Source organism: Schistocerca cancellata, chromosome 1 (genome assembly GCF_023864275.1).
Source record: "Schistocerca cancellata isolate TAMUIC-IGC-003103 chromosome 1, iqSchCanc2.1, whole genome shotgun sequence".
Classification (NCBI taxonomy): domain Eukaryota; kingdom Metazoa; phylum Arthropoda; class Insecta; order Orthoptera; family Acrididae; genus Schistocerca; species Schistocerca cancellata.
The window spans coordinates 680841634-681310781 of record NC_064626.1 but is presented as its reverse complement, the minus strand read 5'-3'; the positions used below and the strand labels follow the sequence as shown (position 1 = coordinate 681310781).

At 41.9% G+C, this 469148-nt stretch overlaps 1 protein-coding gene across 1 annotated transcript; it reads right to left on the bottom strand.

Annotated features, from left to right (window-relative positions):
- Positions 1–42982: 42982 nt before the first annotated feature.
- LOC126184153 (putative epidermal cell surface receptor) lies at positions 42983–444395 on the bottom strand. Its single transcript, XM_049926525.1, is given in 19 exon segments — positions 42983–46024; positions 67898–68128; positions 82462–82574; positions 92141–92360; positions 96939–97107; positions 102074–102222; positions 103758–103948; positions 111989–112112; positions 112920–112976; positions 116517–118082; positions 134090–134279; positions 141495–141766; positions 147471–147664; positions 163432–163555; positions 165204–165273; positions 165275–165433; positions 175639–175788; positions 195637–195836; positions 444283–444395. Coding segments are annotated over 19 exon segments (4248 nt in total). The 5' UTR covers positions 444344–444395; the 3' UTR covers positions 42983–46016.
- Positions 444396–469148: the final 24753 nt, after the last annotated feature.

Below are 469148 nucleotides of genomic sequence, written 5' to 3'. Positions count from 1 at the left end.
AATGGTGGCAGTATGGAGACCAACTGCAACTGCAGCTAAACATAGTATTTCATTTTCCACAGCTAAGGGTACTTCTGGACACAATGGAGTTTGTAGTGCAGGTTGAAATTGCTTGGCAAAACACTTGTGTGTTGTGGGTTCAAGATGAATGACTGACTGCAGGTGATATTTCATCCAGCTGATCACTGTGATTTGTTGCTTGTGTGTGGGGCCTTTTAGGCCTATATTAGGATCAATATTGCCAATGATAAATGTAGACTTTGAGCTATACTACTGATAATTCTGTTATCACTACCTTTGTTATGTATTTACAATCATTCATTACACTAGCAAATTTTTGCCCTCCATTCTAACATAGACATGAGGCACTGCAACAGATCAGTCTCTTGCCACCGCTATGTCCCACTCAAACAACAATACTTCTTTTCTGAAATTACAATGTTATTTCATTAAGTACTGGTATGTATAAACAAAAAGCTGCAATAAATAAAAGTTACATTAAAACAGCAGTTCTTCAGTCATAAAATGTCACGCTGTATCTCTGGTTCTAACAACTAATACTCAATGAGTAGCTGTAGATGCTGTTTGTGTGTAGTGTACATTGAAAGTACTTGCAAGTAGGTGTCCTCTGACCACTGTTGACACAGTGTACTGTTTCTCTGCTATCGGTTGCTGCAGTGCTCCCCATGTCAAATATGGGGAAAGGTGAAAGTGGCGGAGGAAATCCACACCTAAGACTGGTTCATGAACATCTGCAACAAAAAATGGTCATGAAAATTTTTGCAGTGGCCAAGGTCTACAATGTTCCATAAAGTTTGATTGGGGAGTCGTTCACAGCTTGCAGTTGATTGACCAGTGCAGGAAGCTCCATTTGTACAGGGCTATTACAAATGATTGAAGCGATTTCATAAATTCACTGTAGCTCCATTCATTGACATATGGTCACAACACACTACAGATACATAGAAAAACTCATAAAGTTTTGTTCGACTGAAGCCGCACTTCAGGTTTCTGCCGCCAGAGCGCTCGAGAGCGCAGTGAGACAAAATGGCGACAGGAGCCGAGAAAGCGTATGTCGTGCTTGAAATGCACTCACATCAGTCAGTCATAACAGTGCAACGACACTTCAGGACGAAGTTCAACAAAGATCCACCAACTGCTAACTCCATTCGGCGACGGTATGCGCAGTTTAAAGCTTCTGGATGCCTCTGTAAGGGGAAATCAACGGGTCGGCCTGCAGTGAGCGAAGAAACGGTTGAACGCGTGCGGGCAAGTTTCACGCATAGTGATGTGAAAGATTCAGTGTTTAAACCTCCTCTACCAAGAAACGTGCCAGAACTGCGAGCTCACATCAACAATGCTTTCGAACTCATTGATGGGGACATGCTGCGCCGAGTGTGAGAGGAACTTGATTATCGGCTTGATGTCAGCCGAATCACTAAAGGGGCACATATCGAACATTTGTGAATGCCTAAAAAAACTTTTTGAGTTTTTGTATGTGTGTGCAAAGCATTGTGAAAATATCTCAAATAATAAAGTTATTGTAGAGCTGTGAAATCGCTTCAATCATTTGTAATAACCCTGTAGTTTCTTCCTTGGGATGGTGTTTGTTTCCAGGCTCGTGTACAGCAGGAAGTATTAATTAATTAAGTGCCCTAATACAAAGAGTCTTTTGCTGTCAGTGTCTTGGGAAAAACTAGTTTGGGCCACATGTGTGAGCTGTAGGCGACATTGTAGTGTGCTGTGGTCTGGATCATGTGTAGTGTTTGAGTGGTTGCACAGCATAGAGCAGATAAGCGTTTTGTCATTGAAGCAAGTGTGGAAACAACACAATCAGTATCATGTCATTGCATCTGTTGGTGGAATGTGGTTGCTAGACAGAGGCATCTGATGTGGCTGGACAGTGGTCAGTGTGATTGCAGCAGGGACTAGTGACATTACTCTCATGCATTTTCAGACTCAGTTGGATCACATCAACTCTAGCAACAGCAAGCAGCATATCGCAATGGTGGTGTCGCTATCACGTGAGTCCGGAACCTCTCGGGTCACATTGGCTGCCCATGATTGCTGCTTGTTCATTCTTCAGGAATGTACTGGCAGTGGCCAACGTTGTCTGATACATTTGTGACTGTTGTTGTGGCAGAGTCACAAAAATTCTGTCAGCCAGGACTAATCTGCATTCTGTTGTTTCATTTTCATGCAAGATCATTGCTATCTGGATGTGTGCCAGTAGCTGGATGAGCAATGATGCCCAAACCATAATGTCACAATAAAGGATGTGAAAAATGTCATATTGTCATTAAAAATAAAAATTCTGCTGGGTGGGATAGGACACCAAGTAAAGTGATTAAAGTGGTATATGACCCCCGCCAGCTAAAATAATCAACCAATCTTTTGAACAGTGGTGCTTTCCTGATGTGTTAAAATATGCTGAAGTGAGACCTCTGTTCAAGAAAGGGTTGAGGGAAGATATGGGAAACTATCGCCCTATTTCTATTCTCCCAATCCTGTCAAAAGTGTTAGAGAAAGTAGCTGCAAATCAGATCAAAAATTTTAATGTAAAAAATGATATTATTGTAAGTAACCAATTTGGATTCCAACAAGGAAAAACACACTGAATAAGATGATATGCAAACCATTGGATCAGAGGAGTAAAGTCGCAGGTATCTTCTGCGATCTTTCGATAGCATTTGACTCAGTGAACCATGATTTACTTATCTAAAAATTACACAAATATGGGATTAACGACAAAGCTCTGAAATGGCTCACATCATACTTGCACAACAGAAAGCAAAGGGTAAGTGTCACATCAAATGCAGTAAATTATTATTCTAAATGGAGTACAGTATCACAATGTGTGCCTCAAGGCTCCATTTTGGGGCCAATCCTGTTCCTATTCTTTGTAAATGACTTGTCCATAAATATAAATTCCCTGTCAGTTCTGTTTGCGAATGATACTTCTGTTTTAATTGAAGATGATGCAGAAAAAATTCAGAGCTCTATTGTGAGCCAAATGGGTACTCTAGAAAACTGGTTCCAGTTAAATGGCTTGAAACTGAACATTGCAAAAACCGATATGGTACATTTCAAAACCAAACATTTGAAATGTGTGGGTCTTAAAATACATCATCACAATCATCCTATGGAAGAAGTTAACACAGTCAAATTCCTAGGACTAAATGTCGACAACAACTTAAACTGGAGTACACATATTGAGTTCCTGTCAAATAAAGTAAGCAGCTTTGCATTTGCAATGCAAATACTAACAAACTCTACTGGCATGAGTACACGAAAAATAGCATATCTTAGTTATTTTGAATCTGTCATTAGGTATGGTATTTGCTGGGGAAATTCAAGTAGTGTATCTCGAATACTGAAACTGTAAAAGAAAATTATAAGATACATGTGTAGTGTACAACAAACAGAATCTTGTCGCCCATTATTTCGGAACCTGCAAATCCTAACAGTTCCCTCCATATACATTTATGAAATTATAATCTTTGTACACAGCAGACAAAAATTATTTGAGGAAAATCATTTTAACCACACCTACAACACAAGAAATAAAAATAATTTTATGTTACCCACTGTAACACCTACAACGCCTCTCAGTGTTAATAAACCAAAATAGCTCCCAAATTAACTCCCATGCCCTCGAAATATAAATTCAGAAAATGTCCCAAGCCCCTCCACAAGTAGTAATTTACGAAATAGAAATAAGAGACAAATAGAGGGAAATCTATAGTAGAAAAATAATAGAAAAAGAAAAGATTTTTAATAATAAATTTTGGAAGCATGGGAGGGAGGAAAACGATAGATATGGTTAAATTATTAGTTATTCTTATATATGAGAAAATCAATATTATAGACACAGAACGTAGGTATTGAACACCAAAGATAGCGTTTACTAAAGTATCAATATACATACAATTCAATTATGATACTCCAGTCTCTATCCTCTAGTCTGTTCGAAGTCAATTAGGACGTACAGCTTTAGGAAGCAACAATAGGAGCTTTATTAAACCAGGGCGCAAGAATAAATCGCGACGAGAATGTTTTTTGGGAAGCATTAATTTCAGATCAGAATTAGAACTTTTGTCATATTAGAGGAACGGGGAGGTGATCAATAGTCTCGCTGACTTTAACGTCACTTCGTGTGAAGATTTCAATATTTTACGGAATTAACGATTTTTGGACAGATTCGGACTTTGTATTGTGATAGTGGAAAAGCTTTAGTTCACGCGACTAGTAGTTATAGTTCGTGACAGTTTATGGATATTAAACAGGAACAATCTTTTTATCGAAAATGACAGAACATTGTTTAGTATCTCTGATATTGGCGGGATTCCAGATTAGATACTTATTCAAAGAACACCTTTGAATGCGATCGTGTGAATGAACTGATTTATTAATAATTATTGTTAAATAAAATAATGTGTTAATTTGAAACTGACTATTCGTCTTGAACTTTACTTCGATTTGGGTTCATTAATAATTAGGTTACGTGATTTTCACCAAGAATAAACTGCAGACTAGTAACTGAAACAAGTGAACGAAAATCTATTGAAAACACTAGTATTAATTTACTTATGGTTTTTTTTCCTCCAAAACTGGGAAGACAATACGTGTAGTGCCTCACTGGGGTTAATTTAAAAACTAGCCGGGCTAAAACAAAACCCCTCAATACCATTCAATGTATAGATACATTAACATTCCTACTTTCATGCAAGATACGGAAGTCGGGATAGAAAAAAGGGTCGCTACACCACACCCATTTGAAATTATATACATGAACTCCACAGTATATGGGGATGACAATATATGACAAGCCAATGGACAAAAATATATTTAATATGAAGCCAGAGAGTCAAAAAATAAGGCCCCAGCAGATTCTGTGGGAGAAATGCTACTATTGAGTAGAAGCATTCATAGAGGATGACATGATAATTTGAGCAAGGGGTAACTAATTGTTAGTCTCTTATTGTATGTGTAACAAAATTGTGTTATTATAATGATGCCATTTCTTAAAATCAGTTGTAATTAATTGTTAGTTTATTTTGTTCTATGTGTATTTTTATATTGTATTATTGTTATGGTACCATTTATTAAAATCAGGTGTGTATATATATGGTAAAACTTTACCAAAGTTTTGACGTGTCTCCTGTACCTGAATCAAATGATTTAGATTATGTACGTTATGAGACTAATAAACCACAATTCACAATTCTGGCTTTAGTGACGAGGTGATAGACTTATGGAGATGACTGCAAAGCTTAGATGGCATTCTGGTGTCCAGAGTGAAACACCTGGTGTTTCTGCTATCCTCTAGAGCAATATCTTTTTAACCCGCCAGGGTAGCTGAGAGCCCTAATGTACTGCTTCCTGGAGTCTGGTAGGGTCTTGAGATCTGAGGGAGGCAGTAGACGAAATCCCTATGACTATGTGTGGCATGGATGGTAAACATAAAATCTTATCAATTGGCCTAGGTGGCTGGGACCAGCATGGGTTTGCAAGCAGGTTGGGCTGGAAAGTGTCTTACACGGGTGGTCTCATAAAAGTCAATGACGCGGAATTGCATTGGCCAGAAACAGTCTGTGGAACATTATCTTTTCATTGGAAAGGTTGAGTAAACTCATCACCAAATAAATCAACAGTCACTGCACATTGTTCAAGCACACATGTGTCATTGTTGTAGTCAATAGCATGATACAGAAAAACTTCACTTTCTCCTTTTACACATACTGCGTGCTGATCTGTGTGACTGAAAACATTATATGAAGTACCACGAGAGTCACTTTCTCATACTTGTTGTTCACACGAGCAGCAGTCGTGAGATGCCCCCATTTTCATTCAAAGGCAATTAGTCAAAATACAATGATTAACTTGTAGTGGCTGCTGTCATTCATTGTGAGGTCACCACTATGGCACTTCCTGGAGGAAATGCCCACAATAGAATGCAGAATTCCAATTTAGTCTTTTATTATACAATTTACTACAACACAGAGATACAACTTGAATAGGTACGTGTGTATTGGATTTTTGTTCACAGTGAACTGAAAATACTAAGGAAGTTACTTCAACATCTATTGAAGACTCCACATAATTTTCTGCATACCTATCATAAAAATCCTCAGTCCAGTCACAAATATTGCTTGATGTCCCATATGATCATACTATTGATAAGTGAAACTGTCAAAATTTTAAACATGGCTGACAGTGGCGACCATAAATTAATTTGCAGTAAATAAAGTACACAGACAATTGGTTGCATAAGCTTACTGTAAAAATCTTGACCAGGTTTCAATACCAGTAAGGGTATTTTCTTCAGAGACACACACATACACACACACACGTGCGCGCCCACGCGCTTGTGAATACATAAATGCAGCTCACACACACCTGGCCACAGTCTCTGGCAGCTATCAATTCTATATGGTGAGTAGCAACTATCCTATTCATAATTTTAATACTTCACAATACTGAGCTGGAGTACATGGAATAAAACTAATACTTACAAAAATGATATGATGTTAAAATTGTGAACATATATGATGAACTAAGAAGCTCCAGTCAAACAGCAGAAAATATGGGAAGTCCTCCAATGAAACAGTGAAAATTATTATACAGATACAGCTTGTTAAAAGTGTTAAAAGAATGGACATTGGACTGACCACATGGCAGCTAGTTGTGATGTCAGGTAAACAAAGTGTGGAGTACACTACTTACTAGGCACTGAAGTCCACGTCATGAACGAAGGTGGCCCAATTTTTAGCCATTCTATGCATCCCTCTCCAATAAACGCTGGCACCCAATTAGAATTATTCTCTTTCCAAGTGGCTAGCTGCATGTTACAGCTAGACAGCAAGAATCTTTCATGCATCATGCACTGTTGCTGTACTTCATGATAACAGACTTATTCATTCAGCTGCCAGTGATTTTTTTTTTCCCCATTTAGTAGTATGGCTGTGAATATGTATTTGTAAATATTTTAGTGGGATTAAAAAATGTCAGGTGACCGAAATAAATGTGAAGTGCTTCACAAGCAGCTGATAGGGATTATTACTGCATTTATAACTTTTTCAAACATGCATTTTAAGCTGGGCTCCTACTGTTGATGTTTGAAGACACAAGAATGGAATGCAGAAGCATCTGGTGTCAGCAAGAGAACTTTAAAGAGAATTGTAAATGGAAGTGTCACAGCTGTAGGAACCTCAGGAAAAGTTGGTTTTGTGTTCTGGAAACCATCAAAATTGTTAGAAATGTGTAAGACAAATGGATGGTTTTGACAACAATGTTTTAAAGCCCTCTGTGTGAATTGTAAATACCAGACATCACAAAAACTTGTTGCAATTATGCATAGGACAATTGGCTTCAAAGGTATCGGCTCATTACTTGTAATGTAAAGAATTTTAAATGACATTGGTTTCAAATATGTTATGAAGGAAGTTTTTAGTTGATACAAGTACATAGCTGCAGAACACACAATACGAGAGAAGGAGGTAGTTAAACAGTGTATTACTTTGATGAAACATGGGTAAACCAAAATTATTCCAGGAAGACCTGCTGGAAAAAGTGATGGTATTGGTGGTTTTAAAGTAATTATTCTGCATGCTTGCTCTTCCTCTGGGTTTGTTCCTGAGAGTAACCTGGTATTTAGCTCTAAGAAAAACTGCAGTGACTACCATTTGGATATGAATGCTGTCAATTTTGTGAAGTGCTTCACTAATAAATTCTTGCCTTACTTTGCTTCAAAGTCAGTCATTGTAATTACCTTGCTAGTTATCATTTAGCTGTTACAGAGAAAACACCAAGCACAGACTCCAGGAAAGCTGATATTTTGCCGCAGCTTAAAAACAAAAAATATTTCCCACAGTATAAACCAGACTTGTGTTGAACTCTTGCCTGTTGTTAATTTACACACATCACATGACAGAACATACAAACTTGACTTTCTTGCACATTAATGTGGTCATGCAGATTATGTGTTTACCCACATGTCCCTCTCAGTATAAGCCTGAGGTGGATGTTCGAGTCAGTTACACCAAACAACACCATTTTAACAGTACTTCATTTATTCACCTCTTTACACAAGCAAGGCTTACAAAGAACTGGACATGGCGGAAGAGAGCAAAGATAATCTTAGCTTAGTTCAATGACGATACTCAGATCGATGCTGGTGTCGACCTCGTCGGTGCCACATAGCCTCCCCCCCCCCACCCCCCACAGTACGGAGTACTCTTGAGAGGCCGCGGGGAGGGGGGGGTTGGTGACTATGGTGTCGGCAGGGGTGGTCTGGTCCGCAGGAGCTGGACCACAGTCAGCTCGACAGTGTCGTCGGGGAGCTGTGTGGGGAGATTTCGTGAAGGTAGGTTCATCCACCGAACCTGGAAGTCGTTGAAGCGCGCCGGGCATCGTACTGGGCATGCTGGTCATGCGGCAACAGAGAGGCCGATGGTTTTCGGGTGGAACGGAGTGACGATGACGATGTCTCCGGTGGGCGTGGCGAACACACGAAGCATGTCCAGGTCGACGTGGGGTGAGAGGGGAACACATTTCACCAGGTGGCAGGGGATGGTGGAGGTTGTGTCATGAGTACCGGATGAAGGGAAACACATGACGAACAGTGTATCAGCGCGTAGTATTATAGAACGGGGGAGAGGTCAATGGGCCAGCGAAGGGCCCAGCTGCAAGGGCATGATCGTAGGTAAGCTCGACGTGGGGAGCATGTGATCAGTCGATGGAGTGCATGAGACCGGAGAAGAGGGCAAGGACGGAGAAGAGCTCGACAATTGGAGCTGGAAGTCACTCGACCAAGTGTGTAAGTGCGACGTGGAGGGAGTGGTCGGAGCATCGTGAGCCATGACAGTGAGTGGCGTGGTCGTGTCCTGAAGGGGTGTAGAAGCGGGCTCGACATGAGCAGGCTTAAGTCTGTTGAGAGAGACTGTAACAGCTGAATCTTTTATCTGGATGCCATTGGTGTTGACTGAGCGCCAGAGTACTCGGTACAGTCTGGTATATGGAGGTTGGAGGGGAGCACAGACAGTGTCATCTCGGAGCATGACGTATGTGAGGAGATAGTTTATCTGACCAGATGGCGAGGAGAGCTGTGTCAGAGAATAGATTGGCACTGACCAGGGCACGTAGCCGTCTCCAGAGCTGGGAAGGTTTGTCATTGCCTAGTTGCTCGACATGGAGCACTTGCCGTGTTGCTGCCTCAGTTGAGTGTGCAAGCCAATGTAGAACTGTCTCTTTGGCTAGAGTGTACCAGGTAGATGAGTCCGGGGTGTTGACCAGGTCAGCAATCAAGTCCTCCTGGTCGTGCAGGTCGTGATTAGGCACAGAAATCTGGTTGACTCGTCGAGTTTTTAATGGTCAAACAATTCGTCTGCAATTTTGAACCAGGTTGTAGCTCTGTCAGGATTAAACAGCGGCAGTGTCAGTAAGTTTTGTAGAATGTTCAGAAGAACAGGTTGAGTTGAGTTCGTTGGGACACTGCCTGAAACGAGCTGTTGTCGCTGTAGTATTCCAGGAGAGTGGGCTCTAGGGGATGTGGCAACGACGGCTGTTTGGGAGGCAGCGTGAAGGTGACATGTTGTGGTTGAGCGCGATCTGTCGCAATGTGGAAGGACGATGTGGGTGAGAGACCATAATGTATCGATTGTGGCTGCAGAAGCTCAACACATTACGGGTGTGTTTGAACTGACGTGTCGCGGAAGACCGACGTGGATGAGGCACCGAGATGTGCCAGCGCATGGGCGACAGGTGAGAAAAAGTTCAAAGTTTGAGAACGCATCTTAATCCGCGGAAAGCTCAATGTATGACCAGAGCGAGGGCCACCTGTGAAGCAGGGAGGCTGCGGAGGTGCAGGCTGTCCAGAAGCACAGTGTGGGAAATGATGTCGAATGTGGGATGGAATGTGTGAAAGTTCACTGTTCATAGTCACTCCACTCAAAACAGTGTGTGAATAAGGTGAATGTTGTGGCACAAAACACTGAGGCATAGCAGTGGGACAGAGCTGGAGGTCAGGCACAGATAACAAGTTATTGTTCCAGTTGCAGGCCAAGGTATCGACATAGGAAGGCAAGTGCTGACGCTGAACCGAGGCAGGAGTGGGTGTGGTTGGATGCTGAGTAGGTTGACCTGTGAACGAAACAGTTCCAGCCAGGTGGCAGGTATCCGTGTGGTACTGCACGGATTGCAGCATGGCAAATCATTGTCCTGGCGGTGGTAGGTTGGCCAACAAAGCATCTGCAGAAATCAGCATTGGTCCCACACTGCACGGAGGTCCGTAAGAGGTAACTGCACAGTCGATGAGGGAGGCCACATGTGGTGGGAACAAATGTGTTTTATACCTCACTTATTGTTGCAGGCTCAAAAATGTCTGGCGAAATCAGTGTAATCGTCGAGTGAGAGGCATCGTGTTGCAGTCCTGGCGGGTATACTTCGCCCACAACACGATGCATGTCAATCACAAAATCCGGCATTAGGCGTTGGGCCGAAGTCATTGTTCGAATGCTGTGTCGATGTAATACACACGAGAATAACTGATGCGGAGGCCGCGGACACAGTAAAACGGCGAAAATGGAAGATGTTACAACTTGGGGTCACCAGTGAGGTGGATGTTTGGGTCAGTTACACCAAACAACACCATTTTAACAGTAGTTCTTTTATTCACCTCTTTACACAAGAAAGGCTTACAAAGAACTGGACATGGTGGAAGAGAGCAAAGATAATCTTAGCTTAGTTCAAAGACGATACTTAGATCGATGCTGGTGTCGACCTCATCGGCACCACAAGCCCATGGAATTAGTTTGGGCAGGTTCAAGGCTACTTGGTAGAAAAAAACAAATAACCCAAGATAACAGACACTGAATCACTTGTGCATGAAGCAGTAGACAACATTACCCCTGCAGCATGGGCACAGTCTGTGTGGCATGCTGAAAAGCTTCAGGAAAAAGTCTTTGATAGGGAGGCAAGGATGAACGTAAGCCATGAACCTATCATCGTAAATTACATTCGGATACAGTCTCAGATAGCAGTGACAATGGTTTTATGATGTAGACTTTGGAATAGTCTGAGGTAATAATATTTCTTAGTTTTAAAGACTCCTGGCTTAAAAATGTGTTTGTGAACATTTCAGTTGCATACATAGTACAAGGTGTACAACTTTGCTTTCGCCATTTGCCGATAGGTGGCGACAATGGTAAATAGTGGTTGAAAGAAACAGAAAACAGCCATCAGGCAGTTAGCTTGGACCTCGCTCAACATAACCTCATTCAAACATTTGTCGATTTGTGTCTGCATCATACAATAGTTCTTGATTGAAAATGTGTTTACGAGCCTAATTCTCATCATTTGCAGGAGGTGTTACTGTTTTGTTTCAATATGAAGAAAACAGCAGCTGAGTCTCATCAAATGCTCTCAAGTACATATAGTAAGAACGCTATTAGTGAAAGAACGTGTCGTGAGTGGTTTCAGCACTTCAGAATGGTGATTTTAATACCAGCATAGTGGTGGAAGAGAGAATGTTTTCGAAGATGCAGAATTGGAGATATTGCTGAGTGAAGACTTGCATCAAACTCAAAAAGAATTGGCACAATTCATGGGAGTGACACAGCAAGCCATTTCAAAACATCTCAAGGCTATGGGCATGATTCAGAAAGAAGGAACTTGGGTCCCGTGTGAGCTCAAACTACGAGACTGTGAATGACCTTTGTGTGTTTATGAACAGTTGCTTCAGAGGCACAAACGGAAGGGATTTCTGCATCGAATTGTGGCCGAGGACGAAAAATGGGTTCATTACAATAACCCTAAACGCAAAAAATCATGGGGATACCCCAGCCATGCTTCCACGTCGAAGGCCAAACCAAATATTCACGGCTCCAAGATCTTGCTCTGCCTTTGGTGGGACCAGCCCGGTGTCATGTACTATGAGGTGTTAAAACCAAGTGAAACAATCACAGATGCTTGTTATCAAACACAGTTAATGTGTTTGAGCAGAGCATTAAAAGACAAATGGCCACAATACAACAAGAGGCACAATAAAGTGAATTTGCAGCACAACAATGCTCGACTCCACATTGCAAAAGAGGTCAAAACATACTTGGAAACATTAAAATGTGAAGTCCTACCCCACCCGCCATATTCTCCAGACATTGCTCCCTCTGACTATCACCTGTTTAGATCAATGGCGCATGGCCTGGCTGACCAACACTTCCGATCTCATGAAGAAGTCACAAATTGGATCGATTCGTGGATTGCTTCAAAAGATGAACAAGTTTTTTGATGCTGGATTGGTACACTGCCCAGAAGATGGGAGAAAGTAGTGGCCAGTGATGGAAAATACTTTGAATGATACGTGTGTAACCGATTTGTTTCATTAAAGTGTGAAATGTTGGGGAAAAATGGCGTAAGCAAAGTTGTACACCTTGTATATGAGAACTCCATAGCATTTTCTGATTAGGAATGTGTGTCCTATGACCTATGTTGACTATAAAGTTCAGCATATTGCCCAAGGAGAAGTTAAGCATTTCCCTGCATTTTGTGTGTTCTAATGACTCATGCAAATGCGACCGAATAAATTTGTCATCAACTCTGACTTTTCCAATGATAAACCCCTGTCATTTTTAAAGCACAAATTGAAAAATGTGTTACAATAACAGTTATCTGTCATGGTATTGGAGTTTTTTTATGTCATTGTCAGTGTTCCCTTGAGTTATTCACAGAAGATGGTTAATTGTTTGCTGTTCAATGGATTATAAATGTGGTCTCTCCCTGTAATGTCAAATGAGTTAGTTTACACTCATAATGCCCATTGACAGAGAAATTTATGACAACATAGTGACCATTTTTATAATAGTCTTTTAAATGAGTCTTTTGCACCAATAATTCTTTTTTACATAGAGTGATTACAAGTAATTACAGTCGAACATAACCAAATAAATACCTATATACACATTTTTTTTTTTAAATCTATGCCGTAGAAGCAGTTATCAACCAAATATAATGATTTCAGTTTGTGCTTGAAACTAATTTTGTTGTATATTACATTTTTCTTCTAATACAGTCCAAAGCTTAGTAAATGATAATTGTTGCAATCTGTTTCAATGTCCTTGCTGTTAGACAACTGTCATGTTGAGAAAAATTATACGTGAGCTCTTCACAAAGATGTGTCAGTTGCTATCACCATACAACGTCACGCAGACTAAAACTGTAGAGCAGTGGACGCAACGTCATCAAGACGTGAAGTAAGATTCTCTCATGACAACTGATCAAAATCAGTTCAAAAATTTATTATTCCCCTCTTTGATTTGAACATGTAATACAAGTTGCCATAAGCAAATGAAGCTAATTGTCACCCACAGCAACACAGTGTAGAAACATGGACTCGGCCTGCTTTCTACTGCCATGCATGTGAAGATCTCATCCCCTCCACACTTCCCTGCCACTATGCACCAGTGATGCCAGATTGAGGGACATTTCCCATAAATGAGGGAAAAATAAGCAAAAATTTTGGCTTGTGGGAAAAAGGAAAAAATCAGGAATAATTTCTGAAAACGTGGAAATTTTGAAATTATTATCCAAACAAGTAAACTAAGGAAAAAATGTTCAAACATGTTCATATATTACAGACAAATGCAATGCTTCTTTATATCTCATGCTACCAGTGAGCTTATCGGCAGGGATTCTCCTCTTTATAGAATCTGATGTCCCCTGTTACCCATGACCTCACTGCCAGGGATCAAGCTGTTTATAGAACCTGATATCCCCTGCTATTGGCAAGCTCACTTCCAGGGACTCCCTATTTATAGAACCTGCCCTGCAAAAGAGCAGCTTTAGTGTGTTAGTTTCCTGTGCAGTTACATTTCCTCAGTCTCAGTGAAAGTGTACCTTAATAGTGCAAACTTTCTATTTTAAGATTTCAGTATTCTATATGATAAGTGTGTAAAATGAGTAACAAGCAAAGTACTTCTAAAAAGAAAAGAAGATTTCATGATGAATTAATGCCAAAAGAAGAAGTGAGAAAGATCCAAGAAAGAAGAAATTTCAAGTGATGTTACTTTTAAGGGAGGGTTAAGACAAATTCCAGGTAATGAATTCAAATGTAGATGTGCTGCATGTAACATGGAAATACTATTTAGAGAAAGTGAACTACCCAAGCATGTCCAAATTCAAAAATGATATTTGTCTACGAGGGTTGACTGAAAAGTAATGCCTCCACCTTCATAACTCTTCAATAGTTGGCAGAATTGGTATGTGGCAGGTACTGGCTTGTTCTGTAGCCTCTTCTCCATAGCTCCAGGTGGTGGAAAGCCTTAGCATTGTACGGTTGTGTTGTTACAGTGTAAAGTATGGAACCCTGCGCAGACAGTTGGTCAGTGCGATTTAAGCAATGTGCAGTTATTTAATTCTTGACAGCAGAAGGTGTCATCCCAAAGGAGATTCATCACAGAATAAAATTTTTATGGTGATTATGTTGATGTGAGTACTGTGCATCATTGGGTAAGTAAGTTTAAAGATGTTGAGGTGGGAAGATCTGACCTGTGTGACGAACAAGTAGTTGGATATCCTGTGACAGCAACCACCTAGTTTCACAAGCAAAGTGATGACAGATTGCTTCAGGACAGTCATTGTATCATTCAGAGAGAAATTGCACGCACAATCAGCATTTCCCAAGAATGTGTGGGTCACATTATTGCTTTGCTTGGCTATCAGAAGATCTGTGCATGATGCGTATGCCAAATGTTGACTCCTGAAATGAAAGTGCACAGACTTGAAATTTTCCAGGAGCTCCTCTCACATTATGAGAATTAAGGTGATGCCTCTCTGCATTCAATTGTGACAGGAAATAACATGTAAGTACAACATTATGATCTCGAGACAAAACATCAGTGTATGGAATATCGACACAAAGACTCGCTTCAGAAAAAGAATTTCAAGACACAGCTCTCAGCTGGAAAAATCATGGCCACAGTGTTCTGGGATGCAGATGGTGTTATCCATGTTGATTTCCTTGTTTGTGGAACAACAATAAATTCAAAGTGTTGCATCACAATGCTACGAACTCTGAAATGATAGCTAACAAGGGTCTGAAAGGGAAAGGGAAATGTTTTCCTACAGCATGACAATGCCAAACCACACACTTCATGTGCCACCACAGCAGAACTCCAGAGACTGAATCTCACCACCATACAGCATCCTCCACACAGTCCACATTTAGCACTGCCTGACTTCCATCTGTTTCCGATAATGAAAGACGATCTGCGGGGACATCATTATGCTTCTGATGAAGATGAGAGAACTGTGAGACTGTGGTTGCAGAAACAGAGAGTCAACTTGTTCCATGACAGCTTCAGAAAACTTGTTCATCATTGGCAGAAATGTACCCAATTGGCTGGTGATTATGTGGAAAAGTGAATATTCTATATTAAAGATCACATTCTAAGGGTTATTTCTGCATTTTACTTATTAAAATATTCCCATCCAAACCCAATTAACAAAGGTAGAGGCTTTACTTTTCATTCAACCCTCACAGAACAGAAATAAGTGAAAGTGCAGGTAACAGAGCAGTCAAAGAAGCAAAGATTAAACTGGCAACATTTTTTGGAGAATACAATGTTGCATTCCACATTATTGACCATTTAATCCCCTTGGTGAAAGATGTATTTTCTGATTCTAAAATTGTGCAGAACATTCAAATGAAAAGGTTGAAATGCACCAACATCATAAAAGAAATTATTGTCAAAGTAGAAACAGATGAAATTGTACAAGATACGAAAGCTATGCCCTTTTCAATGTTGCTGGATGAAAATTCAAACACTAGCTTGCATAAATCGCTGTGTGTTCTGGTCAGGTATGTTCCTTCAGATGTAGATAGGATCAGAACGCATCTTTCTACAAACAATTAGTTTAGATGACAGAGATTGCTCTGCAATTAAACTTGACATGGCTTTTAAAGAATCCTTACTTGCAAAGGCCATTCTAGTAATGAATATTGTATGCATTTCATGTGATGGTGCCTATGTATTGGTCAGTGTTGGAGACACTTTTGTTTCTCATGTTAAAGATGAGGTAAATGGTGTTCTTCTGATCCAATGTATTTGTCATTCAACAGCCTTAGCAGGTAGTATAATATGTGAAAAACTCCAGAAGATCTTCTAAGAAATATATTCTTCTGCTTGTCTCATAGTTCTAAGTGTGTGCCCAGTTGATTGAAATCCAAGAGTTTATGAACATGGAAAAGAATAAGAGACTGAAACCAGCAATTGCAAGATGGCTAGCAATGCACCAGTGCATATGTCACATAATTGATAATTAGTCTGCATTAAAGTGCTTTTTTACTGGAATTGAATTTGAGGATAAACTAAAAAAATGCTAATTTCATCTTGAGTGAGCTAAATAGCCTTCTCATAAAAGCTTACCTCTTGTTTCTGAAATATGCTCTTAATTTTTTAAGTTTTGATGCTCTCTTCCAGAGCCAAAGGATTCTTATTCATTCCCTAGCAGAAAATTCTGTTAATGTCCTTAACAAAATCAGCCAGAACTTTTTGTCAGCAAGAGCACTGCAGAAAATTGAAATACTTAGTCCATGTTAACCTCACAACATCCTTCCCTTAAGAGAAGTGTATTTAGGGCCTGAATGTGGAACATTGCTAAAGGAGCTAACTGCTTCTGGCAGTGATGAAATCAGAAAGAGATGTTTGGAATTTTATGTGGTTGCCATTGAAGATATACAGAGAGCTTGCTAATTAGGGATCCAGTATATACATAAATGAAATTTTTGTGCCCTACTGTAGCACTGGGAGTGGATGGGTCTGGACTTAACAGAAATACAACATTTAACCAAACATTTCAGTAAATATGTAAATCAAAACATTGTGTCTGTACAGTGGCAGCTGTTACCCCATCTTTTTGGTGAGTAGGAGACAAGTAATTTAATGAGAATGGAGATAGATGACGAATGACACCCTATAGCAAACGTTAAAGACTTGACTGATGAACTGAAATATCCTGACTTGGAAAACGTGCAAAATTGGTACTAACATTGCATTCAAATGCAGAGTCAGAAAGAATATTTCAGTAGTGACAATATCATAAAAAGGAAAGTTGCCACTCACTGTATAGCAGAGATGCTGAGTCACAGATAGGCACAACAAAAAGACTATCACAAATAAAGCTTTTGGCCAGTAATGCCTTTGGTGTGATGGTGGAATGAGGGTTGTGTAGTGCTGGAATGGGAACAGGGAAGGGGCTGGATGGGTGAGGACAATGATTAACGAAGGTTGAGGTCAGGAGTGTTACAGGAACATAGGATATATTGCAGGGAAAGTTCTCACCTGTGCAGTTCAGAAAAGCTGGTATTAGTGAGAAGGATCCATATGGCACAGGCTGTGAAGCAGTCATTGAAATGAAGGATGTCATGTTTGGCAGCATGCTCAGCAATAGGGTGGTCCACTTGTTTCATGGCCACAGTTTGTTGGTGGCCATTCATGCGGACGGACAGCTTATTGGTTGTCATGCCCACATAGAATGCAGCACAGTGGTTGCAGCTTAGCTTGTAGATCACATGACTGGTTTCATGGGTAGCCCTGCATTGATGGGATAGGTGATGTTTGTGACCAGACTGGAGTAGATGGTGGTGGGAGGATGTATGGGACATGTCTTGCACCTAGGTCTATTACAGGGATATGAGACATGAGGTAAGGGCCTGGTAGCAGGGTTTGTACAGGGATGGATGAGTATATTGTGTAGGTTTGGTGTATGGTGGAATACCACTGTGGGAGAGTTGGAAAGGATAGTGGGTAGCACATTTCTCATTTCAGGACATGACGAGAGATACTGAAAACCCTGGCAGAGAATGTAATTCAGTTACTCCCATCCTAGTTGGTATGGAGTTACAAGGAGAATGCTCTTCTGTGGCTGGATAGTGGGGCTTTGGGAGGTGGTGAGAGACTGGAATGATAGACATGGAAGATTTGTTTTTGTACAAGTTTGGGTCTGTGAAGGCTTCAGTGAGACCCTCAGTATATTTCAAGAGGATGTGATGATCACAGGTGGCTAGGCTGTATGGAATGGACTTCTTGGTATGGAACATGTGGCAGCTATTGAAGTGGAGGTATTGCTGGTGGTTGGTAGGTTTCATATGGACAGAGGTACTGATGTAGCCATCTTTGAAGTGGAGGTCACATCAAGGAAGGTGGCTTGTTGGGTTGAGCAGGATCAGGTGAAGCAAACAGAGGAGAAGTTTTTGACATTCTGGTGGAATGTGGATAGGGTACCCTCACCCTCAATCGAGATCGCAAAGATGACATCAATAAATCTGAACCAGGTGAGGGGTTTAGGATTCTGGGTGTTTAGCAAGTATTTCTCTAGATGGCCCTTGAATCGGTTGGCATAGAATGGTGCCTTGTGTGTGTCTGTAGCCTTACCCCAGATTTGTTTGTAGGTAATGCCTTCAAAGAAGAAGTAATTGTGGGTGAGGATATAGTTGGTTATGGCGACTAGGAAAGAGGTTGTTGGTTTGGAATCCATCGAGCATTGGGAAAGGTAGTGTTCAATAGCGACAAGGCCATGGGCATTAGGGATGTTAGTGTAAAAGGAGGTGGCATCAATAGTGACAAGCAGAGCACCGTGTGGTAAAGGGACAGGAACTGTAGAGAGTTGGTGGAGGAAATGGTTGGTGTCTTTTATATAGGAGGGTAGGTTCTGAGTAATAGGTTGAAGGTGTCGGTCCATGAGAGCAGAGATTTTCACATGTTATTTCCTGCACCTTTCCAGTGCCACATGATCTTGCATCTCATCCTACGAACCCCTCCCCATCCCCACTCTTTCTCCATTCTATCCCAGTTCACATCCACTAATTTCACCTCATCCAGTCACATCTGCCATCCCCCTTCTTCATAAATATCCACCCTCAGACCTTCTACCCACAATAATATATATATATATATAAAATTGTATTTTTATTTTTTATTTATATCTTTTCTTTGATCTCATTGTGACTTCACACCAATTTTAGTGAGTTTTCACCTTTCGCTATCGTTGACTCCCTCAGATTTCATCTTGTTTTCCCATTTTGCATCCATTTCATTCTTCTCATGATTTTTCACCCATATTTGGCTGTGTTTTTGCGAATATTTTCAGACATAATTCTTTGTTATTTATGTAATTTTTCACATTTTTCCACAACAATGGATCCTTTCTCCTTCCATCTGTGTCAATACAGAAAATTTTCCTTATCCCTAGCCAGAACCCAGCCCCATATACTGTTCCTGCATTGTTGCTTGGTTCATGGAATCCCCCCAAATGGCCTTATCATCAAATTAACCATCGCCAGCTACCACCACTCCTTCCACAATGACCTCCACCTGTTCAGATTCTGCCAGTCCATAGCCTCCACCAACACAGTCCTGCAAAACCATATCAACCAAGCCCAAACCTCCTTGCAGTACCTTCTATCCATCCGCAAAATTGATGACATCTTTGCGACCTGGGTCAATCTTGAGAGCACTCTATCCACATCCCTCCAGAACCTCAACAACTTCTCCCCCATTTGCTTCACATGGTCCTACTCAACACAAGCCACCTTCCTAGATGTTGACCTCCACTTCAAAGATGGTTACATCAGTACCTCCATTCATTTCAAACCTACAAATCAGTAGCAATACCTCCACTTCAACATCTTCCACCCATTCCATACCAAGAAGTCCTTTCCATACAGCCCAGCCACCCATGGTTGTTGCATCTGGAGTGAGGAGTGGTCCCTCTTGAAATATGCTGAGGGTCTCACTGAATCCTTCACTGACCGTAGTTATCCTCGCAACCTTGTAAAAAAAAAAATCTCCCGTGCCTTATCTATCCAGTCTCCCACCACCATCCAAAGCCCCATTGTCGGGCCACAGAGGATCATTCCCTTTGTAACTCAGTACCACCCAGGACTGGAGGAACTGAATTACATTCTCCACCAGGATTTCAACTACCTCTCATTGTGCCCTGAATTGAGAAATATGCTGCCCACTATCTTTCCCACCCCTTCCACAGTGGTACTCTGCTGTCCACCAAACCTACACAATATACTCGCCCATGCCTACACAACCCCTGCTCCCAACCCCTTACCTCATATCTCATATCCCTGTAATAGACATAGATGCAAGACCTGTCCCATACACCCTCCCACCACCAACTACTCCAGTCCGGTCACTAACATCACCTATCCCACCAAATGCAGGGCTACCTGTGAAACTAGTCATGTGATCTACAAGCTAAGCTGCAACCACTGTGCTGCAGTCTATGTGATCCTGACAACCAACAAACTCTCTGTCCGCATGAATGGCCATCGACAAACTGTGGCCAAGTGACAAGTGGACCACCCTGTTGCTGAGAATGCTGTCAAACACGTCATCCTTTATTTTAATGACTGCTTCACAGCCTGTGCCATATGGATCCTTCCCAACAACAGCTTTTCTGGATTGTGCAGGTGAGAACTTTCTCTGCAATATATCCTACGTTCCCTGGCCCTACTGGCCTCAACCTTTGTCCGTCATTGTCCTCACCCATCCAGCTCCTTCCCTGTTCCCATTCCAGCACTTCACATCCCTCATTCCACCATCACACCCAGTTGTTTTTTACTTCTCTCCTTTTCTGCTACCCTCCCCACCTCTCCCCTGCCATCCGTCTAACCTCCCGACTGCACATAGCTGCCCTACACTCTCTCCACCCTGTCGCTGCATGCTCCCCAGCAGCGCATCATTGTCTGGCACCCATACCCTACAGTCCCTCCCCCTCCCCACTCCAGCTTCCTCCTTACGTCCACCCAGTCACCACTCCCATCATGCATTGGTGCCGGTGCCTGCAGTGTGATTTCAGTTGCCTGAGACTGCAGTCATGTGTGTGTAAGTTCAGCATATCTGCTGTATAGTTAGTGGCAACTTTCCTTTTCATAATATTTTTACATTCCATCCTAGATTTTCCATTTTTTTAATTTTTCAATAGAGAGTGACAAAGACAAAGAAGAGGAATCAAATAAGTGATGAAGCTCTTGGTGCAGTCATACAGTTTGGTTTACAAGCCATGGGTATGGACTGGTGTTTGTTTAAAATTAGCAACATCCATCTAAAATGTCACAATTCAGACGTCCTGTATTAGACTAGATGAGTATAATTTATATACATTCATTATTTTATATGTTTTATGAGCCTTTAATTGGTCAATTTCCTTCTTATGTGAGTTCTAAAAATTTTTGACTGTTTGAGTAAAATCATTGTCTTGTGGGGAATTCGATGGATACTTGTGAGAAAATTTAGATACAATATCTGGCAACACTGCTATGCACAGAAGCACCATCCTACATGAAGTGGACGATGGCACTGTGATAAATGTTCACTCATAAGAAATATGCAACTGTTACATCAGTATTTCATATGGTTGAGTGTTTGTCACACTATTAACACCCAGTAAGTTGCTTGATGTACACTATGTTTACCTGGCATTGCAACATGTTCAGACCAAAGACTACTATTTTTACAAGCTGTAACTGTGTAACAATTTTTACTGTTTTACTGTTTTTGTATTCCATATTTTCTGCTGTTTGACTTGAGATTCTTAGCTCATCACATATGTTTACAATTTTAATGCCATGTAATTTAAGTAAGCACTCCATTTCAAAGTTGTAAAGTATTAAGTATTTTAGACATTTATTTTATAATACATTTAAAATGTTATAAGTGTGTTTCCTTCTGAAGAGGATACCCTTTGTGGTATTGAAACCTGGTTCAGGCTTTTACAGTATACTTATGCAGTCAGTTGGCTGTATACTTTATTTATTGAAACATAGGTGTGGAACTGAATCATATGTCTTTTGGAAACCAAGAAACACTACATCTACCTGACTGTCTTGACCTGTGGCTTTCAGTATATCATTTGAGAGAAGCGTGAGCTGGGTTTCACATGATCGATGTTTTCAGAATCCATATTAGTTGGCAGGGAGGAGATCATTCTGTTTGAAACATCTCATTATGATTGAACTCAGAATATCTTCTAAGATTTCAAGGATGTTGGATGGTAGTTTACTGTATCATTCACCTTCCAGTAGATGGGTGTGGGCTGTTTTCTCTTTCAGCTGTTGGGCGCAGTTTTTGGTTTGTGGGATCTACGATAAATTGAAGTTTAAATAGCAGCTAACTCAGCTGCACATTCAGTATAGAATCTGATAAGGATTCAGTTGGACACTGGATATTTGTTCAGTTTTAATGACTTCAGCTGTTTCTTAATGCCACTGACACTGTAAAGTAACAGAATGGGACAACACATAATGAAGAGTGCAATGCAGATCATATTGTACCATCTGATACTAACTCCTGATGTATACACATAATTACATAACTTAATGAGCACACATTGTAAGAATATTGTTGTTCTTCTGGTCTTCAGCCCAGAGACTGGTTTGATGCAGCTCTCCATGCTACTCTATCCTGTGCAAGCTTCTTCATCTTCCAGTACCTACTGAAACCTACATACTTCTGAATGTGCTTAGTGTATTCATCTCTTGGTCACCCTCTATGATTTTTACCTTCCATGCTGCCCTCCAGTACTAAATTGGTGATCCCTTGATGCCTCAGAACATGTACTACCAACCGATCCCTTCTTCTAGTCAAGTTGTGCCACAAATTTCTCTTCTCCCCAATTGTATTCAGTACCTCCTCATTAGTTATGTGATCCACCCATCTAATCTTCAGCATTCTTCTGTAACACCACATTTCGAAAGCTTCTATTCTCTTCTTGTCTAAACTATTTATTGTCCATGTTTCACTTCCATACATGGCTGCACTCCATACAAATACTTTCAGAAACAACTTCCTGACACTTAAATCTATACTCTATGTTAACAAATTTCTCTTCTTCAGAAACACTTTCTTTGCCATTGTGGTCAGTCTACATTTTATATCCTTTCTACTTCGACCATCATGTTATTTTGCTCCCCAAATGGCAAAACTCATCTACTACTTTTATGTGTCTCATTTCCTAAGCTAATTCCCGTAGCATCACATAATATAATTAGACTACATTCCATCATCCTCGTTTTGCTTTTGTTGATGTTCATCTTATATCCTCCTTTCAAGACACTACCCATTCTGTTCAACTGCTCTTCCAGGTCCTTTGCTGTCTCTGAGAGAATTACAATGTCATTGGCAAACCTCAAAGTTTTTATTTCTTCGCTATGGATTTTAATTGCTACTCCAAAATTTTCTTTTGTTTCCTTTACTGCTTGCTCAATATACAGACTGAATAATATCAGGGATAACCTACAACCTTGTCTCTCTCTTTTCTCAACCACTTCTTCTCTGAATTAATGAAATTGAGGTACCTGGAACTAAATAATAATGAAACATAGTAAAAGTAAGCTGAAATATAATTTCTGTTTGAAAATAATGTGTCAACAACATAAAAAAATGGTAAAACCTTTATTTACAAATTTGTACAGAAAACCTGATTGTTATTATTGTTTAGCAATGTGTAAAGATCCAGAATTCATGTTAGCATCAAAATTAAACCTATTTTTAAAAAGTTATAATCATTTTAAAATGAAAAATTATTGTAAATAGACATTTCATGTACTTTGGAAATGATAACTGTGTTATCGGCATGTTTACACTGTGGTGACAAAAGTCAGGGATACCTCTTAATGTCGTGTTGGACCTCCTTTTGCCCAGCATAGTGCAGCAATTCAACATTACATGAGCTCAACAAGTTGTTGGATGTCCCCTGCAGAAATAGTGAGCCATCCTGCCTCTATAGACCTAGTAGATAGTGTCAGAAGTTCCATGCGGCTTTTCGCGGATGATGCTGTAGTATACAGAGAAGTTGCAGCATTAGAAAATTGTAGCGAAATGCAGGAAGATCTGCAGCAGATAGACACTTGGTGCAGGAAGTGGTAACTGACCCTTAACATAGACAAATGTAATGTATTGTGAATACATAGAAAGAAGGATCCTTTATTGTATGATTATATGATAGCGGAACAAACACTGGTAGCAGTTACATCTGTAAAATATCTGGGAGTATGCGTGCGGAATGATTTGAAGTGGAATGATCATATAAAATTAATTGTTGGTAAGGCGGGTACCAGGTTGAGATTCATTGGGAGAGTCCTTAGAAAATGTAGTCCATCAACAAAGGAGGTGGCTTACAAAATACTCATTCGACCTATACTTGAGTATTGCTCATCAGTGTGGGATCCGTACCAGATCGGGTTGACGGAGGAGATAGAGAAGGTCCAAAGAAGAGTGGCGTGTTTCGTCACAGGGTTATTTGGTAAGCATGATAGCATTACGGAGATGTTTAGCAAACTTAAGTGGCAGACTCTGCAAGAGAGGCCCTCTGCATCGTGGTGTAGCTTGCTGTCCAGGTTTCGAGAGGGTGCGTTTCTGGATGAGGTATCGGATATATAGCTTCCCCCTACTTATACCTCCCGAGGAGATCACAAACGTAAAATTAGAGAGATTCGAGCGCGCATGGAGGCTTTCCGGCAGTCGTTCTTCCCGTGAGCCATATGCGACTGGAACAGAAAAGGGAGGTAATGACAGTGGCACGTAAAGTGCCCTCCGCCACACACCGTTGGGTGGCTTGCGGAGTATAAATGTAGATGTAGATGCATAGCTGTCCACAACTGTTAAAGAGTTGCTGGTGCAGGATTATGTGCATGAACTGACCTCTCAGTTATGTCCCATAATTGTTCAGTGGGATTCATGTTGGATGATCTGGGTGGCCAAATCATTCAGTCGAATCGTTCAGAATGTTCTTTACACCAATTGCAAACAATTGTGGCCTGGTGACATGGTGCATCGTTATTTTGGAACATGAAGTCCTTGAATAGCTGCAAATGGTCTCCAAGTAGCTGAACATAATCACTTCACATCAATTATCAGTTCCGTTGGACCAGAGAACCTAGTCCATTCTATGTAAACACAGACTACACCATTATGGAGCCACCACCAGCTTGCACAGTGCCTTGTTAACAACCTGGTTCCATAGCTTCATTTGAACCCTACCATCAGCTCCTACCAATTGAAATTGGGCCTACTGTTTTCCAGTCATCTATGATGCAGCTGGTATGATAACAAACCCAGGAGAGGCCCTGCAGGTGACATCGCGTTATTAACAAAGGCACCCTTGTTGGTCGTCTGCTGCCATAGCCTATTAATGCCAAATTTTTCTGCGCTGTCCTAATGAATACATTTGTCGTACATCCCACATTGATTTCTGCTGCACTGACGACTGTATGTAAACTCTGCTGCTCTTGGTTGTTAAGTGGAGGCCATTGACCCCTGTGTTATCCATGGTGAGAGATAATACCTGAAATCTAGTATTCTTGGCATACTCTCATCACTATGGATCTCGGAATACTGAATTTTCTAATGGTTTCTGAAGTGGAGTGTCCTATTGTGTCTAGCTCCTTTTACCAGTCTGCATTCAAAGTCTGTTAATTACCATTGTGTGGCCATAATCACATCAGAAATCTTTTCACGTAAATTACTTACGTACAAATGACAGCTCCGCCAATGCACCACCATTTAATGCTACCACCATTTGTATATGTGCATATTGTTATCCCATGACTTTTGTCTCCTCAATAGTTTATACCAAAATGTAAATACAAATTCTGCAACTCATTTTAGAAAACCAATCAACTTTTAACTGTAAATTGCAGAATTATAGTTTGAAACTATGTATATTTGTATATGCTGATTGTTGATGTATATTTGTATATGCTGATTGTTGATAGCTATGTAAGTTATGGCGGCAGCTGATCAGAATGAGTGGTTAGTCAATACCAGTATTGCTTGAGTTCTGGTCACTGTCAGTGTAAACTTTATGATGTGAATAAATAAGTTATTCACAATATTTTTCATTTCGGCTACATCATTTTGTAGGATTGATTAACCAGGATGCACAGATCATGACATTACAGAGAGCCTAAGCCTTCTTTACATGTAAGTGAAAGGATACACACTCAGATTATGAACATCAAGAATCTGCAAGTTAAGTATTAATTCTTGTGTGTGTCCATTTTAACACTAATATCTGTTTCATTTGTCTTTTGTGTGGTATGAGTGTTAAAACTGGGGCAATACTCCAGGGTTTATCTTCATAAAGGAACCTTTGAAAACAAGAGTTTAGTAGTTCTGCTTTCGCTTTGCTACTCTCAATTTCAGGCCCTGTCTCATCAACAAGTGACTGGATGCTTACTTTGGTGCCACTAACAGCCTTTACATATGACCAGAATGTTTTTGGGTTTTTGAAAGATCAACTGACAACATTCTGCTATGGTAGTCACTGAAGGCTTCATACATCACTCTCTTGACAACCAAATATGTTTCATTCAGCACAGTGACTGTGTAACATGGAGGTTCCTCCCATCATGAACTGGATACATAACTTTACAGAGCATGGTCAACTATCCTGTTAAACTTGAACCATTGTTCCTCTACATGCTTCTGTTCTGTGCTAAAGATTTCTATTTTCTCATTGAGATATGACATTACTGCTTTTTTATCTAGTCTACTGAACATATATATCTTCCTCCTTCTTTTTGTTGTGTTTTATAGTTTTATAATCATTGTTGCCTCAACCATCCGAAGATCACTGAAACCACTTTTGATGTGACATTCTCAAAGAGGTCAGATCTATTTGTTGCCTTTAGGTCCACTACATATTTCTAACAGCCAAGTCAACATTGTCAAAAGCTTTCTCTAACTGTACAAATGCAGTAATGTGGGTTCGCCTTTTCCAGCCTATCTTCTACGCTAAGATATAGGGTCAGTATCCTCTCGTGTGTTCATACATTTTTCTGGCATACAAACTGATCCTCCATAAGGTCAGCTTCTACCAGTTTTTCCAATCTTCTATAAATAAATTGTGTCTATATTTCCCTAAGGTCAGCTTCTACCAGTTTTTCCAATCTTCCATAAATAAATTGTGTCTATATTTTTCAACCATGACTCATTACACTGCTGGTTCAGTGGTATTCATGCCTATCAGCACCTGCCTTTTTTGGGATTGGAAATAGTATTACATTCTTCCTGAAGTCTGAATGTATTGCACCCGTCTCATATATCTTGCACACCATGTGGAAAAATTTTGTCATGGTTGACATACCAATGATCTCAATATTTCTGAGGAAGTGTCATCTTCCCTCAGGACCTTGTTTCCACTTATGTTTTTCAGTGCTGTGTCAAATTCTTCTCATAGGATAATATCTCCCACCTCCTCACCTACTTCTTCTTCTCTTTCTGTGATGTTGTACTGAAGTTTGTTTCCCATATGTAAAGCCTCTATATATCCCTTCCTCATTTCAGCTTGTAACTTACCTTATCTGGTTGTTAGCCTGCAGTTGTCTCATCTGAAGTCTTGAATAACTCTCCTGCTGTCAATGATTTGGTTGACTTTTGTTAAAATACTATAGAGCAGCACAAAATTTTCAATGGCCTTCATGTTAATTGAAACACACTTTTAGTTTTATGATGATCAGCCTTGTGAAAGTCGGGAATCTCTAATATTTGCACCAAATAGGAAGTTACACTAATTGACAATGAAGTTATCATCATATTAGTGACAGATTATGTCACAGTTAACTGGACATGGAGTACACAGATCCTTCTTACACACACTAGTTCATAGTTATATGATGTCCACAGACTAATTGTATGTACCATCTGTAGGGCAAGGACTGACTCAAAGAAGTTCACATAGATATTTACACATGGACACATGGTTGTTTACAGTTTAACTATTGGGTACTGACTAAGTGAATACTGTCCTCCACAACTATTTATAAAAGTTTATAGGAATAGTAACCAGCTGCCATGGACCTTGCCTATGCTGGGTTGGCTTGCATGCTTCAGCTATACATATAGCCATACTACAGGTGTAACCACAATAGAGAGGTATCTGTTGAGAGGCCAGATAAGTGTGCGGTTCCTGATAAGGGATAGCAGCTTTTCAGTCGTTGCAGGGCAGCTGGATGACTGACTGATCTGGCCTTGTAACATAACCAAAATGCTGTTCTGGTACTATGAATGGCTGAAAGCAAGGGGAAACTATAGCCATAATTTTGCCTGAGGAGATGCAGCTCTACTGTGTGGTTAAATATTCCAGAGGTAAAATAGTCCCCTATTTAGATCTCTGGGTGGATACTACTTAGTAGGATGTATTCATCAGGAGAAACAAAACAGGCATTCTACAGACTGAAGCTTGGAATGTTAGAGCCCTTAATCACAAAGGTGGGTTAGAAAATTTAAATAGGGAAATGTATAGTTGGAAGTTGGATATAATGGGACTTACTGAAGTTCAGTAGCAGGATGACCAGGACTTTTGGTCAGGTGAATATGAAGTTATAAATACAAGTCAAATAGGGGTAATGCAGGAGTAGATTTAATAATGAATAAGAAAATAAGAATGCGGGTAAGCTACTATGAAAAGCATAGTGAATGCATTATCATAGCCAAGACAGACACAAAGCCAACACCCACCACATTAGTACAAGTTTATATGCCAACTAGCTCAGCAGATGATGAAGAGATTGAAGAAATGTATGATTGAATGATGGGATAAAAGAAATTATTCATACAGTTAACAAAGATGAAAATTTAATTCTATGGGGAACTGGAATTCAATAGTAGGAAAAGGAAGAGAAGGAAAAGTAGTTGCTGAATATGGACTGAGGGAACAGGAGGAAAGAGGAAGCTGCCTGATAGAATTTTGTACAGAGTTTCATTTAATCATCGCAACACTTGGTTTATGAATCATGAAAGGAGGTCATACATGTGGAAGAGACCTGGAGATATTGGAAGGTTTCAGATCGATTATATAGTGGGAAGACAGAGGTTTTGGAACCAGATTTTAAGTGGTAGTTTATTTCCAGGGGCAGGGACTCTGACCACAATTTTTTGGTTATGAACTGTAGATTAAAACTAAAAAAATTGCAAAAAGATTGGAAATTAAGAAGATGGGACATGGATAGGTTGAAAGAACCAAAGATTGTTGAGAGTTTCAGAGCGAGCATTAGGCAACAATTGACTAGAACAGGGGAAAGAAATACAGTGCAAGACAAATGGGTAGCTCTGAGAGATGAAAGAATAAAGGCAGCAGAGGATAAAATAGGTAAAAAGAAATCCTTTGATAGGACAATAGATATTGAATTTAATTGATGAAAGGAGAAATATATAAAAATGCAGTAAATGAAGCAGGCAAAAGGGAATACAGATGTCTAAAAAATGCAATTGACAGTAAGTGCAAAATGGTTAAGTGGGAATGGCTAAAGGGTAAATGTAACAATTTAGAAGGTAGACAAAGATGAGATAGGAGATATGATACTGCAAGAAGTTGACAGAGCACTTTAAATATCAAAGTCAAAACAAGGCCCCAGAAGTAGATGACATTCTGTCAGAACTATTGATAGTCTTGGGACAGCCAGCTTTGACAAAAATCTTCCATTTGGTGTGCAAGATGTATGAGACAGGTGAAATACCCTTGGACTTCAAAAAGCAGGTTCTGACAGGTGTTAATATTACCGAACTTCAGTTTAATAGGTCATGGTAGCAAAATACTAACATGGATTGTTTATAGAAGAATGGAAAACCCACATTTATAGCATTTGAAGACTTAGAGAAAGCCTTTGACAATGTTGACTACAATTCTTTCTTTGAAATTCTTGAAGGTAGCATGAGTAAGATACAGAGAGCAAAAGGCTATTTGGAACCTGTGCAGAAACCAGATGGCAATTACGAGAGTCGAGGGGCATGGAAGGGGAGCAGTGGTTGAGAAGGGAGTGAAACAGGGTTGTAGCCTATAACTGATGTTTTGAGTGAAATGATCTGCACTGCTTGTAAAATGCTTTTTGATAAAATTCACAACTGTTTTTGCATCAACTGAAGATGCTTCCCCTGGTGATCTGTACAAATAATAAAGAACTTTTTTTACATATAATCTGTAACAATGGTTTAAAGAACGAAGGGATACTGAAAAGTAGTATTGTGGAGAACTGAAGAGTACTCACAAAGATTCTTCCTAACAAGCCATAGTAGAAAGATACTTGCCTTAGAGCAACTCCCCATCATTCACATGAGGTTGTAAACAAATAGCAGGCTAAATGTGGTAGTCCACATTCAAAATGAAAGGGATGCAGAACCTGAAAAATAAAACAGGATGAAAACTAAAAGGACCAAAAAAAGTCATAGACTAGTAACACACCTAGACAATTTCAAAGTATGAACCCAGTAAATCAGAAGAGCTTTACTGTGCCACATGCAGGAAGGTGGTTGAGCGGCAACAGGCAAGGCAGTACTGACTGCTTAACTGTAGGGAAGATGTTTACGTGTTATGTCAGAGGCAACAGGGGGGAAAAAAACACAGCCATTATAGGAGGTGTGAAGTGTGGTCGGTGGCTGTTCATGTGCTACACTACTTAGAAAATATGTAAACAAACAGAGTCCTATTTATAAAAATACTGAAAGTGGGCAGTTACAATTAAACATATTAATAAAACCTGAGCGATAATATAAAGTCCCTCTTTCACAAATATGGTTTATAAAAATACTGGAAGTGGATAGTTAAAATGTAAAATATTAATAAAGCACGAGATGTAGTACAAATTCCCTCTTCCACAACTGCAGAACGACATTAGTGGATGAACACAAAAGGCTAATCTGGGAAGCTGAAGACTTGTGATGATAAAATAGTGAGGTATAGTAGTAGTGCCAATTTGTTTAGACTGCCAAAATTTGCTGAAAGACCCTTTGATGCAAATCTGTCTGCTCAGAAATATTACCACAGAATGGTTTCCTATGGAATTTATTATCAGCAAATGATCTGCTGTTTGCTGGGGTAAGGAGGGTTGAAGCTCCAAATATCAGTAGGGCATGAGCAGTATTATGGTCTTTCCAGCAGAAATGGCAAATGGTGGACTGCAAGAGATATAACTGCAGGTTTTTACAGCCCAAAGAATAATGGTCAAAAATTCAGGCATAGGGAGACTGCAACACAGGATAAATTTAAGTAATCAGGGGTACATAGTATCACTTGTGATGATTGTTAAAAAAACTAATTATGTAGCTCAGATGTGAACAAACTTTGGAACCCACTTTAGAGAACACATCAATGATTCCAGAGGGAAGTTGGCTCTAAGTACACATTTGTGTGAAACTGGCCATCTTACTACCAAAATAAGAAAGAATATGCAATTTGAAAGCAAAATATTTCAGAAGAAGTCAAGAGATACTGTGCTTTAAAAAGATTCCCTGATTCTACTCTGAATGGGCGGGCAGATTTGCGTGACAAATGTCCTGTAACAGATTTTTACTGTCTAAACAGATAGGCATTACCCTTACATCCCACCATGTTATTATCAGAAGCCCTTAGCTTTCTAGATTAGCCTTTTGTGTTTGCCCACTAATATGATATTGTCACCGTGCAAGAAGGAATTTGTTCTACAATTCGGCTTTTATTAAAGGTTTACATTTTAACTATCCACTTTCTGTATCTTTATAAATTGTATTTGTGAAAGAGGGAATTTGTATTATCACTCAGGTTTCATTAATATGTTGCATTTTAACTGCCCACTTTCAGTATTTTTATAAATGGGACTCAATCTATTTACATATTTCTTAAGTAGTTTAGCACATGTACAGTCGCACCCCAACAATCACGTCTTCTACAATGATGGTTTTGTTTCTGTTGCCTCTGACATCATCTGTAATCATCTTCCCCATTGTAGAGTGGTCAATACTGCCTTATCTGCTGCTGCTTAACTGCTTTCCTGTTTGTGGCAGGGTAAGGCTCTTCTCGTTTACTGGGTTCAAACTTTGAAATTGTCTAGGTGCATTACTAGTCTCAGCTTTGTTTGGCCCTTTTAGTTCTCATCCTGTTTTATTTTTATAGGTTCTGCTATGCCTTTCATTTTAAATATGGATACTGCTTTCAGTGCACTATTTGTTTACAACCTGATGTGTCTAGGAGTTGCTCTAAGGTAGTTACCTTTTCACTCTGACATGTTAAAAAGAATCTTTGTGAGTACTCTTCAAGTACTGCTCTATAATTCTAGTTCTCAGTGTTATTTATTCTTTAGGTCATCGTTAAGAATTCTTTGTAAAAGAATTTTTCCTTCTTATGTGTACAGATCGCCTGAGGATGTGTCTTCACTTGCAAAACTGATCATGATTTTTCACAAAAAGTATTTTATAGCCAGTTTGGATCATTTCATTCAAAATATGGAAATCTGTCTGCAGTCGTCCACAATTTAAAATAACATGTCACTGTTGTTATTGAGTTTGCATACTGAGTAAGCAGTAAAGGCAACAAAAGAAAAGTTTGTAGTGGGAATTAAAGTTCAGGGGGAAGAAATAAAACTTTGAGGTTTGCTGATGTCATTGTAATTCTGTCAGAGATAGCAAAGTACTTGCAAGAGCACTTGAATGGAATGGACAGCCTCTTAAAAGCAGTATATAAGGTGGAGATCAACAAAAGCAAAACAAGGATAATGGAATGTAGTCAAACTGAACCAGGTGATGGTGAGGGAACTAGATTAGAAAACAATACATGTAAAGTAGTAGATGAGTTTTTTTTTATTTGGGCAACAAAATAACTGATGATGACTGAAGTAGAGAGGATATAAAATGTAGACTGGCAATGACAAGAAAAGTGTTTCTCAAGAAGAAAAATTTCTTAACATCAAATATATGTAAGTGTTAGGATGTCTTTTATGAAAGTATTTGTATTGAGTGTAGTCTTATATGGAAGTGAAACATGGATGATAAATAGTTTAGACAAGAAGAGAATAGAAGCTTTTGAAATGTGATGCTACAGAAGAATACTGAAGATTAGGGGGACAGATCACATAACTAATTAAAAGGTACTGAATTTATTTGGGAGAAAGAAATTTGTGGCATGACCTGACTAGAAGAAGGATTCATTTGATGAGACACATTCTGAGATGTCGAGGTATCACCAATTCGGTGTTGCAGTGAAATATGGGGGGTTAAAATTACAGAGAGGAATACAATAAGCAGTAGTTGTTTGGAGATGAAGAGGTCTGCACAGGATAGAGTAACTTGGAGAGCTGCCTCAAATCAGTCCTCTGACTGAAGACCAAAACAACAACAACAGGAACAGGAACAATAATTTGAATTTGTTATTACATTTTGAGAATAATAGGAAAGAGAGCAGAATACTGGACACGAAATTATAATGAGCAAGGAAGTAAGCCTGTTTAACTATTGGATAATGGTGAAACTGACAAAATTGTAGAAACTATGTTATGAATATTATGTATACCCCTACATGGACTCAGTCAGCCACCAAGACTGGCAAAAAAAATGAAATGTTCCAGGTCAGATAATTAGTCAACTAACAAGTTTTCCTAGTGAATGTGGGCATCAGCTTTTGTGCTCATCTCATTGGAAATAATAAACTGAAATTGTCATATGCAATATTTGCTGAACATATTTTGGAAATATGCCACTGACATAAATCTTAACATGGTCCAAACTGCAGTTCTATCTGTACAGCTAGTTAATTAGCATGATATTTTAGCTAACTGTATGGTACTGTTAGCAATCAGAGAAGGCCATATTACATTATACATCTGTTTGTAGAGGAGTAGATAATTCCATTCAGAGGCTAGAGGGACGTAAGGACAAATTACTTTCCATAACCCCAAGTCTAGTAGAGCACTTTTAGCTCAAGGCTGATAAATGTTCCACCCTCCCACCCCTACCCCCCCCCCCCCCCATTCAAAGTTGTAGGGAAGAAAGGGTAGGGATACTAGCTCCAGGACTACTTCTTTTTGTTTTAATGATTGCAACTATGCAGATTTCAGTCTTTCAAAGAGTTGCTGAGTATACATGGATTCTGTCATGTCAGAACAAGATTTGCAGGGTTTCAATACATGTTTTACTATCTACCTTCTGTTGCTACTGACTACATTATCTGCTTGAGCAAATCAATAGCACTTGAATTTTTAGTTCTCATATATTCTGCAAAATTAAGAATTCACTGGTTTAATGGTTGCAGTATCAGTGGAACAAGAATTAAATACTGAAAACCTTATGTAAAACTTTAATATAATTGGATGGATAAGAAATCTAATCACTAAATGGCAGCAGTAGAGAACGCACATAGAAATTAAGGAAATGTGCAAGCTTTCAGAGCCAGTGGCATTTTCTTCAGTAATTTAGCCAGGCTGCTTTCCTTCACACATAACGTCAACTGGAAATAACACTTTTCAACCCAACCTCAAAACATTTCCAGTAGCAAACATGACATTGAACCCTGCCTTGAACAGTTCTGATCATGATCCCAACTTGATCCACCATCACTACCTCAAAATCACCTCTTCCAAGAATTCCTAATATCCAGCAAGGCTTCACAAGCCTTTCTCAGATCCCTACACCATGACCCTAACCTGTTCTATGCAGAACTCCAGGCTCTAAAAACTGATGACTCCGTTGTTGTCCTCCTGGCAGACAAGGTAACTATCACTGTCATATATGACTGACACTATTATATACGGAAGGGTCTATTCTGCAGGAGGAGCCACCGGCTCCAAAATATCGCACATTTCTTTGACTTTTGTATGCATTTTCTCTGCTGCTTGGAGATTAGATTTGTTATCTATATAAACTAAACTCTGTCCAAACAGGCCTTGGAAGGCCCAATGGTACTGGCTGGCCACCATGTCATCCTCAGCCCATAGGCATCACTGGATGTGGATATGGAGGGTCATGTGGTCAGCACACTGCTCTCCCAGTTGTACATCAATTTACAAGACTGGAGCCGCTACTCCTCAATCAAGTAGCTCCTCAGTTTGCCCCACAAGGGCTGAGTGCACCCTGCATTCCAACAACGCTCGGCAAACTGGATGGTTACCCAGCCAAGTGCTAGACAAGCCCGGTGATCTTGTTACCTATATAGCATAATATTTTCAAAAGTCAATTTTAAGCTTTTCTGAAAGTAGTATTAGGATAAAAATGTCATGTTGATTGTTTATAATGTAAACAGACTAAGGTTCTTTAATTAGTACTGTAATATTTGAGCATACAAGACAATGGTTTATACTTTATAAAATTAAGATTAACAAAGAAATAATCATGCATGTAAAGTGAAGCACATTCCAGGGTGGCCAAATCTTAATTTTCAAATTCAAGGTTTTTTCCAGGTAAAAATAATGATTTTCCAGGTTGTCACACAAGTTATTTTTACCTAAATGAGGTTAGCAAACAATACGGTTTTAGAAATAACAAGTAACATATTTTTAAAATATGTCATACAAACCGAACCATATCTTGTTATGATGTACAACACAAAGCCTACAGCACAACTGACTAAGTCAAGTTTGAACAGTTGAAGGATACCGCTCATTATAATGTGACACAGCTGCATCCGAACTGCATTAATTAATGCAACACTATTCATTTAAGCTAGATTTCTGATGATCATCTGATGGTTTAAGCAGTCAGTGTGTGACAGAAGCAATAAAAAGTGGTCACACTAAAATGCAGAGTCATTTCTCATTAAGTAAAGGCTCTAGAATGGTGAATTTTCATCCTGAAAGAATTCTTTAAGTTTCACTAGATTCTAGAACTTTCTCCTTGAAGTTTTTTGAGGCAGCAATAACCTAAAATTGTTTTCTTTAACCAAAAAATCTCATTATATGTTTCCATACCCAGTACTTTACAACAAATCATATGTTACACATACTGTTCTTCTCACTTTGTCTACACGCCTACATTACGGAGTATGAAGTGACAGATCAGTGCAAGGACTACTTCTGAGGAAACGTTATGATGAACCATTTATTATTATGTGAGATACAGCAGATTGAATATTCACCAAAAAAGCAGAATTCTCACCCCTTCATGTGTGTCTCTCTCCACATCAATGAATTTGAATGCCTCAGTGTGTGTAATAACATGTAGGCTTAATGGAGAATGTTGGAAGTTTAGGAGTTCTGGAATTCATAGAAGATGAAGTGAAAAATGGAAAATTGCATTTCAGAAACAACAGACATGTGGGATTCAGTCTCACAGAGTGCGTAACACATGCGTTACTGGTACATGCTTGATGTGTGTGTGTGTGGTCTTCAGTCCAGACACTGGTTTGATGCAGCTCTCCATGCAACTCTATCCTGCGCAAGCTGCTTCATCTCCCAGTACCAACTGCAACCTACATCCTTCTGAATCTGTTTAGTGTATTCATCTCTTGGTCTCCCTCTATGATTTTTACCCTACACGCTGCCCTCCAATACTAAATTGGTGATCCCATGATGCCTCAGAATATGCCCTACCAACCAATCCCTTCTTCTAGTTAAGTTGTGCCACAAATTTCTCTTCTCTCCCATTCTATTCAATACCTCCTTATAAGTTATGTGATCTACCCATCTAATCTTCAGCATTCTTCTGTAACACCACATTTCGAAAGCTTCTATTCTCTTCTTGTCTAAATTATTTATCGTCCATGTTTCACTTCCATACATGGCTACACTCCATATAAATACTGTCAGAAATGACTTCCTGACACTTAAATCTGTACTTGATGTTAACAAATTTCTCTTCTTCAGAAACACTTTCCTTGCCATTGCTAATCTACATTTTATATCCTCTCTACTTTGACCATCATCACTTATTTTGCTCCCCAAATAGCAAAACTCCTTTACTACTTTAAGCATCTCATTTCCTAATCGGATTCCCGCAGCATCACCCAATTTAATTTGACTACATTCCATTATCCTCGTTTTGCTTTTGTTGATGTTCATCTTATATCCTCCTTTCAAGACACTGTCCATTCCGTTCAGCTGCTCTTCCAGGTCCTTTGCTGTCTCTGACAGAATTACAATGTCATTGGTGAACCTCTTTTTTTTATTTCTTCTCCATAGATTTTAATTCCTACTCCAAATTTTTCTTTTGTTTCCTTTACTGCTTTCTCAATATACAGATTGAATAGCATTAGGGAGAGGCTACAACCCTGTCTCACTCCCTTCCCAACCACTGCTTCCCTTTCATGCCCCTCGACTCTTATAACTGCTGTCTGCTTTCTGTACAAATTGTAAATAGCCTTTCGCTCCCTGTATTTTACCCCTGCCACCTTCAGAATTTGAAAGAGAGTATTCCAGTCAATGTTGTCAAAAGCTTTCTCTAAGTCTACAAATGCTACAAACGTAGTTTTGCCATTCCTTAATCTATTTTCTAAGATAAGTCGTAGGGTCAGTATTGCCTCACATGTTCCAAAATTTCTACGGAATCCAAACTGATCTTCCCCGAGGTCGGCTTGTACCTCTTTTCCATTTGTCTGTAAAGAATTCATGTTAGTATTTTTCAGCCATAGCTTATTAAACTGATAGTTCGGTAATTTTCACGTCTATCAACACCTGTTTTCTTTGGGATTGGAATTATTATATTCTTCTTGTAGTCTGATGGTATTTCGCCTGTCTGATACGTCTTGCTCACTAGATGGTAGAGTTTTGTTAGGCCTGGCTCTCCCAAGGCTGTCAGTTGTTCTAATGGAATGTTGTCTTCTCCCGGGGCCTTGTTTCAACTTAGGTCTTTCAGTGCTCTGTCAAACTCTTCAAACAGTATCATATCTCCCATTTCATCTTCATCTACATTCTCTTCCATTTCTATGACATTGTCCTCCAGAACATCACCCTTGTATGACCCTCTATATACTCCTTCAACCTTTCTGCTTTCCCCTCTTTGCCTAGAACTGGGTTTCCATCTGAGCTCTTGATATTCATGCAAGTGGTTCTCTTTTCTCCAAAGGTCTCTTTAATTTTCCTGTGGGCAGTATCTATCTTACCACTAATGAGATAAGCCTCTACCTCCTTACATTTGTCCTCTAGCTATCCTTGCTTAGCCATTTTGCACTTCCTGTCGATCTCATTTTTGAGACATTTGTATTCCTTTTTGCCTGCTTCATTTACTGCATTTTTATATTTTCTCCTTTCATCAATTAAATTCAATATCTCTTCTGTTACCCAAGGATTTCTACTAGGCCTTGTCTTTTTACCTACTTGATCCTCTGCTACCTTCACTATTTCATCTCTCAAAGCTACCCATTCTTCTTCTACTGTATTTCTTTCCCCCATTCTTGTTAATCATTCCCTAATGCTCACCCTGAAGCTGTGTACAACCTCTGGTGCTTTCAGTTTATCCAGGTCCTACCTTTTTGCAGTTTCTTCAGTTTTAATCTATAGTTCATAACCAATAGATTGTGGTCAGAGTCCACATCCGCCCCTGGAAATGTCTTACAATTTAAAACCTGGCTCCTGAATCTCTGTCTTACCACTATCTGAGACCTTCCAGTATATCCAGGCTTCTTCCATGTATACAACCTTCTTTTATGATTCTGTAACCAAGTGTTAGCTATGATCAAGTTATGCTCTGTGCAAAATTCTGACAGATGGCTTCCTCTTTCATTTCTTAGCCCCAATCCATATTCACCTACTATGTTTCCTTGTTTCCCTTTTCCTACTGTTGAGTTCCAGTCACCCATGACTATTAAATTTTCGTCTCCCTTCACTACCTGAATAATTTCTTTTATCTCATCATACATTTCATCAATCTCTTCGTCATCTGCGGAGCTAGTTGGCATATAAATTTGTACTACTGTAGTAGGCGTGGGCTTCGTCTCTATCTTGGCCACAATAATGCGTTCACTATGCTGTTTGCAGTAGCTTACCCACATTGCTATTTTCCTATTCATTACTAAACCTACTCCTGCATTACTCCTATTTGATTTTGTATTTATAACCCTGTATTCACCTGACCAGAAGTCTTGTTCCTCCTGCCACCGAACTTCACTAATTCCCACTATATCTAACTTTAATCTATCCATTTCTCTTTTTAAATTTTCTAACCTACCTGCCCGATTAAGGGATCTGACATTCCGTGCGCTGATCCGTAGAACGCCAGTTTTCTTTTTCCTGATAACAACATCCTCCTGAGTAGTCTCCGCCCAGAGATCTGAATAGGGGACTATTTTACCTCTGGAATATTTTACCAAAGAGGTGGCCATCATCATTAAACCATACAGTACAGCTGCATGCCCTTGGGTAAAATTATGGCTGTAATTTCCCCTTGCTTTCAGCCGTACGCAGTATCAGCACAGCAAGGCCGTTGTGGTTAGTGTTACAAGGCCAGATCAGTCAATCATCCAGACTGTTGCCCCTGCAACTACTGGAAAGGCTGCTGCCCCTCTTCATGAACCACACGTTTGTCTGGCCTCTCAACAGATACCGCTCTGTTGTGGTTGCACCTACGGTATGGCTATCTGTATCGCTGAGGCACGCAAGCGTCCCCACCAACAACGAGGTCTGTGGTTCATGGGGGGGGGACAAGCTTGATAGCACATTTTAAACAAAAACATTATTTTGTTCTAATTAAGATGCTTTGATCTGCAAATCACGTAACTGCGAGTTTGATATACTTGTGTATCTTCATTTATATTGTTTTCTTTTTATCAATTTTAATATTATTTCATGAAATCACTTAACATATATACACATCTACCTTTATTTCCTGAACATAAACAAACTTCAGTTTTACAAACAAATGATTTGGAACATGTATAAAGTATTGTAATTTATATTGTACAAAGAGCATTCAAAAAGTTTTGCACACTTGTCTCTAATTTTTTTATTTTTTGCCGGAGGAGAATGAAATTTTTTGTGAACATACTTGGAACATTTAGCTATAAATTGGTATATAAAAGTATCTTCTTTTCTTTACAGGTGAGCCACAAACAATGGACCGTGAAGTAGATGTCAGGTGCGACAATGGTTGGTGATGGAGTTCCTCTTCAAGACTGGTGATAACTCTGCCACAGCAATTCACAGGAAGTTGCTCCCTGTTTGTGGTGAGGACACAGTGGATTGCAGCAGTATCCAGTGGTAGTTGCAGAGGTTTAAAGAAGATAGTTTCTCTCTACTGGACAATTCACAAAGCAGCAGACCATCGATGGCAGTGAGTGATGTGAAAAGGAGACCATTGATCAAATAATCCAAAATGATAGATGTGTGATGACACAACAGCTTGCTGAAATGACTCATTTGTCATTGGGTAGTGTGGTGTCACTGGTACAGTCACAAGAGTACAGAAAAATCTGTGCACGTTGTGCCTAGATTATTGATAAGAGAAATGAAAATGATGAGGAAGAATGTGTGCGAGGGTCTCATGAAGACCTTTACTGAAGAGTGGGAACAGCATTTTGATGGCGTCATTACCCAGGATGAAACATGGTTGTTTTTGTCCATACCTGAAAGCAAAATCCAGTCCATGGAGTGACATCATGTGGATTCCCCTTGGAAGAAGAAACCAAGACTTTCACAAACAGCAGGCTGAAAGATGATGGCCTCCTTCTTATGGGATCAGTGTGGTGTCATTTTCATTGACTGTTTGGAACCTGGCTCCACAATTAACCAGGACCATTATTGTTTGTCATTGGACAAGCTGCGACGTGCCATCAAGACCCACAGACCACAGCTTCAGTGTCAGCTCATCAGATTACACCATGATAATGCCAAGCCCCATACAGCCCTTATGATGCAGAAGAAAATCAGGAGAATGGGTTGGAAAATTGTGCCTCATCCTCCCTACAGTCTGGACTTGGCTCCATCTGATTTTTACCTCTTTGGTTGTCTGAAGGCCCACTTGTACAGTAAAACATTTGATAGTGAGAAAGACCTTATTTCCTGTGTCAAGCGATGGTATAAAAGTCAATCCCCAGAATTTTATCAAAGTCCATTTACACCATGGAAAGAACGATGGGTCAGATGCATCAAAGCTGATGGAGGCTACACTGTGTAGGCTCAATGTATAGCTAAATGTTTTAAAAAAATTCATTCTTCTCCAGCAAAAAAATAAAAAAAATTAGAGACGACTGTGCAAAAGTTTTTGAATGCTCTTTGTACTATGAATAATATGATCAAAAACCAACAAAAATATTTAGATGGAAACTACTTTCTCAAATGCTCAATTTCTGCCGTAATTTTAGCTGCTCCAGCCAACATTTTTGTTTTCTTGGATTTTAACATCTGAATTTCAGATTGCATTCTTTTTCTGGCAACTTCTTGTGTTTTTTGAGTTTCACTTAGTTGTTTCTTTTTATCATCTTTATTCAATGAACTTGCATGATGCATTGACAGAATTAACCTTTCATTGATTGTGAAATTATCAGCACCACCAACATCATGGATCGGAGAATAAATATGTCTTTGAGCAACAAGACTTTTTCCATTTTGATTCTCAACAGTACACTCAGAATTTTTTGAGAAACCTCTTTTCACAACAGCATTTGCGTGCAAAAGTATTAAATGATTTTGAGAAAATCTACAAAGTTGTAACATTCTTTTTGTGACAGTTTAATAATGTTCATCCAAATAAGTTTCACTTCTTTTGAACAAAATCGTTTCTTTTTCAATATGAACACTGCTACAAATGTTGAAAAATTCTTGTTTAACACGATCTGCTTTTATGCCACCCATAACCTTTCACCAGAGACGAGAATTTCAAGGCACAATGTCAACATTTTTGAGCCATTTCTTGATTTAATGGTACTGAAGGGTCCAAACATTAAATGGTACATGTAAATTGATATTTCAGTGGTGATCTTTCAAGTAGCTTTTGCATCATGGTGATAACACAAGAACGCATTTCTTCTTTAAGCCTCAAGATGTCAGTCGGGTCCTTTACTTTCTTTGGGCATCTTGTGTAGTAAAATGCAATGCAAAGCACTGAGCAATGATGAGATTCATCTTATCCTTCATGTCGATCTTCATGATGGATTTTTCGATTACCAAAATGTCTGATCTCACAAATCACTGTGTTAAAGAGATAGTAAGAGTGAACAATTCATTGTACAAAAAAAGGAGCCATAGGTACATCACTTTGGAAACCACATAAATAATCTTCGAACGCACATGTAACTGCAGCAAAAAAAAAAGCCAATTTTTGGAGCTAAGAATTTGTCTTCTACTGCTTCAGACACGGTATTAAAACTCGCTGAACTAGAGAGGTTCTTGGCATTGAATTTTATATTTCCAGGAAAAGACTTCCACTTGTTTGTGGCTATTGGTGTAGCTGTCCAAAGCACTTTTCCACATTGTCAAAATATGTATCACTGCGTTGCACCAAGAGCATAATGCATTCGTTAGTAATTTGGTGTCACGCATAGTCGATGGACAAATTGACTCATGTGTACTTCAGTATCGAGTTATACTCTGTCTGAAAAACACTGCACCATGAAAACATTATGAACTTGTTCAACTGCACGGGTGATTCACACAAGGCATCTCCATTACCGACGGTTTCCTTTGTGTCCTTCCATCTGAATGTTTCTCATCTCATTTCTGGTTAGATTTCTGCACTTAGTGGTTGATAAACATGTCATAGGCTTACTTAACTATTAACAATGAAGTGCAAAAGCAAAATATCCGAACACAGAAACTGCAATAGCTTCGAATCGATTGTAAAAAGTGCCAAAAACAAAACATGAGTCACATGAAGTGTACCCCCACTAAAACTCACACACCTATGCGCATGTAGGAATCTGGCAGCTCGGCAGTGCCAGAAAAAATTGTCCAGGCAGATTCTGGCTGGCTAGCTCTCTCACTGCTTATACACCAAACAGCAATTCTCCCAGTAGTCAGAAGTGGGACAAGGCACTTTGTATACATGATTTCAGCTCTGCGCATGTGCAACATGCTGTCTGGCAGCATGTCCTATTTAAAAAATTGCTCTCTCTCTCTTTCCAAGTATTAATCCTGACTTGCGGGGTCTGCTGTTATGCCCCCCCCCCCCCCCCCCCCCCCCCCCCAAATGGAATTTGTGTACTCCGACTGTCTGCATCTAGTGGTGTAAACCATGGAATAGTGCGAACGAGTTTCAAATGTCTGCGATTCATGTAACTGAGGTGGAACATGGGGAACAGCCAGGTAGTCACCTAGCAGGAGGTGGAAAACTGCCTAAAAACATCCAGGCTGGCAGACACACTGGACCTCATCGTTAGTCCACCGGACAGATTCGATCTGGGGCCGGCACGCCTACCCAAGTCCCGGAAGCAGCGCGTTAGTGCTCTCGGCTACCCTGGCGGGTCTGTTTAAAAAAATGCTATTAAGGAATAATTAAGAACTGAGTAAAACCTGCGTTTATGCTGAATTCGCATATTTTTGAATCTGTGCTCACATCCTTTTTTGCTGGCAATCAGCATGTTAAAAACTCATTTTAAAAAAATATCAGTACCAAGGCTCCAAAGTGTGTGCTTCCTAGAAGAGATTTTCCAACAGAATCAAGGAAAAGAAAACTTACTTGTGATGAATGGATCTCATACTAAGGTGGTGTCTAATATACGTTAGTGTGGGTCATTTATTGAAACGTGAGAATTTAGTGTAGATACAGTAAGTCTTTCATTCAAGCTGCAATTTCGCACAAACATTTCAGTAACATCATGTCTCTTGAACAGAGAGCCACGTTGGGAAAGAAATTACATCGAGTTGTATGGATGAAGACCTTGAGGATAATGTCAAAATAGCCTATTATTTGAATGCTTCTTAAAATGACCATAAATTGATTTAAAAATATTTTCGTGCACAAAAGTAATGTGATGAATATTATGAAAAAATCCTGGTTTCCTGCAGAAATTAGAGGTCTTTCCTATGTTTTTTCAAATTCGAGGCTTTTTCCCAGGTTTCAATGTTTGGTTGCCACCCTGTGTTTGTTTTGTATTGGTGATATGTATTTTATCATTAATTTCCTTAAGGATACATGAGGAGAGCTGCAGAAATGAATTAGAGGAGAATGGTTTGCTGTTTGCTATGGCTTTGATCTGTCACTAATTATACAGTCGCTTGACTGACTGAAGTAATTCCCATTTGTTTTAAGTCATTTTATTATTTCAAAATATATACAGACTATGAAAACTTCTATAAATATATGAGCAATAAACAGACTGACACAACTGAATGTAGAATACAAATTTGTTAGAAGAAGTTATGGACATGTATTGATTTCTTTTCCTTTAAATATTATCTAAATTTAAACATTTTGTATAGTCTTCACTTATAAATGAAACACATAGAAAGTAAAAAAGTTATTGAGTAAAATGATTAAGATCACATGGATGATACTGAAGATTTATTGTCTTTGGCACATGAAATGAAAATAAGATTAAATAAAAAAATTTTCAGTATAGTAACATACAAGCAACATAGCAAAAATACTGCTTAACATCAAAAGTTCTTCGTAAATTGCCATCTGACCTCCTCATGGTAGGTAAGATTATACAGTGTTACTCTTCCTATATAAATGATAAACAGGAAAATTGTTTATGGATTTCATACTTCTACAATTTTGGTTCGTTTCTCTTGCCACATCAATCGAGAGATTATTCTGTGGGAGAAGTGTGTAATACAAATTCTTGATTCAGAACAAAGTTTGTTTTTTTCTATTAGCACTATCTGTGCTTAGAGCAGGACAGTTGCAGATTTTTGTGATTTAATAATTGTTACTTGCTCAATTAATCATAGCTTATGAAAAAGTAATGTTTGAGCCAGTTGAGACAGTTTTGTTGACAAAATTCAATCAGTGGAACTGCCCCAGAGACTAAAAAGATCCAATGCTTCTTTTTTATACTCTTTCTTTTCCATTTTGAGATCATATACATTATTGTTAACCAGTATTTCTAATGATGTTTATCAAATGAAATACTCTGGTTACCAATTAGCATTCATTAACTTTGATCTGCACTGAAATAAACTGTTTATCTTCAAACAACTGATTTGTGTATTATACAATTATTTTTGCCTGAATATTTCTTAAAGAATCATTTCCAGTGGAAATATTGTCTTTTTGTATATGTTTGATATCTAGTAATGGATGACAACATTTGTGAATTCTAAAAGATCAGTATTGAAAACAATAATTGTTTAAATTTTTAATAATTTTTGCCATCTTACTCTAAGTGTGCTAAACACTGCTACGAAAAACCCAGTGAAGGAAACTTTTCATGTATGAAGAGAATGATCAAGGATGTATCACATGCTAAAATTATTGATTACTTGAATCAGGAAGGAAGGCATATATACATACATACATACAATAATGTTATTTGAATTCAAGTTTTTCAATAATTTAAAAATATAGACTGATACCTGCTCCATATTTACAATGCAAGCGCAATATAATTCTCTTTCAATGTTTTTATACAACTTATCAACACAATGCTGTACAATATTTTAATACATGTTCTTTTTGACTATGTTCAAATTAAATTCTCACCTGAAAACTACTCCCACACAAACTGCAGTATGGTTTTAACCATGAATGTTACATATATGCTCTGTAAACTGATAGCATATTATTAAGGACTGATATTACAATGAGTGAATATACAGAAGTAAATGTGTGTTCTTATTCATAAAGAAAAAGAAGAACAGGCAAGGAAGTGCACTGTACTGCCTTGGGTGTTAGCTGATTAACCAAAGTATTCTAAAATTAGGAATGATAATTTCGAAAGAGCTCTGCATATAAAATAATACTCTCAGATATGCCTGTTATGCATAGTGTATCTTGAGATGGTACTCTTAATACATTATGTATCAAGACTTCCTCATGTGGAGACTCAAATGTAAGTCATTATATCCTAAAATACCAAAGATGGAAGTATTGCACAGGAAAGTATAATTTCAAAGGCAAGCTGTATCAGCATGAACAGATCTTGTCCCTTGTCACAAAATTGACTCTTTTCACTTAGCACTAGGACACTTCGATCATTGTTCAAGTAATAGTTTTGCTAAAAGGATCCAGATTTGTTATGAACACAATCCTGTCAACATTTTGCACTCACTTATCATATATGAACATACTCAACAAACATTTGCTGTGGTTCACATTCAGTCTTCATATTTGAGGTCATTGTCTCCTTATGGTGCTTCTGACCTCGTTACTGAATTTCCATTGGTTGCAGGTCCAGTACTGTCACAGGTCTGAAATGTTAAAAACATTTCATAGATAATTTTAAATATAATGGCAAACACACACAATTAAATAGAGATAAAACTTACTTAATTTGCACCTTGAGTATTGAAAAAAATTCCATAATGTGAAAATGCATGAAAAATAATGAAACTGTCACTGCATCATATGCTTAACTTCCACAACTGTAAGTTGATACAGTATTTACAAGTTACAGTCCACAGAGTCATGAGCATGTGAAAATTACTAATACTATGAGGGTCATTCGGAAAGTAAAGAATTTCTCTTTTCTACATATATTTTTGTATAATATAATTAAATGAAACTGTATTTTACATACAATTTGACACCCAGGCTACTTTTCTATGCCTCCCACATACTGAGTTGCCATCAAGTTGTTGAACGACTGACTAATGACTTCTGTAAGTTTATCATCACTTCTGTAGCATTGTCCACTTAAAAAATTATTTCAGTTTGGGGATTAAGTCTGGGGCTGAGTCGAGACTGTATGGCCGATGTTGAAACTTCTACCAATGAAACTGCTGAAGCATGTCCTGTGTCACTCCTGCCGCATGTGGACATGCATTATTGTGAAAGAGGATGACTCCACTAGTTAGCATTCCACGGCACTTGTTTATAATGGCATGGTGAAGTCGCTGAAGTGTTTGACAGTAGGCCGCTACGTTTAGGGTCTCATCTCTTAGGCATGTAGTCAATGAGCAGGATACCCTTACAATCTTGAAACACCGTAGCCACAATCTTTATGGTTTTAAATTTTTTTTGTTTCATTGGTGAATGCAAATAATGCCACTCCATAGATTGGCACTTTGTTTCAGGTGCGAAATGTGATATCCAAGTCTCACCACCAGGGACCATGTGATTCCGAAATTCAACACCATCCTTTTTGTACATCAGAGAAATGTCATTGCATTTGTTTGGTTTCATGCTTGTTTAACCAAACTGAGGAAACCAATTGGCACACTGTTTTATAGCCCAGATCTGTACTAACAACGTCATAAAAGACAATTGTTGAAATGACTGCAAAGAATGAGTGCAGTCCATTAAATTGTGAAATGCCTATCTTCTTGGATTTTTGTTTCAATCCTTGCTTTGAGTGCATCAGTCATCATTGAGGGACAGCCTGAGCGATCTCCATTGCGAAAATTTTTAGTCTGCCATTGAACATGATACATTACTTTCAAACTGACACTTTGTTCATCACATTACTGGAAACCTCAGTTATCCATCTACAAATTTAGATGGGCCAGACTTTTTGCACATTTCAAAAGTGGATAACACTGCACACCTCACACCTGGCAGGAGTTTCAATTTTGTCACACATTTTAAAGTCACAAAGCTATGTAGTCAGCAACTGTATTGGATGGTAGCTGCCGCCAAATTGAAGCGGATGAGTACCAAGTTCAGTCGTTGGTTGGTGATGGTGGTGGGGGTCATGGTCAAAACGTTCTTTATTTTCCAAATGACACTCATACATCGCTTATTTAAAGAAAAATTAACTAAGAAAAGAGAAAGGAAGGATATCAGACAGTAATCACACTTTACATAAGTTCTAAACTTTTCTTTAATTTCAGAAACGTTAGTCTTCTAGATAACATTAATATGACATGATCTGCGGAACTTAAATCCAGTGATAATGTTCCTTTGAGTTCTTTACATACCAGGAAGCAGTTATTGAAAAATGCAATGAGATTATAGACAGTAAGGCAGTATTTACAGAAAGTGCTGGATATTTAATATATCTGAACTTCTTTTTTTGCTTTTACTTGAAAGATATTAGAATACTTATGTAACTGTGAAATAAATGACTGGTAGTCCAAAATGGCTGAGAAGCTTAACTAGGGAAGCAGAACATTTTTGTACAGTAATTCATGATTTTATTTTTCCTACTACATTTCAAGAAGTGGCCTAGCCATATTTATCCATGTGATAGGGAGCACTGAGAATCAAATTTAAGTATAAACAGTGACAGGCTTGAATAACATTAACTAATAGTCTGGATGGAGACCAAATAGCAAAATAAAATTTTTAAAAAATAAGTAAAAAGTAGAACCAATAAGTTACCTTTACACTAATAAATTTGTCCCAAGGGGTTGGTTGAGTAACATTGTTTGTTAAAGTCACTTCGAGTGCTTGGTTAATATCCCATTAGTAGGTATTTTTGTGATGATAAGTGATGAAAAATATCAGAGCAATAAATAACACATGCCTTCTTCCTGATACAGTCTTTAACGTATTCTACATCCCTAAAGGTTTTAATCCATAATGTGTCAATGATTGGATGAATAAATTATTGATAACTGAGTCCAAGATAAGTATAGATTACATGGCAGCACAGTTAAGAAAAGGGAAAAAGGGAAAAAGGGAGGGGGAAAGGGGGAAAGGGGGAAAGGGAAAAGGGGAAAGGGAAAAGGGGAAAGGAAAAGGAAAGAGAAGAGAAGAGAGAGAGAGAAACTTGTTAAAACCTTAGAACTTGTAACTATGTGTGCCTTATATAGAGCCTATAAGTAGACACACTGCATGGGTATGGCCTTTTTATACTATCCCCCCTTTATCTTTCTTTTGCTTATGTTTCATTTAGCATTAGCAGCATCGTTATAGCATAGGGAGTGCAATACCAAATATTCAAAGCTTTCTGGTCTGTTCCTTGAAATAAAACAGATTGGTTAATTATACACTGAAGAGCCAAAGAAATTGGTACACCTGCTTAATATTGTGTAGGACCCCTGTGAGCATGCAGAAGTGCCACAACACAATGTGGCATAGACTAGACTAATGTCTGAAGCAGTCCTGGAGGGAATTGACACCATGAATCCCGCAGGGCTGTCCATAAATCCATAAGAGTACGAGGGGTGGAAATCTCTTCTGAATAGAACCTTGCAGGGCGTCCAGATATGCTCAGTAATGTTCATGTCTGGGGAGTTTGGTGGCCAGCGGAAGTGTTTAAACTCAGAAGAGTGTTCCTGGAGCCAGTGTGTAGCAATTCTGGATGTGTAGGGCATTGCATTGTCCTGCTGGAATTACCCAAGTCAGTCAGAATGCACAATGAACATGAATGGATGCAGGTGATCAGACAGGCTGCTTACATCACTCCAACTCTATACACCCCACACAATTACAGAGCCTCCACCAGTTTGGAGAGTCCCCTGCTGACATGCAGGGTCATGTATTCATGTTGTTTTCTTCATATCTGTCCATGTTCATCCGCTTGATACAATTTGAAATGAGACTTGTCCCATCAGGTAACATGTTTCCAGTCATTAACAGTCCAATTTCAGTGTTGACGGCCCCAGGCAAAGTATAAAGCTTCGTGTTGTGCAATCATCAAGGGTACACAAGTGGGCCTTCAGCTTCAAAAGCCCATATCGATGATGTTTTGTTGAATGGTTCACATACTGGCATTTGTTAATGGCCCAACATTGAAATCTGCAGCTATTTGTGGAAGTGTTGCACTTCTGTCATGTTGAATGATTCTCTTCAGCTGTCATTGGTCCCTTTCGTGGAGGATCTTTTTCAGTCTGCAGCAATGTCAGAAATTTGATATTTTAGCGGATTCCTGATTTTCATGGTAAATTCATAAAACTGACGTATGGGAAAATTACCACTTCATTGCTACCTCAAAGATGCTGAATCCCATCACTCATGTGCCAACTATAACATCATGTTCAAACTCACTTAAATCTTGATAACGTACCATTGTAGCAGCAGTAACCAATCTAACAGCTGTGTCAGACACTTGTTGTCTTATATAGTTACTGCTGACTGCAGTGCTGTATTCTGACTGTTTATGTATCTCTGTATTTAAATACGCATGCCTATACAAGTTTCTTTAGTGCTTCTGCGTACCACTCAGGTGCATCTCGTTCAAATGACTTTCTCCCAGATATATCATCTTTATTTTCAACTTTTGGTAGGCATGCTTCTTTCAAAACATATTCTTTGGACCCAAATCAAATCAGTGTCTTCGTATTATAAGAACAAAACATTTACCATGCTCCCTTCAAGAGCAAGTTGCAGTTGTACAATGTAGTGTCACTACCTAATCTTTGAGCAAAGGTAATAAGTCTTTAGCAAGATCAATAAGAAGTACTGAGAAAGTCACTATAGAACAGTGCATTCACAGCTGTTGGCTTGTAGGCGCCAGTGTGGTGATATGTGGATCACAATGACACTCATGCAAGCGGATGCGAAAAGAAGGTAGCCGAGCACAACAGTAAACTGAATCATGCAGTGGGTCAGTCTTCACTGAATTTTGAGGCAGAGGGACTTCTTGTCACTTGAGACCAGCAGCACCACTATGACACCAAAGTTACACTGGACAGTGAGATCTATGGGCATCACCAGCACCAGCCATTGATTCGAGACTGGGCTGCACCTGCTGCCAGCACTAAGTCCTTCACAGGACTTGATGCTAAAACCCTGTTGACCTGCCATACATGCCTACTGCCACCAATGTTGACTTCCTAGCAGGACTTGATGCCTCAGTGCCAGCCACCATCCAACTCTTTCCAGAGGTCAGCTAATAGAACCTTATGCACAGCCATCTCCAAACATTGCCACGGTGATGTGTGCAGAGTGAGAGACCATCAGCATTTCACACCACTGAAGGAAGTAGTAGGATGTCAACAGCTGAGGCCTCCAAATGCTGCAAGCCTGCCCCCTGTCAGCATTGTAAGGTGTCTGCTCAGCATCCAACATGGAAGCTGCCACCCAAATATCAGCGCAAGTCAAGGACAACAGAGAGAGAGAGAGAGAGAGAGAGAGAGAGAGAGAGAGAGAGAGGCATGTTTGCCTCACTGAGCTATGAGAGGTCATGTATTGGAGTAAAATAAAACCATTCTTTGCTATCAACAGTGTTTCCACTGGGTACTCCAGCCCTAAGAGTGGTGTCAGCAGTGCCAACATCACCACAATCAACAGCAGAGGGTGTGACACACTCACAGTGTAATGTCTGAGCCCCAGCCTACAGTATTGTCATTTGGGGTCAGTGAGACTATTTTGTTCTTTTGTGGTGACAATCATGGGATCGAGGATTAAAGGAGTGATAATAGAAGGGTCTCTTTTGTAAAACCAAAGGCACTATTTGACTTTGTCCCAGTTTAAGGGGAATTCTAGGGGTGATTGGTTAGTACCTGTGTGTTGTATGCAGTGCAATTTGCTTGGGCATTCTGCTCCACATACCAAGTCTGTAATAGCAGCTTGCTTTACATGTAATCACTTCGGGTACATGGTCAGGCAGTACAGTGTCCAGGTGGCTCAGGATTAGACAGAAGAAGTAGGTTGGTAGTATAGGTAGTTGCAGAGTGTTCTATGTGGGTTACTGGTGGATTGTTATTATTGTGTTGTTTTTAATGTATTAGTTCTGAGTCACGAAGATGAGTGATGGAGAGGCAGTGCCAAAATCAAAAACACATAGTGTCACCAGTGAGGAAGCTTGTACAGTCATTCATGACTATGTAGCTCAATTAAGGGTGGAAAAAGTGGTTTCAGGTAGTAAAGTTGTAGAGAAAAATGAGTAAATAGAGATGTTAAGGTCACAGCTCTAGGAGTGGATCCAGCAGTTGCTAGCCTTGTTTCTCTCTTCGCTGGTAGGTTGTATGAGGATGCGTTAGCATTTGTGGAGGATATGATATCATTAGTTAACAAATGGGATTGGTCTGATAAACAATTGTTATAGGTAGCCTTCTTTCATTTAACAGCGGAAGCAAAATCATTAGTGCAGTGCACAGAGGTGTTGCAGACCAGAGATGTCTAGGATAGTGTGCTTTGGGGAATCTTACGATCACTGTACAGCAGCTAGATTAGCATTGGAGTATGAGGAAACTGATGTGTCCACAGATATAAGGGGTCAGAGAAACACGTGTGTCGAATATAAAATGTTTTCATTGTGGTTGTACAGGGCACTTGCAGAGACAGAGCTACCAACCACAGAGGGGTAATATGGATGGAATGGACTCCAGATGGGTTAAGATGTATAGTAGCATGTATGGTGTGGGTTAGCAGCAGGGTTACAGAGGTGGTCAGGGACATAAGAAGTACCCTAGAGCCGATGGAATAAGTTCACAGTAAATATAAATGCAGTAAAAACAAATGCAGTGGCAGAATGTGCCCTAGTGGGTGTGACATGGGGGGCGGGGGGCGGCACACACGTGTCAATGGCCTCGAGAGAGTTAGTGGGTTGGAGGTGTTAGAACCCACCGTGCTACAAGTTGTGTGGAACACGGGTAATGATATACAACCACTGAGGACAGTAATGATGAATTTTTTGTTTGAGGCAACCAAGTTTAAGCAATATGTGGATATGGTGTCTCATATAAGTTAGCAGTAGACTTTCTGCATGCCATAATTAATCTTTGATGACTTATAGTGGAGCTTAGTGGAAAGACGTTCTGGCAAGGGGAATCTGTTATCATTGTTGATCTGTCATGATGAGTGTAATGTGCAGGAAATCCAGTTAGAGTGCAAACAATGACATTAAGGCTTAATTTGCATGATTGTGTGTCAAGTGGCATCAGACAGTTGCTATGACTGAATGTGGAGCTTGTCTTACAAAGTGGTAAGTTGTGTATAGTGGAACTGCTGGAGGATAGTGAGGTACTGGGTGCAGCATGTTCTTTGGTGAAATGTATTATACATATAAAAGATAGGGGCAGAGAGAAGGTAGTACCTTCCAACGTGGGTAATTTTGGTGCTAAGGAGGTTAAGTTCTTGAGAAGGGACATTGTTGGCTACATTGGAGATTCTAAATGATGAAGATTCTCACACAGAGGGTGTAGACTATAAGAGGGCACAGGATGCTGCTAGGACTGCATGTCATAACAAACTGAAGCAATTCAAGGGGACAGAAAGGATCTGTTTGTCCACAAGGCCCATTGCCTGCTATGCCAGTAAAACAACACAGGATTCTCACAAGGAACGAAGCACTGGTGCATCAAAGCCCATACAGAATACCATGATAACTGCCACCAGTTTTGGAGGAATTTACAAATCAACATTTGGCTGACAGGATAACAGAAGTGAGTAGTAGCCCATGCAAACTGGGAATTGTGATAATGCCCAAGAAGTCTATGGCTTGAAGAAGTGTCCCTTTTGTTGCAGTTATTGCCAATTGAATAGTAAGATTACGATAGATGCTTACCCAATTCTGAACATCACAGAGATGACAGATAATCCAGAGCAGTGCAAGTACTTCTTTACAATGGACTTGAGGAGTGGATACCATCACATAGAAGTTGTTCTGGAGAAAAAAACCAAAAATGGCATTGTGCACCTTGGGAACACTATCAATACAGAAGGATCCTTCTGGGTTAAAAAAATGCACTGGCAACATTATAGTGTTTACTGGACAGAGTGCTGAAAGGATTAAAAGCTTGTGAGTGTCTGGTGTATCTTGATGACATAACTGTCTTTTCAAGGAATATGCAAGAGCATAGGCAGTGACTCTTTGAAGTGTTCAAGAGGACACAAGTGGCTCATTTGACAATAAGTGTGGAGAAATGTCACTCTGCACAAGAAGTAGTCAACTGTATACGGCATGTGATTAGTAAGGATGGCATAAGAACTGATCCTAGAATAGTGCAAGCCCACTTATGCAATCATTGAAGAAGGGTGTTAAGTTTATGTAGTTGGAAGAATTTCAGGGAGCATTTGCCGAATTAAAAGAGGTGTTCACATCATATGTGGTGGTGGTGTAAGCAGACTTTCATACTGTAATGTGATGCATTGAGACATGCTCTTGGATGTGTTTTGAGCCAAGAGATTGATGGTCAAGAACACCCTGTTGCCTTTCTATCAGGACAATTGAATGCAACAGAGAGAAATTATTCTGTGTGGTGTAGGAAGTTCATGGTAGTGAGAGACAATGCAGCTTTGAAGTGGTTACTACATTTGAAAGACCAATCCAGTAGACTGATGAGATAGGCATTAAAACTCAGTGAATTTCAGTATGAAGTAAACCACAAACCAGGGAAGAAACACTGAAATGCAGATGGCTTAAGCAAGAAGATAGCAACACTAAAAGCAGTAGCTAGGATCTTGAGTAGTCGCAAGCAGCGCATGCTGTAACAGAAGGGCAACAAACAGCAGTTTGCATACAAGACCGGTTATTGTGTAGAGAAATGAAATTACGACCATGGGTGGTAGTGCAAGCCAACTTGAAGCAAGAAATACTACATGAAATGCATGATCACATTTTACTGGTCCATGGGGATGCAGAACAATGACTTGGAGAGTGGCAGAAAAGTACTGGTGGAAGGGAAGGAAGAATGATGTCCATTAATATGTCAGAAATTGTGTTGATTGTATAAAGAGACAGATTTACATCGGAAGCAGATACTGTTATAGAGGTTGCCAGAAGAAATGGAACCATTTAGTTTCATTGGGGTGAACATGTTAGGCACATTCAGCCAAACACCAGCATGTAATCGTTTTGTGCTAACCATAAGAGACCAGTTTTCTCATTACAACAAGATGATGCTGATGCTAGACCAGCAGGCAGTCACAATCGTGCAGGAATTGGTTAATAGGTGGCTACTGAAGTTTGGAGAGCTGAAGACAATAATTATGAAGCAAGGGATGTACTTCATGTTGAAGCCGATGAAGGAGTTGTGATTATTGTCAAAAGTAAAATCATTGAGAACTAGTCCCCTTCATCCACATGCCAATGAACTGATGGAACAAGTTCATCAGACAAATAGAAGGAGGCTTTATTATTATGTGACTGCACAGCATTCAGACTGGGACGCACATCTGACCTTTGTAGTGAGTGTGTAAAACTCCAAAATGCACACTAACACAGCTTATGGGAAGAAGATGCCATCACCATTCAACATGAGTAGGCAGGAAGGGGGGGGGGGGATTGGTCCAAGAATTTGCAGAAATGATGAGGGAAAAGTGAAGAAGGGTCCAGTGGAGAAGCAGGAAGAGGCACTGAAGCTAGTGGAGATATTACTTCAGTATAAAGTAGGCCAATGGATCATACTGCCGAGCCCATATGCTCCAAAGAGAGAAACGAAAATGTTTGTAACGCGGCACAAGGGCCTGTACTAAGTAATTCAAACCACACCACTACTAAATGTACAGCTGCAGCTGCCAAGTAGGTGAACAATTGTGAATGGTATCATTTAAACCATACAAGGGTGCATCAGAGGCAATTCCATGAGAGCCTGAGCAGGAAAATATCAGCAATACAAACACTACATCAGGATCTAGGGGAGTGACAAGCAGCACAGAGTGCCAATAAAGAGTGTGAGACAGTTTAGCAACCAACAGCAGTTTAGCAAGGAAAGAGGCAAAGATGAAGGAGAAGCAGAAGGATGAGCAGCAGGAGAGAGAGATTCAGATACCGAATGCTCAGTATGCACTGAGACCAAAGAAGTAACTAATATGTATTGTGATTTTATGATTTCTGAGTATTGTTGTTTTGTGTAGAATGTAGGGCATTAAAGTAGTTTTAGATAAGGTTATACGAGTATGCCTATGTTAGGGTAAGATTTATTGTTAGTGTATTAAGATATGCTGTTCAGAGACAGCAGGCTTCTGAGGGAAGAGAAGATGAACTGTCCTCAAGTTGCTATATGGAAGGAGGGCTGGAAATGATGAATACTGGTTTTGGCAGTGCTGTACTTCTTCACTGGGGCATGGAGCAAGGGCGCTGCAAGATCACCACCACCTAGAGAGTGTAGTTCTATTTTCCAGACAACCAGAAGTGCTGTTATCTAGTCACATATGGTTATTAAGTTTAGTGTTTAATGTGTAGGAGTTGCAGAATGAAATTAGGAGGCTGGAGGAGGTGTTATTAGGGGTTACAACAGTTAGCAGGTAGTGTGAGACCAAGAAATGTCTCAAAAGAAAACAGGAACTTGCTTGGAACATAAGCACGACTAAAGGAGCAGATCCAGGAGGTGGTCTGAGGGGTACTGCACGAGTCCAGGAGAGTGAAAAGAGGATGGATTGATGCTGGGGATAGAATACTGAAGACCATCTTCAGGACAGCATGTGATTTCAATATAACAAATTGAATAAAACTGCAGAGGCTGGAAAGGGGTCAGTGTACTGTGGAGGGGCATTACACACATATTGTGCACTTTAAGAGCAGCATGTTAAACAACAAATACTTGTTGATATAAAAGTTTTCTGAATATCGTACCACAATGTAATATAAAAAATTATGCTACGGGGATCAACGTTTCCACCATGGTTACATCAGTAGACCCAGAAGAAGATCACTGTAATCATGGCTGAAATGTTGGTTCCTCCAGTATAGTTTTTTACGTTATGATAATGAATTTACCAGAGCCTCAGCAAGGACTCTAAACTGGGATTTGGAAGTGGTGCAAACGTGGATGCAAGTACTAGATGCAATAATAATGATACAAGACTGTTGCAGTCACTATGTGATAGTATATGAGATGGGGCAGTTACCTGAGCAGTATCAAAAATGGTTGTGAAAATGTAAGGAGAATTACTGCCAGAAACACAGCTGGTAGTGGAGCTGAACAACCAGAATTGGCCATTCTATTACTATGGTGGTATGGTGGGTGTAATGACAGATAACACACGGTTGTACATATCAGTAAAGATACTGGTATACTGCTAGCAAGTAAGCAAGCATACAGTCTTTAAGTGCCACATGATGCATACTTACCTGGTGAAGTTAGTGGCAGTTGGAAAATTTGTACAAGTGATAGGAAGGTTGCTACTACTGGCAGAAGATGGGGATCAACATGTGGTGTGACCTAGGGTGGGTTTCAGCAATGTCAGATTGGGGTAGCCACTGTATGCCCGACTCACGAGACTGCAAAAAGTAGGAGCACATGCACCCCACAACTGTTTAGATGCAAAACACAGTGACATACCTGCTGTAAAGAGGACATCGAACCAGAACCATATTTTCAGAGAGTGGGTTTACATTGGATATACTCAGTGTACAATACATAGTAGTGGTTGCTAGGTGCTATGAGTAAGGGAAACTCATGGGGGCAGAACATTTAGAGTTGTGAGGTAGTGGACTATTAATCAATAGGATTGTGTGAGGTATTATGGATCCATGTGTGGCAGTTATCGACTGCAAGAGTCGACCGCCTCATCTTTGAGAACGAACTTCTTTGAAAACTGTTAATCTCAGTGTGTTCTGAACTCAGTATTCGAGCGGATGTGTTTGTACCAACAGGATAAGTTAATTCATTATAAACGACCAGATACTTAATGTTGGGTTCGATATTACCATACGTAACATCCCAATCCCCATACTGATGACCCTGACGCTCACAAACGCCGCTTACGATGCCAGAAATGTGTGCTGGAACATCGCCATGGACAAACAATGCAGCAACCCTTTGTCGGATTTCTGCGTCCATCGACTTTGCATCGCGCTGCATCTGGATGCAGTGTACAGGAAGTGTAATTAGTGTGTAAATTCCTGACTCTTGTGTGAATCGTGCTTTTTGGTAACTTTCGTCACCTTCTCACACATCGAAAATGTGACCAAGACACACACGTCGTCCATCAAAACCCGCTCAACGCATCGGTAATTTCACTTCCGGACAGTGCAGTGCTCCTTCACCGATTAATTTGGACTATTTTGACTTGCTTTTGTGTAATGAATTAACTTTGTGCAGTGCTTTGATACCAGACAATCATGCCAAACAATGTACTGCAACGAATGGGGTCTATGTTGCAAATCCCAGTTCACACGAACTCCGAACTACGGCTAAATTGCATGCCTGGTCGAATTCACAGGAACAATTTCATCAAGGACATCCTACTGATCAACGACAATGCACCAATTACACCGACGACAATGCTGGCTGTTTCTCAGTGCAACACTGGATGTGCCACGCCTCCCTCTACACAGCACCTGAGCCGCACCGACTCTGCCCGACCGCTACCGACAGCGACGTCACGGCCGCCGCCTCCTGGCTCACTGACCTTGACCCAGTCAAAAAAAAACAGCTGTGTGACATGCGATCCTACCACGGCTACTGCACCCGCATCTTGTCAACAACTCGCCGACACTATGCACGCTTACTGCCCGGCCATTCACTACTCTATCACGCTCGCAACTTGTTCACCCACCCTAGAATACGATTTCAGCCGTATCAATGCTTCATACAGCAGTGAACGTATTCTCACTCCACCGCCACCGAGTACTGAGTTTCACATTCGCAATTGCACACACGATCTCTTCTACTCGAACTGTTACGTCAATACTATGCCGCCGACCTCGTCTTTTACACCACGTTACCCTTTGATAGAGACAGATTCTGCTTTCGACCCCATCTTACTCAGTGATACACAGCAGACTGCTTCATGACATACATTTTTGCCTGAACAACTGCAACAGCTATGTGAGCAAATTGTGACATACAACTTGTTGGTACAAGATCAGTTACACCTGCCGCAGCTGACACCAACCAAGCACGACATGCAACGAGATGCTCCTGTCATTGTTCCGCCTCCGACTGCTGACGATCCTTTGCCGTTACTACCAGCTACAACTAATACCCTGACGATCACGCTACATGGATCTATGTCCCAGATGTCACAACTGTCATCATCATGCTGTCTCAAGTGGAAATTCTACGTTACTGATGTGATACAAGCAACTTATTTAAGCTGCTGCCACCTTTCCTTGGTAGTTCCAGACACTTCGTTTCTGTACCACGGCATAACCAGCCACATTCGAGTGCCGCTTGCTTTGCTGCCCTCTTCACTACCTCCGCGCAATGTACGACCAACACATCTGCCATTTCTGCTTCGACGAGTGAGCATCTTTCCGCTCCAACACACGACTATGCAGCAGTGTCACGCGAGCAGCTTGCAACCTTATGACTCAACCGCAGCGCCAACAGAGACAGCACACACGCAGCTCCAGTTCCATCGAACTGTGTTGCCTCTCCACCACAGACCAGTAGTTCATCCACTGATTCGACTTCTTCACATTCACATTATGTCTCATCGCCTTCCTGCACCGACCATGGTTTCACCGACCACGTCCGCTTTCCACCACCTCTCGCCGTCGCCATGCCTCATGCACAGGGCTCACGGCCATCCCCCCCCCCCCCCCCCCAACTTTCGATAACGGCTGTTTCGCACATCAAAATACCGACACTGTCAACTCCGCTTGGAACATCCTGCCATCTACCACTGTAACACACTCATTGTCCATGGACTCTGAGGTGACACTTCCATCTACACCGAAGTCATCCACCACCAAGGTCAGTCATGTGCAGCTTGCCGTTTTCTCCGCTGCTGCAACATCAAGCGCCTCTACAACTCCATCATTACCACAGTGCATGCCAGCAAATACTTTGGCAATACATCGCATCACATCTTTGACGCACTCCGCGCCTTTGATCAGATCAAAACCCCACTGCGCAGCACAGTCTCGGCACGACGATGTTCTCCCCACCGACACGCCACTGCCTTCTGCTTCCACCATGCCATCAGCACCATGGCATGGTCAACCTGTGGACACCTTCCGTGCCTCCATCCTCCCGCTGTTCGTGCCTACCAAGACATCGAGAAACAGTCTGATCGCGCCTCGCACTAGCGCCTGCCACGACACGATCGGTCATGTGCATCTGCACCATCAGCCGGCCGGGTATACACACGCCTCTCATAATCCTTACCGTGCTCTGCACTACCGGCGGGGGCTCTGTGGTGGTTATCAACTGCAAGAGTCGACCACCTCATCTTTGAGAATGAACTTCTTTGAAAACTGTTGATCTCAGTGTGTTCCGAACTCTGTATTCGAGCAGATGTGTTTGTACTGACATGATCAAAATGAAATTAATTCATTATAAATGACCGAATACTTAATGTTGGGTTCGATATTACCGTACATAACATCCCGATCCCCATACATGTTTCATTTAGTAGCTAATACGATGCGATTTACTCTCTTGAATGTGACAGCCTCAGCTATATGGGCCACACAAACCTCTATAGATGTTGCCCAAACTGAATCTTACTATCCTTAATGACACCTAGAAACTGAGATGGGACGGTTAATTAAGTCGGATGTAAGTTGGATGATACCAGTACAGGAGGGATGGATCACTGCAGAGCAATTGTTGCAGCATGTGTAACAGCATTGGGATACTAGACATCAGGTAACTGGACCTTTTGGAGTGTCACAGTTCCTAGTGCCAGTGTAACTCTGATTTTGCTTTGCTTAGCTCCAAAGTATTTGAAATGACAAACCATGCAAAAACGTGATCCAGCTGTACTTCAAGTTCCTGCAGAATGAACTCCACAAGCGAGGGACGAAAAATAGATTTACAAAGCTCTGAATTAATACATTAATTGCATAGTAGTTAAGATTAGCCAATTTAGTATGATGTTCTTGTTTTACAGTTTAAGGGTAAAGGAAATTATAGTGGAGAATTGTAACAAAGTAACACCCAAGGGACCATATCTTCTCTGTGGAGGGGCACACTGTGATGTCATCACCCAGTCTTTGAGCGAGAATAATAAGTCTTTAGCAACAGTAAGAAAAATTAGCAGCCTTGAATCAGAAGGCACCAGTGCAGTGACATGTGGGTCACAATAACAAACACACGATGGGTAGCAAGACAAAGATAGCTGAGTGCAACAGCAAATTGCACCACGCAGCGGAAACCACATGGCAAGCAGGATGGTATCACCGCACCAGCACAAGTCTCTTGTAATTGGTGATATGATTAGGTACCAGGTTTTAGTGAAACAAATGAATGCCAGAAGCATATAAATAAACCTTAATTTTGAGGCAGAGGGACTGCTATCACCACAGAGCAGCAGCACCCCTACAGTGCCAAAGCTACATAGGACAGTGAGATGAGGGGGGCATCCGCAGCAGCCCATGGTATGGAACCACGATGCATCTGCCAGCAATACTAAGCCCTTCATGTGACTTGGTGCCACCATCCCACTGACCTGCCCTCCATTCCTGCTGCTGCTGCTGCTGCGTTCCTAGTGGGATTTGACACCTCAGTGCCAGCCACAGTCTGATTCTTCCCAAAGGGCAGCAAGTTGAACCCTGTGCATAGCCATCTCCACAAGCAGCCACAGTGATGAATGCTGAGTGAGAGGTCGCCAGGGCTTCACAACGCCAAGGATAGTAGCATGCCATTGATGTCAATGGCTGTGACCTCTAAAGGCTGCTGGCCTACTTTGGGCCTGCTGTCAGCATCACAGGGTGCTTGCTCATCATCTAGAGTGGACACTACCACCCATATGTCAGAGCCACCCAGGTATATGAGAGAGAGGTGCGTTTGCCTTGCAGAGCTGCTACACATCATGTATTGGAGTCAAATTAAGTCATTCTTTATTGTCAACAGTGTTTCCACTGAATCCTCAAGCCCACATCTCACCCCTGACTCTTTAATACTTTCTCTTTCTCTCCCTCTTTTTTTTTTTAATGTCCTCACCAGTTCTCTAGGTGCAGGTGCAGAGGAAATTTGTTACAGTGATTGCTAGCTGATATAGCCAGTATTGCTGCAATAACTCATACATCAACATTTGAAAAAAGTTTTATTTAATATTTGGAGATAGTGTATAAACTCTGTTCTAAATTGTGAATTGTTTGTCAGGTGGTGCTGTAGAACATGGAAGCTAGTTGTAATCTATTGCACACTTCAGGATTTGTTTAACTTTCAAATTAAATAATCTGGATATCTCCTCATTGTCAAACTAGCACTTTTTGTTTTGATGATGGTAAGTCACATTCTCTTAAATTCTTTTTGCAAAAACTCTACTGTGGGTTTCATCTTGCATTATTTCTTTACACTTATATCATCAGCAAACAGTAATGCATTTCTCTGAAATTAATTCACTGTTTGAATTCCTTGACAACAACTGAATTAGATTTAGATCTACTACCCAATAGTGCTGGACTGGAATTTGAAACTTGATTTTCTGCTAATTGTGAGTGTTCATTTTTAACACTTTGGCTGTCTGTGCGCGCTGCCCACACTGACATATTTCCACATGTCTTAATGTCTACGTCTTTATACTGTAGTCGGCTAAATTCATCGCCTTGGTGGACTATAATATAAGGATGTAGACAATATGACATGTAGAAGCTTGTGTCAACCTGGAGAGTGTGCACAGATTGCCAAAGTGGTTAAGGTGAAAGCTTGCAATAACTGGGAAATCTGGGTTCAAGTACTGGCCCAGCATAAATTTTTGTATGCCACTATTGGGTAGTATATCTGTACCTAATACAGGTGTTGTAAAGGAATTTGTGGCCAGTGAATTAATTTTGAAGTATTTTGTACAGCTGTGGATCATCAACAGTGTCTGTTCTTTCAGAAATGCATATAACTAATACATTTATTGTATGGTCCTCCCACTTTACTGCTTGTATTACTCCATTCATCATAACATTGAAAATATGTGGTATGTTGCAGGTACTTTACTGAGATACCCTGCATCCTCCCCTCTTATTTTCAAACAAACAGGATCTCCATTAAATTTCGGGGCTGGAGCAGCATAAATTCTGTTTCTTCTTCTAATACTTTGGCTATATGTATTTTGGCCATTTTCAGAGTGAGCCAACAGACTGTTGCTCTAGTTCTTGTTCAATCCTTTTAAACCCTCACATTGCTTCACTGCACATGCCACCACAGCTGCACAAATGGCAGACACATTGATGAGTGGCAAAGAAATATGCATGAATTAAATCTGTGGCAATACATCTGATCCAGGCTGGGATGTAGATCATCATTAAAAGCTGCACTATGGTGACATTGCAAATTTATTTTAAAAAAGTGTTATATTCCATGACTTGTCCAAGCTGAAACTGCTACCTCCATCAATAAAATTGTTGCCAAACAAATTGCAACTGCTCCTTTCATCACTGAGTTCCAAAACGATGAAGCTGACAGTGGAATTTTAACATTTTTGTACAGCATTGAGTGACTGGTGTCAAAGCCACAACAAAGTTATTGGGCTGTAACAGCAGAGTGTACCTACAGTCTTTCGTACATTTTTTAATGTCTGTACAAATCATCTGTCTGATTTGAAAGGCCACACTTGCAAGGGATCTTGTAAACCCAAACCTTGCAGAGTATTAAGTCATATCTGACAGAACTGAAAAGTGCTGCTGTTTTGGTGGGGGGCAGCTCATCCTGTAGATTGATCTCATCAGCAATGATATGTGTTCTGCGAATCAAAGGTTTTAGAACAGTCACCATCTGGGAAGGATGGTGCAGCTATTTGCACATAAATGTAAATCTGTAAATGTTGGCTTCTAATTAAATGAAAGTCCTGAGGTGCCATCATTGTTCATTTTCAGTTGAGGTACTCTCAGCCTGCAGTCGGCCATCTTTGAGAAGGGACCTATGGTGGTCAACCATATGCTTATCCAGCATTCTAGTAGCTTCCACGTTGCTGCAAGCCCTACCTGGGGACTTTGCATGAACAGCATGGCTGCAGCTAATAGCGTCCATGTCTGATGTGGCAGACCTAGCACCATCAACCAGAGGATCACTTGGTTGCCTCCAGCACAAGCCTTGATGTGTAGCCATCCAATCACCTCCTCTGCCCAACTCTGCTCCTCTGGCAGACTCCCATGACTCTCCTGCCCTGGGGCCACAGTGTAATTTAGCTTGCCTCTGTGCACCCTGTTCACAGCTGTAGCTGGGCAGAATAGCTGATGGATGGTAGACATCCTGACACCCCAGCAACCTCAGGTTGCCTCTGTCATCCATGCCATGACAACATGGGCCACAGGCTGACATTAATGCCTTCCTGGCTGGGTGCTCACTGCTACTACCCTGGTGCCATGGGGGACCTGGAACCTTGTCACATCAACTGTTGTATATTGACCAACAAATGTTTTGTTCTTTAATGCTATTTCACTGATGCCCCAGTGGGCTCTCAAACAGGCATCCAACCATATCACCACTTCTCACCCATGCCCTAGATTGGTTATAGGTCTACCTCCTGACCTCAATATGCCCTCATGCACCACCCAACATAATGGTTAAGTCACTGGTTGCTACAGTAGCTTCATTCAGTTTTAATTTGTTCAAAACCTTCAGCTACATTTATATCTGTGGTGATGCTCTCTTTGTTTTGGGACCACCTTTTGACATGGCTGTCAAACTGTGAAACAGTGATGGTTCTTTCCCATCCTTCTCATATTTGCTCAGCACGTCTATATCTAAGATATATTGTTCAATGCTCCTGAACTTTGTCCATTTACACTTAACATTTTCATTCAGAGATGAGTGTTTCATGTTGGCTTCTCAAATAATTTGAACTCTGTTATTCGTCATACTTACTAACCAGAAATATCTTCCTACCATTCTTTACATTTCTATTTACACATGTAGCCAATGATGCTAAAATGACATTATGGCCACTGATTCCCTGCTCTACATTAATTGAGTCAAGAAGTTAAGACCTGTTTGTATTCCTGTAAAGTCATTTCTCCGCTTGACTGCTCAAGTTGATTTCCAGCTGATGCATTTAAAAGATTCTACACGATTTCCTGTCTGCCCCTACTACCTGCCTTCAATACTTAAGTCTCCCAGTTGGTAATTTGATTTGTCTCCTTAGTAGGCCAGCTGGAGTGGCCGAGCAGTTCTAGGCGCTCCAGTCTGGAACCACACGACCGCTACGGTCGCAGGCTCGAATCCTGCCTCGGGCATGGATGTGTGTGATGTCCTTAGGTTAGTTAGATTTAAGTAGTTCTAAGTTCTAGGGGACTGATGACATCAGAAGTTAAGTCCCATAGTGCTCAGAGCCATTTGAACCATTTTTTGTCTCCTTAGTAACCAAGGTTGCCACAAGTTTCCCCAAATGAAATTCCCTGATATTTCCCAGATAAATTTTGAGATCTCAAGGGTAAGTTAAGACATAAGTTGACAAAAAATGTAAGGATGTCTGTATTTATAAATGTGTGAGAGAAAATCGTAGGTACTGACAACATCTTTTGTAATGAACTGTTTTTAGATGGAGAAAGCAAGCCAAATGGTATATATGTTTCATGAAGACGAATGATGTTATTTTATTTCAATAAAACAAAACACATTTGGTGATAAAAATACACAGGTTTAAAATACCTTCACTGATTTCAGAAATACCCTCAGAAAAAAATAGGCCTCTTGAAAGAAGTGTACTAGGCAGGGAAGAGTTGTAAACCAACACTATAGGTGATTGCCAATAAAATGTTAGTTCTACTATGTTCATTATTGTTGGTTATTACCCACTGTGTTATGTTTATAATTTTACAGATATTGCGAGGTTTTTCTTTCAAGAAATATTTGAGTACATAATATACAAACTGCCGGCAACTGCCACAATTTTCTTATTCTTGTCGTCCATACTTTGTAATGTATAAACTACTTTCAAAGTGCCAAAATGTACTAGAATAAATAAAATGTCTATAAAAAGCTGCAATGTACAATGTACTTGCGGTGAGACGGCTGGAATTCCTGAAATCCATTGCCTGTGGCCTCTGGTCTGCTGAGGAGCACAGCAGTCCTGGCTACACGAATAAACTATGAAAATCTGCTGCATTACATCACACAAAAACAGATCTGGCCTGCAGGCAGATCAGTGAGACTAGATCTGATAGGCAGGCCTGCACATTAGTGGGAAACAATGGGCCTTAGATTCAGGCCTGATCCATTAGAGATACCCACAGAAATGGCCTGTGATTTTAGCCCATCATGGAAGTCCACTCATTTGGCCAATTATATTCATGTGTCACAAACACCATGTTGATTAAATGAGACCACAGTGATCAATCCATGCAACAGGTTACTTTTACGAATACTCTGAGAATAAATTATAATGGGGATAGATAGCAACTTACCGTAAAGATGATAGCCGAGTCACAGACAGGTACAATCACAATTCTCACAAATAAATTTTTGGCCACAGTCTTTGTCAGAAAATGAGAGCGCACACAAATATTCACACAATCACTCAGACACAACTCATGTGCACATGACTGCTGTCTCCAGCTGCTGTGTCAACAGTCTCTGAGAATCAGATTCAAATAAAACACTTCTCACACCTCCCTGTTTCTTGTCAGCAGCTGCTAGGCTAGCACTGACTGCAGGGCCAGGTGAGTAATATAAAGGGGAGAATCAATAAGAATGAGGGAGTAGGAAAGCAACATCTCAGTAAACAAACCATTTCATCTACTGAGATGATTTTTCCAGTGCTTTTTCCAAATTTCCCTGACACATCTGAAATTCCCTGTATTCTCTGATTTCCACAACATATGGCAACCCTGGTAATATAATGTGACCAGGAAATTTACGTGCAACCTTCTGAAAGTTGTCCCTAAAATGTTCCAGAGGTGGGCAGTCTATATAGACAACCAATTACCATGTTTGACCTACCTGTAAATTCTTTTCACCGCCATGTTGGTAACTAACAATCATTTCTTTTTATCAACTAGGTTTTCAGTTTGGACTATTTTTAATTTGTAGCAGTGGAAGTGACCAGGAAATTTTGATATCTCCTTTTAAGGAATCGACATTCTACAATGGAATTATTTAATCCACATATGTTGAAGTTTTGTACTTCACCCTGAAATAAGACCTCCTTCAGGGAATATCAAGGAACAGTGTCTGCTGCTTTGCTGAGCTTTCTGTGGAATACCTGAAGGTGCATTAAGATGACTGTCATAGACTTTTGAAAGTTTGAAAATGTATGACGTAACAGTGGCTGTAAGTTATGCTCTCTACATATTTATGCATGTGTTTCAAATTTGATATTTTCAGTATATCCATTAGATGTACAGTGTGGAAAGAATATTAATCTCATTTCATAAATGGTCATCGAAATTATAACTGATTATTGAGAATACTTACATATTTATGTAAAAGTAGCATTATTTTACAATGAACTTTTTAGTGTGGGTGCAAAAGGTGTGTGCAAAATAGTGAAGTGAGTAATTCTGAAATGCTAGACATTGTTTACCACCCAAAAACTGCTGATTCAAGGTGCAGTATGACTGCTGTACATCCTTAGAAAGTGATTTGGTAATTTTTTTTTCAAGTCTGATATGAAAAAATATGCACAGAAATGAAGGAAAAGAAAAGAAACTAAACTCTGTGATCAGACCCAGAGGACTGTGAAATGCTCAACTGCCGCTGCCCAATTCTCTGCCATATGGTGTCATTTGGATATGGTATAGAGAGGCATCGGTTCATCTCATTACTCTCCTAGATGTCATCAGCTTTTCAGATCTTGGATCTGTTGCTTCTTTTTCAGGCAGCTACTCGGGTGGCATCTCACATCTGAGTGAACACCATTCCAGTCCTCCTCTGCAGGAGAGATCCCTGGCAGTATTGTGAACTGAGTGCAGGTACTCCACATGGCAGTCAGACAGCTTACCACTCATCTGTGGAGGTGGAATAAAAAACTGAGTAGTAGCTCAGATTAGAAAGGAAAGATGGGGCACTCATAATATCCCATTTATAGCAGCTGATACTATGTTTTAGGGAACCAGGTGTTCTGATCCATTATCGGTAATGGTGATCAGCTTCTAAATTTATTCATCCATGTGCTTTTTACAGCTAAAAGAATTGTGCGTTCTTCACTTCTTTTTTAAATGTGCATTGTTCACCTAGCTGCAGGAGTTGTTTCTGATGCACTGTGAACACACAGTCCAACAACAAGTTGATATCCTACTGCTCACAGTTTTGAACCAGACTGTTTGCATCTTTATCATAAAGATGATCCCTATTTTGTGCTCTGTGTGTATAAAGGATGAAAAATCAAGACTTTTTGTTTTGTATTGATAACTGTCAATAAGCTATATAGTTATCTTGACAAATGTTGTAAAGGTTAAAAAATGTTTAATGGATAACAGAAACGAAGTTAGAGACACTAGGTACAGATATGAGACAGGAGCATACCCATTGTTTCTTGCTGGATTTCTACCTTGTAAGAAGGATTGTCGTAAGCAGACTGGGACTTGCGACCAGCTGAGATGGCAGCCTTGTTTTGACCATGCTTCCGTAGTAGAACCAACAACAGAATAACAGCAGCTAGTGTTGAGATTGCAGCCAGAATAGCCACTGCTACTAGTGGACTATAATAACTGTTTGCTGTTTGCACAGGAGTAACCGGTGCACCTTCTAGTTTCCCTAAAGAACATAAAACTGGTTATAAATTTTGATGTTACAGAACAACAAATATCTCTGCTAAAATATTTATACATACATTTATCATTAAAATTAACCTTAAAAATAAATGAACTGAAATATTTGTGAACTTCTACAATTTTCAGTAGTTTGGAAACTTGATAGTAGTGCAAAATAACATACACGTTTGTTTGTTTTTGGAACACAAAGGATAATAGTCTTCAAGTGGTATTAGAAAACATCAGTGGTGGATTTATGTTTGTATTGGACATTCTAGGTGTGCATTAGGACCAATAGGCCTCTAGGTCAATATAGCTTTTATTGCAGGGTAGCAAGTTGCATTAGTTAAATTAATCCCTTGTTTGTGCACAGCAGTCAGTTATTAGCTGGCTAGCTAGTTGTTCAGTTGGTTGGTTAGACAAAGATTTGACTAATCACATTTTTTGCAAGTATTATGGTGTAAAATATAAAATTCAGAAGGGTTATATTAACATAATGCCTGTGTGGTTTTGAAAAATGTGTTTCTGGCTCTCGTCAGGTACTTTTGTCTGTCTGGATACCCAGAGAGGTATTTCTACAGGTATATTTCCCTCCTTTTGAACCAAAGTTTTATTCAGTTGATAAAGCAATCAAGTTAGTTTCTATGTTGATGATGTTCCAGGTGAACAGAAAGCTTCACTTATGAATATGATAATGGTTGAGTGCAAACAGTGCAATTTATATAGATTTGTAACAGTTTTTTCCTTCTCTCTCTCTCTCTCTCTCTCTCTCTCTCTCTCTCTCTCTGTGTGTCTTTTTCTCAACAGGGAGAAAATGTAGTGGCATGAAAATCAACGCTAGTAGGTATGAAACAGTACAGCTTATTCAGCTTATTTACAATTCTTTGTAATGTACAGATATTTACTGAAGAACGTAATTTTATTTTAAGAACAAAAAAGACTGGTAAGCAGCAGAGTACATGACCTGTTGCAAAAGACTTTGTATTTCTACTCAATAATGTGAAGTACTCATAATTACACTTCTTGTTAAATTTGTGCATGTGGAACATAGGAAACTTGTATAAAAATACAACACCTACATTATTTAAAATACCAAATAAGCCACCACAACTACAGCTGAAGGGAAAACCACACTGACTTAGTAATAAAATGTCAAAAACAATAAAACTTTTTCCTAACACAAAAGACACCAAATTCACAACTGTTGCTGCATCTGAGGCATTGACAGCAAGAGTCTTCTAAACATTTGCTTTTGAAGAAAAAGTGATTGCATTTATGAAGATGTTGGTGAATTAGAAAGTCAGTTGAAGTGTAAGAATCATTAGAATCCACATAAAACTATTATGTGTCAGGGAAGGGGCCTATCATGTAAGTTATTGAAAAGGTGTGTATGTAAGGATAATTGATCATTTTATTTCACATAATTTCCTATCAAATGTATAGTTTGGTTTTAGAAGCAGTTTAACAACTCAAAATGCTATATTCTTTTCTCTGTGAGAGACTGGATGGATTAAACAAAAGGTTTCAAATGCTTTGATTTAACTAAGGTTAATCACAAAATATGCTCCAGAAGTTGGACCATTATGGAATATGGGGAGTATCTCACAACTGGTTCACCTTTTACTTTAACAATAGACAGCAGAATGTCATTATCCACAGTGTTGAGAATGGCTGTGACGTAGGGTCTGAGTAGGGACGGTTAAATGGGGGGTGCCGCAGAGATGCACAATGGACATGAATGCATGCAGGTGATCAGACAGGATTCTTACGTACATATCACCCATCAGAATTGTATCTAGACATATCAGGAGCCGCTCATCACTCCAACTGCACATGCCCCACACCATTACAGAGCCTCCACCAGCTTGAACAGTCCCCTGCTGATTTGCGGGTCTGTGGATTCCTGAGATTGTCTCCAGACCCTTATATGTCCATCCGTTCGATACAATTTGAAATGAGACTTGTCTGACCAGGCAACATGTTTCCAGTCATCAACAGTCCAATGTCAGTATTGATGGGCCCGGGGAGATGTAAATCTTTGTGTTGTGCACTCATCGAGGGTACACGAGTGGGCCTTCTGCTCCAAAAGCCTACATCAATGATATTTTGTTGAACGCTTCACATGCTGACACTTGTTGATGGCCCATCATTGAAATCTGCAGCAATCTGCAGAATGGTTGCACTTCTGTCATGCTGAACAATTCTCTTCAGTCATCATTGGTCCCCTCCCTCCATGAACTATGGACCTTGCCATTGGTGGGGAGGCTTGCATGCCTCAACGATACAGATAGCCGTACTGTAGGTGCAACCACAACAGAGGGGTATCTGTTGAGAGGCAAGACAAACGTGTGGTTCCTGAAGAGGGGCAGCAGCCTTTTCAGTAGTTGCAGGGGCAACAGTCTGGATGATTGACTGATCTGGCCTTCTAACATTAACCAAAACAGCCTTGCTGTTGTGGGACTGCGAACGGCTGAAAGCAAGGGGAAACTACAGCCGTAATTTTTCCCGAGGGCATGCAGCTTTACTGTATGGTTAAATGATGATGGCGTCCTCTTGGGTAAAATATTCCGGAGGTAAAATAGTCCCCCATTCGGATCTCTGGGTGGGGACTACTCAAGAGGACGTCGTTATCAGGAGAAAGAAAACTGGCGTTCTACGGATCGGAGTGTGGAATGACAGATCCCTTAATCGAGCAGGTAGGTTAGAAAATTTAAAAAGGGAAATGGATAGGTTAAAGTTAGATATAGTGGGAATTAGTGAAGTCCGGTGGCAGGAGGAACAAGACTTCTGGTCAGGTGAATACAGGGTTATAAATACAAAATCAAATAGGGGTAATGCAGGAGTAGGTTTAATAATGAATAGCAAAGTAGGAATGTGGGTAAGCTACTACAGACAGCATAGTGAATGCATTATTGTGGCCAAGATAGACACGAAGCCCACGCCTACTACAGTAGTACAAGTTTATATGCCAACTAGCTCTGCAGATGACGAAGAAATGTATGATGAGATAAAAGAAATTATTCAGGTAGTGAAGGGAGACGAAAATTTAATAGTCATGGGTGACTGGAACTCGACAGTAGGAAAAGGGAGACAAGGAAGCATAGTAGGTGAATATGGATTGGGGCTAAGAAATGAAAGAGGAAGCCGTCTGTTAGAATTTTGCACAGAGCATAACTTAATCATAGCTAACACTTGGTTAAAGAATCATAAAAGAAGGTTGTATACATGGAAGAATCCTGGAGATACTAAAAGATATCAGATAGATTATATAATGGTAAGACAGAGGTTTAGGAACCAGGTTTTAAATTGTAGGACATTTCCATGGGCATATGTGGACTCGGACCACAATCTATTAAAACTGAAGAAATTGCAAAAAGGTGGGAATTTAAGGAGATGGGACCTGGATAAACTGACTAAACCAGAGGTTGTACAGAGTTTCAGGGAGAGCATAAGGGAACAATTGACAGGAATGGGGGAAAGAAATACAGTAGAAGACGAATGGGTAGCTCTGAGGGATGAAGTAGTGAAGGCAGCAGAGGATCAAGTAGGTAAAAAGATGAGGGCTAGTAGAAATCCTTGGGTAACAGAAGAAATATTGAATTTAATTGATGAAAGGAGAAAATATAAAAATGCAGTAAATGAAGCAGGCAAAAAGGAATACAAACGTCTCAAAAATGAGATCGACAGGAAGTGCAAAATGGCTAAGCAGGCATGGCTAGAGGACAAATGTAAGGATGTGGAGACTTATCTCACTAGGGGTAAGATAGATACAGCCTACAGGAAAATTAAAGTGACATTGGGAGAAAGGAGAAAGAGTTGCATGAATATAAAGAGCTTTGATGGAAACCCAGTTCTAAGCAAAGAGTGGAAAGCAGAAAGGTGGAAGGAGTATATAGAGGGTCTATACAAGGGCGATGTACTTGAGGACAATATTACAGAAATGGAAGAGGATGTAGATGAAGATGAAATGGGAGGAACGATACTGCATGAAGAGTTTGACAGAGCACTGAAAGACCTAAGTCGAAACAAGGCCCCGGGAGTAAACAACATTCCATTAGAACTACTGACGGCCTTGGCAGAGCCAGTCGTGACAAAACTCTACCATCTGGTGAGCAAGATGTACGAGACAGGCGAAATACCCTCAGACTTCAAGAAGAATATAATAATTCCAATCCCAAAGAAAGCAGGTGTTGACAGACGTGAAAATAACCGAACTATTAGTTTAATAAGTCACAGCTGCAAAATACTAACATGAATTATTTACAGACGAATGGAAAAACTGGTAGAAGCCGACCTCGGGGAAGATCAGTTTGGATTCGGTAGAAATACTGGAACACGTGAGGCAATACTGACCTTACAACTTAACTTAGAAGAAAGATTAAGGAAAGGCAAACCTACGTTTCTAGCATTTGTAGACTTAGAGAAAGCTTTTGACAATGTTGACTGTAATACTCTCTTTCAAATTCTAAAGGAGGCAGGGGTAAAATACAGGGAGCAAAAGGCTATTTACAATTTGTACAGGAACCAGATGGCAGTTATAAGAGTCGAGGGGCATGAAAGGGAAGCAGTGGTTGGGAAGGGAGTGAGACAGGGTTGTAGCCTCTCCCCGATGTTATTCAATCTGTATATTGAGCAAGCAGTAAAGGAAACAAAAGAAAAATTTGGAGTAGGTATTAAAATCCAGGGAGAAGAAATAAAAACTTTGAGGTTCGCCGATGACATTGTAATTCTGTCAGAGACAGCAAAGGACTTGGAAGAGCAGTTGAATGGAATGGACAGTGTCTTGAAAGGAGGATATAAGATGAACATCAACAAAAGCAAAACAAGGATAATGGAATGTAGTCGAATTAAGTCAGGTGATGCTGAGGGAATTAGATTAGATAATGAGACACTTAAAGTAGTAAAGGAGTTTTGCTATTTGGGGAGCAAAATGACTAATGATGGTTGAAGTAGATAGGATTTAAAATGTAGACTGGCAATGGCAAGGAAAGCGTTTCTGAAGAAGAGAAATTTGTTAACATCGAGTATAGATTTAAGTGTCAGGAAGTCGTTTCTGAAAGCATTTGTATGGAGTGTGGCCATGTATGGAAGTGAAACATGGACAGTAAATAGTTTGGACAAGAAGAGAATAGAAGCTTTCGAAATGTGGTGCTACAGAAGAATGTTGAAAATTAGGTGGGTAGATCACGTAACTAATGAGGAGGTATTGAATAGAATTGGGGAGAAGAGAAGTTTGTGGCACAACTTGACTAGAAGAAGGGATCGGTTGGTAGGACATGTCCTGAGGCATCAAGGGATCACAAATTTAGCATTGGAGGGCAGCATGGAGGGTAAAAATCGTAGAGGGAGACCAAGAGATGAATACACTAAACAGATTCAGAAGGATGTAGGTTGCAGTAGGTATTGGGAGATGAAGGAGCTTGCACAGGATAGATTATCATGGAGAGCTGCATCAAACCAGTCTCAGGACTGAAGACCACAACAACAACAACATCATTGGTCCTGTTCTTGCAGGATCTTTTTCCGGCCATAGCGATGTCAGAGATTTGATGTTTTACTGTATTCCTGATATTCAAAGTACACTTGTGAAATGGTCGTATGAGAAAATCCCCAGTCCATCGGAGTTTCTGTGTCCCATTGCTTATGCGCCCACTGTAAGACCATGTTCAAACTCACTCAAATGCTGCTAATCTGCCATTGTAGCAGCAGAAACTGATCTGACAACTGTGCCAGACATTTGTTGTCTTATACAGGCATTGCCAACCACATCACCGTATTCTGCCTGTTTATATATCTTGGTACTTGAATACACATGCCTGTACCAGTTTCTTTGGTGCCTCAGTGTAAATGCTATGCCCTCTACTATTACAGGTGATTCTAAATTCTTTGTGTTTGCTGATTGCACTTTCTTGGCAGTAAAGGATGATGTGTGCACTGTTTCAAATAGTAAAGTTCATGACATAACGTCTTGGCTTGCAGAAAATAAACCAAAGCTAAATCACAGTAAGACTCAGTTTTTACAGTTTGAAGAAAATCTGAAATTTTAGTTTCACAGAGTGGGTATTTGATTAGTGAAACTGAACAATTCAAATTTCTAGGTGTTCAGATAGACAGTAAACTGTTGAGGAAAGCCCACACTCAGGATCTTGTTAAAAGATTTAATGCTGCCATTTTTACTATTTGAACAATATCTGAAGTAAGTGATAGTTCAACATGAAAAGTAGTCTACTTTGCTTATTTTCATTTGCTTATGTTCGATGGTATTATATTTTGAGGTAACTCTTCCCATTCTCAAAGGATATTTTTTGGCTCATAAATGGGTGGTTGAGGCAAAAGTGGTGGAAGTTCGCAAACCTCTTGTCAACCCCTGTTCATTAGTCTGGGTATTATGACATTGGCCTCTCAATATATATATTCTTTACTACCATTTCTTGTTAACAATATCAGCTTATTCTCAAGAATTAGCAGCTCACTCAGTTAATACTAGGTGGAAATCCAATCTGCATTTGGATTACACTTCCTTCACTCTTGTGCCGAAATGTGTACAGTATACTGCTGCATCCATTTTCAATAAGCTATCACAGGAATTCAACAATTTTAGCAGTGATCCACATGCTTTCAAATCAAAACTGAAGATTTTCCTCATGAGTCACTCCTTATATTCTGTTCAGGAGTTCCTTGAAAAATTAAGCTGATTCCTGTGTTGTATTGTTGATTGCATTTACATAAACTTATAGCTTGTCTTTTTTTGGGTTCATAAACATTTTATTTTATATATTATTACTTTTATGTTGTAATTTAATGGACTGAAATGTTCCATGACCTTGGAAATTTGCTGCTACAGAACTACATGTGGGAATAATAATAATAATAATAATAAAATTAAAAAAAAACAGACATAAAGAAAAATACTTCTCATTCATGAAATATGTGCTTATATTCTCACACTTTCAATGGAGCAAGCTGCAGTTATACACATATTCAATGCTTCATGAGTAAGTTTTAGTTTGTGTCACCGAATCAGCGAGATTTTTGTTTTTAAATTTGTTTCATAACTGTTAATGTCTCTTGATAGTTTAAAATGCTTGGAATATAAAAATATAATATCTATTTTGTTAATTAAATATCAAAATTATTAAAAACAAAGATTAATCTTACGGCTGGTTTTCTAACTGCTAAGGACTCTAGTGTCGTTCCAGCTGTCAGACGGTAACAATTCTCACATCTACATCTACATCTACATCTACATCTACGTGATTACTTTGCTATTCACAATCAAGTGCCTGTCAGAGGGTTCAATGAACCACCTTCGTGCTGTCTCTTTACCGTTCCAGACTCGAACGGCACGCGGGAAAAATGAGCACTTAAATTTTTCTGTACGAGCCCTGATTTCTCTTATTTTATCGTGATGATCATTTCTCCCTATGCAGGTGGATGCCAACAGAATGTTTTTACAATCAGAGGAGAAAACTGGTGATTGAAATTTCATGAGAAGATCCCATCGCAACAAAAAGCGCCTTTGTTTTAATGATTGCCTCTCCAATTCACGTATCATGTCTGTGACACTATCTCCCCTATTTCACAATAATACAAAATGAGCTGCCCCTCTTTGCACTTTTTCTATGTCATCCGTCAGTCCCACCTGATGCGGATCCCACACCGCACAGCAATACTCCAGAATATGGCAGACAAGCGTAGTGTAAGCAGTCTCTTTGGAAGACCTGTTGCACCTTCTAAGTGTTCTGCCAATGAATCGCAGTCTTTGGTTTGCTCTACCCACAAAATTATATATGTGATCATTCCAATTCAGGTTATTTGTAATTGTAATCCCTAAGTAATTAGTTGAATTTACAGCCATCAGATTTGTGTGACTTATCGCGTAATCGAAATTTAGCTGATTTCTTTTAGTACTCATGTGAATAACTTCGCACTTTTCTTTATTCAGGGTCAATTGCCACTTTTCACACCATACAGATATCTTATCTAAATCATTTTGCAAGTCGTTTTGATCATCTGATGACTCACAGCAGTGAGTGTCACGACTGTATTTGCTAGAATGCGTTATTTCTATCACCCTCCCACTGTGGTATGAGACAGTAAGATCCTACTATACCCATGGTAGAATATTAGTACTGTGATGATGTTGCATTTTATTCATTCATTAATGTGTGCCTTGCATGTGGACTAATTGGTAGTTAATTTAAAATAAGTTGCAAACAAAAATAAAAATAACAACACACAAAATGAAAAATGATAATTAAAACATCTGGTCAAAATATGTAAAAAGCTATGTCTTGGAAAATATGGAAAATACTGTAAAGTAAAAGCCTTAGATTTTGTAGTATATTTAACAACCTAGTTAATTAGTGAAGAATCTGATAAACCCACTTTTTTCCCTGTAACTTGTCATTTCAGAGTTTTGGCAATAATTTTTTATTTTTGTATAACTGATTAATACTGACGATAATAATTTGAGTATTTTGTTTGGCCCTGGCTTATAATGTCAGTTCATTGCGTAATTTACAAATAAGAATAAAAATATGTGGGTGATAGTCACTTTATTGTTCTGCATCACATGAAGACTTTTTTTGTTATATAAAAGAATGTTAACTAACATAAAATAGTGTTAAAAAGATATCTCATCATAAACAATTACTATGTAAATGAAGACATTTACCAAATTTTAAAAACAGTTATGAAACTTTATAAAAGATAAATAACAAGAAATCTATACACTCTTGCAAATCCATACTAGAAAGTTACATTCACAATTAAACTTAACAAACTTGTAGGCTCAATTGTCACATATTATAACTAAAAATTATTTGTATACAAAAAAGGTAAAATCAAACAAAGGATTGCTAAAAGAGGCTCAGTAATAATCAGTACCGGTACTTGTCAGTTAGTCGTTATTCATTCTTGACTCACTGATGTCTCAGATATTGGTTGTATTATGTCTCAGATTTAAATAAGGACAGCAGTGAATCGCAGTGTTTCTGCCCTGTAAAGGCTAGTGTCATTTGTCACAAGTTTATGGTCTGACACATTGTTATCTGTATGACACTTCTGGTAATGCACCAAAGATGCATTGTTATTACACAGCTGAGTATGAGAATGTGTGTTTCTATGTTATAGTCAAAATCTAGATCTGCAATAAATTGCGGATTTTGCAACCATTTTCTGCATTCTTTTAAATTTGAATATTCAATGATCACTGTGCACACAGGCATCCAATGGATTCCAATTTAGTTATGTCTCAGTTTATTTTGGATTGCTATGGTTCATTCAGTGCTTCAGCCTTCTTTCTTTCTTTTTTTTTTCTTTTGTAATAAACAACAAGGTCATAATTAACCTAAAATTTGTATGGCATATAAATGCAGCACAAATCTCAGGACTGAAAATCATTCCCTAGATGAGGTAATTATTTTTATTTTAATGTGCTACACTACAAATATTTATTAATGCTTTATAATTCCACTGTATTTTGCTAAAGAGTGCTCAGGTTTCATATTAATATTGTGGTTACTGCAAGTTATAGATTTTTAAAAGTGGTATGATATATTGGTTTTTATGCAGAAATAGGAAGACCAAACATGAGAAACTTTCTCCATTAAGAAATCAGTAGTGATTCTTCCCTTTTTGTTACAGCCTGTTCTTTCTTCCTTATTCTCATGTTACAGGAAGTAATGTGAAAGACTGATACATGATTCTATGATGATTCTTTCATCTGTCTTTGGATGATTCCATGTAGAGAATAATTATTCCTACACTTTAAGAGTAAGCACAGGTTGCTGTAACTTTTCAGTACTGCACATGTACTTTGGAAACTAGAGGGTTGCATTGTTATTACACAGCTGAGCATGAGAATGTGTGTTTCTAAATGGCAACAATATTGTGAAAAGGATGCATTGATCTCACTATATAGAGGAGACAATGAGTTGCAGACAGGTAAAACAAAAAGACTGTTATACATTTAAGCTTTCAGACAAAAGGCCTTCTCTAGAAGACACACACACACACACACACACACACACACACACACACACACACACACACACACACACAATAAAAAAGCCCAACTCATTGACACTTAACCATTGTCTCTTACCAGCATTGCCAGACGGTGGACTGCAACTGCGGCTGTGGGAGCTGCAATCTGGCACGAGTGGTGGAGATAAGGAGAAAGTATGAGGTGAGGATGGGGAAGGGGAGGGGTAGCAGGGTAGGGGTGAGTGAAAACATAGTGCTGCTTGTGGAATGTTCAGGGATGTGGTGGGGACATGGTAGGGTACTAGATGCAGCTGAGAGGTTTGAAGGGGAAGGGAGACTAGTGGGTGCATTGACGGAATAGAAGACTGTGTAGTGCTGGAATGGAAGCAGGGAAGAGGACAGGTTGGTAGAGGACAGTTGCTAGTGAAGTTTGAGGTCATGGGGGTTATGGAAACTTAGGATATGCACACTGAGTTGGACAGCATTTTCAGCAACTTAGTGGTCCAGCTGTCTCTTCTCCACAATTTGGTGGTGGTCATTCATGCAGACAGACAGCTTCTTAGTTGTCATGCCCATAGAAAGCAACACAGTAGTTGCAGCTTAATTTGTAGAACATTACTGCTTTCACAAGCAGCCCTGCCTTTGATAGGACAGGAAATGCTTGTGACCTGTAGAGGGAGGCTGGCCGCTGTGGCCGTGCAGTTCTAGGCGCTTCAGTGTGGAACCGCGCTGCTGCTATGGTCACAGGTTCGAGTCCTGCCTCGGGCATGGATGTGTGTGATGTCCTTAGGTTGGTTAGGTTTATGTAGTTAAAAGTCTAGGGGACTGATGACCTCAGATGTTAAATCCCATAGTGCTTAGAGCCATTTGAACCATTTTTGTAGAGGGAGGATGTATTGGACAAGCCTTGCATCTACTGCAGGCATATGAGCTACAAGGCAAGGGATTGGGAGCAGGATGGACAAAGATATTGCACAGGTTTGATAGATGGTGGAATACCACAATGAGAGGTATGGAAAGATAATAGGTAGGATATTCCTTATTTTGGGATGTGAGAGGTAGTCTAAACCCTGATGGAGAATGTGATACAGTTGCTCCAGACTGGGATGGTACTGAGTCATGAGGAGAGTGCTCCTGTGTAACCAGATGGTGGATATGTGGAAAGTGGTAAGTGACTATAGAGACAAGGCATGGGAAATCTGTTTCAGTACAAGGTTTGAAGGTTAATTTCATTCTGTAAAATGTTGGGGGATAATTTCAGTCTATAAAGGCTTCAGTGAGACCTTTGATATATTTGGAGAGGAATTGTCGTCACTACAAATGCAACAATCACAGGTGGCTACGCTTATGGATGGGTCTTCTTGGCATGAAATGGGTGGCAGCTGTTAAAGTGGAGATATTGCTGGTGATAGATGGGGTTGATAAGGATGGAGGTACTGATATATCCATCCTTGATGTGGAGATCAACATTGAGAAATATGGCTTGTTATGTTGAGGAGGACCAGGTGAAGTGAATAGGGGAGAAGGTGTTGAGGGTCTGGAGAAATTTAGATAGGGTGTTCTCACAAATGAACCAGATCAGATCACAAAGATGTCATCAATGGATCTGAACCAGGTGAGGGGTTTGGGATTCTGGGTGGTTAAGAAGGATTTCTCTATATGGTCCACGGATAGGGTAGCATACAATGGTACCATGTGGGTGGCCATTGCCATGCTGTGGGTTTGTCTGTAGGTGATGACTTCAAAGAAGAAGTAATTATGGGTGACAATATACACTCCTGGAAATGGAAAAAAGAACACATTGACACCGGTGTGACCCACCGTACTTGCTCCGGACACTGCGAGAGGGCTGTACAAGCAATGATCACACGCACGGCACAGCGGACACACCAGGAACCGCGGTGTTGGCCGTCGAATGGCGCTAGCTGCGCAGCATTTGTGCACCGCCGCCGTCAGTATCAGCCAGTTTGCCGTGGCATACGGAGCTCCATCGCAGTCTTTAATACTGGTAGCATGCCACGACAGCGTGGATGTGAACCGTATGTGCAGTTGACGGACTTTGAGCGAGGGCGTATAGTGGGCATGCGGGAGGCCGGGTGGACGTACCGCCGAATTGCTCAACACGTGGGGCGTGAGGTCTCCACAGTACATCGATGTTGTCGCCAGTGGTTGGCGGAAGGTGCACGTGCCCGTCGACCTGGGACCGGACCGCAGCGACGCACGGATGGACGCCAAGACCGTAGGATCCTACGCAGTGCCGTAGGGGACCGCACCGCCACTTCCCAGCAAATTAGGGACACTGTTGCTCCTGGGGTATCGGCGAGGACCATTCGCAACCGTCTCCATGAAGCTGGGCTACGGTCCCGCACACCGTTAGGCCGTCTTCCGCTCACGCCCCAACATCGTGCAGCCCGCCTCCAGTGGTGTCGCGACAGGCGTGAATGGAGGGACGAATGGAGACGTGTCGTCTTCAGCGATGAGAGTCGCTTCTGCCTTGGTGCCAATGATGGTCGTATGCGTGTTTGGCGCCGTGCAGGTGAGCTCCCCAATCAGGACTGCATACGACCGAGGCACACAGGGCCAACACCCGGCTTCATGGTGTGGGGAGCGATCTCCTACACTGGCCGTACACCACTGGTGATCGTCGAGGGGACACTGAATAGTGCACGGTACATCCAAACCGTCATCGAACCCATCGTTCTACCATTCCTAGACCGGCAAGGGAACTTGCTGTTCCAACAGGACAATGCACGTCCGCATGTATCCCGTGCCACCCAACGTGCTCTAGAAGGTGTAAGTCAACTACCCTGGCCAGCAAGATCTCCGGATCTGTCCCCCATTGAGCATGTTTGGGACTGGATGAAGCGTCGTCTCACGCGGTCTGCACGTCCAGCACGAACGCTGGTCCAACTGAGGCGCCAGGTGGAAATGGCATGGCAAGCCATTCCACAGGACTACATCCAGCATCTCTACGATTGTCTCCATGGGAGAATAGCAGCCTGCATTGCTGCGAAAGGTGGATATACACTGTACTAGTGCCGACATTGTGCATGCTCTGTTGCCTGTGTCTATGTGCCTGTGGTTCTGTCAGTGTGATCATGTGATGTATCTGACCCCAGGAATGTGTCAATAAAGTTTCCCCTTCCTGGGACAATGAATTCACAGTGTTCTTATTTCAATTTCCAGGAGTGTAGTTGGTCATGGTGGCTAGGAAGGAGGTTGTAGGTCTGGAATCAGATGGGCCTTGAGAAAGGTAGTGTTCAATGGCAGTGAGGGCACAGGTATTGGGGATGTTAGTATAGAGGGCGATGGCATCAACAGTGACAAGTAGAGTACTGTAAGATAAAGGAACAAGAACTGTGTAGAGCCAGTGGAGAAAATGGGTGGTGTTCTTTATATAGGAGGGTAAGTTACCAGTAATAGTTTGCAGGTGTCGTCCTCAAGAGTGGAGATACTCTCAGTGGTGACACAGTAACCAGCCACAGTGAGGTATCCTGGACCAATGGACAGACAGAGGATCAGAGGTCACGTGTGTGTTTTCTACTTCAGAAGAAGACTTTTTGGCTGAAAGTTGAAATGTACAGGTATAGCAGTCTTTTTAAGTACCTATGTGCGATTTAACATATCCTCTGTAAGGTGAGTACCAATTTACTCTTTTCCTAATATTGTTGTCAATCCATCCTGGACTTTCCATTGTTTGTGTTTCTGAATGGCCATACCTTGAATGAAAGTTGATTATCACTGTTCAGTGTTAATATGAAGTGAATATGACTGAGAAGTAAGGAGTGAAAGTTACTACCAAGCAAAATAAGATTTTTGTGATAATTCTGTCATGATATCCATAGAAAACTGGAATAAATGCAGTTAACTTCATTTTCTTCTAAACTGCATGTGGTATTACCAAGCCAATACAATTCCTGACTGCTTGGTTTAAACAGCAAGAGATGTGTTGACTACCTATGCAGTGGAAAGTAATGAGCCTGTAACAAAGCCGCAAGTGAATATTCTGCTACATTCAATTCCAAACTATAGTGTAATTTGTATGTCTGCAACTTACACAACTTGTTCTCAATTTCTATCAAATAAAAGCTGTTAATGGGCAGCATCTGCAACTGAAATTTCGTGAGATAAAACTGGGAAAGGATGGAAACTGAGGGACATTTCTGCTTCTTTAGTAAGAAAATAGCTAATTTTGGCAAGATTATACTGCAAGCATTATCAGTTTGAGAAACTCATTTGGGGAAGTAGTTTCTTCCACCTTTAAAGGACACTGTTATAGCTCTTGCAAATAATGTACTACAAATCTTTGTTGTTTTGAACATTCGAGCATAGAAAATTTGCACATACCTTGGATACTGTTTCCTTCTGGAGCTACAGATGCAGGTTTTGTCATGAAGTCCTTCACATTGCTCTTTTTTATTTTGCCATTTGTCAGGTATGCCTCCAGCCACAAGCGATACCTATAAAATTGCTCAGTTGTTAAATTTTTCACACGCTCATTCTCTCTCTCCCACTCACCTCTCTCAGCAATAACATGTTTTAAGTATGAGACATAAAAAGAAAAGTGTTGGCTTGGTTTACAACTGATTTTGGATATACTGAATATTGCTTGTGAACAGGCTTCTTATTGTAAGGCAATGGTCTCTTTAAACCTTAAACATTGGTTTCCTGAAATTGCTAATTAATCTTTGAGGTACTGCCAAATGGGGTGATTTCAGACACTGGGGGATTTCAGACAGTATGGTTTATTTGCTCTTTCTCACTGCATAGCAATGAATTACCACTCACTTACACTTCTGTGTGCCAGTTATTTTAAGTGTGAGATTGTATTTATTCCGATCTGTAACTTTTATTTTGGGTCAATTATGTATCTAGTTAACTATCTGATGAACAGTATTAGTGTTGAAAGTTCATGTAGTATCATCAAGTGGAAACTTTCTACTGTTGCAGCTGGTGGGAAGGTATTATAACCTCAGTTGTTAACGAGGTCAGTCTCCTATGACTTTGAGACAATTCCTATACCAGTTTGCCAAGCTTTTCATGTAAAATTGTAAAATAATAATGACTTGTACAAAATTATGTACTGTGTGGGGTGGGAGGACATATAAAAGCATGACAGGTGCAAAAGTGCAGTGTAATTATGACATGGAACTTTTAGATAAAGCTGTTCATAAGATTCAGTGTAGCAAATTATTACACAGAAAAGCATGCGATTTGTGTAATAGACCTAGACTGACCATACAAAATAAAGTGCAGGAACTACATAAAAAAAGATTGGGAGGACAACCAGAACTAAATGAGGAGGGAGAAGAAGAAATGATGAAGCAAGGTATCTTGAGGGTTGCATATTGGGAATTCCTATTCACTAACTTGGATATTAATGTTTAGTGAATGGCCACCTCAATAAATCTGGCTTTTCTAACAATTTACCAGGAGTAGAATGGGAGGACAACAAGTACTAAATGAGGAGGAAGAGGAAATGTTGAAACAAGGTATCATAATAAAAATTGATCTTTAATATATGAAATTCACTATCTCAATCCTTATCACTGGTTCATAATGATGCAGAACCTTAAAATGTAGGAAAGGCCAGTAAAATCTGATAAGAAGACTGTATAATTTAAAAAAAGTCAATTTTTGTCTGGCTTCCCCCCATATACTTTGAAACTTCGGACACATTTAGAAAAAGCATATGAGTCTGAAATCACCTCAATCCTTGTGGTGACTGTGGACACTGTTTGTCCGTTCCAGCAAATATAGGTAAATATAGCAAATATAGGTGAATTTTAGCATATTTTATCTGTTACACATATACCCCATCAATCTTGCAACAAACAAAGCAATCTAACAGAAGCTCCACAAGTTATGATTAGAACAATGACAAAACCATCCAAAATCACCTCAGCTGAAGGTACCACATTTGTGAAACTGAGTAATTCTTCGTTGCCTTCTAAGATCCACAGGTAAAAAGTACAAAAATGTGAATAGCATCAATAAAAGAATACAGTACAGAACAGATGTTTTAAGGATCAGTCTTTCATATTAGTATTATGGATTCTGTAAAGTAACCAACAAAGATTCAACTATTGTGGTGGTAAATGATACACCTGATTAGCAAACAACAAAATACGCAATGATATATTTAACTACATTATTATACATATTTATCACCATAGTTTAACTTCCAACTTAAAGTACTCATTATGTACAGATAGTTGAAATAATATTTAATGGCAGTTTTGTATAAGTCTTATAAAATGATGTACTGTAATGGATTATTCAAAATGAAAACAGTTATCTTATTCCTAATATCCAGCATTACTTGAAATGCTTCTGTGTACAAAATCACTAAATTTTAGCATTTGTGTGAAATCCTGAAGTGAATTAGAATTGATATTTATTTCTAAGTGATACTGAGTTTGGTTTGTGTGAATAAATGAAGATCTTTTGAATTTATTCAAGATTTTACAATTAAACAAAATCCTTGAATCCAGATAAGAATGGGAAATATTCCAAAATAATGGAATTCTTCTAACAAATCTTTGATGTCTCTAATTCAGTCAGTAAAGTAACAAAGTATTTTAATAACATTTTCCCACTCCAAGACTCAACATATTTTGCACGAACCACAATATATAGATGTGGATCCTGCAAACAATCAATATTTTTGAACCAAAATTTTAACATATATTGCCTGTACTGTGTGTAGGAATGCTACAATGCACTAGACAGTTGGAGGACTTTTCCTGAATTTTATCATTTGAGAAACATCAATCTGAGTTCTGAATGCAAGTCACAGATCAACTATTTTACCAATGCAGCTTACAGTGTTTGAAAGTGATGATAATGATTATTATTTTACACACATTAATGGCTTCAGTCACTCAGGTGTTGATTTATTCTTCTGGACAACTTGAAAGTCAGTTCCATTTGGGCAGTAAATGCATGTTTCAAACACTTTTTTGGTACAATGTCATGCTTTTAGACATTTATATTGCATTGTTTTCTGGTTTCAGTGCATATATTACAATGACTTGCATGATATCATCTTTTATTGATGCTTTTTGTATGAATTAGACCAAATTTGCATAATGTGAGTAATTTCATGAATTTTGTCACAGTCTATAAACATAATGTGCTCAAGTGCCCTAGTTCAGTTCCATAGAAGTCAGTGTACTTCATACCTTCTCTCACCCCTGCCAGTCATTGCTATCAATGGTGAGTTGTGCAAATTCTTGTACTTGAGCTATGCAGAATGAAAAATATTTTACTATCACCATAATTGCTCAACATACTCCCGTACTCCTTAGCCTCTCACCAATCACCTCTGATGTGAGCTCAATATGAAATTTGCAGACTGTAAACCAAGAAGCTAAATATTTAAGCAGTTGTGTGCAGGACACTGCTTCATACAGCTACATGTAAAATATGGCAACAAAAAATCCCTGAACCATTTCCTTTCCATGTTTGTATTATGAAGTTGGTTGACAATGAAACACGAGGGGTCGTGTCCATGATGCAATATGGCAGCCAAGTTGAAAGTGTATAATGTGTCTCCACAAAAAAATGTAAATTTCATTAGTAAAAGGAAAATGTGTGCAAGTTGTAAGAATGAAATACTGAAGCTGAACAAATGGATATCCAGTCTACAGTTTACAATCAATGCTCAAAAGATGGAAATAAGTAAACTACAATCTGAAAAATATGCAACGCTAATGAAGGAAGAAGACACGGTCTCAGGAAAATGGAAGATAATGACTGAAGGAAGCTGCACTCAGAAGGTAGAAGATCTGAAAGACAGTGAAAATTTAGTGCAAAAAAACTCTTTTGAAGTGCTTTCTGCCGTGGATTCAGTGAACACATTGGAAAGGGTCGAAAAGTTGGAAAACAAAGTAGGCAAACCGTTGCTCGTTGTAAGTAGGTCAAACAGTGAAAATACTGTGTCAGGAGATACTCTAAAAACTACGAAAATAAGTGCACACACCTACACTACCACAGACTTCAATGTAACAAAGGAAACTACGTTAAAAAATGTATCTCCAGCGAAACTGCAAACAGAAGAACATTTAGAATATGTGCGTCAAAAAAACAACACTAGTCAGCTGAGAAGAAGAACCTTAAATCCTCCAGTTACAAAAAGTATGAAACACAAAACAATCTGTGTGTTAGGTGATAGTCACGGCCATGAAATTTCTGCAATGTTGATGAGAACATGTAGTTTCGAGGCACCTGATTTCATAAAGCCATGGCCTCCATTGAGTGAAATAACAGACCTAACAACATCAACTGACGTAGCTAGTTTGAATAAAGACGATTTCACCATGTTAATAGGAGGATCAAACGACGTCTATAGAAACGAGACATACACGGTTATTACAGAAATGAGGAAATGTTTAAATAATTTAACCCACACAAATGTACTCATTGTGAACATCCCACATCGTCATGATTTACCAACCTGGTCGTGTGTGAACCATGAAATTAATGTTGCAAACGAGTGTATCACTGAAATATGCACTAACTTTAAGAATGTTGATATTGTAAATATAAACAGATTGGAGTGAAGGTTCCATACAGTCCATGGACTTCATTTAAATACACCAGGAAAGAAATTACTAACCGAAAAAAATATGTACTTGCATTTCAAAGAAGAGTGAAGAAAAAAGTACAAGTGACAAGCAAACGGAGATTGAGAAGTGCTTTAGATGAGTTACAAGCTGTGCCATCAGCCAAACTCAAATTACAAAGCGGTTTAAACCGATTAGGCAAGAAACAAACAATCAAGTCGTCAGCCAAACGAAAATTACGAAATGATTTAAACTGAAGTGGACAGATGTGGATGAAGCAAAACTTATACAAGCTCCAGAAGTTAACTCACCTGCTGATTGCCACCAGCAAGCAGAAGCCACACACAAGAAAGATAGAGAAAATTTTTTAGGGTAAGTGCTGTATTAGAAATGCCATTAGATAAAGAATCAGAAACCGTTTCAACTAAAGTTACTAAATACCCAGGTTTCGCTATACTACACCATAACGTTCAGTCACAAATAAACAAAGTTCTGTGATGTCAGTAAAAGTTATATTGACTCAATTGAAAAAGACTTTGAACTTTCCATTACCAAACTGCCAGAGCTTAATTTCATCATTATTAACATATATAGAGCACCAAGTGGACAACTATCAGTCTTCATGAATAAACTAGAGGTTCTGCTGAACAGGATCAGTACACTAAATATGAAGATAGTGCTTTGTGGGGATTTCAATATTGATTTTTCAAAAGACAGCAGCCCCAGAGATGCTTTGATAAGTATGACCTCCACAATACACTGCCCAACAAGATTAACAGAACGCACAAATTCCATTAATGACCAAATATTCATCTCAGAAACAAATTACAGATTCACAAGCATAGTACTGATCATGGGTTATAGTGATCATGAGGCACAGCTGCTGTGTATAGAAATGCCAACAAGTAGTAACAGTTCTGGAAAAGTTGTTGAAAAAAGAACGTTTTCTGAAGATAACATTAGAATTTTTAATCTCTTACTGGCGAAGGAAAACTGGGGAAGCATCGCCACTCAGAACAATGTTGATAACATGTACATGAGATTTTAGAGCATCTTTCTTCACTGTTTTAATGTAGCATTTCCAAAAGTAGTAAAAACAGTAAAACCTAACAATAATAAGCAATATGTAACTAAAGGCATAAAAATTTCCAGTGTGAGAAACAGATTTCTGCAGTACTGTTGTAAGAAATATAGAGTAACCCAAGAATTCACAGATTATTCAAAAGCCTACAAAAGAATCTATGGTAGAGTAGTCAAAGAGGCAAAAATTATGTGGAATGACAATTTGATAAGAAACTAATCTAACAAAATGAGATCCACGTGGAGAGTTATAAACAAACAAACTTGTAGTTCAGTGCCAAAGAAAAAGAATGTATCATTAACACTAGAAGGCTCAAAAGTCACAGACTCAAATTCAGTTGTGGAAAAATTCAACAAATACTTCACCTCACTAGCTGAAGACCTCATTCAAGTACACTGTCAAGGACCAGTCCCAAGTTTCTCCAGCAAGTCAGTGATCTCAACTGCTTCTATGTATGTATATGAAACAAACCCCAATGAAATTATAAGTAAAATTAAATCATTAAGCAATAAAATGTCAAGTGGTGTTGATGAAGTACCTGATTTCATATTAAAAGCATGTGCTCACCACATAGCAAACCACTTAGCAAAAATTTTCAACCTCTCTTTAAAAACTGGTGTATTTCCAGATATTTTTAAAATTGCAAAAGTTTCACCACTACTAAAAAAAAGTTGTTCTGAAAAAATATCAAACTACCGACCCATGTCACAGTTAAGTTCCTTCTCAAAAATTCTAGAAAAACTCTTCTATGACAGGCTTTTAAGTTTCATAAATAAATATGCACCTCTTACAGTATAACAATATGGTTTTAGAAAGTCTAAATCTACACAGACAGCAATTTTCGAATTCTTAGACTGCATTTTAAAATCCCTTGAACAACATAAATTAGCTGCAGGTATTTTTCTAGCTCTATCAAAAGCCTTCGGCGTCCTGGACCAATTAGAAAGACGAGGAGTAAGAGGTGTAGCATATAGCTGGTTGTGTTCATACCTAAAAAACTGCAGGCAGAAAGTATCACTTCAGTATGAATTCAACAAAATGAATAAAACAAGAAACAACTCCTTTCTTTCTATGGAATTACCAATAAAATATGGTGTACCACAGGGCTCAATCTTAGGTCCACTACCCTTCTTGATGTATGTGGACGACTTAGTTGAATATATGAGTCCCACAAAAACTATCCTGTTTGCTGATGACACCAGCATATTGCTCACTGGATCCAGTCCACAAACTTTGTGGTCCACAGGAGAAAGTTCTATGAAAAGACTTTCTGAGTGGTTCACAAAAAACAGACTCATTATAAATACTGAAAAAACTGTGTGTGTAGATTTTCATTTAATTCCTCCAACTAATCAAACATCTATTCAAGCCCAATTAAAAAATGATTCCCTAGAAAATGTAAGTATCGCAAAATTTTTGGGTCTATGGGTTCAGCAAGACTTAAAGTGGGACACACATATAAATAACTTGTGTAGAAAACTATCATCTGTGTGCTATGGCCTAAGAATTTTAAAGGCTACAACAAGCAAAACAACAGTACTGCAGGCATACTATGCACAGTTCCGCTCACTAATCAGATATGGGATCATTTTCTGGGGATACTCAACTCACAGTGTAAAGGTTTTTAGAATGCAAAAAAGAGCTTTAAGAATAATTTGTGACCTTAAAAAGATGGAGTCCTGTAAATCCCATTTTACTGAGCTTGGTGTTCTAAATGTTCCTAGTTTATTCATTTACGAAACTACCTTGTTCACTACGGACTACCTCCTGGAAACAGACAAATTGCTACACAACAAAAATGTACACAACTATAGTACCAGAGGGAAATCAAATATACATCAAAAATATCAGAGAACAACCACCTATCAGAGGAGCATAATTAACACTGGTGTAATACTACACAATAAGATACCAGAGGAAATAAAAAATGCTACTCATCCAATGTTTAAACCTAAACTAAAGGCATTTCTCATAAAGCACTGTTTCTATTCTGTCAGAGAATTTCTGAATACGTAACAAAATTAATTGTAATAGGTACCTAATTTTAATTTGCCTACTATTTTGCTAATACTATGTATTATCTTTTACCCTTGTCCAATATCAATTGTCCAATTTGAGCTGTATGATAAAACTTGACCAATAAAAAATCAATCAATCAATCAAAACAGATCAAGGGAAGGGGGGGGGGGAGTTTTTTGTGATAAAAGTGTAACAAGTTTCCAACTTTATCTGACTTTGTTCAAAATTTTTTCATTTGAGTAAGAACCTGCTGCATCTTTTGATGTAGAAAGATCATTTTCTATCTATAAAAATGTTCTGTCAGATAAATGTAAGAGTCCAAGTGAAGAACATTTACATAAATTAGTTGTTTTGTACTGTTTTAGAATAAAATAGAAATAAATACAGAGCTGAATTTTGGTATCACATTTTTTATTGTTTTGTTGTGTCATTGTGCTTATTCAGGCATATGATGCTGCATAAATGCATTATTGTTTTACATATGATAGTGCATGAACATCCATTGACAGGGTGGAGCATATATATAATTTGTGCCACGTGTTTTCTGCTGCCTAGATGATTCACAATGCCTGGCAAGACATGTATACTTCCAACAGAATGGAACGACTGCCCATACAGCCAGATGAACCTTGGAGCACATTTAGACACTCTTCATGCCTGGTGGAGTTGTTAGCAGAGGTCAATCTGGTCATGGCCCTAGCTGGCCACCCAGGTCACCTGATCTGTCACTGTGCAATTACTTTGTGTGGGGAGACCTCAAGTCTAAGGTGTATCACAACAACCCTCATAGTTTCAAGAACCACAGCAGAACATTTCATATGACATCGCAAGAATTTCCTTTGACCCCCCTTCAGAAACTTGCTTACCAGGGCCCAAAAGTGTCAAGACCTGAATGGTGGTCAATTTCGGCATCTGCTATCATCAGGTTAGTATTGTATTTCCTTTCCTCTGGTATGCTTCTCTGTACCCTGCAACTCTCTTCTCCAGGCCCCTTTTATTTGCTCCAACCTGTATGTATCAAATATCGTAGATAGATACTTTGTATTCTTTTGGCCGCACTACATATGGGTCTATTAATCTATGGAAATTGTCATCGTTCTTGGTCCTTTTCCTCATCTGCAAAAACAGCATGAAATTTTTCTCCAGTATTTCAGTGAACTGATGTTCAAACATAAATTGCTCTGAATTTTATTTTAGTTGAAGATCTAGGTTGTTCTGTCAGTGATGAGAATGTTAGAGACAGAGGGGAACCTCGCATTAGAGAAGGATGGGGCAGGAAATTGGCCGTGGCCATTTCAAAGGATGTAACACAACATTTATAGCACATTTTTAGGGATTCCAAGGAGAATCTAAATCTGGAAGATCATTGGAGGATTTGGAGCCCACGCTCCCTGAGTGGAAGTTCCGCATGTTCATCACTGTGCCACATCACTCAGACATCAGTTGAAACATGTTCAGAAAGTACTCACAATATGCCTTAGGACAACTTTACCTCTGGTCAACAATGTATCTAAAAACAACTACTGTTACTCATTTCACAATTTTGTAGCTTCCTATAGGTAGTGTACCATAGCTACTTTGAGGCAATAGTGCGATACCACATTACCTTTTGGGGAAATGCTAGCAATTTGACAAGAAACCAATTATTAGCATTATGTGCAGTGCAAAGCCAAGGGAATCTTGTTGGCCGCTATTAAGAGGCCTAAACATACTAAGTGTTCCCTCGCTGCATTCTTATGAAATACTTCTTCTCACAAATAGTCATCCAGATTTGTTTGCTCCAAACAACTTTCAGCATGGATGTGAAAACTAGAAACAAAGAATGTTTCATGCTTTCTACTCATAGTCTCAATCTTTTCACACAGAACGCACAATATATGCGGTGAAAATATAAATTAGACAAAAAATGACATAGTTTCAAAAGACTGAGACTGATTCAGTGAAAAGAAAGTATATAGCATCTGGTACAAAAATGCTGTTATTTTATTGATTAATTTTTTAATGGTGATCTGGCCATTTGAGCATGATAAAAATTAATATTACACACATATTCAGATATTTTATGATTCTACTAAATGTTGTATTCCATGTACAATCCATTATAGCGGTAAGCTTGATAGGTCTCCCTTACACTAAATCAATGGTTTAATATGTATGTTATAAAACAACAAAGTTCTGATTCTGATGCATTGGAGCTCTCATTTAATATAAAGACAGACCAACATTAAGCACTTTTTGTTAACTTCAAAACTCATTTATATCTTGTGTTTTGAGTAAAACAGATACTTTTAAACTGAATATGTAGTGAAAATAATTAAATAGATTAATAACTTTATTCTACATCAATAGGAACACTGACCTGGTTCCTGGCTTAAGATCTTGGATTATAGCCTTGGGTGGTGCATCTCTCTTGACAATTTTGAAGGTACTGAAGTCTTCTTTGCCAGCATCACTCTGATATATAGCACGAAATACGTTGACATACTTGTCTGGTGGATAAGGGACGCCATCCCATTGTATTTCAACTGATGTTGCTTTGAGCTGGGAAACATCGACTTTTAATTCGAAGAAGTATGGATCTGCAACAAAGTCACAATTTGGTAGCCTCCACCATGCATACGTGTACACCCACCCACCCACCTACCCTACCCTACACACACATACACACACACACACCATTCTCATGGTACCTAAACAGCTTCTCCATTTCATTCATATGATCCTTGACATATGTTTACCTCTGTTTCATCTGTTGCCCCATAATGATCTTTGTGCACTAACAATCATATCAATCCACACCAAAAGCTGTATAACCTGGTTACTCATAGATACTGCATTTGCAATGACCAACAATCAATCTCACAGAATAATTAATGGTTTGCAGGGCCCAAAAGGAGAACTCCTTCGTTGCTAGGTACAAGACAAGGACAAACAAATTAAATTACATTTTCCACCTAGGCTTCAATTACCTTCAACTTACCCTAAAATGGGGAATATCCTTCCATCTATTGTTCTCACCCTTCACAAAGTGCTACACTGTTTGTCAACCAATCTACACAATATCTATACAATATCATGCCCCTACTGTAGGACACTTATCACTGGAAAACAAATCCCTATGCTAAACCCAAGTGCTAGACCTGATCCATACATCTATCAACCACTTTCTATTCTAGCACCGTTACAGGTATGTCGTAATCCTCAATGGCTTCTAAACAATATCTTTAGGCTAACTAAATCACGTCACATGCTGTGCCATAACTTTTTGTTTAACACTGTCTTAACAGACATACTTTGATCTTTATGCATTTGATCTTCTTCTCCTTAATTTTGGGTATCTTTATTTTCATGAGAATGTATTTGCCAAAGTTTAATGAGACAATGGAAGACCCATCTTGATCATATTTTTAATGTATAAACTTTCAAATTTTTCACACTTTGGCTATCAAGTAATCTTCAAAAGCTGTCAGATCAGGAAACAACAATGAGATTTAGTTATCCTACAGCACAAAATGTTAATACTGCAATGTAACATATCACTTTGTTTAAGTGATGTGTTGCAAAACCATCTGCTGACCAATGAATGATGACTGCTACAATAAAAAAGTTTATTTAAGTAATGAATTGGTACAGACTGCTTTTTTTGGAAGTTTGTTTTCTTTATGTGCATGTATCCTGGAGTGGATGGACACAACAAATCTGCAAGACATCTTACTGTGTTCATGGTACTTGACCATTGGGCAGTTTATTCTGTGTCATCGGGTCTGCCTTGGAGATATGATGGAAGAAGAACAGCCATGACAACAACAATGACATCACAGGAGCAAGAGAGACACTGCTATCTGTAAAATTCAATTGCAATCGGTCCTTCTTAATGTATTTGTGATGTTCTGAATAATGAGCAAACTTTGTTATGCAAGATTATTGTAAATGAGACTACAGCATCTGACACATTGTGAGAAAAGAAGTCTGACCAAGATATATTGGTGAGTTTGTACAAATAACAAGGTGAGCAAATGAATAATGGGAAATTGTAGCTCCTGAGCAAACTTTACATCACCATATCACGATAACTTGCCCAGGTTGTCATAACACACACATACAAAATTGAGATACACCATATTAAAAGTAGACTGATACACAGTATCTTGTCAAAAATTTCAGTGTGCAAGAGAGGGACAGATTCTAAAGATGGCTTGATACCCAAAAAACACAACACACAAAATGTTAAAGACTGTACAGTGAAAAAGCACTCAATGATGAGAGTTATATTTTTCTAATGGAATTATGATTTTGGTCTCTCTTAATGATTTTATATACATTTCAGACCTGTCATTCAGTTGAAAAGTTGTGAAATTGCTCTGAAAGATTTGTCAGTCATGCATAATTTCCTTGAATTAAGCTTTGCTTTTATTTGAACTTAAGTAATTACAAAGATTTCTCTTTCAGTGATTTCTTCAATATCAGAAGAAATGTATTGTGGTCAATTGCTGCCATCTTCATCTGGTGAAATGCAAATTGATGTAACAGTCAACAGGCACATAACATGAATTCAATTTCCTTTGCAATGTGAACATCTCTCTTTTGTCTGTCACTTTAGATGCATGCTCAATTGAACATTCTATATAATATACCGAATGGTTATATTTAAACTTATGCCACATGAGCCAGTGTAGACAGAAAACTATTTACCAAATGTGAACCCAACTTTATATTAATGTTCAGATTGTGTGCTGCAGGATTTGTGGTGTTAGGATCATGATCTGTTGTTAGACACTGGTACTGCTATGGTGAAGTAGGCTGAAACACAAGCATCAGTTTGGATTACAAAGTTGCAGAGAGTCAACATGGGTCTGGACAAGGTGAGCAGAGCTTCACTTGTAAAGCTGTTTTATCAAAACAACAGTAATAGTGTCACTACTTTTTGCAAGTACTGACACATTAAAAGATTATTGAGAGGTCATCTTTCCACCCCAGAGTTGAAGAACATGATTGAGAAGTTCGAATTAACAAGTGATTTGGAAACCATGCCTGGAAGAGGCCAATGGCCAATTGCATCACAAATTGTTGAAGTTACTGTTGCCATGGCCGAGAATGTAGGCCACAAAGTGTAATCTTCAAGTAGAGCACAATCTGTGTTACGACAACCAAAATTTTATGGTCCACTGTTTGAAAAGTACTGCAAACAACTGTGAATGGTAACTGTACAAGCTCTACAGACCTCACCAACTTTTACAACATGATGCAGACATTAAAAAAGAATTTGCTCTTATGTTTCTTGCAAGGGCTCCAGCAGATGACATGTGGCCTTGGAACATTTTGTGGCATACTGAAGCACCTTTATTCATTTTTCTCTTCTGCATGTTGTTACAAATGCTCCCACAAAGTTTCATTGTCCTACAATCACCTGTTTTTCTTGGAGGCATCTCAGGTAGCAAAAATCTAATTATAACCACCCTGTATTTCAATCATATTATTGCATTTGTCCATTTCTTGTGTTTAATTTCTGTTCTGTGAAGGACTACAGCCATAGTGTATTTTTCATTCCTTCGCTGTTTCCTCCTACGAAGAAGGAGAACCTTCAATCTTGTGGAACAAGTGGAGATATACACTAAGAAAATATAATAATGCAAAGTCCAGGTTGGAATATCAACAATATTATGAAAGGGATAGATTGCTACTTGCCATAAAGTGACACACTGAGGTGCAGATAGACCCCCCCCCCCCCCCCGCCGCCACATTCTCCTGACTCTGCACCTGACCTGGCAGCCTTGAGCCTTGTTCTGCCTCCATCAGACGCTCTGCCAGACAGCGCTCAGTTCTCTTCCGCCATCTGTACCTTGCTGTCCCTCCCCCTTCCCTTCCCCTCTCCAAATTGATGGTTCCATCCACTGCAGTTGAATTCTGGCCACAGGCAGCAGTCATGTGTGTGTGGTAAGGTGTGCTTTCTTGTGTCAATGCGTGTACATTACATTTCTGAAGAAGGCTTTGCCTGAAAGCTCAGCCTTCTCTTTGTACCTGTCTGCAACTCAATGTGTCTTCTTTATGGTGAGTAGTGATCTATGCTTTTCATAATGTTGTTAATACAATAGAAGCAACTTTTAGAAGGTGTATATTGTATTTACAATAAATCATCATTGTCTGGTCTAATGCTATTTATGCGTATGCCACTTAAAGTAAACCTAGTACATTGGAAGGAAACTGACTATTTTGAAAAGTATATGCTGCTTCTTAGTTGCATTAAATAGCTTCTGCTTTTACTTCCGTTGATACGTTAATGCAGGCCACTGGTGGCCGAGCGGTTCTAGGCACTTCAGTTTGGAACCGCGCGACTGCTACGGTCGCAGGTTCGAATCCTGCCTCGGGCATGGATGTGTGTGATGTCCTTAGGTTAGTTAGGGTGAAGTAGTTCTAAGTTCTAGGGGACTGATAACCTGAGATGTTAAGTCCCATAGTGCTCAGAGCCATTTGAACCATTTGATACGTTAATGTCCTCTTGATTACCCAAGTACTTTTCAAAGAAAGGAGATACCTCCAGTTGTAACAGCAAATGACTGTTTACAATACACTAACTTGTAATGCCGCAATAAATGAATACTATTACTTGCAGTGTAGCTCTAAATTCACTCCTAGGTTCATTTACAGATGAATGAGAGAGACTTCCCCCTCCATCATTTCTTTCATTGTAATTAACTCTAATGTCTTAAATGCAGTACTGGTCTTATAGATGTCACATTAAAAACATATAGATCTGACTAGATGAAAATGATTTTCTGGCCAGTAATACTCCTCTTAAGTGTTTTTAAATTTTTATAGTAATCAGCTTTTAGTATCTCAACATTGGCATTTTTCCAGAATACACAGAATATTAAAAAAATCTTTGAAGTACAATATTATGTTTAAGATTGTCTTTGTGGGCAAGTTAGTGCATGGTATTCACTCTTCTATGAAATCATCATCTCACAGTAGACGTTTTTCATAGAATTTCCTGCAGGAATTTTATAATTTTTATATCAGTTAACCACCATCATAAAATACAGACTACAAATTTTTTAAAATAAGCAGTCCAGCATTTTTGAATGTACAATAATAGTTATAATGAAAATTTATTTTAGTAAATCAGTTCTAAAAATTTACATGATTGTGGTTTTACATACCATGGAGGGCTGTTGTTGACACAAGTAGTCCTTCTCTTGCTTGCAGTTCTGTGGTCTGACCATGAAAGGGTATGAAAAAGATAGCAATTTCATATTGTGAGCTTGGTCGCAGATTCTCCAGACGATATTTTGTTACTGAACGGTGTATGAGTGGCGTTGCTGTGTACACCTTTGTCAATAAATATTAATTTCATTAGTACATTGTTCTTTACAGTACACAAAATTGTGATTTAAGGAGATGAAAGGTAGTAAGGAAAAGCATGATAATTTCACAGATTATAAGCAAGAAAACATACTTAAGGATCAGCAAACACTAGGCAGAATATAGCTGAAGCAGAAAACGTACAACTACCACATTTGCCATTCTTGTGTGGAAAGACTCAAAGTAATGGTTTACAAAGAGGCAAAGAAGAACTGAGTTGCAATAGGCTTCATCTCTTTTGCTAAATGAGGATCTTTTGATAGCAAAAGGTAGCATTTGTGTCACCTTCATTCTAGGTGTATGTTTACTTCCACCTAGTAATATGAAATTCTGTGATTTTATTGTGAGGTGCAGTGTTCAGAAGACAAAAGTTATGCACCCCCCCTCTCTTTGTCCTGTTGGCAGGAAACTTTGTAGCTCTGAAAATGTTTCTGTCATCATAGGCATTCCAAATTCCAAAACTTGATTGGTAATATCAAATATAAATTTCTCAGCAGTTATTAGCAACTTACTATCTGAAAAGTGCACTACTGCTTGTGTTACTATGTACCATTTATTGAGAAGATTGCTCCAGATTTCAATGCAGTAGAATGCCATTCTCTACAGATGGAGTTAGTTATTTCCATGTTCTGTAAATCATACAGTTTCAACTTTTGTTTGAAGTTAATTTTGTTAACCAACAAATTCTTTACATCATTCAGTAGGTCATCAAAGTATTTTGTGACTGATTTCTCAACTCCTTTCTGCATCACATTAAGGATTAGTGGTGGATAGTGTAAATAACTTCTCCTTGTAGTGTGTTACTGTTGTTTTCAAATTGTATTTGATTGTTGACAAAAAAAAACATCATAAGGGAATAAATGTACTGAGAGGCTGTTGACAGTAAGCTCAATTCTTTAAAAGGATACTTACATGAAGTTCTAGAGTGAACACCACATATTATCCTTATTATATGCTTTTGTATTTTGTTCCACAATGACCCCAGAATATGATACCACAAGATCATAGTGAATGAAAATAGGAAAAGAAAATCAACTTTTTTTAAATCAAAATCTGATGTGTGTTACGAAAAAGTTGTATGGCTTTGACATTTCAGAAGATCTGTGACATGTGACTTCCAAACAAAGGAGGAAGATTAGGGTTTAATGCCCCACCAACATTGAGGTCAATAGAGAAGCACAAGCTCAGATTACTTCAAGGATGGGGAACAAAATTGGCCAAGCCCTTTCAAAGGAACCATCACATCATTTGGCTGGAGTGATACAGGGAAATGATGGAAAACTTCACTCAGAATGGTCAGATGTGGATTTGAAAAGTTGTTGTTCTGAATGCAAGTCCAGTATGCTAATCACTGTGTCACCTCACTTGGTCTCTGATGTCCAGTACAACTTCTTATCACTCTATCAATCTAAACTCCGAGAAATTCAGAATATTCTGTTTTCTTTATTGATTTACCTTCTTCTCCTTTTAAATGTGTGGACTGCCTTGTGGGAATTACTGAATTGAAATGCATGTACTATGCTTTTCTATAAGGTGCGTCTGGAAGTTTTGGTAAATTGTCTCTTCAGAGTGATCACCTTTAATTACAATACACTTCTGACATCAGTTGTAAAGCTCTTGGAGACTGCCAGCAGATGCCTCTGGTGGAATCACTCAAAATGGCATGATCATACATTGTTAGATATCTGAATCATTACAAGAGATGAGACCTAATGTTACCAATCCAAACCAGAGACCAAGCAACGATCAATGACATGGTGTTCATCATCTTCCCCACCTCAATCAAGTACAAATTCATGATAGATAAAGCCTATCAACAGTGCTATTGACAGCATCTTAGTCTTCAATTTTGCCAGATGACTTTTTTTGGGTGGGGAAGACTATGAACACCATGACAATGACTCTCACTTAGCCTCTGGACCATATTGGTAACGCCAGGTCTCATCTCCTGTGATGATGTAAATACAGAACAATGCATGAGCACGGTGCTTTGAGTCATTCCACAAGAAGACTTTGCTGACAGTTGCCAACAGCTTCACATTCAATGGCAGAAGTGTGTTGTAGCTAATGGTGACTACTCTGAAGGACAGTAAAGATATTTTGTTTGTAACTCTTGTTTCATTTCTTTTCTGAGAACTTTTCAGATGCACCTTGTATCTTCAGTGACAGCATCCATTTGAAGAGGACCACTTATTAATTTTCAAGAAAATATTATTTACATTTTCAAGTGTTTTAAGTACACAGTTAGGCTTCATTATAACATTTGCATTAGCATGAAAGAGTACTGTTTCTATTTCTTGGGTATATGATGGAAGATCATTCATATATAACAAGAACAAGAGTGAATTCAATGTCAATCCCTGTCGTATGGCTGGAGTGGTTGTTCCTCATTCTGAAGATGCTTTTTCATTGTGTATAATCAACAAATTTCTTAATGCAACACTCTGTATCCTCTTAGATAGAAATCGGTTACTAGAAAGATTTCTGATAACATAATATTTGAGCTTATCTAGGAGCAGTGGCGGATACAGAAAAACCTCAAGGAGGGGGCGCTAAAGACATCTTGAGCTACCTTTACTTTTACCGTAATAAAAAATAATCAAGTCACATGCAAAGTTTAAAAAAGTTTTATTTAAACTGTTTATACACATATACAAAGACAATGCCACCTTATGATACATTATTAGTAAAAATATTGTTACAAGCCTTGTAACAATATTTTTACCGACAAATTACTATGAATTACTATTATTAATACTTCATAATCAACTGATCACTCTCACTCTTGACTAATCTCCACACTTGCACTTGCTACAACTAGAACTTTTTACTTATTCATTCTTCAGTCTCAATATTTCTGTTTCTGAATGTGAACTAGCTTCCTACTTGGTGAATAGTCCATATTTATAATGCTACATATTGAAGGTTCTCTGTACAAGAAAACAGTAGAATATTCACAACTTTCCTCAAACAAATGCCAGACAGGATAACATATCGAGATCACTAGAATTGCCGTATCTTTTCTCATAGGTATATGTTAGCTATCTATGTGCCAGACAGAAACATATAAAACATGATGACATGGACAGGCATGCTACATAGGAAAGTACAACTACTCAATTCAGTTGAGTCGACTGACAAAAGAAACGAACAAATAGCATGCAGGCTGACTGCCAGGGCAGCACGGGTGGCAATGCGCTCAGCCCCATAGGGCTGGGAATTGGGGGGGGGGGGGGGGGGGGGGGGGGCTGCACACCCCTCACGTCCCCCATATGTATCTGCCACTGTCTAGGAGAATAATGTGGTCTGCACTATCAAATGCTTTTGACAAGTCACAGATAATACCAGTTGAGAATATTTTGTCACTTAAATTTTGCATAATATGATTTATGAATCCAAAAATAGTATGTTCTTTGGAGAGACAATTTTCAAGTTTAAATTGAGACTGACTAAGTATCATATTTTGAAAGAGGGTGAGTCATGGTTCCTGCACCACATTCTTTTCCAGTATCTTTGAGAAGAAGTAAGTCATCAAACTGAACAGTAGTTATTAATATCTTGCTTACTGTTTTCCTTGTAAAGGGTCTTGACAGTAGCATATTTCAGTACCGTATGTCTGGAATTATTCCTGAGATATTGATGTTTACATATGTGGCTAATACACTGCCTAAATGTAAAGAATAGGATTTTAGTACTTTACTTTAGATATCGTCAACTCTATCAGAGTTTTTTGTTTGGGGGGAATTAATTACATTCTTAAGTTTTTTTTAGCAGAGCATTGGTAAATGTAATTTGACTGTATGCATCAGCCATTGCTTCTTATGTATTCTATTGCTGTATCCCTAGAATAGTCCTTGTCAATCTTCTGAACTACTTCAAAGGAAGTGGTTATTAAGTATATGGGCTACCTAATTGCTATCAATAATTATTTGGCTGTTCTCTTTAATAACCAAGATCTCATTTTCTTTAATTGAATTCTCAGTTAACCACAGACAGCACAGACTTCTAATTGTTGATCTAAGCAGGAACTACTGCTATGAATATATTTGAACTAGATTTTATTTTTTACATGCATGAAAACTCTTCTTTTGTCCACATTTTCCCTACAGAAATTGGCTGCTAATTTATGGTCTTCTATGTTTAACATATGAATTACATGGTGCTCAGACAAATGTAATACATCAACTTAATTTTGATACTCTACAAGTTTGTTAACCTGGTTTTTTAATCCTTCAGCACTCTGATACACAATAGCAATGTTATTCAAACAAGTTATTTGTGTGTGACACTTCATTTATCTAAATTGCTTTTAAAGTAGTGCATCTGAGTATGGTATTTAACCTAAAAAAGGTTAGCTCTCACACTCAATTATAGCCAAGTCAAGCATATGTAACTATATTTATTTTGAATATAATAGAGGGAAACATTCCACATGGGAAATATATATATATATATATATATATATATATATATATATATATATATATATATATATATATATATATATATATATATATATATATAATATGTATGTATGTGCAGATGGATATGTGTGTGTGTGTGCGCGTGAGTGTATACATGTCCTTTTTTCTTTTTTTCCCCCTAAGGTAAGTCTTTCCGCTCCCGGGATTGGAATGACTCCTTACCCTCTCCCTTAAAACCCACATCCTTTCGTCTTTCCCTCTCCTTCCCTCTTTCCTGATGAAGCAACCATTTGTTGTGAAAGCTTGAATTTTGTGTGTATGTTTGTGTGTCTATCGACCTGCCAGCGCTTTTGTTTGTTAAGTCTCATCATCTTTGTTTTTTAGATATAGACTCACATTTGAGGCCTAAACATTTGGTTTTAAATTATCAGTATTTACATGATTGCAGATACATTAGTTAATATTCAGTTGTGTGAAAAATAACTAAATTATTATGATAAAATGCTTACCTTATCATTAACTTCTTTGTACCTCAACTGAATACCATCTATGAACTGTGCTTCTTCTTCAGAAAATCTGCGCCAGCTGAGATCGACCCATGTAGCATTAAGTTCAACTACAGCAAGAGCAGGATCTATCTCTATTATAGGTGGTAACGCTGAAATAGAAATACTGATGAGCCTTCCAAACTTCATGCAAATTTCACCATGAATCACTAACACGTCAGGTAATACGAACAAGGAGATTTCTATCTGGCAAGATAAAGTTAAATGCATGTTGTCTTGAATGTATTTGTTTTTATTATACATTATAATTTGTCCTGAATAAGAGCAAATATAACAAGTAACAAATTCAGAAAGAGACACATTAACTGACCATATTAATTCACGTTAATGTCTGAATGCTGGGTGTGGAATGAGTTCACTATTATGCAGCATTTTTGCTTTATTTCCCTAACTGCTTATAATACTTTTACACAAATCATAGATAGTACATCTGTTCAATTTAGTTTACTCATTTTGAGCTGCAAGGGATGATCTGTGAAAATAGATTAGAGAACGTAAACTTCTTTGCCAAGATTGTTAATAATAACCTTTATTCTCAATAACCAATTTCAGTAATCAATGTTACCATTTTCAGATCTTGATAGACAGGTTATTGCATATTTCTTAAAATACCAGTAAAAATACCCTTCCTGATTAATTGGTAGGTAGATCTGTTATGTACCCTCCAATTAATGAGAACGAGAATTTTTACTGCTATTTTAAGAAATATGCAATAACCTGTCAACGGATATCTGAAGATGGTAACACTGATTATTGAAACTGTTTATCAAGAATAAAGGTTATTATTAGCATCTTATCCCGCTATCCATCAAATAATAATGTACTGCAAATTAATAACACAGCTTTCACAAAGACAAATGAATTTAATTACCTTGGTACAACAGTAACCTCTGACAACTCCATAAAAATTGAAATAGAATCACGAATTCAGAAGGCTAATAAATGCTACTATAGTCTCTTGACAGTTTTCAAAAGTAAGTTAATATCTAGGAACACCAAACTACAAGTATACAAATCATTGATTATACCAGTACTCACCTATGGATCTGAAACCTGGACTCTCACAAAAAAAGAGGAAAACAGATTAAGAGTATTTGAACGAAAAATTTTGAGAAAAATATTTGGACCCATAAGAGATAGGATCAGTGATGAATGGAGATTGCTAAATAACAATGAAATTTACAAATTATATAAAGACTCCGATATAGTGGCCAAAATTAAAGCCAAAAGACTGAAATGGATAGGGCATGTCATCAGAGCACCACCAAACAGGACCATCAAGAAAGTGACTGAAGAGATTCCCACCGGAAGACGACCTCTTGGACGCCCACGCATGAGATACTTGGACAATATTCAAGACGATCTCAGAAAACTAGGACATGACAGACAGTGGCAAATTACTTGTAAAGACAGAGCAAAGTGGTTCAACATTGTCCATTCTGTAGCAAAAAGCCTTCATGGATTGTAATGCTTAATAATAATAATAATAATAATAATTAGCATCTTGGCAATGAAGTTTATCTTCTCTAATCTACAACTGTACAAACTCACGCAATTAAACCAAACAACTTCCAATTATACTCAAATCATCAATTAATCATGAAATTGAAAGCAATATAGAATTTACCTGGAGGTGTTCTGACTGAAATTACTGGACTGTGGGGAGCGTTCTGGATGTCTCTCATCATGACTGAAATCTGTATTTGGTACTCAGTGTCAGGTTGAAGCTCTCCAAGTACAAATTCCAGTTGTGGTGTGGCTATGATGTCATCAGGTGGTGCCAAGATCTGTTGTTCCCATGAGGACACATCATTATTCCTGAAAAAATTTTAATCTCAGTCTACAGTTAGGCAAAAAGAAATTGAATTTTAATTAGAAGTCAGAAAACTGCTACATATACATCTTTACATGACACATAACACTTATCTTGGGTTTTAGGTTGTGAAAGGTGAAGCTCATGATGTGAAGACTTGTACCTGTAGACTGAACAATGATGGCAATAGCCTACAGTTACAACTATCAAAGAGTAGACAAAAACTGCAATAAAAATAGGCAAATGCATATTCACCCAGCAATTAGAAGTTATGAAGAAAGCATGAAAACCATTACAATGGAATTTCATCGTAATATGTCCCACCAAACAGAGAAATGTTTTAGAAAATCCAATATTAGATGTGGTTTCCAAGTTGACAATACACTAAAACTTCATGTAGAACATAGATTGAGAAGCATGCATGACAAATTTGATGACTCGGGGATATATAGGATTGACTTCAATAATTGTGATAAGTACTATATCAGCCAAACCAGCCACTCTTTTAATGTAAAGGTTAAGTAGTATTTATGGCCATGTAACAAAACTGTCCTGGGGTTGAATTTAGTAGAAACTGGCCTAACTACAGGGAACTCTGAGAATATTATTTGTATTCTCCACAGATTGCCAAAAGGTGTGGGACACAGCACGTTGGGATTACTCCATTTGTTATGATTTCAACTCCTGATAGTTAATTTATTTTATTCCTTAACTTATATTGCAGTTTTTATACACTTTCAATTGGTATACATCTGGTAGGTGCTTGGATAGTTAAAAATCCTAACTAAGCTTTGTCCCCCCTTAGAAATAATATTCAGGGCATTACTGTGTGCTGATTCTTGTAACGTACATATGTAGTTTCCATGAGAGCTTCGCTAATTGAAATACAATCCATATTAGAAATTTCTGGTGAGCTAATCTGCATCTTTAAATAAATTAACATACACCATTATAAAGACTAGTATTCCAGCTTTTAAGTAACATATTTAAGTTTTCATAAAATTAGCTCACAAAGTAATTAACAAGGGACTTCCATACCATTATAATTTGCCACTGCAAATTGCGCCTCTATGCTTGTTAGCTTCCTAAATTTGACATTATACTTCTGTTGTTTTATTTTTATGAGCAAGATGACATACTTCACTCTTTGATTAAGTCATTAATTAAGGTTTTGCATAATTTATTTTTTCAAATGACTATGGAAAACATAAATGAGGAAAGGCACCCATTCAGCTGTAGCTGGGTGTTGCATGGCTCATTGAAACACATGAAAACACACATGAAGTACTATTTTTATCACTCTTTGTATATGGGGGCCTCAAGCACTGAAAAAAGAGCAGTAGTTAAAAAAACTTATAATGACTCTGTACTGTTACTGTTTCTGTGTGCCACACATCAATCAGCTTCATGTGAACTGTTGCTTTTCCTCGGTTTTGTTTACCGAGTCCCTGCCAATGAATTGGCAGCACACTAGCAGCCTAAAAATTTCTGCATGTTGCGAAAGACCTAATACAGTCCTTATGGCCAATTCTCAGAAACTGACTTGTGGTGCTTCCCACACCTGTGTAATGTGTATAAAATTCAAATTTTAAAAAATTAAAAGAAAGGAAAAACAGAAAGGACAAATCCCAAGTTGTATGAAAGTTCCCAATTTTCTTTTGAAGAATTTACTATCCATCTATCATGTTTTTAATACAATTTTTTCTAAGTGTATACTGTTTTTAAACAAAGTTACAATTTTCATTGAAAATGAAATTAACTGTTTCTCAGCTTTTTAACTATTTTGAGTTTTTCTGAGTAATTTGGATGAAGATAACTGTTAAAGGTGGATCAAACATGGGCATCAGGTGCTTTTATAGATTTCCTCCCTCAGCAGCAGTAGTGGTGGTAAGGAGGAAACTAGGAGAAAATTTTGCATGAATTTCCTAGACATGTTATAATGTTAGGTGGAGATTTTAATTTCCTGCTGTGGACTGGGAGATTCAATTGTTTAAGATATGTATTAGAGGCAGAGAATCAGTGAAATTGTTCTAAGTGCTTTCTCCAAAATTACCAAGCCCAGTCAGAGAACCTACTTATGAAGTTAACACTTAGACCTACTTGTTATTGATAGACCCAAACTTTTAGACTCATTGTAGAACGGAGAGACAGTGATCATAAGGCTGTTACAGCATCAATGTACATGGCAGTAAATAGGAATAAAAATAAAGGTAAGAACATATTTCTACTCAGCAAGAATGACAAGAGACATCTTTCAGATTACCTAACAGAAGAACTCCAGCAGTGACAATGCTGAGCATCAATGCACAAAGTGTAAGAGCATCCTGCAATATGCTTTAGGTGAGTATGTACTGGGAAAAATTGAGAAGGATGGAAAAGGCCAACTGTGGTTCAGCAACTGTGTTAGTAAGCTGCTATGAAAACAATGAGAGCTTCACTATAAATTTAAACATAGTCAAAGCCTCAAAGAAAAACAAGACACCAAAATTGGTGGTAAGGAGAGCCAAGCATGAAGCATTCAATGAATTCAAAAGTAAAATTCCATCAACTAGCTTGACAGAAAATCATAGGAAGTTTTCTTCTTATGATAAATCAGTAAATGGATTGAACCCATCTCTCTTGACAGTCTGTGACCACAGTGACACCGAAACAGACTATGACACAGAAAAGGTTAAAATACTACATTATTTTTGTCCAAAACTGTTTCACATGAAAAATCTCACTGTAGTTCCTTCTTTAAGTCAGTGCATAGTTGTGAGATTTAAAACTTTCCTGGTGTCCATATTGTTCCTCAAGATTTCGGACGAACTGCCAGATGTTTGCAACTTCCTGGCACAATATTTCGGTGAAGAGACTTCTGGCCATCTTCAGGTGATACTGGCAAAAACTCCCTGAGCTCTGGTATTGAAGGACCCCCCAGCACATGCGTGGTGGATTCACTTGGCGTTGCGCGTGCACTACTTGAGCGCATTCGATTCTGCTGCGCTGCATGCCCTCCGTGGTGAAAACTCGCTGCATCGATAAGCTGGCCAGAAGACTCTGCACCGAAATATTGTGGCAGGAGGTTGCAAACATCCGGCAGTTCACCTGAAATTTTGTGGAACAATATGTACACTGGGAACTTTTTAAATCTCACATCAAGAACCTCTATGGGGAGGAACTGATGCAGTATATTTGAAGGGTTTGACAAGTTATGGGAAAAAAGACCAAGGCTACTGAGCTCTCTGATATTTTTATTAAGTTGCAGTGACAAGGGTATTATTCCAAAGTTTGCAAAAATTGTGCATTTTATTAATAGCATCGCTGCAAATAACATCAAACACAAAGCAAGTATGGAATTAGTGAGAGAAAGGATTCATTTCAGTTGGCGTGAACTGGATTCCGTATCGAAGGACATGTATTATCTTAACTTAGAATCGGCAGCAAGACTGTCTACATTGTCTTGGGACTGGGTGAATGGTATGACGTGGCCCAAAGCAAATTGGAGCCATGACAAAGCTACGACGAGGCAAATAGCGAAGTTTGACTGACTTTTGACCCAGATGCTGGAGGAAGTTCCTACTCGATGATCCGTTATTAATTTGACGGGGAAGCTTATAGATGATGTGACTATGTCTGTGTTAGCAAGAGGTCTCAATTTTACTCTTACACCTGTTTCACCACTACTGCTGGACATTGTTCGTTCCATCGAAGAAGTTGTGAGTCGTCATGCTACAGATGAAGCTGAGGAAGTGTGCCAGGAATCTTGTCATGTGTTGACAAGAGCTACACCGCCAAAGAGCAACATCTCACCTATGGAGAGGGCAGCCCTCTGTAACTCGTGAGCAGACCCAGATACAGTTGTACTTAAATAGGGCAAAGGTAATGCTACTGTTTTAATGTTCCGTGGGACTATATTCATAAGATTAATGTTTTATTAAGCGACTCAACATATCACAAAATAGATAAGGATCCTACTACCTGAGTGGTGAGGAAAACAGCAGAACTTCTGACTAACAGTTCCTTACCAAAGGAGGTAATTAAGAAACTAAAACCAAATATTTCAGTTCCACCTAGGCTATATGGAGTGCCGAAGATCCACAAGGATAACGTGCCATTACGTCCAATTGTGCGTAATATTGGAGCAGCCACTTATGACTTAGCAAAGTATTTGGCTTCTTTGCTGAGAGCAGCTGCAAAGTCATGACTTGTTGGTCAGTTTTGGCGTAGTAGCACTTTTTACAAATATACCTCTTGTGGACTCACTACATCTCATTAGCAGCAGGTTTGGAGCTGACATTATAATGCTGTTTGAGCACATTCTCTCCTCCAGATATTTTTTATTTAACAACGAGTTTTATGAGCAATCGGACAGTGTCACCTTGGGGAGTCCTTTATCTCCCCTGATGGCCAATCTTTTTATGGAAGATTTTGAGGAGCGAGCACTTGCCCAAGCTGCTTTTAAACCAACAGTATTTTGGCGATATGTTGATGATACTTTTATAGTTTGGCCTCATGGTTTGGATCATCTGTGAGAGTTCCTACAACATCTGAACTCCATACACAAAAATATAAAATTTACTATGGACTTAGAGAAGGAGGCTTGCCTGCCATTTTTAGACATATTGATGCAACGTAATAACGATGGCACACTTGGTAATTCGGTATATAGAAAGGCGGCTCGCACAGACCTTTACTTGCAAGCCGCTAGTTGCCACCATCCAGTGCAAACGATGAGTGTTTTGAAGACATTTATTCACCAAGCCCACGTTATATCTGACACCGATAGTTTGCAAATGGAACTGGAGCACCTTCAGACTGTATTTCTGAAGAATGGGTACTCATCCCAGCAAGTGGAGAGAGTGTTGCAGACCTGTAAACGATGGAACAAAGAAGAGGAAGAGGCTTTTAAAACGACTGCCTATTTACCATATATTGGTAATATTTCAGCGCAAATAGGCAGAATACTAATAAAATATAAAGTGAAGCAATCTTTCACCCTCCTGCAAAAATTTTGTCGCTGTTCGGATCTGTCAAAGACGACTTAAGAGCTGTGCAAGGCAGGTGTTTACAGGATTCCGTGTGAATGCGGCAAATCTTATATGGGGCAAACGACACATACTGTGCAGGATTGCATTGTAGAACATCAGCGGCATATTCGCCTTCTTCAGCCTTTTAAGTCTGCCATCGCTGAACACTATATTTCCACTTGTCATGCCATGAATTATAATGAGACAAAAATTGTGGCCCATACGTCTAACTTTTGGAGTTCTATTGTTAATGAATCCGTGGAAATGCAGCTGTCTGACAATTAGTCTCTTATTAATCATGATGGCGGTTACCAATTGAATTTGGCATGGAATCCAATTGTCAAAAAACTTCGTGTCCTCTGTTGCTGGCATAGGTCTGTGCTGGAACCGTAGGAAGACAATCGAATTGATATCGATGCAGCAAGTTTTCACCACAGAGGGCATGCGGCACAGCAGAATCGAATGTGCTCAAGTAGTGCACGCGCAACACCAAGTGAATCCACCATGCATGTGCCGGAGGGGCCTTAAATACCAGAGCTCAGGGAGTTTTTGTCAGTATCACCTGAAGATGACCAGAAGAATCTGCACTAAAATATTGCGGCAGGAAGTTGCAAACATCCAGCAGTTCGCCCAAAATTTTGTGGAACATTGTACAATTGTCAAAATGACATATCAAAATAAGTGACTATCAGGAAGAAAGGCAACTGAAATCACTCAACAGAGGTATGGCCACTGGATCTGATGGGATACCAAATCAATCCTGCAGATAATATGTGAAAGAACATTCCCCTCTTCAAGCAGGGGTGTAGTGTATGTTCCTAGACGAGCAGATTGTTCCTAATGATTGGGAAAAAGCACAAGTTATTCCCATTTTCAAGAAGGGTTGTCGGTCAGACACACAAAATTACAGACCTATATCTTTGACTTTGATCAGTGATAGAATTTTGAAACATGTTTTGTGCTTGTGTGTTATGACATTTCTGCAGACTGAAAGTCTCCTGTGTAAGAATCAACATGATCTCCAAAAACAATGATCATGTGAAACCTGCTCGCTCTCTTCAGCCTTGAGACCCAGAAAGCAGTAGCTACAAGTGCCCATTTAGACCCTACATTACTTGACTTCTGGAAGGCATTTGATACAGTTCTGCATTGTCACCTAATGAACAAATTGCAAACGTAAGGTACATTGGACCAACTGTGTGACTGGATTGAAAGGTTTCCAGCAAATAGAATAATGCATATCATTCTGAATGGAAAGAAGTTTTAAGACATAAAAGTAACTTGCCCCAAGGGAATGTTATATGACTATTACTTTTTTCAGTATGTATAGATGATGTAGTAGGTAACATTGGAAGTTCCATGATGCTTTTTGTGGAGGATGCTGTTGTATACTGTAAGTTGCAACAATAGAAAATTGTAGCGAAATGAAGGAAGACCTGCAGCAGATCAATGCTTGGTGTTGGGAATGACAATTGACCCTTATCATAAACAAATATAATGTATTGAAAATACGTAGACTGCAAGACTTTTATTGCATAAGAGGTGATCTCAAAAGTTTGCATTCAAAGGCCATACAATCCATAATCAGTATGCCAATAAGGCAAAATTGCTGTGAACATTGGAGTAATCATACCATTTGGTAAAACACCATGTCCTGCTGTGTGAAGAAGTCCTTAACTGCCTGCTACACATACTCGTATAACAGGAATCATTGATTCATTTTCAGGAACCCAAGGCCTGATAATCACATGGGGAAAGATCGGGACTATTAGGGTGGGTGCTCAAGCGTTTCCCACTTGTCCAAAATGGATGAGGCTAGCCTCCCAGATCGACTGGCATCTTGTTTCAAATCGCGACTAGCACGGAACTTGGTTCACCATTCTGAAATGGCGGTTTTCTACAAACATGCTGTCCCATACACATTCTTCATTTTCTGATGGATGTTTATTAGTGTTTTTCCTTCAGCAGCCATGAAAGAATAACAGCATGTTGGTCCTGTTTATATGCATTTGATAATAACATCACTATAATTCACATTTACACAGTTACTGCAAACACATAGGAAAGACAAGAATGTCACACTAATCCCTTGCCCACACACTGTTTTGCATATATGTTGCATCAGTGGCCTCAAATGGAAACTTACACGATTTCAAAACAATCACTGGAAGCAGTTACTTCCATAAAATGTGTAGGGGTATGTGAACAGACTAATATGGAGTGGAATCACCACATAAAATTAATTGTATGTAAGGCAGATGCCAGACAGATTCATTGGAAGAATCCCCAGGAAATATAGTCCACCAACAAAGAAAGTAGCTTACAAAAAATTCATTCAACCAATACTTGAATGCTGCTTATCAGTATGGGATCTGTCCAGACAGGGCTGATAGACGAAATAGGGAACATCCAAAGAAGTGCAACATGTTTTGTAACGGGTTTATTTAATATGTGTGAAAGTGTCAAAGAGGTGCTCCGCCAACTTCATTAGTAGATGCTGCAAGAGAGGCATTATGCATCATGGTATGGTCTACTGTTGAAGTTCTGAAAGCTTGCTTTCCTAGAAGTATCAACCAGTATAGTGCTTCCTGCTGAGTATATCTTGCGGAAAGTGCATCAAGATAAAATCAGAGGGACTCATGCCCACATAGAGGCTTACCAGCAATTGTTATTCCTTGAATCAAACATGTCTGGATCAGGAAAAAGGGGATGTGACAGTGGTACACAGAGTACCCTCTACCACACACGATAAGGTGGCTTACAGAGTGTGGGTGCAGGTGTATAACACTACTAATAGTTTATTAACGATTTAATGTAACTCCTTTCTGTATGGGAACTGTGACTGAAAAGCTAAGGAACTTTTCTTGGTTGCATTCTCCACACATCATAAATATTAAGGATATTATGATGTGCTATATTTTAAATGACTGTGTTTTTAATTTTACTGAATTCAAGTTCTTCTTTCAAAAACCTTTGGGAACATTAAAACACAGCAACAAAAAGAGAACAAGTATGAAGAGTGTCATATCAGCTTACCCTTTATCAGATGTATATCTTAATTCTATACGACCATGTAAACCAACCAACACTGGAGGTACAGAAAACACAAGCCGGACTGATGTGGGATCCACAGCCTCCACGATATGGACTGTTATGTCACCTGTATGCAAGAAAGAAACAGAACACTTACATGAAAATGGTAAGTAGAATAGCAGTCATATATTAATATACATGTACGAGGGCCTGCTGAAAAGTAATACCTCTGAAATTTTTATTCTGTTGTCAATATTGGTTGAGGTATTATATATCATGCATATTACCCAGTCAATTTTCCCACTTCACTGACTCAAGCTGCAACCCTCTACCACTAGAAGGCTCTGAATTGTAATGTGTAACATAACTGTGTCAGTGCATGGAAAACAGTGTGCTGCGGTTGAGTTATTGACTGCAGAAAACTTCATCCACACATGGAGCACCATCTCCTTTAGCTTGACAATCTCAGACTAGATACGAGCACTATGACATCTGCAACAATCTGACATCTTGTGTTCACTGTCATCAGTCATCCTCTATACTGTCCCAACTGGGCTCCATTGATTTTTATCTGTTTCCAAAACTTAAAGAACACCTTTGGAGACTTCACTTTGATAATAATGAAACATGGCAATAATAAGTGAGATTGTGCCTCTGTCCACAATGTCAAATATTCTACAATGACGGTATCAACGATGGGAGAAATGTATTCAGCACCAGGGTGACTAAATTGAGAATAAATATGTATACATGAAGAACATAGCTGTAGAATATCAATAAAGTTTATTTTATTTACAAAGCCTTAAAAGTTTTCACACAAAAAATTCAGGGCCATTACTTTTCAGCATGACCTCCTATTTTCTGTAGGGCAATTAATTCATTTGGAACAGGACTACAGTGAATAATTACGAAATGTCATTTTGAACATACTAACCTGTCTTCTGTGAGGGTAGTCTTGGAAATCCTGGTGGCAGGTTGTCTATCCCAAATCCTGTAACAGGCCATGAAGTTAATTGTATGAACTTTAAAGCCTGAGATAGAATGTTTAGATGTGTGTGAAGTCCTAAGGGATCAAACTGCTGAAGTCATCAGTCCCTAGACTTACACACACACACACACACACACTCTCTCTCTCTCTCTCTCTCTCGCTCTCTCTCTCTCTCTCTCTCGCTCTCTCTCTCTGTCTGTCTGTCTCTGTCTCTCTAACCTCTGGCAGGAGGAGGCAAACAAAAGCTTGTGGTACTAAGTGTTCACATTAGCTAAAGAACTCATGTAACACATAATACATAAACTACAGACATTACAAACAGTATAAAAGTCAATTTACTTTGAGCTCTCATTTTAAGAAATAAGGAAGTGGTGAAGATTTTTGTGGTATAAGAGGGTAAATAGTCTGAGGCTTTATTATGTGGTATGTAGTTAAAGGGCAATCGACATTTTTCTCCAATTATGCAAATACTAGTATATGTTGTATTAACTCCTTAGCTCCTTTCACTAACTTTTTGCAAACTCTCTTATTAAAATAAACCTCTTCGAAATTTATCAGAAATCACAAAATAATGAATGGCCCATGAAACTACCTAGTAATTCTGATTTTTTTTAAAAAAAGTATTTGTATATAAGTGGCATTACTGAAGTACAACTTTAGAATTATACCTGCCATTTATTATACTTGCCCTTTATCCTGTATACTACTAAAATTCAGTGGATCAAAATGATGATGATGATGATGATGATAATTAGCTTGTGATAAAGAAACCACGATGCTAATAGGGACATATTGCAGTTAACTTCAGAAAACCATATATCTTTCAAAAATAACAGTACTTGTCATGTGAAATTTCTCCTCATGCAAATGCAATGTTATATGTGTCACCGCCAAAAGCTCCCAGAAATTAACAACAATACATGATCAAGCAATAGTGAATACTATAAGGAGATGGAACCTGAAAGAAGGAAATATGGTATTAATAGCAATAAAGAGGGAAATAAAAGAATATTAATAACAGAAGAAATTTTGAAAGCATCAGCAAGAAAACGGATGTTAAAGAAAGACAGTAAAAAAATCTCTTTCAATAATGATGATGCAAAGAGAAAAGATGGAAGAGATATTTATTCAATTACTATGTTGCCAATCTTTTCCTTCATTCATCAAAGTAATGGAAAGTCCTGGATAGAATCAAAATTATTGAGAGGATAGATATCAATTTATCTTACATAGTGATTACTGATACAACTGCTTCTGTATCCATCTATTGCTAGCCTTTACTTTTTTAAGGTGACCCAGTAGACTGCTCTTTCAATCATTATTTTCCTTCGCTCATTCATATCTATAATCTCATATTAAAGACACACTACATGGTGTGATTCAAGTTCACTGTCTCATTTTTGCTGAATACAATCTGTCTTCCAAATAAAATTTCCAGTTTTTGCTTATTTAGCTTGAAGGAAAAGATAGCACACTGTTGGCATACATTCAATATCTCTAGAAACAACCATGCTTATTTCTGCCTCAGTATCAAGCACATTTAAACTGTCTTTACCTTTTTGCTGGCTGAATACAGAGTGTTTCCTATTCCTCCTAAATTATCTCAGAACATATGTTAACCTTCCTCTTGCCTTCACTGAAAGAAATACCTCAATCATAGCTTCTGATGGCATTCTCACACTTTTGACCACTCTTTCCTATCATCATTACTTGTGAACCAATATTCCACACACCTCACCAAAGCAGCATGCATGCAGGTATCAAATCAATTTTTCTAACATTATTCAGTGAAGATTATATGACTGGAGAGAAAGAAATAGATGAGATCGTAACTTGTACTCAGGTTTCCATTTCCTGAAACTATTGTCTGTTGCAATTCCTGAAACAATTGTCTTAAAGCACAAAGACAACAGTACAGGCCTCAATACATACTGGTTGTATTCCTACTTGGGAAACTGTTTTAGTAGGAACAGATCTCTCAGATATAATTACCAATGAGTTTTGCTAAGAACCTATGGTGATCATTGATTGCCAGTGACTCTGGAATGAGGAGTGTTCTACCTTCAGAGTCAGTGAGCTTTGGAACCAGTACTTTTGTTGTTGTTTTCAATGCTCTGCTATGTTTCATGTGACTGCATGATAATAAAGTGTGTTTGACAGAATAAAGTTTGTTATTTCTCTCTGTGGAATTCATCAGCATTGGTAAAAAAATCCACAAACCTTTTATTATCCTTTTTTTCTGATGTTACTCACATTTTATTCCGAAGAGGACAAACAACAACCTGCACACTTGATATCAGGAAATTTAGTCAAATTAAAGAGCATGCTCAGATTATTTAAAATAGAATTCAGTTTCCGTATTCAAAATAACACTGTGACCTTGTGAATGCCTCTTCATTCTTCTGTTAATTGATAAAAGTCATAAATACATCAGATGTCTCTTCCTGGTACCAATTTTATGTAGTTATGGACCTTTTACAAGAATTAATGTTCACTTGGGTATCATGTTCACATGCGTCACAAAATCTAAAATGTACATAATTATCCAGCAGGTTATTTGGGTTCCACCATTTAAAACAACTCATCAATTTCAAAGTTGTATTATGCTCCAAGAATATCAGACGATTCACAAGCATTTGTTAAATTTGGACTCAGTATACAATTTTTTCCCTTGCAATTATCCTGAGTACATCTTCTACTCAGACTGTTTTATCACATAGATTTCATTTACTTCTTTTGGTCTATTTAATATCATTTGTAGCTCTTCTGTTTGGTTTCACAATCAATTGTTTCAGCACTGAGCCTTATTTATATCATTTGTATGTAATCCAGAGAACTCTCAACCCTAGCAGAAACTTGTGATTAGATTTCAGTAATTTTCCAACAAAAGTTAAATCCATGTAACATAATACTACAGGATTTATTTAAGAAATTAACATACGGTCACTTCCATTTATACTCCATTATACGTGTAATTAATTTATAAGAAAAAAAAGTAGATATATCTTTGCAATTTATAACTGTGTAAAACTCACCCTCAATGTTTGGTTATATTTTGGAAATCTTGTACTTAAAAAGGACAGAATTACATGAAATTAAATCTTAGAATTTTATAGCCAGCATTGCACCACCCTTCCATGTCTCCAACAATTTTATATGGAGGCAAGCATAAGTTTTCAATGAAAGCATAACAAATGGGTTGTACTGTTCCACCACTCTGGACATTTTTAATTATAGCGTTAAAAACTTAAATTTAAAATTAAATGTTGTAGGGTACCTGCACCTGTAGTACTACTTACACAACAAAAATAAAAGAATTTAGAGCCTAGGGCTACCAGAACTGTCCCAAGTCAATGTAATAATCGATTTGCTCGTAAAGTTAAAAGTTGGCCACCACTACAGAACATCACAGCACTCATGCTCCTCATTCCACCAATCACAAATTCAAATATATCTTTTCCCTGTCCCACTACATTGCTGCTGCAATAATTTAATGGATCCACCACCGCAGTTCTATCTACTGCAGATATTGAGGGCAGGTACCTGAATGGTTTCGAGGGTCAGAAAGAAGACCCTGCTGGTGCAGACGCGCCAGTAGCTCCTCAGGAGTGGTCGGAGGACCACGAGGATGACTGTGAGGTGACACCATGGTCCCCTGCTGTGAGTTGTAAAGGGGTGCTTGGGGGGCAGCATGCTGTTGAATGTGGTACAAAAAGTCTTCAGGGATTTGGAGAGGATTAGGTTGGAATGGTTTCTGCCCTGTAGATTTCTTTCCTAAAATGTCATGTTCAGACATAATATCAGCTGATGATGATTGTGATTTTTGTGCTAAGTTTATGTAAGCAAGTTTATCATTCGGAAATCTATTGGAGTCTGGAGCAGTGTTTGGTAAAGCATCTCGTTCTCTTGCACCTTTAGGAATTGTCTGCTGAGAAGCAGTGTTTGGAATAACAACATCATTAAATCCTTGTGGATTTGATGAACTCAACCATTCTCCATGGAATGTATGTGGTGGTAAGGCTTTCTGAGGAGCTGGTATTTTATCTGGGATGTATGGAGGCGACTGGGCAAAATTCTGGCTATGGTGTGGATCTATAATATCAGGGTTCTGCAAAAATATTTCATGTGAACCAGCACCATTACTTCTGGTTCCTGGCACGTGATAAAATACCTCTTGTGGGTGGACAGGATTGTGAGAAACTTGTACCTTAGCACCTGGAGGAAGAAGTCCCTGTTGTTGAAGTTCTCTTATTAGTTGTTCCTCTAGAGAGCCTGGGTACTGTTCAGGAGGATGAAATTCTGTAGGTATTTGTGGAAAACCTAAATGTTTAATTTTGAAGTCATTATGTTCAGGGTTTTTCACCACTGGTCTGGAGGCACCATGAGAGGGTGCAGGAGTTATGAAAATTTGTTCTGATACTTTGGGTTTGGAGTCATTTATTTGGGAAACAGGCCCAGGTTGTGTTACATTTTTCTGTCCAGCATCAAGTTCTTTCAGTAGCAAGTCTGTACCTGGCAATCCAGTAGAAGTCATTCCAGCTTTACTGTCAGTTGTATCAGGTTTAGTTAAACCTGTTGAATTTTTAACCGAGATATTGTTTAAAATGTTTGTTTCATGTTTTCCATAAGTTACAGTGGGCAGAAAGCTATTAGAAGTATGGTCATCCAAGTCAAGCTGTCCACCATCCATTGCACTTCCAAGCTGTTTGGCATTAGAAGTCATGTGACTAATGAAGTCATTATGTCTGTGGTCAACCAAGTCAGTTTCCTGCAAGGGAAGAACAGGACTTTTTGGAATGTACTCAAGAACATCATGAGATTTATTTCCTGTGGCCATCATAGGAGGCTGTGACAAATGATCAGGTGCAAAAGGCCCCTGAAAAACATGAGAAGGTTTTTGTTCACTGTTATTTTCTTGGAAATGTTCCATAGGCATTGACACTGAAGACTGGGTACCTTCCTGTGTTGTTACTGAAGTTAAATCTTGTGATGGTGACTGGGAAAGTGAAGGGTGGTCAACAAGTTTTGAATCTGGGGAGACATGGGAAGAGTTGTCTAACTGGTGATGTCTGTGTTCTGTCCCAAGCAGTCTGTCCATAGTGTCTGTCCCTGAAACAGTACAGTAAGAGTCAGGGACTGAAATCTAATTATATTATTTCAGAAATGACTTATGACTTCAGTGCAGATATCTATAAGAATAGAGGTTAGCTTAAGGCTACCAGGTAACACAAACATTAAATATGACAATATTAGAGAAGGAAAGTTGCCACTCACCATATAGCGGAGATGCTGAGTCGCAATAGGCGCAACAAAAATTCACACAATTATAGCTTTTGGCCATTAAGGCCTTTGTCAGCAATACACACACACACACACACACACACACACACACACACACACACAAATGCAACTTGCATACACTCCTGCAGTCTCAGACAACTGAAACCACATTGCGAGCAGCAGCACCAGTGCATGATGGGGGTGGCAACTGGGTGGGGGTAAGGAGGAGGCTGGGGGAGGGGGGGGGATTGTATGGTGAGGATGGCAGACAGTGAAGTGCTGTAGTTTAGATGGGGGACAGGAGAGAAGGGGGGGGGGGGTAAGTAGCAGTAAGGAGAGAAATAAAAAGACTGGGTGTGGCAGTGAAATGACGGCTGTGTAGTGCTGGAGTGGGAACAGGGAGGGGGCTGGATAGGTGAGGACAGTGACTAACGAAGGTTGAGGCCAGGAGAGTTATGGGAATGTAGGATGTATTGCAGGAAAAGTTACCAACTGTGCAATTAAGAGAAGCTGGTGTTGGTGGGAAGGATCCATATGGCACAGGCTGCAAAGCAGTCATTGAGATGAGGTATATCATTTTTGGCAGCATGTTCAGCAACGGGGTGGTCCACTTGTTTTTTGGTCACAGTTTGTCGGTGGCCATTCATGCAGACAGACAGCTTGTTGGTTGTCATGCCTACATAAAATGCAGCACAGTCGTTGCAGCTTAGTTTGTAAATCACATGGCTGGTTTCACCTTTGATGGGATAGGTGATGTTAGTGACCGGACTGGAGTAGGTGGTGGTAGGAGGATCTATGTCTATTACAGGGGTATGAGCCATGAGGTAAGGGATTGGGAGCAGGGATTGTGTAAGGATGGACAAGTATATTGTGTAAGTTTGGTGGACGGCGGAATACCACTGTAAGAGGGGTGGGAAGGATAGTGGGCAGGACATTTCTCATTTCAGGGCATGATGAGAGGTAGTTGAAACCCTGGTGGAGAACGTAGTTCAGTTCCTCCAGTCCTGGGTGGTACTGAGTTATGAGGGGAATGATCCTCTGTGGCCTGACAATGGGGCTTTGGGAGGTAGTGGGAGACTGGAAAGATAAGGCACAGAAGATTTGTTTTTGTCCAAGGTTGGGAGGATAATTATGGTCAGTGAAGGCTTTAGTGAGATCCTTGGTATATTTTGAGAGGGAATGCTTGTCACTGCAGATGCGACGATCACTGGTGGCTAGGCTGTATGGAAGGGACTTCTTGGTATGGAATGGGTGGCAGCTGTCAAAGTGGAGGTATTGCTGGTGGTTAGTAGGTTTGATATGGATGGAGGTACTGATGTAGCCATCTCTGAGGTGGAGGTCAACAACTAGGAAAGTGGCTTGTTGGGTTGAGTAGACCCAGGTGAAGCAAATGGGGGAGAGGTTGTCGAGGTTCTGGAGGAATGTGGATAGGGTGTCATCAATGAATCTGAACCAGGTGAGGGGTCTAGGATTCTGGGTTTTTAGGAAGGATTCCTCTAGATAGTTTGGTATAGGATGGTGCCATGCGGGTGCCCGTAGCCTTACCCTGGATTTGTTTGTAGGTAATGCCTTCTAAGGTGAAGTAATTGTGGGTGAAGATATAGTTGGTCATGGCGACTAGGAAGGATGTTGTTGGTTTGGAATCCATAGGGCGTTTGGAAAGGTAGTGTTCAACAGCAGTAACATGGGCATTTGGAATGTTAGTGTACAGGGAGGTGGCATCGATAGTGACGAGCAGGGCACCGTGTGGTGAAGGGACAGGAACTGTGGAGAGTCAGTGGAAGAAGCAGTTGGTATCTTTTATATAGGAAGGTAGGTTCCAGGTAATCAGTTGAAGGTGTTGGTCTATGAGAGCATAGATTCTCTCAATGGGGACACAGTAACCGGCCACAATGGGTCGTCCTGGATGGGTGGGTTTATGGACCTTAGGAAGTATGTAGAAGGTGGGAGTGTGGGGAGTGGTGGGGTAAGTAGAGAGATTGACTCTGGGGAGGGGTTCTGGGATGGGCCTAAGGATTTGATTAGTGACTGGAGATCCTGCTGGATTACCAGAATGGGGTCACTGTGGCAAGTTTTGTAGGTGGATATATCTGACAACTGACGAAGTCCTTCCTCCATGTAATCCTTACGGTTCAAAACAATGATGGTGGAACCTTTGTCTGCAGGTAGGATTATAAGGCCAGGATCAGTTTGTAGATGGTGGACTGCAGTTCTTTCTGTGGATGTAAGGTTAGTTTGCATATTGAGGGATTTGGGGAACGATGCTGAAGCAAGGTTTGAGGTTAAGAAATTATGGGAAATTACCTGGGGGCAGTTTGGAGGCAGTGGGAGTGTATCACAGTTGGATAGAGGATTGAACTGAGTTAGGCAAGGTTCAATATTGGTCTTTGGTTGAGTCTGATTGGTCGGGTTGGTGGCAAAAAAGTGTTTCCACTGTAGGGACCGGGAGTAGGAGAGAAGGTCTTTAACAAGTCCTGCGTGACTGAATTTGGGAGGGGAGCAAAAGGTGAGGCCTTTGGAAAGGACTGATGTTTCTGTGGGATTAAGGCTTCTGGAAGGAAGGTTCATGACTGTGTTGTGGGTCTGTTAGGTTCTGGGTTCTGTGTGGTGTTGGGAGTTTTGGAGGGTGGGGTAAGCGTAGTACGTCTGTGAGACATAGTTTGTAAGCTATGATGGGACATGGGGGAGGTTTGGAGGTTGTTGTAGAGGTGGTGGACAGTGGTACTCCGAAGTGGGAATACCGTATTTACTCAAATCTAAGCCGCACTCGAATCTAAGCCGCACCTGAAAAATGAGACTCGAAATAAAGGAAAAAAAAAAATTTCCCGAATCTAAGCCGCACCTGAAATTTGAGACTCGAAATTGAAGGGGAGAGAAAAGTTTTACGCCGCACCTCCAAATCGAAACAAAGTTGGTCCATTGTAACGTGAAACACAATTTAGGTCGAATGAATGACGATACAGCCACAGTAGTTTGGTTCGAGTCGTAAGCTTAGCAGTTAAGCTTTACCAGGTAGCCATTGCTATGCGTCAGGCGCTCTGTCCGTATTTACACCGGTACCCTTCCTTTTTCATGTGCTTCGTCTGGTTTGAATCGATTGCTTATATTGCTTTGATCTGATAATTGTCGTTTTCTTTGTTGTAGGTGTTTACGTCACTCTAAGCTGAAAATGCATTACTGTACTGTGTCATGCATTGAGTGTCGCATTCTGATAGTGCGTGTTTATGGCCTGTCGCCGCTCGTGGCATGGCTTGCTTTTGTGCACGCTACCGCGCTTACAAATTAAAAAAAAAAAAAAAAGAAGAAGAAGAAGAAGTGAGGAATCGTCTAATTATCGAAACAATGGCAAGAGACTGCTATTTGTTGTTACTTACAGTGCTGCTTTCTTTGATAATGATCAACAAGAACCAAAAATAGTAGACTGCGTAATTTAGAACATGTTCTGAACGAGAGTTAGGCGAAAATTTTTCTGCATTTGAAAATCTTTGTGGCTGCTTCTTTAGTACATCAAATTCTGCACAGAAATTAGTTATCTTAGATTTAAAAATCTAGTCAGTTGCCGTGCTTCATTTCTGACTGTATCACTATTAGGCATAAGAATAATACGAATATAAGCATGACACGATACGTATATTCTTCCGCGTTTGCTGTTGTCTCACTCTAGTTTCGTAGTTTATTAGGCAGACAGGATTTAAATCAGATAGCAGCAAACATGAAAGAATACATGGCAATTATATTCTTATGGTGAAGAGAATACTGCACGTGATTCACATTTCATCAGGTTCCTATTAGCAACCATCTCTTCTCACAGGTAGGAAAAAATTCAGAACGTAGAGTTTGCCATATTGACAAACATCCCGAACAGTCTTGCCAGTCGGATTTTTGTAGTACATTGAAATTCTGCTACATTCGAAGATGAACAATACGGAATTTGTATTTACTTTGTTGGATAATGTATGAAAATGCAGTGGTCGAAACTCGGGGCGGAGAAAAAAAGCTCGTCTTCCACCTTTTTTTTTGTTAAAATTTATTAACTGATGCAGAGGTTTTGGCGCCAGTATTTATCTTTGTGTTTACAAAGCATGCCTGTGTAGCGCTACATATACTCAACGGCAGAAGTTAGTTGTGGCGGCACCTACCAACATTTTTCAGAACTTCTGTCTGCTTTGCACTCGATTCTAAGCCGCAGGCAGTTTTTTGGATTACAAAAACCGGAAAAAAAGTGCGGCTTAGATTCGAGTAAATACGGTAGGAAGTGAGCAGGATGGAAAGCTTTTTGAGGTGGCATTGTGCATGTTGCTCAAGTTCCTGTAGGGCAAGTTTCAGTGTGTGTTATGGGTTCCAGGAATTTGGAATTACATAGCAGGAGAATTTTGCGGATGGAGAGAAGGTACTGCAAGGAGGATTGGGCTTGGTTGATATGGTTTTGCAGGACTATGTTGGTGAGGGCTAAGGACTGGCCAAATCTGAACAGGTGGAGGTCGTTGTGAAAGAAGGTGTGGCAACCAGAGATGGTCTATTTGATGGTAAGGCCATTAGGGGGGATTTCATGAGCCAACCAACAACACAGGAACAGATTGTGGGACTGAGATCTGGCTAGGGATAAGGAAACTTTTCTGTATTGATGCAGATGGGAGGAGCAAGGATCCATGGTGGTGCAAAAAATTCGAAAAATTATGTAAAAAAGTAGAATTATGTCCAAAACACTAAATATGTAATGGTAATTTAGAAAATCAAGACAATTAGACAAAGTGAGAAATTATTGTGTGCAGGCTATTCACCAAAGTTAAAAAGTGTCAACATTTTGTCATTGTGAATTAATTCTAAGCAGTTGCATCAGTTATTAATATCTTTTTCAAATCATCTGTTTGTTAAGAAAACAAATTTAAGCATCAGAAAGCTATTAAACATTAAAGAAAATAATAAATTATAAATACTGACACATTCATTTTCAGGGACTCATATAAACTAAATTTATGAGTCTCTACACTTCTAATGAACATCTGTTGATAATTTTATATTAATGGGCTGTATTAGGTCTTTTGCAACATGCAGAAATTTTTAGGCTGCTGGTGTGCTGCCAATTCATTGGCGGGGACTCAGTAAACAAAAACGAGGAAAAGCAACAATTCACATGAAGCTGATTGATGTGTGGCACACAGAAACACTAACAGTACAGAGTCATTATAAGTTTTTTTAACTACTTCTCTTTTTTCAGTGCTTGAGGCCCCCCTTATACAAAGAGTGATAAAAATAGTACTGCATGTGTGTTTTCATGTGTTTCAATGAGCCGTGCAACACCCAGCTACAGCTGAATGAGTGCCTTTCCTCGTTTATGTTAATTGTTTCCTGCTTAGAATTTCCATTATTGTAATATTGGTGAAGATCAGTATTTATGGTCCCTTTATTTTTTCTGAGCAAAGTCCTTCGTCATTTGCACTAGCTAAAAGAGAAAATCCTCAGTTCTTTCCCTGGCTTCTGTATTGCTATTAGTATACTATGATTACAGTATCAGTTACATATGCATGCTATTCACAAGATTTTTGAAATGGTAAAAAGTCAATATAGTATTTGCTTCTTGCTTTTATGGTATTTTTAAATGGCAAGATTTTACTACGTGCTCTGCTGGTACATTCAGTAACTTCAGAAGAAACCCTACTGCAGTAAAATGAGTAGCAGGAGAAGAGGAGCAAAGTTTTTTAACCCATTAGTGAGCATGCCTATACGTAAAGTGTGCTAACCACAACTAACATTATCTAGTACCATTCCATTGTTGTTTTACAATTGTGAGCCCATGACTATTCCTTCATTATTATTGCTTCAGCTAACACAGAGATACGTTGTATTGTCATACGTTCAAATGAACAGCAGTAATATAAAATACATAGTGTGTTAGGTGAGGGAAAAATTATGATCCAGGCAAGAAAATGACCCAGATTAAGAAAGATCATGGTTCTCTTGTGTACTGGAGTTTTACAAAATTAATGGAAAGCAAATTCAAGAAAAGCACTATGTAATGTCATGACTAATTATTGATATTGTGTAAACCCCAATAATTAAAATAATTAAGCACTTTAGCAATAGTTGGAACATTTGAAAAGTAATTGTTTAAAAACAATATCTTTATTAAATTTTGCATAAAAACAATTTATGTTAAAAATCTGACAGTGTCAAAGATTTACCCTTCTGTTATAAAACAGTCACAACCAAGTTTTTATGACTATGTAGTGTTTCATTATAACATTTACAATATTCTAGAACCAATAGTACAATTTTCACCATAAATTGTTATCTGTCTATGTAGGGGTTGGTGTCAGTTACTTTTGTTGTTAGTTCTTTTTACAATTGGTAAATGTGCATGGTTATTGGCAGTACAGTTATGGTTTTGAAGATTGGATTTAAAATTATCAGAGAAATAGAATGTAATACCGGGTACTGTAAAAGTATGTGAATTTATCTGCTGCATCTGGAAGCAATAGATGAAAAGACATATTCCAATGCTGTCAGGTTATTATCTTATTATGAAGTATCCAGGACCTGTCATACCTAAATTAAAGTTAAGTACAATTTTTTACAACATTCAAGTAGCTAATGACACGTGGTAATATGTAAGGTTGAAGTACCAATTAAATCACCTGACTAACTTTCTTTTGAAACAGTCTGATAGTTACATTAGAATATATAATCTGCAAACCACTGATGTGCATGGTAGAAGGTGCTTAGCGTAGTACTACATATTATTTGTTCTCCCATTTCCTGTGGAGCATGGGAAGAATGTCTGCTTAAATGACACTGTAATTAGCCTAATCTTGTCCTCACAGCCCCTACAGGAGCAGAATATAGGGGTCTGAAATGTAGTTCTAGATTCTTCATTTAATGTGAGTTCTTGAAACTTTGTAAACAGGTTTTCATTAGTAACTGGCATCTGTCTCCAAGAGCCTTCCAATTGAGTCTTTTTAACAATTTCATGATACTTTCCCATGAGTCAAACAAACATGTGGCCATTCTTCCCATCCTCCTTTATGTAAGCTCAGTATCCTTTGTTATATTTGGTGCAGTTCCCATGGGATTATTCAGATGGTATGATTCAGATTCAGGTTCAGATTCTTTATTAGTTATTAGGCATTTGTACCATGCAATAGATTTCATCAGTACATTTACTTATTAATGTTATAAAATATATATTGACATTATTTACATGGTTGTATTTTGCATTTCTAAAACTACTTCTAAAAAATAAAATGGGTTTACTAGCAAGAAGCTGTGCAGTTTTTCCTTAAATGATTTGACTGGTATGCTTGTGACTTGTTTACACAGTTATATATTTTGATTGCCATGTAGATATGACTATTGTTTGCTTTTGCTGGTCTGTTTTGTGGTAAGAGCACAGTACTGTTTGTTCTTTTATAATAATCAGGTTTTTGATTTGTTCCACTCACATTTGGTAGTTTAGTGAGTATGTAATTAAGACTTTCCAGAATATATAAATTAATTACAGTTATTTCCCCCAGAGTATTTTCCAAATTTTAAAATAGACTGAATAAAGAAAAAATATGCTGTCCTTACAAGTTCAAAGGTGACGCATGACATCAGTTTCTTCAGCAAGTATATTATTCTTGATAACTGTCACTTGTTCTACTTGAGTGCTCCATGTTAGTTTGTTGATAAGTGTAATGCCTAAAAATTTTACATTTTGCTTATCTATTTTTGTAGTCTTTGACAGACTGACCCACATATTCTGTGTCTTATTTACATTTAACAGTAAACCATTTGCACTGGACCAGGATGCTGCACTTTCTTTCACCAAATTCATTCTTCTGACAAGGTCTTCAAATACATAGTTTGCAGACAAAAAAGTAGTATCATCTGTGTACACATTTGTCTTTACATTTGTATTATTTGATACATCATTTATTTATAACAGGAATAGAAGAGGTCCTAATTTTTATCCCAGTGGCACTCCATGTTGGATCTCAAGTGTGTTTGGTAACTAAGCTCCTGAACTCACCACCTTCTTTCTTTTATTGAGATATGATTTCATTAGTTTCAGACTTTTGCCACAAATTTTATAGTATTCTATTTTGGAGAGCAAAAAATGGTTGTCAACACAATCAAAGGCTTTACTCAGATCACAGGATGTTACTTGTGCATGACCATGGTGCTGTAATGCTGATGCAATGTTTGTAATTAATAGTTCTACAGCATGCATACATGATTTTTAAGTAGTTTCCTTTGTAGACTGCCTTCATTTTCCCCATTGTCCTGTAAACAACTGAAGTCTGTTATCTGCCTTACTTAAACTGAGCTTCTGTGATCATTCCATTTTGTGTCTTTGCAAATTTCACAGGATTCTACTTTTCTGCATTTTGTGACTTTAACATCTACACATTTTTGAATATTTAAAACAAACTGTCAATCTTTGCAGCACTTTGAAATCTTACAAACACCTGTCTGGGAATAGGTGCAGATTGTTTTAAATAGTATTCTGTTATAGATACCTGCATGATCTACAAAATGTCTGAAGTTATTACTACTATCTACTGTCAGCCAGGTGATTAATATCCAGCATGAACAACAAGGGCCCCAACACACTTCTTGGGGCACACCTTAAATTACTTATACCTTTGGTAATGACTCACCAGGTAGGCTAACAGTCTGCAGCCTCCCTACCAAGAAAGGCTAACATTTGGCTCATATGTCACCAGAGCAAATGATAATTATAAACTAAAAAATATCCACAAAAACAAACTTTATCTCTACTTGAAATTTCACACATTCATGAAACACAGGTGGAAATGGTAATAAATCATACCACAGTACAAACTAATTTGCAATTGAAGTTGTCATAAAATATTTGTGGATACAATAAAGAAACATGTATGGCAAAAGTACTGTCCTACAAAAGTTTTACTCGACTCTGAACTCAATACAATTTTTTATCTGGTTATTAGAGACTATAGTAATGAAGCAAAAGTGTTGTAAATGAGCATTTTGACACCTATGCACATACTAGAACAATGTATAAAAAAGGTAATCAGGTTAAACAAGAAGGTACCATTCATGTGAAACAAGGAAGAAACTAATTGGGACTTAAATAAAAGAAATTCTGCTAGACAGACTGTAATTGTGATCTACATCCACATCTGAACACTGCAAACCATCGTGAGATGCATGGTAGAGGATACATCCCATTGTACCAGTCATTAGGGTTTCTCCCTGTTCCATTCATTTATGAAGCATGGGAGGAAAGATTGTTTGAATACCTATGTGCATGCAGTAATTATCCTACTTTTATCCTCGCAATCCCTGTGTGAATGATATGTATGGGGTTTCAGTATATCCCTAGTGTAATCATTTAATGCCAGATCTTGAAGCATTGTTAGTAGACTTTCTCAGGATAGTTTACATCTGCCTTCAAGAGTCTGCTGTTTCAATTCCTTTAGTATCTGTGACATTCTCCCATGGATTAAACAAACCTATGACCATTCATGCTGCCCATCTCTGTATACATTCAGTATCCCCTATCTCCTGTTAGCCCTATCTTGTACAGGTCCCACAATTGAACAATATTCTAGGATCGGTAGCACAATTGATTTTTAAGCAATATCTTTGGTAGACAGATTGTGCTTCCCCAGTATTCTAACAATACACCGAAGACTACCACCTGCTATACCGATGACTGAACCTATGTGATCATTCCATTTCATATCCCTATAAAGTGTTATATATAGCCAGGTATTTGTATGTGTTGGCTGACTCCAACAGTGGCTCATTGATATTATAATCATAGGATATAATGTTCTTATTTTATTTTGTGAAGTGCAAGATTTAACATTTCTGAATATGTAGAGCAAGTTGCCAATCTGATCACCATGTTGAAAGCTTAACAAGGTCTTACGCAGCTTCTCTGAGATAGTACTTCATTATAGATAACTGCATCATCTGCAAAAAGCCTGATTTTACTATAAATATACAACATAAACAGCAAGTATCCCAACGCTCTTCCCTGGGGCACACCCGAAGTTACTTCTACACCTGATCATGAACCTCCATCTAAGATAACATGCTGTGTCCTCCACCAGAAAGTCCTCAATCCAGTCACAAACTTCACCTGATACCCCATACGATCATACTTTTGACAATAAGTGTAGGTACAGTACTGAGTCAAATGCTTTTCGGAAATCAAGAAACACTGCACCTGGTGATCCAAAGCTTTCAGTATGTCGTGTGAGAAAAGTGCGAGTTAGGTTTCATGTAATTGATATTTTCAAAAACCATGCTGGTTGACATTGAGCAGGTCATTCTGTTCAAGATATCTCATTATGTTTGAGCTCAGAATATGTTCTGAGACTCTACAACAAATCAATATCAAGGATATTAGGCAGTATTATTGTGGGTCATTTCTACTGCCGTTCTTGTAGATGGGTGTGACCTGTGCCATTTTCCAAGAACTGGGCACAGTTTTTTTGTTTGAGGAACCTACAATAGATTATAGTGGGAAGAGGGGCTAACTCAGCCACAGATTCAGTATAGGATCTGATAGGGATTCCATTGGGGTCTGAAGCTGTGTTCAGTTTTAATGATTTCAGCTATTTCTCAACACAACTGACACTTGTACTTATTTCATTCATCTTTTCAGTGGTACAAGGATTAAATTGGGACAGTTCTCCTGGGTTTTCCTTTGTAAAGGAACATTTGAACATTGATGCCACTAATAGCCTTTACATATGACCAGATTTTCTTTGGATTTTTTGAAATGTCATTTGATAATATTCTGCTACAGTAGTCATTGAACGCATCACACATTGCACTCTTGATAGCCAAATGTGTCATTCAGCATCTCTCTATCTATTGCCCTACGCTTTGTTTTACACCTATTATGCAGTAATATTTTTCTTTAGAAGTTTTTTACAGTGACTGTATACCATGGAGATTCCCTCTCATTATGAACTGTTCAATTGGGTATGTATCTATCCAGTGCATGATCAATTATTCTTTAAACTTGAACCAAAGTTCCTCTACATGCTCTTGATCTGTGCTGAAAGTTTCAAGTTCCTCATTGAGATATAACATTACTGATTTTTTATCTAGTTTACTGAACATATATATCTTTCTGCTTGTTTTGGCTGTCCTTTGTACTTTGGTAATCATTGTTGCCACAATTGCATCATGGCCACTGATACCAATTTCAGTGTGGACATCCTCAAAGAGGTCATGTGTATTTGTTGCCATTAGGTCCAACATATTTTCCTTATGAGTAGGGTTACTAACTACCAGAGAAAGTATTTAGTAAAGTTTCACAGGATGTCTTATTATGCGCACCTCTAACAAAACTGTAATTTTCCCAACTAATTGTTGGATGATTAAAATCTCCAGCAATGGTTAGAATATGATTGGAGAACTTATGTACAAGTGAACTGAGGTTTTCTCTGAAGTTTTCGGTTACAACACAAGGTGAGTTTGGTGAGCGATAGGAGAATTCAATTATCATTTTATGCCCATCCCTGATACTGAGTCTTGCCCAAACAATTTCACATGCAGCTTCAATTTCTATCTTACTGGATTTCAGATTTTTGTCTACTGTGACAAATACATCACCTACATTTCCCATTTTGCCTATCTTTTTGGTATACACTTAAATTTCCCCCCAAAATCTCACTGCTATCAATTTCACATTTCACCCATCTTTCTGTATCTAGTATTATGTGAGCTTCATTACTTTTCATGAGCACTTCAAACTATGGCACTTTGTTGCAAATGCTTTGGCAGTTTGCCATTAGGATTTTAATACTCTCACCCAAGGGAGGCATTTCTTTTGATCTTACACTGATACTTCTGGATTGGCTGGAGAGTCCCCTTATCTAAAAAACCCTTGTGTGCTACCTGAGTAGCAGCCTCTGATGTGTAGTGCACACCTGACCTATTTAGGGGGACCCTACAGTTCTCTCAGCCCAGCTTTTCAAACAACTTTAGAAGTCTTTGGTTCAGTCATTTCACTGGACTCATAACCAAAGGGCCATGATCAGTTCTGGGGACAATACTGCAAATTGTGGGCTTCTTTGAAACTCCACATGCAAGGCTGGTCTTCTCAATATTCTATGCTGGTCATTGGCATGACCCAAGAATAACTTTGCAGCCCAAGTGACAGGCATCATTTGTTCCAATGTGCACCACAATCTGCAGTTGGTTGCACCATCCTCATTGGCTGCTGGACTAAAACAGGTTTCCTCACAACAGGTGAAGTGAGTCCCACTGGGACAGTTTCAATGGAAGACAACACCTCCAATTTATTGGTTAGGCGATCGATACAACACCCTGAGCACTCCCTGGTCCCTATCCACCCTGTACAGGATGCCTAGATCTACCATTGAATGCCACTTGCCATCAAGTGGACTGGTAATGACAGATCCAGTACTTTCTGCAGAGGAAACAGAATCCACAGGAGAGGATAGTACTTGAGGTACCTCTAGTACAGGTATTAGAGGTACATGGTTATCAAGAGCTTTTCCAACACACCAATTTGCAGCAGCTGTCAACTGTTTGACAGTAGTTAGGGCAATTTCCAGCTATTTGTGAATGTCAACCAACTCATTTTGTGTTTGAGAACAGCATTCACTGTGGGGCTGCGTTCTGGCTGCTGAAATGTATTAGAAGGCAGCGAACAAAGGACTTTACATTAAACCTGCCAATTATCTTTTAATCTGTAGAGCTAACGTATTGCTAATTCCCTATAAGAATTGAAGGAGATACGCAAAATGAAACAAGATTACTATTATGGCATCACAAAAACCTTTGGTAAAATTACTACTGTCCTAAAACGTTTTGATGATAATAATAGTTGTAAGCAAACTTGAAAACTGAGTTAATTCATGATAAATGAGATAATATATAGGGCTATGCCTCATAAGGGAAAACTAGATGTAACACAAAATGTTAGTTAGAAAATCTGATATAATAACTAAATCACAAACCCTGATTTGTTACAAATTGTTCATAGCTTATATAAAGGACACTGGTAGTTTCTGCAAATTCTCAAAAAATGCATGTTTATTTGTGCCAACTGTTCTGAATGATGATAGGCCTACCATCCTTAAAAAAAATTTCAAAGAGCACAATTTAGTTTAAGCCTACGATTGGCAATAACAATACTAGTTTATTGCGGCACTCACAAATGTTCAAAATTTCACAGTATATCACAATAAAAATGGATATTGATACAATCATTGAAAGATTGCAGAGAAGAAGTGACACAACCAGTGAAAATTGCGTATATAGAACTTTAAACTGACTGTTCAAAGAGATTTCAGAATTGCAGCTGGCAATCGTAAACTTCATTCCCTGATGTTTCAACTAGACACCTGTGAGTCATCTTCAGATGAGCCATCAAAGACTGATGAAGATGTTCTAGCTCCACTTTATATAGCATGCTGGTAGTATTTCTGCACAAGTGTCAGAGTCATGGTGACAGAAGGACCACACCACCCAGCAGCAGCGCTTTCGCTGGTGAATCTGCAAGGATCAGCTGTCTTTGGCATTGCCACTCACCACAGTTATTGGCATCTTCATTTGGAGCAAATCTTGGAGATGATAGGGTTCCACACATTATCCAGCTGGCAGCAGCTGTCGCAGTTCATTAGATTTTCCATGATGAATATTTCAACAGATTCTACTTTAACAGAGTCCCAAAAAGATGTTGCTGAAGCCAAAATTAATGTTTTATCATACTCCATTGAATTTCCATTGGAGATACAATGCCCTGCAACTGCAGACTTGCTGGGCTGCAGAAGGCATGTGCAATTTTTATGCTTTGTGCGCCATTCTTCCACTATGCATGTTGTTTGTCCTGTATAAGCCACACCACACTGGCAAGGTATTTTGTAAATTCCCACCTTCTATAATAACAAATTATCCTTCACTGATCCCAGCAGGTCTGAAATCTTAGATGGTGGGTGGAAAATCACTTTCACCTGAAAATTGTTAAGGATTCTTGCTATTTTGAAGGGATATTTCCAAAAATGAGAAGAAAAGCTAGAGACTTTCCTGGTGTGTTTTCCTCTTTATCAACTTCCCAGTTCTTGGTTTTAGCTGAGAATGCACTGTTATTTTGATGGGTTGAGTATCCATTGTCTCAGAACACTGTCCTTAAATGTACAAGCTCTTTAGGTAAACTATCTGCATCAGACACTGTATGGGCCCTGTGTATAAGGATTTTAACCATGAGTATGCTTAAAACCCTTATACACAGGGCCCATTACTGCGTCGGATGCATATAGTTTACCTAAACCATGAGAATGCTTAAAACCCCTCTCCCCATCTGCGTAGCTATCACAGCTACACTGCTTTGGCAATCTAGTCCCTCTCTCACATATCCAGAATGTCAGTAGTTACCCATAAAACATGTTTATTCCAGACTCCCAAAACCATTGTCAAACTAGCTTTGTAAATTATCTCCTATGAACTTGATCCCCAAGAAGTCTTAGTCCTCTCAAAAGGCCTAATCAAGGTTTAACCACATTGAGATTATCAAGAATCTACTTTTCTCTACTTGGTCCTTTCAAGGGCCATTTCTTCACCAACTGCTCTATTAACATCACGCTGAATGTTATCTTGGATAGTACTAGAGTCTCCCAACAACTGTGAATTTATTTAAAAAATGTGTGTGTGTGTGTTCACTTAAACTGGAATAAGAGTAGCAATTCACTTGAAAGCTAGTGAAGTTTTCTGCATTGTGTAACACACCCAAATCCAAGTGCCATGCACCAATGAGCTTTCCTCATTTTATGTTAATCATCACAACTCAAAGGTGTTATGTTAACTGAAATACTATTCTGTTTTCTTAAACTGTGTCCAATTGAATCGCATTGTATGAACAATGGGAATATTATTAAACAAAATGAGGAGTTAAAATATGACAACTATACAGAGAGAGTGGCATTAAACTTTATCAAAACATAAAAACAAAATTGGCAAATAGAAAGTAATATTAATATTATATAGATAAAATATAATTTCCATCTCACACATACGTAGAGTTTTTCAGACATGAATAGTACCAAGCAATCAGGTGTGATGGGTTGGTTTGGGTTGTTTGGGGGAAGAGAGCAAACAGCAAGGTCATCGGTCTCATCGGACTAGGGAAGGATGGCGAAGGAAGTCGGCCGTGCCCTTTCAAAGGAACCATCCCGGCATTTGCCTGGAGCAATTTAGGGAAATCATGGAAAACCTAAATCAGGATGGCCGGGCGTGGGATTGAACCATCGTCCTCCCGAATGCGAGTGCAGTGTGCTAACCACTGCGCCACTTGCTCGGTAATCAGGTGTGATTTAGTGATAAAAACTCGATATAGTATTCTCTTTCACTGTTACAACAGAAGTAGGTAAATGACATAGGCTGCCCAATGACTGCAGGCAAATTTAACTAAAAACCCTTATTCAGTTTTAAAAATATGAGCATAAGATTACAAATTTAACACTTATATTTAGGATAATAAACAATAATGTCTCATCAAATCATACAATTTTATTTTCTATTTTAAAAGAAATAATTTAAATGAAACAATATTATGAAATAGATAGTTGCTGCTGTGCCTATCTGTGACTCAGCAACTCCGCCATATGGTGAGTAGCAACTATCCTTTTTGTAATATTGTTACATTCCATCCTGGATTACCAATTGTTTAATTTAAACGAAAGCCAGTTTTAAGGCATTACTTCTATCTCCCAGAAGAACATAGTGTACAACCATTATATGAATACTACCAAGATAGGAGTTACGTATATCCCGTTTTTGTAAGCTCTTTTAAAATGACATAATACATTGCACTTTTATAGTATTACCTGTTGATGGCTGAGGGCACAACCAACTTCTGCAGCAGTTGTCATGAGGCAGTAATCCAATGATGGGTGGTACTGGACAATTAAATTCAGGGGGTGGTGAGTCTCCTAATGGTTCACACACACGACGACAAGTAACATTTCCAAATTCACATGCACAGTGCTGCTCGCATCCAGTCAGGTTTGCTGGTATCTGATTGATAAAAAGATATGCTTTTAATTAAATAATAATGAAATGCTGTTAAAGAAAGATGGGCTCATAAGGTTTTCATAAACATGGCAAATAGATTATTTCCTTTACTATGAGGTACGGAAACTGAAATCTCTCTCTCTCTCTCTCTCTCTCTCTCTCTCTCTCTCTCTCTCTCATGCTCTCCCAACAACATTTTATGTTTTCGTCAGGTATGCTTTTACTTTTAACAATGTAATGTAATCTCACCATTGAATTTATCTGAATTTGTTCACATGAAACTGTATGAAATTGGTTATAAAAGTTCAAGTTCTTAAATAGTTATATGCCTGCAAATTTTTTAACTATTATATAGAAAGCTTTTTAAGAATGAATGTTAAAATAAAATGAGCCATACATAATGCACATTAACATATGGGACATTTGCAGCTGCCAAGTGACAGATGCCAATCCCTAATGCCAACAGTTCGACAGGCTGAGTCAGGGCCAGGATCAAAGTGATGGGTGTCACAAAGGTATTACCATGATGTGTTAATTTATTATCTTTCTACTAAAACACAGGAACACCATTAATGTAATTTTGTTGAGAATTTTTTTTCTTGTGTGATGATTTTTACTAAATTTTCATTTGCAGCTACATTATTTTCATTTATTATGAAACAGATTAACTTGTAAGCGTTTTCTGCCAAAGGATATATAAAAACAAATTTCCTCATGTTTATTTAGTAAAGCAGAGGAGTTTCCTGGTGGATTTCATTCTGAAATCAGAGGAGATTGTCTGTATTGAAATGATTTTGTACCTGATACAGTGAGAAATCATTCACTTTGATGGCAAATGCATTCAGCTGTAGTGTTTTGTGTTCTCCACTTAATTATTAACTACGTGCATTACAAGTAACAGTTGCTTTTTTAATGTGATTAATTACAAAAAAATAGACATTGGTAGGGATAAATGTGCTATCTCTATTATAAACAAGTTACAATTAAAAGGCAACTTAGCATCTTAGCTTTACAGTAAGTAGCAATCTATCTTTTCCTATAGTGTTGATACTCCTACCAGATAAATAAGGTACAAAATTCTTGGTGAAATATAAATAATTGAAGGAGTAAAGAACATTCAAAGATACTAAACTCCCACTCTCTTCTCCACATTCATCTTCTCCCTCTGTTCTATCTGTCCCTCCCAGTCCACTCTTCAGATCACTGTGCACTCTGCACAACTTGAAGCATTACTGAACTGATTTTTACCCCTCTTATGTCTCTTGGCCTCTGTTCTTTCATTATTGTCCTGTGATTGTTGGATTTGGTGAAAAATTGTTAAATAATGCACAGAGCACTGCAGAAATTGATTTTTGATCTCCTCATATTTATTGTTACTCAGTAACTTTTCAATGATCAAACTCATAGTGGCTGATTTTGAAATGGTAGTGGGGAAAAGACGTAAATGTATCAAGTGAGGAGAACAAAGAATAAAGTGGTGGAAATTGAAATAAGAGGTGTTAGGAGAAAAATTCAAGGAAACAGTATTAAGGGAAGTGAAATTACCAGAGGATGTAAAGGAGTTATAATAGCAATGTAATTACAAAAACTGGAAAAGACTTGCTGGATGTAACAACTTGAAAGGGACCACCAAAAGATAAGGAGGCATGGTGGTGGAATGAGGAGGTTCAGAAAGCAATAAAAGTGAAAAAAAATGCTAAAAAGAAGAAGAAGAATGGAACTTAACAGGAAGACAGGAGAGTAGGGAAGCCTACAAGACTGCAAACAAGATGGCGAAAAAAGCAGTGGCAAAAGCAAAGGCTGAGGCAATGGAAGAGGCATATGAAGAGCTAGAAAGAATACAGGACAGCAGGCAACTCCTATGGATTGCTAAAGCAAGAGATAAGGTGACTGAGGACATAATATCAATGAAGCAGATAAAGGATGAATCAGGTGTAGTATTACACAACCTTGAGAAAATCCTGAATAGGATTTATCGAATGAGGAAAATGTACAAGAGGAGTATGAGGATGGAGATATAAATGAAGGAATGGCCCAAAGTATAAGTAGGGAAGAAGTCGAACACGTGATAAAGAAAATGAAGAATGGGGATGCCCTAGGGGCAGACCAAATCCCAATAGAAGCATGGGAAAGTCTGGGAGAAGAGGGAACAGATATTCTCTGGGATCTAATGCAGAATATCTGGGAAGGAGAAAGAATGCCACATGCAGGGAGAAGCAGTATACTGGTTCCCATATGAAAGGGGAAAGGGGATATCCAAAACTGTGGCAATTATAGAGGGATAAAACTGATGTCACACACAATGAAGATCTGGGAAAGGATAATTGAGAAGAGGTTGCATCTAGAAACTGAAGTATGTGAAGCACAGTTTGGATTTATTCTGGGAAGAGGATCACCCGATGCAATATTTACATTAAGGCAACTGATGCAGAGGCACAGAGAAGTACAAGCCAAACTGCTTATGGCCTTTATTAATCTTGAGAAGGCATATGACAGAGTGCTGTGGCAAGAGATATGGAGATATGAGAAGTAAATGCCTGCCAGAAAAATATATCAGGATGGTAGAGGTCATATATGAAGGTGCAATGTGACATGTCAGGAGCAGTGCAGGTGCAACAAAGGCATTTCCAGTGAGAGTAGGACTACATCAGGGATCTGCTCTCAGCCCAAATCTCTTTGACCTTGTCATGGATGTACTAGTCAAAGATGTGAAAAAAAGAGGCACCTTGGAGCATGATGTTTGCCGATGTTGTTGTAATCTGTGAACCCACCCAGAAGGCACTTCAAGACAAGCTTGAACAAGGGAGAAAAGCTCTAGAGAAAATGGGAATGAGAATTAGCAGGGTGAAAACAGAGTATATGTGTACAAAGGACGCCAAAGATCTATGTACTAACCTGCAAGGAGAACAACTGACGCTGGTCAGGAAATTTAAATACCTAGGCTCTTACATGCAAAGTGTTGGAGAACTGGACCTCGAAATACAACACAGAATGAATAGTGGATGGATGAACTGGAGGAAACTGAGTGGAGTATTGTGTGATAAGAAGGTTAGCTGCAGAATGAAAGGAAAGCTTTAAAAGTCTGTGGTGAGGCCTGCAATGCTGTATAGCGCAGAAACTTGGCCAATTACAAAAGCCCAAGAGAAAAAGATAGAAGTGGCAGAAATGAGAATGTTAAGGTAGATGAATGGGGTGACACGAAAGGATAGCTTAAGGAATGAGTTCATCAGGGGAACAGTGAAAGTGGGGCCCTTAGGGAAGAAGACCCAAGAAAGTAGGCTAAGATGGTATGGGCATGTGCAGTGAAGAGGGGAGTACTATGTGAGGAGAAGACCAAATATGTCTGCTTGTGTCTGTATATGTGTGGATGGATATGTGTGTGTGTGCGAGTGTATACCCGTCCTTTTTTCCCCATAAGGTAAGTCTTTCCGCTCCCGGGACTGGAATGACTCCTTACCCTCTCCCTTAAAACCCACATCCTTTCGTCTTTCCCTCTCCTTCCCTCTTTCCTGATGAGGCAACAGTTTGTTGCGAAAGCTTGAATTTTGTGTGTGTGTGTGTATATATATATATATATATATATATACACACACACACACAAAATTCAAAATATATATATATATATTGTTTGTGTCTTTATCTTTATTATAATATCAATCACTTCTGTGCCATGCCTCATCCTTTGTGTCATATTGTATTTCTAGCTGCTAGTCATCTATTTGCATTTTGCAAGAGAAACAAGATGATTGAGTTGATACAATAGTGTACAACTTTTCAAAAGCTTTAACTATCCCCTTGTGCTGTGACAAATTTCATGAAAATACAATGATTGCATTGGCACGTGACAAACAATTTGTTACTAACATGTTCTCCTGTTCTGCTGAAAATTGTGATTTACGGGGCCAGATACAAAAGAAACATGATGGATGATGCAAATTTTAGTATTTACAGGTCATGTTCAGCTATTGGTTGCCACCTTCCACTGGATCTCCTATGTCTTTCCTATTTCTTCTTCTGCCATATCATCATATAAGTCCTCCCCATTGTAGAGACCTTCAGTGTACTGTTTCCATCTATCTTCTCTCTCCTCTGAGCAACTGTGGAATTCCCAGTGCTCTCTTAATGTTGATGCAGTTACTTTTAAATTTGTTGAAGGTTGTTTGGACTTTTCTATATGCTGAATCAGTTCTTCTGATAACCAATTCGATTACTTCACAGTTTTCCTGAACCTACTTTACCTTGACTTCCTACACTTTTTATTTATTTCATTTCTAATTGACTTTTCCTGCTGTATTACTCTCCCCATCAATGGTTTTGTACTGCCTCCTTTTGTTGATTAATTGAAGTATTTCTTTTGTTACCCAAGGTTTCTTCACAAGTTACTTTCCAACTACCTATGTTTGTCTGTTCAAATTCTGTGATTTCCCTTTTTAGAGATGTCTATTCCTCCTCAACAGAACTGACTACTGAGGTATTTATTATTGCAATATCTACATCCTCAGATAACTTTAAATGTGTCTCATCATTCCTAAGTACATTGATTCTTGTGTACAATTCTCTTAAAATTCCAGACATTTGAGATATAACATGATATTTATTCACACAGATATCTCAGTAAAATATTTTTCTATTATTATTAGTAACACTAAGAAAGACAAATATATATAAACAATAACAAGCAGTACCACACACAAATTTATTGCATCCGTTCCAGATGGTTTTGACAAGACTTTGAACACACACAATGTACCTGCCAAAAAAATTAATATTCTACCTATTTTTAAATTATGTCATCTACTGATTGTCTACATTTCTATAATACAAGAGAAACAAAATAAACAAAAAGAAATGAAAACTTTTATCTTCACTTCATTTTTTGCTAGCTCCAGTCATCTATGGTATTGCTGTTTTGATCACCACCACCACCCCCGTCATCGTCGATTGTCGGCCATCGTTGTCATCATAACCACCACCATCACTGGTATCATTGTCATTATCATCATCATCATCATCATCATCATCATCATTTGCAAATTCTTCCTTGCTGGTACTCCACTCAAAGTATGTCACTTTTGATCCATCATGGCATCGGACATGTAGCACTTCTTCAATCCTTTCTTGATAGGCTCACTTGAGTTTCTGCTCCAGACACTAAAGATCCACTGCCCATCATGGATATTGAGAGTTTCTTTAACTTCCTACTGGAGTGAGAGTCTGGTCTCCTTGAAGAACACACTCACTGTAAATATGTCACAAGTGGACCTTAAAAGGTTGGTTCACAACAACATCCGTTGCTTGAAGTTGTGAGGTCAAGCCACCAGGAACTATTTCTAGGTTTTTGTTCTTTGCCATCAGATCCTTAATGTCGTGGGTGAAATATGCCTGAAAGAATCAAGCACCAACATTTCCTTTCTGTTAATCAAAGTCCCTGTCTTCTGTTCCAGACAACCTTCAACCAATCTAGTATCAGTTCACTTGTCATCCATTCCTTTCCTTGGCCTTAGGTAAGTCCTGCAGGCAATTTTGCTTTCAGTGTCATTTTTCTGTGAAGAATCACAAATGAGGGGAGCTTCCTTTCAACTGCTACTGCTCCCAGCACTGCTGTTAGTCTGGCCTTTCCATTGACAGAACATTTTATAAGTACAATTCTAATGCCCTTCACATCAACAGTAACATCTGATGGCAAATCAAAATACACAGGCATCCAATCAGTGTTGCCCATATTGCCTAGCAAACAGTCATACCATTTCCTTAGATTGATGATTACATGATGCTGATATGTAAGTAATTGTTAATCATGTGGAGCTATAGTTGTTCTGTGTTGTAATGTAAGCCCTGCCTTTTTCATCATCCTTAAGCACCAGCCAGTACTTTCTTTGAATTTCATGATGCATTTGGTTGAAAAACTCACTTATCTCTGCAGTGCCTATATTTTGATAATTTCTTGAGTAATCAAGAAACCTTCATTGGATTTGTCTTATACATACTGAGCAACCTCTGAGGTTGAGGTTAGGAAAGGACCTAATCACACAGCTTAAATTGGTGCTAGTGAAATGGGCATATGTTTTGGTGCCTCAAATATTTGGCTGTTTCTTCTGAATATGTTACAATTTCCAAGTTTGTGGTTATGGTGAAATCTGAGAATGAAAGCTTTTTTTCCAAATACATAGCACATTTTGTCTCTCTATTGACATGAGAATGTGCCAATAATCCTTCGTCTTGTGCTTCCAAACATGTTGTCTGCCTGCTGCTCTCTCACTGGCTGTGTAGAACCAGCAATTGACACACTCCTTTTGTTCCCATCACACTCCACAGTGAGCATGGATAATATTGCTACGTGAAATATGTAAACATGGCACTGGCCCCTATCCAGAATTTTACCATCTCCTGCAGAAATGTATACTATTGATGAGTATTTCTATAATTTTGAAGTTATTTAAATTCTAACTACAAATAGGTCCAGGAAATTTGCAGTTTAAACATAGTAAATATGCATAAAAAGCCATGGTATGTGGTATATACTTCCATGGTTGGCAGGATGACCAAATTTGCCACCCACTCACCACTCCCCTCCTCACATTTGTCCTAGTTCTTAGCCAAGCTGATGTCATTCTTCCCCATCCAACCCTTCCAAATGCTTCAAAACAAATACACATGTGACCTCAATTGCTGTAGCTTCATTTTTAAATGTAAGATGATCCCTACATTAATCTAGTACACATTGTTAAAATGTTGACCTCTTCTCCAATAATTTAATCTGCAAATAACGGTGAACCTGTATTCTCAGAATCACCTTATAACTAGATAATGTGGTGTATTACAACCTATATTTGCCAACTGTCCCATTTGTATATAAACCTGTATGAAGAATGTACCAAATTTTTTTTACAGAACAGCTGTTCTAAACATCAACTAATCTTGCTTTGTACTGTGAGGCTTTGAGATTAGGGAGCTATATGGGAGGGTCCTGCTATTCCTTCTCACCAAAAGTATCTCTTAACCACTGGAAGTGACCAAGCACTATAGCTGATTAAGGACTACTAAGACATAGGTCAAGGTGAATTGCTGTTTCTTGGTGCCATTCCCAATTTTGTATTCCTTCTTCCTTTTCTCTTAATTTAGGCTGAGGTACAATATTAGAAACATAGGAAAATTTTTGAACTTGGAAATAATTCCCATATCATTATATTCATTAAACTGACACAAAATTTTCAGTACCTGTGCGAAGTTATCAAATCGTTGTCCTTCATACAGACAAGAGCCATTGTTCTTGCAGATTGCTTCTGATGGGCAGCAAGATGGGGGACTAGGTACAAATGCTGATGTGTCCCATTCAAGACAGTGAGGGTCTATTAAGTCCAGCCCAAATTCTGTGGGACACTGGATAGGAGCACATTGTACACCTGTTGCTTCACAGATACAAAATGCTTCACATCCATCATGAAATTCTTCGTTGATTTCATAGTTATTTCCCTTGTATTGACATGTACCTGGGAAAAAAAAAAAAAACATGTTAGAGAACTGAAATAAAATCGGCAATTGAATATGCGGATAAGTGAAAAACATTATACGCCAAACATTTAGCAATTGAACAAACCTTTTTTTAAATTCCCAAATCACAATAGCTTAAGGATGTAGGAATATATTAAAAAACTCTCTCTTTACAGAGAACAGATTGACCTACATTTGCTGCTGTAATGCTACCTCGAAAGCTTTCAAGAGATTTCAACAGATTTTACTTTTTAATTTGCATTGAGTAGCCTCAGACCTGACCTATTAATGATCTTCTGGTGTCATAATATGAGTATGTTACTAATAATTCAATGTACATTCACACTACCTACTTCATGTGCCACACACATTTTGTGCAGTATTATTTTTATTGTGAATAGAACCATTAAATTACTGGACTTTGAAGTTTCATATTGATTACTATTCAGTGAGCATGTGTAATATAATTTATTACAGGAAGAGATTCTACAATCTTTCATAAAAGAATATATGCCTCTTTATAACTCTTAACTTTGCAAGCATATCATACTGAACACAATCTCTTCTGAGTGCTACATGATTTTAACACATTCCTGTCATATAAACATAATACACATGAGCTTATGCTACCTTATGTAAGAGTATTAAGCTGTATACTAGTTGTAGGTATGTTTACAGAAGATGAATTTTATCCATAGTGGAAGAGACTGACTTTGTAGAGTGTAGTTAAAATAATCTGTCTTCTTTTTGCATGGAAACTTAAGGTGTTTTAATTTTGGTAGGATTTTTAATGTACATAGTTTTGAACTGTTCTTATGTTTTATATTTTGGGACATTTTGGTGTAAGGTGCAAGAAATTAGTTGGAAGTGACCATTGAATGTTAGTGATATATGTTTTTCAGTCAGTCTGATGGACTTCAGAATCTTTCCAAGTGCAATTAGTGTTGCAGTGCTTCATCCATTTTTGGGTACTGTGTCAAATAATGTTGTGGAAGCTGCACAGTGCTTCCATGAGAAAGCTGCTCTTTGTCTTCAGATGCTTAATGACCTCTTGCTGCAGTGGTTAGCCAATATATATGCTGGCTCGCTAGAAAAGAGCAGGCACCAAGGGGTGGGGCTATAATGTCATAAAAGATGTACCATGGAGTATGGTGACAACCAGTGCCCCCGACAGAGAAATGGGCCACGGCCCTCATATGCACGATGCAAGAAAAGTGCAGCCACAAATCTTAACCCAGTGTGCATGTGGACAGAGTGTTGGCAACCAGTTTAAGTGTGCAGACTCTGATTCCCCATCTGTGTTGACTTGGGTTCATTTCTCTGGCCCTAACAATCAATCAATCAATCAAACAATGCCCTAGTAATGCCAATGCTGGTTGCCATTCCTTGCTGAGCTGAATCCCCTTGTCCCTATTAATCAAACTTCTTTAAAGATGGTGGTCCCAGTTTATGAAAGGATCCCTGTCTCTCCATAGTTCATGGTATGTCCCAAGTCAAGACAGTGTTCAGCAACAGCAGACTTTTCTGGCTGATCCAGTCTGTTGTGATGGCTATGTTCAGTGCATCTATCCTTAACAGTGCAACATGTCTGGCCAACGTATGATTTCCCACTCTGTCACTGTCCCTAATGTATGTAGACCTACATTGTCTTTAACAGAACCCAGCATCATCAGTGCTTACAATGGAGGTTGAATGACACATTTTGTTTGATGTTTCTTGAACAGCCTGCCAATCTTAAAGGACATACCACCAACATTAGGTAGAAAAACCATCCTCCTGGAGTTCTCCATTTCTTCTGGCTGTTCTTGAGATTTAATGCCTGCAGGCTGAAATGCATTACGAATCTGTTTATCAAAGTACCTGTTCTGTACAAACACAAAGCGAGGATGGTTACGCTCTGCTGTAAGCTGAGACAACTCTAGCCTTATGAACAAGAGTTTGTAATATGCCACTGCTTAGGGTGTAGTAGTGATGATCGAACTAATGTCGTATTTCTTTCGCATCACAGTGTCATGAATGATGAGATAAGGGATGTTTTAAGCTGAGCCTTTTAATATACTAAGTTACTAATGTAATGAATCTCTTCATAGTGTCAGCTACATAGCAAGTAACAGTGTTCATTTTTATAGTTACATGAAAAGCAGTAATGTATTGTGAACAGATCTCTGCATTTTTGGATGTGGGAAACTAATTTGTTTTGAAAAATACTAATATAGTGAAGTAAATATTAAGCTATGAATATTAAATAAACAGTAGCTATTTATTATAAATTGTGAAGTAGTAACTGATTCTTTTATCAGAGTAACAGCTTTTATTGCAGTTTAGTCAGTTAAATTTAGCTAGGATAAGTATGAATAAGAAGCACCTTCTGCTGAACAAAAACATCGGCTTACACACTAAGATGAGTTTTATATAATAGTGTCCTGAGATATGGATGTGAAACATGGACATTGGGAAAGGAGGAGAAAGCTCATCCTCTAAGATGTGGGAATGTGATTCTGGAGGAGAATCACAAGACCTAGCTGGACTGATGAAAACAGATGAGATGGTTTTGCAAGAAATAGGGGAGAAGAAAAGAACTACTGAAGTTTTAAGACAGTATAAAGCAAAACTCACTGGACACTTAATTAGAGTCAATATTCTTTCACAAAAATTTTGAAAAGCAAGATTATATGGAAGAACCAAGAACATCCTAACTAAACAATATGTTCAGCAAGAGGGGATACATGTAGATAGATCATAACATTAAGTGGAGAGCTTATTGCCTATAATTAATAAAGTACTTTAGTTCAGCTACATATGTGCTGCACATGGTTACTGCTCTAAGTGATTTAAAAATGAGAAAACTAGTTTATTCTGCATATTTCCATTTAGTTTATAATTTACAGAGTTATGTTTCGAGAAACTCAATGAACTTGTATACTTCTTTCAGAAACATGTTATAAGTGTTATATATGGTGTTAATTCTAGAACATATAGCAGAGATATCTTCGAGAAACTTAGTATTTCAACAAATATTTCACAATATTAATGTTCATTAACATCTTTTGTCATTACCAGTATTTCTCAAAAACAGCCTCTACAAAGACTTCAAGGGGTTAACAGCAGTGTAGAAAGGAGACAAATGTATGGCAACAAATGTATGTAACAATCTGCTGGAGCATGTTAAGTGTCAGCCAGATACCGTAATGAATAGGAGTTTAAGACTGAATTAAAGAAATTTCAATTAGACAATTCTTTCTTCTCTGTTGGAGAGTATGTGCACAGAAACTCTTAATTTAAATGTTTTAGATTCCTTTATAATTTTTATTAAGACTGTAATGCAATAGTCTTTCATAACATTAAGTTGTTTCATTGTTTTGTTGCACTTAAATTAAATTTAGATCCCAAAGACTTCACTCCACAGTATCGTTGAAATATGACTCATGTAATGTAATGCACTTAGCCCAAAAAATACTTCTCCTCTCACATTCCATGGAATGCCTAGTGTCAGTGGAAAACGTCAGTTTGTTTCTTGGTACAAGCAAATTTATTTTATTTATTTATATATTTTGTGTTCCAGTGATCCAGGCTGTGAATACGTCACAGGACATGAAATTAATCAGCTTTACAAGGTTGTTGCATTTACATCCAATGTTATTATGTAAATAGTACTACTAAGTTTCATAGTAAGCTATCAACCTAACTTCTATTCAGAAAAATAAAGTATTGTGCTGTGCTTTCTCTGTTCCTACATTTTGTTCAGTCAAAAATGACACTAGACTACTTTGGGAGCTTTCTACTGAGTAGGCACAAAAAATTCCACTAAAAATTAATTGTAATGAGAAACAAACCAACATTTTCTGTTGGAAAAAGGGGTCACACAAAACACATAATTAGTAGTGTCTGCTCTGTTGCAAAAACAAAATTGAAAATGTCTGAACACCAGAGAAAATGCACTCACATCAGTGTCAACAGAAAATGTTTTCTTTCCATGTTAGTACACTAACAAAATTACAGATTATTAGATGTTGTAAATAAATTGCTTGCCTAAATCTGCTTTTCTTATACATTTTATCCTATATGAGGACTGTGCAGGAAGCAACAATCTGAATGCTTAAGCCACTGTTTTTATGATAAGTTTTCAAGTACCCAATTATATCATGTCAGTCACCCTTTTTCATTTAACCATTACCAGAAGATCTTAAGTGGGTGAATTGTCAGGTATCCCATCACATTACATGACTGTCTCACGATTTCCTTTCTAACCTTTTATATTTTGAATTTATTAGAAGAAACCTATTCTCAAATATTTCAGAATTAAACATGCTCCTCTCGAATCTGTTTGAGATAGAGGGATTGTTGCTTACCCATGTCGGAACAGTCATGATTTTCACTTCAGTTCATTGATTCATTCATCAGGATCCATGGACTCCATCAAGAAGGAATCAAATCACATATCCACAAAAGACAAGGAAATCATATGAACTTAATCCATATGTTGTATTAACAATAAACTGTCACTATACCGCTTGGTGCTATTCATGCTTATGACAGCTAAATTTAATTGAGCAAATTAAAAAGGAAACTGCTACATTTAAAAATAATTATTTAACTCAAAATCTTTTTAATATGAAAGATTTTGAAAATGGACTAAAACAGCATAAAATAATTTCTCCTAGTTCCTTACAGATTCCTAATGCCATACATACTCATAATCCTAATATTTGTGCAGTGAAATTTTAATAAGTATGACAAAAACTTGTAAAATTTAAAACAAAAAACATGGGGCGTATGCAATACATAACTGATGCATTAGTAGTGTATCTAAGACACTAACAATTTTACTGTATTGCGAATGACAGGAACTGCTGTGCGACTTTTCTCAGTGATAGCTACTGCCAACAGCCCTTACCATTATCTATTGCATGTGCCCCATGTTTTTTGTTTTAAATTTTATTAGTATTATCATAGCTATTATAAAAATTTGAAAGCACAAATTTTCAGGACTATCTGTTTGGGGCCAGGAATCTATATGGAGTAAGGAGAAATGATTTTATATTTCTGAGTCCATTTTATAAATGTGTTATATTAAAAAAAATTGTTTTACATAAATAATTATTTTCTGCTTATTAGTATTGTAAGTGTAAAAGTTAACAATCAGTTCCAAACACTTTGATGAGATTACAACAGACATGGTAAATTTCAATTTTATTTCGGTTATCTTTGCCTCACACACACACACACACACACACACACACACACACACACACACACAGGTGTTATATTGTAACTGTGCATGTCACAGTTCAGCTGAAACTGATTTTTACTATCCATTTAAGCGGTGTCTACTGAAGCTAAATTTGTACCCCTAATTAGCATGCTTTGTCCACAAACATTACAATCTTTAAGCCAGGGGTGCACAGGCTTGTTAGGACTGTGGGCACAAACCCACTACTGTGATTGCAAGTTCAAAAATATTGTGTTGTGAGATAATTTATTATTCTGAATTGGATCCCTCTCCTCCAGTGCTAGCTAGACTGTGCTCAAAACAACCTGCTCTCTCCATTTCAGTAGCATATGAGTAAAAGACAAAAAAATTACAAAAATTAACAGTGAGTGGAAGGCCACCATCAGACCCATGGCAGACTGATTGCAGCCAGTGGGCCACAGTCTGTGCATCCCTGCTTTAACCATCCTCAGTAACTGAAAGAGAATCATTACTTGTAACAGGAGTTGTTGTGTTCATTGGAAGAGTTGCAGAAGTTGAATCCTGGGCACTGACAGATGAGGTCTCGTAGTCACCTTCTGTGAGTGTGACATCACAGCGAAGCACTTTGCAACAGGGATCAGTTGGATCAGGCAGCATGACACATTTGTCTGTCACTGCTGACTCCCTATGTACTGGTGATGGACATCTGAAAAGAAGAAATGATGTGTAATTCTTTACCAACATAAAACATGGGATAACTTACATCAATGCAGCATGAAAAAAGATAAAAATCAGCACAGTTATTAAATAGCATGAATTTTACTTGTATACGTGATTTCTGTGTCATATCTGGAAGAGAAAGAAAATGGATCAGAATTATACTGCATTACAAACTGCAGTTTGATGTAGATAAGGAAGTGACGAAAGAGTATCTGCACCCTCTCTCCCCTTTTCCCTGTCATGTAGTTTGGTAGTTTGTAGTTGACACCAGTGGCCACTGGAGACCTGTTACTAACAATCTGCCAACCAATAATGACTTGGACATTACGAAAAGGAAACATTTCAGATGGACATCAAACATTTTTCTTCAGGAAAGGTTTGTATATTTCTCATCGCAAATATCAGGGCATTGTCTTGCTGACTGACAGTAACCCAAACCACTGAATCAAACATTTTTCCCTGTTCCCCACTGCAAGAAAGGCAGTTAGGCTGCAGTATCAAATGTGGGTGTGTTCAGATAGCAGTGAATGATCAGTTGGGGGTTGTTTGGGGGAAGAGACCAAACAGTGAGGTCATCAGTCTCATCAGATTAGGGAAGGATGGGGAAGGAAGTCAGCCATGCCCTTTCAAAGGAATCATCCCAGCATTCACCTGGAGCAGTTTTAGGGAAATCACTGAAAACTTAAATCAGGATGGCTGGACACGGGATTGAACCGTCGTCCTTCCGAATGTGAGTTCAGAGAAAATGATCGGTCTACATGTAATAAGTCTGTTGTACTATGATACTTCAACATGTTTTTCCATTATAATACTGCTTGTGAGGGAACAAATGTATAAATTTATAGAAGAGGGTGATAAAATGATTAGGAAGTACTAAATCATGTAAAGTGGCTTCAGCAGAGGATGACTGCTGCTTTCTCCAGTTGGCCAAGATGAGTATACAAACTAAGCAATACCTTTTATATTTGAGAGCTGCAACTGATGCAACCTTGTTTGCATCAATGGTCTTCTGAGTCTGATGTAGACTTGACTAGTGGCATGCACACCCACTCATCATTAAGATGATGTGGAGGTGTGGCCTCTGATGAGGTGAGGGGGCAGAAGAACTGTAGAGGCTGTGGAGGGTGCAGGGACAGTGGATTAGCAAAGACTGAGGATAGGAGATTGTGGGAGGGAAGGATGTGCTACCTGGATAATTCCCACCTATGTAGTTCAGAAGCTGGTGCTGGAGGGATGCAGATGGCAGAAATTGTGAAGCAGCCATTGAATTTGAAAACGACGTGCTCAGCAGTTTGTTGAGCCACTAAGTGGTCAACTTTGTCCTTGGCCACAGTTTGGCAGTGGCCATTCATTCTGGTGGGCAGCTGGTTGGTTTCCACACTGACATAAAAAGCTGTGCAATGGTTGCAGCAGAATAGGTATATAATGTGATTGCTTTCACAGATGGCTCTGTCTCTGGTGGGATGGGATACGTCTATGGCAGGACTGTAGTAGAAGTGCTGTGTGGATGAATCAGGCCAGTATTCCACCTGGATTTTCCACGTAAATATGTCCCCTGTGGCAAGGGGTTGGGAGTGTGAGTAGCATGGGCAGGAACTGGGCTTGTGTGGGTTGAATAGGTGATGTAATACCACTCTAGTAGCAGTGGAAAAGATCTCAGGTAGGATAACCCTCATTTCTGGGCCTCATGATAGATAGTCAGAGGCCTGGTGAAGGGTGAGATTCAGTTACTCCAGTGCATGGAGGTATGGCCTGATGAGAGGAGCGCTTCTTTGTAGCTGATTACGGGGAATGGTTGAAGTATTAGGTGTGAGTGAGGATATGGCATGGGATATTGTTTGGGGACCAGGTAAGAGGAGTAATGCCTATCTGTGAAGGCTCCCTTAAGACCTTCGGCATATTGGACCAGGGAATTCTTGTCACTGCAGATAAGCCATCCATGGGTGGCAGGGCTGTGCTGGAGTGACTTTTTGGTGTGGAAGGGGGTGATGGCTGTCAAAATGCTAGTACAGTTGGTGATTAGTGGGTTTAATATGGACAGAGGTGTATATGGAACCATCAGAGAGGTGGCGGTCAATGTCCATGAAGGTGGCACATTGGTTTGAAGAGGACAAGGTGAAACAGGTAACGGAGATGGTGTTAAGGTTGTGGAGGAATGAAGATAGGGTCTCTTGGCCATGAGTCTAAATTGTGAAGATGTCACCAATGAATCTGAATCAGATGAGGGGTTTGGGGTTTTTGGGAGCCGAAGAATGTTTCTTCTAGGTGGCTCAAAACCAGACTGACATAGGAGGATGGCATCCTGGTGCCTATGGCTGTGTCACTGATTTATTTGTATACCTTTCCCCCCAAAGGACACGTCATTGTGTGGGGGGGTTATAGTTTGGTAAGGTGTTTGAGGAATGAGCTAGTGAGTTTCGAGGACATTTTGAGAGGTAGTGTTCGATAGAGACAAGACCATGGTTATGAGGGATGTTAGTATTATAGGGAGACAGCATCAACTGTGATGAGTAAGGATCCAGGTGGTAAAGGAGTAAGGATGTTCAAGAGTTAATGATGTATGAATTGGATAGTATCTTTGATGTGTGAGGCTAGGTTTTGGGTAATTAAAGGCATTTTGTTGACAAGAGTGGAAAATATTTCAGTGGGAGCACAATAACCAGCTATTACGGAGCCTTCAGGGTTGATGGTTTTGTAGATTTGGGAAGCATGTAGAAAGTGGATGTGTGGGGTTTCATTGGAATGAGGAGTGAGATGGACTCAGGTGAGAGATGCTGAGATGGGCCTAAGGATTTCTGTAGGGACTGAAGATTATGTAGGTCTCACTACTATCAAACACTAGCCCTCCCATTGTCCTTCTGACTTCAAACTGACTAGTGTATTCCTCCCTGCCTCAGCCGCCTCCTTAACCCTACCTAGTCACCACTCCCATCATGCACTGGTGCTGCTGCTCGCAGTGTGGTTTCAGTTGCCTGAGATTGCAGTTGTATGTGTGGGTGGGTGTATGTTTGTGTCTATTGTTGACGAGGGTCACTAGCCAAAAGCTTTAAGTGTGAAAGTCTTTTTTTTGTGCCTATCTGCGGCTCAGCCTCTCCGCTATATGGTGAGTAGCATCTTTCCTTCACATAATATTGTTACTGTATTCTCGAAACACTTTACCAAGTATATTGCTACACACAACTACTTCTCCTTTGAGGAGATGGCATGAGCATGGCAACCTCCTATGCTGACCTGTCTGTGAGCCTCTAGAGCAGGGGCGGGCAAACGTTGCACGCGGCGCATGAGGACACGGCGCTGCACGTGTGCTGCTTGCGTGCAATCGTCAAACGGGACAGTGACGACAGCCGGCAGGTTGCGGCAGTGTAGTACCATGCTAAGCTGCGGACGTTGAAGCAAAGCAACCACTACGTAGTGAACGTTGTATTTCAAGAACCGGAAAATGCAGAGTGAATCAAGGAAACGGAGAAGTGGAGATTTGCTATCTTTTAAAAAAGAATGGGAGAATCATTTTTTCTTTGTGCAAAAACGTGAAAATTCGAAATGTACAATATGTGACAGTATTCTCGCTGGTCAGCGGACGTTTAATATTGAACGCCATTATAATAAATTTCAATATGTTCCTGTACTTAGTGCAATAAAAGAGGAATTTCTCAAGCGATTTGGGGATATATCACACTTATCCCAAGGCTTTGAATAGTTCTCGAGACAATTTGCTGTTTCTGTAGATGATATTCATCCCAGTTTGCAAATGAAATTAATAGATCTGCACTGTAGATTCTACAGCATAATTCTCGTCTGAGAGACAAGTTCCTTTTGGCAAGACGTGTAATAGATTTTTATCACAACTTTCCACAGCAAGAGTTTCCTCGTCTCCATCGTGAAGTCGAGAAGATAATGTCAATGTCTGGCTCGACATACGTTTGTGAGAAACTTTTTCTGTTATGAAAATTAATAAGTCTCGGTTAAGAACAAACATCAGTAATGAATATTTACGTAACTGTTTGTGTTTGTCTGTATGCAGAAATTTTGTTCCAGACATTAAATGTATTGTAAACTCCACCTGTGATAATTAAATAAAACATATTTTAGGTAATAGGTACTCTTTCAAACCACGATTTCTTTCAACCTTATTCCTTCATTCAATAAAACAGGGCAGGAAACAAAATGCATTACAGAGGAAGAAGCGGAGAGACGGTATGGAGGGGAGTGGAGAGAAGCGGGTGGCCAGCTTGTCCCTGTGTGCACGCACAACACCTGTTAACTGCACACGTGCAAGTGCATCGCACACGTGCAGGATTCCTGCTCTCCCCTGCTCTAGAGCAAACCTTCCTAGCCTCACAAAACCCAAGCCCTTCATATGATTCGTGTTCAGTGATGATATTTTCATGATCTGTACTCACTGCCAGGACACCATGTCTTCATTACTCCACAACTGTACCATGTGTGTGAGGCATCCTTAGTGCTCAGTAATCAGTTGTGCCTGCCCTGCATGTGTCTTTACATGTTGCTGGGATATCAAACAACACCAGCTTGTGAGATGATGCCTAGGCAGCAACTGACAGTGGAAAAAGGCAGGAGGGAAGTGACTTGATTTTAGTGGCATGGACAGATAGAAGTACAGATTTACTAAGGACATGATAATACTCTGCTGGGCCAAACATAGCTAGAAGACTGTGGCATGGCTTGTGGAGTGTTATTGATGTCATCACACCAGTTGGAGTTTAACTGCCAGCTACTCTACTGTTGGAGGAAGTGAGGCTGCTCAGGAAACCATTGGATACCTGTATTGTGGACTATATGGTGAGGCCTTCTGTAATGGGCAGTATTTTTGTGCTTTGCCAAAGTGTGACCCACTGCATCCTGGTGCCTTTCAAGCCAAGCTGGTATTTGCCATCATTCCTCTGATTTCCTGTTGTGAGTGAAACAACTCATTGTATTTTTCTACTAGGCTGTGTTTAGCAGATTTTTCTGGACAAGTGCTCATGATTTGTGGTGTACCTAGATCATAATTTGAATTTTGTTGCCTACTCTCGAATTTACTGGGTGGCATGGCTGTGTTCTGTGTTGTTTGTGTTCACAAGACCATGCTTTCCGCCATGACCATTTTCAAGCTACCTTTCTGGCTTATAATTTGCATTTTATTAATTATTGTTTAATTCTGCTTTGTGTGTGTGTGTGTGTGGGGGGGGGGGGGAGTATCTGTTTCAGTAATACAGCAGGCCATCTGATTCTAGTAAATTCACTTTACTTGTCATTAGCTGTTTTCCAAACTAGTTGCTTGTGTAATAACTTTCATGCGATTTGTTTATATGTCACTTCTGTCATTTATCATTCATATATTTTGTCAGCTGTTGTTTGCTTACCTGGTATCCCTGAGATTAGGCATTTGAGATGTGGCATGCAATTTATCAATCATGTTTGTGGCGAGTAAGTGATCTTTGCTCTTGGTCAATAGGTGGCATCTTCTGTGGTTGTTGCAAGGGGGCAAGCAGAAGATGTGTGAATATAGAGGCATGCATGCATGGGTAGTGCTTTCTGGTGATTGTGATTTTAGAGTGGAACAAATAGTACGGCTTTGGTCGGCAAGCAGTGTGAGAATGGTGTTCTTGGCAAGAGCACTCAGTTGTGTTTTCAGGTTTGGCACATTGCAGGAAGATGACAGCACAGCATAGAGTGCAGTTGATAACCAGCTCTAAGCAACAAAGCTTAGTCTCCCATCGAGAGGCATGAATTCCTTGGGAGGGTTCACTAGCCAGGGATATAGCAGACAGATTTATCTCTACAGTGGTGTTCATTGGGAGGAGCCATTGTGAGAACAGCATGGCAGTTGGCCATATATTCAGATTTGCAATCAGCCACGCAATGGTTTCTACTATGATGTTAGACCAGCTTACTTTGAACAGACTGTGGCTGTGTTAGAATGAGTGAGCATCTGCCTCCGCTAAGTTTTTTCAAGAAATTATATGCTAAACTTTAACTTTTCAGATTTATAATAGAATAGGTTCCAGAGTAGAGATGAGTATTGGGAATTTTATATTTAACTAAGCCACAGATGCAATAGGAATTGGCAATTTGTAGAATGCCAGTGGATGATAGTGTGGCTGAACTGGGTTGACGTTCACATGGTGCAGCAGATTGCCATCAAGTAATAATAATTTCTACTATTGATGAGGTAAACAATGCCTGTTCTGTGTGTGATAGTTTGCCTGCCATTGCACTTGTGAATACAGAACTGTTACAGTGGTAGTGTCCCAGCTTGTGCTCAAGTATTTAGAATTCAGGTACCAGTGTCTCATTTTGTTAACAGAACCAAGGGTTTATATAAGGTCGATACTGAGTCCACATTGAATCTGTGTATCAGTGAGTTCAGAGAAACTGTTACAACTGCAAGCAAACCTTCACGGATGGAAAGTAACAGTGGACCAAGTAAAGACCAAGTCAGTCAGAGGAACGAGTTAATCACTTGGGGATAGATGGCAGTGAAAGATGGAAAATGTTTGGGAAATTACCAAACACTCTGTGTTCTGTAGTTAAAAAAATTGAGGGACTGGCCATAGATACTAATGAACAGATAGCAGGGATATTGTGGTTGTCTTTTCAGTTGGAAGAGCAATCTAGGGCCTTACATACTGTTTATTCTGTGTTTCAGTTTGTCTAGCCTTTAGCCCAAGGAAGGTAACAAATTAAGGTAACAACAGTAATTAGTGAGGTCTTGCAGAAACGTGAGTCACTGGGTAAATTTTGTAAAGCCTTGTTGCAGAGATTGCCGAGTAGATGAGGAATGTATTGACTAACAGACTTTGTACTGAGTGCAAGGTGTGATTACTCTGTTCAAAAATCACAAGAGGAGTACGTATACTTGGAAAAGGCTGGGACATACAGCAAGATTTCATGGTCAGGCAGAGATAACAAGATCAGTTATTAGATTGTAAGGCATACCCAAGAGCAGATAGAAACTCAGACCATGATTTAGTAATGGTGAAGAGTAGGATGAAGGTTAAGAGACTAGTCAGGAAAAATCAATGCACAAAGAAGTGGGATGTGGATATACTAAGAAATGAAGAGATACGTTTTAAGCTTCTGCGGCTATAGATACTGGGATAATGGACATCTCTAGAAAGGGTAATCACAGAAGTATGATAGAAAAACATTTGTACAAGAAAGGTAACTGCGATAAAACCATGGATAAGAAAGATACTTCAATTGTTCAACTAAAGAAGAGAGTATAAAAATGTTTAGAGAAATTCAAGAATACAGAAATACAAGTTAGGAATGAAATAAATAGGAAGTGCAGGGAAGCTAAGGTCAAATGGCTGCATGAAAAATGTGAAGTAATTGAAAAAGAAATGACTCAGCATAGAGAAATGTTAAAACAACTTTTGGTGAAATTAAAAGCAAAAGCAGTAACATTAAGAGTGCAATGGGAATTCAATTGTTAAATTCAGAGGAGAGAGCAGACAGGAAGAAAGAGTACACAGAGGGTCTCCATGACGGGGAGGACATGCCTGACGATGCAATAGAAGAAGAAACAGGAGTAAATGGGGAAGAGATAGGGGATGCAGTATTACAGTCAAAATTTTAAAGGAACTCTGGAAGATCCAAAATCAAGTAAGATAGATGTTGGAGTATAGAATGTATGAGACTGGTGATACACCATGATGGTATATCACCAGTCTCAATGGAAAGACATCATCCATAAAATTCCAAAGATTGCCAGATTCCACAATTGCAGGCATTATCACACAGTCAGCTGAAGAGCTCATGTATTCAAGTTGCTGACAGGAATAATATACAGAAGATGGGAAAGAAAACTGAGGCACTGTTAGATGACAGTTGTTTTGGCTTTAGGAAAGGCAAAGACTCCAAAAAGGCAGTTAAGAGTGAAAGACCAAGAATGAAGTGCACAGATTAAAAAGGATGTAAGACAGGGATGTAGTCTTTCACCCTCCTGTTCAATCTACACATTGAAGGAGCAATGACTGAAATAAAAGAAAGGTTCAAGAGTGGGATTAAAATTCAAGGTGAAAGGATGTCAGTGATAAGATTCACTGATAACATTGCTATCCTCAGTGAAAGTAAGAAGTTAATAATAATAAAAAAAAGAAAAAAGAAAAAGTAAAAGCTGGTCAATGTATTGGGTTCAACAGTCAGAGTATCCAAAAGAATATCATTCTGAAATATGCATGTGTAAGACTAAAATTGAAGACTGCCACTCCTAAAAAGGTAGTACATATCACACAAAAAAGTGGATCAAAGAAGACATGAAATAGTGATACAGCATTCGCGATCAGATGAGTACACACCCAAAATTAGCAAACATCTGAATTTTGACCCTTTTAAACCCGGCTCAGCTTGATATATTTGACAGTGAAGTGAGACAAGAAGTTAATGATGACATGCATACCATGTATGAAAAACAGAAGACTAAAATTAATAAACTACTCAGAGGTACAATTTTCAAAACCTATTAAAAAGTTAAAATTTGCAGATTGTGTAACTAATCTTTCAGACTTATAACTGACCAGTGAAGAATGCAGTGTACTGGGAAAGGGCTTCAAATATGCTGCACCACAAAAAGTCTCCAAAACACAACAGGAAATAATAAAAATAGACCTAGAATGCGCATTATATGAGAACTACTTTACTAAATGTCTCGTATCCCATGAACCTGATATATCTGACCTTGTTTCTGGAGCCCCACCAGCTAAGGAACAACAAGTACTGAACAATTTCAAGAACAAAATGATCAACAATAATGTTATAGCAATCCAATCAGACAAAGGAAATGCTGTTGTCTTAATGAAAAAATATGACTATGTTAACAAAGTGGAAGATTTCCTAAATGCCACCAAATTCCAACAGATACAGAAAGAACTCAGACAGTCCTATAATGATAAAATTAGAAGTATTATCAAAGAGTGTAAAAGTATAATTCCAGACTCTGATGCCTACTTCCTCACCCACATGAATCCTGTAGCTCCCAGATTTTATGGCCTCCCTAAACTCCATAACGAGAATATCCCAAGCCATCCTGTGGTGTCTTCATTCTCAGCTCCACGTTATAGATTAGCCAGAGTGTTAAATGATCTCATCAAGATCACCACACAGTTCAAATCTAAACATGGGATCCTTAATTCAGTTGACATAGTGAACAAGTTAAAAGACCTGAAAATCCCCGTTTTCTTTGGGTGTTAGAAACTTATTCACAAATATAACTGTTCAGGAGTGCCTAAACATTCTCACAGACTTGCTCGATAAAGCAGGAGTTAACCCAATTGTCACAGATGACATAAGGTTAGTTACAGAACTTGTCTAACACAAAATTATTACTGTTTCAAAAACAGGATGTACAAACAGTTGGATGGTCTAGCTATGGGATCCCCCTTCAGTTCACTCTCGCTGAAATATTCATGAACGATTTTGAAACACTGTTTTTGGAAAACATTTCATTCACTTTCAAGGTTAGACACTGGTTTAGATATGTTGATGATGTGCTGTGCTTATAGACAGGCACTAGCAGACAACTTCAAAAATTCCTCGTGAAACTACATTGAAGAGCCAAAGAAACTGGTACACCTGCCTAATATTGTGTAGGGGCCCCGTGAGCAAGTATAAGTGCCACAAACATGATGTGGCATAGACTTGACTAATGTCTGAAGTAGTGCTAGAGGGAAATGACACCATGCATCCAGCAGGGCTGTCCATAAATCTCTAAGAGTATGAGGGGGTGGAGATCTCTTCTGAACAGCATGTTGCAAGGCATCCCAGATATGCTCAACAATGTTCATGTCTTGGAAGTTTGGTGGCCAGCAGAAGTGTTTAAACTCGGGAGAGTGTTCCTGGAGCCACTCTGCAGCAATTCTAGATATGTGGGGTGTCTCATTGTCCTGTTGGAATTGCCCAAGTCTGTCGGAATGCACAATTTCACAATTTATATGAATGGATGCATGTGGTCAGACAGGATGCTTAGGCACATGTCACCTGTCACAGTCATATCTAGACATACCAGGGGTCCAATATCACTCCAACTGCACAATCCTCACACCATTACAGAGCCTCCACCAGCATGAACAGTACCCTGCTGACATGCAGGGTTCATGGAGGTTGTCTCCATGCCCGTGCACATCCATCTGCTCAACACAATTTGAAATGAGACTTGTCTGACCAGGCAACATGTTTCCATTCATCAACAGTCCAATGCTGATGCTGATGGGTCAAGGCAAAGTGTAACGTTCTGTGTCTTTTGTTCAAAGATTCACACACTGACTCTTGATGGCCCAGCACTGAAATCTGCAGCACTTTGTGGAAGGGTTGCACCTCTGTCATGTTGAATTATTCTCTTCAGCCACCATTGATCCTGTTCTTGCAGGATCTTTTTCGGTTGCAGCAGTGTTGGAGATTTGATGTTTTACCAGATTCCTGATATTCACAAGTACACTCGTGAAATGGTCATATGGGAAAAGTAACCACTTCATTGCTACCTGAGAGATGGTGTGTTCCATTGCTCATGTGCCGTTATAACACCACGTTCAAACCCACTTAAATCTTGATAATCTGCCATTGTAGCAGCAGTAACCAATCTAACAACTGCGTCAGACACTTGTCTTACACAGGCGTTACCAACCACAGTGCTGTATTCTGCATGTTTACATATCTCTGTATTTGAATACACATGCCTATACCAGTTTCTTTAGTGCTTCAGTGTAAATTCTTAACATAACAGTATAAAATTCACACTGGAGTTTGGGGGTAATTGCCTAAACTACTTAGATCTAACCATAGACATCAGTGACCATATTCATACTTTCAAGATCTATAGGAAACCTAACACCACAGATATAATAATACCAGTCAATTCTCAACACCCAGTGACCCATAAACATGCTGCTTTTCATTCTATGATACAACACCTAATATCTATCCCCATGCGTAAAGCCAACTTCCAAATGGAATTAAATGCCATCAAACAATGGCTATCCTCCCACTTTAGTGGGCTCCATAATGCACAAAAAGCATAAACAACAGGTGTTCTCTCTTCTTTACCCTGCCCTTAATCCACCACCTCAAGAATGTAATAAGTGGTGCTCAATTCCATAGATAGGAAAAGTCTCACCGGATGTAACCCGAAAGCTTAAATCCAGGAATGTAAAAACATCATTTTATGTGCACAAACTGTTGGATGCCTTTTGCTCAATGGGAAAGACAGCACTTCAGCTTTAGAGAAGAGCAGAGTGTATAAAATTAGTTTCAACTGTGGCAAATTCAATATAGGTCAGTCTGGAAGGGCAATATCTATCTGCCTGAAGGAACACCACAGAAATTGGAAACTTAGAAAAGGAGACTCTACTTTTGGAGATCGCATGCTTAAAGAAGGCCATAGTCACAAGGTGAAACATGAAGTATTACATCACAGCCAGAAAGGAAGGAAGATGAACTGTCCTGAAATTGAGGAAATCAATAAATACATTTCCATCAACCCAAGTCCAGTACTGAAAGTTCTCTTACTCACCATTTTTAACTGCAAATACTGCTCTCAAGTCCATACAGGCCATGTTATAAATTATCCCTCTTACTCACATGATCCATTTCCTATATTTCAGTTATTATAAATTCTCTTGTTGTGTTAAAACAAACAAATAAATTTACTCTGTATGATCACAGCTGCATCACTGACCTGCTTAATATCATTATTGTATCTTATCTGTTTGTAATTTATGTTCTATTAAAGACAAGATTATTTTGTTCAGCTTATTGTTCAATTATGTTGTTCTATGTACAACTGTTGTAATTTGTCTATAATTCATTAGTTAATGTGTTACACATTTTATTTTAGTTAAATAATCTTACATTGCATTTACACTGAATAACCTCATTTGTTTTATTCTTATTATAACATTAACATATTCACCTCTGGAAATGGAAATACTCTGTACATGTACTAGCTTAAAATCTTTGATGCAACAAAATTACCCCACATCACATACCACATCTTATACTTAGCTTTGTACCTGCTGACAGTGTAACAGCGAAAACTGGTTTGCGTAACATGTAATTAAATATTGTAGAATATTATGCCAGTGTCAGGTGTGTTTCATTAAGAACAAAACTGGAGAAAATTTACAAGATCTGTTGAGTGGAATTAACAGTCTAATGAGTGAAGAATATGGATTGAGAGCAAACTGTAGGAAGACAATGGTAATGAGAAGTAGCAGAAATGAGAGTAGTGTGAAACTTAACACCAAACTTGGTGATCGCGAGGTAGACAAAGTTCAGGAATTCCACTACCTTGGAAGCAAAAAACCCATGACGGATGAAGCATGGAAAGCATAAAAAGCGTCCAAGAGAAATCTGCTGGTATCAAACATAGGCCTCAATTTGAGGAAGAAAATTCTGATAATGTATGTTTGGAGCAGAGCATTGTCTGGTAGTGACTCATGGACAGTGGAAAAACCAGAACAGAGGAGAGTCAAAGTGTCTGATGTGTGGCACTACAGAAGAATGCTGAAAACTAGGTGGACTGATATGATTAAGAATGATGAGGTCTCTACAGAATCAGCAAAGAAAGGAAAATATAGAAAACACAAGATGAAGAGACTGGGCGACGGGACATCTGTTAAAACATCAGGGAATAACTTCCATGGTACTCAAGGAAGCTGCAGAGGGTAAGAACAGTAGAGGAAGATAGATATTGTAATGCATCCAGGAAATAACTGAGGATGTAGGTTGCAAGTCTTTTCTGAAAGTATTTGTATGGAGTGTAGCCATGTATGGAACTGAAACATGAATGATTAACAGTTAAACTAGTGAGTCTGTTGAGTCAACAAACCTCACAGTAGTTTGTAAATGTACAGTGTGTACTAAGATTTCAAATGCTAAGCCAATATTTTGTACATAAAAAATAAAGTATAGTACCCATTTTAGTTGGAGAAGACTGCTGTAGTATGTACACTCATGCTCATAAATTAAAGATAATGCTGATACATGGTGAAACAATGCTCTGGTGAGCAGTTTGTGGGTTTAAATCACCTCAGAGTATGACTATGTGGTGCATTTGATCTGCGGTCGTTGCACAGTGGTGCTGGCAGCAGTTCACATACACAGAGGTGTATCGGTGCATGGCAGAGTACGGTATAGCGAGTAAGTGTCCAGACGTTTTCAGGTGTGCTAATGGTGACTGTGGCAACTGGAGGCTGGTCAAACACAGAAGGTCATAGCACGGACCATCTGTGTGCCACAAAGTGTGATCTCAAGATTATGGCAATGATTCCAGCAGACAGGAAACATGTCCAGGCACTACAGTAGGGGATGTCCACAGTGAACAACACCACAAGAAGACCAATATCTCACCATCAGTACCCGCAGACGGCCACAAAGTACTGCAGGTAGCCTTGCTCGGGACCTTACCGCAGACACTGGAACAGTGCTCTCCAGACATACAGTCTACAGATGACAGATGACTAAACAGACATGGTTTATTCGCCTGGAGACCTGCAAGGTGCATTCCACTGACCCCTGGTCACAGGAGAGCCCGTAAATCCTGGTGTCAAGAACACAGTACATGTCATTGGAACAGTGGTCTCAGGTTATGTTCACAGACGAGTCCAGGAGTAGTCTGAACAGTGATTCTCGCCGGGTTTTCATCTGGCGTGAATCAGGAACCAGTTACCAACCCCTTAATGTCCTTGAAAGGGACCTGTATGGAAGTCGTGGTTTGATGGTGTGGGGTGGGATTACGATTGGTGCACGTGCACCCCTGCATGTCTTTGACAGATGAATTGTAACAGGTCAGGTGTATCGAGATGTCATTTTGCACCTTTTCAGTGGTGCAGTGGGTCCCACCTTCCTCCTGATGGATGATAACGCATGGCCCCACCAAGCTGCCATGATGGAGGAGTACATGAGAACAGAAGATATCAGGCGAATGGAGTGGCCTGCCTGTTCTCCAGACCTAAACCCTCTCAAGCATGTCTGGGACGCTCTTGGTCGACGTATCGTTGCATGTCTTCAAACCCATAGGACACTTCAGGAGCTCAGACAGGCATTGGTGCAAGAAAGGGAGGCTATACCACAGCAGCTGCTCGATTACCTGATCCAGAGTATGCCAACCCATTGGCATACATGTGCGTGGTGATCATATCCCATGTTGTTGTCAGGGTACATGCACAGGAAACAGAGGTGTTTTGTAGCACATGTGTTTCAGGGTGGTTTCCTCAACTTATCTCCAATACCGTGGACTTACAGATCTGTGTCATGTGTGTGTTCCCTATGTGCCTATGCTATTAATGCCAGTTTTGTGTAGTGCCTTGTTGTGTGGCACGACATTCTGCAATTATCCTTGATTTATGAGCATGAGTGTAGTATGTTCCATGACTCAAATGTTCCACAGTTTATGTGGAAAACATGCACGAATATGGGCTCAAAAATTATGATATTATCCCAAACAGCAATGGGCAATATGCTTCCAGCTGCAGTCCATAGATGGCATGAAAATATATTGGGTAGGCACAAGAAAATTACCTAATACTTTATGAAATTCCATGATTTTTCCATGATATTTCCTGATTGCCTGAAATTCTCTGATGATTCTCAATATTGCTGGTTTCTCCTGTTTGTGGCCACCCTGCATTACCTACCAAACTTGTCCACAGACAGATTTCCCATGCCATATCCTTGCACACCTTAATCCTCCCCCCACCTCCAAGAACCAGCTACAAAGCAGTGCCCCTCTTAGCACCAGTATAAGCAAGGACTGCGCCAAATGAATTACATCCTTTGCCAGACAATTTATTATCTGTCTTCATGTCTGGAAATGAGAGACATCCTACCCAAGTTCTTTACCACCCCTACTAGAGTGGTGTTCCATTGCCCATCCAACCCCCACAACAGTCAGGTCAATCCCTATGCCATTCCTTCTCCCAACCCCTTGCCACAGGGGAAGACCCATGTGCGAGACTGGTCTGATTCACCCACCCAGTACTTCCTACTCCAGTCCTGTCAGAGGCTTATCCTATCACATCAGAGATTGAGAATTTCGTGAAAGCAGCCTTGTCATATACCTACACTGCTGCAATCATTGCACAGCTTTTTATGTCAGCGTGGCAACCAGTCAGGTGTTGACCAGAATGAATGGCCGAACACAACATGCTCAAGCTCAATGGCTGCTTCATAACTCATGTCATCCGGATCCTCCCCTCCAGTCCCAGCTTTCTGAACTACATAGATGGGAGTTTTCTGTGCAACACACCCTTCGCTCCCAAAATCCCTCTGGCCCCAGTCTCAGCTAAATCACTGTCCACACATCCTCTACCCAATAGCTTTATCTTCTTCTGTCCTTTCACCTCATCTCAATCAAAACCTTCACATCATCTTCATTGTGTGCCCTACCTCACCAGTTCTAGTACCTGTGTATCACATTCCTAGCCATCACATCTGCTGCCTCCCTGTGAGCTACATGTCTCCAACTCCTCTTCCTGCTTCCTGCATCTCTCTCCCTCACCTGACACAGTCGCCATCTTAGCCTAATCCAACTGCCGAACTGCAATCCTCACATTGTGTGTTGAGCCGTATGTGGCTGACTATACACTTCTGCTATTTGATGATTGGTCTCTACTACTTCTAAATTATTTACATTTTGCCAGAACTTTCCTTGTTCTATTGAAAACTGTCAGTTAAGTACAGGTCCTCTCAACACCCTCATAAAGACATTGGTAGAGTTGAGAAAATGTGAATGAAAACTGATGTGTGGCTACTTACCTAGGTTTACAGTTGAGTTTTCCTGCTTCACCACATGTACAGACTTCCTCACAGCCATTTTTGTAGACCTCTCCACGTTGTAGAGTTATGTTCTCATACTGACAGATCTCTAGGGGCTCCACAGCTGCACAGTTAGAGAACAGGCTTTTAGAATAAAGCATTGAAGGAAATTAGAAATATAAATGTTTTCCATAGTCAACATAAGATAATCACAAAGCTGTTGTTGTAGTTTTGTACTGAACAGTTATGTATTTAAGTGAATTGTTAGGCTATACTGTAGAATGTTGAAATACTTGAAAATGACTATGAACAATACTTGTAATATAAGAAGGGCTGCCAGTACAGTATGAACTGCAGCAGAGCCAATCAAAAAAAATTTACAAGCACAGTCCAATGTGTAGCTTTCAGATTATTCTAAAATTTCTTTCTCACGATGTAGCCTACCACTAAATTGTTAACTCAATCATTTTCTTTATCCTGTGCCTCTCTGGACCCAGGGCTTGAAGTGGATTTTCCTTCTGCTCAGCACATTATATTGTTTCTATTTTTCTAACTAACTGTGCTACAGATTTTACGTTGTACATAGGAAACAGTGAGCTGTGAATATTTTCAGCTGCAATGATGAATCGCAACAAATGTTCAAAATTTCCTTCAACTATATCCTTTGGCTTATCAAGAACATATCATACATTCCATAAATGTCATGCTGGTTGTGAATAGTTCATAGGCAGTTCATGAAGTATCTCATCATTGTCACACACATATGAAAGCATTAAGGACTTTAAATGTAACTATTGATAGAAATCCATTAGATTGAGGAGATACACGTTGAGAGCACACAATAAATTGAACATATTTGTAACCAAGTGTACTGAGTGGTGCTAGTAGGCACGGTTGTCATAACATTTTAATGGCACCATCTCTTTGGCCAACGTTTCATCTGACGGCAAATTTAACCATACCATTACAATACTCATTCAGCCTCGAATAAAATTAGCACAAAGGATATTTCTGTTCTTTTTGGGTAAAAGTCTTTTCATATTACTGATCAATCAGCCATTTCTGGATGTATGTTTAGACAACACTTCTTACTTGCCTTTGTGCAAGCAACTCATTCTAAAAGGTTGCACACTTTTTTCAGGCGCAGCTTGTGATGTATGTAGAGATAACTGTCATTTTTTGGGTTTCCCAATGAATAATCACCATAGATTACTTGGAAAAAGGCAGATCCATAATGGGATGCTATTGCTGAATTGTTTGAAACTTATGTTGGCAGTGAAAAGACCGAAGGCTGGGGGGGGGGGGGGGGGGGGGGGGGGGGGGGGGGGGGGAGTGTTTGAGCGAGTGCTCTTTCACCAGGATAATGCCATCCCATAAATCAGCAATGACAATGGAAAGTCCATGAATTGAGCTTTGTATTTGTTCCTCATCTGCCCTATTCACTAGACTTAGCTCCAAATTGACTTCTTCCTGTTTCCTAACTTGAAACTTTGGCCTGCTGAGAAGAAATTTTCATCAAATGAGGAAGTAATATTTGCAATTAACGAGTATTTTCCAAATTCTTTCAAATCTATTTTTCTTGTGGGATGAAAAAGCTGGAGGATTGTTAGACCAAGTGTACGTCCTTCAAAGGAGCATATGCTGAGAAACGAGATGAGGTGTTTCTGAAACAACAAAATTTTCTTGCTTTTTTTATCGAGCTTATCACAGCACCCTGCTCAGACTGCTGCAGCGCTCCTCTTGGTGCGGCCCATACTGAAGGACTGACTGACCTGAATCCTGGCAGACAAGTACGGCGCAGCAGTCGTCCACAGGCTTCTCATCGCACAGGGGGGTCGGCTGCAAGGCGTGCACGGCCCCTGCGGAACATGGGGCCAGCACAGCGTGGCCGGCATGAGGGCATGCTGGAGCCTGGTGCACATTCACACATCTCTTCACAGCCGCGGCTGAAGTTGCCTCCACCTGGCGGGCACTCTCCCACTGCGGTAGCTGTTGCTGCCACCTGCTGGCCATATCCGAGACTACTTCATTACACAGAAAACTGAGCGGCAAAGGCAAAGATACTGCTTCACACCTGGACAAAGTAGAGCAACAACCAGTAACTCAGAATTGTTAAATCCTATTTGGAAAAGGCAACTTTTCATTGAAGTTCTTAATCATTCCCAAGCGTGCAATGTATGTACTAATAAAATAAATACTAGGTGATAAGAAATGTTTAAATGTTTATTTTGTTAGGATATACTTTAGTCACCATTGTACCTAAATACACTTTCTTAGTCTCAATGACAAGAGTCTTAACTTTCTACATTAGTAATCGATTGTACATGTCATCTAGGGAGAACCATAAACAAGACTAATACTGAAAAAGAAGGCAGTAAAACCAAACGTGTTCATTGAGATGAGACTGGTGGGCAAACTAAAGTACAAATATTTAGCACAATGATGCATGGTGCTGCAATGATGTTTAGGGACTGGAAATTAACATTACATGACTGTTTTGAAATTGAGGGGGTTTTGCAAGCAGATGACATGCGGGAGTGCGAAGGAATTGCTGGTAGCAGTGGGTATAAGGAAAAGGGAAGGAATTACCAGCCAGCAAATAGCATTCCTGCTGTTGTGTGCTACCGTTGTAACCAACCGGGACATTCCGCACGTGAGTGCAAGGTCAAATGTCAAATATCTGACGCCAGCTGGCACGCAGGCGAGGTCGCCGCGGTCCCATGCCTAGGGCCTGCAATAGAATCCGGGCGGTGTCGAACGCTAGATTACCGTTTGCTTGCATAAGTTTGAACAATGAGCCGGTGTGTGCTCTGATTGATTCTGGCAGTAATATCTCTCATCTCGACTATCGGTGCTCCCATAATGCCATTTTCTGATGCTGCTGATATTACCCTATACTCATCTGACCAAAAATCCTTGTCTTCTTTCCATTTCACCTCACTGACCCCTACTGTATCTAGATGGAGCCTTTGCATTTCCCTTTTCAGATTTTCTAGCTTCCCTACCACGTTAAAGCTTCTGACATTCCATGCCCCAACTCGTAGAGCATTATCCTTTGGTTGATTATTCAATCTTTTTCTTGTGGTCACCTCCCAGCAGTCCCATCCCGAAGATCCAAATGGGGGACTATTCTGGAATCTCTCGTCAATGGAGAGATCATCATGATACTCTCTTTTTTACAGGCCACATGTCCTGTGAATACACGTCATGTGTTATTAATGCAGCAGTTTACAATGCCTTCTGGATTCTCATGCCATTGATTAATGCTGATTCCTCTGACTTTACGGGTAGTTTGCCATCCCAAGGACAAGACAGTGTCCTGAATCTCTGTCCCCTCCTCCGCCCTCTTTGACAAGGCCTTGGCAGAATGAGGGTGACTTCTTACTCCAGAAGTCTTTGACTGATTACTAATCAAAATTTAAGTGGTGGGGGGTTTCGAACCTGGGACCATTGATGTTATGATTAGTAATCAAAGGTGGTACCCCTAAATTGCTGGTTCATCAGATACCACTCTCCTGTAATAGCTGCTACAGTTACTTCATTATTGCTGTTGGAAATGGAAATGCCGTGTGGCTAGGGCCTCCTGTCGGGTAGACCATTCGCCAGGTGCAAGTCTTTCAAGTTGACACCACTTCATTGACTTGCATGTCGATGGGGATGAAATGATGATAATAAGGACAACACAACACCCAGTCTCTGAGAGGAGAAAATCTCCGACCCAGCTGGCAATCGAACTCGGGCCATTAGGTATGACATTCCGTCGCACTGATCACTCATCTACCTGGCAGAATCGTCCTAGGAAACCAGCCACATATTTATCAGTGTACTTGCAATTAAATATTACGATTGTATCTCCAATCAGGTGACATTCAACAATGAGCGAAGTACCAGAAATACCTCCTCCCGATGGCTGTGGCTGTGGAAGCATCAATTTCAAGCCTTGAAATATCAGTGTCTATGACCTCCATATGACTGCACATAATTTTTCCACATAAAATCTCTCATAACCTTACGACTGTCGATATGTTGAAATTAACAGTGTTCCACATCAAATCCATACCTCCTTCAAGGTCGGACACATTTGTTTTCTTTTCACATGTCTTAATATAAATCATAGTAACTTCAGTGTAACATTTCTGATTGTCGTACATAGTAGGTGTATAGCGCCTGAAAAAAAATTTTGGTATGTCCACACACACACCAGCTGGATGTCATTTCGCACTGCCCGGTAGCAAAAAACCTCCTGCCATAACATATTTGTCAAGGAATTAGGGCCACGTTTAGATGGGAGCAAACAAGAGTATGTGACCCGGACAGCAATTTCAGGGGGCGCCAATTCATATTCTTGGATGGGGGTGGACTTGTTTCACAAAGCACCTTGCATTTATCGCACGTCGGTCTAACGATTATTCATACTATTTTGAAACGCACCCCTGTTGGTGTTTGAACATTTTTTAACACATTTCAAGTTGATTTCCGAACCAATCATATGGTTATTTTTGAACGTGTGCATACTGTATGTGACACCTCTGCCAGGAGAATCCCCATCACATCGGCGGGATGGGGGGGTGGGGGGGGGGGATTATGGGGATGGGGGCTATATAAGTTGAGGTGAATAAACCCAAACGGGTGAATGCCAATCGCATGTTTGTTTGTGTGGTTGATTCAGAGTGTGAATATAAGCATTGTTAAAATTATTAGCAAAATCCATACATTTACAATACCAGAGTGGAAATAAACAGCAAGCAGGGATAACAGGTAAGAAAGATTATCTAATATCTACTCGGTGTATCCAAATAAATCAAATTTTGACAAGAAATTTTTGCCACATCTCTACACTACGAAGGGCCCAGTTAGCAGCCGCGTTAGGATAACTAAACTGCTGAAACTTCCTGGCAGATTAAAACTGTGTGCCCGACCGAGACTCGAACTCGGGACCTTTGCCTTTCGCGGGCAAGTGCTCTACCATCTGAGCTACCGAAGCACGACTCACGCTCGGTACTCACAGCTTTACTTCTGCCAGTATTTCGTCTCCTACCTTCCAAACTTTACAGAAGCTCTCCTGCGAACCTCTGGGACCACTGTCATCTGAAGGGGAAGTTCTGGTGCAGCCCACAATACGTACTATTAGAAGTGCCGGTTACCAAGGCACATACCCGTTTTCTTCCATAATTTAAGGGGGAACGACGCTCACTTTCTTGTTGAGCAATAGGCTGATTTTGGCATGGAGAAAGATCAGATCAGTGTCCTCCTTGAGAGCATTGAGAAATACATTTCATTCTCCAAACAACTGACACCGGGAGTTATGCTCCGGTTCCTTGACATGCTAAGTTTTTAAGCAGGCACCACTCCAGAAACTCGTTGATACTCTACCTCAGGATGATACGCATATCATTCGAGCTGCATTCTCCCAAGAGGAAAAATTTCAACTAGTGACTAGGAAGGGGAGTTTTCCCATATGAGTGTCTGGACAGTATGGCAAAATTCAACTGAACCAGGCTACCAATATAGCTGCATTCTCCAGCAAGGGATGCAGAGTATGATCATGCCGTGAATGTCTGGCGGGAATTCAACATCTTCACTTTAGGATAGTATTGATGGCTTTACATGGACACAGACAAGTGCTTGCTTGCAGATGTTTTGGAGAAATCCCAGAGTCTATGAGTCAATGTGTCCGTAGAAACGCTAAGGCAAATAACCCACAGATGGGCAACAGGTTCAGTCCCTTGATTCGAGTTTGAAAATGGGTGAAAATGACCTATACGGAAAAGCCATGTAACAGTCACTGCTGATTTGGGAGTTTCGATGGGTGCCCGAAAACGAATTGGAGGAAAAATCATGAGGCTAATTCTGATGTAGGGTATGTGATGGAGGCAAAACTCGCATACTCTATTAGTTTGTGTGATGCGCACGCCGATTTGGTGCTGTATACAAAGCAACTAGTTCCGCGAGGAGGCTCCAATTCAAACCTGATGACACTGCTGGGGAATAAGCGGAGATATATATTATTCTACAGCAGTGTCCCAGCTTGGAAATGGAGCTGGTTAGAATCACCTGGGCCCTCTCTTTCAGGCAGTCCCCCTGGTTGATGTAGTATATTGATTTGAATACGAGACTATTTTTGGCAAAACAATGGAGACTTTGAGGGAACGATGTGAAATTTTGATTAGAACCGCAAGGGATGCATGCTATGGAGTAAGAAAATGCATCACCAGACCAAATTGTAAGCAAGTCACCATATTCAATAAGAACTTTGTTGCTGTGGAGGTGGTGAAGACTGCAGTAGAGTTAATGAAACCTATTTATGTGGGGATGTGCGTACTAGACCTACCCAGACTCCACATGTGCCACTTTCATCATGAGTTTGCAAAAACTCATTCTGCAGATCCTGAACTACTTTAAATGCATACAGATAACCTCATCTATTGGGGAGAAAACTGTGATCCATATAAAGTAACGAGGTACCACAGTAATGAATTTGACACGTCCTTACGCGAGGCCGATAATCCTTATGGTATTGTTCCATAGAACAGGAAAGTTATCAGCCTTATGAAAGATGAGGCGAATGGATTGCTGATGGTGGTGTTCGTAGGTATGCGATCAAAAATTTATGCTTACTGCATATTGGAAGGTGCCACCCAGAGATGGGTTAAGGGTGAGTGCCGCACGGCATTGAGAGCTCTCTCTAACGAAGACTATTTGCGATGCCTGTACAGCTATTTTTGAGTTGCTGCACCGCAGCCGCCGCAAATGATACAGCAAACTAGTATTCGGCACTGTATAAACCAGAAAAAGTATAAAAAAAAGTTTTAAAATGTAGAAAGCATAAACGTATGTTTGTATATTTATTTATTTATTCAAACATGGCGTTTGTGTACTGTATAAATATATCCATGCATCATGTAAATAGAATAGCTTTTAAGTTTCACCAGCCACTAGCTTTCCAAGACTGATTAGTTTTTAAGTGTACACAGACCATTAGAATTACTATTTACCCTATTGGGACTGTGGAATTTATTCTAGTAAATAAAGTATCTCTGCACTAGTTTTTAGTGCAGATTTATAAAAAATTGTAAAATATTCTCATCCAGCACTATTGGAAATTTTTTTTAAAAGTATTCTCGAGCAGTCTTACTGTTGTAGCATGTAAGTTAAAGGTGTCTCTGTATTGAAATATCAGATTCAAATTGTATCTCAAGAATTGAACTTTATCTCAAGAACTGAATTGTATCTTAAGATCTGAACCATATCTCAAAAATCAAATTGTGTGTGTGTCAACTGAATAAATGAAAAAAAATTGTTTCCATATGTCTTTGTTGTTTCTGTTGTTGTTTACAAAAGAAATCCTATCCCTTATTGCATTGTATATATAAAGTACGTGCATGACACAAATGACATTAGTTTTTCTGAAAAGGAGTGCTATAAAGGAGGTGAAGTTTAAGATGGGAGATAACAAAATATATGGAATGGTTGTGTAAGATTTAAAAAAAAAAAAAAAAAAATTAAAAAAAAAAGTTCAAATGTGTGTGAACTCTTATGGGACTTCACTGCTAAGGTCATCAGTCCCTAAGCTTACACATTACTTTACCTAAATTATCCTAAGGACAAACACACACACACCCATGCCCGAGGGAGGACTCGAATCTCCGCCGGGACCAGCCGCACAGTCCGTGACTGCAGCGCCTGAGACCGCACGGCTAATCCCACGTGGCTGTAAGATTACATGTATCGTGTAGTACGAATTGGCTTTTGGGAGCAGGAGGCATGACCCTTGTCTGCTTCCAAAGATATATAACAAAAATTTCTATTAAAAAAAAAAAAGAAGAAGAAGAAGAAGAAGAAACAAACATCTTATCAAGTAAAAATTCATTTATTCCTCACCCTACTTAAAAATAATTTTACATTTTCATAAGCAGACACTGCAATACTATTTTCACACATCGTCTTTTTGAGTCGATGAAGAGTAGAGCATCCACAGAATTGCAGGTCTTGAATAGCAGCAAACATGAAAATTGGACGTATCCCTGAGATTATCTCCTTCCCCTTCACGTAGATGATGGTACCCGTGTGATCAAAAGGTCGAAGCACATCACCGTATCTTTGTAGTGTGTGCCAGGATCATCCCAGTGAATTCAATGGTATAAAAGTGTTGGTCACATTGCACTCTTCTGTGTTTTAGCACACTCCACATCCTTGAAATACTTTAGTGATGTGATGTTTGCTGAGAATCCGGAATCTGGAATCTCTGTGTATGCAATATCTTCAAATATAAACTGTCTACACTCATCATCATATAAATCACGAAGTAAAGCAATAGGTTATTAAAAAAAGTGGTAGCATCATACTTGGACATGGAACAGACATAATGATTTATTATTATAGATCTTTTCAGCTATACATCAAACACAATGTATTTTAATTGATGGTGGTCCATCAATCTGGAATCATGCGCATTCGAGTCATAGTGCTTAAAGCAGGGCTCGTACTTTGAACTGAATTCATGTCTTTTAAACACGTGAGGTAGCAAATAGAATCTGTGCGATACATCACATAATAATGACACAAGTAGTGTAGGGAACACGTAGTAGTAAAGAGCGTTCGCATGGTGACGACTCTTAAACAGTTTCATATAAATATCTGAGAGCACATTACGCACATTTATTTATTTCATCCGCTCAGACATGTTGTAAGCAGTAACACTCTTTTTCCAGCGAATCCCTAGTCATCAAGGCTAATTGTAACATACTGAGGAATTAAGCTCTTATAGAACATTTTTTTCTAATGTGTGGGCGTAGCTGTGTTCTTGAATAAAGGAAAATTGTGCAGCCACTACTCTCCTCCAATAGCTTTGAAATAGTGATAACTAAAGCATGAGCTTCAGCACTTGTGACCATATTTTGCACAATACACTCAGTACCACTCCCCAAATTCACTATTAGAATTACAGCATTAGCTTATCCACAGACACCCTGCGCGCACGAAGTTGAATAACTGAATGAGGATGGATCTATAGTGGTTATTTAGTTATATAAGAAGTCTATCATACACTTTGAATAAAGCGTTCTTTGCATTCAAGACAGTAGGTGGTTACTACATAACATGGCATTGCTTTGAAAATCTAGCTCCCACACACATGGGTATAGGATCTGAACAGGTATGTATCATTAAGTTACTATGGCTTATGTTCCGACATGTGCAAAGAAAATGGCTGTGTCCATCATCAGAGAGGTATGGATTTGGCATGGGACATTGTGAATTTCAACGTAACGATAATCATAAGAGTATAAGAGATTTTATGTTGAAAAATTATGTGCAGTCAAATGGAGGTTATAGATACTGATATTTCAAGGCTGGAAACTGACATTTACAGAGCCACAACCTTCAGGAGGAGGTACAGTATTAGGATACAGAATGGATAAGAGCTGGACATCATTCCGCAAAAGAGGCCGCACACAGGAGACAGTCCACGGAAATTTCTTAACATCAAAGCAAAATGTTTATGCAGAGTGGATTGTTCGTGATATTTACATCTAGTATGATAGTTTCTTTTTCATTATTCCCATGTATCAGTCCCAGTTGCACTACTACTACGTTTTGTGTAAATAATGCATCAATACCACCACTATTGCTGATATTACTGTTATTGCTATAAATATAACACAAATGTTGATTTTTAATACAACCCACGTTGGCAGGTCTGATTCGAAACTGATTGGAGGGCTGAGGTAGTACCAATGTCGATAATCTGTAACACAATGAGCACACTCCCACAGGAACATCTTTTGAGAGGTCATTTCCTAAGGACGAAATATCATCGCTGGTAATAAGGGGCTACTATAAATGAGTCATTCGTTTTAGGAGTTCTATATTTATCGAAGTATTACTGTACAAACAAGACCGATGCATGAATAGAAAACTCATCGAAATACCATTGCTCCCACCAGTTGCTGTTACGAATGCAGTGCCCTGACAAAATGACAACAAAGCAATAAAAGAGTTTTTGTTTCATGGAATACGCGAGATGTTTCCATTGATCTGAAATGGTTAATCGCCACAATCTGAAAACCCCCATGAAATCGTGGTGGATGAATGAGATTCACCGAAAGTTAATGTTTTCTGTGAAATGTCAGAGACACAGCTGTATGGGCGTTTTTCTTCAGCGAGAAGACATTGACAGGTACCTCTTAACTCGAAATGTTGCACTTGTGATTGTTTCCACAAGTGACTGCTGGTTACGAGAATTTCATGTTCCAGCAGGAAGGGGCACCCCCTCATTGGAGTATCGAAGTCCGTCACTACCTATGCGTCTAACTTCCGCATCGCTAGATTGGGTGGAGTGGTGAAGACGACGTGCCTCTGTTGCCTTGGGCTTCCTGGTCACCAGCTCTAGCGTCTTGTGGGTTTTATCCTTTGGTGGTATGCCAAGAACCGAGTTTACATACCCTCATTGCTAAGAACTCTGGAACAGCTCAGAGAACGCAGCAATGCTGCTGTGACAACCGTTGACAGGATATTGCTACTTAATGGATGGAACGAATTTGACTACCGCTTGAACAGGTGTCTTGTGACAGGAGGGTACTCACACAACATTTATGGAGTGCAAAACGCAAACTTAGTGAGCCGACAGTTATCTTCATGCATCAATCATATTTGTACATGTAGCAGTCTAGAACTATCAGTTTAATAAGTCACGGTTGCAAAATACTAACACGATTCTTTATGGACAATTGGAAAAACTGGTAGAAGCAGACCTCGGGGAGGATCAGTTTGGATTCCGTAGAAATGTAGGTACATGCGAGGCAATACTGACCCTACGAGTTATTTTAGATGCTAGGTAAAGGAAAGGCAAAGCTACGTTTCTAGCATTTGTAGACTTAGAGAAAGCTTTTGACAATGCTGCCTGGAATGCTCTCTTTCAGTTTATGAAGGCAGCAGGGGTGAAATACAGGGAGCAAAAGGCTATTTACAATTTGTACTGGAACCAGATGGCCGTCACAAGAGTCGAGGAGCAGGAAAGAGAAGCAATGGTTGAGAAGCGAATGGGACAGGGTTGTAGTTTGTCCCCGATGTTAATCAATCTGTACATTGGACAAGCAATAAAGAAAATTTTCGACTAAGGACTAGAATCCAGGGAGAAGAAAAAAACATCTTAGGTTTTGCCGATAGCACTGTAATTCTATCAGAGACAGCAAAGGACTTGGAAGAATAATTGAACGCAATGGATAGTGTCTTGAAAGAAGGATAAAAGATGAACATCAACAAAAGCAAAACGAGGCAATGGAATGTAGTCGAATTAAATCAGGTGATGCTGAGGAAATTATATTAGGAAACGACACACTTAAAGTAGTAGATGGGTTTTGCAACTTGAGAAGCAAAATAACTGATGATGATCGAAGTAGAGAGGATGTAAGATGTAAACTGGCAATGGCAAGGTAAGCGTTTCTGAATAAGAGAAATGGTTCAAATGGCTCTGAGGACTATGGGACTTAATGCTGAGGTCATCAGTCCCCTAGAACTTAGAACTACTTAAACCTAACTAACCTAAGGACATCACACACATCCATGCCCGAGGCAGGATTCGAACCTGCGACCGTAGCGGTCGCGCGGTTCCAGACTGTAGCGCCTAGAACCGCTCGGCCACCCCGGCTGGCAATAACAGGAAGCTGTTAACATCAAGTACGGATTAAAGTGTCAGGAAGTCTCTTCTGAAAATATTTGTGTAGATTATAGCCATAGAAGGAAAAATGTGGACGATAAATAGTTTAGGCAAGAAGCGGATAGAAACTTTCTAAATGTGGTGCTACAGAAGAATGACGCAAATTAGATGGGTAGATCACGTAACTAGTGAGGAGCTACTGAACAGAATTGGGGAGAAGAGGAATTTGTGGCACAACTTGAGTAGAAAAAGGGATCGGTTGGTAGGACACATTCTGAGGCATCAAGCGATCACCAGTTTAGTATTGTAGGGAAGTGTGGGGGGTAAAAATCATAGACGGAGGCCAAGAGATGAATACACTAAGCAGATTCAGAAGGATTATGCTGCACTAGTTATTCTGAGATAAGGAGGCTCGCATAGGATACAGTAGCATGGAGAGCTGCCTCAAATCATTTTTTCGACTAACGACTGCAACAACGATAACAACAGAAGTCTGGAAAATATAGTTCTTTGAAAACGAATTAATCATTAATAAAATGGTCCGCACGTACCGTGGTGGTGAGCATAGAGGTGTCGATGTCGTCGAGAGACAAGTCCTGCAGCGAGGTGCTCATGTTGGCAGCACTGGCGTCACTGATGTTGACTCCCGCACCGGCGCCCAACGCTCGCCCGGCGCCCGGATCTCGTGACGTCGGCGCCTCCTGTCACAAATCAGGGCCAGTTTCGTCTAAGGAAAGTATTGTAGTTGCATTTAACAAGGCGACCGAAACAATACACAAACGCAACACGTCAGGTTGCAACGAATTATTTGTAGAAGTATGAAACAACTTCTAGAAGCCGTTCTAGGGGAAGATCAGCTTGGGTTCTGGAGAAACGTAGGAACACGCGAGGACCCTACGACTTATCTTAGAAAATTGAGTGAGGAAAGGCAAACTTAACCTTTATAGCTTTTGTAGATTTGGGGAAAGGTTATAACGATGTAGACTGCAATACTAGTTGAAATTCTGAAGGTAAAAACAAAAATAACCACAGCGCCCCCTCTTTCCGTCCCATAATGGGTAAGGGTGATGCATGTTACAGCTTCTCGCTTGCTATTGTTGTCCAGATCGAATCAGCGACTAATCGGATGCAAGTTAGTTAGGTCGTCCGCTAGCAACACCGACTCCAAGGAAGGCCTCGGCGTTTGTTGGTGACGCCACGTCAGCTAGGCACGGCGAACGCCAGGTCTGTTGCAGGCAGAAACGCCTGGGCGTGCTTATCACTATAAATCTCTTATTTTTGGACAAAATGTTTGGTATTGTTTTGGATTCTGCAATTTTACTTAGATGAAAGATTTTCTTACTATCGTAAAGCTGCAAATGAAGATCATAATTCTGTATCATTGAATCCTGTCGAAACAAACGTAGATCAATATGAGAAGACGCTTTGCCCCATTGCAAGCTTCGTAAATTTTACATTGAAGTGACTATATTTATTTGATCGATATTGTTATCGAAACTTACCCCAACCCCCTTACAATGAACTCGTTTCTTTTATTTATTTATTTATTTTCGTTTGACATCATCACTGGAAATGTGAACTAATTTACATGTGTAAATGTCCAACTGTTGCCAGTCATTAGATTACAGTCGTTTTCAACGAAAGGAATTCTAAACAGGAAACAATATACCTTCATACATCGAAACTACTGCTGAGCTTAAACTTTTTAAACATGCACATTGGGAAAGATAAATATTCCCCTCTTGCAACTGAAAGGAGAAACTTTATAAGATAAAAAAAAATTATTTGGTAAAACAAGTATCTCTCTTTTGCCTCTTCTTCTGTCCCCCACCCCCTCCCCCAACGTGTACAATCGCAAGATATTTCAATAACATTCAGTGCTCCTCACCCCATAGTCAACCAAGATACCTAAAGAAGAGCACCAATATGTTCACAGTTCCTTGTAAAAGCAACGCAGTACAAACTTAACTTACTCAGATTTAAAAATAAGGTAAAGAAGCACGAATTCTGTTACTGCTGGACCATGAAGTTGTTTCTGTATGTCAATCCTTAAAACAGGTGGAAATTTAAGTTCAGGAGTACACTATTTGTTATGAAGTGTAATGAATTGCACAATTAATTGATTGCAGAAATCACTAAAAACAATGTGTGTTGGTCAAGTACCGTCAATAGTTTCACATTTTCCTGTGTCAGCGAGGGAGACACCACCATTATGAGTATGCAGGGCCGGCCTTAGCCATCCAGGTGCCCCGGGCGAGTCGTCCAGTTGGCGCCCTTTATTGTATAAATAGCGAACCTGGCAGTGCTTTGCAACACGGTATTTGACTGTTTTCTAGAAATCGTCTTAAGTGGTTAATGGCGTCATCTTATGATCATAACATGGTTTTTTTCCATCGTAATATTGAGTATTTTATTTTTTTAAATGGAAATGAAATCCAAATAATCTGAAAGACCGCTAAGACGCTCCATGTGAGTCTTGTGTAGCCTGTGACGTCAGTCCAGCATGCTGCTGTCGCTGCCGTAACAGTCAGTATAGCAGTGATATATTGTTTGGGCATTCACGTTTTGGGAAATTGTCTAAAAATATTGCGTAGTACTGCACTGTACATCTACAAAAACTCCAGAAAATTGTTTTTGCGTGTTCCAAACAAAGGAAAGAGGCGTAAAATGTGGTTGAAACAGGCTCGTATATCCCAAATATTTCTTTTCTTTTCTGAAGCACCCCTGTACTAAAGCGAACAAAACAAAACAAAAATTATTCAAATTGGTCAAGCCATTTCTTTGTTTTGGTGAGACTAACACACAACAATTGTTTTTATATATAGGAGGTAATATGTATAACGAAAAAACACTAATTTTGAATTGGGTACCATATTTTTATTGAATTTAATATAACTGTAAGCCATAAACCTATATTTTCTGTCAGTCATCTGAACACAAAACATATTACGCCTAATGAAAAACAATTATAAACAACTAAAATTTTACTTTTCTCGCTTTTCTGTCGGCAAAGTCTCTGATCAGATTAGCAAAGTCCAGGTTTTCTGCAACTTCATTTTCAATGGACAGTGAGGCCAAACTGGTTAGTCTTGTTTGAGACACTGTAGACCGCAAGTACGTTTTTATCAACTTCAGTTTGGAAAAACTGCGTTCGCCGCTTGCGACAGTCACTGGTATTGTTAGCAAAATACGTAACGTTATCCAGATGTTGGGATATAACTCTTGAAGATTATGCTTTTTTATGAAGTTTAAGGCTTCAATAGGCGTTGCCTGGCTGTCTTCGAGATAGTGTTGCAGGCCTAAAATTTCGTCGCACAGCAAATTTCCATCAATATCTGACTTCATGTTGACAGTTAACTTTTCTTGTAATTTAGAACAGCATTGTATTAGTTCTTCTTTATTTTGATTTTTTTTAATGTCAAACAAGAAACTCCACGTCGCAGAAAATTCTTGCATCTGTTCAAATCTTTCTTTCATGGATATGTGCACGGTGTCCAACAGTGCATTGAAAAACACTACTTTAAACTTCTTTTTTGGGTCAGTTATTTGATCATCAACAGCCTCTTCACCCGGCCTGTGTTTAATACGTCTTAATCGCATTTGTGGTTTAAATAATGGCTGCATATAAAGATCCGAAGCCAGTTCAGTTGCTATTACAATAGCTTGTTCGAAACCTGTTTGTCTTTATGTTTCCAAATAAGAGCAACATTTGTCAAGGATTCCCATAAACTCGACAAAGTTGATTGTGGGTGACTGACTTGCTTTACTCACAACGTTAATTTGAAACAGATCATACCATGTCACGAGAGAAACAATGAAGCTGAAGTCTTTTAATTGTCCTCCTAGTGTTGTCGCTTCGTGTGACACCGCTGCATCGCTTTGTTCAGTAGCATCGGCCAAGGAAACCAAAGCGTCATGCATTTCGCATAATTGATAACGAACCGCTCTGACGCTATCAATTCGAGCTTCCCAGCGTGTGTCACTTACATTTTTCAGGGTGTATATCTTCAAATGGTCGGTCAAAATTTTCCATCTATTTACCGATCCAGCAAATAGATTAAACATTTTTTGTAACATTCCGAACAGTGTCACGGATTTTACTGATGATTTTGCCGCATCACACAATACCAAATTATAACTATGGCATCCACATGGCACAAAAAAAGCTAGTGGATTTAACTTCTTAATTCTGTTCTGGACGCCTTTATTTTTCCCCTTCATGTTCGCGCCGTTATCGTAGCCCTGTTCTCTGCAGTCATTAATGTTAAGGTCAAGATCACTCAATGTTTTTAAAGTGCTTTCTGTGAGGCCTTCACCGGTTGTATCATCTATTTGCAGAAATGAGATGAAATGTTCTTTTACACTTACGCCATCCTCTGTTATGTCGGCGCACATCTTAAAGTTATCGAAAGTTGTTCTTTGTGGCTTATATCTGGAGTACAGTCAGCTAAGATTGCATAATACTTCGAACCCTTTATGCGGAATACGATTGTAGACATAACGCGTGATGCCATGAGTTCTATTAATTCATTTTGTATATTTTTGCCGCAATAATGGTCAGCCAAATCACCATTCAATGCCAGTCTGACGTGCTCTTCCATGATTGGATCAAACTTTGCCAATAACTGTACAAGACCTAAGAATTTTCCATTATTTGGGGTAAATAATTTATCTGATAACCCTCTGAATGCCATATTATTTTCAGCCAAATACAAAGTAATGTGCATCAATCTTTGAAGCACATTGCTCCATCGTAAACTTTCTTTAGAAATTAGCTTTTGTTCTTCCTTGTCAATAGTTAATCCAGCTTTAAACCTGATTTCAGCTTCAGTCCATTGAGTAAATGCTTTTTTGTGGTTAGGACTATTTTCATGCAGTTTCAGAGCTTCACTTAAATGTTTCCAATTTCTGAAACCCACAGTGGTAGTCAAATTAGTAGTTGACTTTAAATCAAACAGTCGACAACAAAAGCAAAAGACACTGTCGTTTGATACAGAATAAACTAGCCACTGTCGTCTGATAGTTTCTTCGTTTGATAATTTTCTTGTGTAATGAGTTGAAGAGAAATGACGCCCATTTTCATCTTTTGGAAAGTTATTTAGACATACTTGTGAGGGTCCACATAGTATAATGCGATCTATATCTCTAGCATTAAGTACTTTTGGCCACGTACCTACATCAGAAACATTGTATTCTTTTATTGCAAGAACGTTGATACTTTCATCGACCACAGATGTCATGTGTTGATTTTGACTTGAAGAAATATCAGAGGATTCATGCAAAGATGTACTGCGCTGGTCAATTTGATCACCTTCAATAGGTGATTGTATATTTTTTTGTGTATAATTGTTCACAGTCTGAAGAAATATTTGCTGATACATGGACTTTTGATTCAATATCTGAAGTATTTGCCTTAGAATTTCCTTTAAGGTACTTATAAATATTCATGTGCTTTTTAGTTTCTTCAAGAACTTTTTCTTTTTCAGCTTTTCTTTTCCGATTTTATGAACCAGAAAGCTTTTTTTTTAATCATTTCCTTCTCTTCTGGCATGATTTAATAATTTGACAAATTATTGCTTGGACACTGCTCTGCGACCACAATATTCGATCTATAACAAATAAAGTAATTCACCTATCAGTAGACGTAACTAGAAAAAAACCTGAACTGAAAGATAAAAATGTTTTTCGCACTTACCAGAAAATTAAAATGTTGACACAGTCACGACACTCGTTTCACTCACAATTATTCCGCCACGAAAACATGACCGCTGCCTCCGACTATTACTGACAATTACTATTTACTGACATGCGGGTGCAAATCGTAGCGCTGCCAACATATGCAGTCTAACAAACATTGTGTGGCGCTGTATTATTTCAGTACGTTAGGGGAGAATTCTCTATGAATGCAGTGCACGCATTGCATGATCTATTAATTAATGTACATGAGTCATTAAGTCACAAATATTCGATATAAATACATTCGTATTAATTAAATCATAATGTAATGTATATTTCACAGTCTGTATTGTCTTTTATTTGGAGCGACCGGTAGTTTCTGTTGTGAACGAGAGATGGTGCGGCTGCATGGGCTCTTCCTTGTTGCAGTTCTTGAAACAAATAAGAGAGGCGCTTTGGTAGAGCCCGTGCTAGCCCGCGTCAAACATGGATGGTTGCAGACAATACGAAGATTGCATTCAGCATGATTTCTCTTCTGCTACCCCGAATTCATCGCGCATTCATGAGATTAGCGACGTATGTTGAATGAGACTGAATAATATTTTAGTTTTGCGAAATGGGTGATTGTAAATGGTATTTTTTTTTTTTTTTTTTTACATGCGTTTAGTATGTGGCGCCCCTTGGGCCCCGGCGCCCTGGGCCCCACCCTAAAGCCGGCACTGTGAGTATGCCTGCAACAGACCTGGCGTTCGCCGTGCCTAGCTGACGTGACGTCACGAACAAGCGCCGAGGCCTTGCCGCTAGTCGATGACGACCTCTGTTGCCCACGTAAGTGGATAATAGCGCCGGAAGTTTTCTTCACCTGTGGTAGTCCCGTAAACAGTAGACAGTACATACGTCGTCGCATGATATCTACACAGCTGTGCCCGAGGGAGGACTCGAACCTCGGACGGGGGGGAGCCGCGCGGACCGCGACAAGACGCCTCAGACCTCGCGGCTAATGGGACGGAAACCACAACGTCGTCTGTAGATTAGCCTAGGTGCCTGTCCACAATAATGTTGCCGCGTCCACGTAACATGATACCCTGTGCTGTACCCGTCCTGTGTGTGATCGCCACTCAGCGTGCAGTACGAGGCCTGACGACATCATACAATGTGCCATGACAAGCTGTCCAGGTGCCGAGCTCCCAGCAACGAACCCTGTAACAGAACGATATCTATTTCTAGTTCAGTTGTTTGTACGCATGTTGCTGTAGAGTGTATAGAAAGTTCTAACGATACCCTGTGAACTAACTATATAAAGACGTCGGTCGACACTTTTTTTCTGTCTACGGATGACTGCCGATGAAAGGCAGGTCTTAAGGGACCAAACTGCTGAGGTCATCGGTCCGTGAGCTTACGCACTATTTAATCTAACGCAAACTGACTTACGCTAAGGACGACACACACACCCATGCCCGAGGGAGGACTCGAACCTCGGACGGGGGAGAGCCGCGCGGACCGCGACAAGACGCCTCAGACCTCGCGGCTAATGGGACGGAAATGGTACGTGTGGTGTACACGTGCAGAAAGAGAGAAAAACTGGATAATTTATCAAGAGAAAGAGTTTCACAAATCGAGCAATTCAATAAAGCATTGGTACATCTCTTGTCCCTATGCAAGCTCTTATTCGGCCTGCCATTGATTGTTGTATGTTCTCCTGAGGTATGTCGTGGCAAATTCAGTTCAAGTGGCACTTTAGAGAGTCAAAATCCCCATCTGGTTAGAGGGTAAAATACAAGCAGCGAAGGTTATATACAGCTTGTACAGAAACCAGACGCCAGTTATAAAAAGTCAAGAGGCTTGAAAGGGAAGCAGTTGTCGGGAAGGGAGTGATAAAGGGCTGTAGCTTATCCCCAATGTTATTCATTCCGTACATTGAACAAGCACTAAAGGAAACTAAAGATAAATTCGGAGAAGGAATTAAAGTTCAGACAGAAGAAATAAAAACTTTGACAGAATTACAATATCATCGGCAAACCTCAGAGACAGCAAAGGTTTCGGAAGAGTAGTTGAATGGAATGGACATTGTCTTGGAAGAAGGATGTAAGATGGATAATAACAAAACGAAAACAAGATAGTGGAATGTGGTCTAAATGTATCAGGCGATTCTGAGGGATTTAGATTAAGAAACGACACACTGAAAGTAGTAGGTGAGTTTTGCTATACGGACAGCAAAGTAACTGGTGATCTATGAAGTAAAGAGGATATAAAATGTAGACTGGCAATGGCAAGAAAAGAGTTTCTAAAGAAGATAAATTTGTGAACACCAAAGTAATGCTAGATGCGTGAAAGATCTCTTGCGCGCGTCGTTTGGTGATGCTCGTGAGCTCAGCCGCCACTTTCGTCATGCTTGGCCTCCCGGGTCCCCAGACCTCAGTCCGTGCGATTATTGGCATTGGGGTTACCTGAAATCGCAAGTGTATCGTGATCGATCAACATCTCTAGGGATGCTGAAAGACAACATCAGACGCCAATGGCTCACCATAACTCTGGACATGCTTTACAGTGCTGTTCTCAACATTATTCCTCGACTACAGCTATTGTTGAGGAATGATGGTGGACATATTGAGCATTTCCTGTAAAGAACATTATCTTTGTTTTGTCTTACTTTGTTATGCTAATTATTGCTAATCTGATCAGATGACGCGCCATCTGTCGGACATTTTTTGAACTTTTGTATTTTTTGGTTCTAATAAAACCCCATGTCATTCCAAGCATGTGTGTCAATTTGTACCTCTCTATCTACATTATTTCGTGATTTATTCAGTTTTCAAATTTATACTGACTTTTTGATCACCCGGTATGTATTTAAGTGCTAGGAAGTCTTTTCTGAAGATATTTGTCTGGAGCCTATCTTGTATGGAAGGGGATCGTGGACGATAAACAGTTCAGACAAGAAAAGATTACAAGTTTTGAAATGCGGTACTACAGAAAAATGATGAAGTTTAGGTGGGTAGGGCATGCAACCAATGAGAAGATACTGAATAGAATAGAGGAGAGAAGAAATTTGTGGCATAACTTAACTGAAAGAAGGGATAGGACGATAGGACATATTCTAAGACATCAGGGGATCTCAAATTTACTAGTAATACTGGAGGGAAATGGGGGGGAGAGGGGGAAGAACTGTAGAGGGAGACAAAGAGATGAATGCAGAGAGCAGGTTCAAAAGGATGCAGGGTGTAATAGTTATTCGGAAATGAAGACACTTGCACGGCACGTAGTACCGTGGAGAGATGCATCAAACTGGTCTTCGGACTAAAGACCACAACAACAACAACAACAACAACAACGACAACAAAAATGTTTTCTTTGTCAGAATTATCTGTAGAGTTCCAAAGATTTTGTCTGCAGTTGAATTGGAGTTTCTCCAATTATTTGGAATGTGTATTGCGGCTAGTAATTCGTCTAATGCCATCAGTTACTGTAACTGTCTTAGGTGATTTCCATTATTTTATCAAAACTGTCCACCTTCCACAAGTGTGTTGCAGCCCTATATCTGATTCCTACCGACTCGCGCAGTGCCTCCAAGGAGGCAGTGCCGAGAGCCCCAGATAACCGAAACCACGCTCGTCTCTGCCCACGCCTCACAGCAGTCCTGCTTAATACGAAGGCGCGTCTGAGTCTGATTGCCTGAATGCTGGCTGTAAACGAACTACTGGCTCATCTAGCGCACCGTGTATCGTCTAATCACTGTTAAACGTAATTCGTAGTACGTAGTTTTCAGTGTAGGTCCTTTTTACCATGTGCACTAATTTCTGTGCTTTAATAGTTGCAATTGTTAAATATCGTGTCATTCTTTGTCTGGCGATGTTGGTGTTGTCAAAAATGAGTCGTGAAATATTATGTAGCATTCCACTTAACATTACGTTCAGTTTTGTTCACTGCAACTGGTAATTTGTATAATGTGTACCAAGTATTTACACACTGACACGAAAAAAATAATCGATGCACCACTAAGGAGTTACGCAAATTTGTCACAAATTGATACTGATTTACTGGCATCGAAGGAAAATGCAAAATTTAATCTCTGGCGGCCTATGGACGAATGTGTACTCTGCAGCGCGATTCCACCTCACAGCTGGCAAGGACAGTAAACAGCGGACATATCGATACCCCCCATGAACCATGGACCTTGCCGTTGGTGGGGCGGCTTGTGTGCCTCAGTGACAGAGATAAACGTACCGTAGGTGCAACCACAAGGGACGGGTATCTGTTGAGAGGTCAAACAAACGTGTGGTTCCTGAAGAGAGGCAGCAGCATTTTCAGTAGTTGCAGGGGCAACAGTCTGGATGATTGACTGATCTGGCCTTGTAACAATAACCAAAACGGCCTTGCTGTGCTAGTACTGCGAAGGGCTAAAAGCAAGGGGAAACTACAGCCGTAATTTTTCCCGAGGGCATGCAGCTTTACTGTATGGTTAAATGATGATGGCGTCCTCTTGGGTAAAATATTCCGGAGGTAAAATAGTCCCCCATTCGGATCTCCGGGCGGGGACTACTCAGGAGGACGTCGTTATCAGGAGAAAGAAAACTGGCGTGGAATGTCAGATTCCTTAATCGGGCAGGTAGGTTAGAAAATTTCAAAAGGGAAATAGATGGGTTTTAGTTCAGAAATGGTTCAAATGGCTCTGAGCACTATTGGACTTAACATCTGAGGTCATCGCTCCCCTAGAACTTAGAACTACTTAAACCTAACTAACCTAAGGACATGACACACATCCATGCCCGAGGCAGGATTCGAACCTGCGACCGTAGCGGTCGCGCAGTTCCAGACTGAAGCGCCTAGAACCGCTCGGCCACTAGCGGCCGGCTGGATTTTAGTTAAATATAGTAATAATTAGTGAATTTCGGTGGCAGGAGGAACAGTACTTCTGGTCAGATGAGTACTTGGTTATAAATACAAAATCAAATAGGGGTAATGCAGGAGTAGCTTTAATAATGAATTTAAAAAATAGGAGTGCGGGTAAGCGACTACAAACAGCATAGTGAACGCATTATTGTGGCCAAGATAGACACGAAGCCAGCGCCTACCACAGTAGTACAAGTTTATATGCCAACTAGCTCCGTAGATGACGAAGAGATTGAAGAAACGTATAAAATAAATTATTCAGATAGTGAAGGAAAACGAAAGTTTAATAGTCATGGGTGACTGGAATTCGTTAGTAGGAAAATGAAGAGAAGAAAACGTAGTAGGTGAATATGGAATGGGGCTAAGAAATGAAAGAGGAAGCAGCCTGGTAGAATTTTGCACAGAGCATAACTTGATCAATGCTAACACTTGGTTCCAGAATCATGAATCCATGGAAGAGGCCTGCGGATACTAGAAGGTTTCAGATAGATTATATAATGGTAAGACAGAGATTCAGGAACCAGGTTTTAAATTGTAAGGCATTTCCAGGGGCATATGTGGACTCTGACCGTAGATTAAAACTGAAGAAACTGCAAAAAAGTGGAAATTTAAAGAGATAGGACGTGGATAAAATCACAGAACCAGAGGTTAGAGTGAGTTTTAGGAAGAGCATTAGGGAACGATTGACAGGAATGGGGGAAACGAATACAGTAGAAGAAGAATGGGTAGCGAAAGGCTTTTTACAATTTGTACAGAAACCAGATGGCAGTTATAAGAGTCGAGGGGCATGAAAGGGAAGTACTGGCTGGGAAGGGAGTGAGACAGGGTTGTAGCCTGTCCCCGATGTTATTCAATCTGTATACTGAGCAAGCAGTAAAGGAAAAACAAAAGAAAAATTCGGAGTAGGAATTAAGATCCATAGAGAAGAAATAAAAACGTTGCGGTCCGCCGATGACATTGTAATTCTGTCAGAGACAGCACAAAGAACCTGGAAGAGCAATTGAACGGAGTGGACAGTGTCTTGAAAGGAGGATATAAGATGAACATCAACAAAAGCAAAACGAGGATAATGGAATGTAGTCGAATTAAGTCTGGTGATGCTGAGGGAATTAGATTAAGAAATGAGACACTTAAAGTAGTAAAGCAGTTTTGCTACTTGGGGAGCAAAATAACTGATGATGGTCGAAGTAGAGAGGATATAAAATGTAGACTGGCAATGGCAAGGAAAGCGTTTCTGAAGAAGAGAAATTTGTTAACATCGAGTATAGATTTAAATGTCAGGAAGCCGTTTCTGAGAGTATTTGTATGGAGTGTAGCCATGTATGGAAGTGAAACATGGACGATAAACAGTTCGGACAAGAAGAGAATAGAAGCTTTCGAAATGTGGTGCCACAGAAGAATGCTGAAGATTAGATGGGTAGGTCACATAACTAATGAGGAGGTATAGAACAGAATTGGGGAGAAGAGAAATTTGTGGCACAACTTGACTAGAAGAAGCGATCGGTTGGTAGGACATGTTCTGAGGCATCAAGGAATCACCAATTTTGTACTGGAAGGCAGCGTGGAGGGTAAAAATTGTAGAGGGAGACGAAGAGATGAATACACTAAGCAAATTCAGAAGGATGTAGTATGTATTAGGTACTGGGAGATGAAGGAGCTTGCACAGGATCAAGTAGCATGGAGAGCTGCACCAAACCTATCTCTGAACTGAAGACCATAACAACAACAACAACAACAACAACAACAACCATAGATGCCACAGCATAATGTTTTGGGAATTTAATTCTGCGTATTCAGTTGGGTTGTAACTATTCATTGCAGAACAGGGGCAAGAATAGTATCCGTAGATGTCAGCATTCGAAAGAGGACGTATAGTTGGGCTCAAAGAAGCCGACAGGAATAATCGGCTAATAGCTCGAGAGATGAGTAGGAGCGATGCCACTTTTTGATGATGTTGGTAGGAATGAGTGAACCATGGTCGATCACAGTGTCAAGAAGAAAGCGGTCGACCTAGAGAGACGACAGAACGGGAGGACCGAGCAATCGTCAGAGAGACACTCAGAACCCGAAATTCATCAATACAATCAATTCGACTGCCATATGGCCCTAAAACCAGGAGTGATTGTCTGGAGTGCCAGTTCATTTCATTTTACAGAAGGACCTCTTTGGTTGTTGCCCTACATGGCAAGCCACCGAGGGCTTATATTTCAGCAAGATAGCGCCCGTCGACACAAGGCGAGAGGTTCTACTGCTTGTCGTCAAGCTTGCCAAACTCTGTCTTGGTCAGCAAGTTCATCAGATCTCTCCCCCATTGAGAATGTTTGGAGCATTGTGGGTAATCCCTCCAACCAGCTCGGGATTTTGACGATCTAACAAGCCAGCTGGACAGAATTTGGTACGCTATCCCTCGGGAGTACATCCATCAACCATCAATCGATGCCAAGCCTAATAACTGCTGTCATAGTGGTCAGACGTAGCCAAGACGTTACTGACTTGCTCAGTTTATGAAGCTCTTTCTCTTGAATAAATCGCCCAGTTTTTTTGAAATTGTAACCATTTGTTTTTATGTACCAATTTCCGCCCCATTCGGATAATTCCTTTGTGGTGCGAAGTTTCTTTAGCTTTTTTTGTCATAGATTGTTTGTCGACTATAATATTTGCTTAAAGCTCGATGTCGTTTCTACTTTTGGGTGATAGCACAAACAAATGATCGTCAGAATGTGCAATGATTCTGTCATTATTCTCCTTCCAGTCAATTAGGCGTAGATTCAGCTCGATGGCAGTATCTCAGAAGATGGGCCTGCAGATCGCACCATGAATGCATCCTATTGTAAATAATTTGATTAGTTTACGATTTTCCCCTTTCCGTTCCACAGTTCTGTCCCTGGAGTAACCTAATAGCTTGGAATACAGGGGTGTTTATACTCTCAGTTCCCAGAGACGCATGAACACTGCAGGCCATCAACAGTACATGAAATGATAAGTCATGATAATAAGTATCGTTAACTCCTCTGAAATCTAACTGATATCTACGTTGAGGAGACTCCTGTCTGTCGGCGGTTACGTAAGTCTCAAAGATCTAGGTAAATCGGCACGTATCCTTTTGGATCTGACCAGTCTTCGTCAGTTAATTTCTTTATGAGAACAGCATTCCGAAATTTCCACCTTTCTCATCCGCAAGACCTCCTTCAGTCCTTCGCTTAACTATGGTGTGTTTCCACAGTTGACTATGGAGTGTGACCTGTGACTAAATACCACCTGGTCCGGGAAATGCAGCCTGATCTCGCACTGGAAACAAGTGGTGGCATCCGTTGCGTAGTTTGTTGCCATCTCTGCATGTAATGCTGTACTTGTGGTATGTCTGCGAATAGCCACGGTATCGCAAGTGGAGCTAGAGGCGTGCAAAACCAACACCATCTATCGGCCCAGAACATTCAGATCGTTTACATTTTCGTACGCACTTAGTAAATGTGGTGTGTAAAAATATGAAAACACAAAAAAGACAACAAATTATCATGTCTAACACGTCACAGAAATCTGCTGGCATTCAAAACAGCTTCCATTCGTTTCGAAATGGATAAACACACGTCCTGTTTGCTTTTCAAGGGAATCCCATACCATTCTTTCTGTAAAATACTGGTATGTGTAGGTGACGATGTTGGAGGTGGATAGCATTCACGCGGCCTTTTCTCCAAAGTGGATCACAAAGATTCAATAATATTTAGATCACGTGACTGTGGTGGACAGGGTAAATGCGAAAATTCATCCTCGTACTCACAGACCCAATTCTGAAAGATGTATGAAAGGGGCCGTTTCGTCGTGGTACACAGCATCATCACTGGGGATGAAGCATTGTATCATGGTATGAACCTTATCAGCCAAAATGATCACTTAATCCTTGGCAGTAATGTGGGTTTGCAGAGTAACCGTGGGGCCCATGTAATACCACGACATGGCTGCCCATATCATCAGCGACCTCTGTCGTGTTTCACTCTTGTGACAAACTCGTCCACGTTGTGACTTAGCGGATGAAGTTTTACCGTTTTCCCTGCGTGCGATATGGATGTTCTATACAATGACTCTTGAAATACCAGCACCTCGGCTACATTGGTTACAGAAGTACCAACCGTACGGGCACCAACAATTTGCGCACTTAGAACTCACTTAGCTCCAATATACTGCAGTCTCAAGTATACAGAACACTGTCCTGATACTACCAGCGTATTGGGGACATTGTACAACTCCCGTAAGTTGTCAAATACAACAGCGCAGCCTGCAGACTTAGCTGCCATCAGCATGTACACTACTGGCCATTAAAATTGCCACACTAAGAAGAAATGCAGATGATAAACAGGTATTCATTGGACAAATATATTATACTAGAAATGACATGTGATTACATTTTCACGCAATTTGGGTGCATGGACCCTGAGAAATCAGTACCCAGAGCAACCACCTCTGGCCGTAATAACGGCCTTGATACGCCTGGGCATTGAGTCAAACAGAACTTGGATGGCGTGTACAGGTACAGCTGCCCTTACAGCTTCAACACGACATCACAGTTCATCAAGAGTCTTGTGACGAGCCAGTTGCTCGGCCACTATGGACCAGACGTTTTCAGTTGGTGAGAGATCTGGAGAATGTGCTGGCTAGGGCAGCAGTCGAACATTTTCTGTGTCCAGAAGGGCCCTTATAGGACCAGCAACATGTGGTCGTGCATTATCCTGCTGAAATGTAGGGTTTCGCAGTGATCGAATGAAGGGTAGAGCCACGGGCCGTAACACATCTGAAATGTAGCGTCCACTGTTCAAAGTGCCGTCAATGCGAACAAAAGGTGACAGAGACGTGTAACCAATGGCACCCCATACCATCACGCCGGGTGATACGCCAGTATGGCGATGACGAATACACGCTTCCAATGTGCGTTTACCGCGATGTCGCCAAGCACGGATGCGATCATCATGATGCTGTAAACAGAACCTGGATTCATCCGAAAAAATGACGTTTTGCCGTTCGTGCACCCAGGTTCGTCGTTGAGTACACCATTGCAGGCATCCTGTCTGTGATGCAGCGTCAAGGGTAACCACAGCCATTGTCTTCTGGCTGATAGTCCATGCTGCTGCAAACGTCGTCGAACTGTTCGTGCAGTTGGTTGTTGTCTTGCAAACGTCCCCATCTGTTGACTCAGGGATCGAGACGTGGCTGCACGACCCGTTACAGCCATTTGGATAAGATGCCTGTCCTCTCTACTGCTAGTGATAAGAGGCCGTCGGGATCCTGCACGGCGTTCCGTATAACCCTCCTGAACCCAACGATTCCACATTCTGCTAACAGTCATTGGATCTCGCCAACGCGAGCAGCAATGTCGCGATACGATAAACCGCAATCGCGATAGGCTACAATCCGACCTTTATCAAAGTCGGAAACGTGATGGTACGCATTTCTCCTCCTTACTCGAGGCATCACAACAACGTTTCACCAGGCAACGCCGGTCAACTGCTGTTTATGTATGAGAAATCGGTTGGAAATTTTCCTCATGTCAGCACGTTGTAGGTATCGCCAACGGCGCCAACCTTGTGTGAATGCTCTGAAAAGCTAATCATTTGCATATCACAGCATCTCCTTCCTGTCGGTTAAATTTCGGGTCTGTAGCACGTCATCTTCGTGGTGTAGAAATTTTAATGGCCAGCAGTGTATGTTCAAGTATGCGTTTCTCGCAGTGTTTCCATGGTTTTGTCAAACCCCTATAGATCCATATTCAATACCTTCGTAAAAGTGAATGAAACTTCAAGTTCTACTACTACTACTACTACTACTACAGCTCCAGTGAAGTGATTCTCCGGAAGTGTTGGTTGGAAGCGGGCGTCAAAAATCTGCAGCTTCCTTGCTGCTTCATTCCTTTTTCCTGTTCACGATGGCTTTCACAATCACCTCCTTTCGCGTGCAAGGCTGCTAGAAGAACGTGTCTGACTGGTACCAGTTAGCAAGTCACGGGATTCCAAGGCCAAACTCGTAATAATAGTCTGAATCTGATGGCGCCTCAACGAATACCTGTTGGCGACTTCCCTTCCCGTACTAGTAGAGGCATCAAAACCTTTTTTTTTTTTTTATCTTGGAACGCGTAAGTACCAGACGTCGTCAATATTAACTGAACGGATCCGGTTGCGATGGTCACATGCGGGCGAGCAAGGAATAGCAGAAGGTAGTATTACCGAATAAGAACAATTCTAATACTCAAAGAAGTATTCTCGGGCGTACGGCCGCATCTCAGCGTCCAACAGGCACAATATTTTGGCAGACGACCACACTACTCAGCCTTAGAAGCCCTGAGTGGCTTACTGCCGGCGATCATGCAAGTGGCTTTCACCTCCTAGTCTCCGGACAACGCAGATTGGAACGACCACATATGTAATGTTGTGGGGAACGCAAACCAAAGACAACGTTATATTGGCAGAAGGCTTAGAAGGTGCAACAGCTCTACTAAAGAAACCGCCTACGCTACGTTAGGGATGTTTGCCCTCTGGTAGAGAACTGCTGTGCGGAGTGGGATCCTTACCAGATAGGACTGACGGAGAACAAAGCAAGAATTCCAAAGTAGGCAGCTCGTTTTGAATTATGCCGAAATGGGGTAGTGTGTGTCATGGGTGTGATAAGCGAGTTGTGGTGGCAACATTGCAGCAAAGGCAATTTTCGTTGCGGCGAGATCTTTCCACGAAATTTCAATCACCAACTTTCTCCTCTGAATGTGAAAATATTTTATTGACGCGAATCTTCATAGGGAGAAATGATTATCGTAATAAACTAAGAAAAATTAGAGCTCTTACGGAAAGATTTAAATGTACATTTTTCCCACGCACTGTTCGAGAGTGGAACGGCAGAGAAACACTGTGAACGTGATTCGATGAACCCTCGGCCAGGCACTTCAGTGTGAACTGAATATTAGTCACGTAGATGCAGATGTAGATAGCCCCCTTCCGAACTCTGCAGCGAGTCCGCTTACGCTTCGGTCAAAAAACGAAAGAACATTAGCGTAATTACAAACGGAGTTCAAGCTCGAATGGCACAAGGGTATGAAAGAAAATCGGCTGTGTTCTTTTCAATGGAAATGTTACAGCATTCACCTTAATCGTTTTAGGGAAATCACGAGCATGATAGTTTTATCTCCGTTCGAAACTTGCCCACGGGAAGAAGTTCAGTACATAACGTATCCGTTGGTCCTCTGTCTGCATCAGATGTAATTACCTGCCGAAACAATGAACCTCTTTTTGCATGTCGTGCCATGGAAATGCTGGTTTCCCACCCTTGCTAATGCTGTAACCACAGTTAAGAATCACTAACTTTTCTCTTATTTATAATTTAATCAATTCTTTCGTGATACCGTTTAAACAGACCAAAGTAATACTTTGGTGTGACAATGGGAAACATATATCTGTCATTATTAGTCTTTTGCCCGCTTCTTCATCCGCGTATGCGTACAACAGATATATGGCACACATCTCTTCCTCCCCCTCCCGTCTCTCCATCTCCTCCACATCCTTGTGTCTTTTGTCTTTCCATCTCCTCCTTCACCCATCCCTCTGTCCTTCCTTCTTCTGCAGTCTCTCTGTCCATTTCTCCCTCCCACCTTTCTCTATTATCTCCTCCAACTCCCTCTCTCTGTATCCATCTCCTACTACCGCCTCTCTCTATCCATCTCTCCTACTTCCTACCACTCTGTCCACCTCCCCACCTTCTCCCTCCCTTTCTCTCCCCCCTCCGTTAAATGGGCAATCTACAGTAAGTCTATGCACCAGTTTCGCTGTTTAATCTGCATATACAAAAATGGATGCTTGTGCGTACATATGTACATTCCACATGGACTCCTAAACCACTCGATCGATTTCAACCAAATTTGGTACACATGCTACTCACTGTCTGGAATGAAATACTTTGGTTACCACACAGTACTTCTTTCTAGACGACGAGTAGCATATGTACCAAATTTTGTTTTTGTATGTATAAATAAACGGCAAAAATGTCGCATAGATTCTATAATGGTTTTCAGGGGTAACAAAAATTTGATTTTCGATATTTCACGTAATTATTGATCAAATTTAAAAATTTAAAATGCTATCATAAAGTACTCACTACGGGATACCGCCCTACGTTCAGAATTTAACACAGTTAAGATACGTAGTAAAAGTAGAAACTGCATACGTGCCTTTAGGCAGCACCACTCACGGCGCGTAAATTCCCCGGAATATGTTCATCCAGTATTCGAGAATGAAGCACATTATGGCATTTTAACAAACTTTAAACATAATTTCAAACTTTTTCTGAATTTTTTTCTCGCTTACATGCTTAACGTCAAATAAATAACACATTAACTTATTTTTAATGTAACCAGACGTTTGTAGCTGTTTTATAGTTGCGAGTTCTATTTCTTTAAAGGATGGGGGTTGTGGCTCTGGAATGTAATAGTCGAGTTTTTATCTGTTGTTGCAATGCTGTTCACTGCGAAATCTGGTTTCATGCAGCTCACCAGGCTACTCTATCCACTGCATGTCTCTTCATCTCTGCATACGTATTGCATGCAACTGACATCCATTTGAACTTGCTTACTGTATTCGAGCGTTTGTCGGCCTCCAGAATTTTTTTACGACCATCCCTCCTCCCCCCTCTCCCGCACTTTTTCACCAATTTGATTCAGTATCTTCACACTAGTTATTCGTCCCACCCAGTCAATGTTCAGTGTTCTTTTATAGTAACATATTTCAAAAGCTTCTGTTCTCTTCTTATTTGAGCTGTTTATCTTTCATGTTTAACTTCTGTTGAAGGATAAACTCATACAAATACCTACAGATAAAGACTTTGCAACACTTGAATATATTTCGGGGTTAACAAATTTCTCTTTTTCAGACATTCTTTTCTTACTTTTGCAAGTCTGCATTTTATGTCCTCTGTACTTTGGCCATCATCAGTTATTTTTCTGATAAAATAGCGGAGTTCATCTACTGCTTTTAGTGTCTCATTTCCTAGTATAATTTCTGTAGCATCTCTTCATTTAATTCGACTACATTCCGTTGCCGTTGTTTTAATTTTGTTGCTGTTCCTGTTATAACCTCTTTTCAAGACCTTGTAAATTTCATTCAATCGATTGTCTATGCCCTTGCACCGTCTCTGACAAAATTACAAAACACATTGACAATAATCTCGGCGAAGGTTTCACGTATTATTTCCTGGTTGCCAAGGGAATCTGAGAGTGTAGAAACCTATGTAGTTTTGCATTTTTATCCTGTTTTTGGGGCCAAGACAATTAAAGACCGATGTCATTTTGCTTTTTGTGCGGTTTTTGGCCCCCAGGACAACTAAAAACGGATTTTTTCCATACGATGTGGTACTACCTTGCCGAGGTGGATGGGCTTACTTAAATAACAGTGCCACAACTGTTGACAGCCGAACTTGTGCAGTCATGCACATTGAACGGTACGGATGGTGTATCGGACAACTCAAACCACAGCCGTCCTATTGCGATTCAGCTGTCATTTGTAGCTGACCTCATTTACGTTGAGACGCTTACAGCGACAATTATTGGTAAAGTGTTAGTTAAAGTTTTTTGGTTACATGGCGTTTCCCCCTGCGTCAATATGATGCCGTTCAAATTTGACGTCATTCTGAGTAATAGTTCTCTTCCTACAGCGTTTCGAAACAAACGTTAATTATGGTCACCCTGTGTATTCGCATTATGGTTTCCATAAATGTTTGTCAAGTTAATCTGCGTCGAAAGTATTTTAAAATATAATATTAATAAAAATTTTATACTCTGCGTACCTGAAAATGCCTGAAAGACCGTAAGTGTTTGAACTATGAAAGCAATTCACGTAGCAACTGTCGATCTGTTCTACACGTTACGAGTTTCGTACACCACATATCAACTGTGGAGCAGCACGTAGCGGAAACATTTTATTGTGCATTATGTAGCTACTCTTACATTTAACACTTACCGTGGAGCTGGCTAGTGCGGCCGCCGTGGTGGTTGTGACTGCGCTTGTGGTTGTCGTTGTGGTCATGGAGTCAGATGGAGAAGCGTCCGGTGACGTCGACTGCGACGGCGGAGGCGTGGGTGGCGGGGGCGTGCTGGGGGGCGACGGGGGCGGCGTCTCTGCTGGGAGCACTCCGGGGACCAGGGCCTGCGCTATCACGCCTGCAACAGGGAGCGAACGTTCAGCGTCACGACGACGATGCATCCAAGCCGTGTCTCTGTTGGTTGCTCTGCACTTTATCTAAATTATTTCAGGTGGCCATGAGACACGGTATCACGGTCATCCAGTCAAGATATTATGTCGTAATGCTTAGCGCGCTATTTTACGAGGGCCATATACTAAATAATGTAACATATGTTTTACTAGGCCATTTTCGGTTGAAATAATGCTGAATTTTTTGTTGGAAATTGTGAAATATTCCCGCTTCAGCCCTTACAGTTTCATGAAGTTCCGATAGGTGGCCGCGCTATACGCAACCTTCAAAACGGCGTCTGTAATGGGGATGTGTTCGAAGCAGAGAGCCGTCATTGAGTTCAAAATGGTTCAAATGGCTCTAAGCACTATGGGACTTAACATCTAAGGTCATCAGTCCCCTAGAACTTAGAACTACTTAAACGTATCGAACCTAAGGACATCAAGCACATCCATGCCAGAGGCAGGAATCGAACCTGCGACCGTGGCAGCCGCGTGGTTCCGGACTGAAGCGCCTGGAACCCCCGGCCACAGCGGCCGGCTGTCATTGAGTTCCTTTTGGCGGGAAACCAGAGCATCGCAGATATTCATAGATGCTTGCAGAATGTGTACGGTGACCTGGCAGTGAAGAAAAGCACGGTGGAATCGTTGGGCGAGTCGTCAGTCATTGTCGTAACAAGATCGTCCAAACCTGTCCCATCTCCCGTGTGCCGGCCGGCCGGCTGCACCAGCTGTAACTCTTGTAGTGTTGGAACGTGCGGACACACTCATTCGAGGTGATCGACAGATCACCATCAAACTCGTCGCTGCTTAACTGGACGTCTCTGTCGGTACTGCTGACACACTCGTCCGCCAATTGGGTATTCAAAGATGTGCCGCCACAAAAATGCAAACGAACTTCCGATTCTGCATGACAACGCAAGGCCTCACATAAGTCTGCGCACCCGAGAGGAGCACACGGAACTTCATTGGACTGTTCTTCCTCACCCTTCCTACAGCCTGGATCTAGCACCTTCTGACTTCCATCTGTTCCGTCCAATGAAGGATGCACTCTGCGGAAAGCAGTACGTGAATGATGGGGAGCCTATTTATGCAGCAGGACGCTGGCACCAACGTCAACCTGTAGAGTGGTACCGTATGGGCATACAGGTGATCCCAGTAAGGTGACGTAAGGCCGTCGCAATAAACGGAGACTATGTTGAAAAATAGGGTTTTGTAGCCGAAAGAGTTGAGAGTAATATGGTGAATTGGAATCCTGAGAAAAAAATGTGTTGCATTACCTGTACGTTGTATGTTAACCGGGACCTAGAAACGAAGGAGAGGCTCCGACCCCGCCGCAGCTGCAGTGGTCCACAGCCCCACAATGACTACCGCAGTCCATTTCCGCCTCCCCGGGGTTCGGCCCCCGAGGGACCTCCGCAGGGAACGTCTCACACCAGACGAGTGTAAAGTGTAACCCCAATGTTTGCGTGGTAGAGTAATGGTGGTGTACGCGTACTTGGAGAACTTGTTTGCGCAGCAATCGCCGACATAGTGTAGCTGTGGCGGAATAAGGGGAACCAGCCCGCATTCGCCGAGGCAGATGGAAAACCGCCTAAAAACCATACACAGAGTGGCCGGCTCACCGGACCTCGACCCAAGTCCTCCGGGCGGATTCGTGCCGGGGACCGGGCGCTCCTTCCCGCTCCGGTGTTGCATTACTTACTGGACGCCCCTGGTAGTCTATTTCATTGTATCACATACTTATAATTTGAAGTCGTCTTTGAGAATTCGCATACGACAGGATTCATCAGGTTTCCCAAAAATATGGTAATAATATTATCTGGCACTGTTTGCTGTGTTTGACACCAAGACCTACAATCTTCTAATAGTTTATGTCATACATCTGTTGGACAAGCTCCGTAACGTACGTCAGTGTAACTCCACGATCTCTGGCAGTAGTCTGATGACGTCAAAAGTCGACCGTTACTGGGTTAAACCCCCACCTCCGATTCTTAAGGACTGGACACCCAAGTATAACAGAGCTTCACACCGCTAATTACTTTAAAAAGGCGTTAATGTGATAGACATGTAAGCGAGAAATATTTTAGAAATTTTTTGAAATTATATTTGTAGTTTATTAGATGGCCCTGACTGCTTTCGTTCTCGACCACTGGATGACTACTATAGTCTGGGAAATTTGCGCTCCGTTTTAAGCAAAAGCTACTTTTTCACTCATCGCAACGTTTATGAAGCCATATCTCCTGATGTAATTTTGCAGGCACGTTCAGAGGTATATAGGGATATTTTCTGCAAAGTGTGTCGCGGATCGAGCGAACAGTAAAGAAGTAATAAATTAAAAGTTATGCCTGATGCTAAAATTCTAGTGCATTAACAGCGAAAATATGGTAAGCGGTAAACCGTTTTCTTTTCGTCATTTTATTAGGGTTGGAGGGTGGGGGTGTCAGCGAGAACAAGTTTCATGAAAGGCTGAAATTATGATTGTGTAAAATTTGCTGGATGTTAGTAAGTGTCCTCGTTCTCAAATACTAAATGAATATAGTCTGAGGAAATTGTGGGCCGTGAGTTACGGAGCCTTAATACATGTAGGCAATTTCTATCTCTAATACTTGTCTTATTGTGTTAAAGCTTTAACCGAAGATTATACCTCTTTTAACGAGTAGATTATGGCAGAATTTGAAATTTTTAAGTTCGACACACATCTGGTATCGTGCACCGTGAAGCGGATTAGTCGTTTACGAATATAGACGTGGCGGCGTGTGTCTTACGCTTTACGGGCAGGTTCTATCACAAGAATGTCTACTCGCATTTTACCAAGACCAGGAACAGAATAAAGACGACGGATTGCAACATGGTTTAAGTATGCAAGGCAACGGCTTTGCCGCAGTGGTAATACCGGTTCCAGTCAGCTTATCGAAGTAAAGCGCTGTGGGGCTTGGCTAGCTCTTAGATGGGTGACCGTTCCGGTCTGCCAAGTGCTTTTGGCAAGCGAAGTGCACTCAGCCTTTGTGAGGCGAATACAGATGCTACTTGACTAAGAAGTATTGGCTCCGGTCACGAAAACTGAGGACGGTCGGGAGAGCGATGTGCTCACAACAGGCCTCTCGATATTGGAATCCAGTGAGACCTATCGGCTGAAGTTGGCGCAGAGGTCGGTCGGTACGTATGCAGGAACGCTAGAAAGGGTTTCTAAGTAACATAGTAACTCCCCGTTTATTTCCATAGTGTCAAAGGTAAACGTAAATGTCGTGTAACTAGGGCCTCCCGTCGGGTAGACCGTTCGCCGGGTGCAAGTCTTTCGATATGACGCCACTTCGGCGACTTGCGCGTCGATGGGGATGAAATAATGATGATTAGGACAACACAACACCCAATCCCTGAGCGGAGAAAATCTCCGACTCAGCCGGGAGTCGAACCCGGCCCCTTAGGATTGACATTCGGTCGCGCTGACCGTCAGCTACCGGAAGCGGACATGTCAAAGGTTATACATAAGATTTGTTTTTGAGTCCGTATCAAACAATGGCCCATACCAGTGAATATTGCGGCCAGCATAATGGTCGAAATAAAATATACCGGATAGTTAAAGTACAGTTACCCGCAGAGGTCCAGTGTGGATTGTAATTATCGTATGGCAGCGAAACTTGGTAGATATCCTAATGCGTTAACGTGGAACCGATTTACTCTGAATAAAAGTTAGTTTCAATTTTGGCCACCGGATGCAAATCGGACCCTGTGAATGCAAGAGAGACGTGTAGAAATATTTTCATATGTATTGGATTACGTATTGGGACGTGGGCAGAAAAGGTGAAACGTGTGAGAAGGTTGTAACAGCCATTTACACAATTTGTTCAGTATTAACACTGGAGACGTCGACGTGGTACGGCATCCTTAAACCGATGTGTCCAACAGCTGCTCGCAACAGTGCAGGTGGAGCTGAGCAAAGTGTTCCTGTACACCGGCCTTCATATCAAGTAGAGACCTAAAGTGTCTTTTGTGAAAGCTTCCTTTGAGATATACCCAGAGCCAAAAGACTGCATCAGGAAAACCTCTGGAGATAACAAGTTCGTGGAATTTCTGTTGGTCTATTGTGAACGCTGGACGGCGTATGGTCAAATATTTGCCAAGGAAATCGCGAAACAACAGGGCGTTTTGAGAAGCTATTTCATTTTATTTTTACAATTATTTTCGGCACTTCGATACGCCATCTTCAGGCCGCATATGCACTTCATGTACAGACATTCAAATTTATCGATATTGGTGTACTGGAGCCATCAGTATCTGGACACAGTGAATTCGTTATTCGAGTGCTTCCATCGAAGACTTGACAACAATTGAGCCTCGGACTACAGGAACCACATGTTGTACAAGGAGCTCTCGATAACGCACGCACTTAACTGTGTACCTGACAGTCCCTATGGAGGTATATTCTTCAAAGACGAACGGACTGAGAATAAAGGTGCTTGTAAATCCACATCACACAGTCACAAACGGCGAGTGCGATGGCTCTTCGTGCATAACACGTGGTCTACCATTACCCCGTCCGCCCCCAGTAGCTGAGTGGTCAGCGCAACAGAACGTCGATTCCCAGCTGGGTCGGAGATTTTCTCCGCTCAGTGACGGGGTGTTGTGTTGTCCTAATTATCATGATTTATCCCCATCGACACGCAAGCCGCCGAAGTGGCGTCACATCGAAAGACTTGCACCCGGCGAACGGTCTACCCGACGGGAGGCCCTAGTCACACGACATATACCATTACCCGCAATACGGCAGTTCTGTATACTCTCTGCATCCTATAGTGAAAAATGTTCATCGTTACTCCGCAGAATATTGCCCGGTCACATGTCATTAACTTCGATTCGTGCCAGAAACCGAATAATAAATACAGAACGTTGCTGCAGATGATGAGGTTCCAGTTTCTACATTTAAGGTTACCAGTATAAAATAAACAGCAAAACTTTCCGTGCTGTTGACCATGGGACGGACAATTTTCGTGACACTGCGCGAGCACTAGCATCACCCGTAGAACGTGCTAGATGGACAATTACAGTAACTGCAACCTCATCAGTATCTTCCAACGGGATTGGACGCCTTCCTCTTCCAAGTGATTTGAATTTTATTACAATCTTCTTTACATCATTTAATGATATCTGGCCTCTCCTCAGACTTTTCGCCGCTGATACTCTCTCAATTCAGCATTGTAATTGCTGTCGTTCACATATAACAGTTTTACTAACAGTGCACCGGCTCTCGTATCGATAGGCATACTATTCACTCGCGTCACGCTTTGTCAAATGACAGGTGGATATCATACTGTCATACAAGCAGTGTAAAGCTCCAGATTTGCACCTGTTGGCCACAATTCGAACTCCAGTGTAAGTCGGTTCCGCATTAGCATATCTGCCAAGATTCTCTGGCATGCGATGATTACAGCCCACACTGCATCTCTGTGAGCAGCTGCACTTTAATTATAACCGCCTGGTAAAGACTATACAGAGTACAGTTAACACCAAACCCCTCGGTGAAGAACAATCTCACAAGTCTGCGATATCTGCAACGCGCTTTAGTGAGCATCATTAAACTGTGCTTAGCAATTGACATCGGGTAATGGGGGCCATTTGCTAGAGTCAACCTCCTGCGCCATATCCCACTCTTGAGTATGAGTAGAGGTGGTAAGAAGCTACGGAGCCGCCGCGTGGTCTGGTGTTGTGGTTTGGTGAACGGCACGCCAGCTAGCTGAGGGCCCGCCATCTCGCCGGAGAAAGTGGTCGTCCGTGGCCTTGTTCCGCGCAGCCGGTCTGGGGACGATGGCCGGGGCGACGCGCTGCCAATACTCGGCCGGACTCCACTGCCGCACTCTTATCGACGAGCTCGTGTTCCCACTGGCATACACATGTAGCAGTTAAAACCGATATTTTGGAATGGAAACTTTTAGAGTCAATTCCACGGCGTCCTCTAAAGGAGAGCGGAAAAAAAAGGAAAGAAAGAAGCAAGGAGTTCTGATCTATCGAGTGAGTTAAGGGAAACACGGGAAATCTACAAGCGGGCGGTGGTTTGGACATTTGAGTCGTGGTCGTTCCGAATGTGAATTCAGGGTCGTGACCACTGCACCAATTCTATCGATAAGAATACTACCAAATCGTTTGCCTCATATTAATAAGGGCTTGACCGCTTATACCAGAGCTGGACGAAAATATGGAAACATTGGAGGTATGAATTAAACAACGCCTTCAGTCACAACTTTTTCGTGTTTTATTAACTACACGATGCATTTCGGACCCTGTGGGTCCATCGTCAGGTGTACTTTGTCTTAATACATGTTGTATTTCTTCTCCTAATGAGGTGAAATGCATATTCCTGTCACGAAAAGATCTAACATTAAACCTTTTCATGACAGGAATATTAATTTTACCTCATTCAGGAGAATGAAATACAACGTGTGTTAAGGCAAAGTACACCTGACGATGGACCCACAGGGTCCGAAATGCATCATGTAGTTAATAAAACACGAAAAAGTTGTGACTGAAGGCGATGTTTAATTCATACCTCCAATGTTTTGAATACAGTCACGTTTTAAGCTGCAAAATATGGATAAAATTAAAAAGAAAATATGGAAATACTGCGAGAAGTGCGTGCTTGAGCACAAATGTGGATGCTAGCCAAGCCTCCAAGTTGCGATGTTGTATTTAACAACGATCGGCTCCTGTGTAATGTTCTCAACCTGTTGCAACTGCCACTCGTGGTCAGAACGGCGTTCTGTGTAGTTTTAGTGAATTATGTCGGGGCTAAGCGAACTCGAACGTGGACAAATTGTTAGTGCTCATATCGCATCGCGGTAAGAAAAGCGACAAGTCAAAAAACGGCAATTTTTAGTTTGTCACTGAAAAATATGTTTGAAGTGCCCCAACGAGCACGAAAAACGTCACATCACTATCCTGCAATGTTTCCACTTCAGGGCAGTTGTATCAGTTTCGGCTATTTCGTGATTCACCACGGCAAAGAACAGTGTCGCTTCAGTGTTGCTACTGGCAGATTGCGTGGTTCATTCACGAAGAGCGGCACATTGTGGGTTGTAGTAACTTTTATGCACAAGGTAAGTTGCATGTAATTCTTAATGTCGTTGATTATTACAATGTCTATGTGTACACCGTGTCTGTATTTTACCGGTACATTACAACGTCCGTCAGACATGCATGCATGTCTGAAGGAACATATACTGTTTTGACGCTTAAAGCTGTTCCAAATATTACGAAGTTTTGTGCGTTGCAACGTACAAGAAAGAAATAGATATTTCTGCTGTAAAGAAAATTTATATTGAATCCTTTTTCTCGGCGAAAAGTATCCCTACGTTGTATCAGCTCAAATGATTTTATGTTTCCATAAATTGTGTTCCTTAAATTGTACCTGATGTTTCTTAATAAACTGGGGTGAAAAAGTGGCAAACGTATTATATGAGGGATCATGAAAAAAAAGTTTTTAGAAAAGCAGGAAAGGTGGCACAACCCAAAGAACAAATCAGTACTTACCTGACAGCACCTCACATTTAACGAGATACAGAACTACATGTCCATATTATTATTGTAGAGCATATAATGGAATTTATTGCCAACTGTAGGTCGATTTTTCTGAAGTATTGCATTTTTAAGTTGTGTCGCCGATCTCGCTGCCGACTGATGTGATGGGTGATTCCGTAAGCAAGGCAGCCGAAGTGTTTGGTGTTTCAAGAAGGCCCATATTGAAGATTTAGAGCGCATACAGGGAAAGAATCACCCTCTAACGTCATCTCGGACGTGACACAAAAAAAGACGATAGCTGTAAAAGTTGCTACGATTGTGATTGACGCAGTCGTCAACCCTGGCAGTATCAAAATAACATGAATGGTCCGAATGGCTCTAAGCATCTGAGGTCATCAGTCCCCTAGACGTAGAACTACTTAAACCTAACTAACCTAAGGACATCACACACATCCATGCCCGAGGCAGGATTCGAACCTGCGACCTGAGCAGCAGCTCGGTTCCGGACTGAAGCGCCTAGAACCGCTCGGTCACCGCGTTCGGCAGAACAACGTGAAAGGAGTTCAAGAAGCAAGAGATTTCAGGGCGAGCTGGAATTCCAAAGCTACGCTTCAGTGATTCAAATGCCCGTAACACGAAAACGTTGTGCCGAAGCCATAAAACCTGGACTACGGAGCAATGGAAGAATGTCGTTTGGACGGATGAGTCTTGTTGCGGAGTGTTTCCACCTTCTGGTCGAGTTTACGTCCCGAGAATGAAATATGGCGGGGCTTCGGTGATGATTTGGGTAGCCGTATCATGGTATTCCATGAGCCCCACGGTTACTCTGCCAAGGTCTATGTGACCACTTTGGCTGCTTATGTCAGTCCCATAGCACAATGTTTGTTCCCCTATGGGGAGGCTTTAGTCCAAGACGACAGGGCCGCTATTCATAAATCTTGGTCGTCCGGGACTGGTCTTGTAAGTACGAGAGTGAATTATAGCACTCCTCTGGTCACCACAGTCAGCAAATCTCAACATTTCTGAGCCTTTGTGGTTTGCGTTGGAGAGACGGGTGCGTGATCGCTATCCACCTCCATCATCGTTAACTGAACTTCCCACTATTTCGCAGGAAGAACGGTATGAGATTCTCTTGACGACCTTACAGGATCTGTATTTGTCCAACGAGACACGACTGGAAGCTGTTCTGAATGCCAGTGGTTTTCCTGCGCTATTGGTGTTTACATATTTTCGTCCACCCACTGTACTTCAGTCTCCTGTTATTAAAATCAAGATTAATTGTGGAAATAACAGTATTGCCATTTGTAGCGGAAAACATACATTTCCAGACACAAATAGATGTGGATATTTTTATTTATTTTATCTTCGAATGTAGCCTGTTGACGTGTATGCCTACGGTTTCTAGTGACCCTGTACTGACAGATTTACTGGTGGTTTTAAAATATTTTTATGCAAGTCATCCGAAACAATCTTTTTTAGGAATGTCTTCTCCGTTACTAGTCGCTTCTTTTAGAGGTTAGTTTCGGAAACTATTTTCCTTGAGAAGCATTCAGTCCGCTAGCATCAGTCTATGTGTGTCCACGGGCATATCCACCAGAGCTGGCAGAGTTTTATGTTTTTCGTATCATACGGGTTTGCAAAGTCTTAAATAAAAGAGCGTAGGCTTTCGCTGCCACAGTCCATTTCAATAAAAGTCTTCTGGATGCGTGACGGCGTCATGATGAGACAAATCTGTCGGCGCTTCGACTACTAATGCAGGCAGCTTTCATCGGGTAGCCAAAACATTGGTAGTTTTATAGCATCAGGACGCGGTCATACACGTAGAAGCATTTGATTGAAAAAGTCTTAAATATTTGACTAACTTTGCAGAGTTTACTGACGCAATCCTTGTGATGACGTGCGCAACGGAAGTGTAACGGTAAAGAAACAGCTGCAGGTATTCGTAATCTAAACTTGATTAGGGAAGCATTCTGTCAGCTTCTGTCAAAAAATGGTTCAAATGGCTCTGAGCACTATGGGACTTAACATCTATGGTCATCAGTCCCCTAGAACTTAGAGCTACTTAAACCTAACTAACCTAAGGACAGCACACAACACCCAGCCATCACGAGGCAGAGAAAATCCCTGACCCCGCCGGGAATCGAACCCGGGAACCCGGGCGTGGGAAGCGAGAACGCTACCGCACGACCACGAGATGCGGGCTCAGCTTCTGTCATCTGAGATTAACAAAAGAATGTTCAAAACCTGTGTAATCCTCTGGCGACTACACCCGCCGTTTCACTGCTCACATTACTGTTTCCATGGTCCAAGGGGGGGAGGGGTGGCATTTATGTCTATGTACTGGGTTCAAATCCAGGGGATAGTCTATGATTTTTCCTTACGTGGGATCTCTGGAACGAGGTCAGTTCAGCCATGTGATGTACATAAAGAGGTTGCTTGATGTGCTTTGAGACACAGTTCGCCACAGAAGTGACGTCAAGTCGTAAAGTTGCCCTCGCTGTCATCCGTAGCGGCTGTAAGAAATAGCGACTCGTAGAAGAACTAAACAGTACTTTCTGAGCCGTAACAATTACAGTGCTTTAATTTTATTCTTGCTGGAGGAAAGTTATGGTGGAAACAAGTTTTTGAAAATTGCTTGTCAATTTCAACTACGATGATCAATAAATACTGCGCTCTTAATTATACACGATGCGTTTCGAGTGATCATGTTGCATCATCAGGTAAAATATATAAAATATATAAAATAAGAAATAATAATCACACAAAAGAAAGGAAAACCAGGAATATCAATCCTGTCACACCATCAAATTTATACCAAACAACTTACGGAGTTAACGTGGTATGATTACTGATATGTGCACAATTAGCTCGGTGATCTGATCAATGATACCAAACTATGTATTCGGATAAAATAATTTACGATGTCGGCGTTCGACATTGGCTGGAGCTCTGGTATTCGGCCTCCTAGCTGTGCAGGATCATGGACCAGTACAGCTAGTCACATAGGCCAGTGATCGTGACAGAGTCGTCGCTCGGTTCCTATTCCTCTTACATATTATACTTTCTTGCAACGTTTCTCCATTTGCGTTCAAGACACTGCGTATAACTACGCCAGCTGGCATACAAATATGCAGTAATTGTTATTTTTAATAAGATAACATCAGCAGAAGGAGCAGAAAAAAAAGAATAGAAAATAAATTGTGTAGGAAGGCTTTACATCTCATGATATTTTAGTAAAAAAAAAGATGAGTTTGCCTATAAAGTGCGGAATGTGGTAATGCGCATAAATCAGCGTTCTTACACACCGCTGAAATTAATTTTTACCTGTCACTGCCATCTAACAAATGACAAAGCAAGGCACATTGTAATATAGAAGATAATTACGACTTCAACAGCACAGCTTTTGCGTCTACGAGTACCGACATTCAGAGATATGTCACCGTACTCCCGTCGGTAACAGTCACATTCTGTCTCATATAGCCGAGTGATGTGACGCTTCCTTTGACAAGGCACAGCCGATTTTCTTCCCCATCCTTGAACTGTTCGGAGCTGGTACTCCGTATCTGACAATCACTGTGTCGGCGGGACATTAAACCCTAATCTTCCTTCCTTCTTTCTTGTATACTGTCCAGTCACATTTTCTTCATTAACCAATTATAGCAACACAAACTCACATTATGAGTAGTAATCGGAATAATTTAGCTACAAAGTTTCAAAAACCTTCCTCAACAGACCACATAATGCGCACGCTACAACTCTGTTGTGGACTGGGGTTGTTCACTTTGATGAAAATCTCGCTGCCACTGTAAAAGACTATAAGGCGTCCTGGTAGGACGGATGCCAGGGTTTTAGGGCATCATACACACAAAGAACGTAACGCAGAATAGTGAGTAGGAAAATATATTATTAAACATGGATAATGCTGGTTACAGCAATTTTAGAATGCAGATTTCGCCTAGCTGTCCTGCGTTGACTACAGTACCATGAACGCAAACTAAATAATGTTCTCTGAAGTCGGAAGGAAACTAATCTTCTGTCTTCGTGTACTATTCGAAGAACAGTTCCAAACTAACAGTACTCATAGTCAATAAAATTCTTCTGGGTTTGAGACCGCACTGTCAACTATGAAATTCCGGCGTTTCGGCGACTATTGCAAGACGCCTTCCTCAGAGCGTTCTGCTAACTGCAGTTAGCAGTACACCCTGAGGAAGGCGTCTTGCAATAGTCGCCGAAACGTCGGAATTTTGTAGTTGATAATACGGCCTCAAACCCAGAAAAATTTTATCGACTGTGACAACGGCCGCGGAAGCCTACGTTTACATTTAACAGTATTCAGTTAAAACTCTAGGCAGGCTGTCTCTGTCCATACACGAATAATTCTATTCACTGGTTTGTTTCTACTGAAGACTAACCACTGTCTATCTACCGGCCACTGTTTCTATTTCACTCTACGTCTAGGAGACAAAGACAGGAGGAACGTTCTGCAGGAACTCGCTAGCAACTGACAACTCGTGCGCGTGCACGGTTACTAAAGCGCGCATCTCTCCTCGTGGTGACGTTGCCGCACCAGGGGGTGTGATCCTCGCGGGTCGCTTAACTGGTCTTCGCGCAGCGATGTTCCGGCTGCGGACGGACGTCCACGTTACTTCTGATACCAACTGTCGCAAACTCTTCTTGTGTTGTAACCCAGTACACCACAAACTCTATTGCCAAACAACTGTCACCAATGCCCGCAACTTGATGGTGTGTCAAAGAGAAAAAAGACATGTGGAAACATATCGACTTTAAACATAGTCCAATACACAAATCTTAAAAGTACACAGTGAAATATTCGTATGTATATTAAAGTGAGAAAAGTTATGGCGTAGCGATAAGCACATATACAGATAGCGGTAGTATCGTGTACTCAAGGTATAAAAGGGCAGTGCATTGATGGAGCTTCGTTTGTACCCTGGTGATTCATGTGGAAAGGGCTGCGACGTGATTATGGCCGCACGACAGGAATTAACAGATTTTGATAGCTGAATGGCAGTGACGCATGGCACATTCCATTTCGGAAACCGTTAGGGAATTCGATATTCCGAGATCCGTAGTGTCAGGAGTGTGCTGAGAATACCAAATTTCAGGCATTACCTGTCAGCACGGACAACGCAGTGGCCGACGGCCTTCACTCAACGACCGAGAGCAGTGGCCTTTCCTTAGAGTTGTCAGTGGTAACAGACAAGCAAGACTGCTCGAAGTAACCGCAGAAATCAATGTGGGACGTACGACGAACGTATCGATTAGTTCAGTGCGGCGAAATTTGGGATTAATGGATTATGGCAGCGGACGACCGACGCGAGTGGCTTTTGCTAACAGCACGACAACGTCTGAAGCGCCTCTCCTCGGCTCGTCACCATATCGGTTAGACCCTAGACGACTGGAAGACTGTGGCCTGGTTAGATGAGTCCCGATTTCTGCCGGTAGGGTTCGAGGATGGCGCAGACCCCACCTAGCCATGGACCCAAGTTGTCTACAAGGCACAGTGCAAGCTGGTGGTGGCTATATAATGGTGTGGGCTGTATTTGTATGGAACGAACTGGGTCTCCTGGCCCAACTTAACTATTGACTGGAAATAACTATGTTCAGCTATTTGGAGACCATCTGCAGGGCATGGATGTGTGTGATGTCCTTAGGTTAGTTAGGTTTAAGTAGTTCTAAGTTCTAGGGGACTGAAGACCTCAGCAGTTAAGTCCCATAGTGCTCACAGCCATTTGAACCATCTGCAGTCATTCATGGACCTCATGTTCCAGAACAACATTGCGCCATGTAACTGGGCAACAGTCGTTTGCGATTGGTTCGAAGAACATTCCGGACAATTCAAGCGAATCATTTAGTCACCCACATCGTCCGACATGAAACCCATCGAACACTAAAGGGACATGATCGAGAGCAGTTCATACACAAAATCCTGCAGCGGCAACACTTCCGCTATTATGGACGGATATAGAGGCAGCACGGCTCAGTGTTTCTGCAGGAGACTTCCAATGACTTGCTGAGTCCAAGCCACGTCGAGTTGCTGCACTATGTCGGCCAAAAGGAGGTCTGACACAATGTTAGGAGGTATCCCATGACTTGGCACTCCGTATATACTGTCCTTGTGCGTTGACGATGGACCGATGGAGTATTATTCTGCACAAAAACTGTTGACCCTAGAAAAAACGCGTAGTTAAGCTGGAAGGAAGAAGGAAGATTCGTGTTTAACGTCTTGTCGACGGCACTGTGATTAATGACGGAACAAGAAGTAGGACTGGGAAAGGATAGCAAATGAAATTGGCTGTGAACTTTGCAAAAAAACCATTTCATCATACATCTTCACAGAAATAACGGGAAACCTAAATTTGAATGTCCGGACTGGAATTTTAACCAGCATCCTCGCAAAAGCGAAATCTGTTGAAATATTGCAAGGAGCTGCCTCCTCCCCCTCCCCCCCTCCCACTTCCTAATCAGTATGGATCTTTGCCAGTAGTATATGTAAGATGTGTAAGGTGGACTGTGTTTGAAGTCGATGTGTTTCGACATTGATTTTTTTTTCCCTTGACACCCTATCAGGGTGCGCGTGTTGTTGACTGCTACTTGAAAATAGAGTTGAAGTGTGCCCATTGCGTGGTCTATAGAGGAAATTTTTTGTCAGAAATTTTGTAGTTAAATTATTCTGATTACAAATCTGATTCACATTATGAAAAAAGTGAATTTGTGTTGCTATAAGTGGTTAATGAAGAGTTTACGTACAGTAGTGAAATCTAGACTTGTGGTCATGTATGTCACATGGCAGCACATGCAAAGGGGCTCGTGAATGAATGTGTGATATAAGTGTGGAAAGCGCTTTAAACTGTAAAAATTCACGAGTACGGAGAAAAAACTAAGTCGTGCGCGTGTTAGAGTCTCATGAAACTTCTCTGCTCGTCGTGTCCCAGCGATGGGTTGACCGGCGTGTCACGAGAGGGCGCGGAGTTGCTCGGAGAATTCACTTAACTGTGTGCACGCCTCTTCAAGGTCTCAACGTTTGTCTGTAGTTCGGGTAGAGAAGCTGGGGTTGCTCACCCAGGACGGAGGTCCGACTTGTGCCATCGGCGGCTGTGGAGACGGTGCGCATACGACAGTTGAATTATTTCTTCCCTCTGGCTGCATGGCTGCGGGTTTGCGTCTTTGGTCTCGGCACGTGTATCATTTCTGCTGCCTTGGTTGTGGATGGGGTGGTGTCGCTACTTACTTACGGTCATACACATGCTACAAGAAAAATGGTGAGCATCTTTGTCACGTGTAACTAAAGGATTAAAATTGCTGATGGCATTTGCAAATCCCGTGTTCGTTGAGCTTTCAAACAGTAATTATATTTTAATGTCGGTTGTTGTATGGAAATCTCATTTCTGTTTAATTCATACACAGAAATTATTATTATTTTTTGTTGTTGTTGAAATTATGTGCTTTCGTGTAATCTACACACACTAATCGTTATTAACAAATTCACAAGATTCCAAGCAAAACTAACAAAAGAGCTAAAAACAAATGCATATGTTTATAAAGGGTGCTGTAACGCAATAGCTCAGACATCGATCGGTCCCTTCAGATCTAAAACAATCACAGGGCGAACAGTAAAACGACGTAACCACAAATCGTACGCCAGAAGATCTTACAAAGCCCTTACAACTTTTAAGTAGAAAATAGAAGTTTGCATACTTCAGCACAATAACCTTGAATTAAGAATGAAAAGAACTGTAGCAATTTACACTTCACGGCACTCACTTCAGAACTGCTACAAATTCGTCGCGCAGCTCGAACTGTCAACACAACTGGCACTGCTACGAGTATCCTACGACTTCCACATCGCTGGCAACGGGTTGTACACAATGCTGGTGACTACTTTGAAGGTCAGTAAAACTTTGAAACACGTATCTATTTTGTACGAGCTGTAAATAAATAGTTGCCACTACTGGAGTTCCAACCCTCTCATACAACGCGAACGCTGACTCTCGATGTATTTCGCGACTAAAATGTTATTTACATTCAACAGAATAGATATTTGCAAGAGGTAGTCACAATGTTTCAGGTTATCGTCTCGAAAAAATCAAGATGCAACCACAAAACTTGATGGTGGCAGTAGACATTCTCTGTACATAGTTACCCTTAAACGTGACACATTTTTCCCAACGATGTATGACTTAGCTGCGAAGTCGTTGGAGAGGTCTAATGGTTCAAATGGCTCTGAGCACTATGGAACTTAACTTCTGAGGTCATTAGTCCACTAGAACTTAGAACTACTTAAACCTAACTAACCTAAGGACATCACAAACATCCATGCCCGAGGCAGGATTCGAACCTGCGACCGTAGCGGTCGCGCGGTTCCAGGCTGTAGCGCCTAGAACCGCTTGGCCTGGAGAGGTCTACATTTTGTCTGTTCAGGGAACGTTATACCTCGAAGTCACCTAGTCATCACTTGTGAAATGCATGTCACGTAATGGTTTCTTCGTTCGAAGAAAAAGGAAGTAGTCATTGGGTGCCACGTCAGGAGATTACGGAGGACGAGGCCAAAGATGATGGCTCAAAGAAGCAGCATGTGTGACCGTGTCCTATGCGCGGAGAGCTGCTGCGTTGACGTGGAGCAAAAACACCCCCCTTGGACACTTCCTGCTACACTTTGCCTTTCTATCTCTTTAACAGTGAGCGCAGAGACTCGAGATGCATATCGTGACTGAAAAAAATATGAATTTTATCGAGCAATTAGCTGTGGGAGAATTTAAGTTAATTCTCATTTATCGTTTCGTGTCAGTTTCATATTGTGAATTAGATCACTGCACATGTTCCGATCACTCTTCAGATCTAAAACAAGTGAGACTAATTCGGTTTTTGTCGGTCGCGGTGGTCTAACGGTTCTAGGCGTTCAGTCCGGAACCGCGGGACTGCTACGGTCGCAGGTTCGAATCCTGCCTCGGGCATGGATGTGTGTGATGTCCTTAGGTTAGTTAGGTTTAAGTAGTTCTAAGTTCTAGGGGACTGATGACCACAGATGTTAAGTCCCATAGTGTTCAGAGCCAATTCGGTTTTTGGTACTTCATTTCCACTTTTATAATCTACTATTTTACCTTCTTTTCTACTTTTACGCATTCATTCTCGCATTTTAACGGGAGGTTCTTTGCATTAATGACTTTTTGCTGTTTCAGTATGAGATCCTTTCTTGTTAAACCTACAACATCCCTGACACTATTCCCCCCATTCCCACACCACCCCGGCCTCCCTTGTCCTTTTTTAACACACTCAATCCCCCTCGCTAAATTTTATAATTGTATTATTTCATGCCGTTTACGTTTTGCATAGCCATTGTTCTGAGCTATTAATGTTTCAGCGAGAATTTTTTACGTTCTATAATTTTAGAACGACTTCTCTTGTTAAACTTACGACACTTCCACCACCCTCTCCGTGCTTCCTTACTCCTCCCCCAGTCAGCGTCACTCCATGTCCCCTTCGCCCTCCCCCTCTCCCCTACATCTCCAACATATAACTATTTAAAACACTGATCGTGGCTGTGAAACACAGTACTCTGGTATGTGGTTCTGAGTAGACAGGACGGATTGATGACGCAACTATTAGGTAAATTCTACACTGATGTACAGTTCTGTCCTTGTTTCCTTTTCCACTTATTGTAACATGTTATATGGTACATACTTGGTCTTGCTTTGTTTTACATCTGAAGATGATCCTCAGTGATCGAAACATGTAATTAATTGAAAATGTGGTACTGATTCTCACAAGACGAATAAGTCACCTGTAGTGCAGGAGAATTCGTTAGTATGCTACTGTAAGTTAGCACCATTACGAGCATAATCCATTAGCACCACACCAAGGCAGTCCCAGAAACAGCATCATCTTGACCGATGATGGTCTGATCTGCACCAGTTTCAGTGGCAGTGAGTCAAAATGTTTCCAATGCTCGGTTGGTTTCACTGTCTCTGAGTCATAGTGAGACCTATAGCGGTCGTCTATGGTGATTATCCAGCTATAGAAATCATCTGGACTGACCTAACTAAGCTGCAACATTTCCGCTGCTTCCTCGTTTCGGCATGCTTTTCAATGGATGGGAGCAGTCGCGGAACGCACCAGGCGGCGACTACGACGCATTATCACTTTTCCACCGTGACACGCCGGTTATCGGGCAACAGGGCCTCCTGTCCTCTTGCGATTGACGGTTCTTTACAAATGGTCTGTCACCATGTTCTTCGTCACTCGTATTATCACACTGAAAGCGTCTGCACCACCTAACCACTGTGCTATATGAGGACCATTGTGGCTGCACATAAATTGCGGCCGAGTTGTGCCTCTTCAACTGCAGAAGACGAATGACGGCGGAATATCCCACATTATCAGTGGTTTGCGCAATTTTCTTTTTGTTCCTCCAGCGGCGTGCTACTGTACTGTGGCTCGAGGATTTCAATGTGTATTTGGGTTGCAGACGTGTACCTTCAAACAAAAATAACGTAACTTTTATTTTTTCAAGGTAATGATTAAAACTTTGTGACAGCTCCTCTTACGAGGGGCGTTGAATAAGTAACGCAACACATGTTTTTCTCGGCCAATTTCGGTTGAAAAAATGCGATATTTGTTGTGGGACATCGTGGAATATTCTCGCTTCAGCCCCTACAGTTACATGTCGTTCCGACAGGTGGCGCTATACGTAACCTTCAAAATTGTGTCTGTAACGGAGGTGCGTTCCAAGCAGGGATCTGCCATTGGGTTTCTCGCTGTTCAACTGGTCGTCTCTGTTGCTAGAGCTGCCACACTCGTTCGTCACTGCTGGGGTACTCAGAGATATGTGCCCGCTGGGTTCCTCGCCGCTAAGAGAAGACCATAAGGAGCAACGAAGGGCCATCTGTACGAAATTACTTGCGCGTTATGAAGCTGCTCGTGACAATTGTGTGTCTAACTTCGTCACAGACAGTGAAACACGGTTACATCACTCCGAAACGGAACCAAAGCGGCAATCCATGGAGTGGCGCCGCACCACCTCTTCTTCGAAGAGAAAGTTAAGAGCTGGACCCTTGGCCGGTAAAGTTATGGCGACAGTCTTCTTTGACTCTAAAGGAGTTATTCTGTTTGATGTCCTTCCTCGTGGTGCAACGATCAGCTCCGAAGTGTAGTGTACCAATCTCAGGAAATTGAAGAAATGACTTAGCGTGTTTGTTACCACAAAAATGCAAACGATCTTCACCTTCTCCGTGACGATAGAGAGAGCTGATGCTAGACTCTTCTTCCTCATCTACTCTGCAGCTCGGATCTTGCACCTTCCGACTTCCATCTGTTTGGTCCAATGAACACTGCACTCCGCGGGAAGCGGGAAGTGGATGATGATGAGGTTATTGATGCAGCAAGGCACTGGCTCCGATGTCGACTAGTAGAGTGGTCCCATGCGGGCATACAGGCTCTCCCAGTAAGACGGCGTAAGACCGTCGCACTGAACGAGGATTGTGTTGAAAAATAAGATTCTGTAGCCAAAAGAGTGGGGAATAATATGAAGTATTGGAACCCTGAAAAAACACAAATCTGCTTTCAGGAAAGAATTTCCTCCATTACTTACTCAACGGCTCTCTTAGTTTTCTACCACAACTTGAGGATCAGTTGGTAAGGAAAACGGTAGAAAGATGAAAATTTGTAGGTATGAGACTCTTCTGCGTCTACTTTTCCCACGGAGTGGCTGTCCATCAGGGTTATTTACAGTGGAACAAATATTAACCCATGATGCAGCTGTTGCTAGAATTTGCTTTAATGAATTTCTAAAACTAGGAAAACAAACTCGATCAGGCCAAGAGGAGCGCGCGGTGTCGACCGATCGCCGGATCGCCTGTGCCATGCGGCGCATTTGGATGCGGTATGGAGAGTCATAGGGTCAGTACGCCGCTGTCCCATCCGCTGAGACTTTCCAGAACTTGAAGCTGTTACTTCTCAGGTAAATAATTTTCCAGTTGCATCACGAGGCTTAGGGCATCCTGGTCCAGCCCCCCCCCCCTTCCCCCAAGGAGAAATCCATGGCAATTCCGGGAACTGAACCCACATCCTACGCATGACACTCAAACGTGCTGACCACTCAGCTACAAAGAGTTTCTAAGTGCAGGAAACTGAACCACTCCAAAATGGCCTCTTTAGTGTAAATGTCCATCACCGTGTAATGCTTCATTGTTTCCAAGTATAACAATTTTACATATCTATGTTGATTTCTATAGCTGCAGAATTTGGATATAACCTCGTATTCGGTGCCATTCCATCCAGTAAAACTTCCGCTTTTTCATGGAGAAAGCGTGAGCGGAAATTACAAACGCGTTTGAGGCCCAGTTCAGCATCACTTTTTGAGAACTCTGCCACGCTGTGACCCGCACAGCCTGAGCACTGACTCTGCGTTTTGAGCGAAAGTGAAGCTTTCGCTTGTTTCCTTTGTTCCTTGGGCTGGGTTTCCACTGTGCTGCAGCGCAGCAGTCGGCCGGGAGTTGCGTGGCCGTGTCGCCTGCGTGACGACCCGGCGTAGGATGGGCCAAACGCCGAGGTATGAGCATTGGACAACTAGGACGCTACCCCATGCGAGACAAAAGCATCGGCCAAGCCTGGGAAGAAAGAGCTATTCGCACGAGACGCCGGAGCCAACAAGTTAGCTAGGTTGTTAACAGACAGCGACTACTACCTTTGATCTGCTCCTCGCCAGCGAGATGGTTAATGGCCCCTGAAGCATCACTTGCTTTCACAACAGTGCGCCACGGTAATTTTGTTATTGATATTTGAGATCGCAAACAGACTATTGATCACAAGTAATTTCATCGCTGAAGGCAAATAATTCAGTAATTCGACATGACTATAGTTGCGCTCTGCCAACACTACGGTTCGGTAGTTTTGTGGAGTACGGAAATGTCGTAGTAAATGGTAGGATCATCGGTAGTATTGGTAGCACTGATAGAGAAAGAAACAAAGATTGATATGTAGGAGAGGAGCTGGGAGCCGACGACTTCTCTTTGTTTCTTTTTTTTATTTTTTGTTGTTTGTTTTACACGTAATTAGAACTGCTCATTATTCACTGTAGGTCCATTGTACATTTTATATCCTTACGGGATATAAATTGCATTTTATAAGTAACAAAAATTAGTTCATCACGTAATTTCTAAGCTATTTTGTACCCAAGACAATTTTGATACACATATAGTTTGCGTGCTCACACACAAAAATAAATATAATTATTTTTATTATTGTGTACTGATCAAAGGCAAGAGTTTCCTGTTATTGTTGATAATGCGAAAGTTGTTTATGAATGACAGAAACATGTTTTATTGAAGTTCGATGAATTATTGAAGCGATGTTTGATACATTTTTGTTTTGTGTTTTTTCCTTTTATTTTCCTTTTTTTTAGGGAACTGGTTTTTCTAGTGTTGTGTGGTACATCAGTGTTGTTTTATTCATTTTTACCATAACATCCCTCTGTTTCACGTTACAAACTAAAAATTTTCGAATAAAATTTAAATTTAACATCGACAATTTCAATTTTGCTATAAATATTGTTTAAGACAGGAAGAGAACTGAAGATAAGTGAATAGAACAAAAATTTTCTCTAGGTATATACTTTTACTCACTTTCTAGAATGTTCACCGCTTCGGTTTCTAGGGGAATCTTGTAAGGTAATGATCGCATACGTAAAGAAAGCTCTCGTTATGAGGTAACGCTCGACGGGTATGCAACACACGTAAAGTACAGGTAACGGGGTACAACCTTAAGTGACCAAACTGCTAGGAAAACTAACGTAGTCTGCGCTTATTTATGATAGACTACAGTAGCCTACGGTAGTTTTACAAGTCCAGACACGACCTTTGAGCGACAGAAACAATACATTTGTGAAATGTTTACGCAGCTGTTATCAATGACAGGAAAGCTTTGTGTGAAAAGCAGCTAGCGTTCGTGAAGTCGTAGCGCCTGCTCCGTTCACAGCCACCGCCTACCATCCTTGTGTGAGGTCCGCAGATGGTCTGAAACAGATCGAAACCGGTAAAGTCATAAAAAAAGGAAGTTTCTTGCGGTTGTGACTGTTCATGTTGATTTTTAACCGTTGTACTTCAAGAGAAATGTTCTCAAAAATTAAAACTTTGTGTGCTGTCATACCACTTAATCTCCTCATCTATGGTTTTGTGATGAAATTTCGACTTCCACGCTCGTGTTTTCTCGCTGGAGTTGAGGATAGCGGGCGAATAATTTGTCATCCCGCTTGAGACATTAGGCTAACACAGTGAAACACCGATGTTTGCCTTGAAAATGGCCTCAGTTTGGCGAGGTTTCTTCGGGTATGCCATATACAGATGTGGACACTCATTGACGTTTAGATCCCTCTCCCCAAATCGCGGGGATGACTGCTTTGTTTCAACCGCTTTTCCAAATATTTCCAGACTAAAACGAGATTAAGATAAAGTGACTGAGTGGGCTATCGAGGTGTAGTAGAGTGGCTGAGTGTTCGCCAAATGAGAAACGTATGCTTACAGTTCTGTTAGCACGGCTGTCATCTTAAATCGGTGTGTTCACAGCACAGTCATTTCAGAGATGTAGAAAAAAGGGCTAAATTTGGTCACCCAGACTGTCGAAATAAGTATCCTGGTTTATGTCCACAGTAACCTCAGTCAGTGGCACCAAGTCATGGAACGAGAAACACCCTCAAAATATTACAGAACCACCACCGGCCTCAACCACTCCTTCCACAGACTACGGGTTACAAGCCCCTTGGGCGGTAGGTGCAGTGAACGCCCTGCATCATTGTAAAAGAGGAAAAATCGCGACCACGCTACATGCCTCCGGTCAGCTGCTGCGCAGTATCAGCGCTGTTTGGCCCATTAAAAATATACGGCTTCATGTGCCGCTACAAGCAACGGTCTCTTGCGAGGTACGAGACTCCAGATCGTCTTGCATGCAGTTCCCTTCTCTATGTTTGCTCGCAAACTGGTCGACATGGACCTGCATTCACTGACAGTAGCAACTCCTGTCGGATTTGAAACCGACTGTCTTTGACAAGTCTTCACATTCATCACCCGTTCCTGTTGGCTAGGACCTTTTTACGGCCGCTGTTCTTACGACTTATTACATGGCTGCGAGTGATGCGCCTTTCCATGTAGACGCGTCGGTCAGTCCGCGTTGATAAACCAACAAATCGGGCAGTTTCACTGACGGCATAGTCAAGGACACGTCCAAACACGCAGATCGTTTCTGGCATTCTGTCTCGTTTTCATGTCGACGCATCTTATTGATTCCATATAATCGACAGGGGTGTACACATCACTTCACACCCACGACCTGTGTTACCGGTGGAGGTCCTGCTATCAGTTCTACACCACCCACAAGGCTCCAAAGCAATCTGTGGGCTCTTTTAAGGCGGTGACTAATATTATATGCGGTATATTTATTTGCTTGTTTGTAACTCACTGTAGCCGAATACGCTAGGAAAAAGTACTTCTGAAACGTCAGCAGTACACTACAGAAAAAATGTCGCTTTATCAACGGCCATGATATTTTAGTGAAATATTTCCCAAGTGTTCTTAACTACGTATTAAATTGCTTGTTCTTACAATCACCTCCTCGATATTGTAGTTCTTACCTTCCGATGCTTGCAACGAAGAATTAGAAATTATTTCCGCATTACGAAAGATATAATTTATTTATTTTCATTGTACCCAAACATTTCTCAGCAACTCATCCACTTTCTTCGGCGGGGTTTTGTTCATCATTCTGGCTCACACAATGCTACCACACAAAATATCTCCTAGCGCTATGTGAAAATGTATTTAGAACATCGTCCCAAGATTCTTTCTCCCTGCCTTCCACGTGCCTCTCCCAGTCTATAAATGGCAGACTGAAAGCTCCCCCTACCACTACGGTATGACCGGGGAATTTTTGCATATCTTCCAAAATTTCTCTGAGGAATGACAACACTTCGATAATTGAAATTGATTGTCAAATGAGAAACGTATGCTTACTGTTCTGTTAGCAAGGCTGTCGTCATCTGAAATACCTGACATTATCTAATTATTTTTGACCCCCCTTTGGAATTTATCTTCGCTGAGGTTACCTCGCATTCTGATCAGAAGACATTACGGAGTTCTTGACGGCACTGTTATTTGGGGCTGTAATACACGACAAAAAGTGCTACAAAATCACCTAAATTGCCGGATCTACTGACCATGTAGCCAGAAACAACCCGTAATAGAAATCAGATACATACAGCAAACGATGTCACTTGCTGCAACACAAAAAGCGCAAATAATAATAATAATAATAATAATAATAATAATAATAATAATAATAATAGAGGATAAACCAGTCGAGCCGATATCAGGTGAGTATACTGTCCTTTCACATACTGCTTATCTCGGTAAACATAATCAATTAGAAAAATTAATCCGCCAACATCTAGCTATTGAACCTGATCCAGGGAGGCTGAGTGAGGACGGTAAGCGTCATTAACTACTGGCGTGTTGCTTCGAAATTTGAGGCATGAAAACGATAAGAATGAAAAAGGGTAGATTCTTTCTCGTTATGCCGTCTTCACACGGGACGAGGTTACCCCTCTCCCACGTGTTCCCCACTGTAATTAGTGGTCGCAGAGCTCTCATGTGGCTGTTGTCTGCTATATCTGACTCACAAACCATGCAGTTTGTTTACGAAAAAGTGTGCACGTAAAATAGCTACGTTAGCTTTATTAAAATGAGCGTTTACTCCCTTGTTCATTATCTAGCCATGTTGTTCTGTCTGTAGTGCTCACACTGCTGATTTGGGAGAGAATCAGTGCCGTAGACAGCAGTCGGTTCCCCGGCACGTCCACAAAATCGAAGCAACTCATTCGAGAAGAGAGCGCTCTTATATATACTTACGATTGTTTACTTCAGAACAAAAAATGGTTCAAATGGCTCTGAGCGCTATGCGACTTAACATGTGAGGTCATCAGTCCCCTAGAACTTACAACTACTTAAACCTAACTAACCTAAGGACATCACACACATCCATTGCCGAGGCAGGATTCGAACCTGCGACCGTAGCGGTGACGCGGTACCTGACTGAAGCGCCTAGAACCGCTCGGCCACCCCGGCCGGCTTTTTTCAGAACATACTCAAATTAATAACGAAGCCGCAGAATATTTTAGCAAACACGAAGGTGAATAATAAGATGTTTGTAGAAAGGAAGAGCCGGCAGGGGTAGCCGAGCGGCTCTAGGCGCTACAGTCTGGAACCGCGCGACCTCCACGGTCGCAGGTTCGAATCCTGCCTCGGGCATGGATGTGTGTGATGTCCTTACGTTAGTTAAGTTTGAGTAGTTCTAAGTTCTAGGGGACTGATGACCTCAGAAGTTAAGTCCCATAGTGCTCAGAGCCATTTGAACCAAGAAAGGAAGACGCAAAGGGCTAAACTCAGTTCTAAGCGCCCATTTCTAACCAATACGCTGCAGGTAACACATGTTACCTGACTCTACGTCTTTGATCACACTATGTCCTAAACGCTTTCCGTCGATACATTAAAAAAAAAAAAACTCGTTTTCGAGATATCGTCAATGAGCCGGTCCTCTGAAACACGTATAAAAAAAATAAAAAATAGAGGATTCAACTGCAAATGCCGCAGGTAGCGTCTCCTTAGTCCGCTAATTACGCAGAAAGCGATCTTCCATCTCATTGGCCATATTTCTCTCGGCACTGCAAAAATGTGCCTTTCACGCTAGGGAATGTTCCGTAACGTAAAATTCCACGTTGTGGCGTCAGAATATTCCTCCAGTTCTTCGTCGAAGTTCACTTTCACGTCCCGTGTGAGTACAAATGTACAGAACGAGGGCACTTTCTTAAGAACGCTAGGCTCCTGCTTCGGTTGTCCTCAGTTGCGTTTTGAATGGTTTCTCTGTACTGCTCATCGCGATTGGATTCTACCACTAGGAGACGACCACGGTCAGTTCCTACAAAAAGTGAGCGATAGTGCTAATGGTTTTGGATGCAACAGAATATTATGTCCTAATCTGAGGCCTCTCCAATGAAAGTTCTGCTTTGCTAGCGAGAACATTAGGTTAACTTTGGAAGGCGTCAGAGGTAACCGGACAATACGAAGGCGCGCGACCGCCGTACCTCAGCCGTGGACGCACCGCGCTATGTGGAGCGAGGCCCGCGCCGCAGCCCGCTGTTGCGTCAGCTCACAGCTCGCAGCTCCGCGCCCCTCCGCCTCCAGCGCTGGCTCCGCTGCGCATTGTCATGCAGATGAGCGCGCTCCACTTATCGCGGCGGACCCTCCTCCGTCCGCGAGGCCACCAGGCCTCCAGTTGTCCCCACCAGGGAGGGCGCCGCGAGCGCCGAGAAGCGCCACCTTCACATCTCTAGCTGACAATCTGAAGAGGAGGTATAACGAAGGCTTGCACGACCGGATGTCTTAGCCTCTGGTGAGTCTTCCAGGTTGTGTGGCTGTATTCCATGAAACTTAACGTTCTGTCCCGAGCTGTGCTGGACATCCTAAGAGGGCTCCTGGTTCTTCTGAGACCACAGGACACCAAACTGTAAGTGCTTCACGGCCCATGTTACGTCACGGAAGCAGAGAACGGCACCAGCGCTCCTAGTGGCCTGGCAGTGAACTTCCAATACGAGAAAATACGGCTCAACAATCATTTTTAATTCGAAATCCCCTATTTAGAGGATTATATTTTTCATGTATACTTTATGGGTTGGCCTAGCAGTCTAACAGTAAAATGCGCGCTTGGAAACAAAGGTTTTTGTGATTTTGTAAAGCAGCAAATTCGAGAACTCTCAATCAAAAACAAAGATTAACTTTATATATACTAAGATGGTATCCGTTCTTTCGGACTTGTCCGAAATAACAGATACCATCTTTGTATATATATAGTTAAGGCTCACCGGCCACTTGACTATCTTCTTCTTCTGTGCGAATGCACAAACAGTGCCCGAACTCTTACGGGAATCGGCAACACGCCGCGATTAATGAGTATAATGGGCGGGGGCACTACGAATGTAGTGCGGGACAATACGTTGAGAATGTGGGTTTCGCGGGAGGCGTGCCAGAGATAAATCCCTGCAGTCGCACTATCTTCTGTGTCCTCGGTGCCTCAGATGGATAGAGCGTCAGCCATCTAAGCAGGAGATCCCGGATTCGAGTCCCGATCGGGGCACACGTTTTCATCTCTCCCTGTTGACGTATGTCAACGGCTGTAAGCAGCTAAGGGTATTCATTTCATTATAAAGATTAAACTTGTCATAGGTGGGTTTCGCATTCCTGTAAAATTTTGTAAATGACGTCGTGGTCAAGCTTTGACTGTACACTGATGAGCCAGCGAAGACGTGCAGAATAAGAAAAAGCAAGAAGACAAGAAAAGAGTATCTCCACAGATGATATCCTTGTCACTACACACACGTAAGGTGAGAAGACCAGCAACTTTAATCAGGGATTTCGGATGTTACCTTCGGCCGTAAAATGGAAGTCAGAGCTGTTCCCCAAGAAAGCTCTCCGCAAATTAGAAAACTTGCCCTCCTATAACAGTCCCTTAAAATTGCAGATAAACTATGTCAAAACAGAACTAACATTTGAAAATGCAATAGCATTCAGTGTGGTGGAAGTTCACACTACGCCACAAAATCCCACGTACACATATGCACCTCGATGTAGAATGTTTTTGCTACACAATATTTATATACTTTATCACTAATGGTTCAAATGGCTCTGAGCACTATGGGACTAAACATCTGTGGTCATCAGTCCCCTAGAACTTAGAAGTACTTAAACCTAACTAACCTAAGGACATCACACACATCCATGCCCGCGGCAGGATTCGAACCTGCGACCGTAGCAGTCGCGCGGTTCCGGACTGAGCGCCTAGAACCGCTAGACCACCGCGGCCGGCTTTGTCTCTAATACTGTGCTGCAAGCCATATTCTGTGACATGAAGCAACACCAGTCAAAGCAGAAATATATACTCATTACATGACAAGACGCAATAAAGTTGAATATCAATTGCGTCAATAGATGGTGACATGGAGTTCTCCATTAAATGCGAGAAAATACGGAAAACGGAGTAAGAAAAAAGGAAATATATTTACAACGCATTTAAGTCGAGCAGTGTTTGATGTCCTGGAGCAGCACTTAAGGAACCGCATTCTGTCTCTAGGGTACCCAGTGGTCACTGCCATGGGCCTCGATTGGCCGCCATATTCTCTGGTTCTGAACACATGCGACTTCTCTTTGTGGGGCTATATTAAAGACACGGTGTACAGCAATAACCGCAAAACCATCACTGAGCTGAAAACAGCCATTCAGGATGTCATCGACAGCATCAATGTTCCGACACTTCAGCGAGTCTTGCAGATTTTCGCTATTCGGCTGGGCCACATCATCGCCAATGATGGCAGGCATATCGAACATGTCATAACCTAAATCCGAATATCTATAGTGAAATTTACATGTTGAATAAAGCCTGTATGTAATTTATGCTTTTTTTCATGTAGTTCAATAACTGTCAACCTGTAAGGCGTCTACAGCCCACCGTCACTGCTGCGATATCGGTTGTCTATAGTTAAGCCTTGCTTTTCACGAGAGCTGCAGCTAGAAGATTTAGGGTATCAATGCCATTTTTTACTCTAATTATGTATTATCTCTTAAAGCCTGCCTAACAGACCTTGCCATATCTTCAACTAGGGGACATTCCCATCGAACATGATCCGGTGTGCCGATTTCGCTAGTCGCACCTCAGTATCTATTGACGGTCTGTCTACGATTTAACGCTTGATTTATATTTATCAACTAGTTCCTAATAAGTCTTCCTTTAAGTATCATGTACGTCTATTTCTGTGGTGCTACCTTGAGTACCAATGATGCATGACTTCAGAGAGTTTGCCGCAATTATTTTCTAGCAAATCTCGACAGCTGCCGTGCACTAAAAGTTTCAAGTCGTCAGTATGTGCTACAACTTCTAATAACTTGTGACTATTTTGTAATTTATTCAGAAGTGCTTCTAAGTTAACATCCCAGAATTCGGGACCGCAAACAGAGCCCTGAGGGCATCCTTTCGTAATACCTTTGGTAACTGTTGATGTGCGAATTTACAACCTCTCGTATCGGTCTCTGCAGGAATGCACTAGACAATAGTATAATATTCTTGAGCAGCCTTGATCATGCATAGAAACCTGACGAAATACTCTTAGTAGTTGTTGTTTAAGATCGTTGGTCCATTTTAGGCACAATGTAAAACAACGAGATAGTGAAAATCTTCAGGGGGGTTGTAACGGTTGCCTTGAGAGAAAAAAATAAAGGTAGGGAACTGTGTTTCGGCACGTCATCAGACGACGCTCAAGAGCTTCGGATTTGCACGGGCCATTGTCCAGTACTAGGCACCACTTTGCCAGCAAACGAAAGTTTGACGCCTCTGCCACCACTGCGCATTGCGAGCTCTGCAGTGTTATTGCGAGAGGCGGGGAAGCCATTTGATGTCCTGTGTACTGTCAAACATCGTGAGAAGTATGGCTTGCGGTCCGTCAGCATAGAAACTCAAGATTTCTGTCGAAGGGCTGGCGCAGCGGCAGGCGGTGGCCGAATGTATGGTGCCCGACAAAGAAAGTGAAGCACTCGGCAGGGAAGTAAGAAACGAAATGGAACTTCACTGATATGTGATGTTATTTCAGTGATTGCAAAATCTGGTCAAATTTACAATGAACTTTGTAGCACGAGGCCACTTGTCAGTACGACTCTGCACTCCCTTTGGACTGGATAGATGCTGTGATTCGGTTGGGAAGCTCTCCTAACGCAAGATGACACACAACTGTTGTAACTGGTCCTTGACTTCCCGGATACTGGCACTGGGATGGAGGACGCAGTTCCACACGTGTTTATCGGTGACAGATCTGGAGATGTTGCTGGCCACGGGAATATCTCAGTACTACAGAGAAAGTTCACAGAGACACGTACCACATGTACTCGGGCACTGACCTGCTGAAAAATGGCGCCACGATACTGTTGCATGAGAAGTGACACGTGCTGATGCGTGATGACCGGGACGTACTGTTGTGCTGTCAGAGTTTCCCCAGTCACTGTCAGTCGTGATCTAAAGTCACATTCGACGGTACTCCATATCATGACTCCAGAAGGGACACCACTGTATCTCTCCAAAATATTGGACGAAAGGAATCTCTGCTCGTCGCCACAGCACTCGCCGACAATGGTCATCAGGGTGCAGAGTGGTGATTCGTCGCTGAACAGCAGTCCATGCTTCCCGGTCATGGAACTACTCCAAAGCAGCCATCTGTATTGTGCTGACGGCAGCCTAGGCGTGGTATTAATTCGTCAGTCCAGCTGCTGCTAGTCTGGTAGTCTTTGAGCAATGGTGCGGAATGCAGGGAGTCCATTACTTGTTCTCGAATGGTATGCATAGATGTGAAGGGGATCTTTCCTTGTGGTGGGCAGACGTGGTCGACCAGAACCTGCCTGAAACATGTTCCCTTGCAGTACAACACTGGGTCACTGTCGCATATGAGTACCCAAAAAACATGAGTATTGCACGATTCGACCAGCTGGACAAATGGAGACCCACAATGATGCCACTTTGCAGCTATTGTCAGGTGCTGATAACACTGTCTTAGGTGAGTAGGTGGCATCTCCGTGAGTTCCATTATGGTCAATCAACATCTGACACTGTTCACTCCTCTTACACAATCTACGAGGCCAACGCTAACGCACTCCAGTGGCAGTTCTACCTGTCATGAAGAACTGGAATTCTAATCATTCACATATCCACCAGTGTGTACGTATACGAAGTTACATGACATATGAAAAAAATGGTTCAAATGGCTCTAAGCACTATGGAACTTAACATCTGAGGTCATCAGTCCCCTAGACTTAGAACTACTTAAACCTAACTTTACCTAAGGACATCACACACATCCATGCCCGAGGCAGGATTCGAACCTGCGACCGTAGCAGCAGCGCGGTTCCGGACTGAAGCACCTAGAAGCGCTCGGCCACAGCGGCCGGCCATAACATATGACCATGTCTTGTAGTGCTTCACTTAGTTTCAGTCGATGTGGCCTCCGTCCTCTTGCATGACGTTTCTGTACATGGGTTCCTAGCCTCAAGACATTAACACTTCGAAATTTATAGCTGCCCAGGCTTCCGCTGCCAGACTCAGTTAATATGCAAGTTCTATGAGTATCGTACGGCGTCATAATGAAAAAACTATGCTTGAGAAACCGACGTTTTGGCCACGGACACAGTGGCCTCCTCTTGCTTTTTTATGTCATCTTCGACGTTTGTCGGCATCGTTTTGTTACACCCTCTATATGTATATTATAATACATAATAATACGAGGGACTTTCAAAAAGTAACTCAACATATATTTTTTCTTAAAGCAGGTTGGTTTTACTCAGAATTCGGATAGACGGTATTATTCCCCACTCGTTTGGCTCCAAAATCCTCTTTCCAGCATGATCTCCATCCAATGCGACAGCCTTACGCCACCTTACTGGGAGGGCCCACATGGTACTACTATACTAGTGGACGTCGAAGCCAACGTCTTGTTGCATAAATAACCTCCTCATCATCATTCACGTACCGCTTCCCGCCAAGTCCATCCTTCATTGGGACAAACACATGGAAGTCCGAAGGTGCGAGATCCGGGCTGTAGACTGGATGAGGAAGAACAGTCCAGTGAAGTTTTGTGAGCTCCTCTCTGGTGCACAGACTTGTGCGCGATCTTTCGTTGTAGTGGAGAAGGATAAGTTGGTCTGCATTTTTGTCACCAACACGCTGAAGACGTTTCTTCAGTTTCCTGAGGGAAGCACAATACATTTCAGAGCTCATCATTGCACCGTGAGGGAGGACATCAAAAGAGAATAACGCCTTCAGAGTCCCAGAAGATCTTTGCATGACTCGACCAGCTGAGTGTGCGGCTTTGAACGTTTTCTTCGGCGGAAAGGTGGTGTGGCGCCACTCCATTTCCTTTTTGTTTCTAGTCCGAAACGATCAACGTATGCAGGCCGGAGTGGCCGAGCAGTTCTAGGCGCTACAGTCTGGAAGTGCGCGACCGCTACGGTCGCAGGTTCGAATCCTGCCTCGGGCATGGATGTGTGTGATGTCCTTAGGTTAGTTAGGTTTAAGTAGTTCTAAGTTCTAGGGGACTGATAACCTCAGAAGTTAAGTCCCATAGTGTTGAGAGCCATTTGAACCATTTTTTTTTTATCAACGTATGTTTCATTGCCTGTGACCACGATCGGCAAAAATTGTCACGATCAGTCTCATAACGCGCAAGCAGTTCTGCATAGATGGTCCTTTGTTGCTCTTTATGGTCCTCTGTTAGGTGGTGAGGAACCGAGCGGCCACAAATCTTCGAGTACCCTAACTCGTGAACGAGTCTGTCAGCTCTGCCAGCAGACACATGCAGTCGAGCAACAAGGTTTCGGACTGTGATCCGCCTATCAACTCATGCGAGAGTGTACGCACGTTGCAACAATGCAGGAGTCAGAGCTGTGTGTGCGGCCGGCCGGCACGCAGGAGATCGGGCAGCTTGCGATGATGACTGACGCCTCGCCCAATGGCTCACCGTGGTTTGGTTCACTGCCAGGTCTCCGCAGACATTCTGGAAGCACCTGAGAATACAGTATCTGCGATGCTCTAGTTTTCGTCCGAAAAAATGATAAGTTTCTGTTTAGAACGTAACTCCTTCACAGACTCCATTTTCGACGCTACGTATAGCGAGGCCGCCTACTGGAACTATGTGAAACTATGGGGGCTGAAACGAAAATGTTCCACGACGTCCCACAACAAATTCCATATTTTTTTCAACCGAAATTGGCCGAGAAAAGAAAATGTGTTGCATTACTTATAGAATGCGTCTCGTGTAATGTAATATAAATACGCTGAAGCACCAAGGAAACTGATATAGCCGTGGATATACAAATACAGATATATGTAAACAAGCAGAATACGCGGCGCTGCGGCTGGCAAAGCCTACAAAGACAGCAAGTGTCTGGCGCAGTTGTTGCATCGGTTACTATTGCTATCAATATTTAAGTGAGTGTTATAGTCGTCACACGAGCGATGGAACACAGCATGTCCGAGGTAGCGATGAAGTGGGGATTTTCTGTACGACCATTTTACGAGTGTACCGTGAATATCAGAAATCCGGTAAAACAACAAATCTCCGACATCGCTGCGGCAGGAGAAAGATCCTACAAGAACGGGACCAACGGCGACTGTAGAAAATAGTTGAAAGTGACAGAAGTGCAACCCTTCCGCAAATTGCTGCAGATTTCAGTGCTGGGCCATTAACAAGTGTCAGCGAGCGAACCACTCAACGAAACATCATCGATATGGGCTTTCGGAGTCGAAGGCCCACTCTAGTACCCTTGATGACTGCACGACACAAAGCTTTACGCCTTGCCTGGGCCCGTCAACATCGACATTGGACTGTTGATGACTGGAAACATGTTGCCTGGTCGGACGAGTCTCGTTTCAATTTGTAACGAGCGGATGGACGTGTACGGGTATGGAGACAACCTCATGAATCCATGGGCCTTGCTTATCAGCAGGGGACTGTTCAAGCTGGTGGAGGCTCTGTAATAGTGTGCGGCGTTTGCAGTTGGAGTGATATGGGACCCCTGATAAGACTAGATACGGCTCTGACAGGTGACACGTGCGTAACAATCCTGTCTGATCACCTGCATCCATTCATGTCCATTATGCTTTCCGACGGACTTGGTCAATTCCAGCAGGACAACGCGACACCCCATACGTCCAGAATTACTACAGAGTGGCTCCAGGAACACGGCGTCTGAGTTTAAACACTTGCGCTAGCCACTAAACTCCCCAGACACGAATAATATTGAGCATGTCTGGGATGCCTTGCAACGTGCCTTTCAGAAGAGATCTTCACCCCTTGTACTCTCACCGATGTATGGACAGCCCTGCAGGATTCATGGTGTCAATTACCTCCAGCACTACTTCAGACATTAGTCGTGTCCATGGCACGTCGTATTGCGCCACTTCTGCGTGTTCGCGGGGGCCCTACACGATATTAGACAGGTGTACCAGCTTCTTTGGCTCTTCGGTGTATAATATAATGTAATACGGACAATAGGACGACAACAACGGTAAGTGTACGTGCAGCGTATTGATACAAATGGAGCGGTTCAAATAGCTCTGAGCACTATGGGACTTAACATCTGAGGTCATCAGTCCCCTAGAACTTACAACTACTTAAACCTAAATAACCTAGGGACATCACATACATCCATGCCCGAGGCAGGATTCGAACCTGCGAGTGTAGCGGTCGCGCGGTTCCAGAAATGGAGCGGTTTTATGCTGTGTTTGTGGTGTAACGGATTATTGAAAGGACTGTACAGAGAGGGTGAAATGCAGTCCTGGCACATACAATAGCAAGAAAACACAGTTTCACGTGCCACCAGTCGATGCGACACTTCAGTGAGTTTTACAGTTTGATGCAGAACCCTGGTGCACAGACTGGCTGTCAGGGTCGGTAGGCCGCCAGTTCTCCTCGTCCTGGCGGTTTCCACGACCAGATTTGGATGCGACTACCCGCAATTCGCGCTTGGCCCTAGCGTGAGTTATTTAGTGACGTGGGCTGAGGAGTCGGATGTCCTAGATTGGGCTACTCTGAATGAGTGGGGCTGGTGGTGGGCGCCAGGGCCAGCCGGCGAGGCAGGCAGCTGAGAGAGCTAAGGGAAGGGATAGGGCCGGCGCAGGTCCGGCAGCCGGCGATCCGGGCCGCGGAATCAGGGTCAAGGCGCGGGGAAACTCGGCGCGGGTCACCGGGGAAACGCGCCGCCGTGCTCTTGGCTGCGGCGAGCCGTCACCACACTCTCTTCGGCGTCCGCGAAACGTTACGACTAGTCGCCACGCGACTAAGACTCCTTTTCTGAAGAATCATGCTATTTCTCACGCATCATTATTGCGGTGCCCATTGTTGAGCGGTCCCTAGATCGTCAGCAATATTGTGCAATAGTCTATATGGTGCAAATATTTCATATTGTGTTTGGTATTTCATATTGTACGATATTTCATGTTGATCTTTTTGCGGTCTTCGATCCGAAGCAGCTCTCCATGCTACTCTTTTCTGTGACGGCTTATCTCCGATAAACCGCTGCAACATACATCCTTTTCAACCTGCTTATTATAGTCATCTCTTACTCTCCCTGCACAATTTTTACCTCCCCTGCTGTCCCACACACACTTCCCTCCAACACAAATTGGTGATGCCTCAATCTCTCATAAAGTATGCTATCAACCGTTCCTTACTGTTATTCAAGCTGGAGCACAAATTTCTTCTCTCTCCAATTCTGTTCAGTACTTCCTCATTAGTTACAAAATCTACACATCCAGTCTTCAGCCACCTCCCGTAGCACCACATTTCAAAAGTCTCTATTCTCTTCTTATCTGAACTTTTTATCGTCCACGCTTCAATCCCGTATGTTAATTGCTCTTCTTCAGAAATGATTTCCTAGCTACAGTCAGTTTATGTTTTATATCCTCTCTATTCGGCAATCATCAACTATTTTACAACCCAAAAAGCAATACTACCTGAAGTGACTCTTTTCCTAATGTAATTCTTTAAGCACTGCCTGCTTTAATTCGACTACATTCCATTACCCCGTTTTTCCTTTTGTTGATGTTCATCTTATATTCTCATTTCAAGACGCTGTCCATTCCATTCAACTGCTCTTCCACGTCCTTTGCTGTCTCTGACAGAATTACAATGTCATCGGTGAACCTCATAAGTTTTAATTTCTACTCCATCGATTTTAATTCCTTGTCCAAAATTTTCTTTGGTTTCCTGTTCTGCTAGAATAACATCGGGGAAAGGCTACAGCCCAGTCCCTCTCCCTTCTCAAACTGTGCTTCTCTTTCATGCCCCTCGACTCTTACAACTGCTGTCTGGTTTCTAGACAGGTTGCAAGTAGCCTTTCACTTCTTTTATTTTACCCTTAGCCTGCAAAAGCTAGAAACGTCGGTTTCCCTTTTCTTAACGTATTTCCTAAGAGAAGTCGTAGGGTCTGTATTGCCTCGCGTGTTTCTCCGGATCCCAAATTGATTTTCCTCGAGGTCGTTTTCTGCGACTTTTTTCACTGCTCTTCTATAAAGAATTGTTGTTAGTATTTTGCAAACATGACTTATTAAACTGATAGTATTCACAACTGTCAGTACCTGATTCCTCTGGAATTCGAATTATTACATTCTTCTTCAAGTGTGAGGGCATTTACCCTGTTTCATCTATCTTGTACAGCAGGTGGAATAGTTTTCTCATAGCTAGCTCTCCCAAGTTATCAGAAGTTCTGACGGAATGTTGTCTATTCCAGGGGGCCTTGTTTCGACTTCTCTTTCAGTGGTCTGTCAAATTGTTCTCGCAGTATCATATCTCCCACCTCATCTTCATCTATGTCTTCTTCCCCTTCTATAATATTGTCTTTATTTCCCCTGTATAGTCTATCTATATACTCATCCTATCTTTCAGCTTCCTCTTCTAGTTTTCCATCTGAGCTCTTGATATTCATACTCTTTTTCTACAAAGGCCGCTTTAATTTTCCTACAGGTGTTGTCTATCTTTCCCCTTAGTGACATATGTTTCTATATCCTTACATATATCCTCTTGCAAGTCATGCTTAGCCATTTTACACTTGCTGTCAATCTCATTTTTAGATATTTGTATTCCCTTTCGCCTGCTTTATTTCCTGCATTTTTATATTTTATCCTTTCATCAATTAATTCAATATCTCCTGTGATATCCAAGAATTTCTACTACTACCACTTGACTTTTACCTGTTTCATCCTCTGCTGCCTTCACTATTTCATGTCTCAAAGCTACCCATTCGTCTTCTATTGTATTCGTTTCTCCTGTTCTAGACATTCATTGCCTAAAGCTACCTCTGAAATTCTCAACAACCTCTCGTTCTTTCAACTTATCCAGCTCCTGTCTCCTTAATTTCCTACCTTTTTGCAATTTCTTGAGTTTTAATCTACAGTTCATAACCAATAAATTGTGATCAGAGTCCACATTTGTCCCTGGAAATGTTTTACACTTGAAAATATGGCTCCAAACTTCTTCTCTTACCATTGTATAACCAATCTGAAACTTAACAGTGTGTCCAAGTCTCTGCCATGTATACAGTCTTCTTTCATGACTTAAACCAAGTGTTGGTTGGGATTAAATTAGTCTCTGTGCAAAGTTCTACCACAGTATTTCATACAGTGCATTATTATTGACCATCTACGAATAAAATTTAACGCTGTACAATATATCGTGCATTATATCGGCGAATCTACTGAAATTATATTTTTATTGTGCAAACAGTTGAGCCTACACAGTCTCTGGCTAATGTTTAATATTTTTCTCAGCTCTGTGGCTTAAGATAAACTGTTTATTTTGCGTGATTTATTGTGCTGTGAAGGGAAAATGGTTACGAAATCAGTGGAACGCACGCTTATTTTAGGACTATCGTAAGTACGTAGGTGCTTGACAGCCTTATGGTGTGTTAAATGAAACGAATATCATAATCGTCAAATGAAAACCGAACAATACGACCAGTTGCCGAAAGAAAGGGAAATGTACCTACAAGCAGATACGGCTCAATTAGTAAAGAAATTAAATTCATTGCTAATAAATTACGGGAAAGAACTAAAAATAATTAAGAGTTCACCGAAAAGCGGAACTGTAGCTAACGAGCTACTGGAGCCAACACTTTGGTACTCCAACGCCACGGACTTTTTGCAAGGACAAGAAACTTTTTAGCGCAATTTAAATAAAAATGTTGTACTTCTGTTAATCTAATGTTTTTAAAATTAGATCAAAGTAAATAAATATAACACAGATATAATCACAATCATATGTGTAAGTATTTGCGGAAGTACATCAAACAAGCGAGCGCCCATCTTCAGAAATTTTCGACCATCATTTGACTTGCGTATTCTCAAGTCACTTGGTAAATTTTAATGTGTTAGTCTGCTTCTCTTCTTATACCAATCCTTCATTCAGCTACAATTACTCTTCTTCCTTACAAGAGAGGAAAGCCAGCCCAAGAGCCAAGTTTGCACGTGCGAGATTTAACACAAAGTTTCGGCAATATCGCTTTGTTGCCTGGGGCCAGCTGTCAATATGTTGCACAATACTGTTAACAGGCTCGGGACCGCTTTCTTATCGTTTTTGCACGGAAGTACCTCTAGCGATATGGTGCAGTAATCAAGGGAACACACTGGAAATCGCGAGATAAGGGTCTGCCAACATATCTTGGAGAGCCATTTTGCGATTAGACCACTAATACTTCAGGGCAGAAATATTATTTGTATGGGAAGTTGTCCATCAAACTGAAATATTAACACATCAGAGTGACGTCATTCGAATCTTCAACCGGTATCATGACACAAAACATGTGATCTACTTTTAGCGGTCACCCGCGGTCAACAATATTATATGATGACATATCTACAAATTATGCCTCATAGGTAACCCGAAGAGAACGTAAGAGATCTGTGTGCCACCTTTTCGGAAGCAGGTGAGAGGGCTGTGTCGACCCAGACAGTATTTGGCATCTAGGCGTCCATTACAGACTCCCAGCACCGTGGGAGTAAGAGAAGGCTGCACTGGTACCCGTATCACCGACGACTCAAAGTTTTATCTGACGTCCGATGATCGCCAGTAGTAGGGAGACGGGGATATCAACACTTTTTATTAGTGTGGGTTGGATTCATCAGGGGCATGCATACATTCAGAGGCAAACTTGATTGATTTGTGACGCGCTGGGAATTAATTGATTTATGACCCTCTTCCATCCTTCTGAGAAATCCTCTCGACAGCATTCTTCCACTCACCACGTACAGTTCATACAAGCAAGAAATGAGGTTTGCCTTGCTTTCGGCTATCTGCAAGAACACGTTACTCTGCCGAGAACTCTTAAATAGCCGCTTGTTTACGATAGTCTATATGCGTCTTTTGCACGATTATAGTTCAAAGCAGCAGAAAATGGGAAGTTCGGTGATACGGAAAAGTAGCCAAAATTAGGTAGCAGAAAGCAAATCAACCCCCCATTTCTTATCTATTTGAAGTGCAAGTGGTCCAGGGAGCAAGAGTGTCGAGAGGTTTTCTCAGAAGGATGGAAGGGGGTCATAAACCAAGGGGTGGAGATAGGTTGGGAAAGGATCTTCTCGTGGTCCAGGGAGCGAGGAGGTCGGCAAGATCAAAGGAGTTTCTGAGAAGGGTGGAAGGAGGTCATAATAAATTAATCCCCAGGAGGTCATAAATCAATCACCTTTGTCCTGAATGTGTGTATGCCCCTGATGTATGCAACCCGTACTAACAAGTGCTTGAGACTTATTCTTTCATCCTCAGTTCCTCTCCGATTTAAGCCCACACATTTTCACAGACGTGTAGATGGTGGAGAACTTTTTACCTTTTTTAAAGTTGTAGCAAGAAAATACGGATTTATCTAACAATATACGCACTTCAGCTAACTGACGCTTTTTACGCAACAGTGGGGAAGGTTTATGCCACCGTAAGGTAACTCTGCCGGACTTTAAGGAAAACTTGTGGCGGAAGTTGGTGGCTGATGGGTTTCCCAACTGAGAGGAGTCAGACGGCCCACCAGAAGCTTTCACCGCTCTGCCCACGGGGACTGGGCCAGCCCAGTCGTCACCTCCGTCGAACCACTTGAAACACAGTAGTGACGGCCACGTCTTCCACGCCGGTTTTGGACGTCCGTGCAGTAGAAATGACTTACAGGACTTCCAGGTTTTACACGGACACGGCAATAGTCTTGGTGTAGGAAGTATCGCGCATTGTCCCACTAGATGAATGCCCCGTAAAGGATATCGAACACACGTTTACATGAGGTAACACGTCAAATCGATGTGAAATCACACTCAGTTACTAAATGTTCTACGTCTCCGTCTGATGTGGGACATATCAATTGCTTCGCAAAATAACAAATTTTATAAGTGTACACATCAATTATTTTACGACTGTGTACATGAGTGATTCGTAGTTATGTTTACATCGTACTTAATTTCATACAACTTCTAACAAAAACACGATCTGAAGGGCGGTGAGTGCATGAATAGATAAACATGAAACGCCACGGACTTCAAAGAAACCAGAAAATAACTTATGGGCATCATTAAACGATGAGACAGAGGAAGACTGGGCGAGCATCCTGAACGTTGAGTGGTTTGTATGAAAATTACTGCAGAATGGACACGGCGCCAACAAGATTCGGAACCGGATATCTACGTCATTGTGAAGAAAAGCTCTCAATAAGTACTCAGTTGATGTTATGCATAAAAATTCTGCTGGGATCTAACGCCTGCTAGAAAACGAATACTAGAACGAATCTCCGCAAATTTTGTTAAGTGCCAAGTATCATCACCACCACATTATTACCATCATAATTAGCCGGCCGGTGTGGCCGTGCGGTTAAAGGCACTTCAGTCTGGAATCGCGTGACCGCTCCGGTCGCAGGTTCGAATCCTGCCTCGGGCATGGATGTGTGTGATGTCCTTAGGTTAGTTAGGTTTAAGTAGTTCTAAGTTCTAGGGGACTGATGACCACAGATGTTAAGTCCCATAGTGCTCAGAGCCATTTGAACCATTTTTGAACCATCATCATCACCACTGTCACTATCGTCGTCGTCTTCGTCATTACCGCCGTCAATCGCATTTGACGTCTATTGGTGAATAAAAGCCACCTCCAGTCGCCTTATGGCATTACGAACTCAGCCATACGTATCCATGTTGCTCATGGGCGTTTTATACCACCAGCTACCCATCTTCTCGGTCTTTTCTCGTCTTTTGGTATCTAGCAAAGAAATTCCTTTGGAAGTGGAATTATGAGCTTCTGCTCAGGTGTCATTTAAAGATAATATCCAAAATACAGAAGATCAACACCGTATTACTTTTAAGTGACATCTGTGCTCAAAAACTGATTTAGAAACATTTTAGGGCATTACCCAGGCACAAAAGAAACAACGAAAATGGTATGAAACTGAAAAATCTGTGTCAAAATTTTCACTTGAACTTAACGTCGAGATTCTTCAGGAGGTTCCTAAAAAAGGCCAAAATATAAAAGTACGAATAAAATTGTGACCGAGAAAGCCGTAGGGAATGGTTAATTTGATTTTGATCACTACTTCTCTAAAATTAGGTTTAAACTCCTAGCTAACAAAAAAAAAAAAAAAAAACTAAAAACCAGCGACCGTAGCGGTCGCGTCGTTCCAGACTGAAGCGCCTAGAGCTGCTCGACCACTCCGGCCGGCCCAAAAACACAAAAACTAATAAAATGTAATCCAGACGGATTTACTATTTCAAAAGGATTAATTCAAAAATATCAAGACGAAATTAAAATAGCTAAACATGGCAATTGACAAGAATTATCTAAATAAATTAATAATGCTGCACAGAAAACATTTCGGTCTATCAGAAATACAAAGAAAATATGGTAGAATGAACCATGTGAATAAATTTCAACAGAGAGGGACAAAAAATGGAAAGGTGGAAACGATCAAGCAAAACTGAACAGGAATACAGGACCTCCAGCTGGCTCCTTTCAGCATTTGTTTATATTCTCCTCCTAAAATAAAATAACAGTTCAAAGTCAGTAGTGGAAACAATCACACTTAAATACCATACATCGAGTTTCCCCGGAAACCTATGTCGTGTTTTAGCTACAAGTAAACATCGTCGTGTCTGAACGAGATCCGTTCCTACAGAGTGCATTCTAGCTCATTAAGTCGTACCACTCGCTCAGGAAACAGAATTCCGCTCCAGCACACGGGACAGCACTTGTAAATTCTTTCAAAGTTTTCCACAATGGCAGAACAACATTACTAATTGTAGAGGATCTCTTACTACTGACCTTTCTAGTAAGCTCTCTTAAAACGTCACCGTTGCCCCACAGAAACTCTTACATCTCTCCTACACCCGCAGGGGCTGTCTTCAGTCTTTCGCGAGCCGCATACTGTTCCAGGAAACTATTTTCCATGCAAGCCTTTGAGCAAAACAGACTCAGGAGCAGAATGCTGGCAATTTCTCTGTCCATTTCCCGCTTGCTCTAATAATACAAATGTTTAACGTACTATCTCCTGACAGGTGTTTCCAAAATGTTTTTTTCAGTCTGTGCTGGAAAACACCTACCGTTATGGCCAGGGGCGGTTCGTTCCTAAGGACCAGAGGAACCTGGCCAGAAATTTTGTGACAATTTTATTTTGTGTGTGTTTTTAGAGTTACATCAAACAGTTTGCACATGACATGATTTCAGTGTAGTAGGAGGATAAAGAGAAGAGAGAATCAGGCACACACTGCTGGGTTGCAGACACACAATATGTCACTCTGAGGTGCAAGTAGCCAGGCTAGGTCTCACCACTACAACTCTCTCATCCCTCCCTGCAGCGATTCCTTCCACAGTGACGAACCTGTTTTCCTGTTCCTAACTCATTCATCGAACGCCGAGCGCCACTGTCAGGTGGCCCACACTTCCTCCACAACCCCAGCTCCTAAGGCTGCAGTGACCGAACTGTTTCCCTTTCTCCACTTCACCCCTCTCCATCGCATAGCTTAGGGCACAGACAAAGATATGTTACTCTGTGCTTAGGGTCACCTCTGGTGGGCTGGGTAGATGCACCAGCTCAGTCATGCCTCATACCCCTCTGTCCCTTCAATGTAGCGAACCCTGCTGCCTGTCCTTTTCTTACCCACCTGTCTGCACGTCTACACAATGTTTGGGGCCCGTTGGCTTGGGCTTGTAGCCTGAATTATTAACCGCATCACTTAACGCACCATCCTGTAGCCGCTGCCACAAGCCTCACTGCATTCCTCCCCCCCCCCCCCCTTACAGATTTCGCAAACGGAGCCACCTCATAGTAGTTTTCCGTAGTGTGGAGATGTGTATTTTAAACTCGAGTATTCTCAAAGTGATGTTAAAATGAACAACGCAGATGTTTGTTAAAACTCTCTTTGCTTTATGCTGTATGGAAGAGAAGATAGGACGGACCCACCTGCCCATCTCCACACATAACCAACCGCCCCCCCCCCCCCCCCCACACACACACACACAAAACTAAATTGGTGAGTTCACTTTTGCATAAATTTTATTATTAACTACAGTACTTCGTGGGCTATATATGTAACAGTATAATTACCGTAGTTACTAATTTTTAGTGTTTTTTAAACAGTATGACATAAATGAAGGTTATGTAAAAACAATTCAGGACAGTACCGTTATAAATTTTATTCATCTTTTATTAATGGTTATGAGAAAATCACTCACCCTTCAACCAGCACAGTAGGCCCCTGAAGAGAACCCATTTAAAAGATCACATAAAGACTGACGCATCATCTGTTAGCGGATACCGGAAGCCAGCTCTGACGGCCGCAAAGCAAAGAGATTGAACAGCCCCGTGTGCGTGCCCAGAAATGATATGTTACAGGTTGTGTAGGTCTAAAATTCTTCTTACACGTTCTTGTACGATAAAAATAGGAATGAACATCTGAACACCTCTGACTACAAGTTCTCTACAGTCGGTGCACTATTTAAGTTCAAGAAGGTTGACTGAATAGATAGATCGTGGCTTTATCAAAAGAACCATTCCGTGCACTTTGCCTTGTGTAGCTGCAATTATGTTCTCATTTATGAATGTAATCACGCAATAACTCGAAATACGCTCTTGCGGATTAGCACTTTCTTTCGTCGATCCCTTAATATATTCTCTGCATAACTGTAGAATCGTCCCCGAGTGTTACTGTCCAGAATGACGAATTTAAATGCACAAAGCAAAATTACTTTCTGAAATTTTCAGACGAAAATTAGCAATAATTGTTGACCCTAAAAATGTCAAGATGTAAGTAATACACGTTTTCTTAATCAAGATTATATTAGTCAATATACAATTTTTTATTGCTTCTATTTACTTGGTGCGTTTATCCCATTTTCTGCTGTCGTCAATATGACCTAGTCCAGAATTCTATGGAGCCTGTTCTTTATATATTTAGAGTGGGTGGTATTATTTGCTAGTATACGGTTGCCAGGAACTAAGAGAGCGATAAAAACACGGGTTTACTGGGAATGCTCCACGGATGACAGCTCCCTGCACGAAAAGCAGTCCACTGATCATCAGAGAGCTTCAGTTGATTGCCCCATTGTACTCCAATACTTTTTCGGGATGGTATGCGAATTACGTGTAGTTTGAATAGGTAGTCCTTGAATATTTGCTCACTCAAACAGTACTTCCGTCTGCAGTTAGGACAGTGTTAGCGGGCTCGTCCTCCGCCTTTCCCAGCTGTGCTTCCGCTAAGCGTGACTAACGCGCGGAGGAGTAGCCTACGTCCGTGGGGGAAATGCGGCGCGCCTGTGGCGGAATTCCTGATGCGTTCCGCCTAGAACAGTTACTCCAGGGGCAAGCCGGAAGCAACACGCAACACAGTGAAGCGGCGCCGGCAGCATAATCTAAACTTTGCTGGCGCATTGCACTGCTTGTTCTGTCTACTGGCATCCTCAACAGCGATGAAGACTAGCCAATGCAGTGCTTTTCAAACTTTTGGGGCCGACGGCTCCTTTACTCAGGACACAAACACCCGCGGTTCCACTTGCACATGCCTCCTGAGTTCGAATGTAAAATAAACTTAAGTTTCAAAAAATACTTAATAAAATTAGTTATATTTTTATTAATTGTTCGCATAACACATTTTAATCTCATTGTAAAGAAATCAATGGAAAGGGCAGCTTACTTCTTCATTATCAGTTCTTCAAATTTCGGCTCAAGTTTGAAAACCGCGACTCGCAGCTCTTTCGTTACATTCATTCCCGATCTATAGTTCGTGTCGACGACTATCAATGCTAAAAGACATACATCACATAAGTAGTACGTTATAAAAGGTATCAAAGCTCGTAGGGCCTTGTTACCAACTTGGTACTCCCACCCAATAAGCTCTAAAAATGGTTCAAATGGCTCTGAGCACTATGGGACTTAACTTCTGAGGTCATAAGTCTCCTAGAACTTAGAACTACTTAAACCTAACTAACCTAAGGACAACACACACATCCATGCCCGAGGCAGGATTCGAACCTGCGACCGTAGCGGTCGCGCGGTTCCAGACCGTAGCGTCTAGAACCGCTCGGCCACTCTGGCCGACAATAAGCTCTAAAAAATCAAGTAGTGATGAGGAAATGAACTATTTCAATGTAGTGTCTGAAGAAACATTAATTCCTCTCATTCTTCTGTGTTTGCGTCGATAGACGTTTTGTGCTAAAAGTCTCTTCGATTCAGTTATGTTTATCAATTTAGTCTAGAAAATACTTTAGGGACTAATCACTGAGTTAAGTGGTCCACAAACACAGACTTCAATTCTTCACTCGACTGAGAGTCACTGTCTTCCAAAACCGTGTAAAGAGCAGGGAAAACGTAACGTATCTGTTTATGATTCACCTATCCATACACAAAGTTGCTTCTTTTTGAAGGCTGGTATTTTGTCTGACAGTTGCAGAATGTTGGTGCCACTATCTTGAAGGGATACATTCAATGAATTGAGTTTTTCGAAGACCTCGCAAGAATACGTCAGCTTTAAAACAAAGTCACTGTCTACGAACTTCTCGGAACTCAAATGTTTCTCTTGAACAAGGTAAGAGTAAAGTTCATTCCTAAGTTAAACACCCTTTAGACATTCACACTTGAAAGCCAGCCTGACTTGCTGTAATAAATCAAGGAAATGTGCTCAGCCAACACATCAACGCACATTTGTTGGAAACATCTCGACTAAGTGGCCGACTGTTAATCGCTGATTGAAGAACCTCATGGAAGCCAATGCAGCTCGGTGAATCAAACAATGTGTCCGAAGAGCATGACGATTTTCCTTACGGATCGCAGCCCGCAATACGGTGCAACAGCCAGCCGTACCACGATCTCATTGTGTACACACGTCTACACAATTTTCACAATTAGTTTTCTTCCATAAAAGGACAGTATTTCGGTCTGTTGCTTTTGTTCCATGAGATTTATTTGCATGCATAAAAGGAGCTCTTCATGAAATTTGTTGTCATGTATAAACTGCACGTAAAAACTTAGATGGGTATTATTGTGGTTATCTGCAACTTCATCCAAATGAACAGCGAAATCACAATTACCTCCGAATTTTTAAACCAACTGATCACTAATGTCGTCAACCATATTCGACGACTAGAATGTTGTCTGACTGTTCGATTCCCGGCGGGGTCAGGGATTTTCTCTGCCTCGTGATGACTGGGTGTTGTGTGATGTCTTTAGGTTAGTTAGGTTTAAGTAGTTCTAAGTTCTAGGGGACTGATGACCACAGATGTTAAGTCCCATAGTGCTCAGAGCCATTTGAACCATATTTTTGTTGTTGTTGTCTGCCTAAGGCCACACCTGCTAGTTGCTTGGCAGCTGACTCACCTATGATAACAGGTCAAATAAAGAGGAAACCTTTCCTTGCCTGTTTAGTGATAGTATAGTTATGTCATTTCTTTTAACTTGTGGGAAAAGTATTCTCGTGGTTAGATTACCGTAAAATAAGTCCAAATGTCTTCTCATTTTGTTAGGGAGCGCTTTTTGAGCAGCTAGGACTTTGAAACAAATGACGCACTGTAGTCACTCTTCATTTTCAATAGTAGCACACCTGAAACCGAAATTCAAGGAAGTCTCGTCGAAATTTCTGCTATTTCGTCTATTCGTATAATTGAAACTGTGAGCATAGGTTTGAAACATTTCGTTTTATACATCATTTTAAAAATCTGTCCATGTTGACAGAGAAACACAAATCACAGAAGAGAAACAGCAATTAAAAACTACCTGCATTCGACAAAACCTCAAACTGGTTGTTAATGAATGAAAACAAATGAGTCGTGTAGTACGAATACACTGACAATTACCACAACTAGCCCACTTGTTGTTCTTTTACTTAGAAAGCGTGTTATTATGTTTATGAAACCACCGCAACACCCCTACTGTAAGGCTCTGACGCCCCAGGGAGCCGCGACGCACATTTTGAAACCCCCTGATCCAATGCGTTGCAACGATTCTTTGTGATCAGCCAAAAGTGTGGACAAAATGGGTTTCATTCGGCTCTGAAAGAAAGAGAGAAATTCGTATGGAATGATTGGCTGGGAGGCGCCGTAGAGCAGGTTCAGCCGTCTGTATTGGAAAGGTTTTTCTTATCCTTCGCGCAAAATGGCATCTTTCCTTCTAAAAATGTGGGAGGTGTATGTTTAAGTGTATCTGGTAGCTTTAGGCGAGTGTAAACGTGTGTTTACAGCTGTGTCCTTGCGGCTAGTAACCGTGCGACTGTGCTTGTCCAGCACGCAATTAGAAGTACGCGTGTAGGTTACATGGGTCTTTCTCAACATGTGCGTGCGAGTGATTCTACTCATACTTGTGTTCACACTAGGCGCCTCTACTTCCGTGTGGGGCAGGCTACAGCCGCACGGCGACTAACAACAAGGCGTACAGGTGTAAACGCACATTAATGGCTGTTTGCATAGTATCATGTCGTGTTTGTGTTGTATGATGATGCGGTAAGACAGAGGCTGAAACCCAGTGCCGGCACGTGGCCTACTCCCCTCGAGTAGCATCAATGGGGCCGCTGAGCTTAATGTCTCCATCCGGCGGACGGATCACATAAACAGCGTCACAGAGCCTCTCTTCATGAGACGCTGCGGAGAGGTCTGGAATTTAATCCAGGTAATTGGCGCGAAGACTGGTGATCAAGGACTTTACTCCACCACCCCTCAGCCGGCCGCGGTTCTAGGCGCTTCAGTCCGGAACTGCGCTGCTGCTACGGTCGCAGGTTCGAATCCTGCCTTGGGCATGGATGTGTGTGCTGTCCTTAGGTTAGTTAGGTTTAAGTAGTTCTAAGTTCTAGGGGACTGATGACCTCAGATGTTTAGTCCCATAGCGCTCGGAGCCATTTGAACCACCACCCCTCCTCCCCTTTGCCATAAACGCAAAGGGAAAGCAAGTGGCTTACCCGGGCGGTTACCCATCCAAGTAATGAGCACTCCCGGCTTTGCGGAACTTCGATGATCTGGCAGGCAACGGAGTATTTAGGGAGGCAAGGCCATTTGCAAGGAATGAGATACCCGAGGATGGCTTAGAAACTCTTAATTTACAACGAATTTTGAAACCTGGCGGTGTGCTTTTAACTTCCAGTTTTCAGTATTAAAGAAGAAAAAACAAATATATCAGAACTATTTCACGATCCTTAAGCAACAAAGAAGGTTTTACTCATTCGGTTTCGGTAGACAGGGAGGCTGCACTCAAACCAAAGGGCGGAAAACATGGTTTATTTCAGACCCCAATGAAAATGCAAACTTCTTCAGGAGTGAATGTGATGTGAGCGACGGTTGTCGAATAGAAATATATTTCTATGAATTAAAGGTTGTAGGACTGTTTGTAGCTTACATATCTGAGTATCAACGGTGCTGAAAATGATCCTCTATACATTCAACCACAACAGAAAACATTTCTTATTTTAATACAGCATTCACGAAACAGGAAACACTTTGGCTTCAAATAACACAAACATATAAATTTTCTTATTTTTCCTTTAAGAAATGAAATGGCAGTCTGAAGGACAATCGTGTGGCACTCGCAGCAAGTTTTGCGTGCATCATTATTACAGACAGTAAATGATATGGACTAGGGACTAACAATGTGAATAAAAATAATCGGTTAGTGTGTAACTGACCGAGAGAGATTTCTTCTCCCAGCATCAGCTGACCAGTTTACACTTGCCTCGGAGTCAATGAATTAATACGGTTGCGGTTGCTTGTTGTCTCCCGTTGTAGCTTTTTACAAACAAATGTCCTTTTTCTGAAAATTTAAGGAGTGTGCAGATGAGAAAACGTATGAAATATCGTAACAAATGAACCGTTTTAAATTTGCTTACGCCGCTTTGGGGTAACGTGGTGAGACATGTAGGGAAGCCAATTTATTTTCATCACTTCCCTCTAAAAAATTCAAAGCTGTTGCCGCAGCGGGCAAGGTGTCGCTCCCCGTTTTTTTCGAGGTCCGAGGTCCGATACTCATCCAATTCCCCGAGCACGGAAAAACCATTAACAGTGACGTATGCTGCGACACACTATAGCATACGCAAGTCCATTAAGAGCAAACGGCCTGGGCTGCTCACGGACAGAGTGATTCTGCTGCACGATAACGCGTCTCCACTCGTCTCCAAGGTCACACAAAGTGTAATGGCCAACTTCAAGTGCGAGCCCTTTGAGCATCCGCCCTACAGCTCGAACATTTCACCCTACGACTTCCAAGTGCTTGGTTCCCTAAAAAAACGTCTCTAAGGGACGCGCCCCAACTCGGACGATGAATTGAAGTACACAGTGGAGGACTGTCTCCTATTACAGACACAGGAATTCTGAGAACAGGGAATCCTTCAGCTCGTGACACAAAACGACTTCAGTTATATCCATAGTTTTGCTTCATATCTTTACTTTTGAACACCCCTTCAGTCGTATCTTGTAACGTGAATATAGATTTCCGGTTATTGAGCAAAATTCCTGACATTTGTGAGCAGCGCTACACCCAGTTTTACGATTGTCCTACAGAGTTCGTACAGCTGTCTGGCGAATAGAGGAAATCTGAGCAGTAGGTCGTAAACCTGAAACTTTTCTTAGATGGTACCCACACATGTGGATATATCTTAGTACAGTTTCGTCCTCCGTTACAAAGAAAGGGTTCCTAATTATTTAGCTGACATAAAATCCAGAATGCAACGGAAACCCTGTATTAAAGACAGTACCTTGCATTCACAGGACATGTGGCCTGTAGTTGAAAAGTGTCATGATGTTTTCTTCATTGGCAAAAGATTTCGGAATAGTCCTCCATTCGGATCTCCGGCAGGGGACCGCCAAGGGGAAGGTGACCATGAGAAAAAGAGTGAATAATCAACCAAAGGATAAGGTTCTACGAGTTGGAGCGTGGAATGTCAGCAGCTTGAATGTGGTAGGGAAGCTAGAAAATCTGAAAAGGGAAGTCCAAAGGCTCAGTCTTGATATAGTGGGCGTCAGTGAAGTGAAATGAAAAGATGAAAAGATTTTTGGTCAGACGAATATAGGGTAATATCAACAGCAGCAGAAAATGGTGTAACGAAAGTAAAATTCGTTATGAAAAGGAAGGTAGGACGGAGAATGAGTTAACGTGAACTTATTAAATGCAGTTTATATTTTGTAAGGCTATAAAATGCACAGTGGATTAACACTGAACGTTGTGCAGTTCCAGTTATTTGCAAACCGAACAAAAAAGAGAAGCTGTCAGCTCCCGGTTTCTCTCTCACATATGCTGCCAATACTACCGGTAATCCTACCATTTACTACATGATTTATGTAGTGTACCAAAAGTAACGACCTGTACTTTTGGTAGAGCGCAACTCTACCCTTCATTTAATACTCGAACGATAACTATTTACAATGTGCTGTAGTGCTGTAGGGGAAGTGGAACGATTATTTGACACAGGACACTTACGGTCTATCAACCCAGAAAACCAAACTGGCCAACAAAAGCTACCACAGCTACAGCGCATGCGCGCCGCGCGAGGTTTTCAATTTCCTCTTGCTGTCTTAACGCTATCAGCTTAGTCGGCTAGTTCGTTATCATCATTAATTTAAATTTTCCCGAAAGAAAAAAAGACTTTTGTAAACGTAATGCAAAAAATAATTACGTTTTCATTTCGATGTTAATTTAACCTTTACAAGCATAATGGTTTCGTAGTAAGAAGGCGAGACTATCGGTCATTCCGGAGTACCCTTTTACCCAGAGAAGTTTCACTGTCTTGTGTTCTTTGATACATTGAGAAAGTGTTACGTGTACTTCAATGAGACCATTACACTGTATTGTATTTTATGGAACTGGGGACCTAGAAACGACGGAGAGGCGTCGTCATATAATCATATAATCGACTTTCTCACAGTAAACAAAAAGATATTAAATTTTTTACGCTACGTCAGAAAAATCTAAATGGTTATTTCCTTACGTAAGTAAATTTTCTCCAATACAGACGTCTTTTAATATCAAGCAGTGTTGTGCCGACTAAGATATTTGTTTTATGAACTGATCCTATCTGCGATGTGGCTCACAGAACATTGCGCGTTTGCGTGATTACTAAAGCATTTTTTTTAATTAACTACGAAACTTACTAATATTCCCCAAATGAATGAAATATAAGAAACCAATAAGCGTGATTATTGATAGGCTTTCTTACTCTGCTAACTATACGAACAATTCCTTTGGATCATGAACATAGTACAGAATCTTCTACTTAGAGTCAGGTATTCCGAAAAATCTGTGATTTGATTAAAATATATGTATCTATATGTTCTGATATACCGAGTGGATATAGTACCTGAGTATTAACGCAAGAGGGATTCAAGTTAAAGGCAAGGTGACCTCTGATACAGCGACGTACGTTGGCATAAGATCACAGAAGTAGGTAGTTCTCGGGTTTGTTTTCAAGCTACAAAAAAAAAGTGTGTGAAATCTTATGGGACTTAACTGCTAAGGTCTTCAGTCCCTAAGCTTACAAACTACTTAACCTAAATTATCCTAAGGACGAACACACACACCTATGCCCGAGGGAGGATTCGAACCTCCGCCGGGACCAGCCGCACCGCCTAAGACAGCTCGACTAATCCCGCGCGGCTTCAAGCCACAAAGTACAACACCTGTGTAAATATTTATACAAATGAAATCAAATGCCTTACAGCTGTATTTTTTGTTTTATATCGATGTGTATCTCATGTGCTTACAATGTATTTCGAGACACTATTGTCTTATCTTCAGGTACATGAAGATGATATATCATGAGGTAAATACAGGGTGACAATTGAACTATATGAAATAAAATCGTCATAGCTTCTGAACGGTTTGCGTCAGGACGTTCAAACTCCGCTGTTGGCCGCAAAGTATATTGGGAATTAGTATCGAGCATACATGGTTTGGTTTAGCGATGAAACCCACTTCCATTTGGATTGGTTCGTCAATAAGCAAAACTGGCATATTTGGGGGACTGAGAATCCGCATTCCGCGATCGAGAAGTCTCTTCATCCTCAACGGGTGAATGTGTGGAATACAATGTCCAGTCACGGAATTATCGGTGCGATATTCCTTGATGGCACGGTGACTACCGAACGGTACGTGAAGGTTCTGGAAAATGATTTAATCCCCATTATCCAACGCGACCATGATTTCGGCAAGATGCAGTTCATGCGAGACGGAGCTCGATCCCATCGAAGCAGGTGTGTGTGTGATGCTTTAAAGGGGCACTTTGGGGACCGCATTCTGGCTCTGGAGTACCGAGACACCACTGGAATGGGCCTCGATTGGCAGCCATATTCTCAGGATCTGAAGACACGCGACTCCTTTTTGTAGGGCTATATTAAAGACAATGTGTACAGCAATAATCCCAAAACCACTGCTGAGCTGAAAACAGCCATTCAGGAGGTCATCGACAGCGTCAATGTTCCGACACTTCAGCGGACCATGCAGAATTTAGGTATTCGTCTGCGCCACACCATCGCCAATGATGGTAAGCATATCGAACATGTCGTAACCTAAATCCGAATATCTGTAGTGACGTTTACATGTTGAACAAATGTGTGCACGGCGTAGTTTGTAACTACAGTAGAACCGCCTTGGGTGGTCCGTCACTCCGGTTAGTCCGACCAGGCTCAGGCTCGCGAGCCTGTGCCGACTTGTCACTGACTGGACGGACGCCTGTAGGGCCATTGTTGCTGTGTCTATCGCTGTGCATATTGTTATACTGTACGTTATTGTGAAGTTTTATCCTTTGCTGGGATTAAAAAACGTTGTTTACTTTATTCCGTGTTCTCTGCAGTACTTATCACTGTAGATTCATTGTTCGTACAGTTGTCTCTTTTTCAACATGTCTGCATTCAAACGTAAACACGTAACTTTTTCACTAAATGAAAAATTAGCAGTGCTACAAAGACTAGACGAAAGAGAATCGCTCCAAAAAATTGCGAAGGAACTGAATTTAGGTGTTACGACAATTAACTATTGGAGGAAGAATCGGAAAGACATTGAATCCTATACAGTTACGATTGATGATGAAAACACTCTGGAGAATCCCAAAACATTAAAAAAGCCTAAACTTGAACTGCTTGATAACGCATTGTGAATGTGGTTAAGAACGAAGGAAAGGAACTCCAATATCCGGGCTAATTCTCAAAGAAAAAGCGATAGTTTCACAAAAAACTGGAAGCCGTAAGTAAATTTGCTGCCACTGAAGGCTGGATTGATCGTTGGAAAACTCGTCATGGTGTCCGATTTGTTTCTATTTCCGGTGAAAAACTATCTGCCGATGCCGCAGCTGCTAAGGAGTTTGTTAATTTTCAAGAAATTGTAGAAGAAAATTAACTGTTAATCTTCCAAGTGTATAACATCGACGAGACAGGGCTGAAATTTAAAATGTTGCCAACAAAAACGCTCGCAGCTTCACATGAATCCGTGGTAGGAACGAAACTTATAAAAGATAGAATAACAGTCATTCCTTTTAGCAACGCAGATGGTACCCACAAGCTCCCCTTGTTCATCATTGCCAAATCTAAGAAGCCAAGGGCATTCAAAAATATTAACTTATCTACCTTGCCGGTTTATTACCGCAATCAAAAATCTGCTTGGATGGACTGATATGTTTTTAAATCCTGGTTTTTCGACGAATTTGTGCCATCGGTCGAAAAAGACTTGAAGCAAAAAAATGTGCCTGTTCGTGCTCTACTGCTGTTGGATAACGCACCATCACATCCATCTGAGGAAGATTTGGTGAAAGGGGACACAAAAGCTCTCTTTCTGCCTCCAAAGTGACCTCACTCATCCAACCAAAGGATCAGGGCGTTATCGAATGGTTAAAAAGGCGGTATCGCAGAAAGTATATCAGCTCAATCTTTGAAAATTCTGAAGGAGGTCATAACTTATTGAGGGAATGGAATCCCTGAACATCAAAGATGCTATGTACACAATCGCTGCAGCATGGGATGAACTGAAGCCTGACACACTGCGGAAATCGTGGCGTAAGCTTTGGCCACAAGTTATGACTGAAAATGAGCATACCGAAGATGAGCAAAATAACGATGCACTGGAAATCGTTAAAGATCTACAAACTCTGGAGCCGAACATCCCTGCCAATGAAGTTGAAGAGTGGATCAACGAATGTGACAAAGACTGACACTTTTGAAGAGCTCAATGACGACCTGATTGTTGCCGCTGTTAGCCAGGAAACTGTGAATGAGGACTCGGACGGCGAAGACGAATCCCCCACCCGGATTTCACACAACGATGCAAAAAACGCTTTTGACATCGCCCTTCAGTGCATCGAGCAGAATCCAACTTCAACTCCAATGGGCGTTTTGTGAAGAAAAAAAATGGAGGGACACTGCAGCTAAATCTAGAATAACATCTGCTAAACAACAATGTATCACTGACTTTCATTCCAAGTAATTTGTTTTCGTTTTTACTGTAAAAACAATGCATACAGTATAATCATTTCTTAGTTTACACGTACAGTAGTTTATTTCTTTGTAAAAAATTTCTTTTTTATATACAGTGCTATACCCATTTTTTAGTTTACAGTATATATCGTTCATACGTTGTTAAGTACAGTACAGTACAGTACAGTACAGTACAGTACAGTACTGTAATTTGTTTGTCGTTTTTCCTTTTAAAACGTAGACGTGTTTTAGTTAATATATTGTTAAACACTGTGTAAAAAACATCTTTTTATATTACTGTAGACGTCTTAGTTCTTAAATGGTTTAATTTTTTGTACTAAATGTCTTTTTATATTTTTTGCAATAAATATTAGATTTTTCAGATAATCCGACCTTTTTTTCGTTCCGACCATGGTCCTGGTCCCGAAGGTGACGGATTAGAGGGGTTCTACTGTAATTTACGTTTTTTCATATAGTTCAATAATTGCCACCATGTATAAAAATAAAATAGAAACTATAGCTGTAAGGAAACGGACTTTCCTTGGAGTAAATAAATAACATCTTAAAGTCGTGTGAATACTTCTCTTTGTGGCCATAATGTCTTAACATCGTTACGGATCTATATCTGTACCGAAAATGAAAGACCTAGTTTAAAAATGTCACACTGAAATCGCATTCAAAGAGAAAAAACTGCTGCGCAATCATTCGATACCTTTGGACTGTTGCAAAACCTTCAGTATACTCCTGACTTTCAAGATGGCACTGTTTATCTCCACCTCGAAAAGCAGTGGTGACAGTGAAAACACGTTGGCAAATAAAAAGGAGCACCATGAGGTGGACGCTGCAGGAGCTGACGTGATGCTGGTGGGGTCCCCCTTCCGCCGTTCCTCCCACGTGCGCCCGTGCGGGGTTCATGGCCGCCTGCGGCGCTGCTACGTCATTCGCACGCTCACGAACCCGCAACACTACGGGAACGCCAAGCAATTGCCGCGGTACGCCTACATCCTCCGCGCTGTGTCACAAACAGTAATGTTGCTGTTCACAGTTACTGTTTCGATGGCGTCTTTCCATCTTGATTATTATTCACACGCAGCAAGGAAGGAAAGATGCAACTTCCCAATGAGAAGGAGCTCATTACGGAAGTTACTCCAGGTCGGGTTGCGGAAGGACGGGGACGGAAATCAGCCCTATCATTTTCGAGGGAGCCATCTCGACAACGGCTTTCAGTGAATTTGAGAAAACTTCTATAACTGGATGGCTGCGGATTTGAAACGCCTTCTTTTCGAACCTAAAGCCTGTGTTTACTACTGCGACAAATCTCTCGGTTTAAAATATCTCTGTAATAACTTGGGAACATGTGGATTCTATCACTCTCACCTAATAAATTTGCAACACTACGAAGGCAGCATGCAACCTACCTAGTACAGGCTCGTATATACAAATCATTAACATTTCAGCGCAAGTCCGAAAAAGAGGTTGCCAACCAAAAACGCGAAGAATTGTAAGTAATCACTTATTTACATAAACGAGACGTGAACTATTTTACAATCTACCAGGGTGAGTCAAATGAAAATTTTAAATCTTTTTTTAAATATTTGTTATTGTGCAGAAGTGGTACAAAGCTGTATCATTTTTCAACATAATCTCCCCCACGCTCAATGCAAGTCCTCCAGCGCTTACAAAGTGTATAAATTCCTTTAGAAAAAAATTCTTTCGTAGTCCGCGCAACCACTCATGCACCGCGTGGCGTACCTCTTCATCAGAACGGAACTTCTTTCCTCCCATTGCGTCTTTGAGTGGTCCAAACATATGGAAATCACTTGGGGCAAGGTCTAGTGAGTAAGGTAGATGAGGAAGACACTCAAAATGCAGGTCTGTGATTGTTGCAACTGTTGTACGGGCAGTGTGTGGCCTTGCATTGTCAGGTTGCAAAAAGACACCTGCTGACAGCAATCCACGTCGCTTTGATTTGATTGCAGGCCGCAGATGATTTTTTAGGAGATCTGTGTATGATGCACTGGTGACAGTGGTCCCTCTAGGCATGTAATGTTCCAAAACAACGCCTTCTTGGTTTTGGTGATGAGGAATGGCGCCATTCCTTGCTCGCTCTCCTCGTTTCCGGTTGGTGGAAGTGAACAGAGGTTTCGTCCCCAGTAACGATTCTTGCAAAGAAGCCATCACCTTCTCGTTCAAAGCGCCGAAGAAGTTCTTCATAAGCATCAACACGTCGTTCTCTCATTTCAGGAGTCAGCTGCCGTGGCACCCATCTTGCAGACACTTTGTGAAACTGGAGCACATCATGCACAGTGTGGTGTGCTGACCCATGCCTAATCTGTAAACATGCTGCAATGTCATTCAGCGTCACTCGGCGGTTTTCCTTCACTATGGCTTCAACTGATGCAATGTTTTGTGGAGTCACAATTCGTTGTGCCTGACCTGGACGAGGAGCATCTTCCACTGAAGTCGCACCATTTGCGAACTTCCTACTCCATTCGTAGACTTTCTGTTGTGACAAACATGCATCACCGTACTGAACCTTCATTCGTCAATGAATTTCAATAGGTTTCACACCTTCACTACGCAAAAACCGAATAACAGAACGCTGTTCTTCCCTGGAGCAAGTTGCAAGTGGGCGGCCATCTTTATACTGATACTGCGACGGTATGTGTGCATCTGCACTATGCTGCCACCCACAGGCCATTCGGCCGCTGTTTGGAGCACGCTTACAAACTTACAGCATAATGGGCCGAAATTTCGATTTGTTATTACAAATTTAAAGTTTTCATTTGACTCACCCTCATACGTATAACACACATCAAAACAAAATCGTTCTAGATCCCACTGACGATGCCTTCAAGGGAAAAAGGCGAAACGCGTCTGGGACAAATAAAATATAGTGCAGCAAGAAAAGGCGTTTTTATTTACAATATTTCTTCCTCAAACTGAGGCCTATGTTTGAAACTAGTAGACTTCTCTTGGCCGGGAATACTCTTTTGCCAGTGCAGTCTGCTTTTATGTCTTCTTTGATCCGTCCGTCATGGGTTATTTTACTGCCTAGATAACAGAGTGCCTTGACTTCGTCTACTTCGCGATCCTCAATTCTGATGCTAAGTTTATAGCAGTTCTCATTTCTGCTGACACTACTTTCGTCGCTCTTCGAATTGCTCTCAGTCCATATTCTGTACCCATTAGACTGTTCAACAGATCCTGTAATTTTTCTTCACTCTCACTGAGGTTAGAAATCTTTATCAGCGAATCTTATCATTGATATATTCACACCTTGAAGTATAATTCCCCACTTGAATGTTTCTTTTATTTCCGTCATCGCTTCATCGACTTATAGATTGAACAGTAGGGGCGAACGACTGCATTCCTGTCTTACATGGTTTTTAATCCGAGCAATTCGATCTTGGCTCTCACCCTTATTGTTCTCTCTTGCTTCTTGTACATGCTGTATCTTACCCGACTTCCCCTATAGCTTACCCTATTTTGTTCAGAATTTCTAACATCTTGCACCATTTACCTGATTTTTAACCTGATTGTGCGATATTTGTGGCACTTGTCACCTCTTGTATTCTTCAGAATTGTGTGGATAATTCTTTTCGGGAAATCTGATTGTACATCGCCCGCCTCATACATTGGACACACCAACGTGAATAGTCGTTTTGTTGTCATTTCCGCCATTGATTTTAGAAATTCCAATGTAATATTATCAATCCCTTCTGCTTTTTTGCTCTTAAGTCCTCCAAAGCTCTTTTAAATTTTGATTTTAATGTTGCTTCCCCCTCTTTTCCCTATCGACTCCTGTTTCATCTTCTATCACATCAATCAGACAAATCCTCACCCTCATAGAGGCCTTCAGTACACTCTTTCCATCTATCCGCTCTCTCCACTGCATTGAACAGTGGAATTCCCGTTGCACTCTTAATGTTACCACGCTTTTAATTTGAGTTTTCTACATGATGAGTCAGTTCTTTTCTCTTTCGATTTCTCCACATACTCCCTGCAGCCATTTTGCCTTAGCTTCCCTGCACTTTCTGTTTATTTCATTCCTAAGTGACTTTTATCTCCGTATTCTTGAATTTCCCTGAATTTTTGTATTTCCTTCTTTCGTCGATCAGCTGCAGTGTTTCTTCCGTTAACCATGATTTGTTCGCAGTTACCTTTTCTTTCCAGCTTCTGTGACTGACATTTTCAGAGATGTCCAATTCAACTGAACAGCCTACTGGGCTATCCATTATCGCAGTGTCTATAGACCCAGAGAACTTCTAGCGTATCTCTTCATTCCTTAGTATTTCCGAATACCATTTAAGGCACAATGTTTCTTCCTGACTAATCTCTTAAACTTCAGCCCTACTAAATTTTGATCTGAGTCTACAGTATATCTGCTACTGGGTATGCCTTATAATCCATTATCTGATTTGAGAATCTCTACCTGATCATGATGTAATAGAAATGAAATCTTCCCATATTTCCCGGCATCTTCCAAGTATACCTCCCCTATTGTGATTCGTGAAGAGTGTGTTCGCTATTACTAACTAAAATTTTTTCCTCCCTCATTCCTACTACCAAGCCCATATTCTCCCGTAACCCTTTCTTCCACTCCCTCCCCTTCGACTGCCTTCAAATCCCCCGTGACTATTAGGTTTTCATCTCCCTCTGCGTACTGTATTACCTTTTCAGTATCCTCATATGCTTTCTCTATCTCTTCACCTTCTGCTTTCGATGTCAGCATATATAACAGAACTATTGTTGTCGGTGTCGGTTTACTGTGGTTCTCATGAGAACAGCCCCGTAACTGAACTGTTCACAGTAACTTACTCTCGGCCCTATCTTCCTGATCAGAACGAATCCTACTACCGTTATACCGTTTTCGTCTTATGTCTCGTGTAAGGAGGGCGGAAGACACGTGGCTAGCGTCCGAGAGGACATACATGTTTTCCGCTCGGCCGCACCGGATCGTGCGGGAGATAAAGGTTCTCAGATCGAAAAAGGACATTTCGTGGTAACGTAGGTAGCAGTATGCTCAGAAGTTTCTGAATTAAATATATGTATGGCATTATTAGTAATAGATGTTATTACGAGTATCCAGCCCAGTTAACGATTTGCTATGCTGAACAAGTTCGTCCAGTATTACGTGAATATAATTCGTGAGCTCTTTTTATGTTCTCTATCTTGCCTGTTTGGAACCATCCCTTAATAAACATTCGCTGAATCTGTCTTCAAACACACAAACGAAAACACTGTATAATTTATACAAAAACCACTTTCTTCGCGAATCTTTTCTAATTTAGAGTCACTTGAGTAACATCTACGAATATACCGTCTAATTCGGCACAGCAATTCATTAAAACTGAATGAGCATCGAGTAAATGGTTATTAAAAACCTAGGAGTCTGGGAGACTAACTGTTCGCTATTCTCAATAAACCTTCGTTGAAAGACTGCAACGGATAGTATGATTTATTTCGATGTAGCGGCAACTGACACATGAGAGAGATATTGGAGAATTCCGAACTCCTTCCTCGTTGCACCGCAGGGCGCATCGTGGAAATGGCGCAAATGAGGGTGACGGAAAGCCCTTGCGCATCCCACTCTATTCGCAAGATCCGCGAAGTCTTCCTCTCTATTTCGTTTCGCGACGGTCGTCAATTATGAGCAAAACAGCTAACGCAAGCAAACAGCATTCTGAGTAAACCACACAGCTTATGCAAACGCGGATGTTCCGAGCCGTCGTCGCAGACAATTCTGCGTTGCATTTCTCTGGATTCTGGAGTTTGAGCGTCAGGCAGCAGGGAATAAGTGAAAATTACGCGGAAAGATGTGAAGCCAGCATATACTGGGTCTGCCCGCCTATAGTGCACAGGGGCGAGCGCATTCTATGGAGAAACTTCCAGCGTCAGCTGAAGTTACTGGCATCAAGAACCAGAGGTCTCCAGTAGCTTTTGAACGGCAACGAGCACTGCTCACGGCCAAAGCCAAACTTGCACACGTCGCCTTCCATATGTCATACCTCTTCCTTGTAAACTGAATAAATGTTAGTCCAATATAGGGGAGACATTTTATTTGTAAGTCGCAGGCCCGTTATCGGCCGATAAATACGATCTTGTAGCGCCTGTGTTGCGAAGAAATAAGATGCAATGTTCCTTCGGACATGCGCTGCAATATAGTGCTTTAAATGTAAAAGAACACAATATAACAGAACGCAACATGTCATTCTCAATGGAGAGAAGTCTTCCGAAGTAATAGTGATTTCAGGCGTGCCGCAGGGGAGTGTCGTAGGACCGTTGCTATTCACAATATATATAAATGACCTTGTGGATAACATCGGAAGTTCACTGAGGCTTTTTGCGGATGATGCTGTAGTATATCGAGAGGTTGCAACAATGGAAAATTGTACTGAAAGGCAGGAGGATCTGCAACGAATTGATGCCTGTGCAGGGAATTGCAACTGAATCTCAATGTAGACAAGCGTAATGTGCCATGAATACATAGACAGAAAGATCCTTTATCATTTAGCTACAATACAGCAGGTCAGCAACTGGAAGCAGTTAATTGTGTGGGAGTAGGCATTAGGAGTGATTTAAAATGGAATGACCATATAAAATTAATCGTCGGTAAAGCAGATGCCAGATTGAGATTCATTGGAAGAATCCTAAGGAAATGCAGTCCGAAAACAAAGGAAATAAGTTACAGTACACTTGTCCGCCCACTGCTTGAATATTGCTCACCGGTGTGGGATCCGTACCAGATAGGGTTGATAGAAGAGATAGAGAAGACCCAACGGAGAGCTTCGCGAAAGCGTTCCGAAGATGATAGATAAACTCCAGTGGAAGACTCTGCAAGAGAGACGCTCAGTAGCTCGGTACGGGCTTTTATTGAAGTTTCGAGAACATACCTTCACGGAGGAATCAAGGAGGATATTGCTCCCTCCTACGTATATCTCGCGAAGAGACCATGAGGATAAAATCAAAGAGATTAGTGCCCACACAGAGGCATACCGACAATCTTTCTTTCCACGAACAATACGAGACTGGAATAGAAGGGAGAACCGATAGAGAGATACTCAAGGTACCCTCCGCCACACACCGTCAGGTGGCTGGCGGAGTAGGGATGTAGATGTAGACAATGTGTACGATTAGGAGCAGAAATCAGGTAGTTTCCTTCAGTATGAGAGCTGTTTAGGAATACTCAATGATGGTACGTGGAAATATCTGGAAAGCGATTTTTAAGATCGATCATTAAGGACCTATTGTAGTTGTATTTTACTTAATTTATCGTGTTTCGAGCGGGAGAAATAAGAATAAGATAAACAAAAGGAAAGATCTGTCATGTAACTAAGAGGAGTACGGCTTGATGATAAAGTGTCTAAGTGACTGCCTACAAACGTAGCTCTTTCATCCTCAGGCGATCCAAGGATTTCTTAATAAGTTGGTTACACGTTCCATATACTGTTTGAACTATTCTTTATATTCATTCACACCTACATCACGCTCCGCAAGCCACTACAATGATGTGTGGTGGAGGGTACTTTTGGTACCACAAATTCCCCCCCCCCCCCATCTCCCCCATTGCTCTGTTACATGGGAGAATGGTGTGTGTGCAGAATGGTTTTGGTAAGCCTCTGTATTCGTTCTAATTTTTCGATTTTTGTTGTTGTTGTCATTACGCGAGAGGTATGTGAGATGAAGTGATATGTTATCCGACTCTTCCCGAAAAGTACTGTCTCAAAATTTCAATAGCAAATCTCTCCGTGATGCGCAACGTCTCTCTTGTAAAGTCTGCCAATGGAGTTTATTGAGCATATCGGTAACGCTCTCGCGCCGACTAAACCACTTCATTATGAAACACGCCACTCTTCGTTGGTTCTTCTCCAACTCCTGTATCAGTCCTACCTGATAAGGGGATGAACAGTATTTATGAACTAGTCGAATGAATGCCTTGTGAGTCACTTTCTCCATAGATGAGTTACACTGCAAAAAAGTGGGAATTTAAGGAGATGGGACCTGGATAAACTGAAAGAACAAGAGGCTGTAGATAGTTTCAGAGAGAGCATTATGGAACGATTGACAAATACAGGGGAAAGAAATACAGAAGAAGAAAAATGGGTAGCTTTGAGTGATAAAATAGTGAGGGCAGCAGAGGCCCAAGTAGGTAACAAGATGAGGGCTAGTAGAAATCCTTGGGTAACACAAGAAATACTGAATTTAACTGATAAAAGGAGAAAATATAAAAATGCAGTAAATGAAGCAGGCGAAAAGAAATACAAATTTCCCAAGAATGAGATCGACAGGAAGTGCAAAATGGCTAAGCCAGGATGGCTAGAGGACAAATGCAAGGATATAGAGGCATGTATCACTAGATGTAAGATAGATACTCCCTACAGAAAAATTAGAGAGACCGTTGCAGAAAAGAGAACCACCTGTGTGAATATCAAATCAAAGAAGGAAAAGCAGAAAGGTGGAAGAAGTATATACAGAGTCTATACAAGGACGATGAACTTGAGGACAATACTATGGAAATGGAAGAGGACGTAGATGAAGATGAAATGGGAGATATAATACCGCGTGAAGAATCTGACAGAGCACTGAAAGACCAAAGTCAAAGAAAGGCCCCGGGAGAACACAGCATTCCATTAGAACTACTGATAGCCTTGGGAGAGCCAGCCATGACAAAACTCTACCATCCGGTGAACAAGATGTATGAGACAGGCGAAATATCCTCAGACTTCAAGAAGAATACAATTCTAAAGAAAGCAGCTGTCAACAGGTGTGAAAGCTACCGAACTATCAGTTTAATAAGTCATGGCTGCAAAATACTAACGCGAATTCTTTACAGACGAATGGAAAAACTGGTAGAAGCTGACCTCAGGCCAGATCAATTTGGATTCCGTGGAAATGTTGGAACATGTGAGACAATATTGACTCTACGACCTATCTTAGAAGAAAGATTAAGGAAAGGCAAACCTCGTTTCTGGCATTTGTATACTTAGAGAAAACTTTTGACAATGGTGACTGGAATACTCTTTCAAATTCTGAAGGTGGTAGGGGTAAAATACAGGGAGCGAAAGGCTGTTTACAATTAGTAGAGAGTAAGACAGGGTTGTAGCCTCTCCCCGATGTTATTCAGTCTGTATATTGAGCAAGCAGTAAAGGAAACAAAAGAAAATTTTGGAGCAGGAATTAAAATCCATGGAGAAGAAATAGAAACGTTGAGTTTTGCCGATACCATTGTAATTGTGTCAGAGACAGCAAAGGACCTGGAAGAGCTGTGGAACGGTATGGACACAGTCTTGAAAGTAGGATATAGGATGAACATCAACAAAAGCAAAACGAGGATAATGGAATGTAGTCGAATTAAATCAGGTGGTGCAGAGGGAATTATATTAGGAAATGAGACACGTAACTAGGAGATGAGTTTTGCCATTTGGGGAGCAAAATAACTGATGATGGTCGAAGGAGAGAGGATATAAAATGTAGACTGGCTGAGGTAAGGAAAGCGTTTTTGGAGAACAGAAGTTTGTTAACATCGAGTATGGATTTAAGGGTCAGGAAGTCTTTTCTGAAAGTATTTGTATGGAGTGAAACATGAACAATAACAAGTTTAGGCAAGAGAATAGAAGCTTTAGAAGTGTGGTGCCACAGAAGAATGCTGAAGATTAGATGTGTAGATGACTTAACTAGTGAGGAGGCACTGAATAGAATTGAGGAGAAGAGGAATTCGTGGCACAATCTCACTAAAAGAAGGTAACGGTTGGTAGGACACGTTCTGAGACATCAACGGATCACCAATTTAGTATTGGAGGGAAACGTGGAGGGTAAAAATCGTAGAGGGAGGCCAAGAGATGAATACACTAATCAGATTCAGAAGGATATAGGTTGCAGCTGTTACATGGAGATGAAGTTTGTACAGGATAGAGTAGCACGGAGAGCTGCATCAAACCAGTCTCTGGACTGAAGATCACGACAACAACATATCGAAGTGACAATTCATCCAAAGAAACGAGGTGTGCAGTTGTCTGTGGCTAATGTGGAACACAAAAATCAAACAACATAACAAATCGACGTCAATCGTACGCGTTATCTGTCTTATAAGCTCATAATTCTGAGACAGTTAACTCCAGTCTGTAAAAACTGAAACAGTATCAGTTGGTATGAACCAAAATATGTAACATTTGAGAGAAAGTAAGACTTCTTTTACCATAGAGTTCATATTGAAAGTGTCATAAATTTCTCATTCTGTATCTCCTTTATTCTCCGTGGCTGCTTTGAATAAATGAAACTATCACGATACATGTTTCGGTGAAATAAAAAACACCATTATTTGGCTAAAAGACGGACCTGCGGCCCGTGCACTGTTTTCTGTATACATGGAGCTCTCAGCATAAGAGGTAAAAGTGGTTAGTGATTCAGGGTAAAGTAGCTTCTATGTGCATTCTCTACTCCTCCAGTCCGGATGCTGCAGTCATGGGAGTCACTTGTGCTGCAGCGAAGTGATTTTACTTACCACAGAGGTCACGTTTTCTCAAGTCTTACGACTGGCACCGAGTTACTCACCTGCAACAAAAGGAGAGGGAACATTATTTAGAGGGGTCTTACTCGTTTATGTACAGTGAAATCTTATAAGCTACTTTCTAATTGCTTCAAATGGCTCTGAGCATTATGGGACTTAACTTCTGAGGTCATCAGTCCCCTAGAACTTAGAACTACTTAAACCTAACTAACCTAAGGACATCACACACATCCATGCCCGAGACAGGATTCGAACCTGCGACCGTAACGGTCACGCGGTTCCAGACTGAAGCGTCTACAACCGCACGGCCACACCGGCCGGCTACTTTCTAATTTATTCAGTCAATAGTACAATAAGCTACTGTTCAGGTAACAGATCATATCATCTAGTTCAATTTATTAGCTTTCGGTGTTGTTTTTACGTCCTAGCTTGGGTGTAATGGAAGCAAGTATATGTGGGCGTGGGGAGGAGGAGAGAGAATTGTGCAGGTAGACCAAGGACTGAATATACTAAGCAGATTAAAATGTATGTGGTTTGCGTTAGTTATAGAGAGATGGCTCGCATACCATAGAATAACATGAAGAGCTGCGCCAAACCAGTCTTCGGACTAAGGAGAATAACAACGACGACAACAACAATGCGCAACGAACAGCGATTTATACCATATCTAGAGCTCCTCACTTTGGCTGTATTTCATCACAGTCTAAAGATATCGTCTTCAAATGTTTTTATGAATTTGTGGAAAATAACCTACTCGTTTATAGTGCACGCTTAGTCCCGCCCGGATAGCAGTGCTTGTCAAAGCCGGGACGAGGAGGTGCGCCGGCCGCGGATCGAATCCGCCCGGAGGCTTAACGACGAGGGTTGGTGTGCCGGCCAGCCCGGATGTGTGTTTTATGGAGTTTCCCGTATCGCACTAGGTGAATACCGAGCTGGTACCCAAGTAACGTCTTAGTTACACGCTTTACCAACATTTAGATGACTTTCGCTCACTTTCACATGCACAGCACTACACGCAGATAGTTAGGGTGCACGTGTACTCTTATTGCCAACAGTATTTGTTTATCCTCAAGACTTTGCCGCCCGCACGTCTCGTACAAATTTGTTCGCTAGGCGCCGGCAGCGCTAATGCGCATTACTTGGCTTGTCGCCGGCCGTTCTCGACATTATCGGGAGATTGTAAATTGTTACGTTTTACTAATCTCATCGTCAGTTCTCATAAGTTCTCAACCCTTTTCTCCTACTTTCATGAAAGTTCGAAGATATACATACGTAAATAAATACAAAATGTGTGTATTTCATATATTTGTTTATTTGCATTGTCTTTGGTACTTAGTATTTCTCTTTCATATAATATGCAGCAAAACAGTCTCCAAGATGTAACGCAACTCCACAAGACTTGCACATTAAGTTTGTTGCTCTTTTTTGTTTTTGGAACATACATGGCAGTTTCTTCGTGATCGTTTATTCGTTTTGGAAATACGTAGGCCTATTAGTTGGTGTTGCTTTATGTGACCGGAGAGTCTGTCAACCGGATCATGATGTAGTGGCAACCTCCAAGTTTTGCTCCGCGCATTCAACGTAAATAACCGTGTCGTCTCTTCCGTCTTGCATGAGGAAAGGGCACGAGTACTTACAAAAACAAAAAAAACTTGTTAACGTGTGTAACTTATTGTTACTTAAATAAAACACCAACAGAATGCAAAAGATACTGAAGTGCTGTCGCCGGCCACTGTGCGATACTGTGCTCACGACACCACTGTGGTGTCGCCGGCTGCTGACCGCTACTTGCGTGCGACACCACGATGGTGTCGCCGGATGGCAGAGTGTTAACGACAACACTAGCGTCTGCATAGTGTGCTTGTTATGGGTAATGTATATTGCACAAAAATTTAGTAAATGGAGAAAAGAAACTGTGACTTTTTATTGGACAAGCTTGTACATTTCTTTAAAACAGTAAAAATTATACAGGTACTGTTACACAAATTTTGCTGAATTCTTAAAGCTTCGTGGTATATAATATAGAGGCTCGTCTTAACAGACCCGTATTAGTTGATTATGTTGATCACAAGTGACAGTATTATCGAAACCAGTAGTGAATAAATCAAGTCATATCGCACCTTCTTGGTAGTCATGTGCTCTTCTTTCAAGAACTTGGAAGCTGTGGAACGTCGCCAGCAGAAAACGTGTTGCACAATTGCTTATCGTGAATGAACAAAAAGCTATAAAGGAAGACAGCCTCGTGTAAAATGCAAGCAGTGAGCGAGTGTTTGGCGAGAAGAGCGCGGCACTGGAAGTGCGGCACCATTTGCACGCTGGCTGCACGCAGCGAAGCGACACTTGGCGGCCGAGTGCGCGGATGGCGTCAGGCGGGCAGGCAGGGTCGCGCTACGTGGACAGGGCATCTTACTAATAGATCGCCTTGCGTCACTCCCCCCTTGCGTCATCTTGTTTGTCTTCGCCGCGGGGAAAACGACGGTAATACACAAAACGAAAACTTTCCCAGAAACAAATCTACATAGTTACAAGTCCCCGTGGTTCCGAGCGATGTTTTCTGAATGTTTCCCTTATTACGCGAATGCCGAAACTGGTAAACTTCATTTAGATATTTCGTTCGTCCCACTATCAGAGTCTTTGCGTTTGGCTGTAGGAACTGTGGCAAACGACAGTTAATTCGAGTGGTCGTGCTAACAGCAGAGACGTTCCAACGCACCGGAGTATGACTGCGCACGGAACCCCTTTGGTTCCTTGATTATCCTTAGTTTTTGTATTTGATTACTTCGTGTTGGTTTCTGGAATTACTTTGTGAGTTTTTGTGTGATCGCTAATTTGATTGTGTTTTGTGGGTGCAGTCAAACAACAAAAGCCAAGTAACACTCTCAAGAAGTTCTGCGTTATTTCAGCAGTATACAAGGTGAGTCACCTGATGTTACTTCTGGATATATTTCGTAAACCACATCAAATACTGACGAACCGATTCCACAGACGACCGAACGTGAGGAGAGGGGCTAGTGTAATTGTTTAATACAAACCATACAAAAATGCACGGAAGTACGTGTTTTAACACAAACCTACGCTTTTTTTTTTAAATGGAACCATGTTAGTTTTGTTAGCACATCTGAACATATAAACAAATACGTTATCAGTGCCGTTTGTTGCATTGTAAAATGTTAATTACATCCGGAGATATTGTAACCTAAAGTTGACGCTTGAAACCTCCGACGTTCAGTTGCGTGTTGTAACAAACAAGGGCCACGGTCGGCGAGCAGCATCTGCAGGGACATGTTTACGATAACGACCGTGTTTACGAGTGTGGCTGTAGTGCACTGTTGTGGTTGGGTCTAGCTGTCGCAGTGTCCGCATGTAGCGCTTGCTGCATTCGTCTCCGCACGCAGACCAACTGTAGTACACCGTGTTACCAGACGTCTGTGATAGTGTAGTGTTGTAGGAACTGTGACCATGATGTATTCGAACTCTGAAAAGGCGGAGATGATACTCATCTATGGCGAGTGTCGACGAAATGCAGCTGAAGCCTGCAGGGTGTATGCAGAACGGTACCCGGACAGAGAGCATCCAACGTGCGGCACATTGCAAAACATCTACCACCAACTGTATGCAACAGGTATGGTCGTAGCACGAAAACGGGTCCGTAACAGGCTCGTCACAGGAGAAGCGGGTGCAGTTGGTGTGTTAGCTGCTGTTGCCATGAACCCATACGTGAGTACACGGGACATTGCGAGAGCCGGTGGACTGAGTCAAAGTAGTGTCATGCGCATACTGCATCGTCACCACTTTCACCCGTTTCATGTGGCGCTACATCAGCAATTAAATGGTGATGACTTTAATCATCGAGTGCAATTCTGTCAATGGGCATTAACAGAGAATGCGTTGCAGTTCTACCTGTTTACCGATGAAGCGGGTTTCACAAACCACGGTGCAGTGAATCTACAGAACATGCATTACTGGCCCGTGGACAATCCTCGCTGGCTCAGACAGGTAGAGCGACAGCGACCGTGGACTGTAAATGTATGGTGCGGAATCATTGGCGACCACCTCATTGGTCCTCACTTCATTGCAGGGGCCCAAACAGCTGCAACATACATCGCGTTTCTACAGAATGATCTGCCAATATTGCTCGAAAATGTCACACTGGAAACGCGTCGACGTATGTGGTATCAGCATGATGGTGCACCTGCACATTCCGCAATTAACACTAGGCTGACCCTTGACAGGATGTTCGACGGGCGTTTCATAGGACGTGGAGGACGCATAAATTGGCCAGATCGTTCTCCTGATCTTACACCTCTGGACTTCTTTCTGTGGGGAACGTTAAAGGAGAATGTGTACCGTGATGTGCCTACAACCCCAGAGGATATGAAACAACGTATTGTGGCAGCCTGCGGCGACATTACACCAGATGTACTGCGGCGTGTACGACATTCATTACGCCAGAGATTGCAATTGTGTGCAGCAAATGATGGCCACCACATTGAACATCTATTGGCCTAACATGTCGGGACACACTCTATTCCACTCCGTAATTGAAAACGGAAACCACGTATATACGTGTACCTCACCCCTCATGGTAATGTACATGTGCGTCAGTGAAAAAGACCAATAAAAAGGTGTTAGCATGTGGACGTAATGTGCTGTTCCAGTCTCTTCTGTACCTAAGGTCCATCACCGTTCCCTTTGGATCCCTACGTAATTCGGTGCTCTCCGCTACACACGATCGAACAGCGGAGGAGTGGCACTAAAGCGTCAACTTCAGGTTACAATATCTCCGGATGTAATTAACATTTTACAATGCAACAAACGGCACTGATTACGTATTTGTTTATATGTTCAGATGTGTTAACAAAACTAACGGGGTTCCATTTAAAAAAACGTAGGTTTGTGTTAAAAAACATACTTCTGTGCATTTTTTTATGGTTTGTATTGACCAATTACACTATCCCCTCTCCTCAAGTTCGGTCTGTGGAATCGATTCGTCTGTATTTGATGTGGTTTACGAAATATATCCAGCGGTAATGTTAGGTGACTCACCCTGTATATTAGTAACTTCAGAACTTCTCTCATCTTTAGGGAAGAAAAGATGCGAAAGAGAGGCACGAATCAACAAAAAAATTATATTGCTTTTTAGATATGAATAATTTCGTATCACTTATCTTCAGATCCTAGATTCCTAACTTTCCTCTTGTCAGAAGAGTGCTATCTGTCAAATCTTCTCTAGTTATGTCATATCACCATTGCAGGTCCCTGTGGCACTGCTATATTTCGCAATTTCATATCGTTCATTCGCAGAGGAAGATGACTGGCTGTATGCCTATCACAGATGATTCATCTATCTAATATGCCGAAACACGCCACAACCCCGTGGCAGAGAATGTCAATGCGCACTAACACGACGGCCTGCTCGAGATACCTGCGGGAGCCCTTGTGATGGGATTCATTGTTATTACCAGAATTTTGTCTGGATTGAGAAGAGCGGCGGTGGCATATATTTCGTGATCACTGTATCGTTCGATGATGTCCTCGGTAACAATCTACAATTAGAACTTCTGCATAGTTTACTACGCATAGCTCTGCTAACCGAAATGCAAAGGCAGAGTTTTATTTTGGATCTACTTGATGTTTAGCGTATCTACGTTTTAGACTCTCTTGCATTTTGAAGTCTTTCTCCGGGGAGAAGAGTGATACGACTGTAAGAGGTGACACTGAGTATGTCTTCAAAGCGTGTCTACACTCACACACACACACACACACACACACACACACACACACACACACACACAAATTCGTTGGTTGGGCAGTAGTGGCACCGCAGTATGCAGCTGCAGGTGATCCGTGCGTGGGAGGGAGTTGAGAGGAACGCACTACATGCTGGCTTCAGGTTTCAGCCACTCCCCTCTCCTCTCTGCGATAAGAAGAATACAACAGAGACAGCGTCACACCATAAAAGCATACGTCACTGCCACATACTTGGAATACAGGGCAGTACCACGCATAGGGTCGAGCTGACTATGAGCAGCAAATGTACGTACCTGAGAGAGCCCTACCCTGCTGTGTACATACTGCACTCAGTAGCTGTCACATCGTACACATAACGCTGTGTGCAACACATGGGCGAACACGGCAAAACTTCGTGAGTAAAATGGGGTAAAAGATATGTGAGTGAAGTGTTGTGGATGAAATGTTGCATAAATAAACCCATGTGAGCTAGAACAATATCGTAGAACTGCGGTGGGTTTCATGTTTTTAATGAGCTTGTTTGTAAGATGGCTGTAACACACATTTGAAATTCTGAAGATAGCAGCGAAAGGTTATTTGCAACTTGTGCAGAAACCGGAGGACAATTACAAGAGTCGAAGGACCTGACACGGAAATAAGTGATTGAGAAGGAAGTGCGAGTTGTAGTCTATTTCTAACCTTATTTAATCTGTTCACTGAGCAAGCACTAAGGAACATCAAAGATAAATTTGGAAAGCTGTTTTCCTCTTTTTTTATCCGAATCCTCTTCATGACTATCTGTCATGATCACTCCGAACACACTTTCGTCCGCGTACTGGATGATGCGTTTCCACTCTCCAGGTATGCGCTACGAATCTTCGGAATGGTGCCACTTGAAATACCGAACACTTCGGCTCTATTGGTCACGGAAGCGCCTATCTTAACAGCACCAAGAGTTTGCTCACGATCGAATTCATTTACCTCACAACGACACATAACGCTGTACTTGCCACGACTGAAACTCGCAACGTATTGAAGACATTGTATAGGTGCCGTTCTTGGTCAAATACAGCAGCAGAACCTGCAGGCTTGGCTAGTTCTGAGTTTATGTTTAAGCACGAATTTTCATAGTTTTGTCGACCCCCTAAATGTATTGCGGTTTAGGCAGCAAAAAATAACCGACGATGGCCGAAGTAGAGAGGACATGAAATCTATGCTGGCAATAGCAATGAACCAATATCTGAAGAATAGAAACATGTTAGTATCTAGTACAAATTTGTTAGGAAGTCTTTTCTGAAGGTATTTGTCTGGAAAGTACTTTTGCACCGAAGCGAAACATGGACGATGAGCAATTCAGACCAGAAGAAAATAGAAGCTTACGAAATGTGGGGTTAGAGGAGAATGCTGTAGACTATTTGGGTAGATCGAGTAACTAACAAACACGTAGTGAATACAACTGGCAAAAACAAATTGCGGCACTACTTGACTAAAAGAAGGAATAGGTTGATAGGATGCATCCTAATGTATCAAGGAATGGTCAGTTTGGTTATGTAGGGAAGCGTATGGGGTAAATATTGTAGAGGAAGACCCATGATTAAATGCAATAAGCAGCATAAAATGGGCGTATGTAGTGATAGTTTTCAGAGATGAAGAGGCTTGCAGAGGATAGAATAGCACCGAGAGCTGCATCAAATCAGTCTTCGCAGAGTACACAACAACAACAAGTTACCAAAATAGCCCAGAAGAAAATTAAGTGAGGAAAAGACAGTGGTCGGTGGAAAGCGATGCAGCCGCACTGCCGCAGATAACGTCCTGGCGGCCGCGTTGAGCAACTGCGGCGCGTCTTCCCAGACGGAGAGAAGCAAGTGCGGCCAGGGCTGCGTCGTACTGACGCCGGCAGTCGGCTGTGAGCTGTAAGCGGCGTGGAAATTCCGGCGGCGACTTTGCGGTCCGGCCGTCTGACATGACGCTGAGGAAACAGGAGCCGGGTATTTCGGGAAGCTGTTAAGCTCGCGGTCGTCAAATGCACTCAGCGACTTCAGTCAGCGCCGGAATCTCTCTGCGTTAGCTGGGTGCTTGCGACACTTGCCGCGCAACAGACAAAACAGGGACTCGGCATCGTCTTGTTTGTCGTTTGATCGACGTCGCTGGTTAGCTCGTTTATTCGTTTATTCAGATCAAGGTAACTTGACCATAAAGCGAAAGATATACATTTCAATAATGTTTTTTGTGAGATACAAATTCAGATTATGGAAATCACACAATCCAAAGCGACGTTGCTTCCAACAATAACGCAGTCCCTTTTTCATTTATTTCATTGTATCAGAGCCGATCAATAGAAAGCCGTAACGAACAAAACAAATGTAACATAGTCTTCACGCTATCGTTCCGTTGTCTCCCTTGATAAGAAGAGTGTTTCCATGCATTTGGCCGGCCCCTGTGGCCGAGCGGTTCTAGGCGCTTCAGTCCGGAACCACGCGGCTGTTACGGTCGCAGGTTCGAATCCTACCTCGGGCATGGACGTGTGTGATGTCCTTAGGTTAGTTGGATTTAAGTAGCTCTAAGTCTAGGGGACTGATGACCTCAATGTTAAGTCCCATAGTGCTTAGAGCCACTTGAACCATGTATTTGCAGTGAACAAGAAACAGATACCTCCATACCAGTGAGAGGTAGGTCTTACGGAATTGTTGCTCAACCCGGCCGAGGTGGCCGAGTGGTTCTAGGCGCTACAGTCTGGCACCGCGCGACCGCTACGGTCGCAGGTTCGAATCCTGCCTCGGGTCTGGATGTGTATGATGTCCTTAGGTTAGTTAGGTTTAAGTAGTTCGAAGTTATAGGGGGCTGATGACCTCAGAAGTTAAGTCCCATAGTGCTAAGAGCCATTTGAACCATTTGAACGATGTGCATTATCATCTGATGGCAACCACAAGCTAGATGGCAAAACATTTGAGGGTTTCACGCCAGAACGTGGCCACTACCCAGAAAATTGTTATTTAAATTGCAGAGTTATGCATTATGGAATGTTTTTTGTATACAGGACGACGTACTATCGCACACCAGTAATTACTCTGGATATGGGCAATATAATTTTAAATGCGTTTCTGTAAGCAACAAAGATCCGAGCAGAAATGGTACTGATTATTACGAGTTTGTGAATCATTACGACCTCTACGATTAGCAGTAAACCACCTTCCGCGATTCCTTCAGGATTCGAATTGCCATGTATAAAACGTCACATCTCCTCAACTACCTGCCGTAAAACGGTATAATTTCGCAGTACGTTAGCGGTATATGTGGGTACTGTCTACAAAATGTCTTGTAAAGAGATTTAGTAATAAATAAGTCATAAAATAAAACATCAAGCCTAGTGTCGAAGTTTTAGTGCATGAACAGCGAAAATGTAGAAAGCGATTTTTGTTTTTTCCTTTCATCGCTTTGTGCGGGTTGCCATCGAGAAAAAGATTCGTTAATGTTTGAAATTGTGTGTTAAGTTGGTTGGAAATCGCTAAGTGCTCTCACTCTCAAATAGTGGATGAATATAGTCTGCGTAATTTGCGCGTCGTGAGTTACGCTGCCTAAAAACATATACAAAGCTGAAGTTAAAATCTTCTGGGCTGTTGGGCCGCGACGTGTTTCTCCAAACGATCGACGTTTTGATCTTTCTGCTGGGATCTTCTTCAGGACTTTGTGGTGTTCATTGTAGATTGGGTGCTCAATATGCAGGGCTGTAGATTGGGCGCTCAATATGCAGGGCTGTAGATCGGGTGCTCGATGTGCAATTGACACCAGAAGAGGAGAAGATTCCAGCAGAGGCGTCGAAACGTTGATCGTTTGAAAACATATGACGCGGTCTAACAACCAAGGAGATTTTAACTTCAGTGACAACGACCACGAAAGCTTGAAAACTTACATAGACGACGTTACTAACTGCAGTGCTTGAGTTATTTATCAATTGAAGACAAAGTCAGTAAATGAGTCCGCGATCGTAATGTAGCACTTTATTTGTAAAGGTCCGCCTTGATCACTTTTTTTTAACAATCCATTATTACTGGTTTCGGCTACTGCCATCTTCAGATCATAAAATATTCTGATGTAGGTATCAATGTCAAAATCTATACATGTGGTTACATATTAAGCACTTAATATGTATGGGTACATATTAAGTGCTTAATATGTACCCACATGAGTACATTTTGACGCTGATACCCACATCAGAATATTTTATGATCTGAAGATGGCAGGAGCCTATACAGTATAGTGGATTATTAAAAAGAAATATTTTGTGTGATCAAGATGGTCCTTTACAAATAAACCTGGATTATTGTGGCTCTGAGCACTATGGGACTTAACTTCTGAGTTCATCAGTCCCCTAGAACTTAGAACTACTTAAACCTAACTAATGTAAGGACATCACACACATCATGCCCGAGGCAGGATTCGAACCTGCGACCGTAGAGGTCGCGCGGTTCCAGACTGCAGCGCCTAGAACTGCTCGGCCACTTCGGCCGGCTGGATTTTTGTCTTAAACCTTTAACTTAAGATCATACCTCTTAATGAGTAATTACGGAAGCAATATCAACATTTAAATTCGGTTATTAATTACGAGGACATGAAAATCAATTTTTTATTCGTCCAGGAAGCCGTTAGATAGGCAACCTTCAACTGGGATTTTGCCCCAGGTTAGGCGTTTAGTAGTAATAGTTGCTTCCTGAAGATGGCCTCGTAAGCCGAATACTCGTTAAAATAAACAAAAATCAGTAGAATAAAAACAGTTTACTTGTTATTCAGCATTAAGTACGGAACTGTTCTGTCAAGAAGTAACGGAAGAATACATAAATAGTATAGATGCATTTCGCCCCAGGGGCTCTTCGCTGAGATCACGACCGAGCGCGTAGGACGCTTTTACGGTAGAGGAAGCAGAGCACGTGGTCGACCGCTACACAAAATAAGCGATGCGGAGTCTCGCTCGGAACAGCGTCTGGGAGCGAAACTCGTTTTTAAGGCGCCGGATAGGGTGTGGAGGTGACCCTGCCTTCACCTCTGGTGACGTCATGACGGAGCGCCCGGCAGCCGGAAACCACGGCTAGGGCACTCGTGCGTGTCTTCTGCGGGCCTCGTAACAAGCTGACTGGATTATGGAACATCACGTGCACGGGGAGTACGTACGATGTATCACCGCGCATGTAATGACGCCTGCCAAGCGTTAAATATTATTATACTTCCCTTTGGATAGAGGTATAACTGTAGTATTAAATTACATTCCCTATGGAAGGAACGCCTAAGGTTCCTAATGTTACGACAAGGAAAATTAGTGGCCTAAATGTCATCTTCAGGGAAATCTACCTCATTCTGAAACGCTCAAAACATCATCGACGCAGTGAGACATACACCACACCATTAGTGCGTCGCTTTGCTAGATTGCGGAAGACAAATGTTACTCACCGCTATTTGTGGGCTACAAAGATATCAGATAGTTCATTCGAGTAAATGACGTCTCTAGTATTCACTGAAAGATGGTGTCATTAATATAGTCCAGCTCGCTACACTCCACGGCATAATAAGCGTGTTCGTGTAGTAAATAACGTGAAGTCCTGTTTAACTGCTTATGTAACAGATTCGTAGACATGTAAATTCGTTTACTACTCATATGTTGTAACAGCTGCACAACTCAAAATATACTACCTGAAGCACGTAGAAGGTCGATTTCACCGTAACACCGTACACATGCAGTACGTGGATATGTAAATGATAAGAATAGCAATTCTCTTTGGCAAGTAGAACCGCCACCAGAGTGGATTAGTGTTACTCGTGTTCAGAGTTGTTACCAAGTATAGTAGGTTTATAAGGGGCGTGAAGAGCGTCAGATGTTGAGTGAGCACTGTGAAGCACAGCTGTGGCCGAGCGGTTCTAGACGCTTCAGTCCGGAACCGCGCTGCTGCTACGGTCGCAGGTTCGAATCCTGCATCGGGCATGGATGTGTGTAACGTCCTTAGGTTAGCTAGGTTTAAGTAGTTCTAAGTTCTAGGGGACTGATGACCTCAGATGTTAAGTCCCATGTATTTAGAGCCATTTGAACTATGTGAAGCACACGGAAATACTTCGTACTCGTGTGAGAAAATTTCATCAACACCTGACAGTTTCGAAAGGGGCCTCACTGTGGGTCTCCATTTTGCCGGCTTGTCGGATCGTGCAGTATCAATATCTGTAGGGCACTTGTCTGATGTCGGACTACGTGCGAATGTCAGGGCGCGCACACACACACACACACACACACACACACACACACACACTTACGTCTGACTACCACACGGGAGAACGCTGTTTTGTCTACCAAGCACATCGTAATCCATTCATATCTGCGCCTGCCATCCGAGAACAAGTCATGGACTCCCTGCGACATTCTGTCTTCCCACATAAGTGGTTCAAATGCGTGTGAAATCTTATGGGACTTAAGTGCTAAGGTCATTAGTCCCTAAGCTTACACACTACTTAACCTAAATTATCCTACGGACGAACACACACTCCCATGCCCGAGGGAAGACTCGATCCTCCGCCGGGACCAGCCGCACAGTCCATGACTGCAGCGCCTGAGACCGCTCGGCTAATCACGCGCGGCCATAATTGATCTGAGACTAGCACCAGCCGTATTAGGGAATTAGCTAACACGCGTAAGGTATCTTTAAAAATGCAGCACAAACGGCTGCGTTTGGAGTGATGCCGTCACCCGGAACCATGGATTGCTGATGAATGGCTTCGCATTGCTTTCAGCGAAACCGAACGAGGTGGCGCAGTGGTTATCATACTGGACTCTCATTCGGGAGGACGATGGTTCAATCCCGCGTCCGGCCATCCTGATATAGGTTTTCCGTGATTTCCCTAAATCATTCCAGGCAAATGACGGGATGGTTCCTTCAAAAGGGCACGGCCAACTTCCTACCCCATCCTTCCCTAATCCGATGAGACCAATGACCTCGCTGTTTGGTCTCCTCCCCCAAACAACCCAACCCTTTCAGCGATGAATCGCGGTTGTTCTCCATTACTTTGATGACCGCGTCGGCGGGTAGGTCGGCGACGTGGGGAGATCTCCCATTCTTGCAATGTTTTGGAGAGGCAAAGCGATGTTACTTCTGGCGCCGTGGCGTGGGGACGCATCGTGCATGACTTCACATCACGACTGGTAGTGACCGGAGGGGTGGAACTGACGGCACAACGGCACATCACGGACATCCAGTGTCCTCACATTTTACCTCTGAAGTGACTATTGCGCTGACGTTTCCCGACAGGACAATGCTCTTCGACACGGGGCACACATTTCCGTAAACAGTGTGCGTGATGCTGAGGTACTCCCGCGGCCATAAACATGCGTGGGACCAGTACGGACGTCAACCCTGTCCCAGTGCTGTTATCAAGGAAATTAAGGAACAGTTACAACAGTTGTGAGTCAGATTACCCCAGGACAAGATACAGCGGCTTTATGACACTTTTCCCAACCGAATCCATGCCAGAGCTGTGCAACATCTTACTGATAAGTGGGCTCATACTGCCAAGTTCTTTGCAAATTTTATTGGATTTTGTAATCACTGAACCGCGAAGTTGCATTTCGCTTCCTTCTCCACCTCTTGGTGCTTAATTTCTTTTGTCAGGCAGTGTACACTTGATCTGAGTTATTCTAAAATAACTGATGTTGTTATCTGATGTCAAGCATGATTTGATGGAACTCTCGATGTTACTCTATACTGCGCGAATCTTTTAGTATCTGCATACGTACTGCATCATTCATTCATATGAAATTCTCACTGCATTCAGTCTTTGTTCCCCTTTTAAATGAACACCTTCATGAACAAACATCCTTCCATTACCAAAACGACTATTACTTGATGCCTCAGGATGTGTCCTTTCTACACGCCCTCTTTTTTGTCAAACTGTACCGTAATTTGTTTTCGCTGTAATTCCATACATTGGCGCTCTATGACTTACGCGATCTACAACACATCTTCGGCATTGCTCTAAACCACCATATTTTAAAAGCTTTCTGCCTGTGCTGCTTAAAGACGCCGTTTCACTTCCGTACAAGCTTACAGTCCAAAGAAATACTTCCAGGAAAGACTTCCTATCACTTAATTCTAAATTAGATATTAACATATACTGGCGTGCAAAGTTACTTTCGCATAATGTGTCTCTGCCACGTAACATAAGTTCGACGAAACTTGGACCATATCTGCAAAATACTGCTGCAGTATGGCATAGAAAGTAACAGAGAGAAATGCGCAATGAGACGAATAGAAATGACGCTTTTATTCACAGGCAATATTTACACTAAAGTAACCGCGAGGATTGTCCCATAAAAATTACAAAAGGCGGGCCATGGTTCTCAAGAGGGAGTGTGCTCACCACGGGCAGCAGTGCATGCTCTGCAACGTGCTCTCATGCTGCTAGCAACAAGGTTGGTAAGGAGTTCTTGTGGTAGGGTGGTCCATTCCTCCACCACCTCAGTGAACAACTGCTGGGTGGTGGCTGGTGGATATGAAAGTCCAGTAATGCGCCTCTCGAGCGCCTCTCACGTGTAATCGATGTGATTGAAGTCGAGGCAATGGGCAGACCAGTCCATTCGCCGAACACCCTCTCCTTCAATCTTCTCCTCCGCCTGCACAAATGATGCCATTGTCCTTTGTCATCCATGAAAATTAAATCAGGGCCGGATGAATCAGTTAAAAGACGGACATGGGGAAAGAGCATAGTATCAAAATAACGTTAACCAGTGAGTGTATTGTTTTCAAAGATATGAAGATCAATACGCCCATGCAACTTTATGCCTTCCGACATCTCAGCACGCGGGGCATAAAAACAATTGTGTTTTACACCGCAGCTGCATTGTGTATTTCCACCTCTTGCCATATGAGGGCACGTCCAGAAACACTACTCGGACCATCTGCTCCCATCCGAGAAGAGCGCGCGATCCCACTCCTCGTTGCTGTTGTCGCCATGCTCTTGGCTACATCGCCAACGCTGCCACCCAGCGTCAACGGAACACGAGGTACTGGTCGTCGGGCAAAGAGATCACCGCCATGCAACCGCCATGTCACTATGGAGTGAGAGATTGCGTGCCTTGCAGTCCTGGTTGCAACTGCACACGCCGCTTGGCGTAGGTCCCTTCTTCCTGTTGCACAATTTAGCCGTCATTTGTTGATGTAGTACACCGTGGTCGAGCAGCAGTTCCCATGTTTCGGAATGCTCCCCATGCACGTGAAACAATACTGTGAGCAATATCATATCCTTGCCTTCACTCGTCACACTTCGTCCTGCTTCCAGTTGCCCGAGTAAAGTCATCCAAATGTTGTTTCCGCGACATGTTGTTATGGAGAACGCCACTACAGGGCAACGTAACTGCTCGCTGACTGACACACACAGTCTTCGCACGTTCCTTCAACTGCCTCGTGTTGTCGGGAGAACCCCACTTGGCGCTGTGATTAGCTCACACTATGTGATGTCCAGCTTTCTGTGCACGACTGGGAGATCTCTGGCAGCATTCTCCTGCACTTTCAATCATTTACAGCGAGTTGTTGAGATGTTAGGCTACTGTGTCTAGCTCGTTCTTAAGTTTCACGGAGCGACATCTCTCTTTTACTGGGAAGTCTTCTTTTCTGCTGACAGTCTGCATTTTATATCCCCCTTACTTCTACCATCGTTATTTTGCTGCCCAAATGCCAAAACTAGTGTGATATTTTTATTGTCTCTTTTCCTAATCTAATGATCTACTCATCACCTGATTTATTTCTATTTCCAGATGTTTTTCGATGTCTCTTGGTTGTATATGACAGAATTGCGCGCCGCGCGGGATTAGCCGAGCGGTCTCAGGCGCTGCAGTCATGAACTGTAAGGCTGGTCCCGGCGGAGGTTCGAGTCCTCTCTCGGGCATGGCTGTGTGTGTGTGTGTGTGTGTGTGTGTGTGTGTGTGTGTGTGTGTTTGTCCTTAGGATAATTTACATTACGTAGTGTGTAAGCTTAGGGACTGATGACCTTAGCAGTTAAGTCCCATAAGGATCACACACATTTGAACATTTTGAACAGAATTGCGTGTTATCGGCAAACCTTAAACATTTCATTTCTTTTCCCTGAACATTAATTCCTTATGAAAATTTCTCCTTTATTTCGTTTACAGCTTGCTCACTGTACATGTTAGTTAACGTGGCGTATCCGTTGAAATTCTGCCTCACTTCCTTCATCAGTTAACGCCTACTTTTCATTACCTTCTTCTCTTAGAAATGTATCATGGTTTATGTACATATAATAGGTAACATTTCGCTCCCTGTATTTAATCTCTGATAAAATATTATGTATTTACCGAACGTGTCGCTGTTATGTTTCGCCGTTAATAGTTTACTCTGCCCGCGATTCTGTCGCTTGTCCTCGTGCCACTGCAGGCCGGCTGTTGACTTTTCCGCTCTGCATATCAGCAAGCACTCAAACTTGGCGACGGGTTAAAACTGTGTGACGGAACGGGACTCGCGCCCTAAGCCATGCATTTAGCTGTCAGCGCCCTTACAAACATATCCAGGCTCAGTTTACAGCTAGCTTCTCAACTCACAAATAACCGTAGCTCGCTCCTGCTGTCCGAAATCCCGAAGAACTCCGCTGCAGATCTAGCCGGGATAACGGCAATGGCTGAGCCATTCTCCACGCTACCGTCCCTGCCAGGTGCGCTGGTGCAGGATGGTATACTGCAGGTTAGATGACAAGTACTGGCAGATGGAGGTTGTGCGATCGTAGATCGTACCTGCAAGCCGCTTTCGGAAAGAGCGCAGCGCTCACCAAAGGCGAGTGACTGGGATCGAGTGCAAGTCCGGTACGCAGTTTTATTGCCAGGAAGTTTCATAGAGACATACACTCCGCTGCAGTGTGAAGAACGTTCTTTAAGGAAACCGAACGCTTTGCAAAAATATACAAATTTAGTATTCATAACACGTTATTCGGGATGTATCGTATTGCCGGAGACTGGACAATACCCCATACAGTGGCAGCTAGTAAGCATATATCCGCAATTATCTTGCAAACGGCTGGTTTGCGAACTGAAGATTCGTGTAACGTTTTTGCTTCTATTACCGTATACTTTCAGCCGTGTCACACGCTTTTAATTTCGATACACACTCTCTATGTAAACGTCATTAAAGCGAGGGACAGCGTATAATGTTATTTGGTTTTGTGTAAATACTTAAGATTTGTTGAACAAGGATTGTTTAGCATCAAATATTACTCGTATTTTTTTTAAGAATTTCGAATGTCTTGCACCATGTTACATTGTCGAACTCTTTTTCCATGTGACAAATCCTATGAACTTGTCTTGATTTTCCTTTAGTCTTGCTTCCATTATTAACCGCAATGTCAGATTTGTCTCTCTTGTGTCTTTACCTTTCCTAAAGCCAAACTGATTGTCATCTAGCGCATCCTCAATTTTCTTTTCCATTCTTCTGTGTACTATTCTTGTAAGCAGCTTGGAGGCATGAGCTGTTATCCTGATTGTGCGATAATTCTCGCACTTCTCAGCTCTTGCCGTCTTCGGAACTATGTGGATGATGCTTTTCCGAAAGTCAGATGGTACGTCGCCAGACTCTTACATTCCACACACCAACGTGAACAGTTGTTTTGTTGCCACTTCCCCCAATGATTTTAGAAATTCCGGACGAATGTTATCTATCCCCTCTGCCTTATTTGATTTTAAGTCCACCAAAGCTCTTTTCAATTCTGATTCTAATACTGGATCCCCTATCTCTTCTAAATCGACTCCTGTTTCTTCTTCTATCATATCAGACAAGTCTTTCCCCTCATAGAGGCTTTCAATGTAGTCTTTCTACCTATCCGCTCTCTCCTTTGCATTTAACAGTTGAATTCCCGTTGCACTCTTAATGTTACCACCCTTGCTTTTGATGTCACCGAAGATTGTTTTGACTTTCCTGTATGCTGATTCTGTCCTTCTGACCATCATTTCTTTTTCGGGTAGCCATTTCGTCTTAGCTTCCCTGAACTTCCAATTAATCTAATTCCTCAGCAACTTGTATTTCTGTATTCCTGAGTTTCCCGGAACATTTTTGTACTTCCTTCTTCCATCGATCAATTGAAGTATTTCTTCTGTCACGCATGGTTTCATCGCTGTTACCTTCATTGTACCTATGTTTTCCTTCCCAACTTCTGTTATCGCCCTTTTTAGAGATGTCGATTCCTCTTGAACTGTACTGCCTACTGAGCTATTCCGTATTCCTGTATCTATAGCCTTACAGAACTCCAACCGTATCGCGTCATTCCTTAGTGCTTCCGTATCCCACTTCTTTGCGTATTGATTCTTCCTGACTATGTCTTAAACTTCAGCCTACTCTTCATCACTCCTATATTGTGATCTGAGTCTATATCTGCTCCCGGGTAAGCCTTAGAAACCAGTATCTGATTTCAGAATCTCTGGCCGACCATGATGTAATCTAACTGAAATCTTCCCGCATCACCCGGCCTTTTGCAAGTATACCTCCTCCATTTGTAATTCGTGAACAGAGTATTCACTATTACTAGCTGAAACTTGTTACAGAACTCAGTTAGTCTTTCTCCTCTCTCATTCCTTGTCCAAAGCCCATGTTCTCCTGTAACCCTTTCTTCTACTCCTTCCCCTACAACTCCATTGCAGTCTCCCATAACTATTAGATTTTCATATTCCTTTACATGCTGTATTACCCTTTCAATATCCTTATACGATTTCTCTAGCTCTTCATCTTCAACTTGCGACGTCGGCATGTATACCTGAACTATCGTTGTCGATGTTGGTTTGCCGTCGATTCTGACAAGAGCAACGCTATCACTGAACTATTCACAGTAACACTCTTTGCCCTACCTTCCTATGCATAACGAATCCTCCTCCCATTATACCATTTTCTGTTGCTGTTGATATTACTCTATACTCATCTGACCAGAAATCATTGCCTTCTTTCCACTTCACTTCACTAACCCCTACTACATCTAGATTGAGCCTTTGCATTTCCCTTTTCAGATTTTCTAGTTTCCCTACCACGGTCAAGCTTCTGACATTCCACGCCCCGACTCTTAGAACGTTATCCTTCCGTTGATTATGCAATCTTTTTCTCATGGTAACCTCCCACCCCCCTCTAGAGAGGGGACTATTTCGGAATAATTTGCTAATGGAGAGATCATCATGACACTTCTTCAATTACAGGCCACATGTCCTGTGGATACACGTTACGCATCTTTAATGCAGTGATTTCCATTGCCTTCTGCATCCTCATACCGTTGATCATTGCTGATTCATCCGCTCCTCCGCCCTCTTTGACAAGGCCGTTGGCAGAATGAGGGGTGACTTCTTATGCCGGAAGTCTTCGGCCACCAATGCTGATTAATAATCAAAATTTAAGCAGTGGTGGTATTCGAACCCGGAACCGAAGAGATTTTAATTATGAATCAAAGACGCTACCCCTTAACCACAGGGGATGCTGAACGTATATAGAGGAGGGCAGCACACATGGTTGCAGGTTGATTTGAGCATTGGTTGATCGTCACGGTCATACTGGAAAAAAAAGGAAAAAAAACTGATAAACTTGATCTGGTAGATACTCCCGTGAACGCCTACTTGCAAAGTTTCTGGAGCAGGAAGGAATACAGAAGTACATGAAAACCCCCTATGTATCGCTCTAGTAGTGTCCTCGGCGACAAGGTTAATTACGTCGGCATTTAAACAGTCAGGCTCCCCTGCAACACGGGAAAAAAACCGCATTGCATGTTTCGAAGTAAGTACCATCCGCCATGCACTTCACACAGGTTTACAGAGTACGGATGTAATGTACAACTTCTGCGTAAATCCTTTTAGTTCCTTCACTGACTTTGACGCGACCTCGTCGGGTTTTTCCGTCAGTAATTGCCTCTCCTAGTGATTTATATCCCACTTCGTTACGACAAGCAATATAGTACAACAAACCGTCATTCCGTAAGTCGTTAAATGTGACAAAACATAAGTAACGTTTAAAATAGTCAATGCAGATACGTTCAGAGAGAAGCGTGGTCACTAGCGAGTGGGCAATTTTGGACGACTCTAACGGAATTTTATACATTTCTGCAGTACAAGGCTACTTACAGCCTAGTGGTGGCCAGGAAGCGGTTTTTTCAGTGGCCGACGTTTCGCGCAATTTCAGCTAAACAGCTGAATCAAACTTTGTTTTGTTTTTAGTGTTTGATGCCAGAATCTGCAGAAATGTTCGTGTCGGAACATGCTTAAGAGGAACTAGAAATGCAGAAAAGGAGAAAATAGTCCATAAACTAACGCACTCTTTCAATGCTTGGGAACCAAAAGAGCAAATTCGTAACAGTGAATTGTTTATAAAATTGTCTTTGCCTATTCTGAGATATAGGCGGATTTGGTTTTCGAAGAAGTTGATGCTTTTTAGAAAGGTTCGGAATGGTTTTATTGTGGTGACTCAATTTAAAGTGACATAAATATCCTTGATTTCAACGTGGAAAATCGGAAAAGTATACGCTGAGATGACGGAAGTCGTGGGATAGGCATGAGTCATGAGTCATTGGAAGTCCCCTGCAGAAATACTGAGCCATACTGCGACTATAGCCGTCCATAATTGCAAAAGTGTTGCTAGTACAGGACTTTGAGCACAAACTGACCTCTTGATTATGCTCCATTCATGTTCGATGAGATTCGTGTCGCGCGATCTGTGTGGCCAAATCATTCACTCGAACTGTCCAGAATATTCATCAAATCATTCAAGAATAGTTGTGACCTGGTGACATGGCGCATTGTCATCCATAAAAATCCCTTCGTTGTCTGGGAACATGAAGTTCATGAACGGCTGCATACGGTCTCCAAGAAGTCGAACATAACCATTTTCAGTTAAAGATCGAGTCCATTGGACAAGAGGACGCAGTCCATTCCGTGTAAACACAGCCCACACCACTACAGAGCAAACACCAGCTTGCACTGTGCCTTATTGACAACTTGTATCAAATGGTTCAAATGGCTCTGAGCACTATGGGACTTAGCATCTGAGGTCATCAGTGCCCTAGAACTTAGAATTACGTAAACCTAACTAACCTACGGACATCACACACATCCATGCCCGAGGCAGGATTCGAACCTACGACCGTAGCGGTCGCGCGGTTCCAGACTGAAGCGCCTAGAACCGCTCGGCCACACCGCAACTTGTGTCCATGACTTTGTAACGTCTGCGCCACTCTCGTGCCCTATCGTCAGCTCTTACCTGATGAAATCGGAACTTATCTGACGAGGCCACGGTTTTCCAAGAGTTCAACCGATATGGTCACCGGCCTAGGAGAGGCGCTGCAGGCGATGTTGTGCTGTTAGCAGAGGCACTCACGTCGGTCGCGTGGTGCTATACCCGATTAACGTCACATTTCGCCGCACTGTACATACGTTCGTCGTACGCTTCACAGTGATTTCTGAGGTTATTTCACACCGTGTTGCTTGTCTGTTATCACTGACAACTCTACACAAACGGTCGTTAAGTGAAGGCCATCAGCCACAGCGTTGTCCGTGGTGAGAGGTAATGCCTGAAATCTTGTATTCTGGGCACACTCTTGACACCGTAGATCTCGGAATACTGAATTCCCTAACGATTTCCGAAATGAAACGTCTCATGCTTCTAGCTCCAACTACCACTTCCTCCGCAGTGCGTGACTTTTTTTTCCCATAGAGTGCACTATAGATACTTAAGGATGCTGGGTGCAAATGCTGCTCTGTGATAAGGAGGTTGGCGTAGGAGAGTAAATTGCGGAGAGTGGTTTCAATCAGAAGACTGAAATACGGCAGTCTCCACCTTCCCCGTAAAAAAGAGACATTAACGCCCCGCTATATGCAAAACTGGTATCACTAATAAAATGACGGACGCTTTAGCTCATTCCTCAGGCAGCATACCGTTCGAACTGCTGCAGCCAAATGCTGTATACTAGCACAAATTCACAGATGAGTGTAAGCTGTGGGCGCTGAGCGCATAGTGTTAGCGTGGATGAGTTCGTTATCCTATGCGGCTGCGCCACGGTCTGACGCTGTTGCTTCCTTGTGAAATGGCCCGCGGATCGTCGTTCCGTCTCTTCCCTGAGACCGCCCGGAGAAAGCGAACCGGGGGAAGAGCTTCCTCGTCGAGCCGCGTTAAGAAACGAGTTAGGCAAGCTCCTCTGCCAATTATATTTTCTGTCCGCAAATTAAGCGGTTTCACGGGACGAGTGCGTGCATTTTACATTCCACAGGGCGGACGGATAAGTGGAGACAGCGAAAGAGAACAAGCGGTACAGTGTGAACAAGAGGATATCTCGTGTTTATACACCGCGTTTCTCTGGGGGGAAAAAAGTAGAATAACATGAAACGTGTGTGTGTGAGTGTGTGTGTGTGTGTGTGTGTGTATGTGTGTATGTGGGTGTGTGAGCGAGCGACAATCTTACGGACGTTAGGCGTCCGACGGTTTCTGAGCCTTTGTTGTCCGGTGTTGAAACATCCCATTAAGGTAACGAGACGAATCGCCTGCTGTGGCGAGCGCAGTTAATGACTTGCTTACATTTCCCTGACGTTGCCGTCTTGTTCAGGTACAGAGTTGAAGCCAGTCTCAAGCTATTGTGCTGATTTTTAAAAATTCACAGGAAATGGAGAAGACGGAGTAGTCAATACCTTTCGAAAAGACAGAATATTAATTAGGAGGCCAAATAAGCAGTCGTAATAGGGGGAAATAATTGGAGCCCTAACAAAAGAGATCAGTGGCTTAACTTCTGGGATCACACTCTGGTCCAAGCGTGTGAATGGGGTCATGACACAAATAATGTGAAATGCATGGGTCACATAACTAATCCTGAAGATGTATAAGAATTACAGCAGTTCTTATCGCAGCACAGTACACAAGAAATTTCTTTATTGCCAAATATACTGTCAGACGAGTATCCAGAATGAATTTTCACTCGGCAGCGGCGTGTGCGCTGATTTTAACCTTTCTGAAGGATTAAAACAGTGCGCCGGACCTGGACTTGAACCAGGAACCTTGCATTTCGCAGGCAACTGTTCCACCAATGAGCTAGAAAGTAGTACAGGGGTAAGAGCGGGAGCGCAACTGCGAGGGTGGGTCGTGAAACGGTCATGCATAGCTTAGTCGGCAGATCAGTTAATTGCGAAAGGCAAAGACTTCGGGTTCAAGTATGACACACAGTTTTGATCTGCCAGGAAATTTCATGACACATATTTTAGACGGAAGGCCGAAACAATTTCACATTTGCCAAAGTCAAATCAGTGTGGGAAACTATATAGGCCGATTATTAACTGTTCTTAAGCCGTTTTTAGTAGCAGTTTCGAATCCTGTCTCGATAGCTTCTGTTCCTTTATAAAGCAAATACAGTGTTAACTTAGCTAATACAGCATCTCAAATATCAGTATTTACATAGGACTACTTTACACGTATATTTCTTTCTTGCCAGTCCTACTTAAAATATCTAGATCTCGGAAACATTAATATGTCAGAATAGTTACAAAAGCCGATAACAGAAGTTTATGCTAGTGCAGATTTTTTCTGCACAGTCTTTGTTTAGAGAATAATTAACTAATTTCTGAGCCCGCACCTCGTGGTCGTGCGGTAGCGTTCTCGCTTCCCACGCCCGGGTTCCCGGGTTCGATTCCCGGCGGGGTCAGGGATTTTCTCTGCCTCGTGATGGCTGGGTGTTGTGTGCTGTCCTTAGGTTAGTTAGGTTTAAGTAGTTCTAAGTTCTATGGGACTGATGACCATAGATGTTAAGTCCCATAGTGCTCAGAGCCATTTGAACTAATTTCTGAAATGAAGACGTGGATCAAACACCACTTAGATTTTATACGGTCATTGGACCTTATTAGGACTAGAAGATAAATGGTCCATTTCAGTTTCCAATGCTGCATTCGTATCCATATTTGTATCTTGACAGAAAGGGCGGTCGGTGAACGCAAGATCTACCACCGAACATTGTTTAAATCGTTATGGACAAATGCCCATAGTAAATAAAAGAATTTATGAGTTGAAACCTTCCGCAGTAGTCTAAGTGCTCACCCCATCATGTTTACGTGATGATACTCTTTTCGACGCTGGTCGAACAAAAATAGTTAGAACAGAGAGAAATATTTAATAGGTACTGGAAGGTGATCCTTTCCGGTATTGGGAAACTAAAATTTTAAGATGTAAGTGTGACCTTGGTAGGAACGGTAGATGAAAGCTAGGAAGTTTTTGAAGAGTCCTGAACCATAGCTTGCTTTACAGAGCCAAATGGAATAAAATGTTCAAAATTAGGAGAAGAGCAGGGATGAATTATAGAGACGGGAGAGAACTTTACAATATTTATTAAGGTCGTCTAGAAATTATGAAGGTCAGAACCCACTGTTGGTAGTGTGATTTTATTTTCGTCATCGAAAAGCAATGAAGGAGGTGAAACAACATTGTGATAGGAAATAAAAGTTCTAATATCTACAGGATGTCCCATTAGGAATAGTCAGTGTTTAGGAATATGACAGGGACAGTCACCTGAAGCAAAAAAAAAAAAAAAAAAAAAGTACACGTGGGCTCTAAAACACATACGTTAAGAGCAATGAGCGCTTGCGTATATTTACACAACTGACAAGAGGTCACAGCTCTTAACGTATGCATTTTAGAGTTCATGTTTACTAGACTTTTTGCTTCCAACGATCGTTCCTGTCATATTCTTGAAGACTGGCCGTTCCTCTTAGGACACCCTGTATGTTAAGATTCGTGTATTTCATCGTCCTTGTGAATGCAACCAAAGAAAACCTCAAAAATCGGAAAGAGGTGTTTGTAACAGAATTATGCTTACTGATAAGGAAAAAGGTAAAAGACAGCATGTCAGACATTATAACCGAGGATCAGACTGCAGACGATGTTGTTGTGGTCTGGTTTTATGCAGCTCTGCATGCTATTCCATCCCGTGCCTCTTCATCTCTGCATTACTAGTGCGACCTGCATCCATTTGAACCTCCTTAGTGTAGTGAAGCTTTGGACTTGCTATACAGTTTTTACCCTTACACTTACCCCCCCCCCCCTCTCCCTATTACTACCAAAATCACGATTTCTCTCCCCATTTTTTGATTCATTATCTCTTCGTGAGTTACCCGGTCTACCGACTTAAGCAGTACCACATTTCAACAGCTTCTATTCTCTTTTTGTCCGACTTGTTTATCGTCAAGGTTTCAGTTCCGTACAAGGCTACACTCAATGCAGATACCTTCACAAAAGGCTTCGTAACACTTCTACTTTTCAGGAACGTTTCTCTTGATGCTGCCAAATTGCATTTCAAATCCATTCTGCTTCTTTACGTTGCTCTCCAAAACAAACGAACTAAATGCTCATAAACTAATCAGCGGAAAAATACTCCTATCGGAGCACAAATAGGCGAATATACTCCTTTCATTAAAAGGATGACTGAAAAGAGCGGTAACAATTGCCTCGTTCCACCTTCCTCAGCACCTTTAAAAATTTTCCCAAATATTTTGGCATGTGAATACATTCACGCTCTTATCTAACTCACATTTCACTCCCTGTAGCTCGGTCACACCCACTACTCCATCACTGTCATTCCCATCCGCTGCCACTTAGCTATTCTCACACATTCATTCAGCGCAACTCATTGTCATTATTTCTTTGTGTCTCTCCTACTCTCACTGTCCTCTGTCTCAGAGTCACATTTTCCTTCGTCCTGTCCTACCAGTACTGTACCCTCTTACTGTCACCGTCTCCCTCTTGCTCTCTCTCTCTTACTGGTAATACCTCATTCATTCATTCATTCTTTCTTTCTTCCTTCCTACTGCTGCTGTCTCTTCTCATAGTCGCTATCTTTCTCTTCCTCACTGTCACTGTCATAGTCTCTGTCTCTCATTATCACTTTCTCCTGCTATTTATTCCTCTCCCAGGAGCACTGTCTCCTTCACTCTTTTCCTAAGACTGTTCTCTTACTGTCTTACATTCCACTTCACTGTTTCCTTCTCTTTCTCACACACTGTCATTGCATGCTCCTCTCTTTCTAGACCACAACCACTGTCTACTGTCCTCCAGTATTTATTACTTTTCTGTCTCTTTCCGACTGCCACTGTCTCCTCTTAGTACAAAAAAGTGCGAATATATTAATATGCCAAAATTATTGCGAATATTTTTAATAGTGCTGAGGAAGGTAGAATCAGGAATTTGGTATCCCACCTTTCAGTCAGAGTCTTTTATAAACAGGAGCATATTTGCCTTTTTGTGCTTTGATAAGAGCACTTTCTGCTGGTTCCCTTCATTTCCCTGCCAGAGTAGGGCATTTCATTCATATGAAAAAAACTTTAGGTGTCAGTGAAATTTTGATAATTTACTGATGTGAAATTGAAATAAGGAAAAATTATATAATAACTTTACACCTTAGCCCTGATTTTTTTATTGACAAAAACTTTGCATGTGATTCAGTACTACAACAACGGTGGGGTTCGAACAACCCTCCTGATGACAATGAAGACACTTTACAGCAGGGGTGGCCAAGAAGTTGGCTCGCGAACCGTGCCCTGGCGCGAATGGCACAGCGCTCAGCCAGGCCGGCAACCCCCCCCCCCCTCCAGCAATACTGCATTGTCTGAGTGGAGAAGGGGGAAACTGCGAACATACCACACTTACATGGCAATGCAGTCCCACTTTCGTCCGCAGCCAGTGTCTAGTGGCTAGCATTGCTGCCTCTGGATCACGGGGTCCCGATTCAGATTCCCGGCTGGGTTGGTGATTTTTTCTGCTCGGGGAATGGGTGTTTGTGTTGTCATCATTTCATCCTCATCACCATTTGTGACAGTGGATAGATTGGATTGTGAAAAAGTTGGACTGCGTAAAAATTGGGACTTTGTACGGCTGCTGATGACCGTGCAGTTGAACGCCCCACACACCAATCATCATCATCATCATCATCATCATCATCATGTCCTATTTTGAACGACTTGGTTTATCACAGTGCTCAACAACATAGATAAAACAACACATTTTCAGTATTATTTAAATATTTTTGGTGCGCTCAAGATATACAATTTTCATCTGGTACAAACTGCCGAAATGCGGACAGACGAGCACAATTTTGCAGATTTTCGCACTCAAGTTGCCATATAACCGTGACTTACCTAGTTCCATAATCGAAAAAAGATCTTTCACACAAATATGTCGATCGAAATATTTTAGCACTTTTTTAACCTCATTACGGAGACTTGGAACATCTACAGGCAATGTACACGCCCTGGACAGTTTTAACAGTAAGGAATTTGTCTTTATAAAAGGGAATAACTTTGCTGGTCAATCACATCTGCACCTCCAGAGGAAGGCTTTCAACTGAAATGGCAAACGTTTTCGAAAACAACTCGAAAACAGATGCAAGATTCGCAGTGTCCTCAAAACGTTTAGGAAACTATCTTTGTAATTAATAACTTGAATACACAGTAGTAATGCTCCACAATAATATTTGTTTAATAGTTCGTTATGATCTGGCTTTTGGCTTCTTAGGCCATCATCAGGAACCTAATACTGACGATGGCGTAAGAAGCCGAAAGCCGGTTCATAACGAACTATTAAACAAATATTATTGTGAAAAATTGATACTGCGTTTTCAAGTTAATATGCCTGTGTTCCTTCAAGAACCGAAGGGAAAAATCCATAAATATTTCTATGATTCTGTCAAGATCACAATGAATTCTTCAGAATTCGTTTTTTCCCCTTCTACAACGCGACTTTCTTTTTTAATCGCATCGCTATCAAATCGTAAATAAGTCGTTTCTCTCTTTACAATGCCGTACTGTGGCCAGTGTTAAGTCAAGTCCACTTAAACCGTAAAGTTTAGAATCCAATCACGAATCCAATAAGATGACCGAGACGACATTCCGTAAGCACGCAGTTTGCTTGAAAGCCGCTTTTGAGGTACGGTATCAAACGTCTTCTGCAAATACAGAAATACGAAATCAATTTGAAATCATTCGTCGACAGCACTCAGCACTTCGTGTGAGTAAAGAGCTAGCAGTGTTTCCCAAGAATGACATTGCTATATCCGTGTTGACTATGTATCAATAGACAGTTCTCTTAGAGGCAATTGGTAATGTTCGGACACAATATATGTTCCAAAATACTGCTGCATATCGACGCTAATGATATGGGCCTGTAATTTAGTGGATTGCTCCTATTGCCTTTCTTAAATATTGGTGTGACCTGTGCAACTTTCCTGTCTTGGGTACGATCTTCCGTCGAGCGAGCGGTTCTGTATGATTGTTGAGTACGGAACTATTGCATCATCATACTCTGAAAGGAACCTAAATGGTATACAGTGTTGACCAGAAGATTTGCTTTCATTACGTGATTCATTAAGTTGATTCACTGCTCCGAAAATATCCACTTCTAAGTTACTAATGTTGGCAGCTCTACTTGATTCGAATTCTGGAATAGCTCGTTTTTCACATATTATTTTTTGTAATTCATTCTAATTCTGTCAGAGACAGCAAAGGACTTGGAAGAGCAGTTGAACGGAATAAACAGTGTCTTGAAAGGAGAGTATAAGATGAACATCAGCAAAAGCAAAACGAGGATAATGGAATGTAGTCGAATTAAGTCAGGTGATGCTGAGTGAATTAGATTAGGAAATGAGACACTTAAAGTAGTAAAGGAGTTTTGCTATTTGGGTAGAAAAATAACTGATGATGGTCGAAGTAGAGAGGATATAAAATGTAGACTGGCAATGGCAAGGAAAGCGTTTCTGAAGAAGAAAAATTTGTTAACATCGAGTATAGATTTAAATGTCAGGAAGTCGTTTCTGAAAGTATTTGTATGGAGTGTAGCCATGTATGGAAGTGAAACATGGACGATAACTAGTTTGGACAAGAAGAGAATAGAAGCTTTCGAAATGTGGTGCTACAGAAGAATGCTGAAGATTAGATGGGTAGATCACATAACTAATGAGGAGGTGTTGAATAGGATTGGGGAGAAGAGAAGTTTGTGGCACAACTTGACTAGAAGAAGGGATCGGTTGGTAGGACATGTTATGAGGCATCAAGGGATCACCAATTTAGTATTGGAGGGCAGCGTGGAGGGTAAAAGTCGTAGAGGGAGACCAAGAGATGAATACACCAAGCAGATTCAGAAGGATGTAGGTTGCAATAGGTACTGGGAGATGAAGAAGCTTACGCAGGATAGAGTAGCATGGAGAGCTGCATCAAACCAGTCTCAGGACTGAAGACCACAACAACAACAACAACAACAACAACAACAACAATAACAACAACAACATTATTATTAGAGGTAATCATGGTTCGGACTCTACGAATTCTGTGTGGCTCAACAGTCTGTTGCTGCTCTTTCAACTGAGCGCCACTTCGGCGATTTGTGTGCACTTAACCTATCCCACTAATCCCACCGGGTATAAGTGACCTGTAGTTTAACATGCAATTCGAACCAGCTGTCGTTCCTAGTGAACCCTCACATTATTCAGAGGTGAAAGATGGGCAAAAGGCAGACTGAAATATTCTGTGTTCCGACAGGTATTGGGTCACTCGACCTTTCAGTTTCCAGGCACAACAATTTTTCACATCAACAAACAGTGCCAGAGGTAAAACGTGAAAAAAGAAATCCTAAGAATGACGTCACTGAAACCCAACCTTTGGTATCGCAACCTGTTACTGAAGTATTGAACCACCGAGATACAACGCTAACCTGTATCTAACTCAGTCGTAGAAAAGATAGAAATTGAAGCTTATACTGTAAGGAAAAAGGTGCTTATTTGTATTTTACTTCAAAATTCAGTCTCCAGTTTCTTTCTTTCGCACGATTTAATTACTAATTTTTTAACTGTCTGAATCACTTCCGAGTGTAGGACTGCTAACCACTGCCGCTTATAAATACGCAATGAGACTGAAGTAGTATCGACGAAACACTACAGAAGCGACTACTGCATAGCGACTTCCGGTATCTCTGCACTAGCTAGGTCGGCGCTGCGCAGACCACTACCAGGTACCGCTGGGACGAACGGTGTCTGAGAAGAGGCACAGAAGAGGCACAGAAGAGAACGGGCGCGGAATGCCCTCCGAGAAGAGGCGACCCCTCCCCGTGTTCTTGCATGAGTTCCGTTGTTGCTGCCGGCCGGGCGCGAAAACTGCTATCACCGACGCTACTCTTCACCGAGACTGACCGAGCTTCCAAATCGTTAACCTGTGTCGTGAAGGAGAATTATTGCATTTTGTGAGAGCCCTAGGATGCAGCAGCCAGTTTGCAACCCACTTTCTACATCTACATACATACTCCGCAATCGACCATACGGTGCGTGGCGTAGGGTACCTCGTACCACAACTAGCATCTTCTCTCCCTGTTCCATTCCCAAACAGAACGAGGGAAAAATGACTGCCTATATGCCCTAATTAGTGGGTATTCTCTTTCATGTTGTTGTTGTTGTTGTTGTTGTATTCAGTCCGAAGACTGCTTTGATGCAGCTCTGCCCGCTACTCTGTCTTGTGCGAGCCTCTTCTTGTACGAATAACTACTGCAGCCGGCATCTTTCCGAATCTAGTTACTGTATTCATCTCTTGGTCTCCCTGTACGATTTTTATCACCCACACTTTCCTGGAACACTAAATTTGTGATTACTTGATGTCTCAGAATGTGTCCTACCAACCAATCCCTTCTTTTTGTCTAGTCGTGCCAAAAATTCCTTGTCTCCCCAGTTCCATTCAATACCTTCTTATTAGTTATTTGATCTACCCATCTAATCTTCAGCATTCTTCTGTAGCACCACATTTCAAAAGCCTCTATTCTCTTTTTCTCTAAACCGCTTACCGTTCTTATTTCACTTCCATACACGGCTACACTCTAGAAAAATAGCTTCAGAAAAGACTTCTAACACTTAAATCTATGTTCGAAGTTGACACTCTGCCGTACAGTGACACCACAGTGGTGTCGTGCGCGGAATAGCGATCAACGGCGGGTGACTCCACAGTGATGTCGTGGGCAAAGTATCGTTCAGTGGCCGGCGACAGCACTTTGGTATCTTTTGCATTCTGTTGGTGTTTTGTTTAGGTAGCAATAAGTTACACACGTCAACAAGTTTTTTGTTTTTATAAGTACTTGTGCCTTTTCATCATGGCAGACGAAAGACGATACAATTATTTACTATGAATGCGCAGAGCAAAACTTGGAGGTTGCCACATCACGTACGTCTCATCATGATCCGGTCTTCCGCTGTCACCTGATTATCGTGCTGTCTGCCGCTGACGGTATAGCGAAAGCTCCACGGTATGAATTATTGGCGTAAAGCTCTTTTCGGAGAGAAGGCCAGTTTCTGTCTAGTCGGTTTGGGTGCGGCGTCGTCTGCGACAGGAGCACCTATTGGAATGGATCAGGCAGAGACACAGGTCCACCAACTTCGGGCATCCCTACATTTTTCAGCCAGTATAACAACGGAGTACGTCGACACTGAGGACTATCAACGAAGAAGTAAAGCAGGCGAATGTCGAAACTTGATTGTAGAGTTGTCTCTGCTGCATCGATAACATGTAATGTTAAAACATACTGACGTGAGCCGTAGCTGTGATGGTAAACCTTTAGTGTCTGTTGAGGGGAAGCAGTTGTACACATTCTCCCGTCAACCCAACGCCCTCTTCAAAGTGTCCCTTGACTCATTACCTATCAGATCACGAGGCAACTGGATTGTTACCAGGTGGTGAGCGTAAATGATACTCTCAGATGAAGAGGTTAACACAGGAGCGGAAGCCGTGGCGGGTCGCATCAGACAAGTCAAGACAGATGAACCCTCTCCCCATCCGCGCCCAAAATAAAAAAAAGAAGAAATAACTAGATATAAGAGCCTGTAGCAACACCGCTGCCATTAGTTCTTTGGGTGTTAGTTTTACTCGACACTGGTTGTCTGCTCCACGGCGCAGAGCTGAGCCAGGGACTCGCGGCTCCCCGCGACGTCACGGGTAGTCACCTTGATCAGCGGCTGACGTCACAGAACAGGTCACGCTCGGACGCGCCTTGCCGCGCACCTAGCGGTCCGCTGTTCGAGCCCCCGTGCTGGAATGCGGTTGCCAGCCGGTCACGGCGCGGGCCACAGCTGTTGACTGTTTTGAAAACACCAGCACTTCGCGGTGGCCGGGGGTACTACTTGTAACCTTGAAGACAACTTGTGTAAATGTTACATTCACGCCAAATGTCGTCGCAGTCGACTGTAAGCAATAAACTGAAGTTGATCACATGCCAAAGGAAATAGTATCTAGCATGCTTTTTGAGCTGAGATGCCAGTCGGTGTGGCCCTAGCGGTTCTAGGAGCTTCAGTCTGGAACCGCGCGACCGCTACGGTCGCAGGTTCGAATCCTGCCTCGGGCATGGATGTGTGTGAAGTCCTTAGGTTAGTTAGGTTTAAGTAGTTCTAAGTTCTAGGGGACTGATGACCTCAGATGTTAAGTCCCATAGTGCTCAGAGCCATATGAACAATTTTTGAGCTGAGATGATGTATTTTCACACCGCCACATCTCGTCACATAAAACACTGATTTGAGTAACGAAAGAGGCCAAGAGCCATTTATTTGCCAATGTATAATATTTGACTGCGCACTGTAATGATGTATTTTGACGATTTATAAGGCGAAATGAATCCAGCGCCACTGACGCGCCTAAGAAACTCTAGACTAATTCAGCGGGCATGTAAAAACATCGATATTAAAGACAGACTCTGAGGACATTTGAATATTTAAAAAAAAAAAAAAAAAAAAAAAAGCAAGCGCGTAACCCATCGTACACTGCCGGACGATATCACTCTCTTATTATCTCCTGTATGATACGCACGCATCATTACATAGGCGTCGTTATTAGACTTTTAATTTATTACACCCTACAGATAAATACTGTCATTTTGTTGCATGTGGGACTAGCATGTGTGAAAAACGCAGAGTGGTTAATGAATGGACATTTCTACGTGATTTCTAAACTTTTCAAACCACTCATGCTCTGTCATTGTTATTGACGCAAGTGTTGGCTTGGTTCAAATGGCTCTGAGCACTATGCGACTTAACTTCTGAGGTCATCAGTCGCCTAGAACTTAGAACTAATTAAACCTAACTAACCTAAGGACATCACACACATCCATGCCCGAGGCAGGATTCGAACCTGCGACCGTAGAGGTTGCGCGGTTCCAGACTAGCGCCTAGAACCGCTCGGCCACTCCGGCCAGCTTGTAAGTGTTAACATGTTATATGGACTTGACGTCCAAGTTCGTAATTATAGTGTCAATTACTCTAAATTTGCGTTTGCTTAACCATTTACTTTCTATATGCCAAGCGTTTTTTTAACAGAGCCAACCGTGTCCGACGTGTCATTTTGCGGACAAAACAGTCGAGGCCGACAATAACACAATGCTTGTATTCCCCCTTGTAATATTCTTCAAACTCAGTTTTAAACTGGTCCTTAGACACATTTTCAGTACGAGTGACGTCCGGGAATTTCTTAGCAAACTTCATTTCTCAAATCGTACATCGCTCGCACAAAGCCTCGCTCTTCCACAATGGTACGCGGCACTTTCTAAACGGGAAAGGGAGCCACGCAAGTACATGTTGCTTCCCCTCCTCAATCTGATGCTTAATCAAAATAATATTTCCTTACATCAGCGAGCCTGGAATAATGCATCATCTTATAGGAATAATGATCAACACAAATGCCTACCTGAAGGCAATGCATCTGTAATGTTACAGAGTTTGTTGATACTCAAATTTCTGTTCTTGCTCGTTTATGACAAACTTAGACAATAACCTGTAAAAAAATTTCTCAACCATAAGTGCAAGAGGTAATAATATGAAACTTTCCGGCAGTTACAACAGTGTGCCAGGCCCGTATTCGAACCTGGGACCTTTGCCTTTCGCGGGCAAGTGCTCTATTGACTTTTTTAAAAAATTTTGTTCGTTCTATTTAGTCGTAACGGACGTCAAATGACATCCGTTGAACTTCGTTGTTGATCGCTTCACTCAGTTTTTTTATTACAGAGACCAACCAGCTCTCTGACCGAACAAGTTGAACTACCGTGCCGGCATTGAGCAAGGACGACTCTGCCAGGAAGTTTCAAATCAGCACACACTGCGCTGCAGAGTGAAATTTCATTCTGGAGGTAATAATTTAATAATTCCGCTATTCACCTAATGTGGCTTAGAGGAGCCACAAAAACCTACTTCCAGACGTTCATACCATGAGCTGCACAAAACTCTTTCTTAGTCGTAAACACTGTGGCTCCTTGCAAGGTTTCTATTTTTTTCTCAATTCAGTAAGCAAAATAGTGGGGCTCACTGTGAAAAAAATTACATTCCTTTAATGGCTTCCTGTTTTATGGGAAATAAAATTATGGAAGTCTTGTAGTTACATATGCAACATATTCACGGGGAAGGTGCATGCACCACACTTTAACCTTGGAATAATTGACTTTAGCCGTCCTTGATTTGTAGTCAGCTGCAGACACGTATGCTGGTAACCTCTGAATTCCTTAAAAGTGCGTCAGAGGAGAACTTGCGTACGACAATGCAGAGAATGTACGCTATTGGCATACTAGATGAAGCTCTCGTTTGTTCGCAATTACGATCCATAAAAAAAGTCACCAGTATTACCTTGTCTCACTTTAAGTTGGCACTGAATTCTTTCCGCAACGCGACTAGGAACGTTTGTGAAGTACGTGACTTGCTACTTTATAGCAACACTGAGTACCCACGTTGCCCGGATGTGTGTTTGTTCCAATGTTCTGTTAGTCCATCTCCTCCTTACCCGTCTCTTTGTCCATCTGCTCCTCGACCCTCTCCCTGTCCATCTCCTTCACCCTCTGTCTGTCCATTTCCTCCACTCCTACTTTATGTCCGTCTGCTCCTTTCTCGTCTCTCTATCTGCAGCAGTTAGTACTTGCCCTTCCGTGTCTCCCAGCAACTCAAAACACACGACTTTGCTTGACAAGTCCTATCATCCTAACCCTTCTTTTACCCAAGTTGTGTCATAAGGCGTTCCTCTTACAGATTGTATTCAGTAGATCTTTATAAGTTTCCCGATCAGTCTCCTGTAGCACAAGATTTGTATTCTTGAAACTTCCTGGCAGATTAAAACTGTGTGCCAGACCGAGACACGAACTGAGGATCTTTGCACACATATTCACAGCTTTTTTTCTGCCGGTACCTGGCAAGACGTTTCACATCAGCTCATACTCCTTACAGAATGAAAATTTCATTTTAATGTCTGTTGTTATTTGTACATTTTATCATCCACATTTCACTTCCGTACAACGCTACGCTCCAAATAATTTTAGAAATACTTTTGTTAATCGTATGCGCTGCATTTTTACGATGGTCGTTGTCTTCCACTTCTCACCTTCCATAGCTTCCTTCTTTTCCAATCTTCATCCTGAAGGCCCCTTGAATTCATCGCGTCATTAACACCTTGCATCCATCTTCTAGGTGGGTTCCATGTTTTATTCGCTCAGATAGTGTCCGTTGACATATTCTTTTAGCCTTCAGTTATGATCTATTCGTTGGAGGTGTCCACACCAAGTTAATATTTTGCCATCCATGGCATCGAGAAAAGTGTATTTTCCTCATATAATTTCCCGTGCTCTTTTCATTTCTGACATGTTCTAGTCAGTAGATGCGACAACTTCTTCTTCTTCTTCTTCTTCTTCTTCTTCAAAAAATCTACCTCGAGAGACATTAATTTATTTTCTTCTTTTTTCGTTCTGCTACAATGTTTCAGCGGCATACACGTCCGCAGCTCGTGGTATAGTGGCTAGCGTTGCTGCCCCTGGATCACGGGTCCCGAGTTCGATTCCCGGCCGGGTTGGGGATTTTCAATGCCCGGGAACTGGGTGTTTGTGTTGTCCTCATCATTTCATCATCACCATCATCATTCGTGACAGAGGCCAGACTGGACTATGTAAAAATTGGCGCTTTATTCGGTCGCTGATGACAGCGCAATTGAACGCCCCATAAACCAACCATCATCATCTGCGCCATACACTCTACGACTGACTTGTACAACAAGCCCTTTGTTTCCTTTGTGATACTGTAACGCATTAGCGAGGGGTTAAGTAAGTCTATTACTCTTTTCCCTTACGCACTTTTATTTGCGATTTATTGTGTGCTGCTTCTATCCGCTGTAAAAGTGAGGCCCAAGTATTTAAATTTATAGGCATTTTAATTTTACTAAATCCTACATACAAGTCTTTCCCTTCGTCTTCATCCACTACAGTGTATTCCATCTTTTTTTGTGTTTACTGCCAGGTCCGATTCTGAGATTCCTTCTTGCAGTTTCCTTAACATGAAATTGGAGTTGGTTCTCTCCCGCTATCGGGTCTTGTGCAGCAAGCGGCGAGAAGGGTACAGTATTTTTTTGTCGTAAAGTGGTTCCCATTCGACATTTTCTCTTTCAAGTTTGCAAAACTTCTCCCAAATCGCTGTTAATGACCACAATTGTCTTACACCCTTATTAAGGGAGAATTGTTGGGAAATTTTGTTGCCTGCTTTAATCACACTTTTATAACCTTCATGTAAGTTGCCTGTTACAGATACCAAAATTTTTCATTTCTACGCATAACTTACTTAATGGGACTGTATCGTATACGCTCGCGGATCAATAAATGTTAAGTGAACCATCATTCCCCTTTCTAGCCTCTTTTCGGCGAGGTGTGAATGTTCAGACTGTACCGTACTTACGTAAATTGGCTAAACGTGGTAGAAAAAGCGTTCGTGCTCAGATATGAGAACACGCTATTTACGCATAAGTTATGGTCTGTGATAATCCTGTTTTGTAACAACCGCGTGCTTAGTGTTTGGCCACGGCAGAATGCCGCTGTCTTTTTTTTTATGTCTGGAATATGATCATCGTATACCGAAATTATTTGTTGTGTAAGACTACGATCTGTGACTGGAATAAAGACAAATCCCCATTTGTCTTCGACGACAAATAGGGTTCGAAGATGTTATATAATTGCGAGGGTGGGACGCCATCTCGGCTACCAGGGGAGCCATGGTCAGCACGCGCTGCCGAGCCGGTGCGGTCTGCGGTCAGCAGCCAAGGCAGAGGGCATGGCGGGAGCAACGACCCACGGCAGGCGTGTTGTACGCTACGTGCGTGAAAGTGTGGCCACGGCGCTCCGCGCTGCCTCCGTGCACGCCGTCATTCACGTCTGACGCAAACGCAGTCGACCAGCTGCCTTACATCGGGATCTCGACACAGCACACTATCAACTGTTTTCATTTTCAGGTTTCTTGGCCTCAATCTGTAAAATCGGAACCCTTATGGGATCGTTTCGTTGTCCGTCCGCCCGTCTGTCTGTATGTCTATGCCAAGAACTCTCTTTCTCAGGAATGGGTAAACGTACCGAGGTGAAATGTATGTGAATTGTTAAGGTCTATGGTCCCTTGGCGGTGTAAAACATTTAAGCTTCTAAGTCAATTCAATCAAAAGATACGTCCATTTATGTCTCATATTTTGAAACTCGCAAACCCACTAATCGTAACTTGTAGGGTACTTCCCATTGACCCTGAATCATGAAATTCTACAGGCAGCAAGGTTTCACAGTGCAGGTAAAGGGAAAAATGCAAAAATAGTTAATTTTTAATTGTAGAAATAACTAAATATTTTTTTGTAATTTTTTATCCGTCTGTGTCTCTGTCCACATGTTAAGACCCCTTTTCCTTGTGAACGAATTGGCGTATCAAATTTAAATTTGTCACTTACCGATTTCTATGGATCCCTGGCGGTGTAACGAAGTTCTAAGTCAATGCTGCCAAAACATTCGGTCATTTATGTTACATATTTTGATACTCGCAAACTCACTCGTCAAAACCTGTAGGATACTTCCCGGTGACGTAGTCATGAAATGCCGGCCGGGGTGGCCGAGCGGTTCTAGGCGCTACAGTCTGCCTCGGGCATGGGTGTGTGTCATGTCCTTAGGTTAGTTAGGTTTAAGTAGTTCTAAGTTCTAGGGGACTGATGACCTCAGAAGTTAAGTCCCTTAGTGCTCAGAGCCATTTGAACCAAGAGTCATGACATTTGGCGACAAGGAAGGTTTCATGGTACAAATAAAATAAAGTAAAAAAGTCTGAAAGTTGTTAAATTATAATTATATCGCATAAAAATCTCTCTTTGCCATTAGAACAAACACTGCATTCATCATCTGACAAAAGCGTATCAGACGAACATTACTGCATGTGAACATAACATGTAAGGTGTAGTCATGTTTTAGTAAGTAAATATTTTATTAAACCTTCTAAATCTACATGTATAAACTGAAGTCCTTTGCTCGCTTCTCTTTGTATTTCCGGGCTGTTCTGAGGACCTAACAGAGATTTTAATATGGTCTTGGAATTCCCTGGAGTGATATCTTGCCAGTATCTATATTAAAAACAGTCAATCGTTGACTTTCTCGAGTCCCAGAATGGATGAACCATACCCGCATATATGTACTGAGCGAATCCAACTAGCATTTGGCGAAATTTTTAGCCTGGTTTAGGCGCTCGTTTTCCTTGTTCCTTCAATTTTCTTTTCACTTTCCCCTATTTGGAATAATTCATATAAGCAATGTTTTACGTTACGTAACAAGCTCACCGGACAACATTATTGGCCACCTCGGTAAAAGCGCGCACTGGTTGCTTCGCAACGTTGTGGATGGTGCAGAACTGGCACCACGTCGTCATGTAACTCTCCACCATTGGCGTAAGTGAAGTCGTGTGGATGTGTCAGTCAGCTGTAAGGAATCATCGCAGCAAAATGGGTCGTCGTCAAGGCGCGGGAAAAGGAGCTCTTGTCTGGGTGCGTAAATGAAGTTGTCCGACGTGTTAGTGCATCAAAGCGAGCTGTCCAGCGTGTCTGAAGGAATGGCAGGCCTTTCACAGCCGTGTAATACGGCGCTAGAACAGCGCCCGTAAAAAATCCTAATCGACGTAGAATGGAGACAAGTGATATGCCTTGTCGATAACATCTTCCCGAACTAATACGGTTTCTATAGGCAAGTCATGTTTGTGTGATGGGATCAATCTGTCAATTTATCGGAAAGAAATTTCTTTCGAAGTCAACATTGCTAAATATTATTTATTTTACGATGACCGGTTTCGATAGAAGCTTGCTATCATCATCCGATCTTCAGACAGGGACTAACACAGAGTTCCCGCTTTTGTGGGCGGTCGCAGTAACCGTTTCGGCTAACCGTGCACGAATCATGGCCATACCCACACTTCCATATGTTGTCATACTTGTGTCACAAGACACACAAAGAGACGACATGCGGAAGTGTGGGTGTGGCTGTGATTCGTGCACGGATAGCCGAAGCTGTCAAACGACCGTCCGCGTACAGCGAGAAATCCGGATTCGAGTCACGGTCCGCCACGAATTTTCATTGACATTCCGGTATACAGCCGTTTGTGGTTCACATTCGGAATTGCGAATACATTTCCCACTTAAAAGAGCGCGGGGAGTTTTGTCAAAAAATGGTTCAAATGGCTCTGAGCACTATGGGACTTAACTTCTAAGGTCATCAGTTCCCTAGAACTTAGAACTATTTAAACCTAACTAACCTAAGGACAACACACACACCCATGCCCGAGGCAGGATTCGAACCTGCGACCGTGGCGGTCGCGCGGTTCCAGACTGTAGCGCCTAGAACCGCTCGGCCACCCCGGCCGGCGAATATTATCAGAAGAGAAGCAGTTAACAGCAGAAAGGATCAATCAGGAAAGCTCAGTGGCTTCGAACGTGGACTAGTCATTTGATGTCACCTTCATAACAGATTCTTCAAGGACATTTTCATCCTTCTAAAGCTGCCAAAATGGACTGTTGAGGACGTGGTTGTGAAATGGAAACGCGAAGGAAAACCACAGCTAAGCGAAGACCACAAGACAATATGTACTAACAGACGTGAACTGTCGAGCATTGCGGATGCTTGTTGTAAAAAATCGCATGAAACCAGCGGAAGGAACCAGTCTTGTGTTGCGAATTGCTGCCTGCAGTCCAGTTAACGTAGTGACTGTGCGTAAAGGGTTAAAAATTGGAATGGAATGATCGAGGAGCTCATAACGCAACGCATTTCTGTACACAGTGCTTTGAGATGCTGTAAATAGGGACGTCAATGGACAGGAGATGAGTGGAAACAGGTGACCTGGAGTGATGAATCACGCTACATACTCCAGCAATCCGATGGAAGGGTTTGTGTTTGACGAATGTCTGGAGAACGTTATTTCCCACCACGTGTAGTGCCAACAATGAAGTACAGAGGAGGTGGCGTTTTGGTACGGGGTGCTTCGCTTGGTTAGGGTGTCGTCCTCTTCTCGTTCTTACGAAAACACTAAATGTGGAAGGATATGTAGACAATTTGCAGTACAGTGCAGTGCACATAGTAGAGGAACAGTTCGGAGACGGTGACTTATTGTATCAGCAGGACAGCGCATCTTATCATAAAACAGCGTCTGTGAGACAACAGTTTGTGGACAATAACATTCTTGAAATCGACTGGCCTGCCCAGAGTCCTGACGTGAAACCAATGGAACTGTCTAAACACAGAACAGATCAAAGCGTGCCCGCTATTGCGTTTCTTTATTTTAAAAAAGATTATGACAGGATTTGTTACGAACCATTATGTATACAATTTTTGTACATATTTTTATGTCTATTTATTCTTGTATGTTTCAACTATACCTTTTAATGTAACAAACCCACGTAATGAGAGCACGATTGGTTGTCATTATTGTAATGCTGTAAGTGACGGGCGGGGCTTGCAGTATCCAGGGTGACTCACCTAAAACTTGAATCGCAAATATTGCGAAAATGGAAAGAGCATTGATGTGTGGTTTTCACAGAATGGATTGGTCGTCAGGGGCTCGTATTGTTAGCCAGTTTACAGATTGTAATAATACCTAGAAAGTGTATGTTTTGTCCAAACATACACTTTTTTTAAATGGAACAATGCATATTGACATTGACAAACTAAAAGTATGGTCAATTACAATGGCAGTGGCGTTTGCTCCTAGTGCGAGTCGTTTACGAGGTGTCGTATTTTGAAAAGTTTCCGCACCGACCTTGTACAATACTTGTGGTAGCATACACTAAAGAACAATACTAGTTCACACACTAGTTATGTGGATTCTTGTCAGTAACGAGACAATTGACCATCATAAGATGAGTTCAAAGCGATCACCGCCAGCGGCAATACACGCTTCCAGTCTGGTATGGAACGACTGCTGCAGACAGCGGAGACGACCGAGCAGGCTGCAGTAATACGTCGCTGCGTATCATCAAGTGTAGCTGGTATGTCCTTGTAGACAGCGTCTTTCAGCTTACCCACAGAAACGAGTCTACGGGCGTCAGATCCGGGGAACCGGCCGACCAAGGTACAGGTCCTCTGTGTCCAATCCAAAGATTTAGAAATAATTCGTGTACTCATGCTGTAGTACTTCGTGTACTGTGAGCCGGACAGCCATCATGTTGGTACCAAAGGTTCCTCCAAGTCTGCAGAGGAAGATGGTCTGTTAGGACACTGAGATACTTGTGCGCGTTCAGTGTTCCGTCTGTGAAACACGGGCCTATGAGCTGATGGTTCACTGTCACACATCGGACGTTTACACTCCATGGGTGCTGACGTGCTACCTGACGAAGCCAACAGACGAATAGTGCATGTTTCGACGGTTTCCGTGGTCATGATTGGTAAGAGTGCCTTGACCACTAAATAAGATACACGATACATTTGGTGTATCCTCTCTTAATGCTCATGTACAAAAGTTAACACGATTCTCACGATCGTTTCCCTGCTGCTCTTGATGGGGAGAGATGGGATAGGGATGGAACGCATGTCGGTAGAGAATGCTTAGGACTCTTGACTGAGTCGTGCCACTTCTTAGTGCGATTACGTGGGAGCTAACGTGCGGATCAACTACAACAACAGCAAGAACATTAATTTCCCCCTCTTTTGTCGTCACTTGTTTCCATCTGTTACGTGTTACACTACCACTTTCACGTCACTGGTTGAAGAGGCCGATAAATAATTGCCGAGATGGTAGACGTCTATTGGAATCTCTTGCCGCATACACCGTACAAGAACGAACTGCATTCTTCCTACACTCTTCAGAAACCATGAGCATGTCGGCTTTTTCTGCACTGGTAAATCCCTTCGTCCAGTCACCACTACTGCTCGGATTGCCACACACTGACTGACTAGTGTCGCAACGTAACCAAGGAACATACAAGCACACTGTAAGTAAACATTCTAACACTGTACCTTGGAACTACGCAGGTTACAATCGCACAAACAAGTGTCGGTGTGGATTCGCGCTAGCATCCTGCAACTAACACCACTGCCACTCTAATTTACCAGCTTTTAGTCTGTTTATGTCAACAGGCATGCTCCATTATTAAAAAAGTGCATGTTCGCTCAGAAAATACGCTTTCTATTATTACAATACGAGGCCGTGAATACCAGTCCATTCTGTGAAAACCGCACATCAGTAGCACTTCCCATTTCCGCAATATTTGCTGCGCAAGTTTCAAGGGATTCACCTTGTATGTTCTCGAGTAATGCTGCCTTATTCACCAGTTGACGTCCTTGTTCTTCCGGATCTTGTTGCGTGCACTGCCACCAGCCGCCATCCTGTTTTTCGTATTGTAGCTTTTATTTAAGATTTTTTAGCCATGCTACCATCTATTTGTACAGAAATCCCTCTGAATATGTATTTAATTACTATTCTACTGTAACGCTTACGGCCTCAACATGCTCTGAATTACAGACCGAAACCCGGTGCCAATCAAAATAAACATCTGTTGCCATCGTTACTGTTTTATTGAATTTTAATATCATCGCTGTTCACTCTCCATCGAAAGAAAGCTTTCTAGAATATTAAGCTATTTATGCTTAATAACAAACTCAAATTTAAATGCCACTTCAATTTTGTAACAGAATAAGAAGCGGAATCATTTTCAAGACTTCGTAAGTGTGGATAAAAGCGAGGCATTGTGTCCAAATAAGTCACCTAAAAGCAACAAACTCACAAGACGCGATGTGTGCCATAAGGAATTAACGTGCCAGCTCAAGCCAGTGTACAATATAGGTCACGCTATGAAGTCAATGCTTAATCGTATCGTAGTTTCCAACGAAGCAAAATTTGCTCTTTGAGGTGAAACCCGCCATTTTCTCTGCGTTCAGCCTTCATTGACGTAAAATAAGTACAAAAACTCACAATTCTTTGGCATGATTACGCTTGTTAAGCCCCGCGTGACAGCGATTCATCTAAGCTCCCTTTTGTATCTCGTGTACTCGGTAGTGATCGTTTGGGAGGCATGCATAAATGGACTGCATTGTCACAGTCAGTTTTCGTGTATTTGCTGTACACTGTTTGTCCTTCTTCACACTGTAATCGCGTAATTAACGCGTAAAAGCAACACAGTGTTTATATTAAGAACGAGCACGCACCAAAGAATTTGTTTCATAAGGTAACTTCAAAATCTCTTAGGAGCATAATTCTGTAGTTCTGTCAATAGTATCGTTTTTGTACCGATGTCTCATTGGTTATAAAGACACTGAATAAATTTAATGGACTCGGTTCAACAAGTCTTCACAAATCGAAAAACAATCTCTATCTTACAGCTGATACAGGAAAACTTGGAAGATAACCGTTTGTACCGCAAAATGATGGTTTAGGGCTCCGTTAAATAGTTATTTTTCCAAAAGGCGTGTGATGTGTTTGCATAGATCGTCGCTCTTTGACAAATCCAGCAACCATCTGTTATTTGGTTCTGTACTGAATGAATTTTTTTATTGTTCTTGCAAGACTTTGAAGGAATATTCTAGCAGACAGAAAAAAATTACGAGCGTTACTGTTTCATTAATTATGAGGGAAGCACAGTCAAGAACGCCAGGATAAGTTCGCATAACTCCGCCAAGCTGGCGACACCAGGCGGCTGCCACTCATCGTTGATAGCCTTGACAGATTAGGACGTGAACCCGACCACTTGGGTGGCGGGCAAGCCGTGAGAGGAATCTTCAGCTTCATGGGCGCTCCAACGTCGTTGTCCACAATGCAACGGAGTCACACTTCGTCCTATAGGTCCTTCCCAGTCGTTCCAATAAAATACTGCCAATTATCTTTTTTTTTGGGTGCGGTTCAAAAGTCATAAAACTTTTTTAAGAGACGCCATTTCCCCTTAGACTAATAAAAATAAATTGTTTATGAAGCTTTCGATTACAGTTTCAACCGTTGATTATTTTGAAGTGGAACACTGCGAAAACAGAATCAGCACGACTTACGGCAGACGCACTCAATTGCTACTCTAATTTCGGAATACATCAGGTTTAAATTAATTTAGCTCTACCAATCAGTGCATCCACTAGAAAATTTATACTGGTGCTTGAAGGTCGTTCAGTTACTTTCTCTGGATGAAGAATCCTTTATAACAAAACCGGTATCTATGGGGAATGTATTCATACGATGCTAAAGTGCACTATGTACATACTGGTTCATCGCTCATGAAATCAGTCCATAACATGTATGAAGTAATTAACCGAGAGAAAAACAAATAAACTAATTTTTTCCTTTACAAATGTTTGGTGATACAGAGAAGTTAAATTACAATCTACCAAAACACTATTCACAATTTTCTAAGTGTGAAAATTGCCTTAAACTACTTGTTTATTACATTTTCGGACTGCAAAAGAAAAAAACAGTGGAGGGGGGGGCATTTTATACTACAGTCAAATCTTATTTCATGACAGGCATAATCTATAGTATGGAATCTTGTTTTATAGTTAGAGAAGTGAGACTGTTGTGGACGATTTATTCATAAATTCTTTTTACATGTGATGTATTGCCAGCATTGTTTAAGGACATATCGAGAATGTTATAGTTAATAACAAATAGTTCCCCACTATGGTGACTGACAACAAATATAATTCTTTTACGTTATTTACCGCAAAAGGTAAGAAGCTCATTTGCTCTGAAGATAAATTGCTACAGAGTCTTCTGGCGATGGAATGCCCTCCCTAAGGTAATACGTAGACATAGGCACTGTCGTATGATACAGGAATTTCCCGTTGGAATACTCAATTCCACTGTATGTGCCCGCTACAATCTATTAACATGTCCATTGTCTGTAACTTGTTTTATTTCCGTCTACAAGTGATGGTTGTGAAAACAGTGGGAAATTTGTATTTCCATATGCTTAGACTATTGCTGGTAGCAGTACCGCTCACAAGAAAAGAGTAGGTATTGTGCCGCAGAAACAAGTTGGTTTTCTGTGGTCAGTGCTCCTTTACCACTTCAGACAACAATAAAAGAACACAAGTTTCCGATTTTACTAACCTTTAAAAAAATTCTAAATGATTGGTTTAAGTTCGAAACTAATGTCAACGCTTGAAAAAATAGACCAAGCGAAAAGTAATCCATATTACACTAAAAATTGTCACTAACAGTTTAGAGTAAGGATCCAGCATCAATTGCAATAACGAACTGATTCATCGGCCTATATGTCGTGCTCATTAAATCCAAAAACGGTTCCAAACTCCTTGCTTCCGTCCTGCGGGGCAGAGAGAAAGATTCCGGCTTTTTCGAGAGCGCGAGTCGCCGGCCGTTTTGGCCGAGCGGTTCTAGGCGCTTCAGTCCGGAACCGCGCTGCTGCTACGCTCGCAGGTTCGAATCCTCCCTCGGGCATAGATATGTGTGATGTCCTTAGGTTAGTTAGGTTTAAGTAGTTCTAAGTCTAGGGGACTGATGACCTCAGATGTTAAGTCGCATAGTACTCAGAACCATTTGAGAGCGGGAGTTATCGCAAACGTAGAACGACTGCAAATGTTCTAATGAAATCAATCTATAAAATATTCCGTAAAAGTCACAAGAGACGATACTTCGTATCTCAGATTACGGAATAATTTAAAATCACAAATTGTCTTACAGAGTCTTATTTGGCGTAAGTGAAAAATGGAAATGAGCGTATGGCATCGTTGGCCGGGAGGCCCTTTCCGGGGAAGTTCGGCCGCCAAGTGCAAGTCTTATTTCAGTCGACGCCAAATTGGGCGACTTGCGCGCCAGTGATGAGAATGAAATGATGTTGAGGACAACACAACACCCAGTCCATGAGCGGAGAAAATCTCCAATGCGGCAGGGAATCGAACCCGGACCCGCTTGCATGGGAAGCGAGCACGTTACCAGCCAGGGGGGCTGGGCGTAAGTTCTTGATCCCGACTTAATTAAATTCCACGTCTCTCTCTACTTATGCGTCCTCTGAAGATAGCAATTTTCTCAGGATACGAAAAGAACGAGAAATAAGTAAAATGGCACAACTATTATTGCATCTGATCCGCAATTCCTTAAGTTGTGTCACTGAGTAAGATTAATTCGTGAGAAGGGAGGACGGTGGCACCGTATAGCATTTTAATTGTCATTTTAATTGTCTAGGAACGTAGTGCTTCTGATGCATTTTTCGGATTGTCTTTTATCTGTCTTGCAGGTATTGTGGAAGATATTCATCTTCTGAACGGAGTGAAGAGTTCCTCCCGCGGCTGTTTCCATGGTAACGGCTTTCAGATGGCAGCAAAGCAAAGTTTACTTGGCGCACGCGCCGTCGGGTGAATGTTTGAACAGCTATCCTGGCTTTCACAGCGCCGTCTAGAAACCGGGGCACGGTTATTGAGAGAAAGCTGCGTGCTGTTAAAACGATCTTGAGCGAGCATACCACTACCTGCAAAAGACGAAAACGACGCGAAGATTGTGAAACAGCGGCAGTTTCATTTCTTTGTTGTTCTACTTAATTTACAAATAATATATCGCAGCACCAAGAAGGAGTTTTATGACATAAAAGACAGTTGATAGACGTCCTGCTACGTCTGATAGATGATGTCTATTGAAATTTCTGCCCAGTCGCATAAGAGTGGCGCTAATAGTGCCGCTATAAGGATGCAAATCAGATTTGCTTTAAGTACACGCTGTAACGGTCGTGAGCATTAGTTATCTTTGAGATTGGATGTGCTGAGTTGATGTAGGTCAAGAATGCCTTTAAGGCGACAAAGACGCCATTATCCACACCTCACTGAGTTTCAACGAGGTCTTGTAATGGGGCTTCGAGAAGCTGCATGTTCCTTCTGTGATATAATAGGAAGACTTGGCAGGAACGTAGACACTGTACATGATTGCTGGCAGCGGTGATAATAAGAATGTACAGTAGCAAGAAGGCCGGGCTCCGGAGGGTCACGTGGCACTACAGAGAGGGACGACCGCCGTGGTCGACGTAAGGCTCTGGCCGATTGTACTGCATCTGCGGTAGCAGTTTGAGCAGCAGTTGGCACCAGAGCGACACAACGAACTGCTAAAAATCGGTTACATCAAGGACAGCTCCGAGCCAAACGCCCGTAACGTGCATTCCGCTGAGCCCAAACCACCGTCAATTGCAACATCAGTGGTGTCAAACGACAGTTCATTGGAGGGTAGGGCGGAAGTCTGTTGTGTTTTCTTCGGCGGCAGTGATGGCTGTGTGATGGTTCCTAGGAGGGTTTGCAACCAACCTGTCTGCATGATAGACACTCTGGACCTGCATCTGGAGTTATGGTCTGGGGTGCGACTTCGTATGACAGTAGGAGTACTCTCGTGGTTATCCCCCGCTTCCTGACTGCAAGCCTGTACGTCCATCAGGTGATTCGACCTGTCGTTCATGAACACGATTTCAGGGGGTGTTTTCCAACAGGATAACGCTCGGCCACTTGCCGCTGTTGCAACCCAAACATGCTCTACAGACTGTCGACCTGTTGGCTTGGCCTGCATGATCACCAGATCTGTCTCTAATCGAGCACGTAGTGGACATCATCGGACGACAACTCTAGCGTCATCCAAAAACAGCATTATCCGCACCGGTGTCGACTAAGTGCAACAGACGTGGAACCCCATCAACTGGCATCAACACCTGTACAACACTGTGTATTCACGTCTGCATGCTTGCATTCTGAACTTTCTGGCGGTTACACCTGTTGTTGATGTAGCAAAATTTAACTTTGAGGTTCGCCGATGACATTGTAATTCTGTCAGAGACAGCAAAGGACTTTGAAGAGCAGTTGAACGGAATGGACAGTGTCTTGAAGGGAGGATATAAGATGAACATCAACAAAAGCAAAACGAGCATAATGGAATGTAGTCTAATTAAGTCGGGCGATCCTGAGGGAATTAGATTAGGAAATGAGACACTTAAAGTAGTAAAGGAGTTTTGCTACACTCCTGGAAATTGAAATAAGAACACCGTGAATTCATTGTCCCAGGAAGGGGAAACTTTATTGACACATTCCTGGGGTCAGATACATCACATGGTCACACTGACAGAACCACAGGCACATAGACACAGGCAACAGAGCATGCACAATGTCGGCACTAGTACAGTGTATATCCACCTTTCGCAGCAATGCAGGCTGCTATTCTCCCATGGAGACGATCGTAGAGATGCTGGTTGTAGTCCTGTGGAACGGCTTGCCATGCCATTTCCACCTGGCGCCTCAGTTGGACCAGCGTTCGTGCTGGACGTGCAGACCGCGTGAGACGACGCTTCATCCAGTCCCAAACATGCTCAATGGCGGACAGATCCGGTGATCTTGCTGGCCAGGGTAGTTGACTTACACCTTCTAGAGCACGTTGGGTGGCACGGGATGCATGCGGACGTGCATTGTCCTGTTGGAACAGCAAGTTCCCTTGCCGGTCTAGGAATGGTAGAACGATGGGTTCGATGACGCTTTGGATGTACCGTGCACTATTCAGTGTCCCCTCGACGATCACCAGTGGTGTACGGCCAGTGTAGGAGATCGCTCCCCACACCATGATGCCTGGTGTTGGCCCTGTGTGCCTCGGTCGTATGCAGTCCTGATTGTGGCGCTCACCTGCACGGCGCCAAACACGCATACGACCATCATTGGCACCAAGGCGGAAGCGACTCTCATCGCTGAAGACGACACGTCTCCATTCGTCCCTCCATTCACTCCTGTCGCGACACCACTGGAGGCGGGCTGCACGATGTTGGGGTGTGAGCGGAAGACGGCCTAACGGTGTGCGGGACCGTAGCCCAGCTTCATGGAGACGGTTGCGAATGGTCCTCGCCGATACCCCAGGAGCAACAGTGTCCCTAATTTGCTGGGAAGTGGCGGTGCGGTCCCCTACGGCACTGCGTAGGATCCTACGGTCTTGGCGTGCATCCGTGCGTCGCTGCGGTCCGGTCCCAGGTCGACGGGTACGTGCACCTTCCGCCGACCACTGGCGACAACATCATTGTACTGTGGAGACCTCACGCCCCACGTGTTGAGCAATTCGGCGGTACGTCCACCCGGCCTCCCGCATGCCCACTATACGCCCTCGCTCACAGTCCGTCAACTGCACATACGGTTCACGTCCACGCTGTCGCGGCATGCTACCAGTGTTAAAGACTGCGATGGAGCTCCGTATGCCACGGCAAACTGGCTGACACTGACGGCGGCGGTGCACAAATGCTGCGCAGCTAGCGCCATTCGACGGCCAACACCGCGGTTCCTGGTGTGTCCGCTGTACCGTGCGTGTGATCATTGCTTGTACAGCCCTCTCGCAGTGTCCGGAGCAAGTATGATGGGTCTGACACACCGGTGTCAATGTGTTCTTTTTTCCATTTCCAGGAGTGTATTTCGGGAGCAAAGTAACTGATGATGGTCGAAGTAGAGAGGATATAAAATGTAGACTGGCAATAGCAAGGAAAGCGTTTCTAAATAAGAAAAATTTGTTAACATCGAGTATAGATTTAAATGTCAGGAAGTCGTTTCTGAAAGTATTAGTATGGAGTGTAGCCATGTATGGAAGTGAAACATGGATGATAAATAGTTTGGACAAGAAGAGAATAGAAGCCTTTGAAATGTGGTGCTACAGAAGAATGCTGAAGATTAGATGGGTAGATCACGTAACTAATGAGGAAGTATTGAATAGGATTGGGGAGGAGTTTGTGGCACAACTTGACAAGAAGAAGGGATCGGTTGGTAGGACATGTTGTGAGGCATCAAGGGATCACCAATTTAGTATTGGAGGGCAGCGTGGAGGGTAAAAATCGTAGAGGGAGACCAAGGGATGAATACACTATACAGATTCAGAAGGATGTAGCTTGCAGTACGTATTTGGAGATGAAGCTTGCACAGAATAGAGCAGCATGGAGAGCTGCATCAAACCAGTCTCAGGACTGAAGACCACAACAACAACAACAATGGCAAATCTCGCGCTTACATTAACGTGTTATCTTTGAATGTTAACCATTTAAATATGTTACCTACACAAATGTAGTCCCGAAGCTTCATTACTGTACATGAACTATTATTTGGTGCAGATTTTTTTGCATTAGTGTATATTAGGAAAAAGAATAGCATCATTAAGACTTTAGCAAAAATATATTTAAATACATGAGGGAGGCCATTACATCGTATTCTTCCTTCATAATAAATTCTAGGTTACCCACTCTTTGGAAAGAAATGTATGACCTTCGCAAACCGAACTGCCACCTTACGCAGACTGACGGACCAACTCAGTATCATTTCAAGAAAACCAGAAGGTGTGCCGAGCGTGGTAGCGCAGTCGTTAACACACTGGACTCGCATTCGGGAGGACGACGGTTCAAACCCGCGCCCGGCCGTCCTGATTTCGGTTTTCCGTGATTTCCCTAAATCACTTAAGGCAAATGTCGGGATGGTTCCTTTGAAACGGCACAGCCGATTTCCTTCTGCATCCTACCCTAACCCGATGGGATGAATGACCTCGCTGTTTGGTGCCCTCACCCAAATCAATGAACCAACCAGAAAATGTAAAGGGTGTGACTGGTGATAAGTGAATCCAGAGCAATCTACAGTCAAATCTCAAACCTATTGCACCGTTCGACATTCTCGTTGCAGATGAAAATGCAAGATGCTAAGAACTTCCAGTAGTGTTGCACATTTAGTCTCCTCCGGTAAGTGCACTGTAGGAAGTAGGTACCTATTATACGAGGGCTATCCAGTGAGTAGATTACATTTTCGTCTGTAGCAATAATGGGCGGGGCTAGCGCAATCATATTGTTGTCTGAGCGTTTGTCCGTTCAGTCGGCATCCAGCTGAGCTAGCGTCAGTTTCTTGTCGTTTCCGTTATCTCACTGCAAATGCTTGAAATCTGTGCTGTAATTGAAAATAGCGCGAGTTGTGAAGTGCGGTCTGCAATAAGGTTTTTGTTGGCAAAAAACCTTAAACCGATTGAAATTTATCGGAAACTGTATGATGTGTACGGTAGCAACGTAATCACTGAGGCTGGAGTGCGGCAAAGGTGTACTAAATTTAAAAGTGTTGTAACTAGTGTTCACTGATGAACTGGTCTCTGAAGTCAATGAGAAGATTGAAGAAAACCGCTGGTTCACGATGGCGGGATTTTCGTTTTGTTTTTTACAAATTTCACGAAGCTTATTGCATAAAAATTGTTGCAGTATAAGAATAGAGTATATGTACTTTAGTTTATATTGTTACCACTACCTTAATTCACCTAATGAAAACACTACAGATTGGCTTCACTCGGAGGAATAACTGAATAATTCAGTCAACTAAACCACTAAACATTGGTTCCACTTCCGTGACGAATGACTACATGCTCCAGCCGACAGAAAAACTAAAGGCTGGTTTCACTTGAAAAGAAGGAATAGATGACACAGTCAGTAGGCAAAACACCATCGGATTGTGTCAACCGTTTTCTTGCTCCTAAGTGCTGCTTTCACTGTAAATAATGACTGAATAATTCAACCGAAACCTGAAGCTACAGCCGAATGAATCGATTGTTTTCATTCGAGTGTTCCCAACACTAGTGACAACTTGGGTCCATGGCTTCGTGGGGTCTGCGCCACACTCTACCCCTATCGTTAGCTTTTCCCAACTGATATCGGGACTCAGCTGATCAGGCCACGGTTTCCAGCCGGCTAGGGCCCAACCGATATCGTCACGATCTCAGGAAATGCGCTGTAGGCGATGGGCGATGTCGTGCTTTTGGCAAAGGCACTCGCGCCGGTCGTCTGCTGCAAAAGCCCACTGACGCCAAAATTCGCTGCAGTGTCCTAAGAGATACGTTCGCCGTACACTCCACATTGATTTCTGTTGCTATTCCACGCAGCGTTGCTTGTCTGTTAGCACCGACAACTCTAAGCAAACGCCGCTGCTTTCGGGCTTTAGTGAAGGCCGTCAGGCACTGCGTTTCCCATGGTGAGAGGTAACGCCCGAAATTTGGTATTCGAGGTACACACTTGACACTGTGTATTTCGGAATACTGAATTCCCTAACGATTTCCGAAATGGAAAGTCGCATGCGTCTAGCTCCAACTACCATTCCGTCTTCAAAGTCTGTTAATTACCGTCGTGCGACCATAATCAGGTCGGAAAGATTTTCACGCGAATCACCTGTTTACAAATGACAGCACCGTCCCTCGTGTACCTTGTGTATGGGATACTACCGTCATCTGTATATGTGCATATCACTATCCCATGATACTCGCCATCACATTGCATAGTATTGAACGAGGCCACCGCAAGTCGACAACTGGAAACTCAGTACAACGTAACGACCGGGGCTGGGTAGGAGCCTTAGCCAGGCCGAGGGGAGCGCTGACAGATCCGGCTGCGTGTGTCGCAAGCTGCGTTAGCCCGCGGCCACAGCCTTCAGTTACGCAACGGCGCCTCAGCCGGGAGACTGGCGGCACGGCGTCGCCGTCACATAAAGTCCGCTGCCGCTGAGCACATCCCTAGGCTGCCATATTCCTTTCTCTGCTGTGTACTGAGTATGTACCGTACCTGAAAGTGTGTCACTTACTTCCCTAGCATCCATGTAGACAGTGAGGAAATTACCTCTGCTAACAGGCGGTCCGCTTTCTAGTGATGACGGTGACTATTGTCTTACGTCACGAAACAACGTGCTTATTGGTTCCTTCGACAACAGGATGTTCAGTAGTTTTCGGTGATGGGAGTGGAAAGCAAAGGCCGTTTTCTGTTCAAAGTGGCTTGATGTGGCGGCGAGATGTTGAGGTTCAAATGGTTCAAATGGCTCTGAGCACTATGGGACTTAACATCTATGGTCATCAGTCCCCTAGAACTTAGAACTACTTAAACCTAACTAACCTAAGGACATCACAAACATCCATGCCCGAGGCAGGATTCGAACCTGCGACCATAGCAGTCGCGCGGCTCCGAGATGTTGAGGCATGTTCACTGAGTAGAGTGATAATTGTGAAGATAATTGTGTAGGTTGTAGAGCAGTAACGGTCTGTTTAGAAGTGTCCGAGCGAGATTTTGTTGTAGATTTGGGGAGGGAGAGGGGAGGGGGCAAAAAAGGGGGAGGGGAGCTGGCGGATGGCTGGCGCCTCCCCAGGCTTTTCTCTACACTGGCGGTGCATTTTGCCTTTGCCGGTGGCCGTCCAGTCGTAAATCATTAAAGATAGAGAAACTTGGAGTAAGTTTCTTACCTGGAACAATTTCTTCCAGATTTCAAACTCATCGTGCTAGATGAGTATCCACAAAGCGTTTGAAGCGGATGACAGGCGCCCCGTCCACCGTAGCCTGTGTATACGTATTCCACTAAGCAGGTCACTACTGACATCAAATCAAAGAAACTTCCGGCTATAATAGTCTTATTCAAAAAACTATGGCGTGCCTGTTCGCTACAAATCGAAAGAATTTCGTTTCGGTTTCGATTACAGTAATGAACGACCATGCGTTAAGATACTACCCAGGCGAATACTGTTTTTAGAATAAATTTTACATCGTCTAAAGAACGCCTCTCATGGAGAAATTGGGAAATGAAACCGATTCACACACTTCCTGATTTCGGCTATTCTCAACAGCGAGTACCACAGCAGGGAAGCTGTAAAGGACATAGTGATAATCTTTATTCACGGTAATTGTGCAGTCATAATCTGACAGAACACTTATAGTTCATATGCTTAGTAGCCTTCTTTAACTATATGTCAGACCACTTCCCTGTTTTACCTCTTCGCTGACAATTCAGCTGTTGGACGTATGTTCGATTTTACACGAAGATGATATTTGTTCTTTCGGACATGTCCGAAAGAACAGATACCATCTTCGTATAGATAAGGCTTACTGGACAATGATCTACTTCAACGTCGATGTACTCACATTGCCCGAACTCTTACGGGAATCGGTAGATTGACTGCCGCGAGTAATGAGTATAGTGGGCAGGGGCACTACAAATGTAGTGTGTGGACAGTAAGTTGAAAATGTGGGTCTCACGTGGAGCGTGCCAGAGATAAGTCCCTGCAATCGCACTATCCTCTGTGTCCTCGGTGGCTCAGACGGACAGAGCGTCTGCCATGTAAGCAGGAGATCCCGGGATGGAGTCCCGGTCGGGGCACACATTTTCAACTGTCCCCGTTGATATTTATCAACGCCTTTAGGCAGCTAAAGGTCTGGATTTCATTGTAATTTCATATGTTCAATTTTGGCTGTCGTCGATCGTTTGACCCGCTCATGTAGTAGCCCATGCTAGAAATATTACGGACGCGGATATAAGTTATCTAGGATCCAGTTTCCCAGAACAAATGTAGACTTTTTTGAATGGGTATCAAGAAGCGCAAAGAGTCTCACGACAACGTGTGACGTGTGGCGACTTCGCAAAACATAAATTGTACTATTAAGTGAATTTAATCGTTTGTTCGTGTCATCGTAGATTAAGTCTGAAATATTTTTTCGTTTATGGTTATTACTTCATTGGTATATAATTCTGAAATTAGAATATCTGTGGATACCGACAACAAAAAAGCAAGGATGCTGGCTCAAATCCCAGTACTAAACACATTTGAAACATAATTCTGAGAAGGATACAAAATATTAAAGGTACGGGGATATAACACGAAAGGAATGGACATTAGCAAAAAATAAATTGAGAAACAAAGATACTGAAGAACGTCACCATAAAACAGTATAGGCTAGCGAATGTGGTAAGGCATCTAGTAGTAGTTAACTCTACGATAGAAAAGTAGTGGAGCGTAAAAATTAAAGGACTGACAAAAATTTGATTACGGAACAAAGTATCGAAGACGTAGTATGCAAGTGTGTCACAGTGCAGAAGAGTGCTGGAAGACATCAAACTATTAGATAGACTAACAACTATGTATACTACTCAAAAGAGTGACGTGTGTGTGCCGCCGGCAATCTGACGATGAAGACCTCATTCCAATTTGATTCCAAATGGCAAACACGGTTATACGGCTGTTGACGTCAGCTGGGTTACGGCGAGCTTCAGCGTCCGACACAAACCGATAGCGGACCCCTCTGGCAGCCTGATCGCACTTTTTAACGCGCAGATTTTTCTGTGGCCTCTTGGACGAGATGTACGTTTGTGCCGCCAAGCTCTTGGGCGGTGTTCTACGCACGTACGGTCAAATGTTGGGACGGACCTGTTTACTACGCCTAATTTCTTTTTTAAACAATCATGAAATTAGTTTCGTGTCAGCAAAGACTATGTTTAGCTGATAATTCGTTCTAAACTACTGCCTTTTCGCGATTAAAAATACGAAAAAATATCAGAAATGCGAGACTTGCTGTATGTGAAGTCAGTGCCTTTTAAGATGTTTTTATTAAGTCGCTTTCTTGTGTGATTGTTTGATAAAAAGTTTTGCAATTGATTTATTAACCTCCGTATGAGCTAGACACTTTAAATTTTCGACACAGCTCAGAACTGGATGACAATGCAACATTAAATCACTTTCTTATCTGGTGTGTGGCGGAGGGTACTTTGTGTACCACAGCTATTTCCCCCTTTTCGTTTTCCAGTTCTGAATGTTTAGCAGTAAGAACCCTCCGTGTGAGGTCGATTCTGTTTCATTTTTACCTTCACGCTCTTTTCGTGAGATATACCTAGTAATAAGCAATATATTCGTTTACTCAAGAGAAGAGAAAATGAAATAAACCTGAAATTTACTATGTATCTCTGTTGTATTCTCCTCAAAATGTTTGAAATTCATTGATAAATTTCACATCTACAAGACTAAAAAACAGAAAATAATCAATTTAATAAAAAGCTTTTAATATGTTTTTCAAACAGACTAAAACGGCCGGCCGCGGTGACCGTGCGGTTCTGGCGCTGCAGTCCAGAAGCACGGGACTGCTGCGGTCGCAGGTTCGAATCCTGCCTCGGGCATGGGTGTGTGTGAAGTCCTTAGGTTAGTTAGGTTTAAGTAGTTCTAAGTTCTAGGGGACTTTACGACCTAAGATGTTGAGTCCCATAGTGCTCAGAGCCATTTGAACCATTTGACTAAAACGTACAATAATTACTCCTAGCTTCATATAGGTTCCTAACCCCATAAGATAGTCCTGAAAATCTGTGCTTGAGAACTTTTAATAGCTATGACAGTACTTGTAAAATTTAAAACGAAAAAAGTGGGGTGCATGCAACAGACAATAGTACAGAGTGTAGAGAGTTGCTATCGTTGGGAAAAATCACACAACAGTTCATATCATTTGTAGGGCGATAAGATTGTTAGTGTAGTTGCTGAACTATTCATACATTAATTACCTATTGCATGCGCCACACACTTTTGTTTTAAATTTTGCAAGTATTTTCGTAGCTATTAAAAAGTCACAAGCACAACTTTCCAGTACTATTTGTATGTGGTTAGTAATCTGTATGGGCCTAGGAGAAATTATTTTGCACTTTTTAATCCGTTTTAAAAACGTGTTATATTAAAAAGTTTATTTAAATAATGTTAGTATTTCATTAGGTACAACATATCACGTCCATCCAAATAATACAGATTATTTTTCTTTGCTTTACTGGTTGTCAGATTGCGATGTTGGTACCTTCTGTCACGGCTTTCGTCGACATACAGAATGTGTGCAAATGATCTCGGAAATTTAATATTTACGATAAACGTTACTTCTGTCCGTTAGCATATTATTTGACACAAAGAAGGAACCGGTGAACGAGAATGTGTTAACTCGAAATTTTTTTTTTTCGTGTCATTACACTTTTACTTTATGCCGAATTAATGAAGAACTTTCGTCAGCAGACCGCATCCCTTTTCTTATAAGTCTGCTACTGAAACGTATTATCACATATTCATCACGAATAAGAATCGCCTAATATAAGAATTCAAATTATTGTGGTATACATCATGATGTTCTACTAGAACGTAAATAGACAACAAGAATTATTCGATTACACTTTTTGCTGCAATTTATCTTTTATGTAGCTGAAAACAAAATTGGTGTACTTCATACTACATTTCGCTCAAGACATTAAGTTCACTACAATAGGTGGTGTACCATGTAAGAATTACTATTCCCACGTTCTCTTGTGTATGTACTGTAATTCTTTTTGATAGGTGTCACTGTAAACTTCTTTAACCGAGGACAGTTACTTAGATCCTCACAAAAGCCTTTAGGATTTAAAAAACGAGCTTTCGTGCTGAGCTGACAACCAGATCTTGATAGCCTTTGCAACTAACAATTACCCATTAGCATTACATTGTAGGCACCACAATTACTGCGAATTTATTTAGTACCACCGCCGCTATCTGAGTCAAATGATGCAACTGGAATGAGCCAGTTATAGCTTCCGTGGCCTTTCACTCGGAAATTCAAGGATAACTTGTCTCTGTAAGTGCGAAGTGCCATGCCTTCACGAACAGCCTGATATTTGGTGCGCAGACCGTCTGTACTTCGCTATCCTTCGTGTGTTGCACGACTTGAAATACGTATCGACAGGAATTCTGTAGAGATTACGACACAGGATTCGGGAAGAGCTGAATACAATGTCCCTTCCGGCGATCCTGATTCAGGTTTCCTACCATTCTATCCACAAATCACTCCTGGTGATTGCTTACTGCCGATTTTAATCCGTTAGCGCACCACCGCCATGTTGTGCTCTGCAGCCACCGTGTGCCGTCTGGTGGATAGTACGGAATGCACGAGTACCTGCTGTCTACTTTCCCTCCCGTTCTCCTTCAGGATGTTACCCGTACAAGCCAACGTCTTATTTTACTGTCATAATCATTTGGAAGCTGTTTCTTGTTTCCTCATGTCTTGTAACACATGCACTGTATCGCACTGCAATTCGTGGAGTATTTCTCCACTGAATTTTCTCCTCTATTGATCTAAATTGGCATGTGACGGAGTAACAGTACTCAAGAATTGATAGAGGGTTTCTTAAATGAAGGTTGCTCCAAGATATGTCAGCTTGGCACCTGCTGTCTCTACAATTAGATTTGCGTGTCCGTTCTCACTTAAACCTCTGCTGATGGATACCCACAAATTTTTGACGACTGTTATTCCAGTGACTTTTTGTCAATGGCTATTCCGACGGCATCTTTACTTTTCGCCGTTGTTATCAGGATTTGCACTAAGTGATGATTATTTGCAGGGTTGCCTGCATTTCTTAACCATTACTTAATGCCATAAATTCCATGCACTAAAATATACAATCCATATTTTATTGGCTAGGCAGCAGTGGGAAACTGTGTTGACCGTTTTGCGGGTGTCAAGAAAAAACTAATTCATGTTGGGCCAATATGTTGGCCATGTATCCTTCTTGATATGGTGAGTGGAGTTTCACGCGATCGGCAGTTGCTGAATCCAGTTTCATTCCTACAGATAACTTTTCACGAGTATACACTGGCGTACGAAACTTAAGGATGCAAGTAACTTTCACATGATGTCTGCCAAGTAACATAGCTCGATGAAACTTTGCGCATTCATAGAAACAACTGTTAAAATACAGTACGGAAGGTAAATGAAAGAAATACGCAATTAGACGATCAGAAATTCTATTATTCAAAGACATTAGTTACATTATAGTCACTACGATTCATGATGGTTCTCTCGACATTACAAAACGCGGTACATGGTTCTTATAGGGCGTGTGATCACCATCGACGCCCCCGCAAGCTTAATAAGGGGTCGTTGTGGTAGGACGTTCTGTTCCTTCACCAGCTCGGTTAACAACTGCTGTATGGTCGCTGACAGATTTACGTGCAGCTCACATGTGCTCCACTTGATGTAAGTTGGGGGAAAGGGCAAGTCAGCCCATTCGCCGAATATCCTCCCTTCCATGAGCTGCTCCTCCTGCGATATTTGATGCGACTGCACAGTGTCATCCATAAAACTGAAGTCAGAGCCGAAGCACATGGGCAAAGAGTACAGTGTCGCAATAACGTTGAGCGGAGAGTGTACAGAGTTCAAAGATTTAGGGGTCAGTACGCCCACGCAATATTATGCGTCCCAAGACCATAGCACCTAGGCCATGAAAACGATCATGTTCCATTCGTCCCTGGGTGCATTACCTTTTCCCTCTTCTCGTCATATGAGGGTATGACCAGAATCAAAAATGGTTCAAATGGCTCTGAGCACTATGGAACTTAATATCTGAGGTCATCAGTCCCCTAGACTTACAACTACTTAAACCTAACTAACCTAAGGACATCACACACATCCATGGCCGAGGCAGGATTCGAACCTGCGGCCGTAGCAGCAGTGCGGTTGCGGGTTGAAGTCCATAGAAAGCTTACAGAATGAAACTGAATGTGTTATAGAACAGGGAAGAAAACAAGTAAGAATGTCATAACAACTAACTATGGAGTTAAAAAAAGATGGCAGACTTTCCACAATTTCATTCAGTTTGTGTATACACTGAGGTGACAAAAGATACAGGATACCTCCTAATGTGGTGTCGGACCTCCTTTTGCCCGGAGTAGTGCCTCCATTCGACATGACATGGGACAACAAGTCGTTGGAAGTCCCCTGCAGAAATGGTGAACCATGCTTACGTCCGTAGTCGTCCATAATTGTGAAGTGTTGCCGGTGCAGGATTTTGTGCACGAACTGAGCTCTCGATTACGTACCACAAATATTCGGTGGGAATCATGTCGGGCGATCTATGTGGCCAATCATACGCTCGAATTGTCCAGAAAGTTCTTCAGACCAATTGCGAACAACTGTGGTTGGGTGACATGGCGCATTGTCATCCATAAAAATCCCATCGTTGTTTGGGAACATAAGGTCTACAAGTAGCCGAACATAATCATTTACAGTCAATGATGGGTTCAGCTGGACCAGAGGATCCAGTCCATTCCATGTAAACACATCCCACACTATTATAGAGCCATCACCAGCTTGCACAGGTCTTTTTGACAACCAGGGTTCATGGCTTCGTGGGGTGTGCGCCATACTCTAACCCTACCATCACTTCTTATCAACCGAAATCTGAACTCATCTGACCAGGCCACGGTTTTCCAGTCGTCTATGGCCCAACCGGTATGGTCACGAGCCCAGGAGAGGCGCTGCAGGCGATGTGGTGTTAGCGAAGCCTCTCTTGTCGGTCGTCTGCTGTTACATCCCACTAACCGAACATTTCGCCCAAGTGTCCTATCGGATATGTTCGATGTGCGTCCCAAGACCGTGGGCCACTGTGTTGTCCGTGTTGAGAGGTAATGCCTTATATGTGGTATTCTTGGCACACTTTTGACACTGTGGATCTCGGAACACTGAATTCCCTAACGGTTTTCGAAATGGAATGTCCGATGCGTCTAGCTCCAACTACCATTCCGTCTTCAGTCTGTTAATTCCCGTCGTGCGGCCATAATCAGGTCGGAAACCTTTCCACATGGATCACATGAGAACAAATGACAGCTCCGACAATGCACTGCCCGTTTAGATCTTGGGTACGCGATGCTAAGGCCATCTGTATGTGTGTTCAAATATTCAAATGTGTGTGAATTCCTAAGGGACCAAGCTGCTGAGGTCATCGGTCCCTAGACTTACCACACTACTTAAACTAACTTATGCTAAGAACAACACACACACACACACACACACACACACACACACACACACACACACACGCACACGCACACGCACACGCGCGCGCGCTGAAGGAGGACTCGAACCTCCGGCGGGAGGAGCCGCACAATCCGTGACATTGCGCCTCTAACCACGCGGCCTGTGCGCGCGGCTGTATATGCATGTATCGCTATCCCATGACTTGTCACCTCAGTCTAAGACATAATTAAATAGTGGAATGAGCAATGGAAAACGAAGGAATAAAACTAGATAAAGAACATTCATATGTATGCTGACGATTAGATTACAATAGACGCTTCAAAAGAAGAATTACAAAGTAAATTTAATGTAACCAAATTGGTCAAAATTATAATTTCAGCTTATCTACCGAAAAGACGAAAGAAATGTGATGCCGAGATAAGACAGGTGCGATCAAAAACAGCGATAGGAAAGAAAATACTCGAGCAAGTAAGTCATTTTAACTACCTCGTTTGTGCATTTTCTTTGATCACGATAAAGAATGAAACAGAAAAATATCAGGCTGGAACAGTAAAAATAGCATTAAACATAATGACTAAGCCGGCCGGAGTGGCCGTGCGGTTCTAGGTGCTTCAGTCTGGAACCGCGTGACCGCTACGGTCGCAGATTCGAATCCTGCCTCTGGCATGATGTGTGTGATGTCTTTAGGTTAGTTAGGTTTAAGTAGTTCTGAGTTAAAGGGGGCCTGTTGACCTCAGATGTTAAGTCCCATAGTGCTCAGAGCCATTTGAACCATAATGACTATTAAAGAAATGCAACTGAAATTTTATATAACATTAGCTGTTATATTGCAATTTTACGAATTTGAGTGGCTTGGACAGCAAAGAAGGAAGACAAATCGAACACTGATGTCAGATATGAAATTCCTCTGATCAGTTAAAGAATGTAAAGTAGAATATAGGCTAAGTCACGAAGATAATATGAATGAGCCCATAATATTTGCAATAACAGATAAAATCGACGCATATTAGCAGAAAATGAAGGAACAGTAGACAGAAAGCAAGGAAGTTTTACATTGCATACCATAAGGAGTGAGGGACGTAGGTCGGTCCAGAAAACAACTGGGCTAAGAAGATGAAGCTGGAACTGTTTCCTCGAACCTAATCCATGAATGTAGATGATGGTACGGGATTCTTCGACCTATCGTCCAGCAACATTTCGGATAGGCTTTCTTCTTTCAAGACGATTTTAGAACAGAACATCACGCCCTCCACGTCAACGCCTTCCTCCAGGAGCCTCGTATCAACCTAACGGAATGGCTGGTGGTATCTACCGACAAGAAACCAACTGGCAAAACCTCAGACTAGCTGAAACATCTAATGTTATTGGGAAGCCTCCTCTCACAACGAATGACCACTAGGGTGCCACCATCGAAGGACACGCTAGAGCAGCAGCGTGTTGATCCGCTTGTGGCAGCAGAGCAAGCATTCAACCGCGATACAGCGGGAGAGGTTGAGTATCATGGTACTGAATGTTACCCAACAGCTGATATGTGATTTCAGAAAAATTGCAATTGTCTTCATTTTGGTTAGTGTTTTGTTTTTATTTCAAAGTACAGTTTTAATGTTGTTAGGCTTCTACTATCATCTAATGCTACCCTGCAATCTAATCCAACGCACATTCGCAAATACGCGGGTAGTGCCAAATTTCTTTTGAATAATGTTTAATTAACTGAAGCTATAAGAAGGGGTCAATAGTTTAGTAAAAAATACAAAACTTTACTGCTCTTCAATGAGGTGCCGTCCCTCTGTCGAAGCTTTTGTTTCATTATCGCTCTAGCTTTCAATAAAACGTTAAATTACAGCGGCGGAAGGGAAAACAGACCTAGTTCTTAGAGATCAAAAATGACTCACGAAGTTACAAATTACCATTTTGCACTATGGAATAGTGTTGCAGGTCATCGCGAAAAATTGCATTATGCTGGTTGTCCCGTGCTTAAATAGTTAGCTGGTGTGATCTCTGCTTTAACTGTGGCGCAACCTTCCCACATAAGCGCCTGATTGCCTCCGCTGGCACACACAGGCGCCGCGCCAGAAACTTGAGCGCTATAGCTGACGCCTGCTCATTGGCTTCAACTCTGACTCTCAGATGCCGAAGTAGAAAACCAACGGCGCAGCATTAACGTAATTTTCAGTTGTTACTCTTTTCACCATTATGCTGTGGCTCATCTAATGAATAGATGAGTTCATGTTTTTGGAAACTTTTCCGGTCACATATTACACCGTAATATGCTGTATACTTGGAGACAGTATAGGCAATATCTGTAACCTCCCTACCCTCTCCGTTCCTTTAAAGAATCGAACTCCCAGTGTAACACTGCATCAAATGCCTGAGTAATTTACAAATGTGTTAAGGCATTGAATATTTGACGCTAAACATGTAAAAAGCTTGTGATGCAGAAAGAGACAGCCAGACTTTTAACTAAAATGGATGTTTATTTAGTATTACTTCGTGGTTGGTGTCAGCGAGAAAAAGTTTCGACAAGGTTTGAAATTATGTACGAAGTTTGTTGGGAGTCGCTGAGAGCTCCCATTCTCAAATGCAGGATGAATTCGAGTAAGATTATGAAGTGAGTTGTATTACAATGGTGTGCTCGCTCAGTTGTCACTTACGGGGCAGTAGCGAAGTGGTCGAACAAATCCATTCTTTATGAAGATGGTATCTGTTCTTTCGGACATGTCTGAAAGAGCAGATGCCATTGGTGACCATGCAGCTCTCTAGAATGAAATTACAATTAAATCAATACCATTAGCTGCTGACCGATTTTGATATACTTCAACGGGGACAGTTGAAAATGTGTGCCCCGACCGGGACTCGAACCCGGGATCTCCTGCTTGTATGGAAGAGGCTCTATCCAGCTGAGCCACCGAGGGCACAGAGGATAGTGCGACTGCAGGGATTTATCGCCGGCACGCTACCCGTGAGACCCACATTCCCAACTTATAGTCCACACACAACATTCGTAGTGCCCCTGCCATTATACCCATTACTCGCGGTAGACAATCCACATATTGGACATATATTGAAATACAAAATTTTGGAAACGAATTAAATGCAATGTGCGTTGTAAAAATTACAAAGAAAATTAAATTTGTCTTTTTCTTTGGTATATATATTCCCTTAAGTACTTCAAACTTTATTGAATCTAAAGAATAGGCCTACGCTGTAGTACAAAGATTTGAATGCTCTAGGTAGACGTATATTTCACTAATGGAAAAATACGCAAGAAAATAATTAAATTGTCAATTCGTCTATCTTGTGAAGATAATAGAAAGAATACTATTCTGATGAATTAAGTTCACTTAGGGATGAGAAAACCAGCAAGTACTACGGATAACAGAAAATCTTAAAGAAAATGAAAAGTTTTAAGATCCTAGGTTGGCGATGTGTTAATTGGTGGTAAATTTAGCATTTTTATAGCAAAGATGAGAAAAGTAGTTCAATTTTATGATCTGCATCTACTGGGCACTAAAAACAGCTAAAACGCAAAGGAGACAAAAACGAATAAGTAATCAAAATTTATAACAGAAAACATAACGGATGATACATCATCTCGGTTAGTTTATGTATGGTATCTCAGGCAAACAGAGATAGTAATATCGTTGCCGTATACGAGTATTACTACTAGCTGGCAGACGCGATGATGATTTCAATACGGAGATGCATTTAATAATAAAAGGAAGTAATAAAAATGGAGATATTCGTGCAATCCCGTAATGATAACATCTTCGTATAATGAAACAGTCCGAGAATCATAAATATATAAAGAAAGATATTTAATGTCGGTTAAAGGTAGGGAAACTTAAGTGTAATGGAGGATTATCAGAAACTTGGCGTCAAGATACGTCGTTATTAACGCAGTTTAATTTCTTGTAATAAACAAAACAGAGCAGTTTCTTAAGCTGCGACAGGAAAAAATCTACAAGGTTTTTTTCGGTAAGCAATTTTCTCCTTTACTGGCGTTTCATATTATTAATCCGTGATGATTTTATCTTCTGTTTCCCTATTAGCTTCGAGTAGGATCTGTACCGATTAAAATATTTTTTATATACGGTGCTCAAGTCTGCGATACATCTTTCAGAGTATTGTGCAGGCACATGATTACAAAAGCGTATTTTTACTTAACTTAAAAAATAGTAACACTATCCTTCGAAGGAGAAAAAAAACTAGTAGACCTAAATGTGGCAATATTCCGGTTTTTTTAATCCCGAGCAGAATAGGAATCTTCTGTTGAGAGTGACATGTTCCAATAAACAACAAGATTATGTGTATTTATATTCTCTGATGTACTGGTTGGTCGTTGTAACTGAGTATTAGTGTATCAGGGAGTCAAGTAAAAGGCAATGTGACGTCTTTTACATTTGCTTACTCTCTCATAAAGTTGCGAAATGAATAACGAACGAATTTCTAGTCTATTTATGGAAGTAATTACAACTCAGAGACGGCATTATCATGAGATGTCTAAGGTAATGCGATTTACATATCTAAATTTTAGTGTCATAGGTGTATGCTACGAAGTGCAAAGTACGCGTGCAGTGGGTGGTCTATGTGAGGAAGAGGAGTGATAATAATAATGACCTTTTAAAAACGATTTTGTTTCGTTGCATAAAAATAATTGAAACCTCTTACATTTGAAAGTAATTATAAAAAAGTCTAGATCGCAATAGCACGTTTATTACGAGGTAACATCTTTCGATCATCACATGATCATCTTCAGACCTTCGAAACTGTAATATGAAACACGATATGAATTGGTGAGTTACATAAAAAGAACTTAAAATTAGCTACAGAATTACAAAACATAGATACAGCCATATTGGTAGACAATAGCTGTACATTGAGCTCTCTCTATCCATTTCCTCCTCCTTCCTGTCAATGTCGACTTCATTCCTCCCCCCTCCCTTCTCTGTCCTCCTACTCCTCTGCCTGTATGATCTTGAGCCTTGTTTATTGTTACTGCAATTTGAGATTCCGTAGTAGTAGTCTAATCATAACTGATAAGCTATAAATACTGCTTTTCTGTGGAATTCCTCAATAAACTAATAAATATTTATTAACGATATTGCTAACAATTGCAGTTTCATTTCTACTTGCTAAGAGGCTCGTGTGGATTGTGACATTCATTCTGTTAACTTTGATGTTTATTATTAGGATCAGGCACTATCGGTGCAGCCTCAGTAGGCCAGTCTTGAAAATGAACCTGTAAGCTTTGAAACCAGCCACCTAAAATTAAGTACTGTAACTGTCGACAGAATTGTTAATGAACGTTCTAGAAATTTAATAAAGTAGTGGTTCCCTGTCAGTCGAATGTTGGAACTGAAAAAGAAAAAAGAAATAGTTAAAACTGATTGCAATAAAGAAAACAAAACCACACAACTAAGCAAGCACGGCGTTTCTTTCTCGCTATTGAATTTAACAGGAAACCTGTGCGTTGCTTATAAAAAAATATATAGCCTATGTCCGTTTGAGTGTATTATAATAATGTCTAGAAATTTGAAGCAATTTTACTTTTATAGTTAATTTTAAGTTGTTTTTATGTATCCCTGGAATTTAAATCCTATATAATATTACAGTTTCGTAGGTCTGAAGATGATTATATGATGATCGAAATTGGTCACTACGTGTCTTCCCGATCTAGGCTGTTTTATGATTAGTTTCGTATATCCTGTTTTGATTGCTGACTGTCTCCAGCAAATTTTTCAAAATAAACCTTTTTACCCCTCAGGAAATTACAAAATTACATGTTATCCCTCAGGGGTAATTACCCTCAGGTTTGGAGCTGCTGATCTAAACCGATTCGGCCCGCATCTCGTGGTCGTGCGGTAGCGTTCTCGCTTCCCACGCCCGGGTTCCCGGGTTCGATTCCCGGCGGGGTCAGGGATTTTCTCTGCCTCGTGATGGCTGGGTGTTATGTGCTGTCCTTAGGTTAGTTAGGTTTAAGTAGTTCTAAGTTCTAGGGGACTGATAACCATAGATGTTAAGTCCCATAGTGCTCAGAGCCATTTGAACCATTTTTTAAACCGATTCAGTATTGGCTTGCCGTTAGGACGGACTCTACAGTTGACGAGGTTCCCATCGCTTCAAGCGCTGTCGTTCCCGGCACGCGGTGTCAGTGTGACGAGAAGCACAGGGCAGCTGCAGGTGCAGGGGCAGGAGCAGGGGCAGTGGCAGCGGCGAGGACGGGGGCGCGACCCCCTGGCCCGGCTGCGTCTCCAGGTGGGTGAGGGGCGGCCGCTCGTCTGCCGGCGCTGGCGCTGCTCCTGGTGCTCCTGCTTACCCGGTTACCTGCGATCCGGCTGGCTAATTGGGAACAGCAGCAGCGGCCAGGAAGTAGGTCCTGCCGGCAAAAAGAGCCACTGGCTGCCGCTGCGGCTGCGCGCTCTCCGCCAGTAAAAGTGGCACAACCGGTCGGCTCAATGGCGAGCCCGGCGCTGAGCTCACTCGCACTGGTGTACGTCACTCGGCGCGCCGTTCTTCGTCGTACGAGCATTCCACGACAATAGGTTAAGAGCGGAAGACAGAGGGAGCAGTGCTCGAGTCGGAAAGAATGGAAGACAGCAGTCTTTCTGCTCTATTACAACGAAGCCATCAAGAAAACAAAATGAAGATTCAGAACTGGAATTAAAATTCTAGGTTAAAGGACATCAGTGACAGAATTCGCTGATGTCATTGCTATCCTCTGTGAAATTGGCAAAGGATTTCATGATGATGTTGATCAGACGCGCGGGATTAGCCGAGCGGTCAGAGGCGCTGCAGTCGTGGACTGTGCGGCTGGTCCCGACGGAGGTACGAGTCCTCCCTCGGGCATGGGTGTGTGTGGTTGTCCTTAGGATAATTTAGGTTAAGTAATGTGTAAGCTTAGGGACTGATGACCTTAGCAGTTAAGTCCCATAAGCTTTCACACAATGTTTTATGATGACGATGATGATGATGATGATGATGATGATGATGATGATGAGAGGTGAGAGGCGTTAGACGTCGACGGAGGCTGTCCCCACACGCGGAGCAGTTTATAATGTATTAAAGTGTGTCTCCCTGTCCCACCAATGTAGGGATGAGACCTGACAGTTCACAAAATTTCACCACCCTTGTAACAGTGGAATCAGTATTGCGAGGATGGTGGGCAGATCTCCAGCGAGACCGAGGGCTGCCCTAATATCAGTATATAGGTCACACGCAGCCACAATATGCTGAACTGAAAGTGGCACGCCACAAACTTCATAGAGTGATGGATCCTCCCGCCGGAGGAGGAAGGCATTCGTTAAAGCGCTATGCCGGATGCGCAGTCTATTAGTAAGCACAACCTCCTTCGAGCGGGTACGCTGGCATGAGGTTCACCATGCCTTTGTGGTCGATTTGAGCGAACGTAGATTGTTGTCTGTCACCTAGAACCATTCAGTCTCCCACTGACGCATGGTGCGTCTGTCGGAAAATGAGATAATGGGGTGCAATGGGATGGGACACTGATGGGCAGCACAATCCCAACATGCTTCCTTGGCGGCTTTGTCGGCCATGTCGTCGTCCTGTATCCAAATGTGGCCAGGTACCCAGAAAAAGATCACCTCCTTGCCACGGTGTTGGAACCAATGTAAGGAGTCATGGATAAGCTGAATCAGCGGGTCTACTAGATACATTTGGTGAAGTGCTTACACTGCATTAAGCGAATCGGAACAGACAAGAAACCTCGTACGGTGGTGTCTGTGAAACCTGTCCAGTGCCATCAGAATGCCATACAATTCCGCATCATAATTTGTAAATTGTTTTGGAAGACGCACTTTAAAAACCCTATCAGGGAAAACAGCAGAACAATCGAGGACAAATTGGAATTTCTGGTAACTAAGGACATCACACACATCCATGCCAGAGGCAGGATTCGAACCTGCGACCGTAGCGGTCTCGCGGTTCCAGACTGCAGCGCCTAGAACCGCACGGCCACTTCGGCCGGCGGGACCAAATTGCTGAGGTCATCGGTCCCTAGGCCTACGCACTACTTAATCTAACTTAAACTAAATTACGCTAGGGACAACAAACACGCCCATCTACATCTACATCTACATTTATACTCCGCAAGCCACCCAACGGTGTGTGGCGGAGGGCACTTTACGTGCCACTGTCATTACCTCCCTTTCCTGTTCCAGTCGTGTATGGTTCGCGGGAAGAACAACTGTCTGAAAGCCTCTGTGCGCGCTCTAATCTCTCTAATTTTACATTCGTGATCTCCTCGGGAGGTATAAGTAGGGGGAAGCATTATATTCGATACCTCATCCAGAAACGCACTCTCTCGAAACCTGGCGAGCAAGCTACACCGCGATGCAGAGTGCCTCTCTTGCAGAGTCTGCCACTTGAGTTTGTTAAACATCTCCGTAACGCTATCACGGTTACCAAATAACCCTGTGACGAAACGCGCCGCTCTTCTTTGGATCTTCTCTATCTCCTCCGTCAACCCTATCTGGTACGGATCCCACACTGATGAGCAATACTCAAGTATAGGTCGAACGAGTGTTTTGTAAGCCACCTCCTTTGTTGATGGACTACATTTTCTAAGGACTCTCCCAATGAATCTCAACCTAGTACCCGCCTTACCAACAATTAATTTTATATGATCATTCCACTTCAAATCGTTCCGCACGCATACTCCCAGATATTTTACAGAAGTAACTGCTACCAGTGTTTGTTCCGCTATCATATAATCATACAATAAAGGATCCTTCTTTCTATGTATTCGCAATACATTACATTTGTCTATATTAAGGGTCAGTTGCCACTCCCTGCACCAAGTGCCTATCCGCTGCAGATCTTCCTGCATTTCGCTACAATTTTCTAATGCTGCAACTTCTCTGTATACTACAGCATCATCCGCGAAAAGCCGCATGGAACTTCCGACACTATCTACTAGGTCATTTATATATATTGTGAAAAGCAATGGTCCCATAACACTCCCCTGTGGCACGCCAGAGGTTACTTTAACGTCTGTAGACGTCTCTCCGTTGATAACAACATGCTGTGTTCTGTTTGCTAAAAACTCTTCAATCCAGCCACACAACTGGTCTGATATTCCGTAGGCTCTTACTTTGTTTATCAGGCGACAGTGCGGAACTGTATCGAACGCCTTCCGGAAGTCAAGAAAAATAGCATCTACCTGGGAGCCCGTATCTAATATTTTCTGGGTCTCATGAACAAATAAAGCTAGTTGGGTTTCACACGATCGCTGTTTCCGGAATCCATGTTGATTCCTACATAGTAGATTCTGAGTTTCCAAAAACGACATGATACTCGAGCAAAAAACATGTTCTAAAATTCTACAACAGATCGACGTCAGAGATATAGGTCTATAGTTTTGCGCATCTGCTCGACGACCCTTCTTGAAGACTGGGACTACCTGTGCTCTTTTCCAATCATTTGGAACCTTCCGTTCCTCTAGAGACTTGCGGTACACGGCTGTTAGAAGGGGGGCAAGTTCTTTTGCGTACTCTGTGTAGAATCGAATTGGTATCCCGTCAGGTCCAGTGGACTTTCCTCTGTTGAGTGATTCCAGTTGCTTTTCTATTCCTTGGACACTTATTTCGATGTCAGCCATTTTTTCGTTGGTGCGAGGATTTAGAGAAGGAACTGCAGTGCGGTCTTCCTCTGTGAAACAGCTTTGGAAAAAGGTGTTTAGTATTTCAGCTTTACGCTTGTCATCCTCTGTTTCAATGCCATCATCATCCCGGAGTGTCTGGACATGATGTTTCGAGCCACTTACTGATTTAACGTAAGACCAGAACTTCCTAGGATTTTCTGTCAATTCGGTACCTAGTATTTTACTTTCGAATTCACTGAACGCTTCACGCATAGCCCTCCTTACGCTAACTTTGACATCGTTTAGCTTCTGTTTGTCTGAGAGGTTTTGGCTGCGTTTAAACTTGGAGTGCCCGAGGGAGGACTCGAACCTCCGACGGGGGAGGGGGGAGCCGCGCGAACCATGACAAGACGTCTCAAACCGAACGGAACCAATGATTTCTCTTGCTGGGATCCATCTGTATAAATAACGATAAAACTGTGGTAGGTACTTAAAATGGATGAAAACAAACTTGTAAAAAAATCTGAAGAAAAAGTTCTCTTGTACTGTGTCAAGCTTAAAATCACTTTGTGCCTCTGAAGACGCCAAGGCGGCAATGCGTTCCATCCCTGGATGTCTGTTTTGATACCTGATAGATCCAGACTCTTGAAGGATTTCATTACTTAGTGAATGGAATGACAGACTGCTGAGCATGATTCTATTGATAGTAATATATTACTCAATATTTTAAAAGAGTTTGGACTAGATAGCAAAACAACTCAAATAATTAATGCAACTTTAACCACAGCAACACTCAAAAGCGAAATTTATGACAGAACGCTGAGAAAATTCTGAAATAAAATCAGAATTAAGTCAAGCAGCTTGGCTTGTCGCCCCTAATTTTTAACTGTGCGTTAGAGAAAGTAAACGGAAGAAGGCCATACATGCTAAGGCCATACAACTAGGAAGAAAGCCACACAAAATAATTACACATTATCTAACATTTGCGGATGACTTGGCACTTATTATAGATTCACTTGGAAAAGGACAGGAACAAATCACAGAAATACAACTCCAAGCACCAAAATTAGGGTTACAAAATTTCGTTTGAGAAAACAAAGTTCATGAGAAACATCGGTAACGCAACTCAAAAGTTTAAAATAAATAACGCAATATCTAAAGCAGACTGTTTCAAATGTTTAGGAGAATGTATTATATATCAAACAACCCGAAAGTAAAGACAGCAGTAGAGACTAGAATTCATAAAATGGAAACGGCCTTTCAAGTAACAAGAAACTTCCATACTAAGAAAATCTTTATGCTAGACCACAAAACTTAAAACAATATGAAACAGTGATCAGATTAGAAATACTCTATGCAGCAGAAACTCTTAAACTGACAAGAATCGTGAGAAAAACACCAGGACCCAAAAGCAGCAGTCAGTCATAATAAACTTTATCATATAATGCAGAACTGTATAAGAAATCTGAAAAAGTAACAGATGTAATGAAAAAAGGAGATTAAAATTCTATGGACATATATGCAGAATGAATAATGGCAGAATAATTACACAAACCTCTGACTTACCGAGTAATCGGAAATCCAAAATCACATGGATCAGAGAAGTAGGAAATATCGAAAATGTAGGACTCTACTCCGACAATCTCATAAACAGAGCAGTTTTTAAAGACGCAACAGAAAAGGTCAGCTTTCAGCTCATAAAAAAAAATCAATAATTGGAAGTGGACATAAGGGGAGAAGCGAGATTGTTCTCGACGAATGAACGAAGTGTGGGCCCAAAACAAAACAGCAGCTGTAAAGAGAGAAGCGGAAATAATGTTGATTTATCGAACGCTGCAGAAGGGTTATTCGAAATTTAAAAAGATAAAGAGAGTCTTGGCAGCAAAATAACACTTGACTGACCATGTAAGCAGGACAAAAACAGAAACGCAAGCAAAGAGATCATTCCTGGCCAGAAGGTGTCTACTTTAGATCCTACAAAGAGAGAAGGTCCTTGACAGTTAATCTAAGATTGACGCAACTACTACGACCAATTACGTAACGTGATTTTGCTTTCGTTTCTACGGAAACGCCTCAGTATTGTCGCAGATGTAACCGATTATGGCTTTCTAGCAATACTATCGGTGGCTTTCTTCGCTCTCAAAAGCTGGGGACAGCTCTACCAACTGTCAGGGATGATATTTCGGTATAATATCAGACACAGGCCTTAATTTGAAAAAGAACTTTCAGATAATGAACATCTTGGGCCTCAGTTGTATGGAAGTAAATCATAGGCTATGGGAAAACTGGTAAGGGAGAGAACTGAAACGTTTTAAATGTCGTGTCACAGAAGAATGCTGAAATTTAAGAAATGAGGTTCTCTCCAGAATCGGTGAGAAAAGTAATACCTGGAATAGGGTAACAGGACATTTGTTAAGACATTGTAAAATGACGTTCATAATGCTGAAGGAGCTACATAGGATAAAAGTTCTAGGAGAAGTCAGAAATGAAAGTATATACGACAAATAATTGACAAACCAGATGTAGCTGCTACTCTGACATGAAAAGATTGGCAGCTTGTGAGAGAAATCGTGGCCGGCGATATAAAATCACTAAAATAATAATAAGTAAATAAATAAGTAAAAGAGCAAGTAAAGTCACTCTTCTATCGAGAATGTCGCCGTTGGGATCGAACTTAACAGCGACTGCTTGCAAAGTCTCCATAGTCATGTTGCTACTCACTATATACAGGGCAACAAAAAAAAAAGGCAAATTCTAGGAGCCAGCAACAAAGAGATGCATTTTATTTAGCTGTTACAACGTTTCTTTAATACGTAGTAATCCAAATTATCGTCCAAATTGTTGTTTTGATTCTCCATTCTTGCTCCAACATCTAGCAAGGACATACAGATTTTTTTCATTGTTATCTACATTTTATCGAGTGTGTCTTAAGACTCATACAACGACGCCATGACTTCGGAACTCCCCCTGTGCAACTTTCAAATGACCTTTGCTGTGCAAAACATTATTATGCTGAAAACATGGTATTACTCCTCCCTATGCTTCATAATCTGCCGTCAGGTGCCGACTGCAGATGGCCGTCAATGTCCATTTCAGAACTTTGTCTTTTGTGCTACTTTATTGATAAATGAATTGTTCGGAACCTTAGTAGCACTTTTGCTTCATAACGACGCAGTGTGTTGACACAGAGGTTGTATGATTATATTAAAAACAACTGTCGATAATTTGCGCTAAATGCAGCAATCGATAGCTGACCGCGGATTCAGGGAAGGACTACAGAAACGCGCAACTGAGCCAAAAGCTATGATAATTTTTTAAATCATACAAATTTTTACTAAAACATTCCAAATCATTATAATTTGGTACATACTCGTATAATCGATTTCGGTTTATAGCGACTTGGACTGATTTCCTACAAGGTTTTATTTTAAACAATCGCAATCGTTAGACAAAAAACATTGCAGACCCGAATCTGTAACATGGACGAAATATCTTCCCTTAACTTTCTAATATCCTATGACATAACTGTGTGTTTTTCCGTAATAGGGAACGTACGTTGTCTGCGATTTGTGGACAAAATCGTGAGGTGATGTAGGTGACAAGACACCTCATTAACATGTACGAGGTGCATTCAAGTTCTAAGGCCTCCGATTTTTTTTCTCCGGACTGGAAAGAGATAGAAACATGCGCATTGTTTTAAAATGAGGCCGCGTTCATTGTCAATACGTCCCAGAGATGGCAGCACCGTACGGCAGATGGAATTTTACCGCCAGCGGCGAGAATGAGAACTGTTTTAAATACTTAAAATTGCGACGTTTTCCTTACTTGAACAGTGTGCAATCATTCGTTTTCTGAATTTGCGTGGTGTGAAACCAATTGAAATTCATCGACAGTTGAAGGAGACATGTGGTGATGGAGTTATGGATGTGTTGAAAGTGCGTTCGTGGGTGCGACAGTTTAATAAAGGCAGAACATCGTGTGACAACAAACCGAAACAACCTCGGGCTCGCACAAGCCGGTCTGACGACATGATCGAGAAAGTGGAGAGAATTGTTTTGGGGGATCGCCGAATGACTGTTGAACAGATCGCCTCCAGAGTTGGCATTTCTGTGGGTTCTGTGCACACAATCCTGATTGACGACCTGAAAATGCAAAAAGTGTCATCCAGGTGGGTGCCACGAATGCTGACGGACGACCACATGGCTGCCCGTGTGGCATGATGCCAAGCAATGTTGACGCGCAACGACAGCATGAATGGGACTTTCTTTTCGTCGGTTGTGACAATGGATGAGACGTGGATGCCATTTTTCAATCCAGAAACAAAGCGCCAGTCAGCTCAATGGAAGCACACAGATTCACCACCACCAAAAAAATTTCGGGTAACCGCCAGTGCTGAAAAAATGATGGTGTCCATGTTCTGGGACAGCGAGGGTGTAATCCTTACCCATTGCGTTCCAAAGGGCACTACAGTAACAGGTGCATCCTACGAAAATGTTTTGAAGAACAAATTCCTTCCTGCACTGCAACAAAAACGTCCGGGATGGGCTGCGTGTGTGCTGTTTCACCAAGACAACGCACCCGCACATCGAGCTAACGTTACGCGACAGTTTCTTCGTGATAACAACTTTGAAGTGATTTCTCATGCTTCCTACTCACCTGACCTGGCTCCTAGTGACTTTTGGCTTTTTCCAACAATGAAAGACACTCTCCGTGGCCGCACATTCACCAGCCGTGCTGCTATTGCCTCAGCGATTTTCCAGTGGTCAAAACAGACTCCTAAAGAAGCCTTCGCCGCTGCCATGGAATCATGGCGTTAGCGTTGTGAAAAATGTGCACGTCTGCATGGCGATTACGTCGAGAAGTGACGCCAGTTTCATCGATTTCGGGTGAGTAATTAATTAGAAAAAAATCGGAGGCTTTAGAACTTGAATGCACCTCGTAAATGAATAATGCTCTTATCCGTCTGGTCGATAGCCAAGTTACAAAAAGTTGAACGGAACTGCACCGTTCGTGATTAGCTTATTTGTTCGGCACGAGAGAGTCTTCAAAGACGATCAGTAAGTTTCACTGGAAGAAACGTCAAACGAGACATCGTCCGCTCCGTGAATGATATTTTCAGAATTAGTGTTTACACGATGTTCTAACGGCATATTGACCCCTGAAATTTGCATCCCAAAAGGTCACAATATTATAGTCATACAAATGGGGTAAATAGAGGAGCGGACTGCTAATCCTCCATTCCCCTCGGCATGCATAAACTAAAAGAAAGGGAGATAAAATACGCGGGCACTCAGGGCAGACGATAGTTACAGAAGTTCAGCATTAGTAACATCGATAAAGGGAATAATACCGTCCAATTATGAAGGTATCTACGAAGGTGTTCCAAAACGTATCAGCATAGAACATGGGATGTTTTCGAGTTAAAATACTGTGGTATCCCTCTTACAATAAATGTAGTTTGTTTATAGATCAGAACTGTTGGACAACTAATAGTGAGGATGTGTTAAAAATGAAGAGTGGATACACTTAGGAAATCTCATTTTACGAGCAGTGTCTCGTTCAGAACAGGTGTTCCCAACAAAATTTTCTCGAGGACCCCGCCCTCATCGAGCATGATTGGCACCTTGTCATATCACAGTATCAAGTACCTAAAAAAGCCAAATTAGTCTTTTTATACGTTTTCTATTTTTGGTACTTCGAAAAAACATTGACATATTCACTATTGAAAAAATATTGAGCTTAAAACTTTTTCAATTTAGCCACAATTGTTATTGTTAAATTTTTGATTACTGCTAAAAATCTTTGTCTTCACATCTGGGTGTTTAGTATAACAAACTCCTTAAAAAAATAAAAATTGAGTATGAACTGAAAATGACAGGAAAAAATTGAAACTGAGTGTACTGGTCTTTCAAGTGTACTACACTTGAGATTGCACTGAGTAGACATATGAGAAAAATAAGGAAACACTAAGTTCATACAAGGTGTGCTAGTGTCAGTTGGCTCTAGGACGACGCTAGACGCAGAAGTTAGTGTTCGCTAAAGCTCTGCTCATGCAGGAAGCGGCCAAAACAAAATATCTGTTATCATACGAAATATATTTAATATATTTTTTATTGTAGTATCATCTTGCGGACCCCTCTGGTATAGCTCGCGGACCCCTTGTGGTCCGCGGACCACCTGTTGGAAACCACTGGTTTAGAACACAACACTCCATCATCTGTGACAACTGAAGTAAACCTGATTCACAATAAATCAAAACAAATTAATATAACGAAAATGTATGAAGATCTAATCACCGGAGTTACACGATTATTAAAAAGAGGCAGCGAGCTTTGATCTTTTAATTGTTGGAATTCTGGAGAAATATTTTCAAGAAATACGCTTTAGACCTGAATGGTGACAGATATTCGGTTGCATTCTTCTGGGAAACGAACTATTTAACCCCATAACATCTTGCTTAATGCTAGACCTTCTCTTATTCAGATTCTCGTGCTGAAACTTGGAAAATACCCACTATGGACCGTGGAGACGATTTCGTGGCTAGAGATGAAAGCGAGAAAGATCTCTTGGTCAGCTTTCTCAAAGACGGGGCCGATAATCGCCGCCCGCTGAAAGCTGCACGCCAGACCTAGATGTGCACATCACGAAGCGATGCGTGAAGGGCAGACGCGCTGCCCTCCTGTTAAAAGCTGACTTGTTCCGAGGAAGGGGGGAAAGGTACCACTCGCCTTCTGCTGCTCTCGTAGCAAGAAAAATGTGCAAATAACTTGTCGGTTACAGACGGGCGAGGCAAAGAAGGATGTGGGAACGTTATTAGTGTCCATCATTCAGCGACATTTTGTGGAAAAATAATTTATGTAGGACTGAGTAGGAAAATAAGTAGAATAAAGAATTGGCTGTTTCTTCGCGTCAGAATATTCCAAGAATCTTACAACAAATATTTGAACCAGGACACTATTCGTATAAGTATCGAGCATATATTTCATTAACTACAGATTTCTGATAGATGATGGCTATAGACAGATCGAGCTACGAAGGAATATTTAAATATCGTAGCGACGGATGGGATATTATTAGGGCTTCACCTTACCGAATGAGGTATTCACGAACTCACAATATGCCCTCACAGCTTTACTTGTCCCAATATCTCTCTCCCAATTTCCAAACTTCGCCGTATTTGTGCTGTATATAGGGATGCCATATCTAGCTGGAACCTCGTCAGGACACTCTCAGATGGGGATGTAAAAATGAAGTAAAATTTATTTAACATAATTACTTTTTATTTAGAACACAATTACATGGAACTTGTTGCGGCAGAAATAGTTGGTACACCAAATTTTTCGGAAGATTTCAGCTTTTACACCAAGTCTTTTTTCTCTTTTACGTATTTCTATAACTCATGCAAGTCAGTTTGTAGTTAAACTGGCATTGTAAGATTAATAGTTCCAGATCCATACTACTGGAAGAGTCTGGTATTATCTCGAGTGATGGCGCTAGATCTGGAAGGTGTTTGCTAAGGGATACGCAGCATGCAACGCCTTCTGCGAGACGACTTGCTCAACTTCAACCTGTTGACATAAAACTAACTGAGGGTGCATTTGCATAATGCGCTAACAGACGACGTTACTTCAGTACTTGAGCCAAGTTCATAACAGTATTTCGTAAAATCGGGACAAAATTGGGTCGTGTCGGGACGTCGTAGGGATAAGAAGGTCCATAACCGTGACGGTTCCGATATATCGGAACGGATGGCAACCCTAGCTGTGTACCATGTGGGTGTTGCAGTCCTGGGAGAAAGGGAAGAGAGAGAGAGAGAGAGAGAGAGAGAGAGGGAGAGGAGGGGGGAGGGGAAGGGGTACAGGTGGAAGCAAGCAACACAGACTGCGAGTTCGCGGGTAGTTCAGCCAGTAAGAGTACTTCCGACGAAAGACCAGATTCTGCGTTCTAATCTCAGTCCGTCACGCAGCTGCAGTTTGCTAGGCAGTATCGAATAGGCACACACTCCACTGCGGAATAAAATATTAATTCTAGAAACAATCATCTAGACCGTGGCTGAGCCATTTCTCCGCAATAACCGTTCATCCGAGAGTGCTGCTCCCGTACGGAAGCAGGAAAACTGCTGTGAAATCTGGAAAGTAGGGACGGCTATTGGCGAAAGCAAAGCTGTCTGTGTAGGACATGTTATAAGTCGTGCGTGGATAGCTCAACTGGTTGAGCAGTTGGCGTGAAAGTTAAGGCTCCGGTTTCGAGACCTGGTTTTAATCTGCCAGGACGTGTCAACAGTTACGTTCGTTTGATTCAAGAATCCTCGTGTTATCACTCTGGATTAGTAATAATAATAACAATAATAATAATAATATATATATTGAAACGCCTAATGTTCGAATATCCCTTTCCTCTGCGTTTGATTTGTCATTTGTAATGACAAATTCCGACGCAGAGACATACAATACCTTAAAGGCTGCGCCAAAGATTAAATTGAGAGGGATGTAGAATATAATCTCTGTAATGTTCATATTGGATTCTCTTTTGTTTCATACTCCAAGGAGGAGTTAAGATACACTTTCAATTGTTACCTTGTGGGGGATGGACGTAATTTTTGATGTGTGCGGAAAGGCAGCCATCTTGTTAGTATTTATGGTTTGTGCGACGAGCAGAGCAAGTCTTATTGTCTTGTGAATAAAAAATTGTGAGAAGTATCGAAGTTTTACGAGAATTATTTAAAGCGACGTAGCATTGTATTCCTTGGTTTCCACCGTCTTCGTGAAGTAAACAGATGCTGACTTAGGAAGTCGGTCAACAAAGAGAAGAACATCGATGGCGACTAATGAATTAATATTGTGGCAAAAGGACTAATTCTACGTCTAAGGTGAGAACTCTGATTAAATCAACAATGACGTAGAATTAAAAAATGTAATTAAGCGGAATTGTAAATTATATTACAGGCAAATTTCACGCAGCACTGAATTTGTCAGCATTCAAGCCGGGCAATACAGTCCGTAAAAAAGCCTTTCACAAATTCTAAAGTTACAGTTCCATATCCATAATTTTTTTCTCTTTTCAAAAAATCAATAAAATTATTATTTTTTATTTATTTCACCACGCATTCCAGACGGTAGCTCTATAATTCTGGCGAACTGGAAGAGGAGGAGGGGAGGCAGACTGGACCATGGTTCACAAGGAAGTGGTTTTACTCATGTTTGGTCTGTTTCCTGTCTGCCTGTGACATTTGGTGTATTATGGACACCAGATGAAGTTGCATACATTGCAGTACGCAGAAAGGAGGCTGCGTGAGGAAACGCAATTGGCAGTGCAGTGCGTTGCGCAGCAAGGTCAGCGGGAACAGCCGCGTGCCACAGCCGGCTGCGCGTCCGCCGCCTCCAGTGCAAACAAGACTCGATGCTCGCCCGTGTACACACACACACACACACACACACACTCACTCTTTACGTGTTGCGCACCGTATCTGTCGCCAAGGTCACACAGCGCTGATGTCTTGTAAACAGACGCTGCACCTCTGCAGCGGCTAAGCCTCACGTCAAGTGGATGGTTGCTCTGCGTCTGTGATTCCTCGACTGCCAGCCGAGTAGTTTTCCACTTCCTAACGTCACCCTCACGCAGACGTCCTCACATAGCTTGTATTGAGAGAAAAAGTAGGTCTCCATTACACTGCAGTGCGTTCTACGTCTACATCTACCTCTATACTCTGCAAACTACGGTGATGTGTGTGACAGAGCATGTGTCCCACAGTACCAGATACTACGGCTTTTTCCCATTCCATTCATGTACGGACGTTCCATTCTCGTCCGGAATGCGAGAAGAATAATTGCTTAAATGCCTTTGTGCTTGGTGTAATTAATCTAATCTTATTGTAACATATTCCTAGATTCATCACTTAAAGCTGGTTCTAGAAACTAAGTTTTCACGGGATAGAATTCGTAAATTCACTTCCTCGTTAATTCCCCACTGTCACGGAACTCTTGTGCAGTGTTAATTTATATAACTCAATTCGAATCCGCAACAAATTCGAGGGATTTCGAAAACTGTGTAACACACATTTCATTTTAGAATAGGAAGGAAGGAACGAAGATTAGGGTTAGACGCACCATCGACAACGACGTCAGTAGAGACGGAACACAAGACCGGATTGTTTCAAGGATGGGGAAGGTAACATACCGTGCCTTTTTGGTAGCAACGATCCCGGCATTGGCCTGGAATGATTTAAGGAAATTACGCAAAGCCTAAATCAGAATGGACGGACGGAGATTGGAACCGTAATCCTTCGGAATACGAGTCCACGGTGCTAACCATTGTGCTACCCCCCTCGGTTTCATTTCAGATTTTAATTCGGTTGAAACTATCACTGTATTCTCATAATACTATATTTCTGTGTAAATCGCATGGTACTTCGGCTAGTTCTTTTTAATCTAAATCGTGCCTACGGTAATGTACATATTGTAATATGCCTCCAGGGCACGATGAAGGGATAAACAGAGGCAACTCGCCAGACAAAGCTGTCGTGAGCGAGCATTCTGAGAGCTCTACTGTGCACGCAAGAGGGACCTCGGGCTTGTTCGTCAGCATGTGATCCAGAACGCACAATAGAGAAGACAGAACTCTGTCCAGTGGTTATAAACTGTACAACTTCATGGGACACACAGTTATGCGAGAGTGAAAACTAAGCGATGGTACGGAATACTTCCAGATAGTAATTTTTTGAACAAGTTCGTGTGGTTTTTAGTGTAAGGGAAGGATGACGTTTATGAAGCGCAATAAAAATTACTAACAAATGAATTGACTGGTTGGATTAAAAAACTGAACAGAGTAAGGACAAGCCCAGGACGAATTTGAATAGAACACCAAGAAAGGGAAAACATGTTACCTGTGCTCTTACTGAAACACTTTGCTGTTACATCTGATGTGCGACACTGCTATTCTACTGGTAGACTAGTCGTGAGAGTGAGCGATGACGGTCAGAGTGACAGCTGTAAAACGGGAGACCAGTCTGTATTCCTGTAACCCGCCGCACTCATGACAGCTATCATTTGCAGATACAGACGAAACCTTCTCCCGTATAATGTGGACTACAAGATCATACGATGCCGCAAACACATCTGTCGCCGCCTGCCACCGAAGGGCGCTTGCACACCCCAATAAACAGCTTATCTGCTAATGTTCCGATTGCCTCTATGTCATTAATAACTAACGCAAAAGGAATTTATGTACAAAACTGATAATTAACGAAAATAACAGCTTTATGATAGATTCTTTACTACAGAAATACGTCTGATAATGATCTAGTCAAAAGAACTCTGTAGTACAGAGTGGTTATAACTGAACTTTCGCTGCTTGGGTCAGTGTGGGCTGAAAGCTATTTACCGTTTGGGTACCCAACATATAGGAATAATGTTCAGAACATGCGCTGCAGGATTTGCTTTGTTAATGCTGTCAGTGGCCGGCCGGTGTGTCCGAGCGGTTCTAAGAGCCTCAGTCCGGAACCGCGCTACCGCTACGGTCGCAGGTTCGAATCCTGCCTCGGGCATGGATGTGTGTGATGTCCTTAGGTTAGTTAGGTTTAAGTAGTTGTAAGTTCTAGGGGACTGATGACCTCAGATGTTAAGTCCCATAGTGCTCAGAGCCATTTGAACCAATACTGTCAGTGACATGACTTGCCATTAGCACTTGTACTGGTACGGCGACGTAGGGTTGAAACACAAGCGTCTGTGTGAATTGCAGCTGCAGACAGTCAACATGGGTCTGGACAAGGTACGCTGGGCTTCACTCGTAAAGCTACTGCATCAAAACAACAGCAATGGTGGAGCTGCTCTTTACGAGTATCGACGCATTAAAGGAATTTGGAAAATTCCTCTTTCCGCACCCGGGGTTGAAGAACATGATTTGGAAATTCGAGTAACTGGTGATTTGGGAACTGCTCCTGGGAGAGGGCGACAGTTAATTGCGCCACAGATTGTTGAAGTTATTGTTGCCATGGTTGAAAATGCTGGACGCAATGTGCGGTCTTCAAGCAGTGCGTGAACTGTGTCACGACACCGTTCATAAAGAACTGCATACACTTGCGAAATGATAACCGCACAAACTTCCAGGCTGTCGTGATGCGGACGGTCGTCACACTGAGTAGCGGTTGTAAACTGGAACGTAAAAAAGGGTGCCCAGTTAACAAGTGTTACCCCATCATGTGGAAATTAAAGTGTATTTCTTACAGTGGTTTATTCGTGATTTCTCTTACGCATGTCCTTACAAATGTTCCCACAAAGACTCGTTGTCCTACGATCACTCGTTTTTCAAGGAGGTCTTCTCAAGTAGCGAAAGTTTACTTATAACCTACTTATAACCAACCAGTATATTGCACAAATATAGTACGAGAGTAAGCCTTTATTCAGCACAGTATTGCCATAAAAATATAGATTCTGTGCATTGATGAAACAAACATTTGTTTGGGCCATAACGCATATATCTCTCATAAGTAATAGTAGTATCCCGCCCACTTGAAGCCTAAATCATCTACAGTCACTGTTACATTATGTAGGAGCTGTTTACGATTTCTTTAAGGAGCTGTTCACGACTCTTTTCTTCTCAAATGCTATGATTTCAACTAATCACAGTGCAAACGCAATGTTTTGCATTAAGAAGCTTTTAGTATTTTTCACTAATGAAAATAGTTAATTTAAAGCACATCAAGGGATGCAAAAACAAATTGGTATCCTATCATACAGACTGAATGGAAGAAAGTTACAGAATTTTCCATTCAGAGACCGTGCCTCAACGCTGGAGACTTCTATGCATGGTATGGAGAGGAACCTGTAGTGTGTAAAATGCGTAACCTATGAGAACGGCCCTTGACAGTTCAGTAATCAATTTCTTCGTTCTTACACGAAACATGTACTATTACGTGCAATTACTATTAGTCTACGTAATGGCGGAAAGGCTAAGCCGTCATTTTCAAGGAACTGATGTTATTCTCTATGTTGTTTTGGGTGTTAGCGTTGGTATCAGAATATTCTGAAACAATATTCAACAAAGCTGTACATTCTCTCTTCTAGTCTTGCCCACGTTAACATCGCCAGTCGCTATGTACACACAAATCGTACTGTTAAAAACAGATAATTAAAATGAGGAATCTCAAAGAAATACGTGATTTATGGGCTGAATAACCACAAAAAATGTATAACAAATGAACAAGCCAGTCACTCGGAGTACTCATTAACGATACCTTAGAATGTGTACTCTTTGATCTACACGTACGTTCGTCCCACCACTTTACAAGACGAGGATCATCCAGTACAGTGCTCTACACGTATTTTCGTCTGCTCACCTGGTAAAATCGAGAAATGTTAGTACATCAAAGCATTTCTGCCTCTTTTCAAAGTATAAAACACAGTCAAATGTTCAGATGGCTCTAAGCACTATGGGTCATCAGTCCCCTAGACTTATAACTACTTAAATCTAACCAACCTAAGCACAACACACACATCCATGCCCGAGGGAGGATTCGAACTTGCGACCGTAGCAGCAGCGCGGTTCCGAACTGAAGCGCCTAGGACCGCTCGTCCACAGCGGCCGGCAAAACACAGTCATTAACACAGTCATTTAAAATCTCGTGTACATGTACTGAAATCTGTACAACACAAGAATGCCCACTGGAGGTAATGTACAACATGGAGTTTCTTTCGCTGCTTCATCTGCGTCTGAAACTGAATTCCCACGTACTCCAGTATACAGCTGAATGACGCTCCCTTCCTTGTCTTTGCAGGTGTAGAAGGAATTCCTGGATGGTCTAGTACTGTTTAACTGATTTGTGTACGCACAAGATGAACTTTTTCCCATTTACATCGTACAGGCATCAAGGATAATCCTTTTTGCAACTGTCGGAAGGTAGACGGAGGTATCGAACATTTGAGATTTTTCTATGGTTTCTTCGATGCACAGTTAACAGCTTGCTGCAAACCCTTATGAAAGCTGAGGTGTCCCTACCAACATGTGCGCCAGTTTAAAGTCATGACGATCCTCAAATACACAAATCCATTTTTAGGGTTCCATACTTCAATCGGTAAAAACTGAATCCTTATAGAACCACATCGTTGCCCGGCTATTAAGACCATTTTTCTCAGAAACAGATAGAAGTATCACATTGAATTTATGTCAGATACTAAGATCTACGGTCAATGGGCAGTTTAAAGAATTTGAGCTTCTAAGTCAATGCAGTCTCAAAATACGGTAATTTATGTCACATATTTTCTATTTGCAAACTCACTCATCAAAACCTATAGGTGAACTATCTATAGACGTCATACTGAACCCTCAAAGCGCGAGCCCTACTCGCATTTGTGTGTGTGTGTGTGTGTGTGTGTGTGTGTGTGTGTGTGGTATTTTTTTATTTGTTGTGTGGATACGCTGGCTACTCTTTGCGGAATATTCCCTACATACCGTATAGAAGTTGATGGAGTTGCAGGTTGATTGTCTTCTGATTGTGCTTGAGTGTAATGTTGGATTGATTTCCTTTTGTATTTTGCCTCTCGTGTCTGGATTTTATCAGCAATCTCACCCAACAACTTTTTTTCTGATGTCTTACATCTTCTACGAAACTTAGACCCTGAGCAAAGATGCTGGGATTCGCATCGTATGGAAGCGTGCGACTCGCAGCCATGAAAGCGTCGAGTTTCATTCCTCCCTGCTAACAGAATCCATTATCACTGTTATGACTTCTGTGTCACTCTGACCGTAAAGAGTGGTAGCGCTGGAATCCTTCGTTCATTGCACGAATATCCTGTTGGGGCTTCGCTGGTAGTCTCTGCTCCATGTCTACGTTCGTCTGTTGCTTTATTCGTCTGTAGTGGAACGAATGGTGTACATCCCGTAATTTCCAGATGCTTTGTACACGCGATTTTTGTCCATGCGTTGGAACAATACCTGTGATTTCGTTTACAATTTACCGGAAGCCGTTTCTATGGTACAGACGGAGAGATAATACAATACCCTATTCCTTAAGGCACGCGAATTATGTTTACGAAAGGTTGCACATATAACTGGAACACATACTTTGCCCCGGGAGCAACTTCATCAATGGATCGCGTCATGGTTTGCCACCAAGGACTGCTGATAAAATTTCTTTGTTGGACAACCAGTTTCGGTCCATGGATTATATCAGATTCATCATACTAGGTGATAAAATCAATGGCGTCAAATAAAATTCCATGACTTCGTCAGTGTTACCAATATTATTTGACACCATTGATTTTATCGTCTAGTATGATGATGTAAATGTTTTATGAACCTGATGATGGCCCTCTGGATCGAAATTGGTTGTTCAAAAAAAAATTATCAGCACCTCTTGGCGGCAAACCACTACGTTCTTCAAATTTTTGCGATTTCTGGGGTATCACCTTCTTAAAATTTCATTAATATTCAATGTGCAAGCACGTTCAAGTATTTACATCTCTCAAATAATAATTTTATCAGTGCCCCAGAATACCTGCAAATCTTAGCTAAAAACAAACAAATTTAAAAGAGTTTGAAAAATACTGGAAAAATAAATGTTTCCGTGCCGGAACATCTGCAGGATTTAAGGATAGTCGTAGCTTATTAGTACGATAAACTGTTTCCAAGCCTTAGCGTTAAAGTAGCAGATTAAAATTAAGACGACGTTAAATTAGTGAAATAGTTATGGAACTGAAAGCTACTTCGATTATTTAATGGTAAAACAGCAATATTCATGAACCATGTTATGAGTTTTAGAGAAACACCAAAAGGGTTAGCTCTTCAATGTCCCCCTCACTAGAATAGTTTGGTATCTTTTGCAGTAGAAAATTAATATCTTTAAAAGTTATTCACATTGGCCAAGAAGTATCTGATCGTAGTGACGTAATTTTATGTTCATGAAAACAGAGAAAGAAATTTTCGTGTAATTATTTTCGGTTGCAGACAACGTCATGATGTGTAACGGAGGTTTCTGTCACTATTGAACGTGGCGTTGGTCAGGGCACATATCACAGCGCGGTTCAAAACCCTGGGGAACTTTGCAGGAACTGACCCAGACCGCGAAAGCCTACGAACATGCAAGGAAAGAAATTTCTATTGGCGTAATAAAAAGAAAATCAAGAGAGAGTATTTACAGGCAATATACGACAAAGTGTTGGTCCAGAGAGAACTAAAATTTGGCTTCTACAACGAAACTATATGTAATCTCCTGGAAGAGAGAATAAATGTTTGCACTATGCTGTTCATTTTTGGAACACGACCTACGACCAGCTTAGAGACAGAAGTGATGACACTTTCTGCAGGACCTTGTAACGGAACTGAAATGATGGTGGGCTGACAGTAATTTGGAGCCCGCGCGTCGGAAACGGGCGCGCTTGTGTGAGACTGCCAGGGAGTGCACCCTGATGCCACCCATGGCGAAACTGGGAATTAGCGCTACCTGTCAGACAATGCACTAAGCTCTCGGAGTCAAATGTATTCTTTTTCTTGGTAATTATAAGTTATTACTGTATAATTTAATGTTGTAAAGCGCTAGTAGTAAATTATTAAAACTGGTATGAACTCCAGGGTAATAAATATAAATATTCTTAAATACTAAATGATTTCAGTAAAAAGGTGGTAGGGGAACGCCCCCACTCTTGGTGATACGAGCGTAGCTAGGGGTAGCTGGAGACACCAGCACTGAACAAGGGAATGGCCTGGGGAGTGTTGACGTGATCGGACGTGCGTAACTGTGCTCACGCAAAAGTCATTGTGCAACAGAGAAGAGGCGAATATCGTCGCCGTTTTTGGAGTAAAACGCGACGAATTGTTGTCGAAGTCGCCTCTATGCCACTGGGGCTGATTGTAAGAGTTCCTGCGCCCAGATTTTATGGCGGACGTGCAGTAGCTTATGCTACAGCTCGTAGTTCCAGCCGCCATTAAGGGCATGAGGCGTGAAGAGCTGCGTTAGCCACATGCATCTCACCACCAGCACCGACACGTCTACCCAAGGCAAGATTGCTTGCAATTGTTAAGTCTAACTTTGTATACATGTAAAAGGAGAATACCAGTTTTCTTTTATGCAAGTGCAGAGGACAGAATATAGTAATGAGTAAAATTACGACGCATGTTGTTCATTGTAAAGTGTAGTAACCTCAAACATAGTATAGTGAAATCAGACTGAGGCCACCATCGCCTCTTTCATTTACAATTCTTTTGGTTGTAGAATACTTTAGCGTATAAGAATGTTGAAAAGAGCAATGGTCACACCAGAATGAGTCGCCTATTTATAGTTACTTAAATTTTTCTGAGTAACCTTTCAAGTAAAGTCACTTAACTAATTCTGTATCAATTGTCCAAAGAGTAATATCCAAAATCATTAAATAAGTTGAAGGATAGAATTTTGTTAACCCAAGTTGCATAAACTGTCTTGGTAGTAATTACCAAGCCAACTCACAGAAATTGAGAGAGTATTTGCTTTGTAGAATCATCTAGAATGATCAGAAATAGTAATATTCAGAATTAAGTTTAAATTCAACTCAAGCCATTTCACTTTGAAACGAGCCAAAAATTGATTTATTCTTTTGCTCCTTCAGAGCTGGCGACCGTAGTTATAAGTATTTTCAGGAGGATTCGACGGTAAGGTTGCTGCTCTCGTCGTGCTGACAGGATTATCAACTGCTGCTAGCAGTGGTGATTGGATACATAAGCTCACTACCAAGTTAAGTGGGTCAGGTAGGCACTGTTACCGTGTGAACTGTAGGGCACTGTAGGCCGTGGATCGAACCCGTTCAATCATCACAGCTCTTAGGGAAATAGTCCGGTTAGGAGTGTACTAATCATTAGGTAAATACTGGCGAGTAACGGTCAAAAATTGTATACGCAAGTGAATTTAGCAAGGTCCAAGTAGCACCTAGTTAATGTGGTGCAATGGCGAGGGTAGGAGTGGAGTAAAAGTGAGCTGAGCTTGTGGTAGCTGTGCTGTATTTAAATATTAACAACGTGAATTCACTACTACCTCTTACCATTAGGACTGAGCTATTTACAGTTAAAATACTTAGCAGTAAGCGCAAAGGCGTGACAGCTACAAGTCCGTATTGGTTTTATACATACGGAATTAGGAAGCGGATCATTCCGTCAGTGGAGGGGGTTAAAACAACCGAGTCAGTTGAGAACATACCCCATTTACTGATGGAAAGATTCGGCGGTTCGGTCGCAACCTGACCATCATTTTTCAGGACAATGCTCAAGCACGTACAGTGCAAGCTGTTACTGATTTGTCTGAGTGATGGGGCTGCTAAGTGCTATACCAGCTACTGCACTCAACTGACTTAAGCCCTCTTAAGTTCAACTCGATTTCTAAACTGAAGGAAACGCTTCACGGCATTGCTTCAGAACTACTGCAAATTCGTCGGGCAATGGACCGCGCCGCTCTAACTTTCAACACAACTGGCACTGCTAAGAGTATCCTACGACTTCCACATCACTGGCAACGGGTTATACGCAATGCTGGTGACCCACTTTGAAGGTAAAACTTTAAAACACGTATCTATTTTGTACGAGCTGTAAATAAATAATTGCCACTATCAAAGTTCCAACCCTCGCATGTTAGACGAAACGTGCCAAAGGGGAACTATTCTGTGTTAGTATGTTTTTCTCTGAATGAAACCAGCGAAGTCCAATTCGTATATGGAAATCGAAAGTTCGGAAAACGGTATTCTCTTTTTACATTACGAATGATAACGTAACGAGTTGGACAAAAATATGGAAACACCACGAGAAACGCATGTTTGCATATAAAGGCAGACAGTAGCCAAGCCTACAGGTTGGTCCGTCGTATTTGACCACGAACGGCGCCTGTGCAATGTCCTTAATACGTTGCAAGTACCAGTCAAGCTCAGAACAGTTTTGCGTAGCTGTGAGTCCATTATGTCGGAGCTAAATGGATTCAAACGTAGGCAGATTGTTGGCGCTCGTAGGGTGCGGGCTTCCGCAGTGTTTGGTATTTCAAGAGACGTCGTACGGAAGGTTTATACCGCATACAGTAAAAGCGGAAAAGCATCATCCACTAACTCACATTTGCGGACGAGAGTTTGCGTCGAAGGACCTTGACGGACGGTCATTGAAGATTGTTGCGGAAAATAAGAGGACGACAGCTCCAAAAGTCTTGCATAACTGAATGTCTCACTCGCGAACCCTTTCAGCACCAAAACACACAAATTCCCAGAAGCAGGTAACTGGAGGGCGGCCTGGAATTCCAAAACCACTCATCAGTGATGCAAACGCCCGGAAGATGAAAACGTGGAGCCGAAGCCACAAAACCTGGACAGCGGAGCAATGGAAGAATTTCGAGTGGTCGAATGAATCTGCTTTCACACTGTTTACAACTTCTGGCTGAGTTTATTTATTTATTTATTTAACCTTATCAGATTAGGGCCATCAGGCCCTCTCATATCGGACCAGTGTTTCACACATGCAGCATTTCACACATAAGATTTACATCATGACAATACTTATAAGAAAATTAGATTACTCTAGTCACAATATGAATAAAGAGTAATGACTAAGACCTAATAAAGTAAGTACTGGCAGTATTTTTACAACAGGTGCTATACATACAAATTATGATAAAAGCAATAATAGTAACAGTAAAAAAATCAAATAATAATGATAAACATGAGAAAATTTGGCAATAGCAATGAATATTTGTGCAGATGTACATTAATATCTTGGTGTGTAAAGTAGATGTTTACTAGTGTAGCGAATTTTGGGGGAGGGGGATTTAAGGAGGGGGAAATAGAGAAGTAATGAGGTGAAGTGCATTCGTGTACAGAGGAAGGCATTACTATTGCTTAAGTAGATACGTCAAAACTGTTTTTTGAAGCCGGACATGCTTTTAAGTTCTCTAACATAACGAGGGAGGTTATTCCAGAGTCGGGTTCCCGCTACTTTAAAGGACTTGGAGAAGGTGACTGAGCGATGCAGTGGAACAGAGAGGATTTTATTATGATGGGAACGTGTGTTTCTGTCATGTTGTTCCGACATAAGCGTTAAAGACGGGGAGAGATATGAGGGACAGTGTACATTTATAAGGCAGTAGATGAGACAGAGTGTATGGAAATCTCTGCGTTTGTCTGCACGCAGTCATCAGGACAATTTTGCATATGCTGGTGAAATGTGATCAAAAAGTCGAACGTCACAGATATATCGGACGCAGGCATTCATGACCAATTCCAGGCGTCGCGAGTTTTCCTGAGAGAGGCCTTGAAAGATATCGGGTTTCGCTGATGATTTGGCGAGACTTACAGTGGTATCCAATGGGCCCCATGGTTACCCTACAAGGGTACTGCCAACGATTTTGTACCCATTCTGGCTGATCATGTCTATCCCCCAGTACAATATTTGTTCCCCAATAGTGATGTTGTGTTCCAAAACGACGGGGCCCCTGTTCAGAGAGCTAGCATCGCACAAGGCTGGTTTTGAGGAGACGAGGGTGAACTGTCGCATATAGCCTGTCTACCACGGTCACTAATCTTAATATATCTGAGCCTTTGTGGTTATCTTGGAGAGAAGAGTGCGTGACCGCTACTCACCTCCATCGTCATTACCTGATGGTTCAAATGGCTCTGAGCACTATGGGACTTAACGTCTATGGTCATCAGTCCCCTAGAACTTAGAACTACTTAAACCTAACCAACCTAAGGACATCACACAACACCCAGTTATCACGAGGCAGAGAAAATCCCTGACCCCGCCGGGAATCGAACCCGGGAACCCGGGCGTGGGAAGCGAGAACGCTACCGCACGACCACGAGCTGCGGACCATTACCTGAGCTTGCCCCTATTTTCAGGAAGAATAGTATAAGATTCCCTTGAAAACCATGCGGGACCCGTATTTATCTATTCCGAGACAAGTGCAACCTGTTACGAATGCCACAGAGTTCCCTACGCCATATTAGCCGTGGTTATGTGGTGTTTCCATATTTTTGTCCACCCCACTAGGGAAAGCGATAACGGTCACCAATCTTGAAAGTGATGGCAAGAAAGAGCCACCTGTCCTCGGACGCGCTCTACGAGTATAGAGCGCAAGTAGTATAAGCGATCGGCAGCTGTCGCTCCAGAGAGTGGCGAGCCGCTAATGTCAAGGATCGGAGCGCGGCCGAGAACAATGGCCGGGTGCAGCGCGCGGCCTTACCGGCAGCGCCGCCGCCGGAAGCCACGCCGGCCGCGCGTGACGCGACACCTGCTTCCGGGCCGCAGGTCACCTCCCAGGACACTGATTGAGGCGCCCACCGGTTCCCTATTGGCCAGCGGGCGCTACGCTGCGTCATCAGCAACGGAGGTACGCGCCGCCGCCGATACAAGATTTTCGCCAGTCTAACTGGAAATTCATCAGGTGCGCAAACCGGCAAGCTCTCTAGGTCTAGGACCTTTGTGCCACCTAGTCGTTAAATGCAGATTTACACGTCTCCCATATTTTGGAATACGTACAAGAATTTCGATCTAGGAAGACGGCATTGGTTTTAAGATTTCCTCTTTATGGAAATCTGTCTTCTAATTGTTTTGATGCTGCCCAATATGACTCCCTCTCCTGTCCTCACATCTTAATAACACTGACACCCAACGACTCAATTATTTGTTAGACGTATTGGCTCAAATGGCTCTGAGCACTATGGGACTTAACATCTGAGGTCAGCAGTCCCCTAGAACTTAGAACGACTTAAATCTAAATAACCTAAGGACATCACACAATTCCATGCCCGAGGCAGGATTCGAACCTGCGACCGTAGCAGTCGCGCGGTTCCGGACTGACGCGCCTAGAACCGCTCGTCCACCACGGCCGGCTGTTAGACATATTCCAGTCTTTGTCTTCACCTCAAATTTTTGTACTCTGCGACTCGCTCCATTACCATGGAAGTAATTCTCTGACATTTTAACACGTACTTATCATACCGTTTTCCACATATTCTATTCCATGCCGATTATGCGGAGAATTCAGTTGTTATCAATTTAATTTTCCGCAGCCTCCTGCAGCATCACATCTAATGTCCATTATTTTCTTCTTTGGATTCCTCAGTGTCCGTAGTTCACTTCCCTATGATGCGATGCTCCAGAGTACGTTCTCATAAACTTCTTCCTCGAGCTATTTATTCCCCAACCTACTGCACTTGTTCAAACCACAGGACTTATTCGGGAGGAGCGGAATTCAACATCATGTATCCATCTTGATTAAAATTTCCCGCGGTGTCCCTAAAAAAAGCATGGTTTCTTTGATAATGCCACGGCCGTGTCCCTTTTACGTTTCTGCCCACTTAAGGCAACTTCTACGTGTCACAAGGTCTCGATGTCCACAAGAAGTTAAATCCTAATCTTTAATTTTTGATTTTTTGGCCCAGAGCTCTCCCTGCAGTCAAATTCCTTCCGAGAATACGTGGTTATTCGAATAGCAAAATTCACCCACTCATTAACTTAGTAGTTCGGAAAAAAGTGATATGGGTGTGCACAAAGTGCGATTGTAAGGGATTTCATGTTTTTCACTGAGAGACGTAACGGAGCCCTGGAATATCGCGCTCACAACTGGAATGGACCGTGTTTAGCTCTGAGCATGGCCAAGATTGTTCGCATATGCTTCTATATCCCTAACTCATTTTTTTTTTAAATCGATGTACAGTTTCTTCAATGGGATTCGTCAATACCAAAGGTGTTCCTCACATCAAATGGACTTGAAATACCTCTATCTGTGTAACTCTAAACGAAAACCGAGACGTATGTTACAATTATCGGACAAATGGACTGTTTTCCTGTGTTTGTTTTTTTTAGCAGAGAGTTTTGCTTGATAACTCTCGCAGACAATCGACACTGACTTAAGTAAAATAAGAACACTTTAGCCTCGGTTTCATGTCAGAGAGGGAACTGCAAGCATTCCATTTTTCCAGTCTGAGAACTAACTACCGTTGGCAACTAGTTATTCTACCTTATCGAGGATCGCCTTGTTTACAAATTCACCCCAGGGTAAAAACTCTGCGCTGAACTTCAAAGAAGATATACAGTAAGACTTTACTTAATCCTTTTGTGACATCAGAAACTGGGTTCACTTCACTATCATTAATGAAATGGTCCCAGAAAAAATGCTGACGCCTTAGCTTCGAAAGAGCACGGTTACAATTTCCATTGCCGTCCTAGGACCAAGAAAATCGTCCTCCGCACCTGCAGTGCTTAAAGGATCAGAACATCAGCTACTCATAATCATTGCTACACAGGTGTGGGTAGCCTGAATTGTATTAAATCACTATCTCTTGCAGCAGCCCAAAATTGTGCGAATTAAGTGATATGCTCCCGCCTGCATAATGCCATCATTGTGTATTATTAGAAGTCCACACTATATAGTTGCTGACTACTGTCAGATGCATTTTACGAACATGATACATGTTGCTACGATCTTCGTAGATTTATGTTCCACGAGAAATTTCTTGAACGTCTGGGATATGGCTCTATTCCACGGATACCTTAACATTAATGAGCAACAGCGACATTTTACGGAGAGCTCCCGTCCCCGGCCTGAATGGAATATTCTGGCGTGTGACGTGTCGTAACATCTTTTACAGGCCACTGGCGCGATCTTCGAGCGCTGTTTGAGCAATACGCGTGACATCAGCGCATTTGAACCCTGCCAGGTGGTGAGCATACACTTAGAGATTGTTAAGAGCACCGGGAAGTTTACCTACCACTTGTCAATGATGTGTCGTGAGTATCCCGTTGCGGAGACAACCGCAGCCACCGAAGTTTTCTGCTGTGGGTACCCACGTGTTGACAAGACACGCCGTCAATATCACGGATTGTGTCACCGGATACACCATCGTCCGCCCCCGGTAGCTGATTGGTCAGCGTGACGGATTGTCAATCCTCTAAGCCCGGGTTCGATTCCCGGCTGGGTCGAGGAATTTTCTCCGCCCAGGGCCTGGGTGTTGTGCTATCCTCATCATCATCCCATCATCCTCATCGACTGCAGGTCGCCTAAGTGGCGTCAAATTGAAAGACCGGCACCCGGCGAACGGCCTGCCCGACGGGAGGCCCTAGCCACACGATTAGATAAATTAAATAAAAACCGGATACACCGCCCTCACTGCAGCAGTTCGTTGAACAACAATAATTATAGGCGAGCGTCTTTAGCGTCGAGGTCTTCCGCTAGCCACCAGGTACTGAAATCACCGTTCATCTCCACACATGCGCGTCACAGGTTACAGAGGTTGGCATGGACATGATTCACTTCTGTTGTCCCTGAAGTCACCCCGCCTAAGATCGTCTAAGCCACGCCAACTTCTGCGAAGCGGTTGAGCAGTCGTAGGTCTGGAGGTCTCACCAACGTTATGGCGGGTCGTGAAGCCCACGTCACGATTCGTCGAAGCAGTCATCAGCGCGAAAGTGGGTGTACAACAGATTACTACGGTGGTCTCTCTAATTCCTCAATTCCTCGAGAGTGTACAGTATCAGTTCCCAGACGACAGACCCAAGCACTTCCTTCGAGATTATTCTTTGAATTTTCTCCGGGTTTACCTAAAAATGCGCTTGGCAACCTCACTAGTGGCACTGCCTGCTTCATAAAACAGCTTTCAGGCTAAAAGAGCGAGCGAGGTGGCGCAATGCTGAGACACTGGAATCGTATTCTAAACGTCCGCGTTTCAAATCCCCGGCCTGCCATCCGGTTTTAGATTTTTCATTATTTCCCAAAATCGCTTAAAGCAAATGCCGGGACGATTCCGCTTAAACAAAACGGCTGATTTCCTTCACCATCCAAGTTTGTTCTTCGTCAACATTAGACCATAGCCTCCCTGCTTTCCTTGGTGCTGTCAGGGGTAAATGGGTTTCGTCATTATCATGGCTGTAAAGATAACAGTCTGAATACCATTAGCTCTTGATCTATATGAGTATGTTAACAAAACAATTTTAGAAAGCCATAGTCGTTACATTTTACAAATTTAGTTTGAAGAAGGCTCTGTTGACTGAGGTGAGTTTCTTTCACCTAATTTTTTCACTTGTCGCAAAGGCTTATTGTGTACCTACATCTACATACATACTCCACAAGCCACCATCGTTCCATTAGCTGTTCCACTCAAACTTGAGGGCGGGAAAAGCCCTCCGTGTCTATGTGCCTCCGCCCGACTACTGATTACTCTCATCTCGTCTCCACTGTCCATACTTGAGATGTATGATAGTGGCAATAGGATCGTTCTGCAGTCAGTCGAAAATGGTGGTTGTCTAAGATTTTTCAATCGTGTTTCGAGAAAAGAACAGCGTCTTCCCTTTAGCGATTCACGTTTGTGTTCACGAAAGGTTTCCGTAACACTCGCGCGTTAATCGAACCTACTACTGACGAATCTAGCGGCACCCCTGTAATTGCTTCAATGTCTTCCTTAGTCCGACCTGGTTGAGCTCCTACATAAGCGGTCAGTACCGAAGTCGATCGTTCGCCTCTATACAAACGACCTCGCGTGCTCGTTCCTTCGTGAGAATTCTGATCACAGAACCGTTATCTCATTCTTCTCTTCACCGCTTGATTACATAGTTCATAATCAGACACATCAATTCCGACGCCAGGCTAGTATGAAACTTATCTGTTTCCAACCTTCTGAATCTGCACATAGTTCTGTAATAATCACGCAAGTAACGAGGTAAATGAATTACTAAACGCGTAGACGTTACAGCTATGTTGAAATATTTATTTTATCAGGTACATTAAGGCCATACGCGGCAAAAACGTCTTAAGATACATCCGCGATGCTTCTTTTTAAGACAGTTTTGAATCCCCCCGTTATTTGCCAAATCGGTGCTGAGTGTTATGAGGCTGTCGGATGAACGAAACGAACGTTTACATTCTTTGAATTTCAGTACTAAGAACTCTGCAAATGAAGCCTATGTATCTCAAGGAGCAGTTGCTCCGAATTTTTTCCCATCAATCACGTGCCAGTCCTCTTCAAATTTTGTAACTGTTACGCTTGTAGATGGCGCAGTATCCAGCTGCCTGGCAAAGAAGTGAAGCACCCAGAGGAGGAGGCGGAAACGAAATGAAGTTTTCCGGGTTTAGCGGGTATGTTATTTTACTGCAGTGATTACAAAATCGAGTCAATATACAAAGAACTTGACAGTACGAGACACTTATCAGTAGGATGATGCATGCCTCTGGCCTGGATGCACGAAATGATTCGATTGGGCAGGGTATCACAAAGCCGTCGAAGCCTCTTCTGAGACAAGCTGGCCTTTCACTTTCGTATCTGGTCTTGGATATCTGAATACTGACTCTGGGAGGGTGTTGAGGTCTGAAGTGGTCCCACACGTATCCTACCGAGGACAGATATGCGGATCCTGCTGGTCAGAGAGTACCTCACCATCAAGTGGACTGTTCATAGACACACACGGAAGGTATGGAGCAGCGTTGTCCTGATAAAAAATGTCGCCACGATACTATTGCCTCAGAGGTAGCAGATGAGGACACAGGATGTCCGTGACGTTCTGTTGTACCATCAGAATTCGCTCTGTCACGACCAGCTGTGACCTTGCCAGAAGTCTGTGTTCTATGACCACAGATACCGCCTCAACGAATTCACTATGGATATTCAAACTTTACCACACCTGATACTGAGAGATGATAAAATACCCTCATGAGGCACGTATATTACACGGATATACCGACTGTTTTTCGTAAGAAACACTGAAATTAAACTCCTGAAATTATCAACCGGCCTCGCCCGCTAGCTTACAGTTAGAGAACTCGGGCCATCGATATGCAGGGTAATCTATACTAAAAGAGACTTGGATCAGGTAATATTTTATTGTTATTCAAGATGAAACTAGCTGAATCCGAAAACTTTATGAACAGGTTGGAAACGCAAGAGCTATAAAAAATGAATTTCCTTAGGCAGATGTGTATTGCGTAATTAATTACAAAAGGTCGCCACCACCATTACACTGGAAATGGCGACTGAAATGGTGGCCACAAAACAATTGACAGAGACGCGAACAATAATTTGAGCCGTGGAAAAAAAAAAAAAAAAAAAAAAAAAAAAAAAAAAAAAAAAAAAAAAAAAAAAAAAAAAAAGAGAGAGAAACTACTATTACGTCAACGAAGTATAGAACTTTAACGGACTCTGAAATTAAAGAGTTGAAAAATCGTAGTATAGTCGCGAGACTCACCGCTGATCACAGCATCAATTAATTTATTGATGACAGATTAGCGACTGAAAATCCCCAAGAAAAGAAAAGTCATCCTGTAGAAGAACCACAACTTCAGCTAACTCAAGCGCTGCTACAGAAACAACAACTGAACTGTGAGGCTCTCTCTCTCTGCATTCTGCCGCACAGACTGAAAACGCGCATCGCAGTTTACCTTCTTACAGTGGTCGCAATAATCGTAGTCTAAGGTGGTGGCGCCAGCCGCTGAGGCTTGAGAGCTGCTAATAGAATATGCCGCCGGTTGTAGAGGGTAGAGTGTGTGAAGCCGAAGGTATCTTGTCGATATCGACGTGGTGTAATCCCTCAGTTGGGAAAAAGTTGAACTCCCTAATGAAACTCTCCGTGACCAATCAGCACAAGGGCCTAAATTTACCGCCAGTCCCTCACTTGGGTATTGGTTATCCGTCTCCCACCGTTTAAACATGCATCAGGCAATGAAACCTGTGGTTTCACTAACCGGCAGGAACTGCACTTAGATTCCCAAAGCCGGTTCTCCACAATGGGAAGTTCAGCAAATTTTAGGAAGGCTACCGGCCTCGTTCCCATGGAAGAAGCGCTTGGGAGGTTTTCGAGATGCACGTATGGCAATAATTCTGCCTCAGCAAGACAGTTTCACGAGAGCAAACGTAGGCAGGTAGTTTCAATGTGGACGGCCAAAAGTGCCTACTGATAGCTTTAACGAGGGCCAGGTCTCAACCCGACCACCCGTGAGTTATCAGTTGTGATTGTACCCAAAGCTCACCTGAGCGCCTTCAGATTCCATTAACCAGACGCGGCCAGAGGAAAATATCAAGGCCGCAGCTCGCCGCGATGCCATCTTCTCGCGAACTCCGGTACTAGGAAAACGAGGCTTGACTGGTACGTCGCTCTGCAGAGCATGAGAAAGCTGTTGTTCCACAGTCAGAGGGAATCTCGCGTGCCGAGCCAGGATGTGCATATAGAAATCTGAATGTCACCCAAAGTGAGTTTGGTACCAATACCAGTAAGAGCACGCGCCAACATTGCTATCAACTAAGTCCTAACCACTCAGGAGTTACATCCGCAAAACTACGAGTAATGCACAGTAAACACAGAATTATTCGGAAAGAAAAATGAAGGAACTGAAGTTTGATACACTAGTCACGTATGTAAAGCAGGATAATATGTGAGGTAAGGCCTCGAACAGGCCGCCGCCTCGCAGTCTGAAGTTATACCCGATGGTTTCCTACACCATGACGTCAGGAGTAACATCGCTGTGCCTCTCCTAAGGATTGGACGGATGGGACATTTGCTCAGGTAGCCGTTATACTCGCCGACGACGGTCATGCGGGAAGTGCAGAACCGCAGTTCATCGCTGAACATATTGTTACGCTATTCTTCAGCACTCCACGCTTCTTCGTTACAGCACCATTCCAAAAGCAGCCGTTTGTATTGTTGTTTTAACGGTAGCCTACGCGTGGGACGGTTATTCTGGAGCCCGGTTGCTGCTAATCTCCGATGAATGATGCGAACTGACACAAAATGTTGCAGGGAATCCATCACTTGTTCTAAAATGGCAGGCGGAGATGTGAAGAGGTTTGAGTGTGGTTGGTGGTCAATGAGGTGATCCTTTAGTGTGGTGGTCAGACGTGGTGATCTGGAGCCTTGACGGCCATTACGCTTGCTCTCACATTCTCTTACAGTCTACCATCGGACCACTGTCACATCTAAATGCCTCGCAAATCTGAATATTGTACGATTCGACCAGCAGGCCAAATGGAGACGAACAATAAAACCCCTTTTCAAAGTATGTCAGGTGCTCATAACGCTATGTCACACGAGTACATGGCATCTCTGTGTCCTTGTCACTACTCAACATTTGACGCTGTTCTATGACTCCTCCCCCCCCCCCCCAACCACCAGTAACAAACACGAAGAACGTTGATGCACACTGGTGGCCGTTCTACTTGTCACAGAGTTGCAGAACTCTGCACGGTGTGTATGAACATGAAGTTACAATGGCAAATGCTTCACTGTTTGTGCCAGGCTGTGCATTTCTCCCTTCAAATCTCTACTCTTCAGTAGCGCAATGACGTTATCAACAGCATATAATGTTGCATTGCCTGTGTTATTCCTAATTACGAAGCAAATTTCCTTCGCACATGCATTTCTTGGACCACGAAAATTTGTGCCGCTACCCGGATTTCTTGCTTATCGTGAGCGGTCGTCCTACTATTTGGCTACCTGAGCACGAGTCACAGCCACACCCAAATATCCATATCTGAATGGTGCGAAAAGTGGCAGTTGGCCCTCAATAACGAAAAGTGTGAGGTCATCCACATGTGTGCTACAAGGAACTCCTTGAACTTCGGTTACACGACAAATCAGTCTAATCTAAAACCAAATACCTAGGTATTACAATTACGAACAACTTAAATTGGAAAGAACACACAGAAAATGTTGTGGGGAAGAATAACCAAAGAATGCGTTTTACTGGCAGGAAACTTAGAAAATGTAACAGACCTACTAAGGAGGCTGCCTACACTACGCTTGTCCGTCTTCTTTTAGAATACTGCTGCGCGGTGGGGAATCCTTACCAGATAGAACTGACGGAGTACATCGAAAAAGTTCAAAGAAATTATCGCGAAATATGGAAGAGAGTGTCACAGAAATGATACAGGATTTGGGCTGGGAATCATTAAGAGAAAGGCGTTTTTCGTTGCGACGGCATCTTCTCACGAAATTCCAATCACCAACTTTCTCCTCGGAATGCGAAAATAATTTGTTGACACCGACCTAAATAGGGAGGAACTATCACGACGATAAAATAAGGGAAATCAGATCTCGTACGGAAAGATATAGATGTTCATTCTTTCCGTGTGCTATACGAGATTGGAACAATAGAGATTTGTGAAGGTGGTTCGATGAACCCTCTGCCAGGCACTTTAATGTGATTTGCAGAGTATCCATGTAGATGTGGATGTATCGTCAGCCACGTGTCTATATACTGGGTCTCGCCGTCAGTCGTGCTCGGATACCCAAATGATAATGTGATCACTCACGATAAGCGGGGAATCCGGGTTCGAGTCCTGGTCCGGCAAAAATTTTCATTATTGTCATTCCATTATACAGATGATCGTTGTTCATAATCGCAACTGCCAATACATTTAATGTATTCTCAACAACACTTCATGTATTGCTCTAACGACAAGCTATTCACGTTGTGGAAGTCCACCGTTCTCCCACACCTGGGACAGCGGCTGATGATATATTCGTAAATAAAGGAAACGAGCCATCACAGCCGTGTCATAAAAGAAATTTATTTCCAACGACTAGTTTCGACGCAACCTTACCCCGTCTCCACGTCCACCATAAACCAAAAGAGTACTTTCTTCGTTGGCCCACTGACAGCGGTGACAAAAAGTTGCAGAGTATACACTCCTGATGTATGCAGTCCACAACAGCTAGTATTATATGGGGTCTATGATACATGAGCCAATGAAGAAAGTACTGTTTTGGTTTATAGTGGACCTGAAGATGGCGTAAGTGTTGCGCCGAAACTAGCCGTCGGAAATAAATTACTTTGATGGTACGGCTGTGGTGGCTCGTTTTCTTTATTTGTGTATAACTATTCACACTGGTCGCCTTTTGTACATCCATGATGCTACCGCAAGTAAGTGCAACATGGAGTAAAAACTGTAGTCATTTTTACACAGGCACGCAATCGAACTAAGCACACATACAATTGTTCGTTTTTTATAAAAAAAAGTCCTTTTCTATTTTGGAAGATAAATGAATATGTTTCAAATTGAAAATAGTTGAAGCAGAAAAATTAATGGTGTTACTAATTCCACATTTTACGTTAGGCATACATTAACATTCATCTGAAACTGATCTGACAGCAAATTTAGTTTCCACATTCTCACGGAACTGTCATGATTGCAGCGCTGTTCAGAAAGAGACAGACACATCGTTCGCTTGGCCTTGGACAGTCACAGAGGGAAGTCACGTACCTTGAGTCAAGAAATGCATTTCTCTACAGAAAGACAACTATCTACACGGACAGACGACGACGTCTGTAGCAGCACAGACAGACTCTGTGCAACCTTGGCTGCAGCTTCCAGCAGATAGACGAGGAATGACGCCACGTCGCCTTTTGACGTGAAATCATCTACTCGCTTGTCGGCCGAACTTCCCTGTGTGAGAAAATATACCGAGCGATGTGGCACAGTGGTTAGCACACTGGACTCGCATTCGGGAGGACGACGGTTCAATCCCGCGTCCGGACATCCTGATTTAGGTTTTCCGTGATCGCCCCAGGCAAATGTCAGGATGGTTCCTTTGAAACGGCACGGCCGACTTCCTTCTCCGTCCTTCTCTAATCCGATGAGACCGATGACCTCGCAGTTGGGTCTCCTGCCCCCAAATGAACACCTCCCCCCCCCCCCCCCCTGCTCTGTCAGCCGCTGTGAGAAAATACCGCCAGACTTCGATCGCTAATAACTACGAGACTAATAATCCAGTAACAATGACTGACCCCAAATCGGACATATACTGAGGTGACAAAAGACGTGGGATGGGATAGCGGTATGCACATATACAAATGGCAGTAGTATTACAAACACGAGGTATAAAAGGGCAGTGCATTGGCGGAGCTGTCATTTGTGTTCAGATGATACATGTGGAAAGATTTCTGATGTGATTATGGACGCACTGCGGGAATAGACGAACTTTGAACGCGGAATGATATGTGGAGCTAGATGCATGGGATATTCCATTTCATAAATCGTTAGGGGATTAAATATCTCAGGTTCCACACTGTCAAGAGTGTGCCGAGAATACCACATTTCAGGCCGGCCGCTGTGGCCGAGCGGTTCTAGGGGCTTCAGTCCGGAATCGCGCTGCTGCTACGGTCGCAGGTTCGAATCTCGCCTCGGGCATGGATGTGTGTGATGTCCTTAGGTTAGTTAGGTTTAAGTAGTAAGTCTAGGGGACAGATGACCTCAGATGTAAAGTCCCATAGTACTCAGAGCCATTTGAACCACATTTCATGCATTACTCTCCACCACAGACAACACAGTGGTCGTCGGCTAACACTTAACGACGGAGAGCAGTGGCGTTTACAGAGAGTTGTCAGTGCTAGCAGACAAGCAAAACTGCTAGAAATAACCACAAAAGTCAGTGTATGACATACGACGAACGTATCCCTTAGGATAGCACAGAGAAATTTGGCGTTAACAGGCAACGGCAGCGAACACTGACGCGCGTGCCTTTGCCAACAGCACGACATCGCCAGCAGCGTCTCTCCAGGGATCGTGACCATATCGTTTGGATCCTAGACGACTGAAAAACCGAGGCCACATCAAATGAGTCCCTATTTCAGTTGGTAAGGCCTGATGGTAGGGTTCGAGAGCGGCGCAGGCCCCACAAAACTATGGACCCAAGTTGTCAACAAGATGTGTACAAGCTGGTTGTGGCTCCATAATGGTGTGGGCTGTGTTTACATGGAATGAAGTGGGTCCTCTCGTCCAGTTGAACCGATCATTGACTGGAAGTTATTATGCATTAACTTCATGTTCCCAAATAACGATGGAATTTATGGATGGCAATGCGCCATGTCTCCGGGCCACAGTTGTTTACAGTTGGTTAGAAGAACGTTTTGGACAGTTCGACCGAAAGATTTGGCCACCACAATCGCCCGACATGAATCCCATAGAACATTTATGGCACGTAATCGATAGGTCAGTTAGTGCACAAAATCCTGCACTGGCAACACTTTTATAATTACGGACGGCTACAGAGGCAGGGCACTTCGGACGACTTATCGAGTCCACGCCACGTCAAGCTGGAGCAGTATGCCGAGCAAAAGGAGGTCCGACACGATATTTGGATGTATCCCATGACTTTTGTTACCTCAGTGTGTAATATGTGTAAGTGTTTGTCGGGCAGTGTTTGTTTTGACTGTGCCGTCATCGTACCATTGTAGGCGCATGCCCGTTGATTGTTAGCAATTAGTTTTGTGTAAAAATTATAAATTGGAGTAGCTTGTAAACTGGTAGAGTTGGAACATTGATTCAGGTGTCATTGTGAAGAGCTTGCGGGACACTACTAGAAACCAAAATATGAATACTCGGCGAAATGTAAGTGAAGCTGGATTTTAAATTGAAGGCGGAAGGGGTGGCCGTGCGGTTCTAGGCGCTTCAGTCTGGAACCGCACGACCGCTACGGTCGCAGGTTCGAATCCTGCCTCGGGCATGGATGTGTGTGATGTCCTTAGGTGGGTTAGGTTTAAGTAGGGGACTGATGACCTCAGACGTTAAGTCCCATAGTGCTCAGAGCCATTTGAACCATTTTTGAACAAACGAAAACTAAACAACAACAAATGCCTGTCTTAACGTGAACAGCAATCTGATGATGAAACTGTTGGTTAGAAATCGATAACGGTCTATTTATGCGAATAAATACACTACTGACCATTAAAATTGCTACACCATGAAGATGACGTGCTACAGACGCGAAATTTAACCAACAGGAAGAAGATGATGTGATATGCAAATGATCAGCTTTTCACAGCATTCACACAAGATTGGCGCTGGTGGCGACACCTAAAACATGCGGACATGAGGAAAGTTACCAACCGAGTTCTCATACACAGACAGCAGTTGACCGGCGTTGCCTGGTGAAACGTTGTTGTGACGCCTCGTGTAAGGAGGAGAAATGCGTACCATCACTTTTCCGACTTTGATGAAGGTCGGATTGTAGCCTATCGCGATTGCGGTTTATCGTATTGCGACATTTCTGCTGGCGTTGGTCGAGATCCAATGACTGTTAGCAGAATATGGATTGGGTGGGTTCAGGTTGGTAATACGGAACGCCGTGCTGGATCCCAACGACCTCGTATCACTAGCAGTCGAGATGACAGGCATCTTATCCGCACGGCTGTAACGGATTGTGCAGCCACGTCTCGATCCCTGAGTCAACAGATGGGGACGTTTGCAAGACAACAACCATCTGCACGAACAGTTCGAAGACGTTTGCAGCAGCATGGACTATCAGCTCGGAGATCATGGCTGCGGTTACCCTTGACGCTGCATCACAGACAGGAGCGCCTGCGATGGTGTACTCAACGACGAACCTGGGTGCACGAATGGCAAAACGTCATTTTTTCGAATGAATCCAGGTTCTGTTTACAGCATCATGATGGTTGCATTCGTGTTGGGCGACATCGCGGTGAATGCACATTGGAAGCGTGTATTCGTCATCGCCATACTGGTGTATCACCCAGCGTGATGGTATGGGGTGCCGTTGGTTGCACGTCTCGGTCACCTCTTGTTCGCATTGACGGCACTTTGAACAGTGGACGTTACATTTCAGATGTGTTACGACCCGTGGCTCTACTCTTCATTCGACCCCTGCGAAACCATACATTTCAGCAGGATAATGCACGACCGCATGTTGCCTTTCTGGATACAGAAAATGTTCGACTGCTGCCCTGGCCAGCACATTCTCCAGATCTCTCACCAATTGAAAACGTCTGGTCAATGGTGGCCGAGCAACTGGCTCGTCACAATACGCCAGTCACTACACTTGATGAACTGTGGTATCGTGTCGAAGCTGCATGGGCAGCTGTACCTATACACGCCATCCAAGCTCTGTTTGACTGAATGTCCAGGCGTATCAAGGCCGTTATTACAACCAGAGGTGGTTGTTCTGGGTACTGATTTCTCAGGATCTATGCACCCAAATTGCGTGAAAATGTAATCACATGTCAGTTCTAGTATAATATATTTGTCCAACGAATACCCGTTTATCATCTGCATTTCTTCTTGGTGTAGCAATTTTAATGGCCAGTAGTGTACGTAAGTAATCAAAAACTAAAACAGTTTCGACGTAAATGCCGGCCGGGGTGGTCGAGCGGTTCTAGGCGCTACAGTCTGGAAGCGCGCGACCGCTACGGTCGCAGGTTCGTATCCTGCTTCGGGCATGGATGTGTGTGATGTCCTTAGGTTAGCTGGGTTTAAGTAGTTCTAAGTTCTAGGGGACTGATGACCTCAGAAGTTAAGTGCCATAGTGCTCAGAGCCATTTTAATCCACTTAAATCATTTATTTACGTCGTTTGGAATCGTTATAAGCTACAATGACAGAAAAATAGACCGTTTCTCACATCGCATTTTGGTTGTAGGGCAGTTTTCACCACAAGCTTCCCAAGCAATTTTCACCACAAGGGGGAATAACAAACGAAAACTAAACAACAAATGCCTGTCGTAACGCGAACAGCAGTCTGATGATGAAACTGTTGGTTAGAAACCGATAACCGTCTATTTACGTTAATAAATAGTATTACTGGAAGTGCCCAGCTGCTGTTTTCTTCCCTGCAAGATCGACCGATAGGTTTTGAAGAGACTTGCACAGGATAGACTAGGCTTGGATAGCTGCGTCAAAGCAGTCTCAAGACGGCAAGCCAACTTCGTATAGGCAGGCAGGCACACAGGTGCGTCGGCGTTACCGCTGGTCCCGCGGGACTAGGTGAGGTGAGGTGAGGTGGAGCACAGCAGAGCAGCGCAACCCAAGGCAGGGCAACCGCAGCGCCGCCGCCGCCTACCTGCGCGCCTCCCGTGGGATACGGGCGGCGGCCACCCCTACGTGCCTCTGCCTGCCTCGCCAGCTCCACCTCCCCGTGGGTCTGCACAGGGAACAAGCGCCCCAGCGCAGTGGAATGTTCTCATTATACGGTGGAACTCCGTAAGTTCAGTTCCGTGTAAAATACACTTTGCCAGTAGTTGTAATCACAAGCCACTTGATAAGGACGTTCTCACACTAAATGCACACTACCTGAACAAAAGTATCCGGACACAGCTATGCAATGATGCGGAATTGACCACTAGATGTCACGAGAGGTAGACCCGCCAGTATAAAAGGCGGCGGGGAATATTGAAGCGTCCGTCACGACTGTCCGTTTATTCTTTCTCTGGGGAACTACGACCACAACCATAGATGGAAGCATAATAGAACAAAGACACTATTAGCAAGGAACTAAACATCTATGGTCCATAGCACGCTAACACAACAGTACTGGCGCGCCCCTGCAACATAGCTACTACTGGCAACCCCAGATGCTCGACCCGCCGAAAAACAGGCAATCGCAAGGAAGCCGTACTGTACACAACACGCAAACCAGCCACACGCGCATCCCCTACACTGTGAGCTGATCTATGGTCGATCACCCACTAATGTATAACGACCTCGGACTGTTACATGGACGAAGCCGCTGCAGCAGGCACAGGAGAAGTCACAGGAGCCCGGCTGCAGCGCCCGGACTGACCCATCTACAACGAGCACCCGCAACGACAAAGGTAACGATGCACGATACCTCGCACTAACATAACCTCACCTTGCACGCACTGTCGCAGCCAGCAAGCCGCTGCTGCCCTTACTACCCGTCCTACTGTTGCAGAGGTTTTTTTCCCTTGGCACTTTTTTTTTCCCTCTGCCCTTACAAACCGCAACCCGCCGATCGCTTTCGTCCACTTTCTGTCTCCTGATGGACCACGTCCTTGAGTGACTTCGAGCGTGGACTGGTCACTGGTTGTCACCCGTGTAACAGATTCATCAGCGATATTTCAACATTTCTAAAACATCCCATACCGACCGTTAGTCGCGCGTTTGTGAAGTGGAAATGCGAAGGAACAACTACAGCTAAAACAAGGTCAGTTGGACCTCACGTACTGACATACAGTGACCATCGAGCATTGCGGAGGTTGGGTGTAAAAAAAAAGTCGCTTGAAATTAGCAGGACGAATCAGTCGTGAGTTCCAAAGCCCTATTATCAGTCCAGATAGCAGAAAGACTGCGTGGCGAGTTAAAGAGAATGGAGTACAGTAGTCGAAGAGCTCCTCATACGCCACACATTTCAGCAGCCAGTGCTACGCGAGGTCAGTGGTGAGTGGATGACTGGAAATGAATGACTGCAAGTGTTGAATCACGTAGTACCCTGTCGCAGTCCCATGGAAATGTTTGGGCTTGGCGAATCTCTGGAGAACGTTATCTGCTATGGTGCGTAGTGCCACCAGTGAAGGCGGAGGTGGTGGTTTACACTCTTGAGGAAGAATGGGCTGCCACTCCTCCACAGAAATCCAGACAGCTCACAGAATGTGACACCAGCGGAGTTCAGGCCGTAATAAAAGTGAAAGGTTGACGCACCCCATGTTAATATCCGCTAATAGGTGTTCAGACACTTCTGATCAGATAGTGTATGCTATCAATATGTCACAGAAATATTGGCAAATTTTGCTGGATACAATTTACAATAAAAAAATTAAGCACAATGAGAAACGTTGCTTTTAAGTATATACCCACCATGAACGGTTTTGTAACTGGAAAATCAATCCTCAGAAGGTTCCAATATCCTTTTTAGAAACTCTGTTTCATAGCAATTATGTGCATATCCAGAAGAGAACAGACTCGAAACATTTGAGATATAAATCACAGAAAATTTCTAAAAGCTAAGTCAATTGATAGAAAGGAATTAGTTTCTCCGCACCTTATTCTACTGGTAAATTCATGTTGAGCTATCCAAAAACAAGTATTTTTTTCAATAGACATTTAGCCCTGACCAGTAAAAGTATTCAAAACCACTACAATAACTAGTTATGTCTGTTGGCCTAAAATACAATATATATCATTACGTGCTTTTCTCTGCAAATATATTTCCACCGCCGATTATAGTTGAACAGGGACACGAATTAAAAAACTCGGGTACTGCGCAAAGGAATAAAATTTTTTTGTAAGATAAGCATTGTGGAAATTTTCATAAAGAATTTTAGCTAATCTTGTGCTTTTGATTTGTTACATGTATCAAACACTATCCAATAAAATTTCCATCGAGCGAACAAACGAGATAAGGTAATCAGAGAAATTTTCGGAAAAGAGATTTTTTGGAATGTAATTTGTGCGAAAATCTTGTTATTTAGCTGAAGGCAGTCATCAGCAACGTAAGTTAAAATTTTGTCAGCCGTAGCCAAGCTTCCTTAGTTTCAGCCGTCATTAATTTGTGACGATCTTTATTAGTTAAAGTAGAAAATTTGCTTCAAATCCAGTTGTTTGCATTTAGTAGAGTGGGCATTTCTTTAACAATTGCTTAAATTCCATTGTTGTGTATTGTACATCAGTTGTTTTTAAATGTCCGCTGCCGTTTCACAGAGCTGACCAGTATTAGTTTTCATTTATTTTGATCCGTGTGCAGCCATACTTCCTTTACGGTCCAGAATAGTCACTTGTTCTCGTGACGTACAACTCCCGACATTCCGATCTTGTGACGTAGCAGTGACAACCGACTCGCTACCAATAAATTACATCTCTGTCGACAGGTGACGGGCGTAACTCAAATGAACTTCATTGACTTACTGTTTGTAAATAAGTGAGCTATGGCAGACGATAAAATGCCATCTCTAGATTCAAATGAACAGAATGAAACAAGTTAAGTGTCGCGTCGCTTACGGTCCCGCAGGATAATTAGTAGGGCTGAGACACCAATCGAAACAACTGAAGAAAGTGAAGTAGGAAATAATATGGACTTTGGTGCCTCACACCATAATGTTACTGAACTAGACAATGCCAGCACAGTTTCTGCCACTAGTACTCGTAGCCGTATACCGGTTACAAGGGAGGCAGGTGAAAGTAATCCAGAGGTAGCGACAGACGATGTATTCAAACATCTACTAAATCAAATAAGTCAAATGATACAGGATGGAAATCGTCAAATGAAAGAGGAAAATCGTCAAATGAAAGAAGATTTGATGGAGGAAAATAGACAAATGTTAGACTCGCTTGAAGATAAACTTTCCACAGTAACCGAAGAAATAAAAACTGTTTGAGAAGATTTAGCCAACGAAGTAGCAAATCAAGTCAAGGATGCAGTTTCTTAAATGCGAAGTGGAATAATTTCCGAATTGAATGACGCTTCAGCTAGCATGCAAAGGGAGACAGCTGACATCCGAGACGTAACCAAGAATATTGAATCCTCTGTAACCACTGTTAATCATAGACTAGACAGAGTAACTACTTAGGTAGAAAAACTAACCGTGCGAATGTCAAATTTGACTCTGGAAACTGAAACAAAAGTAAAAGAGGCTAGATAGTCATGAGAGAGAATTTAGAGAAAAGTAAGAACTGGGTTGCTGGAAAGGACAAATTTGTCGAAAAAAATTAACAAAGACCTAGTAGAGAGTGTGAAAGCAACCACTCTTAGTATCTTGGCAGCTCCTGGAAGCTCCGGAGATACTGTTACGTCTGAACTCGGTAGCATTAGGTGTACCCTTCAGCAAGAAATACCAAATTGGAAGCAAGAGGTAAGGGAACAACTAAATAACTTGAAGGCACAAGTGAGTAGTAGTTCCCGAATACAGAAACCGAATTATCGTACCTCTTTAGCCTCAGAGGGAGAAGAAGTAGAAGAAGAAGAAGAAGAAGAAGAAGAATTATGTCGGTTGTTCCCAATACCTGTTGTATCTAATGAGCACACCGAAAACAAGAATCTGACTCAGTAGTACAAATGATGAAGGAAGAAAGCATGATAAAACATCGTGTTTTTCAAACCTTTAACCTGAAAAAACGAAATACACACCCAATTGTTATTCTTCGAGGATTCTCTGGTATTTTTTCAAATTCGTGTACCGATAGACAGCGTATCCAATTTGTTGCCGAATATATAGGTGGCGAATCGGCAATATGGGAAACTGAAATGGTTGATAAGCGTCGAACATGTGAGGAGTTTGAGCACTGTTTCCTCAGCACATTTTGGAGCGAAGGTGTTCAGAAGCACCTTCGTAAAGAAGTTTATAACGCAGAACAATTTTACACCAGGAATAGTAGCCTGAGAAAGTACTTCGAAAAATATCTTGGCAAACTCCGGTATTGGGATACTCCTATTAATAGTAAAGATGTAATTATGATCCTCAAGTCTAAATTACCCATATCAATTCGTAAAAAGCTGATAGTCATACCATATGATGATCCACATACCTTTCTGTCGATATTAGATTCCATAGACCTGATCTACGAGGACATGAGAGCTAATCGCGGAACACTCAACACAGTTATTGGCCACAACCTTACGTGAGTAACGGCTATGAAAAGCCAGGGAACTGTTACAAAAATAGTAATGATTGGCAAAATGGATATAAAGGCAATGGGTATCCGTACAAAAGGAATAGACATAATCAACACAACCGATTCAATCCCGTGTATTACACGACTTTTAACCAGTACGGCAATCAACTGTACAAGCAGAAGTTTGGAAATGGTGTCAGTCAAAAGGGTTGGCAACAGCAGAGCGGATCGCGATGGAATGCACCGTACTCGCACGGCCAACATTCAGATTACGGGCAGCAACAAACAGCTCATAACGTCCACTTACACAACACAACTCCGCGCCTAGTAAAAATCAAGGGCAGGGAATGCATAGAAACACACAGTTTAACGGCAAGCCATAGTGTGAAGGTGGATTTCACCGTAACGATTCCGGAAATCACAATGGTAATAAAAATCACCAGACCCTGCGAAAGCAGTACAATCCTCCTGTATTTTTCGCGAACGCGGAAGACAGTAACATATTGAACACCAGAACAAACGCAACAACACTTTGACACGAGGTTTGTACATAATAGTAATTTTGTTCCTCTGTGTTCTCATAATGTCAGATTGGTCGAACTTCCTAATGATGAAGGCCAATCAAAACCACGCAAACAGGAAAACTAATTTCAGCATCTGAAAGCTCATTAAGGGATGCCGTGAGACAGAATGTGGGCGACCACTTCGACAAAGGGCCAAACCATGACGTATTTGCACTGAGAGACTCGGTCACTCTGAGTGCAGTCTGTAGGCGTGACGTAATGTTTGATGGTTTCCAATCTAGCGCAAGGATGGCTGTGTCATCCGCGTAGATTGCCATCGTTGTGTTGTGTGTGGTTGGGGGATCGTTTATGTAGAGGTTGAACAGTAGGGGCCCTAGGATGCTTCCCTGGGGTACTCCCGCGTGTATACCGTGTCGTGTTGATCGTTTTCCCTGCACGTCGGTGTTGACACTCCTGTCTGTGAGGTATGAGTGTATTAGACGCGCCAGCCCGTCGGGGAGTCCCGCGTCGCTGGGTTTGCGGATGAGGCCGTTGTGCCATAGACGGTCGAAAGCGTTTTCGATGTTTATGGTGAGGCCATAACCAATGACGGAATTGACATGAGAGGAGAATTATTACAAGAGAAAGAGACGACTGAATGTGACGAACCGTTACATGACCAAGTGCAAGCTGTGACAAAACTTACTATAGCAGGAATTTTGACGACAGTAATTTTAGATACGGGCGCAAATATTAATGCTATGTCCTTATGTTTCTATAAACAAATTAGTACATTAATTAAAATTCCAACATTACCCGTCCAAGGATGTTCAATAACAGGAGCCATCGGTTCCCAGACACAAAAGGTCAGCATACAAGCTTGGGTACCACTGGTGATTCAATCAAAACCCATCAAATGTATTTTCCTCGTTGTCAAGAATTTGGCAGTGCAATGTCTCTTGGGAATGGATTTTTCTAAGATGCTATAGAGCCCGAATAGACCTTTTCACTGGCATTTGCACACTGTTAGTACAGCAGACAGAAGCAGCACTGAAGTTGGTCAAAGAAAGAGTAAAAAACTTTGACACTAGTAATAGCATTAGATTACAAAGGATAGGCAGAAGACCTCCTTGTCGTAATCATTTCAATTTGTTCTATGGTAACTATGATACATTTAATGATGCAATAACAGTCAGTGACTTTCCCTCTCCGCAGGAAATAACCAATAAGACCTCAGAATCAACAGAGTTATCCGAACCTCAGCGACAGTAATTATTCAGTTTGTAGTCACAACATATCGAAGTGTTTTCCAAACGACCTGGTATTATAAAGGACTATGAATATACTAGGAAAGTGGTGCCGCACCAAACTTCCTATCAGACGACATACTCCATACCGTATGCAAGAAGGGAAGCAGTTCTCAATGAAATTAAGAAGATGCTGAACTGGAAGATCATAGAGTATTATAATTCGTCATATAGTAGCCCCTTGTTGACGATTTTGAAACAGGATAACACAGTACGACTCGTACTTGACGCGCGAAACATAAATAAAGTTATTGTACCAGTACGAACGAGACCTGAAGCGACTGAAGAACACCTGCAGAGATTTTATGGAATTAAATATTTGAGTAGTATTGATTTGAAGATGTCATATTGGCAAGTGAGACTAAATCCTAACTCACGAAAGTATACGGCATTTATCTTCGCCGTCAGATCTTATCAATTTCGAGTCATGCCTTTTAGATTGAATGTTAGTTCTGGAGTATTCATCTCTGTCCTAGATCATGTCCTTCGTCCAGATATTCTTTATGAAGTCACTCTCTACGTTGATGATCTTTTAATTGCTACTAAAACCTGGGAAGGCCACGTTGAACTAATACAGAAAGTGTTTCGACGATTCCTGGAATACGGAGTCCCTGCCAACTTGCAAAAGTCACACTTTGGCCGAGCTGAAATCAAATTCTTAGGACACGTCTTTTCATCTGACGTATTCCATCCTGATCCGGCTAAGCTAAGCGCAATTAAAAATGTTCTTATCCCATCTTCAAAACGACAACTTAAAGGTTATCTTTGACTCACTTCGTTCTTCAGAAGATTCTTACCAAAGCAAGAGATGAACAACCCTCATTTATTGAAATTGTTAAAGAAAAATACTCAGTGGAATTGGACTGACGACTGTCAAAAGGCATTCCTCGACACCAAAGAAGCTTTGTTAAATAGAAACATTCGTCATCATCCAGATATGGAAAAGGAATTTTGTGTGTCATCTGACGCAAGTTTTCAGGGATTAGGCGCATGTCTCTTCCAGATCCATGAAGCCAACGGAAAACCAGAAATCAGAGTAATTAATTTTGCTAGTAGGGTTCTTACAGAAACTGAACGATCCAACTCTATTACCGAATTGGAAGCTCTTGCAGTAATTTGGGCTTTCAACTACTACATCAATGGCAAGAAAATCAAAGTTTATTCTGATCACCAGGCTCTTAGTTTTCTTCTGACGTGTAAACTCCTACATCCTCGCTTAACGAGGTGGTGTCTTTTCTTGCAGGAATATGATTTCGAAATAATCTATATAAAAGGCAAAGATAACATTATTGCAGATGCTCTAACTTGCATGCCTGAAGGCTCTTCTGACAGTACTGAACTTTTGGAACAAATGACAAATTACAGAATTATTTTGATGAAGGATCAAATACATCGCAAATATTTTCTTGATCTTTGTAACCAGATTGTTCAATTACAGGAAACTGATCCAAAATGGAGAGGTGTGAGACAGATCCTCGAAACTAATTCTACCCATCGCATGTGTAAATATTACAAATTGCATAATCAAGTTTTTTTCCACTGAACATCATTGTCATCAGAAAATTGGCTAGTATGCATTCCGCAGGAATATGTAGAATACTTACTCTGGTATACACATATTTCATGGGGACACTTTGGTCCAGAAAAGTGTAAGCGTAAAATTGCGAAGTACTGCTACATCCCTAACCTTCATAGCAGAATTCACAAGCTCTTGAAACACTGTGTCATTTGTCAAAAGGCAAAACCTTTTGATCTTTCGAATATACTGCCTTTGAATCCTATCATCACAGAGAAACCTAGACAAATACTAGGCATAGATTTGGCAGGACCACTCCCACCAGGTCGTGGAGGTCTAAGGTACCCTGTAGGTGTCATCGATCTATTTACCAAACATTTGACATTGTACGCTATGATATCTGCAAACACTCAACCAGTCATCAATCGTTTAGAACGTGACTACTTTCCTAAATTCGGAAGACCTGAATCAATTCCCTCAGACAATGGGTCTAACTTTGTTTGCAAAAGATGGAGACTTTTCCTTGCTTGTTACCAAATTAGGCAAATCCTTATCTCAAAATTCAGGCCCCAGTCGAACCCCCTTGACTGGTTTCACTCAGAGTGAGTTGATGTCTTCTGACCAAGAGAAAAATGAATGGGTCAATTCACTTCCAAGTGTAACAACACAAGCGCTAGTTTAGACGTCAGAATAAGACAAGCTCTAACAACATTGATCACCCAAGCCAATTTACGCAAGAAGGCGTATGGCAAACATAATAATAAGGTGTGATCTTATAAAGTAGGCGAAGAGGTCTTGCTAAAAACGCACGTTAAACCATCGTTGTTCTCACTTAAAAATCGAAAATGCAAAGACTTTTTGAAGGACCTTACGAGATCCTTCGTATACCGCACACAGGTTGTTATCTGATTTCTGATCCCGCAAATGGAAAAATAAAGGGATTATACCATCATTCTGATCTTAAAAGGTATCATGCTACAAAATAAGTCAAGAGAAAGCTTTACAATGGCAAGAGAAGGTTAGCCGCTAGTAAATAAGTGAAAACTGATCTGACTTCGTTAAAAAATGCTTAGGATAAACTACACGATAGTGAGCCTGTCTTGCTATACAGCAGAGAATTTAAAATATGTTATCTTCAGCCATAATTTATGTACAGACAAGCTGATGAAATATTCTTGTTTAACAAAGAACTCTAGTTTTAAGATTTAGTTTGAGCATATAATATCTATGAGAGAAAACTGAAATATAAAGCGAAGGATGTGTCTAACAGGCCGGCTTCTGCGATATGAAATAGTAAAGAAATGAAAGTAAAACTTAGTATGTAAGAAATTTTTTTTAAGTTCAAGGAGCAATGATCGAAAAAGGAAATTTATTTTCGTCAAGGACAAGGTTCGCTTGAAATTTAATGGTTCAAGATGCCACTAAAAAGGAAAATAAGTAACTAGTTTCTACGTCAGAGATGTCTAGATTAAGTTCTAATGTACATAGAAACCTGGAACAAGTTCATCGCTGCATTAAAATAGCGCAGTGCTTACGAAGCATGTGAATTACTTGTAAGTATCAACATGACAACGAAAGCGCTATCCAATTGCAGTACGCAGGTCAGATACATTTAAAGCCATAAATGAACTAAAATACCAAGCATAAGAGGGTAAGTGACAAGGAAAAAGCAATGATGACTTAAGGTCATATACAGAGGTCAATGCAGCGGAACGCGAGCAGGCGTCAAAGCGAGAATAACATGATAATGAAACCGCCAGTAAAACAAATCAGGTAGTTCTTAATTACAGCGCGTACGTAGACGTACGACGGAAAGAAAAATTAATATGTAAGTTAGAAGGAACAAGGAGTTGTTTGCTATATTTCTTCTTCTATGTACTATTGTATCTGTGTCTTTCTTCTGAATTTGTGTAAATATCTTAACCCGCCTAAACCCGTCCAGTAGGCTTGACGTCACAGATTGAGAAATGCGGTTGACGTGGAAGGCTGGTTTGGCAAAAGATTTCCAAAAGGAAACGCGTGTACGAAACCGGGAAAAGCTAGTTTTGAAATGGCTTTACTTTTTCTTTTGAAGTCAGTCCGAGCCGCGAACTGCGATCGCGATAAGGAATTTGAATATTTTCTTGAATGGCGTTTTGTTCTCATGTGAGAGGGCGATGAAGTGTGACTGACTGATCCTCGCATCTAGTAAAAAGGAATTTTTTGTCGAAATGACACTGATAAATGAATCTAATGAATAGAAAGAGCGATTCAAAGGAATAAAAAAGAATTGCTAACAACTCGGAGAAACTAATGTATTGTGACTAAATCGAAAGCGTAATTAGTCTTACAGAAAACTGATGAATAATGTAAAGCGAAATGTTATGGTGGTTACCAACAAATCAACAGAAATTGAAATGAACTTGATAAACGAAGCTCTAAATTAGCAAGCTTCAAAGTGAGACAAACTATTTGATTATAAACCGTAAAAAAAAATTTTCTGTACATAGTAGTGTGTAAGTGAAGGCTTAAAATGCTGTGGAAGTCTGTCCAAACATGAAGCAATACGTCGATGTTATAAATAAATGATACTTTCATTCACGATGAAAATAATAAGTGTTAAACGTGCAGATATGCCGACGGACGGTGATACTCCGGTTGCGTAACCGAAGGCGGTGATGTGATTAAGTTCAGTGCGTCGAAAACCAAATGTGTTAGCTGCTTTGCAAAGTGCGAGAGCTAGCCTACCTTAAAATCTTCAAAATCGGCTGGAAAATGTGGAGGCAGGTATGGAAAATTGTGTCTCTGTCCGTGGTAATCGTAGTCGCTCCGCAGCAGCTCAGCAAAACACAAAATACCACAACACCAACGACGGAACGTGTTCACTGAACCGTGCGCGGGAAAGCTGAAATACCGCGTGGCGGGTAGTGAGCGACTGTAGTTGCGATTCAGCACCAACAATCGGCCTGTGCCAACGCCCATCGACGCAACAATCGCGTTAAATTTGAAGTGATGTACCAGCACAGCACTCCCGCTGTAGATCAACGAAACGGACTTTCCTTGAAAGCCGCTCCCAAAATAAAAGGCTCTTATATGGGTTCACAACATTAAAAAAAAAATGTAATCCAGTGAATGAAATGCGAATAACCAAACCTCACGCGAATAGCGAGAAAGTCAGATGCCTAGGAATCCCAAGTCCTAAAATTAGATTTAAGCTTAGTTCTTAGACTAATAGGTATTTATATATTTTTTGTTACACGTAAGGTGTGTACCTAACGTGCGAGGGAGACTCGCCCACGAGAGCTGATGAAAAGTTTTCTTCTCGGAGAACGCAAAGTAGCGATCCAACTTCTCAAGGGATAAGCTTCTCCTTGAGAAGAATCAATTTTTACTTACCTGTCAAATACACAAATAATGAAAGCGCTAAAAATCATGACAACTAGTGAGCAATGCAAGATGGGCACGTGTGCGAAATTCCATGTGTGAGAATTACATGTGTATAGAAAGATGAATGTCTGTGTGTTTTCTTTCAGGAGCAAAGAGCCTATGAGCTCTGGACAATAACTTGAGGCCAAAAAGATGGTCCTTATGAACTCTGTAAAAGGAAAATAATGAGCATAGTGTATAATCTCCAATGTAAACTTTGTAGATTTACTGTCTTAGTTTTTTTTATTTTTTTCTGTGTATCTTTACCTTAAGAACTGCCTTTGTCTCAGAATGAGAGATAACCATATTTGTGTCATCCTAATTGCCGGCCGGAGTGGCCGTGCGGTTCTAGGCGCTACAGTCTGGAGCCAAGTGACCGCTACGGTCGCAGGTTCGAATCCTGCTTCGGGCATGGATGTGTGTGATGTCCTTAGGTTAGTTAGGTTTAATTAGTTCTAAGTACTAGCTAGGCGACTGATGATCTCAGAAGTTAAGTCGCATAGTGCTCAGAGCCATTTGAACCATTTTTTGTAATCCTAATTGTCAAATGACAGAAATACTATGTTTGATCCATGTAAATCCATAAAGTACTCAATCCCATAATGTTAACGGCGACATGTGAATCTTGGTAATCTCCTTGATTTCCAAGATTTCCTTGGACGGCAATGTAACATTATGTGATTGCCCTACCATTTTAAATCATTCTCTAACCGAGCGACCGATACGGTCGCAGGTTAGAATCCTGTCTCGGGCATGGATGTGTGTGAAGTCCTTAGGTTAGTTAGGTTTAATTAGTTCTAAGTTCTAGGCGACTGATGACCTCAGAAGTTAAGTTGCATAGTGCTCAGAGCCATTTGAACCATTTTTGAACTAACCGAGCAGTAGCTCGGCAACAGCTACAGTTAGCAAATAACGTCCTGTGACAGACGTGTTTATTGTGGAAGCGCCGTCAGAGATCAGTGAGCTATTGACTTTGAAAGCCGCTGCGCGAAAGGTGGACAAAAGAAGAACATTTTTACACATTCTTTTGATGTACGAGATATTCTCCATGAACAGTTACTCATTCTTCTGTCTCTCGTAATTTGTGTCGGACACGCATGTCTCGCCACCGTATTATTATCGTTTAAAAAATATTATTTTAGTGTAATGTGAAAGTTCCATACTGCGTAGCAGTAGATTCATGTGAGAAGCTATATTGTGCGACGTGTATCTGGAAATGTTAAACGATGTAAGTTCGTTATATATCGACTGCCATAAATTCAATGTTAAATTCATGTTGAGCTATCCAAAAACAATTATATTTTCAATAGTCATTTAGCCCTGACCAGTAAAGGTATTCAAAACCACTACAATAGCGAGTTATGTCTATTGGCCCAAAATAAAATATATATCATTATGTGCTTTTCTCTGCAAATATATTTCCACCGCCGATTATAACTGTATGTTAACGCACAAAAATAAATATATTGTTATACGACTGAGGAAAACACCTACAAGAAGAGGCAGGGTAACAGGACTGTGTTAAGGCATCAAAGAATAACTTCCGTTAACATTTACGGGAAGACAGTGATTCTTACACGCCCAGCAAATACGGTGGGTGTACGTGCTATTAAAGAGTTGAAGAGATTGGTACAGGAGTAAAAAATTGTTTCAGACCATATCAAATGTCACAAGTTCATCAGTCAAACTTGTGGAACACGTTCCTTAGTGATGAAGTAGTCACTATGCCAAAATAACAGGTTTGTATATCAAATGCTGTGCGCAATACTTTTCAGATACTTGCAACACCTGCTATACAATAAAAACTCACGAGTCTATGAAGTTCGAGTGTAACTTTGTGTGAATAACGCAAACGTAATAAAACATGTTGAATCGAATCGTAACTTAGAATACAAAATAGACAATATTTACATTCTATATGGAATTAGCAGATGAGTTTCACATCAATGAAGTAAGTAAGTAAGTAGTGAAAAATCACAGCATAATTATATTTCCCTAGTTGGTAAAAGAATATTCAACTACGCATTGAATTCAAGTTCACTTTATGGAAATTAATTTACATTCTACACTAGAGCTTATAAATAAAATTATTGTCTCTCAATGCGCGAGCGTCATTGCTGATTATTCCACGTAATAGAACTTTAAACAACAACGTAAGCAATTACGTTAGAATTTCACATTTACATAATATTTGTCCATGTTAGCGCGACATGCCACTTCTAGTGCAACAGCTTCCACAGACACATACATAAACCTAAGGTGGATTTGCGAGACCGGGTACAGAGCATCGTTAAAAGAAAGATATAAAACATATTTATGGCTGTTAGCTGTTTTTTTATATTAAATTTCTCATATATTTTACGTATCTTGTTTCATCCCTAAATCGTGAGTTGCAGCATGCCGTGAAACGGTTAAAATAAAGTCGACATGGAACTAAGGGCAGAATCCACTTTTTGGTAATTATTTCCGCGCCTAAGTCTGAAATTGGCAGAAGCAGCTTTTGTTATACCACATATTAACATTTATTACGGTTAGATTCATAAACGTTCCATTTGCAATACGGTATGCAATAACCAACACTTCCCAAAGTGATTCGTGGACCTCTATTCAAATTCCTGATTCGCATTAAGCTTATCACCAGAGCCTATTAATTAACGCTATCTTAAGACAACTATATAGCTCCTGAGGTGTTTCGACTGTGTCAGTAATTGCCTCAGTGCAGTATCCATTGCCTTTGGTGCACAGAAGTGGGTGAATCTACGATATTTCATTAATTTATTGACAAGATCTAGTCTGTGCTCTTACATGGTTTTCAAATATTCTTTGCCCAGTGAGACCGGTCGTGTGTCATTGCCTCCGTTAGGCGTTTTGGCCGGAGATACTTGACGAAACTAATAAAAATATAAATCAGACCAGCGTCGGATTACAAGTTAAGTGGTTTATTCCTAGGCAGTCGTATCAATAATACTTGCTCACAAACTAAGAACAGTGCTCTTCTTACCCCATTTTTGTATGGCTCTACGTTTACGGTCTCCAATATCATAGCTATGTCAAGCTTGTCCAACATAAGATAAACATGACATGATACTGATAAAATTCTTTTAAGTAAAAGTATGGAAGACTGACAGCCACATGCTTTTGAACAATTTGTCTTGCAACGACAGAGCATGGCCTCTTCACGCGTGTTAAGTTGGATGGTATGGACAAGCAGGAAGCTGCACACTAGTGAGAATTCTTAAAAAAGTGGCTCTGCTTTACACTAATTCCACATTTGCACTTTCTGTAAGCGCAATTGCCACCGTTTTGTTCTGCTCCCAGCGTTTCCACTGTACAAGAACTTGAAAGATATCTTCAATTCAGTAGTCATAGTTTCGTGACAAAGGTTCTGAACGTCACATTGAATACTACACCCCTGGAAATTGAAATAAGAACACCGTGAATTCATTGTCCCAGGAAGGGGAAACTTTATTGACACATTCCTGGGGTCAGATACATCACATGACCACACTGACAGAACCACAGGCACATAGACACAGGCAACAGAGCATGCACAATGTCGGCACTAGAACAGTGTATATCCACCTTTCGCAGCAATGCAGGCTGCTATTCTCCCATGGAGACGATCGTAGAGATGCTGGATGTAGTCCTGTGGAACGGCTTGCCATGCCATTTCCACCTGGCGCCTCAGTTGGACCAGCGTTCGTGCTGGACGTGCAGACCGCGTGAGACGACGCTTCATCCAGTCCCAAACATGCTCAATGGGGGACAGATCCGGAGATCTTGCTGGCCAGGGTAGTTGACTTACACCTTCTAGAGCACGTTGGGTGGCACGGGATACATGCGGATGTGCATTGTCCTGTTGGAACAGCAAGTTCCCTTGCCGGTCTAGGAATGGTAGAACGATGGGTTCGATGACGGTTTGGATGTACCGTGCACTATTCAGTGTCCCCTCGACGATCACCAGTGGTGTACGGCCAGTGTAGGAGATCGCTCCCCACACCATGATGCCGGGTGTTGGCCCTGTGTGCCTCGGTCGTATGCAGTCCTGATTGTGGCGCTCACCTGCACGGCGCCAAACACGCATACGACCATCATTGGCACCAAGGCAGAAGCGACTCTCATCGCTGAAGACGACACGTCTCCATTCGTCCCTCCATTCACGCCTGTCGCGACACCACTGGAGGCGGGCTGCACGATGTTGGCGCGTGAGCGGAAGACGGCCTAACGGTGTGCGGGACCGTAGCCCAGCTTCATGGAGACGGTTGCGAATGGTCCTCGCCGATACCCCAGGAGCAACAGTGTCCCTAATTTGCTGGGAAGTGGCGGTGCGGTCCCCTACGGCACTGCATAGGATCCTACGGTCTTGGCGTGCATCCGTGCGTCGCTGCGGTCCGGTCCCAGGTCGACGGGCACGTGCACCTTCCGCCGACCACTGGCGACAACATCGATGTACTGTGGAGACCTCACGCCCCACGTGTTGAGCAATTCGGCGGTACGTCCACCCGGCCTCCCGCATGCCCACTATACGCCCTCGCTCAAAGTCCGTCAACTGCACATACGGTTCACGTCCACGCTGTCGCGGCATGCTACCAGTGTTAAAGACTGCGATGGAGCTCCGTATGCCACGGCAAACTGGCTGACACTGACGGCGGCGGTGCACAAATGCTGCGCAGCTAGCGCCATTCGACGGCCAACACCACGGTTCCTGGTGTGTCCGCTGTGCCGTGCGTGTGATCATTGCTTGTACAGCCCTCTCGCAGTGTCCGGAGCAAGTATGGTGGGTCTGACACACCGGTGTCAATGTGTTCTTTTTTCCATTTCCAGGAGTGTATATCTTCGCCATCCTTTGTTTTTCAAAATTTATTCATTAAGGAGAAGTATAAATGTATTCTTTCGATTGGAATCCTACACGCGATTAGATATCAACGCAGAATAATGAATGCATAAGACCGACGAACAGTTTACAGTTATGAGTGCCGAAATTAAATTCGGCAAAACGCTGATCTTGCTCGAATTCGTAGGATATTCTCAAGCTGAAAGAGAACAAAATGAGTACGTTTTACAGTGCAACACGAATACTTACGTAGCTTGTGACTTCCTATACATGTTCAGACTCCGCTAAGATAGTTGGAATTACTAAACGGAAACATCCTTAGCAGAGAACCACGCCGCATATGGTGCCAAAATAATCTCAAGTCTAAAATGTCTCTATATAGTTCGATGTTTCGTCTATCTGCCCGGAAGATGAGAAACAATGGTGAAAACAGACTGATATGATTGGTGACAATAATTTACAGGCAATGGTATACACCACATGAAAAACAAGTTCGCTTCTGTGGCCATCCTCCGCAGCAAGCATATAAATACTTGTTTTGTAAATAAAACAAGCATATAAACACTTGTTTTGTACATAAAACTGCCTTTCCCTGTAAGTAGCAGCAGGAAAAGGCAGTTTTATTTACAAAACAAGTAACTACTACAAGGAAAACCGAAATGTTACTAGCGTGTAAGTCTCCTAACCAGCTACAGTATATAATATCGGCCGTGCTGACTTTCACGAAACTAAATGGCCCCGCTTTCTCAGTAGCTGCTATCGGAAGATAGTGAACGGCGAGCGATCGGGCGAGCAAAAAAATGCCGCGTTGAGCTAATTGGACAAAAGCAGCACACAGAGGAAAGTAATAAGAGACGTACAACATGAGCACTGTATACAACCAGGCAATAAGTAACAAAAATATTCCTTACATTCGCAGTTCTTTTAGTACATTCTGAATCGACGCAGCTGTGCTATATGTGTTAGACTGACGACCGCAAAAGAAATTGCGCTCGGCTCCAGTATCATCAGATGTTCGTCTAAACCATCATCCACTGACAATCCGTGAAACATCGACCTTAAAGTTGCAAACTATCCAAAAATATTACTGAGCCCATTGGGTAATGGAAGGTAATACGAGGGTGAGTCAAATGAAAACCTTAAATTTGTAGTAACAAATCGAAATTCCTCGCCGTTATCCTGTAAATTTGTAAGCGTGCTACAAACAGCGTGCAGAGTGGCCTTTAGATGGCAGCATACTGCAGATGCACACACACCGTCGCAGTATCAGTATAAAGATGGCCGCCCCACTTGCGACTTGCACCAGGGAAGAACAGCGTTCTGTTATTCGGTTTTTGCGTAGTGAAGGTGTGAAACCTATTGAAATTCATCGACGATTGAAGTTTCAGTACGGTGATGTATGTTTGTCACAGCCGCAAGTCTACGAATGGAGTAGGAAGTTCGCAAATGGTGTAACTTCAGTGGAAGATGCTCCTCGTCCAGGTTAGGCACAACGAGTTGTAACTCCACAGAACACTGCAGCAGTTGAAGCCATAGTGACACTGAATGACACTGCGGCATGTTTACAGATTAGTTATGGGTCAGCGCACCACATTGTGCATGATGTGCTCCAGTTTCACAAAGTGTCGAAGATGGGAGCCACGGCAGCTGACTCCTGAAATGAGAGAATGACGTGTTGATGTTTGTGAAGAACTTCTTCGGCGCTTTGAATGAGAAGGCGATGACTTCCTTGCAATAACCGTTACTGGGGACGAAACCTGGGTTCACTTCCACCAACCACTTCCTCATCCACCATACTCACCAGACCTGGCCCCAAGTGATTTCCATATGCTTGGACCACTTAAAGACGCAATGGGAGAAAAGAAGTTCCGTTCTGATGAAGAGGTACGCCACGCAGTGCGTGAGTGATTGCGCGGACTACCAAAAGAATTTTTTTAAGGTATTTATGCACTTTGTAAGCACTGGAGGACTTGCATTGAGCGTGGGGGAGATTATTTTGAAAAGTGATACAGCTTTTTACCACTTCTGCAAAAAAAATAATATTTAAAAATATTTAAGGTTCTCATTTGACTCACCCTCGTTTGTTGAGAACAACGAGGAGTAGAAAGAAAAATAATTGTCTAAGGCGAAAGATAAGAGTTGATTTATGCAATTCAAGCGGAGATGGAATTGTTTTAGACAAAACGAACATCCCCAGGAAGGAGTGTGAGGACTCTTTATATATGGTTTATGGTAAGAAATGAGCTAGAAGAGAACCTTGTGTAAGTTGGGTAGCGGGCAGAAGTTAACTAACGTAATGAATCGGAAGATAGTAGTAGCTGGAGTACTTGAGAAAAGGGGATGAGCATTAGTTAAAAATATTTGGCAATCTTATGTCTTCCCTGATGGTGATGGTATCTTCCAGCAGGATAACAGTCCGTCTCACAAGGCCAGAAGGGCGCCACAGTGGTTCGAGGAGCACGAGAGTGAACTCGCGTTGATGTCTCGGCCACCAAATTCGCCTGATGTGGTACCAATGGAACACATCTAGGACGCTATCTGATGCTAGTTCCACGCGCACAGACCATCGGTTTGTAATTTAAGGGAACTGCGTGGTCTTTACGCGGAAATATCGTACCAGATGCCTCCGGAAACTTACCAAGTACTTCTCGCTTCCACGCCATGTAGAATCGGAGCCATATTGCGTTCCAAAGGTGGACCAGCACGGTATTAAGACGGCGGTCTTGTTTTGGCTCGTTAGCGTAGGATGTAATCACTCCATTGTCTGACATGAAATTGAAGTAGTGACAGCTCAAGTGAGCGCGTGTTGATGTCTTCCAGGTCTCGGCGGCCGGCAGCGGCCACGGAGGGCAGAGTGGGCGTAGCGGCTGAGGAACCGGTACTGGCTGCGAGGCACGCCGCCGCAACCTTGACACCAAAGCACCGCCAGCCGCCCCCAGCGCGTACACCCAGCGCGTGTTTACAAAGAGCCTCCGCCGCTCACCCGTACCTCAGCTGCATTCCACTCTAGCCATCTCCGCAACGCTGCGATCACTGCGCCAGCTACACGGCTGCAGGTGCTGGTATAAATTCCACACAAGTCCGTTTCTGCTCGTCTCTTATTATTGACTTTTTTCCGCAGCTCCTGGTTTCGCGGTCGCGTTCTCGCTTCCGGAACACGGGGTCCCGGGTTCGATTCCCGGCGGGGTAAGGGATTTTCATCCTCATTCATGAAAGTGGGAGATTGGGCTGAGCAAGGTTTGGGAATTTGTAAGGGCGCTGATAACCGCGCAGTTGAGCGCCCCCCAAACCAAACATCATCGTCATCATATTATTGACTTTGAGAATACAGGCTTAATGTTTAGGCCTCTATTTCGAAACACCCTTCGCCATGCTGAACAAATGAGGCATTATGTTTATTTGAATCAAAATAATTCCTAATTGGAGTGGCTAGACCATTTTAAATCGGAACTCTTCAGATTTATTCGAACCACATGCGTCTTGGTTACAATTGCAGCACCCATTGTAAGTAGGCTGCTTATGTTTTCTTTATGTAAGTTTGCTGTTTATCTCTACCAGGACTACAGTGGGTCTACACCTTTGCTGACTCACCAGTACCACAATTTCTACAAGGACTACAGTGGGTCTGCACCTCTGGTGGCCCACCAATAATCTCTACCAGGACTGCAGTGGGTCTGCTCTGTGATGACCTACCTACCAATACTCTTCAACACGTCGACTGACTCTGCTGTGGGTTTGCTCCATTGTGGCGCATTACCTGTCAGCATGTCAAGAGTCAGCACTGTCTTTCTGTTGGAAGGACAACACTACTTCTTCAAGACTGCATGGACATCCACTACTTCCGTGTGCATTGTCTTTATTGCTCAGGCTTTGATAAAAGAAACGGCAGTTTTACTGTGGTGAATGATCAGGACTGTCTTTATTGACTGTGAGAAAATTTTAGCTTTTGACCAACATTGTATTAATCAGTGTGTGCATTTGATATCTTTGTGATTGTAATTATGAAAAAATTTTTCAAATCTGTATTGGCCAGTGCCCAACACCATTTGTAAAATTTTTTGTGGGGAGCATGGGGGCTATGTAAGTAGGCTGCTTATGTTTTCTTTATGTAAGTTTGCTGTTTATGTTTTTTATTGGCAACGTTACATAGCACTCTGTATGAAAATCACTGGCTGTGCTGTGTGCAGTATGTGGCTAGTTTGAATTGTTGTCTGCCATTGTTGTCATGAACTGCTATAGCTGGATGCGAACAGCGCATAGCGCTGGGCAGTTGGAGGGGAGCCGCCAGCAGTGGCGGATGTGAGGACAGAGATGGCGGAGTTTGAAATTTGTAAAAATTGATGTCATGAGCTGCTGTATATATTATGACTATTGATGACTATTAAGGTAAATACAGTGTTTGTTCTCTATTAATATCTTTCATTTGCTAACTATCCCTATCAGTAGTTAGTGCCTTCAGTAGTTTGAATCTTTTATTTAGCTGGCAGTAGTGGCGCTCGCCGTATTGCCGTAGTTCCAGTAACGAAGATTTTTGTGAGGTAAGTGATTTCTGAAAGGTGTAGTTTAATGTTACTCAGGGCCATTCCTTTGTAGGGATTTCTGAAAGTCAGATTGCGTTGCGCTAAAAATACTGTGTGTCAGTTTAAGCACAGTCTTGTACAAGTTGTTCTAAGGGGATGTTTCATATGTACAAGTGTTCTAAGGGGACGTTTCACCATAACCTAACTTTGTCCCTCAGGGGCCATGTTTAATAAGATGACCGCGTGATGTATGCAAGCGTACATGACTATTCAAAAAAAGTCATAGGACTGTCCTCGTAAACAACAAGTTGAAAATATTTGCAGCTACTACATTTAGTTTACAATAAAAACTAATATTGACGCGGAAGGTCTGAATTGAGGTATATTATCTTATGAGATCATTAACAGAACGACAGACGTCACAACAAAGATATGCCGACGGTCTACACTCAGTCCTATGCCATGTAAATTCTTTCATGCAGTTGTACATGACTATTGTACTCTGTTACAATTTTGTAGTTAAATGTACAGTAATGGCTAATGTGGTTGACCTATTATTATAACAGTGGGTTGTAGTAGTCGTACTGACTCCTTCAAGTTTCCAAATAATATTGTATAGCGCGTGAAATCCAACACGTAATTTAAAAAAATTAAGAATGTGCCAACTGTTCACCATTTTCTTCTCACGAACTCCGTCAAAAGCGACAGTAAATAACCAGTTTACAACTTACTTTCTCAGTTCTTTCCACAAAACAATCCTTCTGTTGTGTATGTACGTGTGGTCTCGCTAATTCGGTCACCACTTCTGAACGGGCAAAAAGTCTCGTCCCTGAACTATAAGTAGGTTTTAAATTAAACGGTGAGTTTCAACACTGTAAGATACAAAACTAGGTAGTCGCGTTAATGCAAGACATGATAACGATAATTTAAAGTCAGAAAAATACCAAGCGTATTAACAACGAACGTTTGGAGTCTTTAAAAACAGCAATCATTACAAGTTAGAAATAATTTCAAGACTTAATTATAACTCACACAATTTGGCATCCAAGAGAACAAAATTACTGAACTGTTTATTGGCCGATGTGTCAGAAGGTTCTGGAGAGAACTGAAGGCATACCTTTCAGAGGAACCGCAGTAAGTATTGAGCGTAGGGCCGAATTTGAAAGATGGAACACGAGTATGACTTCCAAAGAAGAATGATATTGTCAGCTAATTCTCGCTTCACAAAGGTTCCACTTGAAAACCGAAGATGGCATTAAATAATCACGAATAGTATGAACATCAAAGAACGAGACTGAGATATATCTGTAACGAATACCTTGCCGTAACTATTCTTGAAGGTTAGTTGCAACGGACTATTGCAGTTCTGTTACTAAGATCGTACTTCACATTTAATTTCTCCTCTGTTTGATGCAGAATCAAGATAGTCACTGTGAATTATTTTCACATTAGTATGCGCACAGTTACGTAATACTTCTGTGATCAAAACCGCAGAACAGGCACATACCCAGTACTGCTACTTTATTCGTCGTATGTGGCACATCGTGGTACATTTGTTTTCATATAACGGTAAAGTTAACATACTTGATATGCACATGTGCGTATTATGTACCAAATATGCAAGCACGGATACACTCAATCGCCTCGTCTGTTGCTGCATGGAAAGCAGTGAAGAGTCCACTGTAGGCTCTATTTCTCTATTTGGACATTATTCCAATATGTGTCGGGTAATTTACTTTTCGGCTCCGCAGTGACATTTTGGAAATGGTATCCACCCCCATTTACGGAGACGTCGGCACCTCCGCCAAGGCCAGTCCGTATTCCGTTTAATGTCGTACACAGTTTGTGTGATTGGTTGAAACCAGGAGGCTTTCCTGTAATCGTGAAACTTTGACAATGTAGTGGGCAGTGACGTTGCCAGTGTGTTTCGAGACATTGTGAACGCCAAAGTCTGAATTCCGAGGAAACTGGATTATTTTCATTCTTTTCGTCCGTCTCAATTGTAGTGGTTACCGGTTTTGTGCTGATACGCCCATTTTAAAACCACACACCTTGCTATTAACTGCAGTTATTCATACAATATGGTGTCAAAAGGCACAGAAAAGTATGCAGTGGGCACCAAGTACCATCATCGATCTTCAACTATGTGTCGGTTGCTACCGACTGGCACAAACTACCATCCCGTGGCAACATGCCTCAATTAAGCGAAGTCTGAGTTCATCAGTTCTTTGACAGTGACTAGGGCTTGTCTTCTTGGTATCTGTCGTCTGCGATCCAGGTCAGCTACGTCATTATGTATACCTAGCTGAAGGTTATTGTTAATCTTGTGGTACTCTCTAAGAAGAGCATTTTTATGTCGTACTTCCAGTGATGGTATATGGCTCACGCTGTAGGGGTGCTTTTTATTGTGCCGATAGTTGGTGCGCGTAGTGTCATTTAGTACCACATCACCTTTTTCTTATGAGCTATTTATCCAAACAGGGGCACTGTATTCTGCCACAGAGCAGTCCAACTGCTGATGTTCGATGTGTATTTGCCTTGGAGCTCCAGAAGGAATGACATTAAGCTCTCTTCTTGCTGACAGTAACAAAGGTGGAATTACGATCCTCCTACTTTGGGTGGTTCGGCTCCTGTCTGCATTTGTGAAAGCAGTCACTCAGCAACTTTAAGTCGAAACTCAAGGTGTCTTCAGTGGCCTCGAATGATTCATATTGTGGGGCTGTAACCCAGTCATCCGCATAGTGGAAAGCCTGAAGAAAAATGAGGCAAGGACCGAGACCTATGGGACCCCTTTGTTGAACATTTTGCCAGAGTTAATACTTTCTCCAATAATCTTTTTAAAAATTCTCCCCGAGACCATATTATCATGGAGACGGATGGTACCGCTGCTATTGGATGATGATGTTATGATAATGATAATGGAATCAAAATTGGGGAGACAAACATACTACAGCAAACACAATGTTGCAAAGTAAGATTCCACATCTGAAACCGTGACTTCAGTTTCGATGGCTGAGAGTGCTAATGCGCTGTTGCAGTCGGCCTCATGGTAACCTTTTGGAATTCTGGTGGTGAAAGGAAGTTTCATTAACAAAGACAGTTCCATCATCTAAGAAATCGAAAGTACGGGCGTTCGTTTCATGGTAACATGTACCCGTGCTGAAAGCCAAAACACTGGCTTTTGAAACGAGACTACAGGATGGACCTGTCGAGCGAAAGGGTTAGTTTTAATAATTTTACCATGGTGTGGGGGCACAGTCATGTAATACTCTAAATGAAAGTTCCACTGTTTGACATGTTTGCTTTGTTTCTGCCAGAGACTTCGTGAATATGTTCTCGTTTTTATGCTGTGACATCTGCATTATGTAACCAAGTTTAATTATTTCGACGATGACTTCGTTTATAGAAGACTAATCACGTCCAACATTGTGGAACTTGAAAATGGCCACAGGCCGTAACCATGTTTGTACAATAGAATAAACGATCATTTCAGTCGAATGTCTGAACTTTCATTTAAAAAGGACAGTTTTAAGTCATCGGTCGCGGATGGAGTAGTTAAGGCTCGGCCATCTACTTGATGTTTCACGAAAGGAGTAGGCTATGTTCCGGCGGCGGGTTTCAATCGTAGCCTTCTTTCACATGTATTAACACAATCTTCATTTACAGAGGAAAAAGATTAATGCACGAAAACTAAGAATCGCTTCCTCATTTGGCTGCCAATCAAGCACTAGGTGCCTCTTTGTCAATAAAACTAACGAATGATAGCTTCCAAAACTTACCACGGTAGGCTTCGATGGAGCAGATTCAGGATAAAGCGAAGGTGTTTAACATCTATCATAATGACAGTAATGATGACAACAGGTGCTAGGTGGCCATGTGACTCTCGACTGCTGACTCAAGTCACGGTAGTGAAGTGGCGTGTATGTGCCAGTCGGTTGTGTGGAATCGGCGTATTAAAGTGTGTCAGAATAGCAGGAAGAAGCTATCTTGTCTGGAATTTGAAGCCATTTTGACTATTTTTCGACCGTGACTGTCTCAAGAAATATGTAAAGGTTCATCCATGGGCACATGGTGAATAACGAGTTCCTGAATGAAATGGCAGACTTCAAAACTTCACATTTCTTTTCCAATTTCACTACGGTGCTCCTAGAATAAAAGATACATAACATGAGAGTCGTTTGACTCTAGCCCCAGCAATAGCTCAGAAATATGTAAAATAAATTAGTTTATATCATGATGTTTTCAATAATATTGTAATAGTGCTCAGTTTGTAATGTATTTCGCCAACTCTGTAATACGATAACAAGAAGTGCAGTTGACATGTAAACATCTAACACCTCATAGATCGACAAATCGATAGTCAAATCGAATCCAGCGGTATTTTGACCGCCATCATATCCACTGCACTACAGAACTGTTTGTGATCGTGTTTCCAAGTTACTGCTATGTTAGTGACAATTTGTGAACAATGACCAGGAGAGGCACGGAAATGGAGGCACCCCAGGGCATCACTACGAGACTGCCACGCCAGAAGAAAACAGATGACCCCAGAATTTACGAAAAGACAATGTAACATCAGTATAGCCTTATTTTAAAGTTTTTTGTAATGCCAATTGGCCTGACGATGAGGTTTACCTCGAAACATGTCGCTAAATAAATAAGTAATACAATAGTTGACGAAGTTTGTTACTGGTAGCGGTAATTTTTTAAGAAAACCTTTTCATATCTTGTTTGGACTTGCCCAAGACCACACGGCAAATGAAGTCGCAAGCCTGGTTAGCGTATCAACGCAGACTGTTCTAGGTATGTATAAGGAATTGTGCGCAATTTGCAGCACTATAACACGTAGTAATACGTAACAGGGGCGAACGAACGTTTCGATGGCAATGGCATTCGATAGACATACGAGAGTTGCGTACGTCGAAAAAGGCCGTTGCTTAAAGTGGCATATGCGGCTGCGCGTCTTCAGTGAGTCAAACAATACAGAAACTGGACACCAGCTGAATGGAGGCGCGTAGTGTGACCTGACCAATTACAATTCGGCCTCTTCTCTGATGGTGCGAGGTCGTGTGAGGCATTTAATCCGCAGTGTGTGTGCGCATGTGGTTCAGGCCGGAGGTGGTTTTGTGATGTTTTGGGGATGTTTCTCGTACTATGACCAGGGTCCACACATCCAGGTTGCCAGGGTGTTTATTTCATCACTCTCGGTGACGAAGTGTGATTTTGCTACTACATTTTTTCATTATGAGCGTTCTTTGGACTCTTCCAACTTTCAAGACGAGAACAGCACTGTTCACAGGGATTCACGCATTCGTTTCTGGTTTGAAGAGCGCTTAAACAGCGTATCACACCTCGACGATCCGGCAAATCACCCAATCCTAATTTCATGAAGATAGCTAGGACTATACGGAAAATTGGATGAAGCGTAACAGTAATCACCGCAGTTTGGTATCGATACGGGATCTAATCATGAACGAGTGGCTTTAGCTGCTTATGGCATGTCTGAAAAAACTTATAGACTCTCTTCGTCACCGAAGTGAGGCCTTTGTCAAGGCTATAGTCGGGCGACTAATTTATCCAGTATGCTTATATACGGCTACCAGGCTGGAAGATGACTGAGGTGACAGAGTTGTCGACCTGAACAGGGTGTGGGACGGAAATGGAAACTGCTGCCTCACCGAGCGGTTGGCCGTGGCCAGAGCGCCTTTCGCAGCAGCACAGCTCGTGCCGGCCAGCTGATGGAGAGCGCCGCTGGCTCGGCCCACTCTCCATGTGGGTTGCCGTGGCGCGGCGCGGCGTGACGCAGGCGCTACCCATTGGCTCGCATTAGCCTATTACTGGCCCCGGCCCCGGCACGGGCCTGTTTGCGAACTGGACACGCCGACGGCCGAGGCTGGCTCTGGCTCTGTAGGACACACACGCTGCACTAGGACTGCTGCTGCAGTAATCGGGCCGAGGAAAGATGCAGTCAAAGAACAGACCACCAGAATTAGACAATATAGAGGTACGACGACAATCAAACTGGGAGGAAATGCTATCGAAACGCTCTTTAAGGACTAAACAGCAGTTCCCAACTTACTCAAAAGGCATAAAAAAGTACTTCAAAAGAAACAGCTCATGTTTGAACTACTGGCCATTAAAATTGCTACACCGCGAAGATGACGTGCTACAGACGCGAAATTTAACCAACAGGAAGAAGATGCTGTGATATGCAAATGATCAGCTTTTTAGAGCATTCACACAAGATTGGCGCTGGTGGCGACACCTAAAACATGCGGACATGAGGAAAGTTACCAACCGAGTTCTCATACACAGACAGCAGTTGACCGGCGTTGCCTGGTGAAACGTTGTTGTGACGCCTCGTGTAAGGAGGAGAAATGCGTACCATCACTTTTCCGACTTTGATGAAGGTCGGATTGTAGCCTATCGCGATTGCGGTTTATCGTATTGCGACATTTCTGCTGGCGTTTGTCGAGATCCAATGACTGTTAGCAGAATATGGAATCGGTGGGTTCAGGATGGTAATACGGAACGCCGTGCTGGATCCCAACGGCCTCGTATCACTAGCAGTCGAGATGACAGGCATCTTATCCGCTTGGCTGTAACGGATCGTGCAGCCACGTCTCGATCCCTGAGTGAACAGATGGGGACGTTTGCAAGACAACAACCATCTGCGCGAACAGTTCGACGACGTTTGCAGCAGCATGAACTATCAGCTCGGAGACCATGGCTGCGTGGCCGAGCGGTTCTAGGCGCTACAGTCTGGAATCGCGCGACCGCTACGGTCGCAGGTTCGAATCCTGCCTTGGGCATGGATGTGTGTGTTGTCCTTAGGTTGGTTAGGTTTAAGTAGTTCTAAGTTCTAGGGGACTGATGACCTCCCATAGTTCTCAGAGCCATTTGAGTCATTTTTTTGTTACATTTCCTAAGTGTTCTGTCAATAAGTCTCAGTCTTTGGATACCTTCCCCATAACATTATCTATGTGATCGTTCCAATTTCGTAGTTGTACTCCCTAAATATTTAGTTGAGTTCACAGATTTAAGATTTGGTGTGACTGAAATTTAGCTGATTGTGTTTAGTGTTTATGTTGATGACTTAACGCTTTTCATGGTTTAGAGGCAATTGTCACTTTTTGCACTGTGCAGGTATCTTATCTAAATAATTTTGCATTTAGTTATCATCTGATGACTCTAGATGAAGGTTCATGAGAGCATGATTTGCAAACTACATAACAGGACTGCTCAGATTGTCTCCTAAATCGTTTGGGTAGCTCAGGAGCGAAGAGACCTCTACCACGCTAGTTCATTTCCTATTACGAATCTTTTCATTGTTCCGCTTTGTGTTTGACAGTTTTCTTTAACTATAGAGCAAAGGGGCTACGAAAGTCTCTTGTTGTTCTTTTTGTATGAGCTATTTCTTTAACGTTTGTGATATGTGTGGAAGAGAAGCTACCATGAAAATGCAAATATGATTCTTTATAGGCAGTTATAAGAGGCCAAAGTGTCGACAGAAAGAAATAGCACTTTTTAAAGGTTGGAAAGGCGTTCAGTAGGAGGAGGAGAAGGAGGAGGAGTCCTCACATCTCACAACGGCCTTCTTAATTTAGATTTCCCACATTCTACAACTGACTTCAGGCGTTTGGCATCCTGTGTGGTTCTTCCACAAAGGAATAAGTATCCGTCATTAATAATCTAGATTCGACGGTACGTCAAAAGCTAACATTATACCCCACCCTCTCAACCCCATTCTTCAGCATCATCAACTTCCATTCCTTTTCTGCCTTACGTTATAAAGACTATGTATTAGAAAAAAATAACCTTCAGTGAAACTTTCGGGACAAAAACACTACTGAATTCACAAGTTCTATACTGCTAGGATCCTGTGTGTGATTCGAAAACCAGTGTCTCATTCGAACCTGATGGAGTGGAAGGACATGAAAGGAAAGTAGTAGTTGGGAGACAGTGAGTGTTGTAACCTGTCCCAGGTGTTATTTAACCTCTACAGTGAGCAGGCATTAAAGAGAACAAAAAGAGCTCTAGAAATGGAATTAAAGCTCATTGGGAAGAAATAAAATGTTTAAAGTTTTCGGGGACATTTTAATTCCATCGCAGACGGCAAAGGACTTGAAACAGCGCTTGTAAGGAATTGATAGTTTCTTGAGAAAAAATAAAAATGAGTCACGAATTAGATAACGACATGATACACTGAAAGTAATAAATGAGTTTGCTATTTGGGCAACAACTGAGGACAGCCGAAGTAAAAAGGAATTGCATGAACAGCATTTTGAAAAAAGAGAACTTTGTTAAACTTGAATATAAATATACTAATTTGAAGGTTCGTAAGTATTTTCTGGACATATTTGTTTGGAATGTACTCTTGTACAGAAGTTAAACATGGACGATAAGCAGCTCAGACAAAAAGGGAATAGAGCCTTTTGAAATGTAGTGTTACAGAAGAATACTGAAGATTAAATGTGTAGATCGGATAGCTAATGCAGAGGCACTGAATCGAACAGGAGGGAGAAGCAATTTTTGGGGCAACTTGAAAACGAAGAATCAGAAGATAGAAAACGCGCTGAGGTAACAAGTGACCGCCAGTGGGGGAATGGTGCGAGGCATAGGGTGGTTGGCTGCAACTGTAGGCCATCAGGACTTGAGTACAATAAACAGGTTCATATAGACAAAGGCTTCAGTAGGTAGAAAGAGAAACAGGCTTCCATGGACCAGTCCTCAGACTGAAGACAACAATAACAAGAACAACCTGCTATGTACAAAGTTTAGATCACTTGACTTCCTCTTATATTAATTATCCATGACTTCACAAATGAATTACAGACAGCAATTACAACTTGCAGAGAGCCTTGGGACTTTTTCTCAGGCTACTGACGGAGAAGAGTCGAGGCGATTTCATTCTTAACTGCAACAGACTTCATTCGAGAATGAGCGCATTGTAGGGCTTTACAAGTCACGTCTTATCGCTTAGGAATATTTAGGCTCCACTTGTTCTTCTCATGAGGTAGTGAGTACAGACCTTGAATAAGAAATTTCCCAGCAACGGTAGAACCGCAGCGCTCACGTCTGGGGTGCTAAGTGTGCAGGCGTAGCGTACAGCCGTAAACAGAGACGCCAAACACTCCAAATTAGGGCCTTCAGTCCACTCTCTCGCCTATTCTCTTTCTCCAGCCCGCGGAGAGACCTTCTGAATTCACTAACGAGCGGAAAGAGCGCTCAGGGTTCATAACTACCTAGGAACTAATTAAGTAGGATTTAGAGCGATGCGTACTTCCGATGTCAAGATTATAGGGTGAGCTTTAAGAAACGGTACACATATTTTTTTCCTTAAATGTTTAAGTTATTCGTCGCTTATGTGTGGAAGTCAGCGCATAATCTCGTATAACCGCCATTCATTGCTCATTCTCTCGAAGACATCGTGCAAATGGATGACTTGCGTTCTCAGCGAGCTTTAATTTAATATAATATTTGCAGAAAGTCTGACGAGACAATGTGGAGTGGATACCACCACGTCTTATCCCAGGGAAGTGGAAATCGCGTTCTGAACAGCATCGTGGAAGTGCTTACTGGTCTGTTGGTACTGACACTACACGACACGGCTCAGAAAGCAGCATTGCGCGAGTTCCATCACGTTGGGCACTCGAGTATTAGAAACAAGCCTACTGTTTGAATGTTCATACGGTCTTCTGCTGTACCAGTACCTTACGATAACTAAAGCCGCAATTTGTTCCTTAACTGTTGCCAAGCAGTACAGTATTAACATCTACCTCAGAAGGTCTAACGTAATTGCCAGAACAGATGTTACGGCTCAGAACGCTCGCCATATGGGGCTCGTTGTGAAGAGTTCCAGGAGACTACTCTTCGCACCGCCCCCGCGCCCGTACGTTCTACTTCGTGTAACGAACACGTTTATCATCGGATTTAATTAACGCATTCACCGTGTGCTCTGTGTAACCCTCGGGTCTCATTTTGTTGGCGTGACCAAACTAGCAACTAACATTCAACCCATTCAGAAGTTGTAAATCACCTCAGCTAATATGCAAAATGGAAGTAATCCATTAACATAGCATCATTTATTCGATACGTAATTGGAAATGGACACTAAAAGATGCTGTTCGACACAACTTACGTTACAACAAGTAATATCAAGTGATGGCAAATCTCAAAGAATGAAATGATAATTAATCGACACCCTAGCTCCAAACAGGTGTTGATATACATCATTGGGGACATGTTGAAAATGTGTTCCCTGGCCTGTTTGCAGTTAGGGTGTCCATTTAATTATCATTTCATTCTAGAGATGCTACACGGTCATCAATGGTACCTGTTCTTTCGGGAAAAGATTCTACCTTCATGTATAGTTAAAATATGGCTACTCGGCCATTGACCTCCTTGTACGAACGCACAAGCTATGCCCCAACTCGTACGGGACTTGGTAGATTAATCTGCCACGAGTAATGAGTGTGATGGGAAAACATCTATTAGGCGCACTACGAATGTAGTGGTGTGGACATGTTGGGAGTGTGGGTCCCACGGGCAGCGTGCAAGGGATAAATCCCTGCAGGTCCACTATCCTCTGTGCCCTCGGTGACTCAGATGGATAGGAGATCTATGGTTTGAGTCCCGGTCGGGTCACACATTTTCAACATGTCCCCAATGATGTATACCAACGCCTGTTTGCAGCTAGGGTGTCAGTTTAATTATCATTTCATTCTAGAGAAACTGTACGGTCATCAATTGTATCTGTTCTTTCGGGAACAGATACTACCTTCATATATAGTTAAGTCTCAATGAAGTGTTAAAGAATAGAAAATTTTGAAAGTAAAGAAATATTTACGTGGAAATGAGTTTGGGGCGTTGGGAAGAAGAGACGCGTTGTAAAGTGCATCGAAATTAAAACGCTAAGTGTCCACTTTATTGCGCAGTCTTAAGAAAATAGTGTGGTAAGGATACTTAGAAAACATAGTGGACATCTTCTGTCGCATTGAATATTAATGAAAAGGCATTTCCAGATTTAGAGAACCGGCATTTGAAGCTGCCTGCCGAACAATTCTACTGCGCCAACATACATTATGCGCAAGGACCGGGAAGATAAGACATTAGAAATTAGGGCTCATACAGAGGCATTTGCACAGTCATTTTTTCCTCGCTCTAAAAGCGAGTAGAGCAGGAAAGGAAACGACAAGTAGCATTATAGGGTACCCTCCGCCACGCACCGACGGTGACTTGCCGAGTATCTACGTAGATATAGATTTAGATCCTGGACCTCGTTGTTCCTGATAGCTAACAGAGACCGCATCAGACACTACATCGGCGTGGAGCGCCAGTTCTTTCAACTAAGTCTGCTGGAGCTCCTACAGGATATGACCCTCCTCACACTGCTACACGCCATCTCCTTTTTCAGTACGAACTTTTTACTTTTCCCAGTGCCAGATAGTATACATGCTGATACGACTGAATAAATTATTTTGTGGCCCAACAGATCGTCCTGAGTTTGTGCGATAATTTGGCTCGGCGTTGCCTAAAAGCTAGTTTCTTCTTCAAACGTTGGAGACGTGTCGGGGACATAGCCCAATTTATTCGCAATTGTGTTGCCTTATACAATGAGTCTGACGATGTGTAAAATTGAAGGTATCGTCTGATTTAAATTAATATGCACCTGACGTCCAAGGTCCAAACTTGCGACGTTGCTGCGACCAGTACTGTCTGCAGCGGCAGCCACAGATCTCTCGTCTCCAGGTTGACAGAAAACAGCTTTAAAGCCTCTTTCTCCTACGAAACTCACAAATATATCTTATGCGCAGGTGCGGTACAGATCTTTACAGTTTCTCTGGAACAAACATCGTCCGAACAGCCCTTGAGGCCCAACGGTACCGACCGGCTGCCGTGTCATCCTCAGCCCTACGGTGTCACTGGATGCGGCTACGGAGGGGCACGTGGCCACCACACCGCTCTCCGGCCGTTGTCAGTTTTCGTGACCAGTGGCGGCACTTCTCAATTAAGAAGCTCCTCAATTGGTCTCACAAGGGCCGGATGCATCCCGCTTGCCAACAGCATCCGGCAGACCCGGAAAGTAATCCATCCAAGACAGTTCCTCTATGTTATAAATCTGCTCTTAGTTTTATTTAGAGCAACAGTTATATTAATTTCTTTTTGAAACAGATGAAATTTTCACGTCCGGGAAATAGCCTCCTTGTATGTCGGAACTCACTGAGCTCACAGAGAGACTATTTTTTTTAACTGTTTACCGAAATACCTCACTCGGCAAAGCATCTTCCCAGAGTTGATTATCAGGTTGTATTTGATACAGCTTCGGAACACAGCTTTTTTTTACCATTTTGTCAATATTTAACTCGTAACAAGTATTAATTTTGCAGTCTGTATCTCTTAGAAAAATCCAATAAAAATTCTGAAACCCACGGCGCCTCCCCTACGCCTGTTTTTATATTACTTTCATCGACGTTTTAAGCCCGCTAAACTAAAGGTAACGCTCATCTCCCACTGCAAAGACTCGCGGACAGCCTAGAGTCACAATGCTTTGTGCAACGGAATGGCAACACAGTGGGAACTGACAGTGCCAGGCTATCATTGGTGTCTTCCTGATTGGAGCACACTAGCCCTCTAGCTGCCGAAAACTAACCAGTTTAAATCTGACTATAGACGCGCTGTCGCTAGTGACTCGAATTTCAGTAATTAATGTTACACTTGAATCTTAGCAATTTGTCCTAGATCTAAGCTCTTATACTTGACTATCAAATGATGCATACTTCAAAACTACATTACCGCCAGACCAAGTGTCGCGTTAGCGACGTATCTTAGGGCGAGCGTTCACCGAAACGTCGTTCGGAGTGTCATGTGTCTCCCGTAAGACATTTGCTTCAGGGTCATTGTTATAAATCAGAAATTTATCGCATTTCACTTACCGAGTAGGCCAGCACCATAACCGACTGGTGTTATGCTTACTATGTAGACCGATGATATAAATGTGTAATTCGTATTGTGACATCAGCTACGAAGATATGAGGCATCAGCAGTTTCTTGTAACACAGACTCCGAAAGCTAACTACAGTTAGATTTTGTCCGTACGAAATTTATCAGGGAATCGTATGTTGACGACATGAAAAAGGAATGGAGCAATGTCTCCTTTTGTGAGTCATATGGCTCCACGTGCCGCATTGTAATGAGGTAGCCACAGAGGAATTATATAACACTCGAAATGAAACCGGTTCTTTGTGTGCCCACCTACCACTTAGCCAGATATGTGCTCACTGTAAGAAACACGAAATGTCGCTTTTAATGCATTTGGATAAATGGATAATCATGTTTCGAATCCTGAGATTTGAAGTGGTCGCTGCTTGTGCCTTATTATACACGGCATTGTGTTCCCGGTGCAGAAGTAGGACACACGCCCGATTGCAAAAGACGTCGAGGCTGGCATCGTGGATGACGAACAATAGCAGCCTACAGTTCATTAATACATTGACCGTAATTACTGAGAACGTTCATCAAGCTATTCGTTGTTTTGACAACATCCTCCGACACCGAGAGATAATTACAGGAGGCGTCTTCTTATTCATTCAGAATGTGACGGACAGTTAATAGTTGCCTTCTCAAAGACGAAGGTCTCTTGCGTTCTCAAACTGTGTTTCATAAAATGCTGCATCCGAGGATTCTTACGCTCGTTTAGGAAAATGCCACTCGTGATGACTGGGTGTTGTGTGATGTCCTTAGGTTAGTTAGGTTTAAGTAGTTCTAAGTTCTAGGGGACTGATGACCACAGATGTTAAGTCCCATAGTGCTCAGAGCCATTTGAACCATTTTTTGAAAATGCCAGGCTGATCCTCAATCTCCGCCTCTATACACAAACGGCCAAAATACGATCGCGCACAGAGTGAAGTTTATACAGTTGACAGATGGGCGGTGCACACAACTTGCCTCCCTTAGGGAACGGGGGACTGCGGTGACAGGCAGTGCGTCCGACCGCCAAGTTAAATAAAATAAATTTGCCAATTTTTTAGTACAACGGACCTAGTACTAGACAGGGTTAGCGCCAGTCGCTACGAAGAAGATGGTTACAAGGGGCATATAAGGATACGTACCCGTATACATCGAACGACGTATGTTGAGAACAATATCGGTAAAGTTGAAGTTTAATAGCCGAAACATGGCGGCACAACTTGTCGATGTCTAAGTTGAAACACGTATGTATTCAGTGTATTCATTGACAGCGATGGCGAGGCATGACAGAATCTCTGACCAGAGAGTTATTTATCGTGGCTAGTCTGCGCTTGACCGCGCGAGAGTTCTGTTGCGTGTAGCGAGCCGGTAGGAACAGTAGTTGTGAGTGAGGAGTCGGCGGGCGTCGACATGGGTCTCTGGTCACGATTCTGGACGAGGTATATTGTTATCGAAGGTAATGAAGCAGCATTGCGCTCAGCTAACAACATATGTTAATTGTAATTAATTTGTTCAAGAATTGCCCCAATAATAATTTTCTTATAAAGTAACTGTTTTAAACAAAAGGATTCATTTCAAGTCAAGTAATACTTCCTATGTATTTCCTCCAAGAATTAAAATTAAACATGGGCCAGCATTGCACGGAGCTGTGCCGAAAAATAAGAGCAGATATTGAGGGAGTTTACTGATGTAAGAATTTTGGTTTGTGTGTTCAGGTTTAATTATTGCACAGGGCCGAAGGTCAGCGCCGCTGCCCTTATATAATTTGTCAGGTTTAATTATTTGTGTTCAGATGTTACACATACTTTATGCTTCATTATTTAATTAATTTTACTGTGGGTTTAATGAGTAATCTTCATTAGTTAATGTTTGTGGGGAGTTTACATTTGGGTCATTATTATTATTTAATTTTGCAAGCAGGTTACGCTTGGTTCATTTTTAATTATTCAGTTTTGTGGGAAGACAACATTTCACGTAACATTGACTTTCATATTCTTGCTGGGAGGTTACAATTTCACTATTATTGACTTTTAAAAATTTTGCGGGGAGGTTACAAAGTAAGATTTGTTATTACATAGGTACTGAAACGAAAGTTGACTATATAATTGTTTAGCCATAAATGCGCGCTCATTGCCCGAAAGGGTGCTAAATGGTATGTTGTCACGTTGTCATTTACAATGATTTAACTGTAGTAACTATTTTTCTTTGAAGAGCTACACAATGTAGCGACACTTGATGAGACCCACTAGGTGGTTCCCTCTGCCTGTTACGTTGTGGCAGTTTTCTATAGCTGAAAATCAAATCTACCGATTCCGTGAGTCGGTAAGTATATTTTAGAGTGGTGATACAACTCTGCCAGGCGGAAATAGCTTTGGATCTGAGCTCAGCACTGCGGGTTGTTCCGCAGCGTTCCTTTCCGGGTGACTCACGTCTCGTGGGCTACAGCGTTGCTCTTGTGTGCGATCTGCGTTGACTATTCGCGATCAGTGTGCGGGGTCTATCCAGCACAAAGGCGGAGGAAATGGAGGGGCGGAACCAGATTTCAATCTCCTGCTGATATAAAGTTCTTTAGCGGGAGTACAATGAAATACTTGAACTGACAAGATAAATTTTGTGTTAGGCTCCTAATTATGCATATAGCTTGCTCTGATGAAACAGTAAAATGTAAACGAGGAAGTATGAGATCTCTACCGTTGCATGATTCTCTCTCAACAGAACAGACTTTCGTACTGAAAATCCTCATTGTTTGTCTGAAATGGGTTTGAATTTATGTGGCAACGCAGTAGGCAGTTATACTGCAACAATTTTGTGCGTACGAACAGCAGTGTAAAGATGAAACCAAGAGGTGTTCCTTCACATCACCACCCCGCACGAAAAACTTGCAAACAGTGACTAAAAAGTTGCTTCGGGATCATATTCTCAAAACAAATTTATTCACGCAGACACCGGTCGCGGAAGCCCGTTCTTGCATATTGTATTCCTGCAGCTCACCTACAGTGATGGAGACCTTGACGAATATGTTTCGTCTATACGAGTCCTTGTATCTGTACTGAATGTCTGTAAAGAACCGCAATCATTTAAAAAACTTAGAAATATACAATCGCGGTTCGTTTCAAAAAGTTTAGCACATCTCAAAACGTTTTGGGTTCAGTGCCTAAATCAGTAAAACCGGAACCCTTATAGGAACACTTTGTTGTTGTCCGTCCGTCCCTCTGTCTGTCCGGCTGTTTACAGACCTTTTTCTCGAGAACGGTAGACCTATCAAGTCGAAATTTTCGTCACGTACTAAAGACTGTAGTTCCTTGGCGGTGTAAAAAAGATTAAGCTTCTAAGTGAATGCAATCGAAAGTTAAGGCCATTCATGTCACAAGTTTTGATTCTCACAAACTCACTCGTCAAATTCTTCATTTGCGTGGCCATATTTCCCGAAGTCGCTTTATAATTCTTGAGTGTATTTTAGTTCTGTCGTTCCAACTACAAAAATACGTGCTTATTTTTTCCACCAGACGCGTTGCGCTTTTTTGAGGTAAAGCATCATCAGTGGTCTGTAATTAAGTTATTTACATTTTGATTAGCTTTACGATCGAAAACAGTTCGTTAACAATATGTTGGTTTGTACTCTATGTTTCTCTACTTTTAGACACTGATAATATACATATAGGGTACTTCCCGTTGACATAGAATCATCAAATTTGATAAGAAGCAAGATTTTGCAGTACAAGTACAGGAAAAGAACGCCAGCATTATTAATTTGTAATTGTTTCACACGAAAAAATATTTTTGTCATTTGTTTTCCGTCTATCTGCACGTCCGTTAAGACTCCTTTTTCTGAGAAATGGGCAGAGGCATTAAGTTCAAATTTATGTCACACACTAAGCTCTACAGTCCCTTGGCGGCGTAAAAATTTAGGCTTCTAAATGAATACAGTTAAAAGGTACGGTCATATGCGTCACACATCTTGATACTCGCAGACTCACTCATCAAAATCTCACTCAACCTGTTGATCAAGAATCCTGAAAAGTGGGAAGAAGTACGGTTTCACAGTGCAAATAATGGAAAACGTCCGAAAATTATCTTGGAATTTCTCTCGAAAGTCTTGCTATTACCGAGACTGATATCTTGCCAGTCGATATCGATAGAAGGTAAAAATCGCCGAGATTCTCAATGATGAGCTGTCTGTATACAAAATTACGGAAAATTCAATGCGCTACTCTTAGTCCTTTATCTTTAGCTGCAGGTTTGACTTGGAATGCATCAAAATGGCGACAGAACTGGAGAAGGGGGAACTATCGACGCAAGTATGAAATACAAAAGCAAGCATAATGATGTGATTCAAAAATTTTAAAGACACCGTCAGTGTCAAAGATCTTTCTGGAAATGAACGTCAAACTGCGTCTGAAGCACTTGTTGACGGTGTGCAAGCTGTATTTCGACGCAGCCACCAGTAGTCAAGGCGTCGTGCATCCCACGAATTGCAGGAGGCTAGTTCAACTGTCCAAAAGCTTCACACAAACGGTTACGTCTTTCTGTATACGTAGTGCAAATGGTCAAAGCTCTGCAGCCAAACGATCATTCTCTCCGGTATACATTCACGCGTTCCATGATGGCCTCGATAGGCGCTAACGGTGACTACCTAACAAAGTGCCTGTTTTGAGATGTAGCAACGTTCCACATATGTGGATGTGCGGATCGCCATAATATTATGATCTGGGACTGCGAAACCCACACAAAATGTGTGAAGTCGTCCATTATAGCCCAAAGCTTAATGTTCGTTGTGGCGTAATGCACGATTGGGTGGTAGGCTAATTTTTCTTTGCAGAGAAAACCATAACGAGAAATGAAGTTTTCGATGGTGCTAAGCCGCAGCCATACAGTATTTTTTGAAAGAATACACCGCCATTTGACTGTATATCTCCTGTGTACAAACTAGATTTCGGCTTTCACACCATTTAGTACAATGTTCTTAGACGATTAACATCATTTTGTCATCCTGCACAGTACACGGCAAAACGTTATTAACGGTCTAAGAACATTGTACTCGGCAATCGCGTGGAAGCCGAGATCTATTTTGCACACAATAAATATACAGTCAGATGGCGATGTATTCTTTCAAAAAGTAACCTGGGCGTACTCTTATAACTGCTACCACAGATCGAAGAGCTGCAGCAAGTCCGTCATCCTCCAGCATCACTGGGCACCACCAAATTGGAATTTGAACGTGAGGAAGACGCTGAATGACATTACCGGAGAGCTGGATGGGTCACGATGGTCCCATAGTCTCCCGTCTGCCGAATTGACACGATTAGACTTCTTTCTGTGGGATTACATCGACGATCGCACGTACACAACCCCAGTCAATGACAGTGGCACCCTTCGTGCACGAATCAGTTAGTCAATCGGGACCGTTGATGCTTCCGTTACACGGGCAGAACTGGAATATCGACTTAATGTTCTTCGATAGATGAGTGGGACTCCATTGAAATTCTGGCATAACAAAAATCCTCCGAGAACTGCTAAGCGTTCTAGAAAAACGACGATGCTCTTCATTTAATAGTTTCCAAGTTATGATTTTTTTTCAAATGGAGGCGGGACTTTGTGAACACCCTTTATGTACCTGCAATTAATTTCACTTTTCCAGAATGACATTTTCACTCTGCAGCGGGGTGTGCGCTGATATGAAACTTCCTGGCAGATTAAAACTGTGTGCCGGACCGAGACTCGAACTCGGGACCTCTGCCTTTAGCGGGCTCATATCAGCGCACACTCCGCTGCAGAGTGAAAGTGTCATTCTGGAAACATCCCCCAGGCTGTGGCTAAGCCATGTCTCCGCAATATCCTTTCTTTCAGAAGTGCTAGTTCTGCACGGTTCGCAGGAGAGCTTCCGTAAAGTTTGGAAGGTAGGATACGAGATACTGGCAGAAGTAAAGCTGTGAGGACGGGGCGTGAGTCGTGGTTGGTAGAGCACTTGCCCGCGAAAGGCAAAGGTCCCGAGTTCGAGTCTCGGTCCGACACACAGTTTTAATCTGCCAGGAAGTTTAATTTCACTTTCGACATTCTTCTGAGATACCACGATATGCTAGATGACTGTTGCGGGTACTACGAGAGCTGACGGTATTCGTGGCTGTGGCCTTCACGTGGTGGGCGCCTCCCCCCCCCCCCCCTCTCCCCCTCACCCTCGGCAGGGCCGACATTCCAGACCCGGGGCCTGGACCTACTTACCTACTGGCGCCTCGCCGCCGCACCGGCTCAGCTCAGCCCAGCTGCCTGCCGTTCCGCGCCGCACTACGCCGGTTCCGTTTCGTCCCGTTCCGTTCCCCGCCTGTCCCGGAATTTACAGTTCCTTCCGAGCACGGCTCGCAAGCAGAACGCGACGCCGCCAGCGCCACTAATTAAGATTCTACGCGTCCCCAGTCACTAGATATTTCACACGTTCCAAAATAGACAAACAGCCAACAAGGATTCAGAAAATACAGGGTGATTCAAAAAGAATACCACAACTTTAAAAATGTGTATTTAATGAAAGAAACATAATATAACCTTCTGTTATACATCATTACAAAGAGTATTTAAAAAGGTTTTTTTCACTCAAAAACAAGTTCAGAGAGTTCAATATGGCCCCCTCCAAACACTCGAGCAATATCAACCCGATACTCCAACTCGTTCCACACTCTCTGTAGCATATCAGGCGTAACAGTTTGGATAGCTGCTGTTATTTCTCGTTTCAAATCATCAATGGTGGCTGGGAGAGGTGGCCGAAACACCATATCCTTAACATACCCCCATAAGAAAAAATCGCAGGGGGTAAGATCAGGGCTTCTTGGAGGCCAGTGATGAAGTGTTCTGTCACGGGCTGCCTGGCGGCCGACCCATCGCCTCGGGTAGTTTACGTTCAGGTTTCATAACTAACCTTTTTCGTAGGACTCTCCATACAGTTGATTGTGGAATTTGCAGCTCTCTGCTAGCTCTGCGAGTCGATTTTCCTGGGCTGCGAACAAATGCTTGCTGGATGCGTGCTACATTTTCATCACTCGTTCTCGGCCGTCCAGAACTTTTCCCTTTGCACAAACACCCATTCTCTGTAAACTGTTTATACCAACGTTTAATACACCACCTATCAGGAGGTTTAACACCATACTTTGTTCGAAATGCACGCTGAACAACTGTCGTCGATTCACTTCTGCCGTACACAATAACACAAAAAGCTTTCTGTTGAGCGGTCGCCATCTTAGCATCAACTGACGCTGATGCCTAGTCAAAAGCGCCTCAAGCGAACAAATGTACAACTAAATGAAACTTTATAGCTCCCTTAATTCGCCGACAGATAGTGCTTAGCTCTGCCTTTTGTCGTTGCAGAGTTTTAAATTCCTGAAGTTGTGGTATTCTTTTTGAATCACCCTGTATAGTTCTTGTGAAACACAACTAGCTCTTTATTCTCAGGAAGTAATGAGTGCTATCGAGAGGGGATATCAAATTGAGCCCAGTATTTTTAGGTTTCCAGAAGGCTTTTGACACCGTTCCTCACAAGCGACTTCTAATCAAATTGCGTGCCCCTGGAGTATCGCCTCAGTCGTGGGAATGTATTCTTGATCTCCTGTCACAAAGGCTCTGAGCAATATGGGACTTAACATCTGAGGTCATCAGTCCCCTAGAACTTAGAACTACTTAAACCTAACTAACCTAAGAATATCACACACACCCATGCCCGAGGCAGGATTCGAACGTCCGACCGTGGCGGATGCGCTCCTGTCACAAATATCACAGTTAATAACTGGCGGAAGGTCACCGAAAAAAAAAGAGAGGTAATATCTGGTATTTTCCAAGGAAGTGTTACATGCTCTATGTTACTCCTGAGCTACATAAACGATTTGGGAGACAATCTGAGCAGTCCTGTTAGTTAGTTAGCAGATGATGCTCTCACTTACCTTCATGTAAAGTCATCAGATGATGAAAACTACTTGTAAAATGATGTAAAGAAGATACCTGCACGGTGAAAAAAGTGACAATTGTCCCTATAACATGAAAAGCGTGAAGTCATCAACATAGACACTAAACAGAATCCGCTAAATTTCAGTCACACCAAATCTAAAATCTGTGAACTCAACTAAATATTTAGGGAGTACAACTACGAACAACTTAAACTGGAACGATCACGTAGATAATGTTGTGGGGAATTATCTAAAGACCAAGACTTATTGACAGAACACTTATAAAATGTAACAGTTGCATTAAAGATACTGTTTACACTACTCCTGTCCGCCCTCTGCTAGAGTACTGCTGTGCAGTGTGGGATCCGCATCAGACAGGAATGATGGAGGACATCGAAAAAGTTCAAAGAAAGGCAACTCTTTTTGTATTATTTGGAAATACGGAAGTGAGTGCCAAGGACAAAGATGTAATACACAAATTGAAATGACAGTCATTAAAACAAAGCTTTTTCACTGCAGCAGTATCTTCTCATGATATTGATATCACCATCTTTCTCCTCAGAGTGGTTCAAATGGCTCTGAGCACTATGGGACTTAACATCTGAGGTCATCAGTTCCCTAGGATTTAGAACTACTTAAACCTAACTAACCTAAGGACATCACACACATCCATGCCCGAGGCTGGATTCGACCCTGCGACCGTAGCAGTCGCACGGTTCCAGACTGAAGCACCTAGAACCGCTCGGTCGCACAGGCCGGCTCTCCTCAGAGTGTGAAAATATTTTGTTGCCGCCCACCTATATATGGAGAAATGATCATCACAATAAAACTAGAGAAATCAAGTTGCGAACGGAAAGATTTAACTGCTCGTTTTTCCCGCACGCTTTTCAGAATGGAACGATAGAGAAGCAGCTTAAAACCCTCTGCCAGGCACTTAATTGTGAAGCAGAGAGTAATCATGCTACCATCCGCGCAGGAACCCAATAGTTATCATTTTACGACTAATTTGCTTCTAGAGTCTTTCTGCCAGAGGACCCTAATCGCACAAACCACCTCCTCATCATCTTCCCCCTTTCTCCTTTGACCCGTACCGACCCTTTCACTCGACCTGTTTCCCTGCCCGAGGTAGCGCAGTCGCGGTTCCGTTCCGGCGGTCGCCGTGCGACTGAACAGTTCGAATCCTAGCACGAAGCGTTCCCTAAAGAGTACACATGATTCATTCGTCTGCGGACTTTTGTATTTGCCAAAGTATTACATGTACAAATCTGCTTCAACCGTGACCAGAAACGTAAACTTACACAGTTTGCATTGCGCGTATCAGCTGGCGTTACGAGTGCAGTGCCTTGCTAAAATAGGGATTGCGGTTATCGCAGAAACAGCGAGTTTTCCGTTATACTGCTTTTGTTCGACGCCGTTTTAGCCTGGACGCTAAAACCGCTCAGAAGACCTGTTTCTGAAATAACCGAGTTTCGGTTTTTAGTCCGATTAGTTCATGTGATAAACGTAGAAATCGAGCAAATATAGGAAAATTTTGATTCCCTCAGTTTCAAGGTACGTAGAATCAAAATATTAAACTAAATACACAAATGAGAGTAGACTTAGTCCGTATACCGTTCGCTGCTTTTATCTAAAAGTGATAAGTGGTTGAATAAAAAAAAAAAAATCACCAGTATTCTCCTACTGATTCTGATTTCTTAAAACTCTTCTCAAAAATAGTTTTAAGCGAGGATCGTACCATTATTTGGGTATTATGAATAATCAGTGCTATGTAATTAAAACTGAGGTTGAAGAACTATATTTCATGTTAATTTGTCCATTTTTAAAGGCTACAAGCTGCTAAATGCTTATTACGTTGACACAGATCAGCTACTTTTTATTTTTATGGTAAATTATTAATCAACTGCAAAGCCTTTTTTTCTGTTTACAAAATGTCACAAGTTTGTTGTGGGTCATCCATTTCCTAACCTCTTAAAATAAATGGGGCATTGTACTTCATTCACATTGCATTTCGTAAAATACTCCCAGACTAATGTTGATGCCAATCACTGATATAACTAACGTCCGACGACAACAGCGAGAAACTACCATATAGAAGGGGGAAGTGTCGCACACTGCATGTACACGCATACCATCCAGTAGGCCACAGCACTTGGTAGCAGGTACATTATTGTCCCAGCAAGGCTGTGCCACATCTTATGTCATGTGTTTCTTGCTTGTTTCTGTCGGCATTGTTACTAAAATGGCACTATCGCTTTACCCATTTTCTATAATAACGCAATATTTTAAAGTAATGAAAATTTTACGAATAATAATTACTCGTTTTTCAAAATGGATTTACTTAACAACTAAAAATTTTAGATCTGCTGCTATGGCTGACTGATATTTCGATTTCTTTTTTACCGAGTTATCAATAAAAAATAAAAATCACCTGTTAAAACAGAGGAAAAACTAATACCGAAAAATGCTGGTTATTCAGAACTAAAACACTGGTACTGGTTTTAACCGGTCGATTTTTGTCTCATCTCTATGACAGAATGCCGATAAAGCAAAGAAAAAATTGTTGTGTGTTGGAATATGCGGGATGTTCACCTGTTACAACAGCAACATGCACTCAGAAGAAATTATAGAAAGAGACGCCATGTAAAGTGAACATTTTGCGTTGGTATCGACAATTTAGGAACACTGATTACCTCTGTAAACAGAAAAGTTGCGGTCTACCAAATGTGCCAGTTGCAACCACAGAGAGGATGAGAGAAAAGCTTCGTACGCAATCTAAAACAATCGGTGGTCAGCGCGTGCCACGAACATGGAGTACCGCAACAAATTGTTTGGAAGATATTGCAACGGGGGTTACATTTGAAACCGTACTGTTTGCAGCCCGTGTAATAACTAAAAGCGGAAGACTATGCCAGGCCCCTTCAAATTTGCATCACAACCCAAGAAGCACTTGAAGATGAACATTTCGCCTCCAAGCAGATTTTCAGCGACTAAGCAACCTTCTATTTGCTGGAAAGGCTAATCGCTGCAATGTGAGAGCGTAGGGCACTGGACGAAATTCCGCTGTACTCGCCGTAGTGGTGAAGGTGATGTGGCTCTGTTTCTCTGGCCCCAGCGGGTTGTGACTTTTTCCTTTGGGGGTTCATTAGTGACTGTTTACGTACGCCACAGCCAAAAATATTGGAACATCTCAGAAAACGCATCAACGCTACTGTGATAGCCATTGATAGCACGTTGTTAGTTAAGGTGTGGGACTAACTTGACTACCGTCTGGACGTGTATCGTGTGACCAGAAGGGCAACCGTAGAATATTTATAGAGTGCAAACTTGACGAGTTTATGGTTCTGTTCATGTATCAATCAAATTTGTACAGCTACTACTTTGTAAAATATAGAGTCTTAAAACGAATGAGCCATTTATAGTGTAAGTAGGCTGTTTAGGTTCTTATATTGGTAACGCCACGTAGCGCTCTGTATGAAAATCACTGGCTGTGCTGTGTGCAGTCTGTGGCTAGTTTGCATTGTTGTCTGCCATTGTAGTGTTGGGCAGCTGGATGTGAACAGCGCGTAGCGTTGCGCAGTTGGAGGTGAGCCGCCAGCAGTGGTGGATGTGGGGAGAGAGATGGCGGAGTTTTGAAATTTGTAATACTGGATAGCATGAACTGCTATATATGTTATGATTATTAAGGTAAATACATTGTTTGTTCTCTATTAAAATCTTTCATTTGCTAACTATGCCTATTAGTAGTTAGTGCCTTCCGTAGTTTGAATCTTTTATTTTGCTGGCAGTAGTGGCGCTCGCTGCATTGCAGTAGTTCGAGTAATGAAGATTTTTGTGAGGTAAGTGATTTGTGAAAGGTATAGGTTAATGTTAGTCAGGGCCATTCTTTTGTAGGGATTTTTGAAAGTCAGACTGCGTTGCGCTAAAAAATATTGTGTGTTAGTTTAAGCTCAGTCCTGTACAATTTTTCTAAGGGGACGTTTCAATAGTAACCCTATACTTGGTCACTTTTACTAGCGAAATGGTGTCCTAAACTTTCTAATTGTTAGATCGTCCTTTGAACAGTAATCCCCTTCACATCAACGAAAGTCAGAACTGTTCTCTTAATGGCGCGTCAAACATATTGCCTCATGATGATACGTGACGTGTTACCTAATCCACGGTGTACGTACAAGGTGCGTTCGAACTCTACTGTCACACTTTCAGAGACTGACCATGGTGCCTCGACGAGTCTTCTCAAATCAAGAGTCCTCCGTCTCCAGTGTGTCTTTACATCGTAATTCATTCGAATTTTCACTAACTACATTTGTAACTCTACTGAACCGAGATTGTCTGCAAGCCATTTCAAAACCTTTCATACATAATAAAAGTAGTATTTGTAAGGCAAACTTTTCCATTACCAAATGGTACTCGTTGTTGACAACACACGGAACCGCGCTTTCGTCTCTCGTCCTCATACTTTTACAAGAGTACGACAATACGTTGTGTTCAAGAACAAATATTTTCCGTTAGGTTACAGTACAGCATACAGGGTATAACTAAATTCTCTTTACCGACCTTGAGACAGGTTCCCTACACCAAAACAAGAAAAAGTGTCAGTATACGTGGGCTCTAAAACGTATGACCTATGAGCACTTATTCAGCAGAAGAGGGGTGTTTCACGGGTGAATAAGTGCTCATAATTCTTAACGTATACATTTTAGTCAGTGTCTACCGATGTTTTTTTCTTGTTTTGGTGTAAGGAACCTGTCATCAAAGTCTGTAAAAGGAATGTGGCTGCACCCTGCATAACAATAAACGATGAAGACCTCTCTGCAACCTGGATTCTTAGGTAAACGAATGAGACAGCTGATGTGTCGGAGACTGAGCCCTCCTGTCCCCCTGTAAACTAGTTCAGCGTGTCACGTGACTGGGATGCAGCAAGACCTTGAGTTGGCCGTCGGAGTGACAGCCGAGTACACAATGAGCGAGACGTGCTGTTTGAGCGCATCTGCTCGTGGCCAGACGGCGGGTGTTTGACTTGTGGGACACGCCTTCTACAAGATCGTGAAGCGTCGAGTTTTTCACGTTCACCGTGTCAAGAGCGAACCGTGACTGCCTGTATATGGGAAAAACCTCAGCCACCAGTCACGACGCACGCGTCACTGCCATCATCAGGGAGAAAGAAGGTGCTCTCCTCTACTGGGGGAGTTGCTCCTGACTGTACCTACATCATACCCGTAGAACACACAAATTATGTCAAACATTTGCAATAAGTAGCTTTGAACTTTTTTTATTACAACGATTCATAACTGCACGAATCACAAATGTTTTTGTATGTGGCCCGTAGTTTTCAAATTTCTCTGTAGGTGTTTCTGTCTTAAACGGGCTTTCATAGAACACCGTGTGTCGTACAGGCTCATCGTAGATCCGACATGAAGAGCAGATGCTCAGGTCGGCTTCGAGAACCTCCTACAAAACGTGACTCGCTGGTCTGCGTCGTCAGACTAGCATAGGGCAGTAAGACAGTCGCAAATCAAGCCAGCATGAGGTAATGTGAAAGAAACCGGTACTATACTGAAAATCATATTGAAAGTACTGTGTCGGTAGAGAAAGATTTTCTGCACCTAGCTCTTTATGCTCACGAATTAACAATGTTATCGACAAGAGTTCTCAAACTGATTCCAGATTTCTAGATTTCCAGAAGGCTTTTGGTAACGTTCCTTACAGGTGGCTACTAATGAAATTGCATGCCTTTCGTCTGTCACCTGCGTAGTCCGATCAAATTGGTAATTTTCTGTCAGAAAGGTAGCAGTTCGTAGTACCTGAGGAAAAGTGATCGAGTAAAACAGAAGTGACGTTACCAATGGAGGCGTTTTAGGCTCTCTACTGTTTCTAATCTGCACCGGCGGGAAAAAATTGTAACACCGAAAAATAATTAATTTAGAGTAACGAAATTTCGAGAATATATTTGTCTAGAAGACATATGTAAGTGCTTGACATTGGAAGATCACAGCTTAATGCAAGCGCGAGATAAGTCATCGCAAATATGAAATGCTGGTACATTAATAACCGGCGTAACCGCCATATATATGAAGATGACATATATGGGAAACATATCAGATAGAATTACTAATTTATTCAAAAATTCTGGAATAACAATAGCATTCACAGCTGACAATACTTTACAACCAAAATTAAGACATACCATAAGTAAAGATAATGAAAAATTTATCAGATCAGGAGTTTATAAGATCCAATGTAGCGACTGTGAGAAAATATATATCGGCCAAACAGGTCGAAATTTTGCAATAAGGTACAAAGAACATACGTCGGGTACCTCACGAACAAAATCTGTATTCGGTCATCGCATAAAATTTAATAACCATGCTGAGGGGACAGTAGAGGAGAATCTACAAGTTCTTCATTATGCAAATAAAGGCTTACTTATGAATATCTTAGAAGAAATCGAGATATATGCTCATTTGAAAACCAAATCATCAATACTGCTCAATGAACAATTAGATTTTCGCGAAAAATATTTCTACGACCTTTTTTACGAAATTTTATAATGAAGATGCACCTACTTTTTTGTTTTAAAATATAAGAGGAGTTATACCCATGGCAAAAGCTATGTATTAAAAATGTGCTATACAACATATAAAATTTTTATTAAATTAAGATTGATTATTAGAAAAATTATTAGATCGATAGGTTCTAAATATTTAATCAGCGGTCTCATGAGTTATTGAGACATACTGTAAGTAGGCTGTTTAGGTTTTTTTATTGGTAACGCCACGCAGCGCTCTGTAGGAAAATCACTGGCGGTGCTGTGTGCAGTCTGTGGCTGGTTTGCATTGTTGTTCGCCATTGTAGTGTTGGGCAGTTGGCTGTTAACGGCGCGTAGCGTTGCGCAGTTGGAGGTGAGCCACCAGCAGTGGTGGATGTGGGGAGAGAGATGGCGGAGTTTTGAGAGCGGATGATCTGGACGTGTGTCCATCAGAGACAGTAAATTTGTAAGACTGGATGTCATGAACTAATATACATATGACTTTTGAACACTGTTAAGGTAAATACATTATTTGTTCTTTATCAAAATCTTTCATTTGCTAACTATGCCTATCAGTAGTTAGTGACTTCAGTAGTTAGAATCTTTTATTTAGCTGGCAGTATTGGCGCTCGCTGTATTGCAGTAGTTCGAGTAACGAAGATTTTTGTGAGGTAAGTGATTCATGAAAGGTATAGATCATTGTTAGTCAGGGCCATTCTTTTGTAGGGAATATTAAAAGTCAGATTGCGTTGCAATAAAAATATTGTGTGTCAGTTTAGTGTTGATCAGAATAAGTAAAGAGAGTAATGTCTGAGTACGTTCAGTTTTGCTCAGCTGTTTCAAAAGCAAATAATGTAAGGGGTTTATCAGCACAGTCATTCATTAATTTTTCTAAGGGGATGTTTCAGTACATAATGCGGAACGTACTCTTGGCTGCTACCCTACTGTTATAAAGAATGTCACTATGAAAACTACAGTTAAAGTAAGACGATTCTGCAATATCCATCAAAGATGCAATTGTGATATAGGCGACTCGGTATAATCGATATATACCATAACTCCAAAGACCTGTACATATTTGATTTAACTGAAACTGTTGCCCTTATCACTCTCAGTCAAGTTCCTTTTAAGGACGTTTTAATAAAAGTTGTCTGAGAGTGATGGGGCGTCCAGTAATCTCTGTGTTTCGGTGTAGATGATTTGAATGTTTACCTGACGTTACACCTTTAGGTGCGAAACCGATTGTACTAATAAACGATTATTCAACAGCTGTCGCGGTTTTGTTTAACTAGGGCAATTGTGAATGACCGGAGGGGTATATGACGCCTGCGACCAGGCTCCCACAACCGCACGAGTGGTCGACTGTGAAGAGCGGACAAACTGAACAGCTGGTCGGCGGCCATTAGAGTGGTAAACTGACGCGCGGAGTTCGAATGTTTATACATCGCTTTTGGTTATAAAATGCCTTCCCTTGACTTAGGTCACAAACATAATGCCTCATTTAAATACGTTACTACAATATACTTTTTAATTTATGAACAAACAGCAACTAGTCACTGTTTATGAATTTATCTTGCGTACTACACGGAATCTGCCGTAGCTAAAAGTTATGTACTGGATCCCTAACATTTTTCGTAGTTCATTTACGATAGATGTACGCAAAATACATCAAAATACTCTAAGATTTGTCCACTATGTTAATAGATATTTTCTGACTCTACCTTGCTTTAGATTTTATGACGAGAAGTGCGTTATATATGGTATAGTGCTTTGGTAACTCACGACCAAATTATCAAGTTTCAACCTAACCTAGACCATGAAAACACTACCGATCAGCCAGCTACAACAAAGAAGACTTCAGGCAGGCATCTAGTAACGCACTAGTCACAATATTTGCTTTCGAAGATGTACACTTCAGTTTATGTGTGTGGTTTTTTCATCTGTTTCTGAGCAACTTCATAGCCCCACAGAATGACACATGTGAAATAAACAAACATTTGCACAAGTACTGTCAAATATAACAGTTAGTGTTCAAAAATGTAAAGGCAGTAACGTATCACTTATGAAAATGTAAGTCCCTGATCTAATCTGGAGTTACAGCATGTTGAGTAATTTACACTTTCTGTTATATATGAACATATTTTCCCCTCTATGAATGTTAGACGTACAGCACACAAGCAATATTTACTTTATACTGTCCCTGAAGAATAGTAATACCCACCTCCCTATGAAGGCTATCCAATTTTAGCTTATGAAAAATTTTCATTGCTTAACTACATGATAACATCACACTTATCTAGGTAAACAAAAGGTCATCCACAGTAGTAGTCAAACAGTAGTTGATAGTTTTACAAAACAACTTAAAATATCGACATACCTGTGAAATGTAATATTCGTTCCCTTCTCGAATTTATTTGCACAATTAATCGCTGCACAACTCTTCACCATTGTACTTCTTTTGATTGGAACGTACAGACAGTAGAATTACGAGTAACAAATACTGTATGTACGCCCCAACAAATATACAGCGTTGAATCAGGGTCTTCATAAACAACAATACTACACAACACATCAGACTACAACCACTATAATGGCGTCCAGCCGAAGGTTCAAATTATCCCGCGACTGCAGCGCCATCAGTGAGCCTAGTTATTTTTTACAAGGTCTTTGCCTGCGACATACGGAAAACAGCGGAGCCCACCGTCGCGGTGGCCTAGCAAGCGTCGCCACTGAAGCCGCCGCTTCCGCAACCCCCCCCCCCCCCCCCCCCTTTGCCCTGGTCAGGACTCAGCAACGGAAGAAGGGGCAGGAGGCGCATGTACCCGGGTACCCGGTAGCCGGCGCAGCTCGCGAGGTCACTCCTTCTTACAGCCAGGCGGCATACCGATGCTGCTTTCTCATGCCGGTTCTCCTGCTAACCGTTACTAATTTGCCTTTCATGCTAATCTGCTTCAGCACGACGAAGTGGCTTCATTAATTTACCCATCATAACACTGGTTGAGCTGCGCGGCTGTGGATTAAATTACTTGGAAAAATATAGCAACCAGACACTTTTCGAAAACTTTATTTATGCCACGACGCGTTTCCGGTTTTCACCCATCTTCATTGGGCATAATATTATTGTATTTCATCACTATTATGTCTACAATGCAGTCGACATAAACACAGTAATGTAAAATGTTTCCAGATAGAATGAAAAGTGAAGCGAAAGTTGGAAAAGAGGGGACTAAAATAGTGTGGATCGGCGCTTTTATGTATAATTCTTCACTAACAACTTTCCAACAAATAAAAGAATACACGTATTCATCAGCAAGGAGTTAACTGAGCAATAAATCTTAAACATTTGTCTTGGAAATAAATGACAATAAATAAAACAAAATGTAATGTAAGTTTTGTGATTGAGTAGTTCAAGTAGTGAGCACGGAACTGTCAGCCTCGTATCTTATGCTGCCAAGATGATGCTGCGAAATTATAAACAAAAGACTATAAAGAAAAATGGAGGAGAAGACATCGAAGCAATTCAGAGGCGTGCTGCTAGATTTGTTGCCGACAGGTTCGATCAACATTCGAGTATTACGGAGATACTTCGTGAACTCTATTGGAAATCTGCCGGCCATTGTGGCCGAGAGGTTCTAGGCACTTCAGTCTGGAACCGCGCGACCGCTACGGTCGCAGGTTCGAATCCTGCCTCGGGCATGGATGTGTGTGATGTCCTTAGGTTAGTTAGGTTAAAGTAGTTCTAGGGGACTGATGGCCCCTAAGTCCCATAGTGCTCAGAGCCATTTTTTATTGGAAATCCAGACAACTTTCTTACCGCGAAAGACTGTTGGAAAACTTGGACTGGCTGCAGAACTATCCCACTGCCGCGACGAGCATTTCGCTTAAGGACCGCGGAGACAAATTACGGCACGTTCGAAAGCATATAGGCAGTCTTTTATTCCCTGGCTTCACTGGGGAATCGAACAGGAAAGGGAATGACTAGCAGGGTGCCCTCTGAAGGCACAGTATGGTGGCTTGCGGCAGAACGTATGCAGACGTAGGTGTAGAAGATCACGAGTGATCTTCTGAATGAATGTAAACACAATAACCTGCAAAAAATGGTTTAAATGGCTCTGAGCACTATGGGAGTTAACATCTGAGGTCATCAGTCCCATAGAACTTGGAACTACTGAAACCTAACTAACCTAAAGACATCACACACATCCATGCCCGAGGCAGGATTCGAACCTGCAATCGTAGCATTCACGTGGTTCTAGACTGAAGCGCCTTGAACCGCTCTGCCACAACGGCCGGCACAATAACCTGCAGAAGGGAACGATCGAGCACAAAAAAGTGGAGATAACAAAGGAGAAGGTCCCAGAGCAGAAAATTTATGTCGATGAGCTCAAGTTAAGAGTGCTATCCGGCACCCAGAGAAATTAGCGGCTTTGCAATGCAAAGGCGCTGCCGTTAATAACGAAAAGTGCCTGTGAAATACGTGTTGGCGAGCACAGGGCGGCCCTGTGAGTGCAACGGACGGGGGCGGAGTGCCAGGTGGCGGGGCCAGTCACCTCGGCTCACTCAGCTTGCGAGGCACACCGCTACCGCTGCCGCTGCCGCTGCCGGCCGCCGCTGCCAGGAAGAAAGACACGTGACGCGCGGTGACGTGACGTGACGCGGCGCGACGCTGGACCAGCACCGCCGCCCGCCTGGTCCGCTGCTTCGCACGCCGCCCTCGTACCTACCTGCTGCCTCACGGCTACATCAGTTCCTCGTCCTTTAACGGTGGTAAGGGCACTGCCTCCCGTCGTTTGCATACTGTGCGTAGGCCGAGGCAGTTACCGACCTCACTAACGTGTCTACAACAGTGTTACCTCAGCTGGTCCCCTTTTCATACCGCTTCGTTTAGGGCGAACATTTATAGGACAGTTTACATTTCAAGTTATCTGATCAAAAGTATCCAGATATAAAACTTCCTGGCAGATTAAACCTGTGTGCCGGACCGAGACTCGAACTCGGGACCTTTGCCTTTCGCGGGCAAGTGCTCTACCGACTGAGCTACCCAAGCACGACACACGCCCCGTCCTCACAGCTTTAATTCCGCCAGTACCTCGTCTCCTACCTTCCAAACTTCACAGAAGCTCTCCTGCGAACCTTGCAGAACTAGCACTGGAGAACTTCTGTCAAGTTTGTAAGGTAGGAGACGAGGTACTGGCGGAATTAAAGCTGTGAGGACGGGCGTGAGTCGTGCTTGGGTAGCTCAGTCGGTAGAGCACTTTCCCGCGAAAGGCAAAGGTCCCGAGTTCGAGTCTTGGTCCGGCACACAGTTTTAATCTGCCAGGAAGTTTCATATAAGCGCACACTCCGCTGTAGAGTGAAAATTTCATTCTATCCAGATATACATATGTAATTTGAATTTGACTACTCGATGTCTCGAAAGGCGTAGCCGACAGTATAAAAAGAGGCGGGGAGTGTGGTATTGTCGGTAGAGAACTAGTAGCAGCAATTACTAAGTTGTTTCGAACGTGGACTAGTCACTGCGTATCACCAGATTAACAAATCCATCGAGGACATTTCAAACCTTCTAAAGCTGTTCATATCGACTGTTGGTGACATGACTGAAGTGGAAATGCGAAGCAACAACGACAGCTAAACTAAGACCAGGTAGACGACATGAGCTGACGGAGTGGAACCGTCGAGCATCGGGGAGGATGGTTATAAGAAAAGCGGAAGCAGTCACTCGCGAGTTCCAAAGTGCTACGGACACAGTGATTGTGCGTAGATAGTTAAAAAGAATGGGAGCTCCTCACGAGCCATACATTTCTGTAGTCAGTGCTAAGCGATCCTCACGGTGGTGTCGATAGCGAGGACACCGGGCAGTGGATGACTGGAAACGAGTGGTTTGGAGTGACGAATCGCGGCTTTACACTCTGGTAATCTGATGGAGCGGTTTGGGTGTGGCGAACGCCTGGAAAACGTTACCTGCTTACTGCATATCGTCAACAGTACGGTGTGGAGGTGGAGGTGGTGGTGGTCGTGGTCGTGGTGGTGGTCGTGGTCGTGGTCGTGGTGTACAGTATGGCGGTGTTTTTCGTGGTCTGGCTGTGGTCCCCTTATTGTGCTTAAGGAAACATTAAATGTGGAAGGATATGAACAAAAATGGTTCAAATGGTTCTGAGCTCTATGGGACTTAACTTCTGAGATCATCAGTCACCTAGAACTTGGCACTACTCAAACCTAAGGACATCACACACATCCATGCCCGAGGCAGGATTCGAACCTGCGACCGTAGTGGTCGCGCGGTTCCAGACTGTAGCGCCTAGAACCGCTCGGCCGCCCCGACCTCCGGATATGAACATATTTAAAGGATTGTGTACTGCATACTGTAGAGCAACGCTTCACAGACGATGATTGTATCAGCTTCACAATGCTCCGTGTCATACAGGAGCGCCGGCCGCTGTGGCCGGGCGGTTCTAGGCGCTTCAGTCCGGAACCCCGCTGCTGCTGCGGTCGCAGGTTCGAATCCTGCCTCCGGCATGGATGTGAGTGATGTCCTTAGGTTAGTTGGGTTTAAGTAGTTCTAAGTCTAGGGGACTGATGACCTCAGTTGTTAAGTTCCATAGTGCTTAGAGCCATTTGACCCATCATACAGGAGAATCTTTGAGGCAATGGTCTGTGGACAGTAGCATTGCTGAAACGGACTGTCCTGCCAGGAGTCTTGGTCTGAACCCAGAACAACACCTTTGGGATGAGTCAGAACGTCGTCTTTGCTCCAGATCCCAGCGTCCAACGTCACTACCTTTTCTGGTTTCCTCTCTTGAAGAAAGGGCCGCCATTCCTCCACAGTCATTGACACAGCTCATTGAAAGTGTCCCCAACAGAGCTGAAGACGCCATAAAGACGAAGTTTTTTTGAAAAAAAATTTTTGGTATTTAATTGTTAATTGTTCATTTATTTCACACAGTCATGATTTCTCTGTGTAGCTGTTCTCAAGGGCATGTTGATATGTTAAAATATGTCTGATCTGTCAGTGTCGAAGAAAAATGTTTCTCGTGTTATAGAACAGTCGTGGTATTACAGGATATGAGTACATATCGTGTAATACGACAACTGGTCTATAACACTAGAAATATGTTTTTTCGGCGACGAGATGTCACGGACGGATCGTACATATTTTAACATGTCAACTTGCACTTGAGAATGGCTACAGAGCCGAAATCATGATCGTGTGAAATAAATTGACAATTAACAGTCCAATGGCGGGAATCTACTTTAAAAAAATCTACATGATTGTGGTCCCTCGCGATGGAAAAACCATAAATGCGAAGTCCGGACGCACCTCACTAATAGGTGCACCTCCACTAATAGGTGTTGAGATATTTTTGATCTCCTTCGTAAATCTATCATTGTTGTTCGGTTATAATGCTGGGGATAAATCAAGGGAAACAGTAACAGGCCGGCCGGTGTGGCCGTGCGGTTCTACGAGCTTCAGTCTGGAACCGCGTGACCGCTACGGTCGCAGGTTCGAATCCTGCCTCGGGCATGGGTGTGTGTGATGTCCTTAGGTTAGTTAGGTTTAAGTAGTTCTAAGTTCTAGGGGACTGATGACCACAGATGTTAAGTCCCATAGTGCTCAGAGCCATTTGAACCATTTTTGAAACAGTAACAACAATAAAATTTCAGGAAGTGGTCATGGGAGACTAGCTGAAGTGGAATGAAAACGAAAAATTATTTGTAGCATAAGTAGGTGCCAGACTAAGAATATCAGGAAGAGTCCTACGAAAATACAGCGTATGCACGAAAGGAGTTCTTTAAAAAACACTCATCTGACCGAACTTTGAGCGCTGCTCATCAGACTATTACCGTTAGCAGGCAGTTAACGAGGCCAGTGGAAAACATTCAAAGGTGAATGGCGCGTATCGTCACGCATTCATTTAGAAAGCGTGAAAGTATCAGAAAGAAGCTCATAAAATTCCAGTTGTAGGCGATACAAGATAGGCGTTCTGCTTGGACATGATCACCGTTAAAACTGAGAGAGCGTACTTTCCAAGAGTCACGCAACGTATTATTTCTTCACACATACATCTCGCGAAACAACCAGAACGGGAAAATCAGAGGACGAGGTCACATAAAGATTATTTATTATTACTACTATTATTTGCGGCAAAAACTCTATGCTGATCAGTTTGGCATGGTGATGAACGGACAGACCATTACTAAAACAGAAATGCATATTAGTTCACTAATAAAATCACACACAAGAATGATATGCCAGCAAAATTCGTACACACAATGAGGCTTGATTGTGTGGTAATAATCTGAATAACAACAGCTCTACTAATGTATTACGTAGCTCATAACTAGTTAATCTAAAAAAATAACCATGCCCAAAAAAGAAAAAAATGTGAAATTTATGTTAGAGTTACTTTAGCTTGGAAGCATTAATAGGTTACTCATTTTTGTAATAATACAAAAAAATGACTAAAAATAGAGAAAAAAATCGAGAATAGGGTGATATATGAGTTACTCCCGCATGACTGCCGTCGGGATTATGGCAACCTACTTTGTTATGTTATGTTAAGCGGGGACCTAGAAACGACGGAGAGGCTCCGTCCCCGCCGCAGCCGCAGTGGTCCGCAACCCCACGACGACTACCGCAGTCCACTTCACCACGCCGCCGCCCTACACCGAATCCAGGGTTATTCTGCGGTTCAGCCCCCGGTGGAACGACCCCCCCCCCCCCCCCCCCCCCCCCCCCCCAGGGAACGCCTCACACCAGACGAGTGTAACCCCTATGTTTGTATGGTAGAGTAACGGTGGTGTACGCGTACGTGGAGAACTAGTTTGCGCAGCAATCGCCGACATAGTGTAGCTGAGGCGGAATAAGGGGAACCAGCCTGCATTTGTCGAGGCAGATGGAAAACCGCCTAAAAATCATCCACAGACTGGCCGGCTCACCAGACCTCGACACAGATCCGCCGGGCGGTTTCGTGCCGAGGACCGGCGCTCCTTCTCGCCCGGAAACATACTTTATGTTTAGATCTAACGGCAAGTTGTTAAAATTTTAAGATTGTTTCTACTTCTGCACGGTTCTTCCAGTTCAGCTCGGCTCTGAAGAGCCTTACTGACGAACTTTAAGTGACATGATAAAGCTACAACTGTAGCTTAAGCTGGAGATATCCTGTAGATTCCATTGCTATAATCCTAATCTAATGTTAGTAACTATCTACGCCTAAGGGCCCCCCCCCCCCCCCCCCCTGTCAGATACAGGAACAGCCCGCCACCTTAGCTAGCTTATTACTGTGTCTGACTGCTATGCGAAGGACCCGGGTTCAATTCCTAGTACTGCTAGGGGTTTTTCCTTGGTGGGAGGACTGGACCGGTGTGCTCACAAGCTTCGTGATGCCAACGCAGGAGCAACTTGAGTGAGTAATAGCGGCTCCACTCTCTGGAAGATGGCAACGGGATGAAACGGCTTTCGGTCGGTACTGAACATCTAGACAAAGCCAGCAGGCGGGGACTTAGCTTGTTAGGTAAAGGAACAACACGTTTTATGGAGGTTAGGTAGTTTCTTAGGGGTGAGAGTTAGTGAAGATGTGGACAGTTGAAGATGGAGGTACGAGTTCTACATCCTCACTTTCTCATACTGAACCTTGCCGACTCATTCGTCCCACGCAGCATTCTCAAGTTGGAAAAGAAAGGGAGAAAATGGTGATACAAGAAGTACCCTCTACCAACCACTGTATGGTGGTTTGCGGAATATGGGTATAGTTGTGGATTAATATCTGTTTGGACCACCCTTGCACGTAGTTCATTTTGTCGACATCTGTATCAAAAGTATTCAACCTGGCATATCTCTACACTTCTGTATCTGTCTGGAAAGAATACTTTCCATACTTCCAAATGCTGCCTTCTTCAGGGAGGCAGAGGATCCTTCAGTGGTTTAGCATACTTTGTCAAAATTTAAGTTGTAATCTCAGTCAAATTGGACAGCTTATATAAAATGGTTCAAATGCCTCTGAGCAATATGGGACTTAACATCTGAGGTCACCAGTCCCCTAGAACTTAGAACTACTTAAACTTAACTAACCTAAGGACATCACACACATCCATGCCCGAGGCAGGATTCGAACCAGCGACCGTAGCAGCCGCGCGGTTCCAAACTGAAGCGCCTAGAACCGCTCGGCCACACCGGCCGGCGGCCAATATAAAACAGACCCGGTAAAAGTGTTAATCTGCACTTTTCATAACCGCTGTTCGACATACTGAAGAGGATTTTCATAAGAGCTGTGATGCGTGTTCTACGGTTTCACGAGTTCGTAAGCTCCAGGTGTCATCTGAGCAAATAACTGGAGATCCAAACATCACGATACGACCTCACTGAGAAAACACGGGTACATCGGAAACTTGCGGGTTGGTACGGAAACTGTAACTCATGCACAACAAAGTTTGTAAGATGTAGGTGCTTTTTGACAACGTTCTAACATGGCGATCGTTTCTTATTTTTATTTATACAGTTAGCTGGGGTTGCGATTGCACCTGACTTTTCAGCAGGCTGTCATTCACGTGAAAGGGGCTTCTTGGTGCCCCACTCATTTCGGATAGGTTTCTAAGACGCTTCTTGCTATTTAGACTACGTTGTCACGAAATACCGCAAATACTTTTCATATTAATTGTTTGTGTGGTTCACTACATGCAGATTTATGTGGCGAAATATTTGTATTCAAAAGTATTTTTTCCAGTATTAATTCTTACAATTGTCAAATATATTTATAATTTAACATAAACGTGCACGAAAAATTAAGAATACCTTGTGAAATCTATCATCTAAAATATTTTACCAAGCAATTTCACGCTTTCCCATACAGGAGGGGAAACAATCAGCCTTGTTTTCTAAACAAATATCTTGTATATAGATTTATATATTGTGTCTGCGTTATCATTACACTAACTCTCAAGCGTAATCTTTAATTTCATTTTACCAAGACAGTTACACTTCCGTTTCAATCACATACAGATAAAATGTAGCCTATGTAATAAGAACATAAAGACATTCAGAGCACCCCTCTGCACCCACAGATTTGTTGTGTCGGCTGCATGCACGTATTCGTATGTCAAGAATAGGCCAGATGCAAAATCACAGGCGCCTCCAATAGGGTGCCGAATGGTGCCAACCTGTATCTCTCCTGATAGAATATCGATAGAGGAAGTCACGAACACACGCTTCTGAAGCGGCACTGTCACTCAATCCGGAAGAAATAATTTCGAATCGCAGTGTTGGAGCAAATTTTCACTTCCAGTATTTGGCAAACAAGTGGAGTTGGAGTTTTGGTGTCTTTCCTGGACAAGAGATGGTGCGCAAATGCCTTGGGCGTTCTGCCAGGCAATGACATCAATGGACGCTGTTGATGGTGATTCGTCCGTCAAATCGTCAAATAGAACGTTAAGCTTGGAGGGCGGGGAGCCGTGGGGGGGGGGGGGGGGGGGGATGTCGGTGCTGTTCAAGAACAGTATACCATGTAGTGGAACAAGATTTTAGTCTCTTTCTTCCCTCTTTTATACTCGTAAAAACTAAAAAAACTATACTTAAAGCACTCGTCACAATTATTCCACGGAATATAGTAACATATGACACACGATGCACAGGTATAAGAACTACAACCTGCAAGCGCGAAAATATATTGTACGGTGCCACCTAAATAGAGGGAAATGACCATCGAGGTAAAATAACAGAAATGAGTGCTCACACGGAAAGATTTAGGTGTTCATTTTTCCCCACATGCTATTCGAGAGTGGAGTGGTCGGGAAGTAGAATGAAGTAGTTCTACGCGCCCACACCCAAACATTTAGGTGCTTACAGCAGAGAAATCACGCAGATGTAGATGAATGTGGAACTTCGACGTTTGCAGCACGTGAATGGGATTCTACCAGCAGCTGACTCGCAACATGGGAGTTTATACGAGCTGTTTACATGTGCTCAAATCACCAGTTTCGTTGCTGAAAGCGCTAAGCGTCGCCACAGCTGATGCTACAGTGTTCTGTGCTTGTAAATAATTTCAGGGAAGTACGCCCAGCTTCAGAGTCCGTCCGTCACGTCGGCAGTTCGTTCCAGCTTCACCGCACGGCCTGCGTAAACGGCGGCTTACGCGCCCGCGGACAGAGAGCGATTGATAGCGATGAAATCCCAGCCGGCCGCGGCCGCGTCTCGCTAGCCGTGCCGTCTCTTCGCGGGGCCGCAGACACACACGGCGCGGACGCGGGCCGGCGGGAACGACATTCCTCCCCGGCGACCTCCCCAGGAACGCGGCCCGCCGACTGTGCCGCAACTTTTATTACGCAAGGGCGGCAGATCCTCGCTGTGTTCCCGTCCGACAGGTTTTCTGCACCTGTCGGAACGTAGAAACCACTGTCCATCCGTAAATCTTACTGAACAGACAAGGCACAGTCTCGTAGGCCTACTTCTCCGATTTTGTACCGATATCGCAATGACTGGAAACTGTAGAGTATGTTCAAAATCTGTGTGAAATCTTATAGGACTTAACCGCTAATGTCATCACTCCCTAAGCTTACACACTACTTAACCTAAATTATCTTAAGGACAAACACACACTCCCATGCCCGAGGGAGGACTCGAACCTCCGCCGGGACCAGCCGCACAGTCCATGACTGCAGCGCCTGAGACCGCTCGGCTAATCCCACGCGGCTGTAGATTATGCCTGATGACGATTAAGAACAGGATCAGCCAAGACTCCTTCTCCCTATCTCTACCCTCTTACTTCTCACCCTCCCCCTCGCATCGGCCCCTGACTTTATACCACTTCAAGAGCCTATGCTCATTGTGCTGGAAGTATATTATCTCTGTCTTCGTGTTTTGTGTATCCTATTAGGTTCAGATAGTTTCGTCTAGGGTTTGCATAACAGTCACGCAACAACCTGACCGAAAAAGTGTCAGCACACTCTCCGAAAGAAATCGCAGTAAGTACACTAAAGATTCCATTACTGTTTACACTGAGGCTGGAAGTTAGCACACCATATACCATCGACCGTTCATTCAACATGGTTGCGATCCAGGTGTGGCTCACCTACGTGTCTCGAAACCCAACATGCCATGTGTATCGCTGTCCGAAAGAAATCCATCATCGAACATTTTACTACGTCTGCTTCGGTAGTTGCACGGTCAGCACGGAAGATTACTAACCAAAGGGCCCGTATTCGATTCTTGGCCGAGTCGAAGATTTTCTCTGCTCGGGAACACTTGTCCTTATCTCCGAACCGTCATAACTGACACGAAAGTCTAAGCACATGCAACTTCGTACCAGTGTACAACTTAGCCCTAATGAACGTTGTGAACTGTTGAAACACACTGTCGTACTTCAACTGTTGAGATGGGTACGTTACAATGCTTTACTTGCTGCTGTCTAACTTTCAACTGTGTACATTTGCGTCCTTTTGACCCATGAATCCGCTAACACAGCCAACAATTGACGTAGCCTTTGTGGTACTGTGACTTCACACTTCCTATCTGATCGACTATCAACAGAGACCAAAGCCCCGTCACCTACAGAAGAAGATAGATAGCCGGCGATCTAAAATGAAAGCCGGCCGCTGTGGCCGAGCGGTTCTAGGCGCTTCATTCCTGATCTGCGCTGCTGCTACGGTCGCAGGTTCGAATCCTGCCTCGGATATGGATGTATGTGATGTCCTTAGGTTAGTTAGGTTTAAGTAGTTCTAAGTCTAGGGGACTGATGACCTCAGATGTTAAGTCCCATAGTGCTTAGAGCCATTTGAACCTAAAATGAAACTTCTGTGTTATATAATTGACAACTGGTTGACTAACCACAATGCACTGTCCAAAGTGATCATCATTTGCCTTTACTAACTCTCGTGACTATGTGTTTTCTTGCTTGCTACTTTATTAACTGATTCTGGGACGAGGACATCAGTCACGTACAACGCCGGCCTGAGAATGGTATGATTTCGTACTGACTACATCAGTCCGACAAGTAGACCACATTTTCATTGGCACTATTGGGTGTAAAGAACCTCCTAATAAGTGAAACCAGAGTCACCGATTTCCATACAAAAGGGTGCTGTTAGTGTAGACCTCACGTTTAAATATGCCAATGTTTAGAAGCGTTACATCAGCAAAGGACGAGACACGCATACAACGTTATGATGATAAAGAAAAGACATAACGTAAAGTGGCACCGTCCTAAATAAAAAATAACTGCAGCAATCGCATTACGAAGTCCAGAACTTTAACAAACAGAGACTAAGTGAACATGAAATTGAGCTGTTGAGTGCGGTGCGGTGCGGTGCCCAGAGTAACAGCTGCTAAGTACCATCTCGTTAAAGACCCCTATACCTTAACGGCAACTTTTATGCCCCGATCTGCTTCCTAGCACTCTTCTCCCGTGGCATAGGAGTAGGGTCTTTGATAGTAACCAAAACGTCCTCGGTCCCGGTTTAGAAGAACGCCACCGCTAAAATTTTGAATGCTCACTGTCTGCGTATCGCTCCATTACTAAAGAAGTGCATCTGAATGTGAAACAATTATTACAACTGAAGAGTGAAGTATGCCCTCTACCGGTGGAACAGAAATCATTATAACAACAAATCAATCATTACACATGAATAGTGGATACGGCCACACAAAATAATGCCCACAGGAGAGTAGAGAAAAATACTTGGTTTGCTGTCCCAAGCAAACTCTCAGAGTTAGTCGGTTTAAATTATTTTCACTCTGTATGATAATTAATTGACAAGCAAACTTGGTAGCGTTTTCCCACATCAATGGAACACGTAATTTTTCTTGGCATCCAAATATTATCGATCATTTTGTAGTGTCTACCAGTTCTTTCTCCAAATACAGTTCAGAGGAGGAATCAATAAGCGGTTTCGTGGCATGAACAGACGAGCTACGCGGCGAAGCAGTTAGTGTAAAAGCAGATGTTCAGATAAAGAAAGCCGGGTTTATCACCGGAATATGTGGGAACACGAGCACAATAAAATTAAATTGAAGAAGCGTTGTACTCAATCTCTGGAGCTTGGTGTAGAGTTGGCCTACTCCCACAAGGTTAAAGCTGAATTACAGCACACGTGTTTAAGCGACAACGTTTCATGTGGGTTGAGCCGCGTATGCATTCGTTTTCTTGACACGACATGCGGGGCCGTGCGCATTAACCGCAGAGGCAACCGGGGAGACGAGCGCAAGAACACGAATGACCTCCATGCAGTGCTTGCCGCTGCGGAAACTAGTGAAGCTGCTCAGAACAATTTGCATCGCGTTTCTACCCAAGGCCGAACAGCTTACAGGTGCTGACAAAATTTACTGCAGCAAATCGAGGGAAGGCGCAATCTGCGCAAACCTTGCTCGCGGAACATCATCCAACGATGTTGGCCTCTTTGCACAAACGATTGTAGGTCGCGTTCACGTTGAGTTGATGTGTTCTTGACACGGAAAACCTCTCTCCCTTTCTGGACGCTGAGATGTATTTAATCACTAGTAGGGGCTTAGTTTTCTTCACTGCTAAACAACTGCAATCGACATTGCTGGTTCGAGAACATTTTTGAGACAAGCGACTTATCACTTGGTGTCATCCCTCCACTCCAGTTGCCGCGCGGGATTAGCCGAGCGGTGACAGGCGCTGCAGTCATGGACTGTGCGGTTGGTCCCGGCGGAGGTTCGAGCCCTCCCTCGGGTATGGGTGTGTGTGTGTGTGTGTGTGTGTGTGTGTGTGTGTGTGTTTGTCCTTGAGGTAATTTAGGTTAAGTAGTGCGTAAGCTTAGGGACTGATGACCTTAGCAGTTAAGTCCCATAAGATTTCACACACATTTAAACTTTTTTTTTTCCACTCCAGTTCCTTGCCCCCGTGAATTTTTACCTGCGTAGTTTACGCTACTAACTGACATACGTATTGTATACAAATCCTGCACTTGGTTGAAAGTGGCGCACCAAGCGACCGCTTCCAATTGTAATAGCCTACGTCCTGTACAGAAATATTACAGCTGCCGAGTCTCTGGTGCCCCCCTCCCGACTTGTGCTGCTTACCTCTTACACAGGCTCCAGGCAGCAGACTAAATAATTATACACCGAAGTCTTGGTCCATAAATCTTCTGCTTCTTACAAAGTACTAGGAAGCTCTGCAGGAACATGTTGCTGATCTTCCAGAGGTGAGAAAGGACGTTCACTGTCGTGATACTAAAATGCAGAAAATAATTTCTGGAGACTACTACTCTCTTACATTCCACCGGCTTATATTATATGACATTTGTCTCCGTTATATAAGATATTTCTAGATCAGAAGCATACGGTAGCTCACGAATATCTCAGTCTCGTTGCTACCAATTACAATAGGGCCATTCCATATGCTTATACACACATCAAAAAAAGTTTTGCATCATCTCCGTTCCGAGAGTTCCGGCACCTGTACAGAAAATTAGAAAAGAGGTCAACGTAAACCTCATTTCCGCCCTTTTTATTGCTCATGAAAACCACACATTGCATGTTGTACCACCACACAGCGAGATCTTCAGAGGTGGTTGTCCAGATTGCTGTACACACCGGTAACGCTTATACTCAGTAGCACGTCCTCTTGCATTCACGCATGCCTGTATTCGTCGTGGGATACTATCCACAAGTTCATCAAGGCACTGTTGGTCCAGACTGTCCCAGTCCTCAACGGCGATTCGGTGTAGATCCCTCAGAGTGGTTGGTGGGTCACGTCATCCACAAACAACTCTTTTCAATCTATCCCCGGCATTGTCGATAGGGTTTATATCTGGAGAACATGCTATTCACTCTAGTCGAGCGATGTCGTTATCCTGAATGAAGTCACTCACAAGATATGCACGACGGGGGGGGGGGGGGGGGGGGGATCGAATTGTCGTCCATGATGACGAATGCCTTGCAAATATGCTGCCGATATGGTTGCACTATCGGTCGGAGGATGGCATCCACGTATCGTACAGCCGTTACGGCGCCTTCCATGACCACCAGCGACGTACGTCGGGCCCACGTAATGCCACACCAAAACATCAGGGAACCTCCACCTCGCTGCACTCGCTGGACAGTGTGTCTAAGGCGTTCAGCATGACCAGGTTGCCTCCAAACACGTCTCCGATGATTGTCTGGTTGAAAGCATATACGAAACTCATCGGTAGGTAGAGAGAACATGATGCCAATCCTGAGCGGTCCATCCGGCATGTTGTTGGGCCGCGGTGCATGGTGTCGTGGTTGCAAAGATGGACCTCGCCATGAACGTGGGAAGTGAAGTTGCGCATCACGCAGCCTGCTGCGCACAGTTTGAGTCTTAACACGACGTCCTGTGACTACACGAAAAGCATTATTCAACATGGTGGCGTTGCTGTCAGGCTTCCTCCGACCAATAATCCGGAGGTAGCGGTCATCCGCTGCAGTAGTAGCCCTTGGGCGGCCCCAGCGAGGCATGTCATCCACAGTTCCTGTCTTTCTGTATCTCCTCCATGTCCGAACAACATCGCTTTGGTTCATTCTGAGGCGCCTGGACACTTCTCTTGTTGAGAAACCTTCCTGGCACGAAGTAACAATGCGACGCGATCGAACCGCGGTATTGACCGTCTAGGCATGGTTGAACTACAGACAACACGAGCCGTGTACCTCCCTCCTGGTGGAATGAGTGGAACTAATCGGCTGCCGGACTCACTCCGTCTAATAGGCGTTGCTCAAGCATGGTTGTTTACATCTTTGGGCGGGTTTAGAGACATCTCTGAACAGTCAAAGGGACTGTGTCTGTTATACAATATCCACAGTCAACGTCTGTCTTCAAAAGTTCTGGGAACCGGGGTGATGCAAAACTTTATTTGATGTGTGTAGTATCAATCTACTTTGAAGGAATTGTGATATTTTCGCAACAGAAAGAAAACTAATTACTGTCTGTACTTGTTTAGCTATCACTCAATCTTTGTCTTCAAATTTAACTTTCATATCCTATATTTTCTAGCGTTTGATTATTTTTTCTTGTTTCTTCATTTTCCAGTTTCTGCTAAATTCGTCGTGTATTTTTTCATATCTCCTAAGCAATTTCTCTATTTTTTTGCTTTAAATATGAAACTCTATTAAATTTTATTGACAGTGTACGGTAGATTTCTATGTAGATTTCGTGAATTTTATTTTCGTGACAAAATCCTACCACATTGGCCACGCATCTTCAGTTACTCCTCTTCTCTGTCCCATTCTCTAAATCCGTTAAGTGTGCGTGTGAATTAAAAATATTGCCAAGATAAGAAGATTATGTACGATTCCATCTTTTTCCTAGCTCGCTTCATGATGTGATTATCCATTTCACTGAACAGTTCTTCGCAGTCTAAAAAGCAAAGAGATTTTCGAGAGGACTTTCCCTTCTCACTCAAGTGTTGGAGACATGTATGTGCGCGGACGGCTTGCCTTAATATAGTATTACCGTTCTGACACAGAGGCACCTACCTTTTTGTAATTCTTTTATTTTTTCACTATCAGTCTCCTGACTGGTTTGTGTGAACTGCCATACACTCACGTCCTGTTGTCAGCCTCTTCATATCACAGTAGCACTTGCACCCAGCATTCTCAATTGCCGCGCTGGGTAGCCGCGCGGTCCGAGGCGTCTTGTCACGGTCCGGGCGGCTCACCCCGTCAGAGGTTCGAGTCCTCCCTCGAGCATGGGTGTGTGTGTTGTCCTTAGCGTAAATTAGTTTGAGTAGTGTATAGGCTTACTGATCGATGACCTCAGCGGTTTGGTCCCATAAGACCGTGTAGGGCCCCCGCGAGCACGCAAAAGTGCCGCAACGCGACGTGGCCTGGACTCTACTAACTTCTAAGTACTGCTGGAGGGAATTGGCACCATGAATCCTTCAGTACTGTCCATAAATTCGTAAGAGTACTAGGGGGTGGAGATCGCTTCTGAATAGCACGTTGCAAGGCATCTCAGATATGCTCAGTAACGTTCATTTCTGGGCAGTTTGGTGGTCAGCGGAAGTATTTAAACTCAAAAAGCCGCTCGGAATTAACCGAGAGGTCATAGGCGCTGCAGTCATGGACTGGGCGGCTCGTCCCGGCGGAGGTTCGAGTCCTCCCTCGGGCATGGGTGTGTGTGTTTGTCCTTAGGATAATTTACTTTAAGTAGTGTGTAAGCTTCGGGACTGATAACCTTAGGAGTTAAGTCCCATAAGATTTCACACACATTTCAACATTTTTTAAACTCGAAAGTGTGTTCCTGGAGCCACTCTGTAGCAATTCTGGGAGTGTGGGGTGTCGCATTGCCCTGATGGAATTGCCCAAGTCCGTCGGAATGCACAATGGACATTAATGGATGCAAGTGATCAGACAGGATCAGTACCACATGTCAGAATCGTATCTAGACGTATCAGGGGTCCCATATCACTCCAGATCCACACGTCCCACACCATTACAGAGCCTCAACCAGCTTGAACAGTCCCCTGCTGACATGCAGGGTACATGGATTCATGAAGTTGTCTCCATACCCGTACACGTCCATCCGCCCAATGAAATTTCAAACGAAACTCGTTCTACCAGGCAACATGTTTCCAGTCATCAACAGTCCAATGTCGGTGCTGACGGGCCCAGGACCGTGTGTCGTGCAGTCACCAAGGGTACACGAGTGAGCTTTCGGCTCCGAAAGCCTATATCGATGATGTTTCGTTGAATAGTTCGTACGCTGACAGTTGTTGATGGCCCATCATTGAAATCTGCAGCAATTTATGGAAGCGTTGCACTTCTCTCACGTTGAACGATTCTCTTCAGTCGTCGTCGTCGTCCCCGTTCTTGGTTCAAATGGTTCAAATGGCTCTGAGCACTATGGGACTTAACTTCTGAGGTCATCAGTCCCCTAGAACTTAGAACTACTGTAACCTAACTAACCTAAGGACATCACACACATCCATGCCCGAGACAGGATTCGAACCTGCGACCGTAGCGGTCGCGTGGTTCCAGACTGTAGCGCCTAGAACCCCTCGTCCACTTCGGCCGGCCCCGTTCTTGGAGTATCATTTTTCGGCTGCAGCGCTGTCGGAGATTTTGACATTTTACCGGATTTCTCATATTCACGGTACACTCGTGAAATGGTCGTACGGGAAAATCCCCACTTCATTGCTACCTCGGAGATGCTGTGTCCCATCGCTCGGCGCCAACTATAACACCACGTTCAAAACCACTTAAATCTTGATAACCTGCCACTATAGCAGCAGTAACAACTTGACCTTATCGTCGTGCAAGACGACCACATTCGCCTGACTGGGCGACATATTTACTTCCTTTTGCATTTGTCACTCCGCCAAGACGGTATTCTTCCCAAGCAGATGCGTCATCTAGGAATTCTTCTGGTCGTTTGGAACGAATCGGGGCTTGCGGTCCGTTAGCACCGTGGCACAGTACCGGCGAGAAAGATCACCGATACCGGCAAGCCCCGGCCGGCAACCTCGCTCGCTGAAGGCGAACGCGATGCTATCTGAGTGGGGCAGTGGCTGGAAACAGGGCGCACGCCACTCGCCGGCCGAATCAAATGCTGCCATTATTCGCTGCGCGAGGTACGACTGCGGTCAAAGCGTACGAGCAAGGAACGTGAACGTGTTCCAGATGTTAGGCAAAACGATATTAACACCAGTTTAAAAAAGCATTCAAAACAGCCCGACTGCATCTGGAGAACAATCCATCGACATAGTATATAACGTCGTCTCGGAGTGGTTGATTAAAGGTGCTCATTCGGGTGTATAGTCGAGTTGTTGATTCCATTTAATTAATTAAATGTGCCTACAGGAAACTGTACACATCAATTATCCTCGGCAGTGTTGTTTGACAAACACATTAAAAACCAGGTGAATGCAACGAAGGCGTCTACTTAGATCGGGATCACGCCTACTCGTCACCACCGATTTCTTCCGAATGTGCGATAAGTGGAGGGCTTGGACAGAAATGCAAGTGACAGAAGTGGCAGCTCCAGACGGCAAAGCGTTTGGAAAAAAGTAGCGTTTTGGCCGAGGCGAGAGCCATTTGTGTTAGCGTATTTAAAAGGCAAGGATTCGCGCAGCGTAGGGAATACAGAACGCTAATGCGAAGGTCTTGTGGTGGAGCCCCTGTGCAGAAACTCCTTTTATTTCTGTTTTCTGTTTTTACGATACTTACACTGCAAACAAATATAAATTATGCTGGGTATTTTGCATTTATCAATATTTTCACAGAAGGCGTGAAAAGGAAAAGCAAAGGAAATTTGGGATTGCAGATAAATTTCCAAGAAAAAATAGTACTTACAGCGTCGACGAGTACTCTGCAAATAACGTTCCTAGACGGGATTGTAATTAAAGCCTGCAGAACTTCGTGATCCGTTAATTTCATTTTCACCTTAGAGCAGCCCTCTTCAGCTGCATTCGAACAACAGGTTCCTGGTGCAGATAAAATCGATCCATCGAGAGAGAAAGAGAAATCACATTCAGAGAAGGCGCATCAAAATGCTTTACATTTACATCACCACCTATCCTCGCCCATACTGGACGAAATGATGCATTGTACGCGGTTTGTTTTTGAACTGCTATGAGATAAGTTAACCAAGATTGTGTTTTCCTATAGAAACTTTAAACAGCCATATAATTGTAAAAATTCGGCGCTTATAAGGTGTGCAATATGCTGAGACAATTCCTCGTTCCCTGTCCTTACGATGAATATCACCCCAGCACTTGTCAACCATCAGCTGTAAAGTAATAAGAGTATCTAATTGTATATATGAAGTTATCGTGTACAGCTTACAATCTCTTCCTCGAAATTTACTTATAATTCCAAATTTTCCTTTGCCTTTCCATTTCATGCCTCTGATGAAACTGTTAATAAATAATAAATACAATCAACTGTGCATTTCGGTTCATTTTAAGTTTACGTAACGTAAAAATTGAATGTAAAAAGTTTCTACTAAGGTGCTTGACCCCACGACTCTCGGGTTACCGTTCCGTATTCTTTTCCCTGCGCCAACTAGCTCATGCCACGGCCGACCCGCTACAAAAATGCTATTTTTTTCTAAACGGTTGGCCATTTGGATCTCTCATTTTTGTCACTCGCATGTACCACACACGAGGATCAATCGATGATGACGAGTGGCCGCGGTCCGCGTGTTAGTGAATGCATGAATTATGGCCCACCGACCAATGGAATGTTAATCCAGTCACACGACTCTAATTTGACACAGCTTCCTAAAGCAAGACGTGCATACGTTCGCGGAACGCCGTATGAAGCGGACGACCTAGACTGTAGTTTTCCCAGAGTGAAGGATGGTGGATGTTTTGTGATAATTGTGGTTTTCAGTGTCTCCTCTGCTTTCAGTCGAAGGACAAGTGTTCATACAGTAGAGCAGCATGTTTTTTATCCTCTGGCTCATATGATTAATATAATGCAACTGTGTGAATACAGGAATTTTTATCTTTAGAGATACAGCTCATGGTCGTAATAACGCTTGAGCTACAGTATGAAAACTATCGTCTTAAGTTTTAGCGTGACAAAGGAGTCACAGAAAACAACTAGAGGACCAAACAAATCATAAGAAACCATCCATAATTCTTGACAATGGGAAGAGCACAATCTAGATTATACACTACATACGGTGTTGCACGAAGATATATACGTCTTGCTTTAGGAAAACGTGCAAAAGTAGACTCATGTGTCTATGTTCCACTGATCAGTGTGCCAAATTTGTGACTTCAGTAGGTAGTAGCCTTCGTCGGATTAGTTTGGTTTCCAATTAAGTTTGTGATCCTACTTTGCTGAGAGTATTTGGTTTGTGCAATTTTATATAGGCACGTATTGAGCAGTCACTTTCGTAGCAGTGATTTTCTTTGAAGAAACACATCTGTTTCTGTCTGTCACTAAGTTCAGCCTTTCTTGCAACATCGCGTTCAGTCGACGGTGTTTTCTCACGAACGCATTATGCTGAAAAACAATATAGCGCCAGCAGATTTGTGGCTGTTGTCACTGGTGTCAAAGCTAAGCGATAACGGACAGTATACCCTCGTTTGAAGTCTAAGGTCCGAGATGATAGAGAGCAGTGCACCACAACAATCACGGTTATAAAAGAAATTTAGAAAGCATTCTGCGATTGGAGCACAGCGATCGGTATAAAATGATAATAATCAAAAACAGTCTCGATTGCGTTCAGATTATTTTATTTGTTAGCAACCCGTTTCGGCCCTTTCCTCAGACCATCTTCAGGCTTTTCACCGACATTATGGCTGCTGCTGGTGGTGAAAAATTCTGAAGACGGTCTGAGGAAAGGGCCGAAACCAGTTGCTAACAAATAAAAAAATCAGGAAACATGATCAAGACTGTTTATTTGATTTTTAGCATTTTAATCAAGGATATATTGGTTAAAGAAGAAACAAAAAGATGCTTCCACTACGTAGTATTAAAATAAGTCAATGGCTAACCATCGGAAATGATTTATTTACACCTGGTTGTTCATTTAGGTGTTCCCTAGACTGGTTCTGTCACCAAGGTCGACGTGAGGATCTCAATGTGCGGTCCCACAATCTCCCCCTCTAACCCACAGAAGTTCGGCGTACCGTGCACGAGTCCAGGTCGGCAGCACGAGCTGTCTCGGCCGTACTCGTAAGCACCGCAGGGAACGCCTCAATGGCCACGAATCCACTCTCCCTGCCGGGGGGCGCTCCGTCACGACAGGTGCATAATCAACAGAGAGCTGAGGGGAGAGGCACGCCGCTTGTTCCACACGCACAAAACCGGCCCGCAGGTGCGCGTTCGCCTCCTCGTCCCCACGCTTTCCTCTACTGCTTGCCCACTATCATTACACATCTGCAAAACCACTCCGCAGCGATCAAACATAGCCGCGCATTTCTGCCTCATAGGCGTCTTTCGTAACTGATTCTGAGCCAACCTGTGGAACCTATTAAATGAGCACTTATTAACAAATGTCGGCAGTTTCCCGGAGGTCATAACAGCGAGGGCTGTACAAGGCAAATTGTGGATTTCTATAAAAATAAATTTGTAACTCAGTGCTTCGTTCAGCACTATGCAAAAACTCATATGATATCCGGCAGCATCCGGCGAAGAATCTAGCTCAATATCGTCTTTTATTTATGCAGCTTGAAACAATCATCAAAGTAAGGAGGCACACAGGGAAACAGCGCAAACACGCAGGTCTATCGAACAACGCGAGCCATCGGTATATTGTTTGAAGGGTGATTTCATAATATTCTTATGTGACGTCTGCGATGTTTTTGTTTATATATTTCAGTTGTAGATGTTTGTCATGTGTTTTGTTTCTAATACGTCATATAATTCGAGTGGATGGTGGCTTAGATTGTGTTGTTTCTGTATCTTTGTAGGTCTAGTGCAGATGGAAAAGCGCTAGAGGAAACGATGTTTTGGATGGTTTATCTAGTCTCATATAAACTTTTTATGAGGTTCTAATGACAGAATGAAGTGTAGCGTAGCCAGAGCTCTAGGCTAAGTTGGAAGGTAATTGGTTGTGAGCTGGCAAAACCAAACAATGTGTCACTAAGAAGTGCTGATTTTGTTGACAAAGTCTGTGGCAGTAGACTGACCTGTAACGAAGTCTGAGGCCTGGATTAAGTTGGAAATTGAAATTTGAAATCAGTTAAAAAACAGTCCAGATCGCAAAGGTACATTTATTAAAACGCGACCGGTTTCCATCATCATTAAATCTTCAATCATATCGATGGACAATGGCTGTGTACGGAGCAGGAACAGCTGAACGTTCCACCCATAGCCATTGTCCATCAATTGGGTGAAGATTTGAAGAAGATCATGTGATGATCGAATACGGTCACGTTTTAATAAAGGTGCCTTAGCGACCTACACAGTTTTATAACTAATTTCAAATATTGCTCTTTTATCGTTAACTTTGTCCAGTAATGTTTTCAAAAATGGGTGGTGGCAGGTTGGTTGACCGTTGAGAAAGCCAACGAACACGTAACGGAATCTTTTTTATATATACATTGCATATTGCACAGCTGCATTTACATCCCAGATAAAGACCGCTGTTTTCCCACACTGTTCTGGTATTTTCCAGTTTTTAATGCGCTTGAAGGCGTTAATAACAAGAACATTATCCGTCCAGACCCCTCAATTACCGTTAGAGTGTCTCTTTTTATTTTGTTTTCATGTTGTTATTAAATCATCCATTGGTCGCTTCTTAAGACTCGTATTTCACATTAGTAATGACATCATTGGTCGATCGCCGCGGTGTCTAATTGTGAGTGTCAAACGCGCGGCTTAAAAACTTGTATGGTAGTTTCCCCTGCTTCCTTAGGATGGTTAAGTAAGAGCTGCACCGTTCTTCCGACAAGTCAGATCCGAATATTTCCCAATAACTCGCTAAATGGACCTAGTTTTCTTAGTCGACTGGTAATCATGTCGTCGAAGGACTTGTCTTCGCAAACAGTAAGAAAAGAAGTAGAATAGGTTGTGTGGTTGCTTAGAGACAGTCGCTGGGTTTCTCTGGATTTGTTTATTAACTGTCGTGACAACTTTCGGGTTTAACGCATCATCTGACGAGTTATTGTAAACAGACAAAAGTAGCAGATGTTAGGTTACAAATTTTACAGAAACGCAAGTTTCTTATAGAAGTCAGTTCTAAATGAAGAGTATTGAAAAACAAAGCACTTTTTGATACAGAAAGACGTACGATTTTTGACACAAATACATGAGATTTCGACGTAGACGTCAAGTACTTTCATTACTAATGTGTAGAATAACCGGTAGAGCCATTAGTTGCACAGTTCGACCTTAACTGTCGCAGTACCATACAAGCAACGGCCAGCGCCACCATGTTCGCCGGGAGGAAGGTTCCGTCGTGCTAGCTGGCGTAAGCGTGTCGATGCGCGTGCTACCTGTTATTCTACATATTATACAGTGATGACAGTATCTGATATCTGCATCAAAATCTCATGTATTTTTATCTAAAATCATAAGTATTTTTGTATCAAAAAGCGCTTTTTTCTCGAATATTATTGGTTTAGAACTGACTTTTATAAGAAATTCGATTTTTTGTAACATTTGTAACGAAACATCTGTTACTCTTGCCTGTTTACAATAGGTCATCAGATGGTGCGTTGAACCCTAAACACGTCATGGCAGTTAAACAAATTCAGAGAAAACCAGGGGCTGTTTTCAACCAATCAGACAGCCTTTTTAAATTCTTACCAATAATTATATTCATAATGGCTGCACGCCTCTACAAGGACTTTCAGTCTGATTTAAGAGAAAATAAATGCCGCAACCAATCTCTCGACCATCAGTACACCACAAATATTGTAAAACATTACTGTCGGTTTACGGTAGACAAATCTGAAGACATACTTCCCCATTTCTATGTGTCTCAATCAGCAAGAGGTTCATTCGTGTGTAACAGCACTGAGACGGAACGTAACAGCCTCTTATTCCATCCTGACTGACATGCCCCAATGTCCCGCCTCTGTTAACTGTGTGACGTAGCTGCTCCACACGGTCTGTGAGGTCTGCCCTGCACTCTGGGAGCGGTTCGCCCCGGGGCCTGCGCACTGCGTGCCTGGCCATGGCGGCGCCCTGACAGTCCACGTGTGCGGTCTCTCTCTCTCTCTCTCTCTCTCTCTCTCTCTCTCTCTTCTCCTCTCCTCTCCTGTTCCGGGAGTCATTGTTCTGTTCTGCCGGCCGCGTATCTGTGCCGTCGCACTCGTCCGCCGCGTGCAAGCTGTGTTCGCGCAAGAGCGTTGCGCGTAATTTTATTTATATTCACGATCTGTAAACCAAGCCAATGGCCTTGCCGCAGTGGTAACACCGGTTCCGTCAGATCACAAAAGTTAAGCGCTGTCGGGCTTGGCTAGCTCTGGGATGGGAGGCAAGCGGGGTGCACCCGGCCTTTGTAAGGCAAACTGAGGAGCTACTTGATTGAGAAGTAGCAGCTCCGGTCACGGAAATTTACGTACGGCCGGGAGAGCGGAGTGCTGACCACACGCCCCTCCATATCGGCATCCAGTGACGCCTACTGGTTGAGGACGACACAGCCGTCGGTCAGTACCGTTGGGGTCTATTGATGCCTGATTGGGCGAAGTTTAGTTTTTAGATCTGCAAACCAGCACGTGCGTTGTAGTGCAGGATGCTCTCCCTCTCCATCCCGCCTGCCTGAATGGAAAGCGAAAATCTCACTGCTAGGCAAACTCGTTGTCAATCATTTATTTTATAAGTCCTTCGGCGGTATGTGGCTGTGTAGAATTACCATAACCTTGGTTTTATCGTTTTCGACTGGTTCTTTCACTTGGAGCGTTGTCCACCTCTCGGACTGAACGTTTTAATTTACTTAGTTTTGGTACCTACGAGATTCTCAGTGTTTCCATTCACTCAGATTTGATACGCGTCCACCACACTCGTAATAGACTCGAAAGTGGACACAGGAGAGTTTAACACACACTCTCTCGTTAAAAGGAATTACATCGTTGTCTGGCTGTTTCAGTGCGCTACAGTGTGACACACTGGCAATTGCACACGCAGATTCTAAAGGGCGGGAGTTATGAACATACCCGCCCGAAAAAAAGTCTTAATTGAGTCGTATTTGTTTTTACATGTCGTATCTATCACTGACAGCTGCTCGTAGTCTCGCGGTAGCGTTCTCGCTTCCCGAGCACTGAGTCCCAGCTTCGTACCCGGCAAGGTCAGGGATTTTCACCTGCGTCGAGATGGTTGGGTGTTGTGTCGTCTTCATCATCATCCCCATTACGGTCGGAGGAAGGCAATAGCAAACCACCTCCACTAGGACCTTGCCTAGTACGGCATACGGCAATGCGGGTCTCCTGCATCGTCCGTTATGCTCTTTTACGGAGTATGGGACTTCATCATCATCATCATCATCATCATTTATCAACTTCCAAATTTTAGACATACTTTATAGATAAACTAACAGGAAAAGAAGTCTCTGAGATAGCAAGTAATCCTAATCGTTACAAGCTACATGTTAACACTTTTCAACTCCTTGCGTGAGGTCCTGGTGACATGGAGGAACTTGCGGACTGACCGGTGACATTCCACCCAGCGAAAGGCACACACTCGCAGTGACCTTACCTGCGTGTTGGCAACAGCACGTCCGACACAGTTCCCGAGTATACAGACGGAACTGGCAAACCAGTGGAACTCGAGTAAGCAAATACCGAAAAGGAAAGACACACTATTAAGGAAAAAATAAAAACTCGGCTTACAGAATACAGAGGCAAACGACTGATAGGCAGCTTCCCCTCATTTAGAGCCGTAGTCTGCATAATCATAGCTCTAGGTGAAACATTGTTGAAGGTGAGTACCGGTGTACAGTTCGATTTTGTATTATTACCTTATGACTTTGTCAATGTTGTGACACACTGTTGCTATTACAGTCCTTAAATCGATTGATACTTTTTGCACTACCTCTTCATTTCTTCTTAAAGGTCGCCGCAGCAGCTCCAGCTAAATTCGGCTTTCCCGATAAGAGAAAGTCAGTCGGGTCTGTACTGGCACTCGAATCGGCCGCGGAAGTACAGTAACACTTAAGTCTCGTATCGAGACTGCAAACTAGAACGGAAATACTGCACTTAACAGCAGCTACTCCGCAGCGGTTAGCCGCATTATATCACTTCGCGTCACGATAAACAAAAGTAGCTTAATCTGCAGTTCCGTGAAAACAAATTACGGTGATTGTAATTTTGAGAAAGACTGAGCTAATTCAATCGCTATTTGATAAACATTCATTCAGTTTTATCCATATGGAACACGTGTGAACGCAGTCGTATGCGTATACGGCAAAGGTACGTGAAGGCTTGCCTTCAGTCGCACATGTGAGGTTTTTTAATTACATTTCACCATTCATTTAGGCGCTGTGGGTGCGTCTCATATGTTATTTGTTTACTGCAATGAAGTTATTTTGAGTATCTGCGCTCGTCGTTTGTATTAAACTGTGTCCGAACGGCTACCACGGAATACGCTTCTATTGAACCGAAATGTCAGTAGTTTTATCACATGTGAGGCGGTTATGTATCCATAAGAACTGCACTGAAACGGTCGCCGGCCGCGAAAGACTACGCTTTTATATAAGTCAGATTTGCTTATTTACATCGCTTCTTTTGATCTTCAGCGTTAAAGCTATGGAACTGTTCTCTCCTCATAAGAAACAATGACGTATAAGGTCGTAAGACAGGAAAGAGAAGAAAAGGGAACAAAAACTTTCATGAAAAAGCTTAATAGATACGATTTCTTGGGTTCACCACGTTTCTTCATCTTTTATGAAATATTTTCTATTAGGTTTTTCTCATAATTTCATCGTTTTCCATCTCTTTAGTTTCTTGCGATCAGCGTGTTCCTTCACGATCCTACGCCTAAAGTAGCCAGCCTTAGTGCTGACTTGGTCAAGAGAAAAGCAAGCAGTCGAAACAGAAAACAAAATAAAAGAGAGGATCTAATCTAAGGGACGAAATGCATTGCATAAATCCAATCAAATACACATATCTATGACTGAGGGCGGTTTTTAAATACCGGTATAATTCCTGTGGTTAAACATGCGTTCTTCACACCGAAATCTTTTGTCATTTACCACTGAATAGTCTCTGTAACTATAGCTCTCTTCCATCTCGTATGACATCGAACAGTCACTACCGCCTTGTTTAAGTGGGCAAACTACGCCGATGTTCACCTTACGGTGGTGTTAGCCTATACTACCAGTGTAGTCTGGCCTCCTACAAACTACAACTATCGTAATTTCTCTACAGACGATACTGGTCTTGGCGCACTGTTGCGATGACAGCACCGAAATCAAAATAGTGTGGGGAAGATAGCGCCCTGTGGCAGCAGCAGTCGAGTGCCGCCCGCTGAGGAGGTCGGCCACTTTGCTGCATCCCGCTCTCTTCCGGCAACAACGGCTCGGCCTGTCACACACCAGGGGCACCGTGGCAGACAGCGCGCAGGTGGCTCCAACTCACCGGTGGTGGCTAGGGCGGCGCATCCCAGCAGCAGCTGGAGGAAGGCGGCTGCGCGTGACATGGCGCTCTGGAGCACTCGACGGCTGCGGCTGCTTGTGGCGAGCCTTCCCGCACTGGACTGGCGCCGCGGAGGCTACGGAGGCGGCCGGCAGCTCCTGAGGGCCGCGCCGCACCACGCCGCTGTGCTGCCGCCTTACGGGCCGCCGAGGAACTCGGCCACGGCGCTGACTCAACCGCAGGACCGCGCGAGGAATGCCGCAAAGCCGCAAACGGTAACCGCACCCGCGTCTTCCGTGTCAGCTCGCGCATAAAGTGACAGCGCAATTACTGCGGCCGCGATGGATGGCGGATGCTGCGACAGTAATACCTGCGGCACAATGCGTGCTGCGATGTGAGCCTGTAATTGCGTCGTGCTCGAGAGACCTGTGTGTCGCGCGAGTCTCGAGCAAACACATCGCTTTTCGTTGGCAAGCTAATCGCTGTTCCACTTGTGTTCCACGAGTTATACCATATCAGTTACATCAAACCCAACCAAGTAAGTTCATCGAACGAAATATTCGATATCTCGCTAAGAGAGCGAACTCGTCGCTTTGGAGTGCTAGCGATGGCATATTTTTTGTTGTTATTGAATTTGTGTGGCTTCTTGTTGCCCAGATATTTAGCCATTATACACAGGGCAACACAATTAAAGGAACACGCAACTTTCTCCCAGTCCAACGCAGAAATCTGAAATTTGCCGTTCCTCTGTAATGGTGCAAAAGCGTGGCGCTCTGCGACGTCGCCGTTGGGCTCGACGATGCTTCAAACAGTTTGGTGTCGACACGCGCGGAAAAAGGCAACAGCTGAATTCATCTGACGTCTAAGGTGGTTTATTGATGTCCCATTTGCACCAAAGTTCACCTCAATTCTGCCCAACGCTATGTGGCGTGTCACGCGATCTGAAGATCGTAACAGTCCCTCTTAGTCACATTTCACCCCTTCTTTTAACGCCTCTGGGATGGACGTTAGAACCGCGACGCACGGAGTTGAAATCACGCGATTTTCTTATGAGTGGCCGAGGAAAACATTCCAAACACACCGGGCTCAGAATCGCCACGAAATGGCCTCAGGGGTTGCATTCAGAACCTCAATGAAATGGTTCAAATGGCTCTGAGCACTATGCGACTTAACTTCTGAGGTAATCAGTCGTCTAGAACTTAGAACTAATTAAACCTAACTAACCTAAGGACATCACACACATCCATGCCCGAGGCAGGATTCGAACCTGCGACCGTAGCGGTCGATCGGCTCCAGACTGTAGCGCCTAGAACCGCACGGCCACTCCGGCCGGCGAACCTCAATGAAACAGTCCCTTTTCCTGGACCGTTGGTTCCCACACATCTCGCGGTCGACAACGACGGTTCGCCGTGCCATGAGCAACAGGAAGACGTTTCTGTTGACCTTTGACACTGCCAACGACCTCGGATGGTTCAGTCCCTGTCTAAGGACGTCAGGGCACTGTGGGACTGCCTCCCCATTAAACGCGATCTGACCCTTTTGGAGCGCAGGATGGCCGCAGTTTTTGCTCTCGTGTACAATTTGGAACCACTGTGGACCGTTAAAGACCATTCGACGAAGTTTGAACGGGAATGGAAGCAGCAAAGCCAGCTTATCCTTTCTCTCCCTTTTATTTCGTGCCCTCCAATGGCGTGATCACGACGGGAGGGATGCAACTTTAGCATATGCATGACTACAACGGCAAAGTGTCCTATGACCCCCTTCCCCCCTCTCCCCCCCCCCCACCCCCCAGTTCGGCAAAACCCTGGTGCCCCCCAGCCTCCTTTGTTGAGCACCTTAAAAGTGTACCTGTACAGACAGAACCTGTGACGAGAGTCATAGGCACCAGCAGGCACGTTACGCTGCTGCTGCTTCGCCGCTACACTGAGCTCTTGTGCCTGATAGGACGCCATCCGGAATCGGAGAGTGTCGAAGGAGTTGCCATTCTGCAGACGCCCAGGATTTCGTCACAGGTTCTGCCTGAACAGATACATTTTTAAAATTTTCAATACATACGGGCGACTACCAACGAGAGTTTTGTACCCTTTGTTGTTTTATTCACGCATGTTTCCATGTCGCATCGCCCCGTGATCAAGCCAAAGAGGATGCAAAATACACTACTGGCCATTAAAATTGCTAGACCAAGAAGAAATGTAGATGATAAACGGGTATTCATTGGACAAATATATTATACTAGAACTGACATGGGATTACATTTTCATTTTCACTCAATTTGCGTGCATAGATTCTGAGAAATCAGCACCCAGAACAACCACCTCTGGCCGTAATAATGGCTTTGCTACGCCTGGGCATTGACTCAAACTGAGCTTGGATGGCGTGTACAGGTACAGCTGCCCATGCAGCTTCAACACGATAAAACAGTTCATCAAGAGTAGTGACTGGCGTACTGTGACGAGCCAGTTGCTCGGCCACCATTGACCAGACGTTTTCAATTGGTTGTTGTCTTGCAAACGTCCCCTTCTCTTGATGCAGGGATCGAGACGTGGCTGCACGATCCTTTACAGCCATGCGGATAAGATGCCTGTCATCTCGACTGCTAGTGATACGAGGCCGTTGGGATCCAGCACGGCGTTCCGTATTACCATCCTGAACCCACCGATTCCATATTCTGCTAAGTCATTGGATCTCGACCAACGCGAGCAGCAATGTCGCGATACGATGAACCGCAATCGCGATAGACTACAATCCGACCTTTATCAAAGTCGGAAACGTGATGGTACGCATTTCTCCTCCTTACACGAGGCATCACAACAACGCTTCACCAGGCAACGCCGGTCAACTGCTGTTTGTGTATGAGAAATCGGTTGGAAACTTTCCTCATGTTAGCACGTTGTAGGTGTCGCACCGGCGCCAACCTTGTGTGAATGCTCTGATAAGCAAATCATTTGCATATCACAGCATCTTCTTCCTATCGGTTAAATTTCGCGTCTGTAGCACGTCATCTTCTTGGTGTAGCAATTTTAATGGCCAGTAGTGTAGAAACGCTGAAAAAACATAAGTGCTCTTTGCTGCTTCAGATCATGTTCAAATTTCATGTCGTGATTTTAAATGGTCGGTGGTTGTTCCATTCTGTACACGAGAGCAAACGGTCACGCTTCGCTCCAAACGGGTGTGATCACGTTCGATGGAAATGCAGTCCCGCAACGTCCTGAGAGAAGGGTTGAAACGTCGGAATGTGTTGGCAGTGTCAAAGTTTGTGTAGAACGTCTTCCAGCTACACATTGCACTGTACTCGACCACGAAATGTGAGAGAATCAACGCCCTAGGGAAAGACGTGGTCTCATTCACGCCCTTTACACAACCCCCTGCATCCTTTCCGTGATGATTTTGAGCGGCGATGTATCTGGAATGTTCTTCCCGGCCACTCATAAGAAAATCGCGTGATTTCAACGCTAGGAGTCGCGGTTCTAATCTCGAACAGGGCAGAAGCGTGAAAAGAAGGGGTATATGTAGGCAAGAGAGGGTGTGACGTCCCTCCGGTCGTGTGATACGTCCACGGTGGCGTTGGGAAGAATTGTGACGAAGTTTGGTGCCAATGTGACATCATTAAACCACTTTACACGCCACATGAACTTCTGAGCTGTGGCTTTTTTTCGTACGTGTCGTCACCTTACTGTTCGTGACGTCGTCGAGCCCGATGGTGACGTCGCAGTGTGTCACACTTTTGCACCGTTACAGAGGAATGGCAAATTTCTGACTTCTGCGTCGCAATGGGAGACAATTACGAAGTTGTGTTGCACAGAGTAGAAGGTGTACAACTACTACCAGGCAGTCCACCGCTGACATAAGTCAAGGCAGTAAAGTGGTGTGTGTGTGTGTGCGTCAATCTTTGGATGGGATCGGCGCAGTAAGATGGGTCGACGTGGAAACGTGACAGAGTGGCAAACGGCAGCTGGTGCGTTTGGGCATTCAAATGACGACACCATGAAGGAGCTACCCGACTTATTGGTGTATCGATATCGGCTATCCAACGTGTCTACAAGCAACGATGTGCCACATATAACCGTATAACAAAGAGTAAGAACAATGGTCGTAAGAAGATGCTAACAGACAAGGGCCAGAGACGGGTGTCACGCCTTGTCATTGGCAATCGGTTTCAAACCCGACAGTAATTGCTGGTGTCAACGAATGTATGTCCACCTCAACAAGATTCCGTACAAACACTGCGAAGAGAAGGGCACGCTGTCGCTATGAACATTTGGAGTCGAGCACCTCGCAAAAGGCCGTTGGCGCATAAATCAGCATGTCTATAATGAACCGAACAGGATAGATACTGGACAGTAGCCCGATTGGAGACGTCTACTATATGACGAGTCACGTTGTGCCTATTTTCAACTGATACAAGGTGTCGAGAGCAGCGATCTCCCGATGAGACGCTTAACCTGCAATGTACGGACGGTGACGTTCAGATCGAAGGTGACCCTGTGAAGTGCTGGGGAGTGTTTAGCGTGTCATTTTTGGGCCACTCAGTCAGGCTACTGTGAAAATCAACCATGGTGCTTGTTTCAGCATTCTAAGTGGCTAAGTGTTATGCTTTCTCCTGTATGATGAGTACGCCGTGGACACTTTGGTTTTCCCAGATGTCACAATTGCATTCAGCGGGCTGCATGCGTAGCTTCCTGGTTTTACTAACATTCAGGCAATATATCGCACCTCGACTGGCCCGCTAAATCGTCTACTCTTAATCCCACAGAAAATGTCTGGGACTACTTTGAATAGCAGGTGAAAGGTAGTTATCAAACATCGCCGCGATTTAGCAGCTCTACTAGATTTAATCATCAACCAGTGGCTTCAGCTGAAAAGCCATACCAACTGAGGCCATTATTGAGCTTGAGGTGGCGTTACACAGTATTAACCTTCTCCTACAATCGAATGGAGAGTCCCTACCTGATAACAACCCAACAGAGTGCCCTAGTTGACAGACTTCAAACCATATACGTGGTGGCATTCGTAAACTATCAAGCGCACTTAAAACGCCTTGATCATACCGACCCACTTCTACACATATGTTGCCTGCACTTCCGCTTTCAAAAAATTGTAATACACTCAATCCAAGACTATCGTCCATTCCACAAAAATTCTTTACACCTCACTGCTCATCCGATACATTTTAGTAATTTTTTCGTTGGTTCGTCAGTCTTCTGACTGGTTTGATGCGGCCCACCACCAATTCGTCTCCTGTGCCAGCCTTTTCTTCTCAAAGTAGCAATTTTAATCTCTCTATTATTTGCTGGATGAATTCCAATCTACAGCTCCTTCTAGTATCACGGAAGTTATTCCCTGATGTCTTAACAACAATTGTCCTATCATCCTCCTCCTTGTCAGTCTTTTCCATATATTGCTTTCCTCGCCGATTCTGTGGAGAACCTCCTCATTTCTTACCTTTTCAGTTCACCTATGTTTCAACATTCTTCTGTAGCATCACATCTCAAATGCCTCGATTCTCTTCTGTTCTGGTTTTTTCATAGTCCATATATCACTACCCTACAATGCTGTGATCCAAATGTATATTTTCAAAAATTTCTTCCTCGAATTAAGGTCTATGTTTGATATTACTATACTTCTCTTGGCCAAGGATGCCATTTTTGTCAGTGCTACTCTGCTTTTTATGTAGTGTCCTGTGGTCGGCAGGAAAGAAATAACGAGCACGTTGAACACACTTCCTTTAACTAAAACGCCTTCTTGGCAGGCACTAATTTTCAAACTCAATAACAACAAGAAACGCAATAATTCTTGTGGTGGCAAAAGCCAGATAAAAGTTACAAGCCAATGAAAAGAAATAATAACAACCAAAATATTATGCTACAGAATTACAAAGTGGCGTTATGCCCAACGAGATACAAATTCCTACCGAAGACTATGGCAAGTGTCTACTGGGCTAGAACTCGCATAGGTACACACTGCCGGTCTGACTCTGCTGGTGTGCCTATAACACCAATTCTGTGGAGTGTTACACTTAGTCACATTAGTTCCAATTGGTGGATCCCTGTCACATAGTTTTTCATGAAGTAGTGCCTTGTTTATGCAGAAGGTCAGTTGATGTTTACATTCATTTGCGATGTTTTGATATGAGCTCTTGAAGAGAGGTCGGCAGCCCACCTTGCTTGTCTGTTGTGCAGGGCCTCTAACTGATAAGGGGCCACTACGACATTACTCCCCCTGGAAAAAGAATGCACAGCACCACAAACGTCCATAGCAGTGGGGGCGTACTGGTCGATGTCCATAGGTTCATGGCTGTCGGGAGCTGGAGGCAGTGAAGCAGCGGGGGCAGCTGGCATCGGAGGCAGCATCTGAGGTGGAGGTGGAGGTGGAAGTGGAGGTTCGGTCACAGGGCAGCCTTTGACAGGCACTGGGGGCTGCTCTGGGGTGTTGTCGTCCAACAGACATGGGCAGAGATCATTGAGGTGCCAGTGGGCAGCAGAACCATTGGCCCACTGGAGAAATGTCATTGCCTTGCTGCAGAGCTTGGTGATGACGGCAGGAGCCTAGCACATCCATGGATGAGAGAGGATCTGCTCCCAGGCCTCCTGCCTGACGTGGAAGGAGTGCGCTGGAGTGTGGGTGGGAGGGTGACAAGTTTCGAGAACAAGGACAGATATGGGAGAGTGGAATGGTCGACCGTGAAGTATCTCCACTGGACTCTTACCAGCATGTGGGATGGCGCAGTATGCAGCCAGAAAAAGAAGCACTGTCTGCTCCAGTGGGTGAAGGCTCAGCAGCTTATCGAGTTGGGTCTTGAATGTCTGCACAAAACGTTCTCCCTGGCCATTTGACACTGTGTGAATTGGGGTGGTGTGGGCGAGGGAAATCCCATTGGCAGCACAGAATTGCTTAAAGTTGGTCGAAGTAAACTGTGGGCTATTATCCATAACGGTCATTTTGGGGAGTCCCTCGACAGCAAAGAGGCATTGTAGAATTTTGTTAGTCTCAGCAGAAGTGATGTTAATCATGCGGGATGCATAAGGGTATCCTGAAATGGAGTTGATCCAGATGAGCCACTGGGATCCATGAAATAGCCCTGTGAAATCCAAGAGGAGATGTTCCCATGGAGAATCTGCATCTGGCCACGAAAAATACTGGCACAGGGATGCCTGATGTATTTGGCACATGTTTCAGGCTGGCATGAGGAAGGCAACATCTTTATCCAATCCATGCCAATAAAGGTGTCAGTGGGCCAGTTGTTTGGTGAGGACGTTTCCCCAATGGCCAGCATGGAGGAGATCGAGGACACAGTGGCGCAATGCATGCTGTATGACCACCTGGGGAATGTCCAAATCAGTATGCAAAAAAGGATGACGCCATTGCGGAAAAAAGAGACTGTGCTGATGATTCCAAAAATGCTGAACTTCCACACTGATGGCTGTTCGGACAACCCATAGTGATATGGTGGAAGAGAGCTTGCAGTGTCTGATCCTGAGTGGTGGCTCGCCAGACCACATCTCCATCCAATGGAAGCGCTTACAGAGCTGTGTCCATGTTTGGTTCCACTTGGAAACAAACCAAGGGGGAGGTGTCAAACTCATGGTCCACTCTGGCAGGCAGCCGGGAAAGGAAATCGGCGTTTACATGCCTTTTAGAGGTGCAATAGACAGTATCAAAGTCGAACGTCGCCAGGAAGAGTGCCCAACACTAGAGGCAGCGCACTGTCTGGGTGGGCACTGCGGCACCTGGGTGAAACAAAGAAACTGAAGGTTTGTGGTCAGTCTGCAGAGTGAAATGACGACCACACACGAAATCATAGAATTTTGTGAGGGTGAAAACCAGCGCCAAACTTCCTTTCCAGTTTGACTATATTTAGTTTGAGCATCGGTCAATTTTTTGAATGTGAAGGGCACCAGCCTCTCAACGCCGTTTACTACTTGCGAGAGGACGGCACTCAGGCCATAGTATGTTGCATCGGCGGTGACAATGGACAGGGGTTGTATGTGGCCAGACAAGGAGGTTGGCAGAGAGCCGACTTGAGACTTGTGAAAGCCTGCTCACATACTGTTTCCCAAACCCGACGCACATCCTTGCGCAACAACCCTATCAGGGGCGTCGAAATCTCGGCGGCGTGGGGTGTAAAACGCTGATGATAGTTAATTTGACTGAGGACAGATTGCAGTTGCTTCACTTTGGTGGGAGGAGGCGGGTTTTTAATCACCTCAACATACTCCTTGGAGGTGTGTAGACCGTGGGCATCAATTGTGAACGCAAAATAACTGACCTTGCACACAAAAAAAACACACTTTTCTTTCCAGCAACGCAAGTTAGCCTCAGAAGAAACCTTGTCCATGATGTCCACTGCAGAGGAGCCACCAACAATGACATCGGCCAGATATTTTACTGCACCAGGCACCTAACTTGTGAGGTGATACAAATAATGTTGGAAAATGGCAGGGACACTAGCAATGCCAAACGGGAGGTGATTGTACCAGAAAAGGCCACACGGGATATTGATAACTAGGATCTGCTGCTATTCCTCATCCAACGGCAGCTGCAAATAAGCATTGTGCAAATCAATTTTTGCAAAAACAGTTGAGCCTGCAAGACGCGTGAGTATGTCATCTGCCGCTGGGGCAGGATAAGCATTGATGACGGACTGAGAATTTACCATGACCTTGAAATCGCCATAGATGCATAAAGCACCATTTGGCTTCTCGACTAACATGATAGGTTGTTCCCAGCGACTGTGTGTGATGGGAGAAAGGATGCCTCCATTTTGTAAGTGGTCGGCAGGAAAGAATGAACGATCAAGTTTGAACACACTTTATTTAACTGAACCACCTTCTTGCCCTGCACTAATTTCCAAATTCAAGAACAACAACAAATGCAATAATTCTTACGATGGTAAAATCTAGATAAAAGTTACAAGACAATGAAAAGAAATAATAACAACCAAAATATTATGCTACAGAATTGCAAAGTGGTGTTACGCCCAACAAGATACAAATTACAATAGAAGACTACGGCGAGTGGCTTCTGGGCTAGAACTGGCATAAGTATTGGCCGGAGCTGTCCTAGCTGTAGGTACAAACTGCCGGTCTGACTCTGCTGGTGATCTTACAACACCGATTCTGCAGAGAGCTACACTTAGTCACATTAGTTCCAATTGGTGGATCTCTGTCACATGGTTCTTCACGAAGTAGTGCTGTGTTTATGCAGAAGGTATGTTGATGTTTACATTCATTGGGAATGTTTAGATACGAACTCTTGAAGAGAGGACGGCAGCCCACCTCGCTCCACTGTTGTACAGGCCCTCTAACTGATAAGGGGCCGCTACGACATTTTATGTACTTGCTCCATCTGTCATGGGATATTTTGTAGCCAATCCATATTCTGTACTCATTAGACTGTTAATTCCATTCAACAGATCCTCTAATACTTCTTCACTTTCACTGAGGGTGGTAAATGTCATCAGCGAATCTTATCTTGACATCTTTTCACCCTGAACTTTAATCCCACTCTTGAGCCTTTCTTTTATTTCCATGTATAGATTCAACAGTCGAGGTGAAAGACTATCCTGTCTTACATCCTTTTTTTATCCTAGCATTTCATTCTTGGTCTTCCACTCTTATTGTTCTCTCTTTATTCTTGTACATATTGTGTATTACCCATCCTTCCCTAAACCTTAATCCTATTTTTTTAAGAATTTCAAACACCTTGCACTATTTTATATTGTCAAACGATTTCCCAGGGCGCAAATCCTATGAATGTCTCGTTATTTTTCTTGAGTCTTGCTTCCATCGTCAACTGCAACGTCAGAACTACCTCTCTGATTCCTTTATCTGCCCCAAATCAAACTGATCGTCACCTAACAGATCTTCAGTTTTCCTTTCCATTCTTCTGCATATTACTCTTGTCACAACTTTGATGCATGCACTGTTAAGCTGATTGTACATCATTCTCACACTTGTTGGTTTTTGCTGTCTTCAGAATAGTGAGGATTTTTTTTCTGAAAATCTGATGGTATATAATGAGTCTCAGACATTCTGCACACCAATGCGAATAGTCGTTTTTTTTGCCGCTTCTCCAATGAGTTTAGGCACTCTGACGACGCCATCAATCGCTTCTGCCTTACTTGATCTTAAGTCGTCCAAAATTCTTCTAAGTTCTGATTCTAATACTTCATACCCTATCATTTCCCTGTTGACTAAGGTTTCTTCTTATATCATGTCATCAAACAAGTCTTCCCTGTCATAGAGACCTTCAATTTGCTCTTTACACCTATCCGCTCTCTCCTCTGAATTTAACACTGGAATTCCCATTACAGTCTTAATATTAGCACTCTTCCATTTAATTTCACCAAATGTTGTTATGACTTTCTGTATGCTGAGTATGCTGAGGAAATCCTCCTGAGAATAATTTCTTTTTCTATTTCTTCACATTTTTCATGTAACCATTTGTGTGAGCCTCTCTGGGCTTCATATTTATTTGATTCCTAAGTGACTTGTATTTCTGTATTTCTGAATTTTCTTGAACATTATTGTACTTCTTTTTTTCACCGATCAACTGTTCTTCTGTTACCCATGGTTTCTTCACAAATACAGTACCTGCCTTGTACGTAAGTTTTTCTTTCCAACTTTTGTGATCGCCCTTTTTAGAAATGTCCGTTCCTCTGCAGCTGATCTGCCCACTGAGTGATTCACTATCACAGTATCCATAGCCTCAGAGAACTTCAAGTGTATCTTTTTATTCCTTAGTACTTCTATATTCCACTTCTTTTCTCATTGATTCTTCCTAACTAGTCTTTAAACTTGAGCTTACTCTTCATCATCACTAAATTGTGATCTGAGTCTACAGTATATCTGCTCCTGGGCGCGCCTTACAATCTGGAATCTCAGCATGACCATGATATAATCTAACTGGAAGCGTCACATATCATCTGGCTCTTTCCAAGTATTCTTCCTCCTCCTGTGATTCTTGAACAGAGTCAAAGCTGTAATTTATTGCAGAACTCTATTTGTCTTTCTCCTCTCTCATTCCTACAACCAAGCTCATATTCTCGCTTAACCCTTTCATTAACTCCTTCCCCTACTACCGCATTCAAAACCCACCTAAACTATTAGATCTCCCTTTATGTACCAAATTATCCGTTCAGTATCCTCATGTACTTTCTCTATCTCTTCATCCTCTGTTTGCGATGTCGGCATGTGTGACTAAATTATTGTTGTCGGTTTTGGTTTGCTGTCGAGTATAGTTTCCAATATCTACAGATATCCTAAGGTAAAAGTTTCCTCAACCTGAAGGTTTGTGTGAACACTGCAGTGCTTTACTAGACATGGTTCTATTGGAGCTGCTGTGTTCCTGCCTCCCTCCAACCCTTAAACATAATTACCCAGCAAATTATAGGTACAACTGAGCAATTTGGCGTATTTCATAAATACAAAAATTCCAGAGATCTGAAAATCAATATGCAACCAAAAAAATAATAATAAAAAGTATAAAAAAACATGCCCAGTATGGTGATGCGCTTGTAGCAACATCTGTCCCCCTTCTCCTCCCTACTGCACCGTTAGACTTTACATCACACTACAGGGTGAGTCACTAACTATTACCACCAAGAATAACTCCGAAAGTATGATAGTAGCTGAAAGGTTTGTGGGACAAACGTTGCACGGATCAACTGGGGGTAAAATATGACGTTGGCTTTTTGTTGCTAGGTGGGATCGCGTCAGAGATATGGTCATTTTTTTTTGTTAATGGGATGCTATGGTCTGGTAATTATTTTCTGATAGTGGCTATCGAGACGAATGCAATGATGTGTGTCAGTAAGGTCTGTGAAGGTCAACGAAGGTCACAAGGGTGGCATGAACGTCCATTTACAGAAGGTGTTCGAAGTTATGACATTGATATCAATGCAGTGCTGCAATCTTCTTACCATGGATTGAGTGGTACTCCTTCTCACTTCGGCACTTATCGAGGCACATGCCTCGACAATTCTCTCTCGTATGTCGTGCAAATAGTAAATATTAGCCGAATACGGCGTATTCATCTAATGTGCCATTGACATGTAAACACCATTCGACGGTTTCGCAATATAACACTAATAGGAACCGTAAGACTAGTATGGTCGAATCAAGCGAATGTGAATGATGTATTCCTTCGAAGAACAACTCGATATGCTTCTCATTTACGGAGAATGCCAACGAAATTCAGTGAGAGCTAGTAACTTATGCGCTGAAAGATATCCTCAACGTACTCACCCTGCACGTCCTACATTTAAATATGTGTGTGATAAATTGAGATCCCCCGTCGGATGTTCGTGTCCTCCGTCGGGCATGGATGTGTGTGCTGTCCTTAGCGTAAATTTAAGTTAGATTAAGTAGTGCGTAAGCTTAGGGGCCGAAGACCTCAGCAGTTTGGTCCCATAAGACCTTACCAGAAGTTTCCAAATAAACTGAGAACAACTGGATCTTAAACGCATCGGAAACATATCCCGCAAAGGACAGTTACTAACGAGAAAACGAAATTTGATATTCTTCCCACTGTGGTTCGAGATCCTTGTGTCAGTTTGCGTCAAATCGCATGCGAACCTGGCTTGAACCAGTGTAGTGTTGTTCGTGTCCTGCATCGCCATAAATATAATATTTACCATATCAGTATGCACCAAGAATTAACTGCTACGGATTGTATGCATCACACTGAATTCTGCCGATGGGCTCAACTTCATATTCAGAGGGATGACACATTTATTAATTTGATTTTGTTTACTGACGAGGCTACATTCACGAGTCATGGAAATGTTAATTTGCATAACATGCATTATTGGGCAACTGAAAATCCATGTTGGCTGCGGCAAGTTACACACCAAAAACCGTGGTCGGTGAATGTATGGTGTGGGATTCTGGAGGTCAGAATTATAGGCCCCTATTTCATCGAAGGAAATCTTAATAGTAGGAAGTACATCACATTCCTGCAAGGAACATTAGGTCGGTTGTTGTAAGAAATATCTTTAGGAACAAGGAACAGAATGTGGTAGCAATACGATAGATGTCCAGCACATTTTTCGCAGATGGCTAGAAATGAGTTGCAGAGACAGTTCCCAAATCATTGGATTGGACGCGGAGGAGATGTGTCGTGGTCGGCTCGTTCGCCAGATTTGATGCCTCTGGATTTTTTCTTGTGGGGATTCGTAAAAGAGATTGTTTGTAAAGACGATGCAACTACACCTGAAGATATTCGAGAGAGAATTGTCAGGGCATGTGCTTCGATAAATGCCGATGTAATAAGGAATACCACTCAGTCCATGATAAGAAGATTGCAGCACTGCATTGATACCAATGGTCATCACATCGAACACCTTCTGTAAATGGACGTTTATGCCACCTTTGTGACCTTAGTTGACCTTCAAAGACCCTACTGTTACACATCGTTGGATTCGTCTCGACAGCTGTTATGAAAAAATAAGTACCAAACTATAGCATCCCATTTAAAAAAACAAAGTTGACCTTCATATCTCCGAAGCGACCCCACCTAACAACAAAAAACCAACGTCATATTATGGCCTCCATTGTTCCATGCAACTTTTGTCCCACAAACTTTTCAACTCCTATCACACTTTCGGAGTTATTCTTGGTGGCAGTAGTTAGTGACTCACCCTGTATAAACGACTTCTTCATACGTTACGATGCTCTAAATTATACAGTATGTAACACATATGTAATACACATCACATATCTAGCCATAGCTGTTACTAGAGCTGAAGGAGAGTTGTCTGACCATGCTTTCTTGTCTAATTCATAAAGGCGCGCCCAAACTACTGACTGCACAGTATGATTTGTCTCAACCAGCACCATAACGTCAAGAAAATGGTAAAATCCCAATCTCTTAGGCACACTCCAGGTTATATGTTCCAACAATGCAATGGCAAAATATAGGATGCTCTAAATGTCCGTGTCCTTTTCACAGAAGAGAGGGAAATAATTCTTTTCGGTGACCGTTTACAGGGAAGGGCGCCAATTATACACGTGTTTTCTACAGTGGCGCAGCAACTGGCTGGTATGTTTCTCTCGACCGTCGGTCCCAATTAACTGTGCAATGTAAGGATGCGACCTATTAGCCCATTGCCTAATATTTTTCCCCATAGTCGCTATACTTACTATGTAAGTTTGCGAAAATCAGCATACTTTGTCTTACACTCATTTCTCAAAATTATATGATTTATTTGAGAGGAATTCCTTACAAATATATCCTTACAGTTTACTGAAGTGATGAGAGTGAAAATAATACTGTTTTACAAGTTTTCATTGGTGTGTAAGCCCGATCAAATACAGGTATGTGCAACGCCACTAGACATTTCTCACACTCATACCGCGTATCACTGTTATTCTTCCTTGCTTTGCATACTACATGATTTCTTGGAGGTGTGTTCTTGATGGTATTGGAGGAATAAACTTAACAAAACCTGAAAACGATTGCTTATAACTTGCAAAATATTAAAGAAATTGAGTGTGCTATACACCACCAAATGGGTCGATTTCTCAGCCTTCCAGTTTTATATAACACGTCGTACCATCTATTAACAGAGAAGAAGAAACACCAAGAAGAAGCTGTAGCTGCTCGACCCGTCTCGCAGCTGGCAGTGGACTCGAAACCTGCGACCGGCTCTGTGCCAGCTGTATTAGCAAATGTGATAAGCAACACCTCAGTACTTCTAACACCTCCTCTCATTCTTTTCCGGTGTTGGTCAGTATTGTGGAAGAAAAGGGGTTCCACCTGTAGATCTAGTGTTCTTGTAACACACAAAAAAAAGCTAGGCTTTCAGTGTCACCTTTTGTAATTACAAACCTCGCAGTTGGCTATGATCTCGAGTGCTGTGGTGTGGTCCTCTGTTAACATGGTAAATATCTGTAGATAAGTTGACAACGTAGTTCCATGTGGAATGCATAACCCGCAACGAAAATAAGTTAGTGGTGCTAGGAACTTGGAAACGGCCAAGATATGTGTCTAGTTGCAAATAATGATGAAAAAACGCAACTTTTCACATAACTTCTCCATTTATTTAGTTTTACACAATCGGCTATCACTAAAGGACATAGGTTACCACAGATACTATGGTAGTCATCAGTTTCCGTACATCAGTGGCAGAACGAATTCCGTCAAGACGTATTTAGGCGGCCGGCCGCGGTGGTCTCCCGGTTAAGGCGCTCAGTCCGGAACCGCGCGAATGCTACGGTCGCAGGTTCGAATCCTGCCTCGGGCATGGATGTGTGTGATGTCCTTAGGTTAGTTCGGTTTAAGTAGTTCTAAGTTCTAGGGGACTGATGACCACAGATGTTAAGTCCCATAGTGCTCAGAGCCATTTGAACCATTTCGTATTTAGGCGGCTGTAAATTGATGCAATTAACGTAACTTTTCGCATGTGTGAGCCTGTCCGCCCCTTGTAGATATGCTCACTAGCATCAAGCTCCTTGTTGTGCTGAAGACGTTTCGGAACAGCATACGGCTGGTTCCAGGAATACATCAAAAAGACTGCTACATTCATAGCGGTGCACAAAATGGTGCCCGCATAAAGACCAGCGAGTAGTTCTTAGTTGGCCAGCGTGTTGTAGAGATGCGAGAGCCGGCCACTGTGGCCGAGCAGTTCTAGGCGCTTCAGTATGGAACCGCCCTGCTGCTACGGTCGCAGGTTCGAATCCTGCCTCGGGCGTGGATGTGTGTGATGGCCTTAGGTTAATTAGGTTTAAGTAGTTCTAAGTCTAGGGGACTGCTGACCTCACATGTTAAGTCCCATAGTGCTCAGAGCCATTTGAACAATTTTTTGAGATGCGAGATATTATCTTATGGTCAGTGTCTTGTTTATAATTATGTGTGGCGAAAGTCAGTCCAGGGGAGTAACTATTACCAGAATGACGCGTTAATGATCTGCCTCAATCTACTATGTATGAGTCTAATAGACTGCCAGTTCTCCGACTGCTTCCATCGACCAAATACACCCGTGTATCTTGAAGTCTGTGAAACATTGCTGAAATTAAACAGTTCTTAATCCTTCTCCGTAAAATTATTTTCCTGCACTTCTGCATTGATCTTCCGTTTGTCTCATTTCCGTCACACAGCCACTATAAGATATCAAAAAAATGGTTCAAATGGCTCTGAGCACTATGAGACTCAACTTCTGTGGTCATTAGTCCCCTAGAACTGAGAACAACTTAAACCTAACTAACCTAAGGACATCACACACATCCATGCCCGAGGCAGGATTCGAACCTGCGACCGTAGCGGTCTCGCGGTTCCAGACTGCAGCGCCTAGAACCGCATAAGATATCACATCCCACATCAGCATAGTAGTGAGACAGCTCACTACCAGACCCCGAAAGAGGGAGACTACGTTGCGAACAAAGAGGATAATCCTTCGTTGCACTGCCAAAGTTCTAATTTTGGTACTCGATTTTTAATATCGACTTTGACGTTAGTAGTACTGCACTGTGAGTAAAGTGTTGGTTGAGACAGGAGCAGTTTTAGTGCGGCAGGCATTGGCAGTATCACACTACAGACACATTGCCGGTCCCAATCTCACGAAGGATGACTGAAAACTTGAAATTCTATGTAAAATAAGGAATATGAGGAACTTTCAAACTACTGTCTAAACCATGCTGGGTAAAGATTCACGAAAACCTTTACAAACGTGAAATGTAAGAGGCTAGATTATTATAGCACAACGTGTGCCTTTATATAAAGGACTATAAATAAATTGGTCATACTAGCTCGGGAAATATAATCAAATTAAGTCCGAACCGAACATATGACGAGAAATTATAAGACTAAAACTTAATTTTAAGGAAGGAACGAATAAAGAAACTGAAGATAAACGGTTTCTGTCGTTATAAAATTGCCATAAAGGAGCCGAGATTACACACAGTAAATTTGCAATGTGTGCAGTTACCATCAGTGTGACTGTATTCATTGCATGCCTCAGAATAAAATTCTTTTCTTTATTGTCTCCGTCAAGATAAAGGATATAACCTCAGTTATTCAGTTTCGGCGAAAAGAAATAGCTTTTTTTGTACTGCTATCATTGGGAAACTTCAGTTTCGGAGAAGACAATGTTTACCCAAACGTGTCTATGGGACTTATTCCGCAGTTCTGTACTATAAGGTAAAGTCTACACCGAATTTGGTGATACGGAATGTTGAACGTGTGTAGACAGTTATCTGTCTGCTTCGTTAAGCTAGAAACTTACAGCAAAAAATACTAACCTTCAAACTATCGTTTGGGAACATACAAGAAATGAATTAATAATGAAATATAACTGTTATTACTAAAAACCAGTTATTCACAATTGACACAGTTCCATGTAAGCAGTCGTTACTCTGGAGTTCTCTTTAAGAATGGAATAGAAAGAATATTTCACAGTTTTGCTGCAGTAAGGTTGTGCCGATATTAAAAAAGTCATTTAACATTCTCAGGTATAAATTTAATTCCTACTTTGAATTCCCAAGTCTATAAAACAAAATGATCAGACAGTTACAGTTGATAATCATACTCTGTCTGCCTCTCGATGTCGAAGTCAGCACATTGAATGAAATTTCCGTGGTTTTGCAGGATTCCGAATTCCGGCGAGTTGAGCAGTATTTCATGTACATATGTCTCTGTTTCAAAACTCAGGCTACACAGGAGGGCAGAGTGCGATGAAGAAAGCGGTGTTTTGATGTACTCACAACATTCTGCGAAAATATTTCAGTTTTTAAGAATGTTTGGATGCAAATTTTATTTATCGGGCAAATCTGCTTAGCTGTACTTGCATGATGTCTTTCAATATTTCTGATAATTGAACACTGTCGCACAAGAGTCCCTATCGCTCAGAGGGGGATTACGCAAGCGAAAGCTTCAAGCGGAAACAATGTGTAGTTTCCACTGCACCACTTCCATTGCAAGACTTTCCAATCTTCCACTGTCATAATCTGTTGAGTGTGAGATACTGACTGTCCCCGTCATTTGCAGAGATTAGTAATGACTCTTCTTATAAAACAAAACAATTGGGTTTGGCCGCGGATGAAACGGGTAGTAGTTTGTCATTATTTAGTAGGTTGCTGCAGAATCTCAGTTCGTCAACGAATTGCTAACAAGACGCTTGTCGTATTGGCCAAAACAATGTTTAACTTCTCTCCGCATTAAACTGAAGTTTAATTATTATTGTGAAGAATATCTAATTAATTGGATAGAAACTTTTGGGTGAGATAAGTCGCTTCCCCAGTATTTTAACACGAATGTCTCCCACATTCTCAGGTATAAATTTAATTCCTACTTTGAATTCCCAAGTCTATTAAACAAAATGATCAGACAGCTACAGTTGATAATCATACTCTGTCTGCCTCTCAATGTCGAAGTCAGCACATTGAATAAAATTTCCGTGGTTTTGCAGGATTCCGAATTCCGGCGATCGTCGACTCCGAAAATTCTTAAAATAGTCAAAGCCACACTCGTACGCCGTAGGGAAGTCGTATTAGGTGCTATGGCGTAATCACTCTGCAGCATGGGAATCAGTGTCCAAACTGTGTATTATTTTCCATAAAAGTCCTAAAATTTATCTCTCACAATAGAGCTTAAACGACCATGGTGCAGGGTTTCTGATTTCCTAGGATACAAAGTTCTCTACGGGTTGCGACACACCAACTAATGTTCCGAGTCACAGGCAGGGGAGAAGTTAAAATAACCAAACAATTCAACTTACCTTTTCCCTTTATGAAATTATATTTTCCATAAATCCCAAGATGCTACTCCAGGCGGGTGTAAAATGAATATCCTCAACGGAAAATAATGAACGCGAAAATGAAGAGTTGGCCCTGTCTGACTACTCCCTGAAGTTGATCTTAGGATCTCTTAATGGTGATATTATCTCCTCCTTCTTGCTCTTTAACATATAAATTACAACATAAACATAAATGAATGAATAAGGGAACTAGTAACTACAAAATGATAAATGGTGTTTCTTCTTATACATTTATTGCAGGTTAAAACCCCTTCATATATTATAAATGTTTGTATATCAATATCCAATAGACATAGAGAGATACAAATGAATTTCCTAATATGATTGATCAATTGCACAACTGCTTCTTTTTATGGTTACGCGATCTAATATAAATAACGCGAGATGACTGACATCATCTACATACCAAACACTAGAAGACACTGCTTTTAAAGATGATCTACATTGGTGTGCAACCTCAGTGGAAATAAAATTTAGGTGATCACAGCTGTTTAGCTTTATAGCCCTAATAAGCCGAACCAATTAGCAATATCACCATATGTACTGCGTCCGGTGCATCGGAGTGATGGTTCTCGTACCCGTCTGCGATGACGGAAGAACTCCAGCCACAAAATGTAAAAAGGAGAACTCATTCAAACTCTAGGATGACAGAAGACTATCCTCTGACTAGTATAATCTAGTGCTGTCTCATCCTCTCTGTATTTTACAGACGAGAAACGCGATCTCCCAGCCACAAGGACGGAGTTCAGATAACGTCTCAACGTGAGTATAGGCAGAAGGAGTGCTCTCAATCACTGAACGCTGCATACTCGGCGACGACCTGGAGGCAAAGTCCAGAATCGTATAAGTTCGCAACAGTGCAGTGCCTAACCGTTCTGACTATAAAATCTACTGAGAGCGAAGACAGTAAGTCCGCCTGTAGCAACAAAGCTGATACTGAGCGACCGTCAGACACAAGCGCTCAAAACAGAAGACTTTTTTCTCTCCATCGCTGGCTTCCCAGCAAAGCTCGGCTCCCCTCCCTCGTAACTGCAGAAGGCGAATCATATTCTCGAAACCACGGAATATTCTCCATCCTTACAGATCTTCCAACCGCCGACCAACCATATTTTAGTCTTTTGTCAACCAATGCGGAAAGTTTGCGAGGAAATACCTATCTTCATTAATTAGGAATACATACAATGGTACACCTCTCAGAGTAAAAATCCTCGGAAATAACCCAGCCTGCGTGATTTCCGAGGTAACACTTCCTCGTTCCTCTCTGCTGTGTCCAAGATTTTCAGAGTTTGCAAAGTATTATCTGGTTATCCTTCCAGCCCCTCATTTCGGGATACATCATCCTCTTGAATGAAATGAAATGTTATCATAATTAATCAAATTACATTCTGTATGCAGAATGGCAGCTTACAACTACGCCACTAATTACAGTTCAACTGCAATTCTACTCTCCGTAATGGATACAACAGAAGTAAGTAAGTCTATAGCATACAAAGTGATCCACATTCTATCCACAGAGTTTTTATATCACAAGTCAGAGAGAATCTCTCTCTCTCTATCATAGTCGTAATGAGTCTTTGATCCACGTAGATCAGCTGCAGAGTTACGCATAAACATTTGTGCTAGATGAGAAAAAGGGGCAGAAAAAGGGTGCTACTACAAGTGTATGGCTGTTTGAAAATAATGAAAGATAGGAGTAACAGAATAAGTGGTACAAGTATATGAAGCAGTCTTAGCTTTGTTTGGGAATTTTTATCAGGTCGTAGAAATAATGGAAAAATGCATGCAACTTACACCTACAAAAACATTCGTTACATCCCTTAGATTAATTTCCGAAATTTCGGGTTTTCAGTGACGAGTCTATGAAAATTTCTGCAATTATGTACACTCTTTGACATAAAACTTGACCGGCGGCCGGCCGCTTCAGAGGCTAAGTCCGCGCCGATCGCGACATGGGACAAAGAAACTGGCCAACTCGCTAATTCTCTAAGTCCGGTTATCTGCACAATCTGGCAACACTGTAGACTGCGGCACTTCCTGGAGGAAAACTTGTCCCAATATAGAGAGACTCTAGGCTGATTACGCCTGTGGTCTAGCGGTAGCGTGCGTTGTTTCTGTTCATAATGTCAGTGGATCGAGAGCAGCTGGCATAAAATATTTTTATTGCCTCTTCTGTCTGAATGCTGAAGACGTGAATGTAATGGTAGCGCAGATTCAATCTATTTCGCTTTGTGACACACCGATATCAAAATTTTATCTAGTAACGATTTTGCGGCAGATTTCCTGCAGACTGTCCTCCTCTGGACGCCGTATGCGGCAAAGCTCCGGGATCCATTTGCTGGCTACTGGCAGCGGCCGTGGCGACAGCAGCGGCGCTGCACTCCCCCGTTCTTTATCGAAAGCGCCTGCTACCGCTCATCGCTTTTGATGATTTAAAACGCTTTATTATTAAATGTTGCTCCACAGAAAATTTCTACAATTTCCATTCACGCTCAAAAGCAACGGAGACAGACGCCCTGATTAGTAGGCGGGTAATCGGCAAGAGCTGAGTATGGCCCGAAATTAATTTTATAGACTGGGACGAAATTAAACCACCTCACTACATTCGATGAATTTATAAATGCTTCATACCTCGTTTCTTTTCCTTTCAAACTTAATTATTTGTGCAACTTTTGGTCAATGTTTGGATGTTTTCGTCAAGCCAGAGTGAGCGTCTGTGGTGTAAAGTGTATTACAGTTCTTGTTTCATTCCTTATGGTAAGTCTATGCGATAAACTGTGTGAATACCTTGCAATGCATGCTCTGTAGCAGTGCAGGCACACTGCACATTTGGAGTTCCATGTATGGGTTCATGAAGTATTTATTGTTGATCGGAAGTGATAGTTAAGGTCATCAGATTTAAACCAGAAAAATTTGTCGTTTTGAAGGTTTCAGAGAACGGAAAGGAATTGCTAACGCCGGTGTTAGAAAACGTCTACAGTTAAACGCTATTGCAAAAATTTAGAAGATGTGAACTATATTAATGAACATGTGCACTTCATAAACAACCTTCTGACATGTTAGACCTATATGACGAACAAAGCTCAAATTTATATCGTTGACAGTCGGTTTGAATCTTTTCAGGACCTATTTTACAGTGAAGCACCTTGGAATTTGCAAAGCAGAAATCCATGATATTAACTTAATTTACTAAGTCGAAATCGGACGAAGATTGATGTTTAAAGGCATTCTTCAGATTTCGCATAAGAAATTTTTACTAGCAGTTTGCAACTCCATTAATTAAAATGGAAAATAAAAGGTTTTAGTCAGCGGCTTCTACCGTGATTCGAACTTATAGTACAAGCACTGCAACGCACAAGGGAACCTCTGAGCTAACGACACACTGGCGGCCAGGGGCGGACTATAGTCACTGCGATGTTGCCTGAGCCTCAAAACGCAACCTTAAACACAGAAACAGAGGAGGTGGAGATTACTGTTTTAACGTCCCGTCGACAACGATGTCATTAGAGACGGAGCACAAGCTCGGATTAGGGAAGGATGGGGAAGGAAATCGGCCGTGCCCTTCCTAAGGAACCATCCCGGCATTTGCCTGAAGCGATTTAGGGAAATCATTGAAAACCTAAATCAGGATGGCCGGGCGCGGGATTGCACCATCGTCCTCCCGAATGCACACACAAACAGGTGTTACTTATGTGAAGAACGCCGTTCTTGGAGTCCAGAAATTAAATATACTTTCTAATTGTGTCATCTTGCAGTGGATTATATCGTACGGGTCTTCGATGTGGAAAACGAATGTTAAGTGAATTTAGCGAGGTAACGCCGACCTACACCCGGAAGTAAATGCACTATCAGAGTGTTGAAAAATACTTGCTACGATGCTGCCATTTCTCGGCTCTCTGACGAGGCAGCTCTTCAGCGAAATGCTTGCCGTGATTCTCCGATACGGTTCTTCAGAGTGGAGACGCGCGCGCACGTTTGGTTTTTATGCGGCGTTCTCCCCTGGTGGTTTCTGACGTCGCCTTGTGGGCTATGTATACATATGAGACATTCAATTATCATTAATCCAGAATGATACAAGTTTCAGCTTCCGGCGTGGAAGAAGGCTGTTGACGCCGACATTATATCATTTCAACGTAGGGAAAGCGAAACGGATCATTCAATGTTTCTCGTTCAACATAAAGCATGTGAGATAAATTTCCGTAACGTTCATAATCATCTAAAAATACAAACGAAGTAAAAATACACCGGAATCTTATTCGAATTGAATATAATGTAAGATACCAAACGCTTTGCACCTCGATGTCGAATTTGTCCACTTGCAATCGTTTGCAGCATGCACATAGATTGTCATGATTACCACGAGAATGAAGAAATATGTTGGTAAGGATGGAAGCAAGAAGAGACGCAGTCAACAAATATTCTATTCCTCATGGCATTCATTTCATTTGACACGTAAGAAGAGGTAAAGCGGGAATTTACTTTCGTTAACACGAAAGATATGCCGCACATATTGATAACGAGGAAGTCTGCGTCTTCATACGTTTCCTCCTTGAAATCTGTATGCTCTATTATATACTAAGTAGCCCGATCATTGTTTCAGTAATGTTACCCTCTTGTTTGACCCCGTAACGATGAACAGATTCCAAATGCATGTCTCTGCGTGAAAGTAGCTGTTCGAACCCTTCCTGGGTTGTTTTTTGTGTTTTATTGCTTGGAATTCCTGAAGCAGACCACTGTGCCTTCCCCCCTCGTGGGTTAGGTCTCAAAACTAAACCGCTTTGTATCCAATGGCATAATTTATTCATACAGCATCAGCATAAGACTCTTGCGAGTGAGAGAATGACAATAACAATCGTAACAAGAACAAGCAAATAATGAATGATGTTTATTCCAACGCAGAAAGAGAATGGCTTTAAATATAAAAATCTATATCTATATCCATATCTATTGATCTTCGAGTTGGCACAATGAAAATATATTCTTAGCATTTAGTTACTGAATTTAGTTCTGGATGTTTGCAGAGAAAAGGAAAAGTCGGTACTTCTCGCTAGTGTAATATAATGTGAACCAGCAACTACCCTTTCCTTAGAACACGACTCAAGCAGGTCCTCAAGTAGGCACTGCTGCACTCTGTTCCCTGACATTGCTCTGATGACGGTTAATGCAGATGGTTCCGATTATGAAATACAAAACGTATTGCAGGTTAGTTCCTAGGATAGTAACATTAAATTTGCGTTGTAGACGGCACATGAACGTGACGACTATCCATATTACTCATCAATATAAAAAGACAGTATTTTGGGAATTTAGCAGGATTACTCAAAATGAATTCTGAAATTGGGTGACTGACCGCACAGGTGCTAAACGTCGTCAAGAGCATACGATGTCCTAATCGCATTAGGAATATGAAGATCGTCTTCGACAGCTCGCAACTTTCACATAGCTAACCCCACCCTACTCCAGACAGCTCTCGGTGGAGTTGCACTACGTTGCCGATGTTATGGAAGGCCTTCAAACCGACAACAGACCACATATTGAAAAATACAAGCGAATTCTCTTGCAGCGTAAGCTTATTGTAACTAATCTAAAAATTATTGGAGAGGAACATTGTCCTATTCAAAAAAGTAAAATGTTACACACTGTTGACGTCAAACGGACATTATCTATGTCCTGTCTTGTGTCCTACTCATCTATAATATCAAGTGTACTATGAAAATGATTATATATAATGGATTATAAGGTAATGCATTGATACCAGATGGTGGGGGCCGGCCGATGTGGCCGTGCGGTTCTAGGCGCGTCAGTCTGGAACCGCGTGACCGCTACGGTCGCAGGTTCGAATCCTGTCTCGGGCATGGATGTGTGTGATGTCCTTAGGTTAGTTAAGTTTAAGTAGTTCTAAGTTCTAGGGGACTGATGACCTTAGAAGTTACGTCCCATGGTGCTCAGAGCCATTTGAACCATTTAACACAAAATGACATTAAAAATTTAAGTTATTCACGAGCAGCTAGTTGAGAATATGTATGAACATTAAATGACACGACGAACCGTCATGTTCTGCATATGGATTCAAACCCAGCTCATGCAGACTAAGCAAAGATTTCGTGACTGACGGAAACTA